The sequence below is a fragment of the Ambystoma mexicanum genome, chromosome 7q, assembly GCF_040938575.1.
Source record: "Ambystoma mexicanum isolate Mex_15411 chromosome 7q, UKY_AmexF1_1, whole genome shotgun sequence".
NCBI classification, from domain to species: Eukaryota; Metazoa; Chordata; class Amphibia; order Caudata; family Ambystomatidae; genus Ambystoma; species Ambystoma mexicanum.
In genome coordinates this window covers 178467496-179044211 of record NC_090941.1, presented here as the reverse complement: position 1 = coordinate 179044211, position 576716 = coordinate 178467496, and the positions used below count along the sequence as shown (strand labels likewise).

The window sequence follows — 576716 nt, the reverse complement described above, 5'->3', positions numbered from 1 at the left end:
GCGTATAGCCCTTTAAGAACGCTGCAACCAGGTGCCTGGAAGTCAGCATGGCAACGCTGGCGTCCCGTCCTCTCCTCTTCCTGGCACCGTCAACGTTGTGAAACACGTAACGTCATCACGTGATGCGCATTTAAGCACCTCCCACCTGCTCTTCGGTGCTTCTGATTTGCAATTAGCGGCACTGCAGAGAGTTGTTACTCTGCTTTCGTTTTTTTCCTGTTTCCGTGCCATTGCTACTTCCTTGTCCTTGGACCATCAGTACCTGCATCCCTCTTCCCTATCCCCACCTTGTCCTCGGAACTGTCTTGTGCCCTCGACCTGGAACGGGTATTGAATTCTGCTACTTGGATTGCCCTTTGATTACTTTTCTGCTGGATTTGTGCTTTTGACCTCGGACCGCTAAAGGAACTCCCTTGTCTCCGTCTCAACTGTTGTGTTGCTCTTTATGGACTCGGCTGTCCCTGAACGGTGCCTTTCGTTATTTCCTGCTGTCGATTCGAACAGCCTAGAACTCCTAGGATACTGTGCTGCGTAGGATGGTTGTGGAGACTGTGACTCTTTTCAATCAGTACACGGACTAGAGACTGCCACAGTGTACTTAGGCGTCCTCGTGCCGTCGGGCTAGGTTATGTTTGTTTTTTCTTGGATTCCGGACCTGCCTCACCATGTCCCTCTTCTTGGAGCTTCTAAAGACCATAGCCCATTGATATGGTAAGCCTGTGAGGGATTTCTTTTTGTGGTAAACTGAATAAGGGGAGGGGGTTAAGATACATATATATAACAACTTCAGCATAGCAAGACGTTTACACGTCCAGATCCCGCCCAGATCAAACTGTTTACTATGGTTTTCTGAATGAGTGGTTGCCCTGCATATATACATTGTGATCAACCTCGCACTTGCTTGTAGGTTCACCGTGTTTCCTGCTCTACGCATCTCGTCCTGCAGTCTTGAAATCTGCTTCTGCAGCATCGATCCTGTGGCAGCGGTCTGCAATTGCAACATCAGGGTCTCATCTGGTATCCTTTCTTTCCTCTGATTTGCCGCTCTGGTTGTCTGATCACAGGACCAGAGGGGTGCATCAGGTGGAAGAATTCGTCCACTACACTACGTGGGCAACTCGATTCCTGACAGTTACTTCAGCACGAGTTAATCCAAAAATCAATCAGTGTTAATGATTCAATGGAATCCGAAATAGCGCGGAGAAAGAAAAAATAACGGTATTAGAAACAAATATACAACTTTGCAGCGGGTCCCTAACACTGAGGCAGCAAGCGAGAGAGCCTACCTGCAGCCGAACTTTCACAGAATGCAGAAAATCGCCGACTGGAAAGCATCAGTATCCGTCTCCACGGTAACGTCGGGTGCCATCTTAAAATGGGTTTAAGAACAGCTAAAGAATGACGCCATTTCCATACGTGCGCCGACTAAACTGGAGTGAGAAATAAAAAGAGGACTCCATATAACTATAGCAGGAGCCATATTGTAAAGAAGTAAAGGTAAGTATAGGTTAAAGGAATCAAAAAAATTGTAACAGAAAGGAGGGAACAAGACAGATCTAAAATTGATCTGTCAAAATGGACCCAGAATCATCAACCATAGAAATGCCGGGGTGGAGTGCTAAAACATTCAAATCACAAGGTAGACATGTCCTATAAGAAGCAGTTGAGTGAATGCTCCTCGTTCAGTCCCTTAGGTTGAACGGTATCCAATAAATTAATCCAAAATAGTTCTCTTTGTAAGAGGAGGAAATGGTAATCACCTCCTCTTTGTGGTCTCTTAATTACTTCAAGGATTTGAAATTTCATCTGTGCGATAGTGTGATGTTGAGCATTAAAATGTCGCGCAAATGGTGAGCGTTGGCTATTGCAGCGTATGTTAGATTTATGCTCTGTCCATTGCTCCTTAGCTGGTCTCATGGTTTGGCCCACATATAATTTTCCACAGGGACATTTGATCGTGTAGATTACACCTTGTGTCATGCAGGTAGAGTAGTCGCTGAGTTTTATTTTCTTACCCGTGTGTGGGTGTGATACCAAACTGCCATTAATGATATGATTACAATGTGTGAAACTTAGGCAAGGATAGGTGCCCTTTTTCTGTGTCAACAAAAATTGCTGGTTATCCTTCACCGGTCTTTCAGCCCTAATCAATTTGGCCCTCAGGTTCTTCCCTCTCTTAAAACACATCATTGGAGCCTTGGGGAACAGTCTAAGAAGTGACGGGTCGTTATGTAGGATATTCCAGTGTTTTTTGATACTCTTACTAAGCTGGAAATTCTGTCGGGAAAATCTAGATATAAATAGAAGTGGGATATCTTTCTCGCGGGTTTTGGTTTTCAGTAGGTCAGTTCTTATAACACCAAGGGATCTAGTCTTGGCTTCGCTGAGTACATCTTCCGGGTAACCCCTTTGTTTAAATTTGTCAATAAGTGTAGCGCATTCAGTGTCAAGACCACCAGGGTCTGAAATTATCTTTTAAGCCTCAGGATTTGGCTAAAGGGAAGACTTTGTAACATGGCTTTAGGTTGAAAACTTGAAAAATGGAGCAAATTGTTGACATCGGTCAGTTTGTGGTAAATGTTGGTAATGATGTTTCCATTAGCAATCTCAAGAGTGACATCTAGAAAGTGCAACGAGGGGTTACCTATTTCAATGGTAAACTTTATCCTTGGATGGACTGAGTTCAAGTATGAGAAGAATAAGTCAAGTTCTTCGCGTGTACCACACCACACCCTGAAAAAATGTCATCGATAAAACGTTTCCAAATAAGTATGTAGGTTGAGCACTCTGGGTGATTCAATACATGGGGCCTCATTACGAGTCCGGCGGTAACCGAGGCGGTAAAACCGCCTGGTTACCGCCAGACTCGTATTACCATTCCGCCTCCATGATTCCCGGAAATACCGGGGCATTACAACCCCGGTTTTCCGGGAATCACAGAGGCAGAATGGTGTTAATCCCCATTCCCATTGAGTCCTATCTGACTCAATGGGAATGGGGATCATGGAAACACCGGCAGCATCTCGTAATGGTGCCGGTGTTTCCTCGTCCGCCTGCAGGCGGGCGGTGTTAAACCCGCCAGGTAAGACCTGGCGGGAACATCACCTCCCTCCTGCAGGAGTTGTGATTGCCCGGCATGGAAACAACGGTGGCGGCGGGTTTACCGCCACCGTTGTTTCCATACCGGGCGATTTGTAATGAGGCCCATGGTCATTCTCAAATTTGAACATGAAAGTGTTTGCATACACAGGTATCATGGAAGAACCCATCGAGGTTCCAGCAATCTGCAAGTAGTATTTTCCTAAGAAGCGGAAGTAACTATTGTAGAGTATAAGATTTAACAGTTCTACAACAAATTGGGCATTGCCTTTAAGGTCAGCTGTATTAAGAAGCAGCCATTCAACCACTTCAAGTCCTTCTCCATGGGGAATTGAGGTGTAAAGGCTACACACATCTAAACTAAACAGGATACAGTCTGAGTTGATTGCTGTAATTTATTTCAGACAATTAAGAAAGTCTGTAATGTCTTTTAGGTAGGTGGAGGTTGCCTGAATTAAAGGTTGAAGTAATCTGTCTATATAGACCGACAAAGGATCAAAAATGCTTTTAGTCCCAGCGACTATGGGTCTCAGCAGTGGATTAAGGCGATCCTTGTGAATTCTTGGCACTCCGTAAAATACAGGTGTAATAGGATGTTTATTAACCCGAAATTCAAGTGTTTTGTCACTGATCCAGTCATTATCTTTTGCTTTCTCGAGTGTCTTTAGGATTACTGTCTTAATTTAAAAAATGGGGTCCCTGTCCAATTTAATATATGTATCCTCATCACTCTAGACATTTATTGTTGTAAAATGTTTCCATTACAACAATGCCTCCTGCCTTGTCAGCAGGTTTGATAGTCAATGATTAATCTTTCGCCAAATTCTCTATATGCTCAAGTTGACAATTTTTAATATTTAATGGAGTGTTGCTCTTGTAATTGATTCTACTTAGATCTGATAGTACACTCTTTTCAAACAGAGTTAGAACCGATTTTTTTTGTTGAAAACTCTTTTTATTGAATTTTGCAATAAAAGGTCCCATAAACCCGCTAGCCACACACTGTCTTCCAATTCTTCTGCTCGTTGGACCATCTTCCCTATTTGTGTTTTAATATCTGACCAGAACGCTTGGAGCGCTGGGCACTGCCACCAAATGTGTATCCAGTCACTCCGCATGGAGCAGCCCCGCCAGCAAGTTCTGTCAGTGTTCGGATAGATTGACTGTGATTTCGCTGGAGTTATATGACACTGCAGGAGAATTTTCTGCCACATTCCCCTCAGTTGGATAGAGCGTGTGAGTCTCGGGATCTCACGCCAAACATCTTGCCATTGGGCCTTTGAAATCGTTCTCCCCAAAGTCTGTTCCCACTTTTTCATGTAAGCCCAACAAATGTCTTCTCCCTGTTCGTTTAGGAGGGAGTACAAATTCGAGATCAGTTTCATAGATCCCGAGTTGCTTGACAGAAACGCCTCAAAGTTAGTTAGCGGCCTACTTCCTGCTTTTTTGTATGGTGGTTCAGACAACCAATGAACAAGCTGCACATATTGGAATTGTTCTTTCGCTGGGACGCCAAAAACTCGGGTGCACTCCTCAAAGGATCGCAGGACCTGGTCCTCAAACATGTCCTTAACCACCGAGAAGCCCGCCCGCCTCCAGGCGGAGTAAGAAGAGGAGTTCATACCTGGGGGAAAATCCAGATTGCCAAACAGCGGGGTGAAAGGAGAGGGGATTGTGGTTATGTTACCCCTCCTGACTGCCGAATCCCAAGCTTCAAGGGGAGCCTTCATAACCACACTGATTTTGGTGTTTGGGTGCCTAAGAGTCTTCCTGTTCCATAGGAGATTGGAGAGAGGGGCTCCCGCCACTGCGATATCTTGACTGGTCCAGATTTGCTGGGGGGAGCTTGCGACCCATTCCCTCAAGACCCTCAGTTGCGCGGCTTCATGGTATCTCTGGAAGTGCGGCAATGCCATCCCTCCATCCCGTCTGTGCACTGTCAACGTTGACATTGCCACTCTTGGTTTCCTCTGCTGCCAGATGTAAGCAGACATCATTTTGTTCAGGGCTCTAAAGAAAGAATTTGGCGGCGTCAACGGTAGGGCCTGAAAATAGTAAAGAACTTTTGGCAAAATAATCATCTTGACCGCAGAGATCCTCCCCCACGTGGATGTGCTGAATGGGTTCCACTTTTCAAGGAGATACTGGAGGTGGCCAAGCAGGGCCGGGAAGTTTGCTGAATAAAGCTTGGATGAGGAAGGGGTCAGATTAATGTCCAGGTAGGGAATACAATCTTGTGCAGTCTTCATCCCGAGGGATTGGGACAGGACTCCTACGATCTCGGGATTGGCCGACAGGTTGAGAATTTCTGATTTGTGTTTGTTTATCTTTAAACTCGAGACTCTCCCAAAACCCTCGAGTTCCCGAACTAAAGCTGGAAGAGATTGGTCCGGTGTGGTGAGGGCTATCAATAGATCATCTGCGAAGGCCATGACCTTATGCTCCCTGTCGCCCATCGGGATACCTCGGATATGCTGGTGCATCCGAATTATTGCCAGGAGGGGTTCTAGGAAGAGGGCAAAGAGGAGGGGCAACAGTGGGCAGCCCTGTTTTATACCTCTGGTGAGTGCCACTGTGGGAGACAGAGTACCTTTGAGTGAGATTCTGATCGAGGGGTTCTTATAATTAGCCTTCACCATTTGTATAAAGGTCCCCCCGAACCCCATGCATTCCATCGTTAGGAAGAGTTGCGACCACTCCACCCTATCAAATGCCTTCTCGGCGTCCAAGGCGACAAGTGCTGCTTGTATGGGTGAGTGTTCGGCCTTCTCAATCAAGTGGCACACCCTCCTAGTATTGTCTGCCGCCTGCCGTGTAGGGATGAAGCCTACTTGGTCTTGGTCCACCAATGTTGTTAGATGTTTGGAGAGCCTGTTCGCCAGAATCTTAGTGTATAACTTGGCGTCCAAATTGATTAGGGCAATCGACGGTAGGAGCCTGGTAGAAGTGGGTCTCTACCCGGTTTCGGGAAGAGAATTAGTTTTGCTTCGTTCATGGAAGGTATAATTTCGCCTTGAGCTCTGAACGTATTAAACAAAGAGGTGAGTCTGGGGGTCAGGGATGTCTGGAATTTCTTATAGAACGCGTCCGTATAACCATCCGGCCCCGGGGCCTTATTTTTTGGAAGACACTTAATAGCCTCTGCAACCTCCTCCGACTGCATTTCCTGGTCCAGCCAGGATCTGGTCTCCTCCGACAGTTGGGGCAGATCCAGCCGAGCCAAGTATGCCCGCTGATCCTCCCCAGGAGGGTTCTCTGTGCTGTATAGAGTCTGGTAGAAGTCATTCAGAACCTCCCCCATCTCTTCATTTGTAGTCACCGTAACTCCGAGAGGATTCCTTAATGCTAAAATTGTTCCATTACGAGTCCTTTCCCGAAGCTGCCGTGCCAGGAGTTTATCGGCCTTGTTGGCATACATATAGTACTTTTGTTTCGTCCTCAGCAGGCCACCTCGGCCTTTCTGGTTTGAAGGAGATTCAGTTGGCCCTGTACATGTTTCAGCGCTCTCTTCGATGCTCTACTAGGCTTGTCCGTCGCTTCCCTCCAAGTCTCTTCTAGTTTCTGCTCTAGTTCCTCCTCCCATTGTGACAGTTGTTTCACACGTCTAGCTTTGAGCGCTATCAGCTCCCCCCGCAAGACCGCCTTGAAAGCATCCCCTACCACTCCCTGCGGCAACTCCCCTGTGTCATTCTCGCTAAAGTATGTGCTTATTTTCTCCTGAATCTCCTCCACCACCGTATTGTCCCGGAGGAGGTCCTCTGGAAGCCTCCAGGCCCACAGAGGCGCTTCACGAATCCCCAGGGCTATGGTCGCTATTAGAGGGGCATGACCTGAAAAAGAGATCTGGCCATGCAAAATCTTCTTGGTTCTCCCGACCAACCGGGTAGAAGCCCATAGGTAATCTATTCTGGACTGTGAATTGTGGACATGAGAATAGTACGTGTAGCCCCTATCGTTGCCATGTTTAGATCGCCACAGATCATGCAGGGACAGCGTCTCAAATGTTTTCCTCAGGGACCTCGACGGGGCCTTAGAATCATAACATGTCGAAGTACTTCTATCTAGATTGGGGTCCCATGCAATAGTCAGGTCGCCGCCAAGGATAATGTCACCAGATGCAAATTCTTTCAGGGCTAGTAGTGTTTCTTTGAGGAAGCTTTCCTGTTCCATATTCGGGGCGTATACCGACGCCAGCGTGATAGCTCTTCCCCCAATCCGAGCCTTCAGGAAAATAAATCTGCCCTCTTTGTCTTTCCTGTGGTCCTGAACCGATAGGGCGACCGTGTCGCGTACTGCTATAAGGACCCCCGCCCTTTTCCCCTCAGCGTTGGATTGATATATTTTGGTGTAGCCCCTCAGTTTGAGCTTAGCGCTCTCGCGTCTCTTAACATGAGTCTCCTGATAGAGAAGGACATCCCTTCCACCTCTTGGCCTGCCTGTCGAGCTTGGCTCTTTTCGTTGTTGTATTCATCCCTCCGACATTTTGTGAAAGAATCGTCACATGTTCCATGAAGATCCCAAAACAAGTTGCTCTACTTTCTCTGGGCCCCTTCCACAAGTCCTTTCTCTTCCCGGGAGTCCCTTAGCCTGCCCCCTTCCACCACCAAAACCCACCCCCTATCCCATTCCCCAACATAACTGATCTCCGAGGCGGAGGCCGTGATGCTAAACGCCCTTAGACAAATCATCCCCGGAAAAAGGTTGTGGGGGTCCTAAACCCCACTAGTGATTCCAGACTAGTTGATCCGCCCACCGGCCGGACCTGCTGAAATCATGTCGGTCACGTTTCTTCTAGCTTCGTCGTCTGACTTAAGAGGGTTTAGGCTCTAATTGTGGATGCTCCCTTTGCCTTTCTTCTGAACTGTTGTCCAGCTGTCTTGATTGGTCGAACCCCGCCCTCTTCTCCGTGGAAGTGATTGTGCCTTCGTTGATTCATTTTGAATCCCCAGGATCGATTCACCCTCCTCACATGTGGTCACTCTGTGTTGCGTGCCCTCCCAGGTAAAGAGAAGGCCAAACTGAAACGTCCATCTATATTTAACTTTGTTGCTTATCAGGTGATGAAGCACCGGACCCATCTTCCTTCGCTTGAGCAGTGTGGACGGAGCAAGATCCTGGTAGAGATGGACTTCCTGTCCATTTATTCTGACAGGTGGTGTGAGCCGTGCCCTGCGGAAGATCTGCTCTTTTTGGATATAAGACGTCATAGCGGCCAGAACATCCCGCAGCCTGGCTCCTTGCTCGGTTGACCTTCTAGGACCCATTCGATGCAGTCTATCTATGTTCACAGGCTGATCCGAGTCCTCCGCAAGGATCTCAGTGAACAATTGAGTGATAGTCCCCTTGAGATCACCGTCCGCTACTGACTGCGGCACATTCTTAATCCTAATGTTGGACCTTCTTGATCTATTTTCTATTTTCTGGATTTCGAGGAAGGTGGTGGCCTGGGCGATCTGGTCCAGTGTTCCTTCCGACTTAAGAGAATCCTCCTCCACCTGCTGCACTTGCCTCTCCAGGGTGTACGTCCGTTCCTCTAGCTTTGCTATATCTAGCTTAATTTCCTGGATCGACTGCTTCATTTAATCCCGGAGTATTTTAAACTACGTTTGCATTGAGTTGAGTAGTGGCGCCTGAAGTTTCTTGAAGCAATCTTGAAGTTCTGTCTTGTTCATCGCCGTCCCCGCCATGTTTTCTTGCACTGCTTCGGGAGGCAGGGACCGCCCTTCTTCAGATGCGATGGTAGGGATAGCCTGCGTGGACCACAATTGTCGGAGACTCCTTCTTTGCTTCCGCTGGGGGGAGGAGCGCGCCGGGCTCTTTGTCCTCGGCATGGAGTGGTGGGGTCCGGATACCAATGAGCCCCCTCCACTGAAATGGGGCCTGGCAAGTGCCGGAGCAGAGGACTTGTCCCCACCAACCAAGCCCCAGCCACCTGGGCAGGCCACAGCCCTCCAAGGTCCCTCCAGTCACTGAAGCCCTCCAGGGGCCCCCTGCACCTGCCCCACCGATTCGCGGGCCACTGCCCGATGCCCGGGGGGCCCAACAGGAAACACAGGAGGTGGTCCGGCTCTCCCGCCAAGGGCCCCGCTCCAAGTCCGTACCACCGCTGCTTGACCACGATGATGTGCCCTATGGAGGAGAGATCCTTCCCCCGGGGCTCCCTCCAAGGCGAGAGACTGATGAAGGGCCCCCCGCCGTAGGGGCCGTATCCTCCGCCCCTCGGGGCGTGTGACTCGATGGGGGCGTGAAACCGCCCGTTTGTGCTGAATCAGTTAGGGGGGGAGGCTGTGCCTGCCCTGGGGGCTCCCATCTGATCACTGCTGGTGCCCCCCGGGAGCTCTCTCTGCCTCGTAACTGCTGCTGGTGTCGCTCTTGCTTTCGTGGGGTCGCGGCTCTCCACCTCCGCCCCCAACCACGGCACTTCACTGGCTCCTGTTCCCGGTGCCTGGGCACCCGCTCTCCTGCAGCATCCGACCCCAAGCACCAGGGGGGGAGGCGCTGCCCCCCCAGATGTAAGCACCCCGGGGTCTGCTCTGCAGGCGGTGCCGCTCCAGTGCTTCTTCGGCGGGGGCCTCACAGACGCCAGGCACCCCCACAGATGCCAGGCATCCCTCGCAGGCCACACTCCACCCGGCACCAGTCCTGACTTGGCCGCCCAGCTCCGCGGCGCCTCCCACACACTCCTCTGAATGCGTGCTCGGGAGAGGCGTCGGAGGTCCTCCACTGCACCGCTGGAGCTCCGCACTTACACCATACAGCTGGCAACCCTCAAGGTGAGTAGCGAATTTTAGAGCGACCGCACTGCATATTTGATGAGCTTCTTAAGTGCGGCCCGGCCGGGAGAGACACTCACGTACGTCCTCCTGCGCCGGCCACAGTCTTGGAATCCTAGAACCGAATTTTTAATTTGAGGGTCAAAAGAACTTTTGAAACGCATTTCTAGTGAATCATCGGTGGAAGTTTGGGATTCCATTGCTGGTTGTGAATCAAAGAAAATGTTAAGCCTTACTTTTCTCAGTGACCTGTGCAGGCAAATCTTTTCGTCAAAGAAAGAGGTGTTGCACGTGGGGACAAAGGATAATCCTTTATTAAATGTATTCAATTGGTCACTAGTGAGAGTTTTACTGGAAATGTTCACTACCAGGTTTACAGCGTTTACTTGTTCTTTTTTCTGGGCTGTTTTTTAGCTTCGCCTGGTCTTTCTCTTATGCCTAAAAAAGCGCCCGTATTAACTGGTTCGTTAGTGGTCTGTGGTGTTCGATCACTGTTTTGGGTTAAGTCATCAATCTGATTTGATGTACTTTGCTGTTGTGGCACAGATTTTTGTATAGGTTCCACTATGCTACTATCACTGCTGTTCCCTGAACTCGGTGTGCCGTTCTGGTGGCGTCTAGCCCGGTTGGAGTTTCTTTGACGGTAACATTCCTGCCAGTTATACACGATATCGTTTGAATAATCAAACGTGTCCCTTTTGAATTTTCTTAGTTTCCTCTGTTCAATCTCAGATCTGTACTATGATAGTTTAGAGTTTATTTCATCTAAAAGATAAGACAGTTCTTGTGGTGTTTTAAATTTAGATTTAATTTAGTCCAAGCTGCTAGGTTACATTCCTTTTGCATTAGACCACACGATTCCCCAGACTTGTTTCAGCATCATAAGTGAGGAGTAGCTTAGTTCTCTAGGCCCAGCAGTCTAGGGGCCCGCGTCTGGGCATACCGTCCCACTTGTGGTGACTTATGCAAAACAGAAGAGGTGATGGCTGTAAGGTTTGGAATGAATCCTAACTTCTGGCATTGCTCTGGGCAACCCTACAGACCATCGTTCTTCAGCCTGCCAAGCCACTGCACCTCACTGATGAGGCCCAAAAAGGTCGAAATATGCCTGGAGTTGCATGCATGTCTGTGGGACCTGGCCTAGCAGTTGGGCTGGGCTGCTCCCATTGATGGCAGTATCTGACTGATTTGCATATTGCTGGACCCTTTTTGCAATGGCACATGCAGGCTAAAAAACAGTGGTGTGTAAGGTTGCCTAGAGCAGTGCCAGTGCTTCCAATGTATTCAAAACCTTACACCCATCACTTTTTTGGTCAATATATTTCTATGACGATGTACATAGTGTATAGTTAGTTTATTCTGAAAGGCTAGATTATTATGTAATGTGGTTTTCATCCAAGGCATTGCTATAAATAAAGTATTATATAAGCACATGAAACGCAAAGCAAAACCTTAATAAATATCTCTGTTATGTCTTTTTTTCGACCATAGTTATTTCGATGGGTTTTTTTTATGAGTATTTATTAAGGAAAAAACTCATCAAAATTGATTTATTTTTATTTTTGGGGGGGTTCCCCAAGCCCCATCCCCTATTGTTTTTTAACTATTCCCGATACCCCCAACCCCTACACACTTACCCAACCGCCTATATATTGTTTTTTTGTCAAACTTTGCATATTCTGTTTTCTGGTACATATTAGGTGTATTATCAAAAACAGATATCAACATTAATTGTAACATTCAAAACATTCCCCTTGTTCTTTGGCCAGGTCCGATTCGTATGGCATGGGCCCCGGTCGTTGTCCCAGTAGGGGGCAATTTTCGATCTTAATCCGCTCAGTTCAGAGAGTTCATGTATAGGCCTTGTCTGCTCCTCCCGCCCCCCCTGTCTATTCCCACCCGTATTCCTTAATTAGATCTGTTTCCTCCTCTGCCGTTTGTATTGTGCCCAAAACTGCGGTGACCCCCGCCCCTTCCGCCCCGGGTTCCTTTAGTCACCTCTCCTTCCTCAAATGTCGCTGGGATATTCGGTTGACCCCGTGGGTGCCGCTCGGTGCTCGGGTTCTGTGCGGTGTGGTGCTATGTATGCCTCCAGTAGCTTCTGTGAGGTGTGGTGCTATGTATGCCTCCAGTAGCTTCTGTGAGGTGTGGTGCTATGTATGCCTCCAGTAGCTTCTGTGAGGTGTGGTGCTATGTATGCCTCCAGTAGCTTCTGTGCAGTGTGGTGCTATGTATGCCTCCAGTAGCTTCTGTGCAGTGTGGTGCTATGTATGCCTCCAGTAGCTTCTGTGCAGTGTGGTGCTATGTATGCCTCCAGTAGCTCTCCAAAGCGTCGTCCTTTAGCATGGTTGGCGGACATTCGTCTATTGTAGGCCGGACGCTCTAGCCTGCACACTTGGCAAGTACCTTGGACCATTCGGCGCCCGCCGGTGGTCAGGCCGATTTGGTGTAGTATCAGGTGTTTCCTCGCCGAAAACATGAGGGAGATCATTCTACTGGTTAGGGGGTCTTGGTACCAGTCCGTGCCATCGTCTCCCAACAACAGCGCCAGGGGTGAAAAGGGGACATCGGCTCCCTTTATGCTGTTTACTGTGCGATGGACCTGTTTCCAATATGCGGTTATGCCGGGGCAAGACCATAGTGTGTGGCCCAGGGTCCCGATTTCTTGGCAGTCTCTCCAGCACTGGTTGCTGAGTCGGATTCCCATTTTGGTCATCTTGTCGGAGGTGTAGTATAGGCATTGTATGATTTTGAATTGGGTGTCTCTATTTCTGAGATTGAGGGAGGCCTTTGGGATCGGTGCAAAACGTCTTTGGATGTCTGGTGCACTTACCAGTGTGCTCAGGTCTTCCGTCCAGGCTACTGGCATAGCGTTTAGTCTGTGAAGGTTGTTAGGGATGACCATCGAATAGAAGGTGCGTATGTGCGGAAAGGCTGCGGTGTTGTGGTCCATTTCTTTTTCGCACGGTACGGGGGCCAACCCCCTATATATTTTTATGAGTTTTTTGGTTAAAAAATACTCACTAAAAGCCATCGAAATAACGACCTTCAAATAAAGGACGTTGTATCCTTATCTATATCAGCAAAACGAGGGAAGATGTGTTCAGTTGCTTAAATTGTCCACATCCTGGTTTCACCATTTAACCAAAGTGTGTGATCCTGGGCAAATCAATTAAATCGCACTGTGTCTTATATGCATCTCTGTAAGTGATTCACTTCATAGCTTATGTTGATATATCATGCTGTTATAAAAAAAATGCCTAATGACTAGAGTTGTTCCATATATAATAATAGTGCAAATAAGGTATTTTGCACCACAAAGGTTTTTGCCACTTGGCTTACTTATGGCAACTTATTCAAAAGTCACTTCGTTGGTGCCTCCGCGTATCAAAGACTGATGATGCGCCTTGCAACGTCCTTTTCTGTGAAGTGACTTCTGTTGGTGAAATCCATATGCAAATTTGGAGGGTTGCGGGTATTTTGCCCCACAGAGTCTGGACAGAGCTCATAGATGAGTTTCCCACATCTGTAATAGACCTGCAGTTTTATTTTTTTTCTTATGTTAAAATGCCATCTGCCACTAATGTTACCAAAAATGTTGATTGGGGGGAGGAGGGGAAACGGATAGAGGTGGTCGAATAAGACCGAATGGAATCACGCACATTGGATTTGGGGTGTGGGGGGTAGTAGCAGGATTTTTTTAGTGGCTCCCCCTTAACCCCACCCCCCACTCTTGCAATGCTGGATACTCCCCTGTGTGCAAGTATTACAGTGTCAACCCAGCTATGCCAGGAACGTTTCTGAAAGTTGTACTTAATTAATTGGCTGGGGTGTGGTTAATGGCTGCCATACAGTCTTTCCAGTTTTGTCTAATGCATGTAATCGTAGATGCAGTCACTGCACTAAATGGCATCCCTTTCCCTTTCAAGCCCAACCCAGTTAAGGTCCTCAAATACATTGGGCCTCATTACGACCCAGGCGGAAAACCATGGTGCCAATAGCACCATGGTCCATGCCGGTAACTTACCGACTCCGCCATGGAGAAAGGGGGAATTACCACCCCATTACAAGGTTGGCGGGGCAGTAATTCCCCCTTCCTCCATGGCCCTTCCCCATTCCCATTTTTGCCCCATAGGGCTCAATGGGAATGGGGAAGGTGCTAAGTACGGTACCGCAAATTGTGGTACCGTACTTAGCACCAAGGTCCCTTTGCGGGTCCCTACTTTAACGGCTGGTGTTGACCAGCTGTTAAGGTAGGGTCCCGCAAAGGGACCTCGTAATCTGGCGCTAATGGGTTAACGGCACCGCAACCCTTTACGGCGCCGTTAATCCATTAGCGCCAGGATCGTAATGAGGCCCATTATTTCTAACCCAATAGTGTACAGCATGCACAACAAAGTCCTTAGAATTTAGAATTTGGGAATCAAATGCGCACCCCACTCCCACATTCAAAGAGGAGATTTGAGATCAATGTCTATCTCTTACCCCAGTCAATAGGAAAAAACTTAACCCGCAGATCTTTAATATCTCCAGTTAACATCCCTCAAGAGCCATTCCGGCATACACGCAAAAGTAGCTGACAACTCTTGTTATAGTTCATCAATAGGTGAAATAGCTGTCTAACACTGTTGTAATCACATTAATCCTAATAGGCACAGTTTTGTTTAAGCATTCCCTTCTCTAATATACTAGAATACATTTGTGCAAATAGTTTGAGGCCCACAATAAGCAAATATATCATCCTATATTCACTTCAATCCATTGGATCGCCCCGTGCTTTGGAATTAAAGAAAGTAGAGCCTCATTGCAACCTTGGATGGAACACTTAAACAGGTATTTACTAAATACTGCCTGTTTAAGCACTATTATGGATGATAGAGAGCCTAGGCTAATACCTGAGGTGGTAGTGAAACAAAAAGGTTATATGCTCAAAGGGAACGAGGTCGGATCAAAACACGTGTCGGAGGTCCATTTAGGGCTGCTTGTTTCCTGTAATGAGGCCTTCAGCTCACCTCTTTTTTAGGTCAGGAAAAGCTGTACCATGTGGGTTGTGTTGAGCGAATAAAAAGACCATGGTCCTGCCAAAACAGGACAGGCGGGACCACCCAACTACACCAGTGTGTCCGTGTATCATTGACCCGATCACTCACTGCATCTCGCTGAGCCACCCCTCTGTGAGAAACCAGAAGGTTTCTCACCCACAAGTCCCCGGGAACCTGTCATCCAGGTGGCCAGGACACAGCCATCGCTTTTGTATCCAGTTCCTGGGGGTGGTGTAGCATTATGGGTTCTTAATATATATAGGGACCAGACTAGAGATAGATATACATATATATAAAAGAAGTTAGCTTTATTGAGTTACAGGAAAGTTATGGAAAGAGGGTAGGAGCACAAGGTATCCTTTATCCATCTCTCTCCCATCCTGTCCCAACTGTCTCCACTGGAACCTTGATGTAGAGTAGGTTCCAGTCACCAGGCTACATTCCACTGCTTGCATCTGTGCACCAATACAAGCAGCATACTACACTGAATGTTTTTTCCCTACCCTCTTTCCATAACTTTCCTGTAACTCAATAAAGCTAACTTCTTTTATATATATATCTATCTCTAGTCTGGTCCCTATATATATTAAGAACCCATACAATGGCGACGAGGATGTTTTTAGAAGAGGATCAGTGATGGCAGTTGGCAGTCCAGTGATGTGATGGCGCCCTGTGGTGGAGCAGAAATGATGAAAAGCGCCCACAGAAGTGAAGCTGGTGAGGTCAGCTGTGGAAAAGATGCCCCTCGACGTGGCATAAGTCCTGTTGGGGATGGGAAGACACATTCTCCCTTGCAGGCAGCCAAAGAAGTGGTGAGCTGAAAATGCCTTCCTTCCCCCTTCCTTTCACAAGGAAAATAAGGTACTGTAAATGTTGTGAAAGAATGACTGAAAAGAGCAGATGTGAAGAAGAAAGGAAAGTCATGAAGCAAAATTAAGGGGGCAGCAAGTGCAGTGCAGTACAGAAAGAAGCTGTTTAAACTACTGTAAAATATGGTGTGCATTACTGCTATGATGAATGGCAGCCAAGAAAATGCAGCAAGTTTTTTCCTGCTACCAGCTTACAGTGAAATGAAGTACGGCAGAGTACTGTAAAATGTGGTACTTTAAAAAAAAAAAAAATGAAATTAATCTGCCAGAAAGTGCAGTGCAGAAAGAAAAACTGCTTAAAGTACTGTAAAAAGTACTGTAAAAATAATGAGAGGGCTGAAGAGAGATTAGCGTGGTGGCAGCCTGTAATATAGTGCAGCCCCTCAAGGTACTTTAAAAGTACAGATGAAGTCAGGAGAAATAATGCGAGACCATGCGTTAATAAAGTGCTGCCTTGGATGCTATGTGGGCGGCGTGTGAGAAGACTGCTGAAAACAGACTGAAATTTGATTGCAATAGTACAGCTACTAGCTCTGTTACCGTTAATACGGTTGGCTGACAGGAGATCTGTGCACCAATACAAGCAGCATACTACAGGTGGACTAGTGTGGGAGGATCACCTGGATGAGTGGACTTTGGGGAGTGGGATGCTGGATGGTGAGACGCGGTATCCTACGAGGTACGATATTTAGAAACTCAATCTCCCTCCCCTTTCACAACACAAACACTTAATCACAGATAGCCCGCTGTGAGAGAAAATGGACTAACACCTGAGCCGCATACCTGACGTGTCCCAATACAATGGTCAGGCAAGGTCAGGCAATTACTGACCATCACACACACCTAACTTTCATTACACTTCCCCTCACAGATAAAAGGCGGAGCACAAGAGCACACTTAGAGCAAGGCGAAGCACATGAGGAAACAGCAGTTCCAAGATGGCAGTTTAACACGAGGAGAAAGACGGCGAAACATAAGGGGATTGCAAGGAAGAAAATTCCCTTGAGCTTTTTGACAAAGAACCGTTACTTTCACAAAGCCTTGAGAATAGAAAGTGGAAGGCCAGGAAACCAGGCTGAGGAATCCTGCATTGTGTGTCGGAGGTACCCAGGGCCGCCCCGCATCGATAATTAAGTCGGGGAGAATCACCAGCTGCTTTGGTACTGTTCTTGGCTCCAACAACAAAGCAGCATCAGTGAAATCACACCAGCTGGTGAGTTGGGGAGACCGAAACAAGACCAGCCTGTATTGAAGCCAAAGTTTCAAGGGGCAACATTGTATGGTGAATGCTGAAAGAACATTGTATGAAACACGTGTAATAACCAATGCGAGTAAAGTTGCAATGCAGATGAGTGATTGTACTTTGAATCCAAGATACAATGCTTTTGACAAAGTGGTCCGGCACTGCGTGGGTTCTCAATCGAAGGTCTCTGTAAGGTATGCAGTTGACAGTTGGCAAAAGTGAAAGAGTGGCAAAGGATTGTGAATTGAAGTGGTCCTGCAAGGGGTCAAGCAAAATCCTGCGCACAATCAAAAGTCTTCGATGTTGATACAGTAAAAGAAAGTTTATAACAAAGTAAATAAAGTCGGTCCAAGCCCGAATGAGGGAGATCGAATCCACAGTCCGAGCCCGAACGAGGGAAATCTAATTGTGAACATTGTGAAACAAGGGGTCTGAGCCGAAGGAGGTAGATCCATAGTCCAAGCCCGAATGAGGGAGATCGATTTGTGAACATTGTGGAACAAACAGGTCTGAACCCGAAGGAGGGGGATCCATGGACTGAGCCCAGATGAGGGACACCAAACTGTGAATATTGTGAGAATTGGTAGATGTGAAATCCTGAGGAAAAAGGAACTTTGATGTTTGTCATTTTACATCAGGCCCTCTGAAAAAGAGACTTTGAATGGCAAAGAGACTTTAGCATAGAAAGCCATGATGTTGAAGTTTTAAACTGCACCCTCGTGCTAGAGAAGCCAGAGACTGTGCTAAGCTCGAGTGTGCCACCTTGTCCCGTGCTGAAAACGTGGGGAAGGGAAGCCAAAGGCTTGGATATCCTGGAATTTCCTTTATTGAACACTTTTCTTTTGTAGAACATTGTTTCCCACACCATTTATATTTAGAGGAAAGGATTGGCAAAAGGTTTATTAGTACAGGCCCTTTTATTTTGACAAGACACCACTAGGACTGCGTTATTATTATTTGATGGTCATAGCTTGCTCCCATCTTTTGATTTAGGATTAGATAGGCATTTTCCAAACCCAATTAAAGTTCGATAAACACTCTTGAACTGTGGTCACTTGTGTCTGTTTTACTGTTGATACCATGCCTTCCTTATATGTGGTGTCAGAAATGGGATATGATTCAAATGATAACAATTGAGAATCCATGCTGATAATCGTTGTACCACCAGAAGGGGAAAATAGAATAGTTGAAATCCTTGACTATGACCGTGTACCCACTCTTAAAGAGGTTTTGCTCTCCCAGCTTCATGTCCCAACTGGTCAACAAGATTTGTTTTTTAAAACCCAGTTGTTATTAGAAACCTTTTCACTGTTGCACTATAACATCCAACAGTGGGATCGAATAATATTGAAAATATGGCCAGCCCACACCTTCATAAATAGTGCTCTAAATCCCCCTTGTCCGGAACCTTTTTTTTGGTACCAAATTGACTTCGGTCCAATCAGGTTTAGAAACCAATCTATCTAGGTCTTTCCCATCGGGAGAAACAGACTCGGAGAAGTCAGACGACTTCGAAAAACTCTATAAGAGGGAGTCGAGACCTGTTTCTTTTCCGATTCAGAAAACACTACAGAAGGAAACCATACCCCGCCGGAAGAAATGGCCTGCCTGGCAGTCATCATGGACCAGCTGGCCACCCATCAAATTCAAGCCGAAGCTAGGCTTCAAGAGAATTTGACAAAATTGATTGAGTTACAGATAGGACCCCTGCTACCTCAAGGGATACTCCAGCCATACCTAGAGGGTGAGAATGTAGGGAATTTCCTTCTGAATTTTTATCTATTTGCCGAGCAATTGGGATGGGAAGAAAATCTAAAAAAAGTTATATGGGTCCTCTGCTGAAAGGGGAGCTACAGACCACCTACCAGTTACTTAATCTTGTCCAGGGAGCTACCTTTATATCCATAAAAGAGGGGCTTTTTAAAAAAAGAGTAGGCCAAACCTGTAACTTCTATCAGCAAAAATGAACAGCCATTAGACTAAACCCTGGGGAAACACCCCTTGAAATGGGAGAACAAATTAAAAACACAATCACTCTTTGGATTAACAAGAAAACATTGTAAGAATTAGTAGAAATTATTACTTTAGAACAATTCACCAATGTGTTACCCCCTTTTTTGCAAAAGGCAGTATTACAACTAAATCAACCTACCCTAGCCATGGCTATTGAGACTGCCCAAAATCACTCAGATGCAGCCAAACACCTTCCACTCGGTACACCGAAGTGAGAGGCGGAAAGATCACAAACCTACTCACCGACCCAACCTGAGGTATCAGATAGGGGAGGAGGATCCTATAAAACCAAGGAATGGATACTGAAAGAAAGATTGGAAGTTAAAAAACTGACCCTAGAAGTAGAGAGGAAAGTAAAAGAGATGAACCTCAGGGAAGCAAACCATCTCCTCCTATCTGCTTTTCCTGTAGAGAAACTGGCCATTTCTCCAGACATTGTCCGAAAAATGTAAAAGAATAACCCATGGAAATAGGATGTCTAAAAGGGGAAGAGTAGGAAGAACCTGAAGAAGATCTGGAAACCTTTAGCATATATTTGTGTTAGTCCTCTGCTGACTTCACATATGAAAAGGCCTGGATAAATGGGAAACAAGTAAAAGCATGAATTGACTCAGGTAGCAAACAAACCGCCATAAGGGCCGATTTCGTCACAACAATGGACATGGAGGATGCCACCCTAGTTAGAGTTACATGTGTACACAGGGATAACAAAATATACCCTAAGATACCCATGTATATTAACATCAGGGGTGAGTCATGCCTGATATCATCAGCCATCATTCCTGGGCTCCGCGGAGAAGTCATTGTGGGAATGGATTTCCCTGCAATCTCCACTCTTTTGCAGGAATCCCCAACTCCCCATAGGGAATTTACACCTCAAGACTACTGGCCCTCTGACTGTTACTCCCAAACCTCTCCAATATGGGATTGGAAGGAGAGAACACCATTAACCTACCATTTACCAGGATGCTTCCATGAGACACAAGGAGCACATAAATCCAGGGTCCCCTCCTCAAGGCCAGTTTATGGGATACCTTTGAGAGATAAATAGAAACCCCTCACCTCTGCCAGCACAGAGGAAAATAAACCTGTGAAATATGTGAGAGCTCTTGGATGAATCTTGTTCTTTCCAAGGTCTTCAAATTGAAGAACCTAAGCAAAGCCCAACTATATCCACCTCGCATAGGGGAAGGGCATGTGAGAAACCAGAGGGTGTCTCACCCACTAGTCCCTGGGGATCTGTCATCCAGGTGGCCAGGACACAGCCATCGCTTTTACATTCAGTTCCTGCCAGTGGACCAGTGTGGGAGGATGAGGGGTCTTCGGGGAGTGGGAGTGAGATGCTGGATGGTGAGCCGCGGTATTCCCTTCCCTGTAACACCTTTACCCCATTCTGCCAGGTAGAATATTTAGGAACTCACCCCCCCTTTTACAACACAAACCCGTTCTCACAGACAGCCCACTATGTGAGAAAACTGACTAACACCTGAGCCGTATACCTGACGTGTCCCAATACAATGGTCAGGCAATTACTGACCATCACATACACCTGACTTCCATTACACTTCCCCTCACAGAGAAAAGGCGAAGCATGAAAGCACACTTGGAGCGAGGCAAAGCACACGAGGAAACAGCAATTCCAAGATGGCAGTTTAACACAGGGAGAAAGACGGTGAAACATAAGGGGATCGCAAGGAGGTACGTTCCCTTGACCTTTTCGCCAAGGAACCGTTACTTTTACAAAGCCTCGAGAATAGAAAGCGTAAGACCAGGAAACTAGGCTGAGGAATCGTGCATTGTGTGTCGGAGGTACCCAGGCCCATCCTGCGTCGATAATCAAGGTGGGGGGAATCGCCAGCTGCTGTGGTACTGTCCTTGGCTCCAACAACAAAGAAGCGTCAGTGAAATCAGCACAGCCAGTGAGTTGAGGAGACAGATACAAGACCGGTCTGTGTTGTAGCCAAGGTTTCAAGTGGCAACATTGTATGGCGAGCACTGAACGAACATTGTATAAAACACGCGTGATAACCAACGCAAGTAAAGTTGAACTGCAGATGAGTGATTGAACTTAACCAAGATACAATACCTTTGAGAGTGGTCCGGCACCACGTGGGTGCTCAAACGAAGGGCTCTCTAGGTATCCAGCTGAGAGTTGACAAAAGTGAAAGAGTGGCAAAGGATTGTGAATCGAAGTGGTCCTGCGATGCGTCAAGCAAAAACCTGCACACAATCTAAAGTCTTCGATGTTGATACAGTAAAGAAAAGTTTATAACATTGTGGAACAAAGGGTTCTGAACCCGAAGGAGGGGGATCGATGGTCCGAACCCACATGAGGGAGACCAAACTGAATATTGTGAGAATTTGTACATATGAAATCCTGAAGAAAAAGGAACTTCGATGTTTGTCATGTTACATCAGGCCCTCTGAAAAAGAGACTTTGAATGGCAAAGAGAATTTAGCACAGAAGGCCATGATATTGAGGTTTTCAACTGCACCCTTGTGCTAGAGAAGCCAGAGACTGTGCTAAGCTTGATTGTGCCACCTTGTCCCGTGCTGAAAACGTGGAGAAGGGAAGCCAACGGCTTGAATAGCCTGACATTTCAATTATTGAACAGTTTTTTTTGTATACCATTCTTTCCCACACCATTTATATTTAGAGGTAAAGATTGGCAATAGGTTTATTAGTATAGGCCCTTTTATTTAGACTGCATTATTATTATTTTATAGTCGTAGCTTGCTCCCATCTTTAGATTTAGGATTAGGTGTTTTTTTCCAACCCAATTGAAGTTCAATAAACAGCCTTGAACTGTGGTCACTTGTGTCTGTTTTACTGTTAATACCATGCCTTCCTTACACCTCTCAAGCAGGACGGGGAGGTGCAGGCTAACATCACACTGGCGACAAGGACGTTTACATATCTATTTGCTAAACCCAGCACTTTCTCTTTTTCCCTTCCCCATGCCATTGAGAGCCGTTGATCCCACAAACACTGCAGTGCTGGAAGAACTACACCGGCGGCCATGTGGGCTCAGTTGGTCCACATCAGGAGCAGAAGGACACGGTGCTGATGCAGCCACACCTCCACCGTAAGTGCACACAGTGCTCCCCAGTGGGGAAAGCAGCCACAAGAGAGAAATAATAAACCTGAGAAAAAATAAACCCCTTAGGCCATTGTAGTTTGTCCATAATCTGTTTGTTTAGAGTGTCTTTGAGCTGAGCCAGTATATGTTGTTTAAGGTCTCCAATGGTGGGGGTCATAACCGGCAATCCCTGTGTTCAAATGTTCCATGAAAGCAGTGCGGTTGTCAGGCAATTTGGGGAATTGTTGTGCCATATGGTATAAGTCAGTGGAGCTCCAGGGAGTGTGAATTCTCATAGGTACAGCCTCGGTATTGGCCTAAGGGTGGGTGCGCATAGGTAGAAGGGTGATGTCAGCTGCAGTGGATGGTGAGGAATACAAAGTGCACAACAAAGGGGGTGCAGACATGGAGGTATGTGACAATTGGAGGTTGTGTTAAGTGAGTTCCTGCAAAGCTGCAGTGTATTATTGCAAACTTAGGTCTGCTGCAGCGAGTTATCTCTGTAAGTAGTCATAGGCCCTCATTACGACCCTGGCGGTAAGTATGCGACATTACCGCCATGGCGTAATCATCGTTTACGCCATGGACCGATGGCGTAAAGAGTGCCATATTCCGACCCATCGCGCACGAGCATTACGCCATGGCGGTAATGTAAACTACGCCATGGCGTAAACAGCCCTTACCGGCATCGAACGCTGCGCAGGGTGACCTACCGCCACCCATCATTGCGCCGACCGTAATTAGCGGGCCCCGTAATTAGCAGGCACCGTAATTAGCGGGCACCGTAAATAAGCGGAACCGGAAGTAGCGTCATCGCGGCGGAACGGGAAAGAGCACAGCGGCCATCTTTAAAAACACAATCCATTGCCATCCTACCCAACCACACTACATTCGACCCTGAAACCCTGTGGATCCCATTACCCACCCATTCCCTCACCTAACCATGCCAAAAGTTGTTAAAAAAGCATGCGACAGGCAGCGGCAGGACCGCTTCAGTCGCGAAGAACTAACTATGCTGGCAGAAACGCTGCAGGAAAAGGCAGACGTTGTCTTCTCATCAGAGATGACGAGACCAGCCATAGCCCGGAAAAAAGAAGTATGGAAACTCGTGGCACAACGCGTCAGTGCCGTAGGTACCACCCCACGCACCGCCAGACAGTGCCGCAAAAGGTGGGATGACCTCTGGCTCTGAGTAAGGGGCATACTGTCAGCAAACCGCAACCTGGGACTGGCAACTGGCGGTGGAGCAGACTCCCCACTGAAGATGCAGCCATGGGAGGAGACATGTGCCTCATTGATCGGCATAGAGTGCATTGAGGGCGTCGGCGGAATGGAGAGAAGAGCCCCGACATCAGGAGACACAGGTAGGTGCCTCCAATTCAGCCTTGCAAAACACCCTGAATCACACTTACATGGGAATCACAATGTCGCCCCATATGGCAAACGCAACACATCAGCAGAAGACCCACACCCTGCACACATGCAGCATGTACACTCTACAGAAGGCACACACATTCCTGCATGCTCAACCCACCCAAAAGGGAGACAACCTGTATGTCACGGCCTACAAAGTCCACCATCTATCCATCTAAACCATGGCACTCATCACAATGCCTGCTCAATGTCCGCTGAACCATCAATAACACTTTCCCTCCTCTGCTCCACCACAGGCTCACACTCGGACACCGGCAGGGACGAGAGTGGCACCACCCCAGCCAAGAAGACCAGGACAGAGGGAAGAGGCCACCAACCATCCACCTCTGCTGGACCCATGGCCAACCCACAGCAGGCCAATATACCTGTTGCCGAACAGCCCAGGGCAGCAAATCCCCCCGAGGAAAGGGACATGATAGCACCCACGGCAGACCCACAACCACTGCTGCCCACTGAGGGGATTGTGTCTGCGGGGAGCAGTACAGTCGGGGAGACTGCAGCCATCGCAGCCTGTTCTGACAGCGATGTGGCGAATGTGGATGATGACATGGAAGGTCCCCCCAACACCCAACATACCTCCCCACACCTGTCCCCATGTAGCCTGCATGGACAGGACACACAGGGGCAATCCCCTGGAGATTCATGGCCAGCCACTCCAAGCCCAGTGGGAGTAGGGGAAGAGGGGAGTAGTCCTATTGGGCCTGCAATTGCAACCTCCATTGTGCCTGATTTCAGCCAGGTGCTGGACCAAATATCTGCGAGGCAAGAACAACTGGCGTCACTCCTAACGCAGCATGTTGCTGATTGTGGAGGTGCCAGTTCAGGCATGGAGAGGTGTGCTGAGAGCATCAAGGCAGCCATCCAATCAGCAAGCACGAACATATGCACAGAACTAGCCGCAGTGCGGAATATGATCAGTGAACTGATACGGACAATCATGGACACACGGCGTACCGAGCAGGCCGGTACCTCCTCAGCTGCAAGTTCGGCCCCATCCAGCCCCGTCCGCAGGTCATCCAGGACCCGGAGGAGTACAGGCAGGGGGGCCCCAGGTTCCGGGACAGGGGGCTGGCAATAGTGCCCGCCCAGTGGACCACTGAAACATTACCCACTTCACCACGGGCACTGGCACTCCTTTGCAGGGATTTCTGGGGGGAGTGGGAGGGGGTATTGGGTGTGTTGGGGTGTTCAGGGGGGAGGGGGAGGGGGGATTGGGTGTGTTGGGGTGTTCAGGGGGAGGGGGAGGGGGGATTGGGTGTGTTGGGGTGTTCAGGGGGAGGGGGAGGGGGGATTGGGTGTGTTGGGGTGTTCAGGGGAGGGGGAGGGGAGATTGGGTGTGTCATAACTTTTCAGAAGCACAATACACTTTTTCGTTTATCACAAACCAAATGTGTGGACATTGCTCATTGTGTATGTGTGCTTTATTGTTGTACAGTCTACAGTGTGCATATACCAGACACACACAGTGCCCCAAGTGCCGTCCACATGTTACACGCACACGCTGTGTGTGCTAGAAGTATTGGTCAATGAGATTCTGACGCATTTCACGCCCCTCCTGTGCATCGCTGCCTCCTTGAGGTGCTGCCCCATCCCCACCCTCATCATCCTCATCATCAAGTGGTTGCAGTTCTGCGTCAGGGGCAGAGGCACGTTACGTCTGACGCACATATTGTGTAGCATGACACATGCCATGACGATCTTCGCAACCTTCTCATGGCGGTACAGGAGTGCCCCGCCAGACCTGCTGAGGCAGCGGAAACGTGCCTTCAGTACGCCAAAGGCCTGCTCTATCACCACACGGGTAAGTGCATGGGCATGGTTGAAGTCGTCCTCATGCTGGTTCTGTGGGTTCCGGACTGGTGTAAGGAGCCACCTCTTCAGGGGATAGCCTGCATCACCTGTAAATGGGCAACAATGTATGTGTCAGGAATGAGATTGCTTTCTGAACATGACGCGCCACCATGCCTTGCATTCAACTGTTACTTTGCACCAAATTTAGTTGCGCTAATGGATTCACACTATTCAACCGGTATGTGTTCATGGCTCTCATGTACTGTTTTGCATGCCAAGACACAATGCAGGGTGGACAATTGCCTTGTGAGTGCCCATCCACTGTGTCCGTTCAGGCTGTTATTTTATGTGACCTGGCACATGTCCTGTGAGGTGAAAGCTCACATGATTGCAACATTGCTGTCTGGCTCATTATGACCCCAGGGAACAATACTGGTGTCAATGGGGACAGTTTGTGGGTCTTGCTGTCTGTGTAGTGGTGCATTGATGTTCCTGTCCGACATGTGCCTCCTTTGTGCGCAGTTATGGGTGACAGGCCTTTCAGTAGATGGTGTTTGGTGACGTGCATGTAGGTGCGTTCCTTTGGAGTCAATGAGGTCACATTTTGTACAATACACTTGCAGATGGTTGTGTCATGGTTGGGGTACACTTTCTTTCACATGTTAGGGCTGATTAGATCAGGCATCATGTATACAGTTGTCAGATGACGTGAGTGCTGCCTCAGGGTATGATCTGGCTACTGCTAGTCGCAGCCATGTGACGTATGCATCACCCCCCCCCCTTTCTGCCAGGTGAAATATGCATTGGTACGTCGATCACCTACACACTTCACATTTCCATGCTCATGACATTAGACTCACCGAGTAGGCAGGATCTTGGGCCTGCATGTGGCTCCATGTAGCGTGGTATTGTGGAGTTCCGAAGGACCATTGAATCATGGGTTGATCTGGGGAATCAGGCACAACAATGTGTGAAGATCCTGTTGGAGTCGCAGACCATTTGCACGTTGATTGAGTGAAATAGTTTACGGTTGCGGTATGGTACCTCCATGGCATGTGGGACCACCAATTCAACATGGGTGCAGTCGATGGCACCAATGCAACCAGGTATGCCAGCTAGTGCATGGAAACCCACTTTGGTGTTGGCAATCTCCTGGGCAGACCGTGGCAATGAGATGTGGTCGTCTGTGTGCTTGAGGAGGGCATCGAGCACTTGGATCAGTGTACGTGAGAATAATGGTTGGGATATGCCATGCAAGTGGCCCACTGTGTGCTGGTAGGTGCCTGTGGCCAGGAAGTGGAGCACGGACACTACCTTCAGTAGGAGCGGGATGGCGGTGGGTGTTTCTGTCATGCTGATAATGTCGTTGTGTATCATGTGCACAATGTTGGTGATGGTGTCCCGGTCCAGTCGGTACAGGATATGGATCTGCTCTGCGGTGAGGTTGAATGGACTGGCTCTGATGCGTGGGATTGGGGGCTGCCTGCGTGGTGCCACTGGCTGTGCTGGTGGGGCTTGCTGGCCCTGCCTTGCCCTCCTTGTGCAGTCTGTTGTTGTTGTTGTTGTTGTTGTTGTTGTTGCAGTTGTAGCACTCGCATTGCTATCAGGTCCTCCAGCTCCAACATTGCTAGTCCTATTGGTATCGTTGTGGAGTGTGACTGGGGCTGGTAGGGGTGGGGTGTGCTCTTTTTGCACTGGGAGAGTCTGTATTGCCTCCACCTGTGCTGATTCTGTGCACCTGTGGCAGCTGGGAACACTGCACATGGCCATTTACGGTTGGTTCGCGATGGCGGAATTAGCGCCATGGCGGTAAGGTACTTAACAGCCTTGGCGATGGCGTTAGGGGCATGTCCGCTTGGTTTGTGATCTGCGTAGCTTTGCACCATGCCGGTATTTACGGCATGGAGGGTCGCGCGCGCGACCTTGGTGCTGTTAGCGGCACCGTAAACTACTATGTCGTTAATTGCACTTTCGCGGGTCATAATCGGACCTAGCGGAAAACGATGCCGGTATTCATTTACCGGCATCGTTTCCCGCTTACCGCCTGGCTCGTAATGAGGGCCATAGGTCCACTTGTGTTCCAGGCTGTGGTGGCGTTGGTGTTGGGCGGGAGCAATGGGGTGAAGGAAGCTAGAGGTTTAGCTCTTGTGGTAGAATGCAAAAAAAGTGAACTGGTGATTGGGGCGCAGGGGTGGTGTGGGAGCCAGAGGAGGGTTCTGGGGGGTGGGTGCAGGTGGTTGTGGCGGCATGACAGCTCGCTGTAGCGTGGGGTGTCCCTCTGATGCAGAATAGGTGGTGTGCGGGCAGCCAGGAGAGGCGAATATGGTGGTAGTTTGTCTAAAAAGTCAACAGGTGGCGCTGTAGATGCTTCTGAAAGGGAGTCATTAACAGTGTCTGCAGACACACTTGGGTAGAGGCCTGTTTTGTGAGTGTGTTTACTGTTTGGCCGGCCGGCCAGCCTGGGAGGGATGCTTGTATTGTTCCATTTAATTTTCTAGCCTAGCTTCAGAGTTCCTAAGTGATCTAATCTTGACTGTCACATAATCTGATCATTCCTTGTACCAGGCAAAGTAGTCTGACCAATGACCATCAGCCACCTTACACTTTCTCTGTTCTAAAGCCCTGCGCAAGACAACAAGAGGATCAGTATCAAATGAGCCCTGAAGAGGTCACTGAGAGTCCTTTTGAAAGTGGGTAAAGAAAATCCAATCTTTCAGATATTTATAGGTAAATGCCCCATAAGTGGAAATCATGAAGAATGCATTGGTCCCTACTAAAGGTGTAGGTGGTGTTTTGGTAGCTCTGAGCCCATTGCTAAATCCAGGAATTAAAAGAGCTGGAAGACACAAAGGGAGATGGGCCTGCGGGTAGTGCAGTTCAAGAGGGTTGGTGCAAACAACCTAACAATAATTGGTATTTACCATTGGTGATAGTGGAAAGACAAACAAGGGAGGGGTTACAAAAATAGCAAATAGGAGCAAGCAAGGATTGATTGAGGTTGTGGAATGTAAAGAGAAAGAAATACACAAGATGGGCTAGAGGAACCGCTTCAGGTTTAGCTCGGCAGTAACATTCGCCACTTAACTCCTAAATTGCTGTGCGCCATCAGCATTGCCTCTTTAGCTGAAACTAGAACACAGATATAGACTGCAAGGCTCTGAGTGTTGTAGTACATAAAGTAATGAAGGGTGGCCAATCACTAAAAATGTAGTTATAATTAAATATTCTCTTTTTGTCAATCACAGCTGCACCCGGGCATAGTAGCAGAACATTTAGGTATGTCTGTTGTAAGGTAGGCATGGTATCACAAGTATGACACGGACACAAGAGAACAGTTTCAAAAAATGTATTATTAAATGTTTGGATGGGTGGAAGAACTCCTATCTAGCCCTATAACTAAGATGGGAGTGATCTCAACCATCAACATAAAAGAAAACAGTTTTAGTCAGTCCTAGTCAAATATAAATGGCCTATACTAAAAACACCTAATGCCTGCCCTTACTCAAATACAAAAATTGTAAAAAGGGGACGTGTAGTCCAAAAAGGAAAATGAGTGTTCAAAAGAAATGTCAGGATGTCCGTGTTAGCCTAGGGTAACTCCCTTCCCCACGTTCACATCACAGGGGTTTTTAAAGAGATGTTGCCGGATGGTTGGCGTATATAGATCACAGGATTCGCACACTTCAAACCACTTGCCACGGTTAACAATGTTAGTTTTTCCTTGACAAAAGTGTTTCCACATCCGTATCTTGTCAGGCTTTCCTTGCCTTGATTTCAAAGACATAGTTTCTTTGTAGGCTTCCCTTGTCTTAGTTCCAAGCAACAAAAAAGACTCATCAAAATTCTGACAAATCAAGATTTCAAACCAGACTTCTCAGGCTTCTCGTGATGTAGGTCTGGGTTTCTTTCTATGGTCTTTCAAGTTCGTTACAACACAATTTTCTAACAGGTCCCTCAGGTTTCTCTCATCTGAGTCTGAAGCCCTCTTTACTGTAATGTTCTAAATTTCACTTCCTGATTATTATTTCAATTTCCTGTCGAAGACTTTCGAGTGTGCAAGGACTTAACATGTACCTCAGCACAACCACTTCGACGCTCACACTTAACACAGTTTATACATGCTCTCCTGGCACCAGTGCTTTCTGGTAAATGTAATTATCTCATGTACATGCTCTGTGTAGCACCCTCGATTCAGCTTCCACCTTTTGGCACTTTGATAACACAATGGGCCTCATTACACGGAAGGCGGTAAACCATGGTGCTGGGGGTGTGGCTACGAGGGCCATGTAGGAGGACGCGATCTGGAGGAGCTCCCGAGATCCTGTAATGATCCGGGCAAAAAAGTGCGTGATGATGGGCCGACGACTGCTGAAAATACACATGCCGGTGTGTGAATGATTGGGCTACGCGTGGTGAACTTCTGGATGGTGCAGGAGGAACGGCGGCAGAGATCGGTGCGGAAGAGATAAGGAGCGCCGGAGACGAAAGACGATACAAAATGGCCGACCAATGTCCGGAACAAAAGAAGAAGCAGGCCGCACGGTGACCTAGCGAAAGGGGCGTACTGAGTGCACATTTGCCACTTGTGCAAAATACAGGTCCTCTGGGTCATGTCGAATAGAACGGTGAGGCCGAAGGCGAAACAGCCCACTTTAGACGACTTCGCTAAGACGTCCCCGGGTCAAGACATTACCAAGAGCAGGGACAAGCTGCCTGCAAGCGGCATGACGACTTCGGGCACTAACCAAGAAGTCCTAACGGCGATTGCGGACCTAAGGGCAGCCTGGGAATCTAAACTCGAACTAGCCGTCACTGAACTAAAAACGGCACTGGACCTCAAGGTCGGAGAGGTGCAGGAGGACGTTAACCTACTCCGACAGGATGTCAGGGCCTTGGCGGAGCGCACGGAGTCCCTTGAGAAGGAAGTTAGCCCGAATACTGTGGTATGCGCCTCCCATAAAGCCGAATTGCACGCCCTGATACAAAGAGTGGGCAACTTGGAGAGCAGAGCGGAGGAGGCGGAAGGACGAGCCCGACGAAACAACATCTGCATCGTGGGCCTGCCGGAGGTATTGGAGGGCCACGATCCCACGGAATTCATCGAATCCATGCTACTGCAAGAGATACCCGGAGGAGCCCTATCCCAAGGATTTGCAGTGGAAAGGCACATAGAGCTCTAACAAGGAGGCCGCCGCTGGGGAACCCGCCTAGGCCGGTGATAGCCAAAATTCTTAATTACCGAGACCGGGAGAGGATATTGGAACACTTTCGTAAGGGAGGAACGATCACACGAGGTGCGGCAAACATCACGGCTTACCCGGACTACACCCTGTCTGTGCAGCGTAGCCGCATGAACTTTGGGATGGTAAAGGGTAGATTGAGAGAGGCGGGCCACAAATATATGTTACTGTATCTGGCAAAATTGAAAGTCATTCATAAACACAAAACTTTGTTTTTTGAGACCTCGGAGGATGCCATGGGATGGCTTGATGCGCAAGGATGTCCCCAGGAGTCAGAAGTTCGGACGGAGAAAGAGCTTGGAAGAGATAAGTGATGCACGAAGAAGGTGCCGCAAGATGGCGCGGCACGTGGGACTTGAATATAGTCGCTTGCGCAGCCTTCAGTAGAGAAGGTCAGACTATTGCACTATATGTTATAAGCACTGTGGTTAATGTTGAATTAACGGGAGCCTTACAGAGCGGTTCTCTCTACCCCACAACAGTTTTAGTTAAGTGGCCATTAGGGCGACTTCACCCTACTGAGCTCTGTGCATCGCTTGGTGCTTTCAGGGCTAGATGTGGGGGTGCCTGAGTTCCGAGAATGGAGCTGGACAGCAGTTGGGGTGTGTGATGTTGGGGAAGGGACAGGTGGGGGGAGTGGAGGGAAGTTGGGGATTTATCATGTACATAGTTATGGGGAGTTTGAGCTGGTACGAGAAGCTACAAGCAAAGATGGAGGGCTATATCTGTATCACGTGGGCAAAGGGGAGTCGCTACATGGGAGGCAAGAAGACACTCATGAGCCATGGGAGACCTTAAGATCGTAACATGGAATGTCAGGGGACATAACAGCTACTTAAAAAGAAACAAAGTCATGATGTACTTAAAAAGACAGAAGATAGATATTGCGTTGTTGCAGGAAACACATCTGACCCAGCAAAAATTGGAACTGGTGGGGAAGAAGTGGAGAGGTACTGTAGTGGGCTCTCCGTACTCTGCCTATGCTAGGGGAGTGCTGGTCTGGGTGGCACCGCACGTTCCGCTCCAACTTACACAAGAGGTGGTAGACACGGAGGGGAGGTTGGTCATATTAAAGGCTTTGGTAGAGAATAAAGAGGTGTGCATTAAAAATACATATGCCCCCAACCATAACACTGCAACGTATTTTAGAACCCTATGTACTCATCTGGGTGCGTGTGTGGGGGGAGCGGTTATCTGGGGAGGGGATTTCAACTGCGTGCTCAACCCAAAGGCAGACAGATCTGATGGGAAGATTGACAGGCCCACCCCAGCGGCCAGGGTATTGCAGACATTACTAGATGACTTTGGGCTGGCGGATGTTTGGAGACTGAAACGCCCTAATGAAACACAGTACTCGCACTACTGAGCTCCGCAGCACCTGCACACGAGGCTGGATTATTTTTTTGCCACGCCAGATGTGATAATAGAGACCACCCAAATAGAATATAAAGCGAGGGTCCTGTCGGACCACTCGCCTCTGGTGCTGACCTGGCAGCACTGCCGCCCCAGGGCGCAGATACCGACGTGGCGCCTCCGGGCGGAGGCGCTCAGAGATCCAGTCTTCAGGGAAGATATCAGGGATGCGATCTCACAGTACTTTGAGGTGAACACGGGCAGCGTAGATTCAGCGTGCACACTCTGGGAAGCCTTTAAGGTGGTGTTGCGGGGTGCTGCTATTGCTAAGTCAAAAGGCCTACAGGGTGGGGTCCTAACGGAACTAGAGGAAGCGGAAGAGAAACTGGAGCGCGAAAGCAACAGGGCAGGAGGGGACGCGGAACTTGTACTCGAGTTGCAGCAGAGGTGCGCGGAGCTTTGGGAAAGGCTCTGCAACCTTAACTACAAGAAGTATGTCGAGAGGCAACATGCAGGTGGGGATAAAACTGGCCGCTTGTTGGCGTGGTTATATAAGAGCGAAACCCCCAGGCCCCTGATTAGGATAATAATTAGAGAAGACGGGGAGGTGTTGGACACCCAGGAAGGAGTCAACGAGGCATTCTTGGACTATTATAGAACATTATATGAGGACAGAGGAGGGGACAATCAGGAGGAGATTAGAGAAACACTAAAAGACATGGAATTACCTAAGATTAGTGATGAAGAAAGGGAGGAGCTGGACGCACCGATTACCTTGGAGGAATTAGAGGAGGTGGTGAAACAGCTGCCCACCTGCAAGACCCCGGGTACGGACGGATTCCCGGGTGAGTTTTACAAAATATATAAAGCAGAAGTACTCCCCCCCTATGCTAGAGATGCTCAATGAGTCTTTTGAGAAGGGTCGGCTACCGGAAACGCTCAGAGAAGCACTAATCGTGCCGCTCCCCAAGCCCAACAAGCCAGGGCATTGCTGCGGCTCCTATAGGCTGTTGCCAATGTTGAACCAGAACAGCAAGATCTTGACGGCGGTCCTGGCCAATAGGCTGCGAAGGGTTATCAGCAAACTGATACACCCGGATCAGACAGGTTATGTCCCCAACAGAAATATAACCCACAACCACAGGCGACTCCACCGGGTGATCGAAGAGGGAAACAGGAGCGATGGGGAAATGGCGGTGGTGTCCCTAGATGCAGTCAAAGCTTTTGATTCAGTGAGGTGGCCATGGTTGCTGGCGGCCCTGGAAGAATAGGGGATGGGGCCGGGTTATGTTAGGTGGGCAAAATTATTGTACAGTGAACCACTGGCCAGAGTACGCACAGGATCGGTGATATCTGAGAGGTGGCAACTCAGTAGAGGCACCAGACAAGGGTGCCCCTGGTCCCCGATGTTATACATTCTAGCCCTAGAGCCCCTGGCAGTGTACCTCAGACAACAATATGACATGGTCGGTATTAAAGCAGGGGGAGAGAAACACCTAATATCCTTGTATGCTGACAATTTGCTACTGTATTTGAAATATCCGGAAGAAAATCTTCAGTATATTCTAGAGGTCATGGAAAAGTATGCAGAACTGTCCGGCATAGCGGTGAACCCCCAAAAATCAAGCATGTTCCCATTGGGGAGCTACATAGGAGCCCCTCTGGAACGGTTGCCAGTGTTGTCCGTACCTTGGGCGGCTGATTCCTTCCGCTACCTCGGAATAGATGTATATCATACTGTGGAGGGGGAACACTTGCATAACACTGAGGTGGCTGTGAAAAAAATCCGCACAAATATGAAGTTTTGGGAGAAGCTGCCGCTGGCGATGATGGGACGGGGGGCGATGCTCAAAATGGTGGTCCCGCCTAGGCTGTTACATTTCTTCAGTAATATACCATACTTGATACCCAAAAAGTTTTTTGTCAAACTGAACAGCATGTGTAGGGACTTCCTATGGCACGGCACTCACAATAGAGTGGCGCTATGGAAGCTACAGAACTTCCATGATAGAGGGGGCATCAAGCTGCCGAACTTTGAGGCCTATTATGTAGCCAGTCAGTTGCAATATGTAACCAAATGGCTCTCTGATGAAGAAACTCCTGAATCTAGGCTGTTTGGGCAGGACTGCACCCCGTTTTACCTAAAGGAGATTATCTGGGTGCCTAGACTTGAAATGAAAGAACGCCCGGGTATGCTGTTGCTTGGGTGGAAGATGTTGCACAGAGTATGCCAACTGATGGAGAACCCATGCCCGTGTTCCCCACAGGTGCCACTAGTTGCCTTTGCTAGGGGAGACCACCAGCTCAGGATGATAATCAGGACCTATTGGGAATCGGTTGGGCTGGTCACATTGGGAGACATATGGCAAGAAGGGACTATTAAAGATTTCGAAGAACTGGGAGAAGAGACAGGCTTGCATGGAGGCCAATATGTCACGTATCTTAGGCTAGTGCAGACTATTCGCAAAACCTGGCCAGAGATTATACTGGCGGAAGAGCCAGACGTTCTAATGGGAACAATATATGACATATCAGAAGGAGGGCACGAGATCTCTAGACTATATGAGAGTGTGATGACCCGGGTGGGGAAGGATTTGACTCATCTGAGGCTGGACTGGGAAGTGGAGGTGGGGGCACAGATGACCGATGGAATGTGGGAACGTGCTATAGGATACCACAAGAAAGTGTCCAGAAATGCTAGATTGCAGCAGATACAGTTATACATAACGCATAGAGCTTATATGACCCCGAAGAGAATATCTAAGTTTGCAAACGCAGGAAGACAAGCATGCCCAAAATGCGATGAGGAAGATGCTGATATGATACACATGTTCTGGTCTTGCCCAGTGATTGAAGCTTTTTGGGGGGAAGTGGCACGGAAACTAGCGGATAAAGGGGTCACGCTCAACATAGATACAGCCTGGGCCTGCCTGTTGGGAGGGGTTCCCAGACCACGGAACACTAAACACCTTGGGAAACTTAGGGACCTGGCATGTGTGCTTGCTAAAAGAAGGATCGCCATGGGCTGGAAGCAATGCCACAAGCCACGGGTAGAGGTATGGTGGCGGGACTTGCAAAAATGGGCGGAGGCTGAAACAGTGGTGTGGCAGGAGGCATGTAGCAAGTGCGGGGAAGAAGATGTGGGTAACCTGATGGCTTGGAGAATGTTAATAACAGGACTGTTTGGCACAGTAGTGGATCCTGCAGCTTCAGAAGGAAGCGATACCCAGCCACACGCAGCGGATACAGAACGAGAAATGCAAATAAGCTCTTGAGGGGGGGGGATTTGGGGAGCAGTAATGAGCGTTAATTGATGTTCACAAGTTTATTGTAAATAATGCTGCAAGTTTGGTTTGTATAGTTTATTTGTTTTCAAAATAAAAATCTTTAAAAAAAAAAAAAACATGGTGCTATTAGCACCATGGTTGCCGCCGGTACCATACCGGTACCACCATGGAGAAAAGGGGAATTGCCACCCCATTCCAAGGTTGGCGGGGCGGTAATTCCCCCTTTCTCCATGGCCCTTCCCCATTCCCATTTTTGCCCCATAGGGCATAATGGGAATGGGGAAGGAGCTAATTACGGTACCGCAAATTGCGGTACCGTAATTAGCACCAAGATCCCTTTGCGGGACCCAACTTTAACGGCTGGTCTACACCAGGCGTTAAGGTCGGGTCCCGCAAAGGGACCTCGTAGTAAGGCGGTAAGGGTTACCGGTCACCGGTACCCTTACCGGTCACCGTTAACCCTTACCGCCTTCCGTGTAATGAGGCCCAATATCCTCTTGCTGAATAATGCACAGTTCAACACAGGCTTCACTCCGTCGGGCTCGAACCTGTCTTTCTCAATTGGGGTTCTCTCTGTCATGCTCAAACCGTCTTTGACTACAGGTAACTTTTGTGCACTTTAAAAGAATGTTTGCTCTCAGTTCACTACAACTCCCAGAATGCACGTCTTCCTTTGCCTTTTAACTTCAAACTTAAAATGTCCTCTTTCAGATCTCTGCCCCTCTACAACCACACGCATACCACTGGGATGCTTTCTCTCTGACTCACCAAGGTAGTACAGCGCAGGCAGGTAGCCCATCTGGATGTGTGGGCTGAGGTCAGGTCCCACTACCTGCCCCTCAGACATCCTTGGGGTCGGCACTGGCCCCAAGTGGACGAGCAATTGTCTGGGCCTTGCCAGCAGGGTCCTGTCTGCCTGAGTCCAATATTTAGGAGGCAAGGCTCCTGTGACACGCAGCAGCCCTTTCTTCTCACTGGGCCAGCATTGTAGCACACCGTTGTTAGGCAGAATTGCATGCAGTGATATGATATGATAGGTTATTTATAACGTGCTTAATACCCAGAGGTTTCTAAGCGGGGACCCGGGGATCGAACCTGTGTCGCTCGTGTCATCTTGCCGCTGAGCTATCCTCTGGGACCACCACATACAATTAGGACTACAGGTGTAAGCAAAACCAACCTTTGGTATAAGTCTGTACTACACAGTTTGTGGTAGCGAGCTGAGCAGCCAGGCTTATCTCAAGAGGAAATGTGAGCAGTACAAAAATGTTAAACAGAGGTCTTACAATCACAGTGGTTCAAGTAGACACTTACACTCAAGGTTTCTCGATAAAACACTTATTCATTTATTTATACAGTCATTTAGAAAACATTCACTAGAAGGAGACAACTTAATATTATACACAAATATACTTCAATACAAAATCAATATGTTTCTGCTTCTCCCGCGTGCTGACGCAGGTACTTGAGGCACTCCTCAAACATGTACGTGACCACATCAGCATGCCACGTACCCCAGCGGAGATCTATGCAACCAAAGTTGCATTCCATGCCATAGCAGGCATGCCAAACATCATAGGTGCGATAGACTGCACACATGTAGAGCTGTTGGTGCGTAATGCCGTTGAGTAGGTATACTGCAACAGGAAGCAGTTCCATTCGATTAACGTCCAAATGGTGTGTGATGCCAGCAAAATCATCACACACTGCTGTGCCCAATACCCTGGGTTGACACACGATGCACTGATCCTGCGGGACTCAAAGCTGCCCCGCTACATGGACCGACATGCCGGACCCATACATGGCTGTTGGGTGAGTGTGACCACAGGGGCAGACACATTGATGATGGGGTGGGTGATTTTCCAGCACGGGGAATCTGCCTGATGGGTGGGCCATGTGGGGTAAAATTAGGGTGGGGGGATGTGCCAGCACTGGGAATCTGCCTGATGGGCGGCTGATGTGGGGTAAAATTGGGGTGGGGGGAATGTGCCAGCACTGGGAACCTGCCTGATGGGCAGCCCATGTTGGGTGTGTGTACATTACACAGCATACCGCAATCCTGGAGCACTGGTGCACATGGCTAGTATTAAATCCCTGAAAATCATGCGTGAACAGAATAGAACCAACCATGTTTGTTAAACGATACAAATCATCACCGGTACCCTCTCTCTTGTCAGCATGGAGGTGACGCTGGGTATCGACTGATGGGCTGGCTGCTGACCCCAATCAGACGTCCACGTAACCGGCATGAAGAGGCATACAATCGCACATAACAAAGAACTCGCGTCACAATAGAACAGACCTTTTGTCACGACTCTCTCCCAAAACCCCCTCTGGCAAACCCATTGGCCAGGTGGAGTCAGGACTCAGGCCTCTAGGGCCTGGCATCCTCTTCAAAAGCCCTCATGGGGCCAGTCCTGGCACCTATGGCGCTAGGCTCATACACCATGAACAACAATGTGCTTGGGAACTACTTTATTGTATTGTCAGCCAACATGGAGGCATCCACAAAGCTTGGTTCCTAAGAACCAAGCTATGCGGTCTAGTGTTTTGGGTGTGGCAGGCCTGGAACTACTTTCCCTGGTACTACCTTACCTGGGCTATATAAACCACACCCTGACTGCAGAACATGCTTCGCGTTACTTTGCAGCTTGCAACGTGACGCTCACTGTGTCCAGCTATTCCCTCGAACCTCGGGGAAGCAGAACCTGCAAGGAGACAAAAGGAACATCATTAGCAGCACCATTTTACCTGCAGTCTTCATATTTAAACACTTGCAGCTAATGAGAACAGCTTCCTCGAATCTGCACGCCTCCCGGACAGAACGACCTAAAAGAGGAAGATAGAGGCAACATTAAAGAAAGCTGTAGAGACATTTACAAATTATGAACTGCTCAAAAGGCTTACCTGGCTGGTCGCCTCTCGGCTGGCACCACTCCGGATATTACACTCGCGCTGAAGAACACTGCAACCTACAAGAAAAGAAAACACAGGTTAGCAAAGGCAAGACTTTGCAGCGCTGCACATAGCGCTTACTTACCGCATCATAGCGCTCTTAATGCGCCATCATTTACCAGTGGGGCTCAACCAAGCCAGTTCGCCGTGCTGAAGCTCCGCATACCTAAGGGAGAAAAAAGACATTTCTAACAAAGAAAGGCATGCAGGATTGCAGGATAGCAACAAAACTAAAGAACAGCAACAAGACCTACCTGAACAATATCAAACGGGCCGGCGTCAGTGAAGTAACTGGACTGCACTCGCCCATGAAAGACAACGTGCCCCTGCAAAGAAGGCAGGACGGAGAGCACGCCTAATTCTACCACAAGGTGAGGAGAGGGCGCCAGAGGGACTGAAAGCATACGGGGTGGAGGGAGGATACTTACCCCAGTCGGTCAGTCTTGAACACAGTCCGCCTGTATTTTCAGGCAGAACCTTCCCCGCAGACCACATCAGGGCAAAGCTGACAAGCATACCAGCGAGTAACCCAGCTGGGTGGCGTCCCTGTGGATACCAGGTGAGCGTAACAGAACACGAAGCCTACCATAACAAATCCACCTGGGCACCATGGAGACATCAGAAATGGACCAATTGGCCCAATTACTAGGAGAGGTTCGTGCTGAGGTTCATTCTGCCCGACAAGAGACAAATGCCCTCCGGAGAGACCTAATAGTGACCAAAGAACACACTGAAGAGATTAGCAGGCAATACTTGCAATCACAGGCAGGACAGACGCCTCTACCTGGAAGCAATCCAATGATGCAAAAGCCTGCCAAACCACCCACTCCAGTACAGATCACGTTACCTGGAACAGTGCCCCTGGCACCAACAGAAAGGTTCTCAGGCGACCCACAGAAGTATGCAGCATTCATCAATCAGTGCCGCCTTCATTTTCTTTGTAGGCCTGCAGCATTTCCAAACAACCAAGCTCGGGTAGCTTTTGTCTTATCATACCTGAGTGGTGGTGCAGCAGATTGGTCGGTGCCGTTGGTAACCAATGACGATCCTCTATTACATGACTTTGAGGGGTTCCAGAGAGAAATGGAAAAACGTTTTGCTCGCCATACCCAGGAACAAACAGTAGACAATGAACTCTTGTCCCTCCGACATGGGAATCAGGACTTGTTAACGTACATTGCTACCTTCAACAGACTGGTTGCTGAAGCTATGTGGCCAGAAAACAAAAGAACCACGTTATTCCATCGAGGCTTACGAGGCGAATTAAAGGACGTCTTAGCCCTGGTGGTTGATCCACCCAGAGACTGTGCAGAATTCATAAATCTGGTTGTGCAACTAGACCACCGGTTACAGGACCAAAAGGCAGACCGGTCTAAGATGGACCCTCGGACTGTGTATGTTCGACCAAGGGAAAACACACCCCGTGCACCTGAAAATGCTGTAGAACCCATGCAGATTGGAGGGATACGGCCTCCATTAACAAAACAAGAGCGGGACAAAAGAAGACAACAACAGCTTTGTTTGTATTGTGGGAAACCAGGATATTTCCTGAAGGACTGTCCAGTAAAACCCCCAAGAAGAACAGTCGGGACCACAGAGAAGGATGAAGCTAAGGAATCGGGAAACTATCTAGCTCGACAAACGTGGAGGTCGGTTTGTCGAGTGAGAAGAAACAGTTGCTGACGTCGCACTTTGCAATACCAGTGATCTTAATTAACCACCAACAGTCGTCAAGAATGCATGCCGTTGAAGCATACATTGATAGCGGAGCAGTTGGAAATTATATTGATCAAGAACTGGCAGCAGAGATGGGGCTTCCTTTGTGTTCTAAGCCAACTATGGACAAGGTAACCACCGTGGATGGGACAGAAATCGCTTCCGGACCAGTAACCCACTGCACAGCCAGGGTAACCTTGCTGTGTCAGGACGGACATCGGGAGTCTATTTCATTCGATCTCATCAAGGCACCTCAGTTCAGGCTAATATTAGGGATGCCATGGTTGGTTGCTCACAACCCTTTCATAGACTGGCGGGCATGAAAATTAACCTTCCCCGGTGACTGCTCCCCTGCCTGCTATTACCAAGTGGAGAAACCCGACGTCTGTATCCCCATGACTCCCGGAGCGACAGTATCAACCCTGGGAGCAACTAATACCTTGCCAAGTGAATACCATGATTTCCACGATGTTTTCAGAAAGGACTAAGCCAATACATTGCCGCCGCACAGGCCCTATGACTGTCAGATCAACCTTGTTCTTGGTGCACAAATCCCTTGCGGCAGGATCTACGCTCCCACAGAACCAGAAAACCTTCATTTTAATCCTATTTAGACCAGTACCTTGCAAACGGATTTATCCGTCCTTCGAAGTCCCCCGCAGCCAGTCCTTTGTTCTTCGTACCGAAAAAGGAAGGAGACTTGAGAACCTGTATTGACTACCGCGCATTGAACCAGATCACTGTGAAGAACCGCTACCCCTTGCCACTTATCCCTGAGATGCTAGACCAAGTTAAAGATGCCCAGATTTTTACCAAATTGGACCTTTGAGGAGCGTACCACCTGGTCCGAGTCGGAAAAGGAGATGAATGGAAAACCGCCTTCCGTACTAAGTACGGCTTGTTTGAATATCAAGTCATGCCCTTCGGGTTATGCAACGCTCCTGCGGCATTCCAATGTTTCATGAATGACGTCTTAAGGGAGTTAATTAATGTGTGCGCCTTAGTGTACATAGACAACATCTTAGTATACTCAGCCTCGGAACAAGATCATGTCAGGCACGTTCATTCAGTCCTCACCAAGCTCCGTCAACATCGCTTGTTTGCAAAGCTTGACAAATGCTTTTTTCACGTCACCGAAGTAGAATTTCTTGGTTTTATCCTTACTCCAGGAGGCATCAGAATGGACGTGCACAAGGTAGATGCCATTCTGAAATGGCCTTCACCAACGTCTCTGAAAAGGGTACAAAGCATGCTGGGCTTTGCGAACTTCTACCGCCGGTTCATCCCAGACTTTTCTCAGGTTGTGCACCCAATCACAGTACTATTACGAAAAAACAATAAAAAGTTTGCTTGAAGCAGAAGAAGCCTTTCAGGAACTTAAACGAAGGTTTACCTTCGCTCCAATCCTGCAACATCCTCGTTCAGACCTCTCTTATGTCGTTGAAGCTGATGCATCCAGTCTTGCAATGGGGGCTGTCCTTTCACAGAGAGACCTGGAAACCGGACAGCTACATCCTGTGGCCTTCTGGTCGAAAATGTTCTCACCTCCAGGGATTAATTATGCCATCACGGACAAGGAACTCCTGGCTATCAAATCCGCCTTTAAAGCCTGGAGGCACTACCTTCTGGGGGCCAGACACACCATTACAGTCATCACAGACCACCGAAACCTGCAATATCTCAAGACAGCCAAGGCCCAGTCCTCGCGCCAATTACGGTGGGCCCTTTTCTTCGCTGAATATGATTATGTAATCACATTTCGACCAGGAGTCAGAAATGGAAAGGCGGATGCCTTATCTCGCATGGGCATAGATGAAATAGTATATACAACTCCAGACCCAGTACCTATTATACCTGAAGACAAACTCTTGGGTATCACGACAGCCTTAACCCAAGCAGAACTACGAAAAGAAATCCAACGGACAATGAATCCTGATACCTACCTCGCATGGCAAACTCAAGGAGAACAATATACCATCAAGGATCACCTACCCTTTTTTAGGGATCGCCTATATGTACCTAAGAGGAAATTACAACAGCATATTAATTCAAACTATCATGATTCACTGATCGAAGGGCATCCTGGGATCGCCAAAACCCTAGCTAAGGTGAAAGAGAACTTTTGGTGGCCTACCTGGCGTGAGGACAATCATCCAGTATATTCAGTCCTGCGGTGTCTGTGCACAAAATAAATCACAGAAACAAAAACCATCTGGTCTCCTACAACCTTTGGACATTCCTCCAGTTCCATGGCAAACTCTTTCCCTTGACTTCATCACTGATCTACCTCCAAGCCAAGGGTTCAACACCATCCTTGTAGTTGTGGACTTATTCTCGAAGATGGCCCATTTTATTCCTCTCAAAGGCCTCCCAGACGCAGCCACTTTAGCAAAAGTGTTCCTGGAAGGCGTGGTTAAGCTACATGGCTTCCTTCCGGTTCTGGTCTCTGATCGAGGCAGCCAGTTTGTTTCAAACTTCTGGAAAAAATGCTGTGCAATGGGGCCGATCGACGTTCGGCTATCTACCAGTCACCATCCCCAAACGGACAGCCAAACCGAGAGAACCAATCAGACACTCGAGCAATATTTACGGTGCATGCTGCACCACGAACAAAGGAATTTGAAAGACCTACTATGGATAGCCGAATATGCATATAACAATTGTTTGCATACAAGCACGGGACAAATTCCCTTCTATACCCTTCATGGCAGACATCCACGTACCTCTGAACTAGACCTTCCAGCCAGCTTGGAAATACCAGCGGTAAAGACTCTACACACAACCATTACTCAGGCTTTCAAAAGGGCAAAGGAACACCTTATTCATGCCAAAGAAAAACCAAAGAGATTCGCCGACCAACACCTGAAAAAGGCCCCTGATTATCAAGTAGAAGACAAAGTTTGGTTAGCCGCTAAATTCATACCCATCAAGGGAACCCAGACCTTTCATCCCAGATTCTTAGGACCCTATACCATCAAGGCAATTATCAACCCAGCAGCCGTGAAACTGGATTTACCACCTAATCTACACATCCACCCGGTATTCCATGTGTCCCTCTTGAAACCAATGCAACACGGCACACGGATTGGGACACCACCTAAGCCCATACTTGTTGACGGAGAACCAGAATTCGAAGTCAAAGATATCTTGGACTCTAAATACTCTAGGACCAAGCTATATTATCTCGTCGATTGGAAAGGATTTGGACCACAAGATAGATCCTGGGAGCCCAGTGAGAATATCCATGCACCATGTCTAATCAGGAAATTCCATCGGAACTTCACAACCAAACCTGTGCCAGACAGAAGGAACACCATGGGAGGGGACTTAGGGGGGAGTCACGACCCTCGCCCAAAACCCCCTCTGGCAAACCCATTGGCCAGGTGGAGTCAGGACTCGGGCCTCTAGAGCCTGGCATCCTCTTCAACAGCCCTCATGGGGCCAGTCCTGGCACCTATGGCGCCAGGCTCATACACCATGAACAACAATGTGCTTGGGAACTACTTTATTGTATTGTCAGCCAACATAGAGGCATCCACACAGCTTGGTTCTAAAGAACCAGGCTATGCGGTCTAGTGTTTTGGGTGGTGCAGGCCTGGAACTACATTCCCTGGTACTACCTTACCTGGGCTATATCAACCACACCCTGACTGCAGAACATGCTTTGTGTTACTTTGCAGCTTGCAACGTGACGCTCACCGTGTCCAGCTATTCCCTCGAACCTCGGAGAAGCAAAACCTGCAAGGAGACAAAAGGAACATCATTAGCAGTAGCATCTTACCTGCGGTCTTCGTCTTTAAACACTCGCAGCTACTGAGGACAGCTACCTCGAATCTGCACGCCTCACGGACAGAACGACCTGAAAGAGGAAGATAGAGGCAACATTGAAGAAAGCTGTAGAGACATTTACAAATTACGAACTGCTCAAAAGGCTTACCTGGCTGGTCGCCTCTCGGCTGGCACCAATCCAGACATTCCACTCGCGCTGAAGAACACCGCAACCTACAAGGAAGGAAAACACAGGTTATCAAAGGCAAGACTTCGCAGCGCTGCACATAGCGCTTACTTACCGCATCATATCGCTCTTAATGCGCTATCATTTACCAGCGGGGCCCCCTCTTCGGAGCTGGGGGTACGGGACCCATTGGACGGTTCCGCCTCAATGAGCAGCGCAAGGGGCTGCCATGTGTCGAAGGGCAGGGCGTAGCACTTGCTGACTCGACTGGCAGCGTTATAATGTGCCGCTGTTCAGCGATGGCCGTGACTAGGATGTTTATGGACTCTGCCATTGAGGACATGAACCTTGTTGCCCTCACGTACCCTTCTGGCCAGTTGGTACAAGGCCTCAGTTGCCCGGCCCAGCATCCTTCCAGTCTTCCTTGTGTTGTCCTGAATGGTCTGACTTGTCAGTTCTGCCTCGGTGAGGTACCGGTTCAGGAGTACATGCATCGCCTCCTGGCGCTCCTCGGTCCGGGTGAGGCGGGCTTCAATGTTGCGAATGTGCACCATTCCGGCAAGGGGCATGGGTGGTGGGCTGTATGGGGCTGCTGGGCTGAACCTGGGTTCAGGCTCATGGTGCCCATTGTCATTGTCACCGGCTCCGATCTCCTCCATGTTGCTGGGAGCAGCTATGACACGTCATGTGCTACGCATGTCTGGTGTGTCAGAGTCCTCAAGTTCGGGCATACTCTGTATGGGCTATATGGGATCACCAGGCATGCTCATTGCTGGGGAATTAGGCAGATCATCAATTTTAATTGACAGTGATGCTGCTTCCTCTTCTTGTGTGGCCTCACTCATGCCCTGTGTTGTGGTGCGGCGTGGCGGGTCGGACACTGATTCAGGGCTGTGCTGCTGCTGCCGCCTGCCTGAAGTTGTCTTTGCATGGCTCTTGAGGCTGACAGATGTGCGAGGGTGGCTGGGAGGACGTGACGTGGAGGCCGTGGACTTTGGTCGGCCGTCGCTGCGTGGTGGTTCCTGGCTGCGAGCAGGTTCCTGGCTGCGTGGTGGTTCCTGGCTGTGAGCAGGTTCCTGGCTGCGTGGTGGTTCCTGGCTGCGAGCAGGTTCCTGGCTGCGAGCTGTCTTTGTGGTTGTGCCGACGTACAAGGGTAGTTGTGGCAGTTGCGAGTTCTCCTTCGCTGCCGGATGAGGTGCCTGTGGGCTACAATATAGGGGTAATTCATTGTTGTGCTACGAACCATGCAACAACCATCACAGTTAGTACATTATACAGTGATGTGCATCCTTTAAATCACGGTGGGGGCATTGTGTAGAAGCACACATGTGCAGGGGTGGAGCAGTGTTGGTACGTCATGATGTGTAAACAATTTGGTATGTACATGTGGGATGTGTTGGTGTTGTGTTCGGCCATTGATGTCGTGTATATGCAACCCTGGACTGTGCATTTTTGTAGTCTGCATGTGGGGGAATGGGGGTATGCATGTGTAGGTAGGGTCTTTGGGGTGTAGTCAGCTGCAGAGGGGACACTGGATGGGCACATCGGGATGTTTGTTATGGGGCATGCATTGTGGACAGGCGTTGTTGGTGCCATGCTGACTCATGGCACATGGGCCATGTTGACCTCGGTGGGGTGTGTTGATGCATGCAGATGGTGGGGCTGTCTGCAAGGCATGGGACATGTGTTGTGTGCCTGTGGTGCTTGTGGACATTCTCCTTGGTGGGAAGATGTACTGTTTTGAGGGTCTGGTCAGTGTCTTGCAATGCAGCAGATATCTGGTTACAGTCATGCACATCGCACTCGGGGGAGGGAGTGGCTATTGGATGTTAGTAATGGACACTCACATGCATCTCCAGATGTTGTGGCTCCATGCTCAGCGTCACCCACACCCTCGATGCTGGCCATGTTCAGGATGGAGCCACATCTTTCCTCCCAGGGGTGGAGTTTGAGGGGAGAATGTGGTCCACCTCCAATGGCTTGGCCCTGGCTGCCCTCGGCAGACAGTAGGTTTCGCACTCTGAGACGCAGGTCATCCCAGCGTTTGTGGCAGTCCCTTATGGTCCTGGCTGCGGGGCCTAACGCTGAGACCTTGTTGGCCACTTTGGTCAAGATCTCCTTTTTGCGCAGCTGCGCAGGCCTGCGAAGATCCACTCCAAAGTACACTCCAGAGTGTCAGCTAGCATGTTTAATTCCGCCTTACTAAACCTAGGTTTGCGGCGGTGAACGTTCCCCCGGGTAGCTGACATGTCCCTTTGTGGTCTTCAACTTCCAGCTCCTCTGTTTGAGTCCTGTGTTTGGGGGATTGCAATGGATTGTGTTTTTAAAGATGGCCGCTGGTGCATTTCCTGTTCCAGCGCCATAACATACTTTCCAGTACTGGTATGCCGGTGCCGGTATTTGAGGGTTGGTGATGCCGGTGCCAAGGGCATTGATGGTGCCGTTGGGTGGGTTTTTGGATGCTTTAACGGTATGCCGACGCTGCCGTTACTGGCATGCCGTTGGTTACGGCAAGCCATGCTCGGAATCAGCTGTTGATTCCGAACTCAAGTCATGCCGGTAACGGTAGCTACGGCATGCCGTTATTGTGGATTTCCTACCGGCTACCTCGTATTGAAGGCCAATTTCTTAATTTCAAGAGCATGATGCATTTCCATTTCTCTGAGTTTGATTTCTTGATGTTTACTTTCAGTTTGCATTTGGAGCCTTTTGAACTCTAACTGAAATCTAATTTTTTCAAGAGAGACAAATTCTGGACTCAGTACTGGACCTGGTAGGGTCCCTGTGGCTATAGATTGAGGGCCTAAAGCAGGTAGAGGTGCAGTGGGGCTCACATCCTGAGACTCCTCTCCCTGACTCTTCTAGCTCATCAATAACATTAGAATTAGACTCTGAATCATTATCATCCTCATCTACACTATCCACATTTGTCGAGGGGGTAGGTGTTATAGCTCTACCTCCCAGTCTTTGATGATTCAACAATTTCTCAATCAATTCATTTGTCTTGCCTTTAACAGAGAGAGACCTGACCGTACACATATCTTTCAGTTGATCTACTGTTAGAATGATCAGGGCTTCCTGTTTGAAGTTATCCATGTTTGTCATTTATAAAACAATTGCTTTTCTAGTGGTGCTTAGCCGTGTGAAGGTTATTTGAACAAAAGTAAGAGCAGCACTCTCTATGTAACAACTATACTTTATCCTCACCGCTTGCCACCAGTGTTAGGCAGAATTGCATGCAGTACCCTCTGGGACCACCACATACAATTAGGAGTACAGGTGTAAGCAAAAACAACCTTTGGTATAAGTCTGTACTACACAGTTTGTGGTAGCGAGCTGAGCACCCAGGCTTATCTCAAGAGGGAATGTGAGCAGTACAAGGATGATACACAGAGGTCTTACAATCACAGTGGTTCAAGCAGACACTTACACTCAAGGTTTCTTGGTAAAACACTTATTACACAGTCAGTTAGAAACATTTACTAGTCTAGAAGGAGGCAACTTAATATTATACACAAATATACTTCAATATAAAACCAATACGTTTCTGAGTAAATTAGGCTCCCCTGAAATAGGAGCAAAATGGCATTTCAGTCACTTTAAATGGGAGTAAAAGGCACAGGTTAATAGAATAGATCACAAATACTTTCTTAGGCAGTGCAAATAGTTTGTTCACTAGAGGACTCGATTCAGTTCAATAGGCCTAGGCCAAAGTCAATGGGCTAGTGTCTTGGATCGGAAAGAGCAGTTCTTGTAGTAAACGGTAAAGTCTTTGCCAAAGTTCTCAGAAGTAGTTTGTACGAAAAAGAATCATATGTTCTGTCACAAGCTGTTTAGGCCTGCAAGTTGGGAAAGTTCCACAAACTTTCACCGCGACAGATGCGTTCTCTCAATCAGGTTGGCACAGTACCTTAATATGAAGCAAAAGATGCAGCTGAAGACGTTGGTTCCTGGCAGTTCCTGCAGATCTCACTGTTCCTGAGCCTCAGTCATGGGGACAAGAGAGAGGATGTCGGGGGACTCCTGCACTGCACGGGATCGTCGGAAAACACGGACAGAATGGAGTCACTTCAGTTCGAGTAGCTGTAGTCAAGCACAAAAGCTGGTGTCCTTCCCCCTGGTTAATCCTAACCAGCTCCGAGAATGGTATGCAGGTGGCTTACAAGTTGATTGGTCCTACCAACTCAAAGGAAGAAGTTGTCCTTGAAGGGGCTTCTCTGTCAAGGTGAACTTGGCGATTCTGGCCTGCAGCAGGGCTTCAGCGGGCAAACCAACGGTCCAGGAGTTGCAGCAGCCGTCCTCTTCGAGCTCGTCCTCTGTTCTTTCATTCCAGTGATCGACTCTGCTTTCCAGTCCAAGAGACTCGCCTTTTAAACAGTTTTCTCCGTTTCATTCCAGCCTAGCTGCCACTCACCCAGCAGGGTGGCTGTCCTTGCCAGACAGTCAGCCAGCCAATCATGCCAGAGTGCATTTGGGTCTCCTAGGAGACTAAGCACAGGGAGTTTCGAGCACCTCCCTCACTTCCTGCCCACGCCAGACACTCAGACGCCAGAGGCGGTCTTCAGTCCTGAAGCCTGCCAAAGGCATAGAAACAAAGGGACCAAACCTGGTTTGGCACGCAGAGACAAACTCTAGAAGGACCTTTCCAAAAAGAAATGGTGAAAAAAGAAGACCGGGACTCGTTTAAACAAAGGGGCTTAAGGCACCATCTTGAAAAACATGGTTCCCACGATTTTTAGCTACCTGTGTTCGCGCTCAGGAAAAATCATGGTAGTTCGTTGTAAACCCACTGCCACCAGCCATTTCGATAGGAAAGGGTAGTATTTGACTGCTACATGAGTTTCTAGACACAGGGGATACTAGGTAACCCCTCCAGCACTCTATAGGAAGATAGTGTATGCTGGGTCTAGGAATTTAAAAAGACTAGTAAAGTCAATTTAACCTTACATTCTCTGGGAAAAACTAGTTTATCCCAGAGAAGGTATTTAAACCTTGGGAAGCCTGAAAAGGTTTCCATGTGCCACTGCACTGAAGGTGCTGTGTGACACAAAAATAAACAAGATGATGCCTATGGAGTTGTCTAAAACTCCATAATTAAAGAACACAAGCACAGAAAACAAACAGAATTAAAAAATGACAAACTCCCAAAGTCCAACAAAAGAGCTGGGGGTCTCTAAGGTAGAGAGGAATTAGCACATTTTGAGAATCCTCCCTAACACTCGTCCCCCCCAGACTAAGGGACAAGAGGATCTAATCCCCACCAGGATGGATCTCCTGTTGCAAGTCGGTTAAATGGCTTGCTGAGTACCCCAGCAACTTTTTGTAACCCTTGCTATGACACTTTTTATCAGGTGTTTTCATTTGCCAGCTATATGATCTACAAACCTTGTTGGGTACATCTTTCTTATTTAAGGTATAGGGGATCTGATCTAAGAGTCCCTCAGAAGTTGTGACAACCTCTGCACCTACAATAGGCTTTTTCATGGGGCCTTTAGAAAGGAATCCCTTAGATCTAGAGAGGCCTCCATGGTTCCTCACCACCTCTCTCACAAGAGCAGGTTGGGTCTCAGGTATCTTGGTTGGAGAGGCTGTGGTCAAGCAAGGTACATGCTTCCGCTTCCTCTGAGATCTGGCCTTACCTGTTTTAGAGGTTTCCCTCCTAACACTAGGATTTATACTGGAGTCTTCAGTAGGAGTTCCACCAGTCTTAAGGTTTTTAGCCTTAAACCTATATTTCCTGGTTTTCCACCAGCTTTGGGCATTACCAGTTCTCACAGGCCTAGAGAGGGGTCCAATTTGTCTATCCACCTCTTCCTCAGAAGCAGGGGGGTCAAAGACTTTACAATTGGATGGGCAATGATGGAGCTTGGTTGGGGCTCCCATTTCCCTACTATTCTAGCCTCAGATTTGCCTTGGTTAGAGGTCAATTTACTAACACAAGGGCTTACAGTGGGGGTCTATGTAGAGGTTCCCACAGGCTCAGAGTGGCCTCTTAAGGTTGCCTCTCTAGCCATTTTGGTTTGGTTCTGTTTCCTATCACTGGGAGGTCTGGGGCTACTGGACACTAGTCCTAGAGTTTTTGAGTCGTTCCCCAACAGCACTCTCCCAGGCACCTCATTCTGAATACTGACAGGAATCCTCACTGTCATATTGTTACACTGAATGAGAGCTGGTAGAATTGGAACCAATTGGACAGGGCCTCCAGCAAATCTAGTGGGACCTTTGGGTGCCTTAGCAACATCCTCAGGCTTGAAAAAGCTTTCATCCACTACTGTTCTTCTGGCCCCAGTGTCTCTCGTGGCAGTAGTGTCCTGGCCATTTACAAGAACACTGTCCATATAATACCCTCTAGAGTTCTCTGGAATGGAGTTGTACACATCCATATTCTGTTTCTTACCCAGACCCAGGGGCTCTAAGGATACATTGGCTTGACCACCCACAGGTTCTTCAGCCAGTAGGTGAAAGTGGACACTGGCTATTTGTACTTCTCCCTCAGGGATGAAGGCTAAGGAGGCAGTGCTGACCCCTGCAGGTTTACCCTGGCATCTGGGATCTCCTTCCAAGAGGTCTACAGACCCACAGACATAGCATTTACCAAATGCTCTCTGGAATGGGGGTTTCTGCTGATCTCCCTCTGGTTGGACACTAGAGGATTCACTAGACCTACCAGGTTTCTCAGGGGATCTATCCTTGTGTGGTTTGGGGGCCTCTTCTGGTTGGTTGGAATTAGAATTATCTTTACTCTCATCTTTATGCTGCCTCCCCTCATCCTTTTTGTGAGTGGCCCCAGAATCCTTATGAGTGACCCTGTTGGCTACCCATGAGTCAGCTGCTCTTGCTAACTTTTTGTGATCCATCTCTTTAGAGTCGGCCAAGTGCTTCCTCAGCTCAGTAGAGCAGGCATCAAAAATAGGTTCCAATAAAAACAGATTTTTCATTCCTTCAAAAGTGTTAACTCTGTAACCCTGTGCCCAACCATCTAAGTTCTTCAAACATTCGCACACCCAGGTAGCCCAAGGGGTACCATCATGCTTTTTGAGGGTCCTAAACCTCTTAAGATACTGGGAAGGTGTTTTCCCAAATCTAGCTATCAAAGCTAGCTTCACATTTTCATACTCCAATCTTTCCAGTTCCCCACCTCCATTACAGCATCAGTTGCAACCTGGGGGAGCCTAAACAAAAGCCAAGGAATCAACTGATTCCCTGTGAAACCCTGAATCCCATAGTTATATTCAAAAGCAGCCAACCAATCCAAAATATCAAGTCTCACCTCATACATACTCACAGCTTCTTTAGGCATGCAAGGCCTCTTAGGACTGGAAGACCTAGAAGACTCTGGGATAGAACCATTTTCAAGAGAAAATGGGCCTCATTACAAGCTTGCCGGTCTGGTAAAATCAATGCTGGTACGTAAATACCGGCATCGATTACCGGACCGGATCATTAAGACCCGTGAGTATGTCAACACCGGCACCGGCACAGGCCCTTCCGTGAGCGGCATCCCCGATGCCGGTAACATCCCTGATACGCGCCTGCTGTGCCTGTAACACTGGCATGACGCAGACCAGTGCACATTCAGAGGTGCACGGAAATGCACATACCGGCATCCACATACCAGTAATAACAGCAAGAAAGACGCCGGAACCACTGGTATCGTGGGGCAGACGTTAACAGGGATTAGGTGAGCATAAAACAGCCACAGGTGCAACAAATCAGCACATGTGCACACCATTGAACCCAGCCACAGTACAAAGGTAGCACACCCACACACCACACCCCTCCCAAAGCAAAAATGCTACCACTAGCACTAGCCCTGCTGTCGGTGGAGTACATGCAGGAACAGCTACTCTATGGTGAGGCAGTGAGGCAGGCCATGCAGCAAATGCACAGGAGGAGAAGGAGGGCCAGAGGGGGACAGCACATGCCGAATGTGCAGGCCATTGTGCCACGCAGGTGCCCAACAATCCCCAGAGAACATGTCAGCCCATTCACCCTAACCCCATCACAAATCCACACCCTGTACCGGCTGGACAGAGACACCATCATCGCACTGGTGGAACTCATACACGGTGACCTCGTGAGCATTATCAACATATGGACATCCATCCCCCCCCTGCTCAAGGTCGTGAGTGTGCTACGCTTCTGGCAACTGGAACCTATCAGCACACAGTGGGTCAACTGCACAGGATAACACAACCCTGCTTCTCCTGCGTGCTGACGCAGGTACTTGAGGCACTTCTCAAACATGTACGTGACCACATCAGCATGCCACGTACCCCAGCGGAGATCTATGCAACCAAAGTTGCATTCCATGCCATAGCAGGCATGCCAAACATCATAGGTGCGATCGACTGCACACATGTAGAGCTGGTGGTGCGGCATGCCGTTGAGTAGGTATACCGCAACAGGAAGCAGTTCCATTCGATTAACGTCCAAATGGTGTTTGATGCCAGCAAAATCATCACACACTGCTGTGCCTGATACCCTGGGTCGACACACAATGCACTGGTCCTGCAGAACTCAATGCTGCCCCGCTACATGGACCGACAGGCCGGACCCCATACATGGCTGTTGGGTGAGTGTGACCACAGGGGCAGACGCATTGATAATGGGGTCAGTGATTTTCCAGCACTGGGAATCTGCCTGATGGGTGGGCCATGTGGGGTAAAATTGGGGTGGGGGGAATGAGCCAGCACTGGGAATCTGCCTGATGGGCGGCCCATGTGGGGTAAAATTGGGGTGGGAGGAATGTGCCAGCACTGGGAACCTGCCTGATGGGCGGCCCATGTTGGTTGTGTGTACATTACACAGCATACCGCAATCCTGAGCCACTGGTGCACACGGCTAGTATTAAATCCCTGAAAATCATGCCTGAACAGAATAGAACCAACCATGTTTGTCAAACGATGCAAATCATCACCGGTACCCTCTCTCTTGTCAACATGCAGGTGACGCTGGGTATCCACTGATGGGCTGGCTGCTGACCCCAATCAGATGTCCACGTAACCGACATGAAGAGGCATACAATCGCACACATACAAGGATTTGCGTCACAATAGAACAGACCTTTGGCCTACTGAAGAGTCACTTTCGCAGCATAAGCCGGTCGGGGGGTGCCCTCATCTATGGTCCCGAGAGGGTGGGGTGTATTGCGATTACTTGTGCAATACTGCACAACATGTGCATCCGTTGTAATGTGCCCCTGCCCCCAGACGTAGATATGTTGCCACAGGACGATGATGACGATGATCATGATGAGGATGTTGGACACCCTTAGCATCACCATGGCCATGATGGACAGGCCAAACGACAGTCATTGGTTGCAAGTTATTTCTGATGGATGATCCACACATGGAAAAACCAATTGCCACACTGTATGCGTTGCATTGTGTTACATTAAATACTCATACACCCCTTCAATGATGTACAGACAACTGTATTGCTTTCATACACAAGTGTATTAATGCCTGGTGAACTATAAACAAAATGTGACAGGTTGGACATGCATCTCAGTCCCAACAAGATGGTTACAACTCCCAATTACAACTAAACCCCCATAAATTGCCCGAAACACCCTTCCCCTTTAACACCCGTTTGCACTCACCCACCCCCCAAAGTGAAAAACAACATCCAATGTTGTATGTTTGATGCCTAAAACATCCCTTCAACAACAGGTTCCCACTGGCAGGCACTGTAGTAAAAGGCCTACTTTCGCCCCCTCTTCGGAGCTGGGGGTACGGGACCCATCGGACGGGTCAGCCTCAATGAGCGGCGCAAGGGGCTGCCATGTGTGGAAGGGCAGGGCGTAGCACTTGCTGACTCGACTGGCAGCGTTATAATGTGCCGCTGTTCAGCGATGGGGTGACTACGAGGTTTATGGACTCTGCCATTGAGGACATGACTTTGTTGCCCTCACGTACCCTTCTGGCCAGTTGATACAAGGCCTCAGTTGCGCGGCCCAGCATCGTTCCAGTCTTCCTCGTGTTGTCCTGAATGGTCTGACTTGTCAGTTCTGCCTCGGTGAAGTACCGGTTCAGGAGTACATGCATCGCCTCCTGGTGCTCCTCGGTCCGGGTGAGGCGGGCTTCAATGTTGTGAATGTGCACCATTCCAACAAGGGGCATGGGCTGCATGGGGCTGCTGGGGTGAACCTGGGTTCTGGCTCATGGTGCCCATTGTCATTGTCACTGGGTCCGGTCTCCTCCATGTTGCTGGGTGCAGCTATGACACGTTGTGTGTTGCGCATGTCTGGTGTGTCAGGGTCCTCAGGTTCGGGCATACTCTGTATGGGCGATATGGGATCACCAGGCATGCTCATTGCTGGGGAATAAGGCAGATCATCAATTTCAATTGACAGTGATGCTGCTTCCTCTTCTTGTGTGGCCTCACTCATGCCCTGTGTTGTGGTGCGGCGTGGCCTGTTGGACACTGATTCAGGGCTGTGCTGCCGCCTGCCTGAAGGTGTCTTTGCATGGCTCTTGAGGCTGACAGGTGTGCAAGGGTGGCTAGGAGGACATGACGTGGAGGCCGTGGACTTTGGTCGGCCGTCGCTGCGTGGTGGTTCCTGGCTGCGAGCAGGTTCCTGGCTGCGTGGTGGTTCCTGGCTGCGAGCAGGTTCCTGGCTGCGAGCAGGTTCCTGGCTGCAAGCTGTCTTTTTGTGGCTGTGCCGACATATAAGGGTGGTTGGGGTAGTGCAAGTTCTCCTTCGCTGCCGGATGAGGTGCCTGTGGGCGACAATGTAGGGGTACATTATTGTTGTGCTATGAAATATGCAACAACCATCAAACTTAGTCCATTATACAGTGATGTGCAACCTTTGAATCATGGAGGGGGCATTATGTAGGAGCATACATGTGCAGGGGTGGAGCAGTGTTGGTACATCATGATGTGTAAACAATTTGGTATGTGCATGTGGGATGTGTTGGTGTTGTGTTCGGCCATTGATGTCGTGTATATGCAACCCTGGACTGTGCATTTGTGTAGTCTGCATGTGAGGGAATGGGGGTATGTGTGTGTAGGTAGGGTCTTTGGGGTGTAGTCAGCTGCAGAGGGGACACTGGGTGGGCACATTGGGATGTTTGCTATGGTGCATGCATTGTGGACAGGTGTTGTTGGTGCCATACTGACTCATGGCACAGGGGCCATGTTGACCTCAGTGGGGTGTGTTGATGCATGCAGATGGTGGGTCTGTCTGCATGGCATGGGACACGTGTTGTGTGCCTGTGGTGCTTGTGGACATTCTCCGTGGTGAGAAGATTTACTGTTTTGAGGGCCTGGTCAATGTCTTGCAGGGCAGCAGATATCTGGTTACAGTCATGCACGTGGCACTCAGGGGAGGGAGTGGCTATTGTATTTTAGTAATGGACACTCACCTGCATCTCCAGATGTTGTGGCTCCATGATCAGCGTCATCCACACCCTTGATGCTGGCCATGCTCAGGATGGAGGCACATCTTTCCTCCCAGGGGTGGAGTTTGAGGGGAGAATGTGGTCCACCACCAGTGGCTTGGCTCTGGCTGCGCTCGGCAGACAATAGGTTTCGCACTATGAGACGCAGGTCGTCCCAGCATTTGCGGCAGTCCCTTATGGTCCTGACCACGGGGCCTACCGCTGAGACCTTGTTGGCCACTTCGGTCCAGATCTCCTTTTTGCGCAGCTGCGCAGGCCTGCGAAGGTCCACTCCAAATACCTCGTTGGCATTGTCTACGAGAGTGTCGGCTAGCATGTTTAATTCCGCCTCACTAAACCAAGGTTTGCGGCGTCGAACGTTCCCCCGGGTAGCTGACATGTCCCTTTGTGGTCTTCAACTTCCAGCTCCTCTGTTTGAGTCCTGTGTTTGGAGGATTGCAATGGATTGTGTTTTTAAATATGGCCGCTGGTGCATTTCCCGTTCTGGCGTGATGACGTAGTTTCCGGTACCGGTATGCCGGTGCCGGTATTTGAGGGTTGGTGATGCCGGTGCCAGTGCCAAAGGCATTGATGGTGCCGTTGTGTGGGTTTTTGGGTGCTTTAGCGGTATGCCGGCGCTGCTGTTACCGGCATGCCGTTGGTTACGGCAAGCCGTGCTCGGAATCAGCTGTTGATTCTGAACTCAAGGCATGCCGGTAACGGTAGCTACGGCATGCCGTTATTGCGGATTTCCTACCGGCTATCTCGTAATGAGGGCCAATTTCTTTATTTCAAGAGCATGATGCATTTCCACTTCTCTGAGTTTGATTTCTTGATGTTTACTTTCAGTTTGCATCTGGAGCCTTTTGAACTCTAACTCAAATCGAATTTTTTGAAGAGAGACAAATTCTGTACTCAGTACTGGACCTGGTAGGTTCCCTGTGGCTATAGATTGAGGGCCTAAAGCAGGAAGAGGTGCAGTGGGGCTCACATCCTGAGACTCCTCTGACTCTTCTAGCTCATCAATAACATTAGAATTAGACTCTGAATCATTATCATCCTCATCAACATTAACCACATTTGCTGAGGGGGTAGGGGTTATAGCTCTACCTCCCAGTCTTTGATGATTCAACAATTTCTCAATCAATTCATTTTTCTTGTCTTTAACAGAGAGTACCTGACCTTACACATATCTTTCAGTTGATCTACTGTTAGAATGATCAGGGCTTCCTGTATGAAGTTATCCATATTTGTCATTTATAAAACAATTGCTTTTCTAGTGAGTCTTAGCCTTGTGAAGGTTATTTGAACAAATGTAAGAGCAGCACTCTCAATGTAACAACTATACTTTATCCTCACCGCTTGTCAGCAGTGTTAGGCAGAATTGCATGCAGTACCATCTGGGACCACCATATACAATTAGGACCACAGGTGTAAGCAAAACCAACCTTTAGTATAAGTCTGTACTACACAGTTTGTATTAGCGAGCTGAGCAGCCAGGCTTATCTCAAGAGGGAATGTGAGCAGTACAAGGATGTTACACAGAGGTTTTACAATCACAGTGGTTCAATTAGACACTTACGCTCAAGGTTTCTTGGTAAAACACTTATTAATTTATTACACAGTTAGTTAGAAAACATTCACTAGAAGGAGGCATATACTTCAATACAAAACCAATACATTTCTGTGTAAATTAGGCTCCCCTGAAATAGGAGCAAAATGGCATTTTAGTTACTTTAAATGGGAGCAAAAGGCACAGGTTAATAGAATAGATCACAAATAGTTTCTTAGGGAGTGCAAATAGTTTCAGTTCACTAGAGGACTCGATTCAGTTCCATAGGCCTAGGCCAAAGTCAATGGGCTAGTGTCTTGGATCGGAAAGAGCAGTTTTGGTAAAGTCTTTGCCAAAGTTCTCCGAAGTAGTTTGTACGAAAAAGAATCATATGTTGGGTCACAAGCTGATTAGGCCTGCAAGTTGGGAAAGTTCCACAAACTTTCACGCGAGAGATGCGTTCTCTCAATCAGGTTGGCACAGTACCTTAATATGAAGCAAAAGATGCAGCTGAAGACGTTGGTTCCTGGTAGTTCCTGCAGATCTCACTGTTCCTGAGCCTCAGTCGTTGGGACAAGAGAGAGGACGTCGGGGGACTCCTGCACTGCACGGGATCCTCGGAAAATGCTGACAAAATTGAGTCACTTCAGTTCGAGTAGCTGTAGTCAAGCACACACGCTGGTGTCCTTCCCCCTGGTTAATCCTAACCAGCTCCGAGAATGGTATCCAGGTGGCTTACGAGTTGATTGGTCCTACCAACTCATAGGAAGAAGTCGTCCTTGAAGGGGCTTCTCTGTCGAGGTTAACTTGGCGATTCGGACCTGTAGCAGGGCTTCAGCGGGCAAACCAACGGTCCAGGAGTTGCAGCAGCCGTCCTCTTCCAGCTCGTCTTCGGTTCTTTCGTTCCAGTGGTCGACTCTGCTTTCCGGTCCAAGAGACTCGCCTTTTAAACAGTTTTCTTCCTTTCATTCCAGCCTAGCTGCCACTCACCCAGCAGGGTGACTGTCCTTGCCGGACAGTCAGCCAGCCAATCATGCAAGAGTGCATTTGGGTCTCCTAGGAGACTAAGCACAGGTAGTTTCGAGCACCTCCCTCACTTCCTGCCCACCCCAGACACTCAGACGCCAGAGGCGGTCTTCAGTCCTGAAGCCCGCCAAAGGCATAGAAACGAAGGGACCAAACCTGGTTTGGCGTGCAGAGATAAACTCTAGAAGGACCTTTCCAAAAAGAAATGGTGAAAAAAGAAGACCGGGACCCATTTAAACAAAGGGGTTTAAGGCTCCATTTGAGAAACATGGCTCCCGTGATTTTTAGCTACTGGTGTTTGCGTTCGGGAAAAATCATGTTAGTTTGTTGTAAACCCACTGCCACCAGCCATTTCTATAGGAAAGGGTAGTATTTGACTTCTACATGAGTTTCTAGACACAGGGGATACTAGGTAACCCCTCCAGCACTCTATAGGAAGATAGTGTGTGCTGGGTCTAGGAATTTAAAAGTCTAGTAAAGTCAATTTAACCTTACATTCTCTGGGAAACAGTAGTTTATCCCAGAGAAGGTATTTAAACCTTGGGAAGCCTGAAAAGGTTTCCCTGTGCCACTGCACTGAAAGGTGCTGTGTGACACAAAAATAAAAAAAGATGATGCCTATGATAATCAAAGAACACAAGCACAGAAAACAAACAGAATTAAAAAGTTCAAAGTCCCAAAGTCCAGCAAAAGAGCTGGGGGCCTCTAAGGTAGAGAGGAATTGGCACATTTTGAGAATCCTCCCTAACACCCGTCCTTCTTTGGATCGCCTTGGCAGCCCCTAGCCTTTTGGCTTCTCCACTCAAGACACTTTCCCAGCCCGCTTCTGGTGTTTGGGATTTGACGAGGGATCCACTGCTGGTCTCAGCCTTGCAGCCTCCCCCCTGCTCTCCCAACTGAATCTGACTTCTTTTCCTCAGCAGCCTCCCTTTATACACTTGTGTGATGTTGATTGTCTGCAGTTGTGTGATCAGGGTTAGGTCTGCCTGCCCTTGCCTGTCCTTGATAAGGGGACAGCCTGCTGTCAGAGTGTTGTAATCTGTCTTCTGTGTCTTAGGGTTTTTTTCACTGGTAATCTTCACCCCTCCAGGTGGCCTCTTCTTCTTCTTAGTATTATGCAAAAATGGGAGGGGGATGTTGTGTGTTTGAAAAAACCCTAAAAAGATAGAGGGGGTGTGCGATTGTGGATAACTGGTAAAAGGGGGATGGGCCTCATTACACGGAAGACGGTAAGGGTTAACGGTCACCGGTAATGGTACCGGTGACCATTAACCCTTACCGCCTTACTACGAGGTCCCTTTGCGGGTTGGTACTTTAACGCCTGCTTTTTAGCAGGCGTTAAAAACCAACCTGCAAAGGGACCAGGGTGCTAATTACGGTACCGCAATTTGCTGTACCGTAATTAGCACCTTCCCCATTCCCATTATGCCCTATGGGGCAAAAATGGGAATGGGGAAGGGCAATGGGGGAAGGGGGAATTACCGCCCCGCCAACCTTGGAATAGGGCGGTAATTCCCCTTTCCTCCAAGGCGGTGCCGGTATTTTACCGGCATGGACCAAGGTGCTAATAGCACCTTGGTCCACCGCCTACTGTGTAATGAGGCCCTATGTCTCGCCTAGGGTATTCCCATGAGATTGACCCTGGACTCCCCTACCAAAGTGATCCTCCCGTGCTCGTCCCCCCCCAGGGTTGGGATCCGAAAGCAATGGCCCTCCCCTGGCCACCCGAATAGAGGATTCTTGGGGTCCATATGGGAGAACACCCCAAGGTTTCTCACACTGCGCACTCATTTGCCTGTAGCATGTAAGAGCTGCTTGTGAATAGTAGCACAACATCTTGACAATGCCCACAATAAATCAAGAAATACAACACAAAGTCAATTCATCAACCAAAAATGACAATGGAAATACCCAAAAACAAGGCAGGCCTGCAGGCAGCAATTTAAAGACGTCTGGAGTAGTCCAAGGATATGTGTGGTAATAATGTAACACAGTGACCTTCTGCGGTGAGTGGCCACCCACGGTAGCGGAGAAAGGCAAAAATAACACTGTAGTGGAGGACTAAGACTAGGCAACACAATCAGCGGCAAACGGCAGCCCGAGGAATGCATAACAATCTTACAGGGACGGCTCGCTGAGAAAAGCTCTTAATAGACAACAAAGGGCAAATGCATCGTAACCTGCAGCCAATCCTGGGGGCCATGTGACAAGCCACCTGGACCCCCAATCTGGGATCGCGGTTGAAAGCCTGCGATCCAAATGTTCGAGGGAGAAAAGAACGAAGATTTTTCAAAAATAATCTTCGGTCTTTTCTCCCCTGAACATTTACAATTTGGATCTCACCCACACCCCCACGACACCTACACCCCCACACCCCCACACCTCTACTTACCTTGTGTCCCTGCAACGCCTGTTCCCTTTCACTTCCGTGATTGGGAACCAGCGTGGCAGGGTCCTTTTCTTTTTCTTTTTTTTTCGGGACAGCTGCAGAGGACACCCACGCAACCTTTTTTTTTTGGGATGGCTGCAGGGGACACCCCCACTCACAATATAGTGAGCAAGGGAGCGGGGACACTGCTTCAGCCCCAGCACCGAATGCGTGAACTGGTCTAACTTTTCGGCCGTTTGGAATTTTCGAACGGCTGAAATTCTGCCAAATCACGCAGTCGGTCATTTTTTTCTAACATTTTGGGTGAACCCCCAATCTGTACACCCACACAGGTCACAAATCATGTTTATGTGGCGGCACACATTAACCACAGGTACAGTGACTCACTCAATCTGGAGACAGGAGCATGTCCCATTAGTTTGCAAACACCAGAAATAGACTGTGACGTCACACAGGGCCATAGGCTTGATTCACATGAAAAACACAATGGGGATCAAAACATCATCTGTAAACAGTGTGAGAAGCAAAACGAACAGCAACATAAACAGTTAAACGTAACATGACTGTCATGAACCATCGAACTCGCCCCTTCTGGGCCTCCTGGTCCTTGACATGTCGGGGTTTACACTCCATAGTACTACCAACATGGCAGCAAGCTAAGAACGCTGCTCACCAGTTTTCACACTCTACGCAGCATGCTCCATAAAGAAACCACACCCCCTCGGCCCTGCGCGTCTCAACGCTGCTGCTAGCTGTGACCGGACGTGTGCTCCGTACTCTCCCTTGTACTATTCTGCTGTTTCCTGGTTCCCGGATCCCCTTCTTCCAATTACCTTCCCTCCTTCTTGTCCAGCCTTTCCCGGAATCCCTGCACCGCTACCGTGTGCACCTCATCCTCTTTTCTGAATTCCTGGAGTTTACCTTGATCCCAGACATCGAAGCTGAATGCAATCTGGAAGCCGAGGACGGCCGAGCGGGCTTGTATAAGACCCGAACCATACGAAAGAAGACTACGCCTAAAGAAGTCATCAGGCAACGAAAACAGGTGAGAAAGGGGGAAACCTGTGATAGATTGAGACGCCACCTGACCGAAGTCGATATAGACATGGAGGCGGCCATCCAGGATCTTATGCGCGGCATGCAAGAACTAACGACCGAAGTACAAAACTTGAAAGCTGAAAACGCTGCGTTAAAACAATTGGTACTATCCTGTAACTCTGCCACAAAGGACAGTGTGCTATTGGGCAGCATTGTTGACAAATATGATGGCTCTGCGAAAACCCTCCGGGGATTCCTGGATTCTTGTTTGGTCCACTTTACCTTTAAACCTTATTATATGTCCATCCCCAGGGCTAAAGTGGGCTTTATTATTTCTCACCTTTCCGGGAATGCATTAGCCTGGGCCACATCATTAGTTAATTCTGGAGATGTCCTTTTGGATGATTATGATGGATTCATTCAAGCACTTAAAACCATGTTTGACCGCCCAGAACAGGTCTTTAGTGCTCAAGAACGTTTACTCGATTTCCAGCAACGCTCTCAGGACATGCTCACCTATGTAACTCGATTCAAGCAACTGGCTAAAGAAGCAGGTTGGCCTTCTGAAGCTTGCTTCACTCTCTTTCGAAGAGGGCTAAATGAAGATATTAAGGATGAATTAGCCAGGGTGGCACGTCCTAGTTCTTACCAGGCACTTATGGATCTTGCTCTACAGATTTATTTTCGCATCCAGGAAAGGAAGGCAGAGAAAAGAAAGACCAAGTCACCCCTCCATAAGAATCCCTTAGAGACCCCCTCCAAATCCAAAGATTCTTCTATTCCTACAAGCGAACCCAAACCCATGCAACTAGGGGCCTTCCGTGGACCCATATCTCCCCAAGAAAGGTTGCGAAGGATCCATACTGGCTTATGCATGTACTGTGCCTCGGACAAGCATTTAGTCAGAGAATGTCCAATAGCCCCTCTGCGGTGTTCGGGAAACGCCAGCTCCCAATCCTAGATGGAGCTCATTTTCGGGAGAGAGATGCAGGCTCCACATCTACACCATCCTTGAACTCTCCTGGACAAAACTCTCTGGTAATTTTACAGGCCTTTCTATCGCCATCCAAGAAGGAATCCTACCCCATTCTGGCAATATTGGACTGTGGGGCCATGGGAATATTCTTAGACCAAGAATGGGTCGTTAGACATCATATTCCCTACGAATCCCTGACTGTCCTGCAACCTGTAGAAGCAATTGATGGGAGACCTCTCTCCTCTGGACCCATAACCCTTCAGACCAAGGAAATCGAGCTTGCAATAAACCATCACCGAGAAAAGATAAAGTTTGACATCAAAAAATATGCCCATTACCCAATGGTATTGGGAATGCCCTGGCTACAAAAACACAACCCATACATCAATTGGACAGCAGGTTCCCTGTTCCTAGGTTCCGAATTTTGCATGTCTCATTGTCTACTTCTGGATCCCTCTCCGACACCATTGTAAGAACGTTCAACAACCCAGCAAGGTCCTCTCATGGTCTCTAACATTGTCCAGGTTCCTAAAGCCTACCAGGAATACGTCAATGTGTTCTCTTCTGCTATTGTCCAAGCCTTACCACCCCATAGGCCAGAGGACTGTGCTATTGAAACTGAACCTTCAGCTGTGATTCCCTTTGGAAGGATGTTTATTCTGTCTGAACCCGAGAAAAAGGCCCTTCGTGAATACCTAGATACTAACCTAGAAAACGGCACCATACGCCCATCCAAGTCTCCAGCTGGAGCTTCATTATTTTTTGTTCCTAAGAAAGACACCAAAGAGCTCAGACCTTGTCTTGATTATCGACGTCTTAATCAGTGCCCCCTTAAGGATCGTTATCCATTACCCTTGATCTCAGATATCCTGGAAGCCATAAGAGGAGCCGTAATATTCACCAAATTGGATCTCAGGGGTGCCTATCATCTGATCCGTATTAGGGAAGGAGACGAATGGAAGACAGCCATTAGAACACCCTTTGGCCATTATGAATACTTGGTCATGCCCTTTGGACTCTCTAATGCTCCGGCGATCTTCCAACGCTTTATGGATCGGGTATTTTCGGATATGCTATTTCTTTTCGTCATCGTCTACCTGGATGATATTTTGATATTCTCTAAAGATCCTCTCAAGCATGAAGAACAGGTTAAGGCAGTATTACAACGGCTACGTGAACACAAGCTTCTAGCAAAACCCGAGAAGTGCCTTTTTCATGTTTCCACTGTTCACTATCTAGGATTTGTCCTTAGCCCAGACGGCATAGGAATAGATCAATCCAAGGTTAAGGCCATACTAGCCTGGCCTACTCCGACCACCATAAAACAGATCCAGTCTTTACTGGGCTTGGCCAATTTCTATCAGAAGTTCATACCATACTTTTTTTTTTTTTTTAAATATATTTTTATTTTGTATATAAACCAAACAACAATACAACTGAACATAAATAAACACATTTAACAACAAAAAGCACTGCAATCCCCATCCCTCCCCCCTATGAGCCTGTATGGTGTTTGCCATCGGTATCCGCTGTGAACGAGGGGGCGTCATCGCTCTCAGATTCAGTTGGAGCCGACCCCGTTCCGAACAGTTCAGCTATTAACAATTTCCAAGCCGCGAGGGAGCACATTTCCTCCTCCTCCCCTGCAATACTGGTATCCCGCCACACAGCCGTCTCGGCCTCCGCCCATTTCTGGAGATCCCTCCACCAGACCTCCATTCGTGGCTTATGACACTCCTTCCATCCCATGGCAATCCTACGTTTATCAAGCACATAAGCCAAATCTTTCAATTTCTCGACATGTCTAAGTTTACGCGCTCTGGGATATCCCCCCAATAAGCAGGCCCAGGCCGAATCCACTTTGAGCGTGACACCCTTTCCTGCCAGCTTCTGCGCCACTTCACCCCAATAGCCTGCAATTACTGGGCACGCCCAGAACATGTGTATCATGTCTGCATTCTCCTCGTCACACTTGGGGCACGCCTGGCGTCCAACATCCCGAAATTTGGATATTCTCAGGGGGGTCATGTATGCCCTGTGCGTTATGTAAAGCTGTATTTGCTTAAACCTGGCGTTTCTCGATACTCTTTTATGGTACCCCAGGGCTCGCTCCCACAACCCGTCTGCCATCGGGGCCCCCATCTCCGTTTCCCATTCCAGTCTCAAGTGCACTAAATCGCTCCCAACCTTTGTCATCAACATCTCGTACAACCTAGAGACCTCATGCCCGCCCTCCGATGTGTCATATAGTATCTCCACCGTGGCGTCCGGTTCATCGGCCAGGGTAATTTCGGGCCACCTATTCCGGATCTCCTGCACTATCCTGTGATATGTCATATATTGACCCCTGTGCAATCCCGACCCTGCCTCTAATTCTTCGAACTCCAAAATGGTCCCATCCTGCCAAATATCTCCCATGGTGACCAACCCCACTGACTCCCAGTATATCCGGATGATTACTCTGAGCTGTCCATCTCCCTTCGCCAGTGCAACCAATGGGAACTGCGACACACACGGCAAAGGGTTACCCATCATCCGGCAGGCCCGTTTCCACATGTTCCATCCCAAAGCTAGCATTCTAGGCCGCTCCTTCATGCATGCATTAGTCACCCAGATCACCTCTCGCAGATAAAACGGGGAGCAATCCCTCCCAAACAGCCTGTGTTCAGGGGTCTCGTCGTCAGAGAGCCACCTGGACACATATTGTAGCTGCGCTGCCACATAATAGGCCTCAAAGTTCGGCAGTTTGACTCCGCCCTTCTCGTAGAAGTTCTGCAGCTTCCACAGTGCAACTCTGTTGCGCGTGCCGTGCCACAGGAACTCTCTGCAAATACTATGTAGCCTCACAAAAAACTTCCCAGGAATCATGTAAGGGATGTTGTTAAAATAATGCAGAAGCCTGGGCAGTACCACCATTTTAAGCATAGCTCCCCGACCCATCATCGCCAGTGGCAATCTTTCCCAGAACCTCATGCATTTCTCGATCTTCCCCACAGCAAGTTCAGTGTTATACTTGTGCTCTTCCACAGTCGTGTGATACACGTCAATTCCCAAGTATCTAAAGGATCTCGTTGCCCACGGGATCTGCAACACTGGCAACCTGTCTACCGGAGTCCCCACATAGCCCCCTAGCGGAAATAGAATGGATTTCTGGGGGTTTACCGCTATACCGGACAACCAGGCATACCTCCCCATCACCTCTAAGACAAACTGCAAATTTTCTTCTGGGTATCTTAGGTATAGCAGCATATCATCTGCATACAGGGATATAAGGTGACACTCTCCTCTTACATCGATGCCGACCAGGTCATATTGCTGCCGGAGGTAAATCACTAAGGGTTCTAGGGCCAGGATGTACAACATTGGGGACCAGGGGCACCCCTGCCTAGTGCCTCTGCACAACTGCCATCTCTCTGACACCACTGCACCCGTGCGGACCCTGGCTAGTGGGGCACTGTATAACATCTCGGCCCACCTAATGTAACCTGGTCCCATCCCGTACCATCTCAGAGCCGCCAGCAACCAAGGCCACCGAACAGAGTCGAACGCTTTAACCGCGTCCAATGCCACTATTGCCATTTCGCCGTCATCATTACAACCCCACTCGACCACCCTGTGGAGGCGTCTGTGGTTGTGAGTAATGTTCCTATTAGGGACATAGCCCGTCTGGTCAGGGTGGATCAACTTGCTGATCACTCTACGCATTCTAGTAGCCAGGACAGCTGTCAGGATCTTGCTATCTTGGTTCAGCATCGACAGGGGCCTGTAGGAGCCACAATCATGTCCCGGTTTATTTGGCTTGGGGAGCGGTATTATAATCGCCTCCCTAAGTGACTCCGGCAACCGTCCCATCTCGTACGCTTCGTTGAGCATTTCCAGCATGGGCGGGAGCACTTCCTCCGCATACACTTTATAAAATTCACTGGGGAACCCATCTGCCCCTGGGGCCTTGCTAGTGGGCAACTGTCTCACAATCTCCTTCAGCTCTTCCAGGGTGATCGGAGCATCCAGCTCCTCTCGCTCCTCATCGCTGACCTTAGGCAAGCCTATATCTTCCAGCACTTCGTCTATTTCCTCCTGGCTGCCCCCTTCGCAGTCTTCGTATAAGACCTTATAGTATTCCACGAATGCCCTGTTCACGCCTTCTTGGGTGTCTACCTCCTCCCCCCTTTCATTGGTTACCAATCTGATCGGGGATCGTGGGGTCTCACTCTTGTACAGCCAAGCTAAGAGTCGGCCCGTTTTATCTCCCCCCGCATGCACTCTCTCGATATACTTTCTATAGTTCAAATTACAGAGCCTATCCCAATGTTCCGCACACTCCTGTTGCAATTTGGAGACCGCCTCCACATCTGTCCCACCACCTTTCAACTCCTCTTCCAGCTCAGTCTCAGCTCTATGCAGATCCGCCAGGACTCCCCCCATCAATCCCTTAGACTTCGCAATGGCGATCCCCCGCATTACGACCTTAAAGGCCTCCCATAAGGTGCCAGCCGACTTAACGCTCCCTTTATTCACCTCAAAATAAGCAGATATCTCCTCCCTCATATCCTCTCTGAAGGCAGGGTCCTTGAGCGCCTCCGCCCTGAGGCGCCATGTTGGTATACGCGCTCGTGGGGAATACAGCTGCCATCGCATGACCAGGGGCGAGTGGTCAGAGAGGACTCTCGCCCTGTAGTCTATATGTTCGCACTCCGCGACTATGTCTGGCGTAGCGAAAAAGTAATCAAGCCTCGTGTGCAGTAGATGCGGAGCCGAATAGTGTGAGTATTGCCTCACGCCCGGGTGTTTCGCTCTCCACACATCTACCAGGCCAAAATCCGCCAGCAGCGTCTGCAATACCTTAGCCGCCGGGCTGGGCTTAGCCATCTTGTCATCCGACCTATCCTCCCTGGGATTCAACACACAATTAAAGTCGCCACCCCATATCACCGTTCCCCCCATCCCGACACTGAGCTTGGTGCACAGCGTCCTAAAAAATGTCGCCGTTTCCTGGTTAGGCGCGTATGTGTTTACAATGCACACTACTTTGTTCTCTACCAGCCCCCTCACCATAACCAACCTCCCATCCTCCTCTACAGCCTCCTCAATTAGCTTAAATGGGACGTGTGGCGCCACCCACACCAGCACTCCTCTGGCATAGGCGGAGTACGTTGATCCTACCACTGTTCCTTTCCACTTCCTCCCTACCAGCTCCAGTTTCTCTCGCTTTAGATGTGTCTCCTGTAGCAGGGCTACGTCTATCTTCTGCCTCTTAAGATACAACATGACTTTATTTCGCTTAAGATAACTGTTAAGCCCTCTAACGTTCCACGTTAATATCCTGAGGTCTCCCATGGCCTATCAGTAGTTTCCTCCCCCCGTCCGAGGCAATCCCTCCCCACTTTGCGAACACCCAATCCCGGTTTCACCCCCAGGCTCATACAAAAACTAAAACACCCCCCCAAACCCCTACCCCAAACAACTGCCCAGCTCCATCCCTGGATCTCAGGCATCCCTGTGTTCGGTCCTCCTTGGAAACCCAAATAGAGAACCCGACAGGGTGTCACCCCACTAACAGTGACTAAACTAAACACAAAAAAGGGGGTGTAAAGAGCGGCTTCAGGAGGCTCCTCTACTTCGCAACCATGTCCGTGCTTACGGACCACGTTTCATAACCATTGACGCGCGCATGTTCTCCAGCGAGTTCAGTGACTATATTCAAGTCTCAATGTTCGTGACCCGACCGGGCCTACAGCGTTACTTATCTCGTCTTTTATTTTCCAACGGCCGTCTGAACATCTGACTCCTGAGGGCAGTTTTGTGCATCCAACCACTCCATAGCATCCTCTGGGGTGACAAAGAACAGCAGCTTGCCCTGAAAGAAGACCCTCAGTTTGGCCGGATAGAGCAACATGTATTTAAGCCCCGCTTCCCGCAATCTCCTCTTCACCGATCCAAAGTTCATACGACTGCGCTGTACCTGCAGGGTGTAATCGGGATAGGCAGTTATATTCGCCGCTCCTCGTTGTATTGTGCCTCCCTTGCGGAAGTGTTCAAGGATCCTTTCTCGGTCCCGGTAATTAAGGATCTTGGCTATCACTGGCCTGGGCGGGTTTCCCGGCGGCGGCTTCCTAGTTAAGGCCCTGTGCGCTCTCTCAACCGCAAAACCCTGCGACAGAGTGCCTCCCGTGATCTCCTGCAGTAACATGTTTTCGATAAATTCCGTTGGATTATGGCCCTCGGTTCCCTCCGGTAGGCCCACAATACGAATGTTGTTCCTCCGGGCGCGTCCTTCTGCTTCCTCCGCCCTACTCTCCAAATTGCCCACGCGTTGCACCAGGGCATGGAGTTCACGCTTATGCACAGCGCAGTCCGCCGCGGTAGGGCCCATTTCTTTCTCTAAAGTCTCCGTGCGCTCCGCCAGAGTACGCACGTCCTGCCTTAGGAGGTTCACGTCCTCCTGTACTGCCCCAACCTGGAGTTCCATTGCGGTCTTCAGTTCAGCCACAGCGAGCTGGAGCTTGGTCTCCCAGGTCGCTTTCAGGTCTGCGATGGCAGCGAGGACTTCATGGTTCGCACCCCCGGCGGCCATTTCCTTGGCTTGCGTTTTATCTTTGCTTTTGGCTCCGTCTGGGCCGGGAGGCGTCTTAGCGTATTCGTCGAGCGTGGGCTGTTTGGTCTTCGTTCTCAGGGGCTTGTTTGACATGTCTCCCGTCCTACTATCCCTGCTCGGATCCAGGGCAGGGTGTCACAGTGCGCTCTTCGGGTGCCCCATCATTATCGCCACATCTCTGACACAAAGTTCCTTTGTCCTCCGGCTCCCCCGGCCATCTGGCTAAGCCAGGTCGCGTCTCGCCCTTTGAAGCGCACTTTGGGCCATGAAGGGCCCGGGGCTCAGTTCCAGGTCACACCGCACACTCCGGTTACAAAGTATCTTCGGCCAGGCCCTGCTCCCTTCCCAGGTCCGCGCAGGACTGGGTGTCTTTAATGACCACGATGCACCCGGGTCATGCACCTTCCCCACCACCACGCTCCAGTGCAACCGTCAGGCGCCCAGATCAATCACTCCTTTGTTCCTTCGTTAGGCGGCGGCGGCCATTTTCTCGTTCATCGCACTCTCGCCTCCAGATCTTCTTTTAGCTTCTTGTTGCGCTCTCACAGTGCAGGCCCGTATCGAAACGTGTCCACACGTTCACCTGAGATTCATGTACGCAGTCATATCAGTCTCAGCCAAATTACATCGGTCCTTGCACGGTTTTCCGTCGGATAATGTACGGATCTTCGGGAGCCCCCGTACAGACACGTCCTTTCACATGGCTTCCTAGCCACGCCCCCAAGTTCATACCATACTTCTCCGAGATTGTTCAACCGATTATTGCCTTGTTGAAGAAAGATACTCCCTTTCATTGGACATCAGTCCAGGAGAAGGCTTTCCAACGCTTGAAAACAGAGTTTACACAAGCTCCCATCCTGGCTCAACCTGATATAAATCGACCATTCCTAGTGGAAACAGACGCCTCTAACTATGCCACCGGAGCAGTTCTGAAACAGGAACTCGATGACGGCCTGGAACATCCCATTGCCTATCTTTCACGGTCATTGACCCCCAGTGAAAGTCATTACTCAGTTTTAGAAAAGGAACTGCTAGCCATACGTCAAGCCTTCACCGAGTGGCGCCTTTTACTTCTAGGAGCTAAACATCTCGTCCAGGTTTGCGCGGACCATCGAAATCTCCAAGTATTACAGGCCCTGGAATGCAGGAACAGCCGTCAGGCCCGTTGGGCCTTCTTCTTTGACCAATATCAGTTCCAGATTCACCATGTTCCTGGAACACAAAATATAATCGCTGACGCCCTCTCTCGGCGTCCTGACTATGAACCTCCTGAAGACCGACCATTTCCTAAAATGTTTCCCCATACAGTATTTGTAGCCCAAGCAACCAGTCTCCTAGATGAAATCCGCAATCAAACACAATCCTCTGAGCTCTGGAAAGACATCTCGAGCAAGAACCAGTGGAATTTGAAGACTAAGCATGGTTACTTGTTCAAAGATAACGCCTTGGTCATCCCAACACAAAAACTACAACAAAGGATAATAAACCTCTGTCACGTTACCCTTTACTCCGGACATCGTGGTATTACCAATACCCTCCGACTAATTCAAAGGCAATTTTGCTGGCCCGGAATGAAAGCTGACGTACAACTGTATGTTCAGGGATGCTCTGTCTGTAATCAGAACAAACATGACAACAAAAGACCGGCGGGTCTATTGCAGCAACCTCCACTTCCAACAAGGCCTTGGGAATGCATAGCTACAGACTTCATTGTGGAATTACCACCTTCCAGGAGATACACAACCATCATGGTCACCATTGACTTGTTCACTCATATGGCTCATTTTGCACCTCTGTATAAACTGTCATCCTCGTCAGAACTTGCTGGAATTTTCCTGGAACACATATTCCGACTACATGGACTCCCTTCCAAGATCATATCGGACAGAGGGCCTCAATACATTTCTCAGTTCTGGAAACATCTTTGCAAAATACTAGGAATTCAACGCGCCCTCTCCTCAGGTTATCATCCCCAAACCAACGGAGTTACAGAGCGTGTAAATCAAACCTTGGAACAATATCTCTGTTGCTTCACTACCAAGGTCCGGGACGATTGGTCCCTTTTAATACCAGTGGCTGAATTTGCTTGTAATAATTCGGACCACTCGGCCGTTAAGACCAGCCCTTTTTTCTGTAGCCAAGGATTCCACCCTTCGGTTCTACCTTCTGTCCTTCCACACCCTACACCAGTCCCCACTGTCGACTCCTGGATTGAAACACTCATTAATGTACAAAGAGAAGCCAAAAAACAATTAGAGAAGGCCAGGACCCAGACCAAACTGTATGCAGACTCCAAAAGAAGACCAAGCTCCACCTACACAATAGGGGATAAAGTTTGGCTATCCTCGAAGCTGCTGCCACGGCATCTGCGACCAAATAAATTGGCTCCCCGGTATTATGGGCCATTCCCTATAAAGGAAATCATCAACCCAGTGGCCTTCCGACTCAAATTACCAGACTCCTGGAAGAAAATCCACCCGGTCTTTCATACATCCTTAATGAAACCATACGTCCAGACCTCTCGAACTAACCTCCGGCCTAACCCAGTGCTCGTCAATGACCAACTGGAGTATGAGGTCTCCAGGATTTGTGATTCTAGATATAGACGTGGCAAACTCCAGTACCTGGTAGAATGGAAAGGATATCCCCACAGTGAACGCACTTGGGAACCTATCTCAAACTTAAATACCCCCAGGTTACTCAGAAAGTTCCATCTCATACACCCGGGGAAACCCAGTGGGACGGGTTTCCGGAGGGGGCATGCTGTCATGAACCATCAAACTCGCCCCTTCTGGGCCTCCTGGTCCTTGACACGTCAGGGTTTATTCCATAGTACTACCAACATGGCAGCAAGCTAAGAACGCTGCTCACCAGTTTTCACGCTCTACGCAGCGTGCTCTATAAAGAAACCACACCCCCGCGGCCCTACGCATCTCAACGCTGCTGCTAGCTGTGACCGGACGTGTGCTCCATACTCTCCCTTGTACTATTCTGCTGTTTCCTGGTTCCTGGATCCCCTTCTTCCAATTACCTTCCCTCCTTCTTGCCCAGCCTTTCCCGGAATCCCTGCACCGCTACCGCATGCACCTCATCCTCTTTTCTAAATTCCTGGAGTTTCCCTTGATCCCGGACATGGAAGCTGAACGCTATCTGGAAGCCGAGGACGGCCGAGCGGGCATGTATAAGACCCGAACCATACGAAAGAAGACTACGTCTAAAGAAGTCATCAAGCAACGAAAACAGGTGAGAAAGGGGGAAACCTGTGATAATGACAGGAGGCCACCAGGGGCCGCACAGGCTATGGCAGCCTGATCGCAGTGCTCCCACCAGGTTGGGCCGTACAAGCACTTGAGCTCCCTCCGGACGAACCCTGAGCTGAACGGAGACCAGTCACCGTGAAGTGAACCCCCCTGGACGTTCCAACAAAAAACCCAACATCCAGGGACCCCCGCAAGCACGAGAATGGGACACTGCAGGCCCCGCGTCCCAGTGAGCGGTGGCTGGCAGAGTGTGCCCGGAGCTGCTGTAGCTGTGTAGAAAAGGTATGCAGGTGCCCGGGAGCAACAGGACCCTAACAGCCCTACAGAGGAGCTGCACGTACAGAGGGCAGGTGCCGACTTGACTCCTCCCAACACCGCAGAATCGGCAGTAGGGAGCTGAGAGCCTCCCAGCACGCCGATTCGATGGACAGATTGAGGGAAGCTTTTCGGTACCAGCCCGAGCGGCGGTGGAGGCGCTGCAACAACCAACCGGGCCGGGAAGCAGAGCGGCAACCCCCTGACACGGTGTAGGAGCCCCCAACAGGATCCACCTATACCGGACAATAACAGAGGGGCCCAGCCTTATCCCTCCGGCGCTCACTCAGCGGAAGCCGTCTACAGAATCCACACTGGGAACAGGGAGGGCACATCAGATCCTCCCAGACTGAGGCCATCGCACTGACAAGGCACCTGGGGTGGCCATATGAACTGGAAGGAAGCCCTTCAGGTTTACCGCTTCCACAAGGTAAAAAGCAGCCAGGGTACCCTGGACCAGGAAGTAGGGATGAACCGGCCCGAGGCAACGTCGGAAGATGCCTTAGCAATGCAAAGGGGCTTTGCCTCTGTGCTGCAGGAAATCAGAGAAATTAGGTCAGACATAGCCCAAAAGCTGGAGAAAATGGACGAAAGGGTGGACAAAGTCGAGGACAGGTTGCTACAGCTAGAGACAAATCAATCGTCATCCACAGCCCAGGAAGCACAAACAGACATGAGATTGGCAGCACTGGAGAAAAGAGGTGAAGAGAGAGCCAGACAAATGGACGATTTTGAAAACAGGGAGAGGAGGAACAACCTCTGATTTTTTGGGGTTCCGGAGGCGGAAGGGGGGACGGAAAGAGACATATTTCGAGTGGTCAGAGAAGTGATCTGCCTCCTCTTCGGGAATGAAGCTACTACAGAACCCACAAAAGACAGGCCGCACAGAGCGGGGGTCAGGGCAGGAGGCCCCCGGTCCATCTTGGTCCGCTTCCACTATTATATGGAAAAAAAACAAAGGTGCTAGAGGAGGCCAGGAAAGCATGAGACATTACATACAACAATGCAAAGATATCAATCTTCCAGGACCTCTCCGCATACACTCTGGCCAAAAGGAGACTGTGTCGCCCACTGACCCAATGTTTGAGGGAAAAGGGTTTGCACTACAGGTGGGGCTATCCATTCTCCCTGACATTTGAATACATGGGACAGAAAACAACCCTGGTCACAGAAGAAGACATTAGAGGAGCAATCCAGGATTATGTGGAGGACCCGGAATCCCAGAGAAGGCCTGCGGGGATAGCAATAGCAGGAGCGAGTGGTACAGAGAGACAGAGAGACAGAAGGAAGATCCCAGGATCCAGAAAAATTAAGAAACTGAACACACCCTCCCCGACAAAAGATAGAGGACGGGGGAGTCCTGAAGGATGAGAGACACCATGGCCTTTCCCCGGAAATGAGGACCAGGATTCGGGCAAAAACACATGGCATCGATCCCATAGAACAGCATGTATGAGGGGTGCACCAGTGGGACGGTCCATCAGGGAGGAGAGGGGGGCTCAACGGAAAGAGTACACTCAATAGCGGCCTGAAGTTGGTGGGCACGTTGGTGGTCCGGCCAAGTACCAGAAATGGTCGAACATACTGGCTGGGCGCCAGGGAAGGGGGGAGGGGGTTTGGAGGGAGTTACGGAGGACAGAGTTGTTGGTAAGAAGGGGGGCAGTTGGGGACAAGTTCAAGCTCCACCCTGGCGGGAGGGGGAGGGGGCTAGGGGAAGGGGTTAACGGTTTGTTGACAGTAATAGGCAACCAGTGGTTTATTAAGGTGAAGCTATGAGGCATGAAACAAAGTGGTGCTCAGAGGACGTTGAATAACGGAAATGTAGAATACGAAAATGGCTGATTGCTTACCCATGCTGGAGGTGGGCTCCCTGAACTTCAGGGGATTGAACACTCCCACTAAGAGATCACTTCTGAGTAGGGAATTTCAAACAGCGAAATTGGACCTGCTCTTCCTGCAGGAGACACATTGGGCAAGGGGGAAGGAACCCAATATGCGAGGGGGAGGGATAGGAGAGGTCCTGAGGCGAGTAGCAATCCTAATGGCGAGGGGCATGGGTTTCGACATGGAGGCAACACTGAAAGACCCAGAGGGTTGTTACCTATTGGTTAAGGGCTCACTCCAAGGTTCTCCTCTGACCTTAACAGTGGTATACAGGCCAAATGAGGGTCAGGCTCACTTCAGGGAGGGGGTGAGAGACAAACTCCAACTTTTCGTGCAAGGCACCTTGATAGTGGGGAGAGATTTTAACATGGTACTGAATCCTGCAAACGATAGGAAGAGACTGGCTCCTCAGCCTTCCCAGGCGGTAGACGACCTCACATCACAAAGTTTTTGCAGGGTCAATCAGAACTTGAGCCTGGAAGACTCACTCCCTAGCGCGAAAGCAAGCAACCCTCTGTACACATATTATTTGAGGATACACGAGTCCCTGTCAAGGATCGATTATATCCTCATTGACAAATCCCTGGTCCCATACGCAACTGACCACAGGGTGAACCCGGTACCCTGGTCTGACCATGACCTGGTCCGGATAACGACCTGGGCCGGATCACCGTGATGGGAGGGTGGGGTCGTATAGGGAGTGGACGTTGGAAGTGTAATGACGCCTTGCTAAAGGATGAGGTGATTGCTAAAACGGTGTTAGATAACATTGTGTAATATTTTGCACTGAACGACAATGGGGAGGTTCGCCCACACACTCTTTGGGATGCATTTAAGGCAACAATATGTATAGTCCTAATTAAAATAGGAGCACAATGAAAAAGAGAGAGGTAATCCCAAGAGAAAATCCTCTGACAAAAAATAGCAAGACTCCAGCCAGGCGGTTCCCCGGATAGGTCCATTAACCCGGAGCAGATAGCAGCCCTGAAGGAATGTAGGCTCCAACTGAAGCAACTCTTGCTAAACAAAATGGAAAGGAGTCTCCAATTGCTAAAATAAAAATACTATGAAAAGGGAGGACAGAGCAGACAAAATATTAGCGTGGAAATTGGTGGAGGTCCAGAAAAACAGGATGGTGAAAGCTGTGAAAAATGAGACGGCGACATTAGGATATGACACCGCAAGCATTGGGGGAGCTTTCTGCCGGTACTACGAAAATCTATATGAATCAGAGTTCGGGGTGGGGGGAAGACTTCCAAATTGAAGATTTTCTAAAGTCCATCCTGGTACCGGCACTGGCGAGGGAGGGTGCGGAGGACTTGGAGGCCCCAATATCGGAGGAGGAGATAGTGCGTGTAATCAGAGGGTTGAAGGGGGATACCTCACCAGGCGAGGATGGGTTCTCGGTGAAATTTTACAAGACATTTTGCTCCACTTTAGCTCCCCACCTGGCAAAGGCGTTTAACGCGGTCCTTGCAGGGGACATCCTACCCGAAACGATGATGGGAGCAATCATAGTAGTTTTACCCAAGGATGGGAAGGACCCAACAGAATGCTCCTCCTATAGACCGATATCACTACTTAATATAGACAACAAGATCTTGGCAAAGGTGATCAGCAAGAGGTTGGAGGGGGTTATGTCATCGCTGGTTCATGGGGATCAAGTGGGGTTTATAAGGGGACGCCAGGGCTCAGATAACATCCAGAAAACAATAGATCTGACCCATTATGCGCAAAAAGCGAACCTCAAAGCCAGCTTGCTCTCAATAGACTTCGAAAAAGCATTCGATAGGGTCCGATGGAGGTACATGACACTACTCCTCCAGAAGATGGGGTTCGGGGACCAAATTAGAAAATGGATATCCATGCTTTACAGAGCCCCTACAGCAAGAGTTCAGGTGAACGGAGAGCTCTCTGCCTCGTTCCCTCTCTCACGGGGCACGAGACAGGGATGCCCTCTCTCCCCCCTAATATATGCTCTTACAATGGAACCCCTGGCAATAGCGGTGAGAACCCATCCGGCTATCAAGGGAATCATATGGGGTGACGTGGAATTTAAGCTTTCATTGTTTGCAGATGATATCTTGGCATACTTAGTGGAACCCCGCCAGTCGCCGCCCCCTTCTGTCCCTGATAGAAACCTTCGGGCAATTTTCGGGTCTGAAAATTAACAAATCGAAATCCATGTTGCTCCCTATCCGGGCCCAGGACCCACTGCTAGACCCTCTAAAAGAGTTCATGGGGATTAGCGTTGTGAAAGGCTCTATCCGTTACTTAGGTATCCTCCTTACCAGGGACCTCTTGAGTTTGACCTGAGCCAACTACGACCCTATAATGGCCGAGATTAAGATGTATATGAGGCGGTGGGGCAATATGATTTTGACATGGTATGGACGCATGACGGCGGTGAAGATGAATGTCTTGTCAAGACTACTCTATCTGTTCACAGCCCTTCCCACGAGCGTCCCGGACCAGATCTTCAGGGACCTCTAGAAATCAGTGCAAGCATTCATCTGGCAGGGCAAGACCCAGAGGATTAAGAGGAGTACTCTCACCCTACCTAGGGAGGAAGCGGGCTTCGGTCTGCCTGATTTCCGCCTTTACTTTATTGCAGCTCAGCTTAGGGTACTCCAAGAACACATTAAAGAGGGCAAGGGCACGTATTGAACCTATCTGGAGGATATGGACGCTCACCTGCTTAAGGTGAGAGACCTCCTGTGGGCTCTGCGAAAGGCCATTCCGAATAGGTTGAAGAATCACCCAATGTTAGGGGTACTCTGGTCAATCTGGATGGCAGGGTCTCAAACCAGCCACCTGACCACATGGCCCTCCTCGCTGACCTCGCTGTGGGGCCCCAAATTCAGGTTGGATAGCAGGGGGGTTCAAGAGTGCGCAGGTTTAGTCAGACAATGGTATGGAAAGGGCGGGCCAATTGTTCAGGGAAGGAGACTTTCTAACATATGAAGAATGGGAGAGGCGCTGGGCCAGGGAACGATCTCCATTTTCGAATATCTCAGTCTGAAGGTTACCCTATGTGAGCAAATTTGGGATCAAAAACTCAGGAGACCTCTGACCCCCATAGAGAAAATGTTAGACTCAGTAAACTCAAGGAAGGGGATGGTGTCTAAAATGTACAAGATATTGAATAGCAATAATATCACCGAAAGGAGAGGGTTCCGTAGTTGCTGGAATGGCCTGGCTGTCATGGCCACTGGCCAGGAACCACAGACCCCACAACATAAAGGGTCCAGTTGGACCTAGTCCTGGTGCCGTTGGTGCCAGGCTCATTAATAAGTGTGCACTGCACACTTTTATTTTTGTGCAAGATGCTTGTCTCCCTTGCAGGGGCCTCCACATGCACCCAGTTTGGGCTGGCGTTGAGAGAGAGTTGGGCTGCACGTGCAGCATCCTTTAGGAGTGGCAGGGTGGGGCCATGAGTCAGAACTAATGGGCACGGCCGGAGCCAGGCTATTTAAGCCTGCCCCGATTGCATGCAAGCGCTTCGTGTTAATCTGCTTATGGCAGCGTAACGCTCACCGCCACCTGAGCGCATCCTCACCTGTTTCCAGCAACTGCAGCCAGAGCGCATCCTTACCTGTTTCCAGCTACCGCCGCCTGAGCGCATCCTTACTTGTTTTCACCTACCAGCCACAGCACATACCCGGGAATCAGTTTACAGCCAGCATCATCGTAGACCCAGGCATTCTTCATCCGCCTGCAGTCCTCCGGATTGCAGCATTCACGCCGACATCATTCCACCACGAGCAATCCATCGGAAGACGGAACCTGCAAGAGAAAAAGATAAGACAAGGTTAGAATTCGCAAAAGACATTACGTTTAAGGTTGCGCTTTGACAAATCCTCGCACTAGACCTTAAATCAACACTCACCTTCCGTCGGAGCATTGTGAACTCCATTCTCTTCCCATTTGGCCCTGCTTCATGCACCGCAACTACCGCTGGGCCGCATATCACCTATTGGGAGAAAGCAGAGGAAAGACATTATCAAAAGGATACGGACAATAATCAAGAATCAATACTACAATATCTTAAAAGCCATAAGACACTTACCTTAGGAGTGGTTCAGTCACAGCCGGTCTGGGCTGCCACGCACATGGGCCAGTGAAGGAACTCAGTCCATCCAACGCACCCCTGCAGTGAGAAGCATGACGGAGAGCTCACCATTATCAATACACAGGTGAGACTATATGGGTCGGCGCATGCTCACCACATACTGGGAAGAAGGGTTCGAGAGAGACAGCAGTCATATTGCAGCATTCTCACGCTCTCTCATATCCTCGCAAGGGCAGTGCCAACAACCAGCGCAGTCCACTGCACACGAGCAGGGGAAGAAGCCTGACAAGGGGAATCCACTTCAAGGGAGGGCTGCAACCGTACCCCAACGTCCCCACACAGACCAGGTGAGCGTAACACTGACAGGGGAGGCCCTCTCAGATGAGGTATGGAACAAGGTTTTCAAAACAGCCTTCGATGGGAACCGGTTTACAGCAGATATGGGACACAATTTAAAAGACCTTCAGGGATGGCACAGTGACCCGCTGAAGCTATCAATGATGTTCCCAGGGGTTTTGCTGAAATGTCCAAGGGGATGTGGCCAGGTAGTAACGAGGGTACACATGTGGTGGCACTGTCCGCCGATTCAAAAATACTGGGAGGACATGAGGGGTTGGATCAGGGAGGTCACCCGGGGCTCCCTGACACAAAAACCACTGATACTATTACTAGGCGTGCCGCAAGGACCTCTGACATATACAGATACCCCAGAATGTGGGATAAAATGCTGCGGGCGGGGAGGGTAGTACTGGCGCAGAAGTGGAAGAGTCTTGTGGCTCCTTCGAAAAAAGACTGGCAAAGTAAGCTGAAGAACATGTTCCTCATGGACAAATTGACTGCAATGGTTAATGATGACTCAGGCACCTTTTGATCAAATTGGGACGGGGTGTGTCAATCATGGGGATGGTAGGTACACTGAGCCACTGGTGACTGGGTGGTCCTGTAACGGGGAAGGAGGGCACAGAGAGTGGGAAGTGGAAGACGGTTCAGGTGGGGAGGTGTAAGGAGGGGAGAATCACTATCCAGCACAAAGCTGACAAACCATGAGACACCATGAGAGTTATAACCAAGCAAGTTCTCGAGCACCAGTGAAGAAGTTCTCTTAGAATGTCCTACCTCCATAGCATGATGCCTGCTGTCAAGATCTTAAGGTTCAATTTCTAGGGAACCCCAGTTGAGGGGATTTGGGTTAGGGAGGTGGCGGGGAGAGAACGGGGGGGATATGATGGACTGTGAGTTGGTAATGTATGAAGTGTAACGGACTTGGTCCGGAGGTTACTGTTACTGTTTTGCATAAATGCCAATAAAACTTAACTTAAAGTAAAACAAAACTAACATGACAAATAAGAATCAAAAATGCGATAATAAAACAGCAGCAGCAGCAGAAGCAGTTTTAACAAGACATGACAAATAGACAGTAATGACATGTACATGGTAGGCAAGCAGTTTGCAAGAAAGCCCTTTTAAAATGTGCAGATCTTCATTGGGGGAAAAGAGGGAGTCATGGGCTGTGATAGGCACCCTACAGGTGCTTCTGCATCTGCAGGGTGCTGCTGTAATAAAATACTGTGGGTTATCCAAATGTTTCTTTTAACTTCTCTGCCAAGAACGCTGTACTCTGACTTGTAACCCTAATGGTCTCTCAGCTATGGCATAAAAAATAACTATGCACAGGAAAGCCTGAGGCACTGAATCAAATCATGGGCAGTCAATTTGAGCATATGTCTCTACACTGGAGCGAGCAAACAACACATATGACAATAAACACGAGAAGCATGACAAACACGATGAATGCAACAGACAAAATATCTGCGTCGCAGCTATCTATTTAGATACAGATTAATGCAAAAAATACCAGGTGGTGTAGATAGAGAGACAGTGAATAAATGAAATGGCAAACCAACATACTGCTTAGTAAAACAAAGAGACAGAAAAAAAGAGGAAGGAAGGTTGTGTTTACCGATCAGCCAGAGGGGAATAAGTTCAGAGCTGTGCGCTGTGCTGGAGAGCCTCTGTAGCCCACCTCTTCAACCACACAGCCGATTCGGCAACCTTGCAGTCAACTGGTGTGCCATCCTTATAGAAGTACCCTCTGGTATGGTGAGGACCTTGTGTAATCGGCCCTGCGGTCGTGGTCGAGGCAGTCTGCAGAGAACTCCTTTGTAGTTAGGCTAGAGACACAGGTACCCTTCTGTGGTAGCCACAGCGGGCCCCTTCCCAAGGGTCATCTCGGCCTCAGCTTCAGCTTGCAGCAATAAGGAGATTAGAGACCAGACTGATGGATAAGCCAAGCTGCTTGTATTAGATAGAAAAAAACAGCATACAGAGAAATGATCAACTGATAAGCAGGAAAATACAGTAGGACAAGTGTCCCGGCAGTTGTCACACGAGGCTCTGAAGGGACCGCCCTTAGAGTGCAGATTATATAGCATATCATAAGCAATCACTAATATAACATAGCATTTTCACAATGGAGAGAGGTACTTGGCATGACATTGCAGACATCTGACTTGTGAACTTGTGACAAAGCCTTGCCGGTGCATGGGCTGGGTACATTGTGTTGTAATGTGGATAAGCAGCCTTCGCAGAAACACTAATGTTATCTACCATATATGGTGCTAATGCCACACTTATAGAGAGCAAACGGAAGAGCAGGTCTGACGTGTCCTTTTGCCTTGTTATAGGGCCTTGGTCTAATCTGCACCAGGCGGGTTTTGGGCATGTCAGAGGTGCTGAGTGCAGAGCGAGGCCTCAGGCAAAGGCAAAATGGAGGGTCTCAGGCCTAAATGTATGAGAGAGCATAATTTAGCTTACCATAGCATAACAATCCTGCCACATCATTAGTCTCTTAGCTTTTGATAATGCTTGTACAATTCAATAGGCTTTGATAATGCTTGCACCACTCTTGGCTTGGAACAATGCTTGCACCATTCTTGGCTTAGAATAATGCTTGTACCACTCTTGACTTTGGCTAATGCTTGCACCACTCTTGGCTTAGGATAAGGCTTGTTTCCTGTAACTCACAATGTAAAGTTCAGTCCCTTTGATACAGTGCTACAACCTTCTTCTGATTTATAAATGATCCTTCCTGTTAGCCTCCTCTTTCAGGATAATTATTAAGCACACACAATTTATATTTCAGCCATTTTCAATTAGAACTATTCCAGCACTTTCACTTCTATGAAAGTGCTTCTTCAGTCATCTTCATTCTTCAATAGTCAACAATCGGGTTTGCCTCACTTTTACTCATACGTGAGTGCTACTCTTGTTGCATTGCATTTTTTTCTGACAATTAACAGTCTGGTTTACAAGGCTTTCACTCACAGATGAGTGATTTTACTTGGCCACAGTTGTCTGCCTCGTTCGTCCAAGGGATCAGAACGCTCAGTAACACTCACCGGCTTCTGTCTTCTTTCCCTTTGCGTTCCACAGAGCTTGGACTACGTTTGGCTTCTTCGAACATATACTCTTCCTCATTGAAGGTGTCTTTGTTCCTGCCATGCAGTCACCGAGCTCTTCTCACTCCTGGGACCCTTGGCTGCACACCAACTTCCAGCCATGGTCTCTAGCACGTTTCCTGCTGCGCAATCTCTGCAATCAGGTGTCATGCGACGCATTCCTACCTGGCGTCTGTGGCCCCGATTCCGATTACGCACTTCCTAATTCCTGTCACGTCTTTCACGTCACATCCACTTGACGGTCTAGTCTTTCTCCGTTTAAGCGAACGTGCCGTTATTTAAGCCACACCCTTTCTTCCTTCTGTGCGTTGCAACCCTTCCAGTCAGCTGTGCTTTGTTTTGCTGCCGCGGTTTGCTGTTCGCTGTATTCTGGCTCTGCTGAGCTTTCCTCTCTCTACTCCTCCTCGTCCTTTTAGGCTCCGATTCCCGGGACCTTTCTCTCTCTATTTTCCTTCTTATTCTTTGGTTCATTAACCATCCTGTTTGCTTGAAGTTTTTTCTGTTTTATTTGTTGTGGGAGTTATTGCATTTCCTACACTTCCTGTTTCCTGTTATTCCTTCCTCGCTTTCTATTACTGATAATTGCTGATTTCCGTTGAGTTCAACTGCTACAACCTCCATCAGGATTCCCACCTGCCGTTGTGAATTCCTGGGGTTTTTGCCTACACTTGGCTTTTTTCCCCTTTCCGGTCTCTCCCGGGAGGGGGTCACGGTCAGGGCGTTCCTATCGTTCTCACTGTGGCTTCTTCTCGTGGGAGATATCCGCAACAAAGAAAAAAAGAAAAGGACTACAGAGCGCATCGAACTCTCAGATCTATTGAAGAGGACTCTGATTCAACAGGTGAGGAGGTTGAAGAGGGAAGCGGGGATATTGACATCGAGATTGTTGACATCAGGTTCACATGGGGACAAGCAGTCTCCCTTCACGCTTTCTGCTGCGCAACCTCTGCACTTCAGATTTAGGGGGAACAGGACCCTCTCAGGACAGGCAGTTGGAATCTGCTTGGTTAAAGTCCCAGTGCCCCTTCTTTCCACCAACTTCTGTAATTGCCAACAAGGTGCTCTCCTTCTGCTGCTGCTACTGCTGCAACTACTCCAGCTCCACCTCCATCTAATGGCCTGCACCTGAGGGGGCCTTTTAAGCCTATCTGCTTCTGTCAGGGTGGGTAATTATGCTTAATAGGCTGACTACTTCTGCAACATTGCTCTTGGGCCCTCTTCCTTGTCCCAGTACTTAAGGGATTATGGTACTTGTAGTCCAAACCAATAGAATTAGGCTTTTTTGTCGGCTTTCTATTTTTAAATGCAGATGTATTTAAGGAAACATTAAAAGTGTTTATTTGAAAAGGGGAAGGCAGTTTGTTGAAGTCAATATTTATAGGTTTCCTTTCACTGTACCTTTGGGAGTAAGGGGGATATATAACCTTAGAAGTCTTCATCTGTTTTTTCTTTCTTCGGATGTTTAGAAACTTCACACCAGTTTTACCCTCATTAATGTAAAACTGGCTTAATGTGTGATTCAGCTACATCATAACAACAATAAGCCATCACATGCCTTGGTACATGTAAAAGGCTCTTCCCTTTTAAAGACAATCACTGTGTCTCATCTCACAGGATCTCCTCAAAGCCCTGGGCGATCCGCCTGCACTAAACCACCCAAAAGGTCAGGATCAGGAAGCGACTGCCTTTCCCTATTCACCTGGAAGGAGGCTTTAGGCCGGGCTTTAGTGAGAGATCTGCAGGATTCATCACACTACACACGGACTCGAGATACATCACCACTTTCTCCTCACACCTGGCACTATGGATATATAAAAGGTTGAATTTTGGGATCGCCTCAGCCGCGGAGCTGGTTCAACAGACAATCCAAACAGTCTTACAAGGCCTCCCTGGTGTACTAAATGTAAGCGACAACGTTCTAGTCTATGTGGAAAACAAAACGGAAGCCCCTCTGACTAGATGAATCTGGAATCACCATCCACAAAGATAAATATGAATTTCTGAAAGACAAGCTGACATTTTTTAGGTACATGTTCAACAGCAGACGGGTGTCAGCGGACCCCTGCAAAGTCACAGACAGTAAAGAAGCCTCACCCCCCAGAACACCCACAGATGTTCAAAGGTTTTTAGGCATGGCGACCTACTGCGGCAGGTTCAATAATCTAGCAACAATCTCAAAGCCATTGAGGGAACTGACAAAAGCAGCCACAAAGTGGGATTGGAACAGCCGCTGTCAGGAGGTATTTCAATACATCAAAGAATCACATTCACCAGAAACAACAATGGTGTATTACGACACCTGCATACAATGGAATTATACATAGACGCCAGCACAGTCGGACTGGGTGCAATCTTAGTACAAAAGTACCCCACTGGTGATGCTAGACCTATTGCGTACGCCTCCAGAGCACTGACATACACGAACCAAAGATACTCCCCCATTGAAAAGGAGGCAATTGCAGTGTTGTGGGGATGTCGCCATTTCCACCTGCACCTCTACGGATGGAAGTTCAAGGTCTTCACGGATCACAAGCCCCTGATTCCAATCTTTATGGGGTCAGTGCCACACCCCCCTGCATGGATCTAAAAGGGGCTGCTACAACTACAACAGTACGATTTCGACCTCCTATACGAGGCAGGGGTGGGGAACCCAGCAGACCTTCTGTTGAGCATATCTGCCAAATCGTCCACACCATGAAGCCAAAAGCAGTCAGCATCGCTGACATAACAGAGGCAACCAGGACACGCCCGTGCTACGACCTAGTGAACAATACTATCCTGGCAGGAGAGTGGAATTTGTTTTTACAGAACAACCACAACCGCACCACAGCGACCAGAGACTTCCTGTCAGGCTTATTCACAGTCCACCACAAACTGTCAATAACAAGCAATGGTTTTATACTTAGGGGAGCACGCATTATCATCCCACACAGCTTACAGGACAGAATCATCACCCTTGCGCACAAGGGATACCAAGGCACGGTTTGAACAAAAGCAAGGATACGCAGGAGAGTATGGTTCCCACAATTGGATACAAGGGCCGAGAGCATCTTATCATCGGGCCTCCCATGCCAAACAATGGGGGTACCCCCCTCGACCAGGACCAATCCGCTCAGCCCCAAGAAGCACCTCACATTGGGAAGCAATAAACATTGATGTTTGCCAAGTACAAGGAAGCACATACCTACTGGTAGCCATCGACGATTACTCCTGCTACCCTGAAGTGGAAGTGGTCTCATCAACTGCCGCAGAAGCGGTGCTGGCTGCTCTTGAGGTTCGCTACTCCCGGACTACTGTAAACCATAAAGAGCGACAACAGGCAACCTTTCCGGGGAAAGGAATTTGCAAAACACCTAGAAGACCTCCACATCCATCAGCACCACATCACCCTTCGTTGGCCACAGGCAAACAGAGATGCTGAATGATTTATATGGATGTTAAACAAGATACTCAGAATTGCAAAGAAGCAAGACCTTCCCTGGAAGTTCAAGCTGTACCGGTTTCTATGGAATTACTGACTCACCCCTCATGCATCGACCGACCCCCCGCCAGCTGACCTCATGTACTGAACAATGCTGAATTCCTCCATACCACACCACCAAAGCAAGAAGGTGAAACCTTTGATTGATTGATTGATTGATTGATTTATTGAGCGCTTTACACCAAGGCGCTGTACAATGGAACAACAAAATACAGAGTAATAACAACAAATAACAATGTGAGCAAAGTGGCAACTTGAATCATTCAACAACAAAACAGTGCAAAGAGCAATTGACTGAGAGGGGGGAGAAGTGGAGTGCGAACAGGAGAGTGAAGGGAGGGGCGGGGAAGGATTGAGTGAGAGTAGAAGGAAGGGAGAGACAGTGTAAAATAGAAAAGGGAAGGTGGAAAGGGAGGGGAGGGATTAGAAGAGGGGAAAGACGGGGGGAGTAGAGAGGGCAGGTGGGCTTCAAGGTGGGGAATGGAGGAGGAAGGATTTAAGGGAAGTGCGAAATGAGATGAGGGTAGTGGAAGAGCGGATTGAGAGGGGGAGAGAGTTCCAATGCAGAGGAGCAAGAAGTTGGAAAGAGCGGAACCGGAAGGAAGCGCAAGGGGAAGGAGGTACAGAGAGCAGGAAGTGGTCAGCAGAACAAAGGGAGCGAGAGGGGGAGTAGAAGGAGAGAAGGGAGGAGAGATAAGGAGGGGCAAGACCATGAAGGGATTTGAAAACAAGGCAGAGAAAGTGGAATTTTAGTTGTAGGTGGAAAGGTAGCCAGCCTAGTCGAGAAAGCGAAGAGGAAATGGAGTCACGGGAGGTAAGGAGACAGAGGGTTCGAATGGCAGAGTGGTATATAGATTTAAGAGAGGCAAGCTGAGATGAGGGAAGATCGAAAATTATAGAGGAGCAGTAGAAGAGGCGGGAAAAGATGAGTGAGGAGATTAGGAGCTTGGTAGCATGGAATGTGAGGGAGGGACGGATTTTGTGAATATTGTAAAGGTGGTATCTGCAGGAGCGGGAGGTGAGCGAAATGTGTTACGAGAAGGTGAGAGAAGAGTAAAAAAAACACCTAGGTTGCGAGCATGAGTGGAGATAGGGAGATTGGAAGGAGGAAAGTGGATGAACGGGGGAGGAGAGGGAGAGGGAAGAGAGTTAGCGGGGAAGAAAAGGACTTCAGTTTTATCCGTGTTAAGTGAGAGAAAGCGTGAGTACATCCAGTTCTTGATGGCTGTGAGACAAGAGGAGAGTTTAAGGTGGAAGTCAGGTGTGAAGGAGGAGAAAGAGTTGGGAGATGCCAAAGGAGGAGATGACAGGGGCAATGAGGGAGGTATAGAGAGAGAAGAGGAAAGGGCCAAGTACAGAGCCTTGAGGAACACCGTAAATCAGAGGGAAGGAAGGAGAGGTCTGGCCTCCCCATGAAACAGCAAAGGAAACAGCAAAGGAACAAGAGGAAAGGTAAGAGGAGAGCCATTTTAGAACAGGGCCTTTGAACCCGAAGGAGGAGAGAGTGTGGAGCAGGAGAGGATGATCGACAGTGTCAAAAGCGGCAGAGAGATCAAGGAGAATAAGTATGGAGGATTGCTTTGCATGGCGAGCAGAGAGGAGCGAGTTGAGAATCGAGGTGAGAGCAGTTTCAGTGGAATGTTTGGGACGGAAGCCAGATTGGAAAGGAGGAAGGAGAGAGGAAGATGAGACAAAGGAAGAGAGCTGAGAGCAGTCATATTGCAGCATTCTCACGCTCTCTCATATCCTCGCAAGGGCAGTGCCAACAACCAGCGCAGTCCACTGCACACGAGCAGGGGAAGAAGCCTGACAAGGGGAATCCACTTCAAGGGAGGGCTGCAACCGTACCCCAACGTCCCCACACAGACCAGGTGAGCGTAACACTGACAGGGGAGGCCCTCTCAGATGAGGTATGGAACAAGGTTTTCAAAACAGCCTTCGATGGGAACCTGTTTACAGCAGATATGGGACACAATTTAAAAGTCCTTCAGGGATGGCACAGTGACCCGCTGAAGCTATCAACGATGTTCCCAGGGGTTTTGCTGAAATGTCCAAGGGGATGTGGCCAGGTAGTAACGAGGGTACACATGTGGTGGCACTGTCCGCTGATTCAAAAATACTGGGAGGACATGAGGGGTTGGATCAGGGAGGTCACCCGGGACTCCCTGACACAAGAACCACTGATACTATTACTAGGCGTGCCGCAAGGACCTCTGACATATACAGATACCCCAGAATGTGGGATAAAATGCTGCGGGCGGGGAGGGTAGTACTGGCGCAGAAGTGGAAGAGTCTTGTGGCTCCTTCGAAAAAAGACTGGCAAAGTAAGCTGAAGAACATGTTCCTCATGGACAAATTGACTGCAATGGTTAATGATGACTCAGGCACCTTTTGATCAAATTGGGACGGGGTGTGTCAATCATGGGGATGGTAGGTACACTGAGCCACTGGTGACTGGGTGGTCCTGTAACGGGGAAGGAGGGCACAGAGAGTGGGAAGTGGAAGACGGTTCAGGTGGGGAGGTGTAAGGAGGGGAGAATCACTATCCAGCACAAAGCTGACAAACCATGAGACACCATGAGAGTTATAACCAAGCAAGTTCTCGAGCACCAGTGAAGAAGTTCTCTTAGAATGTCCTACCTCCATAGCATGATGCCTGCTGTCAAGATCTTAAGGTTCAATTTCTAGGGAACCCCAGTTGAGGGGATTTGGGTTAGGGAGGTGGCGGGGAGAGAACGGGGGGGATATGATGGACTGTGAGTTGGTAATGTATGAAGTGTAACGGACTTGGTCCGGAGGTTACTGTTACTGTTTTGCATAAATGCCAATAAAACTTAACTTAAAGTAAAACAAAACTAACATGACAAATAAGAATCAAAAATGCGATAATAAAACAGCAGCAGCAGCAGAAGCAGTTTTAACAAGACATGACAAATAGACAGTAATGACATGTACATGGTAGGCAAGCAGTTTGCAAGAAAGCCCTTTTAAAATGTGCAGATATTCATTGGGGGAAAAGAGGGAGTCATGGGCTGTGATAGGCACCCTACAGGTGCTTCTGTATCTGCAGGGTGCTGCTGTAATAAAATACTGTGGGTTATCCAAATGTTTCTTTTAACTTCTCTGCCAAGAACGCTGTACTCTGACTTGTAACCCTAATGGTCTCTCAGCTATGGCATAAAAAATAACTATGCACAGGAACACTGAGGCACTGAATCAAATCATGGGCAGTCAATTTGAGCATATGTCTCTACACTGGAGCGAGCAAACAACACATATGACAATAAACACGAGAAGCATGACAAACACGATGAATGCAACAGACAAAATATCTGCGTCGCAGCTATCTATTTAGATACAGATCAATGCAAAAAATACCAGGTGGTGTAGATAGAGAGACAGTGAATAAATGAAATGGCAAACCAACATACTGCTTAGTAAAACAAAGAGACAGAAAAAAAGAGGAAGGAAGGTTGTGTTTACCGATCAGCCAGAGGGGAATAAGTTCAGAGCTGTGCGCTGTGCTGGAGAGCCTCTGTAGCCCACCTCTTCAACCACACAGCCGATTCGGCAACCTTGCAGTCAACTGGTGTGCCATCCTTATAGAAGTACCCTCTGGTATGGTGAGGACCTTGTGTAATCGGCCCTGCGGTCGTGGTCGAGGCAGTCTGCAGAGAACTCCTTTGTAGTTAGGCTAGAGACACAGGTACCCTTCTGTGGTAGCCACAGCGGGCCCCTTCCCAAGGGTCATCTCGGCCTCAGCTTCAGCTTGCAGCAATAAGGAGATTAGAGACCAGACTGATGGATAAGCCAAGCTGCTTGTATTAGATAGAAAAAAACAGCATACAGAGAAATGATCAACTGATAAGCAGGAAAATACAGTAGGACAAGTGTCCCGGCAGTTGTCACACGAGGCTCTGAAGGGACCGCCCTTAGAGTGCAGATTATATAGCATATCATAAGCAATCACTAATATAACATAGCATTTTCACAATGGAGAGTGGTACTTGGCATGACATTGCAGACATCTGACTTGTGAACTTGTGACAAAGCCTTGCCGGTGCATGGGCTGGGTACATTGTGTTGTAATGTGGATAAGCAGCCTTCGCAGAAACACTAATGTTATCTACCATATATGGTGCTAATGCCACACTTATAGAGAGCAAACGGAAGAGCAGGTCTGACGTGTCCTTTTGCCTTGTTATAGGGCCTTGGTCTAATCTGCACCAGGCGGGTTTTGGGCATGTCAGAGGTGCTGAGTGCAGAGCGAGGCCTCAGGCAAAGGCAAAATGGAGGGTCTCAGGCCTAAATGTATGAGAGAGCATAATTTAGCTTACCATAGCATAACAATCCTGCCACATCATTAGTCTCTTAGCTTTTGATAATGCTTGTACAATTCAATAGGCTTTGATAATGCTTGCACCACTCTTGGCTTGGAACAATGCTTGCACCATTCTTGGCTTAGAATAATGCTTGTACCACTCTTGACTTTGGCTAATGCTTGCACCACTCTTGGCTTAGGATAAGGCTTGTTTCCTGTAACTCACAATGTAAAGTTCAGTCCCTTTGATACAGTGCTACAACCTTCTTCTGATTTATAAATGATCCTTCCTGTTAGCCTCCTCTTTCAGGATAATTATTAAGCACACACAATTTATATTTCAGCCATTTTCAATTAGAACTATTCCAGCACTTTCACTTCTATGAAAGTGCTTCTTCAGTCATCTTCATTCTTCAATAGTCAACAATCGGGTTTGCCTCACTTTTACTCATACGTGAGTGCTACTCTTGTTGCATTGCATTTTTTTTCTGACAATTAACAGTCTGGTTTACAAGGCTTTCACTCACAGATGAGTGATTTTACTTGGCCACAGTTGTCTGCCTCGTTCGTCCAAGGGATCAGAACGCTCAGTAACACTCACCGGCTTCTGTCTTCTTTCCCTTTGCGTTCCACAGAGCTTGGACTACGTTTGGCTTCTTCGAACATATACTCTTCCTCATTGAAGGTGTCTTTGTTCCTGCCATGCAGTCACCGAGCTCTTCTCACTCCTGGGACCCTTGGCTGCACACCAACTTCCAGCCATGGTCTCTAGCACGTTTCCTGCTGCGCAATCTCTGCAATCAGGTGTCATGCAACGCATTCCTACCTGGCGTCTGTGGCCCCGATTCAGATTACGCACTTCCTAATTCCTGTCACGTCTTTCACGTCACATCCACTTGACGGTCTAGTCTTTCTCCGTTTAAGCGAACGTGCCGTTATTTAAGCCACACCCTTTCTTCCTTCTGTGCGTTGCAACCCTTCCAGTCAGCTGTGCTTTGTTTTGCTGCCGCGGTTTGCTGTTCGCTGTATTCTGGCTCTGCTGAGCTTTCCTCTCTCTACTCCTCCTCGTCCTTTTAGGCTCCGATTCCCGGGACCTTTCTCTCTCTATTTTCCTTCTTATTCTTTGGTTCATTAACCATCCTGTTTGCTTGAAGTTTTTTCTGTTTTATTTGTTGTGGGAGTTATTGCATTTCCTACACTTCCTGTTTCCTGTTATTCCTTCCTCGCTTTCTATTACTGATAATTGCTGATTTCCGTTGAGTTCAACTGCTACAACCTCCATCAGGATTCCCACCTGCCGTTGTGAATTCCTGGGGTTTTTGCCTACACGTGGCTTTTTTCCCCTTTCCGGTCTCTCCCGGGAGGGGGTCACGGTCAGGGCGTTCCTATCGTTCTCACTGTGGCTTCTTCTCGTGGGAGATATCCGCAACAAAGAAAAAAAGAAAAGGACTACAGAGCGCATCGAACTCTCAGATCTATTGAAGAGGACTCTGATTCAACAGGTGAGGAGGTTGAAGAGGGAAGCGGGGATATTGACATCGAGATTGTTGACATCAGGTTCACATGGGGACAAGCAGTCTCCCTTCACGCTTTCTGCTGCGCAACCTCTGCACTTCAGATTTAGGGGGAACAGGACCCTCTCAGGACAGGCAGTTGGAATCTGCTTGGTTAAAGTCCCAGTGCCCCTTCTTTCCACCAACTTCTGTAATTGCCAACAAGGTGCTCTCCTTCTGCTGCTGCTACTGCTGCAACTACTCCAGCTCCACCTCCATCTAATGGCCTGCACCTGAGGGGGCCTTTTAAGCCTATCTGCTTCTGTCAGGGTGGGTCATTATGCTTAATAGGCTGACTACTTCTGCAACATTGCTCTTGGGCCCTCTTCCTTGTCCCAGTACTTAAGGGATTATGGTACTTGTAGTCCAAACCAATAGAATTAGGCTTTTTTGTCGGCTTTCTATTTTTAAATGCAGATGTATTTAAGGAAACATTAAAAGTGTTTATTTGAAAAGGGGAAGGCAGTTTGTTGAAGTCAATATTTATAGGTTTCCTTTCACTGTACCTTTGGGAGTAAGGGGGATATATAACCTTAGAAGTCTTCATCTGTTTTTTCTTTCTTCGGATGTTTAGAAACTTCACACCAGTTTTACCCTCATTAATGTAAAACTGGCTTAATGTGTGATTCAGCTACATCATAACAACAATAAGCCATCACATGCCTTGGTACATGTAAAAGGCTCTTCCCTTTTAAAGACAATCACTGTGTCTCATCTCACAGGATCTCCTCAAAGCCCTGGGCGATCCTCCTGCACTAAACCACCCAAAAGGTCAGGATCAGGAAGCAACTGCCTTTCCCTATTCACCTGGAAGGAGGCTTTAGGCCGGGCTTTAGTGAGAGATCTGCAGGATTCATCACACTACACACGGACTCGAGATACATCACCACTTTCTCCTCACACCTGGCACTATGGATATATAAAAGGTTGAATTTTGGGATCGCCTCAGCCGCGGAGCTGGTTCAACAGACAATCCAAACAGTCTTACAAGGCCTCCCTGGTGTACTAAATGTAAGCGACAACGTTCTAGTCTATGTGGAAAACAAAACGGAAGCCCCTCTGACTAGATGAATCTGGAATCACCATCCACAAAGATAAATATGAATTTCTGAAAGACAAGCTGACATTTTTTAGGTACATGTTCAACAGCAGACGGGTGTCAGCGGACCCCTGCAAAGTCACAGACAGTAAAGAAGCCTCACCCCCCAGAACACCCACAGATGTTCAAAGGTTTTTAGGCATGGCGACCTACTGCGGCAGGTTCAATAATCTAGCAACAATCTCAAAGCCATTGAGGGAACTGACAAAAGCAGCCACAAAGTGGGATTGGAACAGCCGCTGTCAGGAGGTATTTCAATACATCAAAGAATCACATTCACCAGAAACAACAATGGTGTATTACGACACCTGCATACAATGGAATTATACATAGACGCCAGCACAGTCGGACTGGGTGCAATCTTAGTACAAAAGTCCCCCACTGGTGATGCTAGACCTATTGCGTACGCCTCCAGAGCACTGACATACACGAAGCAAAGATACTCCCCCATTGAAAAGGAGGCAATTGCAGTGTTGTGGGGATGTCGCCATTTCCACCTGCACCTCTACGGATGGAAGTTCAAGGTCTTCACGGATCACAAGCCCCTGATTCCAATCTTTACGGGGTCAGTGCCACACCCCCCTGCGTGGATCTAAAAGGGGCTGCTACAACTACAACAGTACGATTTCGACCTCCTATACGAGGCAGGGGTGGGGAACCCAGCAGACCTTCTGTTGAGCATATCTGCCAAATCGTCCACACCATGAAGCCAAAAGCAGTCAGCATCGCTGACATAACAGAGGCAACCAGGACACACCCGTGCTACGACCTAGTGAACAATACTATCCTGGCAGGAGAGTGGAATTTGTTTTTACAGAACAACCACAACCGCACCACAGCGACCAGAGACTTCCTGTCAGGCTTATTCACAGTCCACCACAAACTGTCAATAACAAGCAATGGTTTTATACTTAGGGGAGCACGCATTATCATCCCACACAGCTTACAGGACAGAATCATCACCCTTGCGCACAAGGGATACCAAGGCACGGTTTGAACAAAAGCAAGGATACGCAGGAGAGTATGGTTCCCACAATTGGATACAAGGGCCGAGAGCATCTTATCATCGGGCCTCCCATGCCAAACAATGGGGGTACCCCCCTCGACCAGGACCAATCCGCTCAGCCCCAAGAAGCACCTCACATTGGGAAGCAATAAACATTGATGTTTGCCAAGTACAAGGAAGCACATACCTACTGGTAGCCATCGACGATTACTCCTGCTACCCTGAAGTGGAAGTGGTCTCATCAACTGCCGCAGAAGCGGTGCTGGCTGCTCTTGAGGTTCGCTACTCCCGGACTACTGTAAACCATAAAGAGCGACAACAGGCAACCTTTCCGGGGAAAGGAATTTTCAAAACACCTAGAAGACCTCCACATCCATCAGCACCACATCACCCTTCGTTGGCCACAGGCAAACAGAGATGCTGAATGATTTATATGGATGTTAAACAAGATACTCAGAATTGCAAAGAAGCAAGACCTTCCCTGGAAGTTCAAGCTGTACTGGTTTCTAAGGAATTACTGACTCACCCCTCATGCATCGACCGACCCCCCGCCAGCTGACCTCATGTACTGAACAATGCTGAATTCCTCCATACCACACCACCAAAGCAAGAAGGTGAAACCTTTGATTGATTGATTGATTGATTTATTTATTTATTGAGCGCTTTACACCAAGGCGCTGTACAATGGAACAACAAAATACAGAGTAATAACAACAAATAACAATGTGAGCAAAGTGGCAACTTGAATCATTCAACAACAAAACAGTGCAAAGAGCAATTGACTGAGAGGGGGGAGAAGTGGAGTGCGAACAGGAGAGTGAAGGGAGGGGCGGGGAAGGATTGAGTGAGAGTAGAAGGAAGGGAGAGACAGTGTAAAATAGAAAAGGGAAGGTGGAAAGGGAGGGGAGGGATTAGAAGAGGGGAAAGACGGGGGGAGTAGAGAGGGCAGGTGGGCTTCAAGGTGGGGAATGGAGGAGGAAGGATTTAAGGGAAGTGCGAAATGAGATGAGGGTAGTGGAAGAGCGGATTGAGAGGGGGAGAGAGTTCCAATGCAGAGGAGCAAGAAGTTGGAAAGAGCGGAACCGGAAGGAAGCGCAAGGGGAAGGAGGTACAGAGAGCAGGAAGTGGTCAGCAGAACGAAGGGAGCGAGAGGGGGAGTAGAAGGAGAGAAGGGAGGAGAGATAAGGAGGGGCAAGACCATGAAGGGATTTGAAAACAAGGCAGAGAAAGTGGAATTTTAGTTGTAGGTGGAAAGGTAGCCAGCCTAGTCGAGAGAGCGAAGAGGAAATGGAGTCACGGGAGGTAAGGAGACAGAGGGTTCGAATGGCAGAGTGGTATATAGATTTAAGAGAGGCAAGCTGAGATGAGGGAAGACCGAAAATTATAGAGGAGCAGTAGAAGAGGCGGGAAAAGATGAGTGAGGAGATTAGGAGCTTGGTAGCATGGAATGTGAGGGAGGGACGGATTTTGTGAATATTGTAAAGGTGGTATCTGCAGGAGCGGGAGGTGAGCGAAATGTGTTACGAGAAGGTGAGAGAAGAGTAAAAAAAACACCTAGGTTGCGAGCATGAGTGGGGATAGGGAGATTGGAAGGAGGAAAGTGGATGAACGGGGGAGGAGAGGGAGAGGGAAGAGAGTTAGCGGGGAAGAAAAGGACTTCAGTTTTATCCGTGTTAAGTGAGAGAAAGCGTGAGTACATCCAGTTCTTGATGGCTGTGAGACAAGAGGAGAGTTTAAGGTGGAAGTCAGGTGTGAAGGAGGAGAAAGAGTTGGGAGATGCCAAAGGAGGAGATGACAGGGGCAATGAGGGAGGTATAGAGAGAGAAGAGGAAAGGGCCAAGTACGGAGCCTTGAGGAACACCGTAAATCAGAGGGAAGGAAGGAGAGGTCTGGCCTCCCCATGAAACAGCAAAGGAAACAGCAAAGGAACAAGAGGAAAGGTAAGAGGAGAGCCATTTTAGAACAGGGCCTTTGAACCCGAAGGAGGAGAGAGTGTGGAGCAGGAGAGGATGATCGACAGTGTCAAAAGCGGCAGAGAGATCAAGGAGAATAAGTATGGAGGATTGCTTTGCATGGCGAGCAGAGAGGAGCGAGTTGAGAATCGAGGTGAGAGCAGTTTCAGTGGAATGTTTGGGACGGAAGCCAGATTGGAAAGGAGGAAGGAGAGAGGAAGATGAGACAAAGGAAGAGAGCTGAGAGTAGGCGAGGCGTTCAAGGAGTTTAGAAAGGAAAGGCAGAAGAGAGATAAGTCTGTAGCTGGCAGTGAGCAGTGGATCAGCAGAGGGTTTCTTAAGAATAGGAATGATCGTTGCATGTTTGAAAGCAGAGGGAAAGATAGATGAGGAGAGGCAGGAGTTGAAGAAAGTGGTAAGGTAAGGGATAAGAAGAGGGTAAATTTTTGGGATGAGAACGGAGGGGAGAGGGTCAGAGGGGGCGGCTGTGGGGTGGGCTTTGGATAGAAGGGAGGATACTTCGGAAGGGGAAACAGATGAGAAAACAGACATGCTGGAAGAAGGAGTAGAGGGGGGAGGAGAAGAGAGGGAGTTATAGAGGGAGTTAATTTTTTGTCTGAGTGTGATGATTTTGGAGGAAAAGTAGTTGGCGAAGTCAGAGGGAGAAAGTGTGGAATTAGATGAGGGGTCAGGAGAGGGAAGAGAGAGGAGGCAGGAAAGAGTTTGAAAAATCTGACGAGGTTGTGAGGCTTGAGACTGTAGAAGGTTAGAGTAGTAGGTGGATTTGGCCGTAGCAAGGCAAGAGTTGTAAAGTGCATGGTAGGAGAAGTAGGAGATTTGATTAGAGAGCGAGGGAGTTTTGAGCAAAAGTCTTTCAAGGCGCCTGAGAAGGCGCCGCATAGAACAAAGATGGGAGGTAAGCCAGGGTTGAGGAGGTTTCTGAGTGGGGCGGAAGAGAGAAAGGGTATAGAGATGGTCAAGGGTAGTGGAGATGGAAGATGAGAGGGAAGAGAGAGCATCATCAGGAGAGAGTAGTGCAAAGTCATGGTGAGATGGAAGAGACGAAGAGCAGGTGTCAGAGAAGAGGGTAGTGTCGAAATCACACAGGTCACGACGTGAGTAGATTGGAACTGAGGGATTATTAATAGTGGAAGAAGAGCGAGGAGAAAGGGAGAACGAGAGTAATGGGTGGTCAGAGAGATAGACAGAGAGAGAGGAGACAGGGGAAAAGACACAAGCCACAAGCCAAAAGAACAAAAGCAAATGCACACATGAGTGACAAACGGTACGCAAAGGGGTCAAACTACAAAGCAGGTGACCAGGTGTTAGTCCTCAGGAACTCAACGAGGTCTAACTGTCAACCCTTTTTGACGACTCCCCATGGACAGTAGTACAACAACAAGGAACACTCGTAACAGCTCGCTGAGGAAGCGAGACAATTGCAAGGAATGCATCTTTGTTCAAAGGAATTCCAAAACGGATGTGGAGGGAAGGTTATGAACGGCCAAAGGAAAGAGATTGAGAGAGAGAGAGACGGGCAAAGAGATCCCGAGGGCCTACCAAGAACCGACAGAAGAGGAGGAAGGCAGGCCTAGCCCAGAGGCCCAGGAAGAGGTGGTTGAATGGCCAGTACCAAGCACTAAAGGAGTCCAGACAGAGAGCAGCACTCCAGGGATGCCGGCCCAACGTCACAGCAGGTACCACCTGAGGGTGGCACCAGGCACCCCCAGGAAACTCAGACACTATGGGCCTCATTATAATGATGCCGGTCAGGAAACAAGGGGGCCGGTAACCTCACAGGCACCCTTGTTTCCGGACCGGCAAACTACAAGTCTGCCTGCCGGAGCCGCTGTGCCCCACAGATCTGAACCTGCCGGGTGCAGCGGCCATGGTAGGCAGCCTTGTCATGGGAGCACTGGCACCGTTGCTAACGGTCCCGGTGCTCCCATGTCCCCACTCCCATAGAGTACCGGCGCCTGACTTGTAATAGCCCGTTGGCACCGGGAAGTTAGGTGGCAGTAAAGTATTATGGGTCCGGCGGTAACACACCGTTAACACCGGCAGAGTTACCGCCGGACCCGTAATGAGGCCCTATGTATGTTAGGTAAAGGACAGTAATGTTTTAGAGGGTTTTGAGTTTATGGAAAAAGGAGAGGAATGTTATGTACACGCGCCACGTCACCACGCACGGGCGGGACATGAGAAATAAATAAATACGCAGTACGAAGTGGCTTCCGTGCACTGGGGAGCATGCCAGAAAGCAAGCAGGTTGTGCGTGTCTCATTACTCCCCCGTGTCCCTGCACTATCCCAGGCCTCCCCGAGATCGCAGCTCTGTGTGTCCCTGCCACACACACACCATGCAGGGAACACAACAGATGTCATTAAAGAATACGGTAATGGGAGTGGGATACGTATTAATTTGGAGAAATCCATTCAGTACCCTTTGCAGGTGGTGGATCTATTGCTGGACGCGGTCAGATTTGTCTATAATATGTGTTGTTTACATTTGTCTCTCCCCCACTATCGTGCCTGTCCTGTGTATTGTCTTGCCATTTGTTTTATCCATTTTCATATTGTGATTTCCACTTTAAGATGAATTTTCAAATGAATTGTTGCATTCTATTTAATTTGCTCTTTATAAAATGTTCCTTCTTAATATAAAGACAATGTTCTTGTGGCCATTATACCAATTAATTGTACTTTTAAAATATTTCAGTAAAAAAAGTTGCCCATGCCTGCTAACGGTTGTGACTAAAGACACTCCTAGGCTCGTGCACTGCCACGTGTCATGTACATGGCACTGAAAAATGAAAAGAAAGAAGAGAGGTGGCCAGCGCAATCGTTTGACAACCCCTCTGACAAGCTCTGGCCCAGGCGAGCAAGGAGGAGTGGGTGCCACACTCTGGCTGCACTTTTGAGTTACCTGCACTTCTCCCTCCACCCCCGACCCCCTCGACACTTCTTCCTTTCCACTTCCCTGCACTTCCGCGATCTGGATGACCCAGGACCTAGTAGGATCGTTGTTTGTCCTCCCTATGTTTCCCCCGCCTTGTCTTGTCGCAACTAGAAACACTTGTGTACAGGCGCGTTATAAATACCATATCATATCAAATTATATCACGTGGCACTGGCCATGTGATCAACTGAATAAAGTGCTTAGCGGCTTCCCGCTCGTCAGTCTTATGCCATCATGACTCCAGCCTGAAACCTGTTATTTAGCGTGGCGCCAGCGCTGCACAACATGCAGTGGGCCTGCCCATCATGGCCCTCGACCACCAGGGCCCGGGACCACCAGACCCCTGAACATTGGCGATGAAGGTGGGATCCGGTGCCCCACCGGTCCCAAAGAAAAGGGGCTCGACCTGCCCCTGCCCAGTGGCCAATGGCATGGAAGAAGCCGTGGCACAGGGCACAATGGCCGAGAAGGTGGTCACCATGAGGGACAGCCAGTCCCTGCCGCGTGACTGGCGTGGCAAAGCGGACTAACGCAGTGGATGAAGTCGTGGCACACAAGGCACAACAGCTAAGATAGTGGCCACAACGAAGGGTTTGACCGGCCCCGCCATGCGACTGGCATGGCAGAGCTCGCTCCATGCTGAGGGATTTTGTGTGTGGCAAAAGAGGACAAAGCTGGGCTCCTGCCATGAGTCTGGCCTCCCAAGCCCTGGCAAAGCTCGCCCCTCGAGGGGCTGGAGCGGCAAGGAGGGTATCGAGCCCTCCTGGACGTCGGCCTCCCCGGCGCCCATTGGATGATCCCCGACAAGGCACTGAAGAAAGAAACAAAAAAGGGTAGAAGATGCCATCTGACAGGCTCCGGGCAAGCATGGGGTAGCATGGCCAGATTACGAGGACCACCTTCCGACTAAGGGAGATAAGTGGCACCTCTTTTAGAACTGCCAAAATGGTAACTCCCACCTGAAGGAGCATGCGCATGCTGCGGCCCGCACTGCTACCTGGGATGACTCTTGCCTGGGGGAGCCTTGGCTGAAATATGTACCGCAAGGAGAGCGGCCCAGCGTCCACCACATCACTTTGAACATCTCCCGCCTGAGAGAGGGAAATGAGACGGCTGCAGCAGCGCAGAGGGGCCAAAGAGACCACAGCCCACTCAGGCACCTACCGTGATGATCCCGTCGGGGAAGCATAAGTTAGCGGCATGTGACCGCAACGTGCCATCCACCAACCATCATCCCCCATGAACTGTAGAGGATGTGGCCCACGGGGTCCCCGGGTGTGGTTTTTTCTGCTTGCCATCAGCAGTGAGCCGGGGCTATCACCCAAGGGGGCCGTCTCCGGTGGACAATGATGTACTTTGGAAAGTTGTGGACCTGCGTGGGGGTGTTGCACTTAAAGTGGACACAATGAAGGGCCAACCTGAAGCTGTGATCCTGGGAGCTACCCTCAAGCTTAATTTGGACTCAGTAAAAGAGGTCATCAATGGCTGCACCACATTCTTGGACTAATAAAGTTTGCCTTCCTATGTATTTACCCCATTACCCCAACTGGATATCCCGTGGCAATGTGGACCCCGGCATACACAGGGTGGCTTTTCCTGCCTGCCACAAGGACCAAAAACAGAATAAATACAAGTATAAATGTATATGGGGGGAGTGGCTACAGAGCCATGAGATAGGCAGTGATTCCGAGAGCTCCCGCCGATCGTGTAAGATCCTGAAGCAAAGCCATGTCCACAGGAGGCGATGACATGTAATATTGGATATGCATGCGTATGAAGGTATATGGGACAGCGTGAGCATACCCTTGTAATTATACAAGATGCAGCCTGAAAATGCAAGCCGGAGGAGTGGCGAAGCATCCGAACGACGGGGATGTAAGATGGCGGCTCATTTGTAACAAAGGGCAGCGTTGGCAAGTTGCAGCAAAGTGCAACGGGAGGAGCAGGAGAGCCAAGACACAGACAGGGTCGGAACCGACCTTGGCTGTCTGGGAACATGAGACCGGATGGTTGCAAGATAAGGAACAGCACACCGGTATCAAGTCAACAGACGCGGGGGCCCCTGCAGTGCCTAGAATACAGACGGATATTCTGAAACAAGTAGATAGTGACAAACACCATCGGTCAGAGGTGGCATGATCGGGCGCCGGAGAGCCCAACAATATGGAAGGACGTGCCCTATGAGAAGTGTAACAACAGCGGAGTGAAAGCCCAGAGGCACCATTGTGCCAATATATGTTATAGAGATACTTTCGGAGACACACTGTAGGCCACCGCGCACCAGCACACCTCGTGGAAGGCAGCCACATTGTAGCAGCTAGAGCGAGAAATGATCTGACAACGAAGGAAGCATGTGCAGGAGGACGCACACAGCTACGAGAAAAGGACCTACACACGGCAGCGGAGTGAGGCACTAGATACTGTGTTGCAGAGGGCTGAAACAGACACAGGCGGTGCGCGGTCGGCGCTCATGAGAATGCGAAATTGATCAGATGAAAGGCGGGCAGCGGACCGCTATACTCACCGGAGATAGTAACAGCGCATAACACTGTGAGGGATCGCTGCAAAAGAAAGGAGACCACGTGGGATATGTGGATACTATCCATGGAGCAATGATAACATCAGCTTGACAGCACAGATCCCCTCGCAGACTGTGTGGGCACCGATGCTGTAGGGCAGATAATGATACGAGCCAACCAGAAGAATAGAACAGCGTCATGAGCATTCTTCAGATCCAACTGTAAGAAATCCCAAGGCAGCCCATGAAGGTAAAGAGGGCATAAAGAACTATAATTTCAGCAGACTGTGATTTACCCCAGCGCCAGACCTGCGCAGCTATGCCTGTGAGAAGAAAATACAATGAGCAGGTGGAACGTTTAGGCCTGCATAGAGGAAGAGCAGGCACTTGTGGAAGGATCGGGCTGGAATTGGAAGGTGACGGAGCGCTCAGCAGAGCTACAAGGCTGCAGAGGCGTGAACTGCAGTTACGAATACAGCGCAACACACTGAGTCAGCGCAGTGTCCCCGAGGTTGCACAGTGGCAGGGGACTGGCAAAGTCCCACAGTACTTCCAGCACCGGAAAGAGACCAGCAGCACCAAGACAATAAGGTGAGCGCGATACTGGTGGACAAGTGGTGGGGATATACTAAACAGTATAAGAGCCCCTGGGTGGAGGCATAGGCCTTGGCAAGGGCACATAGAGCATGCACAACCTGTGGAGGACAGGCCCCTCCGGGAGCAAGACTGCCCGGAAGCATAAAGAGTATATGGTCAAATCCGTGGGAGCCCAGTCACAGCAAGAGCATTGAGGGATGAACTGGGCATGAAGTGGGGGCACCCTCCAGGATATTTCACACTGGCAACAGACACTGTGACAGAAGCAACTGAGGGCCCTAGGAGAGAGAGCAAAGGGTGCGCTTCAGTGGAACCACAAGGCGAGAACACTGCCACCAGACACCAGAGCGCACCCATCAAAGCGCATGGCAGTAACAGAGGCGGCACTGAGGATGTAGTTGTACAAAGCGGCAAGGTCGCTGGGAGAACTAGGTGGGGACTCCAGAAGAAAGAGTGGATCTAGAAACAAGTAGAGGCCATGAGAGAATATATGTGACCCGATTATAGGGACGAGCAACGGGTAGTAAGACCAACCAGACAATCGTACCACAACAGATAAGGAACGGTATTACGTCACACCCAATAGAGGAAGGCGCCTCGGCGGAGAGTGACAGACGGTGCGATGGCAACAGTACAAGGAACACAAGGTAAAAAGGCTTCAGGGAGGGGAGACCACCAGATTCTAGAGGCCATAGCTGTGCTGAAGACGACACTGGAGTTTAAAATCGATGTGATCAGCATTGACGTGAATCTGTTGAGACAGGATGTTAGGACATTAGCAGAACGCACAGGGGTGCTGGAGAAAGAGGTGCAAGCTAACACGAACAGTTGCAAGGAAAACTCCCAGGAAGTCTCCATACCACAACAGCAGGTACAGAATCTAGAAAGCAGAGCGGAGGAAGCAAAAAGGGTGTGCATGAAGGAACAATGTACGAATTGTTGGGCTCCCAGAAGGGGAAGAAGGACCAGACCCGACGGACTACATTGAAAACATGCTGTTGCAGGAAATAGACGCTGAGACACTGTGTAGGCTGCATGCATTATAGAGAATGAGTTATGTTAGCTTAGATAGTGACCACCATGTCTCACAACGACCTGACCTTCACCCATCCGGAATACAGATGTCTGACGTTCATCCTCCTGCCAACCGAGCAACCAACCAGGAGGACGAGACGATGCCCACACCTAAAGAACCACCCCAGTTGACCAATCCGGGTCCATCATAGTTATGTTAGACACCTTTTTTGTGCCTATATAAAGTGATGTAACATTAACTTTGTCAGAGCGCTCTCAGAGATCTAGATAAACTTTTCCTTGAACTCTCGCAGCCTGCTCTCTTTTGCCTTATTCCCTGTCCGGGGAGTGTCTGTTTTATTTTCTTGCACGTGTGAGACAGGGAGGGCACAAACATTTGGTAACCCCAACGTGATTCGGAGAGGTGCCTCGAGGCTTGCGCCGTGCGGCGAGATCCGGGACGCCCCCCAGCAAAACCATCGCCTCCGCGGCCGACCAGCCTGTGCGCACTATGAAGCCTTCTTCATAGTGCGCACAGGCTATGAGAGTTCCTGTTTCAAGGGTTCCCGGTTGACGAATACCCAACTGAAAAGCTGCTCGCCAAGTCAGGCCATGGCTTGGTTGGTTTGCAAGCCTGACTGGGGTCGGACCGTGAACGGTGACCCTCGGATCACCTGGCTGAACACGTGAGTGCCGGTTACAAAGGTTACCAAGGAAAGGTAAGGGGGAAATAGGAGGGAACAGGGGAACAGCTGGTAACGGATTATAGGGAAGTTTAGGGCCTGTTTGAGTGATGATGAGGCTTTTCTGATCTGTCCTTTCTATGGCCATTAGGTTTTGTGAGAAGTGAAGAGAAGAAGAGAAGAGGTATCCTAGCCCGAACGGGGTAGAAGGCGGCGCCGCGTAGCATTGTCTCGTCCATTGCAGAATAAATAAGTGAAGATAAAGAGAAAATAGTAGGAGTCTCGTATATTGAGTAGACTCGGAGTAGTTATTTAGAATATTCTTTTTCCCTGTAAGTGAGAATTCTTGGGAACGAGTAAGAAGGTGTAAGAGGTGGGGAGTGAATGAGGAGAATAGGTGAAATGGGAACGGAGTGGTAACAGGAACAAAAGGGAAATAAAAGCGCGCAGGTAGTGCATGTGCATGATATGTGTTATATGTTTTTTCATGTTCCGTCTATTTGTTTTCAAGAATATCAAGGTATTGCAATTGATTTTGTTGATAAAATTGTATGCATGCAAAAGTGAACTGTTGAATTTGGAAAGGCAATAATCTCATTAGTAACGTTGCATACTGACATGTGTTGATAGATATATGTACACGTATACACTACCGGTAATTGAAAGACCCGTAGTATACTGTTGATCTAGAAGGAAGGACAAGTGGGTGGGAGGGTGATTAGAAGGAGACTGAGATTCGACCATATACACAGACACAAGGAGAACCATCATCATGGGGGGAATAACACCACTAGCCCATATTTGTCAACACCTTCCGCTATACAGTGAAAAGATACAAAAGTACCACGATCAATGGTTGATGGAGATGAAAGGAGACAGTGTGACGCCGATTTGGCCAGAAGGTGGGTCATTCGATAAACGGGTGTTAGATTTAGTGTCCACACACTTGTTAGTAAGATATAAGGGGAAACAGTTACAAAATAGAAAAGAAGTACTGGACCTGTGGCAAATGTTTGAGGAAGTTAAACCCACAGCAGAGGTAGGTAAAGAAAGAACGAGTGAAAACCAGAAAACGCAGGAAGAGGCAAGCGGGATGCCAAAGGGCGAGTGCACAACCACTACAGCTGAGGGTGACACAACTAAAATATATCCCTTAATGTCAAGACCAGCAGTAGGATACAGCGAGCCTCTATACGTACCGGCATATCTCACCCCCACACCCTCAAACGGAGCGGTAGCTACAGCACCACCACCCTATGATAAAGGAGGTTTGTATGGCCCAACAAGTGCACCCCCCGTGAATTTAGCGCACTTAACCGGAGAGTTAAACCGCCAGCTAGCACATGCGCAGATGAAAATAACACGGCTGAGAGCATTGTGCGACAGAGGACAAATGCTTCCGGGGGAGGGGAGATACCACCATTGTCTACGGCAGATCTCACACCTTCAATAAACACAGCAGGGGAGGTGGCACCAGCAATCTCAGAGCCTGCACGATCAATATCATCACAGGGGACACACATACCAAAAGGGCGAGAAAAAGAATGGCAATCAGGAGAGTTCCTGTTTCATCTAAATGACAAACCAGTGAGGATTATACGTCCATCCACCCCAGAAAGTCAGAAAGGGGAAGGACAGGAGGAGAATTACGAACAAGAAACAGAGATAGAAGAGTTGTGGAGTGATCTAGACGAATATGAAGAAGGAGTGGCGGCCGTAGGGTCCCCACTGCCGCATCATTTCGATGACATGGATCCACGACCACCCCCACGATGGCAGGGTAGATTAAGACAGCGAACAGGGAATATATTGGTAAGTAAGGTAAAGAAAGGGACGGTAAGTAAAACAGGAAAGAAACATAAGTTATAGATGCCGTTGATACACAAGGGGGCAGGTAGGCCGCACTACATTCCATGGGCCCAAATGGATAAAAATAACTTGTTGAAAGTTCTCCCCTCACTATCGGGAGGGGTTGTGAAATGGATACACGCATTCGAAAAACACACGGCAGGGATGCCATTAGCCATAGGTGACCTAAAACGTTTGTTAGTATCGGCAGTCAGCGTTCAGGTAGACGCAGTATGGGAAAAGGCAGGATTCCCAGGCGTGACAATGAGTTGTGACCGCCACGATGGATCACCGTTCAACAACGTTCGAGCGCAAGTATGGGACGCATTGCGGCATACGTTTCCAGACATTCCAGATTTGCATTTAGTGATGCAGTGTACAATGGAGGAAAACGAGGATCCTACGCAATTCATACTACGGGTGCAAGATTTGTGGAGAAGCGAAACTGGCACGGCGTGGAATCAATCCATTGCCTTGTTCTATTTTATCATCAAAAAGGGGCTCCCGAAGGAGGTACAGAAGGCCTTGGATAAAATAGCTGGGATAGAAGCCAAGGGTTGGCCTGAGATTCAGAGTATAGTTGTACACCACTGCCAGAGGATCAAAGAGAGGGAAAAAGAGATGGCACAGAAAAGGCTGGCAGACGAAGCGAAACTGGTGCAGAACAAATTGGTGAAGGTCGCCGCCGTAAACGCCAGCGTAACCACAGACAGAGGAAACGAGGGGGAAGAAGGAGCAGGAAGTGGGCCAGTGACAATAGCAGCATTGCGGACGGCAGGAGAACAAGGTCCCTGGAACAGAGAGGAGTCATACAGCGGACAACAGTGGCAAGAAAGACCGGCAAGAGGAAGAGGTGGGTATCATGGCCAGAGAGGAGGATTTGGAGGTATGGGGAATAGAGGATTTGGTGGGCATGGGATGAGATGAGGACCGCAAGGGTCTTGTTGGAACTGTGGAAGATGGGGACACTATTCAAGAGATTGCAGAATGCGGCCTTCAGGGTATTTCCAAGGGCAGCAGCCCATGGAAAATGAACAAGGATGGGGATGCCCACACCCAGGTAGCCCCTATGGGTTACCAATGGGAGGGGGAAGACAACAAGACCAGTGCTATTACGAGCCCCAAATGCAGCAAAGACAGCCACCTCCGCAACCACATCACAGCACACAGCAACCCATGGCGAGACAAAACGCTGTAGGCAATGCAAACAGTAACTGTTTTACAACGGCTGCAAATGGAGCACTTGCGTCATTTCGCGGCGTGACAGTGGTCGGAGACAATGTCTTTTCAGTACCAGGACAAGAAAGGTATGCAGACTAGGACAGCCCACAGGGAACACTTGCGTGTCCAGTCCTATCCACCACCCTACATGCAGAAGAGGAACCACTAGTGGGGGCCGAGATAGGAAACAAGCAGTTTATCTTCGTGGTAGACTCAGGAGCAGAAAAATCATGTTTTATCAAAGGACGGTTTCCGCTCTCAGGCAGGAATTTGGAAACGCAGGGGTTCTCTGGGGCTATTTTAAAAGTTCCTTACACTAAAGATCTTGATATAACAGTGGAGGGGGGAAACCGTGCGCGCACCCTTACTGTACCACGAAGACGCGCCAATCAATTTACTGGGCAGAGATTTGCTAAGTAAATTAAACATGACCATTTTGTTTACTGAGCGGGGAATAGTGTGCTCCACCCCAGGCGTATGTCCAGTACGAGCAATGTTGATGATTAGCACAGTGACGAATTAAATTGTGGTGCAAGGAATACCAATTGACATAACCATGTTTATTTATGGCATTAAAGTATTAGCCCGAGTGGTACCAGAGATAACGAGAAAGGAATGGAGAACACTATCAGAATTTATATTCCGCCCAATTGCGCACACAGATGTTGTGGCAGGCACGATCATGTCCATAGACATAGAGGCAGTTCAGGTATCAAGCAAACGCATTGTGGTCATAGGATTGGACGCATGGGTGTGAATGGAGAACTGTGTTATGCATAGACCCAAACATAATGCTAAGAGACATAACAGACAAAGAATTGTTCACCGATAATGAAAATGATGGGGAGATAATAATGGAAATAAGCATACCATGTGATATTATGATCCAGTACAGAGAGGTGCACAATCCCCTCATGGCCAGTGTTAACGCCCCACCAACAATATTTGAGGAAGACATGGTAAAAGTAGCACCTAAAATTTGGACTACAGGCCCTCACGATGTAGGGTTACTGCATGACGTAACGACAATAAAGATAAAACTCAAGCCAGGTGCCATACCGCCGAGAGTAAAACAATACCCAATATCCCGAGAAGCAGAGGAAGGGATTAGGGAAACTATAAATGCACTCCTAAAACAAGGCATCATAGTACCATCAAACTCCCCATGCAACACAGCTATCTTCCCAATCAAAAAAGCAAAAGGAGGGGCATAGAGGATGATTCAAGATCTCCGCCCACTCAATGACGTCATTCAAAAAGAGTTCCCATTAGTGCCTAACCCGGCATCAATATTGTTCAGCATACCAAAAGAATTGACATGTTTTACTTTGATTGATTTGAAGAATGCTTTCTTCTCCATACCACTCGACCCAGGATCTCAATACCTGACAACATTCACATTAGGGAACAACAGGTATGAACATCGCAGACTCCCACAAGGGTATTGCGAAAGCCCTACCATTTTTAACAGAGTGTTACGCGAAGACATTGGAACTATAGATGTAGAGAGCACTATTATACAGTACATGGACGATTTACTCGTCTGCAGCCCCACAGAAGAAAAGTGCAGAGAAGACTCCATAGCACTGCTAAATGTGCTAGCTACCAAGGGGTACAAGGTGGACAAAGGAAAATTGCAATACTGTCTTGCCGAGGTTGTATACCTCGGACAGTTAGTATCAAAAGATGGAAAACTAATATTACCAGACAGGGCAGCTGCCACACGTAACGTAATAATACAAAAAACAGTGAAGGACATGCAAAAATTTCTTGGCATATGTAACTATTGCCGAGCTTGGATCCTCGATTACGCGGCGTACACACGCCCATTGCTGCAAGCATTAAAAGAGGCACAAAAGAATAGAGCCCCAATAAAATGGACACAGGAAATGATGACACAATATTTCAGACTAAAAGATCTTATTGCTGATGCCCCAGTTCTTGCGAACCCAGATTATGAGAGGGAATTTTTCTTGTTCTCACACTGTACTGGTACGCTAATGACAGCATTACTGACACAAAAGACATCACTAGGTCACAAACCATTGGCTTATTATAGCGGAACACTAGATCCAGCAATGCTTGGCCACTTTGCATGCAAACAGGCTCTCGCAGCTGCGGCCTTCGCGATTGAAAAGAGCGCCACCATTGTGATGGAATGTTCTGTAACGCTATATGCAGAGCATTCCTTATTTGCAATTCTTGAGCGATGAAAATCAACCCTGACAACCCAGAGGGCACCCGTGTATGAAATAATAATTTCTAGCCCCAATGTACATGTGGTCAGATGCAAGACAGTGAATCCAGCAACATTTATTACAGAGCCATGTACAACAGAGGACATACAGGAACACGATTGTGCCACCTATGTGGGGGAGGGTGATGACATTCCAAAAGCAAGTGAAAATGCCCTGGAGGAGGGAGAAATATATTTCATAGATGGGTCGACATCAATAAACCCAGAAACAGGGGAAAGACACGTAGGGATGGCGGTAGTGCGCATGGAGGCAGATGGCTATGAAACGATTGTCCAAAAGCGCCTTCCATCCCATTACTCTTCACAGGCAGCTGAACTAACTGCACTGATTGAGGCATTGCGCACAGCCAAAGGATGCACAGTAACTATATACTCAGATTCAGCATATGCAACTACCACAGTCCATTCGGGGTTGTCACGATGGCGTAGGAGGAGGTTCAGGCGGGCAGATGCCTCTCCAGTGCAGCACGCAAAATTATTGAATGAGTTAATAGATGCATTAGCAGTACCGTCGGTAGTGGCATTGGTGAAGTGCCAAGCCCATACCAACAACACAGACGCCATCTCATTGGGAAACGCGGCAGCCGACGCGGCAGCGAAGGAAGCCTCGTTTTTCAATACAACACCTACACACAAATGCATTGTAAAGACAGCCAGTACAGGACCACTAGAAGAAGCCTACAGTAACACCCCAATAGCACAAATAATAGAATTACAAAAGAGAGCACCACAGGAAGAGCAAGAATTGTGGAATAAACAGGGATGTAAACAATCAGCCACAGACCTCATTTGGAGGCAGGAGACAACAGGAAAGGTGGTGATGCCCGTAGAATTACTAGAAGTAGCATTTCAACAGCTGCACTTCCCCAGCCATGTAACAAAACAACACATTGCCGCAGACATCCAGGAACATTGGTTCATCCCCAATTTACAGGAACACTTGTCAAAATTTGTTGTAGAATGCATAACATGTCAAACATACAACTCAGGGATGACATGAAGAACACTGCGTGGTACCCTGCCCAGACCAATAGGACCATTTAGAGAACTCCACATAGATTACGCTGACATGGGAGAGTGATGTAATGGAGCAAGATACTTGATTGTGGTGGTATGCCCCTTTTCAAGGTGGGTGGAAGCGGGTCCCTGTTCCCACCCAGATGCGAAGTGTGCGGCGAAGTCCCTGGTGTGGGAGGTATTCTCCCGATGGGGAATATGTGACGTGATAAGATCAGACAACGGCACACACTTTGTGAATTACCTTTTCAAGGAAGTAACGTCACTATTGGGGGTGAAACACAACAGATGCTCCAGCTTACAAACTTTTGTCAGAATATGAACTGAAGAGAAAACTGTCACAGAGCAAAAGATCCTCCAACTATATCTCATCCGAATCATCGAAACTCCTTGCTGAGATCCCGCAGAAATACAAGCTCTTTTCATCAGCAGAGACATTTTTCGCCTGACTTCTTGTCCCGGGACTGCAAGCACGAACAAACGCCAAATGGTTGCAGATAGTGCGCTGGGAGCTCATCCAACTGGCTAACAACACTGAAGAAGGGTTCAACGTTATAAAAATAGAGCTCTGCGCACTGCGCCTAACGACAATGCAAAACAGATATGCCCTAGATCTCCTCACGGTGTTGGACGGTGGTGTTTGCTGAAAAATTGGGGGGCGTGTTGCACGTTCGTGCCAACTGAAGTTGCTGAGAACGAGACACTCTCACATGTGATAACAGCAGTACACAATTTAGGAGAGAGGATGAGAATAGAAGGAGGCGCAGAGGAAAGCACATGGTTCGACAATATATTCAGCTGGATACCATCATGGGTAAACATGGCAATGAAAATACTCGTCCCCATCATCGTCGTTGTGCTCTTATTCTTCTGTGTGTGCCAACTGGGACTCCGGTGTTGTGAAAAAAGCATGCCTACCTCAGCTATGATGATGGTAACAATGGGCCGACCGACAACAGTAGCTACCATGATAGATGCACAAATACAAACAGGGGAATACACCACACCGCAATACAGGTTGACAGCCATTTACAGGCAATACAGGGACAGGGTTGATAATTTGCATCATACAATGATAAGGGAACCAAGGGAGTTGCAATGGTACAGAGAGGTATGGGTGGACTTAGACGGAGATGGTGGGATCTACTTGATGTGTACACCAGACGAATATGCAAGAAGAGGGAATAGCTTGAGAAGCGTGTGCAGGGGATGGATGCCAATAAAGGGTACCCCAGCGTGAGACGAAGCATTTATGGAGGCTGAGTACTACCGGAGGGAGAACGAAGAGAATAAAAAATAAACATTCATTACTTTAGATGTAAAGAAAGGGGGGAATGTGTGGGAGGCCCCTCACATCCTTCACTTCTCAGTACAAGACTCGGACCAAGTGCCTCCAGTAGTGGGTTCGCCCCTTGCCCTTATGCGATGTTAACTTTGAGTTACATTTGCGTAGATGGGACCACTGAGCAGGACACAGGACATCCATTTTTGTACCCCCTTCGACTCCATCTTGGTAACCAGGCCTCACTGCGATAGTACGAAATGCTTCTCTCCCTTTCCCCACAGCAGCCAGGCTCAGAGCACATGGCCCCCACCCTCGTCCCCACTCTGACTGGAAAACTCTGCAGCCCCATTCTCACGCTGAAGCCAGAGGTGCTTGCAACAAACAATAAATGTAACACATCTTTCTTCCTCTAAGATCCCTGTCCTGCATGTGAACCAACATGAGCTAAGCACATAGCTCATCCATCTCCACAAAAGTGTCCTTGCCCTCTTACCCTCACCAGTGGAAACTTACTGCCACTCTAACCCTGTGTCCCTGCAAGATATTCCTTTCATGTGCCAGACGTTGACCGTGCCGTGAGGCCCACCCAGCAGACCCCTAACTAATATTAAACCTCTGCTGCAGTATATCGTGCCCAGTACTAACAAATGTCACATACCTGAGATTCTTGCACGTGTGGACATACACTCTGGGTATTGTATTATAGTGGTCAAGACCCCTAACCTATGACTTGTATAATATAAATGTTATAGATAATATAGACACTTGAATGACTTTTATAGAAGACATGATAAACTACTGAGAGTCTTTTGAATCACTAATATTTAGTGCATGCATTATAGAGTATGAGTTATGTTAGCTTAGATAGTGACCACCGTGTCTCACAACGACCTGACCTTCACCCATCCAGAATACAGATGTCTGACGTTCATCCTCCCGCCATCCGAGCAACCAACAAGGAGGACGAGACGATGCCCACACCTAAAGCACCACCCCAGTTGACCAATCCGGGTCCATCATAGTATCGTATGCTAGACACCTTTTTTGTGCCTATATAATGTGATGTAACATCAACTTTGTCAGAGCGCTCTCAGAGATCTAGATAAACTTTTCCCTGAACTCTCGCAGCCTGCTCTCTTTTGCCTTATTCCCTGTCCGGGGAGTGTCTGTTTTATTTTCTTGCACGTGTGAGACAGGGAGGGCACACACAACACTCACCCAAGGGTTTACAGTTGAGAGGGCGCACTGGGCCCTGACCAGAAAACCGCTGTCTGGAGCCCCACCTCAGCCGATAATAGCCTGGATCCCAAATTACAAGGATAGGGAGAAGATCCTAGAACACTTTCGCAAAGGAGGAACAATCCGTTGAGCATCAGTGACCATCACAGCATACCCGGACTATACTTTCCTGGTATAAAAACAAAGGATGAGTTACATAGCAGTCAAGAAGAGACTGCGTGAAGCTAATCTCAAATACATGCTGTTGTATCCAGCGATATTGAAGTTCCTCTATAAAAACAGCGCTGTCTTCTTCATGACTCCGGAAGAGGCAAATAAATGGATGGATACAGTAAACATGCCGGCTGAGACGGAAGACCAGGTGCGAGGGGGGAGCGACAAATGAACCTACATTGTTTAGTGGACGCATGCATAGGCCGCACAGTTGCTATCAAGTAATGATCTGATATTAGTATACATGTTGAAAGGCCAGGTTGGCCGATTTTACAATGATCTAAATGCAGGAACCACTGGCACCTCACCAACAAGGGAGGGCCACAGGAATCACTCTATCACCCTAGTTAGTTTAGTTAGGTTAGGATACTAGTAGTGATGTATCCTCCTGCTGCACTCCGAAAATCAGCACGAGAACCTGGGATAGGATAGGAGTGAGATGCAGGGATGCCTGAGCTCCAGTGCTGGAGCTGGGCAATAGTTGGGATTTGTTGGGATGGGGGGTGGGAAGGGTGTTGGGGTAGTTAGAGGGGAGTTGGCCTACAGACACAAAGAGGGGATAACGAATGCAGTATGGGCAAAATGAGAGGGTGGACCACTAGAAGGGATTGGAGACCTTAAAATAGCAACCTGGAACATCAGGGGCCTGAACAGCTACATTAAAAGAAACAGAGTAATGACATATTTGAGACACCAGAAAATAGATATAGCCCTCCTGCAAGAAACTCATCTCACTAGAGATAGGCAAGATACCCTAGCATGGAAATGGAGAGGTGTGACCCTAGGTTCAATGTATTCAGCGTATGCCAGAGGAGTCTTCATCTGGGTGGCACTGACAGTCCCATTCAAGGTCATCCAGACCTTCTTGGACACAGACGGTAGGATGATAGTACTAAGAGGAGTGGTGGAAAATAGAGAAATATGTGTTATTAATACGTATGCTCCAAATCACGACACAGCAGCCTATTTCAGAACCCTATACCCTAAGATAGGCCCATACAGAGATCGTGCGTTGATATGGGGAGGTGATTTTAACTGTATGTTGGACCCGGCAATAGATAGATCGGATGGCAAATTTACTCGTCCAGCCCCTTAAGCTAAAGCTTTAAAAACACTCTTACATTCATGTAAATTGGCTGAAGTATGGAGGACAATGTACCTGCAGAGCAGAGTATACTCACACTACACAGCTCCCAAGAACCTCTACACGAGGCTAGATTACGTGTTTGGGGGGGAAGAAGAGTTTATACAGGCTGAATATAAAGCAAGAGTCCTCTCAGACCACGCCCCCCCCTGGTAGTTACGTGGCAGTTCCTTTCCCCCCCGAGCTAGGATCCTGACATGGAGGCTCAGGGTCGAGGCACTTAAGGATACAGGGTTTCGAAAACATTTGAGAAAAGAGGTGAAGGAATATTTTGAGTACAATACTGGAAGTGTGGAATCTGCGGGTACACTGTGGGAGGCATTCAAAGTAGTAATGAGAGGGGCAGCAATAGCGATGTTGAAAGGGATGCAAGATGTCATTTTACGAGATGTACAAAAAGCAGAAGATAGACTTGAAACCATAGCGCAGGCGGGAGAGAGGTCCTTAGAGGATGCTATGGAGGTGTCCCGTCTACAACAAGAATGTGGGGAACATTAGAATAGGTTGAGCTAATTGAGCTACTGGAAATATGTGGAGAGACAACATGCAGAAGAGGACTAGCCCGGGCACTTGCTGGCTTGGCTTTACAGGAGCGAGAATAAACGAGAGACAATCAGAGCAATAGTGGGTGATGATGGAGAATTGTGCGAGACGCAGAAGTGGGTGAACACATGTTTTTATGATTATTATAAGCAACTGTATGCGGAAACCTCAGAGTGCCATATGTCAGAGGTAGAGGAAGCATTGTCAGAGATTAGCCTCCCTAACCTAAACATAGAGGAGAGAGACAGGCTGGAAATCCCCATCACAATAGAAGAACTAGAGTATGTGATAAAAGAACTACCGTCGGGCAAGGTCCCAGGGGCGGATGGGCTTCCCAGTGAATTTTATAAAGAATACAGGACGGAAATCCTGGCTCCACAGCTGGCTATGCTGAATGAGGAGCTGGACATGGGCAGGCTGCCCGGATCCTTGAGAGAGTCGATACTTGTCCCCCTACTTAAACCTAATAAACCGGATATAAACTGTAGCTCGTATAGGCCCCTCTCATTATTGAATCAAGATGGGAAGACTCTCACAGCCGTTTTGGCAAATAGGCTTAAATCGGTCATTACTAAGCTTGTACATTCAGACCAGGCAGGATATGTCCTACACAGAAATATTACACATAATCTGAGAAGACTGCACCACATAATAGATTGCACCCAAGGAGATACACAGTAATTGACAATTGACAGTAGCATCACTTGATGCAATCAAGGCGTTTGACTCAGTCAGATGGGCTTGGCTGTTAACGGTGTTGGAGAGGTTTCGCTTGGGTCCCACCTACATTAAATGGGTGCGATTGCAATATAATGAACCAATAGCGAGGGTCAAAACAGGCACAATCATCTCAGAGCACTGGCAGTTAAGCAAGGGCATGAGGCAGGGATGTCTGTGGTCCCTGATGCTCTTCATTTTAGCATTGGAGCCATTAGCGGTCTATTTACGGGAGGAATATGAGGAGGCGGGCATACTTACTCCGGGAGGGAGGCATCTGATTTCATTGTACGCGGATGACATGCTCCTTTACTTACAACACCCCGAGACAAATTTGTAATATATCTTGGATGTGATGGAGTGATATGCAGCCTTGTCCGGCATAACCATCAACCCACAAAAGTCAAGTCTGTTCCCGCTGGAGGGGGTAATTAGGGAGGCCCGTACGCATGTTGCCAGAACTCCCAATTAAATGGGAGGTAGACACGTTCAGGTACCTGGTTGTGGATATTTATCATGATCCTAAGACAGAACACATGCAGAACACAGTGAGTGCAGTAAATAAAATTGAAAACTCCATGTCTTTCTGGGCCAGATTGCCCTTGTCTATGACGGGGCGCGCAGCATTGCTCAAGATGGTGGTGCTGCCGAGACTCCTTCATTACTTTGCAAATTTCCTGTTTGTGATACCAAAAATGTTTTTTAAGAAGCTGCACAGCACATGCAGGAGCTTCCTGTGGCACAATTCAAGGTGCAGGGTGGCATTATGGAAGCTCCAGAATTCGTACGAACAAGGGGGAATTAGGTTGCCCAATTTTGAAGTATATTTCATTGCAAGCCAGTTGCACTTTGTGGCCAAATGGCTGTCTGAGGAACAGACGCCTGAATCACGGTTACTGCAAGCAGTAAGCACTCTGTTCTTCCTGAACAAAGTGATATGGTTACATAACCTGCGTGCAACTCGTTTGCACTTGCTGCTGCAGCTTGGGTGCGTAATGTGGCGTAGAGCCTGCCAATTGCTGGGGACCGTAACACTGTATTCCCCGCAGATCCCGCTGGTTGCGTGGAAGGGATAGATGAACAAATGAGGTTAAATGTAAGGAAATACTGGGAAACAAAGGGGGTGGCGACGGTGGGAGATGTGCTAAACGAGGGTTTACCCAGGGTTTTGGAGGAACTGATGGAAGATACTGGGGTACATCGGGGGCAACACCTCACGTATTCCTGCCTCCTGAGGAGTTTCAGATGTCGATGGCCAGAGGCTGAGGTGCAAGTACAGTTAGACGAGTCAACAGAAACATTCTATGATGTAGCAGAAGGTGGACACGAAGTCTCGAGGATGTACGAGCTATTGATGTCCTAAGTGGAAGATGCGTTAGTGCAGACTAGGCAAAGTTGGGAGTCAGACTTGCAGGAACTAATGTCAGACGCAATGTGGATCAGAGCTATGGCGTACCATAAAAAGGTTTCTAGAAATGCACGCTTACAACTGATTCAATTATAGGTGACCCACAGGGCATGTCTGACCCTGAATTGAATATCTAAGTTTAGCCAGGCAGCAGTACAATCATGCCCGAAGTGCGGAGAGATTAATGCAGATCTGGTGCATATGTTTTGGGCCTGCGCAGCCATTAGAAGATTCTGGGCAGAGGTAGCCCAGGCGCTAGCACAGGCGGACATTACCCTGGATTCTGGATCCCCCCTAGCTTGTCTGCTGGGGGGCTTCGCTAGGCCCAAGAGGGCTAAACATGTGAGTAAGCTTAAGGATTTGGCATACATACTTGCAAAATGCAGGATAGCGATAGGATGGAAAGCACATATGAGGCCGGTAGTATAGGTGTGGTGAAGGGACCTGTTGAAATGGGCAAACGCGGAGACCGTGGTGTGGCAAGAAACAGTGGGTCGGGACATGGAACAAGGGGAAGAGGGGTGGAGGCAGCTGATAGCGGATCTGGCCACGTCAGGGCAAGGTACTGTAGATCTGGAGAATATACCTGAGAAGGAGGAGATCGATGCCAGATGGGTTGATAAGGAATAATGTGGTTAAATGGTAGAACTACTGAGTGCAACATAGGCCGGGATCGGAGGGGAGGGAGTTGGGGGGAGGGTGGGGTGCAGACGGGTGTGTTGTGATGTGAAATTTGATGTATATGTTTATGCAAGTCTGCAAGTTACTATGTTCAAGCAAAATAAATTTTATTTAAAAAAAAAGCATAAATGTATATGCCCAGTGTCTCCATTAACTCCCTGACCTATAGCAATTGTGAAAGTTTGTAATGTTGATGTAGTGTCATTAACTGCATTGTTGTTTTGTTTTATAAACCTGACATGCGATGTTGTGACTAAATCCCCTCCTGGGCTCGTGCATTACCATGTGTCATGTCTTCTCCTTCTCTCATTCCAAACTGTCTGACTGCAATTCAGGAATGTTGTGCCGCCAATGATCTCTGCCTTAATGCCAGTAAGACTGAGATCCTCCTCATCGGAACACCAACTCCCTCCTTTCCTCTCTCTCTTTCTGGCCGCCCACTCTGGGCCCTGTTCCTGCTCCTACCTGTGAGTCTAAGAACCTTGGGGTCATCTTCGACTCCACCCTCTCCTTCTCTCCTCACATCTCTGACGTCTCTAAGAAGTCAAACTATCAGCTCAATGTCCTCAGAGATATTCTTCCTTTCCTCACTTTCCCCCAGAAGCTCACTGTCTACAGAGCTCTGGTCCTCTCTAGGCTGCACTACTGCAACAGCCTCTTTCTAAATCTTCCTGCCTCTACTCTCCGACCTTTATCCAGAACAGGACTGTGGGACTTGTCCTTGGCCTCAAGCCCAGGGATCGTATCTCTCCAGCTCTGAAATCTCTACATTGGCTCCCAGTGGCGGGACGGATCAAGTACAGGACCCTCTGCATTGTCCACAAGGCTTTTTGGGGCCGGGGACTGCACTTCCTCCATCTTTCTCTACCTAAACATCTCCCATCTCGAGCTCTCTGCTCATCCACTTCCAAATCTCTGAGTGTCATTCGCTTTTCAAAGCAGAGAGTTGGGGGCAGATCTCTATCTTTGGCTGGGGCCTCCTTCTGGAACAGCCTCACTGCCTCTCTCAAACTTGAGCAGAACCACCTCTGGTTCCGGAAGCAACTCAAGACCTTCCTCTTTGCTTCTGCTTTTTCTCTTCCTCTCCGCTGCTGATGACCCGACTGCTCCACCCACTGGTCACCTGGCAACCCTCTGAACTTGGGCTCAGGCTCCTGCATGTCCAGCTGCACTTTGCACTGCCTCACGGATCCCCTAGCACTTGTGGTCTGTATCTGCAACCCTACAGTTCCTTCTTTCTGCCCTTATGAGCCAACCGTTCGCTGCACTTCTTGAACTACCTGCACTGAGCCACACTCTGGCTGAACTTTTGAGTTACCTGCACTTCTCCCTCCACCCCCAACGCCCTCAACACTTCTTCCTTTCCACTTCCCTGCACTCGCGCGATCTGGATGACCGAGGACCTAGTAGGATTGTTGTTTTGTCCACCCTATGTTTCCCCCTCCTTGTCTTGTCGCCAGTAGAAACACTTGTGTACAGGCGTGTTATAAATACCATATCATATTATATCACGTGGCACCGGCCATGTGATCAACTGAATAAAGGGCTTAGTGGCTTCCCGCTCATCAGTCTTATGCCACCATGACTCCAGCCTGACACCTGTCATTTAGCGCGGCGCCAGCGCTGCACAACAGGCAGTGGGCCTGCCCATCATGGCCCTCCACCACCAGGGCCCAGGACCACCAGGCCCCTTAACATTGGCAATGAAGGTGGGATCCAGTGCCCCACTGGTCCCAAAGAAAAGGGGCTCAACTTGCCACTGCCCAGCGGCCAATGGCATGGATGAAGCCGTGGCACAGGGCACAACAGCCAAGATGGTGGTCACAATGAGGGACAGCCGGTCCCTGCCGCTCGACTGGCATGGCAAAGTGGGCTAACGCAGTGGATGAAGCCGTGGAACACAAGGCACAACAGCCAAGATAGTGGAAACAATGAGGGACTCGACCGGCCCCTCCATGCGACCGGTATGGCAGAGCTCGCTCTCTGCTGAGGGAGTTTGTGTGTGGCAAAAGAGGACAAAGCTGGGCTCCTGCGATGAGGCGGGCTCCCCGGCCCTGGCAAAGCTCGCCCCTCGAGGGGCTGGAGCGGCGAGGAGGGTATCAAGCCCTCCTGGACGTCGGCCTCCCCGACGCCCATTGGATGATCCCCGACAAGGCACTGAAGAAAGAAACAAAAAAGGGTAGAAGATGCCAACTGACAGGCATGGATGACCACCTCCCGACTAAGGGAGAGAAGTGGCACCTCTTTTACAACTGCAAAAATGGTTACTCCCGCTTGGGGGAGCATGCCCATGCAGCGGCCCACACTGCTGCCTGGGATGACTCCTGCCTGGGGGAGCCTCAGCTGAAATATGTACTGCCAAAAAAGCAGCACGGCATCCGCCACATCACTTTGCACATCTCCCATCTAGGGGAGGGAAATGAGATGGCAGCAGCAGCGCAGAGAGGCCACGCAGACCACAGCCCACTCAAGCACCTACCATGATGATCCTGTTGGTGAAGCATAAGTTAGCGGCCCATAACCAAAACGTGTCATCCACCCACCACCATCCTCCATGAACTGTAGATGACGTGGCTGTCAGGTCCTGGTTTCCTCGTCCGCAGGAGCTGCTGAACCCATAGACCCTCTAGGACGTTCAGTCGACTACTAATCTTAATAACAGCAGAAGTCTCAATGCCCCTGAGGGAAAGGGGAAGTGGATAAAATACAAAACACAGACTTAAATATTCAACTTTTGTTGAGAATCTGTAGAGGAGGAGAAAACAGAATTACGGTTAGTTCTATGCGGAAAGACACTCACCCACCTCTAATGCCTAGTTTTTTCCAGTACCTGTTCAACCTCCTTGAATAACTGGGGGTGCTGATTAAATTCCAGAAAAAGAGGTGAGATCTTAACTTCTTTCTGTTTTATTCTGAAGTATTAACTTCTTAGTTAAATATTTTCTTCTAGAAACCTCTGAATCATTGGTATTTCCTTTAAACTGGTTCCTAAATCTTCTAATTAACTTGCACCTTTCTGCAGACTTTAATAGCAAAGGAAACTGATGAAGAAAACTTGAACTGTCTTAATTTACTGTAAATACTCTGTTTACGTTGCCTTCTAGTGTTACTCTGCATATGTTGCCGTAACACTACCTTGAATGCGCTTTTATTCACTCCTTTACATAGCTTTCCAGCTTTCGAGAGTCCGGTCACTATGTTGAGAAGTGGAGAAGCTTTCTCCGTGAGTGCACGCATAACTTGCAAGAGTTCCTCTGTCCTTGATGCAGGGACGCTATCTCTGTGAAAGCGCGCTGAACTTTCTGGGGTTTCGTTGTTTAAATAAGTGGAAACACTATCTCTGAGTGTGCACACTAAATCCTTACGCCTGGCACTTGAAGCGCTTCTCTTAACCAGGCTCAGACTCCGCAGAATACTAATCTCATCCAGGCATTGAGACACCAGTCTCTCGAATATGCGCACTGGGTCTGCAGTCTCTGACTGGCGTCTGAACGAAACACTGACTTTTTACACATGTGCAATTGTTTCAGGCAGTCTCTGACTGGCGTCCAAACAAAACACGCACTCTTTAAACATGTACAATTGCTTCAGGCTTGACAGAAAATATGGAGTTTGCGTGTGTGAAGAATAAATGAAAATTAAACAGCGAAGCAGTTTTTAAATGCACTAAAAAACATTGCACGCTACATTTACAGATTTATTCCCTGCTAGATATCTAAACTACTTATCATTAAATGTTAAAGAACAATTTCTACAGTTTCCATGTAAAACCTCTTCCTGACTTCAATCCTGTCACAAAATAGAGCGCTGCACTCCCACCAAACATTCAGGTTTTCTTGTCCCACGTAGCTGTGAACTTTCAATATTTTCTTAGAGGACAGTTTCTCTGTCTTTCCAGAAAAGGCCCAAATAACCAGAGACTCTCCAACATAGGACCTTCCTTCTTGGGCGCAACATCCTTTCATCACCAGGCATTTCCACGCCTGCATTTTAAATGTTTATATTATAACGAAAAAGTTTATCTAATTTTTTTGTGGGGGTGGGAAAGGGAAGATAAGGGGTTGGGTGGTCAGGTATAGTTAAAAAATAGTTGGCGGCGGAGAACTTTTTCGTTATATTACACACATTTAAAATGCAGGCATTGAAATGCCTGGAAGATGAAAGGCCATATAACCCCTTCTTGAGGATGAACAATGAAAGGCGGTTGAGCATGTCAATTCAGATTCCAAGTTCCAATTGTCCTCCTATCAGCTACCCTGTTCTTCTTGGCCAATTAGCTTCTCAGTCACTAGCAGCCATGATGGCTTGGAGAATCCTCCTTCTATAGATAAAATAGTTAAGGGCCAAACCAATGTAACCCCACATTTAAAATTCCCCTTTAATTCTCAGATTAACTCAAACCTTCCAGTAAATTAAGACTCTGCCAAATGACCCAGCACCACATAAGCCCCAGAGCTGACAGTGGCTCCTGGGGTCCACGGGTGTGGTTTTTCCTGCTTGTCATCACCAGTGAGCAGGGGCTATTGCCCAATGGGTCTGGCTCTGGTGGACAATGATGTGCTTTGGCAAGCTGTGGTTCTGCGTGGGGGTGTTGCACTTAAAGTAACATAATGAAGGGCTACCCTGAAGCAGTGATCCTGGGAGCTACCCTCAAGCTTAATTTGGCTCAGTAAAAGAGATTGTCAATGGCTGAACCACCTTCTTTGACTAAAAAAGTTTGCCTGACTATGTATCTACCCCATTACCCGAACTGGATATCCCGTGGCAGATGTGGCACCCGGCATACCCAGGTGCAGCTTTTCCTGCCTCCCACAAGGACAAAAAAACAGAATAAGCTCAAGTATAAATGTATATGCCCAGTGTCCCTGTAAAACCTGATAGTATGGAGGAGCCTGGTTTGTTATCATTATGGAAGCATTACTCATTGTTATGGAATCATTACCCATATATTCTGAATTTAGGGATCAGTTATCCATCATATATTCTCATTAGTACATGAAGTAGCATCATTAGACTATCCACATTATTCTGCCACATATAAGTAGCATTTGTATTTGCTTATAGAATGAGGCCTGTTATATTTGAAGAGCCATGTAGAGATATGTTATATATTATGAATGCATGTGTAAAGACATGCATTGAGTGTGCACTTAGGAAATGCAATGAGTTTGCATTATGTAGCGCTTGGGTTTGTGAGAGAAAGAGTAAATGCTGGAAAGCATGTAGCTGGCTCCTAGGCCATTCTGAATGGAGACACACAGAAGTTGTTCGCTCCGCAGAGTGCGAGAAGTTGTTATGAGTTAGTGTGAAGAAAGGAATGTAAACAGTTTCTTGGCAGGAAGGTCGTAACTTTGCCCGAGGAACGAATGAGACGGCCTGGCTTATCAGCATGGCTGGCTGTGCTTCGCAGACAGAGAAAAGGTGGGGGCAGCGCCATGGGGAGAGGGAGAGGAGCTTTTGCAGGCAGAGCTTTGCATGCAGGAGGATAGAGGGATTTGAATGGATAGTGAATGGAGAAATACGAATGGATGGTAGGATGCTTCGCAGACAGAAGGCCATGATATACATAGGCCAAAATGTCACATTAACAAAGAACATGCAGTGATTGCAAAGTAAAGTACATACAACACAGACATTTAGGCACGGCTAGGATTTAGAAATGCTGACATTGACAGAGAGGCATTTTAGCTTAGAGAGAGACATGTAACCATAGAGAAAGTGTGACGTGAATTGACACTATAACTGGAAGCCTGAAATTGAAGTAGAGAGTTCGATGAGAGAGAGACGTCTGGTTGGCATGAGATCGAGAGGCGAATGAAAGGAAAGTGCCATTGAGATAGAGGCATTTGGCAGACCAGCTTGGGAGCAGAGATTTGAGAGCTTGGCAGAGGCATTGAGGCAGTTCGAGTGACCAGATCTTGAGAGAGAGGCCTGGCCCTGACACTGACTGACTGGTTGCAGAGTTAGCGGGAGAGGAGAGACACAGAGCTGGAAAGGGGAGTATTGCTGAAAAAGACACGTGCATGGGGAATTAGAACAGACTCACACAGAGCTTTGGCTGACATGATAGAGGGGGTAATCATACAGGGTCTGTCTGAGAGAGTGTGAAGTATGGTGTGGAATGGAGAGGAATTGTATTGTTTGCATTAGAAGCCTGTAAGGCTTACAGTTATTTTACTGCATGGTAGATTTGCACCAAAAGCATAAAAAATAGTAGTGCTTGCATCATGCATTGTTATGTATGAATAAAAGTGTTTCTATTGTTTGAATCGATTCATGTGTTTTCTTTGTGTCTTATGTTAATGTGTCCATAGGAGTAAGATATGTTGTTAGGAGTAATCTAGAAGTAGCACAGTGCACAAAGGTCCTGAGATATAAGAGCAGGGGGGGTATAGTGATCCACACCGCCCAGGAGGTTGTCTAAGACTGATGCATGGTCGCCCACTAGGGGTAGGTCAAAGGCAGATTTTGTATCACGATTCCCACATCCCCATTAGCTGACTGAGCTATAGCAATTGTGAAAGTATATAATTTTGATGTAGTGTCATTAAGTGTATTGTTGTTTTGTTTTATACACCTGACATGGAATGTTGTGACTAAAGCCCCTACTGGGCTTGTGCACTGCCATGTGTCATGTACATGTGGCACCTGCCATGTGATCAACTGAATAAAGGGCCAATCGGCTTCCCGCTCGGCAGTCTTATGCCTGACACCTGTTATTTAGCGCCTCCAGGCCCCTTAACATCGGCGACGAAGGTGGGATCTGGTGTCCTGCTGGTCCCAAAGAAAAGTTGCTCAACCTGCTCCTTCTAAGCGGCCAACATCATGGATGAAGCTGTGGCGCGCAGGGCACAACAGCCAAGACAGTGGCCACAATGGGGGACAGGCGGTCCCTGCCGCGTGACTGGCGTGGCAAAGTGGGCCAAGGGCGTGGATGAAGCTGTGGCACACAAGGCACAACGGCCAAGATGGTGACCACAACGAGGAGCTCGACCGGCCCACCAATGCGATTGGCATGGCAGAGCTTGCTCCCCGCTTGGGGAGTTCAGGTGCAGTAAAATGGGACGAAGCAAGGCCGCTGCCATGAGGCTGGCCTCCCCTACCCTAGCAAAGCTCACCCCTGGAGGTGCTGGAGTGGCAAGGAGGGTATTAAGCCCTCCTGGATGTCGCCCTCCCTGACACCCATTGGATGATCTCCGACAAGGTACTGAAGAATAAACAAAACGAAAAGAATGAATAGAGGAGGCCAGTGCGATCGTTTCACCCCCACCCCTCACCTAGGTAAGAGGATGACAACTGACAAGATCTGGCCCGGTCAAGCAAGTAGGATTGTGGCCCCATTATGATGACCATCTCCCGAATGAGGGAGAGAAGTGCCACCTCTTTTGCAACTGCCAAAATGGTAACTCCTGAATGGAGGAGCATGCCCATGCCATGACCCGCACTGCTGCCTGGGCTGACTCCTGCCTGTGGGAGCCATGGCGGAAATATGTACCGCAAGGAGAGTGGCGCAGCATCCACCACATCACTTTGAACATCTTCCGCCTGGGGGAAGGAAATGAGACGGCTACAGCAGCGTGGGGAGGCCACAGCCCACTCAGGCACCTACCATGATGATCCCGTTGGTGAAGCATAAGGCCTTTTACCGCAAAGTGCCATCCACCCACCACCATCCCCTACGAACTGTAGAGGATGTGGCCGCCGTGTGTGGTTTTTCCTGCTTGCCATCAGCAGTGAGCAGGGGCTATCGCCCAACGGGGCTGGCTCCGGTAGACAATGATGTATTTTGGAAAGCTGTGGTTCTGCGTGGGGGTGTTGCACTTAAAGTGGACACAATGAAGGGCCACCCTGAAGCTGTGATCCTGGGAGCTACCCTCAAACTTAATTTGGATTCAGTAAAAGAGGTTGTCAATGGCTGCACCACCTTTTTGGACTGATAAAGTTTGTCTGACTATTTGTCTACCCCATTACCCACAACTGGACATCCCGTGGCAGATGTGGCCCCCGGCATACCCGGGTGCGGCTTTTCTTGCCTCCCACAAGGACAAAAACAGAATAAGCACAAGTATAAATGTATATGTCCAGTGTCCCCATTAGCTGACTGACCTATAGCAATTATGAAAGTATGTAATTTTGATGTAGTGTCATTAAGTGTATTGTTGTTTTGGTTTAAACATCTGACATGGGATGTTGTGATTAATGCCCCTCCTGCGCTCGTGCACTGCCACGTATACCTTCGCACCGGCGATGTGATCAACTGAATAAAGGGCCAAGCGGCTTCCCGCTCGGCAGTCTTATGCCACCATGATTTCTGCCTGACACCTGTTATTTAGCGCGGCACCTGCCCATCATGAATATAGGCAGTAGGCTACTGCTTTTTAAGCTTGCCTACTGCCTACAAATTTGGGTGACAGATCCTACTGCTGTTTCCAGTTGCAGGTAATTTATGTGACTCTAATTCAGGCTGCTTGAGACCGGGCCTTGGACAAAGCATGCAACACATTAATTTGTTTGTCTGTGCAGTGGGCGGGTAAGTGATTAATTTGAGTTATCGGCTCAGATCAATCCATTGACCTGACAGCTACGTGACTCGCCCTGCACTCTTGCCGGGACAGACTTTCAGTGAACCACCAGTGAAGACAAGTGCCAGAGCATACCACCATAACACAGCATCTGCCTATCAGACGGAGGAGGGTATCAGTCTGTCGTTCAGTATTCAACTTGTACTGCAGGAATACGTATGTACTCTCAGGCTGCTGCTACAGAGCAGTGGCAAACATTGCCTACCAGCTCTGTGTGATTATCTTCTGTGAAGTTAGGTAATTGAATTTGGTGTTAACTTATCATTCAGGAGTATACATTTTAAAAATGTGTATATCTTTCCATGTTGTGTTGTATGAAGGACTGTGTATTTTAGAATGCTCCAGTGGTGCCAACAACATATGTTTTGTATTTTCCTATGATGTCAGCATTATTTTTGAAACTTGAAAAATCCTATATCTTTTTGGTCACAGAATGTTGGCAAGTATGCATCATGGCCCTCCTCCACCACCAGGGCCCATTAACACTAACTCACTGTTGGGATCTCGCGTGACGCTCTGTCTCATGGGAACCCGGAAGAACCGGGAGAAGACAGCGTGAAGCCGCGACCCAGCAGGCAGAGTACACGGAGTAGGTCGAGCTCCCGGCGCTCCTCTCGAGTGAAGCATTAAACTGATTCCAGAGAAATTATTACACTCCATCATCCAGCACAGTTGAAGGCCAGTTGCCTATGGACTAAATGCTGCACATGTTTGTATGCCCTGCATTGCTGGTACTGGTTCAGTAATAAAGAGTTGAGCTTGCAACACAGGAGCTTCTGATATATTATTTCACAACATATTTGGCGACGAGGATTACGACTTGAACCCACGCAGCACCATGCAAGGAGCGGCTCCACCCCCACCATTTCTACAAACGCCAGGTAGGCCTACCATTCCATGGCCACAATGGCAACCCCGGTTTACTACGTACCTGAAGGCACTGGGAGGTGCAGTGTACATGGCGGCAAGGCGCAGAGCCATGTTATTGAATGCGCTGGGCGTGGAAGGCCAGAGGGTGTTTGCAAGCCTTACGCCCGAAGTGGTGACTGATGATAACGACGACGTGTATAAGGAGGCGGTCAGGAGAATAATAAAGCGATTTGCCGGCAAAGAAAATACTGGGTTGCACAGGATACGGATCTACATTCGCAAACAAGAGGCATCCGAACCTGTAGATGACTACGTGATTAAGCTGCATGAACTAGCCGCACTGTGCAAATTGGGAAATAACGCAGAAGGATTGATCTGTGACATGCTGACTGTACACACCAACAGCAGAAAAGTGCAGGACAAATTTATTTTAGAGAAGGAACTCCAGCTGGAAAAAGCCGTCGAGATTCCGAGAGCAGTTATGATATGATATGATATTTATAACGCGTTTAATACGCAGAGGTTTCTAAGCGCGGACATGGGGATCGAACCTGTGTTGCTTCGTGTTGTCTTGCTTTCAAGGCGAGCATGTTGCCCGTAAGCTATCCTCCCGAGTTTAAAGTTGAGGAAACTGCAGGACGATGGAAAGAATATGTCAGTGGTCCCGGCCCAGCGAAAGTTCAGGCCATCGCTTTTAGCACTAAGAAGGAGAAACCAGCCACTGATGCAAGAGAAGGGAAGTGAGGAAAGAGAGAACCATTGAAGTGCCACAGATGCACCAGCACAAAGCACTTGGCCAACGACAGAGAATGTCCTGCAAGAGATAAAAAGTGCTTGGTGTGCAAGAAAATCAGACATTTTTCGCTGGTATGGAGGTGGCGAAATAAAAAGGTTACGAACGTCAATGCGGATTACAACACAGAGGGAGAATCCTTATCCGGAAAAAAGAAGGAAGGCGCACAGTGTTAATGGTGAACAGCCATGAGAGTAAAGCCCAACTGTGCCATCAGAGTGAACGGCATGGAGACGAGGGTCATGGCAGATTCGGGTTCTGACTTGACCATACTGCCACTTTGCACATACAAAGAGATGATGGGCACCGAAATAGGTGAAGTCCTCAGCACCCGTCACAGTGTTCGGAGGTGCATCCGTTGACCTATTAGGATACATCAAAGGGAAGGTGGAGTTCAAGGGGAGAGAAACCACCACAAGAATATATTTCAGCTAAGAAGGCCCAGCAGTCCTATGATGGGACGATTAAGCCAAACTCAAAATCAAACTAGATCCCAGCTCAGAAGATCAAGTGTTAACAGTCTGTACAAGATGATCACCGGTTGTCAAAGAAGATTTTCCCAAGCTGTTCTAAGAGGGGCCATGAAAAATTAAGAACTTTGTACATAAGATACTGCTTAAGGCAAATGCAGTCCCCGTAAAACATGAAGTAAGGCCTGTGCCAGCGACAGCCAGAGACATACTCAGAACCCAGCTCGACAAAATGGGGAAGGAGGGCACTATTGAAGAGGTAGAAGCTTCAGAGTGATTGAGTCCTGTTGTCCTCATCAAGAAACAGACCTGACAAGAGTTAAGGGTATGCATGGACCATCGCAGCCTCAACCTGGAAGTCATCTCAGATAGCTACCCCTCCCAAGCATAAATGAACTCATCCTCATGATGAAGCAAGCCAGAGTGTTCTCCAAGTTAGATATGAGGGATGTGTATCATCAAATTCACTTGCACAAAGACTCCAAGCCACTAACTGCGTTCATCAACCCATTTGGCACCTACCAGTTCACCCAGATGCCCTTTGTTCTGTCGTCCGCGGCTTTAGCGTTTCAGCGAATGATGGATTTATTATTACAAAACATAGGAAACGTATCCTATTTCCAGGACGATATACTGGTCTACGTCGCAGATGAACATGCACATGACGTCATTCTAAAGAAAGTCCTCACCAAACTACAGAATGCTGGAGTCAAGCTAAGGTATGAAAAGTGTGTCTTAAGGCCACGTGAAGTTGAGTATTTGGGGTACACGATTTCTTCCCAGGGCATAAGCCCCAAACAAAACCTGGTGCAAGCCATAATCAAGGCTCCAGAGCCAACAAACAAGGAAGAAGTGAGGTCCTTTTCTAGAACTCGCAGAATATTATGCCAAATTCATCCCCAGGTTTTCAGAAATCACGACGCCACTGCGAGTCCTACTCAAAAAAGGCACATTGTTCACATGGCTGGAGGCCCAGAAGGAGGCTGTTGAGAACATAAAAGGGCGCATAGTGGAAGCACTGTGCCTACAGCCGTTCAATCCGGAATGGAGTACAGTCATCACCACGGATGCTAGTGCGTGCGGGTTAGGCGCTGTACTCACCCAGAAGAAAGGGGATACAGAACACGTTGTGGCATTCGCCTCTAAAGCCCTGTCCACGGTCGACAGGAATTACTCCACAGTGGAGAAGAGATGCTGGCCTGCGCATGGGCTGTTGAACATTTCAGGACTTATGTGTGGGGCACCAAATTCAAACTGGTCACCAACCATAATCCTCTCATTCATATGCTCAGTCCAGGAGGGACAAAATCGTCGACACCCTGGTTGGCATGCATCGCGGCCAAACTGCAGGAATACACTTTTGAAATTAACCACATAGCAGGGCGGAGAAATGCCCAGGCGGACTGCATGTCAAGGCTACCGGAGGACAAAGAAAAGTCCACCACCTTCCTGCAGGTTGAATGTATTGTAGCATCAATTCAAGACCTCAGGGGCCCCGACTTCTTAGAATTAAGCGAGGGGCATTGGAATAAAGAAGACGGTAAAGACCCCACAATGGTGAGACACAGGAAGTGGGTTAGGAATGGATGGCCAGAAGAAAGGACCGAACCAGAAGGCATGAGGCCGTATTGTAAAGTGGACGGATTGATCACGAAAGATGATACCACCGGTGGGGATGAGAAAAGTCATTCTGTGCAGAGCCCACTCAGAGCATCCAGGGAACACCATGACGCGGCGAAGAGTGAGGGAGGCGTACTGGTGGCCCGCCATGGAACAAGAAATGTGCGCAATGATAGAGAGATGCCACGAGTGTCTCAACAGTGACAAACACTTGAAGACCAGGCAAGCTCTGATGATTCCCATGGAGATCCCTGAAGCAGTGCGGTTTAAAGTGGGGTTCGATTTTATTGGACCGTTGGAGGCAATGACGCCCAAGCATTGTTACGGCATAGTACTGGTGGACTACCTCTCGAAGTGGGTAGAAGCAGAATTCGTCCCCAACATCACAACTGCTACGGTCATAGAAGTCCTCACATCCATATTTCAGAGGGAAGGTCTCCCCAAAGAGCTAGTCACAGACAATGGAGTACAGCTAATGTCGAGGGATATGGAGTCATTCCTGCACAAACACAACATAATTCAGAGAAAAGCCACGCTGTACCATCCCCAAGCCAATGGACTTGTGGAGACAGCCAATAGGTTCATTAAAGGTGCCATCCAACTAGCAACCGCTTCAGGTATGGATCCCCTCAAAACAGTTAAGGAGGCTATTGCGGCCCACAGGTTAACTCCCAACGGCATCACTCACATTTTGCCATTTCATATGTTGAGAGGGAGGAGAGCAGCGTCCACACTGGTGCTACTATGGTTGACCAGAGTAAGAGAGGATGACGAAGTAGATATGGCTGAAGTGGTGTGGAGGCTGGAAAACAGCAAAGCACGCATGAAAAGATGGAGCGATCAAAGAACGACCCAAGGTCGCGAGGTCAAGGAAGGAGATTGGATCAAAATACGACTACCAAGCAAGGACCAAATGACAGGTTCGAAGTTCAGTCGACCAATAAGATTTATCCATAGAGGGACAAACCACGTCCGCACTGAGGATGGCCACACGTGGAACATGGAGCGAGTAGCAATGTTTGAGAAGCATTGTGAAGCAGAAAGGACACAAGAGGAACCCAACCCCTGCAAAAGCCCTGACAGAGAGGTTAACCGAGAACAAGAACTAGAAGCCACTGCTGAAAGGGGCCCCTAGTGGACCCTGACGTCTATGGAAACAAGGCGGATCACCACACACGATAGAGACGCCAGACACGAGGTTGTATTCCCAAAGCTAGGGTTTTATTGCAAAGCAAAAGTCTCAGTTGGCCAACTCGGTCTCACTCCCCGCGACGTGTATCTCTAGACCTCGAGGGACGCAAGAGAGCGAATTACGTACATCAGTTACATATATACAAAATGCATATCAAACAATCAGCTATGACATGTTTAACACCCCCCCTTTATTGGGTTTCTTTGAACTTGGTGTGATGATGGACATCTCTGACCACTATGACACCTTCAAACATCTATTCTAGTAACAATTTGTAATTGTGAGTGCAGAGGCATCTTTTGGTTATTGAATAGAACACGGCGCTTCTGTTCTTGGAAGCGAACTACATACGGGGGGGGGAGTTGCATTCCGGACCTTGCTATCTATCAGGTGCTATTCGCGTCCTGGGAGCCGACATGCTCTAGCGGGCTCAGGAAAGGGGGGTCTTTAGAACAGCATAATTCAAGCCTTTAGCAGTATTATTCTAACATACTCTACCATATAATGAGACTGGCTGGCAGCTGTGAAATGATTAAATGCCCTGCAGCTCTGCTTCAAGGCTACATTCGGGAGGGAGCCGGGCATTCTTCCTGGCGCTGCCTACGTTTGTGTTTCAGCGAACTCTTGTTATCCTCACGGCCCTGCGGCCTTGTCCTTTTCACATACAGACAACAATGTTCCACAGTCGAGCAGTGTAAGCGGAAAATATACTGCGAAGCAATAGGAACAGAAAGCAATGAGCAATGGTTAGAAAACAAAATGGCGATTCTTGTTACATCAAAATGGCGGTTCATTGGCAAACTCGAAAACCTTTATTCTGTCGTATCGTGCATGAGACGGTTGGTCCACGGCCACCAAAATGCGTTTGCGGTCTCAAAGTAGAGGTATCCGTATTTCTAGACTGACAAACCCTCCTTTGGCCGTATGCCAAACGTCTCATCTATTTATTGAAACCTCCTCTAGTGATGATGAATCTGAAGTACTTATATCTGAGTCTTGCATGCTATCGTGGACATCATTGTCTTCATCAACATCTATTGCCATCAACTCTTTCACTGCTCTCATCTCATTTGGGTCTGGACTAGTTCGATCATGAGTGTTGTAAATAGCGTCACGGGAACGCTGCGTACCTGTTCGTCCGGTTGGGTTCCTTGGTGATGAGGCCAGGCTGTCAGATGATCCGAGGAGACGTGACTGATGGCGCGGGGAACCAGCCCAACAACAGCCTGAATGGAACCGGATTGGAGGTGAACCGGCTCCCAACGCCACGGGTTGGCTCACCCCTGATTTGCGTGGCGTTAGGACAGTGCAAGCACTGGCAGGGGGAGCCTCTGAGTAGAAGGTTCAAGGTCCACAGGAGGCAGTGTGATCCCGACGGAAGCTGATGAAGATCAGGAGACCAGAAGCAGAACAGTACCTCTAGGAGCGAAGACTAGGCAGCAGGAGGAGCAGGCTGGTAAACGAGATGAGCACGGGAACCAGAAGGAGCAGAGGGAACTCAGAGCCAGATGGAATCAGGAAGGACTGAGCCGGGCAGGCAGGAAAGGAATGACAGGGACCAGAACCAAGGAGGGCTAGGGGGAACTCAGAATTAGGAAGGAAGCAGGATGGAGGGAGCGAGGCAGAACAGGTAGGTAGACAGGGATACCCCAGGCAGGACAAGAGCAGGAGGAAGGCAACAGGAAAACAGGAAGGCAACACAAGGCAGCGAAGACACGATCCGAACAAACCGCGTTGAGACGCAGTTTGGAAAAGGATCAGGGCTCCTTAAATAGGCCCACCAGCACCTGCGAGGCTTGCAACGCAAGCCGTGCCGTCTCCCAGGCATTGGATACCCCACAAAGAGGCTTGAGCCGCATATCTCCCCGAATCGAGCATCCTGCGCACCGCGCATGCGCGGAGAGCGGACGCCCGCGCATGCGCAAAGCAGTGCGCACAGGAGACCCGGAAGCGCCCGAGACCCAGGACTACCCCGGACCCCGAAGCCGAAAGCGGGGATACAACCTTCAAGACGGGGAGCGCCGTAGCGGGTAAGGAGACCCCAGGACAGGCGGCGTGACACTATGCCCCCTCCCAGAAAGACCCGGGGCCCCAGGTTTCCAGGGAAAACGAAGAAAGAATTCACGGATAAGCCGGGGAGCGTGCACATTACAGTGCGGCTCCCAAGTGCGATCACAAGCAGGATAATCCTTCCAATCGATTAAGAACTGGAGTACACCCCGACGAATCCGTGAATCACAGATCTCCTGAACCTCAAACTCAGGAACCCCCTGTACCAGAACAGAGGAGGGTCGTGGACCAGAGCGCCTAAAGACATCCTTCACATAGGGCTTCAAAAGGGAGACATGAAATACAGGGTGTATTCTCCAAGTGAGGGGCAGCACTAATCGAAAAGCCACTGAAGACAAACGTTTGGCAATCCTGAAAGGCCCATAGAACCGGGGTGCCAACTTAGTGGGTAAATTACGAACAGGTAGGTTCTTGGAAGACAACCAAACCAGATCGCCCACCTGGAAATCGGGCTCCGTGGTTCGGCCCCTATCAGCCTGCTCCTTCATGCGTTCTCGTGTCTCCGTAAGGGTTCTCCGGGCCAGGTCATGTTGTTTCTGAATATTGAAGACCAATTGATCCGCAGACGGAACAGAGCTGGGCACCACAGGTGAGAAGGGAACCAGCTTGGGATGTTGACCGGCAGAACAAAAAAAAGGACTGATGCCGGTGGCAGCATGGGCCGCATTATTATAGGAAACTTCCGCCAGATCCAGGTACCTTAGCCAGTTTGACTGAGTGGCATTGGCATAGCAACTTAAGTATTGCTCCAGGGTTTGATTAGTCCTTTCGGTCTGACCATTGGTATGCGGGTGATAGCCTGAGCTCAAGGCTCTGTGAATACCTAGATTATTACACAACTGATGCCAGAAAGAAGAAAGAAATTGTGAACCACGATCAGAGATGATTTTCTCTGGGAGTCCATGTAACCGATAAATGTTGTGTAGAAATGCCAAAGCCATCTGGGAGGAAGTTGGAATCTTCATGAAAGGAATGAAGTGTGCGTATTTAGTGAAACAATCCACGACCACATGACACAAGTGTGACCCTCAGAGGGCGGAAGCTCAACAATGAAGTCAGTGGCGATAGTATGCCAAGGGTAGGGTGGTGTTTCAGTAGGCTTAAGTAGCCCCAAAGGCTTTCTTCTGGGCGTCTTCGTCTGAGCACAGATTGGACAACTTTCCACATACGATTTTACTTCTTTGGCCCATCCAGGCCACCAGAATTGTCTGGAGATCAACTCCTGGGTAGCCTTGATACCACGATGACCAGCTACTTGAGAATCGTGAAAACCATGTAGAATGCCCAAGCGAAGGGCAGTCGATGGTATGTATAACCGGTTCAGAAAGAACAAAAAACCGTCGCGTTCGCAGATCTGGGGTTTCTTCAGTAAATGAACACGTTCCAGATCCCTCAAGGTTTCTTGAATGATCTTCTGGAGATGCGGAGCTAAGGTCAGTAGAAAGTGTTTGGGAGATATCATAGGCGTGTTCAAACCAACTCCCACTTCTTCCTTTTCCAAGGATCGAGATAAGGCATCAGCCTTCTGGTTCTGGGAGCTAGGAATGTAGGTGATATTAAAATCATAGTGAGAGAAGAAGAAGGCCCACCGGGCTTGGCGAGCAGTACGACACTGCAATGATCGTAGGAACTGCAAGTTGCGATGGTCAGTACGAACCTCTACAGGGAAGCGACCACCAAGTAAGTGATGCTCCACTCTTCGAACGCCGTCTTGATGGCCAAAAGTTCTTTTTCAATGACTGCGTAGTTCAGCTCACTGGAGGTGATTTTCCGTGAGTAATAGGCCACAGGGTGTTCGTCGCCGGACGTAGGATGCTTTTGCAGGAGGACCGCTCCAACAGCGAAGTTGGAGGCATCTGCTTCGATGACATATGGCATCTCATCGTTAGGATGACGCAAAACAGGAGCTGTACTAAACGCTGTCTTTAAGCACTCAAAAGCTGTTGATGCCTCTTGATCCCAAAGGAAAGGTATCTTAACACTGGTCAGACGTGTCAATGGGGCCGTGACCTGTGAAAACTGTGGGATAAAACGCCGATAAAAGTTGGCGAACCCCAAAAACCGTTGAAGGGACTTCAATTCATGTGGTTGTTTCCAGTTCTGAATAGCCTTCACTTTGCCCGAATCCATGTGTATACCTGCATTGCTGATTACGTATCCCAGGAACTCCATGCTATTCCGGTGAAACGAACACTTTTCGGCTTTGGCGTACAGGTGATTACGTGACAATCGCAGAAGTATTTCACGGACATGCGAGACATGTTCCTTCAGATTGTCCGAGAAGATCAGGATGTCATCCAGGTAAACCCAGACCGAGATGCCAACCAAGTCGCCAAAGACGTTGTCCATAAACCGTTGGAAGACGGCTGGGGCATTACACAACCCGAAGGGCATTACCTTGTATTCGTAGTGCCCAAAGGGTGTCTTAAATGCCGTCTTCCACTCGTCGCCCTCTTTGATTCTAACCAGGTGGTAGGCTCCCCGGAGATCCAACTTAGTGAAGATATTGGCAGAACGTAAGGACTCCATGATGTTCCGAATCAAAGGTAATGGGTACCTGTCCTTGAGTGTTATGTCATTCAATTGGCGGTAATCGATACAGGGCCGCAGGGTCCCCTCCTTTTTTTTGACAAAGAACAGCGGGAAACCGGCGGAGGATTTGGAAGGTACGATGTAACCCTTCTTGGAACAATCATCCAGATAATCCCGGAGTACCTGTTTTTCAGACTGAGTTAGAGAGTATAACTTCCCATGAGGAATCACAGCACCAGGAATCAGGTCTATGGGACAGTCAAATGTCCTGTGAGGAGGAAGAGGTATTTCTCCGGGCTCAGAAAACACCGTACAAAGGTCGGCATAAACATTCGGAATCTGGGACAGGGAACATAAAGCAGATGAATCCCCTCCCGGGACTAGAGGGATCGAGGTTGTAGACTTCAGGGATGTGTTGTGGCAGCAACATTCACGGAGGCAAAAGGCAGAAACAAACTTCAAAGTGCGGGACTCCCAATTGATCGTAGGATTGTGTCGCAAAAGCCAAGGTAGTCCCAAAACCACTGTATACGAAGGTGACTTGATGACGTCGAGGGCTATCCTTTCTTCATGCCCCTTGATCTGTAATAGCATGCCGACTGTATGCAACCGGATGGGACCGGAAGCCAAAGGTGTACCATCGATGACCTCTACCGGTATAGCAGTTCTTCTGGTAAGTAAAGGCATACCAATGTTGATGGCGAATGCCTCATCTATATAGTTTCCGGAGGCCCCGCAATCTAATAGACCATGGACATCAACCGTTTTATCAAGCCACTTCAAAGTGATCTCTAGGATCATCAAGACGGCAGGCTGCATTGGGGGCAGTTGTAACCCAGGGCTGGAAAGGTCTGAAAGCAAGAAAGGACCTGTCGTAGCCTTTCCCTTAGACGACAGGTCTTCTAGTTTCCCCCTTTCTTGATAGGACGCAGAGGGCAGGTTCCCAGAAAATGACCAGCACCTCCGCAGTACAAACACAGTCGCTGACTTCTCCTGCGCTTCTTCTCCTCTTCCGATAAAGGGCCCCTTACAGCTCCCAGTTGCATTGGTTCCTGGGTAGAATCCGAAGGTGCTGACATCCCAGTAGGTAGAGTCAGTGGTCTGGGGTTTCCCTTCTCAAACCGTCGTCTCTCTCCTTTTCTCTCGGCCAACCTCTGGTCTATCCTCAAAACTTGATCAATAAGTTTCTGTAGATCGTCAGGTTCAGGAATGTGTAACAATTCATCCTTGTATTCCTCTCTTAATCCCCGGCGAAACAAGGTCTTTTGCGTTATCTCTGGCCATAAGGAGTCAGTAGCTAATTGACGGAAACGGCTGATGTAAGAGAGGATGTCAGTATTGGCTTGTTGTAGGTCCATCAATTGGTTCTGTGCTGCTGAAGCCAGATTGGGGGATTGAAATACATCCATGAATGCCTTCTCGAAGGCTACAAAATCATTCAGGATTGGGTTATTGGTAACGACCAAAGGAGTTGCCCAGGCAAGCGCGTTTCCAGACAAGTTGCCCAATATGTATCCGATCTTGGCCTTGTCATTGGTAAAGTGAGTTGAACGGAAGAGAAAGTGTATGCGGCAATGATTACAGAATTCACCCACACGGCGGGGATCTCCATCGAACTTGATGGGAGCAGTGTGAGCCATGGGACCTTCAGGCTGTGGAATGGCACCAACGTTCTGTGTCACCATTTGGCGTAAGGTTACATTCTCCTGACGGAGTGCCGCCATCTCAGCACGAAGTGCTTGAAGCTCAATACGAAGACCCGGATCCTCTTCCATCGCAGAGTCCGAGGTGTCAGAAGACAGGCGTCTCAATCTGTTGTAAATAGTGTCACGGGAACGCTGCGTACCTGTTCGTCCGGTTGGGTTCCTTGGTGGTGAGGCCAGGCTGTCAGATGATCCGAGGAGACGTGACTGATGGCGCGGGGAACCAGCCCAACACCAGCCCGAATGGAACCGGATTGGAAGTGAACCGGCTCCCAACGCCACGGGTTGGCTCACCCCTGATTTGCGTGGCGTTAGGACAGTGCAAGCACTGGCAGGGGGAGCCTCTGAGTAGAAGGTTCAAGGTCCACAGGAGGCAGTGTGATCCCGACGGAAGCTGATGAAGATCAGGAGACCAGAAGCAGAACAGTACCTCCAGGAGCGAAGACTAGGCAGCAGGAGGAGCAGGCTGGTAAATGAGATGAGCACGGGAACCAGAAGGAGCAGAGGGAACTCAGAGCCAGATGGAATCAGGAAGGACTGAGCCGGGCAGGCAGGAAAGGAATGACAGGGACCAGAACCAAGGAGGGCTAGCGGGAACTCAGAATTAGGAAGGAAGCAGGATGGAGGGAGCGAGGCAGAACAGGTAGGTAGACAGGGATACCCCAGGCAGGACAAGGGCAGGAGGAAGGCAACAGGAAAACAGGAAGGCAACACAAGGCAGCGAAGACACGATCCGAACAAACCGCGTTGAGACGCGGTTTGGAAAAGTATCAGGGCTCCTTAAATAGGCCCACCAGCACCTGGGAGGCTTGCAACGCAAGCCGTGCCATCTCCCAGGCATTGGATACCCCACAACGAGGCTTGAGCCGCATATCTCCCCGAATCGAGCATCCTGCGCACCGCGCATACGCGGAGAGCGGATGCCCGCGCATGCGTACAGCAGTGCGCACAGGAGACCCGGAAGCGCCCGAGACCCAGGACAACCCCGGACCCCGAAGCCGAAAGCGGGGATACAACCTCCAAGACGGGGAGCGCCGTAGCGGGTAAGGAGACCCCAGGACAGGCGGCGTGACAATGAGGTTGTTTTTTCTTTGTTATCATATACATGCATCCTTCCGTACATCCCTCAGTTACCTCTGCGCAAACTATGGGTAAACAATGTATACAACAACAGCACGTTAGGAATATTCCGAACACCACTACTAATATTGAGATCAACTTCCATCCCCAAGATCGTAGTATTCCCCAAAACCAAGATCCTATTCCCCAGCTCCCTTCTCCCGTGGGGAGTTCAGAGCTTAGAACGTGCATTTTCTTGATTGCTTCAAAGATCGTGGGGGAATAGTCATCGACATAAACGCAACATGCTGATCTCACTATTTTGCAAATTCCCCCACGATCAACCAGGATTACATCGAGAGCCATTCTATTTTGCAGCGTCATTAACCTTATTCCTCTTTCTTCCAACGTCGTGTTAAATAATATATCTGTTGTTGTGTTTATTGTATTCTTTAGGATTCTGGACAGTTGCCTTATATTATAGGAGTTCACTATCTGTCCTAAGAATGGAATGAATGATTTCACTACATCAGTTGCTATTAAAACACCTTTGTCAGTCCTCTTGACTCTAGTTCTGGATAATCTGGCCATGGTTGCTGTTTCTAAGAGGAATACTCCTGGGAACAGTAGCCCTAGGTAACATGTACCACCCCAGTTTCTGGGCAACCAAGGGTATGCTTTCTCTCCACATATAAAATAAACTGGATCACCTACGTATACTGGTTCTATTTCCCATTTTAGTACCACTGTATTCATACAACCAGTATATGTTCTGACTGAAAAAGAGCCTTTCTTTTTTAGACAAAAAGGGACAGTTCCTGGGCTATAATTCACTGTGTAAAATGGGGGAATTGCATCTTTGTCCCCTTCTGTTCTTACACGAAACGTCATTACAGATGTTTTTTCTGGCGGGGACAATCTATCTCGTCTATTTTGTCGTGTTATCTTCTGTGTACTTTTCCTCGTGGGCTCTGGGGCTATTACTTGTGTTTTATGGAAAATGGAACAACCCACAGGCTTCATTATTATCTCCTCAAACTCATTAATGTTGGTTCTGTCTAATTGACCCGTATTACTCTCATTCCACTTCCCATAGAACATTGCACCTAAAGATGCACTACATGCAGAACTTAATGGTAATGGCTGCACATACCACCCTATTCCTTTTCCGGCATGCTGTGGTAAATGGGCACATACCCAGCAGTTTGTTTTCTTCAGGATTGCATGTGTCATGTTCATTATCAGTAGTAAGGTGTTATTTCCAAAACCTTCCCTGTGTTTTTCTTCCATTGGGGGTAGGGTATAAGTGATCACCTGAACCGGGCTTTCAGTAGTGGATATATTAATTATTGGTAAAAACATTTCTAATGGGTGTATTGTTTCTACCCACCATAATATTAGGGCTGTCGATATTGGTGCTACCACACTCATAAAGCACATTATTATCGTTAGTGCCAGCATACAATTTGTTTTACCATGCGTTTTCCTTAAACTTATAGTCTTTATAACTGACTCATTCTCAGCGGTTGTGGTGCAGAAGGGGGCTGGAACCGGTCCCGGCATGTTTCTTGTCGTCCTTCTTCTTCCTTATCACAGTTCGTTGTGGATATCTCTCTTCGTCGCGCTTGCTCTGATGTCTATAAATTCAGTGGAATTCTCACAGTTCAGTTTTGCCTGTCCTTTTTAGCCTGGATTCGATTATTCGTTTTTAGGCGAGATCACTTGTCCCTTCTTATACTGCTCAGAGGACCTTTGATCAGTTATCGCCTCAGTATCATGTGCGCCCAGCTTGTCCGCTCTGGTTCCGGACACATGTACTGTTAATCAATTATCTCACTTGCCATAGTACCATGTGCGCCCAGCTTGTCCGCCCTGGTTCCGGACACATGTACTTTTTATGATCGCACCGAGGAGCCGCGAGTTTTGATTTTTCCGATTTGCACTATTCTCACGCTTCTCTCCTCTACACCCCTGGTTCCTTCTCCGTCCATGAGCTGAACCAGAGGTTGACATAAACACCAAAAAAAAAAGAATGCGGATCACTTTGTCTTCCGAGGCCGCAGGTTGTATCGCCTTGCTCCTGGTATCCTATGATCCGTGAACAGTGCCGGTGCACTTTCAGATTCAGGCTTGAAGTCAGCCTGTGGCGCTACTGCAGGTGCTGGTGTGCGCCGCGCCAATGATGCAGATCTGTTTTTTGGCGTGCTGGTGGGCACCAAAGGGGTACACGATTTGGTTTTGCTGGTATCTGCGAGGCAGATTTCACGTCGGTCAGCAGTGATGTCGATTCTGCTGGGCAACGTTGGGGCACTCTTTGCCCTTCCCCCTTTTTGGCAATCGTCTCAGGCTTTGTTTCGAGTTTCACTTCTCGTTTTGGCAGATTAGGTGGCTGCTCACTGGCAACAGTTTCTTTCGTTTCTGGGACTGCTATTTCTTTCCGGTCAGCAGTGTCAGGCAAGACTTTCAGTGCAGTTGGAATCTTTTTGGCATGGGTGGCATGGATCCACGACTTCCTTCCAACCACCCGTATTGCCGTCTGCGTCGCTAAAAGTACTTGATGGGGCCCGCGCCACCTGGGTGCTAATGATGACTTTCTTTCAAAGTTTTTTAGCAGCACCCAGTCTCCTGGCTCCAGCGCGTGCCCCGGACCGGTATACCGTACTGGTAATGCCTCCTGCACCTGCTGATGAATCAAACGCAATTTCTGCATTAAAAGGCCACAATAAGTACTAAGCACAGGATGTTCTGTCTCACTGAGTCGTTTTGGCTGAGGTGCGCACCAAACATTTGCCGGCCTTCCCATTACGATTTCGTATGGAGAGAGCCCAGTTTTAGCCTGTACAGACGTACGCATGCATAATAGTGCTATTGGTAATGCATCCACCCAATTCAACTTGCTTCCCGCACAAATTTTGCTAATCTTTGATTTAAGAATGCTGTTGTGCCTCTCTACAAGACCGGCAGAACTCGGATGCCTTGAACTATGGAATCTCTTATCAATCTGGAGACCAGCACATATCTGTAATACCGCTGCACCCACAAAATGCGGTCCATTATCAGACCATAGGACCCGGGGCAAGCCAAATCTGGAAAAATACTCCTTCAACATTACTTTTGCCGTAGTCATTGCTGTGCAATCTTTCAAAGGATATGCCTCCACCCACTTACTGAATGCACAGATTACCACCAAGACGTATTTTAAGTTTTGGCACCTCTCCATCTCTATGAAATCAAAATGAACTACCTCAAACGGCATGGAGGGCGGGCCAAAACTGCCTGTTGGTGTCACTGTTCCCTTTACTACATTGTGTTGTAAACACGTGATACAGTTCTGTACCAACCTCTCTGCATTCTTTTTTATGTTTACATTCTGCCATACTGTAGAAAGGTGCTGTATCATTTTCTTGGCACAGATGTGCGTAGGGCTGTGGGCCATTGTGACCATTGCAGTCACATACGAATTTGGCAACATCCAGTTTCTAGTTCCCTTGTCCACCCAACAACCCTCCAAATCCAACTCAGCAGATCCCTCTGCCCATCCCTGTATTTCATCGGCCGTAGCCTCGGCCTGCATTTCTTTGACAGTCGCAACTCCATCTTCTATCATACAGGGTACTTCCTCTGTCTTAACCGTCATCAACCTGGTATTCAAATCAGTGGCAGTTTGTTTCGCAATTCTGTCTGCAAACACGTTTCCCTTTCCTATTTTGCATGTTACTTTTTTATGTGCCTCGCATTTCACTATTGCTAGGCGATTTGGAAACGTGAGTGCAGACAGCAATCGTACAATCAAAGGGCCATGTTGAATTCTGGCACCATGTGATGTCAGAAACCCTCTCTCAGCCGAGAGTCGACCAAAGTTATGAACCACTCCAAAAGTATACTGACTATCAGTATATATATTCACATTCAAATATTCTGAAATCTCGCAGGCTCTGGTTACTGCTATTATTTCCGCGGCTTGTGCTGAATTATACGGGATTCTTTTACTTCCTACAACACTCTCTAGGGTAGTGATAGCGTATGCGGCAGTTGTCGTGCCATCTGGTAATTTAAAACATGAGCCATCAGAAAATAACTCTCCATCCGGCTCTTTCTGTGGAATATCACTTAAATCAACTCTTCCCTTGGTTTCTTCCTCAGTGACCATTAAGCAATTGTGGGGGGGGTGATTCATTCTTCCCAATTTCTTTTATGGTCAGTGGCATTAATTCTGCAGGATTCAAAGCGCTACACCTCATAATTTGGATATGGGGCGCGAACAAGATAATCTCATATCTTGTCAATCTAGCAGAGGTGAGGTGTTGCGTATGTGTCCTATTTAATAGAACCTCTATGGCATGTGGCACCATCAGAATTAAAGTGTGCCCCAATACCATCCCTTCCGTTTGTTTCACTGATGCAGTAGCCGCCGCGACAGATCGCAAACATCGTGGTAGTGCGCGCTACAGGGTCCAGCGCAGAAGAAAAATAGCCGCACGGCCTATTTCTTCCACCTTGTTCCTGTGTCAAAACCGCCAATGCACATCCTTCACTTTCACACACAAATAGTCTAAAAATGTTCTCAAAGTTCGGCGTACCTAAAACTGGAGCCGAGCATAATGCAGTTTTCAATCCATCAAATGCTCTCTGACATTCCTCATCCCACTGCAAAGGCATAACAGCATCTTTTCTAGTCAAATTCACTAATGCTTTCACAATTAACGCAATATTACCAATCCATTGTCGGCAATATGAAGCCATGCCTATTATGGCTCTGACTCCCTTTTGTGTCTTTGGAATAGGCATACAAGAAATACTTTCTATGCGTTCTGGCTTTAGTCTTCTCCCTCCTTTCGAAAGTAGGTAGCCCAAATAGGCCACCTCCTTTCGATTATACTGAAATTTCTTCAAACTAGCTTTATGGCCATCTGCCGCTAGGTGTGACAGTAGTAATACAGTGCTTTTTTTTACAAATCTCCTCTGTGTCTGCAGCTAGCAATAAATCATCTATGTAGTGCAAAAGTACACAACCCACGGGTAATTCCAGCATGTCTAGCTGTTCTTTTAATGCTCTACTGTAAATACTTGGACCTTCCGTATAACCTTGCGGAATCCGCGTAAATGTAAATGATCGTCCTCCTAATGTGAACGCGAACAAATATCTACTGTCCTTGTCCACTGGAATACTAAAGAATGCGTTTTTCAAATCTATTACACTAAAATATTCTGCTGAAACAGGTATCATTGTCAATATTGTAGTGACGTCTGGCACTAGAGGAAATTGCGGATCTACTACTTTATTCAATGCGCGTAGATCAATTATGAAACGGTATGGTACCTCATTACCTCCTTTTTTATAAACCGGAAGAATCGGGCTGTTGCAAGTACTGCCTGTGATTTCCTCTATTACCCCTAATTTCACCAAATCGGTAACAATACTCTTCAATCCTTTCTCACCTTCAACCAAAATTTTGTATTGGGGTATTCACGGTAGGGTAACACCTTCTTTTAAAATAATCTTTACTGGCTCTATCTTTAAACATCCCACATCGTTGTCATGCATTGCCCATATACAGGTTGGTACTTTACTTAGTTCCCCTGGTAACGCTTCGGACATGAATTCTGACACAGGGGCATCGTGTGGCCATATCGTTAGAAACACTCCGTCTGCCGTGCAATGTATAACAGAACCTAGTTTTTTCAACAAATTTAATCCCAACAAATTTTCTCCACAATTTTCTGTTAGAAGGAAAGGACAATGTTCGGTAAATGGTCCTATGGTAACTGGGACTGGTTTGGACACTGGGTTTATGACTGGTGTACCTGCGAACCCTACGGAAATATTCTTTTGCCCTGACAGTGGTATATTCGGAACCAAGTGATGGTCTATTGAACACTTCTGTGCTCCTGAATCTACAAGAAAGCGGTGCTCCTCATTCCCGACTCTCATTTCTACGTAGGGTCCTCTCTGATTCATGGGAATAGACACTGGTTCCGACCCCTGTCCTGGGCTGTCCTATTGGGGAAAGAACACATTGTTCGATGTGTGATCATTACTATTACTGTAATACGTGTTTGGCTGTGTATCGAAAACATTTCCACTCTTCCCTCTATTTCCCCCACTCTGATTTCCATATTGTTGATTTTGCTGTCCCTGACTCTGGTTTGGGGCATTTTGGTTTTGGTCTTGGTTTTGATTTCCTCCGTTATTATGATGCTGCTGCATTCTATTCCTATTTGGTCCATTCGCTCCTGGGTGTCCTCTATGCTGTCTCCTCTGACCAGACCCTTTCCTATTCTGTAGATGCGGGCATTGCGCTCGCCAATGTCCTTCCTCTTTACAATATGCACACTGATTCAGCCACTCTGTTCCCCCATGCATATTCGAACTACTCCTTCCTTGTGCGTTCCCTCGCCCTCTATTATGTCTTACTACTTGCTGCAATAGTACCTGTGTTCTAATTAGACATTCCTTCAAGTCTGCCCCCACCTGTTTTAGCAACGATGATTCGTTCACCATCTCCTTCTGCCCCGGCGATGGTAACTGCTGCCGTTTATTATGTGACCCCTTTTCCCCCTTCCCAGGTCTCCCGACTTCCCTACTCCTGTACGCAGGTGTAGTAAACATTTCGGCATAGTCATTATCTAATTCATCTTTAAGCTCAAAAAGTCTATACACATGTTCTCTCACTTCTTCATCCCTCTCCCTACAGCATGCTAATGCATTCAAATCTAACAATCGCTGCGGTGGTAATTTCCCAATTAGCTGTTTCCATTTCTCCACCAAATATTCACCCATTGTCAGGAAAGGAAGAAGGCGATGGATATGGCAGGGGAAATGTGCACAAAATACACAGTAAACAACCTTGAATATAACAACGTGCATTCAATACCCAAGACTCGTGTATACCACTATATGAAAAGGAATGTAGGGTAAGCACTTAGAACCTCCTTATGACTGAAAGGAAAGTCGGCAAACTCCTTACCCACTATGCTATTACAGATACTGACAGCGCTAAGCCCACGTAGAGGGCAAGCAGGGACAGAATCTGTAAGCTGACACTCTAGACGGTACTGAATAAAGAATTTGGAAACAGTACTCACAAGGACCGGAATGACCACATGAATGCCAGTACTCACGAAGACCGGAAAGACCACTTGGATGTCCGTATTCACGAGGACCGGAAAGACCACTCAAAAGTCAGTACTAACCCACAACCCTGTAAATCAAACAAGAACCCAGAAGGCAGTAAAGGCAAAGAGTGAGGATGACTAAATACCTAAGCCCAAGTCAAGAGGCAAGAAGGAATAGTACAGTGTGGAAAACAAAAGATAATCACACAGGAGCTAGTTACAACAGCTTCCCACACCTAATAATAAAATAGGAAATAAATGTAAAAGTGTAAAGGAAAACATGGCATGGATCCCAATAGAAGGCAAGGATCAGGAGCAGTGAAAACGATATCAAAAGGGAAACTTTCCCACCCATCCAAGGTGAAAAGGCAGGAAACTAAACCTGTAAAGGAAAGATTAATGCAACAAGTCTTTCAGTAGCAAAGGACAATTTCTAGGAAACAGTGAACACAGGCAATTGGGCTACAGCAAAAGGAAAGCTCAGAGAAAGGCTGCCTGCAGACAGAGAAAGGGAGAAAGGGATTTCCAAAAGGCAGAAATCAATTAGGCATACAAATACGAATTCCAGGACAAGGAACAAGAAACACTAACTAGAAACTGGGCACAAAAACTAGGAACCAGGAACAAGGGACCAGTCAAGACAGGAACGCTGCAACAATGACCAGCGCTGGACTGAAGCAGACTGAGGCTTTTAAAGCTGCTTAACGAGCACACCCCTCAGGCGTGTCGCCTGCTGCACCTGCAGCCACAGGTGTTGCCTATCCTCCACCCAGCCTTGTCCTGCAAGGGAGGAGGTGAGGCAGTGAGGCAGGCATTCTGGGAAGCATAGTCATTTGATTAAAGCAGCAGTAGCATGCTGGCTGCCAAAAACCTGGAATGGATCCGGAAGGGAAGTAATTTGGGAAATAAGGTTTTAGCGCTCCCAATTCATCAGGACACTGTAGCATAAGGTTCGGAGGAAATGTCCAGTAGGGAAGAAACCCCAAAACATGCCCCCAAGTGGCGGGAACGGGAGCGAAGGGAGCGAGCCGTGACACCCATGCATTCCAACACTACCTGTCTTTCGTTGCTTCTACGAAAGTCATATATCGAAGCCAATGTTGCCGTCCCATCATTTCCGTCTATATACATCTCTGCCTGTTGCTGCAATTCCACCTTCCTTTCTTTGCTGATTGCGCTGCGGGTTACCCTTGTGCACTCCCGTTGGTCAGTGCCGCCTCTTGCCCCCGCGGTTTCGACTTCAACCCCGGGAGGAACGGACGGTACCGAGTCTGTGTCTAAGGCGGGAGGTGCGGATGGGACAATGGGAACAGCGAGTGTCTGTTGTGGGCCTGGTTGGCTAGTAGGAAGTGTTACGTGCGTGGTCTGTGGCTGTGGGAGGGCTTGAGCTACCGGAGGGGGAGCTTGGACTACGGGCGGGGTCTGGGCAATAGCTACTGACGTGTCTGGTCTTACTTCTGATCTTGGGCCTTGTTTTGTATGGGTCAATATAGTTTCTATCAATTCATCTGCCATGTGTAATTCTCGCTGTGGGTATATCTTTTCTATATTCAACTGGTCACGCCTGCCTGCCCTTCTTAGACTCTCAGTCCACTCCGCCTCTTCTTTTTCTTCCGCTACCTCACCTTTTGATTTATGCCTGCGCGCATGCTTTGCTCTGCTTTTAAATAGGAGCATTGCTTCCTTTCTCCAGTCTTTAATAGTCTCAAATTCTGCAAGACACACTTTCTTTCTTATCAACACCCTTTCCAAGTTATCTATCCTCGCCATCTCAAAACTACCATTAATCGGCCACTGATGGTCTTGTTGCTTTCTGGTTTGCATATGTCAAGTCTCACAAAATATTATCGCACCCACTCCATACTTCACATACATCTCATACGCCGGCGTTCCCCCAGGTGGTGTAATTTGGCCATTTTCCAAAGATTGTCTACCACAGCGGAAAAACCCTGCTAGGGTGGACAATACCCCAGGCATGTTTCAACCTTCCCCCTGGTTAATCAACCTTACCTAGGGCATTTGATTTTGCAAAGTCAACTCTCAACCAATATCAGGATACTTTGAATCGGGGAATGACTCACCTGATAAATCAAGTTGTCTGTATACTGACGCATGAAAGGACGTCGTGTCTGCGTTTCTTGGCTTCCGCCTCGTTTCGGGACCCTCGCCTCCTTGTTCTCTAGCCAGGCATGTCGATCAGGGATCAGATGTGTGCAGATCTGCAAAGGAGTCTCTCATCACTTTTACAGGGCGCCCCGAACACCTCTTGATCCCGGCTCGATCGTCCCGTCCTCGCCGTTCTCTGCCTTTCTCAATTACAACGTTACGCGAAGGAACAAGTGGGGGAGGGTCCCTATTCAGGCGCCATCTTGAAAGGGGCCCCTAGGGGACCCTGACGTCTATGGAAACAAGGCGGGTCACCACACACGATAGAGACGCCAGACACGAGGTTATATTCCCAAAGCTAGGGTTTTATTGCAAAGCAAAAGTCTCAATTGGCCAACTCGGTCTCACGCCCCGGGACGTGTATCTCTAGACCTCGAGGGACGCAAGAGAGCGAATTACGTACATCAGTTACATATATACAAAATGCATATCAAACAATCAGCTATGACATGGTTGCCAGACATTTCGTCGAAATAAATTTGTCGAAAGGACATTTGGTCGAAACCATTTGGTCGAAAACCAAATGGTCGAATGTTTATTTTTATTATTTTCACTTTTTTTTTTGGGGGGGGGTTCCCCCCCAACCCCCTTTTTTTTCTAAAAAACCCTTTTTTCCCCTAAACTACAACCTAAAATATATATATATAAATTAAAAAAAATTCGACCATTTGGTTTTCCACCAAATTACGTCGACCAAATGTCTTTCGACGAAATGACTTTCGAGGAAATGTCCGGACACTCTATGACATGTTTAACACCCCCCCTTTATTGGATTTCTTTGAACTTGGTGTGATGATGGACATCTCCGACCACTATGACACCTTCAAACATCTGATCTAGTAACAATTTGTAATTTTGAATGCGGAGGCATCTTTTGGTTATTGAATAGAACACAGCGCTTCTGTTCTTGGAAGCGAACTACATACGGGGGGGATGTTGCATTCTGGACCTTGCTATCTATCAGGTGCTATTCGCGTCCTGGGAGCCGACATGCTCTAGCGGGCTCAGCAAAGGGGGGCCGTTAGAAAAGCATAATTCAAGCCTTTAGCGGTATTATTCTAACATACTCTACCATATAACGAGACTGGCTGGCAGCTGTGAAATGATTAAATGCCCTGCAGCTCTGCTTCAAGGCTACATTCGGGAGGGAGCCGGGCATTCTTCCTGGCGCTGCCTACGTTTGTGTTTCAGCGAACTCTTGTTATCCTCCCGGCCCTGCGGCCTTGTCCTTTTCACATACAGACAACAATGTTCCACAGTCGAGCAGTGTAAGCGGAAAATATACTGCGAAGCAATAGGAACAGAAAGCAATGAGCAATGGTTAGAAAACAAAATGGCGATTCTTGTTACATCAAAATGGCCGTTCATTGGCAAACTCGAAAACCTATATTCTGTCGTATCGTGCATGAGACGGTTGGTCCACGGCCACCAAAATGCGTTTGCGGTCTCAAAGTAGAGGTATCCGTATTTCTAGACTGACACTGCGAGAGAGACTACGAAGGAAAGAACAGAAGGAGATGCATCGGAAGCCTCCCATTAGGCGAGTCAGATACGGGGCACAAGTGACAGGAAAGAAGATCGGCCGAGAAAGATGCACAGAAGACTGGTGAAGTATAATGACTATGTTATGCAATAGGCTTTGCTGTGTTATCAAGGGGAGGTGTGTTGGGATCTCGCATGACACTCCGTCTCGCAGGAACCCGGGAGAGGAGAGCACGACGCAGCGGGCAGAGGACACGGAGCAGGTCGAGCTCCCGGCACTCCTCTCCAGTGAAGCATTAAACTGATTACAGAGACATTATTACACTGCATCATCCAGCACAGTTGAAGACCAGTTGCCTAGGGACTAAATGCTGCACATGTTTGTATGCCCTGCATTGCTGGTACTGGTTCAGTAATAAAGAGTTGAGCTTGCAACACAGGAGCTTCTGATATATTATTTCACAACATATTTGGCGACGGGGATTAGGACTTGAACCCACGCAGCACCATGCAAGGAGCGGCTCCACCCCCACCATTTCTACAAACGCCAGGTAGGCCTACCATTCCATGGCCACAATGGCAACCCCTGTTTACTATGTACCTGAAGGCACTGGGAGGTGCAGTGTACACGGCGGCAAGGCGCAGAGCCAAGTTATTGAATGCGCTGGGCGTGGAAGGCCAGAGGGTGTTTGCAAGCCTTACACCCGAAGTGGTGACTGATGATAACGACGACGTGTATAAGGAGGCGGTCAGGAGAATAATAAAGCGATTTGCCGGCAAAGAAAATACTGGGTTGCACAGGATACGGATCTACATTCGCAAACAAGAGGCATCCGAAACTGTAGACGACTACGTGATTAAGCTGCATGAACTAGCCGCACTGTGCAATTTGGGAAATAACGCAGAAGGATTGATCTGCGACATGGTGACTGTACACACCAACAGCAGAAAAGTGGAGGACGAATTTATTTTAGAGAAGGAACTACAGCTGGAAAAAGCCGTCGAGATTCCGAGAGCAGTTATGATATGATATGATATTTATAACACGCTTAATACGCAGAGGTTTCTAAGCGCGGACATGGGGATCGAACCTGTGTTGCTTTGTGTCGTCTTGTTTTCAAGGCGAGCATGTTGCCCGTAAGCTATCCTCCCGAGTTTAAAGTTGAGGAAACTGCAGGACGATGGAAAGAATATGTCAGTGGTCCCGGCCCAGCGGAAGGTCAGGCCATCGCTTTTAGGACTAAGAAGGAGAAACCAGCCACTGATGCAAGAGAAGGGAAGTGGGGAAAGAGAGAACCATTGAAGTGCCACAGATGCACCAGCACAAAGTACTTGGCCAACGACAGAGAATGTCCTGCAAGAGATAAAAAGTGCTTGGTGTGCAAGAAAATCAGACATTTTTCGCTGGTATGGAGGTGGCGAAATAAAAAGGTTACGAACGTCAATGTGGATTACAACGCAGAGGGAGAATCCTCATCCGGAAAAAAGAAGGAAGGCGCACAGTGTTAATGGTGAACAGCCACGAGCCATGAGAGAAAAGCCCCACTGTGCCATCAGAGTGAACGGCATGGAGACGAGGGTCATGGCAGATTCGGGTTCTGATTTGACCATACTGCCACTTTGCACGTACAAAGAGATGATGGGCACCGAAATGGTTGAAGTCCTCAGCACCCGTCACAGTGTTGGGAGGTGCATCCGTTGACCTATTAGGATACATCAAAGGGAAGGTGGAGTTCAAGGGGAGAGAAACCACCACAAGAATACATTTCAGCTAAGAAGGCCCAGCAGTCCTATGATGGGACAATCAAGCCAAACTCAAAATCAAACTAGATCCCAGCTCAGAAGATCAAGTGTTAAAAGTCTGTACAAGATGATCACCGGTTGTCAAAGAAGTTTTCCCAAGCTGTTCTCGGAGGGGCCAGGAAAAATTAAGAACTTTGTACATAAGATACTGCTTAAGGCAAATGCAGTCCCCGTAAAACATGAAGTAAGGCCTGTGCCAGCGACAGCCAGAGACATACTCAGAACCCAGCTCGACAAAATGGGGAAGGAGGGCACTATTGAAGAGGTAGAAGCATCAGAGTGATTGAGTCCTGTTGTCCTCATCAAGAAACAGACCTGACAAGAGTTAAGGGTATGCATGGACCTTCGCAGCCTCAACCTGGAAGTCATCTCAGATAGCTACCCCTCCTAAGCATAAATGAACTCAGCCTCATGATGAAGCAAGCCAGAGTGTTCTCCAAGTTAGATATGAGGGATGTGTATCGTCAAATTCACTTGCACAAAGACTCCAAGCCACTAACTGCGTTCATCAACCCATTTGGCACCTACCAGTTCACCAAGATGCCCTTTGGCCTGTCGTCCGCGGCTTCAGCGTTTCGGCAAATGATGGATTTATTATTACAAAACATAGGAAACGTATCCTATTTCCAGGACGATATACTGGTCTACGTCGCAGATGAAAGTCCTCACCAAACTACAGGATGCTGGAGTCAAGCTAAGGTATGAAAAGTGTGTCTTAAGGGCACGTGAAGTTGAGTATTTGGGGTACATGATTTCTTCCCAGGGCATAAGCCCCAAACAAAACCTGGTGCAAGCCATAATCAAGGCTCCGGAGCCAACAAACAAGGAAGAAGTGAGGTCCTTTTCTAGAACTCGCAGAATATTATGCCAAATTCATCCCCAGGTTTTCAGAAATCACGACGCCACTGCGAATCCTACTCAAAAAAGGCACATTGTTCACATGGCTGGAGGCCCAGAAGGAGGCTGTTGAGAACATAAAAGGGCGCATGGTGGAAGCACTGTGCCTACAGCCGTTCAATCCGGAATGGAGTACAGTCATCACCACGGATGCCAGTGCGTGTGGGTTAGGCGCTGTACTCACCCAGAAGAAAAGGGATACAGAACACGTTGTGGCATTCGCCTCTAAAGCCCTGTCCACGGTCGACAGGAATTACTCCACAGTGGAGAAGAGATGCTGGCCTGCGCATGGGCTGTTGAACATTTCAGGACTTATGTGTGGGGCACCAAATTCAAACTGGTCACCAACCATAATCCCCTCATTCATATGCTCAGTCCAGGAGGGACAAAATCGTCGACACCCTGGTTGGCATGCATCGCGGCCAAACTGCAGGAATACACTTTTGAAATTAACCACATAGCAGGGTGGAGAAATGCCACGGCGGACTGCATGTCAAGGCTACCGGAGGACAAATAAAAGTCCACCACCTTCCTGCAGGTTGAATGTATTGTAGCATCAATTCAAGACCTCAGGGGCCCAGACTTCTTAGAATTAAGCGAGGGGCATTGGAATAAAGAAGACGGTAAAGACCCCACAATGGTGAGACACAGGAAGTGGGTTAGGACTGGATGGCCAGAAGAAAGGACCGTACCAGAAGGCATGAGGCCGTATTGTAAAGTGGACGGATTGATCACGAAAGATGATACCACCGGTGGGGATGAGAAAAGTCATCCTGTGCAGAGCCCACTCAGGGCATCCTGGGAACACCATGACGCGGCGAAGAGTGAGGGAGGCGTACTGGTGGCCCGCCATGGACCAAGAAATGTGCGCAATGATAGAGAGATGCCACGAGTGTCTCAACAGTGACAAACACTTGAAGACCAGGCAAGCTCTGATGATTCTCACGGAGCAGTGCGGTTTAAAGTGGGGTTCGATTTTATTGGACCGTTGGAGGCAATGACGCCCAAGCATCGATACGGCATAGTACTAGTGGACTACCTCTCGAAGTGGGTAGAAGCAGAATTCGTTCCCAACATCACAACTGCTACGGTCATAGAAGTCCTCACATCCATATTTCAGAGGGAAGGTCTCCCCAAAGAGCTAGTCACAGACACTGGAGTACAGCTAGTGTCGAGGGATATGGAGTCATTCCTGCACAAACACAACATAATTCAGAGAAAAGCCACGCTGTACCATCCCCAAGCCAATGGACTTGTGGAGACAGCCAATAGGTTCATTAAAGGCGCCATCCAACTAGCAACCGCTTCAGGTATGGATCCCCTCAAAACAGTCAAGGAGGCTATTGCGGCCCACAGGTTAACTCCCAACGGCATCACCCACATTTTGCCATTTCATATGTTGAGAGGGAGGAGAGCAGCGTCCACACTGGTGCCACTATGGTTGACCAGAGTAAGAGAGGATGACGAAGTAGATATGGCTGAAGTGGTGTGGAGGCTGGAAAACAGCAAAGCACGCATGAAAAGATGGAGCGATCAAAGAACGACCCAAGGTCGCGAGGTCAAGGAAGGAGATTGGATCAAAATACGACTACCAAGCAAGGACCAAATGACAGGTTCGAAGTTCAGTCGACCAATAAGATTTATCCATAGAGGGACAAAACCACGTCCGCACTGAGGATGGCCACACGTGGAACATGGAGCGAGTAGCAATGTTTGAGAAGCATTGTGAAGCAGAAAGGACACAAGAGGAACCCAACCCCTGCAAAAGCCCTGACAGAGAGGTTAACCGAGAACAAGAACTAGAAGCCACTGCTGAAAGGGGCCCCTAGTGGACCCTGACGTCTATGGAAACAAGGCGGATCACTACACACGATAGAGACGCCAGACACGAGGTTGTATTCCCAAAGCTAGGGTTTTTTGCAAAGCAAAAGTCTCAGTTGGCCAACTCGGTCTCACTCCCCGCGACGTGTATCTCTAGACCTCGAGGGACGCAAGAGAGCGAATTACGTACATCAGTTACATATATATAAAATGCATATCAAACAATCAGCTACCATCCCCAAGCCAATGGACTTGTGGGTAGAGCCAATAGGTTCATTAAAGGCGCCATCCAACTAGCAACCGCTTCAGGTATGGATCCCCTCAAACAGTCAAGGAGGCTATTGCGGCCCACAGGTTAACTCCCAACGGCATCACACGCAGCGTCCACACTGGTGCCACTATGGTTGACCAGAGTAAGAGAGGAAGTAGATATGGCTGAAGTGGTGTGGAGGCTGGAAAAAAGCAAAGCACGCATGAAAAGATGGAGCGTTCAAAGAACGACCCAAGGTCGCGAGGTCAAGGAAGGAGACTGGATCAAAATACGACTACCAAGCAAGGACCAAATGACAGGTTCGAAGTTCAGTCGACCAATAAGACTTATCCATAGAGGGACAAACCACGTCCGCACTGAGGATGGCCACACATGGAACATGGAGTGAGTAGCAATGTTTGAGAAGCATTGTGAAGCAGAAAGGACACAAGAGGAACCCACACCCTGCAAAAGCCCTGACAGAGAGGTTAACCGAGAACAAGAACTAGAAGCCACTGCGAGAGAGACTACGGAGGAAAGAACAGAAGGAGATGCATCGGAAGCCTCCCATGAGGCGAGTCAGATACGGGGCACAAGTGACAGGAAAGAAGATCGGCAGAGAAAGGAGCACAGAAGACTGGTGAAGTATAATGACTATCCTATGCAATAGGCTTTGTTGTGTTATCAAGGGGAGGTGTTTTGGGATCTCGCATGACACTCCCTCTCGCAGGAACCTGGGAGAGGAGAGCACGACGCAGCGGGCAGAGGACACGGAGCAGGTCGAGCTCCCAGCGCTCCTCTCCAGTGAAGCATTAAACTGATTACAGAGATATTATTACACTGCATCATCCAGCACAGTTGAAGGCCAGTGGACTAAATGCTGCACATGTTTGTATGCCCTGCATTGCTGGTACTGGTTCAGTAATAAAGAGTTAAGCTTGCAAAACTGGAGCTTCTGATATATTATTTCACAACTCATACCTGCCTACATCTGAAAATCAAAATTCCTGAGATTCATGCCTCGCCCACATCCACACAAGACTCTGCCCATTTGCACCAGGCACCACCCACCTGTCAAAAAAGGTAAACTCGGTTGTTGTAGCCTTCAGTTTGATTACTATAGCATTGAAAATAATTAATTCAATGCTATAGTAAGCAAAATGAAGCCGGCGCCACCGCCGAAATAATAGTGCTTTCAATCCATGTCATTGGATTGAAAGCACTATTATTGCTGCAGAGGCGACCTCAGTGTGCGTACTATAGCATTGAATGAATGATTTTCAGTGCTATTGTAAGCAAAATGAAGGCGGCGCCGCTGCCGAAATAATGCTGCTTTCAATTCAATGACATCATGGCGGCGCCAAAATCAAGGCGGCGCCGCAGCCGAAATAATGCTGCTTTCAATGCAATGACATGGATTGAAAGCAGCATTATTTCGGCTGCAGCGCCGACTTCATTTTGCTTACTGTAGCATTGAATGAATGATTTTCAGTGCTATGGTAAGCAAAATGAACGTGGCACCACAGCCGTAATAATAGTGCTTTCTATCCAATGATATGGATTGAAGGAAGTTGTGCGCCGGAAGTGGATCCTTGGTCGAACGTTGTTCTCACGCTGTGGCGTTTGGTGACCGCAGCGATCGAGTTGTTTTGGGGATCGCAGCGGCGTCATCTGGTTGCTTTCGGGGGGTGGGTGGCGCATGGACTGCAGCAGCCGGTGGACATATTGCCCCACGTGAAGAAGAGTGGGCGGGCCGTTGTTATGGTCCGTTTCCTGGACGGGAAATAGGCACTGGTGTGTAGGGTCCGTTCCTCAGATGGGAACTAGATCCGGGCGGACTCAGGCAGGGCGGAGCGGTGTCTGGGAGGAGGGTGCTGGGCTTGAGGGGGCGGAGCGGTCTCTCTAGGTGGGTGCAGGGGGAGAGTGTGCCTGGAGGAGGAGGTAAGGATGGCAAAGGGGGTGGGAAGGCTGAAAAGAAGGGGGGGTGCAGGAAGGGGAGAAGAGGGGGAAGACGCAGTCTGTGAAATCTACACCTGTGGAGGGGGGTAAGGGGGAAGTGAGGGACGGCATCGCAGCAGATCTCCACAGAGGGATGATGGAGGGGGGCTGGTCCGGGGCATCTCAGGGTCGGGGACCCAAGAAAAGTGCGCTTTGGAGGGGCTGGAAGCCTCAGGGAGCGGTGTGTCTGGGGAGGAGAAGATGCAGTGTAACAGTGTGTGGAAGGTGGTGTTGAAGCCTGATAGTCGTGTGAAGACGTTTCAGGGGGAGAATCCGATGGTGATTGCTGGATGGGTGAAAGAGGCTTTGGGAGATGTCACTCGGGTGCAAGTGGTGACTGGGGGCCGGTTGTTGGTGGAGGGGACGGATGCTGGCAGTAAGGCTAAGATTCTGGAGGTGGGTTGTCTGGGTAGACATGCGGTGCGAGTGTTTGATCAAAGTGGTGTGTCGTGTAAGGGGGTGTTGTATGGTGTGCCGGTGTCCATGAATATGTCTGAGGTGGAGGAACAGCTGGCGGATGTGGGGGTAGTGGAGGCGTGGAGGCTGGGAAGGAGAGATGCACAAGGGGATGTGGTGTCAACGACTGTGGCAGTGAGGTTTGCGAGAACGGAGTGTCCGGAGGTGGTGGAGATGGGTTATCAGAGGTTCTGTGTGAAAGTTTATGTAGCGATGCCGTTGAGGTGTTATAAGTGTCAGCAGTTTGGACATGTGGCGAGAGTGTGCAGGAATGAGAGGCATTGTGGGAGGTGTGGAGGGGATCATGATATTAAGGAATGCAAGGTCGATACCCCGGAGAAGTGTGTGAATTGTGGGGGGGGCACTCTACTGCGTTTAGGGGGTGTTAGAGCCATAGGGTGGCGAGAGAGGTGGTGCAGGTGAGGGCGGCAGAAGGTTTGTCTTATGCGGAGGCAGTGGCAAAGGTGAAACCGGTACGAGTAGTGAATGAGGTGTGTGGGAGAGAGCCGGTGGTGGATGAGGCTGCGGGAAGGAAGAGAGTGGTGGGAGAGGTGAAAGGCATAGAAATGATGGTTGTCCCGAATACTGAGTTTATGTGCTTTATAGTGAGTGTGCTGGAGCTGGTTCAGGGGAATTTGTCAGTCAGTGTGTCGGATCTTACGAAAGGAGTGGTGGAAGCAGGGAGGAGGTTTTTGAATGTTGTGGATGTGTTGGAAAAGGATGTGTTCAGGATGGTTACTAAAGTGCAGAAGCAGAGTGGGGTGTCGGCCTGAGGATTTTGCAGTGGAACGCAAGGAGTTTGTTGAGGAATGGGCAGGAGTTGAAAGCGGCGCTGTATGGGGAATTGAATGTTGATGTGGTTTGTATTCAGGAGACGTGGTTAAGGGGTGATCTGAGGTTTGTGATTCCGGGTTTTGAGTTGTTTCGTAAGGATAGGTTGGAGGGGAGAGGGGGGTGTGGCTCTGGCAGTTCGGAGGTGATTGGTTTGTAAGGGAGATTGTGGTGGATGGAGCAGTGGAGGCTATCTGGGCGGGGATTCGGGTCGGGGGAACGGAAGTCTTGGTGTTAAATTATTATAATCCGTGTGAGGTGTTGGAGGTGGATGTGCTGTCTGGAGTGATAAGGGGGCATGTGGGACCTTGTGTTTTGTGTGGCGATTTTAACAGTGCCAACACGTTGTGGGGTAGTGAACGGACAGATGCGAATGGGGAACTATTGCAGGACATGGTTGATGAATTGTGTCTGTTTTTGCTGAATGATGGTTCGGGTACGCGGTTGGATGTGAGGACTGGGAAGTTGTCGTGTTTGGATTTGACCTGGGTGTCTGCTGCGATTGCGGGAGAATGTGATTATAAGGTGCGTGAGGATGGGGATATGGGGAGCGACCATTCTGGTATTTTGGTGACAGTGAGGGGTGAGGTAGGGATCAGGCCACGGATGTCTGGGAGCCGGTTGAACTTAAGGAAGGCTGATTGGGAGTTGTATAAGAGATTGTGTCAGGAATTGATTGTTCCTCGGGATAGGGATGGGGGGGTGGATGAATGGAATGAGCATTTGGTGCAGGGAATGAGAGCGGCGTCGGTGGCGGCAGTTCCGGAGGTTGAGAAGGGGAAGGGTGGGAAGGTTGAGGTTCCTTGGTGGTCGGTGGAATATTCACGGGCTGTGGCAGCACGTAAGAAGGCGAGGGCCAGGGCGGTGAGAACGGGAATGTTGGAGGATTTGGTGGCATACAAGAAGGCGAAGGCGGTGGTGCAGAGGGTGATTAGGGAAAGAAAGCGCGGATATTGGAGGGGCTATTGTGGGTCTCTGGGGAGTAATTCTGGCGTGGGTGAGGTTTGGAAGCAGTTCAAGCGGATGTCCGGGTTGATGAGGCCGCAGGGTGGTATGTCTGTGTTGTTGAAAGGGGTGGAGGTGGTCAGTGAAGATGGGGAGAAGGCGAATTTGTTGGGGGAGCATTTTGCGGGAGTGCACAGTCCAGGGAACTTCCCAGAGGCGGTGAGACTAAGTATGGGAGTGGTTGAGGAGGAGATGCGGGAGTTGTTGGCGAATGTTGGGCCTTGGGAAGAGCAGTATGAGGTTCCGTTTTCTATGGTGGATTTGGATGGGGCGATTCGGAAGGGGAAGTGGTCTAGTCCAGGGGTGGATGGGTCATGTATGTATTTTTGGAGAAGTTGTCAGTGGAATGTAAGTTGGAGGTGTTACCATTGTTCAATGAGATCTGGAAGAGTGGAGTTTTACCGAGGTTGTGGAAGAAAGAGATTGTGGTGGCGATTGTGAAGAGTGGCAAGGTCCCGACGGAGTGTAAGTCGTATAGACCGATTGCGCTGACTGTTGTGTTGTGTAAAGTTATGGAACGGATGGTAGTTGAGCGTTTGGGGTTTTATTTGGAGTCGAATAGGTGTTTGAGTGATTTTCAGAGTGGGTTCAGGAAGAATTGGTCGGTGGCAGATCCGTCAGTGAGGTTGGTGACTGGAGTGGAGGAGGCGTTGTGTGATGGGGAGATGGTGGAGGCATTCTTTTTGGATTTGGAGAAGGCGTATGATATGGTGTGGAAGAATGGGTTGCTGGTGAGACTGTTGGAGATGGGTGTGAAGGGGAGGATGTTTCGGTGGATTAAGGCGTTTTTGGCTGACAGGACCTTTCAGGTGAGAGTGAGGAGGGTGATGTCTGAGGTTTGGAAGATGGAGAATGGGACGCCGCAGGGGAGTGTGATTAGTGCGATGCTGTTTAATGTGATGGTGGATGGGTTGATTTGAGCTTTGGCGGGTTTCGGGTGTCAGGTGGATTTCTTCGCAGATGATGGTGTGGTATGGGTAAGAGGGCGGAGTTTGTTGTTGTTAAGACGGATTTCTGAACTCTGTCCTGGTGGCGCAGAAGTTCAGAAGGCCAACCTAATTACTTGGAACAGGGTAACCTCTGGACAAGCCAGACCAATCAAGGTAGCGATCGCGGCGGTCAAGACTAGGTCTCAAGAGGGGTGAGGGTGACTGAAAGCCCGCAATGAGCACACAAAGCAAGGACACTTACAAACTAGTCCAAACAGGTGTTATATTAAAAATATATACACATTTATTCCAAGGCCTTTAAAACAATGACCGTAGCGAGAAATCACAATACAACTCTAGTAAACCAACACATACCATACCAATACAATATATATACAAATACAAACAAGTCTCAAGCGTTAGATGCACGAAATGTGTAGTCCACCTAAAAGGGAAGGAAAACAGGCAGTGCGAAATAATGCTTAGACCCAGTCCGCCTTCAGAGGCACCTAACTAAAAGGAAGTCCGAGCCCTACGAAGAGTGGAGCCTTGTGCTCAAAAGTACCTGCACACGCTGGTGCCAACGGGCAAAAGGGGAGTCTCTTCGAGGGAAATCAGGCAGTTCAGTTTAGTGCACACATGAAGAAGAACAGAGTTCCGCGACTCAAGCACAGCCTCCACTGTGCGCAGAAGCAGAGCGCGAGTACGGAAAGGCGTACTGTTTTGACACAGCGGGGAAAAGCTATGGGCTCCTGCAGGAGGGCGATCAGTTCCTAGCTATGCTACTCACCGGTCCCCGATGCAAGCAGACCCAGGTTTCTCCGCGTCAGTTTCAGTCGCTGGCAGGTTCAGAAGAGCAGGGGACGTCTCGTCGTCGTGTTGAGTCTCCAGCAGCAGAGTTGAGTAAAAGACGTCCCAAACGAAGGAACCCGCACAGTTTGTTACCACAGCAGGGCAACGGAGCAGCCGTGTGTATCTGAGCCAAATGTACACTACTCACTTCAGACTTGGGAACGCCAAGTGTACGAATCGTGTGAGAGTGACAAGGACTCGAAATACTACACAACCTGGCGGCGGTTACAGAGCAAGACTCCTGTGTAGGCTGGTCAGTCTGCAGGATGGCCCAGAGACGCTTCCAAAGGCTTACTAGCAGGAGATGGTGAAGATGCCGAGAATAGTTGTCCCCGCTATTCCAAGGGTCGAAGTACCAGTACAGGCCTTCTGGTTCGATCAAAAGTGAAAAGGGTTTCACAAGGCGACAGCAGTGCAGAGGAGCAGTCCTTCAGCGGGTCACCAGTGATTCCTCGGTTCAGCCTCTTGGTTGCAGGATACTTGGCTCCTGTATTCCTTCGTTCGTGAGAACTCAGGAGATCGACATGGTAGTGGTGTTTCCAGCCCCCTCTTATCCACGGTTCCCTTCGCACCAAAACGGAGGGGACCCAGTGGGAGATCCGCTCATCAACACTCACACCATTCGTGGACCTATCACGGGCCACGGTGGTCCCAGGCATTCACACCACCCTAGACTCTCTGGCACCCAGGATGTGTATTGGGACCAGACATCCCAGCCCACATCCTGGAGGCACACACCAGGCATGTAGAAGCCCGCAAAAGCATCCGTGTTTCGCGGGAAAGTACATGCCCAAATAAGGAAGGCCCCGGGTCGGCTCGACCTGGGGAAGGTGAAGGGAGCAAGACGGTCAGCGGACAGGACAAAGGAGCCTCGTGGTCTGGCCATTTTGGGAGCCAGGCCACCATTTTGGGCTAAGCGCGAGAAACACGCTTAAAACGCCAAAAGGAGCTCAAAACACAAGAAACGATCGCTGCCACCATTCCCGTCCGTGAATCACTTGCACCGATCAGTTACAATCCAAAAACAGTATCTAGGGCCCGTAGAAGGCTAGAGACCCAAGAGAGCAGTAACTTAGTTTACAGTGCCCTCTTGTGTCATGTTGTACGAAAGCCGCAACATGATAAAAGAAACTACGGAAAACAGCGTTTCCCGGTACTGACTGTCTTAAGGGCATGTCAGTTTCCCCGTAAGAAAGGAGCGAAAGCCCAGAGGAGTGCGGCAGAAGGCTGCACTTCTCTGGCAAAGTCGAGAACAAGGTGAAAAACAACAGCAAAAAGTTCAGGGGTTGCCACATGGAAGGAAAATTACCTACAATTACGAAATCTTTCCTAACACTCGTTGGTGCAGAGTCGGCTGCAAGCTGCGATATTGCGTATGGAGGAGTGGTGTGGGAAAGGGGGCTTTTCGGTGTCTGTGGATAAAAGTGTGAGTATGGTTTTCTCAAGGAGCAGAGTGCAGCAAGGGTTGGACTTAGTTTTGAAAGGTGAGAGGGTGAAAAGCGTGGAAGAGTTTCGGTACTTGGGGGTGATCTTGGATAGGAAGTTAAACTGGAATTTGCAGGTGAATGGTATGGTGGATAAGTGTAAACGTAGGTTGAATTTGCTGCGGGCGGTGACTGGGAAAGAGTGGGGTGCACAGCAGAAGTGTCTACGAATGTTGTATAAGGGGTTGATTCTGAGTGTGATGGATTTTGGATGCCAGGTGTCAGTGGGTTTCACGGCGAGTCAGAAGTTGCGGTTGGATAGGGTACAGGCGAGGGCATTGAGGGTGTGTTCGGGTGTGATGAGGTCCTCTCCAGTGAATGCGGTTCAGGTGCTTGTGGGGGAGTTGCCGTTGGGGTTGAGGAGGGATGCATTGAATATGAGATGGTGGGTGAAGTGCAGTGCGAAGAGTGTGGCTAATCCGGTGCGTGAATGTTTGAAGTATAATTGGAGGTTTGACTATTATAGGGCCCGATGGAGGAGGAAGGGGGGCACTTTTGGGTTTCACATGTGGGAGAACGGAGTGCAGTGGGGTGTGGGCGATTTGATGACTGTGACGGGTACGGATTTGGAGAGATGGCCGAGGTGGATGATGGGTCTCCAAAGGTGTGTTTGGGGTTGGCGAAAGTGGTGTCGAAGAAGAGAGGATTGCGGGGCGAGATCAAAGCTTTGGGTCAGGCGTATGTGGCAGGAAAGGAAGGATGCAAGGTGTTCACGGATGGTTCGAAAGAGCCTGTGTCTGGGAGAGTGGGTATGGCGTATTATCTGGAAAGCACTGGGGAGTATAAAGTGGGACGATTGACGAATGATGTGTCGATCTGTACGGCTGAGTTGGTGGCGATTGCATTGGCGATTGATAGGGTGTGTGAGTTGGGGTTAGAGAAGGTGGTGATGTTTTCAGATTCATTCAGTGGGTTGCAGGCGATTGTGGCAGGGGATGGCGACAGGAAGGATGTGATTTTGGACATCAGGAGGAAGATTGATCGGTGTGTGTGTGGGGGAATGGATTTGGAGTTGGCGTGGGTCCCCAGTCACAGTGGCTTTTTGGGTAATGAGTTGGTGGATCTGGCGGCGGGTGAGGGTTGAGAAGGGGAGCGGTTGATGTGAGGCTGCCTTTGAGTGTGGATGAGGTGAAGGCTGTGGTGGTGAGACGGGTCATGGATGAGTGGCAGGGGAGGTGGGTGAGTGGGGTGAAGGGCAGGTGGATGGTTGGTGTTCGTGGGAAAGTGTCGGTGAAGGTGGATGCGGGGAGTCTGGAATGGAGGAGGGGGGAGGAGGTGATGCTGAATAGATTGAGGATAGGGCATGTGGGGCTGAATGACTATCTGTATCGAGTGGGGAAGCGTGAGACGAGGGATTGTGTGGTGTGTGGGGTGCCTGAGACTGTGGGACATTTTCTGCTTAGATGTGAGAGACATGTTGAGGAGAGAGAATTGATGAGGGTTTGGTTATCTGCGCTGGGTGTGGCTGAGCTGAGTGGGAAGGCTTTTCTGGGAGGTGACGGGGTGAGAGGCAGGAGGAGGAACAGTGTGATGTTAGATTTTGTGAGGCAGACGGGGCGTTGGGAGAAGTTGTGAGTTTATGTGGGACAAGTATTGATTGGTGGGTCTGGTGCACATCATCCTTTAGGATGGGGAAGCGCCTGCGTGGGTCCGCCCACGCACCCGATAATTAAGAAGAAGATATGGATTGAATGCACTATTATTATAGTGGTGTAAGCAGTGGGCACGAACATTTTGCGCCGTTTCCGGTCCGTCATATTCTCCACCTGATTGGCTACCGGTGGCAGCCAATCAGGTGGAGAATATGACAGGACCCGAAAGAATCTCAAAATTCCTGAGATTCGAGGAACTTTTCCAGAGACCCGGTGTTGTGGCCTTAAAGGACGACAGGATGCTGCAGTGGGCTTTAACTGTCTTTATTACAAGACAAACAGGTGGGCATAGATTTGGCTGAGTGCAACAGGGGAACTACTCACAGTTCAGTTCAGGGCCCTGCCAGTTACATCACTGGGGGCAAGGTGTGCACAAAGATGGCACGCTGCAAGCTTCCAGGGCTCCCATGTGGCCTCCTATGGCTTTGGACTTATGCCCTGGAAGCTGGTGTCATTAGGCTCTTCAGGGCCTCAGTTCCGATGACTCCTCATCAGGAGCAGCGCTCTCGGTAGACCTGACTGGTCTGGCGCTTCGCCAACACTGGCGGGAACGTTGTCTCGCGGAGCGCGGGCTCCGAGATCTCGTTATGTCCAGATCTCGCGAGACCACGCTCCTGCGATCACGTGACGTCTCCACACACCTCCTTTACTGGGAAAAAGGATGGATGGTCATTCCATGACAAAGTCTGCAAACTTGCTGGGTCTCCTTCTCTCTCTCTGTGGTCTACTCCGATCTGGACATGGTGCAGGACTGCGGGAACGCTCTTGAAGGGGTGCAGGTGATTCGGGTTCTCCTTGTCTTGCTCTTCGCTGTGACTCCCTGAGTGGGGTTGAAGTGTTGGGGCTAGAGAACTTGTTGCCGTGGTGTGGCTCCGAGTTATCTCTTTCTGAGAGGTGAGAGTTTTCAGATGTCTCCTGGTGGTCTTGATCTTCTCCGGCTTCCCAGTGTGGCTGTTCAATGGATCCTTTCCTGCGGTACATAGCCACCCTTTCTAGATTCCATTTCCTTCCGTCGCTAGTGCAAATGTGGTTTGACCCTTTCTCCAGGACTTCTATGGGACTGCTGTATCTGGAGCCAGTCGAAGTGTCTTTGTGGGGAAGGCGTATCTTTACTAGGTCGCCTTTGTTAACTACTGTGTGGCGAGCGGCTCGACGCAAGTCCCTTTGAGTCTTCATGGCTTCTTTGTTACGCTGCATGCGGAAAACTACGTCTTCCATGTCCACTTCTTTGTCGGCCCTCACTTGGTGGAGACACGGTGGTACCAGTGTGGATGCTGCTTTTCTCCCCCTTAGCAGATGGAATGGCGAAACACCTGTGACGGCTTTGGGGGTGATGTGGTGGGCTGCTACAGCTTCCTTGACTGTCTTGTACGGGTCTAGGCCCGAGGCATGCGCCAGTTGCAGCGCCCCTTTGATGAAGCGGTTTACCCGCTCAACCAGGCCATTGGCCTGTGGGTGGTACAGACTTGCTCTCCGCTGTCGAATGTTGTTGAGTTTGAGGAATTTCTCCATTTCTCGAGAGACCAGCTGGACTCCGTTGTCCGTGACGAGTTCTTCTGGTAGGCCTTCCCGCTGGAATACAGCGGTGAGTGCTTCGATGACTGTGCTTGTGGTGATGTCTGCGGTGAAGTCAACTTCAACCCATTTGGAGAAATAGTCGAGCATGACTATCCCGTATTTGTGTTCTGGGGGCATGTTGTCCAAAGGCCCAATGAAATCCAAACCTAGTTTGCGCCACACCCCCTTCGGGACTTCGGTGGGCAGCATGGGAGCTTGCCTCACAGCTAGGCGCTTGTCACTGTTGGTGCATTCATGGCACCTTTCGACCATTTGTCGTATGTCCTGGTCCATGCCCGGCCACCAGTAGGCGTCGCGTATCCTGCGTCTCGTCATGTTGCACCCCAGATGGCCTGAGTGTGCTCTGCACAGTATCACTTTGCGGATTCCGCTGGGCGGGATGACTTGATCGCCTCTGAGAATGAGACCGTTCATGGTGGTGATTTCCTCGTTCACCTTCCAGTAAGGACGAAGGCCTTCGGGGATCGCTCTCTCGTCGGGCCACCCTTCGCGAACCCAGACACCTACGCGCCGTAGGCCGTCGTCCTGCTCGAATTCCTCCTGCCAGTGGCACTCACTCAGGTCCATGTACTCGCCGTTCCTCAAGTCACTGATGGAGGCTACCACACACTCATCTTCCAACAATGTGGTACCAGGGGCATTTTGGTTCAGGAGCCTGGACATGCAGTCCGCTTGTGCGTTTTTCCAACCCGCAATGTGCACTATCTCGTATGTATTTCTTGAAGCTTTGCGGCTATCCTGGCCAGCCTTGGGATGGCGGTCTTGGTGACGCCCGGGCTCAGCATGTGAATGAGGGGTTTGTGGTCTGTGACCAACCTGAATCTTGTGCCCCAAACATAAGATCTGAAGTAGTCGACGGCCCAGGCACATGCCAACATTTCTTTCTCAACGGTGGAGTAATTCTTCTCCGATGACGATAGCGCTTTTGATGCAAACGCCACAATGTTTTCAGTGTCTCCCCTTTTCTGGGTCAAGGTGGCCCCCAGGCCGTATGCGCTGGCGTCTTTAGTAATGCAGGTGTCCCATTCAGGGTTGAACGGTTTCAGGCATGGCGCGTGTAGAATTCTCCTTTTGATTTCACTGAATGCTTCGTTTTGCTCTGGCCCCCAGGAGTAGGCTTCCCCCTTCTTCAGAAGCTCCCTCATAGGGGACGTGGTATCAGAGAACCTCAGGACGAATTTAGCATAGTACTCGACTAGGCCCAGGAATGAGCGTAGTTCCTCTCTGGACATCGGAGCCGGGGCTTCTGTTATGGCTTCCATGAGGTTCTTCTTGGGGCTGACGCCTTCACTTGAGATGCAGTACCCAAGGTATTCTACCTTGCTCACTCCAAAGACGCATTTTTCGTGGCGTAGATGAACGCCCGCCTCCTGAAGTTTGCTCAGGACTGCCCTGAGAGCTTTGTCATGGGTCTCTTTGTCTTTTGCATACACGAGAATATCGTCTTGAAAGAAAGAAACATTTGTGAGTCCTTTAAGTAGAGAGTTCATCATCCTCCGGAATGCGGACGCTGCCGACGACAACCCAAATGGCATGCGGGTATATTGAAAGGTGCCGAAAGGAGTGATGAACGCTGTCAGAGGGCGGGAGGATTTGTGTAGGGGAATCTGGTGATAGGCATCACGCATGTCCAGCTTCGAGAAGATTGACGCCTCTTTCATCATGAGGACAATCTCGTTGATGCTGGGGAGAGGAAAGCTAAACGTGAGTACCTCTAGATTCAGGCTTCTCAGGTCGATGCATATTCTGAGGTCATTGCTGGATTTCTTTTTGACCAACACCACTGGACTCAGCCACTCTGAAGACTCCACGGTCTCGATGGTGCCTTCTTCGACCATCTTCCGGAGGTGGGCATCCAATGCGGGTCTCGCCATGGCAGGTACTGCCCTGACTTTGTGTTTCACCGGGACCGCGTTGGGTTTCAGGCGAATCTTGTGGACAAAGTTTCTCACTTTCCCTGGGTTCTCGGAAAACAGGCTCGGGGAAAATCTCCTTATAATTTTGCGCTGCTCCTGAGGAGACCATGAGTACCTGTTCCGGAGTGCTGGGATCTAGTTTTATGCTGAGTTTCTGTTGATCGTCCCATCCCAGCACGGCTGGGCCTTTGGGTGAGAAGTACACTTTGGTAGTGGTAGACCTCCCCTTGAAGTCGATCCGGGCTCTGATGTAGCCTAGTAGGTCGACAGTTGCACCTCCGAACACCATCGGTTTTTGCCTGGTCGTTCTGATCTCTACTTGTGCTTGTCCCATCATCTCCTTATATGTGTTGATGGGAAGGATAGTGAGGTCAGATCTGCCATGACACGTGTTTCCATTCCGTCCACTTTAATGGTGCAGTGGGGCTTTTCCCTCCTGGCATGGGGGGCGTTGACCATGACGACCATGGGTCTGTCCTGTAGTTCGTCATCATCGCTTGAAGCGCAGTCGCCATCGACGCGGGAAACGGTTTTCTCCCGCCATGTACATGCCGGGGCCACGTGACCAATGCGTCCGCACTTGGAGCACTCCTTATTCCTGGCGGGACAGTCGCGATCATTCGCCATGTGCTTGGTGCTGGCGCATCTATAACATTTCGGCACCTCCTTTTGCCTGGGGCCTTTGTCTCTGGGGCTGTCACGGGACTGCTTGTCTCTGCGCCCTCTCTATTGTAGCGCCGCAAGTTCGGGCACGGGCAGGTGACTTTCCGCCTCTTTGCGTCTGCTGGAAGTTTCTTCCTCCGCCCTGGCAATTTGGATGGCCTTGTCAAGGGTGACCTCCTTTTCTTGGATGAACTTGTCCTGGACTTTCCTAGAGTTAGTGTGAACGACGAGCATGTCGCAGATAACTTGTTCTGCATTTTCGCCAGAGGCGCAAAGAGAAGCCAGCTCCCTCATCCTGGTAACGTAGTCGTCCATGGGTTCGCTCCCTTCCTGTTTGCGGGTGTAGAACCTCAGCCTGTGCAGTACCACGTTCTCCTTATTCGTGAACCTCTTCACAATGCGACGAGTCGCTTCCTTGTAGACATCGTCGTCGTCGGCCGCAGGTATTGCTTTCAAGCGGGCAAAAATGCGCTGACCTTCAACCCCCAATGCATTTAGTAGCATCGCCCTCTTCCAGACGGGGGCATATCGCGTGCCGCCCACCCCTTCCAGATAGGTGGAAAAAAGGGGCTCCCACTGCATCCATGGAATTGCTGGGGTCCCTGGCGAAGGGAGAAACACAGAGGGCGGTGTGGCGCCTTGCAGGGTGGGCCCGTGGGTCTTTTGATATCCTTGTCGCCAATTATGTTGTGGCCTTAAAGGAGGACAGGATGCTGCAGTGGGCTTTAACTGTCTTTATTACAAGACAAACAGGTGGGCATAGACTTGGCTGAGTGCAACAGGGGAACTACTCACAGTTCAGTTCAGGGCCCTGCCAGTTACATCACTGGGGGCAAGGTGTGCACAAAGATGGCACGCTGCAAGCTTCCAGGGCTCCCATGTGGCCTCCTATGGTTTTGGACTTATGCCCTGGACATAGCTCTCAACCATTTGAGTCGCAAAAGCGGGTGAAAACACCCGATTTTGTTTTTGGCGGGTGAGAGGCCCATTGAAATGAATGGGCCTGCAGGAGGCTTGGCGGGTGAGTCCACTCTTTACAAGGCGGGTGACACCCGCCAGAAGCGTGTGAGTTGAGAGCTATGCCTGGAAGCTGGTGTCATTAGGCTCTTCAGGGCCTCAGTTCCGATGACTCCTCATCAGGAGCAGCGCTCTCGGTAGACCTGACTGGTCTGGCGCTTCGCCAACACTGGCGGGAAAGTTGTCTCGCGGAGCGCGGGCTCACGAGATCTCGTTATGTAAAGATCTCGCAAGACCATGCTCCCGCGATCACATGACGTCCCCACACCCGGAAAAATGCTTGAAATTCCCGAGTCTCCGGAAAAAAATTCGGAGGTTAAGCAGGTATGCAATCATTTACTTTTTTTATTCATCGCTTTGTTTTTATTCACGAAATATCCACATTGTCTTGTAAAACAATTGCATTCCGCCACTTGTTTTAAGAAGAGTATGAACATTTGCCCACCTACATCACAGGTGCCAAATGCTTTTAATGCGATGTTTTCAACTAATGCAAATCATCACAACACAATATAAAGCAAAGACTTGTGATGTTTACAAACCAGTTGACGTATTTTTCGCTCATTTGGATCGCTATGTATTAATGTACATTGGTCAGATTTCGGCCGCTGGGTTTATAATTGTTTCATTTAAAAACCCTCTATGTGTTAACGTCGCTAATTTATTTTATTATAGTACACAAACAAAAAAGTGCAAGATGTCAACCACGGTGACGGTTCCCTATTACAAACTTGAAAGTATTGTCCGCTCTCTATCTCTATCACAGGTAAAGCACACCATTGTCCTCTTTCTATGTCTTATGTTGTATCAAAACTATCCTAAAGACGAATAATAAGCGCACGTGCCAAGTACAGCCGTGCCCTAGTCAACGGACTCCCAACACTTAAGGACTTCGACAAGAGAAGTTCGCCTGCTGTAATAATGGCAGATGATCCATGGAACAGAGTAGAAATACCGAAACCCGCCATCCATTGCGTGGTGACTGTGCCAATGAGTGACGTCACAGGTACAGAACCATAGGCTGGGGAAAACACGTGTGTGCAGCCGCGCGTGATGTTGGTTAGATAGGGTGTACGTTTGAATGTTTAGTTTGAAGTTTCCATTTCGTTTATCCTAAGTTACAATTCTTTATGGATCGTTCCCTCGTTTGCACGAAAAATGACCAGTTCCCTTCTGATCTGTAGCAATCCATAAATGCTGTACGGGTTTAACAACCGTTTAGTGCATTTTTCATAGCAAGTACAATTAGACATTTCATTGTCGCTTTTATTATCTGCTGTGAAGTATAGTGATATAATGTGGCCATGTGTTAGGATTGACCCGGTTGCTTACCGATAATCTTAATTACTCCTAGTTCTAATCTTCCTCCTCACAGTACTCTGAGGTTCCCAGCCTCATAAGGATTACAGTTCATCTAACACCCATACCTGCCCCACCCCTCCAGATAGTTCCATGCTCCCTCACCACATGTTAGTTTTTATACCCTCCAACATATGGAAGGTTTTTCATGCCGCAGTAGGGAGGATGAGGAGGGTCTTAAGTACTGTGACAAGGAAGAGTAGGACTTAGAGTAATGAAGATTACCAGTAAGTAACTGGTCATTATCCATGTCCATGTCCATGTCCATGTTTCTTGTTAGGTTCCCTTCACAGGATTCACTTCCCATGTCCATGTCCCTGTCCCGAAAATTCTCACCTGAATTTTCACCATTCATCCTTCGCGAATCGCTCTTCCCCCCCTCGCCTTCTGCATGGCCTTTTCCTACAACCATTTTATCGCATCCATCCACCAATTCCCCCTCATTACCATACAACCAGGTTAAATCCATATCAGAATCATTCAACTCAACCACCCTTTCTTTCACATTATCCTGTCTAACTGGAAAGAATCTTTTAAAAAAGGATACATTTCTAGTGACTGCTCCTCCAACACCTGTTGTAGTAAACATGGATCATTTTACATTTTCCACTTTCAGTGGAAACGGTCTATATTTTGAGTCCAATTTCTTCCTCTGCTTCTGTTTCACAAGCACCAAATCCCCTTTTTGCAGTTTCATCTCTGATGCCTTCCTTTTGCGATCCACCCACTCTTTAGTTTTGCACCGCTTCGCCTCATCTCTTGCCCTGATCTCATCACCCTCTGCTGTGTAGTCCTCAAGCCTCGGAAGCCTGATCCGTGGTTTATATCGGATCATTAATTCTGCTGGGGTGTGTCCTGTCATCTCGAGTGTTTCTGTAATTCCTTAACATTTGCGATACCACTTGAGCGCATGGAACATTATCCACAATGGCCCCCTGCCTCGCTCTTTTCAAATTACTTATGAATCTCTCCACCATCCCATTCGCCTGTGGCCAGAGAGGTGTAATCGTCTGGTGTCGGAATCCCATATGAACAGCAAACTTGCCAAATTCATGTCCCTGAAATGGTGCTTCGTTATCCCGTCTTGACAACCTGACGGATCCCCCATTCACTAAAAATCTCGTCCAACACCACCACTACATGGTGAAAGGCTGTTGACTGCACTTGCTTAACAAGCGGAAATCTTGAATATTCATCAATGACCACCAGGAGGTACCCACCTTCCTCTAGTGGCCCAAAGAAATCCAATGCCACTCGGACCCATGGCCCACTAGGCAGGGGTACTATCTCCATTGGTACTGGTCGATCCGTGGGTGATGTTACTTGACACGCAAAGCAATGTTGTATCCTCCACAATTAGATCCATGCATGGGAACCACACTTGGTGTCTCAGAATCTTCTTCATATTCATCACTCCTCTATGTCCCTCGTGAGCCAACATGACCAGCGTCTTCCTCAAACTCTTAGGAGCTACCAATCTGCTTCCCCTCAACAGCAATCCTTCTTCAGTCACAGATAATTCAGTACTTATTTTCGCCATTTTCCTCAAATCTTTTAGATCACCCTCTTCCATATTTCTCTCTTGATCTATACACTGCCATTTTCCAGTTCGTGTGAGTTCTACCGCTGTTCTTATCACAGTCTGCTTGACTTTTCTCCACTAACATTTCTTTAGTTATGGCTACTGGCAACGCATTCAGTGATATATATGAGATGTACTCATCTGCTTCCAGTTGCATCAGGGAATCTACCTCACCCACTGGATGTCTTGATATATTATCAGCTGGATTTTCGTCTTTTCCTGGGCCATGTATGATCTTGTAGTCTTATTCCTGCAGTCTCATGTCCCAACGTTCAATTCTTGCAGGCATCTTAGTTCTAGGATTCCCATAAATTGAAATCAAGGCTTGATGATCCATCACCAGCAGGAATGGTTTCCAATTATAAAATGATTGAACTTCTCGCAAACCCACACAGCAGCAAGACTCTGCTTTTCTGCCTGCGAATATGCCCTTTCAGTCTCACTTAAGGCTCTGCTCGCATAAGCAATGACTTTCCTTTGTCCATTCCCTTTTTTTTTCTCCAGATCCATTTGTGCGAGAATGGCCCCCAACCCTACTGGACTGGCATCTGCAATTACCTCAGTATTCCAGGTAGGGTTGAAATATGATAGCTGTCTATCATTTGCTAGCTCTTTCTTTATTTCTCTGAAGCTTCTTTCACACTCTTCACTCCATGTATACTCCATGTCTTTCTTCAGCAGTTGTTTCAAAGTTTCAGTTAGCGTGGCATACTCTGGCATATATCTCGCACAATAGCCAACCATTCCAAGAAAAGATTGTAACTCAGCCACATCTCTCGGGGCCTCCAATTTCATTATTAAATCCACTTTCTCCGGATCTGCCTTTATGCCCTCCTCTGAGAATATATGGCCGAAGAACTTCAGGCTCCCTTTATTTATTTCGCACTTCTGAGCATTCAATGTTAATCCACTCCTTTGCAACAGTTCACACACTTGCCTCAAAGCGTCATCCCGTTGAGCTTGATTTGTCCCATACACAAGAATGTCATCGCTATAGTTGAATGCATTCGTCACTGGGGCTATCACCTTCCTGATGGTTTCCTGGAAAATCTCAGCCGCCGAAGAGATGCCAAAACTGAGCCTTTTATACCTGAATAATCCTTCATGAGTACTAAACGTAGTTATCGGACGTGATTCCTGATCAATTACCAGTTGGTGATAACCCTGATTTAAATCCAACTTACTGAACCTCTTGGCCGTGTTCAACCGGATTATCATATTGTATATGTTCGGATCCGGGTGCCTCACCCTTAATATGGCTGTGTTCGGTATTCTCATATCTACACAGGCCGAAGACGTCCATCAGGCTTAGGAACCACCACAAGCGGGGAGATCCATGGGGTCGGTCCATTGTCCACTTTCTCAATTATATCATTCTTTCGTAGCTGTTCAAGCTCTTGCGACACCCTCCTTTGCAAGTGAAAACCCACACGTCTTGGGTGTTGTGGGACTGGCTGAACAGATGTGTCAATATGCAAATGGATCTCACTCTCAATCAGCCTACCTACCCCTTGAAACAGCTTTGGAAATTCCAATTTCAATCTCTCCATGTTCATTTCTTCCTTCACCACAGACCTTACAGCTTCACTTTCAGACGGAACTCCTCGTATTTTCTCAGACTGATTGTACTTCACATCAATAATACCAAGGCTTGTTACTGTCTCACAGCTAATGAGGCATCTTCCAATGACTGGGCTTTTGATGACATGTATTTTGGCCGGAATACATTTTTCTGCATGAATCAATTTGCAGTGAAACAGCCCTACATTTAACAATGGGTGTTTTGCCCCCCATTGAAAAATCGTGGCACTTGACTTTCTTAGAGGATAATGTTTAGACACTTTTCTGTATATTTCTGCGCTCATGACATTGACCGTAGCCCCAGTGTCTACCAGGAATGGTACATCCTCTCCATCTAAATTCACCAACACCTTTATCGCGTTTCTGTCACTTTCCTGTTTATCAATTAGCCTCACATATTCTCTGCTGAACGATCATACTCATGATCTTCCCTTGGCTCTCTTTCCTCATAGGACATGCTAGACAATGGCAGATTTTCATAGGGGTCCTCATATTTCACTACTTCTTGATCTCGCAACTCATCTGCCATAATCCTCTGTCTCAAATCCTGGCTACTTTGATTGCTTCTTTCAATCTGCAGTTCATCCACAGCCCTCACGAATTCACTTATCCACGAATTCACTTATCCCTTTCGTTCCAGAATAAGTTCTCATGTCTCTTTCCGCAGTATTGCGCCCTTCCATACTACTTTGCACACCATGTCTCCTATTTGATACAAGTTGCGAGTTGTTGCTTGCAGATTGAATGTTTGTCCTTTCCCTACACATTGTCTGGAAGTGGTTTTCCTGGCCACATCGGAGGCATAATTGTCCCATTGCAGGGCACGGACCCTTGTTTGGAAAATCAAAACTACAGCGGTAGCCCTGTCTCTCATTGTAGCTTCTACGCATCAAATTAGGCGATCCTATTCCCGGTTGTTTTCTTTGCCATTGCTTATTTCCTGTTCATGACAGCTACAGTCTATATTTTTGGGGTTTTCCATGTTTGCCGCCTGGGCATCCACCCTTTCATATATCCTCGCTAACTCCAGTACTTCTTTCATCGGACGAGGCTTCTTCAATAAGTGCTTTCTGAATTGTGACGACAAGCAGCCCTCAACTACTCTCAGCCTTATTGCCTCATCATCATTGAAATTTGTAAACTCACAGAAAGTGGCCTTCTTTTGCAGTCTTAGGACGTACTGAGCTATGGTCTCGTGAGTACTCTGCCGCCATTGATTAAAAACAAGCTTGAAACTTTGCAGGCAAAGATCATCGCTCATCAAAAAGCTCTGGCCATACTCATAGCCAAGAATCACAATAACCCACTTCCACCTAAGACCATCCCCAGTTGCTCCCCGGTGTTTGACTTTAAAGACATGAGCGAAACAGAAGTCATCACACTTCTCCAGTCTATCAAATTGTAAAGGAGATGCCTGCCCAGCACAGGTCATCAAGGACTGTGCACCCTCCCTAGCCCCATTCATCACAGCATTCATCAATGCCTCCTTCCGGTCCGGCCATGTCCCCCTTGGTCTCAAAGAAGCGTGGGTTCGTCCGCTGCTTAAAAAACCCTCCCTGGACCCTACCGTCCCGGGAAATTACCGGCCCATAACCACTGTCCCCTTCCTCTTAAAAATCCTGGACAAAGCAGCCTACCTGCAAGTTCAGAAATTCCTTGAAGAGAACCATCTCCTTGGCCTACGGCAATCAGGGTTCAGACCTCGGCACAGCACAGAAACTGCCCTCCTTGACCTGAAAAACCAGATCGATGACCTCAGAGACGCAGACAAACCTGCACTCCTACTGCTCCTAGACCTCTCTGCTGCGTTTGATCTAGTTGATCACAAGACCCTGTGCCACCACCTTTCCACAGCAGCAAACTTTTCGACCAAGGCCTGCAAATGGATTACTTAATTTCTGCAAGACAGAGCAATGAGGGTTTTCTCTGACTCCTCCTGTGCAACTCCCAGCACCATCAAATGCGGGGTTCCACAAGGCTCCTGTATTGCCCCCACTCTATACAACCTCTTCACCAGGCCACTATTCAAAATCCTGGATGCCCTGGGAATCTCATATACAAACTATGCAGATGACACCCAGGTGCTCATCCCCCTCACGGGTGATTACCAATCTGACACTAACACCCTCAACTCCATCTATGCGACCATCCAATCCTGGATGGCAGAAAACTGGCTCTGTCTCAACAGTGAGAAGACCGAGCTTCTACTGGTAGGCTCCCCCTCCACCCTGAACAAACTTGACCAACTATACTCCTCCTTCACCATTGATGACATACCTATCACTGTCTCACAATCAATTAAAACACTGGGTGTATACCTGGAACCTAACCTATCTATGGACAGACAGGTCAACGCCATTGCATCCACCTCTGCCTACCACTCCAAACTCATCAACACAATAAGACCCTTCCTGTCACAACAAAATTGCCTTACCATTGCCAGGGCCATAATCGGATCCAGATTGGACTACTGTAATGCCCTCCTGGTAGGCACCTCAGCCAAGAATCTTGCTAAACTACAAATTGTTCAGAACAATGCTCTCAGGGCCGCTACTGAACTCTCGCGTAGGGATCATATTTCTGCACTCAGAAGGCAGGTCCACTGGCTACCAGTCAAAGAAAGGATCATATTCAAAACCCTTGCCCTGACAAACAAGTGCCTTCATGAACAGGCACCCCCCTACCTGGCACTGAGAATCTCTAAACCCCCTTCCTCCAGGCCCACCAGAACCCCCTACTCCAACTTGATTGCTATTCCTAGAACACGCAAAGTCCGGGCTGGCGGCACCAGTTTCCCAACTATGGCAGCCACCCACTGGAACTCACTCCCCCCTCACATTAGGACTATTGACTCCCATGCAGCCTTCCGCAAGGCCATCAAAACCAGTCTCTTTGTATGACTTGCATTGTGCAACCGCAATCCCCGCAATGTACCATGATCTAAATATGTATGTAACCCTATATCATGCATTGTATCGTCACTAAGTCTATCTACCTGGGCGGCTTCAGTGTAACCCTTAAGCGAGCCTTCTTTGAGTACTGCTATAGCGCCGCGATGCCTGTGGGCTGTAGTGCGCTCTACAAATACAAAATAAATAAATAAATAAAAACATACCTCTCATAGTCTCTATTCACCGGAATTATTATTTGCGCATTGATGGCCGCCACTAATAGCGAATATGTCGCTCTTTCTTGCACAGGAACTGTGTTTATTATGCTTTTTATCTCCTTTCCAACCAAATTAATGAAAATGGCAACTTTATCGGGGGCATTTTGATTCCCTACAGCTCTCAGGAATTCTTCAAATTCCTCAATCCATTCCTGCCACCTCTGACCCTGTGTTTCTTGTGGCTCCAGTAGGAATGGGTTTGGGCTCCTCAAGTAGTTCAATGGATTCGTGGATACCAATGTGCTTGTCAGCATCCGAGGAATGTTTTGTTGTTCATTATGTTGGGATTTATATTTGCATCCCCACCAGAGCGGGCTTCCTCTCGTGACATCTTGCGAATATTTTTTTATTTTTATTATGTCCGCGTCTTGTGTGCTGTTTTCAGTTTTTACTCTATGCTGTGCTTTGTTTGTACATTCCCATCAATACCTCATATGTTTACTCCTTTTTATGCTTCACTTTGTGCCATTCACATTAAGTACTATGCACTGCTTGTTTTCTCTATTCCCTTTCACTTCGTTCATTGACTCATCAGTATTTAATGTCCACGCAACCTCCCTATACTTTGTTGCGACCGTGTTTCGTCGTATTACAAAAAAAAATGCTATCCCCAAAGATGGCGGCACGTTTTCCTGACGTTCGCAGGTCCTTTCTTCAAATGTTTTATCCGCACTTCCTGGTTTGTACGGCACTACTCCGCATCGAGCGTCGGCTCGCGCCACAGGTGAGCCGTTTCACTTTCAAAATACGCGCTGCCCGTACTTCCACACTCCTTCCTCCCATGACAATTAATTCACTTCAAAAGTCACTTCTGTACTGCGGCCATCTATTTCAGTTCGTTTTCCTACCTTGCGTGCAGCCAGTTTATATATCCTTATCACTGTCTGTTCAGTTCTATACACAAAGGCCTTCGACCGCTTTCTTTGCTGTCCTGTTGCGAATTGTAGTTTGCTTCACTCTTCCTTCGCATTCCAGTTCATCCTCATCGCCATTGTTATGGTTTCTTTTTATTAATAATAAATGTACTGCAGCTAGTCAATATAGATCATTCCCAGTCTTTATTCATATAACAACTGAACTGTAATTCACCTTACATTCTAATCTACTACTCCACATTCTAGCATTCTAAATTCCATTAGCAACCTATAACACTGACTGACTTCCTCTGTCCCTCTGAGGGCTCCTCCTTGTCGTCCTCCTGCCTCACATTTTCCTTAACCCTTTATGACCCTTTCCTCCTACATCATAACACCTCCCCCTCGCATATCTCCTTACGTCCATGTAACACTTCTTCAATGAGTCTGCATGGTCTTGGTGATTCGCTGGGGGTGGCCCTAGGTTGGGTCTCCCTCCCCTACTCCCGCTGGGGTCGGGGGGATTATCCTCCTGTCTCTTCTGCTTCTCCTCCAGACGTCCTTGTCTCTTGTCCGGTGTCTTCCTCTTGTTTGAAATGTTTGAAGAATGTCACATACCTTGTGATGGCCCTCTGTGCGTTGGCGGCCGTTATCATGGTCTCTTTTATTTCTGTCACTCTGAGGGGGTTGCTGTCATATCGGGTGTCTGCTTTCCTCTGTTTACGTTGCTTCACCAGCACCTCTTCTCCTTCAAAGGTCTTCCCCCTTCACTCCCCTGGTCTGCCCTTTCCTTGGCTGCTGCATCCCGTGCTCTCACCTAATCTTCCAATGCTGTCTGGTCTGCCAACAACTTGCTGGCCATGGTGGCCCCTTGCGGTAGGCGCATCTTGGCCTGGTATGTCCTCATTAGGTCCCCTGGTGGTACTCCGGTCACCAAGTGTGGTTTGTTTCGTTAGTGGTGGAGCATGCAGCATAGGGCCTCTCCTCGATGGCTGATTTTTGGATGGTTCTTTTGATTGATGACATGAACCGCTCCACCATCCCGTTGGCCTGTGGCCACAGCAGTGTTATCAGCTGATGATTAAATCCGAGATGTCTTGCGAATCTCTGGAATTTGTGACCATTGAAAGGCGGTCCATTGTCAGTCTTTACCGTGGTGGGGATGCCCCACTCGGTGAATACTTCATCTAGGATGCTGACGATTTGGGTGAAGGCTGTGGACTGTGTGTTTGACGATGGGGAATCTGGAGAATTCATCAGTGATCACTAGGAGATACCCCCAGTTTCAAGTGGCCCACAGAAGTTCTTTGTGACCCCCTTCCACACCTCTTCAGGGATGCATGTCAATTGTAGAGGGAGTGGCAGGTCACTCCTGGTGGGGCATTGATATGGGAGGCAGCTTCTCCCCATCTCTTCCACCATAGTCCATCCGCGGGAACCATGACGATTGTCTTAGTAGGTTCTTGGTCGGCTCTATCCTCTGGTCTCCTTCGTGCACCAATTGTACTAGTGCTCTGTGGAAAGATGATGGGATGACTATCCAGCATCCTCTCAGCAGTATTCCTTGTTCCGACACTGCCAATTCCATGCTGGCTTTTGACATGCGTTCTTGTTTGTTCACACCCTCACACTGGCCTGACAGCCTTCTGTAGTCCCTCCATTTGTTTGCAATCATGAGTTCCCTGGCCCGCCTAGTTGATGGATCGGCCTGTGTCGCAGTAAGTATGTCCTCAATGGTGAGTGTGGGTGTTAGAGCCTGCTCCGTGACATAGCATAGGTATTCTGTATCGGCCCCTCGTGGCGACACACTGGATCTTGTCAGGTTGTTGTCCCCTCCCGATCGGTGGAGGATGGTATAGTCCTATTCTTGAAGGCGGATGCCCCACCTTTTGATCCTGGGAGGCATTCTTGTTCTTGGCTTGCCAAATGGCGATAGGAGGGCCTGGTGGTCTGTCACGAGTGTGAACCTTTTACCCACTACAAGTGGTGGAAGTACTTGCATGCCCACACAGCTGCTGGCTTTATTTTTATGCCTGTGAGTATGCCCTTTCCGTGGGGGATAAGGATCTGCTTGCGTACGCCACAACGCAGCTCGCTGGGGCGTCTGGCTTCTCCTGTCGTGCCAGGGTGGCTCCTAGGCTGACTGGGCTGGTATCTACGACTAGCTCTGTATGGCTTGGGTTGAAGTATGCCAGGTGTGTCGCGCTCGTCTGCTCCCGTTTGATCACGTCGAACGCCCTCTGGCACTCTCCCGACCACCTGAATGGCTCGTCCTTTCTCAGAAGTCATAAAAGATCAGTGGTAATGGTGTATTGTAGATAGCGGGCACAGTATCCCGCCATTCCTAGGAAGGATCGAACGTCTCCCACATTGGTAGGTTCTTTGAGTTTGTAGATCGCACATACTTTTTCTGGGTCGGGTTGCATTCCTTCCCCAGAGAAAATGTGTCCATAGAACCTTAACTTATCTCTGCTGATGTTGCACTTGTCATAGTTCAAAGTGAGCCCTGCTGTCCTCAGGATTTCGCACACCACTGAGAGCCTCGTCCTTTTCCTCCTGCAAGGTGCCGTATACCAAGATGTCTGAGTAATTGAATGCCCTTCGGACCGGGAGGAGTAGGTTCCTGATGGTCTCGTGAAAAATGTCAGTTTCAAAGGAGATCTAAAAATTCAGCCGCTTATATCGAAAGAGGCCATTGTGGGATGCAAATGTTATGATCCCTCTGGAGTTGGGAGTGCAGCTCGAGCTGATGGTACCCCCTGGTTGAGGTCAAGTTTCGAGAATTTTGTGGCGTAGGCTGACGATCATGTCCTCTATTCTGGGCCCTGGGTGTCTCTCCCACTCTCATGTCGACGCAGAGACGTCTGTTGCCTTCCTTTTGGTACCAGCACCAGTGGTGCGATCCATGGGGTGGGCCCTGTCACCCGTTCAATAATGTCATTGTCCAGGAGCTGTTGTAGCTCTTGTGACAAGGCATCCTGTAGGTGGAAGCACACTCTGCGTGGTTGTTGTGGGACAGGCTTAATTTGATCGTTGATGTGGACTCTGATTACCGTCCCTTTTAGTCTACCCAACCCTCGAAAAAGTTCAGGAAACCTGCTTGTGAGTGGGGACCCTGCTAGGTGGCAGATCGAGCTATGGCCATGTTGGCTGCCAGTGCGCATGACCATGTCCTCTTCGTTGAAATGGATGTCAATCAAGCCGAGTGCTTCCGCGGTGTGATAGCTGAGGAGACATTTGCCTTGGACGGGGCTTTGTAGGATGTGAATGGTGGCGTTGATCCCTTTTCCTTTGAAAGAGAATGATTTCTCATTGTCCTATCGACTGTAGTGGTACACTGGCTCCCCACTGAAAAATTCTTGCTTTGGATGGTGGCAGTTCTTGGTTATTTCCTGTGAGTCTGAATTCTTGTTTCCCCATGATGGTGATGGTCGCCCCGGTATCAATGAGGGATGTGTGCATGACTGTGTCCATAATTACTGGCACCTTGGGTGCCTCACTGCCTTCATGCGTCCCCTGGATGAGGTTCACAAACTTGTCTGGGAACTCTGAATGTAGCCCGTACAAGAATTCGTCCCAGTTGGCTTATTGGTCTTTCAGGTAGCCATATGTGTCTATGTAGTATTCGGTCGAAATAGTGCTTCATTCACGGGGCTTTCACTGTATTCCCTGTCCTGTTCCATTGATCTTATCCTCCTCCTCTGTGGTTGCAAGTAAGACCGGCCCTGTCTCCACTGTGGGAGCAGTTGAGTTGGGCTGTATGGCATCCTCCATCTGGATTGAGTTGCCTGCGGCTGCCATGTCGGCAGCAACGGTCTCCCTTACCGGCACACTCTCTGGAAGTGTCCTTCTCTTCCCCCATCTGGAGCATCTCTGTCTCATCGCCAGACATGGTCCAGCGTGGGGGAATGGATGACCACAGCGGTAGCACAGCCTATAGGGGGCGGGGCCCTGGTTTCGGCTGAGCGTATCCATCTCTCTGTGGTCCTCTTTGCGGGTTCTGGTGGTCTGTGGTATTTCGCTCCCCTTCTCTGCCACTGGTAAATGCTGCTACTGTTTCCTCTCTGTCAGTTTTCTTTTTCGGTGTCTTGGTGGCAGAGACCTGTATCTCCACTGTCTCGTGTACTCTCGCCATCTCTATCACCTCGTCTATCGATAGGGTTTCTTCAGGAGTTGTTTCCGGAGTACAGATGACAGACACCCATCGGTTATGCAAAGTCGGATTGCCTTATCGTCTGAAAAGGCGGAGAATTGGCGATGGGACGAGTTTCTGGCAGAGTCGCGTAATTAATTCTTCCACCGTTTTGTGGGAGGCCTGGTGGCATTGGTTTAAGACATATCGTTCATAGTCCCAGTTTGGTTGTATTACAAGCTTCCTGTTCAGAGCGGTCACAAGTGCTTTAAAGGTGTTTCTGTCCTTAGGCGGGATGGTTTTGATGATGCCGTTTATCTCTGTCCCAGTCAGATTCTTGAAGATGTCTTTTAATACTGGTGACTTTGCATCTTCCGCTGCCTTGATGAAACTGGCGAAATCTTCAACCCAAACTGTCCATCTGGGTCCCCTGTCCGCCTGTGGTTGTAGGCTGAATGGGGCAGGTTTTCTCAGGAAGGCTGGCTACGCTGCTTGCAGTGCGTAGGTGTACGTCTTGTCCATCCGCCTAGTCCACCGTGCTCTCTGATGTTCAGGCGCGCAGGCTGGGTGCCTTTTTGCTGTGCTCTCCTGTATGTTGGGTCGTGTTTGGAGGTACTTGGCCCCTGGTCTAGGGCTTCGGTTGGGGCTTGGGTGTGTACATGCGCTGTTGCACCTGTAGGTGCAGCCACAGCTGGCCTGTATGTTGCCCTTGGTCCTGCTACCCCTTTCTTTCTGGGGTGTGTGGGTTTGGTATGGGTTAATAAGTTACCCATCAGTAAGTTGTTGGGCAGTTGCTATGTGGTAATAAGGTGTTGTCCCTCACCTCGTAATGTACAGCTGGTGTTTTGTTGTCTCCAGCCACTCGTTTTGTAGTCGGCGTAATGCTAACAGTGCTGGTGTTCCACCTGCAGTGGTTTCCTGCCTGTGCTCGGGTGTGCGGGGCTTTCCATTACAATGCTAACAGTGCCGACATTCCGACTGTGGTGCGCGGGCCTCGGCTGGTCCCTCACCGCGTGTGCTCTGTGGGGCTGCGCTGCTTCTTTGTACTCTTCCTTCATTGTTGCGAGGGTGCCGGCACGTGCACTGTAAAGGAGTCTGGCTGGGTTACAACAAGGGCGGCCCTGCAGGCCAAAGGATGCCGGATGGCAGTGAAGGACGTGCGGCTTGCACTGAAAGGACGGCCTTGTGCCTGGCCAAAGGAGGCGTAATTGTATCCATTTTATCCTTGTCGCCAGTTGTGAACAGGATTCATCACTCGTTATGGGCAAAGCATGACAGGACACGTTGGATGCTTCTAACATTTATTTTCGAACTGACTTCCTCCGTCCCTCTGTGGGCTCCTCCTCTTCCTCCTCCCGCCTCACATTTTCCTTAATCCTTTATGTCCCTTTCTTCCTACCTCATAACACCGCCCATATCTCCTTACGTCCATGTTACACTTCTTTGAGGCAATAGTGTATTGGGTGGGCGCAGGTAGCCACCCTGCAGATCTCCTGAATCAGCACCCCCCCATGCCTCGCCCAAGATGCAGCCATGCCTCTGGTAGAGCGATCCTGAACTGAAGCTGGCTAAGAGACCTGTGCCCCAGAATAGGCTTAGGCAATGGCCTGCCTAATCCAATGGCTAATCGTAGGCACTAATGCTTTCATGCCAGGTTTCGGACCCCTACATTGTCACAAACAGACTGCCAAAAAGGCACCAACCCATCTAGGTAGGCCAAAAGAGACCTTTTCACATCCAGTTTATGCCACCGCTCTTTAGGTGAGGTGGGACTGGGAAAAAAGGATGGCAGCACAACATGCTGTGCCTGAGATCACATCTAAGAACCAGAGAAGCCGGGAGAACTCTCAGGAACAGAGCCATGCACAACAATGCTCCCATGTCACTCAGCCTCCTTGCTTAGGTAACGGCCACCGAGAACACAGTTTTCAATCTGAGAAACCTGATATCAATGGACTCCACCGGTTCAAAGGGAGAGTATGCAAAGCACGCAAAAATCAAGGGAAGGACACAAGGAGGAACAACACCAGCACACACCATGGGTTTAGAGAGAGAAAAACAGCCGGGAGATCAATGGCTCATACTTGTAACTGAGAACCCAGGGCTCCCTGAAAGCCCGGATCGCGCCCCACTGGGTCTTAAGAGTGGACACAGCGAGTCCTAGGTCGCAACCATCCTGCAGAAACTGCAAAATCAAAGGTACGGAACAGTCCAGGACTAGCACCGACTTCCTAACGCACCACTTTGCTAATTCACCACTGCACGTGTTTCCAATGAGGGACGCATGGACTTGTGAATTGCTGACTCCAATTGTGGAGTTTAGCCCTGACTGCGTAATCCCTGCCTCTCAACTGCCAAACCCCCAAATCGGAATCCGAGAGGCAGGAGGGCCCGCCCCGTCCAGGGTGGGCATGGGCACGAGGGAAGGAACCATCTCGGAACCACAGCCAGGTCGAGAAGAAGGGGGTGCCTTGACCGCACCAGCACCACCAGAATCACCTCTCAGCAGTACCTTGGAAACAGCAGGATTGGAGGAAATGCATAAAGAAGCCCCTGCAGCCATTCCAGTATCAAGGCATCCACGCCCCAAGCCCTCATAGACGGGCACCTGGAGAAAAAACGGGGTAGTTCAGCATCCATTGGTTATGCAAACAGGTCCAGCACCAGTGATCCTAACTTCCGACAGATAATCACCGACCTGCTCAATCGGATGATGGGAAAATCCTGTTCAGGCCACAGGACTGGACGTTGCCCACCCCTGACATTAACTGCTCTGAGACAGCAGGTTGCTCTCTGCCCAACATCCCAGAGACAGCAGGTTGTTCTCTGCCCAACATCCCAACTGGAACACTAGAGACTCGTCAGTACCAGAAGCACTAACCCCCGGATGGCACGGGAAAAAGTCGAGAGCCAAGAATATCACGTCCTGTTCCCTCCAATTGAACAATTGTGATGCTTGGATCAGTGTCCAGCGCCCCTGAGCACTCTGGGCTCCAAACACTGCCCCCGTAGTAACAATGTTCGGTAAGGGTTGAACCAACCGGAAACCCTGTAACAGATTGTCCGAATCCATCCTACTCTCCTTCTTGGGAACCACTTGCATCGCCCCCTTTTCCAACAGTCCAGGACACTCTTGGTCATCGCCAGAGCGTACTCCTTCCCCCTCCCCTGCCCTCCTTCCTGGGAAGCGGAGTCGCCAGTGCTCCAGAGCACGGAAGAGGCGAGAGAAATTTGATCAACCATCCACATTGAATAATCCTGTTTACCCACAGGTCGGCAGATACGACCCTCCAAACTGACCAGAACCAGCAGAGCCTGGCCCCAACACATTTGGTGTCAGGACATTTGCGAAGGCACCGGAAACAAAGGGTTTGCCAGACTTCAGCAACCCTTTTGACCGGCTTCTACCAAGAGGCTTCTGAAAACTCCCCCGGAGTACAGCATGACTCTGAAACTTCTTGTGAACACCAGAAGCCCCAGCCCGGGCTTCACCTCAGAGCGCCAACAAAACTTGTCGGCATGCTTATCCGCTTTGAATACACGATGCACCTTGTTTTTCAGAGAATCGGCAAACACCTTGCCTCAAATGGAATATTCAAGGCCACCACCTTTTGATGCCCATCAGAATGACGTGACGGCCGCCTGAGACCGCAGCCCCCATGATCACCGCCTCAGCACGAACCCCATCATATGCCAAATTCCACCGAAGCTCCACGTGTGACTGCACAGCCTGCAAAAGGGGAGCACAGTCTGCCCTTCCTCTACAAGCTTAGCCAATTTACGAAAAACCACCCAAAGCAGTCTCACCCATGTAAGAAGCGTCACCCATGTAAGAAGCGTATGTGGCACCCCGAAAGGCCATGTGCGCCCCTGCTTAAGACCTTTTCAGGGCTGAATCCACCTTCTTGTCCACAGCATCCCGAACAGCGACGTCCTCAGCTGCCATCGATGAGCGACCCACCATGCTGGACAGGATAGTATCCACTTGAATCCCCTCCGGAAGCGCAGCCTCCTCGCCTTGAAAGCGAGGAATCGCCACCTTTTCAGGCTCCCGCCAGTCCTCGAGGACTTCCTTCCAAATCTCAGGAAGCAACGGCAGTCCCGCCCTGATAGTATGTTTAAACTGGCGTAGAGGAGGCCTGGAACCGGACGCCACATTAGACACCGGGCTGTTGATGTTATGTCGCTTTATACCATGCACCCCTACCACCCAGCCTCGGTTGATGAAGCCACATGTACTCAGCCATCAGCACCAACACTGCAGCCAATGCCTTTTTATAAATGTGCTTCATGATCATCATCTTCAGCATCGGCCTGCATCGCAGAGGAAGAAGAGAAGGATTCCCGTCAGAAGAAGCTAATGACAGCATCTGAGTTATGGAGGGCTTGGACTTCTTTCCGCACACCAGCCTCTCTCCTGAGGGCCTTCCTGCAAATGCGGACCAACAACCTTTCTGACCTCCACCCCCTGCACCTGGGGCCACCACCTGACCCAGTCAGACAGCCGTGGAGCGTGCAAGCAAGCACCCACCAGAAAGAAGCATTGCAGTGTTGTGCATGCCCAGAGCCCCCCCCCCCATTTTTTTAAAAAGGAAGGACCCTGCAGAGAGACCGGGCCATGCATGTATCCCCTCGAGGACCAGGAATAATGTGACCACTCGTAGAGGTGGCTGCGCACACCGAAGCCGCATCCGCGTCTCCGTGCAACGAAAAGCAGTGTCAGAGATGGGCACTGGAGCAGCCCGGTAGCATCAGAAGAGGGAGCTGGAAGCCCCTCCCCCACATCTTGTGCGACGACTGAGGGCCCCGCCCCTAGCCCCCACTCATCAAAGCCCAGGCCCGAAGTAACTTTCCTGCCCAGGCAGATGAAAAACAAGGCCATCTTCGCCGGACTGCCCAGCAAAGCCCGCAGGACAGGTGCCAGCTCAACCAGGCCCTGTGCTCAGTAAGGGCATCTGGGAGACCAACCTCCAACCACCAAGAGCCCTGAAGACCAGCAGCAGTGGGCAGGGGAACACATGGGTGCCCCACCAACCCCAGCAAGGAGAGGAAACCATGTAGCAGCAGGTGGCCTAGCCACCCACCGAAAATCCTTACAGGCAGGAAATAAAAAAATAACCTAACATGTTGTTGGTGGGGGAGTATTGTATTTGGAGGGTGGGGCAGGTATGGGTGTTAGTTAAAAGATGGAATGGATTCCTGAGATTGAGGTTGGAAACCTTGCAAGTAAGTACTGGGACGAGGAATAAGGATGTGGAGTTAATGTCAGATTTTAAAATGTACTGCAGAGCTTCTGAGCCAAGAGTTATGATTGGGCATCATGTCGCCCACAGTAGAAAGCAATGGGTTTTGTTTCTCTCAGGGATTGGGTTTGGGTTCCTAGGAGCAAGATAACACAACAGATTCTTCAATCTGTTTTGAATGGCCTTGGGAGCTATGAGATGGTTATCAACTTGCCCATCTCAATTTATCTGTATTTTTGCAACCATAATTGGGGGTGGAGGAATTGGTTCTAGTAGGTTTAAATTTTTTGCACGAGGCTGGCCTCAAGTAGGTGGTCAGATGTCATTTCAACTAATTAAATTACTTTGATGTGATTTACTTCGTGGGCATTAATTCAAAATGTTACTTAAAATAGTTTTTTTTTGTGCCCACTGGATGCCTCTGGTTCCCCTTACCTGACAAATACATATAGTAATTCAAAGTAGTACCCGCAAAGTGAATCACAACAAAGTAATTTACTTTGTGGAAACAGGATATCCAATACAGAAGTGTAACCGAATTACAAGAGCCATTAACTGAATGCCCATTATTATTTTGTTTCATATTTGCGTCTTGAAGGAGTACTTGCCAATATCAAATTGGGAGAGGGATAACCTTAAGAGAGAGCACATCACATTTGAAAAGATATTTCTGACACAAAGGAATTGAAGGGGTCTGATGTCTGAAGTGTACAGGACTGTTCTACTCACGGAACCACAGGACACATTTGGTGTCAGGAACAAAGGGAATCCAACATGGAAAAGCTAAGGAATCTGCTCTGTCGTTCAGTTTCGCTGACATCTATTGCTTCCCAGTACAAGCTGCATGCACTCAAATTTCTACACTGTTGAGAATACGCCCTTTGAAGCTGTCCCGGGTATACTTGGAAACTATCCCACTTTGTTAGAGAGGATGCAGCAAGACTGGCGTTTATTGGCATATGTGGTGGGCCAGTAGGCATATTCAAATATATTGCAGAGAATCGTCTTGTGTATACACGAGCTAGAGGGCCTAGAAAGACCACTCGATCCATTTTTGATGGGTTAAGTGAGAAGGAGGGAGATGTTAGTGGTTTGGCTCACATGCTGCATAATGTTGACTTGGCGCCCAGGATGAACTTGGTTAGAGCAGGGCGCAACATTTGCCCTCGCCACTTAGCCATTGGCTAGTGATAATTGAATCCCGACGAGTAAGAAATGGGTGTACTGTCTTCATGTATAGAATTGAGGTGGCAAGTGACTTTTATTAGAGGGCCAGTAGCTTGCAACTTGAAATTATTACCCCTAGTTAGAGCATGAGGGAAAAACCAAAGATTTCCATCATGTCAAGAATAGAGATCTATGGCATAGGAATATTTACAATATGGAAAAATTGACGCACATAATTGATGACTCTGGATGAATGGTCACCCTTTGTAACAAAATACCCAAAAAGGGCTGAACGTTCTTAAACTTGACGGACCACGGAATAAGCAAGATGAGGAGGACTCGAATTCTAGGATTATATGACTCTCTTAGCTATGGCACCACCACATATAGTGTTGGAGTTTTGCATGGATTGGATCTGGGCAGGGTGGAGGACAGTCACCTCTGTCCGGGGTTCTGTTATAAGAGTTAAATCTGTTTTATATGTTCTGCGGAACCTTGACATGCTCAGGCTGTTTTTGAGATAAAGGTCTGTCGCAGGAACATTTTGGAAGATGGTAGGAAGTACACATGGGTATAAAGAAGGCCATTTGTTGTGAGTTTTCACGTAGGAATATGAATGCAGTGTTATGTTTCATCACCAGATCATCAGCGGTATAAACAAAGGACTATGTATGCACACTGTGAAGTCTGCTCTCTATATTCAACTATTGGGTTGAACATATGTGCCTTATCCCTTTTTTTTTTTTTTTTTTTCTTTTTCTTTTTGGCCCAAACCTCAGATTTCTCTTGACTCAGCAGGGGTATTTCTCATGTCCAACATGATTTGCTCTCATCCCTTTTTAGATTTAAGATTTACATGGATTACTTGAAGGCAGGAAGCTGTTCATGATATTACAATACAACATTTGAAGGCCGATGTATGAAGATTGCTACTTGGACCAAATCATTTCCTCTTGTGACTAGTGTGAACGACCCTGGTGTGTCAAAGTAGCGCATTAAGTGCATCATCAAAAAACATTGGAACACACTCCTATGCGATCATCGAGTGGAACACTTGTTTAAAGAAGCTCCCACATTCGCTTACCAGCGGAGTCAGAATTTAAAGGAGAGATTATTTCAAACAAAACCAGCCCTGAAAAAGAAACTCTCAGCTAAGATCGGTACATTCCCTTACTTGAATTGCAGCAATTGTGGCTATGTCATAAAAGGAGAGACGATTAAGCATCCCTATACAGGGGAGACAAACTTAAGAACTTTGCTGCATGTGACTCTCACAACGTAATCTATGCCATAAAATGCCCATGTGGTTTGTACTATGTGGGTCAGACACTCAGAATAGCCAAGATTAGATGGAATGAGCATAGATCATGCATAAGGAACCACAATGCTAACTCTGCGGTATCAAGACATTGGGACGAGAGAAAACACAACCTAGCCCGAATCCGTTTTGTAATTCTGGAAGTGGTCTTCAGAAGAGATACCCATGAGAATTTTCAAAGGAAGATGGACCATAGAGAAACCTTTTGGATTGACCGTCTTAGCTCCCTTACTCCAAAGGGGCTGAATGAAGAAATAAACTACATGTGCTTTTTGTAGTACAAATCGGAGAAACTGAACCAACAGATGTTACCAGATTTTGATTTATTGATTTTTTGCATGTAAATGTGGACCCTCTGCTCCTTGTCTCTATGGCTCCCTACTATAAGACTTGAGTGTATTTACAAATACTTTGTTGCAATTTCTTCACTCTTAGATTTAACCTTGCTGCCTCCCTTTTAGTGGTGGAGCCCATCGAACACAGCATGTTTCTTTATATATATTTTTTCCTATAGATCTTGAATTTAAAGTTGACCTTGTCGGTCTCACGTTTAGCTTATAGCTTTAGTGTCTTTTCGTTATTTTGCTTATCCAGATCCGACTTGTTTACATACGAACATGTTTCACAGTGACATACCCTTTATAAGTCTACTTTGGACCCTATGTACTAATCTGCATTATAACTAATAGTTATGTGAACCCATAGACATCCGCAATCCACCTTTTTTTTTAACACTCATTAGACCTAACGTGATTTTTGTCAAGCAACCGTACATCATCTAGTAACTTTCACTATACCTAACGCGATCTCTGTCAAATAGGCAGCACTAGCGCTACTGTGCATTACTACATCGCATCGGTAAAGCAATACCAACATTAGCTCACATACTGCATTACATCCATATGCGCTTCTCTTTGCAACGCGCTACTTTTCGAAACGTGCTTTTGTCCTTTAAGTTCGCGCATGCACTGCAATCACGTTCAGACACATTCCGAGTGTCCATCACCATGGAGACCTCCCCGCCCCATGGCTTGCGCCAGGGGGTGAGGCGCGAGGCGTACGTGCTCTGCACAGACCACGACACCTCGCCCCGTCTACTTGGTTACATTTAAAACAAAGTCATTTCCACCGCGAGCGCGTTGGAAGCTGCACACACGGCTGACACGTCTCACAAGCTGTCGGGTAAGCACGGTTACATCCAGCTATTCTGAAGCTCTACCCTCTGCATATTTTGCGAGGATTACTCACAGTGATACTTAACTTATATTTTTTGTAGATCCTCCAGTTGTGCTCACGCACAACGATATGATCCATGCGCTCTTTGACTTGATTAAGGTATGACTAGCCTTTATGGCGGATACACTGATAGAAGATGCATAACCATTGCAGCAAACTAATTGAAATGCTTTTTGTTTCTTGTTTCTTTTTTATTTTCTACCAAAACGGATGTGGTTCTCAAATAGGTATGTGCTTTTATAAACATTTTTTTATAATTGCTATGCATGTTTTGCAATGCATCTTGTGAACATTGTTAGAACAACAGTTATGAGATATCATTTATTGCAATAATACTGCCCTGATGAAGGTTTTATCCGAAATGCATTGGCACCAGAGTATTATGGGCAATTTCAGATGAGTACTCAATGTGTAATTCACACAGGTGAACTTTACCAGAAAACATTTCAGAAATGTGCATTAAACATTTTTCTGTTATGAAAACTCATGACTTTCAGAACCTCTTTGGAATAACATTTGGATACTTTTTACAGTAGACTATATATGAGCAACCTAATTGGGGCTAACTGTGAAGTGCCTTTCCTAGCAAAGTGGAGTCACTTTGTTTTTTGGAGATTATATGAGTGGCTAAGGCTAACATTTTGAAGGTTATATGGGTTACTTATCCCTCATGACACACCCATCCAATAACTTCACTTAATCAAGAGTCCCTGTCCAAAATCCATTAAATTACATTTGACTATTATTAATACAAAACCATCCATCAAGAAAAGAAAAATCATATAAGCCATGCTAAAATGGACCCCATGTAAATCATGGTTGCCACTCCCAAGAAGTACATTTAGCAGACCAGCTGAGTCATTTTTTTTTTCCAATCAATATCGCCCATTTTACTTCAGCTTGGGGCTTCTAACAGCCTTTCTTTTAGTTTCTTTTGTATATAATTTGCATCATAAGGTAGCACTCTATACTGTCATTGATATTTTAATAGATTTACTAATTTCCGTCTGTTGCATTTTATAAATACATAATCTGTGGTGATCTAGTTACCAAATACATAGTGCGTATATTGAACTATAGAGTCAGACTATGTCCTCCACTTAAGTTTCCATGCTGTTCTGCCGTATGAATGCTGTCAGTTTATTACCACCTTGACATACGCTTTGGTCTATTTGTCCTAGCTGGGAAAGAATACAGGTTTTTGTTCAACTTCGTTCTACTCGGCTAGGTGATTATCTTGTAATTCTTCTGTCTGAGCATTCATGTCACCTGCACATATGGTTATGCCAATAAACATTTATTTTAATATTTTTCAAATAGCTTCTCACTTTTTCAGGTATTTATTCCCATTGAGTGGTAGATGACAAAAACTGAATGGCATGCCCAAGTGTTCAATTTCGTAATAACAAATTAACATACTGTGACATATGACTCTTGCTCTGCAGGAGTATAGGGGTGAGCAGTAAATAAATCACCTACTCATCCCTCACACTTCTACAAACCAACCGTGATCCAAGTCATAAAGGTAAACATTCAAAAGATATACCTCCTTTGCCTTTTGTGATAACGTGGGCTGAGGAAAGGCTATACTGTTAAGGGGCTGTGAATGTGACTCAGTAGTGAGGGAAACAGCAAAGGATCACAGCACAAAATACAATCATGGTTCTATAAAAATATATATACTTTAATTAAATGCACCATCTGCAAGAAAACAAACTGTACAACAGCTCACCCATATGAAAAGAACAGATAAGCAATTTCAACTACCACAATATTCCTTTAAAAAGGATATGTTTTGGGGAAAGGTGTACCAAGTGACCTAACTAGTCTCTAGGGCCCAAAATGGACAAAGGGGGCCGTTGGGGACCAATCGTACCTTCTTTGGTGTTTGCTCAAGGCTAATCTGGCGGTTCGATGCCGTTTGTGCAGTTGGGTGGTGATGGCCGCAGTGTCGAGTGCGGGTCAAACAGGGCGTGTTGCGGTTCGAAGTCAATGCTGGAACACGATAGGAGAGTTAGGGCAGCCAGAGTCAGTTCGACATGTCAGTTCGAAATAGCTGGTGACTGGATGCACTGATCGGCTGCATCAGTTCGATGAATCACTCGGGGAGTGGTGACTTGTGAGGGCCACCAGGGTTGGTGTGATGGTCGCGTAGCCAGTGAAGATGCTGGCTACTGGATGAGCAGGCTCGGCGTGAGCGGTTCGATTCAGTGTCCGATGGCTGGGGCCAGAGGGTCCACCAGCGTCGGTTCTACTGGTGATTGGTAGCGAAGATGCTGGCCGAACAAGCAGTGATGCGGCTGCAGATGCAACAAAGGACATTGTAGTTCGGGCAAGCGATGCTCTCAGCTAGCAAGGTGTGGCAGCGACCAGGGTCGAAGTGCAGTTTGAAAAGCTGGGTGAATGTCGAAGCCACCTTCGGAGGGCCCTGCTGGTTCGAGATGCAGTGAAACTGCTTCGCACAAGGAAGCGCAGGGCTCTTGGCTGTCTTGACTCTTGTGAACCCCACTCTGAGGTCTCTGGGGAAAGTCTAGTCCTTGTTCTCTGGTTCCCAGCAAAGAAGGCTTGTGCAGACCTTCAGGGGTCCTTCACCAATTTGAGGCTCTGACAGCAGTATGGCTGTCAGAGGGGAAGGTTTTCTTCCAGCAGTAGGTTCACCCCCTAAATGTGTCCGAAAAATAAAATGGGGCTATTTTCAAGGTAGGCCGGGAAAGCCTTGACAGTAAGATGTTATCACAAAGTGCAAGCACACCTGATTAATATGCAATGCAACACACTCCACATTCATGCAAAGTTGGAGAGGAAATGAGGTAGCTTCCTACTAATGATACCACTGTTCTTAGCAAGAACAGAGCTGGATACTGGATTGAATGACTGTCTAATCCTACCTAGCGAAGGACAAATCCTGGCCTGCGCTGGTGTGCCTCCTATCAAAAAGTGGATAGAATACGAAGCAGTAGGGAATTTATTTCTCACGGTTTGTGTTTTTCTTTCTCAGAGGCCACCATTCAATTGTTTTGAAGGCTCGATGTTCTCTTTCATTTCATTCTCTCCTCCTTTGCAACTTATGTTTGTCAATCATACATAGAAAAGTTATGGAAGGTCCGCCTGGAAACAAAGTTAAAACAAGTGTGAAGACACTTCATCTGATCTATTTTGGGCACACTGTATCCTGTTGGTGCAAAAGAGATCAGTTCAAAATTGCATCCTTGGGTAAATTCCGTACTAACCCCTTCACCCCCCGCCTCCACTACAGGTTCTATTATAATTCCTTGCAACCACTTTCTTCAGGACCGTCTTCATGTTTAAAAAGGGTAATATGCTCCCTAGTCTCTTATTTTGGTGCAGATGTGCAATATTTCTTGCCACACCACAATTCTATAGTATAGATGGAGACTGCAATAAAGAAATTCTGTGGGTACCATTGGGCTGCTTGGGAGGCACCCCTATGATAGTGCGGTTGGGTAGAAAGGTGTGGCAAAGAGCTATGACATTGCTGAAACTAAGACACCCTTACGCACCAGAGATTCCGATCGCTACTGATGTCTGCAGAAACCGGATGGATTTGGCAGTTGTAAGGCACTGGGAGAGATGGGGCATCTACACTTGGGGAGACATGTACGAAGATGGGTTCTTTAGGGAGTTTGAATCCCTATGGGAAAAGGAAGGGTTACCTAGAGGGCAGTTTTTGTGGTACGGTGTGAAGGGTGGTGAAAGTAAGATGGGACAAGTGGCCTGAGGAACCGGGAACTAACTCGCTGATGGCCCTAATGCGCACCCTAAATGATTGCTGGAAACCAGTGTCGAGGTTATATGGGACGCTGATAGATGACCCAACCCCAAGCGTCCTAAACTGAAAGTCCAGTGGGAAACGGATTTGGGTGTAGACATAACAGAGAAGGAATGGGTAAGGACACTGCAGTTCCCCCGAAGTGTCGAGAAACTCCTGATTCTGGCTGATTCAGGTGAATGTTCTGTACCGCACATACATGACGCCGCTTAGGATATCTAAATTCAAAAGGGATACACAATCATTGTGTCCCTGGTGTGGAATGGGGGAGGCTGGACTGATGCACATGTTCTGGCAATGTTTGTGTGTGTACAGCGCTTCTGGTGACGAGTAAGGGAAGCATGTGAAAGAGCTGGAATAGTGAGATCTGAGTAAACCCCGAAGGAATGTTTGCTGGGTACAAACTCTAGTTCAGCAAATTTAAGCATGTGGTTAAATTTATGGACATGGTATGTATACTGGCTAAAAGGACCATTGCAATGGCTTGGAAGTCAGCAGGGGGCCCGCAATACGCATGCTGGCACAACGGATCTGAACGTTGGGCAGAGACTAGAGTGTGGAATGATGGGGTAACAAGGTATGAGGAGCCTGCAAGTGCTGCCCTCGAGGCTTGGAGAACACTGGTTTGGGACATGTTCCACCCCTCTGACGATAAGCCGCCGTGAACAAATGTAGACCCTCACAGAGAAGCGTAACCGCTACAAAGAGGAGGTAGTGACCCAGACATTACCTCCTGTTGATGGAAACTGTCTATATCATGCAACACCCCCACATACTCGCAAGAAGACTGTACCACTCGTATGACACGCTGCCTGACTAGTGAAGAAAGTGTTTGTTTGTTATTATGTTATCTGTTTAGTAGCTATGTGGAGATGAGCATTAATGGTAATATGTCGCTAATTGTGAGACAAATTATACAAATACAACAGTGTATTTTTGTTCAATGCTAATAAAACCATTTTAAAAAAAAGAAAAAAATTGAGACTGCAATCGAGGCCCTAAAAGAAGTATATAGGGTCACAATGCTGTTGCATAATTAAATCAGTTAAGCGGGTACTATCGCGACTCGTCGCAATTACTGTATGCAAATCGTGTCACAGAACACAATAAATTCTACACACTGAATTCCACACCCTCTGGTTACCCAGAAGGCACAGGACTATCCTGTCACAGCCGAAGGCTGTTGATCACAGTTCATAAACCTCATACTGTATACTGTAAATAGTTAAGACTACACACATATCCTGTGATGGATCAAAGGGCTCACGGTAATGCTTCTGACACATGGTTCATCGTATGGCCAATTAATCTAATGTCAGAAAAAGCGATCAAGAGGAGACATTTGATCTGCTTTTCTATTTATTAATCCATATTCTCATGTGGGTTACTTGCAGTCCAACTCCATGTGATACAAAAGCACAACCAGGTGCTATCTGGAGAGACTGCTCAGCACAGTTATACTGTGCTAGTGATAACTCAATGGGCACATGTGTGCTGTATTGAAAAAAACATGTCTCATCTCACATCTTCATGCCACACTCGGTGCCTGCAGGAATGAATCTACTTGATCTAGAGTCCTTAGAACTCGGTCATGTCTGCCATGAGTGCAGCAAAGTGAATCCTATGCACTCAGATTCAGAACTACTTAAAATTGAATCAAGTGCGTCTCACGTGACACCACTGTTATGGTGTTCGTGCGTCCGTCACGTGAGCCAAAATGTCCAGATGAAAAGTCAGGCGGGCCAGGCAGGCGCGACAACGTGCATTCATTCAATAGAACTACTGTGGAAGTCTTGATGTCTTTTAGTTATCGAGCCACTCCTCAGCCATACAGGACTAGTTAATTATATGTTGGCATCTTTTCGGCCCTTCTCCAAGTGAGGTTGTGGAACAAACCAGGAAGATTATCCAAAGAAAAGTGCCTCTTCTGCAAATAGGTGGCGACCAGGTAAAACGCAGGAAAGCAGACACTGTTGTAACACACCTGGGGCTACATGTTTATGTCAAGCTGATTGGCCCGAGAGGACCGCGTACCTGTAGTCTTGGTGGTTGGTCTCGCAGAGGTCGCCAGTCTGGAGTCCAGGAACCGATGAGATAGCGGCACGAGGAATCAGCCTCTCCACCACCCAAAAGAGGAACTGGGTGAAGGATGGACCAACCCCCAATGTCACGAAGGCACTCTCCCAGGTAAGCGTGACAAGAGGATGTAGGCTCAGATGGATGGAACCATAGTCCAGGTTGAGCTTGTAGTCAAGACCATGAATCTTCCAAGAACCTCAGTGCCGCGACAGTTGATAGATAGACCAGTGTAGCAGAAAGGTATTCGCAGTAGGCAAAAGAAGCTTGGCTGGTGCAGATGGTTCCAATGGTACACAGGATGAGATTCGGAGTCAGGCAAGACAGGAAAGAGTGAGGACAGTTGGAACTAGCAATCTGGCCAATTAGAGAACTGTAGGAACGTGCCCAAGATGGAACAGGGGGAACGCAGGCTAGTGTGGGATAAGTCCCATCTACTCAATGATGACTCAGGACAGAACTCCGGAATGGGCTGAGGGAAGACTGACCCAGGGCAGAACCCAGGTAGTAGCTGGAGGCTGGCTGGCCCAGGGCCGGACCCAGGTGATGATTGGAGGCAGGCGGGTCCAGGACAGGACCCGGGTAAGGACTGGAGTCAGGCTGGCCCAGGGCAGGCCACAGGTAGGACTGGAGGCAGGCAGGCCCAGGACAGGCCACAGGTAAGGACTGGAGGCAGGCAGGCCCAGGACAGGCCACAGGTAAGGCTGGAGGTAGGCAGGCCCAGGACAGGCCACAGGTAAGGCTGGAGGTAGGCAGGCCCAGGACAGGCCACAGGTAAGGCTGGAGGTAGGCAGGCCCAGGACAGGCCACAGGTAAGGCTGGAGGCAGGCAGGCCCAGGACAGACCACAGGTAAGGCTGAAGGCAGGCAGTCCTAGGACAGGCCACAGGTAAGGCTGAAGGCAGGCAGGCCCAGGACAGGCCACAGGTAAGGCTGGGCAGGAACAACGAGGTGAGCAAAGCGAACCGCGTTGAGACGCGGCCCGCTTTGACTCGCGGCCTCTTTTATGGGCCGCCGGCGCCCGAGAGGCCTGGAACGCAAACCGTTCCGTTTCCGGGCGCCGGCGAACCCAGAGCGAGGCTTGGGAGGCAAGCCCCTACGGCGCATGCGCGGAACCGAGAGAGAGGGCATGCGCCGAAGGCCGCCGGCCCCGTAACCCGTCGCTCCCCTCCCGGCGAGTCCCCAGACGCGAACGCGCGGGTAGACTCGCCAGGAGGAAATGGGAGCGGCAGACCCCAGTCTCCCGCGTGACATGACACTATGCCCCCTCCCAGGAAGACCCGGGGCCCCAGGTTTCCAGGGAAACCGTACGTAGAACTCACGTATCAGCCGGGGAGCATGCACGTGCTGGCGCGGTTCCCAGGTACGATCACAGGCTGGGTACCCCTTCCAGTCAACCAAATAGTGGAGCACCCCTCTACGGTACCGGGCATCACAGATCTCGTGTACCTCAAACTCAGGGACGCCCTGTACCAAAACAGAGGCCGGACGAGGAGAGGTGCGGCCGTAATCATCGACCACATAGGGCTTTAACAGGGACACGTGAAAAACGGGATGTACACGCCAGGAAGAGAGTAGGCGAAGACGGAAGGCTACAGAGGACAACCGTTTGGTGATAACAAAGGGACCCAGATATCGAGGGGCCAGTTTGACGGGCAGATTGCGGAGAGGCAGGTTCTTTGAGGACAACCACACCTTGTCGCCCTCCTGGAAATTAGGTTCTGCACTCCTCTTCCTGTCTGCCTGTCTCTTCATCCGATCCTTGGCTTCACTTAAGATCTTGCGTGCAAGTTCTTGCTGTTCCCGGATGTGTAAGACCAGACCATCAGCAGAGGGAACAGTACTAGATGGAACTGGTTGAAAAGGCATTAACCGAGGATGTAGACCAGTGGAACAGAAAAATGGGCTGACTCCAATGGAAGCATGAACAGTGTTGTTGTAGGATACTTCGGCCAGATCTAACCCACCTTTCCAATTAGACTGTGTGGCATTGGCAAAACAGCGGAGGTACCCCTCCAAAGTCTGATTGGTCCTTTCGGTTAGCCCATTTGTCTGTGGGTGGTAGCCTGAGCTTAGAGCTCGATGTATTCCCAGATGACCACACACCTGTCTCCAAAATGATGAAAGGAACTGGGTACCTCTATCCGATATGATTTTCTCCGGTAGGCCGTGCAACCGGTAGATGTCGTGCAGAAACGCTGAAGCCATTTGAGTAGCTGTAGGGATTTTCTGGAATGGGATGAAATGGGCCAGTTTGGTGAAGCTGTCCACAACCACCATTATACAGGTGTACCCTTCAGATGGAGGCAAATCCACAATGAAATCGGTGGCGATGGTATGCCATGGATAGGGAGCCACTTCGGTGGGCATTAACAAACCCAATGGTCGTCTTCTGGGAACCTTGCACTGGGCACAAATTGGACAGCTGTCGATGTACTTCTGGACCTCGGTCGCCCAACCAGGCCACCAGAACTGTCGGGATATCAACTCTCGAGTGGCTCTGACCCCGCGATGTCCTCCTATGGGTGAATCATGGGATCCATGTAGAATGCCCCTTCTAATGGCTCCTCTAGGTATGTAGAGTCTTCTCTGAAAAAACAACAGTCCATCTCGTTCTGAAACCAATTGCCGACTAAGAAGGGACGTTCTTTCTGGATCCGACCGAGTGGCTTCCGCGATGGACTTAAGGTGAGAGGACAAGGCCAGCAGAAAATGGCGAGGAGAAATCAGTGGCAGTTCAGGACAAGGCGTTCCATCTACGTTTTCCAGGGACCTGGAAAGCGCATCCGCCTTTGTATTGGAGGTTCCCGGGATATAAGTAACATGGAACTCAAACGGAGAGAAGAAGAAGGCCCACCGGGCTTGACGAGGAGTCCGACATTGCAGAGAGCGAAGATATTGCAGATTGCGATGGTCTGTCCGCACCTCCACAGAAAAGCGTGCTCCGAGGAGAAAATGTCTCCATTCCTCGAATGCGGTCTTGATGGCCAACAGTTCCCTTTCAATCACCGCGTAGTTTCGTTCGCTGGGACTCAACTTGCGAGAATAATAGGCCACTGGATGTTCTACTAACGTGGTTGGATCTTTCTGAAGAAGGACTGCTCCTACCGCAAAGCTGGAAGCATCGGCCTCCACTATGTAAGGCAACTCTTCCTGGGGATGGCGCAGGATCGGGGCAGCCATAAAGGCCGACTTCAATACGTCGAAAGCCCGGGAAGCCACGAGATCCCATTCGAACGTGATCTTGCTGCTGGTTAGCCTGGTGAGGGGCGCCGAGATCTGTGAGAACTGTGGGATAAAGCGCCTGTAAAAGTTTGCGAATCCCAGAAAGCGTTGGAGAGCCTTGATATCGTGTGGATGTCTCCATTCTTGTATGGCTCGCACCTTCTTGGGATCCATCCCAATGCCTTCTTGATTGATAACAAATCCCAAGAACTCAATGCTGGGTTGGTGAAAGCTACATTTCTCCGCTTTGGCGAACAGGTTATTGACGGACAGCCGATGAAGGACCTCACGAACGTGTTCCACATGCTCGTCTAAGGATTTAGAGAATATCAATATGTCGTCCAGATAAACCCAAACGGATAATCCTAACAGATCACCAAAAATGTAGTCCATGAATCGTTGAAAAACAGCGGGGGCATTACATAGGCCGAAAGGCATAACCCTGTATTCAAAATGCCCAAAAGATGTCTTGAAAGCTGTCTTCCACTCGTCCCCACTCCTGATGCGCACCAAATGATAAGCTCCGCGGAGGTCCAATTTGGAGAAGATTCGCGCAGTATGCAGGGTTTCAAGGATACTGCGAATTAAGGGTAAAGGATACCGGTCCTTGGCTGTTATGTCATTCAACTGCCGGTAGTCGACACAGGGTCTCAATGTACCTTCTTTTTTCTTTACAAAAAACAGGGGAAATCCTGCAGGTGATTTTGACGGCACAATGTACCCCTTTTCTAGACTCTCCGACAAATACTCCTGAAGAACTAGCTTCTCGTCACGTGTCAAAGCATATAATTTCCCATGGGGAATAACGTGGTCCGGTAGCAGGTCAATGGAGCAATCAAAAGAACGGTGTGGAGGAAGGGGTATGTTGCCGGGTTCAGAAAACACCTGTTTGAATTCGGAATATTCCTGTGGGACCAGAGACGTGGAACATAGATGAACCCCATTGCTGTCCGTTACTAGAGAAGTCGAGACGGTCCTGGTGGGAACCGGTAGCTTGCATTCTTGGGCACACCTTTCAGATGAAAAGGTCAAGGTCTGGGTTCTCCAGTCTATCAACGGATTGTGGTGTTGCAACCAAGGTAATCCCAAGACCATCTTGTAGTTTGGTGACTTAATAACATCAAAGGCTAGTTCCTCGTAATGATCAGCAATCAGAAGGGCCAGTCCAACTGTGAACTGACTAACGGGTCCAGAAGACAAGGGAGTACCATCAATAAGCTCCACCGACAGGGGCGTGTGTCTGGAAACGAGTGGTATCTTATGTCTGGTGACGAACGTTTCGTCGATGTAATTGCCGGAAGCCCCACAGTCCAGTAGACCGGATACTTCCAGGTTCTTGTCTGGCAGTTTAATTCGGACTTTCAGGGTCTGTAGCACCGCTGGTTGCATGGGCAGACGAATAGAACAAATAACAGAAGGGTCTGAGGAAGGAATGGGACCTGTCGTTGCCCTTCCTGTATACGACAGGTCTCCTAGTTTCCCGACTTCTTCTTCTTCTGCGGACGCAAAGGACACGTACCCAAATAATGTCCAGCTGCTCCACAGTAAAGACACAAACGCAAAGACCTCCTTCGTTTCTTCTCTTCTTCCGTCAAAGGTCCCCTCATGGCTCCTACTTGCATGGGCTCAGGTCCGGACTCGGTCGACCCGAACAAACCAGCGGGTGTGTTGGTTGTCCGGGGACCGCTTCTGTCAAGCCGACGTCTCTCAGCCTTTCGTTCGGCTAGCCTTTGGTCAATACGGAGTACTTGATCAATCAAGAGTTGAAGGCTCTCTGGTTCAGGGATGTGAAGTAACTCATCCTTGTACTCCTCTCTCAGGCCTCGACGAAACAGTGTCTTCTGTGTAATTTCGGGCCACTGGGAGTCGGTAGCCAAAAGTCGGAAACGGCTGATGTAGGTGATGACGTCATTGCTTCCCTGTTTGTAGTCCATCAATTGATTCTGTGCAACGGAGGCCAGGTTCGGCGTCTGAAATACCTCAAGAAAGGCCTTTTCAAAGGCAGCAAAGTCATTCAAAATAGGACTGTTCGTAACCACAAACGGAGTTGCCCAAGCTAATGCGTTCCCAGTTAGGTTCCCCAAGATGTAACCAATCTTGGCCCTATCGTTGTTGAAGTAGGTAGACCGGAAGAGAAAGTGTATCCTGCAGTGGTTGCAAAACTCTGCCACCCGTCTAGGGTCTCCGTCGAATTTGATGGGTGTTGTATGAGCCAATGATCCTTCTACTTGCGAGGTACTAGGTGCTCCTTGCGTTATCATTTGTCGTAATGTTTGATTCTCCTGACGCAGGGCGGTCATCTCGGCCCTGAGCGCTAGCAACTCGTTCCTCATGTCCTGCGATTCATCCATCTCTGAATCAGGAGGAAGGCGTCTCAATCTGTCAAGCTGATTGGCCCGAGAGGACCGCGTACCTGTAGTCTTGGTGGTTGGTCTCGCAGAGGTCGCCAGTCTGGAGTCCAGGAACCGATGAGATAGCGGCACGAGGAATCAGCCTCTCCACCACCCAAAAGAGGAACTGGGTGAAGGATGGACCAACCCCCAATGTCACGAAGGCACTCTCCCAGGTAAGCGTGACAAGAGGATGTAGGCTCAGATGTATGGAACCATAGTCCAGGTTGAGCTTGTAGTCAAGACCATGAATCTTCCAAGAACCTCAGTGCCGCGACAGTTGATAGATAGACCAGTGTAGCAGAAAGGTATTCGCAGTAGGCAAAAGAAGCTTGGCTGGTGCAGATGGTTCCAATGGTACACAGGATGAGATTCGGAGTCAGGCAAGACAGGAAAGAGTGAGGACAGTTGGAACTAGCAATCTGGCCAATTAGAGAACTGTAGGAACGTGCCCAAGATGGAACAGGGGGAACGCAGGCTAGTGTGGGATAAGTCCCATCTACTCAATGATGACTCAGGACAGAACTCCGGAATGGGCTGAGGGAAGACTGACCCAGGGCAGAACCCAGGTAGTAGCTGGAGGCTGGCTGGCCCAGGGCCGGACCCAGGTGATGATTGGAGGCAGGCAGGTCCAGGACAGGACCCGGGTAAGGACTGGAGGCAGGCAGGCCCAGGACAGGCCACAGGTAAGGACTGGAGGCAGGCAGGCCCAGGACAGGCCACAGGTAAGGCTGGAGGTAGGCAGGCCCAGGACAGGCCACAGGTAAGGCTGGAGGTAGGCAGGCCCAGGACAGGCCACAGGTAAGGCTGGAGGTAGGCAGGCCCAGGACAGGCCACAGGTAAGGCTGGAGGCAGGCAGGCCCAGGACAGACCACAGGTAAGGCTGAAGGCAGGCAGGCCTAGGACAGGCCACAGGTAAGGCTGAAGGCAGGCAGGCCTAGGACAGGCCACAGGTAAGGCTGAAGGCAGGCAGGCCCAGGACAGGCCACAGGTAAGGCTGGGCAGGAACAACGAGGTGAGCAAAGCGAACCGCGTTGAGACGCGGCCCGCTTTGACTCGCGGCCTCTTTTATGGGCCGCCGGCGCCCGAGAGGCCTGGAACGCAAACCGTTCCGTTTCCGGGCGCCGGCGAACCCAGAGCGAGGCTTGGGAGGCAAGCCCCTACGGCGCATGCGCGGAACTGAGAGAGAGGGCCTCCGCGCATGCGCCGAAGGCCGCCGGCCCCGTAACCCGTCGCTCCCCTCCCGGCGAGTCCCCAGACGCGAACGCGCGGGTAGACTCGCCAGGAGGAAATGGGAGCGGCAGACCCCAGTCTCCCGCGTGACATGACAGTTTAAAATTAAAATAAATCTATGCGATGATCGCATATTCGTTACATGAATAACAGCTGTGTTATGACCATCATCAAAGAGGCTATGAGGGGAACAACTGTCTCATGTGTATATATACATAAATGGATAGGGTAGCCCAGTTTGTATCTCATAATAGACAGGTGGTGTCCTCATTTGACTGGACTTAACGTGCACCCCTACATAATCCTTAGATGATATTGAGTGAATATATAAATTGCAATTATTCCAATTCAGATGTTTAATTATGTTCTCTTTTTGTACTCCAGCCAACAGGGCGTAGAAATGCTAATTCCCCTGAGTGGTCCCCTGGTGTTCTGGCGGATCTGAAAGATAAAGAGGGTAGGATGGGTTAGTGGGGCATAGCGGGACAGCAGTAGAGCGAGAATTGTGATGTCCTGTTGACAGCTTCAGTTCGGTTAACACTGTTCGCTGCGCATGGATGCGGTTTACGGATTGGTAGACTCACGTGCTGTTGTGCGAGGCTATGTGTGGTTTGTTTTGTTGTTGTAGTGAAGTGCATGCAGTTTGCTGTGCAAGGAAGTGGTTGTGTTTAGCGTTTGAGAGGTGTATGCAGAGAGTTGAGGTTTTAGCTGATGGGTTAGTGGGGTTAGCTTGTTGCTTTGGACATCTGTGTTAGGTGTCTCTGCCCGTGCTGTTAGCTGGAGCGTTCCGTGGTAGGTCACTCGCCGGGATCTGCACGAGGCAGTGGCATGTCTCAGTAGCTGTCTAGTGATCTGTAGGCGGGAAGGTGGTGAGGGCCTCTCCTACCCCAAGGTCGAGATCAGTAAGGTTGTGGATCGTTCTTAGGTCGTCAGTGGCTGTGCCTGCCATCGCCTCTCTGTGCTCCTGGGGCGTGGTCCTCTCAGTCCGAATCCCAGGCGCTCCCTGTCCTGTTGGGTGCTAGTTATTGGTTAATACTCCCTCGTCTGCAGCTAGAGTGCCTGTCCCTTAGGCTTTGCCTAGTGTGGTGGTTTGTGTCGGGAGAGGGTGAATCTTGGGTTCCCTTCCTCCCCAGTTACTTCATGCCGTGCCCTTTGTTTGTGGTGCGTTCTATTTCCATTGGTGTCTGTTTTTCTAGTTGTTTCCATCTGGTTCTGAGGTGAAGAGCCAGGTTTTGAGTAGTTTCCAGAATCGTAGGTGTTCCTTTGTATTGCATACTTCTTTTGGAAGGATGTTCCAAGTTTTTGTTGCCAGGTGAGAGAATGAGGATCCTAGAGTTTTTTTCTTCTGTATGGTTTTGGTTCCAGGCGGATGTTGTTGCTTGATCTGAGTGTTCTTTTTTTTTTTTTTTACATTTCTTTTTTTATAACTGTTTATTATTTTGAATAAAAGAAAGTGTTTCAGTTTCGCTCTGGAGGCCGGTGTAGTTGAACATGGGTCCCATAGCAGGTTATGGAGCATTTATGTCTATCCGAGCCTACTGCAGCAAATGTTCACACAGTCCCCTCCCATTTCCCCCCAGACCTTCTGGAACTTTGTAGGGCATCCCCTGACATTGTAAATTTGTTTTCCAGGGACGCACATCTGTTTGCCTCGTTGGGCCAACGGCCTAGGCTCAGTCTGTCTGCAGAGACCCACATTGCAGCTGTTTGCCTCTTCCCTAATCCCTGTACCACGGCTACAAATGTCTTCTCACGCTTGGTAAAGTCCACCTCCCCCATATACACAGTCAATGGAACAGGGGACCCCAACACCTCAGATGTTACGAGTGCATTTTCCCCAGAAATTCTGGATTACATCGCAACTCCATACCATGTGGAAGAATGTTCCCTCTGCTCTTTTGCATCTCAGGCATTCCCCATGATCTGCCCCAACCTATCGTGCCGTCACTGCACGGGAGTGCTATGCCTGGTGTAGTATTTTGAATTGGATCAATCGTAGCCTGGCATCTATTCCTAGGTCTTGTGGGAACATTAGAGCTTCTACCCATTCCTCAGATTCTAGTGGGCCCAGATCTCTTTCCCATTTGCCTTTTAGTCTGGACAATTCTTGTGCTCCGAAGGCGGTGAGCACCAGGTATAGCATAGAAATGACCTTGGCTGGGATTCGGTCTGGGAGAATATTGCTCTCAAGGGGGAGCATCTTGGAATCTCTTCTAGGTCGGGGAACTGAGCGCTCAGGGCGTGTGCTAATTGGAGGTGTCTATAATAATCAATAGGTGGATCCCAAACTTTCCCTGCAAAGCCTCAAAGTCCAGGAGGTGTCAGTCCTGTACAACGTCCGCCAGGGTGCGCTTTCTGTGTCCCTCCCAAGTTGTGAAGTGGGCCATTTTCTTCGGGAAGGTATCTATTGTTCCATATGGGTTGATCTGGTGTTGGTCTCCCACCCCACCCAATGTACTGGTGGGCCTCTTCCCAAGCTTGGCCGGATGTGCAGTGTCATTCTTGGTATGTCGGCTATCCTTTTGCCTTTTCCATAAAGTGTCTGAAGGGGTGTGGTCAGGCCTATTCTTTTCATCTCCGCCCCAATATGTGTGAGTGCAGGGTCCCGGTGAAGCCATTCATTCAAAACCCCCATTTGTTCTGCCCAATAGTAGGTGCAGAGACATGGTAAGCCAATACCCCCCTCCCAAACCGAGCGCTGCAGTGTTTTCAGGGCAATGCAGGGTTGTTCCCTCCCCACAGCAACCCACGAAGGATATTATCTATAGATGTGAAAATTGTTTTGGAGATGGGGAGTGGGGTATTCTGAAGGACATGTAAAAATCTCGGGAGTGTCAGCATTTTGAATAGGGGCACTTTACCCATTAGTGTTAAGGGGAGGGACTTCCAGTGAGCCACATCAGCAGAGAATCTATCTATCTATCACTGGTTGTAGGTTGAGCTGGAGGAAGTCACCCGGGTCCGGGCTAATGTGTATACCGAGGTATACTGTAAATTTGTAAATTTATGAATTGTTTTTCTTTTTGTTGTATTAATTGTTATGCTCATTTTGTAAAGACTTGCGAGTCATAAATAAATAAAAAGAAAAAAAAAGTATACAGAGGTAGTCAAAGCCCAGGATCGAGACCGAGTATGGACATTGTTTTGGAATTGCAGCATCCCCCCTTGGAGCGGGAAGAAAACCATTTTCTGTTTGTTCACCCGAAGCCCCCCGAAACTTTGGCACTCCGTGAGAACACGGGACACCGCCGGGCAGGATGTTATAAGATTGCTAAGATATATGAAAACGTCTGCATAGAGTGAGGCCTGATCTCATCCCCCATGGCCTTGAGAATCCAGTCCAGTCTCCTTTCGTCCTGCGTTTTATCGCTAATGGTTCGATAGCTAGGGTAAACGGTAGAGGGGAGAAGGGACAACCTTTTCTGGTCCCCCATCCCAGTGTGAACGCCCTAGAGGACACCCCATTCACCCGCACCACCGCCTCCTGGGAGTCCTAGAGCAGTTTAACCCAGGACATGAAGCAGTCCCCGAATCCCATCCTACCCATTATGTCCCACAAAGCATCCCAACCTACTGAATTGAATGCTTTCTCGAATTCCACGGCCAAGAGCGCCAGTGGGTCCGAAATTGCTGAGGCCTGGTCGATGGCAAGTTATATAAAAAATGATACAGGTGCTCACCTAGTAATTTTAAATATGTATAGATAGTTTAGGGATAGTAGTGAGGTGCAGAGGAGTTTATAGCAACCCTGACACTAGGTTGCATTAGTCACAAAACAGAAAGAAATAGTGTCCACAGTCTGTGGAACACTTGCGTCCCCTGCACACTCCGAGTTTTGTCAATTGACAAACAATAGATAATCCTCAATTAATGACGACTTGTCTCTGTTCCAGTGATTTTATTTTATTTATTTTTTACATCTTTTTTTTTTTTTAGGAAGCGGAGTATCCATTTATATCATTTGTACTCAAATAATGTTCATAGAATCACTTATAAGATTTCTTTACAATTGTACAATTGTATTAATACATTTCCATAAACAAAATAATCAAGTTATGACAAAGTTCTACAATATTCAGTTCATATTGTTTAATGCACATGTATTAATATACTTAAATTATTTCAACATATAACAATGAGCTCTACGCCTTTTCGGGAATTCTATTCCCTTCGTCAGTAGCACTATCTCATTTAATGTTCACATTTCTTATTGGTTCTTGTAAGTCATTTAGCAGAATCTGTATAACAAGGTGAGAAAAGACACCAAATGAGGTGTATATTAGCTATGTCCATATTTGTTATCAAACAAACAAAGAGGTCCCTACCGCTCATGGGTGCCATGTGGATACCCCTATATGGGTGTTGATAGGTGGTTATCAAATGATATGATATGGCATCAAGAAAGGAGCCTCCCCTCAATGTGATGTGGCCTGATGAATGGAGGTTAGGTACTGGATAAGTAAGTATATTCCCAAAATGTTTTTGAGAAAATACTGTGGAAAGGAATAGTGCTGTAATAATTCTTAAGATCCTACCTGGTGGCAGGTGTTGTGTCTAGAGTTCTTCAGTTATATACTCCTAAAAATCGCCACTATATGCAGATTGGTGAGGGCTTGCCCATTCCATTCCGTCACCGAAATCTAAACAATTTACGGTATTTCAATTGGGCATTATAAGTGTCTTCTACGGTAAGTATACTCTGTCTATGAGAGTAATGTACGGCACCCTTACCTTTTAACAGCAAGCTGTCTCCATATGGATTAGAAGACTTGTTCTGTAACTGTATTGGTCATCAGGTGGAAAGGATTCAGGTAAGTTACAGCAGCTACTAGCCGCGGATGTCGAGAAATCGAAATAATGATAATGAAGTAGAAACAGCATGATAAGAACGTGCCACAGTGTAAAGTTTACATTTAGTTTAATGTGAGCTGTAATGCTCGCTTACCTTCTATTGCAGGAACCTGTCCTGTATGCGAGTCTGCTTGTGAAAATGGTGGCGGCAGTAGCACGCCAGAGATGTAAGAATAGATATGAGGAGCCAGTGCCAGTGACCCGCCCGCACAGTGATGTCACATGTCCCTCCCAAGTGGCACGCGTTTACAGCTCACTGTGTTGATGCACTCAAAGCCAGCCAAAGTTAAGATACAATGTGGTGCGGCTTCTGTGTACAAAGGGCACCCATGCACACATTCTAGACCCTGGGTTTAGTCATTCTACAGCAGGTGTAGATAATATTCCTGTTAGTGCTCTAACGTCAGTACACATTAAAATACAGACACATTGACATAAAGTTAATTTCTCTGGAGAATGCTATAATGTACAATATCTATTTTTTCATAACGTGAGCGTTCAATCCTCTGTATATATTTTCAAAATATATCTCGATTTCAATCACCCTTTTTGTTTCAAACAAAGTCTCTTTAAAGAGGTATTTGGTACACTGAAAGCATATCTTTTAGGTAGTAATACAAAAATCATACCTCAGAGTACCAATGTGTGACCTTCACTGTTAACCGACTTCACCATTCGGTCTGACACAGATAGTATGTATGGGATATCGATAAGGGAAGTGGACAGTATAACAATGCATTTTAACATCTTCCCCCTGAAGATTGAGTGATTCCACAGGGGTAGTGAGAATCAAAGGGATTGCTAGAGTAATCTTAGCGTGGGGTTGCTAGTTTAGATGTTGATATGTTGGGAATCACCAATTCATAGGAATGCACCCAGGTGGAACTCCTCATTCATTCCATATGGGCTCACACTGTCAAGCTTATCTATCCAGTAGAGTTCTCTTTGATCCAGCCTCCTACCATGGTCTCCTCCTCTTGGTGATCTCTGGACAATTTCCAGTACCATAAATGTCGGTTGTGCCTCTGTCTGCCTCTTTTCTGTAAAATGTCTTGACACCGGTGAACGGATATTGTTCGTCCTGATATTACTCTTATGTTCATTACACTGTTCTTTAATTTTTCGAGCAGTTTGTCCCACATAGTATATTCCACAAGGGCAACTTAATGCATAGATGACAGACTTGGTGTCGCAGGTGGCGAAATGTCTTAACTTAATTTTTGTGGGTGTCTGACATAGTTTCCTTTGGTTACATTGTTAAAATTGCTACAGTGTAAGCAGGCCAGTCTTTTGGTCTGTAAAGTTGTCTGTGGTCCCTAATGCATTCTGCTTTGACCAGTTAGTCCCTTAAGTTGTTACCCCTCTTGTATGCTATTGATGGGGGTCCTGGGAACAGTTTTTGTAGCTGGGGATCTAATTGTATTACCCTCCAGTTTTTCCTGATCAAACGTTTGATTTGATGACTTTGGCTTGAATATTTCAACGTGTATATAAAAAGGGAATCTTTGTTCTTTTGAGTAGATCTTCTAGGGTGGTTCGGATGGATCTGTCTCTTGCTGCTTTAATTAACTTTTCTGGATATCCTCTTTCTGTGTATTTAGAGGCCATTTCGTCCAATTTGATTGTCAGCATGGAGATTATGCGTTTTGCTCGAAGAAATTGGCTGTAGGGGAGATTGTCCCTTAGATGTTGACTCAAGTAGTATAGACTGTTATTGACGTCAGCGGGTTTGTGGAACAAGTTCGTGATAATCTCCCCTTCCTTTAGTTCCAATTCTACGTCCAAGTAGTTTATCTTCAGTTTGTCTACCTCCATGGTAAACTTAAACCGATTGTTCACTGATTTGATATATGCCAGAAAGTTGTGCACTTTTTCCCTGTTGCCTCTATAACAAAAACCTTGTCGATGTATCTCATCCAGGATATACGTTTTGGGCCACAATCTTGGTGATTGATTATGGATTGTGTTTCCAAATGGTGCATAAATAAGTTGGCATAAGCCGGCCGGGGCCTTTGCTGAGCACATGGTGGTGCCTGAAGCCTGTAGGTAAAACTGTTGTCCAAATCTGAAGAAGTTGTTTAACAGAATTATCTTGGTCAATTCAAGTATGAAGAGTTTGAAGGCTTTGCAATGTTCCTCCCTAAGCAATGTCCATTCCAGGAAGGAATAAGAAAAATATGTAGGAATAAGAAAAATGACCACAAGAAAATATCCAACCAGGCGTAGTTTAACATGCTTCAGGTGGCTAGCAGTGACAATAGTAAAATTGCATATCATATCATTGGATACATCAGTGCACACTTCAACAGATCTAGTACACAATAGTTTCTCAAAATCAGTTCTCCTAAACAACTTATCCAATTTCAATTGTTGACATTTATGTATATATGTAGCATTGCACGTCATGCTGTAACAGACGTTAGCCGGAGCAATAGTCATGTTATATTTATGAACAGTGTCCTAGCAGAATTTGACATACTCATACACCGAAAATGAATTTTGAATGTCCGAATGTTGCACCAAAGAGTCATTGTGTAAAGTACCAATATATTTTTCAAAGCTAACGTGGGTGTCAGAATGTCCACCACACAAGTATAAATCAAGTCTGCAGAACTATGCACATCCGACAAACAAAAGTGTGAACTGTTAAGCACTCTTTGGGCCAAATAGATCCAAACATTTCCAGGTTGTTTGACTAGAGCAGAGAAACTATAATGGGAAAAGGAAGTAGCAGCTCTAGGAGGAGACAAAGGCAAAACTTTGTTTTTGTGCTCACGTCGTTTTCTGAATGCAATCCGATAGGCAGTAACAGATGCATACTCAGGAGCGTAGGTAATAGGCAGAGAATTAGTATTCATCCAGGTGCCCCGCTCCACTTGCAGAATGGAGAAGTCTGCCACATCCTCGGATATGAACCCGGACCCTCCCAAATGAACTCCAACGTGCCATACACAGGCACTCAATACACTCAGCATCTAAAACATAATTTTAAAAAAAGAAGCTATCCGTGAAGTACATCACTCGCGTAAATAACACTTGTCAGCCGGGATATGCATCCATTTCTTTTTTCCAGGTTCCTTAACCAAAACAAGCTGATAATCTCTGGGTGCTATTACATCAGCAGGCACGGGCGGGTCAGTAGGTTTCTCAACCCATACGTTTGCACCAGGAACCATTGTGTCAGATGAGCCAAACCCTTTACATCCACGAATAATCAATGCCGTGGGAGGTTCACTTTTATTTACAGTGGACATTTTAGCAGGTAACACAATCAATTGTGCAATTCTATCTCCATTATGAATGGGCAACATATTTTCCCCGCTGTTCAAAAGAATAACTTTAATGATGCCTTGATAATCCGCGTCAACTATACCACCCAACACTTGAATGTCTTTTAGTGCCAATCCTGATCTTGGAGCAATTAAACCCATGTGTGCAGAAGGAATATGTACACAAATGCCCGTATCAATCACTGCTATGCCTTTAGGCTGTAGTCGAATCTCTTCTCTAGCATGTAAATCCATCCCTGCAGATTCCGGAGTGGCACTATAAGGAGCTAAATCACCAGGAGATGTTTCCCAATAAAGCAAAGTTTCATGTGCACGGTTTGGATTCATTTGCAAGGCTGGCGTCAACATGCGCATCAATGGTGTTTCACCGTTTGCAATGGGATGGTTGTTTAAAATTTGAACAGCCTCAAAAGTGTTCCCGCCAGCTCCGCAAAGTACCATCACCAATTTTCCGCAACTGTTGCTTCAATGAACCATTCATACGTTCAATAAGACCAGATGCTTCTGGGTGATAAGGGACATTAAAAATCCATTCTATCCCTTTCTCGACACAATAATCGATGACCATTTTACCTTTGAAGTGGGAGCCATTATCACTCTGCATTTGTAACGGGATACCATAATATACAGCCATCTGATCAAGTAATTTAATCGTATTCAATTGGGTAGCTCTCTTGCATGGCTGGAGCATTTGATAGCCTGAATATGTGTCTACAATTGTACATGCATATTGACAACCCTTAGTTACGGGCACGGGGCCAATATAATCAATTTGCCAAATTTGATCTGGTAACTTTCCACATTTTAATGTGCCATGAATTATGTGAGGAATAGACCGATGTTTCTGATGTTGGCATATAGGGCATTGCAAAATCAGTCTTCACAACCTCTAGTGGGATGTTCATTCCCCTGTCTTGCGCCCACCTGATAATAGCCTTCTCTCCGAGATGTCCACATTTCTGGGGGACCCATTTAGCAACTCCCTCCAAATCTTCTTCAGTTCTTGAGTCCATAATTTCAACCCTCGCATGTTCATCTGCAACAGAATTGAACCACTGTTCCAATGAATCTGTTGTGCAATGTGAATCTACATGATATACAGTAACCGTAGTATGCATCAGTTTGTCGCAATATCTTGCCATATCTCTTTTCCCCACACTACTTTTGTGTGAATTTTCCATCCATTCCTTTTCCAAGTCGGTAGCCAAACTACCAGACCATTTGCAACAGACCATGAATCAGTCCTGTTTTAATTCCTGATATACGGCATATAGTTCTGCAAACTGGCTACTTTTCACTTTCCCTGAGCTAGTAAGCACCTTTTTTTTTCTTGGGATTGTATGCAACCGCTTTCCAATATCGCTCAATCCCCACATATTTAGCTGCGCCATCAGTAAACCAGGCATGTTCAGTTTGTTCAACAGTCAATTCTCTATATGGGATCCCCCAAGTAACTGGAGATTTCTCCACAATTCTCTCACCCTTTTGGTTCAAGATCAATTAGTGGCACGCCTGCCACTTGTTCATGTAATTTTGCCATGCCTGGCACGGTCTTGTATATACCATTTCCATTTAATAACACTAGCTTCTTGAGCATTGCCAATTCTGTGTGTTTTTGGATAACTAAGCACCCACTGCATTATAGGTATTTCTGGTCGTATATCAATGTCATGACCCACAGTCATCTGTTCAGTGTCTACTGAAGCCCAATAACAGGCTAACAATTGTTTTTCAAAAGGGGTAGATCTATCACCTGCATCAGGTAATTTCCTACTCCAAAATCCCAAAGGTACTTGTTTTCTGTCCTGCTTTTGCCATAGACTCCAATTTACGTAGGAATTTTGAGTGGAAACATTCAACTCCACTTCATCCTCCCTTAATGGCCATAAATCGAGCACTTTTTGAATGGTGATTTTAGCCAATTGAAATAACTTATCTTGCTCCTCACCCCATAGAAATTCACATCTTTTACATGTAACTTTGTAAAGGGGTGCCAAAATTTGTCCCACATGTGGGATATGCTGCCTCCAAAATCCAAACAAACCGATCAACTGTTGTGCTTGTTTTTTGGTTTTCGGAGTGGGAAATTCAAGAATTTTCTGTTAAGCTTTAGGCACCATTATGCCACTGTATTCCTAGAAATATAACGGTCTCTGCTGGACCTTGTGTTTTAGCATCATTTATTTCCCACCTTTCCTTGCCCAAACCTTCCTTGATAAGGTTCAAATACATCTGCACACTTTGCTCATCATTACCCTGAATTAGTATGTCATCAATATAGTGCACAATTTGCACATCAGGATTTTGTCCAAAAGTTCAGCCACCAACCGGTGACAAATAGTCAGACTATGCATATAGCCCATAGGCAAACGATTAAACGTGTATTGTCTCCCATTCCAAGAAAATGCAAATTGTTCTTGGCATTTAGTCGCAATCGGTACTGTGAAGAAGGAGTTAGCCAAATCTAACACAGCGTACCAGGTGTCAAGTATCGGCAGAAATCATCAGTGTTAGGACGCCGTAATTATCCGGCTTCCACGGCTTCCACGAGACCTAATACTTGTGGTTCTCGTATCTCCTGCATTGGAACTCTGCACCATTGGTACACGGACTAGAGACTGCCTTTAATGTACCTTTAGGCGTCCTCGTGCCGTCGGGTTAGATTTTGCTCCTTGGACATTCAGCTTGAATCTCCCCCATGCTTCTTGCTTTGCCTTCATTTCTGGATTGATTTCCTGGTCCTTTCGTTTTGGGTTTACCACTACTTCTTCCACCTTACTTCTTATTCCTTCTTGGGGATATTCGGAGATTCCGGAAGAACCGCACAGGTTAGTGGTTGGTTTCTATTTTGATGTCTGCTTTTTTGGCATAGAGTTGCATCCTTGTGATTGTTGCTCTTATTGCAGCTGTCTGGGGGTCTTGCCTGTACACCTTGAGAAGACATCTCGTTCCAGTATCCTGTTCCATGCGGTTCTGGATTCTTCATTGGCATTCCATCTTTCCGCCAATCAATTGTTCTGGTTGTTCATTGTACTGACTAGTTCGGTAGATTGACGAGAAGAATTCCTCGGCTACACTACGAGGGCAAGAGCGCTACTGACACCAGGTGCCTTCAAATTTCTGTATATTTTCCACCAATGTTACGGCATCAGGTACCGCAGGCACCAGTGGAGGAGTATATTTGTTGAATTTGCAATAATCAATTGTCATTCTCTAACTGCCATCACGTTTTTTGACAGGCCATATAGATTGTTGCAGGCAGTACTCGCGGAACGTAATACACCTGCTTCAACATAACCTTTGATAGTGTTTGAAATCTCCTTTTGCCCACCCGGAATCCAATATTGTTTCATGGATACTCGTTTAGTTACTATCGGAACCTGCACAGGGGGTATTTTTAACTGACCTGCTACAACTGTCGAATAAGTAAAAGCGCTTACTCCATATTGATGTTTTACCTCGCAAGCCTAATTTTCATGAAAACTTTAGTTTGCAAAGCTGAGCTTTCTTTGCTACACAATCCAGTAATCATAACATGGTTTCCTTTGAATCTGGAAGGGTTTCCGTGAATCAAAGAGGCTTCCGCTCCAGTATCAATTTAAGCACAAACCTCTTGTATATTACCGGAATGCCAAAACAATTTCACTTTAACATGAGGTTGCCTGTCTATTTTAATATGGCTGTTGATACCGAAGCTTGACCAATATCTTATTCATCTTTAGAATAAGTGCCTTTCGATTCTCTCTCTACTAATGCACTCACCATTTTTCTCAAATCAGCATATGTTGGTTGGGGGGGGTCATCGAAACATGAGAGAGTTCCTCATCACCCCCCTCCTGAGATGATCCAAAAGGATTTAATTCATCTTTTGGCTTATGCAAATCCTGTCGCTTTACTTGTTTATAGCGCTCTTTACCATCCAAAACCATTTTTTATATAACAAGTACATATCACGTGTTGCAATTGAATCTATTTCTTCTCTAGGAACACCATCTTTCAGCAAACCCAAAAACCTATCCTTTCTGGATACACAGGAATCTCTACTATCAAATCTTTTACCAGTAAGACGCTTTTCTGTTCGACTCTCCCTCTCACGAAATTGTTATTGGGGTTTATCCCATTCACCCAAATCCAACAGTTGTCTAATCGCATCCACCACCTCATCAGTGACTTTTCCAGTCATCCCTACTAACAAGGTCATTATGATATTTTTATATGCGGGAGGGGCCTTACGAACAAGCGAATTTCTAGCTGAGACAGACAAATTTACCAATCCCATATGTTCAGGAGTGCAAAGATGAATAACATCCTTCATAGCATGTTCTCTTATCCTTTGAATAGCTTCCTTCAACTTGTACCAATTTTTATCATTAGTCGGCTGGTCCGACGTAATTGGATATTTATGATTCTCCAGCATGGGGTCTGGCATGGATTCACATGCTCATGAATATTCCCCGTCGTCAGGCAGGGAATCCTCGGTAAAGAAAAAATCAGTTTTGTTTCTGAACTGTCTTTCTACTAATAACCAATCACTTCAGATTTTTACCACACGTTCAAGTGTTGGGAGTCCTCGTGCTTAGCTCTCGAGCTTTTACTGCGTATTGAGTTTTTTCTAAGAGTTTACTCATATTTTTCTGGTCAATTTGTCGAATTACACTTCTTGGAGGATTCCAGAAGACCTTTTGAGACCTTTTGAGGTCTACCCCAATTCGGACATGGCCCAGGACAAGGGAGATTCGACGCCTACTGGATCCAAACTGTTCAGGAACTGCCCAGGATGTGGATTACAGAATGTCTTCAAGGAAGACGAGTACTCTCGGTGTCTCTACTGCCTTCACACCGACAAGTCGCACGTGAAGGAGGATTGTGCGTTCTGTAAGAACATGTCCGTCCGGACGATGAAGGATCGTCGTACTCGGCTCACCAACTGGCTGGAGGGGAAGAGCACACCAGCAGGTGAGAAGAAGAAGTCCGAGCGGTCTTCTAAGACCTTTGAGGGCGCTCCGGCTACGGGGGCCCAACAAAAGGCAAAGCACCACGAGTCCGCGGGCACAGGGAGTGCCGTTGGTTTGGGCTCCTCGGCTGCCAGGCAGGGGGCGATGTCACCAATGTCCTCATCCACGAGCCAACGCTCTGACTCTGGGAAAAGGAAGTCGGAGAACCCGGGTAAGCTTCGGGAGAAGCCCCGGTCGATCCCGACGGAGAAAGCCAAGGGGGGGGCAAGGCGGTGTTCCCCCTAAGGTGAAGGCCTCAGACGCGCCCAAGGTCGTGAAGGCCCTGATTCCCCCGGCAAAGGCCCTGATTGAAGGAGTCGTGGGGGGGCAAGGCGGTGTTCCCCCTAAGGTGAAGGCCTCAGACACGCCCAAGGTCGTGAAGGCCCTGATTCACCCGGCAAAGGCCTCGATTAAAGGAGTCGTGGCAGCCCTGGCAAAGCCTGCGGAGGCTAACCAGTGGAGATTACTTCCGGGCCTAGAGTTTTCCTGCCACCCCGGAGGGAACCATCTTTCCAGCCTATCGAGAAGTCCCCCATGAAACCCTGGGACGAGAAAGAGGGGGGGGGGCACGGTAGCCATAACGGACACAGATATCACCTTCGAGGATGAGCTGGCTGGCGTCAAAAAGATCCTTGACAAGAACTTCGAGGAAGTCGGGTCCTACGGGAGGAATCCCGATGAGGCGGACATAGAGAGCAACGGTGGGGCCGATGAGGAGCCGTGGGCCACGGAGGACCCCCGCTCCCCAGCCGTTGCAACCGTTGCCTACGCCACAGAACAATTCAGGAGCAATCTTGATGGCTTTGCAGACCCTGTGTACGGAGATGAGGACAAGGTTGCCCATACCCCCAGCCGACGATTCAGCAGCGCCTGGACCGTCGGGGAACCCACCAAACAAGCTGAGGCAAATCCATCCTCCCCCTCCTTTCCATCCTTCACCTCCATCCCCTCCACAGATGTGCTGGGACAGCTGGAGGAGGGCGACTTCCTGTCGTCGCTGGACTTGGAGGATGCCTACTTCCACATCCCCATACACAAAGGACATCGAAAGTTTCTACGATTCGTGGTCCTTGGGCGGCACAACCAGTTCAAGGCCCTGCCCTTTGGGTTGAAGTCGGTGCCGAGGGTCTTCACCAAGTGCCTGGCACCGGTGGTGGCGTGGCTGCACTTGCAGGGGATCCACGTATACCCCTACCTGGACGATTGGCTCATCCGAGCAAAGTCAAGAGAACTCGCCGTCGATCACACAGCGAAGACCATCCGCCGGCTCACAGATCTGGAATTCTTAATCAACTTTGCGAAGTCCGACTTGGTACCGTCGCAAGACGCCCTGTTCCTGGTAGCCAAACTCGACACAGTGGCGCGGTTGGCTTCATCGTCGGACGAAAGGACGAAGGCCACCCTGGGCAAGGTACAACGGCTGTTGACCATGGAAGTGGCCAGGGTGAGGTCCATCAAGTCCCTGCTCGGCATGATGTCATTGTGCATCTACCTCTGTCGTCTATGCAGGTTGAGGATGCGGCCACTGCAGGAGTTCGACACCCATTGGATGCAAGTAGCAGGCAGCTTCATAGACAAGATCTCCCTCAACGAGACGTTCCGTCAAGTGATCTGGTGGTGGGGCACCTGCGCGAACCTCGTGGCAGCCATGGACTTCCAGACCCCAGCACATCAGGAGACGGTGACGACGGACGCCTCCCTGGAGGGATGGGGAGAACACACCGGAGATCTGCAAGCAAGAGGCCTTTGGCTCCCGGTGAAGAGGTCCCTGCACATCAACGTCCTGGAGCTCCGGTCTGTGTTCTGGGCTCTCAGGTCTTTCCTTCCGTCCCTCAAGGGCAAGGTGGTAAGGCTCTTCACTGACAACACCACCACGATGTTCTACATCCGGAAGCAGGGGGGGCACCAGATCCCCAGCCCTATCCAGTGAAGCGCAGGATCTGTGGCACTGGGCCGTTGCCCAAGTGATGTTCCCGGTACCCTTCCATCTGGCAGGAATGAAGAACACCATCGCAGACAAGTTCAGCAGGGAGTTGCGCTTTTGCCACGAGTGGGAGCTTTGGCAGGATCAAGCGGATCTCTTATTCCGACGATGGGGCAATCCCTAGATCGATCTATTCGCTACTGCGACAAACACCAAGTGCCGGAGGTTCACCAGCAGGTTTCCTCAGCCGGGGAGCATGGGCGATGCATTCTCATTCCCCTGGGACGGCCTGTTCCTGTATGCGTTCCCCCCCGTTGCCATTGCTGCTGCGACTCATCAGTCAACTCAGACGGTCCCGATGCAGGATGATCCTCGTCGCACCGGCATGGCCAAGGCAGATTTGGTTCCCGGACCTTCTGGACATGTCAGCGTTAACCCCCCACCCCACAGTCAAACTGCCGACTGATGCGGATCTTCTCGCCAGGGAAGGAGGCGCCATCCTACATCACGACCCAGGATCGCTGAACCTGCAGGCTTGGCTCCTGCAGCACTAGAGTTCGGAGGGTACGATATCCCGGCGGACTGCAAGGAGGTGCTTGCAACGGCCAGGGCGTCCTCGACTCTTAAGTGCTATGGACATAAATGGAAGAGGGTCTCTGTCTTGTGCCGTGCACAGAAGATCAACCCTCTGCGGATTACGGCCCCTCAAGTGCTACCGTACTAGCTGTCGTTGGCCAAGGCGGGCTGGCTCATGTCTCCATCAAAATCCATCTGGCAGCGATCTGCGGAGGACTCCGGGGCAGTTGTCGCTGTGGTCTCATCGCCTGGTGAAGGAGTTCATGAAAGGACTGTTCCGCTCGTTCCCGCCGGTGAAGGCTCCGGCCCCGGCATGGGAGCTCAACGTGGTGCTGACCAGGCTCATGGGTCCGCCATTCGAGTCTCTGCATTCGGCACCGTTGAAATTCCTATCGTGGAAGACAGCGTTTCTTGTGACCATCACCTCCGCACGACGAGTGGGAGAGATCCAGGCCCTCTCCTGTAAATCTCCATATCTGACATCCACGAGGCAAGGGTAGTGCTGAGGACGCACCCCTCCTTCATGGCCAAGGTGCCGTCAGACTTCCATCTCAACGAGCCCTTGGTGTTGCCTGTTTTCTTCCCGTCGTCTTCGTCGCTGGCTGAGAGGACTTTGCACTCACTGGATGTAGCTAGAGTGCTGAAGTTCTACGTGGACCACACAAGAGTTTTCGGAAGACATCACAGCTGTTTGTGAACTTCGGATCTGTGAACCAAGGGAAGGCCCTCTCGAAGGCTTCCATTTCCAGATGGCTCTCCGGCTGCATCATGCACTGTCACTGGTTGGCAAACCAACCTTTGCCCGGACGTCCAAGAGCCCATTCAACCAGAGCGATCGCTGCTACTACGGTGTTCCTGTCTGGTGTGCCCCTGCTGGACATCTGCATGGCTGCTACGTGGAGGTCGATGCACACCTTCATGCGTTTCTACTGCGTCGACCGAGATTCCAGGGAGGAGTCTCGAGTCGGCCAGGCAGTGCTGCGCAACCTGTTCGCTTGAAGGTGAGCCTAGTGAGGAGGTAAGCGATGCTTAATGTTGAGTTGTTGAAATGCTTAATGTTGAGCCTTGCCACCTCCCGTGGTTGTGCATGTGTGTACTGCTATGTATTCTTGTATTCATGAGCATGTGAATCCATGTCAGACCCCATGCTGGAGAAGGAACAAGTTACTTACCTGTAACTGTTGTTCTCCAGCATGGGTCTGGCATGGATTCACATGCGAATCCTCCCGCCAACCCCTCTTGGTCCTACTGCAACTGTGCGTGCTACCAAATCTGAAGATGGCTGCCAGAGGAGGGGCTTCGGTAGAGGGCAGTCATTGGCTGAGGGCAGTATGACCCAGAGACCAGTGATTGCTTATTAGTAGAAAGACAGTTAAGAAACAAAACTGAAACTGATTTTTTTTCTTTACCGAGGATTCCCAGCCTGACGACGGGGAATATTCATGAGCATGTGAATCCATGCCAGACCCATGCTGGAGAACAACCGTTACAGGTAATGAACTTGTTCCTTACATCCTTGTGCAGCCAATTGTAAAAGAGATATTTGTCCATCACCATTACCATCACGAGGAGGACCCGCACGCAGGGTCTCCTGTATTTGAACATCATTAGACAAAGGCAGAATATGTATCAACCAAAAGGCACGCAGTCCCTCCATCAAACAATCTTTGCTTTCAAGCCAGCAAAGATTCAACTGTTTTCTGTTTCAAATTATTTCCCCAATTTTGTGTTGCGAGTAATCTTCAAGGGCGGTCATATTTACAACACTGCCTCCCGGATTTAATGGATGGCGACCCAATTTCCTGCGAATGACGGGATTAACTGTCACTTCTTTACATACGGGTTTCGCTTTTGTCATAGAATCTAATGCATCAGAATCACTACCCGTAGTATTGCTGTCAAAAACATTGCCATCCCATTTGTCAGGATCCCAATTCACATCCGCGGCGGCAATCACCGTCGCTATTCTACGTGCATTAACCCTGCCTCTTCTTTTTCGATATTTGTATTGTGCGACTCTTACTACAGCACGTTCGGCCACATCTTGATATTTATCAGCTTTATCATGATATAACTTCAATCTGTTTCTCAGCAGCCAATTCTTTTTCTAGCTTTTGAACAGATGCTTGTAATTCCACATTCATTTGATGCATTTTTCTAAACTCATGCAACAAAATCCATCCCTTTCTCCCGAGAGCTGAACATTCCTTCCCCTTCTCAACGAGGACTAACTGTAAACATTTAATTAGTTCATCCAGACTCGCTTCTCCTATGCTATTATCCCATGTTTCACGTAATCCTGCACCACATGCCCAAGTCTGTACGATTTTATCATAAGGGCTTTTAGACCACCCTGGAATTGTCCTATCCAAACAATCTCCGCCAGCAGAGCTACTCTATTTAGAAGAAAAAAAAAAAAAAGAGAGGTCATAATAACAGAATGGATGTTTCACTTCCTCCACGTTAAAATCAATATACACATACTTGTATAACAAAATATTTCCCCTATTTCCCCTTTTCTTTTTTTTTTCTACCGTTCTGAGTCCGATATCATTAACCTTAATTTATCAACAAAATCCTTTATCAGCACAAAGACCCTGTTTACAGCGCCAATAATGTATTCCGTCTATTTGGCCCTAAGGGGAAAAACACAAACGCTTACGTCTCCCCAGCCCCTTCTCGCAATAATAAGTAATTGGACTCAGACTAGCAGAGGAAACCTGCACACATCAAATTAGGTTATATAAAAGGCTCATTATAGGCCCTTTATTCATACCACATGATAATATAACGAAAGATAAAACACCAATACATACGTATATATAGTGGCATCACCGTTGGACAGTAGGCAGGGGAAAACTTCATCTTGGCCACCAAACACTGCTTAGTCCCTCAGCAGGTAGGTGAAGAGATTACTGCGTTCAACGGGGTCTGACTGAAGCAGAGCGTCCTCCCTTTCAGCGAGACTTCAACACCCGGGTTTCAACATCCAACAACACTTCTCTGTGATGCCTTCTCCTTTATGGGGCACCCCTGCCCTTGGCCGAAAGGCAGATCACAAGTTGAAGAGACAGAGGGTGGAAAAATCCAGTTAGAAGTGGAAAAACCCTGCGCTCCTCTCTCTTGCAGGCATTCCCAGACCCCTTATCATGCAACTGCAGTGCACTCTAACTCCCCTTCTGTATTCGTCCTTCACTGGACGATACAATAACTATTCTCTGTAGACAGTCCGCTTGTAAAATATCTACGTGACCTTGCTCTGTTTTCCCTGCTACTTGCTCATTCTGTGAGGCCAGCTGAAGCGCAGACTTTTATTGCAATGGGAGATGAATGCTCAAAATGGCTGTCATTGACGACATGTTATTCTGGCTTGCATTTTACACACTAGAATTACATCTGGGTGTCCGGGTTTCTATTGCCCCTGCCTGATCTGTCCCTGCCTATCTCCATGACCTTGTTTAAAGTCCCCAACCAGAACCCACGGATCTACCTGTTCGGTAAGTATTATTGCTTTGAGATCGTTTAGGAATGCCATCGTGAGCGGTGGGGGTGCGTATGCTGCAACGATGCCCAGCTACTTCCCCACATTTCCCCAACTTCCACCACAAATTGGCCTCGCGGGTCGGCGCGCACCTCCCTCAGTTGGAACGGTACCCTCTTATGTATAAGAATCATCGTGCCCCTCTCGAGAATCCTGCGTGGTATGTTGGCGAGTAGTTTGATCTCTTAAATTGCATTCCGTTCCAACTTGGTGCGTTTCTGTTAGGGCAATGTCGGGCGAGTGTTGGTTGAGGTATTGGAGTAACAGCCTTCGCTTGATACTGGAGCCCAGTCCATTGACATTCCATGTCAATCTATTTCCCCTTCACGTGTCATGAATGCCCCAGTGACGTATTGCAGGGTTTGGAGTTAGTACCATGAGCCTCGAACCACCCCCTGCCCCCGGAGGTGCTGCTCGTGTCTTGTGCGCCAGTGTGTTTCCTCCCATGTGTTCCTGCCGCCTTGCTTTCCACTGAAGCCATGTGACCAACAAATCCACAAACAGTAAATAAAAACAACTGAGCCCCAGAACTAATATCCCTCCCTTAATCTGAAGCATATATAGGTTGATTGCCATCTCTAAGTCCACATCATTTAACTTCAGCGCTGCCCAATGCACACCTGCCCCCCCTCCCGACTGCAACCTGCGATTTCCCCCCACCCTGCCCTTCCACCCAACTAGAAGTACCTTTTGCCCAAACTTCTATAAACTAAACCTTTTGGAAACGTGTTCGGGGTAACCCTCGAGCCATCTCTGTTCCTCTTCGTCACCAGCCGGGGGCCGCTGGATTTAGGATTCAGAAAAGGTGGCGGATTCGAATCCCAACGGGCCAGTCCAATGGTGTCTGTAAGATCATATCCGGACATTGCTGTACGCCAATGTTCCTCAACTGATTTTCCCGTTTTTTTGGGTATCTGCCGTCTTCTTTTTCGCTGCATGGTGCTAGTGTCTCTGGTCGGGATCTTTCCGGTGGAGCCGTGCGTGTTTTTGTGTTCCCGGGTATGGGCGAGAGAGAACCTGCATCTCCAGCCAGTCCCAGACTTCCTTGGGGCTGTGGAACACGTGCACCATGGTGTTGTAGTAGAACTTAAGTGTAGCAGGAAAGAAGAGTGCATACTTGATGTTGAGGGATGCAAGTTTTTTCTTCACCGAATCAAAGGACTGCCGTGATTTCTGAACTTCCCTTGTGTAGTCTGGGAGAGACCAATTCGATTGCCATTGTAGGTGATTGGGCCAGTTGCCCTTGCCATGTGTAGGAGCGTGTCTCGGTCCCTGTTGTTCATGAGCCGGGCGATCGCCGGGTGCGCGGGGGCACTGGGTATCGGTCTGCCTGCTGGAACCCTGTGTGCCCGCTCGATAGAGAAAAGGTTTGAGAGTTTTTTTGGTGCCATAAGGTCATAGAGCCACCGCTCCAAAAATAATTTCATGGACAGTCCTTTTTCCTTCTCCGGGAGTCTGAGTATGCAGAGGTTATTACGGCGGGATTGGCCTTGGCTGTCTTCTGCCCGGTTTTCAAAGGTGGTTAATTTTTGCGATATCCGCTCAAGCGGTTCCTCCATCTTCCATATTGTGTCTTCACTGTCAGATATACGCTGTTCAGTTTCTCCCACTCGCGAGATCAAGTTACGTAGGTTCTGTCTCAAGAAGGAGACTTCGGAGGTGAAGCTATCCATTTTGGTTTTGACCGATGTCCTGGAATCGCCAATGGCAGCGATTATGTCTGCGAGTGATAATGTCTGGCTTGTTGCTGCGTTACCCCCTTCCTCCACCAGCTTGTCTCATGCCAAGGAGGCTGTTGCTGGGACACTCGTGTAACAGTCCATTCCGTTCTGTGCTGCTCCTTTGCAGGAAATGTCCTTCACCATTGTCACCTAGCTAGTGTGTGCTTGTTCCAATTTTCCTTTGCCGCATTATAGTCCTTGTGCCCCCATCTTAGCTCACATGGGGGGCAGTAGAGTCCCTCGGGGCCAGGGGGCGAAGCCTATGGTCTCTCTCTCTCTCTTGGTGTTGGGAGTGTGTGGGGTATGGTGCTGGGCACTCAGGGTCCCAGTGGTCAAAGGAGCGCCTCAGCGATGCCCGAAGGAGCCTGGTTATTGTTTTCCCGGGTTCTTGCAGTTGAGGCCCACAGAAACCACGAGCCTATGTGGGTTCCCTCGGTCTCTCCACCATTCCCTACCACACCACAGGTCAATGGCATTGCGTGTCGGCGGACCGCCCAGGAGGTCTGGTTTGGGTGCTGCGGGGTACTGACGAGAGTCGGGAGCCAGAGAAGTGCTCTCTCTCACTTAGCCGCGGTCCGCTTCTTTACCGCGCGTTCTGAAACCGGATTATGTTTTGGAGTCTCTGACAATAAGGCCTCACAGTGTGTTATCTGGTATTGTCTATTCTTCGACCCCGCCGATATTTGTGGATGTTCCGGTGCCGCTGTCCTTTGTGGGTTTCTTCCGGTCACCCCGAGTCTGTGCCTCCCCACCGCCAACGCCGGAGGCGGCCCCCTGGGGCGGTAATCCAGTTCTTATGCCCCAGGGTAATGACATGAGGTGAGGTTAAGAATGCTCTCCCCCCAGTCGGCCTACATCCAACCCTCACCCCTGGCTCACCATCGTAGGGTCGGGTTGTGTCCCACTATCTGAGGGGTGTACAGGTCTGTGACGGCCTCTGTGGTATTGCTGTCTCCCGGGCCTTCTAGTAGTTTTGCTATGGTCCGCAGAACAGCGTTGTCCCTTGCCGCGGGTGGGGGCACCCAGGCAGGGGCCTGTCTGCCCACCCGTATGGTGCCCCTCCACACGGGGTCCGGTGCTTCTTGCAGGGGGGCAAGCGCTGATCGCAGGGCCGGGTGTTTATTGCAGGGAGAGGTGGATATGAATCTGTGTCTAAAGTGCTCATCAGTGTCTGTCCCTCTCTCGCTTCCCGGGTTTATCGATGTGATTGTGACGAAGTTTGCTTCCTTTCTTACCCCCCCGCAGCACTCTCTGTGTCTCTCCTGCATGGGCAGGGGCCGGATAGGGACTAGGATGCTAGCTGACCCGCTGCGCCCTCTTTTGTCTCGCCTTCGGGGATCGGGTGCTCCGTCTCCCTTCGTTATCAGGCTGGGTCCACCCCTTTGTGTGTGAGCCTTGGTTGTATCCCGCGCCCTGTGGTGGGGGGGCTGGCCAGGACTCACCATTACCCGCTGAGCGGCCCCCTCCGCGTCATATCTCCCTCCTCGGCGACGGTTGCACTGGAGCTGCGATCCGTTTCCCGCCTCCTCCAGAGCTCGGAACGGCGGTGAGCAAGCTCGGCGTATGTTGCGGCAAGTGTCTTTTTACCGCCTTCCCAGCACCGATTTCCTCCAGATTTTCACCTTATGCTGCCCGAAGGTTCTCTCACTCTGCCCACACCAGAATCGCTGAGGGATCCAAGCCACATCCAGGATTTTATCAAGATTTACAGCAGCCCTGGCGGAGCAGCAGAAACTCGCATCTGCATACGCCGGCTGCTCAACAGCGCCCTCAGATCTGAGTATTCTTGTCAGTTGGTAAATGGTTATATTCTTTTGTAGGAATTCTGCTCCTTGGCCGTGGATTACTCTGTGCACTCTGCACATCGCTTTGAACGTGATTCGTTGTTTGATTGGCCGCCAGTGAACATTGTTTGCGCTGGGGTGATGTGGTCCCTTTGTGATAGTTTAAGGAGAAGTCTGGCTGCTGCATTTTTGGAGACATTACAGATTCATCAGCGGGTGTTGGGAAAGATTTCATATTTGAATGTAATTTTCCCTCCATGTGTCAACCCCCAAACTTTTTGCTGCTGTTTAAACACCTGTAACTAAACTTTGCCAGAGAAGCACAGCCCTCAGCTGCACTCCTCTGGGCTTTCGCTCACTTTTTATGGGGAAACTGACATGCCCTTAAGACAGTCAGTACTGGGAGACTTTGTTTCCCTTAGTCCTTTCCTCATATTGCAACTTTTGTGCAACATGTAACAAGTGTACAATGTAACTTACCTTACAGTACACTTGGGTCTCTAGTCTTTCCAAAGACCCTAGAAACTCTTGCTGGACTTTTTATGAACTGTGCAGATGTGTCGGGGACAGGACTGGTGGCAGCTATCGTTTACATGTATTTTTAACCCTTTCGTGTCCTGTTAAACCGCGTTAACCGCGCTTGGCACGAATAGGTGGCCTGGCTCCAAAATGGCCATGCCACGAGGTTCTTTGTCCTGTCCTTTGGCCATCTTGCCCCTTCACCTTCCCCAGGTCGAGTCGACCCGGGTCAGTCCTTATTTGGTCATGCAGTTTCCAGTGAAACCCAATGCTTTCGCAGGCTTCTGCATGCCTTGTGTGTGTGCTAGGATGTCTGTTACCAATACACATCCTGGGTGCCAGAGAGTCTGGAGTGTCCTGAATGCCTGGGACCACCGTGGTCCATGATTGGTCCAGGTATGGAGTGCGTGTTTGTGAGCAGATCTCCCATTGGGTCCTCTCCGTTTTGGCGCGAAGGGAACTTTGGATAAGAGGAGGCTGAAAACACCATGTCGATCTCCTGAGTTCACAACGAACAAGGGATAAGGAGCCAAGTATCCTGCAACAGAAGCTGAGTCAAGGAATCGCTGGGGATCTGCTGGAAAGTTTGTCACCCTGAGCCCGCTGTCGTCCCGTGAGACCCCTCTGCATCTGGTCGTCCTAGAAGGTATGCGAAGGCGCTTTGACCCATTGGAATAGTGGGACCAACTAATCTCGGCACCTTTACCAAACCCTGCAAGTAAGCCTCTTCGGAAGTGTCCCTGGGCCAACCAGTGGGCTGACCAGCTTACGCGGGACGTTTGCTCTGTCACCGCTGCTGTTTCGGGGAGACCCTCGAAACTTGGCATACTGCTAGCTCTGTGTCCAGGCACCCTCACACCGAATTTCATACACTTGGCGTTCATACACCGGAGTAAAAGCGGTTGCCGTGTTGCCCTGCTGTGGCAACGACCTGTGCAAGTTCGCTGCATTTGTGACCCCCTTGCCCCTGAAGCCTGCTGCAGTGGAACTGGGCCGATTCTTCCACCCTGAGCTGAGAAATCGCCACTGTCCCGTTTGGGAATCCTCTCTGCATCTCGGGAACTACACGGTGTCGAGACGTCCCGATTGTCGCATTCGAACCTGCCAGCGAAGTGGACTGTACTGGCGAAGTTTGGGTCTGCCTGCGTCGGGGACCGGTAAGTAATCCTTACCCCAACCGGTGGCCCCTAATGCAGGAGTCCATTTTTATGCACGAAGTGGCCCCTGAGGGCCCCTTATCTTTCCACAGCTGTCATGAAATAGCGACTCCGTCCCGAACTCTCCAACTGCCTCTGTCCTCAAGTGAAGGTCCTGTTTGAATAGTGGGACAAGCGCGTGCATGTACTATTGAGCATAAGGCTCCTCTCTTCGTAGGGCTTGGACTGCCTCTTAAGTTAGGTGTATCCTCGATGTGGAACTGGGTCTAAAGATTATTTGCACTGCCTGTTTTCCTCCTCATCTAGGTGGTCTACATATTATGTGCTTTTAACCCCTTATACCCCAATGGTCTTGTGTATATATTGTGTTGATATTGATGTATTGGTTTATTCTAGTGTTACTGTGATTCTTTGCTATGGTCTATCTTACAAAGGCCTTGTAATAAATGTGTATATATTTTTAATATAACACCTGTCTGGAGTAATTTGTAAGTGTCCTTGCTTTGTATGCTCATTGAGGTCTTTCAGTCACCCTCAACCCTCTTGAGACTTAGGGCCTCATCACGAGTTGGGCGGTAGCGCCGGCGCTATTAGCGCCGGCGCTAATAGACCTACCGCCAGACCCCCCCGGCGCTATTAGAGCCGGATCACTGGTTTGGCAGAAGGGTTATTGCCCATTCCCCATTGGGCCCATTCGGGAATTCCTCATTTTCCATTGGGACCAATGGGGAAGATTCGCGCTATTACCGCCGGCGGATTTCCAGCTGGCGGTAATCGCGCCGAAAAACCGGCAATTTTGTTGCGGATTCCCCCCCCCCCAGCTCAGAGCTGGGGGAAAATCCGCCAAAGGCATGATCTGGCGGTAACCATTAAATGCGGCGGTAATAGCGCTACTGCCGCATTTAAGGGTTACCGCCAGGCTCGTGATGAGACCCTTAGTCTTGACCGCCTGCCATAGCTACCCTGATTGGCCTGGCTTGTTCAGACGTTACCCTGTTCCAAGAAACTAGGCTGGCCTTCTGAACCTCTTCCCCTCCAGGTCAGAGTTCAGAAATCCTTCTTAACAGCAGGTGTTCCGGCATTCTGAGGTAAAGACTGCTTGCGTAGTCGATTCCGTACATAATTATGGTGATGATTGTCAGTGTTTCATGAGTGAAGGACAGGAATGGTAGGATTCTTTTTATCGAGCGTAAGAGGACGCAGCATTTCTTGATTATTGTGTTTATTTGTGGTTCTAATGTTGGTGCGTTGTCTATTAAGACTCCAAGTTTTTTTTTTTTTTTTAACTATTTTCAATGGCGTGGGTGCTATTCCTAGTTCTGTGGGCCATGGGATATATATTCCAGGTATTTGGATAAAACCATGATTTGTGTCTTGCCTGGGTTGATTTTTGAGGCAGTTTGTGTGCAGTCGTAGAGTTCTTTGAGATATTCTTCCAGCGTTGTGTTCTCTTCTTGTGCATCTTCGATTTTATAGATTTGTGTGTTGTTTGCTTAGTTGTAGCATGCAAGGCTGTGTCTTTTGATGAGCTTGATTAACGGAGTCAGGTATTGAAGAGCAGTGGGGGATAGGGATGATCCTTGTGGTACTCCAGTCGGTGTCCCGTGGAGTGGATTTCAAGGGTTTTATCCAGACCCTTAAAGGTAAAAGTCCACAGGTGATTGGACTAAAGCTAGCCTGCTTTCGGGGTCCAGTCTCTGTTTTTGAAAGAAGTGTACTTTGCCCTTCTGACATCACACTCCGTGCTTTGTGCTAGGGGATGTGGAGGGGAGAGGAAGGCGAGGCAAAGGCAGAGAGAAATATGATGATGGAACCCGCCTTCAACTGAACAGAGCTCTCCCTTTCTACACTAACCGGGCCTCAACCCTTCTCAATAGGATCAAAGGCATTTAGATATGTAGCACTCTTGTGTGAGGCCAAGCCTTTTGTGAATGGGTGTCCCCTTTGATACCTGTTCCCAGGCCAGCTTCCTGTGGAGTGCCTGTCCCTGGGAAAGGTGTTACCTGCCCTTACACAGTAACAGACACTGGCAATCCCCCCCCCCTGCACCCTAGGGTACATTCCGGCCAGTAGGGCAAGGTCCAGCCTGTCTGGGGAGAATACACATAACCCTTCCACAGCTGAATTGGGCCTAGACGGCTGACACGTTATGTTATATGGACTGGAAAAGGCAGACCTCATCAGGTTATATGGCATTTGTTTAGTACCTACTGCCACTGGTATGACCTCAAAGCGCTGTGGGGTGAATGCCCTTGGAGGACTGAGATGTGAAGGAGGATGCTAGAATGTGTGTGCATTTAAGCCAGCATGAAGGTAGGTAGGGGGTGGCTAAGTCTCTGATAGCGACCCATGGAGATGGGTGCTGTGATAGACTGTCAGGAGAGTAGGCAAATCAAGGTGACTTTTTATGTGCACATCTGGACCATATTTTTACTTGGGACTCAGCTGCATTCCATTGGCAGTGGTGATGTGTGTTGTGAACTTGAGTAGTGAGTATTGCAGATGTATGCGGGTGGGTGGCTTTGCTCCGGGAGAGATACAGCTATGTTCCATTTTGATGGTGTGCTATACATACCAGTAAATCAAGGATGATATCTAGTTACCATGAGGTTATGCCGATCGTATCATAGGGTTTGACTGGAAACCTTTCCCTGCGGACTTGCTACCACCTTGTTGTCTCGGGTGACTCATCCGGTACCCTAGTCTTCCTGTCTGGGGTTGATAGTTCACCCAGGAGGTGGACTAGGTCAGTCAGGATGCAGAAGGGAAGAGCCAGGTCTTGCTAGCCATACAGAAAGCAAGGTGATCATCTATGCAGCAGATGCTAAATGGCATCGTGTTCCAGATAGTGGTAGCGGGAGCTTGGACTGAGAGACAATACGCCCCGCACCCTCATTCTGATCGATTTTGCGACTGGGATAATAAGGAGGAGCGCTGTGCCAGATATTGGCAGCCAGTGAAGTACACAGAGAGCAGGTGTGATGTGTTCTCTAGGGCAAGAAGGAGCCTTGCACCCATTAGAGTTTCTAAGTTGTGATTCAGGGTGGCCCAAGATATATAGTGTTAGCATCGTTTAAGCGTGGGAGGACGATAGTCGCAGTGACTGTGTGGGAAGGTCAGGTATGGGAAGGTGTGTCAGAGAATGTGTAAGTGTAGGTAGCAGTTTTTTGTCACTGACTTTGTGATGTGATAGTATCAGGTCTGAGTGCATAGCACATCCAGGATGCTTTTTTACTTTGTTGGAGGTGAAGGTGGTGGCTCTAGTGAGTGGGGCCATGGAGTGGGTTGGGGAAAGAGGGCAGTCTTCCACAGATCATGTAGTGAATCACAGTATTGGCTTTTTGTGGGGCTGGTCGGTTCGGCAACACTTAACCACTTTGTCTTGATTTAATTAAATTTTTGCAAGGTCTATTGATATTTTAATTTGAATGTTGCTGTTGCGTCGTGCGGAGTATTGTGGTTAGAAAGCCAAAAAACCACTGGAAATATTAGACATTCAACAAACTCGCCTGTTACTCGTGGCTAATCTTCAGAGCTCTATCCAAATATGACTCATCGCAATTTTTCACAGTTCTAACTGTGACGCCTGGTTAGTCTTCACAAGTCTATTGGAGTGTGATGCATGGTTAATCTTCACAGGTCTAAGTGTGCCACGTGACTAGTCCTTGCAATTGCTTAATGCAGAATATTCCCACCTTACACAATTAGGCTACATGCAAGATATGGCTGACTAACACCAGATGGGCTAAAAGCAAAATATGGCCACCTTGTACAATTAAGACTAACTTTGAGACATGTTGCAATCCGCAGAGATGTGCAAAGTAATTCTGGATCAGATGGGCTCCACCTTTCACAAATCCATAGAGAAGCCATCCTTCATAAGCAGGAGGGTTGCAGAATCATGAGAATGCCAGAGTAGATCATCTTTAAGGTCTACCACAGAGCCAGTCATGCCATTTTTGGAGTGATGTATTTTAAATTCTGATGTCTTCCATCTGTACTAGGCAATAGGTAAACCTGTGAGAAATCGCCTACAAGATCCTTTTGATCACAGTCCAGTATATTTGTCTAGTACACCATGGTTCTTGTTACACATAATCCATGCCTCCTAGGACAGTGATGTTCTATTGGGTGGTATTCGTATAGTGCCTGCTGCCATTGGTTTGGCTTTGAAGCACTGTGAGGATGAATACTCTTCGGAAGACTGTAGTCTGTGTTGGAAGTAATGAAAGGAGTGGTAAAATGCTTGTGTGCATTTATAGTCGGAGAGAGGGTAGGTAGAGAATGGCTAGGTCTCTAACAGCAGCCCATATTAGAACTGTGTCAAATTGTCAAAGAGTCAAGCTATGTGAACAGCTGGCCCGAATTTTACGTGGAACTGTGGTGTATTTTATGGGCCATAGTGGTTGGGGGTCGAGGGTGATGTATGTTTGGGGCAAGGTACAGACAAATAGAGAGCGTCTCAAAGATGCACTGCTATGTCAACAGCTGGACCAATTTGTTTCGTAGGACTCTGCTGTTTTCTTCGGGACGCAGTGCACAAGGGTACTATGAAGAAGGACTGAAACGTATTAGTTTTAGTCATGCCGTGTGTTCGTATAGGGTGGGAAAGTGTTCAAATGACCCATATTTGTGTTTGTTTAGACACTTTAGAATGACATTTTTCGATCTTTGGAAAAGCTACGCGTGTCGTCGATAGTGGGATTAACTGATTCCATTAGTCTCCATTTCATGACAGTCGCTTATTCTTCGTCTGTAGACTGATTTTGAGTATTCATTCCTTTCACCTCCTTCAGTTTGATTTCGATGGCTACTCACTCGCTGTCTGAAACCTTGTGGCCCGTATTATGTATATCTTTCTCAATTTTAATATTCAGTAGTAACGTAATACTGTTCAAGAAGCACAGTCGATTTGATCGATTTAGAACATACAGTGGCTTTAGCTAGAAAATTGACTTGCAGAGTTTTGAACAGCAAAGTTTTCTTTGCATATTTGATTTGTTTGAAACAATATGCAATGATTTCTTAGTTATATTTTCGTAGTTATGTTTAACTGTTTGCTCTCCCATTTCTCATATCTGTATCCTTATTATTTTCCATTTCCAACCTGTCCTTAGCCACTTTAATGTTACACCGATCTGCAGCTATGCCTTCTTTTTATGAGTGCCTCTCAAATTTGAAGAAAAATGTGGCAATTGTTGCCAACTGACCAAGATAAACTGGCAATTTCTTAACTTAATGTGGCGACATTGGTTTACTTTTTAAAACCCCCACACAATGATATGGTTCTGCGTTTTAAGGACATTGCTGCTGTGTGCGGTGAGGTGTCAGAAATGTAATGCAGACAAATGTTGCATGATTTTTCAATATACGCCATTTTATTAAATTATAAATGTCATCAAACGCCTCACTATCCCTACTTTAACAAGGATTTCCATGCCCATCGAAACTAAATGGAAACACTAGCACAGAATGTCTGGACCTCACACTTAAAAATAAAATACTAAAGAAATGTATGGCAAGTCATTGTAACATTAACAATGTTATTCACAGTATCTCCTGGTAACCTGGGTGAGCTCACCCTCCCCAGTTTACAAGGTAATTCAGTTCAATGTTCTACAAAAGAAAAAGGAAACCAGGAAATCTGTATTCTGTGATAGTCTTAATTCAGTTCTTTGCTCCTTCCAAGTTCCAACAACAGCAAAGCTTTTCTTCTTGGTGAAATAAGGATTTTCCACTTCCTCAAAATAGCATAGATGTTATTCCCAACCACAATGCTTTGCCGCCACTTCCAGTTATCCAAGAAGAATTGCCACAGTTGAAAAGAAATACAACTTTTGCAAATGTTAATGAAACACAGTTCTTTGTTAACACTTACTATGTCTCTCTTTACAAGAGTAGGACTCACAGTAGGGTTCTTTGTCAGGATCACTTAACAGCAGATCTACTTCCACTTCAACAACTTCTGCAATAATTTACCATGAGGGCCTACTCCTTTGCCTCATAGTATTCCTCCTTTGTGCTACTGAAGTCTCAAATCTACTGACAACCAAATACACCACCACAGATTCAGTACTTTGTGATGCCACCACAGCATCAGTGACCAGGTATTGGTTATGACAAGATTCACTTTTGGGTACTTCCAACACCTTCAAGTACACAAGGCACTCTTCCTCTGAGCCTTCCTTTTCAGAGGGGCAGCCTCTTTGCCTTTCTTGTCTATCAACAACCTGGAATTGCCTTTAGGACACACTTCTCTATTCTTCCTATTATCTTTGGCAATGTAAGTTGTATCAACTTCAAAGAATGTTTATAAGTAGCACGTTTCCCTTCCTCAACCTTGCCTTTATTCCTCTGCATACTGTTAGCCAGAATAATTTCTCAGGTTTGTCACTACACTCTTGGCTTTAGGTAATGCTTGCACACATTCATATCTTTTCTATTTGGCTCACTGTACTGTTTAGAGTGTTCTTTGGTTTTGGGAAAGGCTGGTTTCAGTCTCAATTGGGAAAATACCTTGTTTACTCTTGGCTTGGGCAATGCTTGCTCTCGCCAACACTGTTTAAACACTTCTCTTTGTTAGCATTTGTTGACTGTTAATAAAGATTCAGAGGTCACTCTTCCGCCTAGCATTGTAACTAGGCACACACAACAACTTCTTCATGTGCTGTACAAGGTTTTAAGTTCAACAAAGGATTTTCACACTGTTTGCTCTTTACGTGAGCGAAAGAGAGAATACCTGATCGCACGCAAGTGTTACAATTCAAGTGTTTGTTTGGTTAAGACTCAACGATCAACTTCACATCACTTCTATTCATACGCAAGTGATTATTTAGCTGGATAGTGTTGCCGGTAATGCTCGCGCATGGAATCTGAATGCCTGGTTCAACTCACCGGCTTCTGGGTTCCGTTGTCTGCATGCGGCACCACTTTTACAACTACTTGCTTCGCTTGGGACCCACACCTTTCCTCGCTAAAGGCATCTCCGGTCGGGCCACTCAATTAAGGAGCCTTTCTAACTCTGAGACCCACGGCCTCACTGCAACCTCCCGCCACGGTCTTCGATGCACTTCCTGCAGCAAAATCTTTGCAATTAGGCTCACATGGTGAAAGCTAGCTTTCCTGCGTGCCTTCCGCTGCGCAGCCTCTGCAAATCGGGGGAAAAGGACCCTCACAGGACGAGCAGGTGAAATCTGCTGCATCAGACTCAAGGCATCCCTTTGGTTCTCCCACTTCTGCCTGGATTGCCAACACTGTCTTCTTCTGATACTACTGCATACACTCCAGCCACAGTTCCAGCTACTTCTAATTGCAGGCACCTGAGGGGGCCTTTTAAGCACCTCAGCTTCCCTCAGGTGTGGGTTATCGGGCGTAATTACCTGACTGCTACTGCTACATGACTCTTCAGCCCTCTTCCTCGTCCCAGTACTTATGGGATTATGGGATTTCTATTCCCAAACAACAAAATCAGTTCTTTTCGGTAATTTATGATTTTTAAGGGTAGTTTTATTTCCCTTAGTTATTTAGGGATGAACTAATAGAATTTGTTGTTACAGAGGAAGACCGTTTATTTAAGGCAACATTTTTATATTGGAACTAAATCGAGGTATGCCGTTTATGGGAGGCGCTGGTGCTACAAGAATAGTGGTGGGCGAGTATACAAATAGTAGTCAAAGATATAATGGTCAAAAAGTCCGGGCTGCTGCAAACTCGAGGGACTAGTAGTTACCTCGAAACTACTGGGATTTGAAATGTTGAATAAAAGAGTGGGTGTCACCTCTGTCTCGTTGCGCAATCCCAACTGAAAATAAGACAGATGCAATTATAACTGATCTAGATCAGTACTTAGATACAATAGTGCAAGTCCAGCTGGAAATCATGGTCATCAGCCTGAATAGTTTCCAGCTGGACTCGCACTATTGTATCTAAGTACTGATCTAGATCAGTTATAATTGCATATGTCTTATTTTCAGTTGGGATTGCGCAACGTGACAGAGGTAACACCCACTCTTTTGTTCAACATTTTTATATTGCCTTCATCATACCTTTGGGAGTAAGGAGGATTTGTATCCTTGAGTGCCTTGAATGATATAGCTATTCTTAGGGTCTGTTCAGGTTCTATGTCATTTGTGCCCATAGCCAAAGATTTTATATGTGGTTCAGATACACCATAATGACAATAGGCCATTGCCTGTTTTGGCAGCTTTAAAAGGTTCTCCCTTTTAAAGGACAAATACAGTGTTTCATCCCACGGGATCTTCTCCCCACCTTGGGCCTTGTCTCGTCCCAGGTGATCCTCCCGCAGTCACCACCCCCAAGGTCAGGATCAAGAAGCGCCTGCCTTTCCTTGGCCACCTGGGAGGAGACTTTAGGCAGGGGCTTAGTGAGGGATCCGTAGGATTCATCACAGTGCCCTGTTTTCATCAATGTCATCGGAGTCACTCCATCTTTTTATGATGTTTAAATATTGTGGTAATGATGAGAAATTCTAGTTAGATGTCGTCACCAAAAATCCTTTGCATCATCCCAATTATGCAAATGTATTCCGCTGGTGGGTTCAGTAACTGAATTAGCACTGTTCTTTCAGAATTGGAAATTAAACCTGCTTGATCACTGCCAGAATTCTCAGCTGCAGCTGATAGAGAACAGAATGAAGCCTTGACAAAGCCATAGCACTGGCTTTTAAATACTGAAAAGTGTTTGCTGAACGTCAAGATTTGGTTTGTGTACTATTGTCTAAGAATGTATATGGGAAAATAGATTGGTACACTTGGTGGAGTTGTGCACTGTCTCTCTGGTTTTAGTTGGCTTTCTAGCATTTTGATGGCTTCTAATTTCTTGCAACCTAGTGATTTGGCCAGGATAATAGCATTTGATTAAAGATGTAAGATTTGGTTTTGACTGAGATGACACAATTAGGACAAACGAGCAAGCTGACAAAGTACCCATTGGACACCTTTGTAGGGATGAAGGCATTAAGCCTCGGCTTTCCCAACCTGACATAATGCCAAATTTGCTGAGAGTTGTGTTCAACTTATTCGCAATGCTTACTGCCAGCATATGTCCACCCTAGTGCGAACACGACCCATGGACCTCTAGGTTAAACAAGGGCTCCCCGCAGAAGGCTTGTTAAGCTATATTGCTACTATGGAAACACGTGAACCACAAATTACTTAAAGATTTCATGCTTTTTCATGTGTTTTGAGGCATCTGTTTTATATAATACTAGTGTGAAGGCCTGTGTACACGGGCCAAAGTGCGTTAGGAGAGACCTTTTCAGAGTGTTAATATTACATCTGGCCTTATATATGTTTAAGGCAACAGCTCCCTCTAGCGGTGACAACAGGCGAAGCGGGCAGTCTCTACTGCGCATGACTGCATCGGACAAACGTACATCTGGCCTTTTATATTGTATGATGATGTGATAGATGGAATACTTTGAATGTAATTAATCGTGTCCACTGGGAATTCCAGTGGCCATCATGCCTTTCCATTCAGATTCATTTTATGCCACAAGAGCAGGACATCAACCAAACCCAAATTTGTCCAGGCTCTTTCCCAAAATAAGCAGTCCAACCTAAATTACCAGGCCAGTTGTTCTCTACACAGGAGAACAAGCAGGCTTAGGTTGGGTTCAGCGATCAAGCAATCATGCATGATCTGGCATGGGTATACAGACTTGCGCACCTCATGATCAGCCTTGAATTGTATTTTAAGATTTAATGTCCAAGAGGTCACCTAGTTTTCAACAATCCCCACTCTTTCCATCTACAGATTGGCAATTTTTCCAGACCACAAGTGACGTTAGGTCTATGAAACGGGGGTGAGCAGCAATGGCAGGCAGTTTGTCCCACTCCTCAGTTATCTCAACCCTTGCTTTTGGAGTCCTCTTCGAAATCTAGTTCAGCTTTATGGAGCCTGCTTTGTTTCGGGCTTGGCCACGTGTAGTTGCACAAAAGAATCCCAGATACAGCTTGTTCCAAGTGCACCCGTTTTCAGTCTGTTGCCTTCTGCAGTCATTTTGCAAGGACACTGATCTGTCACCAGGAATATTTGCATATGCTTGGTCAGCCTAAGCCCCTCCCCCCTCTGATCAAGCCTAGAAGAGTAAAGGTTTGTCATATCTCTGCTTTTTACATCCCCAAATGAATTCCAGTATGTCTGTGCAGTCCATTGCAGTTGTTTGTAGCTATAGCCACTGCTTACAAAAAATACAATTGCAAAGTAAGACATTTGATATTGACCTCTGCAATCATGCCCAGCCATTACATATACACATTTCCATCTGTACGTATCTTGTCTGAGTCAGCGAAATGCAGATAATTGGCTTTTTACAACTATCTAAATTTAGTTGTGAGGTGCATTCCCAGATCTTTTTATAAGGTGGTTGCCTTGCAAAAAGAGACCACCTCCACAAGAGTGCCTGTCCTCACCCTGTAGTTTATTAAAATTGAGTATTTCATGTTCAGTAGTCTTCTCTTCAAAGCCCGTAATTGATGAGAACCTCTACAGCTTACACCCTACCACCAAGTTTAGAACTACCAGTTTGGACTGCCATCAGGCAGATTTTGTGTGGAATATTATCCCATAGTATTCCCTGATTGCCACAAACTGTAATGTGTTCCATGACCAGCACAAATAGCAAGTGTGAAAGTGGACACCTCCTCTTTGTCCCTCCAACCTGTTGACTCCTACTTGCTATAATTGTCTATTGCCATTTGGGTGAAATCATCAGGAAAGGTGCATGTATCCAAAATTCTTCCAAGGAATCCCAGGTCTAACTGATTAAATGCCTTCTCTGTGTCAAGCATGAGAATGATTGATCAACATTTAGTCTTAGCGACTTTATTCACTGGATTTAGTATTCTAAGAACATCATCTGAGAAGTTCCTATTGTAAATGCATCTAGATCAGTCTGGCTCTGAGAGCTGAAAGGCAATTCTCTATGTGGCTCACCAACACTCATATATAATTTAGAGTTCAATAGGGCTATATGCCAATAGGATATCTATATCTTGGACCTGGGGAATGTGAAATAAGTTGGTGTCAACTTCAGAACCAACAGCTCTACAAAAGAATAATTGGAGTGTCCCGACAGGCCATCTGTTCCGAAACTTTTATGAAGTTTAAGGCCCTTTAAAACCTTCAGTTTTTCACCCAGATATATCTGATTACAAAGGAAGGCCCCCTGTTCCGTATATAATGTGGGCAAATGTGCTTCTTTTCATTTCAAGCACCCAGAAGTGTAGAGTGAGCAATATAAATTCACTATCATTCCATCCTACTCATGGCTCAAGATACTATTTAAAGCAAGAGTACTTTTATTCATTTTTTCCCATTCCCAGTAGGGATATTAACTCGTACATGTATCTTTTTGTAATCCATGCTTCTGTTAGTACTTTGTGCAAATTAAAAGTTGCGTTTTGCTTTAAGATTATACTTAAGATCAAGCAATCCTATTGGACCTCCTTCCTGTGCACACCCTCGCCTGGGACCACTGACAGCTGTTTGGATGGTAGTAGGGACAGCACCCACAGTGCCAGTTTTATCCTATTGATTTTGATGGGACTATTTTTACTCCTATTCTAGTATTTGCCTCTTGAAGGCTGATTTTGCCTTCTTCAACATTAATCTCTTCAATTTTCTGTCCTAATCATATGAAAATCGGCCCTATTCAGCTGCTTCTTAGCTGTCTAGCCAAGGGAGCGTTGCTCGTGTTGCTTCACTTGCAGAATGGCACTCCCAGCTGTGGTGATGATAGTTATTTTAGTTGACCCCTAACTGCATAGCCTTCTTATAGGTTTGTATAGTGTCCATATGTGGTGACTTTATATTTCTTCAAGATCATGTCTGTCATTGCCCTAATTACTTTACCCCAGACCACAGCATCCCAAACTACTTTCTGTGGGAACTGCAGCACATAATTGATCTCCTAATCCGTTCAGTCAATTCTCTGTAATTAACAGCAACTTTCAGCTCTTATTCCTCCATGTTCCTCCTCGTGCCCTTGCCCAGTGTCAACCCTACCCAGATTGGCGCTTGATAGGAAAAGGTCACCACCCAGTAGCAGCCACCATTACTACTTTCTTCAGGTTCAGATCGAGCATGATATGATAGGTTGTGAAACAGGCTTAATGAACGTGCAGGTAGATGGTATAATTATCAACATTGGAAGTCATAGGCACCAGCCTTTGATCAAGCCTAAAGTCGTCAGCCCTTTCTTCACTCTCGCAGAGACTGTATTTGCAGCATACAAACATGTTTTGATATATAGGCTGTTTCGTGTACATTACCAAATTAAGATCTTCAACATGTATAATCGATACTTCCCCAAACTTCTTGACCAGCTAACTGCTGCCCTAGGCTTCCAGAGCAAGGTCCACTTCATGCCCTTCTCCCACTCTACTCCTCTTTCAATGTAAAAAAAACAGAACAAAAGACTGAGTCTCATTGAGCAGTCGGATCCCATTTATTAGAGGTTTGCAAACCAATAAATGGACAGCATATCACAAACCTGACCTGTCTCCAATTCGCCTTTCCCTTATATCCCCTCATGGTCTGGCCCCTTGCAATACATGTCGCTTCCGTTTGACCTCTCCCGTCCCCCAAAATGTAATAATAGTACTCTTTGTATATTTCCAAAGTACGTATTTCATTTCCATCCCATCTCTCATCACGTGGTCCTCTGCTTCAGGGTCAGTCTCTCTAGTATGAGAATGTCGTCAGTCTCTCTAGTATGAGAATGTCCGGTGGCCACCTCCTCAGGTGAGGGGCCTACGGCCACCGCCCCTTAGGTTCTTTCGGTGAAGAATAGGGATCTATTGTTTGGACCTGTACAAGCCGGTAGAATCTGCAAATGGCAGCTAGGTGGCCTTCACCACCCCCCACACCCCCTGCCGAGAACGGTATCCAGTGATTTTTACCGAGTATTTTTATTCAAGGCATTTTACACCGAAACATAGTTACCGAAAATAATATTGTTTAAATAAAATATATATATATATGGTAAGGGGTTAAAACAGGTGGAGAAGGGTTTGGGGTTAAAAACATGGGCAAACTGCGAGGTGTTTGGGGTGGGTGAACCCCACCGCCCCCAATTTAAAAAGAAATCAGTATTTATTTTGGGTAAAAATGTTTTGGTAAAAAATGCCTCGAATAAAAAATCCTTCAGTAAAATCACATAGAACTCCTGAAAACGCTGCCTCAGCAGTCCTATAGCGCATAGCCCTTTAGAGAGCCCTCGGCGCAAGCATTACCTCAAGGCAATAAATTATGATTTCCCTACCCGATGTCCAATAGGATTTAAAAGGAAAATAATAAACGCTTGGCATATATAAAAGGAGTGATACTTCAGGTATTCAGATATCCTCCTATCACATTGTCATTTACTCACATTTATGATCACTCATTATCACATGCCTTTATGGCGTCATGATCTAAATCCTATTCCCCCTCTCCCTGGGGGGCCATCAACGATTACACCTCCAAGGATGGTGTTCTCATTTGTAAGATGGGGCCTGGATCCTGCAGCCCTGATTTCACTTTGCTTCTGCAGCAACCAGTGTTTCACTTTTTTGTCAGGCTGGAGACATCTTGGAGTCAAACAAGACATCTTAGAGTCAAACATGTGAGTTGTATATTAAGTTCCATTGCTCTTCCACTATAACCTTGGAAGCTCATCCGTCAAGTTCTGTACCTCCCGACTGGGGTGATCCACCTTTGCTTCATTTGGGGTGGGGGCGTTTTGGGTTGAATTTGGGGTAACTGCCTGGGCCTGGAAGAGCAGTGTCGGGTTTGAAGGGGCACTGACTTAACAAATCTGTATTCAGATTTGGCAGTCCAAAGTGGTTGCAAGCAGCAACCTACGGTTAGTGATTGTTACACTGAAAAGATGCCCATGTTCCCCACTGAACCAAGTTAGTTTATTCTTGGGCTATTCCACCTTATCTTACCGTGCTTCTGGTCCCTTATTTGCCATGTATTGAGTGCACATCAACAGGTAGCATGGCCTCTACCAACTCGCATGTAAACCAGTGTCTAGTACTAGGGGAATCTGTGTCAGACTTGTATCCTGGTCTGTAGGCTTTGCCTCTGACCTGCTGGAACAGAATGCCCCTGACAGATGACATACTAAGAGGTCCACTTACCCTGAAAAGAAAGTTCAGAGGCTGTTTCCACACTGTACACTGTCCTAGTGTACAGTTATCCTCGCCCCTACTGCACCACTATGTAGGTTTCTGTACATACAAACACACATTTTAAACCATGCCTGGAGCACACAAGTATACACCCACAGGAGCTCAGACCTGAGCAAGAGGCTGAAGTTTCTTTAAATCCTATCATCCAGAAAGATGGAAAATTACAGATACTGACAGGCTGCCTGCAAAGGCAGCCCAACCAGCAATGAAGTAGCCCAGTGTCCCAGCTTTAATTCCATCAAAAGGTGCTTTGGCTTATTTGCTTGTGGGCAGAGGGAGTGTCTTCTCTTTACCCTATGCCTGCAATATGTGTGGCTGAACCGTGCCATGCTAAATGTCCCCTATTCTGCAAACTTAGTTTTCTCAACACTAATTCAAGGTCAAGTCCCAGCTTGAACATTGGTGTTACTCAACATCTGCACAAAGTAATTGTCGCCAAGTTCTCCCTTTCTGATTTTGGGTATGTAAGAAAGAATGTGTTAATTTTCCTCAAACATCTAGTCCTCCATTTTGTTCCCCTCACCATTGATTCACCCTCCGTGCTTTTCTGAAAACATTGTCCAATTTTCTTGGATTATATTCCTGCCATACGTGGTCAGTGTAGGGTACCACTCCCATGTTTTGTAGGTGTCCGAGTGCCTGACTGAGAGCCACACGTTTAATATCTTGTTTTGGTTGTGTGCAAAACTGTTCTTATGAAGACAAAACTGATTCCTTTTCCCCATCTAGGAAAGAACATTGCAGCCATTACCACAGGATGTCATGCGGTTGGTGCATTGCTAAAGAACAAGGTTTTGGAAGCAGAGGTGAAGGTCTTGAATTCTATCCTGTATATAACCCACAATCCTCTGGGATACCACAAGACATACCTTGCTCTGAAACAGGTATGTCGTACGCCTATGCATTAGTTGCTCAGGTTTCCTATCTAAATCAAATTCACGTGTTTGTGCTAGGCTGCTCTAGGCATTCTTAGCAACATTTTCTGTAATATTCTGTTTGTAGGAATCAATTCCACTGAAATATCCTTAAAAGGGAAAGAAGGGTTACAATTAATCTGCCTTTGTTTTAGTTTTTAACTGGAGCTTGCACTTATGTTCCAATATTGTATGCAGTGGCAGAAAATGTTGATCGGTTTGTCCACTCTAATCTGACAATTTTTCTGTTGATGGAGGCCGTTTTTACTATGTTTCCTCTGCTTTTCCCAGCAATCATTACCTTATGTGTGTGTTGTTTGTAAGCACCACAATGGCATTTACATAGCTTTAAGGCGCTGCAATAGATATACAAACAAGATATCAACAAACAATTGACATATTCTAAAACAAATTAGCAACACTAAATAGAATGTTACGATAAATTATTAAAATGTGTCAAGCAGATTCGTAAAACATAGTCTATGGGAATTCAGCTTCTTTAAGCCATTTTTGGTTGTACCACATTTTCAACTTTACACCTGGATTTCATCTTATTCCCCCTTTTCAAGGTAATAGAGGTTAATTGCCCCCTGGGTTATAATACCGGCTCTTCTTTATGCTTTCTGAACTGAGAGGGGTCAGAAATGTGAGGCGGAAAACCTTGTAGAGGGTTTTCATAAGCTGCCATTTTATTAACTCAAGAAGGGGTTTGACAAACTCCTTACTATCCCTATCCCGATGAGGATTTCCCTGCCTATTAAAATAAACTCTTAACATAAGGAATCTGTCCCTCGCACTTATACATACAACAAACTCAACAAGGTAATGAATGACGATTACAATATAACAGAAATATTATGTTAAAGGATCTTTATACCGCACGCTATCACCGCTGTAGTGGTCCCTGTCTCTCTGGCGGATCTGAAAGAAAGAGGGGCGGGTTAGGGCGTGTTAAGATAAAGTTTTGAGAGGGAGCAAGGGAACTGTGATGTACTGTTGGCAGCTTCAGTTCAGTTAACACCGTTTGCTGAGCTTTTTGATGTGGTATCCGGTCGGAGTCCGTTGTATGCTGTTGTATGGGGTTCTGTGTGGTGTGTTGTTGCGGAGTGGTGAAGTGGGTGCGGGTTGCTTTGGTTTAAGAGATATGGTTGTGTTTTAGTTATGGTTTGAGAGGTGTGTGAAGATGGGTGAGGTTTTAGTAGGGTTGGTTATTAGCATTGGTTTCTGGAGAAAACGCACATTCATTTTGTGTGTCTTTCGAGATTTAGACAACCTTTCTTCCTTACAGTGATCTAGTTTCAGCATGACAAGGCTGTCTCTCATCTCTCTGTCGATATGCTGCGTTAGTTAATCTCTACAATTCTATCTTTGTTCTTACTCCGGCCAGCCCCTACATCCCAGTCTGTGGTTGATGCAAACTGGTCCCGCGGAACTATCTACTTAAGACCTATGCCCATACCCCTCGCTCTGAGTGCGACGCGGTACAGTTCAGTCCTTACCAGGAAGTCTGGATTGGTGCAAGTGAACCACCGTACCTATGTCTCAGATGATTATGTTGTGTGTGTGTGATGGGTTAGTCGTTGGGTCGTTGGGAAGTCAGTACGTCTCCAAGAAGGCTGCTAGGTTATCGTGTATGTGTCTGTCTAGTGCATTCGGTCTTCTACTTACTAGCTTGGGTGTGGGTTTCTTAGTATGGTGATAGTGGTCTCATTTTTGCTGGCGGGTTAGCTTATATTGAAGGGTTAGATTGAGGATGGTTGGATTGTGAGCGTGAGGTAGTAGTTGGATAGTGTGGATGCACAACTGCGTTGGGTTGGTTTACGCAAGGTTCATGTAGTCATGTCTGTCAGGGGGATGCTTGGTAGTGGGTAAGGTTGATAATTGTGCCTGTTATTCGTGTCAGCCTTGTTAGCGATTCTGTCCTGATTGGGTTGTCACTCGTGGTCGGTTCCGCTTGGCATTGTCTCTTGTTCTTGTGGGTGTTTCCCCCTCTGTCGGTTCTAGGTGTTGTCTGTACCGCCATGGGTTCTGTCAGCTGGTTCTCTTTGCATTTTCGTTTTTATTGTTTCAGTCTGGTTCCGAGGTGTTGAAGAGGCAGGGTTTTAGTCGTTTCTAATAGTAGAAATAAGTTATGTTCCATATAAATCTGATAACTGTTTCTCCTTGTAACCAGGGTGAGTTCCCCTTACCCAGATTGAAACAGGATTTTCAATCAATAGTTCAAAATAGAAAGGTTCCGTCTTGCAACAAAGTTCAAATGAGATGTTCTTTTTGCTCCAGAAAGTCTCTCACTTGGACAAAAGTTCAAAATATTCAACTAGTCTTTATCTCCACACTGGTAGCTGAGAATTCAACACAACTTCTTCTTAGCAAACAAGAATACTTCCACAGTTCGTCAGTATCAGCAAAATGCTCTTGTCGGGATGATTCTGCAACAGTTCACAATGTACTTGGATCAGCAATAATGATTTGTCAGGATGATTCATAACAGTTCACAATATACTTATAGTGCTCTTGCCACTTCTTCTTCAGTCTTTAACCACAACACAGTACTTCAATGACTTTTACCGGGTCCACTCACCTGCCAGGTCTACCACTACAACGTCTCTGCCCTGCTATACTCGCCTGCCAGGACCAATGAAAACATCTAATACTACTACAAGTACTTCCGTGGTAAAGTTTACTTCAGACAACATCAGTTTTGATTACTTCTTCTGGGAAGACATGAAACACATTGGTGCTGTTTGTTCCACACTTGTGATTGCCACATGCAGTACAGGTTATGCCCCTCTCTTCCTGAATACTGTCTATCATGAAGGTAGCTTTCCTGCCACTTTCTTGCCACTCTTGTTTTTCCACTGTTATATTACCAAATGCCTCTCTTGACTTTGACAATGTTAGTTCTTATATATATAAACTCACTTTGATATTGCTTATTTTCTTTCTTTTTTTTGTATTACTTGATAAAATTAAAGAAGATATTGTTTATTAGCTTCTTGGAATATCGTCCTCTCTTGACTTTGGCAATTAGTCTGACTGTTACAAGTATAATGACATCCCTCTTGCCTGTTCCCAAAGTTATAATTCTGCCACTTCAAGGCCTTTACATCAGTTCAATATTCAAAAGCCTTATTATTCTGCCACTTAAAGTTTTTTACATCAATCTGGTATTCAGAAATATCAGATTTGGCCAGCGGGCGATCACAGAGCATTCCGGGGTCACATAATGTTAGTAAACTCACTGGGTAATGCATACGCGTCTGCTCGCTCTGCTGCCTCCGGGTCTTCTGCTTTCTCTGCTGCGCTCCATCCGGTGCACTGCTTCTTTCTACTTTCCGTGGCCCAATGCCGGTTGGGAAAGGAGCGATCCTCGCTCCTGGGACACTCCGGTGCTCGCCTGCCACTGTGAGTTCACCTTACAATGGGGGAAGCCTACTTAATGCTACCTGCCGTATTTACAGTGCTGGGGGATGGGGGTGGAGCTTTCACACACAACACTTCCTGCTGGGCTGGACGACCTCTGAATACAAGGTCTTTGAAGGTAGAGACCGTCTCAGAACTGGCATCTGATTGCCCAATCACAGCAGTTCCGGCGACTTTGCTTTCCTACAACCTCTCCTTCAATTGCAACGTGGAGTTACTGCAATCAATCCACCTCCCACTAATGCTCTCTATGGCCTGCACCTAAGGCAGTTTTCTGTATTTTGTAGGCTCCTTCAGGTGTGGGTCATTAGTACTACTAGACTGCAACTTGCAGTGCTGTGCCTCTGCATCAATCTTCTTCGTCCCAGTACTTTGGGCATTGTTGGACTTAATGGTCAAATTACCTTTTCTATTCTTAATGCTGTTTTCAAATGTACCAATTTAATTTCCATCCTTAATTACATCCCCTAAGGAAGTGTTTTATAGGGACTTTATGAATGGTTCTGATTGACAGGGTAATTCAAATTTTCAGAATCTGAGATGTTAATGTTTTGATATTGGCATTTAGCATTCTCCTGTTGATCATAAATGAGGGTGCCTTTGTGCGAGGGGGTCGGGGGGTCTTACTCACAATAAATGATTGATTACGCTAGTTTTCACCACCATCAAGATAATTGGCTGCCTACGACAACAAGCCATTACATATTTTGGCATCACTGATATTTCTTCCTCTGAGGAAGACAAATACTGCATCCCTCCCAACAGAGTCCTCCTGTACCCCTGGGGCCCTTCTCCTCCCAGGCGTCCCTCCCGGCTAATAGCATCCCCAGGGTCAGGATCAGGTAGCGGCTACCCTCCCCTGGCCACCTAGGAGGAGACTGAGGACTCTGCAAGATTAATCACAGAATGCTCCAAAATACATGAAAGCTCTTTTGTGTGAGAGCTGAATTTGGTTTTCTGGTCTGTAATCCAGATGGTGCACTACGATGTGAAAGATTGCCTGCCCCAGGCCTACCACAGATTTTCTTGATGAAATTGAAAGTTTTTCACAGAGAGGGAGAGTGTAAACTCTTTGTGGTGGATGGTATAGAAGAGATGAGACTCCACCAACCTTTCCATCATCGCTTCTGAGTTGATGTTTTTATAATGTTGAGGGGTCCGTCATTTGGAAAAGGAATATTTCTCCCCCCACGTACCTCAGTGGATGGCTCTAACCTCCCATCCCGAGTGGTGTGTTGTCATGATGTTCATCATACCCTGCATGCCAGAGCCTAACCGCCACCTCAAAGACATCTAAAGGCCCACCTGGGGCTGTGGCAGAGAATAGTGCAGTAACTGAACCAAGGATCTGGGGAAATGTGGGCCTCTGTGCTCAGAGAAACTACTCCCCCAGAGCACTGACCAGGCTTACTATTGGACAGCAAGATTGTTGTGGGTCCACCTTCTGGGCAAATCTATGTATTAATGCTCATTATCCTTCTGTGTATGATAAACCTTGGTTGTAATCAATATCTTCCCCACACAGTGGTATCACTAAACCAACAAGTGTTTTCCCTTGCAATATAGTGCGTTTTATACTCCTAAATAGAAACACATTAATAAGGCTCTGTGACGAATCTAGCAACATCTTCACTGATTTGTCTGGAGGGAAGTTTCTCTTTTGTGGCTAGGGAAAGGCAGAAGCTACCTGACTCTGACCCTGGGGGTGGCTATCTGGGGGAGGACCTCATGGGGGAGGACAAACTACAGAGAGGCAGGAAAACACTGAATCAAAATAAAACCCTCAGATGTCATTCTTATTGACGCCCATGTGCCTTTGCAACTTCCCTGTATGGCTTATTGTGACGCAGGTCTTGAATTCCCATGTTTTTTTTTTTAACAACAACCTTATTTAACCCTTGCACCCCCTTTTTAGTACTGAGACGGGGAAGAGGGATGGAACAATGAGGATGACCGGAAACGGTATGAAAACGCTGCACTCTAGTCTTTGGAAAGTGTTAACTAATACCAGGAAGTTTAAAACTCATACAGCTGAACAGAATATGAGTGCGAGGCAGAGACTGCAATGGAACACAGCTTATGCTGACGCTGGTTGGAACGCCGGAGGCAAGCACATTGTGGAAGGCAGCACAGAGGCTGACGAGAACGCCCCTGCAGAGAGACCGGGTCAAGAGAAGCTTACCATTGTATTGCTATAGGCAGCTGGAGCTGCCAGAAGCAAAAGAAGATAAAGCGGGAAACAAATGGCTAACGGGACACACTCCCAGTCAGCGAACCGAAGGAGAAGACGATGGAAGGATGCAAGGAACGCCAAAGTTGTCCAGTAAGCCATGAGAGAGCGAGTGGGTAACCGGAGTGCTTTAGAGCGAGTGTTGTATATCATTACAGCACGAGAAGGTCCAATTAAAGTAATTGGAGTAACCAATACAAATACAAACAGTGTGACGCAAGTATCCGTGACCAAATGCTTGGAAAAAACATTAACACAAATATGACCAGTGCTAAGAAAGGGTCGGTGATCCGATATTTGAAAAAAGGAGTTGATACCAATAAGAACTTTGCTGAGAAAGGGTCAATGACCCGATACTGGAAAAGCATTATTTCTTGGGTGAGATAAAAAAAAGTGACTGGAAAGCGGAAAAACCCTGGCAGGATTGTGAACCAGGCACTGTGCTAGTCTAGGACCAACCTCTGTAGAACTCATTAGGTAGAAAGGGTTAAAAACTGTCAAGTCCATGGCTTCTATGGGTAGTTAACTAAGAACAGCCGATAAGCAATCTAGAGACATGGATTTAAAAAGCTTGCAGGTAAACATTTCAAATTCCTCTTAAAATGATTCCTCGCAACCTTCCTCTGTGTCCCTTGTGCTTCTCTGTCCACCTTTCCTGGCCAAGAAGCACAAGGGGCAACACATGTTATATGTGGACACTGTGTCAAAACTTTGCACCACTCTAAACTTGGTGTGTCACAAGCACAGGGATTATTGATAGGCTAATCTAAGAAAAACACATCATGGTGTCTCTTAATAGTCGTACCGTGGAAAAGAAAAATGCTTATCGAAAGCATTAGTAAAAATGGCTTTCTTCAGCTACCAAAATATTGAAACCGTCTAAATATGTCACAGGGTGAAGGCTTCTGAAAGCCGTTTACTGATTGTAATTCAGTTTTGTAAACTAGTTTTGCCCCCAAACAATTGAAGAAAGAATTTCCTTTTGAAAATATTTTTATACTTGCATATGTGGTTTCAAAAATAACCTTGTACACGTTTTACGATAAAAATCAGTTAAATTTCACGTATTCCTTTTAGTATGAATCGAGATTTAGAGCCATCAAGAATCGTATAGTTGCTAGATTCAAGGGAATGGAGGTCACATTGAATATCAATGCCCACATATCTCTGCTTCCCATGGTTTTAAAATGTCCCTTATGAAAACTTTATTTTCTTTGCATTGAGAGGGCTTGGCAATTTACTATCAAGTGCTCTAGAGATTCCTTACTAGACTCATCTTTACAGAATCTGCGGTTACATTCTGTTTTCAAGACTTTATTCCGAGTCACTAAGACCTCTTTAGTTGACCACAGATTGAACCACATCCTCATTATATTCACTCTACATTTGGTGTCTGGAAATCTAGGAAGATTCATCGGAATTTGGGCCTGCTTTTTCATTATGAACATACCCGCTTGGAAGGCTTTATAAGGCAACCACGATTCCCAGACCCGTATCCATTCATGATCTTTACATTTCTTTTTGGCTTTCTCGGGCCTTTCAAGTAATGTCTCGAAATCAATATTAGCCCTATCCAACAACTGTTCACAGTATTTCTTCCATACATTTATAGGCAAGTTTTCATTGTCTGTATAGGCTTTAAAAAGTATCGGAATCAGGGATAAGTCATCTGGAGAAGCCAATAAACATTTTCTGAACAATAACGAGGGTTGCCATTCTACTAAGGATTGTAAAGGAAGAATACCCAATTCAAATCCTAATCACCTGAATTGGAAATCCTTTTGGGAGTCCTAACAATGATTTCCAACAGACTCCTTCGATTACATTCCAGTTAGGTAGATTTTTAACTGGTTTTGTGTGTCATATGGGACTCTATAGGAATGGGGACTTGCATTTTACCGGCGGCTGACTTTCCGGGCAGTCCTAGTTGTAATCTCCCGCTGGCACCGGGAAGTCTGGTGCCAGTAAGTATTTTCGGGTCCGGCGGCAACCCGCCGGTAGCACCGGCAGGATTACCTCCGGACCCGTAATGAGGTCCAATGATGCCATTCATGTAATCAGTAAAAACAGTCAAACAAAATGTTTTCTTTGGTTCTCTTTGAATTGAAGCCAATCTTGTTGTTGTCACGTACGTATGAACCTGCGTGTTTCAACAAAAGGGGCTTTTGCCAAACGATGAAATAGACAGCCATGCTCTTTTCATAACATTTTCTACTGTCCGCGTGTTCTAATTAAGTATTCAACCTTGGCTAGAGTTGTAGCTATATTGTTTGTTTGTTTGTTTTCATTACTTGTATTGTGCACCAGACCCAGGGGTAACCGGCGCATTTTTATAAGACAACTTACAGCTTAGTTACAGGAAAAACACATGGCAGAAAGAAACAAGAAATGTACAAAGAATATATATATATATATATATATATATATATATATATATATATATATATATATATATATATATATATATATATACACACACCCACACAACAGGCAGGAGTGCTGGTGCACGTATTTACAGTTCTACTTAAGCAGGCAGTCACTGCTAGGCAGTAGGTGTGTGCAAAATGCAGAAGTGGAGAGAGATGCAGGATAAGTCCAGGCAGTATGGTAGTCTGTTATTTGTCTGCGTCTTTAATCCACCTTGTAAGGTTGTGTCGGAAGGTGAAGTATGGTTGGTTTGTCCGTAGGGTGGGTGGTAGGGAGTTCCAAAGTTGAGCTGCTTTAACCTGGAAGCTGCAGCCACCGACTTTGGACAATTTAAATCTGGGTGTTGATTTGTTGTTAGAGTTAACGGATCTGGTGAGTCTTGTTGGTTTTGTTCTCGTGAATCTCGCAGAAAGGTAGCATGGTGCGACATTGTTTAGGCATTTGTAAACAAGTGAGGCCACTTTTAGCTGGATTTTCTCCTGAGTAGAAAGCCAGTTGTTGGCCCTTCTGAGTTCAGTGATGTGGGTTCTCCTGGGAATGCCTAATGCTGCTATAAGCGAGTTATTCTGTAAGATTTGAATGCTTTTAATAACTTCCTTGTTGGCCCCAATATAGAGCGAGTTGCAATAGTCCAACTTTGATAACACGAGCGCTCTCGCCAGTGTGATGTAGCTATTGTTGGACAGTAAGAGTTTGCCTGCTCTTATCAATTTGCAGGTGTAGGCCGTGGCAGAAGCCATCGCGTTCACCTGCTTGTTGAAAGAGAGGGTCGAGTCCAGGTAGAGACCCAGAGTTTTTACCGCGTGAGCGGTTGTGATTTGGTTATTATCTATGTTAAAAGAGGGGTAGTTGGGGCCTGGGTGTGCCGAGGATAATGATTTCAGTTTTGTCGTCATTCAGGCATAGTCCATGAGTGGCCATCCATGCCTGAATGATGAGATACACCCTGTTCACCAAGGCCAAATCCTTATCATAATCACCAGTAAGTGGTAGGAGAATCTGAGTATCATCTGCATAGGTAGGTGATACCAAGAAGGTCCTGATCATTGAAAAGGGGCTTCGTGAAGATGTTGTAGAGTGTAGGAGAAACGCAAGATCCCTGGGGCACGCCGCATGTAATGGGGATGGTGTCTGCTGCTGCGGTGGTGGAGAAGACTCTCATAGTCCTATTATTGAGGAAAGATTGGATCCAGTCTGTGGCTTCTTCAGAGAAGTGCGCAGCCATGTCCAAATGCCTACAAAGGACCTTGTGGTCAACAAGGTCAAATGCAGCTGATAAGTCCAAAAGGAGGAGTAAGGCTGGTTTTTCTTGATCCCTTAGCTCGTCAATTTGTGCTTTTAGATCTAAAAGGGCTGTTTCGGTCCCATGCTGGGGACGGAAGCCAGACTGCCGTGCTCCTAGCAGGTTGTTGGTTTCAAGGTGTGTCTGAATTTGTGAGTACGCCACTTTATCTATAATTTTTAGGAGGAATGGCACGGTGGTGATTGAGCGGTAATTCGTGGGTATGGCTGGGTCTAGCGTCTGTTTTTTAAGCAGTGGGAGAACCCAAGATTCTTTTAAGTTGCTCGGTATAGATCCTGTTGTGAATGAAGCGTTAATGAGTTTTGAGATAAAGGGAGCCAGGTCTCTGGCTGCGTCCTTTATCAGTTGGGCTGGACATTGGTCCCCCTGACAGTTTGATGGTTTGAGTGACAGAATGATTTTTTCAGTCTCAATAATAGAAACTTTGGAGAACTTGAAGCAAGGAGTGTTAGTGTTATTTTTAGGGGGGGGTGATGGACATTTTAGGATTCGTATCCAAGCTGAGTGAGGCTTGTTTCTTGTCAATTTTAGACTGGAGAGTTGACACTTTGTTAGCTAGGGCTAGCTGAATATTGGTGCACCATAGTTTGTCTTTGACACAATTGTCTGGCACTGGGATAGGAGATTCTATTTCCTTTAGGATGATAAAGAGTTCCTTCATGCTAGAGTTGGCTTGGCTATTCTAGTGTTATAGGTTTCTCGTTTTGCCGACAATATTTCCTTTTTGTAGAGGGTAGATATATCAGTGATTTTATTTTCTACAGAGGGTTGTAGTTTCCATGCAACCTCAGATTGTCTTTTTTTGGTGCAAAGTGTTTTCAGGTGGGGGGTGTACCAGGAGTTGAGGTGGGCTTTAGGTTTGCTTTGTCTCATTTTGAGCGGTGCAATTGAGTCCATTGCAGAGGCCATGATTTTGTTATACTCGTTCACTAGAGTTTCGGGGTCCAGGTTGTCTGGTAGTGAATTGAGTGTGGGGAGGATGAGCGGGAGTAGGTTATCTGGGGTGATGTTTCTCTTATTCCTTGTCGGGATGGACAGAGCTGGCTGGGCTAAGGTAGGAGTAGGTCTGTCCGTTTCTAGAACAAATGTTATAAGGTGGTGGTCTGTCCAGATTTGGGGGGAGATCGATGGGATGGAGGCGTTGCAATTGTGGTCTGCCACCCAATCAAGTATTCTGCCTTTGTTATGGGTAGGGTGAAGTACTCTTTGTGAGAAGCCTAGTTCAGAGAGTAGGTGAACCACTCTGCTTGCATGTGGGTCATTTTGGTCGTTGAAGCCCAGGTTAATGTCCCCTAAGAGGATGACCTGTGATGGATTTTTTAGGTTATGCGATAGAGTGGTGGAAATGTCCTCCTCGAAGGTTCTGATGGGGCCTGGGGGTCTATAAATCAAGTGGATGGTGAGGGGTTGGGAGTTGTTAATGGCTAATTTGGCTGTTAGGCTTTCGCAGGATTTAGTGTCATTAGCTGGGACTATCCTGGTAGATAGGTTGGATTTGACAATAAGGGCTATTCCCCCTCCACGGGCTTCGCTTCTGTCTGATCTTAGGATGGTGTAACCATTAGGGATTGCTAACATGATGGCAGGTCCTGCAGCGGCATGAAGCCAGGATTCCGTAATGGCCAAGAAGTCGAGGTTTTCGGTCTGAATGAGATCAGCAATCTCAATGGCATGAGCAATCATGGATCTGGCGTTAATTAAAGCACCTTTAATGTGGGGGGTGGTGGATGGAGGTGTGCGTATCTTTTCTTGGGTCATGGCAGTGGAGTGCGTGCACACATTCTGTGTTTTGAGGTTTGGGTTGTGAAGTTTTTCTGTACTCCTATTAGGTGTAGGCTTGCTACGGTTGGACGAGGTCAACGTTCTAGCGAGAGGTTCATATATTTTAGCAAGTCTGGCTCGGAGTCTGGCATTTCTGGATGTGGTGTTGCAAAGGTTTGGACTTGATTGAGCAGGGCTGTTGGTGTTCTTCAAGTTGGTCATTGTGGCTCGTTAGTGGTTGAGGATGTGTGTGTGTCATGGTGGGAGAGAGGGCCCAGATTTGAAGAGTAGTGTAATCAATGGCAGGGACTGGAGCGATCCTGAGTTTGTAAACTAGGAATGCTGTTAGTGTGAGAAGGGCTAGTGTGACTCGTAAGGTTTGCATCTTGTGGTGTTGTCGTGGTAGGGTGGGCAAATCAAGCTGGAACAGTGCTATGTAGGTCAGCCTAATGGGGTAAAACAAGTATGCATGGGAACAAATGCTTCAAATGTATTGGGCAGCACCTAGGTTAGCAGTGATAATGAGTGACTAAAATACAGTGGGGCAATACATGGTTTCAAAGTGAGCAATAGACTAAAATGCAATGGGAATGCACGTGGGAACACGTGGCTAAAAAATCAATAGGTTTGATATAAAACAGTTGACTCAGGTGCAAAGGGGTGACATCTAGGTTCAATATACGAGCAGTTGACTCAAATACAGTGGGATGACCTCTAGATTCGAGATTAAAACAGTTGACTCAAAAGCAAGGGGGTGACATCTAAATGCAACCTAAAAGCAATTGAGGATAAAGGCAATTGCCTGAGGTGCAATAGGCAGAGTCTAGGCATGGAGCGAGAGGGTAATATAGAAGTGAGGGTAGACTGAAGGTAATATAGGCAGTTCACAATGGCGGCTAAGAGTGCAGTGTAAGGGCCAACCATGTCGATTAGTTTCGTTTTAGTTCCATATGCAGGCACAGTAAGGGAGGGCTCTTAGGTGTGGAGTGACCAAGATGACTGATATTGTTGGTGCTAGGGGTGTCACGGTATTAGTTTTATGACGGTACGATAACCTTCTTGCCAAATGACGGTATATCATGGTTATCGCGGTATAGCAGGTGGAGTTAACTAATCTTAACAAATATTTTCTAAAAGGCCATAAATTGACAGATTTATTTATCATCTCAAACAAAACCATGCACCCATGGCCAGAATTGGGCTTTTCAACATACTTTCCACTGAAATGACTTGCTTCCACCAAACACAAACACACGTGTGGAGAGGGGGAGGGGGCCCTGCTACAACTGGCAAAGCAAACTAAATAGCTTTTCTTAAGTGGTCATTTAGACTTTTTGTTCCCCTACTGGTGAAGATGAACATGTTGCCATCTTGATAACCTGCATATATATATATATAATCTCTCTCTCTCTCTCTCTCTCTCTCTCTCTCTCTCTCTCTCTCTCTCTCTCTCTCTCTCTCTCTCTCTCTCACTCTCTCTCTCACTCTCACACACTCTCTCACACACTCTCTCACACACACACACACGCTTTACGTTACAGCCTTTAGTTTACTTGCGGGCCAAAAGGTTTTCAGAAATCACAGACATGTTACCCTTTGGTATGGCAGCAGGGAATACCGACAGATGTGACTTATTATATGTAAATTCAATGATAGAACCAGGGAAATCCCCCATTGCCATATGTTTAGAGAACGTTATCCGTTATAAATATATAAACCCCAAAGTAAACCCTTTTCCTTCTTGGCACTGTATCTATTCTTCCTATTGCTAACATATTGATTTTGTGTCGGGCACGTGTGGTTTATGGAATGGCATTAAACCAAACTGCTCCAACTGAAACTACTTGGCAGATGGTACATCCAACAGTGAAAGACCAAGTCTGCGCAGCACTTGCTTACTGCAGCCTTTACAAATCAGATTGAAAAGCACACTTAACGGTATGAATGGTATAACGGTATAAACAATGTGACGGTTATTATTGTTCAATTAAGTGGTTCACGGTATACCGTTACATCCCTAGTTGATGCCTGTTATCTGTTGCCGGGTAATGTCTGTAACAGAGGGCGGCACTCTATGATGGTAGCGTAAAGCTGCGAGGCGTTGGGCTAATGCACGAGAGGCATGCAACAAGAAGTATAAAGAGGATGATTATAGCGCTTACCAAATCTCCGAGCCAGTTTACAGCAGGGGGACTGGCCTCTGGACAGGCTCAGGACAGGCAGTGAGGAAGCCTTTGTTGAAGTGAGCCTTCGTTGTGGTGGGCCGGCTCAACTCGCCTACCGGCTCGTGGTTGGTGCACAAGAGCACCAGGAGGGCCAATCAGGGCATAGTCAGGCTGTGAAGGAGGCGGATGCACCTCGCAACGCTCGGGCGGCCATCTTGAAGTTGCCGCAACTTGTGGTGGCTAATGGTGGATGAAATCGAATTGGGGCAAATGAGGAAAAATGAATAGTGCTGGCTGAAGTACAGGCCAGATGTGAATTCTGCAGCTTGCAGCAGAAATATGCTGCAATGAAACGGCGTTCCGCCGCACTTTCAGGGAGACGATTTCAATGAGCCACAATTGTGCTGTGTGGCCAGAAGGCTTACCTTCAGGCCAGGGATCCCGGGCACTGCTCCTGCAGTGAAGTGGAGCTCCTGCTCCTCGGATGAGGGGCAAGTTCTGGCCTGGCCTGGACTTATGTTTATTTTTGTCGTTGTAAACTTATTCAAATTTTGTTTTTTTAAATTCTTCCTGCTCTCTGCTGCTATGTTTTAATAATAGTGCACAAACGCTGGTACACGCTCATTAAAACACAGCAAGGAGATTGTTCTGAAAAACAATGCAGCAAATGGGACTAGGTTTGAGGATTAATTTGTTGCTTTGGCAATCTCTTCATGCTGCATAGAAAGAAAGAAATGTTTTTCTAAACGCTTGAAGCTCTTCTGTGTCTACTAAGCATATTAAGCTCATAATGCATTCTGAAAAGTTTCAGTAATGTTCCGTATATTTCCAATTAGGTTTAACAAGAGAATGCTGGGAAAGTCAATAGTTTAAATGCACCTCTGTAAATGCTAACGGGAATATTTCCTATCTGGATACAGACTGATGTGGCCTGGCGTTTAGAGATGTTTATATTATATGCATATAATGCAGTTTATGACATTAGGACACAGCTTCAGTGGAGCGTAGCTGTGACGAATCGGCATCTGGCAATGGTGTGAAAGCCCTGGCTGTTTTTGATTTTTATAAAATAGGAAAGTGGTGTGGGTAATTTTCTGAAAGGGTAATCTGCAGATCAGATACCTCTTTCATAAGCTCTGTGCCAAAAGCGCAGTGTGTATCTGTGCCCTGCTGCATCAATGTCCTCTTTGCACCTCCCGTACTATCAGAAGCACAGAGCAGGTTCAGAAGTCATAGTTGCTCATTTGACAGCTACAGTGATAGCCAAGTCTCTTCAGCACATGGGCTGCATTTAAGATATGCCCCACTGTACAAAAACTATGATGATAAGCATCCCATGTTGGTGGCAGGGAAAGATTCTTTGATCTCTTTGTGAGGGTAGGTAACACCCTCCTCCAGAGACTGCCACACAACAGGCAGCTGCTTTGGGCCCAGGCATCAAAGGAGCACACCGATTCAGAGGGAGCGGCCCCACAACAGGGTGCTTCATTTCTAAATGCCTTTGATCCTAGTGAGAAGGGAAGGTGGCGGGGTTGGTGCAGACCAGAGATCTCTGTACAGTGGAGGAAGACTTACAACATCTTGTTTTTATTTGCTTCTCCCTCTCTCTCTCTCTTCTCCCCCTATTCTCTCTTCTCTCTCTCGCTCTCTTTTCTCTCTCTCTCTTTTTTTTCTTCCAATCCTCTCCACTTCCTTAAGCGCGAAGCACTTGGGGTGTGATGTCAGAAGGGCAAAGTCCACTCATTTCAAGAGCAGAGATTGGACCACTAAGGGGATTATACAATTACTGCACCTAGTTTACTGCGACCCCCGTAAATGCTGACTTTATTTTATTTTGACCCCACTTTCACCCCATATATATATGGGGGGGATGGGTTCAGTATATAATGAATGAAGAGGGAGGTGCAGGGGTCTCCCCCTACATATATTTTGGGTGAAAAGTGGGTCGAAATAAAAAGTCTGCATTTTCCGGGGTTGCAGTATACTGGGTGCAGTAATCGCATGGATCCCACTAAGGCAGGCTGGCTTTAGTCCCATGACCTGTGGGCTTTTACTTTTAAAAGAAGGGTTCTCACACCACTTCTTTGGATCATCATTTGAAAAGATTTCTTTGGACACTGCTGGGAGAGCAGTCCTTTCCAGATTACTCCAGTTGTGAGGTGAAGGCAGGTGTTCCAAGGCAGAGGAGGGCTCTTTCTCCTAACCATCCCCCATGGATCCCTGTGTTTTCGCCATCGAACCACTTCGAACTGTAATTCGAGCGTGTTCGACCGCTGTCTTTGGCAGTCTTTGTTCAATGAACTGCAAGTTCACCCGTTGGAACCAGTTTGCTTCTGCACCATGCCAGCTGAAGCGTGCCATTGCCTCGGCTTGAACCAAGAAGTACCGATGCCAGTGCATTTGCGGGAACTGCTCTCGAACCACCACCCGCTTCCTCCCCACTACCATGGTAAGTTGATCGAACCTGGTGTCGCCCGAACCGCGAACTTCAAGCTTCAGCATCGAACCAACTTGCCTGCGTATCCTGGTACTAGTTTGCCGCCATTGACTGTCGAACCAAACCTTGTGACCACCCGATCCTCACAGCTGGAGTAACGATTCGAAACCACTGCTACCTTCCCATTCAACCTCGGCTGCACACATGCGCGCCGCTGGATCGCCGTGCCTACTCTATCCTCAAACCGAATCTTCAAACTGCACCCACAAGCCCGGCTCAATGTCGTTTAACCGCCAAGTCAACTGTAAAAGTGTTACTGGCTGATATTCTCCCCCATGGTTCATCTTTGGGCGCTAGAGACTGGATAGGACATTTTAGCCCCTTTTGCACACTAAATATCCTTTTTGAACATTGTGAACTTTGAATTGCCTTTTCCTCCCCTGTCTCATTACCCAGAGTGCTGCATATGTTCTATCTTTGCATATTCTGTGTTCCTGCTACAGGAGTGGGTTTTTACAGTGTTTTCTAGTTGGCTATTATTCTACAAGGAGTGTTTGATTCAAGTATATATATTTGTATAGAATCTTGATTCGACAATCCTTTATTTTGGACTGTTATACTTCGCTGTTTGGGCTGCTACTCAATCACATTTGCAGCCCTCTTGAGATTATAGCCTGCCCACATTACAACAAAAGGTGAAGGGGTCTTGCTCTTAACTGTGCCTGTTTTACCTTTATAATTGTGCTGACTCTTGATTTGTAGAAGTGTGAGGGCGGAGTAGGCGCATTAGCCTCTGCTCATCCTTGTACTCCTAAAGGGCAGAATGTAAGAGTATCGCCATGCCAATGTCTGCCTAGGCCCATGGCCATGCCACACTCGCATCCCTTCTGCCAGGTCCGATTTTGGTTACAAATGCCCACCCAATGCTACACATTTTTATCCGTGCCCTGAATATAATAGTCTGAGCCTACAGTTGAATATAATTGAAAAATACAATGTAAGTTATTTTTACACTGTGTAAAACGCTCAGTAATTAATGTCAATAAGCAACTCCACAACATTCCTGGCACTGCCCTACTAGAGGCTTGCAAGCTAAGAAATTCAAAGGGTGAGTTGAGCCAGAGCCAAGCCAGGGATCCGTCTTGTCCTGAAGAGCCAATGTACAAGCCGAGCCATCTACAAAACCTGTTCTATTAGACAACTTAAAAGGGTTTGATAAGGGACTCACTAATCCTGCCCTAAAGAGGATTTCCCTGCCTGTCAAAATAAACTAAATGAAACACTTCTAACAAAGGGAATCTGTCCCTCACGCTTATACACACAACAAACATATACAGGGAAGATCTGGCAATTTCAATATAATAAAAATCACAGTTATATCTAACATAAACTTAATAACCGTTTCTCCTTGTAATCTGGGTAATGTTCCCTTCCCCAGACTTAAAGCAGGAATTTGTATCAACAGTTCAAGATTAGGAAGGTTCTGTGTTATCATTTCTAGTGATACGGTTCCTCTTGCTTCAAATGATTCTCACGTAGACTTTCCAATAGGTCAAAAGAAATGACAACTCTTCCTCCACTTGTTGCAAAGCGTTCAACACAACTTAAAAACATTTCCACAGTTCATCTTTAGCAACAGCAATGTTTTGTCTGGATTATTTCACAATAATTGGCAAGATATTGTAATGCACTTGCCAGTTCGTATTCTTCAGTTTTTAACTACAACACAGTACTTCAACAACTTCTACCTGGTTCATTAACCTGCCAGGTCTACTACTACAAAATCCCTCGCCTCTGGTATACTCGCCTGCCAGGACTAAAAGCTATTAACACTGCTGCAAGTACTTTGTGGTAGAGATCACTTTAAACAGCTTAGTAAACTCTTCTTTCAACAACAACAGCAATGAATACTTTGAGGGGATTGTGTCCTCTGACGTATTTCATATCTATGACAGTAATGTCCACAGCTGTGCTGCTTCGGAACATTTTCGGCAGAGGGCATCCTGCGTCGGTGTCGTCGATCCCATGTCCCTCGAGGGCCTCCGTCAAGGGTCGACGTCACCGGATGTTCTATATAGGACGCACGACGCCCGTAGCCTCTGTTCCGTTTTTTTCCGCAAACGTGTTTGCTTCGGAATCTCAGCACGCTCGATTCTTCTCTTCGAACAATGTCTTCATCTTTCTCTACTACCCCGAGGCCGGGCTTTAAGAAGTGTCGGGACTGCGGGTCGTAAATGTCCATCACGGACCCGCACGTCATCTGCCTCTGGTGCCTCGGCGAAAGCCACACCACCGACAACTGCGAGGACTCCCAGTCCCTGATGTCTAAGGCCTTGCGGGAGCGTAAGGGGAAATTAAAGGTAGGTAGGGGGTCCAAGCCCCGTAAATCGAAGTCCGCTGGGCTTTCGACCGATGACTCGAGGGGCGACTCTCCGTGTCGTCGAAAATCCAGGGCTCGCTCTAGGAGTGGTTCCCGCCATTCCTCTGCCTCGCCGAGGCATTCTAGGAAGCGCCGTCACCGGTCGCCTTCCCCGTCCTCATCGGAGGACTCCGCCAGACTGTTGACTTGTCCCACCAAGTTTTCGTCGCCAGCCGAATGGGATTCATCCCGCCAGCAGATGTTAGTGATTTTTCAGTAGAAAGAAGCTAGCAAGGAACGGGCTCGGTCCACCACTCGCACGCCTTTTGGGCTCGGGAGGCCGGCGCGATCTTCGGTAGCCGTTGATGTCCTGATCGGACAAGGGAGATTGCCATAGCCATGCCAGGTCCAGGTCCCGGTCCTCAACGCCATCGAGACAGTCGAAACCTGTGAAGGCTTCGAAGAAGGCATCGGCGCCGTGTCAGTCGAAGGACTCTCGGGGCTCCGCCCTTGAAGTCGTCGGCACCTCGGTCGATGCCGATTCCCTCGACGCTATTTGTGGAGGATTTGCCGGAGGTGCCCCTGAGTGCTGTGGAACCTCCGAGGAAGGCTCTCAGTAAGTCTGTGAGGCCTGTTTTTGAGCCCAGGTCTGGTCCTTCTCCTAGATTGGATTTTATTCCAATCTTTGCAGGAGATTTCGGAGGGTGATGAACTGTCTGATCAGGAGTTGGGCTTGCCTGTACTTCCTGAAGTGCCTGATGACCTTTTGTCTGGGCATAGTCAGATGGAGGAACTCCGTCAGTCATTGCATGACGCCAGTGGCCTTGACACCTCTCGGTAGGTGGAGTTTGGCCGACCTGAACCTGGGGCGCATGCAGAATCTTCCCATCAGCGTCTCATGTCGAGGGTGACGGAGTACTTGGGGTGATCTGCCCCCCCAGTGGAGTTTGATCAGGATGATTTGACGGATATCCTGGATCAGGGTCCGTCCACTGACAAGGTGTTGCCATTTCACATGGCTTTGCAAAAAAGGGTGGCGGCGGCTTGGACTGCTGCGGAGAGTCTGTCGGTAGTTAACAGGTCGTTCCTGGAAAAAATACCACCCATCCTGTAGTGACCCCTGCTACTTATCATTGCACCCTACTCCGGAGAGTTTGGTGGTGCAGGCGGCTACGGCCACCTCGAAGCAGGCTGCGTACCCTACCATCCCTCCTGATGGGGACGACAAGCGCTTCGATGGTTGGGCGAAAAAGGTGTTTTCTGCTGGGAGTATGGCGTTGAAGTCTGCCAACTCCACTTGTGCCTTGGCAAAGTTTACACACACTCTGTGGAACTGTGAGTCTTTGGCGGCTGAGCATATTCCCGAGGGGGAAGAAAGGGATGGCTTTCTGGCCCTCGTGCAAGACGGCAAGGATGCTATGTGCGAATCCCTTCAGTCGGGTTTGGACACGGCAGATCGTGTCAGCCGGTCCATGGCTGCGAGCACCATGATACGCAGGTTTCCGTGGTTGCGAAAGTCGGGGTTTGCCCCGGATGTGCAATCCCGTCTTCTGAACATGCCCTTTGACGGTGTTCATTTGTTTGGCAGCAAGGCTGACGAGAGCCTTGAGAGGTTGCAGACCTCCAAAGCTGCAGCGAAGTCTTTGACAACCTCCGTCTTTTCGTCCTAGTGGACAGCAATGGAGGGGAGGTTCCTTTCGATACTACTTCTCTTTTGGTAGATTGAGGGGGGCTGCCAGTCAAAGGGAACAGCGAAAAAGTACCCGTGGTGGTCGGGGAACTCGTGGTGTCAAAGCCGCTCGGGCAGTTGCCTCTTTGCCTTCAGGCACTGCCGCATCCACTACATCTCAGTCATGAGGCCATGTCCCATGGTTCGCCGGTTGGGGTCAGGCTAGCGCTGCATCTCGGAGAATGGCGTGCCATTACTTCAGATGCGTGGGTTCTGGATACCTTAGCCTACTGCTACTGCCTACCCTTCCTTCAGCGGCCTCACGACAATCCACCGGGGAAGCTCTCTTTGAAGCGTCCGGATCCGCTCCTTGCGCAGAAAATCCTTTCCCTGCTGGAGAAAGGCGCAATAGAACTGCTGGTGCCTGTGTCGGAGAGGAACAAGGGATTGTATTCCCCCATATTTTTTGATTCCCAAGAAAGTCGAAGGGTTGAGAACCATCATGGACTTGCGTTGGTTGAACAAACTTCTCAGGAAGGACAAGTTTAAGATGGTTACTTTTTCTCAGGTCCTCGAGGCCCTTCAACTTCAGGATTGGTTGGTGTCACTCGAACTCAAGGATGCGTAATTTCATGTGCCGATTCATCCCAAGCACAGGAAGTACCTGAGGTTTGCGGCTGGCGACTCGCACTTTCAGTTTTGGGTCCTGCCATTCGGTTTGACCTCCGCCCGAGGGTCTTCACCAAGCTCATGGTGGTGGTGGCAGAGTACCGCAGGCGAGGGGGAAGTCACGTCTACCCTACCTGGACGACTGGCTGATCCAAGCGTGCTCTCCTGAGCAAGTGTTGGATCATCTCAGTCTCACCTGCCGCACCCTCCACAGGCTGGGCTTCTCCCTGAATTTCAAGAAGTCGCATTTGACACCTTCCCAACAGCTGCAGTACATTGGGCTGTGCTGGACACGTCCTTGGGTAAGTGTTCGCCTCCCCAGGTCAGGGCTCATCACATTGTGCAGATGGTGGACAAGTTTCAAAGTGCCCAGTGTCTCCAGGCTTTCGACTTTCTAAGGTTGCTGGGCCTCATGGCATCCTGCATCTTTCTGGTGCCGGAGGCCAGACTGTGGATGAGATCTCTGCAATGGGCTCTCAAACTGCAGTGGTCCCGGTTCTCGGGCAAGATGTCGGATCCCGTTCAGATTCTGATCTCGGTCGCACAGGATCTTCTGTGGTGGACCGACGAAAGGAACCTACTGAAGGGGGAACCGTTTTGGCAACTATGGCTAGAGGTGACGATTGTGACGTATGCTTCCCTCACAGGATGGGGTGCTCATGCCAACGAGCTGACCGTCAGCGGTCGTTGGTCTCCGTCTGAGTCCAGACTCCACATCAACCTGTTAGAGCTGAGAGCCATCAGGATTGCCCTGAAGGCTTTTGTGCCGACTGTATGGGGGAAAAGTGTTCTGATCGTGACGGACAACACAGTGGCCTTGCATTACCTCAACAAAAAAGGGGCGGGGCAGGGTCACTCCCGTTGTGCAGGGAGGCAATGCAGCTCTGTTTCTGGGCCATCGAACAAGGTCTTTCGATCTCAGAAGTTCATCTGGCTGGAGACGAAAACGCAGCAGCGGATGCTCTGAGCAGACAGAGCGCAGTCTCTCACGAGTGGGAGTTGGCTCAGGAAGTTCTTCTGGAGATCTTCGCCCTTTGGGGAACCCCGCAAGTGGATCTCTTCGCCACCAGTGTTAACCGGAAGTGCGAGAGATTCTGCTCAAGGGAATTTCCTCCGAGAGGAGCCTTAGGAGACGCGTTTGTGGTGGATTGGTCATTCCCGCTGCTGTACGGTTTCCTCCAGTCCCCGTCATTCCTCAAGTGTTGCGAGGTTCAGGACCCGCATGATCCTTGTGGCTCCAGATTGGGCCAGGAGAGCGTGGTACCCGGACCCTTTAGACTTGTCCATCTGCCCTCCACGACGTCTTCCTTTCCCGAGAGGATCTGCTCGCGAGGGAGGGGGGTCAGGTTCTCCATCCAGAAGTCAGGACTCTCAACCTTCATGCTTGGTATCTGAAAGGTTGAGACACAAGGATTGGGACCTCCCGGATGACGTGATGGAGGTGTTGCTTTCGGCCAGGCGGCCAGCAACAAAGTCCCTGTACCGTTGCCGTTGGCGTAAGTTCTGCGACTGGTGCAGGAGACAGAATGTTGATCCTTTCCAATGTTCCATTCCTATGGTTTTGTCTTTTCTGCTTTCTTTAGCCCACAAGGGCCTTCAAGTGGGTACCATTAAGGGATACCTGGCGGCGCTGTCCATATTTAAGCGCTCGTCTGAAGCGTGTTCTTGCTTTAAGATACCTTTTGATTTCTAAAAGGGCTGACTAATGTGTTTCCGCCATCCCCTTTCCAGGTGCCGGTTTGGGATTTGAATTTGGTTTTGAAGTTTCTGATGGGTGCTCCGTTTTGACTCTGGTCCTTTGAGACTGTGGTCTTTCAAGACAGTGTTTTTAGTGGCGGTTACTTCCGCTCGCAGAGTGCGTGAGATGTAGGCACTTTCGGTCAAGCCACCCTTTACTGTTTTCCATAAGGACAGGGTTGTCCTTCGGGTGCGGCCTTCTTTTCTGCCGACGGTCCTGTCTGATTTTCATTTAAGCCAGAAGGTAGTTCTTTTGGCGTTTTTATCCTCCTGCGCATCCTGGCAAGGATGAGGAGAGGCTCCATAGGTTGGATCCTAGGAGAGCTCTGAGCTTTTACATTTCATGGATGTCCCGGGAAAGAGTGGATGATCAGCTCTTCATCGGTTATGCCCGACACCGGTTGGGCCAGGCTGTTACCAAACAGATCTTGTCCAGGTGGAATATCCTCACTATTACTGAGTGTTACCGTTTGGCGGGTAAGGACCCTCTGGTAGGATTATGTGCTCACTGTACTAGGGGCGTGGCTACCTCCACTGCCCTTCAGCGAGGTGTTCCTATTCGGAATATTTGTGAAGCAGCCACATGGGCTTCTTTACATACTTTTGTCAAGCATTACGCCCCGGTTCTTTATTCCGCCATTTGATTGGGTATTCTAAATTTTTTTCCCACCTCCATAGTCTGGTACTGCTTTGGGAGTCTGTCATAGATATGGAATACGTCGGAGGACACAATCCCAATCCCCTCGAAGAACAAGATCATATCTGGTAACGTTATATCGATGGGATGTTCCTCCAACGTATTCCATATCGCCCTCCCAACCTGCCCCTCTGGAGAATTTCCTATGCGATTGAAGCTTAAGTTTCCGCAAGGCTATCTGCAGTCATGCTGGCAGGAGATTGGTGCCACACGTTCTGGGAAAAAACTACAACTGAGGCTACGGGCTTAGTGCGTCCTATATATAACATCCAGTGATGTCGACCCTTGACTGAGGCCCTCGAGGGACATGGGATCGACGACATTGACGCAGGACGCCCTCTGTCGAAAAGTTTCCGAAGCAGCACAGCTGTGGACATTACTGTCATAGATATGGAATACGTCGGAGGAACATTCCATCGAAAGAACTTTACCGATATGGTATGTAACTTGTTCTTCTTCTGGAAGGACATGAAATACATTGGTGCTGTTTATGCCACATGCAATGCAGATTATGCTCCTCTCCTGAATACTTTCAATCAGGAGGGCAGGTCATGTGGCACTTTTGTTTCCCCACATTTACATCAATCTAATGCCGATAATGACTTCTATCTCACACTCTTTTTTGGCTTGGACAATGCTGGCAATAGGGTTACAATTGGATGGCTTCTTAATTCCCTTCTCTTGGTATGGATAATATTGGTTGCTGTTATCATTCCTTAATATTACCCTTTCTGTGCTTTGGTAATGGTGATGGTTGTTAGCTTTTTTCAATATTGCTCATGTTTGGCTTTGGCAGTTACTTCGAAAATCATAACCTTCTGGTTTGTTCCCAATGTTCTGATCCTGCCACTTTAACTGCTTTGTATCAGCCCGGTATGCAAAGTTATTCTTAGTCTGCCACTTTGTAATTGTTTATTTGTAAAGCGCTTATACACAAGTGAAGTTCTTCAAAGCGCTTCAAGGCGGGAAGGGAACAAGGGGATATAATCGTCATTTTTAGGCTTTGAAGATTCCGAAGGATCAAACGGCAATAACTAGCATACTAGGCCAGGGCATTTCTACTAGTAGAAGTGTGTGACAAAGAGTGGGTGAAAAAAGGTTGGGGGGGGGGGGAAGAGGAACATGCAAGAAAATAAAGGTTGGCATAACCAGCTACGGATTGGAGATAGAGGAGGACAGGACAGACTATCATGCTAAGCCTAGTACATTCAAGGTCGTGCAAGTGCGCAGACAGAAGTGCAAAGGAGGGGTAGGGGCAGGGGGACAAGTGCGCCCAGACAAGCAGGGGCCAGGGTTAAGTGCAGAGTGGGTGCCACTCTCAAGGAATGTATTCCGAGTCCAGTAATGCAAGGCAGAGTGCGGTGGCCAGTTCAGGACTGGTGGGGGAGCCTGGGAGCTGTGAGGCTCTAGGGGTGCACCAGGCGACCAGTCAGCTGAACTGAGCAGATTGGGGAAGAGAACGAGGGTTATTTTAGTTCGGTATTCAATATCATCAATAATGGCCTGCAGGCGGGTTTGAAGCGATCCAGGGCCACAAAGGACTAGTGAACTCACTGGGTGCTGCAGACGCAACAAATACCGCATCTCACCCAACAGAGTCCTCCTCATTGGGCCCTTCCCCTCCCAGGTGATCCTCCCGGCTATCCCCACCTCTAGGGTTAGGATCAGGTAGCGGCTGCCTGCCCCATGCCAACTGGAAGGAAACGTTAGGTAGTATCTTTGTGAGGACTCCGTAAGATTCATCACATCTCCCACTCCTTCCTTGATTCATCTTTGGACATCAGGGAGAAGACCCTTTTTGACCTCTGCTGGGAGTGCAGTCCTCCTGACATGGAGGTTAAGGCAGAAGCCATCCAAGGCAGAGGACAGCTCTGTCCTTTAACCACCCCATGAGACCCGTGGGGTGAATTGCTGTGGACTAAAGCCTCAACTGCTGGCTGCACTGGAACCTGGCTCCTGCTCACTGGAGGTGAAGGGTGCCCTGGAGGTTCCAGCCAGGCTCCTTGGAGTGGGAGTGCAACAGAATCATGTGCCTTTTGCTAAAGCCCCTGGATTGGGAGTAGAAGCAATTGCAGAATCAAGGAACTGACTGTGGCACCCCCTTATCTTGGAACTGTTTAGACAATGGTTTGGGCAGCTCAATGTCATCCAAGCTACTTCAAGGAAACCAATGGAGTCACCCTTGTCCTTGACACTTGAACAACTTCATATCTGAGTTTGCCCGACGCAGACTCTAAAGCTCAGCTGTCTCCACATCAGAGAACCCCGCCCCACCCCCGAGTCTTCTAGCTTCCCCAACATGACACCATCGCTTGGTCTCCAGCTAATTTGAGCATCAGCTGCTATAGGGCCCTAATGCTGTGTTGAGCCAGCCCAGCTGCTCACTGCCGAAGGACAGTCTCTGCTTCTCCACACCCCAGAGAGCCGAGTCTTCCAGCACTGCCGACCGAACATCGCCTGCTGCCCCCAGCGCCTTCAGCCGCAAGGCATTGTCGCCGAAAAATAGCATCTCATCGTGGGATCTGTCACCGCCGCTCCTTGACTCGACACTCGCCTGGCCCTGAAAGCGCACAATCACCTGTTTGATGCTGAGAAGCCTCACTTGAGACTTGCAAGTGTAGAAGAAGGGTACTGTGAGGAGGCCATGTCCACCAGGCCTGCTTTCTGCTATCATAATGACTTTTGAGTCCTCCTTCTCTGCCTTTTTCTGCAAGGACATAACCTTTTGAACATTGACAATTTCTTGCTTGCACACCCCTGCTCATGTACTCAAGTACCATACTGTGCCACTTTGCATTTCATGTGTTATATATAAAGGGATGGGTTTTTGCTAGTGTTTTTATTTAGTTAATTGTATTTCTGATTGTTTAAAGTGTAAATATTTTTTTATAGAAGCTTGATTGTATATGCTTTTTCTTCTTGTACTATTGCTGTTTGCGTTGCTGTTGTTATCACTTCATACTCCTGCTCAAAGTATAGCCTGCCCTCGACCCACAATGTCACAAAAGGTGGAAGAGGTGTATGTGTTGGGCTCTGTCTGTTTTACCTTTATGACTGGGATCACTTCTGGTTTAGTAATAGTGTGACGCGGCATAGGCGGTTTAGACTTTACTCTTCGATGTACTCCTGCAGAGCAGTGATCACACATAGCACATGGCAATTTGGGGGGCAATATGGAAGCTAACATGGCAAGTATGCTTAGCTGGGGCAACCCTGGTATGGCTCTCTTAATGGCATGAACACTTTCTGGACTGGCTACAGTGTGATGGCATTGTAATTCTGTGGACAATGTAAAACTAGCATGGGCATTTTCTGGGCTGGATCAGTGGGATACTCTCTAAGCAATATTCTGTGGGCATCGTACCCCAAAGCATCACAGTATGCAGTGCCCCGGATAAACGGTATGCCGGTCAGTTTTACTCCCTGACATCGGACTACTACTCTCAAGAAAATAAATTGAGAGCAACAGTACGCAGGTCTATACCCCCCAGAGGCCACCAGTACTGCCCTGTTAATGTGTTAACTGGGGCACTTATGTAAGGTGAAGCTAAGATGAACTCTCCTCTTACGTGCCCATTGAGGATAATAATACTTCAAATGGATTGTGTCCTCCCACGTATTCCTCATCTTATGATAAATCGTGATCTCCAGCTTCGCTGCTTTGGAAAAAAAATTTCAGCAGAGGGCGCTGTGCACGAGGTCTTGGCGTCGATGTCCCTCGACGGGCTCATACCGCGTCAACGTCACCGTCAGTATAAATAGCTTGTGCCGCGCCCGTTGGCTACAGTTCTGTTTTTCCGATTGCTTCGCTCTCGAGAACGGCACGCTTCGAAATTTTCTTCTGAAAATGTCGTCTTCTTCAACTCCTAAGACAGGGTTTAAAAAGTGTATCGACTGCGGATCGAAGATGTCGATCACAGAGCCTCACCGTGTTTTGCCTCTGGTGCCTCGGTTCAAGCCATCTGTGGCTCCTGTTAATCAATGACGCAGAAGGCCCTTTGTGAGAGGAAAGGTAAACTGGCAGTGGGGAGGGAAGCTTCTAAAGCCTCGAAGGCTTTGTCTAAAAGACATAAAAAATCGAGCGATTCGAAAGAATTGGCTCGTCATAGACACTCTGATATCTCGATCTCGTAGTAGATCGAGGCTCTCTTCATCTTCCTCTTCTAAGAGAGTGAAAAGGAGACATAGATCTCCTTCATCATCTTCCGATTCATCGACCGAATTGGTACAATGCCCGACTAAGACGGATTCCCCTTGAAAATGGGAAGAACTTCGAATGAAGATGATGGAGGTCTTTGAGAATGCAGCCTTGACCCCCTCAAAGAAACTTCAGAAGAGCCGGACCCATGTCGCTCCATCGGACGACACAGGGAAGTCAGGAACTACTGTGGTAAAAGCCGGTAGTATGGACGAAACTCGAGCCGTTGAGAGTCGAGTATTTCTCTGACACCACATAAAAAACAGAAGTCGTCGAAAACATCCACGACTTCGTCAACGCCATCGGCGCCGGCAGCTTCAACATCGAAGCCAAAAGCGTCTTCGACGCCTGTGTCGAAGACTTCATCAGTGTCCTCGGAAGATTCCTTCGATACCATCGAAGGTTACGTCGATTCCTTCGACGAAACCTCATGAACAAGACAGGAGATTTACTCCTTTACCAAAATCCATGTCTTCAGTTTTTGAAGAAAGTGGCTCTGAAGGAGAGGATGTTTCTCCAATATGGTACTATAGAGGTCCCAGAAGAACTTATCGATCCCGAATCGAAAATGAGAGACCTGTGTGACACCCTTCACTCTGCTAGTGGCATTGATATGTCGCCTGAGCTAGAGTTTGCAAAACCTGACCCTGCAGAACATGCAGATTTAGGGTACAGGAGTCTAATGAATAGAGTGGTGGAATACATGGGTTGGGGTAGAGCCTCACCCACTTTTGAACGGGACGATATGACAGAAATAATTGTTCGGGGCCCCCAGAAGGATCCAGTTCTCCCATTCCATAGGGCACTTCAGAGAACAGTGGAAAAGAACTGGGAAGTTCCTGATAATATTGCTGCTGTAAACAGTAATTTTCCTAAAAAATATAGACCGTCTAGTTCTGATCCTGAATATTTAAACGGACATCCCACTCCAGAAAGTCTGGTTATTCAAGCTGCAACTACCTCAAGACAGACTGCATATCCTACTATTCCCCCCGGATAGAGAGGATAAGAAGGTGGATGCTTGGGCCCGTAAAGTTTTTTTGCTTCGGGCAGCATGGCCAATGTCACCTGTACCCTGGCCAGGTTCACCCATACCCTGTGGGACTGCATTTCGGCGGCTGCTGATCTTATTCCAAAAGGCGAGGAAATGGAAGGCTTCCTGAATATTGTCAAAGACGGAAAGGAGGCAATGGGGGAATGTCTCCAGTCTGGACTGGATACTGCTGATAGTGTCAGCAGATCCATGGCTGCAAGCACTGTGCTATGCAGATTTGCATGGTTGAGGAAGTCGGGGTGTGCACCAGATGTGCAGGCCAGACTTCTCAACATGCCTTTTGATGGCTTGAGACTGTTCGGTAGTAAGGCTGATGAAAGCCTAGAAAAACGACAAACCTCAAAAGCGGCAGCTAAATCTCTTAGCGCCTCCATGCGACAGCCTCAGAAACCCTATTCAGGCTCATCTTCCTGGAGGGGTCATCCTTTTCGGTACTACTACTCATTTGGTAGAGGAAGAGGACAGGCTTTTCAAAGCGGCAAAAGAAATGTCACTCGTTGTGGACGCTGGAAGACTGCAAAGCCAACCTCAGGAACGGCATCTTTGCCCTCAGCCGCTCCTGCAGCCGCCTATAAATCACTCCGAGACCTTGTTGCACAAAACCCCAGTGGGAGGCAGGATCTCTCAGCATCTGAAGGAATGGCGGGGCATTACCTCAGATGCTTGGGCACTGGAAACAGTAGCTCAAGGTTACTGTCTCCCCTTCCTAAAAAGGCCTCAGAACCATCTGCCGGGAAACAACTCTGTCAAAATTCCAGATCCGCCCCTGTTGCAGGAAATTTTAACCCTGCTAAAGAAAGGTGATATAGAACAAGTGCCTGTAGCGGAGAGGAACAAGGGTTGGTACTCCCCATACTTTATCATCCCAAAGAAGGACGGAGGATTGAGGCCCATCTTGGATTTAAGAAACTTGAACAAGTTCCTCAGGAAGGACAAGTTCAAGATGGTAACCCTTTCTCAGATCCTTCAGGTGTTAGGCAGAAACCTGTGCAGTTCCCTTAGGGACCACTGCAAAAGGCTTAAGACTACAGGTGTTGGCAGTAAACCCAATTGGTAGCAGTCTGTACCACCCAGATTTACCTGGTAGCTGTGGCTGAGCAGCCAGACTTTTCTCAAGAAGAGTTAGACAGTATATAGAGCACACAAGATAGGTACCAAAATACAGTAGCACAAGCAAACACTGACCAGAGCTTTGGTATCAAGTATATAATTATTTATTTAAAGACACACTTAGACATACTCTAGCACTATTATTGTAAGCAAGTTCAAAAACACAGTCACTATTAATATATATACATCCCTTATTCCTTATTAGACAAGTCTTCGTTAACACCACTTATTTCCAGACAGAGGTGAGCGCTTAACTAAAGATGGCACTCCAATAAGTTAAGAAAAAGGGAGGGAAAAGGCAGAAATTAGTAACAGCACACAAAACAATACTTTAGAAGCACTCAGCAAGGGAGGAAAGTCAGTCTACGGGAAGCAGCAAACCTAAGTTGACCACGGGAAGTTAAATGCACACCAGCATTTTATTTTGAAGTACAGACTGTAGCTGTTGCAACTAAATAGTAGACCGTGCAGTTTATTATTGTTTTATTTGCTCCCTAAGTCCTTGAATCTATCCCTGTACTTGTTGAGCATTCCGGCATCTCTTGCCGCCGCAGGCACTCTAGCACGCACAGTCAGGAACTACAGTTCCCAGAGTGCTCTCACGGCAACTTAAAGAAACGTCAGGCGCTTCAGCAACGAAGCCTGTCTACGCCGGTCCACGGCGTCCAACGGCTCACGGCCAGAAACGCTGGCGGTTTCCAAACACAGGCTTTGCAGCTAAAACTCAGGTATGGGTTACCCAAATCTTAACGATCTACTATCCCGAACTGCTATATTACAGCAGCAAGGGTTAGTCCAAGATTTTCTCAGACACAGACATGATCCACTCGATCAAAACGAGACACAGATAAGAAGCATTACACCTAAAGCTATCCCCCTCACGAAAACAGACCAGGAGACAGGAGCTGATAATGTACACCTTAAAATTGCACTACTTAACACTAGGTCAATGCCTAAACATGCCCAAGAAATCCACGATTACATTACAGATGAGAAACTGGACATCTTATGCCTAACAGAAACATGGCTGCAAGAGCCTGTTGGACCCACTATAGATATTGCAGTACCTACAAACTACAACATATATCTAAAAAATAGAGAAACTGGAAAGGGCGGAGGAGTGGCGATTATCGCAAAAAACTCAATTAAACTCTTTGCCACCCCTATTCAGTGCTCAGGATGTGAGGTCATTCACCTCAAACTGACTCCTACTCAAAACAACTGCATCAACATTATCACTATATATAGACCCCCATCTCTTACTTCGGAGTTCAATGACAAGATTGTGTCCATATTAAACAACCTCAAATCAACCAACACAGAGACCATGTTAATGGGTGACATAAACAGATGGAGGGGAAACCAACATGACCAACAAGCCATAATCCTAGAAGAGGACCTTGAGAATAGCGATTTAACCGTTAATAACAATGGCCCTACGGCAACCACTGGGAACCAGCTGGACTGGATTGTCACAAATAGCCATAACGTAACCACGCTTGGAACTTATCCCTGCATCTGGTCTGACCATTTCAAAATTGAAATCTCACTGTCCCTGAACTTTAAAAAGGAAAAACCAGTTAATGTACCGAAATCAGTCCTCGGCAGGAATCTGAAAAAAATTACGAGTAGTATGCTTTCAGAGGAAATGCAGGAAATCATGGCCACCACTAATGATGAAGACCCTAGTGAACATATTATATCAACATACAATCAAGGCATGACAAAACTGTTAGATCTCCATGCCCCCCTAAAAAACAAGAAAGTCAGACCAAATTCCAATCACCAAAAATGGTTCACTGATCTCAAGAAAGACAAAAGGAACCTTGAGAGGAAATGGCAAAAAGAACCCACTGAAATAAATAAAGCAAATTGGAAGACGGCAGACCATATATACAAATCTAAACTCATAGATCTGAAGAAAAACTACTATAATGACATCATTAGCACTGCGGCCAACTCCACCGGAAAGCTTTTCCAGATCCTCAAATCCATAGACAAACCCACAACACTTACTCCACCCTTTGAACCCACTGAAACTGATTGCGAGAAAGTCCAAATTGCATTCCAAAATAAAATTACCAAAGCCAGAGATACCATCATTAACTGCCTGACCACAAACACCTAATTTAAAACCCACCTCACAGAAAATAAAAACGAGATAGAAACCTCAAAATACCAATTCAGATCCATCACTCTCGATGTAATGAAGAAAACACTCACCACTATGAGGTGTACCTCATGCTCGGAAAATACCACCTAAACTCATTCTAGAAAACCCTGATATCTTTGCCCCTTTCCTCACAAGAAGGGTAAACGCTTCTTTTAGGGACCAAACTGTACCAAACATTATTAAAACGGTCACGGTCACTCCTCTACCAAAAAAACCTGTCCTTAACCAACAGGACCCGGCCAATCTCAGACCCATTACTAACTGCAATTTTCTGCCGAAAATTCTGGATAAAATAGCCACACAACAACTCCAAAGCTATGTGGATGAAAATAACTCACTGCATCCACAGCAGTCCGGATTTAGATGTAGCCACAGTACCGAGTCAGACCTCCAGACAGAAATGCTGTCTATTTTGGACAAAGGCAAATCAGGCCTGTTAATATTATTGGACCTCTCGGCAGCATTTGATTTGCTTGATCATGCCAAACTCTGAGAGGCCCTTGAAAATTCAGGCAATGGCTCACCAGGAGCAATTGAATGGATAGCCTCATTCTTGCAAAACAGGCAATCCAGGATTGTCTGGGGAGACAAAACATCTAACACCAAACCGGTCGATTGCGGTGTCCCTCAAATGGGCCAGCTTCTCTCCTTTGCTTTTCAATCTCTACATGCGCTGCCTTTGCACCATGCTAACTCAGATGGGTATATTTTTTACCAACTTTGCCGACGATACCCAACTAGTGTTTCAACTCGTTGGGGATTACAAAATGGATAGTGACAAATTCTCATCCCATTAAGACTGAAATGATGTGAGATATATATTTTTACTCCAATGCGACAACCTTATGAGTTAAATTGAGTTCTGTGAGTATTCAAATATAGTAAAATGTTCAAAAAATAATAATTTTCACAATCCAATGCTGCTGTTCTGTTATGTTGTTTATTGCAAATTCCACATGTTATCATCACATGTGTGAATCCTTTATCCAGAGGTTCATTTCACACTTGTTCACTTTGTAAACCAAAATAACTTTTCAATTTCCATTATCTATTTTTCACTCTCAATTTCCAATGTCTATTTCGCACTCTCATTTCCAATGTCTATTTCGCACTCTCTACACGTGTTTCCCCATCGCTCTTTGCAATGGCTCTTCAGGAGAGTAGATTCTAATCAGGTTAACTTTTGAATGGAAAGAATATTAAAAAAAAGAAAAAACAATATCACCTTGTGTTTTACAAATTAGTTTGCTTCATATCATAATGGATATACAGTGCTTACATTACTCACCTAAATAAATCCTTCAAAAATACCTTTTTAGAGGTACTTTCACTTGTTCCAAATTTGTTGTAAAAATTAATCTTTATTTCTATTGACTGTTCAATTTTGTATAATATTTTATCTTGATCAGCTCACTGCTGCTGACTCCTTTCGAATTCTGTAGAGACAGAGAAGGCTTAACTAAATTATTTAAGTTTAACTAACTAATTAATATGGCTTTGGAGTCTAGTTTAATAACCACCAAATAGTGCTAAATGTTCTCACCTGGGTTTCCTTTGGATTTCTCATCAAAAACACGTCCTTCCTGGTCCTGGTCGCTCAACAGAGTGCTGCTGATTGCTTTCGCAGCTACTCTGTGGTTTTGTTTTCAATTTATACTAAATGCGTGGATCGCGATGACGGCATCACGCCGCGCGCCACGTTGCTTGCTCATCCCTATACAACACCATAGAGTGTTGGATGAAAGAAAACTGGATGTGCTTGAACGGCTGCAAGACTGAGCTTATGATATTCGGCTCCACACAGGCCATAAAGAAATTGAGCCCATCCTACTCTTCATTCTTTATCAAAAATACCCACATTCCTACATCAGAAAAAGTGAAGACTTTAGGAGGATATCTTCAAGCATCATTAGGCGCTGAAGCACACACAGCCTATCTAAAGAAAAAGTGTCAGTACCACCAAAAACCTTTGAGAAAAATCAGACCATTGCTAGATCAAAAAAACAGCACAATCATCGCTAGAGCCACTATATTGTCCAGATTGGATTATGGAAATTCCCTATTACTAGGAGCTAACACATCACCGGAGAAAGGAAGGCTCTCCATTGGTTGGCCATGAAAAAGAGAATTTCCTTCAAGTCTCTCACAATGGTTCATCGCTGCCTATATATGGCAAAGCCCCGGTCTACCTCAAGAAACAATTCAAGTGGTACGAGCCAACTAGACGGCTTAGATCCTCCAACACAGGTAAATTGCAAATCGCTAAAACGAAAAAGCAGCACGGCCTTGGCAAGGCCTTCCCGACCTTAAGTACTGACAAATGGAATGAACTTCCAACCTCATTGAAGCTCGAACCCAATTACATTCTCTTCAGGAAAAAATTGAAAACACTACTTTTCAAATGAATCCTAGAAGTAGCTCTAACCGAGTATGATGTAACACTGGTCACTTCACACCTTGTCCCGTCTTAATTTTCTGTTGTCCTGTCTCCTCATAAGCGCTCTGATGCCTGCGGGCTTTAGCGCTATACAAATAAATAAAATAAAATAAAAAATAAAAAAATCTACTATGGTGGGCTTGCAACGGCAACATCCTCAAAGGAGAATCTTTTTGGCAACCATGGCCGGAGATAACAGTAGTAATGGACGCCTCACTCACAGGGTGGGAAGCCCACACCAACGATCTGACAATCGGCAGTCGTTGGTCTCCATCGGAGTCCAAACTACACATCAACCTATTGGAGCTGAGGGCAATCAGACTAGCGCTGAAGGCCTTCCTGCCCTCTGTACAGGGAAAGAATGTCCTGATAATGACGGACAGCACGGTGGCCATGTACTACCTCAACAAAAGAGGAGGCGTAGGGTCACTACCACTGTGCAGAGAGGTAGTGCAGCTCTGTTTCTGGGCAATATGAGAAGGAATCTCTCAATCAGCAGTTCACCTAGCCGGAGAGCAGAACACGGCGGCAGAAGCTCTGAGCAGGCAGAGCGCGGTCTCTCACGAGTGGGAGCTAGCTCAGGAAGTCCTTCTGGAGATCTTTGCCCTTTGGGGAACCCCTCAAGTGGATCTGTTCGCAACCACGGTAAACCGGAAGTGCGAACAGTACTGCTCAAGGGAATTTTCTCAGAGAGGAGCTCTAGGAGACGTGTTCGTGGTGGAGTGGAAGTTCCCGCCAATCCCCGTGATTCCTTAAGTAATCAGGAGGTTTAGAAAGTTCAGGAAAACCATGATCCTAATTAGCCCGGATTGGGTGAGGAGGACGTGGTACCCGGACCTTCTGGATATGTCCATCTGCCCTCCAATACGTCTTCCGCAAAGAGAGGATCTTCTCTCGCAAGAGGAAGGTGGGTTTCTCCATCCAGAGGTCAAGACACTCAACCTTCATGCATGGTTTCTGAGAGGTTGAGATACAGGGATTGGGATCTTCCGGATGACGTAATGGAAATTTTGCTTTCGGCCAGAAGGCCAGCAACAAAATCCTTGTACTGGTGTCGTTGGAACAAGTTCAGTAACTGGTGCAGAGATAAGGATGTGGACCCTTTTCAATGTGGCACTCCAATGGTGCTTTCTTTTCTATTGCATCTAGCCAATCTGGGGCTCCAGATTGGAACAATTAAAGTATATCTGGCTGCGCTATCCATTTTTAAGCGCTCCTCGGAAGAGGTTTCTTAATTCAAAAGTCCATTGATAATTCAATTCCTGAAAGGGCTTACTAATGTATACCCTCCAGTTCCTTTTCATGTCCCAATTTGGGATTTAAATCTAGTACTTAAGTTTCTAACTTGTATACCTTTTGAGCCTCTCTACTCTTGTCCATTGAGGCTTCTAACATTAAAAACTGTCCTTCTTGTGGCCTTAACATCAGCACGCAGGGTTAGTGAACTACAGGCTCTCTCATGTAAACCTCCATATACTACTTTTTACAAGGACAAGGTAGTTCTTAAAGTTAAACCTTCCTTTTTACCAAAAGTAGTTTTGACTTCCATTTGTCACAAAAAAATCATATTACCAACATTCTATCCTCCTTCTCATTTCGGTAAAGAAGAGGAGAGACTGCATAGACTGGACTCCAAAAGGGCTCTCAGTTTTTACATTTCAAGAATGTCAAAATTACGTCAAGATGACCAACTCTTTGTAGGGTATATAGGTCATAAATTGGGATTATCGGTGACAAAACAAACCATATCCCGCTGAATCATTCTGGCTATAATTGAATGCTACAGATTGGCGGGAAAAGACCCCCCAGATGGGCTTCAAGCCCATTCCACTAGGGGGATGGCTACTTCTGCGGCTCTAAAGAGGGGAGTCCCTGCAGCAGATGTTTGTTCAGCTGCAACATGGGCATAAATGCATACTTTCATCAAGCATTATTGCTTATATGCTTCCTCCTCCAATGAGGGTTTATTTGCCAAGGCAGTACTTCATTCCGTCCATGAAAACAGTAACTAGTACTCCCACCTCCAAAATTGCCACTGCTATGGGAGTCTATCATAAAATGAGGAATACGTGGGAGGACACAATCCATTTGAAGAACAAGTTACTTACCAACTGTAACGTTCTTTCGACTGGATGTTCCTCCCATGTATTCCTCATCACCCCTCCCATTCCTACCCTGCAGTACAGTTTGCGTTTCTTACACTTTCCTCTCACGAAGAGTCTATCAGTCATGGGGCACGCCTGGGTGTTCCTCCAATATTTCCTCGAAAAAGCTGTACTGAAGCCAACGGGCGCAGCACAAGCTATTTATACTGACAGTGACATCGACGCGGTACGGCGCCCGTTGAGGGACATCGACGCCAAGACCTCATGCACAGCGCCCTCTGCCGAAATGTATTTTTCCGAAGCAGCGAAGCTGGAGATAACGATTTATCATAAGATGAGGAATACGTGGGAGGAACATCCAGTTGAAAGAACGTTACAGTTGGTAAGTAACTTGTTCATCTGTTTATTTACTGGATCACCACAATTCATAACCAATATGGATTACAGTTAACACATTTGTTTAAAATTACAAATATGTTTACTTCATTGAAATGCCTTAAGTCCAGAAAGAAAACTACTTTTGTGCTTATTCAAATTGCCTTTTACTCCTTACATTCAGAGTATTAAGGAAAATACTCCTGCATCCAGATCTTACCAGAAGCACTGGCAGTGCTCTTAACTAGGGCAAGAATGGCATGGCACTGTTGAAATTGAAATATTCTGGATGGATGTTCTGCCTCTCAGGTTTCCATTTGTTCCTCTGACATGCCTTGAAGTGTGTGTGTCTGTTTGCGAGGGTCTGTGGGACCCATTTAAAGCTAGCCAGGACATTTCCTGGCTCTGGCCTGATGGGAGGGGATGATGCAAGGTTTCTGGGGACAGCGAAGTAATCTGCATGATGGTATGCTTAACCTGCAGCTCCAACTGGGTGTATGATCCTTTCATGGGCCCCTTTTAAATGTTAGCAAAGCAGCATGCATCTGCAGCACAACATTGTCTTGCAGTTGTTTGAACTGGCAGGACAACTTTATTGATCAAATGGGAAACTGGCATTTGCATTTCCCTGGGGCATTTGGTAATTAGCACTGTTATTGTTAAAATGATATGACATTGATCATTTCAGATTTTGATACAGCGCTTCTTGCTGGATTCTTCACACTTGAAAGCACTATAATCACTTTTATATTTGTCGGCCTCATAATGATGAAGGACTCTGTCGGCCCTGTCGGGATTCAAGCTTGGGATGTGCAGTGCAGGCTGGCACATGTCATAGGCCATCCCAGACATTGAAGATTGAAACTTAAGTTTATCCATGGTTTGCTCCCACAGGATCATCCAGCATCAATGACTTTCCTAGTGGCAAAATGTGTACTAGTGCCAGCCACTGGTGCCCGGCAAATCCTCTGTACCATAACAAAGCAACTATGAACAAGCCAATCTGCAGAAACAGTCACCTGTGCCCGATTTTCTTGCTCCTTGATATTTTGTAGCCTGAAGTTCCTCACCTTTGCAGTTGTTTATAGGCTATTTGAATTGCGTTCACTGTGTTTCGTTGAATCTTGAACCTTTCTGTTCTTGAAATGCTCCTAATGTAAGCCCATAAGTTTTATTAACAGGGCGGCTTCCTGGTGAATCCTTAAGAGTTTCTTAGACATTCAAATATTAAGTATGTAATTCACACTGTGCTCTAGAAATAATCGTTTTCATAAAAGGGACCTCCTAGCAAACACTCCCGTGTTTATAAAGATACCAATTCGATCTCTTTCAGGTCCAGCAATGTTTGAATCGTTTGACTAGAATGAATTTGGAAGGTGCGATTGAGGAATTCGTAGAACTGTGTCCAAAGTAAGTAGCGAGGGCTGAGGATGTGTGCGTTTAATATTAAGTTGGTTTTTGTGTTTTGAAGAAGGGAACTGTAAAAATCTGACCTTTTTTCTATTTCAGTAAAAAAGAATTGGAAAATACAGATAGCTGCTCAGCTCCCAGCCAACCCTTGATAGAGTTGGTGGCAGTGAAGATCTTGGGTGGTTGTAAGCTGTTTCTTCGATTAATGGACTGCTGTTGTAAAGCATTTCAGTATCCTTTTCTTTTATTAATGTTTTTTTAATAAAGCCTGTCATGTGCAACGTGATATCTTTAAAACATCAGAACCCTACAACATTCTTCGCATTGCTTAGAAATTAATATCCATTTTGATATTTTAACATTTAATGCACTAAACTTACTTCTCCAGAGATCCTTCAACAGCCTGTACCCTGCCTGTACAAAGTCTCACCATACATATCCTTCCCTGAACTTTAGATTATGTACGGTGATACACTAATCAGTTGTATATTTCAGTCTTCCATTTCTGCTCCTTCGAGACCTGAGATCCATCCACCCCAATTTCTTGGGACTCGGTTGAGGCATCAGATGTGACTATTTAATTGTCCTTAAATGAAGGCTCTGTCATGTTTCTTAATATTGTTCCTGCCAAAGGTAATCATATTGCTGTCCACATGCATTTGCTTTTCAAGAATGGAGACACTGTTGCTTTTTTAAACAACTTTTTATTAAGGTCTCAGCAGTTACAGTGGCACCCAATCAATACATCACATGGTCTTACATATATCAACGTCTTCATCAAAAGTTCAATAATTTACAGTCTACATAGCTGTTTCGTCATCCGAGGGCAGGTCACATAGATACGCCCTGAAGGGGCTCCAGATGTCCTTTGGTCGGCTCATGCTTGGTTGGGTTAGCACATATTGTTCCTCGCATTCATTTACATAGGTTAATTCGCGTAAAAAGGTATTCATGGTAGGGGAGTTCGGGCTTTTCCATGATTGCAGTATACATTTTTTGGCGATAGCACATGACACATTAAACAGCCTTCTGATTTTTTCAGAGCATTTCCCAATATCCCCGAACAAGTATTTTTGGGGGGACAAATACGGGGGGGATTTGTGTTAATTCTGTCAGCGTAGCTGCAACCCTCTCCCAGAATCGAACCACAACCGGGCACTCCCAGTACATATGATAGGATCCCGCTTGCGGGGGACTTACATTTGGGGCAGTCACCTGTATCACCCGGCGTAAATTTAGCAATTCTGGCCCGGGTATAGTGCAGTCTGTTAAGGATTTTAAACTGTATTCGGCGCAATACCGCATTGAGGGACACCCTTCTTGTAAGCATACAGTACCTTACCCATTTCTCTTCAGGAATAAGCATTTTCATATCAGCTTCCCATTTCTCTTTCACTCAGTTGGTCGTAGGAGTGTGGGTCTGTATCGTCGTATACAACTTGGAGATTCCCAGCCCCCCTTCTGTTGTAACCAGTTGTGTGCACGGGTGGGAGGGGGGTTCATCAGGGAAGGATGGCCAGTGTGCTTGAAATGCGGACCTCATCTGATAGTACTGTAATGTTCGGAAGGATCCTCCTCCCACACCCCTCAAGAATACTGCAAGGGTCACGAACTTCCCGTCTATGTACATATCTCCCACCTTCATCTCTGTATCGGGGTCCCAGGCTTCCTGGATGCTGATGTCGAATGTGGGGGGAATATTTGGGTATTTCCATAACGGGGCCTCAGGGTTATAGGGGATCTCAATGTCCAGTTTCTTGTATATGGCCGCCCAGGCTCTCACTGTGCAGCTAACAGGGTCAAATTCACATGAGTCCTTGTGTCTTGTATCAAAGATAACTGATCTAACGTCTGTGGGTGTAGTAGTGTACTCTTCTATCCACGTGTGGGGTGAGTTGTCCGCCTCGTCATACCAATGTTTTGCGAACTGCGCCTGTGCCGCAATGTAATAGAGCTCAAAATCTGGTGCTGCTATTCCCCCTTTTTCATATGGTTCTATCATCTTTTCCCACCCAATCCTAGCCACCTTCCCGTTCCAAAGGAATGACACTACCATGGATCGAAGTTTCGAGAAAAATTCCTTACCCGGCCATATAGGTATGTTTACAAATAGGTATAGCAATTTTGGGAGTACAATCATTTTAAGAATGGCAATTCTACTGTGTAGTGAGATTTGGAGGTGTCTCCAGGTCTGTAATTTGGTATGGAGTGTTTGTAGCGCCTGGTGATGGTTGTCAGCATACAGGGTCTGTCTATTACTTGAAACCAGGACTCCCAGGTATCTGATGTGTCGCTCTGACCACTTAAGGCCGCACATCCGAGCCGGGCGGTTTGTGGTTTGGGTGAGCGGGAACATTTCTGATTTAGCACTGTTCACCATGTACCCAGAGTACTCAGCGAATTCGTTGATGTCTGCCATAATAGGAACAATGTTTTTGTCTGGTTTGCGACGTACAGCAAGGTATCGTCCGCGTATAGGGATATTATTTGAGTGGCACCCTTGTTAATATGTCTCAGACGAACCGCAGCCGCCATGGGCTCTATTGTCAAAGCAAATAGGATAGGGGAGAAGGGGCACCCATGTCTGGTGCCACGACCCAGCTCAAACAGCTCAGATATAGTTCTATTCGTGCACACCCTTGCACCCGGGGCTGTGTACAGCAGCCTGACGTACTTGATATAGTTGGGGCCCACCCCAAACGCCTCCAGCACCAAAAAGAGGTACTCCCAGGAGACCTAGTCAAATGCCTTCTCGGCGTCAAGTGACACTGCAACATTGATTTGTGACGACATGCCGAATAGCCTGTGCAAATTTAGGGCAGTGGACCTATGGGGAATAAACCCACTTTGATCTGCATGAACCAGCGTAGGGACAGGGGCCTATAGGATGACATGTCTTGTGGTAGGCGTCTGGGTTTGGCCAACACTGTAATGATGGCCTCACGGATTGTCGGGGGCAGCATTTGTTTCCCCAGAGCCTCTCCCCACACCTCTAACAGCACAGGTACCAATTCTTCACGGAATTCTTTATAGAATTCAGCACCAAGCCCATCCGAGCCGGGTGCCTTCCCAGACGTGAACCCCTTTATCGCCTCAGTAAGCTCCTCGGCAGTGATAGGTTGTTCGAGTGCTAGTTTGCTTTCTTCTGGGATTGTGGGGAGTTCTAGCATAGCAAGATACCTTTTAATCTCATCAGGGGATTTTCCATCTCTATTCTTATACAAATCTTTGTAAAAGTGAACAAACTCATCATTTATTCCCTGTTCACTTGTTATTATCTCGTTTTGTGCCATTTGGATCGCTGTAATCGGGGTCATATGTTTTTCGTGCTTAACCAAGTTGGCCAACATTCTCCCTGCCTTATTTCCTTCTCCGTATCTGCGAGCCCTGGTGGGGGCTGCTGTATATTGTACTTGCCTTATTGCCAGTCGGTCAAAATCCCTAAGTAACTTATGTATTGCAGCCAGGGTGTCTCCACCGTGCGTGCGGCTGTAGATTTCTTCTAGTGCGTTCAACTCTTTCTCCACCCCCTCCAGCTCACGGCGCACTTCCCTCAAAAGACCAGTGGTCTTAGATATTAAGGCCCCCCTCGCCCAGACTTTGAAAGCCTCCCATACTGACGATATGTGTTCTACAGAACCAATGTTGTCTGTAAAAAAGTTGGCAATTTCAATGTGTAGGGTTTCAACAACATTCGGTTCTTTTAGTATGTCTCTTGGCATTCTCCACCTCCTAGTTGGTCTGGGGGCATCTTTCAAAACGATCTCCAACATCACTGGGGAGTGGTCCGATAGTGTACGAGAAAGGATTTTGCAATTCTGTAGGGTATGCGCTATGTTTGTGGATATAAACCAGTAATCTATACGTGACTCACTATCATGGACAGAAGAGTAGAACGTGTACCGTCTGCTGGCCGGATGGAGCACCCTCCAGGCATCCACTAGAGACAGTTGCGGGATAATTTGCTTCAGAACCAGTGCCGCCTTGGTGGGTGCCCTGGTTACCTTAGTAGATCTATCCAGGGTCTGGTCTAATATCACATTAAAGTCCCCTCCCCATAGTACTGTGGTTGCATCATGTTTGGCAAGGATCTCGAGCATGTGTAGGTAAAAATCGGGATCGTCCAGATTGGGACCATAGGTGTTCAATAAGGTTTTTTGTTTCCCTGCTATTTCCCCCCAAACCAGAACATATCTACCCATCGGGTCCGCCAAGTGGCCTCTGGCAACAAAGCTAAGAGAATTATGTATGAGGGTGCAGACCCCTCTGGACTGCGATGAATAGTTCGTGTAGTAGCGCAATTTGCCCCATTTTGCCAGTATTTTCTCATTAACCGAGCCCTGTGCATGCGTTTCATGTAACATTAAAATGTGAGGCCCGTGTCTAGTGACATAATTGCCAACCTTTCTGACCTTCATTGGATTGTTCAGGCCCCGAACATTCCATGACATTAATCTTATCTTCAGCCCGTCACCTTTTTTTTTTGCTATTTTACATTGTACCATACAGTAATGACCATCAATGCTCAAGTGACTAACATTAGAGTAGCACCCGTGCCTGCGAGACCATGTTTCAATTAACCTACAACTTCCAACAGTGCATGCTCCCTCTCCAGACTCCTCCACATCCCAGGTCCCTAACATGCCCTGGCAGCAATAACATTCTGTAACTTCCCGATTTCCCCAACCCCACCCTCCACCCACATCATCCACCCCAACTTGACGATGTACCCTTAAACCTTTTAGGAGTTTTCCTGTGGGTGCCATGTTGTCGCCACGGGGCAACCAGAGCGGGCTCACGACCCGCTTCAAAGATTACTCGGAGCCCCCCAGCGCGAGCAGAAATCCGTTACACATCACTAAAGCAGCAACAGAGGATATGTGTGCAACCAGGTTCAGTCAGCAGGGTCCCGGTCTCCACCTCCCGGAGGTGATCTTCCGTTCTGGTCCGGCCCACGGCCTCTAGGTGGTAGGGGTATAGTTGCTTCCACATACGCCAGAGCGGCGGCCGGGGTCTCAAAAAAGTGTTTTCTTCCTCCATACTGGATTCGCATTTTGGCTGGGAATATTAGCGCATATGGGACCTGTCGTGCCCTCAGTAGCCGCTTGACCGGCTCGTATGATCAGCTGCTAGCCTGTACTCCCGCAGCAAAGTCCGGATAAACATGTATGCGGTTCTCCTCATATTGTACTGTCCCAATTTCTCTAGCCTTTCTGAGAATTGTATCTCTGTCTCTGTAATTCAACAGCCTGGCAATGATGGTGCGTGGCGGGGCTCCGGTTTTCGGCACCGGGGCCAGAGTGCGATGTTCTCGCTCAACCAGGAATTGGCTCGAAAAGGATTCTGTCCCAAAAAGAGTCTTAAGAAGGTTTTCCACTTGCTGTTCCATTGCGCCTTTCCCAAACTTTTCAGAAACCCCCACAATCCGAATATTGTTCCTTCGGGATCTGGATTCTAGGTCCCCTCATTTACTCTGCAACGCGCTCATGCCTGCCTTAAGCTGCGCTATGTCGCGATCGTGTCGCGCAATGGTGTCTTCGTTCGTACCAATTCTGTCTTCAGCCTCGGTGATTCTGAGGCTCTCCTTGTCGACTCTGGTTTTCAGTGCTCCTATGGTGTTAACAATGTCATCTAGATTCACATTTGGGGATAGGAAGCCATTCTGAACTATCGTGGTAAGGTGATCAACCCTGTCACCGCTGTCCACGCCAGGTTCAGCCGTTGATGTTGACGACAGGTCTGGTTCGTGGCCGACTGCCTGGCTACTGGTGAATGAGTCCATCGGGCCTTTCTTTTTCCCGGTCGTCCCCTCTGCCGCTTTTTCCTGTTTCCTCGTGTTACCCATGTCCACCACTCCAGCCGGGTCACCAACAAGGCCCAACAGGGGCAATGGATCCTGTGGGACTATACCGCGGGGGCAGGCCGCATAGGATATTTGTCGAGTGGGCTTGTTCAGGCCGGGGAGCTACAAAACTAGTGATTCACGGAGCCACCAATGTCCAGGCACCAGTGGTAACCCGTTAATTGGCCCACTTACAAAGGACTGTGTCTTCCCACGAAGAAAGGAGCTGCACCCCAGCCGCTGAATGCCGCACAACTCACTGTCTCAGCGGCACCGCCGCCAACTTGCAGGAAATGTAGCACGTGTGGCGCACCCCGGCTGCAGGCCAGAAAATGGAGTCTCCCCCTCGGCCACGGCACAGGCCTGGGGGGAAAAAGGATATCACGCCGTCTGACGCCGGCCCGCTTCCCAGCACCCGCCGCGTCACTGCAGGGAGCACCAGCTCTCACCCAACAGGATTGCCTCAATAACTGCAAAGGCAGGGCCCACAAGCCAGCAACACTTGCCCGCACAGCCCTGTGTACGGGACCCAGTGGGAGACACCTCAGTCGATCAGCAGCGCACACGGGCCAGCTCCGCGACCGCGGCACCGCAGCCCCACCTCTCTATGCCACTCTGGCCAGAGCGTCAGCGGCACGTGGTGCCGACCAGCTGAACGTCCCACGCGGCACACTCCCGGGCCTTCTCCCGCTCATCCCGCCAAAGCCGATATCTCTGTGAGTTTTGGTCCGCCGCTCTCAGGATTTCAGTTGGGTGTGGACCGGGTCAAGGTGCACCCTCTGCTCGACTTCACTGTCCGATGGTGGCTCCGAAACAGGATTCAAATATAATTTGGATTTCTGTCGGGCCGGAGCTTTCGCTTCAGGCGGCCATCTTGGTCGTGCGCAACAGCGCCCCCACTGTTGCTTTTTTCTGAAACACCCCACCTCAGAGAGTCTGGTGGTGCAGGCAGCTACTGCGACATCTAAGAAAGCGGCGTACCCTACCATCCCTTCTGATAGGGACAACAAACGAGTAGATGGATGGGCAAGGAAGGTATTTTCCGCAGGGAATATGGCACTCCAATCAACCAACTCCACATGTGCCCTCGCAAAGTTTACGTTCACTCTATGGGACTGCATTTCCATGGCGGCAGAGCATATTCCCGAATGGGATGAAAGAGACGGCTTCTTAGCCATAGTCCGAGACGGCAAAGAGGCAATGTGCGAGTCTCTTCAGTCAGGTTTGGATTCTGCTGATGGCATCAGCAGAGTCATGGCTAGCAGCACTGTTATGCACAGTTTTGCGTGGTTGCGAAAGTCAGGTTTTGCACCGGATTTGCAATCCAGACTTCTCAACCTGCCTTTTGACGGGTCTCACCTTTTTGGCAACAAGGCTGACGAGTCTTGAAGTTGTAGACCTCTAAGGTGGCAGCCAAATATTTAGGCGCCGCTATTAGGCAACCTCAGCCTTTTCATCCTAGTGGACAACCTTGGAGGGGTTGATCTTTTCGCTACTGCTCTTCAGATGGAAGGGCGAGAGGAATGGTCAGTCAAAGGGGCCCAAGAAGATTTCCTCATGGTGGACGAGGTAGGGGTGCAAAGCAAGCTTACGCAGCAGCTTTTTTACCATCTGCCGCTGCATCAGCTGCCTCAAAGCCTCTGAGGTCTTGAGTCACAGTTCACAAGTGGGGGGCAGACCGTCTCAGCATCTAGAAGAATGGTGAGACATTACTTCGGATACTTGGGCTTTAGAAACCGTAACCCACGGTTACTGCCTTCCTTTTATATTGAGACCTCCGAGCAATCGACCGGGGAACCACTCTTTGAGGAGTCCAGATCCGCTCCTTGTGCAGTAGATTTTAACCCTGCTAGAGAAAGGTGCTATAGAACAGGTGCCTGTAGCGGATAGGAACAAGGGATGGTATTCCCCTTGCTTCCCTAATACCCAAGAAGGACGGAGGACTGAGACCCATCTTGGACATGAGATACTTGAACAATTTTCTCAGGAAGGACAAGTTCAAGATGCTCCCACTTTCTCAGATCCTTCTGGCCCTCCAACTAGGATTGCTTGGTGTCATTGGACCTTCAGGATGCTTATTTTTACGTGCCGATCCATCTCGAGCACAGAAAATACCTGAGGTTCGCAGTTGGCGGTTCTCATTATCAATTTCGAGTTCTGCCATTCGGGCTGACCTCCGCCCAAGGGTTTTCACCAAACTGATGGCAGTGGTGGCAGTGAGTCTCAGGAGAGCGGGGAATCACGTCTGCCCTTACCTGGACGATTGGCTGATCAGGGTGCATTCTTCCAAACAAGCCCTGGATCATCTCAACATCACCTGCCACTCTCTTCACAGACTGGGCTTCTCCCTCAATTACTAGAAGTCCCATGACACCTTCTCAAAAGCTCCAGTTCATCAGAGCTGTACTGGATACCCGAGGTGAGGGCTCATGACATTCTTCAGATGGTCACAAAATTTCAAAATGCCCAGTGTCTCCCGGCCTTTTTATTTATGTATTTTTTTTTAGGTTGCTCAGCCTCATGGCTTCCTGCATGTTTCTGGTGCGAGAGGCCCGCCTGAGAATGAGATCCCCTCAATGGGCTCTAATAATTTATGGTCCCAGTTCTCAGGAAAGATGTCGGACCTACATTCAGAAGGGAGAACCCTTTTGGCAACCATGGCCGGAGATAACAGTAGTGACGGGACACACGGGGTGGGGAGCCCACACCAACGATATGACAGTCAGGGGTCGTTGGTCTCCATCGGAATCCAAACTACATATCAAGCTTTTGGAGCTGAGGGAAATCAGACTAGCACTGAAGGCCTTCCTGCACTCTGTATGGGGAAAGAATGTCCTGATAATGACGGGCAACACAGTGGCCATGTACTAATTCAACAAGAGAGGAGGTGTAGGGTCACTACCACTGTGTAAAGAGGCAATGCAGCTCTGGTACTGTGCAATTCAAGAAGGAATCTCCCTGTCGGCAGTACACCTAGCCAGAGGGGAGAACACGGTGGCGGGCGCTCTGAGCAGGGCAACCCCTCAAGTGGATGTTTTCGCGACCGGTGCCAACCGGAAGTGCGATCTGTACTGCTCCAGAGAATTTCCTTCAAGAGGAGCTTTAGGGCACAAGTTTGTGGTGGACTGGAAGTTTCCTCCAGTCTCCGTCATTCCTCAAGTCATCAGGAGGTTGAGAAAGTTCAGGAAACCATTGATCCTAATTGCACCGGATTGGGCAAGGAGGACGTGGTACCCAGACCTTCTGGACATGTCCATCTGTCCTCCAATACGTCTTCCACAAAGATAGGACCTTCTCTCGCGAGAGGAGGGTCGGGTTCTCCATCCAGAGATCAAGACACTCAACCTTCACGCTTGGTTTCTGAAAGATTGACGAGGATTGGGACCTCCCGGATGACGTAATGGAGATTTTTGCTTTCGGCCATAAGGCCAGCAACAAAGTCTTTGTACTGTTGCCGTTGGAATATATTCTGCAACTGGTGCAGAGAAAAGAATGGAGACCCTTTTATGTGTAAAACACCAGATGTTTGATCCTTTCTGCTATCTTTGGCCAATCTGGGGCTTCAGATTGGTACTATTAAAGGCTACTTGGTGGCGCTGTCCATCTTTAAGCACTCGTCGGAGGAATGTTCCTACTTTAAAATTCCACTGGTGACACAATTCTGAAGGGGCTCACCAATGTATTTCCCCCAGCTCCTTTTCAGGTTCCAGTTCCTAATGTATGCACCTTTTTGAACCTTTAGACTCTTGTCGTTAAAGGTTGTTAACCTTTAAACCCATTCTATTGATAGCTCTAACATCAGCCCGTAGAGTGAGCGAGTTGCAGGTACTTTCGTCCAAGCCACCCTTTACTATCTTCCACAAGGATAGGGTTGTTCTAAGGGTCAAACCTTCATTTTTACCCAAAATCATTTCTGATTTCTATATAGGACAGAACATTGTTCTGCCTTGTTTCTATCCCCCGCCTAATCCTGGCAAGGAAGATGAGAGACTACATAGGTTGGATCCTTGTTGAGCTTTAAGATAATATATTTCTAGAATGTCAAAACTGTGTATTGATGATCAACTTTTCATTGGATATACAGGTAATAAACTGGGTCATGCGGTCTCTAAGCAGACCTTATCCAGATGGATAATTTTGGCCATTTCAGAATGTTACAAGTTGGCAGGAAATGAGGCTCCGGCAGGTTTAAGGACCCATTTCACCAGGGGCATGGCTACCTCTACAGCCCTGCAAAGGGATGTACCAATAAACAAACATTTGTGAAGTGGCAACGTGGTCTACTATCCACACATTCACAAATCATTATTGCCTGGAATCTTCCCTCGGTCAGGATGTTAGCCTTGGTAAAGCAGTCCTGCACTCGGTTCATGAAAACATGTAAAATCAAATTGTACTCCCTCCCCCAAGTCAAATACTGCGTTGGGAGTCTGTCAAAAGATAAGGAATACGTGGGCGAACACAATCCATTCGAAGAACAAGTTATCCCTGGCAACGTTCTTTTAACTGGATGTTCCTCCCACGTATTCCTCATCGCCCTCCCAGCCTACCCCACAGTAGAATTTCCCATGCTATTACAACTTATGTTCCTTCAAGGTTGACTACGGTCATTCCTGCGATTTTGCAGGTATTTCTGCTGTAAAGGGGGAAAAACACAACTGAAGCCATCATGCGCTGCGCATGCTATATATGCCTTTGATTACATCGTCCTCGAGATAGAGGCCTTCAAGGGACATTGAGTCAACGCCATAGACGCACAGCGCCCTCTGCCGAAAAATTTCTTAAGCAGGACAATACATGTCAAAAGATGAGGAATACGTGGGAGGAACATCCAGGGGTAAGTAACTTGTTCTTCTGTGCTAATTCCCTTCAACCTTAGAGACCCCCAGCTCTTTTGCTGGACTGGAGACTTTTACATTTTTAACTCTGGAGGTAGTGAAATCTTTTCTTACTCTCTCATGTGTATTACCTGATTTGGATTTTTGTGTGTTCACTGTTTTTGGAGTCGTGACGAAATCCATAGGCATCTGCTTTTTGTATGGTGACACACGGCACCTTCAGTGCAGTGTGACAGAGAAATCCTTTAGATTTATCATCAGGTTTAAATACCTTTTCTTGTGTGAACTACAGTTCCCAAGAATAGTAAAGTGAAATTGACTTTAAATGAAATTAGGGTTCGGGAAAGTATCTCGCGCTCAACACCCCTAGAGTTCCAAAGAGTCCACTAATATATGGCAAGTTTCACTAATTACACCAAAATGGTGATTACATTAGATGTTTATTCTTCAGATGTAGACCGACGCGTGTTTCGACCACAGGTCGTTTTCAAGGCTGTTATCAGTACACACATTGCACAAATATAAAAGCGAAAAAATACAATCCTGTATATGGTAGCATGTTGATCACAAAGCATTATGCATAAGAAGAAAATTCAAAAGCAACACGGTTTCTGCCAATCATTACATATAGAAAAACATACCAGTTGTTGTCACAGGTCTGTTCAGAGACTAAGGAATCGAGTCAGATGAGGAAAACGTCTTTTTGTTGCAAGAGAGATAAAGAAATTACACAGAGGCCATAGATTAGACTGTATGCTCTATCCTTTTGGTCACTGTTCTATAAAGGGTGACTTAACTACTTACAATTATGTGAGAATCACACCTCATGCACCATTGTATTAGAGAAAGGTCACGTGAAACCATCATACATGGCCCAATATTTTTTCACGGGTAAAAACCCCTGAATAGCATGTGAAAATGAATAGCCCCAATTACGGTGAAGTGTTAGAGTTTAAATCGTTATGCCACTCTCTAATTAGTACCCATAACTAGTCTGTGTTGGTCATAATTATAATTAATGGTGGTCAATTCTTTTTTTTAGATGTGTGATGTCATCACGGTGGTGAGGGTTGTTTATATAAGCTTGCCGCATACGAAAATCCAAAGAAAGATCAGGTCACTTGATAGAATCAATATATTGCCTCATTGACTAAGATCTTCAATAAATTAGCAGTATGTTATGGTATTTCCTGCTCTGGAATCTATTTGAAAAGGATATAGTCCCCATTAGCCATTTAGATGAGAAACCACCAACAATCAAAAATATCAGTGTTGAATGTTAGTCTCACCTGTATCGCATATCCCCTGTACTTGGAATCTTATATCCAATTTTGAATGCGAAGAAACACCTTTTGATGGTTGTCTCTAAATCGAAATTCTGGAAATGGTGTAACCTATTTTTTTTTTTTTTAAAGTATTTTATTAACATTTTCAAATAAGCAGGCCAACAAGCCTGAACAATGAGAATTAAGAAGGACAAAAGACAGTTGTGCGCATCATATTGCTATGCAACGTTCTTTGGGTAAAGGAACAGCAGGGAAGAAGGAAAGTAAACAGAACTGAGGAAGAATAGGAAAAAGAAGGAAGTAGGTAACAAAAGAACAAAGGAAAATAAAAACCAACCAATTATGCCATTGTGATTCCAGTTCTCCAAACCTTTACCAGTATTAACTCATACTTTGATATAGGTGTAAGTCTCTGTGCCACGTAGTCCGTGTAGCTAAGTAAACAATATAGGAGAGTATACCATGCCTCAGGTGTCTAAAGTTCTCGTGGGTTTGTCATCTGAGGAATATAATGCAGTGTTGACCAGGGACTTCCATGCCTCAAAGAGGATGCGTACTTCGCCATCATGTACATATATGGCCCGGCCCCAAGCCGTAGTTTCCGCCAAACACCAGCGCTGCATCCATCTCTCAGCCACACCTCACACTTCGGCCCCCTACTGGACTTCCACGTCATGGCAATGCATCTCTTGCCCAAAATGCAAGCCAAGTCCATGAACCTGACATTGTGTTTATGTTTACCAACCCTGGGGTACGTTCCCAGAATGCACACCTGTGAGGTCCATTGGTACCTCGTGATGCCTGCCTTTACACTGGTGTGCTTGATCGCCCTCCAGAACCTCTGCACAGCTTCACACTCCCAAAACATATGCATCATGTGTGCCTCCGCTCTACCACACCTGGGGCAGTTAGATGTCGCCTCTTTGTTGAATTTGGCAATCCTAGCTGGAGTTATGTATGTTCGATGTAGTACATTAATCTGCAGGAGCCGAAACCTAGCATTTTGTTAGACTTTCCCCCCATAGCCAAGCACTCATTGCCATTGTTTGTCTGTAAAAGCTATGCCTAGGTCTGTCTCCCTCCTAGCTTTTAGTCGTGCATGATCTATAAGCGTGCCTTCTATAAGGGCTCTGGACAACCGGGACACAGGCCTCCAGCCGTCTTCTAACTCATACATGAGCGATAAAAGGGCGTTCGGTTGTGGTTCTGTTGGCCAGTCCCGCCAGGTTAGTTTTGCATACTTGGTAATTCGCATATGTCTCAAAAATTGCCCTTTGGACAACCCCTCATTTTGCGTAAGGTCAGGGAACTCTGTATAGGTACCATTCTCATACAGGTCCCCCCCACGTTGCAATGCCCACCTCCTCCCAGCGCCTCTTTATCATGATTTCCTCTGTATCTTTTTTCCCACCTGTCGATATGTGCCCATGAGGTGAGTAGGGATGAGGTGTCTTCAAATTTTTCCATGTACTCTGCCATACCCTCCTACCTATGGCTAATGATAAAGGCTGCGCATATAATGTGGTAGGCGGGTGCCAGAGCGTTTCCCTTAACCGCACCGGTGTATTAAAGGCCCAAGTAGGGTATGCTCCGCATTCTGATCATCTGCCATCCATCTGGCTAGGATGCTGAGGTGTGCCGCTAAGTAATACAATTCTAACCTAGGCAGTTGTACCCCACCATGTTTGAATGGGAGTGACAGTGTGTTAACAGGTAATTTATGCCTTGTGGGGCCCCATGGAAAGTCTCTTATTACGGTTTCCAGCTCCCAGAAGAAGGGGGCCTCGATGTAATACGTGACGTTAGTGAAGCTGTAGAACAGCCTTGGCAGTATGATCATTTTTGTGATAGCTACTCTGCCCATTAGCGTGTGGGGGAGACGCGACCAGAAGGCCATGGAACTTTTCACACCCTCCACTTTCCTCAGCGTGTTCAGCATGTGCATCCGTTCTGGTGTGTGTGCTAACTGTAACCCCAGGTACCTGAAGCAATCGTGTTTCCATTTCAACCCCCTATCTCATCATTTAGCTCTGCGAGAGGGAAGAGGCACGACTTGTGTCTATTGAATGCAATCCCAGACAAGCTGGCAAAGTGATCCAATATTTCCAATATAAGGGGCAAACTGTGCCGTGGCTGACAGAGGTGGAGTAACACCTCATCTGCGTACAATGAGAGTAAGTAAGCTGTACCGCCAATACATATCCCAGCTTCTAGATACTCCTGCCTAAGATATTCCGCAATGGGCTCGAGCGCCAGGATGTATAACATTGGCGAGAGGGGGCACCCCTGTCTTGTCCCTCTCTGTATATCCCATATCGCGGATATGTGTCTCCCCGTCTTCTAACTCTAGCAACAGGAGAGGTGTAAAGAATTTTGACACATCTTCGAAAATGACCCCCCAAATCCAAAGGCCTTCAATGCTGCTTCCATCCACTCCTAATAGACTGAATCGAAAGCCTTCACCGCGTCTAGCGAGGCTACTATATACTGTCCCGGGCTATCATTGGTCTGCTCGATTATGTGCTGCAATCTACGCAAGTTTAAGGTAGTGCACCGACCAGGTACGTAGCCTGTTTGGACTGGGTGTATCAATACCGCAATGTGCCTTCGGAGGTGAGACGCCAACATAGTTGTCAGTAGCTTAACGTCAGCATTCAACATAGCTAGGGGTCTATATGCATCGCATGAGTCAGCTTTCTTCCCTGGCTTGAGAATAGGAATCACCCATGTTTCTCGCATAGTCCGGGAGCATCCCCATTTCGAAGGCTTCTTCAAATATCTTCAGGAGCGTCGGTGCTAGTTCCTCTCTATAGGTCTTGTAGAACTCGACCGGGAACCCATCGCCTCCCGGCGTTTTGCCCGCAGCAGTTGCCGCCATTGCTTCCTCCAGGTCTTGTACAGTAAACGGTTGGTCTAAGAAGACGCGCTGTTCACCGTTCAAAGTGGGGAGCGCGATTTCAGCAAAAACGTCAGTCAACGTTGCCGCTGGAATACGCGCATTATGACTATAGAGTTTGGTATAGTAGGCAGTGAATATGTCGTTAATAGGGGATTGCGCTCTCCAGGGTGTTCCACATTCATCTCTGAGTAGCGTAATCGGGGTTTTGGGATGTTCATTCCGGCACAACAACGCTAGGAGCCTCCCAGATCTATCTCCCTCTGCATGTGCACGCTCGGTCTTTGTGGCATAATCGAATTTTGACAGTCGCTCCCAAGCGGCTTGGCATTCCAGCCGTGCTTCTCGGAATGGTCGCTCAACCATCTGTTCCGCCGGCAGCCTAACTTCTAAGCTCTGTATCTTATCTTCAAGTGCATCTAACTCTCGTTTAAGCTGTCTGCGGACACCCCCTGCTTTAGCAATAACCCCCCTCCCCCTAGTGACCACCTTCAATGCCTCCCAGACCGTCGCCCACCTGCTCACACTTCCAGCGTTCTCTTGTAGGTACAGGGACAGGACCTCGCAAAGCTGCTCGCGGAACGTTACGTCCCGCAGGTCGTCCGCGGGCAAACACCACATCGAGACAGGGGTTCGAGGCGTGCCAAGATTCCATGCCACCACCAGGGGTGAGTGATCCGAGACCGTTCGCCCCATGTACTCTGCCCCCGTAAAAAAGGACAACTGTTCTGCCCCCACAAAAATATCCAATCGGGTGGGGAGATTATGTAGTGGGGAATAATAGGAGAATTCTTGCCGATCTGGGTGTATCTCCCACCAGACGTCTACGACGGACAGTTCCGCCAGGGCTGCGTTAAGTGCCATTCCTGCTGTATTGTCGCCTGACTTTGGCAGTTTAGATCTGTCTCTGATGTTGTCTCGTACACAATTGAAATCGCCCCCTCGTATGAAAAAGGCGTCCCTGTGTGATGCTAGATTAGCTGTTAAACACTGGACATAAGACGTTATGGCATGATTTGGGAAATAGGAATTAACAATAGCCACCTGTGTCCCTTCAACATACCCTCTCAGGATCACGTACCGGCCGTCTACATCACTGTCACAACTGAGCTACTGAAATGGTAGCGTCCCACTAATCCATGTAAGGACCCCGAGTGCACATTTGGAATAGGTGGCCCCGTACACTGCACCCCCGCAGTGCTTCACTACTGCTTCCTAATCTGTGGCCGTTAGGTGTGTCTCCTGCAATAGAGCAACCATGACCTTCTTCCGCTGTAGATATGATTTGACCTTGTTTCTCCTCATATATGTGCCCAGACCTCTCACATTCCATGTGATGATGTTAACCTGTGTCATATTGTGTGGTGTAAAAAGCCTCACTCTGCTGCTTGCCTCTGCATATGTGGGACCACTCTGCTCGTGCAAAGCCTCCCTTCAACCATGCAATCTTCCCCACATCCCTGCTCCTTGGGCAGTGTATGGCGTTGTCCCCGTGTACTGTATCATGGTTGGGTAGCATATTAGACAAAACAAACAACCCTGGTAACATGGGGAACTAACTTTGCCCAGCAAATGTCTGCTCGGGCTCGTGGGTGCCGACCGAAATGGACCAGCACCCACCAAGTGACGCGACAGGGACTGCCTGTCGCCCTCCCATTCCGGGTAGGGTGAGGTCCTACTGTACTCAAGTGGGCCAGATCGCCAGCCCCGGTGTAATAGCCACTGTGATTGCTGAGCCTAGATCCAGGAGCTTTGTTAGAGGAGAAGAGGATAGGCACTGGTCTCCTCTGTCCATGTTCGAGTCACGAGGCCGGCACTGGGGGTCCGCAGTACCCAGTGCCATGCCCTGTAACTTTGCAGGTTCTGCTCCTTGGATGCCATGCAATCGTCAGTATCCAGATTATTATGTTCTAGCCACATAGTCACTGCTTCAGGACTCTCGAAAAATCTGGTCTTGCCACTGTGGATCAACTTAAGCCTTGCGGGATATGTAAGCATATATCGGATGCCCCTCCTGCGGAGTCTAGCTTTAACAGAAATGAATTGGTTCCGCAGCTGCTGCACCTGGGGAGTATAATCCGGATAAATGGAGACCTTCAAGCCTCCACGTTCAATAACCCCTCCGTCTCTGGAGAACTGTAGCAGCACTTCACGGTCTCGAAAGTTGAGACTTTTAGCAATGATCGGGCGAGGATGCGATCCCGGCGGGGGTTTCTTCTGGAGGGACCGATGTGCCCGCTCAACTGAGAATCCTTGCGTCAATTTGCCTACTCCTATTTCCTGTTGGAACAGAGTTTCAATATACATTGTAGGATCCCTGCCTTCCTCTCCCTCGGGAACGCCTAGGATTCGTACATTGTTACGGCGAGAGCGTCCTTCCGCCTCCTCAGCTCTCTGCTCCAAAAAACAGTTCTGGGTTTCTAGAGTCTTTAATTTGGCGGCCAGGTCCTTGGTGACATCACTTGTCTGCTTCAGTTGCTCTTCTGCAGTCGCAACTCTTTCCGCCAGAGATCGCACATCATGTCGCAAAAGTTGGACGTCGATTTTGACTTCATCGACCTTGTGTTCCAGCGAGGTCCGTAGTGCGGCTATAGCCGCTAGAACATTATCTTTGCGCTGCTCCAAGGGTATCTTGCCGTTCCCCTGTTTCCCTGCACCCTGCAACTCAGCCAAGCCCCGTTGCCTCCCACGCCCCCAGCGAAGGAGTCCATGATGGTACCTTTCTGCTTATGCTTATTGTTAGGCATACCACTGTTCGATGAGGTTGAGGAGTGCTGCACCCCCAGGCCTCGCCACGAGTGAGGCCACAGGCACCTCAAGTAATCCAAGCAAAACCGCCCTCCTCGATCTGCAGCTTACTTCCTGATGCGGAGGCCGTCTCCACACGCCTCCGGGCCCGTCACAACACTGCAATTTCCTGGCGACAATCTAGCACTCCATGTTGTTCTGGACTGCCATATATCAAGTGGTATCACCTGGGTGCGCCACAAAGGGTGGGGCAACGCTGCTGCGTGTGTCGGCACACAGTGGCCCCTCTCCCCGCTGCCTCCATCATCCTTTCCGCTCCAGGGGCCCCCCGGAGCATGCTTCCCAAGACACTGTGCGCTGGTTAGCCCAAGCCTGCAGGGGCTCCCCCGTTGACTTCCCCAGTTCTGTGATGTTAGCCCAACTCAACGTACCCCATTCTCTTAAAGAAGAACGGAAGTTCGCAGACTCTGTTGCTTCCTCTCCCCTCAGCACCCCAGGGGTCCCCGACACCCCGCAGGGGGGTCTATGCACACTCCTACACCCCAGCTGCTGTGCCTAATTCAGGTGCGCCTCTGCAGACACAGTGTTCCTCTTCGCATTATGAATGTGCATCCCACTAGCTCTCCTTTCTCGACACTCCCGCTCAAATCAGCTTATCACTGTTCTTATTGTGAGCCATTCACACAGCCAGGGCCATGTCCAGGGGGATAATACAAGGACGGCCAGGGTGCACTTTTCCCAGCGTTTGTTTAAAGGGCAGCACCAACCTTTGTTCAGCAGTCGCCTCTTGCAGGTCTCCTGGCACATTGGTATGTGTGGGGCAGGAGGCCCCGGACTTGCGCCGTGCACCGGTGGGGGGAGCGCAACCCGCCCGATCTCTTCCCCCGACCTCCTGAAACCAGGCCGCAGCCTGCTCTCCGCACCTCTGCCGCCAGACCGGGCAGAGCAACGTCAGTCTCCCTCCACCGCTACTGCCTCAGTCGCAGGATCGTAGGGGGCAGTCTTGGCCTCCTGTATGCCGCGGCACCTCCAGGCGATCCCTGTGTGGCTGCAGGTCTCCTCTCATCTCGGGCGGGGCGTCTTCCGGGACAGGCTCCGGACCGGGCACAAACTCAGCCTCCCGGCTTCTCCGGCCAGCACTGCCCGCAGCTCTGGTTGTGTACTCGGCAGGGCCCACCAGTGGGGAGAGGTCGGGCCCCCAATCAGCCTCCAGGCACTCACACCGCGGTCCTCCGCAGTGCAATCACTCCGCACAGCAAGTGCGTAGGTCGGCCGCTATCTTCGCCCTGTGTGCCGCGTAGTACAGGCCACGGCCTCTCCACGATCTCTTCGGCACAGGCTCACCAGGCGCGAGCAAAACACCAGCAGCAGCGACCCACCAGCAGCCCTCAACTAATAAGTTTTGAATTGGCAAAAGTGCAAGGCTCTGTTTTTAGGATCAATGGAGGATTCACACCGCAGCTCAGCCGAAACACAGCATCCCACCATGAGCTCTAGGCCACGCCCCCGGAAATGGTGTAACCTAAAAAGAATTAGATGCAAAAGCGTCTCAATATTGAAACGCAATGTTAAGGATTCCCGTTCTTAAGGATCAGTACCCTTTTCGCGTTGTCACGAAGAAAAGAGATATATTTCTAAGTTCAAATACTGTTCTACTAAGTATAATTCCAAATGTATCCGAATATCCAATCGCAATTTCAAAAGGGATGAATTATCAGTAAAAGTCAAACTCAGTCCCCCCTTGACTTGTAAATGATAAGTGCATCATACTTCGTAATGCTATATTTCTGAAACATTATGTATTTTAAGTTCCTCTACTTACTAATACGTGTCCATGTCTCAAAAAAGGGATCAATCCCTTTGAAAAAAATCTGTGTCCGATGCCTGCGAAGGTGACCCTCGGCTGGAAAGGACGTCAGTCCCTGTCGTTTGCTATGATAAAGACGTTCCAAATGCGATGACGTCATGTGCAGTTTTACGCATGACGTCAAATGTAAACAAACCGTTCTTGGTACGTCACTACAGGTTGCTAATCATAAGGCCTGTCAAAACGTCTCATACCCACGTAGTATGCTGATTAGTGTTAAATGAATACCGTTGTGCATTTTAAATTAAGAACATTAACAAATGTCAGTTACAAGGCATAAATTAGTCTTGCAACATTGATTAGTCGAGACTGCTAAATAAAAATATTTTGATTAGCAATTCAACGTATATGATTAGCAAATCTGTATATCCTTACTTTCAATCGGGGCCAATGCAAGACATGTTTCCCCTGTACGGCAGCAGAGGGCCTAGGGACCTCACAGGCTTGTTTCACCACTGGTGCTATAATTAGGATGCCTTTTGTTGGACATGTGACCAGACACCACTACCCTTGCAAATTCAACAGGGCTTCCCGCTAGTGCCTCGCAAATAGTCAACAATTCCCAGAGCTGCCTACGCCAAACGCATCACTCCGCCTAAATTCAAGAAGACCAAAGCTGGAGCCTCTAGTTTCCCAGCCATAGCTGGCAAACACTGGAACCTCCTCTCTCTCCGACCCTACGTGCTTAAGTCTCCTACTGGACTTTCAGAAGAACTCTAAAAACACTACTGTTAGTCTGAATGTTGGACACAGGCCCTTTACCTGGTCTGATCTTCAAAACTACAGTAACCTTTACTGAATAACTATTACACTGCTTATCCCAATGTCTGTACATTTCTGAGTAACTGGTCATGCAACAGTGCAGTGATGCTCTTGGGCTTAGTGCGCTATACAAATGTAAAAATAAAATGGCACGCTCCTTATTAGTGGTGGTTCATTGGTGAACCATTGTTTCTGACAAGTGTTCACATTCCCATCACATGATATGCAGTACCAAGCATGATTCTGTCAAACAATGACTACAAGAAGGTGACCTTATCATACAATACCTTAAGTCTCAAACGTACATTTACCAAACTCATAGGATGTTTTTTTTAGCTTATCATTACTTTGTGTTCTTGTAATTTTCCATTCAAGAATTAGAAAGTAAAGCTACAACCATGGTGTTTGTTCTCAACATGGATTTATATATTTTTCATGCTTGTATGTTGATTTTTTTGTAAGTTTCAAAACAGCTCTTCAAAACAGAGTGTTATTTAAAACCAAAATACTATTTCTACCAACTAAAGCTGGGAAGATATTTGGTTAAGGGTGTCAAATCCCAGCTTCACAATTAACTAAAGTGTGTGATCCATGGCAAATCATTTGATCTCACAGAAGTGCCCACAAGTCATTCAGTTGACATATGTATGCTACACAAAAAAGCTCACTCAAGGTACTGCTTCATATATAATAATGCCACTTAATCTGCACAGCAAAGTTATTTGTCTCTTGGTTTACTAATAAAAACGTTTTGTAATGTAATTTACCATCATCACATTTAGTATCCAAGGCTACATATGAGCTCATTTTCTGTGGTATCGCTTCCAGCGATGTCAATACATATGCAAATTAGGGGAAGCTTCATGTATTGCACAGCCACTTAAATTATAAACCTGGCAACTTTCAGTGGAAAGCAAAGTTCACATTTGTCACGAGTTTAATGCTAGCATGCATATCAAGTTCCCATCACATGACATGTGCATACATTAAAAAAGACTAGCCTATGCTTCGCATGCTTGATTCGGACTATAGAACCTGGTACTAGATGGGTTAACCATAACCTTAGCTTTTGGTGCGGTCATTGAATTAAGATGGTGTCGAAATGGTAACATGTACAATACCCACAGCAACAGATACCATGGCACTGCAGCTTTGCATGAGCAAGGCAGACTTTCACATGCACACAGACCTCAGCCTTACATGTGCACACCTAGCCTTTCATATGCAGCATATCCTTTCAGGCACAAATAAATGTAGCTTTTCACATGCATGCACACCAAAAATGCACATGTACACACTCAGCCTTTCACATCTTTTCAGATGCATGACACAATAGCCTTTTGCATGCGCACATGAAAGCCTATTATGTTTAAGGCCATTGCAGTCTGGGTGGAATACAGAGCTCAGCAAAGGTGGACAGCGAAGAGACAGGAATTAGACAATTGATTTAGGAAGCGCTATGTCTGAGAACGAAATAGATGAAAGAAGAGCCTCTCAGAAGTGATGAGGGGAGATGGGCAAGAGAGAAAGATTTATGGTCGGTGTATACATGAGAGCAAAGTGAACAAAAAAAGGGTAGACCTTTTTAAGGGTGCAAATGTGAGCAAACAAATTATGAAATAGAAAAATGTAGGGAACAGAGGTGGAAGCAATGACAGATCAGAGAGAAAGGGCTAACTTGTTTAGTGCCATCCTGCATCAGTATCCGCAGTTTCCATCAGCCAAAGTGCTCATTAAAAGTGAACTCTGGGGTCAGCCTGCAGCCTGGATCTCTGCTTTCCTTTGTATAGGCCCCTACTGTCCTGGAGATTTGTAAAAGAATAATAAACAATGCCCACCTTCTCTGAAAAGACATCGCAGTAAGTGCTCTTATCTAGTGAATTGCGATGCGATACTGGTTATTTTATGCCTTGCAGTTATGCCGATTAGTTATAAGAGAATACCCAATTGGATGTTTATAAAATTTGAATTGAGGACATTCGCAAATTACAATTTCTTGATACCCCGGACAAGTCGTGCATCACTCAGTTAGTCAGAAAGATTATACTTGAAGATATTTCAAATTATGTATCAGTTGTTCGTTATCCGTTAGTTCCAAAGATATAATGAGTAATAGAGTAAAGTGCCCTTATCATCATGGGCCCAATACCTGAAACATCAGAAGTACCCCAAAACTAATAGCAAATTATATGATTACTGCTGTAATCCTGGCTATCGGAAAATATCCGTAGGTGGGTATGTTTTGAGAACGGTAGCTTCCCAATTTGATGAAGTTATTTCAAGGCTGAGTAGAATGGTTTCATTCTTAGAAATGACTATTGATACAATAATCTAATGCTACAAATCAGAAAATGGTTGCACATTTAGAAAATAGCTATTCGATACAGTATTCTAGTACTACATTTCAGAAAACCAAACTTCATGATAAATTTAAGTGGCCTCAAAGCGAAATTACAAGAAGACCTGCATCTCATGGTCACAGTTGAGGCCAACAATAATACATCTCAAAAATCAAATTAATTTACTTTCCAATTGTCTTAATTTGAGCCTAACATTGCCTCCTCTTCTTCCTTTCTTTGCTTTCATTAATCCAATAAAACTAATATCTTCCTTGTTACCCCACTGATGTTGTTCCTGCCAATGTATGGCCAGTGGAGATTTAGGGTCAGTACTTCTCAAACTTGTCAGATGCTCCCTAACTCGGACTCTCAACTGTCTAATGGTGCTATCAACATACAGTTTACCACAAAAAATGCAAATAATAGCATTTACCACATAGTAAGTTTTGCAATTGATGAACCCATTTATCTTAATAGTTGTATCACTGATATCAGTAAATGATTGACAGTTCTCATGGGCATATTTGCAGTGATTGCAATTTCCACATTTAAAAAAAACCTGTGGCCTTGCTTAGCCAATTAGCATTGGTGCTGTCTTCTTTAATGTCCAGAAAGGAAGGACTCACTTTCTGTTTGATCGTTTGCGCTCTGGTAAAGGTAATTTTTGGTTTGTCAGACAAAAAGGGTAGCAGATCCTTGTCTAATCTCAAAATATTGCAATGTTTGGAACCCTTCGGTACAGAGTAGAAGAATCTCGCGAAAATTGTGTAACAATGGAAATATGTTTTTGTTGTGGTTTCAAATTAGTATGATCACATAACCGATCCGATTGCTTGGTCCCAACATATTTGTTAGCAGCTTTGCTAATACTGTTTGGATGATGACCTCTATTCAAGAACCTGCTGGTGAGTATGTTGCATTCTTTCAAATAATCGGTTTCAAATGTATTGTGTCCTCCAACGTATTCCACATTTTTGACATGTAATGTCCACAGCTGTGCACTTTAGAAACTTTTTTTCGCCAGAGGGCGTCCTGCGTCGATGGCGTCAGGTCGATGTGCATCGAAAGCCTCTGTCGAGGGCGACGTCACTGGATGTTATAAGTAGAACGCACGGTTCCCGCCATTCGTCCTCGTCTCAGCGTTCTAGGAAGCGCCGTCACCGGTCGCCTTCCCCGTCCTCGGAGGATGGCGCCGTGAGGAAAGTGACTGGCCCGACTAAGTCCGCGACCTCGGAGGAATGGGCTGCTTTTCGGGAGCAGGTGTTGGCGATTTTCGAATCGCAGGGCACAGTTCCTGACGAAGCCGGCAAGGAACGGTCTCGATCCGTGGCTCGCACGCCTTCGGGCTCGGGTCTTCGGCGCAATCCTCCTTGGGAACCTTCGAGGTCCCGTTCGGACAAGGCTCAGGATAGTTGCAAGAGACATGCTTCCAGGTCTCGGTCCTCGTCCCCAGCGAGACCGCAGAAACCTGCTAAGGGTCGCAGTCAGCGTCGACTCGGTCGGCACCGTGTCTGTCTGATACCGTCGTCGAAGCTATCAGTCCACGGCGCCGTCGGCGCCAGTGTCTGTCGACACCGAAACCGGTGACGCCGAAGCCATCGGCCCCTCAACGACTTTAAGGCTTTTTGCCCGAAATGTACCGTCGGAGATCCCTACTGCTGTGGATCCTCCTAGGAAGGCTGCTTCCAAGTCTGTGATGCCTGTTATGGACTCCAGGCCCTTTGGCTGTTTCGAGACAGGACATTTTCCTCCCTATGGATGACATCTATGAGGAGGAGGAGGAGGAGAGGTCAGATTTTGACCTTGACCCCGTTGAGCCTGATGGGGCTCCTGTCTTTTCAGGGGATAGCCAACTGGAAGAGTTGAGACAAACTCTTCATGACTCTAGTGGCCTGGACACTAATCCGGAAGTGGAATTTGGCAGGCCTGAGCCTGGGGCTCATGCTGAGTCATCCTACAGGAGACTCTGGGCTAAGGTTTCGGGAGTATCTGGGCTGGTCCAGTCCTCCTGAAGATTTTGTGCAAGATGATCTCACAGACATTTCAGATCAAGGTCCATCCTCTGACCCGGTGTTACCTTTTCATCTTACCTTACAGAAAAGGGTGGCAGCTGCTTGGCAGTCACCGGAATCTCTTCCGGATGTTAACAAATCGTTAACCAAGAAATACCGCCCTTCCGGTAGCGACCCCACCTACCTATCCACTCACCCCACTCCCGAGAGTTTGGTGGTTCAGGCGGCTACGGCCACCTCGAGGAAGGCGGCGTACCCTACCATCCCTCCAGATAGGGACGACAAACGCTTCGACAGTTGGGCACGCAAGGTGTTTTCTGCGGGGAGTATGGCGCTGAAATCAGCCAACTCCACTTGTGCTTTGGCAAGATTTTCACACACTGTGTGGAACTGTTGCGGCTGAGCATATTCCCGAGTGGGAAGAAAGGGATGGGTTCCTTATTCTCGCGCAAGATGGCAAGGATGCCATGTGTGAATCCCTTCAGTCTGGTTTGGACATGGCCAGTGTTAGCCGGTCCATGGCTCCGAGCACCGTTATACGCAGATTTGCGTGGTTGCAGAAGTCGGGTTTTGCTCCGGATGTGCAAGCCCGTCTTTTGAAAATGCCCTTTGATGGCGTGCATTTGTTTGGCAGCAAGGCTGACGAGAGCCTTGAGAGGTTGGAGACCTCAAAATCTGCAGCGAAATCTTTAAGCGCAGCAGTGCTTCAACCTCTGCCTTCCTCCTACGTACCGTCCCCTTTCCTCCATACTTATGGGACATCTCTCCGTCCTTTGGGACGGGACCAAAGCACTTTGTAAAAAGCATCCACATTTTTTTCAAAAATGTGTCCCCTCTCTTACCTGCGCGGGGCCCGGCACGCGGCTGTAACCCCGCCCACCTTGGCTCCGCCCCACGCATCGCCCATCAGTCCTTTTCTCCGCACGATCGGGGCCGGACGCACTTGCATCCTCGGAAGACTTTCTTCCCTTTTTCCCTCTCTGGCTCTCGCTAGCGTTCGTTTACTAGTCTGTCTTTTAAGATATATTTTCCAGACTGTTCATCGTGTCACCGTCGCTTCGCGAGGGTGGATCCCCATCCTCGTTGTTTAGAGTGTTTGGGTCCAGAACACCGTTGGGACTCCTGTTTTAACTGTGACTCCCTTTCGGTCTGGGCACTTCAACGTCGGTTGGAGCGGTGGCAGGTGGTGTTCGGACGGACTCCTCCTTCGGATTTTCAGGCGTTCATCGACGAGAAGAAAAAACGCCCGGTAAGTTCTTTACTTTTCAGAGCACCCCGGCCGGGGGATACCTTTCCGGGTTCCTCTCAAGCCGAGAGGGGCGTTGATCGCTCTGGTACCGGGGTTCGCCCTGAGGTGCCTGCGGGCCTAATAATTCTACCAGAGTTTTCTCCGAGGGTCTCCGTAAGGGACTTGTGTCCACCGGAGTACGCTCCAAGACCCCTCCTGTGGGGGCTGTTTGTAGACCCAGTTCTACTGAGTCTTGGGGTACCGGAGCTTGCTCTGAGGCCGCTCTTTCGGCTTCCCTCAAAAACAAAACCGGGGTGCGCCCCGAGGTCTTGGCTGGGCTTGAGGTTACCGAACTCATGTTCGAGGCCCGTGCCGATAAGGCTTCTACCGTGCCTAGGTCCGAGGTCCCTCGTACAGAGGCTAAGGATACCAACAGTTCTGAGGGGCCGGGCAAGGCCCTGTCAGTGAAAGCGCACCGTTCCCGCTCTTGTGGTGACACCAGATCTGTTGATGGGGCAAAGAAGAAAGTTTCTTCTTTTACCGGCAGTGCCGAGGCCCTTCCTTCGAAGGCTCAGTTGGCGGTTGGTATGTCGCAGAAACATTCCAGTACCGGCTCTGCCGAAGTTCCTTACGTTAAGGCTAAAATTAAGACCCCTGACCCATCGACGAGGACCCCTGCCTCACTTCCTCACTTGCCGCAGTTCCCCTCAGATGAGGGCAAAATGGCGGCCGTTCCCGCCACGACCATGGTGGCCATTTTAGGTACTACCCCTACAACTACGCCATCGGCCCCTGGTGTAGGGTTCGGTCCTTCGGGTGAACCTAAGGTCCCTTGTGCGCATCCTTACCGGCCGGTTTATGATTGGAACGCCCGGATGCCTCTTCCGCACAATGTTTCGTTGCCCGCGGGGGCGGCTCCCTTGATTTATGTGGATTTGTCGTTGGAGGGGCCGGTGTGGCACCCTTCTCCGTTACGTCCCTGGATATGTCCACCTCATGAGAGGCCTCCTCCGGTTCCGAAACAATCTCCTGAGGACGCTTTTTTTCGGTAAATTTCAAGCGCTTATGCGCACCGACCCCATGAGGGAATATTTCAAAGGGCTTTTCAAGGAAATATGTCCACCGGCGCCTCCGGCTCCACCCGTTCCGACGGTGGTCTCACCGGCGCCTCCCTTGCCCATGGTGCCTCCCCCTGCGCTTCCGCCTGTGCCACCATTGTTCCCAGTGGACAAGGCAGTGCCTGACACGGCTCAGCAGTATCCTGACCTGTCAGATGACCCTCAAGGCGATCAGGACAACGAGGACCTCCCCCGCTCGATCAGAGCTTTCCATGACCGGGTGCTGGACATGATGAGTTTCTTAGATGTTCCCGTGCCCGAGGCACCTGCTCTGCAGGAGGGCGTGCTTTCTGGGGCGTTCACCTTGTCTCCTTTGGAGCATACCGGCCTGTTCTTGCAGAAGGACGTTCTGGCCGAGGTCCAAAGAGTTTGGGAAAAGCCACACTCGGGCTCGGGACTTTTTGTCAATAAAAAGATTGACGCGAGGTACAGGCTGCATTCTTCATAAGAAGTGATCTTGTTCGCCTCCCTCCTCCACAGTGGTGGCTGCGGCTACGTTGCAATCCAGGCCTGCAGCATCCTCCTCCGCGACGGCTACTCAGGTCTTGGGAAAGGAGGACAAGCTCCTGGACTCCCCAGGGAGGAAAATCTTTGCCAATTCGGCCTTACAGCTCAGGCAGGCCAATGCAGAATTGATTTTGGCGGGAGCTAACATGCGGATGTGGAGAGGGCTGTCGGAGATGGAGGATTTCAGAGGAGGCCTTTCCGATGCCAGGGTCTTGGTCCAGGATCTCCTGGAGGCTGCGGCTCATCACGTAGACACCTCGGCTCGGGGTCTGATGCTTGGGGCTGATACCTCGCGGCAAGCGTGGCTGCATGCCACTAAGTTTTCGAAGGAGGTGCAAGACCAGGTTCTGGACCTTCCATTTGATGGTAAGGAGCTTTTTCACTCTTCTACTGATGTAGAGCTCACCAAAACCAAAGATAGCACTCAGACGGCTAAATCATTGTCTGTTCTGGTTAAAGCTCCCTTCAAGTCTCAAAGGCTGTTGTCGCAAGGTCGACCTTCCTCTGGTTTTAGGGCTTCCTCAACCACAAATCTCGCAGAGTGGATACTCCAGCGGGGAATAACCGCCGTATACAACAGCGTACGCGGTATTTCTCCCGCTCCTCAGCCTCCTCAACAGGTTCAGGTGGCACCGCCACTGATGAGCCTACCAAATGAGGGTTTTTTGCGCTCGCACGAGACCCCGGTGGGAGGACGCATTGCGTCTCATTGGGAGGCGTGGCAGGCCATCACAGAAGACAGATGGGTCTCGTCAGTCGCTCGAGCGGGCTTCCGCTTATCTTTACCCCCCACCCCTCAACCCTCCTTTTCAGCTGTCTGGCTCACCCTCCCTCAAGGCCGAGGTTCAGAAACTTCTGCACCTCAGAGCTGTGGAACCCGTTCCCCTTGGGGAGCGAGGGGAGGGCTTCTACTCCCGGCTGTTTACGGTGCCCAAACCCAACCAGGCTTGCCTACGCACCATCCTAGACCTTTCCCAGTTCAATCTTTTCCTACCCCAAGAGAAATTCAAGATGATCACGCCCGGCCAGATTCGCTCCTCTTTGCAGATGGGCGATTGGCTCAGCGTGGTGGATCTATTGGCTCAGAGTGGTGGATCTTCAGGATGCGTACATGCATATCCTGATTTGGAATCCACACAGGAGATACCTCCGCTTCTCTTTGGGAGAGGAGCACTTCCAGTTTCGGGTGCTTTCTTTTGGCCTCAGTTCGGCGCTGCGTGTCTTCACAAATATGATGTCGGTGATTGCGGCCTATCTTCGTCTCCACGGTATCCATGTGTATCCCTATTTAGACGACTGGCTCCTACGCAGCCCTTGTCCGTTGGCAGCATCGGACAACCTCCAGTCTCTCCTTCAGCTCCTGTTCCATCTTGGGCTGTCGGTGAACTGGCGGAAATCCTCCATGACGGTCTCACAGGACCTGACTTTCCTGGGTTTTCGTTGGAACACGATAGACTGCCAAGTGCATCTGACCGGGGACAGAATGGCGGATCTGTTGGCCACGTGTCAGATGTTTGCGCAGTCGGAAGGCATGTCGGCCTGGTGGTTCCAGAGGCTTCTGGGCCTCATGGCCTCGTGCGTACTAGCTCTTCCTCTTGCTCGTCTCAAAATGAGACGGACCCAGATGGCTCTTCGGAGTTCCTGGCGTCAGGCTGTGGACCTGGATTCCAAGCGGATAATGATTCCGGATTCCATGAGAGTGGACCTGGACTGGTGGTCTCTCAGCAACCTGTCAGTGGGCGCGGGGTTCCAGGACCCAGCCCCCATGGTGACGATCACGACAGAATCCTCCCTTTTGGGGTGGGGTGCGACGTTGGATCTTCTGCAGGTCTCGGACCTCTGGTCACCTCAGGACAAGCTCCTGCACATAAATCATTTGGAGCTTCTGGCAATTTTTCTGGCGCTCGAGGCATTCAGACCTCTCATTGTCAACAAGGTGGTCTGCATAAGAACGGACAATGTGGTATCCATGTATTACATAAACAAGCAAGGGGGAACAAAGTCTCCCCCTCTCGTGGACCTGTCCATCCAGATTTGGGAGTGGGCCGTGCTTCATGGGGTCTGGCTGCTTGCAGTGCACATCCCGGGCCAGCTGAATGTCACTGCGGATGCCCTCAGCCGACGGACAGTGGTCAGCTACGAGTGGGAGTTGAAGGCGGAGATCCTCTCATGGATTTTCTCGCATTGGGGCACACCGGAAGTGGACCTCTTCGCCACGGCGGTAAACAAGAAGCTTCCTCAGTACGCCTCCAGAGGGGGGCTGGGAGCCTCCTCTCTGGGGGACGCACTCGAGATCCCATGGCACAACATGAGAGCTTACGCCTTCCCGCCTCTTCCCCTAGTTCATTGAGCAATTTGGAAGTTGAAGAGCTCTGTCAACTGTTCTCTTCTACTGATAGCTCTGTGGTGGCCGGCAAGGTTTTGGTTCTCAGAACTTCAACACCTGTCGGTGTGTCCGCCGATCAGGTTACCAGTAACTCCAGATCTTCTTCACCAAGGAGAACAGCAGATGTGGCACCCCTCCCCACAATCGCTCAACTTGGCGGCATGGTGCCTGAGTTCGCGTCTCTAGAGCATTTGGGTTTGTCTGTGGATAACATGCGCATTATCCAGGCAGCCAGGAAACCCTCGACCAGATCCCAATACAAGAGTAAATGGCTCAGGTTCTGTCATTGGTGTTTGGAGAAAGAATTGGACCCGAGGGTGGCAACGATTGACACGGTGCTGTCCTTCGTATCCTCCCTAGCAGAGTCAGGGGTTCATGTTCTGTCTTGCAGGACTTCTCTCTCGGCAATTTCCGCTTACCTCTCTACAGAGTGGTGTTCTTATTCTTTAACTAACCCGGTGGTGAAGAGACATTTTGCTGGCTTGACACGCATCTACCCTCCGGTTCGTAGTCTGCACCCGCCTTAGGGATTTAAATGCAGTCCTGACGGCGCTGTGCCATACACCCTTTGAGCCAATGGCTACGGTTGACCTCAAGTACGTGTCCTGGAAAGTGTCCTTTCTGGTAGCCGTTACGTCAGCGAGGAGAGTGAGTGAGCTCCAGGCATTGTCGGGGGAGCATCCTTTGTTGGTCTTTCACAAGGACAAGGTAGTCCTTCGGACGAACCCAGCTTTCCTACCAAAGGTAGTGACCGAATTCCATCTGAATCAGTCGATTTCCCTTCCGGTCTTTTTTCCGAACCCTGCCTCGGAGGTGGAAAGAGTTCTACACTGCCTGGATGTCCGAAGAGCTCTTACCTGGACAGGACTTCCGAGCTTCGGAGCTCTTCCCAACTGTTTGTGACCTTCGGTAAACCTCAGGGCAGGCTGGCATCTAAGGCATCCATTTCCAGATGGATTACCGCCTGTATCACGGAATCTTTCACCGTCCAAAAGCTGAAACCACCTAAAGGTATCCATGCACACCAGGTGCGAGGCAAGGCAGCCGCGGTTGCTTTTCAGAAGTATGTTCCCTGGGAGTCCATTGCTAAAGCGGCTACTTGGGCCTCCCCATCTGCTTTCTGTAAGCATTACTGCCTCGATATGAGCTCTAGAGCTGACGCTCAGTTCGGCCAGGCCGTGCTGAAGAACCTCTTTCAGTAAGGGGTATTTCCATCCACCCATAGTTCCTATAAGGAGTGCTTGGGAATCTCCCATAAGTATGGAGGAAAGGGGACGGGACGTAGGAGTATTACCAGGTTACTCACCGTAGTGACCACCTTACTCCTAGTCCATAGTCCCCTTTCCTCCATACGCCCGCCCGCCGTCCCTTCTAATAAGGTTCCTCTGTTATTGCTAATGGGTCTTGACCCTGCGATAGAAAAGGACTGATGGGCGATGCGCGGGGCGGAGCCAAGGTGGGTGGGGTTACGGCCGCGTGCCGGGCCCCGCGCAGGAAAGAGAGGAGGGACACATTTTTGAAAACAATGTGGATGCTTTTTACAAAGTGCTCCGGTCCCATCCCACAGGACGGAGAGATGTCCCATAAGTATGGAGGAAAGGGGACTATGGACTAGGAGTAAGGTGGTCACTACGGTAAGTAACCTGGTAATTTTGTCCAAGGGGACAGCAGTGGAAGGAGGTTATTTTCGTTACTACTCAAAGTCAAAAGGGGTCACCGTAAAAGTACCCGTGGTGGTCGGGGAAATGAGGTGCCAAAGCCGCTCAGGCAGCTGCCTCTTTTCCTTAAGGCACTGCCGCAGCCGCTTCAGCTCAGTCATGAGGCCATGTCCCATGGTTCGCCGGTTGGGGGCAGACTGTCTCAGCATCTCGAAGAGTGGCAAGCCATTACTTCGGATCTGTGGGTTCTGGATACAATAGCCCACGGCTACTGCCTTCCCTTCCTGAAGCGGCCCCACGACACTCCACTGGGGAAACTCTCTTTGAAGCTTCCAGATCCGCTCCTTGTGCAGGAAATCTTGACCCTGCTAGAGAAAGGCGCGATAGAACTGGTGCCTGTAGCTTAGAGGAACAAGGGTTGGTATTCCCCTCATTTTTTGATTCCAAAGAAAGACTGGGGATTGAGACCCATCCTGGACGCGTTGGTTGAACAAACCTCTCGGGAACGACAAGTTCAAAATGGTCACTCTTTCTCAAGTCCTCCAGGCCCTTCAACTTCAGGATTGGTTGGTGTCTCTGGACCTACATGTGCCGATCCCAAGCACAGAAAGTACCTGAGGTTTGCGGCTGGCGACTCGCACTTTCAGTTTCGGGTCCTGCCATTCGGATTGACCTCCGCCCCGAGGGTCTTCACCAAGCTAAGGGTGGTGGTGGTGGCAGTGTATCTCAGGCGAAGGGGGGATTCACATCTACCCCTACCTGGACGACTAGCTGATCCGTGCGCGCTCTCCCGAGCAGCATTGGCTCACCTCGGTCTCACCTGCCGCTCCCTCCACAGGCTGGGCTTCTCCCTCAATTTCAAGAAGTCGCATCCGACACCTTACCAACCGCTCCAGTACATCGGGGCTGTGTTGGACACGTCCTTGGGGAAGTGCTCACCTCCCAAGGTGAGGGCTCATCACATTGTGCTGATGGTGGACAAGTTTCAACGTGCCCAGAGTCGTCCGGCTTTCAAACTCTTAAGGTTGCTCGGCCTCATGGCATCCTGCATTTTTCTGGTGCCAGAGGCCAGGCTGAGGATGAGATCCCTGCAATGGGTCCTCAAGAAGCAGTGGTCGCAGTTCTCGGGCAAGATTTTGGATCCCGTTCAGAATCCACTCTGTCTCCCATGATCTTCTGTGATGGGCCAACAAAGAGAACCTGATGAAGGGGGAGCCGTTTTGGCAACCATGGCCGGAGGTGACTGTAGCAACGGATGCTTCCCTCACAGGATGGGGCGCTCATGCCAACGCCTTGACCGCCAATGGTCGTTGGTCTGCGTCGGAGTCCAAACTCCACATCAACCTGTTAGAGCTGAGGGCCATCAGGTTAGCCCTCAAGGCTTTTCTGCCGCCTGTGGGGGGGGGGGTGAAGAGTGTCCTGATCATGACAGACAACACAGTGGCCATGCATTACCTCAACAAAAAAAGGGGGGTAGAGTCACTCCCGTTGTGCAGAGAGACAATGCAGCTCTGGTTCTGGGAAATCCAGGAGGGAATTTCGCTCGCGGAAGTTCGTCTGGCCGGAGAAGAAAATGCGGCGGTGGATGCTCTGAGCAGGTAGAACACAATCTCTCATGAGTGGGAGTTGGCTCAGGAAGTCCTTCTGGAAATCTTCCCCCTTAGGGGAACCCCACAAGTGGATCTCTTCGCCACCAGTGGCAACCGGAAGTGGAAGATTTTGCTCAAGGGAATTTCCTCTGAGAGGAGCCTCGGGAGACGCATTCGTAGTGGATTGGTCATTCCCACTGCTGTACGCATTTCCTCCAGTCCCCGTCATTCCTCAAGTGTTACACATGATCCTCATTGCTCCAGATTGGGCCAGGAGAGCGTGGTACCAGGACCTTCTAGAAATGTCCATCTGCCCTCCATGCCGTCCTCCCTACCGAGAGGATCTGTTCTCGCGAGAGGGGGGGGTCAGGTTCTCCATCCAGAGGTCAGGACTCTCAACCTTCATGCTTGGTATCTGAAAGGTTGAGATATAAGGATTGGAAGCTCCCGGATGATGTGATGGAGGTGTTGCTTTTGGCCAGAAGGCCAGCTCAAAATCAATGTACCGTTGGCGTAAGTTTTGCGACTGGTGCAGAAGACAAAATGTTGATCCTTTTCAGTGTTCCATTCCTATAGTTTTGTCTTTCTTACTTTCTTTGGCCCACAAGGGCCTACGTGTGGGTACCATTAAAGGTTACCTGGTGGCGCTGTCTATATTTAAGTGCTCGTCTGAAGAATGTTCTTACTTTAAGATTCCTTTTGATTTCTCAATTTCTTAAAGGACTGACCAATGTGTTCCCGTTGTCCCCTTTCCAGGTGCCGGTTTGGGATTTGAATTTGGTTTTGAAATTTCTAATGGGTGCGCCATTTGAACCTTTGCACTCTTGTCCTTTGAGATTGTCCTTCAAGACAGTGTTCTTGGTTGCGGTTACTTCCGCTCGCAGAGTGAGTGAATTGCAGGCACTTTCATCTAAGCCGCTCCTTTACTGTGTTCCACAAGGACAGGTTTGTACTACAGGTACGTCCTTCCTTTCTACCTAAGGTAGTTTCTGAATTTCATTTGAGTCATAGTGGTTCTTCCTTCTTTCTAGCCTTCTCCTCATCCTGGTAATGAAGAGGAGCGACTACATAGGTTGGATCCTAGGAGAGCTCTTAGCTTTTATATTTCTAGGATGTCCAGGGTCAGAGTGGACGATCAACTCTTTGTGGGATATGCTGGACACCGATTGGGCCAGGCTGTTACCAAACAGACTTTGTCCAGGTGGATTATCCTCACCTTTACTGTTAGCGATTGGCAGCCAAGGACCCTCCTGAAGGGTTGCGTGCTCATTCCACTAGGGGCTTGGCTACTTCCACCGCCCTCCAACGGGGAGTTCCTATTAGGAATATTTGTGAAGCAGCCACATGGGCTTCTATCTACACTTTTGTTAAACATTACTCCCTGGATACGATCCATGGTCAAGATATGGCCTTTGGGAAGGCGGTTCTTTATTCCGCCATCTGATTGGATATTCTAAATTCTTTTCCCTCCCCATTTTTCTTGTACTGCTTTGGGAGTCTGTCAAAGATGCGGAATACGTTGGAGGACACAATCCATTCAAAGAACTAGTTACTTACCAACTGGTAACATTCTTTTGATTGGGTGTTCCTCCAACATATTCCACATCGCCCTCCCACCCTGCCCCTCTGGAGAATTTCCTATGCGATTGCACCTTACGTTTCCGCAAGGCTATGTGCAGTCCTGTGGGCATTGCATTGGTGCCACACGTTCTGAGTGAAAAAACATAAACTGAGGCTACGGGCGCTGTGCGTCCTATTTATAACATCCTGTGACGTCGCCATCGACTGAGCCCTTCGAGGGACATCGACCCGACGCTATCGACCCAGGACGCCTCTGCCGAAAAAGTTTCCGAAGTGCACAGCTGTGGACATTACATGTCAAAGATGTGGAATATGTTAGAGGAACATCCAATCGAAAGACCGTTACCAGTTGGTTAGTAACTAGTTCATCTCGACTATAGTTCCTCCTGGTCCTATAGAATTCCCCCGCAGGGATGTTGTCAATGGTGTCTCGTTGATGACTGCTGTGAGCAAATAATACAGAATTTATCTCTGTTGGCTTGCGATAGGTTTTGGTTTGTAACAAGCCATCTTCAACAACGATTTGTAAGTCCAGAAAATCAATACAAACCATTTTGAAATTGACTTTACTTACCTTTTCTCTTTGTAGGTCCAGCGCACACCACCTTCTGTGAAGTAGTGGAGGGTTACCTAGTAGCCCCTTCCTACATTCACATGTAACATTTTGATGTTACCCTCACTACTTTTAATGGTTGGTGGCAGTGGTTTACTTTTCCCACCATTGTGCTTTTCTACCGCAGGCTGAACGCTCAGCTGCAGTACAGCACCCATCTGTGACCATTTTGTAAAAATGGCTGCTGTTTTCTTTTTTTTGCCATTTTCGGTTTGTGAGGTCTTTCTTAGATTTTACTATGTGTGTTGAGATTTGAGCCCTTTGTTTGTCTTGCCTTTGGCATGCTTCACTGTGTCTGGGAGGACAGGATGTGAGGGAGGGTCCCGAAACTCCCCTGTCCTTTGTCTCTAGGAATTCCTGAATGCAGCTAGTCCTGATTGGCTGGCTGGCTGGCTGTCCTAGTAGGACATCCACCCTGCTTTGTGATTGACAGCCTAGGCTGTGCATGAATGGGAGAAACCTGCTTAAAAGGTCAGGGTTTTGGGACTACAGGCAATCGACCACTGGGAGAAACAGCCGACAAAGAAACCTTTGGCTGAAACCTCATGGGCATTTGAATTGCCCGGTTGAAGCCCTGCTGCTATGCTGAAACTCCTTTTTCACCTCGACAAAGACGCTCCGGACGGGACAACTTCTCCCCTTGGGTTAGTGGGACCAACTAACCCCGTGCGGACTCCACTGGACCACCATCCCCGACTTGCTGTGCCGCTCTGTTGCTTCGGAAGCCTAATGCCAGGGGTCGAGTGTCTGTAGTTGAGTGCAACGTCTGCCGCAAAACGAATCCGACCTGAAGCTCCAGGAGACTTCTAATGACCATTCCAAAGCAGGATCTCCAGATCCAGGGTCCCCTCACCAGAGTGCTAGACTGAGGGAGCAGAGAGTTCAACCGGTGTCTGAGATCCGCATTTTGTAAAAATGGCTGCTGTTTTCTTTTTTCGCCATTTTCGGTTTGTGAGGTCTTTCTTAGGTTTTACTATGTGAGTTGAGATTTGAGCCCTTTGTTTGTCTTGCCTTTGGCATGCTTCACTGTGTCTGGGAGGACAGGATGTGAGGGAGGGTCGCTGTTTGCTAAGTGCTGAAACCGCAGAGTGGCGCTGAACCGAAAAGAGCCTGTAGCTGCCGACAACCTCCTAAGTATCGCTACAGGAGCCTTCCAGACGTCCTCGCTCTTGTCCCCACGACGGGTCTGCACCGCTGTAGCAAGGCCGGATCCAGCTGGACCACTCTTCTTCTAACCAGAGGTAATGTTTAGGCTTGGGGTACTTACCTTATTGCCTTTAGCTGCACTGTTCTCACTTGGGAATTGCATGGCTTACATTTTACGAGTTGATTCCAACTCTCTTCTCACAGGCTTAACAGCTTGTGACCCTACAAATGATGATTCTAAGACTCCCTATCTTTGTGCAAGACTTTGATCCAAGAAGTGTATCAGATCCATATACTGTGTCCCAAATGTCTTTGGCTGTCCTGGCTCCCTGAAGACTCTTCTAGGCCATTGACTTTGATACTGTTTGTCCCTCATAGGTATGCTCGGTCACACTTCCAACTTGTGTAGTACTGACCTATACCAAAAGGTGGGTTACCTAATACCAAGCAGATAGGTGTTGTGTAGTCTCACACAGTATGACTGCACCAATTCTTACCTAAAATGTGGAGGTAGTAATCATTTTGTAGGAAAATGTCCGCAAGCGCCCCGAAGATTTCCTGCTCCCAGTGGAAAGGGACAGTTGGTGGCTAATATTCGGACGTCTGTGCCTCCATATAATGCTCAAGGTGTCCTTGCATTGGGATGGTAATTTGAGATGTGGGGCCCTTGTGTTTTAGATTCTCACGCAACAAGAAACCTTGACAGAACTTTGGCGGCCCATCTAGGAGTTACAATTGAACCTAAGGAAATTCCTGAGCAGGACAGAGTTGTAGATGGTACACAACTCACAGGAGGAAATTCTTTTTGCGTTGATTGATGCACCCTATTTGCAAATAATTTTAAGTATGCCCTGGTTGAGTTTACACACTCCCCTGATTGATTGGGCTAATAGACCGGACGGTAGACTTTAGATCATAATTTTGTTAGAAACAATGTGCTGTGGAAGGTTTTGAGGGAGAGAAGGTTAAAGAGGTGAGTCAGAGAAAACACTTGGCAGGCGATGCGATGGAAGAACATGTGGTGGGAGCGATAGTGGGAGTTGTGGCTTTTAAGGTGTCTTTAGCGAGGAGGAAGCTAGTGAGTTTCCTCCACATCGTCCCTACAACTGTAGGATAGACTTGGAAGATGGGGCACCAATTACCTGTGGTCGAATCTAAGCCTTAACTGAAAAGGAGAATGGGCACCTCTGGAAGTATCTTCAAGAAAATATTGCCAAGTGTGTTTTATTCGCCATTCCCAGTCACCCGCAGCCCCACTCTTATTTTTCGTGTCCAAGAAGGACAAGACCTTAAAACCGTGCATCGATTATAGAGCCCTTAACAAGATCACTGTGAAGAATCGATATCCACTTCCATTGATTTCTGTGATGCTGGATCAGATTCAATGTGCAAAGGTATTCACTAAATTGGATCTCAGAGGGGTGTATCATCTTGTGAGGATAATAGGAGACTAGTGGAAGCCAGCGTTTCAAACTCGCTTTGAACTCTTCGAATATCGGGTGATGCCGTTTAGCCTCTGTAATGCCCCATCAGCATTTCAGTTCTTCATCAATGAGGTACTTTCGGGAATATCTAGATATCTTCGTGGTTTACATCGATGATATTAATTTTCTCCAAGGATGAAGTTCAGCATGAATACAATGTTAAGAAGGTCTTGACGAAACTATGGAAGAATCATCTATTTGTTAAGCTACAGAAGAGTCAGTTTCACACCTCAGGTTGAAGTTCTTGCATTTTGTGATTTCTCTGGATGGACTGGAGATGTACTCCAGCAAAATTAAGGGGCTTTTGGAGTGGCCAACACCAACCTATGTCGAGGACATAGAAAGTTTTATCGGGTTTGCAAACTTTTACTGCAGGTTTGTCAGACTTCTCACAGGTCGTGATGCCAATTACTCGACTTCTGAAGAAGGGAATGGAGTTTGAGTGGGGTGTAGAAGCGGAGAAAGCTTTTCCTTTTTTGAAAGGGAGGTTCACCACAGGACCGGTGTTGCTGCATCCGGATGTAGGACAACAGTTCTCCGTGGAAGTGGATGCTTCAGATGTAGCAATGGGAGCGGTGCTGTCCCAGAGACATCCGGTGACTGAAGTTTTCAGCAGTGGAGAGGAATTGCACCATTTCAACCACAACTTTTGGCGGCATTCAGGGATTGGAGGCATTACCTTCATGGAGCTAGACATCGAGTAACAGTTTTGACGGACCACAGAAATCTAACGTTCCTGTGTTCAGCTAAGACTTTAACACCACGACAGTTGCGTTGTTCCTTTTTTTTGCTGAGTTTGATTTTGTCATCACTTTTAAACCTGGGTGCCAGAATGGCAAGGCTGACGCATTGGCAAGATGTTACCCTGGAAGTATTGAGGAAGACTCTCTTACCCCAGTACCTTTGTTGCACTTTGTGGTGGGTGAGGTGAGAAAGGTTAAAAAGTTTGATGAGCAGATTAGTCGGCTGTTGACTGAGGAGAAAATGTGTGAATCAGCGTTAGGGGATCCAGCTCGGCAGATTAAGAGGGGTTTGCCATACGTGGATGCAAGCTTGTTTTTACCGTCTGAAGGACTGCAGGAGGAGGCACTTAAGCTTTGCCATGATTCACTTTTAGCGGGGCATCCAGGATTTAGAATAACCTTGAAATTGTTACACATAGTATATTGGTGAGAAGGAATGCGAAAGGACACTTTGAATTATGTGAGAACGTGTGAGACTTGTACCTGAATGGAGTCTGAACACCAAAGACCTGCAGGGCTTTTAGTTCTGCTACCCATGCCATCTCGCCCGTGGCATACAGTTTCCCTATACTACATTGTAGATCTTCCCCGTGAGAAAGGTTGTACTACCAATCTGGTGGTGGTAGATGTTCTGTCTAAAGCAAGTCACTTTATACCTATCGAGGGGGCGGCAACAGCTTCATCCTTAGCGCAAGCCTTTTTACAGAACATAGTGAGACTCCATGGTTTGCCGTCTCAGGTGATATCCGATCGTGGGGCTCAATTTGTGTCTAAATCTTGGCATGCATTTTGCAAAGAGTTAAAGATTGAGGTTAATCTGACCATTACCAACCCAAATCTAATGGTGAAACTGAGAGTAAATGAAGAACTAGAAAAATACTTGTTATCTGAAGTCAGGTAGAGGTTGGGTGGAGTTATTATGGCTGGCAGAATTCTGTTATAACAATACATCCAAAGAGTCTACGTCCAGGTCTCCGTTCTTTTTTGAATCTGGGTTTTCAGCCAAGATTTCTCAAGGAAGTAGGACTGGAGGAGGTAGAGGTACCAGATATCGAGGGTAAATTGAAGACTACGGGTGAGAATCTCAAGAGGGCCATCGAGGCATTACAAAGGAGTAAGCTAAGCTATAAGAGGTTTGCTGATCGCAAGCGCAGATTAGCTCCAGAGTATCAGGTGGGCAAGTTAGTTTGGCTTTCCAGTAAAAACATTGCTCTCAAGGGAAAACACAAGTTCAGTCTCTGTTACTTAGGTCCTTTTGAGATCGAACAAGTTCAGTCTCCAGTTAAAGTGAAATTGAGGTTGCCGTGGTCTCAAGGGGCATTCTACTTTACACGAAAATCTTTTAAAACCATGTAGGAAGGGTACCAGATATCATAAAGAACACAGTGAACAGCTACCCCTCCCTCAGATCTCTAGTTTTAGTCAAAACCCTATTTCAAAACCCTATTTCCAGTGCATATATCTCATTAACAGTGCACTACACCTTTGTTTTTCTTGTGCCTACAAGGCCATTTTTATTTTTGCTTTTTCAACACTCTCCATACTTGATCATAATGTTCAATACATACATATCATGACAAACGTAAAAACGTTTAACAACTTTTTCCTCATACAATATGAGCTAGGCTTCTACTTCAATGTGCCTCTCATGTGGGGTTAGTATTTAAAAGTGATTTCATTACAATCACAAAATCAATGTCAATTTCAGAGTTTTATCCAATGTTATAATGGGTGGTTGCTGACAACCAAAATAATTGCCCTGAGAAACCTGGCCCTTGGACAGGGCATTGCGGAGGGTTTACTGTCGGTTTTTCATTAAGTATTTCTTCCAGAATGAAGTCTTGGGTTAGGCAGAACGGTGCTTTCGCAGGAAGGGTGAACGATTTAAATTTTAATGTTAAGGGTGATAATCCAGGGGCAACAATATTGTTTCCTTAAGATTGCCCTTCAGGATACCGGAGTGGCCCTAATCCAAAATGGTGGGCATGCTGAGCAACAGTGATTGGCTCTAAGGCGTCAATGAGGTAGTTTGGAATCTAGAGGAGGATTCTAAACTGCGTTTCATTTAAATCAAGCCCAAGGAAGGTCACCGCTACTTGGGGCTCCAGAGAAAATTAAGAGAAAACCAGATATTTAGCAGAAGACTCAAGCAAACTACAAGAAACCAACTTTCATAGAGATCCGGTAAAAGAAAAACTGTTCTCCAGCATGGCGTCTGGCATAGATTCACATGCTCATGAGTATTCCCTGCCATTAGGCCGGGAATCCTCAGTAAAAGAAAAAAGTTGCACTTTCACTTTCACTTACAATCTGTATTTCTCCTCACTGTCCTTTGGGTCATACTGCCCCCATCCAATGACAGTCCTCTCTCTAGGCTCCTCCTCTGGCAGCCATCTTCATATTTGGTAAGCACATAATGTGCCAGTATGATCAAGAAGAGCAGCAGAGTGGTCGGAGGGAGGGTTCGCTTGTGATTCCATGCGAGACCCATGCTGGAGAACAATAGTTACAGGTAAGTAACTTATTCCTTCTCTAGCATGGATTCACATGCTCATGAGTAACGAATACATAGCAGTACCACATTACACAACCACGGCAGGTGGCAAGGCTCAACAGAAGCAATCAACTCTTACCTCTGGAACAGACTTGCCTCAAGCGAACAGGTTGCGTAGCACTGCTTGGCCGACTCTGGACTCCTCCCTGGAATCCCTGTCGATGCAGTAGAATCTCGTGAAGGTTTGCATGGACCTCCACGTAGCCACCCTACAGATGTCCAGCAGGGGCACACCAGACAGGAATGCCGTTGTCGCGGTGATCACTCTGGTGGAGTGGGCTCTCGGACAGCCGGGCAGCGGTCGGTACACCAACCAATGACAGTGCGTGATGCAGCCAGAGCTACCTTGAGATGGAAGCCATGGACAAGGCCTTCCCATGGTTCACAGGACCAAAGTTCACAAACAGTTTAGAAGCCATCCGAAAACTCTTGTGCATGTCACGTAGAACTTCAGGGCACGAGCAACCTCCAGCGAGTGCAAGGCCCTTTCAGCCGGTGACAAAGGCTTGGGGGAAAAACACAGGTAACACCAAAGGCTCGTTGAGGTGGAATTCCGATGGAACCTTCGGCATAGAAGAGGGGTGTATCCGCAGCACCACCCTCGATTCGTGGAAAGTCAGATATGGCTTCTTGCAGGATAGGGCCTGGATCTCACCCACTCTCCTGGCAAAGGTGATGGCCACAAGGAAAGCAGGTTTTCACGAGAGGAACTTGAGAGGGGCCTGATGCATAGCCTCGAAGGGGGCCCACCATGAGCCTCGTCAGCATCACGTTGTGTTCCAACGCCGGTGCACGAGCTTTCACCGGCGGGAAAGATCGAAACAGTCCTTTTTATTTCAACTTGTCTTTATATTGGCATTCATAAATAACAGCTTTTTTATACTTTGTGACATGATGTTAAGGTGTAACATAACAAACAGTAACATAACCTCAACTGAGGTGAAAATAAACATTGCAGGGGGGAGTTCCGGGGTGGTCTGGAGAAGATTACAACCGTCTCGTGTCAGTGTTACAGGGCATTAGTTCAATGAGCGCGGTTGGTCGGACCGCCGTGTACATGGTCTGGGGTGAAATTAGTTTGTTAGTCCATTTTCGTCAGCCATCGAAGCGACGGTGGTTGTCTGGCAATGCCTGGGAATCTCTGCACAAAGTCAAAAAAGGGGTCCCAGATGTTATGAAACTTTTTTGTTGCCCTGGCGGATGGCGGTGATTTTCTCGGCTGCCGCGATATCCCAGCACTTTACCCACCACACCGGGATTGCTGGGCCCTCCGGGAGTTTCCATAGTTTGGCGATTGAGATTTTGGCTGCGGTTAACAAGTGCGTGCAGAGGTCCGCCAGGTTGCCAGTCAATGGGAACTGTCCTTCTCCTGTGTCTCCTAAAAGGATGATGCCAGGGTACCATGGGATCGATAGGCCTGTGATCTGTCGGATCTGTTCCAGAACTTCCCTCCAGAATCTTTCGGCTTTCGGGCATGACTAGAGGAGGTGAAACAGTGTTCCTATATCTGCGCAGCCTCTCCAGCACTGTGGTGGTATGACGGGGTTGCATTTGTGAAGAATTTCTGGTGTCGTGTACCACCTGTAGCAGACTTTAATGGCTCCCTCTTTATTCGTCACGCATTTGGAGGCCTTGTGGGTTCTCGTCCAGATGGGACCTATCTAGTTCTCTGCCCAGATCAAATTCCCACCGTTTCATGTAGGGTTCCTTGGCTTCATGGTCTGATCTGTCCAGTAGCCTATATAGGGTGAAATCTTTCCCTTGGGTGGGGTTGCTGTTAGCATTTGTTCCAGAGCTGTGAGTTCCCTGTGCCCATGCGTCCTCATTGTGTTGTGGGATAGCCAGTGTCGAAGTTGGGCGTAGTGGAACCTCTCGTCCTCTGGTACTTGGAATTTCCTTTTGCAGTCCTCGAAAGGGAGTGGGGTGTCCCCCCTCGTAAACGAAACAGTCCTTTAAGGAACTCCTTGATGAGTCTGTGAGACCAAGTGAAGATCTTCCTGGAGACCTGGTGTAGTGAGAGGTAGCCGCCAGATGTACCTTGAGAGCGGCGTGCGCCAGTGCGGCCTTGGCCAAGTATAGCAAGTATGGAAGAATCTGCAGGTCGTGACCCTCGGGGGGCGGGGGGGGTTAATCTTCCCGGACCAATTGTGACCATAGCACTTCAAAGTCAATGATGCCCTGGCCTACAGTACCGCATGCTTCAGTGTTGGTAGTCCTCGAGTTTTGCTCTGTGAGTTACTTCTACGTTTTTGTTTTTTCAACAGAAAAAGTTCTACGTTTGTTCTAAAAAGGGCCCATCTGCTCTTTTCTCCAACTGCCGACAGCGGGGATCCGTTGTCATGTAATTTCATCACCTCTCAAGGGCAAAGATCGTCGAAGTTTTCTTCGAAGTTTCCAAAAGGCCATCAGACCTACTTCGCGCCCTCCAACCATGACGCAGGAGAAGAAGGAAGGAAGATCCCTCTTCAGGCCCTGCACCAAGTGCGGGCTACAGAACGTGTTTGTCGAGGACCAACACCTCCAATGCCTCTACTGTCTTTATCGGGACAACAACGAAGGAGAGTGCGAGATCTGCCTCAGCTTCTCCAAGAAGATGACGAAGGATAGACACAGTATACTGGCCCCAGGCTGTGTAGCAGGCTATGGAAGTTTCGTCCACAGACGACGAGGACCTGGAGTCATTACACATGGTCCACAAGGACGTGGAGGACGATGACTGTGCGGGGCCTAGTGTTTTGATCACGCCAGCTCAGCCGAGTGATGCATCTCTGTACATCCTGTTGACCCTCCACACTTTGGTGTCGGAGATCCAGAAGAGGATGCTGCAGGGCCAGGTTCCTATGGCCTCCCCAGACCACCGACCAGCCTCGGGCAGAGAACGCGTCATCTGACACCCCTGTTTCAGCTTCCACATCTGCAGCGGGCGCCCTCTCTCCCGGTGGACACAGGGATGGATACGGCCACGACGATATCGTCACAGCCGGCGGCGGGTCTCCGCAGCTGAGGGCATCTCCACCGGACGAGGTGGGGTCGTTCCATTCCATGGCCGCCAAAGCCTCCTAGCTTTTCCAGCTTGTGCCAGAGGAAACCAAGAACAAGGGTATCCTGTACCAGAGGCGTGGGGCCAAGAGGAAGACCATCATGGCGGTGCCCCTTCTGGACGACGTGTGGGAGGAGGGCCTTGCCCTCTTGAAGAACCCTTGCACGGCTCCGGCCAAACTGGATAGGCTGGAGAAGAAGTACCGGGTGAGGTCGCAACCATCGCCGGATTTGGTGGTTTTGGCGGCCACGAGCAACGGTTGGCTAACCCGTCCTCGTCGTATTTAGTACCTCCGGACAGCGAGGGGAAGAGGGGAAGAAGATGGATGCAATGGGAAGGAAGGTCATTTACACTGCTGCGTCCACCATCAAAGCGGGCCAACACACTGACGATCCTAGCCAGGTACGACAGGGAGCTGTGGTACAAGCTGGGCCCAATTCTTGAGTTCCTCCCCGACAAGAGGATGGAGGCGATCTCCCTCTTCCTGGAGGGAGAGGTAGCATCGGATCACGCCATCACAGTGGCGTTGGACATTGTCGACACAGGGTTCCGGCAGATGGGGAACAGTGTCTGCCTTCATCGTCGGGGCTGGTTGAAGGCCAAAGAGGTCCAGGCGAGGGTGCTGCATGCCTTTCAACAGAGATAACCTTTTTGGAAAAGTCATCAACGAGTACCTGCAGGCCATCAAGGCGGATACGGAGACGGCCCGTTCCCTGGGCATGCTCCAGCTACACTGCACTTCCTTTCGTTCCTCCAGAGGGAAGTCGAGCAGGTCGTCAAAAGGTTTTTCCTTGTCATACTGTCAATCATCTAGATCCACGACTCAGGAAGCCTAAAGAGGCCGTTCCCAGGCCTACGGTGAAAGAGGCCAGTGCGACGGTCGCCCACAAGGCGGGACCCAGGGCCAAAGCAGGCCTGAACCGGTCAGGACGTCGGGCCCCCACCCGTGCACCCCGGTGGGAGGCCGGCTGGCGGGATTAGTCAGTGAGTGGGAAAAGATCACCACCGGCAGATGGGTGCTGGATGCTCTCGTCAAAGGACATAGCCTGGAGTATCAGCAGAGGTGTCCGCGGATCTGGGCGATAGAGCTGGTTCCCCAATGGCTTCGGGGGTCCGGAGTCTACTCCAGATACTTCTTAGTCAAAAAGAAGACTGGGGCTGGAGGCCCATTGTGGATCTCTGACGTCTGAACAAGTACCAAAAGTTCAGGATGGTCACGTTGCAGCACGTGCTCGGTCAGCTGGAAAAAGGAGAATTCTTGAAGTTGCTAGACCTGGAGGAAGCCTACTTCCACGTCCCCATTCACAAGAAGCACCGAAAGTGTCTACACTTTGTAGTGCAGGGACGGCACTACCAGTTCAAGGCCCTTCCTTTTGACTGGAAGTCGGCCCCCAGGGTGTTCACGAAGTGCCTGGCACCGTTGGCAGCCCATCTGCATCTATGGGGGATACATGTGTACATGTACCCCGATGACTGGCTCATCCGGGCCAGTTCGTGAGAATTAGCCGTCGTACACACAGACAACCGTCCGCTGCTGGCGGATTTGGGATTCTCCATCAATTCTCCCTGGCGGTCAGGGAAAAAAAAGCAAGGATAAGGAACACTAAAATGGCGAAAAAAGTAGACTGGCCAGTTTGGTAAAATGAACACCCATGGGTGTCTTTAGCGGGGCCGTAGACACAGCCCACGGTAAAGGTGCACCGAATTAGTAAAAAGGTGCATTGCCACCAGCCATTAAAGGTAAGCTTGTCCCTGTAACAGAAATGTTACAGTTAAAATTAGAAAGGGGATACATTGCATCTCCCGAGCATTCCACATAAGGTGGGTGTGCTGGTCTCACCTAAATACAGTTTAGAGAGGATAAAACATCCTTTCGAGGGGATTGGGTCCTCCAACGTATTCCATATCTATGACAGGTAATCACCACAGCTGTGCTGCTTCGGAAAATTTTTGGCTCCTGCGTCGATGACGTCGATACGCTGTCCTCGAGGGCCTCCGTCGAGCCGACGTCACTGGTTGTTATAAGTAGGACGCACGACGCCCGTAGCCTCAGTTCTGTTTTTTCCGCGAACGTCTTCGCTTCGGAGATCTCAGCGCGCCTCTGTTCTTCTGAGTTACTGTTCTTTCGGTTCTTCGAACCTGTTAGTTTGTGAAGATTTCATGATGTCTTTGTCTTCTTCACCCCGCTACCGGGTTTTAAGAAGTGTCGGGTCTACGGGTCCAAGATGCCGTTGATGGATTCGCACAACGCCTACCTCTGGTGCCTCGGTGAGGACCACGACATGGATGATTGTGTAGACTGCCAGTCGCTTACGTCGAAGGCCTTGCGGGAGCGTAAGAAGAAGCTTTCTGTTGGTAAGGTGACTAAGCCGAGGTCCTCTGGGCTTTCGACTGATGATTCAAGGGGCGACTCTCCGCATCGTCGTCGTCGGTCCGGGAGGTCTCGGTCCTGGAGTAGGTCCTGCCATTCCTCTGCCTCTTCGAGGCACTCACGGAAGTGCCGTCATTGGTCACCTTCCCGGTCCTCGTCTGAGGACGCCGCCCGTCGATGGGTTGCTTGTCCCACCAAGCATTCGACTCCTGAGGAATGGGCTTCCTTCCGTAAGGAGATGTTGGCGATTTTTAAATCTCAGGGCTCCGGTCCGTCCGCGCCTCTGAGAGGAGCCTGCCGTGACCGTACTAGAGACACTGCTCGAACGCCTTCGGGCTCGGGTGGCCGGCACGATTCGCGGGAGACAAGGGGAATCGTTCTAGTCATGCCCGTTCCAGGTCCCGGTCCTCGACGCCCTCGAGACCGTCGGAGCCTGGGAAGTCTTCGAAGAAGAAGACATCGACACCTTTGGCGCCAAGGTCGTCGAGGGACTCTCCTGAGTCTCCGCCTCCGAGGAAGTCGTCAATGCCATCAGCACCCAGGCTGTCGAAGGACATGCTCGGGGCTCTGCCCTCGAGGACTGTGTCGAAGCTGTTGGCGCCACGCTCGACGCCGATTCCATTGACGCCCTCGACGCATTTCGAGGCTGTTTTGTCGGAGGTACCCCGTGGAACGGTGGAACCCCCTAGAAAGGCTCCGGCCAAGGCTAAAAATGTCTTTATCCCTTATTCTGTGCCCACATTACAACCTCTGGATTATATTTCTGAGGTGGATGAGGGATCTGAGGAAGGGTTGGTTCCTGATACGGTACCAGACGAGATTTTCTCTGGTCATAGCCAGATGGAAGACCTGCGTCAGTCATTGCACAACGCCAGTGGTCTGGACACCTCTCTGGAAGTGGAGTTCTGTAGGCCTGAGCCTGGCACCCATGCCGAGTCCTTGTACCGGCGCCTTATGTCGAGGGTCACGGAATACTTGGGGTGGTCTGCGCCACCAGTGGATTTTCTGCAGGATGACCTGATGGATATCCTCGAACATGGTCCACCAACTGACCTGCTACTGCCATTCCATATGGTCATGCACAGAAGGGTGGCAGCGGCTTGGGCTGCCCCGGAGAGTCTCCCGGCAGTGAGCAATTATTTGCCACGAAAATACTGTCCAGCCAGTAGCGACCCCTGCTACTTGACCACGCACCCCATTCCGGAGAGTTTGGTGGTACAGGCGGCTATGGCCCCAGCGAAGCAGGCGTCGTATCCTACCATTCGTCCTGATAGGGACGACAAGCGTTTTGATGGCTGAGCGAAGAAAGTTTTCTTCAGGGGGTATGGCTTTACAGGACTGATCATATTCCCAAAGGGGAGGAACGGGATGGTTTCCTTGCTATGGTGCAGGATGGCAAGGATGCCATGTGTGAGTCTGTTCAGTCTGGTCTGGAAATGGCGGATTGTGCCAGCCGGTCCATGGCGGCGAGCACCGTAATACGCAGGTTTGCGTGGTTGTGGAAGTCGGGGTTTGCTCCTGATGTGCAAGCCCGGCTCCTCAACATGCCCTTTGATGGTGAACATCTTTTTGGCAGCAAGGCTGACGAGAGCCTTGAGAGGTTGCAGACCTCAAAAGCTGCAGCGAAGTCATTGAGCGCTGCAGTTCGCCAACCTCCGCCTTTTCGTCCTAGGGGACAGCAATGGAGGGGAGGTTCCTTTCGATATTACTCATCCTTTGGAAGTAGATCAAGAGGAGCTGCAAGTCAAAGGGGCCACCGTAGGAGTACCAGAGGTGGAAAACAAGGTACTCGAGGTGCCAAGGCTAGCTCGGGCAGTTGCCTCTTTACCCTCGGGCAATGCCGCAGCCGCTTCAGCTCAGTCATGAGGCCATGTCCCATGGTTCGCCGGTTGGGGGAAAGCTGGCGCAGCATCTTGTAGAATGGCGTGCCATTGCTTCAGATGTGTGGGTTTTGGAGATCATAGCCCACGGCTACTGTCCTCCTTTCCGGCAGAGGCCTCACGACAATCCACCAGGGAATCTCTTGTTACAGAGTCCGGATTCGCTCCTTGCGCAGGAAATACAAGCCCTGCTGGAGAAAGGCGCCATAGAACTGGTGCCTGTAGCGGAGAGGAACAAGGGATGGTATTCCCCTTATTTTTTGATTTCGAAGAAAGACAGAGGATTGAGATCCATCATGGACTTGCGCGGTTTGATCAAGCTCCTCAGGAAGGACAAGTTCAAGATGGTTACTCTTTCTCAAGTCCTCCAGGCCCTTCAACTTCAGGACTGGTTGGTGTCTCTCGACCTCAAGGACGCTTACTTTCATGTGCCGATCCATCCCAAGCACAAGAAGTACCTGAGGTTCGCGGTTGGCGACTCGCACTTTCAGTTTTGGGTCCTGCCGTTCGGATTGACCTCCGCCCCGAGGGTTTTCACCAAGATCATGTTGGTGGTGGCAGCGTATCTCAGGAAAGGGGGGATTCACGTCTACCCCTACCTGGAGGATTGGTTGATCAGGGCGCGCTCTCCCGAGCAAGTCCTGGATCATCTGTCCGTCACCTGCCACTCCCTTCACAGGCTGGGCTTCTCCCTCAACGTAAAGAAGTCCCACTTGACGCCAACTCAGCGGCTCTAGTACATCGGAGCAGTGCTCGACACATCCCTGGGGCAGTGTTTTCCTCCCCAGGTGAGGGCTCATCACATTCAGCAAATGGTACACAAGTTTCAACATGCCGAGAGTCTCCCGGCGTTCGAGTTCTTGAGGTTGCTCGGCCTCATGGCATCCTGCATTCTTCTGGTGCCAGAGGCTCCACTGCGGATGAGATCTTTGCAGTGGGCTCTCAAGATACAATGGTCACAGTCCTCCGGCAGGATGTCGGACCCTGTTCAGGTGCTGCCCTCGGTCGCCCAGGACCTTCTGTGGTGGGCCGTCAAAGGCAATCTGATTAGGGGGCTCCATTTTGGCTTCCCTGGCCGGAGGTGACGATTGTGACGGACGCATCCCTCACGGGGTGGGGGAGCTCATGCCAACGAGCTGACAGCCAGTGGTCGTTGGTCTTCGTCAAAGTCCAGACTGCATATCAATTTGTTGGAGCTGAGGGCCGTCAGGCTAGCCCTGAAGGCTTTTCTGCCGACTGTGCGAGGAAAGCATATCCAGATTCTGACGGCTAACACAGTGGCCATGTACTACCTCAACAAAAAAGGGGGGGCGCAGGGTCACTTCCTCTGTGCAGAGAGGCGATGCAGCTCTGGTTCTGGGTCATCCAGCAAGAAATTTCGATCTCGGCAGTTCATCTGGCCGGAGACGAAAACGAGACGGCGGATGCTCTAAGCAGGTAGAGCACGATCTCTCACGAGTGGGAGCTGGCACAGGAGATTCTCTTGGAGAAATTCGACCTTTGGGGACCTCACAAGTGGATCTCTTCGCCACTAGTGTCAACCGGAAGCGCGAAAGGTTCTGCTCGCGGGAATTTCCTCCAACAGGAGCCTTAGGGGACACATTCGTAGTGGAGTGGTCCTTCCCACTGCTGTACGCGTTTCCTCCAGTCCCCGTCATTCCGCAAGTGTTGCGGAGGCTACGGAGGTTCGGTTCCCGGATGATCCTCATTGCTCCGGCTTGGGCCCGGAGGACGTGGTACCCGGACCTTCTCTTGTCCATCTGCCCTCCACACCGTCTTCCCTACCGAGACGATCCGCTCTCATGGGAGGGGGGTCAGGTTCTCCATCCAGAGGTCAAATCCCTCAACCTTCACGCTTGGCTTCTGAACGGTTGAGGTATAAGGATTGAGACCTTCCTGAAGACGTGATGGAGGTGTTGCTTTCGGCCAGGCGACCTGCAACAAAGTCCCTGTACCGTTGCCGCAAGTTCTGCGACTGGTGCAGGGAAAAGAATGTGGATCCTTTTTCATGTGACATTCCTGTGGTTCTGTCTTTTTTTTCTTTCCTTGGCCCACAAGGGCCTGCAAGTGGGTAACATTGAATGTTACCTGGCGGCGCCATCTATCTTTAAGCGCTCGTCTGAAGAGTGTTCTTACTTTAAAATTCATTTATTTTCTCAGTTTCTGAAAGGGCTCACTTATGTGTTCCCACCGTCACCTTTCCAGGTGCCCGGTTGGGATTTGAACTTGTTCTTAAATTCCTCATGGGTGCTCCATTTGAGCCTTTACACTCTTGTCCTTTGAGACTGTTAACTCTTAAAACTGTGTTTTTAGTTGCGGTCACTTCCGTTCGCAGAGTGAGTGAGTTGCAGGCACTTTCTGTTAAGCCACCCTTCACTGTATTTCATAAGGACAGGGTTGTCCTTAGAGTCTGTCCTTCTTTTCTTCCGAAAGTTGTATTGGAATTTCATTTAAGCCAGAAGGTCATTCTTCCGGTGTTCTATCCTACTTCGCATCCTGGTAAGGACGAGGAGAAGCTCCATAGGTTGGATCCTAGGAGAGCTTTAAGTTTCTACATTTCACGCATGTCCCGGGTCAGAGTGGACGATCAACTCTTCATTGGTTACGCTGGAAGCTGTTTGGGACAAGCTGTTACTAAGCAGACTTTGTCTAGATGGATTATCTTGGCAATTTATGAATGTTACCGCTTGGCGGGTAAGGACCCTCTGGTAGGCTAACGGGCCCATTCTACTAGTGGTATGGCTGCCTCTACTGCCCTGCAGAGTGGTGTTCCTATTCGTAACATCTGTGAAGCAGCCACTTGGGCTTCCGTCCATACTTTTGTACGTCACTACTCCCTAGATTCTATCCATGGGCAGGATCTGGCCTTTGGCAAGGCGGTCCTTTACTCTGCAATTTGATTGGGCACTCTTAAATTCTATATTCTAAATTCTTTTCCCTCCTCCATATGTTGGTACTGCTTTGGGAGTCTGTCATAGATATGGAATACGTCGGAGGACCCAATCCCCTCGAAGAACAAGTTACTCTCTTACCTGGTAACGTTCTTTCGATGGGATGGTCTGACGACGTATTCCATATGGCTCCCTCCATGCCTGCCCCGCTACAGAATTTCTTATGCTATATCAGCTTACGTTTCTGCAAGGCTTTCTGTGGTCATACTGGCAGAAGATTAGTGGCACACGTTCTGGGTAAAAAACTACAACTGAGGCTACGGGCGTTGTGCGTCCTACTTATAACATCTGGTGACGTCGGCTCGACGGAGGCCCTCTAGGACAGCGTATCGATGCAGGACGTAGACGCCGAAAATTTTCCGAAGCAGCACAGCTGTGGTGATTACCCGTCATAGATATGGAATACGTCGTCGGACCATCCCATCGAAAGAACGTTAACAGGTAAGAGAGTAACTTGTTCTTCTATCCTTGGGAACTATAGTTTTCACAAGGGTAGGCAGATAAAGTTAAAGGGAAGCCCCAATGGGCAACCCTGCAACAATGAAAAGGTATGTACCAAAAGTTGTAAAAGAGGATACAATTAAAAAGACACTATGGAGAGTCTTAGAAATGACACCCTTAAAAAGAGTAAACGTTTCTGGGAGTGTGGAAAAAGGATCCCACTCACTGAGCCATAGGGAAAAATAATCCAGCTGTAAAACAAACATTTCTGGGGTTGACACAGGTCAGGGAGATTTATCATTGCTATGAAAATCTTACCCAACAAATGGTAATAAACACTTTTGCTCAGCCCATTGACCGAAATTAAGAGTATTCTTTTCTTGATGTTCACAACCCCTGCTGGGTAGGATTTTCTGGTGCTGAAAAGTTAGCAATCATTTATTTTTATTTTTATTTTGGCTGGTGGCCTCAACTCCTATCAGAGTCTTGGCTTTATCCTTCATCTGACTTCATGTTGCTTCTTGGGGATATTCTGTTATAGTTCCCTGCCAATCTCTGTGGCCAGGTTCTCCACTTGCCTCTCAAATTGTCGCTTCAACCTGGATTCTCCTAAACTCTGTTGCCACTAGCTTAGCCAACTCCCCTTCTCTCTCCCATGTGCTAGTTAAGCACCTTCGATTGTCAAATACCGGTTCTTCTCTACTAGTTCTTCTCGTCTTCGCCTTATCATCAAAACTTTTTCTGTCAGGAAAACGCTTCTATCACCACCCACATCAGGAAGCTTGTGACTCTTTTTGTACCGGTGTTGATAATGAAATACTGCAAGATCTGATTTGCGGGTCCATGTCCCCATTAGCTTTGTGCAGTGTACTTGGACCTGGATTAATGGTTCCTTCTCTTCCTCATGTGTTTGTGTTCTGTGGATAAATGACAGCAGGTGTGGATATTATTCCAATGATGGGAATTGGCCAATGCCCAGAGTCCTGCGGCCTTACTTGAAACAAAGCCTGTCTGCCATGTTGGTATTGTCATGTTGGCCTGCTGTTAACCCTCCTATGTTTTCTTCACATAGAGCATGTTTTACTTCTCCTGTTTGTGTGTCCTTGCACTAACCATGACCGCTGTGTGTGTTTTTTTCTGTAATGGTGACTTTTGCCTTCAGCTTCGGCCTGCATTCTTTGTCGCATTCACGAACCCAGTGTGTTTGGTTCTTCTAGTCCTGGACCCTTCATGGAGCCATGAATGGGGCTGCATGAAGTTGGAAATGATCAGCAGACTGTCTTGGTTTGTGGATTTTGTTTGAGGGCTTCTTAATTTGTGATTTATATTCCTCTTTTAGCCTGCATAGTATCTGTGACCAACCGTAAATAATGAGCACCATTGCTCATTATCCCCCTTTCTTCCTGCCTGCACTGTGTGTTGTGTGCTGGGTAGAACGGTTGTTATCCTTTATCATTGCCTGAGGGTACATTCAGAGAATTCTGCAGGATCCACCATGTACTACCTATGGTTTTCCCATCAAGGAGCGGTGGCTCCCCAAAGTTCCCCAGTCTTCCAGTGTAGGTGAAAAATCAGTGGGCTTGTCACAGTATTATTGGTAAACCCTGCTGTATATGTTCTGACCTGCCTTCTTAGCATGGCAGATGGACAGTGACCAAGGTCTGACTTGGCATTGAGTTTAATCGGTCCGTTGCTATACAGCACAGATGTACAAACTTGGCATTCACCAGTTTATTAAATTATGCAGCAGTGTTTTATGTAGAAATTCGCTTCTTCCGCACAGGTGAAGATGACAATACAAGTTGCATGAATACTGCTTTGAGCTCCTGTACCAGTATGCTTCCTTAATAGACAAGGCTGTTGATAAAGGCCTCAGGATGTGCACTTTCTGCTAGCTATTGGCCTGTTATAAATGACTATTTGCAAGTAAGAAATGGTGTGCTGTGTGTATGTGTAGGGGGCCAGTGACTTTCATTCCCAACTATTAGCGTTGACCCCTGTTGATGTCCGTGGTGAAGTTGAGGCTTGTGCCACAGACTTGGTATCCTTCGTTATTCAAGGGAAATTACCTGCTTGTTTACTCCTCCTTTTTTTTTTTTGTTCTTTTTTTTTTGGTGCTGGTCCATTCCCTTGTCCCTCCTTTTCCAAGGGAAATTTCTTGTGGTATACAATGGGACGTTAAAGGCATATCCATGTGCAAGTGAAACTAAAGGTAACTACTGACTCGTATTGAAATGGATGCGTTATGGTCTGGTGATTTATTTTTTATAGCCATGGATGTATGGAAATGATCAGGCTTGAAAGATAAGAGATGGAAAATGGAAGATTTAAGAATAAGGAGCAATCTAAAGAATGTTTCACTGCCATTTGCATTTTTGCTAAGCAGCAGTGTTTCACAGGTTTACATTTTTTTTAATTTTATCACCTAGTTCAGGGTGCAATACAGGTATTTGATGATTTGTGAAGCGGGCTCTTTAGAGGCTGTGCCACAGGCACTTCTAAAACGTTCCAATTGGGAGGCCACAACTACAGTTTGGGGCATCACTGATTTGTCACATTGATAGTGCAACATGTTTTAAGACTGGGACAAAAGGAATTCCCAAAAGCTACCTTCACTGAAGGTAAAGCATGACAACAGTTGTCATGGTTTCCAACGCTGCTTTTTGGTCAGAATTGAATAGTTTGTGCCCATTTTGTGTTCTTTCACTCAATATTTATTTCGGTAACTATCGTAATGTATATTTAGGCAGCATTTTTGTTGATTGGTTTAGTGTTATCAGTATCAGACTTTTTATCAGTATTTTGGACAGATATCTAATTTGTGTCGGCAGTGACCATAGGAACTGTGGTTCATTTTAGTGTGCTATCCATTCACTCAATACTAGTCCCTTCCATTCACTAATTTTGGCATACATTTTGTAAAGTCCTCTTACAGTGACCTCTGTGTCAGTCCCAATATAAACCTCCACTCCCTGACGTTTTTCATTTTATGGTGAGGTGTGGGAGAGTGAACCAAAGGGCAAGCCATCTTGCACTGTCTTGCAGTGTGCTTTGCTCCCTACAACTGACATCACTGCTATGTTCATGTGCCAGGAAACTTACTTTCTGTATTTCAATGTGTTCTGTGCATGCTTATTTTGTTTTTCTTATATGCTTCTTGCACATATGCTGTGTTTACCCTTAATTTGGCATTCAGTTTGACTGTCCAACATCTGTCCCTGGAAGAATACATGGTGCTCAATCTCGTAGTATTAGGACTGCTGAGTAGATTATGGTTTGTATCACTCACATGAATGTACTGGTACATTAGTTGTATGTTATTTCTGCCTCATCCTTGTTACAGGAATCAAAGCAGAAAACATGAACATGTTCAAAATAATGTAAAGACAACTTTGAAAAACAAATGAAGTCAAATTAAGTTTTGGGACTAGAAAATTATGAATGTGTTCCCTTTCCCTTGATATACACTTTGTGAAACAAGGTCTTCCAAATTATTTCTTGATTTAGTGAAGAAAATTCTCGTTGTTTTATAAACTCAGCTTGGCAATTGACAGGCAGAACCTTTAATGGGAATGAACAGCATGGCAGTAGCAGTAGCAATGTGGTCATCCTAATAAACCGTGCACTGAATTTTTTGCTTTTTTGCTGACAGGATTGCCATAATCCGAGTAAGTATTGACCCAGCACTTTAAAGCATGGCCTATTTATTTAAAACATTTTAAAGCAATCCCTGACTCGCAAGAAACTGTGTGCTCCACAATGCACACCAGTCGCTGATAATAAAAACAAATGATAACAATTTCATAATAGCCTAAAAAGCTATACAGGTCCTCCACTCGATTGATCCCTGCACCCTGCCACTCCTGAATGATAGCGTCGTCGCATGTTGGTGACAGTCTCAATATTCCACAGAGGGATGCCTGGATCGAAGCGAAGTCCACTTTTAGTCACCTCATGACTCTTTTCCAGGCATGTAGGGTGCACGCCACAGGGTCGAATTTACATTTGTCCCATGTCCTTTTGGAGATCAGGCCCCCCTGCAGCGAGAGCGGATGCACTGAGCACCTTTCTACGTGTACATGCGTGGAGGCCGGGGCAGCGAAATATAGTTGACATGCTAAAAAATATAATTCCACATCTGGTGCCCCAACGCCCCCTCTATCCCAGGGAAGAGTTAATGTATCCCAGCTAATCCTTGGGTTTCATGGGTGCCATGCCAGCTTTACCAGCTGTGCTTTCACTTCCGTGAAGTACCCGGCCCCCTGCCAGACAGGGATGTTTTGGAATATATATAATAGTTTGGGAATCGCCACCATCTTGGCTACTGCTATCCTGCCCAGCATTGAGAGGGGGAGCCTGCACCACCTCTCCACCCTCGCCTTCGGAGTATGTAAGTATTTTATATGGTTGTCTGCTAATAGTGTTTGGGCATTTCTACGGACTCCCACCCCAAGGTACGGGACAGCCGTTTGCTTCCATCTGTACCCTTCAATGTCTGGGGGCTGTACCATGGCCTCATTCAATGGGAATCAGATAGATTTAGCCTTGTTCATTCTAGACCTGAAGCCTCACCAAACTGCATCACCTCCTGTGACAATGGTCCCAGATTGGTCGCTGGTTCTTTCAAATATAGTATTGTGACGTCTGCGTGTAATGACACCAGCTCCCTAGTACCCCCCAAAGCTAGGCTTCTCGCCCTATGAAACTTTCTTTGTCGGGCCGCCATCACCTCTATTGCTACGGCAAATAGCAAGGGCGAAAGCGGGCAGCCTTGCCTTGTTCCCCGCCCCAATTCAAAGGCCCTAGATCTTATAACACCAATTCCAATCCTAGCACTCGATCCAGCATACAGCAACCTTACTGCTGAGAGAAAGTACTCTGGGATTCCTAGCTGGTGCAGGAACTCGAAAAGGAAATTCCACTCAACGGAGTAAAATGCCTTCTCCATGTCTACATCGGGGTCTTATCTGGGCAAGTATTGCAAACTACCTAAGCAGATTAGAGGAGGTCGACCTCCCGGGGATAAAACCCGACTAGTCCACAGCAATGATATGCGAGATATATTCGGGAGTAGGCGGTCCGCTAGTACCTTCGCAAATATTTTTGTGTCTAAATTTAGCAGTGAAATTGGGCGCTACGAGGAACATTCTAAGGGGTCTTTATCTGGCTTCAGTATCAGCATGATTACTGCTTTGCACATTGTTGTGGGGAGCCGTCCTACCCTCATGCACTCCTCTCACACCGATAGCATGTGCCGAGCTATCTCTGGGCCCCACTCTTTGTCGAACTCGGCCGTGATTTTGTCCGTACCCGGCGCTTTGTAGGAGGGCAGAGCTTGTATTGCCAAGAGAATATCGTCAAGCGCTATCGGAGCAGCCAGTGTTTCTACCGCTGCCACACTCCACAACGGGAGGGCTGCCTCCTTTATGTATCCCTCCTGCTCTGCCTTAGGTAACGACCCTTTTGAGGCGTATAAAGCTTTATAATATTGGCAGAAGGCATCCGTTATAGCCTCCAGTGTCCTAACCGCGGCAATATCTGTACTGCCCCTTTCATGTCTGACCATCGTGGCTAAGAGTCTGCCCGGCCTTCCCTCCTCTCCGTATCTACGGACCATTGTGGGCTGCGCCAGATACTTGACCTCCCGCTCAGCATGGTCATTGAAGCGCTCCAGCGCTTCCCTCAGTTTAGCCATTGAGCCAGACCCGCCCCCCCCTTATCCACCTCACCCTGCCGTGACTTAATTTCGAGTTCTGTTTCATTCATTTGTCTAGGAATCAATTTTAGCACACCCCGTTCTTCGTGGAGGGAACTTCCCCGAAGTACAACCTTAAACGCCTCCCAAACTGTTCCCATCTCAGGTACTGAGCCCACATTCTCATGAAAGTAAGATTTAATCAGAGCATGCACTTGACCTCTAAACACAATATCCGACAGAGCGGTCGCCTTAAACCTCCAAAAAGGGCAAGGGCGCACCACCCCATCCGGATTCAAACACCATAGGACCGGCGAGTGTTCAGAGTCCTGGGCAGAAGAGCGCAGTCGACTGTACGGTGTACCAGGAAGGGGCTTGCCAGAATATAGTCCAGACGCGATGATGTCCCGTGTACCGTCAAGTGGAACGAATACTCCCTCCCCTCTGGGCGGAGCAGCCTCCACACATCTCCCAGCTCTAGCTCCCCCACCCGCCATTCTGTCTTTCCGTGGGTCTAGTGCTATGTTGAGGTCACCAGCCCACACTAGACTGGTGTGAAGAAACCTATGGCACTTATTTATGACTCAAAAAAACTAGGGTCGTCCACATTGGGACCGTACATGTTGACTAATGTGACCAATGTATTACCCCAGCACCCCAAGATAATCACAAATCTTCCATTCGGATCGATTACAGTCTCGATTGTACGGAAGCCTGGGGACTTATGGACAAGTGTCATCACCCCCGCTGAATATGACGAATAGGAAGTGTAGTACTAGTCTCCCCAAGACCTGGCAACCCCCTCTTTCCCTCTACCCATCAAATTTGTTTCCTGTAGCATGACGACATTGGCACCGTACCTTTCGCAATACTGGATCACTTTCCGGGCCTTGCATGGGTTGTTGAGACCCCGCACATTGCAGCTAATCACGTTACATCCCATCCCGAGTTCAAGTGCTGTATAGTCATCCCTGCCTTGTGTGCGTACTCATGAAGATCACGTGTCTGCTGCTGATCGACCCCATGAGATGTGAATCCTTTGGAATTAACAACCCCCTGCCATCCCATCAACTCCCACCCCTCCCTCAACAACATTCCCCAGTTTACCCCACCCCCACCCACACTGCCCTCCCCCAACTTGCAGTGACTCAAGACCTCCATCCCATGAACCCTCATCAACAACTTTACCATGGGTCACAGCCCGGGGGCACCGGACACTGCCACCAAATGGCCTCACACCTCCCTGGACCTTTGGGGGGGGGGGGAGACCTTTAAAGCAGCACTTTAGCATGCAGCAGGACTAATTTACATTTTCAGGCGATTGTGTCAGACACCATCAGGAAGTACATATATGACAAACAACTTTAGCCGAGAAATGGCCAGGTCTAGCCAGTTTCACTATTGAGGCCAAACAAGGTTATTTCTACAACGTCTCAAGGAAATCCTGCACCGCCCCTGGGTCTTTAAAAAAGTGTGCCCGGTCCCCATACTGGACGCGTAGTTTGGACGGGTGTAACATGGCATACTGCAGTCCCCGCTGCCGCAGGGCTAACTTTGCTGCAAGGAAGGAGAGGCGGGCCTTCTGTACAGAAGGGGTGAAATCAGGATAGAAGGACGCCCTTGGCCCTCATTACGACCCTGGCGGAAAGTAACTGACCTGACCGCCATAGCGTAAATAGCGTTTCCGCCATTGCACGACGGAGTAAAGTGCGGCTAATTCTGACCCATCGGGCACGAGCATTACGCCATGGCGGAAGTGCAAAGTCCGCGATGGCGGAAATGTCCCCAAAACGCCCCTCACCGCCGTCGTACGGCGCCCTAGGTGCAATTCCGCCACCCATCATAGCGGTCACCGTAATGAGCGGTAATCGCAAAATACGGTGACCGTAAATATACGGAAACGGAAGTAAAAACATGGGGCCGGAACGGGAAACGGCACGCCGTACACCCATAAAATCAGAATCCCAACACAACCATTAAAAATCCTACCCTGAGACACATCCCAACCCGTCAGCCACCCTAGTGAAAACAATCAAAATGGGAAAAGTTGCGAAAAAAGCGTGCGACCGCAAGCGGCAGGTCCACTTCTCCCATGAGGAACTCACCGTGCTCACAGAGACCCTCCAGGAGAATGCTGCCGTCGTCTTCTCGACGCAAATGACCAGGACGGTACTTGCGAACAAGAAGGCCATATGGGCCCTGGTGGCACAGCGGGTAAGTGCGGTGGGGACCGCACCCCGCAACCCACAGCAATGCAGAAAGCGATGGGACAACTTGCGGATACGCGTACGGAGCATACTATCGGCCAACCGTAACATTGCCACAGCTACCGGGGGAGGATCGGAATCACCCATCAAGTTGACCCCCTGGGAAGAAATCTGTGCCTCCACCATTGGAATGGAGAGTATAGAGGGAGTCGGAGGGATGGAGAAAGGAGTGCAGACATCCGAAGAATCAGGTAGGTGGGCCAAATAAAACAATGCTAAATCCACAATGTCCAATCATGTGAAGTACCATGTGTCCACATAGTGCAACAGAAACACATGTCCAGGAGAACGTCCACATACATTGGCCTGATAGCGCACTTTAAAAGTCACATTAAATACATAAATCATAACAAATCCTAAAAACACCCTCTACACGTGCAGCATGCACACCCTAACTGCAGGCTGCAAAACAACTGCATCCTCAATCCACACAAAAATGAAACCACCTCCAAGGCCCTGACCCAAATCACCCTCAGGTACCACCCCAATGCATGTGATACATTGCCATTCCAATTTCCACAGACCCATAAATAACGCTCGCCCTCCTTTACTCCACCACAGGGTCCGATTCAAACGACAAGCTTCAGGACACCCCTACCAGCACACCTGCAAAGAGGGCCAAGACCAACGGCCAAAGACCCTCCACCTCAGCTGCACGGATCAAGACACGGCAGTAGCACAAATCAAGTGGCAGCACACAGGAGGGGACTTCAACAGGCATCCCAGCAGCCAGCATGCCCACAACAGCAGCACCACAGGTCCCCCCAATGGATGCCACAGAAGGCACTGCTTCTGGTGGCAGCAGCACCATAGGTGACACTGCATTAATGGCAGCATGCTCCGACACAGAAAACGGTGCTGTCGATGTAGGATCCATCCATGACCTGTCTCAATCCCCCTGTTTGTTTCATCCCGTACACCATGAGGATACCACGCAGGGGCACCCACAAGACGACGACTGGCCATCCCCCACAAGCCCTGTGGCAAGGCAGCCCCTCTGTGACACCACCGCAAATGGGCATGGCCCAGCAGAGGCAACAGTCCCTCGACCAGGTGATCGTGCAACAGCAGCAACTGGCCACGCTCCTCAAGGAGCATGCTGATGAATGTGGGGGTACTAAGGCAGCCATAGAAACATCTACTGAGACACTTAGGGCAGAAATGGAGAGAAGTACAGAGACACTAAGGGCACAAATGGAGAGAAGCACCGAGAGCCTGAGGGTACAAATGGAGAGAAGCACCGAGAGCCTGAGGGTACAAATGGAGAGAAGCACTGAGAGCCTGAGGGGGGAACTGCATGCGACGTCCAAAGACGTATGTGCTGAGCTTGCCGCTGTGCGCCGTGTGCTCACTGAGCTCTCACAAACCCTTAGGGACATGCATGGACGTGAGCAGGCAGAGACATCATCCGTTGCAAGTTCCGTCCAGGGCAGCCCCCAACGTAGATCTGGGAGGAACCTGCGCTCCACAGGCAGGGGTGCCCCTGATACCCGGAGAGGGGGCTTGCAATAGCGTCTGCCCACTGACAATGAGCATCTTTGGACACTGGTGTTCGGGGGGGAGGTAGGAGGGTGGAGGGGGTGTGTTGGGCTTTCTTGGGTGGCGGGTCGATGGGGTGTGTAACATAATTTCACATATGCTATAAACATTTCACAATCATCCAATGAGATGTGTGGACATTGATCTTTGTGTACGAGGCCTTTATAGGCGTACAGTCCATATTGTGCATGTTCCAGACACACACAGTGCCACAAGTCCCGTGTCCATGTATCAGCCACCAGGCGTGAGTGCTAGAAGCATGAATCTATGATATTCTGACGAATTTCACAGGCCTCCTGTGCCTCGCGGACTCCTTGAGGTGCTGCCACATCCCCACCCTCATCATGACCATCTTCAGGTGCTTGCAGTTCTGCGTCGGGGCATGGGCACATTTCTACGTACGCACATGTTGTGTAGCATGACACATGCCATGACCATCTTTGCAACCTTCTCATGGCGCTACAGGAGTGCCCCGCCAGACCTGCTGAGGCAGCGGAAACGAGCCTTCAGTAGGCCGAATGCCTGTTCTATGACTACACGGGTACGTGAGTGGGCATGGTTGTAGTCCTCCTCATGCTAGTTCTGTGGGTTCCGGAGTGGTGTAAGGAGCCATCTCTTCAGTGGATACCCGGCATCACCTGTATGTGGACAATAAAGGATGTTTGTGGAATGACATTGCTACGTACGCATCCCCCCCCCTTCCTGCCAGGTCATTGCCGCATCACATACCCCACATTATCATGCATGAAATGAGACTCACCGAGTAGCCAGGATCTGTTCCCTGCGTGTCGCTCCATGTAGCGTGGTATTGTAGAGTTCCTCAAGACCATAGAATCATGGGTTGATCCAGGAAATCTGGCACAACAATGTGTAAAGATCCTGTTGGAGTCACACACCATTTGTACATTAAGAGAATGATATTGTTTCCGGTTGCGGTACTGGACCTCCATGGCATGTGGGACAACCAATTCCACATGGGTGCAGTCGATGGCACCAATGCAACCCGGTATGCCGGCAAGTGCATGGAATCCCACTTTTGTGTTTGTAATCTCCTGCTCCGAGCGTGGTAAAGAGATGTAGTCGTCTGCGTGCTTCAGGAGGGCATCGAGCACTTGCATTAGTGTCCGTGACAACAGTGGCTGTGAAATGCCATGCAACTGTCCGACTGTGTGCTGGTAGGTGCCTGTGGCCAGGAAGTGGAGTACAGACACCACCTTCAGTAGGGGTGGGATGGCGGTTGGGCTATCTATCATGCTGACAAGGTCAGCGTGTGTCATGTCCACAATGGCGGTTATGGTGTCCCGGTCCAAACGGTAGAGGGTGTGGATCTGCTCATCAGTGAGGTTGAACGGATGTGCTCGGAGGCGTGGGATTGCGGGCTGCCTGCGTGGTGGTAGTGGCTGTGCTGGTGGGCCTTGCTGGCCCTGCCTTGCCCTCCTCCTCCTCCTGCGTCTCCTCTGTGCGGCCGGTTGTTGTAGTAGTTGGTGTTCGTCTTCTTCTTGAAGTTGGAGTACTTGCAGTGCTATCAGGTCCCCTAGGGCCAACATCGCTAGTCCTGCCGGTAGCATTTTGGAGTGGGTGTGGTTGTGGGAGGGGGTTGGGTGTGCAATTTATGTGTTTTCAGGCTGTATAGCCTCCACCTGTGGTGATTCATTCCACCTGTGCCAGCTGCAATCCCCTTTGGGCGAGCACGTCCCGCACACAACGCTGCAATTTGACGCATGGCATCTTGCTATTACAATCATGTATTTAATCCCGATGGCAGTGAAATATTGGTTTATATGTTCATTCTGCTATGGTCCCATTGTTTCACATACTATCTTTGCAGTCACGAACAAACTTGTGAAGGGTCAGTGGAATGTAGTACTCGATTAACGGTGGACCCTCATGCAGCACTGTACCGAGGTTCACCGACGGGCGGGGCGTCCCATTTGTGAGTGAAGCCAGTTGCCATTTTCACACACTGCCGCACTACATGGATGAATTTGTGATTTCAAGCGGTCACAGATGCCTTTTCAACGTGATGTTGCAAATGAGGAATTCGAAGGACAGCGCTTTCGGTTTTCAGCTAGCGGCGAGGAGACGCCCACAGGTCTGACTGCAAATATAACGTTCTATTGTTTAATGTCCTTCGGACAGGGGCCATGGCGAGAATGCAATGATTGATATGAATAGTATGGGATGCGCAATAGCGTAGTGGACGATAAGGCAGGACGTTCCCAAATACATGTTACTTCACAACACTAGAATTCAGGGCTGGAGCACAGTGGATTTTGCAGACTGCATTACGCACAGACTCAATGGAAATTTCACATGTTATGTGAGTAAATAATCAGGCGTTTTTATACCGGGATGAGGGAATGATGTATGGATGCATGGACAGATGATTTAATTGAGAGTTTGCCATGTACATGGCTTTTTGGAATCTATCCCCTTCCCCTGCGCTATGTGATGCAGAGCTGCCATAGTGGGACCATCGTCTATCTGCCCTTGTTGAACCCTCCCTGTCTCGACGCGCCTTCAAACACTTGTGTCTATGCATGTTACTAATCCCATCTAATGGATTCTGTTTTAACAGACGCATGCACACAAACACTCGTTTGTAATAGTGTTTTCACCTCGATTTACATAGTTATGATTCGCAAGTGATTTTTGGGTGGAAATAATCCTTTTGAGTGGGCTAGCATGCATATGGCTGTAGACTTAGTGTGATCATTGAAGTGAGTAATTCAAATGAAGTTCTGATGCCCATACTATTCTTTTTCATTTCATTTGGGTGACAGGTATCTCCTCCCCTTTTGCCGCTGCCATCTGTATGCCACTCCTGCAGATGGCTTTTACTCCCGACACCTGCTGCTTCGAGTTAATCAGTGGAGCACCATTACGATCTTATGGGACGATCGCCAATGGGCCACATGCCCTTACGCAGTACTAGTGGCTAGGAGTAACATATCGACCTTTCAGCTGGACTAGTGCCTACCTAATGGGACGGCCCTGCGGTTCTAGGCGCTTCCATGTTGCCTTTTTGAACGTGAATGTAGCCCCTGTGTACCATGAAGGAACAGGGCGTCACACAAGAAGAAGCTGGTCATTTATTGCGGATGCAGCCCACATTAATGCAAAATATTTTGGAGTTTATGACCTAATAGCTGTATGGGCTTGGTGATTTTGATGTGCATTAAAATTTTATTCTGATATTAACCGTGTAGCGTTATTCTTTGCAAGTAATGTAGCATATTCCTATTTGTGGAGCGATGTATTGTGAGAAGATCTGCATTGGCTTCCGGCTTCTGAGTATAGTTGCGTGGTACTGTACTGGCCGCGTTTGCCTACGAAGCCCAGTAAGGTCAGGGATAGGGGCTGCCATTATGACTGTTTTAATGATGTCATGCTCAGGGGCGGGGGATTAGCTTTTGTGTAACAGATGCCGGTCAGCCAGGTGGATTGGTGGAATGATGTGATTATCAGAATATGGCTGGTCACAGGTGCCTGTGTTTGCGTGCGTTTCTTGGAGGGAGACTGAGGTCATGTCCATTGGAATAGCTTCTGTATTCGTGCCATCTGTGCCCTGCAGCTCCCATTGGCCCCTCTTGAGATGTGCCTGGCTGCTCAGTCACTCTGCCAACTTGTGTGGTACATGCTTATGCTGATGGTTGGTTTGTTTACTGGCAAGAGTACAGGGCTGGTGCAGTCCCCCTCGGGATACTGCTTTGAATGTTGCCTTACACTGGTGTCAAGCGATGGGGGCCTGTTGTTGTTTTGTCTCATATTTCAGTTCATATTGCTGTACTTGAACCTTCACATGCCTGTGCTGCATCAGTACGGCAATGGTGACATGCCAAATATGGATGGCCACTCACAAGGCACTTGGAGCCCCTACATTCATTTGTTCGTTGGCATGCATGGGTGACTTGTACATTTCACTGGTTGCATTGTGTGACTTCATTGCACCTACGAGGAGTTGTGCAATGTGGACAGGGAGTGGTGTACAGGCACTCAGTAGGGCCATTTACGGTTGGTTCACGATGCCGTAATTCTCACCATGGCGGAATGGTACTTTCCGCCATGCTTGATGGCGTTAAGTAAATGTCTGCTAGGGTCAGAATTCGCGTACCGTTGCGCCATGGTGGTAATTACGGTTTTGCATGGCGCGCGTGCGCGTACTTGGTGCAGTTAGCGTTGGCGTTCACTACGGTGTCGCTAATGGCATCGTACTTTACGGTGACGGGTCATAATCGCACCGAGCGCTATTCGATGGCGGTATTGCATTTCCGCCATCGTTTTTCGATTTCCGCCAGGGTCGTAATGAGGGCCCTTGTATTTTCATGGGTGAGATTTCCAAGTTCCCTAGCTAGCGTCACGATCTCTATATTGCAATAAACGCGCCGAGGGCTCTGGCCTGGCCTGGGGACAGTCTGTGAAACCCGGTGCGCTCTCTCAACCAAGAATTGGGAAGACAGTGGGGGCTCTTGCAGAACCTCTTTGACAAAGTTCTCCATGAAGACTTCCATGTTCTGCTGCGGGATTGGTACTCCCACCACCTGATGTTGTTTCTTCGTGATCTTGCCTATAGGTCTTCGTTTTTTTCCTTAACTGACTTCACTTCCCTCTGCAAGTCTCGGATCGCCCTTATCACTTCACCACTGGTGTCCAATGACCCCACCTGCTGCTCGACTTCGGATATTCTTCCGCTCTCCTTCTCTATGCGCTCCTGCATCCTATCCACCTTGTATGCCACCCCATCCAATTTCGTATGGATGGATGCAAAGCCTGTTCTAATTTCCACAAAGACCAGACTAAGCTCCGACGCTGGGTTGCTTCCGCTTGACACCGCCGCAGGCTCATCCCGACTCGGGAGAGGTGACTTATCTGAATTGTCCCGAGGGGCCAACATCTTCTCGCTCCATCTGCCCAGCCCTTCCTTCTGGGAAAAGGTCAATCGGGACTGGCGCTTGTATCCTTTGGCCATATACCGCTCTTTTCTTCGCACAACCTTGCTGTTCCAACACAAGTGAAAGGGCCCGAGTAGGTAAGCCTGTGTCCACCTCTTTGCAAGTTGGGTCCTCGCTCACTAGCTACTAGGTAGGCCAGGGGGTGCCCCCCACCTGTTTTCACCTGCAATCCCAGCCCGCCAGGGGGCACTCGCTAGGCGTCCTTTGCAGTGTTTAAGGGTGCAGGCTGGGCGAGCCAGAGAATGTCCTGGATGGGCAAGCCCGTAATAGTATCTTGATGTTTATTGCTGTAGTGTTACACCCTGGGTAGCCCACCATCCCTTGACACCTATCAGTCCCTCCAACCTTTCAACGTCCTCCCTCCTCACCTGCCGCTCAAGACACCCGCCAGCCAGTGGCGCCTGGGGTCAAACTCCTAAGCGCCCGTGAGCAAAAAGGGAAGGGGAGAAGTCCCCGCCCCCGGTGGCCTCTCGCCGTCTGTAGCCGCACTTGTCCTCCTGCAGCTCTGCACTACAGTTTGTGTCCCCCTACCGTCCGGCAGCCGTTGCGGATCACCTGGCCCAATCCTCTCTGGGCCGCCGCTCACTCCCAGCTGGGGTTGGGGCACCGCACCCAGCACTCCCGCAGGATCAGCTCCGCCAACAGGTTTCCACCTCCCGGCACAGCGTGGTCTGTTGGGTCTAGCCTCAGGGCCGCGCGCCCACACTCGCGCAGCCTCGGCACCTCAGTGTCAGATGGTTCTGCCGCCGCCACTCTTCGCAGGATTGCAGTCCCTGTGCGTTCTCCGAGGGTCTCTCGGCAGTCAAGGCTCAAGCAATAGCTGGACGGCACCTCCAGCAGTGTTTCCCCGGGTCAAGATACACTGAACCCCTCAATGGGTGCAGGAATGGTTTCCCCTTTAGGAGGGCCGGTGCGGGGAACAAAGAAGTTGCGGCCATCTTGGCTGTGGGCTCTCTAGTGGCCGTCATTAAGCGTGTTATAAAAGAACAATTATAGTTATAATTATAACGATCAAAGTGGTTATGAATATGCTAACGTAAAAAGGTACGTTTTCAAAGCTTTACAAAATTCCATCATCAAAGAAAGACAGCTGGAGGTAGGAAGATAGCTTGGGCTGAGGACTGTGCACAGTGAAAGTGAGGAATGTTATATCAGCGCTTCTGTTATGTCTGAGCCTGTCGGATATATGGGCCAGGCCAATACAACAGTAGTTAAAGTAAAGCATCCAATCATTACAAAATCACAGAGATGGGTTGGGGGAGCCAATGAGGAGAGATTGTGTGGTTGTGCTATGGTCAAATATCTATAGACCAGATTTTGTGCAGACCACAGATTGGAGCCCAGTTTTTAAAGGGGACAATGAAGATACAGGCAGGCAGATGAAGATAGTTTCCCTCGTTGAGATGGGAAAGCACTAGAGCTTGAGTTTCGGGGAATACAACAGGATGGAAAGGAAAAGAAGAGATAACTGAAAAACAAGAATATGAGAGTTAAAATTCTAGATTGGAATACAAAATGAATTCCTGTCATTTAACAGAGGACACCAGGGGTGGTATAATATCCTATGCCTGGTGTGGTTGGAGGCACTCTTGGATAGGTGAGTGGTACAAAATTGGGCTATAATGGAAGAAAATAAGTATTAAAGCAATCGGAGAGTCAATTATGAATCAGTTAGAATAGAAGGTGTGCTTTTAAGCAAGTACGAAATACATTGCGAGAAGAGGAAGAGCGGATATCAAAAGGTTAGGAATTCCAGTGTTTGGGGTGAGTAATGAAAATGAACAGAAGCAAGGGGAAGCACATGGAGGCTTAGGTACAGAGAGGAGATACAGTGGTTGAGAGCAGAGAGGGCGGGAGAGGAGTAGAAAGAGACCAAACGGGAGAGGTACGTTGGGGCAAGGCCTTGTAGATGCTTGAAAACAATACAAAGAAAGTGGAGAAGATGGGAATGGAATGGGAGTCAAGAGGCTTAGAGGAGGGTAGGGTGATAAACGAGCGACGAGTAGGACAAATAAGACAGAAAAAATATACACGGGGTTGTAACTCTCACTATCAGAAGACCAAACAATTTATGGTCTAGGTTAATATATTAATTTTCCCAAACAATGAATGTTCTGCTTCTTGAGAAGTCAGAAAAAAATACGAAACTTCCAGAATAAACAATTAGGGCAAACTACATGTATATATTCAGTCATACATATTGTTTATTAATGTAAACAAAAAAAGGGAAGTTTAAAATGTTTTCATTATACATTGAATTTAAGTAAAGAGTAATGGTTCTGAACAGTGCCATGAAAATGTACACATAAAATATTCAGACAAAAACTTAAACAAAGGGAAAACAAAAGAGTGACCACTTGAATGGTTAATGTTTACAAACAGGATAATTCAAGATATAAATGCAGTAAAGGGTAAAGAAACAAAGGAAAAAAAATACTTTCATATTAAAGCAAACAAAATGCACAATTAAAATCAATGTTTGAAATACTGAATCAAACTTTCTTGTGGACAAAGGTACCTATCCTTTGTATGTACTCATGATCAGCATTTGATCATGTTTTGAATAAAGCTGCCTACGTGTCAGTTTTTAAACTGTAGATAGAAAATGCATACACAGATCCCCAGTTTTACAATCAAAAATACATGGGCTGTGCTAAGGGCACGTTTCGGCTTGTGGCCATTAATGTTGGCATTGATTGAAGAGCCTTCCTCAGGGCAATTGGATCTGTAAAGTGTCCAAAAACAAGTAACACAGTAAAGGTTTTTAAGTGTAAAAGAAGTAAGGCAGATATGTGACAAAACACAATCCAATAAATGGATACTATAGGCCCAAATATGTAAACAGGAATTCCTATTTTTATAGAACATTGTGGGATAATGGTACTGATGATACTTTTAAAACCAAAAGGTGAAAGGATTCTTGCTGCACTGTACTCACCCTGTATAGAACACAGGGCAGTGCAGAGATTTCAGCCTATGGGGTTTGGCGGTGGCAGATTCCTTTACAACCTGCGTCTGCAAGGTCAGAGTCTTCGAGTAGGGACCCGATTTCAGGAGCAATGTTTTGGCACTCTGAAAGGGAGAAGGTGAAAAAGATCCACCGTTGTTACTGAGAAAAATTTAGAGTGGTGCAAACAATTTGAAAAACATGCAAAATTGCAAGGAAAAAAGGAGGGGGGAGACGGATAGATTCCTAAGTGATTCCTAGATGATTCCTAAGTGGTCTATACCTTAACGTTATAGTAATGGAGCCAGCAGTTTACTGTGGACCCATGGCGTTCATGTAGTGCAGAAGTCGCTGTTTGTGAGACTGCTCGTGGTTGGAGCCGCCTTGAGAAATGCGGGTTGGTATAACACTGGGAAGTACAAAAAGGAAAAACGTTAAAAGAACGTTAGTTACTGGTAATTACTAAATGCGAGCAGGAGCATCTGGATGTGCTAGGGTGTAGATACTCACCGCATCAAAGAACAATGCAGAGGGTAAGGGAGAGGAGCGGGTTGGTCGCGTCTGCTTGTGCGCTGCGTGCAAGGCGTCCAGTTTGTCATGGAAACCGTGGGTTTTGTTGCTGACCCAGAATGCCGAGTGCTTGGGAGCTACCAATTCGCTAGACAGCTGGGGGTGAGTTACTGTGTGTGCCTTCCATGTGTTAACCTTGTGGTTAATGGCAAGATTAACATAGAATGGAATGGTAGAGGAAGAAGGAAAAGAAAGGAAACAGTGAGGAGGGATGCTACGTCCGGTGGGACCGGCCCGTACTATTAGTTACAGAGTGGGACCAGTCCATCGATGTAATGGAACGTTCCTCGCTCTGTTGTAAGCTGGCTCAGTGATTACAACCGATGCTCAGAGTGATAGGGAGATGTGGAACCCAGCAGGAGTAGCCTGTTGCGTGCGGCAAGGGATGCCGAGATGAAAAGTTAAAGAGACGGTGGCGCACTGAACATAGAAGCAACCACGTAGCACAGAAGTCAAAAAACCATGACCGGAAGGATTAAGTTTAGGAATAAACCGGTCGGATAAGGCAATAATGGTGGTGTATGGGGCGCACTGGACATAAAAAGAATGCATCATGGCGCAAGAGTCTATAAGTCATAATTGGAAGTCCAATTGGAAATAATCAATTCAGGTAGGGCAAATATATTCTTCATTAAGGCCATGGTGGAATGAATTAATTCTATAAATCCATTGGGCCTCTTTCTGTAATAGACTCATTTTAAGGTTTGTGGAAGATGTAATGGTGTCTACCACCCACCATAAAATGTCGTCTGCTGTGTGTCTGTATGCCAGATAATGTTTAACCAAGGGAGCACTCTCATGTTTACACCTTATTCGAGAACGATGTTCGCAGATCCGGATGTGGACTGGTCTTTCTGTTTGTCCGACATATCTCAAGCCACATGGGCATTGTATAATGTAGATGGCATTTTTGGTTTTACAGTTTGTCATGCTTCTTAAATTCCAGTGTCTATCCTCGATCGTAAATTCTTTGATTTTTTTGGTAAACTTGCATGATGTACAATTTCCACATGGGAAATGTCCTACAGGTGTTCTCAAGTTCCACAATCCCAGTCTCGGGGCAGGGTTTGAGAATTTGGAATGCACCAACTGGTCTCGCAGGTTTTTGCCCCGCTTGTATGCGAAGCGTGGTAAGGGCTCATTGGGGAGGCACAGTTTTGCCATAGTCCAGTGTTTAGTTATGGACTTTCGAATCAATGGTGTGTGGGCGCCATGTGTAATAACACAGGTCGTTCTTGGTTCCTCATTTCTATTGGCATTTTTATCCAGCAGAAGTGTGTCCCTGTTAGAGAATCTAGCTCTTTTCCTTGATCTGGATATTACATGATGTGGATACCCTCTCTCGGTCAATCTATGATCGAGTTCATTGGCATGGGCATAGAAATCTTGAAGTTCGGTACAATTCCTTCTTATTCGCAGGTATTGACCGAAGGGTAAATTTTCCCTGATGTGCCTAGGATGGTCACTATTGAAATGCAAAAGGGTATTTCTATCGCTGGACTTGCGGAATAAATTACATTTCAAGGAACCATTGTTGGCTTGAATTTTAAGGTCAAGGAAGCTGATCTCGGAATCATTGCACTCCATAGTGAATTGAATGTTTTGGTCAACCTTGTTGAGCCATTCCAAGAAATTATTCAGATCTGGTTTGGACCCTTTCCAGATACAGAGAATATCGTCTATGTATCTTTTCCAAATTTTGATGTGGTCTCTATAGGGATTCTTTGCAGATAGAATATTAGTTTTTTCAAAATCTGCCATGAATAATATGGCCAAACTGGGCGCAAAACTAGCCCCCATTGCTGTCCCTTTACATTGGAAATAAAACTGTCCATCAAATTCGAAATAGTTTTTGGATAGAGCAAGTGTAAGTAATTCTACAATGAAGTTTGCTGGTACTCTAGTTTGGACATCAGAGTTGGTCAGGTACCTGTGTATACACTCTGTAGCCAGTTCCTGAGGGATACTGGTGTACAGTGAACAGATGTCTAAGGTCACTAAAAGGTGAGAACTACTATCAAAATCAATTCCCTCAAAAGTTTGGATGGTTTGAGTTGTATCTCTCAAATATGTTTCAGTTTTTATGCTCAAGGGTTTCAAAAAAACATCTATGAATTTACAGATGGGTTCTAACACTGAACCACACCCTGAGACAATGGGTCGTCCAGGTGGATTGTTCAAGTTTTTATGTATTTTGGGTAGAGCGTAAATGGATGGGATCCGACCTTGATTGGTAGTTAAGAAATCAAATTCTTTAGAGGTGATCCAACTACGATCTCTGGCATATATGGCCATTTCTGTAATTTCGGCCAAAATACTTTTGCTGGGGTCCTGTTTGATTTTATTATAACTTTGATTATCAGATAAGAGCACATGTACCATATTTTTGTATTGAAGGGAGGTCATAAGTACAATGCCGCCTCCCTTGTCCGCAGGTTTTATCACTATGGCTCTATTTTTGGAAAGTTCCAAAAGAGCTTTGTTCTCTTCTTTCGTCATATTGTGTTGTTGGTGTTGTTTTTTGTTTTTGAATTTGTGAAGATCACTCATAATACATTTCTCAAATGTCAGAATCTCAGGTGGCATTTGATTATCTGTGGGGCAGAAAGAGGAAGGGACATGTAAACCTGAATCTACCTCCGTTTCTGATATTTCCTCATCCTGAAAGTAGACCTTGAGCCGTACGGATCGGAAGAATTTTCTGATGTCAAGTTCGGTGCGGTACCAATCTGTTTTTTGGGTGGGTACATATGATAAGCCTTTACTCAGAACTGATGTTTGTGCTTCAGTAAGAGTAATTTCAGCCAAATTGAAGATGGGGATGATGTGATCATTTAACGTATTCGACGTCTGCGTCCTCTGCTGCGCAACATAGGTGTGAATTGATGGAACCACGGGGGGCCCCATCCGGGTCCTGCCATCATTGGGCCACCTCCTAAAAAAGGCTGTTGCGGGTATTGAGGTTGTTGAGGATTCCCACGGGGTTTCATTCTGTTCGGTCGACCTTGGTCGTCTGAGCCACTGCTGCTCGTATTCGAAAAAGAAACCCATTTCTTTTTTGGTTGGTTTTGTGTTTGGGAGAGTTTAGCTGCCTCAATAGCTTTATCCGTGGTGTAAGGAAAAATAATTTCCAAATTGAAATCCTGTATGTCTTTATTTAGTTTTTTCGTTTTTTTCGAAATATTGAGGTTTTTGAAGTCTTCTAATAATTTGTTCGTAGCTATGAGTTGTTCTTGGGCGTCCTTAATGGTTTTATTGTTGAGAAAGGCTTGTTCTTCTTTTTCAAGGTTTTTTTGTATTTCTTTGCTAGTTCTTTGTGCAGTAGTAATGGTTAATACCATAAGATCTCTACTACATTTTATGGCTATGTGACTGAACGTCGTAGTGTACTCTTTGTCTGTCAAGAAAAGGCAGGGTTCGTGTCTAACGATTAGTCCTGCCGGGATCGTGTCTGTTCGTAAGTATTCCCGAAGGAAATGACCATGCAGTTCAGTACGGAATTGCTTTTTCTTTAGTTTCAAAAGGTCAACACTCCCTGAAGTTGAATTGTTGACTGGGTTTTGTCCTTTTGGGTCAAATAGGGAAGGTCCCTTTATAATCTCTGCTGTTTCTTCAACAGAGTAACCGAAGGTTTGACCTTCGGCCATAATACGTCACAATTGATGTTCAAAAATGTAAAAGTGGGCGGGTATTCTCGAAGACTCAGGTGTTGCAGAGAAGCCAGTGGAAAGGTAGTCCGCACACCGTGGTTCAAACAAATCAAAACAGTTACCAGAAGCTAGTTAAACAAAAAAACTTAGCTATATTCTAATATAAATTAGATAAATCTATGAACACTCCCCAGGCGACCTGGGTTGCTAGAAATATTTTACAAAAAAGGGGAAGCCCCCTGCGTGTTCAGTGAGAGTTCGGGGCAACACAAAAAAAATAAACACGGGGTTGTAACTCTCACTATCAGAAGACCAAACAATTTATGGTCTAGGTTAATATATTAATTTTCCCAAACAATGAATGTTCTGCTTCTTGAGAAGTCAGAAAAAAATACGAAACTTCCAGAATAAACAATTAGGGCAAACTACATGTATATATTCAGTCATACATATTGTTTATTAATGTAAACAAAAAAAGGGAAGTTTAAAATGTTTTCATTATACATTGAATTTAAGTAAAGAGTAATGGTTCTGAACAGTGCCATGAAAATGTACACATAAAATATTCAGACAAAAACTTAAACAAAGGGAAAACAAAAGAGTGACCACTTGAATGGTTAATGTTTACAAACAGGATAATTCAAGATATAAATGCAGTAAAGGGTAAAGAAACAAAGGAAAAAAAATACTTTCATATTAAAGCAAACAAAATGCACAATTAAAATCAATGTTTGAAATACTGAATCAAACTTTCTTGTGGACAAAGGTACCTATCCTTTGTATGTACTCATGATCAGCATTTGATCATGTTTTGAATAAAGCTGCCTACGTGTCAGTTTTTAAACTGTAGATAGAAAATGCATACACAGATCCCCAGTTTTACAATCAAAAATACATGGGCTGTGCTAAGGGCACGTTTCGGCTTGTGGCCATTAATGTTGGCATTGATTGAAGAGCCTTCCTCAGGGCAATTGGATCTGTAAAGTGTCCAAAAACAAGTAACACAGTAAAGGTTTTTAAGTGTAAAAGAAGTAAGGCAGATATGTGACAAAACACAATCCAATAAATGGATACTATAGGCCCAAATATGTAAACAGGAATTCCTATTTTTATAGAACATTGTGGGATAATGGTACTGATGATACTTTTAAAACCAAAAGGTGAAAGGATTCTTGCTGCACTGTACTCACCCTGTATAGAACACAGGGCAGTGCAGAGATTTCAGCCTATGGGGTTTGGCGGTGGCAGATTCCTTTACAACCTGCGTCTGCAAGGTCAGAGTCTTCGAGTAGGGACCCGATTTCAGGAGCAATGACAGATGGCAGAGTTTTAGACAGATTGAAGAAAGGTAAGATGGGAAGAAAGAAGGCCAAGTAGGGAGCAGAGCAGTCGAGAAAAGAGAAATTTGGTGGCCTAGAAGAGAAGAGAAAAGAAAAGAAAAGGACAACTACAATTGAGATTGTAGAGATGAAAGCAACAAATGCAGGCATTGTTGTCGATATGTGAAGAGAAGGAGTGAGAGGAATCAAAGATCGCTGCAAGTAAGAGCTGAAGAAGAAAAAGGGATAACCGCAGGAGGGAAGAGGAGGCCAGTGAAGGGAGAGGGCTGTGAGGGGTTAAGGTGGAGAAAGTGGTGAGAAGACATCCAGGACTGGATGGCTGTCAGATAGGATGACACAGAGGTAGGAAGAGAGTCGGAAAAGGAAGAGAAGGAAAGAAAGATTTGGGCATCATTGACATAGAAATTATAGGAAAAGTTGAATAAGTGAATAAGTGCAAAAAAAGAAATGGTGTATAAAGAGAACAAAAGGGGGCCAACGACAGAACCTGGGGGCTGCCATACAGTAGTGAATGAGGAGGGGATAAATGACCGGTCCAGGAGACTGAGAAGGACCGATTAGAGAGATAAGATTGGAACCAACGCAAGGCATACCCACGTAGAACAGGGGAGGATAGGGATGAGAGAATGGTGAGGTGATCAACCATATTGAAGGCGGCTGGTAGGTCGAGAAGAATAGGAATGCATGATAGTTGTTTGTGACGGGCAGAAAGAAGAGAATTAGAAACCTGCTAAAATTCTCTCTGTGTGGGACCATCAGGTACCTCGTTCACTGCCCCAAAGTCTGGCTCCTCACACGCTCCCATTTCGGCACCGACTCCAGGGCCATCCTGTGTCATTGCCGCCATGCTCACGGGGGTCCTTGGGCCATCATGGTTTGCCTGTGCACTCTCCCACCACCCGGCGCAGTGATGTTGTCGGCGACCCCGCCTGGGGTTGCACAACCACAGCGCATGCCACAACGTGATTTGCGGTTGCCATGGTGCCTCCTGGAAACCCGGCAAACTTGTTCTCCTGGTCACGTGACCAGCCCAATGTGTCGTGATCAAGTAACCATGAAGTCACTATAAAAGGCCCAAACAGTAGTTGCTTGCTTCTCAGATGATCCTGTGATTGGCATTTGGTGTTTTTGTTCTCCTGATATTGTGGCTTCTGACCTTGGCATTGTCTACTGGATTGCTTTTGGATATTCCTTAATTTTTTTTGGCTGCCTGTGTTTTTTATTTTTGTGTTCTTTTCTTCTGGTTTTGACCCCTGGATTTTTTCCTATTGGATTAATTTTGGACTTGGCGACCTGGACTCATTCCTGTCTTCAAAGGAACTTTGGAATTCGGATTTTCTCTCTGGATTACTTCCCTGGAACTTGCGGCTGAAACATTTGACAGTACTTTACCATCCTGTGCTTATCTTCTCCTGGAGGGAGGTTTTTCCTGCTCCTGGGTTTATTCCTTCGTTCCTTCCTTCGTTCCATCCCCAGTGCCCTGTTAGGTAGGTTGTTTACTTGTCTTTGTACTCTTTTGTTCTACGAGTTATTATGTCCTAACATTGTTCTTCCTTTCCAGCTGCCTGGTAATCCCCTGGGAATCCGGTGCTGCCGTTCCAGTCCACCTGTGGCCCCAATAACTGGTTAGCAAGTTGTTTTGACGTCCCTGACTGGTGCTTGGGGACGGAGGTATTTAGTCCACTCGGGAGTCCACATCTTAACAGACTGAGAAGCCACTTCTCCCTTCCGTGTGGACTATGGACGCCGATGCTGGAGAGCCGGTAGCCGCTTTAGTGCAAGCCATCACTGTGCTGTGGGCTGACATGTCAGCCGCCACTGCAGCCATTCGCCAACGTCTAGACACTATACACAGCGAGCGCAATCCTCTTCCCCCGGATGAGGAATTCAGAGACACAGCCATCCAGCAGCCAATACCTGGCATCCTTCTCCCACAGGCCCCCGTTTACGTACCTACCCCGTTGCCCTTGGCCCCGCCAGAAAAGGTTCACAGAGACCTACAGAAATTCTGTACCTTCCTAAATCAGTGCAAACTACATTTCTAATGTAGACCTCAAGCCTTCCCTGACTCCACCACAAAGGCAGCTTTTACTCTCTTGCATTTAAGCAGGATGGCTGCCACCTGGGCAAACCAGCTGTTAGAGGGTAATAGCCCTATCCTTTATGACTTTGATCTACTGGTGGCCGAAATGTTTGATACGCGTATCGAGGCTCAGGCTCGAGCTCTTGAGCTACTCTATTTAGTTAAAGGCAAGGCCAGTCTGTTGGACTATATTATTAGGTGCAAACAACTAGCTGCCGAGACATTGTGGCCCGAGAACAAGAAGGCTGTGGTGTTTTATGGGGGTCTCACTGACTCCATGAAAGACGCCCTGGCTGTAGTTCCTACTTTACCTGTTCAGTATCCCGATCTAGTGGATTTGGCACTCCAGGTGGATGCCCGAAGGGCAGAACAAAAATCTGAAACTTCCAAGATTCCTAGTTTTTCCTTTTCCAGAAACCCACCATCTTCTGAGATGCTTGGGTAGCCCATGCAAATTGGGGCCACATGGTCCATTGACTCCCATCGAGCGTGAACAGCGTCGCTTGACCAACGCCTGTTTTTACTCTGGTCCTTCGGGGCATTTCATGAAAGAATGCCCCTAACGACCCAAGAGAACCTCAGGTTTTCAGAAGGTTCATCCATAGAGAAGGGGGCATGGATGAGCCCAGGTTTAACGCCCTCTTTGTACACGCAACTATCCGCTTGGTGATCAATGCTGTCCTCTTGATGCCTGATTCCGTCAAACATGCCGTCTGCCTGGTGTTGGTTCACTGGCATTTGTTCTTTGCTGCCTTTGATTTCTGTATTAAGCACCGCCGAGGGTCGGCCCATGGCAAGGCGGAATGCTTTGTCTCGTCTTACCGGGGTGATGCACTTCCTATTTTCCCTGATGCCATCCTTGATAAAAAACCCATTTTGTGTTTGGCTATGTAACCCCCTGCACCCCTGTCTGGTCACTGAGATCCGTGAAGGGGTCTCCCAACATCATGCTAGTCTGCTGGAGTGGAAGACCACATTTTCTTGAAGGCCTGCCCTTCTTCCAGGAACGTCTATTTTTGCCAAAACACTGCAGTAGACTCCAGGCCCTGGAATGGTCTCATGACGCTTTGATCAATGGACATACTGATCGGAGACGAACTTTAGATCTCTTCCAACATTGATGCTGGTGGCCCTCCATGCGTCGGGACGTCACCGATTATGTTGACAGGTGTTCCGTCTGTGCCCAAAGTAAGAATCGAAGGGGCAAACCACTTGGCCTACTCCAACTCATGTTGATTCCCCACAAAACCTGGCACATGGTCTCAATGGATTTAATCGCCGACTTACCCATAGTCCAGAAGTTCAACACCATCTGGGTTGTGCCTGATTGTTTCACCAAAATGGCTTGCTTTGTTCCTTGTTCTGGCATCCCTTTGGCTCCCGTATTGGCTGAACTCTATTTATTTATTTTTTGTCACGTCCGCTTCGCGGACAGAGGTTCTTCATTTACGTCCCGATTCTGGAGAGCATTCACAGCACTCTTGGGTATCGATGCCTGTTTTTCCTCAGCTTACCATTCAGAGACAGAACGTGTCAACCAGACTTAAGAACAGTACCTGCGTTGTCTGTTTGCAACAAAAAAAATCCTGGTTCCACGTCCTATATAGTTTTCTTATAACAACACACCCCATTCTTCTACTGGGTTCTCTCCTTTATTTTCCCTGTATGGTCAACAGTTTCCCTGTCGAAGCAGCCCAACTATGGAACTCCCTGCCTAACCTTTTCAGAGAAGACCAAGCTTATCTGAATTTTAGACACAGCTACATCAACCTGCTGAAGTCTACGGATCTTTAAGACCTTCACATGTATTACTCACACTTTGTACTGTATACGTATGATCCACGTCTACGCACTGTAGTTCAATCTGTATATCGTGTATGTATCTTGTGTATATTATCTGTATATTCTGTATATATATGTCTATATCCTCTTTACTGTACTCTTTGATGCTTTTAGCTCCGATTTTTGTACTACTATTGCCTTATTTTTTGTAAGCATTGTACCAAGCCTTGCATATTCTGTAATTGCTGCGCCCTGATACCTCAGGGTCTGGTGTGCATTACAAATGATTAAACAAACAAACAAACCCCCGTACACTACCTGTATCGGATCTGCCGCCTACATCTACCCCTGCTGCGATTCCTGCTTGAGACCTCATAGCAATACACGAGCAGACGCTCTCCCATCTTCAAGATGCTCAGGTTGCCATGTGTTGCTCGGCAGACGAGCGACGACACCCAGCCCCGCTCTGAGATCGGTGATAGGGTCTGGTTGTCTACACGACATCTCCATATTCCGGGTTGTCGCAAACTTCTTCCCTGTTTTGTGTGTCCTTATCGGATTGCCGAAGTCATCAACCCAGTCTCTTTTCGTCTGGCGGTGCCTGTCCCTTGGCATATCCACCCAGTGTTTCATACTCCCTCTTGAAACCTTGTCCTCCTTCTACCCGCAGAGTGATACCGCCTTCGCCTCTGGTCCATGGCTCTTCAGATGATTATGAGGCCCACGCTGTTCTTGACTCCCGCTATAGTAGAGGTCATCTTTAGTATCTTATTGATTGGAAAGGTTTTGGACCCGAACGGTCCTGGAAGCCTGCTGCCAATGCTGACGCTTCTGTCCTGGTTGCCTGCTTCTATCGGTATCATCCTTTGCACCCACGGGGTCGTGGGCCTTTGAAGGGGGACTCTGTCAGGCACTTACCTTGTTCATGGCCCTGGAGTCGGGCTCCTCTTAGACAAATACAGTTTTGTTTGATAGAAGTAGACTGGAGTCCTAGCAAGAATGGAGGTCAGAGAGAACCAGAATGTTGCTAGGAGAATGGGCGGTTTTCTTCTAGCTGTGATCGGTTCGATGAAGAGAAGAATGAAGGGAAAGGAGGGAGAGGATGGCCAGCGTTAAGGAGGTTTCCGAGAGGGAGAAAGGGGAAGAGCTGGATATTGAGTATCAAGACTAGATAGAATAGTAAAGTGAAGGTGAGAAGCTGCAGCATTAGCTGATAGCGAGGTGAAGGTGGGGATGGGCAATAGAGAAGAAGAGAGCAGAGAAAAAAGAAGAGGGAATAAAAACAGTCACGTCAGAGGAACAAGGTGGGGGAAGGAGACGGGAGGGGGGGAAGGGAAGGGGAAAAGGAGAGAAGGAAGTGATCAGAAGAGTAGATTGGGTGAGCTGTGACAGGGGAGTTAGATTGCAAGGCAGAGAAGAGCCCCCAGTGTTAGAGGAAGGTCTAGAAAGTTGAGTCAAATGATAGGAGTTGAGGAGCGAAATAAAGGGGATGGAGGAGTGGGTAGGGGAGAGATGGAGATTGAAGTCACCAAGGACAAAGAGGGGGAGGGAAGAGGTGAGAAGAAAGGAGGGAAGGGAGGCAATTTCATCAAGAACAGTTAGAAGATGCCTGTGGGTCTTCGTGCTCCAAAGAAACGCTTAGAATTGTTGATATGTTTGATATATCTTCTGACCCTGCTACCTCTTATTCAAATATTCACACTCATATTGTTTTGTTTGTATAAAACTCAATAAACAGTGTTATAAAAAAAAGAAAAGTTAGAGTACGAGGAGGGATGGTAAAGGATAAGAAAGGAAAGAGAGAGGTGTTTGGAGAAAAGATGATATTTGAAGGAAGAAAACACAGCAAGATTAACAGGGAACATTCCAAGAAGAAGTAAATAAAATGTCAGCACCACCCCCCTTCTCAGAAAGGAACAGGATATGGGCAAAGTTTGTGGCAAGAGTAAGGGCGCAGGGAAGAAAGCCTTATTGGGAAAGGTCCTAGTTTTGTTAAAACAAAGAAAGTGAAACTTTAACATGAGGAAAAGGTCAAGAATAGAATGAGACTTATTACAGACAGCGAGCATGCCAAAGGCCAATCAAGATAAGGGATGAAGGAGACGAAGAGATGGGAGGGTAAAGGAGATTGGATAGATTATGGTCACAGAATAGATGAGAGGGAGGGTCTAGCAGAGAAAGCACTGCCTGGAGGCATAACGATAGAGAGGAAAAAAAAGAAAAGGAAGACAAGGAAGGAGGCGTGGAAAATAAATATGGGTGGTCGAATGTGCCATGTCTGGGCGATGTGGTCATACATATGAGAAAGGAAAGATGCACAGTGAACCAAGCCCAAACAGGCACAGCCATTGGAAAACATGGAGTGGAACTACCCTTAGTTAGTCTAACTTTGGATGAGAATGCCCAGAAGGAATGGGCTATGAGTGGGTGGGTGGGGGGATGGCGCAGGTCATGTGGGCGGGCAAAGGCCCCTGATGGTGGTGGTGTGGTGTCAGCTAATCGGGCTGCATGGGACAGCCTTGCGTAGCAGGTGCCACAATGTGCCCAGGTTCTCGGGTTGCGCCTCCCATCAAGGGGGTGGATGGAGGGAAGTCGGTGGCCGAGCACGGGTCTGGAGTCAGAGGCCCAGGTAGAAAGACCGGATGGGCTGGTGTAGGAGCCCGATGGAGGCGGCAATGTGGCAGCTGATGGGGCTTCAGGGGAGGGCCTTGGGCGGTGCAAGTAGTTCAGAAATGCTTCAACTTGAGTGTGTGTAAGAAAATCTATACTGGTCTTAAGTCCCTGTCACATGGGTTACTTTAAATGCAGCCCAGAGACCATGGCTAATGGGCTGCATTGGGCAGCAGTGTCGCAGAATTACAGGGGAGCTTGGCCGCACGTCTCCACCTCCACGCCTCAGTCCCTGATTCCTCCAAACGGCACCCTCCACGCCATCTCGGCCAACAACGGTTAGAAAAAGATAACCTCTGGCATCAAGTCGCACTGCTTGATGCAGCTGCCTCAGATGCTCCATGTCGACGCTACACTCTCCATGGAGAATAAAGACGACACGTAAGAATCTCTCTGTGGGATTGAATTTAAGTGAAAGTAAAGACCTCTAGTCCTCGGTAGTGCTAAGACAGTCCCTCAGTTAGTGGATATCATCTACTGATTACACCCTTGGAGACAGTTGGGTGCCATCAGCGCACATGTTTTGAGATGCCCTACTTGCACACCTTTCCCCCAGAGGTTCCATCTTTAAGCATGATGGACAGGATTGAACCCTGAGGTGGACTCTGCATCACATGAGAAGAGGACCGGATCTGGCGGAACCCTCCTGCACAAACTGAGGGTGATCTTCTTAAAAGGAACAGGACAATACCAGGACAGACCCACTCAAACCCATGAGACAAAATCAATACAAATATTTTGGTTGACGGTGTCAAATGCAGATCAGAGGTTACAAAGCATGAGTAAACGGGTCCCACCAGCATCCACAATGTTGCATAATGTCTAGGGCTTCATCCGCCAACTGAAGGGTAGTTGTCTAGGTGTCAAACAAAGGACGGAATCTGGATTATTGGTCCCAAAAGACATTGACCCTCATTACGAGTTTGCCGGTCCAGAAACAACGGTGCAGTAAGCTTACCAGCACCGTTGTTTTCGGACAGGCAAACTACGAGTCTGCGTGCGGGTTGCCGTTCCGCTCGCCAGGTCTGCCCTGGTGGGCGGACCGGCACCCGCCCTCAGACTTTCACTGAAACACCAGCATCGCTATTACCAGTGCCAGTGTTTCAGTGGTCCCCACTCCCATAGAGTCCTATTGGACTCTATGGGAATGGGGAACAACATGACTTACCGGCAGCCGGGGTTGTAATACCCTGGTGTTACCGGCAAGCCAGGCACCAGTAACTGTTAACGGGTCCGACGACAGCCTGCCAGATTAACCGGCACGGCTACCGCCGGACTCGTAATGAGGGCCATTGTGTAGAAAACTGAAGGGAAAATTAATCTGCTGCACTTTTAAGGAACTTTAGGCCAAGTAAGGATAATGAGGTGATAGGACGGTAGTTGGCAAAATAAGAAAGATCTAATAAAAATTACATTTGAGAGGAAAAAGCTACCTGCATTTGAGAGAGTCTGGGGAAAATGCCTTGCTGGAAAGAGGCATTTACTAAGGGAAGCCAGAGGCACAAACGGGTGGAAGGGATCTGCTTGATTAGATAAACTGGAATCCTCCTATGAAGTAGCTCTCATTGTTAACAATTTAAGAAAAGGTGCATCCTTTAACCACCTTTTATAATTAACAACTTTTGCGATGGATACATTCTAAGTATTCATTTTCACCAAAAAATCCATAAGTTTTGAATTGAGACCTATCACTTGTGTCATTAACGTTCCATTCATTGAAGTGGTAATTTTACTGTCCCTGTACGAATCAGAGACATTTTCATCCAAAGTGAACTTTAGGTAGGTCGTAGCTACAGAAATCACATATGAGCGCATGTGAGCAGTCTCTAGACTATGAAAAGCGAAGAACCAGGTGAGAAAGCGACAGAATATCTGTATCTTCTCAAAATCGATTGCACTGAATTAGTCACAGCCTTCATTACATTTTACAAGGCAAAAAGAAAGTCTGCTCATATGTGTGGTCAATTGTTTCAAAGTGATTGGGAGAGGAGTGGAGGTGTTGCATACTGCAGGCGTGCCGCAACTGGTGTGTTTTGGGAAAATATTGATAATTTAAAAGTATCATAGACTAAACCTGAAAATGGTGCAACTCTGGATGTCATCAATTCCTTTAAGTCAAATAATGAGCAGATCATAGCAACAACATCCCACTTCTTTAACAGATTTGGAGTTTTGCAGCCTTTGTTTAGAATTGTTCTTTTATAATGCACTTAATTCCAGCAAGTGGTTTCTAAACGTGTGTTGGGATTCAAACCTGTGTTGCACTGCGTTGTCTTGCTTCCAAGACAAACGCGTTGCCCCTGAGCTATCCGTCCTCTTTCAGTTATATGTGCATACAAGCCCACTTATGGGTATCCTCTATAGACGTATCAGTTCTGCTTCTTGTATGCTTATGAGAAAATACGGATGACGCTATATAGATCCCTATGCCCTGCTTTATTAAACTAGCTACATGGATGATGATAAACTAACTGTAGCATAAAGTGGTGAGAAGGAACGATTAAGCAATGTTATTTGGGTGTGATTTTTAGCTAGAACTTTAGTCAGATAGTTACCCTAAAAGTAATTTTTGATCACTCCAAAACAGGGGAATTTTCCATTTCAAAGTTGGCCATGAGGCATATCTGCCATCTTTTGTCATTTCTGAACTGTATAGCTCCATAATCTGGATTCCCTTTTTACAACAAACCTTTATCTGGCCTTTTGTTTCCATAAAGCTAGCATAAGGTAACTTTGCATACTCAAACTAAGTCTGAAGCACAAATTACATAATGTATGGTTTCTAGTTCTTAGAAGGTTACACACATGCTAACCTATGCTTTCTGGCCTGAAGTGTATAACCTAGTTCGGGATGGCATCAATTAAATTCACCACTCTACAGATCTGAATATTTATTTATTGGGGCTATTGTCGGACCCAGTAGTATCCCAGAAGAAGGAGTCTTTGATTCTCTTACATGGCCTATCTTCAATTCACTGATCATTGGGTTGTCCTTCTTATTCAGTGCCCTTTCACTACATTGCTGCCTGTTGCAGTCAATCGGCTGTCCTCCTTAAGGTCTTCAATCAGAAATTCAAGTGATTAATCTAACTGCTATTGTTCTCTTGGTCTCCTTCCTTTAAGACATTTCCATCCATGTTATGCACTTTTAAAAGCTGGAAATGACCTTGAGATTAGTTGTTCACAGCATCTGAGATTACCAAGGCTGATCAATACTGTTGCTACTGCTAATTTATTTTAATTCATTTTCCTTACCTTTTAGGGTTCTTTTTAGAGGCATTTTGATAAACCTCACTTCTGTCTATGGACCCATATATGGTTTGCTGCAAGAGGTGTCCAGTGTGCAGCAGATGCCGTACTTTAAAGGATTCACTTTCCCATCCTGTATCACAGATTTTCTCGACCCTGCCTTTTCTGAGATTGTGAAACAGCAATTGGCTCCAAAGAAAGTGCAACACAAAGGTGCAACTGGATTACTTAATAAGCTATTTCCAACTGATAGATTCCCATCCACGCCTGGTTGTGCTTCAGCATCAGCAGCTCTAAAGAAGAAGAAAAAAATAAATCGACCTGTCAAGCAGCATATCGATGTTGGCCAGCCAGTACTGAAGAGGCGAAAAAATACAGGTGGGGCATTTTTACAGTTTAGCATACAGAAATGATGGTTCGACCAAGTAGGTGAGCAGGAGCTTTATAAGTAGCACCTGCCTATAGGATACTTGAGCCAGAGAAATTTTATATATCAGCAACAAAGAGTCTGTGCTAGGACACCATAAATCACTGCTGCCATTGCAGAAAAATTCCTGGTCACGCAAACTGCTAAAGGGGTTATATGTGGATTTATTCACAACCATCGACTGGCTCAAACATACACATGGCCAAAGAATGAAAGACCATAAAGGTTTACAATGAAATAATGCCACGCGTTCCATCGTAAAACAGGACTTTGTAAGGCAAAGTTCTTTGAGTCTGCAATTGCATCAGTGATTTATGGTGTCCCTGCACAGACAATCATTTTTGTGCATGAATACAATCATCTAGATTTTACACAGTTGCTAATGATACTGCCTCTTGTTTGCTTACTTTACGCTCCATATATAAGCCCCATATTTGTATGCATTGTAGTCTATTTATGTTTTGTGTGTATGAGTAGAAATATGTAGTAAGTGATGCATTATTAGTTACTTAGTACATGTTTCACAGTACAGAAAAGTCTGGTACAGAAGCATTCACCGTTTTATTATATAACTTTGGAAAATTACAAATATAGCACCTCTGTGGTGTATGCTGTAGCCAATACCTGCATTTCTGTATGAGTAGGTTCCTGTACTAGAATGAACACTGCAATGGAATGTTCTTTAGAACACTACATTGCATGATGAATTATGTAGTTTATTACACATCTCCCGATAATCCCTGATACTTTTTTGCCAACATTACATTCACAACCCCTTGTATGAAAAGTAAATGAACATGTGATGTCATCAATGATATTTGTGATGTCAATTTTGATGTCCTGGGTGTTAGTCTTAGCACTGCACGGTGGGGGTGTGAGTTATGGTTGCTTAGCTTACCATAACTGGCGAATTAAAGTTTTTTTTTCGATTTTACTTGTAACCATACCATCCCTTTTAACAACGTTTTTTCAGTGAATTTCATGGGTTTTTACCAGTGCATGATATTTTCCTACAACTTACTAATATCATACGTATCAAATCTAACAATATTTGTGTCCAATTTCCAACCTTAAAACTCTGCCATTTCCCACCTTCTAGAATCATTTTTAACACTTCTATACACTTTTTGAAACTATTTCAACTAGTTTTGCATCGGTAGACGCTTGCGAACATCTGACTTCATTGCGGACCTTCCGGACAGTGCCACATGACCATACGCTGACGCGCAGCATGATGACGTGTCCGAGAACCCATCCGCACTTCACGATAAGATCCGTCCTTCGCGGACGAGTTCGGAACTGCATTTTCTACTGATCTAGGAACTTTCAACTTTGCACACCTCCTTCACCTTTTCGTACTCATTATCCATTACCAATCTAGTACACAGTACATACTTGGAAGAATTTTATCAAAACTGCTATTTATCTTAAAAATGGCATCAGTTATTGCCATCCCTCCTCCCCAAGAGCCACCACCACCACCACCAGCTGGAGGACCTTCACAACAAAAAAAGTGCAGTACTTTCAAAGACCATGAGCCTCATTACGAGTTTGGAGGTAGCCATGCCGTCATTACCGGCATGGCGACCTCCAAACTCGTGTCCGCGTCCCGAAAAAAGGGAATTACCGGGCCATTCCGACTTTTGCGGGCCCAGTAATTCCCATTTTCGGGACCCGGTACGTCCCCATTCCCATTTGAGCCCCCATAGGTTAATGACATACCAGGATGCTAATGACAGGTCCGTTGTTAGCATCCTGGTCTGCTCGCTGGTGCCGGTATGCACGTCTGGCCAGACCAGACATGCATACCGGCACCCGCGACCAAACTCGTAATGTGGCGGCCCGGTATGAACGGTGCTGGTACCTTACCGACACCGTTCATACTGCGGCTGCCAGGGTCGTAATGAGGCCCAATGAAGAGGACCAAGAAGATGAGGTAGAGGAAGTGCCTACTTCTAGCACCAAGATTGAATCATGGGTGTGCCAGTTCTTTGCTACTGTTGGGAGTGTACCAAAGGCTAAAGCTACCAAAGTGAAATGCACTGTGCACTCAGTTGCAGACTACATGGACCGTACTTCTATGGGACCACCTCCATGCGCCGCCACACTAAATCCAATGACTGCAATGCTCTCAGAAAGGTTATTCCTTTCTGAGCAAGTAGTAAGCCATCTTCCTCCACCTCATCTTCCTCAACAAATACTGTAACCACACAGCCTGATGTCTGCGGGCATTGGTGCGTTATAAATAAATAAATGAGGGCTACGGACCATTATCGTCCATTGCAGCCCCTGAAATGGGGGATAAAGGCCATTAGCACCCCTGGTTCCCAAAGCGGGAACCCAGGGTGATAAAAAATAGATTTTTGTTCCTATAGCGGTACGCCTGCGGCGTCCCGCTGTAGGAAGGAAAATCCTTTTCCAAGACTGCCAATATGGAAAAAGAAGGCGAGGCTCCATACACGGCCCCTCTTTCCTTGCCATGGCAGCCTGCAAAACCCTATGAACATATTACCTCAAGCACTTTTTTTTCCCTTTCAAACCTATCCTACCTTCAAATAACTTAGCCGGTCCCAGTTAGACGTAGCCACTTTAACAGCATTTTTCATCCCTAGCTGTAATGGCCAGTAGCCAGATTGTCCGCGTCATGACCTTATGCCATGACCCAGACAATCTGGCTACCCCCCACGGCCACAGGCTATACCTCAGTCACCAAAGGTATATGACTTTCGGATGCTTGTTAATCTGCTTAGAATCACATGCTGTGCATATAGTCCGACATCCAGTGGTAACCGCAGAGTATTGCATCTTGTCTTTCGGGGACCAAAAGGGGACGTCGGCATAGGTATATGTGTAACACTATCCCTATCGTGACGTGTAGTGTACCCAAAATCCCTAATGCGCCGAGGTCCCTCTGATTATTTTTTTGCGCCCAGATAACTGGTCATCCTATAGCGGAGCTCTTACAGAGGAGACATTGTTTATCTTATACCGACTTATCGGTTATTCCCCATTAAGTCACTTCGGTCACAAGAACATCTTTGACGAAGACTGCAGGGGATTAGTCTACGCTGTGGATTTCGGCACCTAAGATCCGGCGGCCAGATTTTCCACATGGTCGGGCCCTCTGGCCGTCCTGTACAGCAGGGAGAGTGGGGTCGGGGTGGCCATATTTTTGTTATGTCTTTCCCTCTTTACCCTTTTGGTCTGGTCATCTTTCCCTTTGGCTATGGAAAGGACTCCTTTTAGATTCTGCCCTAAGTGTAGGGTCAGATATCCTTGGAAGGACGAACACAGGACGTGCAATGCCTGTCTCCCCCTAGAGCACGACGAAAAGCGGTGTACAGCATGCAAACTCCTTCCGCCTAAGACCCTTAAGGAGCGCCGTGTAAAGCGGTGGGCTGTGTACGGTATGTCGCGGGTGGGACCCCCTTCCCTCACCGCCACACCCGCTGAGAGTGACAGGGGCACCTCAGATGACCAAACATCCGTTGCGGATGTTATAGATCTCGAGGCATACATTTCTAGGTCCGCCATGCCCATCCCTGACCCTTTAAGGCCTGACTCTGGTCTCGCTTCAGGGACAACACCCGGCGACAGGGGCGTACAAACGCATCACACTAAGAAGACAACCCCTACACCGTCGAAAAAGGTGAAAGCGCCAACAGGGCCGCCGAAAATTTCGACTGTTTCCTCGGATCGCTCAGATCCAAATCCTTCCTCGCATCCGCAGCAGCATATTGCGACTGGGCAACCAAAATTAAGTAAGGGTGCTGCTCCTAAAACGTCACATGTCAGAAATCCGACGCTGCGACGGTCCCGAAGGCCACGGTAGGCCCAAAAAGTACGACCAGGCCTCTAGTTGAAAAACCGACTGCTAGGCCCTCTAGCGCAGCGGAAGGTAATATACCTACCGATAGACCATCGGAGCTACTATCTCACGCCGATTCAGCGACTATCGAAGACCGCATCGGAAGAATTACGGCAGCGGTGGGTCTTACCCCGGTTCCGCCTAAAATCATGGGACAAGCCGCGGAAAAATCTTCGGATGTGGTTAAGGTCCCCGACTCTCACGATACGTACGAAGATAGTCAAGAGTCTCTTTCCGACACCCTAAGAGACTTAGGCGCGGAAAACGACGTTTTTCCACCCATAGGTCCGCCTGGGTCCTCTAAATGAACTAGAGAGAAATTCGAAGGGAGTATGGATCGGCTGGAGAAGATTATCAGTTTTTCTGATCATCCATCACCGAAAAGATCTTGTGTAGAGCCTAACCTCCATTTTTCTTCTCATTTTCAAGAAGATCAGCCTTCTTGAAAATGAACGGGGGTCCAGCAGGAAGATATTGTCCACATGGACACATATAGGGGCATTTATAATGAAGAAGAAGAGGCTTCCTTTCTGCAGAATTATGAGGAGGAGCAGCAGGGTACCACAGACTGCTGGGAAGAAACCCAGCAGGCAGGAACAGACCCATGGACACATCAAGATCAGGACACTGATGTTTTGTGCCTAGATTCCCCTCCGTCCACTCCGGCTCGCCACGCCTCACCTGTAGATGACCAAATGGCCTTCAACTCCATGTTGAAAAAAGCAGCTGAACACTTTCAAATCTCCACTCAAGAGGCTGTGCCTGAGCAAGATTTTGTAGAAGATATCCTTAAGGAGAAGCCTACATCTAGCCAAGCCATCCCCATCCTTAATTCTATCAAGAGAAGGTTGGCCCCCTCCTTCGTATCATCCAGCTCAAACTCGGGCTGTGAACCCAAGAGTGGAAAAATTGTTTCGCCCTTCTCCTTCCGACCCTCTATACATTAGAGGGCACGCCATCCCAGATTTGTTGGTAGTCACTACCACCCGGATAAGTGCAGGGGTACCCCTTGCCACTGGGGAAGCACCTCCGGACAAGGAATCCAAAAGACTATGCTCTAGGCAAACAAGTCACTTGGGCTGCCGCATACACTACGCAGATTGCTAATACCACACCATTGGCAAGCTATGCTGACGCGCAGTGGAACCTACTCCAGGAAGGCCTCGAAGAGGTTCCTGAGCCAGCCAAATCCAAGCTTCTCTCTATTGTAATCGAGGGAAGACAAATGAAGCAGAATGTGATCAAAAACACCCTGGATGCGGCCGAATCAGCAGGCAGGTCTCTGGCCCAAGGGACCCTACTTAAAAAACACTCTTGGCTACGTACTTCAGGTTTTAAACGTGAAACCCAAGCCTCTCTAATCAATAAACCTATTGCGGAGTCTAACCTCTTCGGGAAAGCGGTTGATGAGGCCTTGGAGACAGCTAAAAAAGAGCACGAGACTCTTAAGTCTCTGCAGCAGATCACTCAAAAACCTTCCCCCCAGAGAGGTAATAACTCTCGGCGGTCCTTTCGAGGGCAAGCCCGTGCTGGTCAAAACAACTATGGCACAGGGAATTTCAACACAGGACAAACTTCGGGAAGCCCCGCATACTACCCTTCAAGGGGTCAGCGACGCGGCAGAGGTAGAGGCCCCAATCCCAGAGGAGCCGCAGCCTCTGGTCAGAAATGACCACCAGATCCAGGTCCCCTCCCATGTCACCCCGGTCGGGGGGTGATTAACAGCTTTCCTCACGGCATGGGAGGGGATAACTTCAGACCAGTGGGTCATAAAGACGGTCGCCCACGGGTACTACATGAAATTCACCCGACCTCCACAATTCAGACTGCCGCGCTCACTGCGCCTTTCACCGGACCATCTGGAGATCCTGAATCAAGAGGTGGAAGCACTGCTGGGAAAGACGCCATGCCGTCCCTATTCTTCAGGTAAACGAGGGTATGTATTCAGTGTACTTCCTTGTACCAAAAAAGGACCTCACCATGCGCCCTGTTCTAGACCTGCTCCCAGCGAACAAGTTCATAAAACCTCAAAAGTTTTGCATGGTAATAATACAGGAGGTGATCCCACTGTTGAAACAGGGGGACTACATGACCACATTGGACATGAAAGATGCATACTTCAATATTTCAATGTTGCCAGCGCACAGAAAATATCTAAGGTTCATGATAGAGGACCGGCATTACCAATTCAGGGTACTCCCCTTCGGCATCGCTTCGGCAGCAAGGGTGTTTACCAATGTCCTGGCAGTGGCTGCAGCACACCTGCGCAGGCTATCCGTTCCAGTTTACCCTTACCTCGACGACTGGCTCATAACAGGGGATTCATACAACACATGTTGTTTTTCAAACGCCCAAAAAACAGTAGATCTTATCTTCAGTCTGGGTTTCTCAATCAAGGAGAAGTAATCCACTATAGTCCCCAGTCAAACAGAACAATTCCTGGGGACTCTAATTCGGACGGAAGACTTGTCTCGTCTTCCCCTCCAACGAGAGGGTTCAGAACATGCTTTTTCAGATTCCTCAATATGTAGCCAGTCGGGAGGTGACAGTGCGCAAGGCCATGCGCTTGCTAGGGATGATGTTGTCGTGCATATACTTCATCATGCGCGGCTGCGCATGCGTCCCATGCAAGAGTGGCTCAACAGCCAGTGGTGTCAGGCCAGCGGACAATGGGAAGATCTGATAGTTGTCTCGCCAGCCCTCATTCTCTCTCTGCAGTGGTGGTCAAGAGAAAACCTCTTGAAGGGGAAGACCTTCACCACCCCTGCAGTGGAAGCCACTCTCAAGACAGACGCATCTCTCACAGGCTGGGGGGCTCACCTGCTTCAGCAGACAGCGCACGGATTGTGGTCCCCTCAAGTAGCGTCCAACCATATAAACTTACTGGAGCTATTAGCGGTGTTCAAGGCGTTAAAGGCCTTTCAGATGCAACTGCAAGGGAAGACAGTGCTGATTCTAACAGACAGCACTACAGCCATGTATTACCTGAACAAACGAGGGCACCTACTCTCCAGGGCTTTCCAAGCTGTCCCAAAACATTTGGATATGGGCTCTCAAACACAAGATGTTTCTGTTGTCCCAACATGTTCCAGGGGAACTCAATCTTCTGCCAGACGTGCTCAGCAGAGATTTTCCTCTGCCCGAAGAATACGAATGGCGTCTGCACGAAGACATTGTGTCCAACGTCTTCGCAGAATGGGGCTTCCCAGAGATCGACCTGTTCACTGCTCAGGAGAATGCCCAATGCCAAGACTACGCCTCCAGCTACCCCCAGAACCGATCCAAGGGGAACGGTCTCTGGATAACATGGTCAGGGAAATTTGTCTACGCTTTTCACCCCGACTCCCCTTCTCAACATGATAGTGCACAAGATGCACCAGGAACCAGTTACCATGATACTGGTGGCCCCCATGTGGGCCCGCCAACCCTGGTTCGCTCATCTGATGGAAATGTCCCTCTCCCCACCAGTAAAACTGCCCTGCCTGTACAACATATTGTCTCAGGACAGGGGGGGAGACCCTACACCCATGCCCACAAACTCTGAATTTAGCAGCTTGGCTCCTGAGGTCATAGAGTTTGGACACCTACAGCTCCCTCAGAGGTGCATGGACATACTCGGGGAAGCTAGGAAACCGAACACACGTAATTGCTATACCAGCAAATGGAAACGTTTTGTCATCTGGTGCAATTCCAAGGGCGTCAATCCCATCGATTGCTCACCCACTCACATTGTGCTGTACCTAACCCATCTGTTGGACACTGGGTTAGTCTTCAATTCCTTAAAGGTTCATCTGGCTGCTCTGTCAGCCTACACCACATCACAACAAAAGGTGTCGTGGTGGAAGATACCAGTGATTAATGCCTTTATGGAGGGGGTTAAGAGGATTTAGCCTCCCATTTCTCACCCAGCTCCTGGGTCGGACCTAAATGTGGTTTTGACCAGGCTCATGGGAGCTCCCTTTGAGCCTATGCATAAAGCAAGTTTGAAGGACCCGACTTATAAAACGACCTTCCTAGTAGCTATCACTTCTATCAGAAGAGTTAGCGAACTACAGGCACTTTCTGTTCTAGACCCCTTTGTTACAGTCCACAGGGATAAGGTAGTTCTGCTCACGCACCCCAGATTTGCGCCTAAGTTCATATCAAAGTTCCATGTGAACCAGTCCATTGAACTACATACTATTTTCCAGAATCCCTCTAGCATGGCCGAGAGAACCCTACGCACACTGGCTGTGTACGCAGGGCAGTCATGTTCTACATGGAAAGAACTAAACCACTGAGAAAAACACATTTTTCGTTTCAGTGGCAGCTGGTAGAGAAGGGGATCCAGTCTCTAAATCGGCTATCTCAAGGTGGATTGTCAAATGCATCACACTATGTTACACTCTTGCTAAGAGAGAGCTGCCCTTCAAGCCTAGAGCACATTCTACTCAAGGCACTGGGGCATCCATAGCATTCATTGCAAATATTCCTCTCAAATCCATTTTCAAGGCCGGCAACCTGGAGTTCTGTACACACCTTTACAAAACACTATTGCCTAGACACTCATTCTAGGTCTGATTCGCAGGTGGGACAAGCAGTACTAAGACATCTTTTCTCTGTTTGTTCTCGTAACCCACCTCCAACTCAGGGTACTGCTCGCTAATCTATGCACAGCATGTGATTCTAAGCAGATTAACAAGCGTCAGAAGACATGCATTACTCACCGTAATAGCATTTCTGATGATTGTATCTGCTTAGATTCACATGCGCCAACCCGACCTCCCCACTCGGGTTGGAAGGAACATAGATGTCGTACTACTTTCTCTTATGTACTCACTCACTATAGCCTTGGGCTCCCTCATGGCAGAAAAAATACAATCGGAGGGACCTCGGCGCGTGAGGGATTTTGGGTACACTACACATCACAATAGGAATAGTGTTACAGACACGCCTATGCCGATGTCCCCTTTCGGTCCCTGAAAAACAAGATGCAATACTCCGCGGTTACCACTGGATGTCGGACTATATGCACAGCATGTGAATCTAAGCAGATACAATCATCAGAAATGCTATTCCGGTGATTAATGCATGTTTTGTACCTACATTATTACACCTGACAAAAAATAAAAACAGGCACATTTGCAAAACCATGCTAATGTCCTTGCCAATGCTCCTCACGGGTTTGCTCGAAATCCGCCCATGTTTTATTTTTTAAAGTGTCAAAATGTATGTACATACAATAGTCATAACTTAGCGGCCCACTTTATTTATTAATTTGCATTTGTATACCGCACTCACAGCCCCAAGGCATCGAGGTGCTATTACATGAATATTTGAGGAATTTTTGATTAAGAAGTTCACAGGCGACCATGAGGTCTCTTGGTTACAGGCACATTAGTCATAGGTAGGTACAAGGTGCAGGTGAGTTCAGAAATACATAAAACGTGCAGCCTTCCTAACAGTAAACATTTGACAGTGTTCATACAAAAAGCTTGCTTTTGATTGCTTTGCGGAATGCTTGGTGGGACTCAATCATTTTTAGGTGGGAGGGAAGGGCATTCCAGTGGGAGGCTGCCATTGTGGGAAAACTGGATCCCCCAGCGTGGATTCTTTTTGTCTTGGGCGTGAGAATCATGTTGGAATACTCCTTCCTGAGGGGTCTTGTGGCAGCATGTTTAATAATTCTTTGGACAAGGTACAGAGGTTCAAGGGGGTGCAAGATCATAGGAGCATTTATGTGCATGGGAGAGGGTTTTAAAGAAGATTCTCTACTTAACAGGGAGCCAGTGAGCCTGCCTTCTAACTTCTGAGATGTGATCTTTCCTTGAAGATCCAGTGGCCGCCCTGAGGGCGTTGTTTTGGACCAATTGGAGTTTGGCCAGGTTTTTGCCAGGAGTTATGATCTAAGGAGATCATTATTCTGCATTTTAGGTATGCGGTTGCTTAATAGCCAAATTAATTGGCGTATTCATTGATGACATTGTTGGGAGTTTCATTGAGCATTAGTCATCGGGTTGCTAGGGTTTCTATCGCTTCAGAAGGTCGTAGTTGGTATTATGGAAAGAGCCACGTTTTTAGAGCTTTGCGGAATGTCGAATGTGTGGGGGAAGCAAGTTCCACAGGGACTGGGCCAAGGTTGAGAAGGCGGATCCTCTGATTCTGACAAGAGTTAGAGGTTGGAATCATTAAAAGGAGGGCAGTGCTTGATCTTAGGGTGCGGGATGGAGGAATGGTTTTAACTTTTCTTGCAGGTATAACGGACGGTCTTGTGCACGGTGAGTGATGCACAGGGTTTTGAAAGTGGCCCTTCGTCCGACTGGGAGCCAGTGGAGGGTTCGGAGAGCTGGAGAGATGTGGTCTCTCGGACCCAGGTCAAGGAGCAGTTTAGCAGCAGCGTAGTCCAGTCTCTGCATCACAATAGACATAACTGCGGCAAGTCTGCTCGGAAAGGAGAGGTAGGAAAAGATGTGTCTGAGAAGTTTGAGATGGCAGTGACAACATTTTGACACATTGTTGATCTGACGGGAGAGAGTTAGGCCAGAGTCCATAGTGCAACCTAGGTTTTTTTACTGTGTCGGAGGGGGGTGGGGAGGAGGGTCGGGGGCCATGGGAGCGGATGAGGTAGAAGGGCAGTGTTAACGCACACCATGATTTCGGTTTTAGTGGGGTTTAAGAGGAGGTGGTTTGTCATCCATCGGTCAATATCTCGAAGACAGGCTTCGAGGTCAGGCTGGGGGTTGGTGCCCGAATTGGAGATTCTTAGGACGATTTGGGTATCGTCAGCGTAGTTGTAGCATGAGAGGTCGTGCATGCAGATGATTCCAGGAAGGGTGGTCATATAGAGGTTGAACAGAAGAGCTGATCGGCATGCACCTTGCGGTACTCCAGTGTTAACCGAGTGAGTAGCTGAGACAAATGGGGAGAGGAGGGTTATTTGTTTCCTGTTGCTGAGGAAGGAGGCGATCCACTTGAGAGCAGTGCCACGGATCCCAAGGAAGTGGGGGCGGTCAAGGAGGATTTAGTGGTTAACCGTGTCCAAGGCTGCAGAGATATCGAGGAGAATTAGTGCAGCGCATGCTTCTGAGTCTGCAGTGACCTTCAGATCATCCCAGATCGAGGCCAGAGTGGTTTCAGTTCCAGGTCGCGGTCTGAAGCCTGATTGTGCGGGGTCGAGGAGGTTGTTGAATTCAATAAAGGCGTTGAGCTGGTAGTATGCTCTTCGGCAATACGTTTTGCAAGGAATCTGGTGTTTGAGATGGTCAAGGGGGTCGAGGCATGTTTTTTTAAGAGGCTTGACATGTGCAATTTTGAAGGCATCGGGGAAGATGCCAGAGGTGAAGGAGTCATTTAGTATGGCTCTTGCATGTTCTCCTGCGCAGGTAGACGAGAATATTTTTTTTAGGACCGAAGCGGGGCAAGAGTCAGAGGGGCTGGGGGGGGGCGAAACCCAGGCGGTTTGCTGGCAGATAGTAGGTCAAGAAACCCATCTCTGGAGATGGATTTGAAGGATTCCAAGATGGCGGAATTGGGCTTTGGGGCGATGGGGTCTGTTGTGGGAGTGGAGAGAGGAGGGACAGTTTGTTAAGGGAGGTCGTCCTGTCAAGAGCGGTGGTGTAGAAGTGTAGAGAGAGGGAGTCGCAAAGTGATTGAGATGAGGTGGATTGGGTAGAGGTGCAAGTGGGTTTGACGAATTCTGATATGATTCTGTGGAGTTCTTTGCTGCGGTTGCCGCAGTTGAGAATTTGTTTGTTCTAATAGGCTTTTTTGGCCTTTTGGATTTCAGCTTTGTAGTTCCGATGGTGCAAGGCAAACGTGGATCTGTTGAGATCGGTTTTAGATGCTCGCCATTTGCGTTCCAGAGAGTGATTTTGTTTTTTGGTGTTCCTCAGGTGGGACGTGAACCATTTGGGGAATGGTCCATTGCGTGAGGAAGCGGGTCACGAGGCGGGTGAGAGGAATTAGTGAGTCATTGAGCCAAGAGTCGATGGTTAAGGCTCTGTCTGGGGGGGCTGTAGGGGAGCTAAGAAGTAGGGCTTCAGGAGGGTCAGGAAGGATCTTCACTTTGTTCCAGCATTTGAGGTCTTGCGGGGAGGCCAGGTGGGGATGCAGGGGAAGCGGCAGGGATGTGGATGGAGAAGGGGATGACAAAGTGGTCGGTCCAGATGAGTGGTTTGGGGCGGGATATATAAATCAGGTCATGGGAGTTGAAAATTGCATCACGTGTGTGCCCCCTTGAGTGGGTTGGACCAGTCGTATGATGGGAGAGGTTGAGCGCATCAAGACTTTTGACCAGCGGATGGGTCATGGGGTTGGTGGGAATGTCGCACCAAATATTGAAATCTCTCAGGAGTGTGAGAGAGGGATGATTTACTTGAATGGTGGCTACAGAATCACAGAGGTTGTTGGTGAAATGTCTGTCGTAACCAGGGGGTCTGTAGATGAGTAGGAAGGTGTGGGAGAAAGTCTGAGGTAGCGAGAGTTTAACTAGAAGGGATTCACATGAGGGAATGCATGTCTGATATTCGCCAAGTGAGACAGAGAAATGAGAATTGAAGAGGACTGCCACTCCGCCTCCTCTGGACGGTCTATTGTGGGGGCAAAGTCGTCGGAAGAACTAGGTTTCGGTGATAAAGGCGAGGTCGGACTTGTCAGAGGACAGGAGGTCAAAGATGCTGTGTTTCTTGCTACGTAGCAGGAATTTAAAAGGGTGCAGTTGACTTCGTGAGGGGATGTGGTTTTAGTGGAGGTCATCGGAGTGGGAGAATGAGGAGCTTGGGATATTGGAGGGGAGGAGGCTGAGGGTGGAACATTCAGGGTCGCTGAGACAGGGTGAGGTGGGTTGGGGCAGGGTCCCAGTCGATCTTGAGTGACGGGAGATGGGGTTACGTCTTTGGGGGCTGGGAAGAATAGGCGGCGGAGGAGGATATGTGAGGGGTGTGGGTAGTGTCGAGGGGGGACGGGCAAGTGGAGAGATGATCACTTGAGTGTGAGGGAGTTTTGGGGGCTGGAAATTGGAGTGAGTCTGGAAGGAGTCGGGGGCTCTGGTGTGCAGGGTGAGAAGTCAAGCGAGAGGGGGTGGAAGCTGAGCGAGGGCAGGGGAGGGAGTGTGATGGGGTAGTGGAGGGAGAGATTGGGAGGATGGGTTGAGGTAGAAGTGGTGAGGAGTGGAGAGTCGAGGAAGAGGACCAGTTTCGTTTTCTGCATTTCGTGGGTTTAGGTGCTATAGGGGTGTGAGAGAGGGTAGGGGGGTCAGAGGGGGAGGGAGATGAAGCTACTGTTCTTGCGTGAGCAAGATGCGCTGCTTTCAGAGAGGGGAAGGGATATGAATGGGGTGGTTTGTTGGCAGGGGTCGAGAAGCGGTTAAGTGGGGTTGGTAGAGGGGGGTGGGCGAGAGGGTGGCGAGTGCTCCGATGGGTCAAGGGGGGGGGAGGACTGGGGGGCAAGGGGGAGCGGAAGGGAGGGAGGGATGTTGCTTGGAAGGTGCAAGGAAGGAGTGGAGGATGGAGTGGATTCGCACTGTTTGGAGCGCCAGAGGGCTCCCCTGTCTTGGGAGTTCGATAGGGGGTGAGGTTTTTTGGCGTGGGGTATCGGGCAGTTCTCAGTAGGTGTCAGAGGGAGGGTGGAAGACGATGAGGAGTTAGGGTGGGAAGGGGGTTGGGGAATAGGCTTCTGAGGAGGGAGGTGATTGGCGCGCCAGAGTGCACTCCTGATTTTAGAGTTGGATGCAGGGTGGTGGTAGTAGAGTGGGCGAGCGGCGTCAGGGTGTAATGACGTGCGAGGGGATGTGTCTTCTGTTGAGCACAGGGGGGATAGAGGGGAGTTGTGAAGCTGGGTGCTAGAGCGCGGGCCAGGTGCCGTGAGGGGTCAGCGATGATGGGGTGGCAAGGGGGAGGCTGGGCATTGGGACAGGTGGGAGAGGCAGATTCTTGTGGGCTGGGTTCTCCATTCTGTGTTGGGGTAGCTAGGGATTGAAGAACTAGTAGTGGTAGATGTGGGGCCCTGGATGTACAACCCGTGACTAGGATCTGGACAACATGGCAGTTGGAGAGGGCTAAAGAGTTTGGGGTAGGGTGGAGGTCTAGATGGAGAAGCAGCGCCTAGAACTTAAGCAAGCAAATTGCAGTACTATCTCAGGCGGCACTTGTAGTTGTAGGGGGAGCGAGTGAAAACAATTTAATTCTGTAGCGTAGGTAAGTAAATCACAGTGCCACCTCAGGGGGTGTTTTCAGGATCAGAATCAGGGTAAATGAAGCAGGCTAAACCCGAATAATTGTCGGTGATTGGGACTGGGAGAATACAACACAGTAATATCTAAGGTACACTATCTAGATGTGAAACAGGCTAGCAGAATAATTTCTCAGTGATTGAGACCGGCAGAATCTTGGTGCATTATTTAGATGCGAAAACAGGCTAACAGGAACAATATTTAAGTGTGTGCGGCAGGCAGAAAACACAGTAATCTCTTGGGCGCACTATCTAGATGCAAGATAGGCTAACGGGAACAATTCTGAGTGTGTGGGACAGGAAGAAAATGACAGTGTTAGAGACTGGCAGAGTACAACAAGTAGTATCTAGGGATGTATCTAGAGGAGGAACACGTTATCAGGAACAATTGTAAGTGTGTGGGATAGGCAGAATACAATGCAGCAATATCTTAGGTGCACTATCTAGATGCGAAATAGGATAACGGGAACAATTTAGAAGTGTTTGAGACTGGCAGAATACACATTATCGCAGGTCAGTCTGAATCGGTCAATAAAGGGGTAACGTAGGCTAACATTTAAATTGATAGTTATTTGTAGAGTGGGCGGGTAGAGTGGGCGGGTAAAGTAATTGCTCCACCCCCACCTTAGCCACACTTGGCTTACAAGTTGCTACTGGTTGACGGCAGGCCACAGGCTTCCCCTGCTGACACCTGCAGACACTGTTTGGGGCCACCTCTGTATGAAACGCCCTTTGCCTTGGGGCCCTTAGCCGCAGGGGCTGCACGGGCAGAGGTCTGCCCTGGGAGGGTCAGTTATGACATAGATGGGGCACCAATCGCGGATGGTGGGCGTTCTGGGAGGCGGGAGGATCAGGAAAACACAGAAGGGAAAAGCGGGGCTTGGGGAGGGAGGCAAGAAGCGTGCAAACGGCCCTGGGAGCCGACTAAATCAGCAAAATAACACAAAGCAAGAGGCCTGGAAGGACTCTGAGGCATGGACTCACTTGAATAAGGAAATCTCAAAGTCTGGGCAATATGGCTCAGGTAGTACCCCTTGGTCCTCTGGCCAAGGCTCTTCTAAAAACTAATATCAACAGAAAGGTCTTTGTAGAGGCAAGGGTAGAGGCAGGAACTCTACTCCTAGAGGCTCCCCGACCTCCACCTAAAAGTGACTCGCTGGTTCAGGACCTCCTCCCCACGCTTCCCCAGTCTGGGGTGGCTTGTCATCATTCATTCACGCCTGGGAGGGGATCACATCAGACCAGTGGGTGTTAAAGACCGTCGCCCACGGCTACTGCATCGAGTTTCACTGACCACCTCAATACCACCCACCGAAGAGCAGACGCCTGTCGCCAGAACACCTGCACATCCTGCTGGAAGAGGTCCAGGTCCTTCTGGAAAAGGGCGCCATAGAAGTTGTCCCCATTCACCAGGTAAACAAGGGTATTTATTCAGTGTACTTCCTTGTACCCAAAAAGGATCTCGCCATGTGCCCTGTGTTAGTCCTGCGCCCAGCGAACAAGTATGTCAAACCTCAAAAATTCAGGATGACAATACTGCAGGAGGTAATCCACTGCTGCAGCAGGGGGATTACATGGCCACATTGGACATGAAAGATGCATACTTTCATATTTCAATGTTGCCAGCGCACAGAAAGTACCTCAAGTTCATGATAGAGAATGCCCACTATAGGTTCTCCCCTTCTACATTGCCTCAGCACCACAGGTATTCACAAAGGTACTGGCGGTAGTAGCTGCTCTCCTGTGCAGGCAGTCTATCCCAGTCTAGCCTTACCTCGACCACTGGCTCATAACAGGGGATTCGTACGGAACATGCCAAGCAAATACCCAGAAGACGGTACCATACCCAAGGCTATGCAACTGTTAAGGATGATGGCTTCCTGCGTATGCCCAGTTTCTCGCGCTTGACTGCGTATGCTCCCCATTCAAGAGTGGCTCTCGAGCCAATGGTGTCAGGCCAGCGACCAGTGGGACGATCTAGTGGTTGTCTCGGCAGCCCTCGTTCAGTCTCTGCAGTGGTGGTCAAGGGAAAACCTTCTGCAGCGGAAGACCTTTACCATCCCGCAGTGGAAGCCACTCCCACCACAGATGCATCTCTGACGGGGTGGGTGGGGGCTCACCTCCTTCAACAGACAGCGCACAGCGTGTGGTCCCCAGCAGTGGCATCCAACCACATCAACTTGTTGGAACTGCTAGCAGTGTTCAAGGCCCTGAAAGCTTTCCAGACACACCTCCAGGGGAAGACTGTTCTAGTCCTCACGGACAGTACTGCTGCCATATTGTGGTACAGTAAAACCTTCACGGGTAGTTGCATGCAATAACAAGGGCAACACTAACCTGGATCCGAGGCAGCAAATTTGAGGAAATAGAGAATCCCTCCAGTCACTCTATTCCCCCCTTGTTAAAGATAGCCAGGGCGGGAAAAGGACTCCTAGGTATACCCTCTGGGGGAGAAAACCCTGGAGCTCCTGTGTTCCTGGAGCTCGGGAGTCTTTCCATGCGATCGGAATGCTGGCAGATCATTTGGCAAATAATGCAGACTTGATCTTGAGATTACTGCAATAAATATAAAACAGTGAAAGGGAGTCCTTGCACCGAGGGGGTTGGATATGGTGTAAGCAGTGTATATTTACCATTAAATCCTCAGAAGAGGAGAACAGCTGTATGCCCGTGGTCAAGAGCGGGCTGCGAGGGAAACGAAGAGAGAGTGAGGGATAATGTAAGTGCAGGAGAGGGCAACATATTTCCGAGGGACTGAACATACTGGTGTTTGTAACACTGGTTAGCGCGGGACTTTGAACTGGTGTGTATGTTTACGAATGGCTGTGGTGTCCTACAAACTGTAAAGAGGATACAAATGGTGAAAGGAGGGGGACTGCTGCAGCGGATCAAAGTGCCGACTGAAAGGAGAAACGTACCGGCGATGGATAAGCTGCGAAGATTCACTTTCAGGGGAGAGGTATTCTGTGAACGGGAAGCGGGAATCTGTGAAAGAGAGAGTCGTGGAGACAGTATGTTTAGACAGCCTAGCTAGGGAAAGCAAAGAGTAGATATCAAGGTAACAAACTCAGAGCATTTGCTGGCAAGAGTAGCAACGGGTCCCTGCTCTGTCTGCAGTTCCAGATAATTCCCTCTGTCAGGCACAAGGGGCAGTGCCAGAACCGCATGAGGATAGGAAACGACTGAAACGCTGCTGGTACATTGCGGTACCATCTTGGGGAGATTCCTGTATACAACGCCGATCTGCTTCCATCTATGCCACACAGACAATCACCGTCTATGGGCCATGACAGTATGCCACCTCCGAAGGGGGGAGCAACCTGGTTTACCAGACAGGGGGGGTAAAACCGCCAGACCAAACAAGGGGCATGAACCGCAGTGACGGGGTCCCAGGTCCGCTAAACAGGTGAGTACCCCTTTCAATCCACCAGATAGTGGAGGGATCCTCTGAAATAGCGAGAATCACCGATCCCTGAAACCTCAAATTCCGGTCCAGATACCGGGGGAGGCCTTGTAACTCTGCCTCGTCTGAAGCGATCCTGAACATCGGGTTTGAGCTGTGACCCATGAAACACTGGGTGATTCCTGGCCCACGAGGGGGAAAGCTGCAGATGAAAAGCCGCCGTCCCCTGACCCAACACAGTGAAAGGAGCAAAGTACCAGGGGGATAGTTTAGAGGGAACAAGATGCTGACGAAGGAATCGGGGAAGTCAACCAAACCTCGGGAATACCAACGGACAGTATTTCCTAAGGGCTGGTTGGAAACTGTCCCTATATTATCCCGCACCCCAATTCCTTTTATTCGCATGTCTTATTAATGCCTGCTTCCTGGTGGCACATAGGTCGGAGATGTTCTCCTTATTAATTAGATGATCACTGTCCTGATTTGGTATTTGTTACAGAGACGTGGCTTATGGATACCACAGGACCTGACATTATACAAATGCTGCCTCCTGGCTATGCCTTCTTAAAGGTTGACCGTGAAGCTAAACATCCAGGTGGGGGGGGTTGCAGTGATGTACAACTTGCAGTACGAGTGTACACTGCTGCAAAACTCCTTGGAATCAGAAATTGAATATTTAGTATTAAGAGTGGTGGTGAATGCGGCTTGGGTATGCCATCTTGTGCTAGGTTATCGCCCACCGGCGACAAATCTTACCACTTTTACTCGCACCTTTCTGAATGATGCATCAAAATTATCGCTTCAGTATAGAAATGTGATTATACTTGGAGATTTTAAATTCTGGGCAGAAACAGAATCTGCTCACGCATGGGGCTCTTATTAGAGCCTTGAAACAACTGCAATTGTTACAGCACGTGGTGGGTCCTACACACATTAAAGGCCGCTCCTTGGACCTGCTATTTGCATCTCCGGTTTTAGTAGAGGTGTTCCAGTGTCATCCTTTGACATGGATGGATCATCACATTGTGCCATTTGTCATTAAAACAGGAGGAGTTTCTAAACAGCCTCCTCAATCTAATGTTCCATATTGGGGAAGTAACTGTGCGAAAGTTGATCCAGTCACGGACTCGGCAGCAGGCTAACATAACGCATGTGTCGGGTTCCCATTCACAGGATATAGATGGATTGGTCAACTGTTTGGAGTCAGTAGGAGATCAACTGCCCCCACTAAAACTTAGGACTAAGGCGCCATCTCACTGCGCCCCTTGGTATACGCCAGTGCTTCGGGCATTGCACTTGAAAACTCGTCAGGCAGAGCGGCTATGGAGGAAAGGCTACGAGGCTCATCTTTGTGAAGCATATAAACAACAACGTGCGGCCTGCCATAAGGCATTAAAAACGTCTAAATACTTATATTTTGAGGATTCAATCCAAGCTGTAGTTAATGCTCCAAATAAATTGAGATCATTAACAAATTGACTAAACCTGATAGTAATGTGCAGTCACTTCGCAATCTTTATGTGACAAGCTCTCAACATTCTTTATTACTAAAATTGAGGAGATCAGGAACAGTATTGTAAGTAGTGGGTATCTTAAAGAAGGGAACAAGGCCAATGTGGACAGTGGTATGCCTACATTGGCATTAGGAATAAAGGCAGACGTGTGTTTCTCTAACTTCACTTTAACTAATAGGGAGGAGTTGATGAAAATAGTAGCTAAGCTTAAATCTGCATCGCCCCTCGACCGTATCCCACTGAAATTGTTCAAAGCAGCGCCAGTAGATTTTTATGATACGCTGGCCACTGCTGTCAATTCACCCTTGAAGTGGGGTCTAGTTCCATCTGAACTTAAGGAAGAAGCCCTGGTAATACTATTATTGAAGAAGCCAACACTGGATACCTCGACTCTAGCTAATTATCGACCTATCTCACTCCTGCCCTTTCTTATGAAAGTTTTAGAAGCCGTGGTGACTCCCCAACTAAGAACTTTTCTGGAAAGCCAAAACATCTTGAATAGTTGTCAAATGGGTTTTGGCCCTTTGATGGGAACCAAGTCAGTTCTGATATCTGTGTTCGACGACCTTACCATGATCAGGGACGAGGGCGCCATGACAGGCCTCATTTTGTTGGACCTGTCGGCCGGTATTGGTCGTTTTGACCGAATCTAATGGTTTGCATGAACCATTAGGTCTAAAAATGCTACCACCAAACATTCGATCCTTTGGTGGTAGCATTGTAAAAAAAAAAAACGGGGGCTGCTGGGGTGTCCCCTGCATCGCCCTGCTCACTATACTTTATAGTATAGTGAGCGGGGGTTGCCGGGGATACCCCCACACCCTTCCGTTAAAAAAAATAAAAAAAATAAAAAAAAACAGGACCCTGCGGCGCCGGTTCCCGATCACGGAAGTGAAAGGGAACTGGCACTGCAGGGACCCATGGTGAAGAAAAAGGTAAGTGGGGTTTGTTTATGTTGGGGGTGTGGGTAAGGGTGTGTTGAGGGTGTGGGTGGGGGGTGTTATGGGTGTGTTGTGGGTGTGAGTATGTATGTGTGTTCGCATGAGAAGGGTGCAAACATTTGGTAGTTTGCACCTTTCTCATGCGAACATTCTGGCCGCGGCAAATTCAGCCGTGGTCGGATCACTTAGAACCTGTCGGCCGCCTTTGATACCATTGATCATGGTATATTGCTGGCAAGGCTAAAGGAGGCAGTGTTTTCGGGGGCAGCACTGGACTGGTTTCGCGTCTTTCTGACCTCGCGCTCACAAAGTGTCCGTTTACCCTTATCGTTCATCTTTGGTATCAATCTCATGCAGAGTTCCGCAGGGATCGGCTCTCCCCCCGCCCCCCTACTTTTTCATCTTTATATTCACCCTCTGTTGATCCTCATTCACTTGTTTGGCTTCAGGGTCTTCTCGTGTGCAGACGATACACAGATTCTGTTTAGACTTGACGCAAAGCAGGATGAGGTAAAGGACAGGCTAAAAAACTGTTTGGAAGCTGTCCGGGTCTATATGGAGTCAAATTGGCATAAACTAAATGATGGGAAGACGGAGATCTTGATGTTAGGCTGCCAGGGGCAGCTGACAGTTGGACGGATGCTCTCTGGCCAGACTTGGCCCACTACCAAAACCGGCTAAAGGGGTGCGTAACTTAGGGATTAAGTTATCCAAATCCTTGTCCATGGAGGCGCAGGTTAACGCTGTATATGGTGCAGGCTTTCTTTAGCTCAAATATCTAAAAAGAAGTTCTCCCTTTTATTCCAGACAAATTTCATGTTCCAATTGTGGCAGCTTTTGTTAACGGGAGATTGGACTACTGTAACACCATCTATTTGGCGCAGCCTTCTTTCCTCATCCAGCTCCTGCAAGTGCTACAAAACGCTGCTGTGCATCTGGTCACACACATACCTGATGGAACAGGATTAACTAAGGCTAGACAATCTCTCCACTGGCTGCTGATTGAAGCTCGGGTAGAATTCAAGGCACTGTGTATTATGCACTGTGCCTCAGGTAGGAAGGGATGCTTAGCCATCCAAGAAAAACTGAACAGATTTTTCCCAGCTTGCTCTCCGAGATCCTCAAATGCAGCTTTGCTACGGATACCTATATATAAGAAAGAACGATTGGGAGGCCGTGCTTTCTCATTTGCAGGGCCTAGGCGTTGGAATTCATTACTGGAAAGGCTGTGGAAAATCGAGGATTTCGTATCTTTCAAACAAAATTAGAAAACTTTGCTTTTCAGATAAATTCTGCCTTGCACGCTTGCCTCTGATTTCTTATATCTGTCTTGTTATCAGTTGTTAAAAGCGTCATGATGCCTTGGCTGAAAGAACGCTATATAAATAGCTGATTGATTGATTGATTGAACCTTATTCCCTATGTTGATCTTACGGGCCGGAGTTCGGTGACGGTCAGAAAATCGTTTGTTGCGGTCCTGTGCTTCCCGCAGAGCTGCTCAAGCAGTTTCATGACCTTGCTGAATGCTATTCACTAAGACATCAATGTCCAGAAAAGGGGTTGCACAAGGAATGATAGTCGGGAAACAGGTAGGATGGTACCCATAAGTACAAAAGAAAGGGCTGGTCTTAAGAGTCGTATGAAATGCGTTATTATAGGCAAATGAGGCCAGGGGGAGTAGTTCTTTCCAGTTATCTTGGGCCACTGAGATGTAACATTGGAGGTATCCTTCTAGGGTCTGGTTTAGCCCCTCGGTCTGGCCATTTGTCTGAGGGTGGAACCCGGAACTTGGAGCCTGTTTGATATTAAGAATAGAACAAACATGCTTCCAATATTATAGGGAGGTGTACTAGGAACCCCGGTCAGAAATAATTGTTTCGGGCAGTCCATGACAAGAAAAAACCTGTTCAATGAAAATCCATGCCATCCGTGCGGCTAAAGGAACTCCTGGTAGAGGTACAAAATGGGCAAGTTTTGTGAAAGAATCAATGGTCACCATTATCGAGGTACATCGCTGCGAAGGGGGTATATCCATCATAAAATCGGTGGGTATGATCTGCCAAGGTTTATCAAGTAGGGGGCATCCTAACCATATTGCCTAAAGGGTGAAAACGAGGTATTTTGGTTTGGAGACACCTGGTGCTGGAGGAAACGTAATCATCAATATCTGAACTTAGAGAGGGCCACCAGAAATGTTTTTGGATTAGTTTGGTAGTGTTGGCCACTCACTATGTCTAGCTGTTCGAGTGTCGTGGAACATATGTAGGATTTCTTTCTGGAGAGAAACGGTCGGGAAAATTACTTTCTGTTCCCGAAAATAACGTCAGTTTTCTTTCGAAAGGCTCTATTTAAGGAGCATCTGTTGACATTCCTCCTCATGGTGTCTGGACTCGGATTCAGTTTTTCATGGAAAATCAGAGATGGCGTTTATGAATAGAGCTTTGGGGAATAGAAGCTTGGGATGAAACCAGGAGAGTCTTATAGGCTCTTTTCAGGACAGCGCATCCGCTCGGAGATTGATCCTCTCAGGAATGAAGTAAAGGTAATATTGTATGGTCAAAAGAAATGAGCTTGCTGAGCTTGCTTACGTTCCTAGTTTGGGCATATTGTAGTGCCTTCAGATTATGGTTGTCTAGCCTTACTTCCACTGGAAATGTGGCTTCTAGTAGCAGATGCCTCCATTCCTCGAATGCTCTTTTTATTGCTAGAAGTTCCTTTTCGAGGACAGTGTATTTCAACTCAGAGGGAGTTAGGGTCCTAGATAAATAGGCGACTGGACATTCGTCCCCCTGCGTAGTTTCCTGTAAAAGATCCATTCCTTAGGCGTGATGAAAAGCATCGGTTTCCAAGTATTTCCTGTCTTGATCGGGAGTGATTAACATTGGGGCTGATGTGAATAATGTTTTCAATCTGTCAAAGGCTTGCTGAATATCTGATGAACAGAGAAAATGAACTTCTTTCTTCAGGAGGGTGGTTAGTGTCTGAATGATGGAAGAGAATCCAGGGATGAATTTTTGATAGAAGTTGGCAAACCCCAGAAATCGTATCTCTTTGACTGAGGTCAGGAAGGCCAATCCAAAACAGCGGTCACTTTCTCAGGATCCATGGATGATACTCTTGCAGTCAAACGCGTAACCTAAAAATGTAACCTGACTCTGGTTGAACTCCCCTTTCTCCAGTTTACAAAACAAGTGATTAAGTCGACTAAGTATTTCTTGTACATGAAGAACATGCTCAGACGCAGATGTAGAGAGTATCAAGATCTTGTCTAGGTAGACGATAACGTAGTGTAACAATATGTCAGCAAAGAGGTGGTCCATGAACCTTTGAAATATGGCCGGTGCATTGGACAACCCAAAGGGCATCACTCGATACTTATAATGCCCAAAGGGCATGCGAAATGCGGTCTGCCACTCGTCTCCCAATTTAATTCTAATACAATGGTATGCCCCCCCGGAGGTCTAGTTTAGTGTAAATGGTGGATCCTTTAACAGTCTCCAAGATGTCTGGAATGAGCGGCATAGGGTAACTGTCTGGAACCGCAATTTTATTAAGACTGCATAAATCTATACAGGGGCGAAGTTCTGATTCATTTTTCTTCAGAATGAAAAGGAGTGATGCCCCTGCTGGGGAGGTGGATTCTGCTATGAGACTGTTCCGTAGATTGACCTGAAGATATTCCTTCAAGACCTCCATTTCCCTCGCTGACAAAATGTACATCCTCTTAAATGGGAGAGGCTGATCGGGAATGAGGTTAATGGCGCAGTCATCTCTGCGATGCGGGGGCAGATCTGAATATTGTGTGGTAGAGAAGACCTCCTGATGTCGATAGGGCTCGGGAATTTCCTGAATTTGATTTAGTATGGTGGTAGAAATGTTTCCAGTGGAAGAGGAAGTTTGAAGACCTACTGCACCCTGGGAGAGACAATGTGATGAGCAATTTTCTGATCCAAGAAAGAACGACCCTGATGACCAGTTCACAAAGGGATTGTGTAATCTCAGCCAGGGCAGCCCTAGGATAACTGGATAATGGGCTGCCTTGATTATGTCCAGGACAACTTCCTCATAGTGAGATGCAATTCCCATGTGGAGAGGGAGCGTTTGCTCTAGGATGGTACCGGAAGTTGGAGGACTCCCATCTACGCTCTCTACCGGAATGGAGATGGCCTTGGGTGAACGGGGAATTACGTTGTTGGATGCCCATTGGTCGTCTAATCAATTCCCTGCGGCCCCACTGTATTAAGTCTGGAATGTTAAATACCTTTGTATTGTCCCAAGAAAATGTAACTAGTAAAACCACCATAGGTGTGCCAGGTGTATCAGCACAGTGAAATGTATATCTAGGTTTTGGGGCACCAGTAGAGTCTTCCCGAATCGCGGTTCCCCCTACGAACGGGCACTTGCGTTTCCCTGTTTCCTTTGCGGGTTGGGGGGGGGCAATAGGAAATTCCCATACAAGATGATCTTTAGCCCCACAATACATACATACATAAGCCCAGAGATCTTCTACGGGCTCGTTCTTCAGGCGATAGGTGTCCCTGAGCCACCCCATATGCATTGGATCGTCTGGGATTGGGTTTCTGTTAGGGTTCGGGGCAGGACGAGGAAGGCTCTGGCTGGATCTTCCCTTCCTTCTCTCTGTATGTCTTTCCTACAGCCGGTAGTACAGCTGCATTACCAAGGTGATCATTTCTGCCAGATTAACCGATCGAGGGATGCAAGAGACCTCGTCCTTCAACTCCTCTGACAGATCCCTGTGAAAGAGAGTAATAAGGGCATTGTCTGGCCAAGCGGTATCGGCGGACATCTGTTTGGAACGGGTTATATAGGTCAAAAGGTCCTGCGATCCCTGTTTAAAGTCCAATGGGTGTTCCTGGTAGAAGCTACCGTTATTTCGTCTGCTAAACATAGCCTTGAGGCTATTAAAAAAAGCAGGATAGGAATCTAGGATGGAGTTATTGGTAGTCACCAATTGAGTCGCCAAGCCAGGACTGAACCTTTTAAATGTGAAATCATGAGCCTCACTTTATCCTTGTCGGTGGGAAAGAAGGTGGCCTCAAACACAAATTGGACAGTACACACCTCTAAAAATTCCTTCAACTCGTGAGGGTTTCCATCGAATTGACCTCTCGGTAGGGGGCCAGGAGGTAACTCCGAACTCTGCGGGGACCGAACCATCCGCTGTCTCAGGACAGCATTCTCTTGCTTAAGGCTTTGGACTTCTACGGTTAATGACTGGGCTGCTGCAACCAGCTGCTGCATCTGATCCATGTTGGTGATAGATTGGTGTTGCTAACTGTGATACGGTAAAACCTTCACAGGTAGTTGCATGCAATGGGCAACACTAACCTGGATCCGAGGCAGCAGATTTGAGGAAATAGGGAATCCCCCCAGTCACCCTATTCCCCCCTGCTAAAGATAGCCAGGGCTGGAATAGGACTCCCAGGGAACCCCTCTGGGGGAGAAAACCCTGGAGCTCCTGTGTTCCTGGAGATCAGGAGTCTTCATATGCAATGGGAATGCTGGGCAGATCCTTTGGCGAATAATGCAGACTTGGTCTTGAGATCGCTGCAATAAATATAAAACAGAGTGAAAGTGAGTCCTTCCACCGAGGGGATTGGATATGGTGTAAGCAGTGTATATTTACCATTAAATCCTCACAGAGGAGGAGAACGGCTGTAGTGAATGCTGTATGCCCGTGGTCAAGAGCGGGCTGCGAGGGAAACGAAAAGAGAGAGTGATGGATAATGTAAGTGCAGGAGAGGGGAACGTATTTCCGAGGGACTGAACCTACCGGTGTGTGTAACACTGGTTATCAGGGGACTTAGAACTGGCTTGTATGTTTACGAACGGCTGCAGTGTCCTGCAAACTGTAAAGAAGATGCAAAGGGTGAACGGAGGGAGACTGCTGCAGCGGATCCGAGTGCCGACTGAAAGGAGAAACGTAGCATAGCAGCGAGGGATAAGCCGCGATGATTCAGTTTCAGGGGAGAGGTATTCCGTTAATGGGAAGCGGGAAACTGAAAGAGAGAGTTGTGGAGACAGTATGTTTAGACAGCATAGCTATGGAAAGCAAAGAGTAGATATTAAGGTCACAAAATCACGCGTGCATTTTCTGGCAAGACTAGCAATGTGTCGATGCTCTGTCTGCAGTTCCCGATAACTCCCTCTGTCAGGGACAAGGGGCGGAGCCAGAACCGGGTGAGGATATGAAACGACTGAAACGCTGCTGGTACATTGCGGTGCCATCTTGGGTGACTCCTGTATACAGTGCCAATCTGCTTCCATCTATGCCACACAGACCATCGCCGTCTTTGTGCCGTCTTTGGGCCATGACGCATGTATTACTTAAACAAGGAGGCAATGACTCTCTAGGGCTGTCCACCCACGACTTGTTCCTCCTTTCACAACACATTCCAGGGGAACTCAATCTTCTGGCAGACGTACTCAGCAGAGACTTCCCTACCCGCAGAGCATGAGTGGCGGCTACAAGGGGACATTATACTCAACGTCTTCGCAGAATGGGGCTTCCCAGAGATCAACTTGTTCTCCACTCTGGAGAACGCCCAGTGTTCGGATTACACCTCCAGGTACCCTCAGATCCGCTCCAAAGGGACTGGTCTTTGTATAGCATGGTCCGGGAAATTTGTCTACGCTTTCCACCCCGATTCCCCTTCTCAACAGAATAGTGCACAAGATGCACCAAGAACCAGTCAGGATGATGCTGGTGGCCCCTATGTGGGCCCGCCAGCCTTGGTTCTCAATGTCAGTCTCCCATCCCAGGAAGCTGCTGTGCCCGTACAACATGCTGTCTCAAGACCGTGGGGGAAACACTACATCCTTGCCCGCACACTCTCAATTTAGCAGCCTCGCTCCTGAGGTCATAGAGTTTGGGCACCTCCAGCTCCCTCAAAGATGCATGGATATACTCCGAGAAGCTCGGGAACCTAACACCAGGCATTGCTACTCCAGCAAATGGAAGCGCTTTGTCATCTGGTGTAATGGCAAGGGCATCAATCCTATTGAATGCTCACCTAAACATATCGTCCTGTACCTAACCCACCTGTTAGATTCAGGACTGGTTTTCAATTCTCTAAAGGTCCACTTAGCCGCGCTTTCGGCGTACACGTCCCAGAGCAAGGATTCATGGTGGAAAATTCCTGTAATTAAAGCCTTTATGGAAGGGGTAAAGATACTTCATCCCCCAATTTTAAACCCAGCTCCCGGGTGGGACCTGAATGTTGTTCTTACCAGACTAATGGGGTTTCCCTTTGAACCAATGTACAAGGCTAGCCTTAAAGCATTCACCTACAAGACCGCCTTCCTGGTGGCAATCACCTCTATAAGGAGAGTTAGTGAACTGCAGGCCCTTTCAGTTGAGGACCCATTTGTCACGATTCACAAAGACAAGGTGGTTTATCACAAAGTTCCATGTAAACCTGTCCATAGACCTACCCACCTTTTTCCAGAACCCCACTAACGTGGTGGAAAAAAGCCTCCACTCACTGGATGTAAGGAGAGCGGTTCTCTACTATATGGAAAAGACGAAGCCACTAAGGAAAACAAACCAGTTCTTCGTTTCGGTGGCAGCTGGTAGAGAAAAAGACGCAGTCTCTAAATTCGCTATCTCCAAGTGGATCGTAAACTGCATCACACTGGGTTACATTCTTGCCAAGAGAGATCTACCCTTCGTGCCTAGAGCATACTCTACTCGGGGCACAGGGTCTACCAAAGCATTCATTGCAAATATTCCTCTTGATTCCATTTGCAAAGGAGCATCCTGGTGTTCTGTACACACCTTTACACAACTCTACTGCCTAGATACACACTCTAGGTCTGATTCTCAGGTGGGACAAGCAGTGCTACGACATCTCTTTGCTACTGTTCCTTCACACATCCCACCACCATCTCCTGGGTGCTGCTCGCTAGATGTGATTCTAAGCAGATTCACAAGCTTCAGAAGACATGCATTACTCTCTGTAATAGCATCTCTGATTATTGTTTCTGCTTAGATTCACATGCGCCCACCCTTCCTCCCCTCGTGGAGTACAAGGAACATAGACCTCTTACACTGTCTCTCTTCTGTACTCGCTCACGCTAACTATAAGGCTCCCTTACGGCACAAAGAGCACAACCAGAGGGACCTAGACGCCCGAGGGATTGTGGGTACACTAAAGATCACATTAGGTATAGTGTTACAGTCACGCCCATGTCAACGTCCCCTTTCGATCTTTGAAGAAAAAAAAATGCAATACTCTGCGATTTCCACTAGATGTCGGACTATATGCACAGCATGTGAATCTATCATCAGAAATGCTATTACAGTGAGTAATGCATGTCATATATCTGCGCATAGTCCCTTTTCATCGAGATTAATGTTGTTGACCTGTTTTTGATTACCTTCTAGAGGAGTACAAATGTATCCATGTAAAAATGTAATGAAAACTTTCTAATCCAATTCTAAATGCACAGTAAAAACAAAGTAAATGAATGGTTCTGCTCAGTATTATGCATGCGATCAACACACAAATTATATTGTAGGATCCAAAAAGCATACAAAGTGGCCTGCTAATCATATTGTATAATTTCCCATAATAAAAACAAAAATCCCAATTTGAAATTTGATTAAGCTGCCCATGGATGGAAATACCAAATGGCCATCGCAGGTGGTGTTTTGCATGCATATTTTTGTATATCGCAATTTTTCTTGGAGTCAAAAGAAGATTCTAGTAGTTTGTCTTATACTTACCAGGTTCTTTTAAGCTAGATGCAAGGGCCGTACAGCTCAGTTATTTTCCCCTCTGCAAATTACATTACTGTAATTCTGATGCAATGTGCTATGACCTGGATTCATTTATTTCTAGTGATTGTTGCATTGTTGCCAGCAGAAATCTGTGGACTGTCTTGTGCCTGCCCTTTGCAGGAGAGTCAGGGCCCCACCCAAAGACAAACCGGTTAAGGAGCTAACAAGTGGTATTTAGCCGATACCAGAGGTCCTGGAGGTTCGTAACTAGACTACATATGTGGAGTAAAGGGAAGGAAGCATTGGTATAGTTCCCTTTGGTCCCTGAGTGAGGTCTTGAGCACCATGAGATTGTAAATAGCAGGAGCAGTGTCTTTGGCTTCCTATGGTAGGTCTTTCTTCCAGATGGTTCGGTAGGGTTGCACAGTTTGACAAAGGTATGGTGCAGATACACTTTCTTTCAGCTCTTGGTGGGTGGATTCACATCCAGCCTTCAATTGGGCACACTGCATCATTCAAATATTTGGCAGCCTCTCAATCAGGGATGGTTACCGTATTCAAATCTTCCTAGGCTTATTCTCGGGCAAACACCCAGGATGTGGATTGAGTCCCTGATACTCATTCATACAGCCAGTTTGGGTCATGCTTGCCCAGCTTGAAAACTCAGGAAGCCCCTGGCCATATGTTGCACATATGGGTGTACATGCTTGCCATTTAAACACAGCCTTGTTGTGTATCTCGCTTGACATCTAATCACAGGTCACCATTTTAATGGTGACGAGGAACAACCCTTTGTTCTGTGATTACAAAATGGCTGCAGCAGTGTGCAGCCTTAAAAAGGGCTGCCACCTGACAGTGAGTTATACAAGCAGCCAGCAAGGGCAACCTGTTTGGGGAAAGTGACTCCATGGTAGCATTGGGGCACCCTGTCCTGGGAACCTAGGGACTTTCAGGGACACACCCACTGAGTTACTTTGCCAGTGATGCCCGGGATGGTGACTCGCTGGGGAAAGAGGTTTGAGAACCGTGAGGTAAAAGCAAAAATGTCAGGAGACTCCCTATCATACACAGTTTAGGAATTTCATTCTAACAAGCAAAGCTGAATTTTGCAAACTTCTTTACCATAGAAACATAGTCTTAAAAAACACACTTTCAGCATGCGAGCTACATTCTTAGGACAACTTTTCAAATTGTGCTAAATGGGCCTACTCCAGGTCAGTTCCTCTTCAGTCCTGTGAGAGATCCACAATCAGTTTTTCCTTTGTATAGTACAGGTAGATCCTTAATAGCTGGGCAGGAGAAAGTGTACATGGCCTCTTAAGTGATCTTTCCTTTCCCACATCTTTAGGAATATTTGCTTTCATGTATATGGATCACTGTTGTTCATAATTGGACTTGTGCAATAGTTCATTGATAAACATACTAGTCTGTCAATGTCAATTGCATTATGCCTTAATCTCCCCTGCCCCCTACTCCCACCCTACCCCTTGCTTTTGGTTTGGCTCTAGGTTAAAACATCCACCGCTATCTTAACACCAATATGCCCAGTCTGTTGAGCTGTTGTGTTTTTGAATGTCCTAAAATGCACCTCTGGCGAGAGGCCCTTAACTTTTTGCTTTTATACTGGCTGGTTTTATATCCCTTGTGCTCACCTGCTAGGCAAGCCTTTGCCACCTCAGGGTTGAGGCCTGTTCTTTGGCTTCCTCTTCACCCCACGATGGCTGAACCATAACCAAAGGCTAAGAAAAGCCGTTTGAAGGCATGCTCCACCTGCCACTTAAAGAATATCGAACAAGACTATCCATGCACATAGAAGGTTAATGACTTGGCTTGATGAGGGTACTGTGGCCCCAGACTCTGCTTCCGTTCAGAAGCCACGCTTTGCTCTGCCACAGCATGCCTGAGGAGCGTGCACCCTCTTCTAAGAGGTCGAGGTCTTACGAGGAGGCTTCCCATGGGATGATGTTGAGAAAGGAACATTCCACACATGCTCAATCTGCCCAGGATAAAGCAGTTGGCGTACCCTCATTGATGGCTGCGAAGTGCAGTAGGTCTTCATCCATCCCATCTACGGCCTCCTCAATGACGTTGACCAGGAAGACATTCACCTCGTCGATGACAGTATCCATTTTGTCTATTGCAAAATCTTGTGCTGTTTCTTTACCAGTCGCCCAACCGTGGGAACATCCATTTCCTGTTCCTCTACTTGTCGCAAACAAGCTCTGTTTACGCTGGCTTCTAATGTTCCTCTTATTTCCCTGGCCCTTCCCAGGTGCCCCCCGAAGACATCTTAGAACATGCGATGGAGACTGACTTTGAGGGTCCTGAATGTGAGTTTTTGGATGAGGAAGAGCAAGAAGTCCTTTCGTCACTGCTGCCTGCTCAACCACTTCTGATCATGCAGCCTTCATATACTCCTCATGCTCCTGCTGCCCCTCAACCTGAACTTGCCACCAGTCAATCGAAGGCACACACTCTATCCCTGGACATTTAGTCTACTCTGCAGACTCTTGTGTCAGAATGGCAGTACAAGGTACCTTTGGTCCTCTGTGAGCTACCTGCTCCCTCAGCTTCATATAAGCAGCACAGCCGTGTCTCTCCAGTGGCTCCTCGCTCTTCTGTTGATACCTCTGAATCCGGGTCCAAGGACAACGCTTCTGAGGGTGGAGCGTATACTACCCATCAGAGATTCCCCACCTGACGAGATTGGTACTTTCCATTCTCTCGTGCCCAAGGCTGCTAGGATTCTCTTCAGAAGGAACTCTGGAAGGAAGGCTTGCTGTACCAGTGCAGGGAACAGGAACGGAAGGCAGTCATCTCTATTCCTGTGTTTGATGGCCTCCTATCCTTGAAACGTTTACAGCCCCTCTGAAAAAGGTCTGGTTGGAAATGAAATACAGGGCCCGGATAGCACCCTCAAAGACCTGGAAACCCAGCATGGAATCTGTGGTCTATGTGGCTGCTCATAAACGCTCCACCAACCCTTCTCCTCTGTGCGCTGTTCCACCTGACGAAGAAGGGAGGCATCTGGATGGTTTTGGTTAGCACATTATTTCTACGGTGGCCACTATGAAAAAAGGTGCAAACTCCTTTGCCATTCTGTCCCGTTACGATAGAGAATTGTGGTATAAACTGGGTCCAATTCGGGATTTCTTGCCGGACAACAATAAGGAAGAGGCTTTAAAACTTCTTTGTGAGGGTGAAGCTGCTGTGGCGGGTTAGAAGAAGGAGTCGGACACTTGAGGGCATTTTTTTACTTATGTTTATTAAAATAATACGGAAAAGGCCTATCTTTCCCTACTGCTAGAGGGGTATCGCTGCCTATCTAAATAAACTAAAGGTGTTTGTCAGGAAGTCCCAAATGAATATGTCCATGGTCCAAACTAGTTTGACCCTACCACTATTTTAACTAACGTAAAGTGTATCGGGAGAATATCTCCCTTCTCCTGGTCATCTCTTATTGAAATGTCTCTTCTTTATTGTATAGTTCTCTTTAGCATGATATCTTTAAATAGTCTCTTGCCACCTTCTGGATAAGTACTTGCAACTCTTTTATAATACACTTCTGTTTTACCTCCACTTTAGGGCCTGAGTTTGAACAGTTAACCTTGACGGCCTTTCTTGTAGTCTGTTCCAGACTTGTGTGTCTTTCTGACTCTTGTATCCCAGACCTTCTTAGTTTGGATGTACTTGTTGTTATTTAACCCCCGCTCCCTTCCTGGGGCTTCTCACATTGATTATCTAGTCTCTTATCTGGTTCACCTGATTTCAATTTCCATTCATACTTGTAGGACTCTCTCATAGGACTCTTTCTCTAGTCTGTTCCACTATTTAAATCTTAAATCATGGGGTACTTTCTTATCTTCACCTTACATTGGTCCCCAGTCCTTAATGATTCGACAGGCGTATGTCCCACACAGTCATCGTGGTCATGCCACCACTGGGGTTATTCTTCCCTTCTCTGCTGTTTCTCCATCCTCGTAAATGCCGGGCCTCCAGTGTTTTCCTTTGGAGTTCGGGATTTCTCTGCAAGTCGCAGGCTCTCCGACTCTCCTTTGCTCCGCCTCTCCAAGGCATGATGATGTCGGGGGGAGGGGAGGTTCTGGGGGGGATTCCGCTACTTACGGTTCTTTCTCTCCCGCTCTCTCCCTCTCTTCTCAGTTAAATGTGCATCTCTCCTTGTGCATAGTGGTGTATTTTAGTTTTGTTTCCATCCAAAAATCAGGTATTACAGAGCTCTTCACAACGTATAGTCCCATATATGCTGCTACGGTGGATGGTCTAGGGAGTTCCTCACAGGAACGGGAGTCCATGTCCCCTAAGGGGGGAGTCTCTCCCAGTGAGGTCCCAAATGCCCAGACCTGGGAGAGAACACCAGGAATTGAATATTGTTGACTTTTTTCCCCAAAGAGGTCCTCACCATCGAAAGACATCCACAATATTAGCTGCATTTCCAGCCAGTAGTTGGTAGCCTTCAGCCATTCCCCACTGTCGGCGCAGCACCACACGGCTGCCCATTTGGCAGAAACCGTTGGCAGCGATGTCCCTGGATTGAGAAGGCACCTTGGGCATGAAGGTAAGATTCATCCGTAGCACGAAGGTAAGATTCGTCCGTAGCACAACCTTGGACTTGTAGAACAACAGGTAGGGTGGTTTGCAGGATAAAGCCTGGATCCCGTCAACTCTCCTGGCAGAGGTTTTGGTGACCATAAAAGTAGTCTTCCAAGAAAGGAACATCATGTTCGCCTTGTGCAAGGGCTCGAAGGGAGGACTCATGGAAAGAACAACATTCAATTGCCATGCAGGCGCCAGCATCCGCACCCAGAGCAAGGCCCGGAAAAGACCTTTTAGGAACTTTTTAATAAGGCGATTGGACCACAGCGATGTGTGGCAGAGGTGTGGGTAAATCTAGAAGTAGCCACTAAATGGACTTGAATTTAGGAATGTGAAAGTTCACCGCAAGCCAAAGACAGCAAGTATGGTAAAATGTCCTGAGGTAGGAAGCGAAAGGGACCATTTTAATGGGCAGCAGACCAAAATCTGAAACACTTCCATTTGTGGTGATGGCAAAAGACTGTGGTGGGGACAGCAAGCCTTTGCCAGAACATCATAGCAATCCTGTGGCATAAGAACGTGACTGAATTCTGGGAAAGCAGGAGCCAGGCTGTCTGGTTGAGAGAGGCCGGCGGCTCATGGTGCTGGACCGCTCCCTTGCCCATGGTCAGGAGTTTGAAGACAGGAACCACAAAAGTTTGATTTGCTATTGTCACCCCGAGTGACACGCTGTCTCAAGACCAGAGGGGAAACACTACATCCTTGCCCGCACACTCTCAATTTAGCAGCCTCGCTCCTGAGGTCATAGAGTTTGGGCACCTCCAGCTCCCTCAAAGATGCATGGATATACTCCGAGAAGCTCGGGAACCTAACACCAGGCATTGCTACTCTAGCAAATGGAAGCGCTTTGTCATCTGGTGTAATGGCAAGGGCATCAATCCTATTGAATGCTCACCTAAACATATCGTCCTGTACCTAACCCACCTGTTAGATTCAGGACTGGTTTTCAATTCTCTAAAGGTCCACTTAGCCGCGCTTTCGGCGTACACCACGTCCCAGAGCAAGGATTCATGGTGGAAAATTCTTCCCATCTGGTGCGCTGTTTATCCCTTTGTGCCCTTAATGCTATTATCTCTCCCCTCAGGACGGCTTTGAATGCGTCCCATACTACCCCTTGTGAGGTTGTGCCCGTATCATTTTCAGCAAAGTAGAGTTCCATCTTGCCTTTTATTTCTTCCATTATCATGCTGTCTTCTAAGATATCGGGCTGGAATCTCCAGGTCCACACACCCCCGCCCCTCCTTTTCATGATGTTGAATGTAGTTATTATCGGGGCATTGTCCGAAAGGGTTATCGGGCCGATTTCTATACCCGCCGTCTTCCCCCCACTAGTCCCGTTGAGGCCCAGACATAGACTAGCGCTCCATGATCCAGAATAGACTATCAAAGCTTTTCTTCAGTGCCTTTGTGGGGGCGATTTACCCCCGTTCGTGTCTTAGAGCTTCTGTCTAGTTTGGGGTCTCACGCTATATTAAGGTCGCCCCCCATAATGATCTCCCCTGTAGCAAATTCTTCTAGCGCCACAAGGGTCCCTCTGAGGAATCCATCTTGCCCTGTATTGGGCGCATATATGGATGCTAGGGTGAGCTGTCTGCCTTCTAGTGTTATGTTTATAAAGAGGTAGCACCCCTCCTTATCTTCCCTGACACTCTGAACCTGTGCCTTAAGTCTATCCTGTAGTGCTGTAAGCGCTTCCGCTTTCTGTCCTTCCGCGTTGGCCTGAAAAATCTGCGAGGCCCTAATTATCTTGACCTGTGATTTATCATCCTTCTTTATGTGGGTTTCCTGATACATAAGAATATCTGCCCCATTCTCCATGCTTGGCGTTCTAGTTTCTTCCTTTTATTCGGGGTGTTCATTCCCCCGATGTTATGCGTCAGGATCTTTTAATTGGTTTGTACTATCCCTATCCATGGTCTTTTATTTCCTGTCCCCCTCTCTCTGGTGCCTCATCCGTCTGTTTTGCGTTTCTATCCTATGCTTCCCCCGCCATCCTTGCCCCCTCCATTCTCCCTCCCCTTGCCCATTTCCCCTCCCTCCTCCCATCCCCAACTCTCCTTCCCCCCTGAGGGGGGCTAAGTTTCTATGAGCGTCTGGACAATGTGTCCCACCTGCCTGGCCCCCTATCCACCTCAGGTTCATGTCATGGGGGGGTCCTATACCCCACTTTGGATTCCTTACAGGCCCTTGTTACTTCGTCCTTGGGCCTGCATTCTCAACCTCCGGGCGACTCCTCGCCTTGGCTTGTTTTCATGCTCTATAGGTTGCTTATTGTGTTGCACCGGTGGTTCGGTGGGTCTTCTTTTTTCCTCCCTCCTCTACTTTTCTTTGTTACTGTTTTCCATCCTTCCAGTTTGTTGGGCCTCTTGCTCTTCCCCGTGGCCGTTCTTGGTCGTCCCCGTCTTCCTGTTGCAGTCCAAGGATATGTTCACCTTCTTCACAGGATGTGATCTGGTGTTGGTTTCCTTCTCAAGTAAACAGGAGGCCAAACGGGAATGTCCATTTGTATTTCGTCTGGTTGGATGTCAGGTGTTGGACCACAGGGCCCATTTTCCGTCTCTTCAGTAGGGTCGATTGTGCCAAATCTTGGTACAATTGTACTTCTTGGCCATTTATCCGCATCGGGCCTGCAAACCTCGCCTTCCGCAGTGTTTGCTCTTTCTGTGAGTACGGGGGCTGCTAGTACGTCCCTTGGTCTATTCCCTGGTTCAGTTCTTCTTTTGGGTCCCACCCGATGCAATCTATCTATTTGTATCTGAGGTTCCGGGTCCTCTGCCAGTATTTCTGCAAAGAGTTGGGTGAATGTTCCCTGTAGATCTTTATCCTCGATTGTCTCTGGCAAGGTTTTTAATTCTGATGTTTGACCTTCTCGATCTGTTTTCCAAATCCTCACATTGGAGTTCTAGGTTGTTGTATATGTGAGCCAGCTGCTCGAGCATCTCGTCTGATTTCTGTGTGTCTTCTTCTACCTGTTGGACTACTTTTTCAAGTGTGTCAGTCCTCTCTCCTAGCTCTGCTATATTTATCTTTACCTCCTGAAGGGACCGTTTCATGTCTTCTTTCAGGGTCTGGAACTGTTCCTGTATGAGAGTAAGAATTGACTCTGCAGTTCCTTGAAGCAGTTTTGCATATCTGCTTTGGTCATTTTATCGTCCTGCATGTCTTGATGAGCTTGGTTCTCTTGTTGTCTCCCCCTTTCTTGTCGAGGCCGTTTCGTCCGCGCTCCAGAGTTGCTTGAGGTTCCTGCTCTGCTTTCTTTGTGGGGGGGGGGACTGAGCTGCGGTTTTAACTCTAGACTTGGGACATCAATGCTGATGCTATATTCGTCTTACTGCTCTCCTTCTTTTGCTCTGGTCCTTGTTCACCTACTTGGTCTTTGCGATTGTGCATTTGACTGGTTTCCCCTTCTCTGTTCCTCCTGCATGGGGGAAGATCTTCCTAGGCCGCCAGGGCCTCGTCCCCTTATTGGCGCGAGTTGATTATATTTTGTGTGGTTAGTTAGTGTCCGTCCCTTCTTTGCTGCAGCGGGTGATTTCCCTTCTGGATATTTTGCTACTGGGCCCAACAGTTGGCATTATGTGCTGCACCAGTTTGGTCTTTCCTAGCGTGTCCTTTCTCCCCTTGACTGCTGGTCTTTGGGTTTCCTGGTCTGCTGTTAGTTAATGGTCTTTGACCCTGTTGGGTTTCTACTGCCTCGAGGGAACGGAAGCTTAGTCTCTGATATAGTGGCCTCCCTTTGTAGCTTGCAGGCCTGGCCCCTTCCCCTCCTGGTCCCCTTTGCTCTGGGGCTCTATGTGGCTTATAGTAGATTTTGTCCGTGCTTTGCCGTTTCCTGCTTCGATGTACCTTATCTGTATCCCTCTGGTAGGGGAGCGGTCGTCGATGGAGGCGGAAATGCCCCGGTGGGTGGGCCCACGCTATGTCGTCTAGCTTCTAGGCTCTTCACCCCCCATTGTACGGCGGGTGTATGGGCCCGCTTGTGCTCCCTTAGATTTTTGTAGGATAACGCCCACTGTGATGATCCAGCAATTGTTACTGCTTTGGTCGGGGCCTGTCCTGTGCTGGTGGCTACTCTTATCTTGGGTGGGCATGTGGGGGTTTCATTGCTGCTCGTTGTACTTACAGCGTTTCGCTGGCCTTGCATGTCCCTCGTTTCTGCTCTCTGTGGGTTTCTTCGTGGCCCAGCTCGCAGTTTGATTCCTGGCTCACCAGAGTCCCGATCTGACTCTGGCGGCTCCATGTCGGGTCCTGCTGTGTTGTGCGATTATCCCGTTGCTCCACCGAGCCTTCCGGTGTCTTCCATTGATGTCCTGCGGCGTGGGACGTTGCCTTCTCTGCTCCGGTGTTGTCCCCGATTGGGGGAGGGGGGGGAGTGGGGCCCTCTCAATATCTCTGCCGCTGTCTGCTGTTTCTGCTACTTCCTGTGCGTTGACTGGCCACCTTGAGGTGGGTGGGTGAGAGGTCTGCCCTCGATTTTTGAAAAAAAAAAATTCCCCTCTTGTCTGGCTGCAGCGGGTCTTCACGGGTCAGCGTGTTCAAGTCAGCTGGTCATTGTTCCCCCCCGTTCTCCCGCTCTTCCTGGTGAGTAGTGCCCTGATGGCGTCTGGTCCTGCTGTTCTTCGGTGTCAGGTCTTTGTTACGCCGTGGCCCCTCCACCCCGCTGGGGGTGGCCTGCAGTGTCTGTCTGCGCAGTAATGCAGTTAACCCTTCTCTGCTTCGCGCTGGGAGCCCCACCTGCCTGCCTGCCTGCCTGCGTTCGTCGGGGTCTGTTCTCGCCCATCAATGTTTCGGAGGCTCCGGTTGTCTTATAATTTCACAGGATCCTTATCAGCTGGTTGCATATGTTCCGGTGCTCGTCGAGCTCCTCCGTCACCTTGTATTGGGCTTGGAATCGGCCCGGTGGGGAGAGACTCCTAGGCCTAGGCACGTCCACCTCTGCCGGACACCATTTTGGAATCATGGCTAGGTTTTTTTTGTTCATTTTTAAAAAAACGTTGTCTTCTTTCCCCAGTACACCCGTAACATAACTGTGATGTTGGACCATAAGTATCCTCCAAGCCAACGTAAAAAGAGAGCAATATTTGCACCTTAGCTGGAGTGAATGGCAACTTGTTCTTAGTTAATTTGCTTTAGATTCAGGGATCAAGACAGCATTTCAAAGGTTTTGGCATTATTGATGCATGTGAGAGAAACTTGGCTTCCCCCTATGTCTGTCCTGCTATGGAACATGCACCCACTCAAGCACTTCATCGTCGAGGGTTAATGATTGTCTAGCAGCAAGGAGTACACAGTGGAGGAGTTGAGAGGGGAGACTGGTACCTGATCTCTATCAAAGACATATTGGAGATGTGCAGAGCCAGTGTGGCCCAGGTACAATTTCTGATTCTGCACAAGCAAGCTACATGAACAAATTAATGCCAAAATAAACAAATAATTCCTTAACATGTTTTATTACCACAAAAACACCCACTACTCCAAGGGTAAATGATACTTCTAGGTGTGTCACAAATGTATTGATAACCTGAAATCGCAGTACTTTTGCCTTTTCTTACAACCCCCCTTCTAGTACAGATTTTATGCTCCAAACATAAAATCCTTTGTTCCGCAAACCCCACCTGCAGCCTAAAATACACTCCTCGTATTGAAAACAGATAAAGATAAAATGGTTTGTAAGAACTGTAATTCTTCTTGATCACAGAAATGTATTTTTACTGTTTTCTTGTGGTACCCCCACATGTTTCATTTCTCAGACGTAATGTGAACTTCCTTCAGGGTCACTCTATTATTAATAAAAACTAAAGTCATGTGTCCATGGAAACATTTTATAGGCTATGAGATTATTTTTAAAAATCTCAATGCTTTGTTACACATATAATTACTCATATTGTGTACATTAAAGTGATGCATTGTTGGAGTAATCCTCTCTTCACATTATTTGCTGTTATCTTGGCCTGTTTGAGAGAAATGTATATAAGCATCTGGCCAAGTTTTAAAATTTCAGAATTCATGAGCCCCGATGGACCACCCTTTGAGAGCTGTAGTGAGTCGGAGGCACTCACCACCCTTTATATGGGAGAGGCAGAACCACAGGCGACTGACACATTCGAGCGCTGCCTGAGGGAATATTGGTCTCCTATTTTTGTGCATAGTATTGTAATGTAGTATAATAGTATTAGCTGGTCTGATAGCAAAGCGAGTAGAGCGCTCGCTTTGACATCTTTGCAGAGCCTGCTGATGCATGTTCGAATCCCGGCAGGGCCATACTCAGCCTTTCATCCTTCTGAGGTCGATAAATGAGCAACACATCCCGTGGGTAATAATAAGCAGCTCTCAGATACCTGAGGGTTCGTAGCGCTATATAAATGCTAAATCATTATAAAATTATTATTAGTATGGGGCTGGACATCAGAGTGCTTGACTGTGCATCTCTGTGTTGTCCCGGGCTTTTTGTTGCTTTGAAACCCACACCGATAGAGTAGGGTGGCTTCCTGTGTTCCTATGGCTCTGGGATTGAGTTTGCTTCCAGCTCCAGTGTGACCTGCATAACCATCAAGCTCCAATACAGACGAGACTCGGGAGGCAGCGTTCCCACCATTCTTTAGCTGTACAAGAACATCATCAAGCAAGTTATTAATTCTAGAGAGAGGGACTTTGCTGAAAGATGAACAACAGGGAGGGAGCCCCCGAAATCTTGACGAATCGTGAGATATTTTATTTGGAGTTTTTTTGTTCTGTTTGGATCTACGGGCGCCTATTCACATCTTCTTTTTTTCTTGTGTTAAGCTGTCGAAGAGACCAGGAGCCAGACTAAACTTGAGCTGAAGAACATTTTAAACACTTTTTTTTATCTCCCAGAGAGGCACTAACATTTGGTTTTAAACCCAAGATCTGACCATCATCCAGGTGAATGACCCTCCTGACACTTATTACATTATTTTCTGACATTCTTTGTCCTAATAGATTTGATTTGGTTTTCCCATGTAAACTATCCTTGCTACAGAAATTGAAGTCAAATCATTAGTGTCTGGCCTTTGTCTGATCTTATTCTGCTTTGTTGCACTACATACAGAACAGTTACCACACTGAAAATATCCAGTATGTTCTGCAAGATCCAAAACCTCTGATAAATTGCGTTTTCTAGTGGCATATGTGTGCACTGGCACATGTCTGATATTGCTAGATCTTTTTAAAAGCAATCAGAGAATGTTCCAGCTGTTAGGCTCTTTTTAGGTAGATTCCAATGTTTTAGTATGATAATTTCCTTACAAATTAAAAAGATCGAATATGTATTAACAGACACCAATTGGTCAGCTGCATCTGTTTTATGCTTCTTTTCTAGCAAACTGTCTCCATGTTGGATCTTATCTCTTTTCCTTGCTGAATTTTCTAATCTCGATGGATAGCCTTTGGCACATAATTTCATGGTTAGCTCTGCAGCTTCTTCATTGAAGAGCTTTATCAGTGCTGTTTCATTTCAGTCCAAGACATTGGCCAAGTAGTAAATTGGCCCCTATGAGTTTGGGATTAAAGCTCTAGTTGGTAAACAAGAAGAGCAAGCAAACAGATTTTTGACCTCCCACTATCCTTTTCACAAAATTTGCATTGCAGCACGCCCACCGATTTCCCCTAACCTCTATACATAACCACGTGGCACACATTGAATATTCCCCATTGCTTGGCTTGTGGAGTTTGAATGCACTCTTCAACATTAATGGACGATTTGGAAAGTAGGTTATGTCAATTAATGCACACCAATGCCATGCTGAGATGTGCACGTGTGTAATCTAAAAGTCACAGGCTCAAATCCCATTGTCTCCACCCACGTTTTGATACCAATTACACCAGTTATTACTACTTGATGAAAAGCCCTATATAACAAACTAGTCACTTTGTTCAAAACAGGATTATATGTGTAGCCATCTTCCTACAGGTTTCCAGAGTTTTCTTCACCCAGTTGTATTCACTAGGCAAAAGGACACTTTACTTTTCCTTTTTGTTATGTAGATTAGATATAATGGGTGTAATTGCTGTCAGTTTCTATATGCCCCAATGCCATCCATCATGACGTGCTCCTGTGACACAAGCTATAGCATGTCCCAGTGCCTCAACCAGAATGCAGCTCATTTGCACAATCCACAATATTCCACATTTTGATCCTCATAACCTTCCACAGTGCTTCTTCCATGACGTTTTGTCATACCCAAGGGCATATGCCTCTGTGCCGTCAGTTATGAGGATCTGCGCACAAGCAATTCTGAATAATTCCAAGGGAAATATGTCCTTGGCCGTATAGAAAGGAAGCCTGTTGCTTGGTGCATGTGGTACAGGGTGGCCGCCCATGGGTCCTGCCTTGTGGCTGAAGGCACCTTAATAACTGCCAATAGTAGAATAGCAGTGGGGTGGGGTGGGATGCTCGGCAGTAGTTGAACACTGTGCACACTCTGGCTCTGGAAAAAAGGTTGTTTGAGAATCAATGCCTGTGGCACGTAGAACAAGAGAAGAACTTGCTTCTCTTCCAGAACTCATTGGATCTTGTTATAGTGCATCAAAATGGCACGAAAAAGCTGAGAATAGGGTTGGGGCTTATTCTTAGGTTTTAAGGATTAGGTTGCCCATTGGTTTAATCCCATCTTTTTTCTGTCTTTCATAAACCATGCCTTTCTTACTGCATCACCTTTGTAAATTGTTATTCATCAACCTGATGCATAAAGTTAATATCTACTTCTTGTTTTTCTACAGCAAAGTTACCAGAGTTTGATATAAAAACGTTGAGCAAAAAACATCCTCTAAATCCTGTGACGGTCAGTATCTAAAATCTGTGCTCAACTGGTCAATTTGTATATATTAACAGTAGATTTTGAACAGGTTTGTCTTGCATACAAAGCATAATTGTTGCTCCTGATGACGGCTGAAATAAAATCACCCAACTTGTCCAGTAGTAGTAATGGCTAACCATGCTCAGTTGCTCTTGACATATTTTACAAAGCTTGAAAATGAAACCGTAAAAACCAAATCAATAATCCAAAAATCGTGTCTCCAAAAATGGTATTTACCTTTTATTTTCTGTTTCATAGATGAATAGTGCTTAATTGGAATTAACATGAACAACTAATGCGTACACAATTAATGCACAAACGTATTTCATATATGTGTATTTGCTTAGAATGTTTTATTTATTTGTAACGCGCCATTAACCTTCAGGCATCTGGGCACACAAAACGGGACAAGAGCAGGGTCATTACCATCGGGACTCGGGAGCTAAGAGTTCAAAAGACATAGCGAAGATCAGAGAAGTCCATCTAACAAAGAGCCTATGAAAAAAGTCTAGTTTTCAGGGCTATGCGAAAACTCCTCAGGTTTTTGGTCCAATCGTAGAGTACTTGGCAGTGAGTTCCAGACCTGAGCTGCCAGTATCGGAAAAGTGCTTTCTAGGCCCTAATCCTTTTAAACTTTAAAGTGTTTATCAGACCGAGGTTTGCTGAACGGAGGGCCTGACTAGGTACATTCAGTGAGATATGTGCTCTCAGGTAGGGCAGTGCCTTCCCATAAAGACATTTGTGAACTAACAGCGCTGTCTGGATCTGAGCAGGGACGGGAAGCCAGTGTAGTGATTGCCTTGCTGATGAAATATGCTCCCGTCTAGGGACAACTTTAATAATGCGCACAGCGTCATTCTGGAGAATCTGTAGTTTCATACATTTTTTTACTGGCCCCCACCATGAGGCCATTACAGTAATGCAAGCGTGAGAGGATGGTGGCACAAGCAACTTCGGAAATGAAGGGCTTGATATCTCGCAGAAGTTTTAGATAATAATGGCAGTTTTTGGAGACCTAGTTGGTTTGACTTTCAGTGTAAAGTGAGGCGTCAAAGAAGGCCACCAATGTCCACTACAGGGATGAGGCAGTACTTAATTCTGAAACGGGAGTATTCCAACAGAAGTTTAGATATTAGCATGGAACTGCCGAAAAGCGAGTTTGGTTTTTGAACCATTCAGACACAGCCAGTTCTTGGTCATCCATTGTTCAACGACCCCGTAGATGGAATTCATGTTTATTGTGTCGATCTTAATTCCCCGCTGATTTCCAAGATCAGTTGGGTGTCATCTGCATAGTTGGTAAAAGACAAACCAATGGTCTCTAGCAGGTCACAAAGAGGTCTGACATATAAGTTGAAAAGAGTGGGTGAAATGCAGGCTGGCTCCCTGTGGGGCACCACAAGTAATGGGGGCGGATTTGGATGAGACACTCTCCCAACTAACCAAAGATTGGCTAGCTGCAAGAAACTATCTAATCCAACTGCTGGATTGGTGAGCGCAATTTGCCAATTCAGAGAGGGAATGGATCAGACGCTTGTGATCCAGGAAGTCAAATGCTGCAGATAGGTCGTGGAGGAACTGGAAGCCCAACTTCCCCTGGTCCACCATATTAGTTTGCAAGTCAATCAATGCACTCTCTGTGCGGCTTTAAAGCCGGTATGTTTACAATGAAGATGGGAGGGGTATTCCAAGTGGGCCTGTAATTGGAAAGTGGCAACCTTATCCATCACATGCTATGCCTAATCCGACATCTAGTGGGTTGGTGCAGAGTATTACATGACTTGTTTTTCGAAATCGAACAAGGGACGTCAACAGGGTGTGTCTGTAATACTATCCCTACTGTGATGTACCCATAGGCCTTCACGCGTCGAGGTCCTCAAGATTGTTTTTTTTCTGCCTTTCACGTTGGTCATATTCCTTGGATTTCTTCATTTAAGTTTATTACTCCTCAAAGAGACTTGTTAATCTTTAAATCAAATTACTCTTACTTATCACTCGTTCAATGCTCCCTCTTGGCGCATCAAGCAAATTTCGACAAGACCTCTCGGCCATCCAGAGATCCAAGAACATTGTCAACTGTGTACTCGGAGACCCCCGGCCGGCCCATAGAGCCGAGGTTTGCTCAGAAGTACTTTAAGACGAGATAGCTGCACCCTTGAGATGGATGGGGTGCAGATTCATTACTCCAACACCAATCAATAAGGACAACTCAATGGTTTGGCAAAGTGAGTCCGTTTAATGACAAGTACATAAAACGGGGAGACATGAATATCAGCAGTGATGCGATCGTCCTTCTCGCTTCAAACTCCAACGAACTTCATACAAGTTATAACATTTATAATAAAACCTCGTCGTCATTGACATGTAACACTCAAAAATTAACATGCAATTCTATTGGTTAGGAAAAGGTAACTTTACTATAGGTACTATATCTGTATATGGTAACGGAGTGAGGGGATTGGGTAAACACAGTCAGGTGGGTGTCTAAGCCCTTCCTTCAAAAATGACTACTGTAGACGTCACTAAAAGCACAACGTCTCGTTGGTTCTACTAACTATAAGACCCTAGATTATTTGGTCCATTGTGATTGGGTTGGCACCAACCCCATGCATACTTTTCCACTTCGCTTAGCAGCACGCAGAATGGTCGGCCAGGTGCGGGGTGCCCCTTGGTTACCCGGCCTTCCTCCGATTATGGTTACAATCAATCATCACTTTAGTAGCCATGTGTCAATTATTTCACTGTGGTTGGCCTCGAAACTACATCTTCTGTCTGGAAAGGTTCTGATATCTCTGCCTGGTCGGGTGCCAAGCGTAGGTGTGAGCCCTTGCTTCTTGCTCGGCTGGTCACGTGATTCCTACAACGTGAATTTGCCTCTTTTCTCTCAATTTGTGTATTTGATTCTTCTTTCACCCGCCACCTGCCTTCGCCTTCTTATCTCGACCTTTCAGAGGCAGGATATTCTGTTCTTAGTTTCAATTAGATGTAGCTACTGTTCGCCTCTTTTATTAGTATGACTTTGGCTTCTCTCTGCCGAGTTTCGTTTCAGCCGTCTCTTCTCGTTTTGCTAAATATTAATCTTTTCTCGTTTGGCCTTTAGTAACCTCGGTTGATTCTGCTTCTTGTGCAGAGTAGTATACTTATAATAATGCGCTTCGTTTGAGGTAGATGATGTATACTGGCGCTTGCCGCACTATTCTTTTACTAAGCAAAGCAAGCTGCACTGTTTTCTCAGCTTTCTTGCGGTTCCAAGCATATTTACAGGTGTAAACTGGTTGACTATCTTCATTTTGCTTACAGCTTAATTCTCTTACGTTTTGATATTGTTCTTTCACTTTAAGTTCACAATATCCTTTCTCATGGAGTTTTGTCTCTTTGTGTCTTTTCTCGGGTCGTCATTTCTTCTATCTGTGAATCTGTCCGGGTCCTTGTGATGTCATCATTCGTCTTCCATTAAGACCTTTTTGGTTTCTTCCAGGACTGTACTTAGGCAATCTTCATTTCGTTTCATTTGTTGGTAGGGTTTTCTTAATGGATACCTTACTGTCCATGATTTTCTGGGTATCGGTACTTCAATAGGTGCTACTCTTTGATAGGCATTGGGCAGAGCCCTACTGCGGCTCTCTGCTGGTTTATTTGCTCATCATATGTCACATATTTTGGTGTGAACGTTCCTGGTACTTCAAAATGGGCGACTGGAGTGCAGGTTTTATTTGGGACCTCCTCTACAACGGCTTTCCTTCAGGCCTCGGCCTACACAGTGGGTAGAGTGGGGTGATAATCTTTCCCAATTTTTTCCTTGGAGAATGCCTCCATACCTATTTCCCTTTACTCTGTTACGTCTCGCTGTCTTTCGACAAGGAGAAGACTCCATTTAAATGTTTCCCCTCTTGCAAGCAAATGTTTCCCATGAAGGATACACATGACGTGTAACCATTGTCTCCCTCGTGACCACCAGGAAACTCATCTCTTTCATCCGAATACACTTAAGGATCGACCGTTGAAGCGCTGGGAAGACTACTCGATGCAGGCTGAAGCATCGTCTGAGGAATCCGAGGCAGAACAAGACAGTCCCGGCGCCATAAGTGACGCTGGGGATACATTGTTTATGTATTTATAGAGCGCACAAGGTACCCAAAGGTTTAAGGGAGCTAAACGTACATACAAAGAGCCGGACAGAACACATAAAGGGAGATGAAGAAGATCATAAGAACAGAAGCATAATCATAAGAGACTTTCGAATGGATTGTGTCCTCCCACTTATTCCTCATCTTGTGATAATTCGTTATCTCCAGCTTTGCTGCTTCGGGAAAAACAATTCTCGGCAGAGGGCGCTGTGCTCGAGGTCGTAGCGTCGATTGTCCCTCGACGGACTCCGTACTCTGTCGACGTCACCGATGGTATAAATAGCCGAGCCGCGCCCGTTGCTTCAGTTCCGTTTTTCCGATCGCTTTGCTATCGAGAACGGCGCGCTTATATTTTCTGTGAAGAAAATGTCATCATCTTCAACGCCTTCGACACCCAGGACTGGGTTAAAAAAGTGTGCAGATTGTGGTTCTAAGATGTCGATCACCGATCCCCACCGGATTTGTCTCTGGTGTCTCGGTTCCAGTCACCGTACCGGCAACTGCGGGTCCTGCCAATCAGTGACCGAGAAAGCTCTTCGTGAGAGGAGAGGTAAACTGTCGGTGGGGAGGGAGGCCTCAAAAAAGGTTACGTCAAAAAGACACAAGAAAGCGACTGATTCTAAGGAATCGGATCGCCATAGGCACTCAAAGAGATCTCGACCTAGGAGTAGATCGAGACACTCTTCATCATCATCGAAAAAAATGAAGAGGAGACATAGATCTCCCTCATCATCATCCTCTTCTTCAGAGTCGACCGAAGAAATTTGTTGTCCGACTAAGTCGGATTCTCCCAGTAAGTGGGAAGAATTCCACAAAAAGATGATGGAGGTTTTCGAAAGACCCTCGAAAAAGCCATACCCCTAAAGTCGCTTCATTGGACGACAAAGGGAAGTCCAAGACTACCATGGCAAAGACCGGTAGCGTCAGGGAATCCATAAAAACTCGAGTCGACGTAAAACCGTCAAAGACTCTTCGAGAGTCGAGCACTTCTCCAGTGCCATGCAAAAAACACAAGTCGTCGAAAACTTCGACGACTTCGTTGACGCCCTTGGCGTCGATAATTTCGACTCCAAAGCCAAAAACATCTTCGACGCCATTATCAAAGTCATCTTCGAAGACTTCGAAGACCCCTTCGACAACTTCGAAGGGTTTGCCAATTCCTTCGAAGCAGATGGAAGAGGAAGAAAGGAGATTCACTCCTTTTCACAGGTCAGACTTTTTCAAATCTATGTCAGCAATTTATGAAGAGTCTGCTTCAGAAGAAGACAAGGTTACTCCTTTGGGAGTTACTTATGGTACAAGACAAGTTCCTGAGGAAGTTATTGACCAGGAATCTAGAATGAGAGACCTGAGTGATACTCTACATTCTGCCAGTGGAATTGACACATCCCCAGAATTAGAGTTCGCCAAACCTGATCCTGCAGAGCATGCAGATGCTGTGTACAGGGGTCTTATGACCAGGGTAGTTGAATATATGGGTTGGGGTAATACTTCACCCATTTTTTAACAAGATGACATGACGGATATAATCGTCAAGGGACCTCAGAAAGATCCTGTTCTCCCTTTCCACAGGGCCCTTCAAAGGACTGTGGAGAAAAACTGGGAAAAACCAGAGACTATTGCTGCTGCATATAGTACTTTTCCAAAGAAATATAGACCAGCTGGAACGGATCCTGAATATTTGAATAAACATCCGACTCCAGAGAGTTTAGTCATTCAGGCAGCATCTACTTCAAAACAAACTGCTTATCCAACTATCCCTCCAGATAGAGAGGATAAAAAAGTTGATGCCTGGGCACGTAAAGTTTTCACGTCCGGCAGTATGGCACTTAAGTCGGCAAATGTCACCTGTACCCTAGCCAGGTTTACCCATACCCTGTGGGACTGTATTTCGGCGGCGGCTGATCATATTCCAGAAGGCGAGGAAAGGGAAGGCTTCCTGAATGTAGTCAGACGGGAAGGAGGCAATGGGGGAATGTCTCCAGTCTGGACTGGATACTGCTGATAGTATCAGCAGATCCATGGCTGCAAGCGTTGTGCTACGCAGATTTGCGTGGTTGAGGAAGTCGGGGTTTGCACCAGACGTGCAAGCTAGACTCCTCAACATGCCCTTTGATGGCTCGAGGCTCTTTGGCAGAAAGGCTGATGAAAGCCTAGAAAAACTTTAGACCTCGAAAGCAGCAGCTAAATCATTTAGCGCCTCTTTGCGCCAGCCTCTAAAACCCTATTCCGGCTCATCTTCCTGGAGGGGTCGTTCTTTTCGATACTACTCCTCTTTTGGTAGAGGAAGAGGACAGGCTTCTCAAAGGGGCAAAAGAAACTTCCCTCGTGGAGCACGAGGAAGAGGTGCAAAATCAGCCTCAGGAACGGCATCTGTACCCTATGCCACTCCTGCAGCCGCCTCCAAATCCCTCTGTGACCTTGTTACACAAAACACCAGTGGGAGGCAGGATCTCTCAACATCTGAAGCAATGGCGGGGCATTACCTCAGATGCTTGGGCACTGGAAACAGTAGCCCAAGGTTACTGTCTCCCCTTTCTAAAAAGGCCTCAGAATCATCCACCGGGAGCCAACTCCGCCAAAATTCCGGATCCGCTCCTGTTGCAGGAAATTTTAACCCTGCTAGAGAAAGGTGCCATAGAACTGGTACCTGTAGCGGAGAGGAACAGGGGTTGGTACTCCCCATATTTTCTCATCCCAAAAAAGGACGGAGGACTGAGACCCATCTTGGACTTGAGAAACTTGAACAAGTTCCTCAGGAAGGACAAGTTCAAGATGGTGACTCTTTCTCAGATCCTTCAGGCTCTCCAACTCCAAGAATGGTTGGTATCATTGGACCTTCAGGATACTTACTTTCATGTGCCGATCCATCCAAAGCACAGAAAGTACCTGAGGTTCGCGATTGGCAATTCTCATTATCAGTTTTGAGTTCTGCCATTCGGGTTGACCTCCGCCCGAGGGTTTTCACCAAACTGTTGGCGGTTGTGGCAGCAAGTCTCAGGAGAGGAGGTATTCACATATATCCCTACCTGGACGACTGGTTGATCAGAGCAAGTTCTCCAGAACAAGCTCAGGAACATCTTTCGATCACCTGCCACTTCCTCCACAAATTGGGCTTCTCACTCAATTTCAAGAAGTCCCACATGATACCATCCCAGAAGCTCCAGTTTATCGGAGCAGTCGTGGACACTTCCTCGGGAAAAGCCTCGCCTCCCGAAGTGAAAGCTCTCCACATCCAGCAGATGGTAACGAAGTTCCAGAATGCCCAACGTCTACCGGCCTTCGATTTTCTCAGGTTGCTCGGCCTCATGGCATCCTGCATTTTCCTAGTGCCAGAGGCCAGGTTGAGAATGAGATCCCTTCAATGGGCACTCAGAACTCAGTGGTCCCAGTTCTCAGGGAATATGCCGGATCTTCTGCAAATCCCGAGCGCAGTTGCTCAGGATCTTCTATGGTGGCCTTGCAACGACAACATTCTCATGGGAGAGTCTTTTTGGCAACCATAGCCGGAGATGACAGTAGTGACGGACGCCTCATTCACGGGGTGGGGAGCACGCACCAACGATCTGACAATCAGCGGTCGTTGGTCTCCATCAGAGTCCAAACTACACATCAACCTGTTGGAGCTGAGGGCAATCAGACTAGCTCTGAAGGCCTTTCTGCCCTCTGTACAGGGAAAGAATGTCCTGATAATGACGGACAACACAGTGGCCATGTACTACCTCAACAAAAGAGGAGGAGTAGGGTCACTACCACTGTGCAGAGAGGCAATGCAGCTATGGTTCTGGGCAATACAAGAAGGAATCTCTCTATCAGCAATTCACCTAGCCGGAGAGAAGAACACGGCGGCGGACGCTCTGAGCAGGCAGAGCACGGTCTCTCACGAGTGGGAGATAGCTCAGGAAGTCCTTCTGGAGATCTTTGCCTTTTGGGGAACCCCTCAAGTGGATCTGTTTGCCACCGTGATCAACACAAGTGCGATCAGTACTGTTCAAGGGAATTTCCTCAAAGAGGAGCTCTGTGAGACGCATTCGTAGTGGAGTGGAAGTTTCCACTGCTGTACACGTTTCCCCCAGTCCCCGTGATTCCTCTAGTAATCAGGAAGTTGAGAAAGTTCAGGAAAACCATGATCCTAATTGCCCCGGATTGTGCCAGGAGAACGTGGTACCCGGACCTTCTGGACATGTCCATCTGCCCTCCAATACGTCTTCCGCAGAGAGAGGATCTTCTCTCGCAAGAGGAAGGTCGGGTTCTCGATCCAGAGGTCAAGACACTCAACCTTCACGCATGGTTTCTGAGAGGTTGAGATACAAGGATTGGGATCTTCCGGATGACGTAATGGAAATCTTGCTTTTGGCCAGAAGACCAGCAACAAAATCTTTGTACCGATGTCGCTGGAACAGGTTTAGTAACTGGTGCAAAGACAAGGATGTGGACCCTTTTCAGTGTGGCACCCCAATGGTGCTTTCTTTTCTGCTACATCTAGCTAATCTGGGGCTCCAGATAGGAACAATCAAAGGATACCTTGCTGCGCTGTCCATTTTCAAGCGCTCCTCGGAAGAGGTTTCATATTTCAAAATACCGTTAATCATTCAGTTCTTAAAAGGGCTTACTAATGTATACCCTCCAGTACCTTTTCATGTACCAACTTGGGATTTAAATTTAGTACTAAAATTCTTGACTTGCATACCTTTTGAGCCTCTGCATTCATGTCCATTGAGGCTTTTAACTCTAAAAACTGTCCTTCTTGTGGCCCTATCATCAGCCCGCAGGGTTAGCGAACTTCAGGCTCTCTCATGCAAACCACCATATACTATTTTCTTTATAAGGGTAGTCCTTAAAGTTAAACCTTGGTTCTTGCCGAAAGTAGTCTCGGACTTTCATTTGTCACAAAAAATAGTACTACCAACTTTTTATCCTCCTTCTCATCTGGGCAAGCAAGAGGAGAGATTACACAGAATAGATCCCAAGAGGGCTCTTAGTTTTTACATCTCAAGGATGGCTAAATTGAGACAAGATGACCAACTATTCGTGGGTTATACTGGTCATAAATTAGGCTTATCTGTAACAAAACAGACCATTTCCCGCTGGATCATATTAGCCATAGTTGAATGCTACAGATTAGCGGGAAAAGAATCACCAGATGGGCTTCGTGCCCATTCTACAAGGGGAATGGCTACTTCTGCGGCTCTAAAGATGGGAGTCCCGGCAGCAGATATTTGTGCAGCTGTAACCTGGAAAACAATATATACTTTTGTTAAACATTATTGTTTGGATACTGCCTCCTCTAATGAGGGTTTATTTGCAAAGGCAGTTCTGCATTCTGTCCACGAAAACTGAAATTAGTACTCTCGCCTCCAAAATTGCTACTGCTATGGGAGCCTATCACAAGATGAGGAATACGTGGGAGGACACAATCCATTCGAAGAACAAGTTACTTACCAACTGTAACGTTCTTTCGACTGGATGTTCCTCCCACGTATTCCTCATCGACCCTCCCATCCTACCCCACAGTACAGTTTTACGTTTTCTTACACTTTCCTCTCACGAAGAATGTATCGGTCATGGGGCACGCCTGGGTGTTCCTCCTATATGTTTCATCGAAAAAACAGAACTGAAGCAACGGGCGCGGCTCGAGCTATTTATACCATCGGTGACGTTGACAGAGTATGGAGTCCGTCGAGGGACAATCGACGCCATGACCTCGAGCACAGCGCCCTCTGGCGAGAATTTTGTTTTTTTTCCGAAGCAGCGAAGCTGGAGATAACGAATTATAACAAGATGAGGAATACGTGGGAGGAACATCCAGTCGAAAGAACGTTACAGTTGGTAAGTAACTTGTTCTTCCGGACATTCGTAAGGCTGGAGGGGCTTAAGAGAAGAGTACTGTCTTAAGCTTTTTCTTAAAGACCTCAGTAGATGATATGACTCTTAGTGAGGGCATTAAGTAATTCCAAGCCTGGGGGGACGCTAAAGCAAAGGCAGCATCCCTTGCCTTCTTGGTCTTGCATCGGGTGATGGTAAGCAGATTGGAATCATCCGATCTAAGAGATCTAGAGCTGTTTATAACTATGATGGCTTCTTTGACATAGACAGGCATTTGGCCCCGCACACATTTATGGGTGATAAGGAGTAACCTGAAGGAGACCCTGGCCTGAATGGGGAGCTAGTGAAGGCTTCTTCTTGCCTCTGATACATTATCTCTTTTCTTAAGGCATTTGACGACCCTCACCGCTCCATTTTGAATTACCTGGAGACGGTGAAAGTCAGATAGGGGAATGCCTACCAGAAGGCTACAACAATAGTCCAGTTTGGATCGTATTATCGCCCTGGCTAGTGTCTGAGTTTTTATTTTAGATATGAAGGGTCTTAGATGGCGAAACAGTTTGATAAAATAAGAAGAGGCAGAGATCAAACTGTTAAACTGGGCTTTCATATTCAAGTTTTTATCTAAATAGATGCCCAGGGTCTTCACCTTATTCATGACCTCAATGTTGCAATTATCTATATTAAAATTCTTGTAAATTGGTCCCAGTTTCTCAAGTTTGGTCTCTGACCCAACTAGGAGAAGCTCAGTTTTTGAGCTGTTGATGGCCAAACCATTGGCCACCATCCAGTGTTGGATCTTTTGATAGATTATATTAATGAATATTTTGTCGTCCTGGTGTAAACCTGACATGGGTATGACGCACTGTGTGTCATCTGCGTAATTCACAAAATGATCCCTTCCTGTTCCAGTATCTGAAAGAATGTGATCATATAAGAAGGAGACACACATGCTCCCTGCGGGACTCTATACAATGAGGGTTGTGGGTTTGGCTTCTGCGAGATTGCTCGCAACCCTGACTTGCCTACCCTTCAAGAAGGACGAGATCCAATCAGTCGCCTCCACGGAGAAGTTGGCATTGTTCCTTAACCTGGTGGACCATTCCATTCCGTTCGAAGGCTGTCGAGAATCATGAGAAGGGAGATTTGGCCCTTATCCATACTCTGAAGGAGATGGGATTTTAAGGCCAAGAGAGCCGTCTCGCTTCCATGATTAATTCTGAAGCCTGATTGATAGTTATGAAGGATATGATTCTGCTCTAAGAATATTGAGATTTGATTATAGCTACTCTGTCCAAGATTTTTAACAGAAAAGTGGTCTTCGTCATAACGTCTGTAATTCGATCGAGTATGTGGACAAAAGGTTAGGCTTCTTCAAGAGTGGAGTAATCCAGGCATTTTTAATTTTGTCTGGAACCCTATTGAGAGAGACGGAGGCATTGACAAATTTGGTCAGTGCAGGAATGAGAATGGGGGAGCACTCCTTTATCATAATAGAGTAGCACGGGTCCCCCTTACAACATGTACTTTTAAGTTGAGCAATGGTTTTGGCCAGTTCTTCTTCCGAGATCGGCTGGAAGTTAAAAAATAGGCTGTTCCTCATCCTTCATAACACAAATGTGTACATTGTTTTCCAATTCTTGTTTAGTCATAATGAGGTTTTTTTCCTCAGTTACCGCTCAAATTGTTTCCAATTTATTAAACAGGGCCTGCTGAATTTCTGTTCACCAGGACTCATTTTTGAGAATGGAATCTTGTGTGGGCCCAGGAATATGCGATTGTTCTTTTAAAATGTTAAAAAGTTCTTTGCTATCAGATTTAGCGTTCGCTATTCTTGTATTAAGTCCGGGACCGGGAGACAAAAGATTCCTGGGTGCCCGTCTCAATCTCAATAAGGCAGACTTCTGCACTGCTATGGAAGGTCCCTCTGGCGACAGTGGCACACATATGAACAGAAGGGTAGTGGCCCACAAGGCGCTGACACATAAGCACAAACATAAACAACATACACCCTCACCACACGTTTCGGCAAAACTGTAGAAACGTGGCAAATCGATCATAGAACCTAGCCCTTCAGCAGGCAGCTCAGTGACTCTTAAGACCTCTGCGCACAGTACTTGTATTTCGGCTCTCGTTTCCAAACACAAACATATGCTGAGCAAGAGTGGTTCCACGCCCAACATCCCCTTACAAACACCTGTCCAGCCTGCACAGCTGCCGAAACAGTCTGTTTCGACGCATATCGATACCTGAAGGTCAGGATACACAGGTGCCAGGACATATTGTTGGAGACGCTCCAGACCATGTCAAACACTCAACAACAGAAGGAAATATTCTTTATTCTCCACGATATCCCTTCTAGTGGTCCCTGGACTAAAGATAGATTTGAAAGTACCATGCATTCAATGGTTTAATTTGTGGAATTTTTAAATAAACACCCTTTCAGACATTAACGCATTTCTCAGGGAGAGTGGGAGCCTACGTCTAAAATTCCTAGAGTACAATAGGCTGACCCCTAAGAAGTTTGTAATTGAAATAGATGTAGACGAGGATGAAGACTCGTCTTAGATGGTGACCCTGGAACGGACCGCAATGATTCCGATGATTATACTGTATCACCCCCAGACGTGACACAAGACCCTGTGCCAACTTCACTCATTGATGGCCAGCTGCTCTATAATGACCTTCTTAAGAAGATAGAAGACTTTTTGACATATAGATACACAGGAGTCAGAGGAAGACTCTGACTTCTTTGATCACATACTCAAGGAGAAGATACTGATCAATCATCTCATCTCATCTGTTTGTTTGAGATGTCTCCAGCCCTCACTTTCTAAGCCTGCTCTTAACTAGAGCAGTCAACCGCACCTAAAAAAGCGCTTTAAACCTGCGCCCACAGACCCTCTCTTCATTAAGGGTCACTTGAAACCTGATTCCCTGGTAGTTATCACCACCTGCAAAAGGGCAGGCACTCCCCTAGCCACTTCTGAAGCGCCGCCAGATCAGGATACCAAGAGAGTATATGCTCTTGGAAAGAAATTCTCAACATCTGCGGCGTTCCAAATGCGTATTGTCAACAATACTACCCTTATGGCTAGCTTCAGTAGGGCCCAGTGGAATCGGGTAGAAGAGCAGGTTATTGGGGTGCCAGAGCCCTTGCGCTCTGAGATCCTTAAGACTCTAATACAAGGCAAGCAATCTGCTAATGCCAAACAGCTGCCAAAACATACAAAACTGAAGTATACAAACAGAAAGCTAACTCTCTTAACACACGTATTATGAATGCCACCTCCAATAGCAAAGAATTATTTGCCATTATTAAGGAACTGGAAACACCCATACTTCCACCAAGCACAGCTGTAGTAAACAAAGCATGGTGCTCAACTATTCAAGATGCCCTAGCCTACAAAATTAGCACATTGCAAAATAAAATTGAAGCCCAAAAGAAAATGCTACGCCCCCTTGCCAAGATCACCTCACCTTCACCTATAGCCAACATACTAGACGTCCACTTTACACCAGTGACTACAGCCCAAGTACAAAAAACAATAGCTACACTAAAACCCTCTAACTGTAAAGGGGATAACCTATTACTCACTTCATTAATGCATCATTCTCTACTAACACTATCCCACCCAGTATTAAAGAAGCATGGGTCACCCCCCTCCTCAAAAAACCCTCACTAGACGCCACCATCCCCACCAACTATAGACCCATCACCAGAGTCCCCTTCCTTCTGAATATTTTAGACAAAATTGCTTATACCCAAGTCCAAGCCCACCTCGAAGACAACAAACTACTAGGTAACAGACAATCCGGTTTCCACCCTGGTCATAGCACTGAAACAGCGCTATTGGACCTAACAAACCAAATGGATGCGGTCAGAGAATCAGGAAACCTATGCATTCTTCCTCTGCTTGACCTATCCGCTGCGTTTGACTTAGTTGACCATACTAAGTTATGCCAAACTCTATCAAAGAACTTTCATTTCTCTAAAGAAGCAACCTCCTGGATTAAATCTTTTCTCTCAGACCGCACCTCAAGAGTAGCCATAGGAAATACAGCAGCTGACCCCATATCAGTCCCTCTGGGAGTCCCCCAAGGATGCTGTCTCTCTCATACGGTCTACAGCGCCTATACCAAACTACTCTTTGCAGCACTAGACGCTATGGGAGTAATTTACACAAATACTTATTCCTATCTCAGGTAATCTAGAACATGACACTATCTGTGTCAATCAAATTTACGCCATCATCCAAAATTGGATGGCTGCAAATAGCCTATGTCTCAATGGGGAAAAAACGGAGATCCTCATATTAGGCTCTCCTGCCCGCCTAGCTAAGCTTCACCCACTCTACACCGCTATAATCATCGACAATACACCTATACCCTTCTCCTACCAAGTAAAAACCCTAGGGGTCTATCTGGACTCTAGCCTCACCATGTGCAAGCATATCAGCGCACTTGCCTCAACCACAGCATACACCACCAAACTTATCTCATTAAGCCACCCTTTCCTCACGCAACAAAACTGTATAACAATAGCAAGAGCCCTCATCCCAACTAAATTAGACTACTGCAACATACTCCTCCTAGGCACCTCAAACAAAAACATTAACAAAATGCAGCTACTCCAGAACAAAGCAATAAGATCTGCACTAGGCATAAGCAAAAGGGATCACATCTCGCACCACAGGAGAGAGGCACACTGGCTACCCATCCAAGCTAGGATACTTCACAAAACACTCAGTCACCCACAAATGTGTATCAGGTAATGCCCCCAAGCTACCTCAATAACTGCCTCGAGCGTAAAGCCATAGTCTGATGCCTTAGATCCAATGCTAACTTACAGTTACATGTCTCACGTTTCAACAACGCCAGAACAGGTAGATCCAGTTTTACCGTAGCAGCACCCAGAATTTGGAACTCACTCCCTGCTAACATCAGCAATGAACCCACACTGAATAAATTAAAGAAACTCCTTAAAACGTGGCTATTTAATAAATACTGAGCATTGTAATCGCCACACTGCACGACAAATGTAAATATTGTATATTAACCGTAACCACTGTATATAACTTATGTAACCACTGCTTACGCAACAACCAAGATTAAGTATTCCTAGTCCTTTACATGTAACCTTTAAGACAAGCTTTCTCTGTAATTACGCCGTGATACCCTTGGGTTTGGGCGTACAACAAATGCAATGAATAAATAAATATATTATCAAGAATTCACTTGATGCTGCATATACAGCATGAAGGGTGGTGGCTGAGGGAACTCTCATTGAACGGCACGTATGACTTAGAGACTCAACACAAACCACGCTTATCAACATGCCCATAGAGAGCAATATTCTGTTTGGAAAAGCAGCAGATGATCCTCTGGAAACGGCTAACAAAGAGCATGAGACCCTAAAGACTTTAGGTCAAATCGCTAATAAGCCCTTCTTGCAGAGGGGATCTTATGGCAATCAACGCACATTTCATGTGCAAGGATATGCAGGAACATCACCCCTGACCGGTATTCATCAGGAGTGGGACCCAGCTCATGGTACGCCTTCTAGAGGCAGTTCAGGCGAGGGCATAGTAGGGTTAGAGGCCAAACCGCTAGTGGCTTGGCTACCCCCTCCAAGCAGTGACTCTGAGCTGCAGGTGCCCTCCCATGTCACCCCAGTAGCATTTCTTGCTTTGCCCACACATGGGAGGGGATCACAACAGACAAGCGGGTGCTGACAACTGTCGAGGACGGATATTGCATGGAGTTTTAGGAAATACCAGACAATCATCCTCCAAGCAAACGAGTTGGTGGCAGATCTTTCTTTGTCTGGGGCCTCCCTCTGGAACAGCCTCCCTGCCTCTCTAAAACTTGAGGAGAGCCATCTCCGGTTCCTAAAGCAACTCAAGACATTCCTTTTCACTTTCGCTTTCTCTCTTCCTCTCCCTTGCTGATGTCCCTTGGTGAACTGGACGAGAGGACTCCCAATCACATGTAACACCCCAAAACTACAGAGGAATCCGAAGAGACTTAAGTAAATACCCCAGCCAACACAGTACCTTAGCACAGAAGAAGAGTTGCAGCAGGATCTGCAGCCAAAAACCCAGTCGATGGATTCCTTTGTCAAGAAGACTGAAGACAGGACTTGCAGCAGGGATCCCGGGAGACGGCTCCAGGCAACAGTTTCCTCGTGGCTGGATGCATCTCTGTGGATTTGGCGCCTTTTTCAGCAGCCAGAAGAAGACTGAATATCGCTGGTCGGATTCTCGTCATTTACACGGTTCAACACTCTGGTGAGGGGACGTTTTGGACTAGATTTACATCTTTGTGGGCATCATGCTGGACATCCAAAGTTTCAGCAATATTTTGAATTTGGAAGACAGTGCACCGCACAATGACATGAGGTCCCAGGTTATTGGGTTATTGCAGCCCTGCAAGGTCGCAGCACGACGTGAGATGGCTCAAATTAAAGGTCTTCAGTCTAGTGGATCTCACCTGGCTCAGGGACGGGGTCGTCATTTTCAGAGTCCCCAGGTCGATTGGAAGGAAGGGTAACAGCAGGCTCCGGTTACACAGCAGGCTCTCTGGTCGCTACAAATCTTCATCTTCCTCTTCGGATTTGGTTCCAGTGGTCGACTTCCTCTTCAGCTTCCAGAATCAGACTTTTATGCAGGAACCCAGCCAGTCAAACAGCGTGCAACATTCAAACTTGGGGCGTGGGGGTGGCTGGCAGTCCTTTCAGGACAGCCTGCCTCCCAGTTAGAACTGGATTCTCGTAGTCAGGCTGGAAGACAGAGCTGCAGAGTTTTGGAGTCCTGCTTCGCTTCCTGCCTTCACAGACAGTCTGGAGCCTGGGCAGGCTTGACTGAGGTCTCCTGCCGGAGATAACATTTACACAAATAATTTCCTGCCCTGGAGGTCAGGGGAAGGAACAAGAAAGGATAAAGAACACTGAAATGGCAGAAAAAGAAGATGGGCCATTTTGGTAAAATGAGCACCCAAGGGTGCCTTTACCGTTGCTGTGGAAACAGACCGCGGTAAAGGTGCACTGAATTAGTAAAAAGGTTCACTGCCACCGGCCATCAAAAGTAACCTTGTCCCTGTAACAGAAATGTTACAATGTATCCCCTTTCTCATTTTAACTGCATCTCCCCAGCACTCCACATAAGGTGGGGTGTGCTGGTTTCACCTAACAAATGTAAAAGGGATCCAAAGATCCTTTCTACCCTTGAGAACTGTATTTTTACAAGGTTAACCAGTGAAAGTTTAAAAGGGGAGCCCCAAGGGCAACCCAGCAACAATAGACTGTATGTGGCAAAAGTTGTCAAAGAGGATACAATTAAAAAGACCCTCTGGAGAGCCCTAAAAATGACACCCATAAAAAGAGTAAGAGATTCTGTGAGTGTGGAAAAAGGTTCCCACTCGCTGAGGCATAGGGAAAAATAATCTACCAGTAAAGCAATAAGTTCTGGGTTTGACACAGGTTAGGAAGGCTCATCATTGTTATGAAAATCCTAACACTAGCTACTTTACCTGTTAGACTTGGGTCTAGTGTTCAATTTCTTGAATGTCCATTTGCATGCGCTTTCTGCATACACAACATCTAAAAGCAAGGTTTCATGGCGGAAGATTCCAGTTTTGAAAGCCTTTATGGAAGGGATGAAAAGGTTGTATCTCCTGATGGGATTTAAACGTTGCCTTAAGTAAGCTTATGGGTCCACCCTTCGAACCCATGCATAGGCAAGCCTCAGATCTCACTTACAAAGCCGCTTTTCTTATAGCCATCACCTCTATAAGAAGAGTAAGTGAATTCCAAGCATTATCAGTTTCAGAACCCTCCTACGAACACACCCACGGTTCGCACCTAAGTTCATTTCTAAATTCCATGTCAGTCAATCGATGGAACTGCCAGCATTTTTTCAAGACCCACAAAACTCTGGAGAGAGAGCCCACCATGCGTTAGATGTTAAGAGAGCCGGCATGTACTCTCAATAAGACGAAACCAATCAGGAGAACCAGACCAGTTATTTGTTTCCATAGCTGCAGGGAGCAAAGGGGGGGGATCCTGTCTCCAAGGCTGCAGTTTCTGAATGGATTGTAAAATGCGTACAGCAATGCTATAGGCTATCTAACCAACTACCATTTACACCTATAGCACATTTTACGCCTGGTGCTGGGGCCACATTAGCCTTCATTTCAAATGTGCCCTTAGAGGCAATCTGTAGAACAGCTACATATAGCTCAGTTCACAAATTCACTCAATATTGGTGGGTGGGCACACAAGCATGGAGTGACTCCCAAGTGGGACAGGCAGTGTTAAGACATCTGTTTTCCTCTGTTCCTTCTAACAGCCCTCCTCCTGGTACTGTTCGCTAGTCTATGCGTAGCATGTGATTCTAGCAGATCCACAAGCCTCAGAAGACAAACATTACATACCTGTAATAGACTTTCCGATGCTTCAATCTGCTTATGATCACATGCTCCCACCCTTCCTCCCCTCGTTGGTAGTTGAAGGCACATCAACAACTTGCACCTTCTGCACTTTACCTTGCACTTGAATACACACTTCATGCAACCTCAGATCAGAAATAAAACAATCTGAGGACCTTGATGCGTGAAGGACCCGGAGTACTGTACACGTCGCTGTAGGGATAGTATTACAAACACGCCCTGTCAATGTCCCTTTTCGATTTCAAAAGACAAGTAATGTAGCACCTACCACTAGATGTCGAACTATGCATTGCATGTGAATCTAAGCAGATACAAGCTTCAGAATGATAATGATGTGATATTTATATAGCGCCTTAATCCAAAGCGCTTTACAGAGCACATATTTACATACAATATCACCCAACCGAAATTGGTTTACAGGTAAGTCATGTTTGTCATCTACCTGCAACATTTACAAATGTATTGGTTTTTGCACCATAATTTCATGTAATCATGAACTGTGAGCGGAATGGCAGGGCCTTATTTGTAAGGTTTTCCTGCCCTGGTGCTCCACTATAGTACTGTCAGATAGAAGCCAAGATAACACCCTATCATTTAAAAAAAAAATGTTTAAGAGCACAGGTTTCGTATACAAATTTACAATCAAATAAGTGTGTACCGTTTTTAAAAGTAATTGGAAATCAAGTACAAATCCCAACAAATTGTACACAAGGTAATAAAGTAATCATGAATCAATACTAAATATAAAGAGAGGAGAGTAAAGACTGTCAAGCGCAACAATGATAAATAGCCAAAAAATGCATTCACTGGATACAAATGGCAAATCGCTACTTTACACTGAGGAACCTGCACATAAACTTCATTGTGGCTAATGATAAATTAAGAGTACACTTGGCTTTCAGCCAAGCTGAAGCAGGCTGTCTCCCTTTATATATTTGTTTGCTTGTTAGGCACTTCTACAATAGGAATATACTGTTTCAAAGCACCCACAGGCCAGGGCGGGAGGGAGGAGGGAGGGAGAGTGGGAAATACATTACAATACAATATGTAAGAGCAGAGGGGGGAAGAGGGAGGGGGACAAACCTACTATGCCTTGTCAGTGTTCAGCAGGTGCAAGTGCAGCAAGGAAGAGGGAAGAGGGGGGTAAGTGCTGCGGCGTCTGAGCCTGTTGGTGAGCCAAGGAAGAAGTGCTAGGAATGTAGAGTGCTACACGGCATGGGCCACGGGAGGTGTAAGTGCAAGACTCCAGAGCGGAGACTGTGCATATGCAAAGTGCTGTGGAAAGGCAGGAGCTGGTAATAATTAATGTGGGAGGTCAAGGCTGTGAAGATGCATAAGGGCCAAGGACACTGATTCAGCAACAGTGGGATTAGCAACTGTGGGTTTAGCAGAGGAGAGAAGGAGGGAAGGAAGAGAAAAAGGGGAACCTCTTAAGGAGCTTCCGGAATTTGAGAAGATCCTTCTCAAGGCGCAGGGGAGAGGCTATTCCAAAGGAGGGAGCCTGCAGAGGAAAGTGAGTGACCCCCTGCCCTCTGTTTAGCAAAATGCTTTACACACAGAGTTGGTGCCAGAGGAGCGAAGTGGTTTAGAGGGAGAGTATTTAGTGAGATAAAGTTGAAGATAGTGTGGTCCCCGGGCCCAGACAGCCTTGTGGATGATGCAGAGGGATTTGAATGTAATCTGTGCAGCAACTGGGAGCCAGTGAAGACTTTTTAGTGCAGGAGAGATGTGGTGCCTGGGCTTAAAGCCAATAATAAGTCTTGCTGCTCTATTCTGGATAAGCTGCAGGGGTTGCAGAGTGGAAGAAGGAAGATTCAGGAGAAGGCTGTTACATGAGTCAAGTCTAGAGAGTACCAGGGTTTGGGTCACATTGAGCCTCTGAGGGAAAGTGAGAAAAGGTAGAATTCCTTTCAGAAGGAAGAGCTGATAGTTGGGACTTCTTGGCAATGTCCTGAGTGTGAGGGAGGAAGAAAAGAGAGGAGTCGAAGATGTTAGATTGAATTACAGTGTGTTATAGCTTTCAATCATTTTTCACACACCGGCACCAGGCCATGAAACCATGTAAGAGCCACCCCCTTCTAAGCCAACAAAAGACCCTAACCTATCAGTCATGGAGTTCTCGGACATATCAAAGAAATCTCACTAACGGGATGAAGGAGAAAGGAACCCCAACTATTATCTAGATCACTGAAAAGCTGCTCCATGCAGATGGAGACTTGTGTGGCTTCCGCACTGAAATCAGAATTTGGTCTTGACCCAGAGGATGAATCTACATGGTCTCACTCTTGTATGCTGTGAGACCATGAACAAGGTACAGCTTTGCGTGCTCCGCAAAAGCTGGATAAGTGGTAGACCTTGAATATCACTTTGAAACATTACTCCATCTGGCAAGAAATCCCTACCGGCCGAATCCAGGACTTGCATACGAAACCCTGTGACAGGAAACCAAACATAGCAGCTTGCATGACAAAGCTATCCTGGAAAACCCTTTGTTTGTATGTTCAGGATTTAAATAATTAGAGTACAGCATTCATGTCCCACAGGGAAAAATAACAGGAGGTAGGAGTCATTACTAGCCTCATGCCCTTAAGCAACCTGCATACCAGTAGATGTTCCCCCACAGGTAAACCTTTCACCATGTTGTGCGCCGCTGAAATAAGATATGTAAGCCTTGCCCTCCTTTTCGAGGGAGTGAGGAAAGGTTCATTATCTCCTATAGGAGCTGAAGAAGGATCACTACACCAATCCTGACACCCGCTTTGCCATACTGCCCATGCTCCTTGATGTTGCTGGGGCCCAGGACTCCCCAGTGAGCTTTCCAGTCTTGCCTGAAATCCCTGGAATGTTCAAGCATGCCATGAAATCCTCCTGGCTTGAGAGTGCAAGCAAATCCTCCATTTTTTTTTTTTAACTTTGTTTATTTTTAAATCAAGGCAGAATGATAAATACAGACATTATATGCAAAGGTTATCTCAGCAAGTTGACCCCCAGTCTTTAGACCCCCCCTGTGTCTTCTCTCTCTATCCTCCTCCCTGGGTTATCAATCCCACAGGCTCTGCGAGCGGGCTCCTCCCGCCCGGGCGGTCCGGCTGGAGCCTCAGCGGTCATGAGTCTTCCTCCGGGCTCTCCTGGTTCGTCAAGATCCAGAGGGCTCTGGCGGGCTTATAGGTCAGGGCGGGGAAGCGCTGGTCGAATTCCAGGACTGGGGCCCAGATGTTCCGAAAGCGATGTAGCATCCCTGCTCGTGCTGCCGTTACCTTCTCCGCTATCAGAATGTCCCATACTTTGGTCCACCATTGGGCAATGTGGGGGCCTTCCGGGGATTTCCAGGTTCGGGCCACCACCGTTTTTCCTGCCAGTAGGCAATGAGTCAATAGTTTCGCTCTGGGTCCGGAGCGCGGGTAGATCCCGGGAATTGGAGCTCCTAACAGGATCGGTTCTGGTTTCAAGGGAATCATTGTTCCGGTAATCAGCGAAATAGACTCTAGACAAGCTTTCCAGAATGGTCGGATCTTCGGGCAGTCCCACCACATATGGAAGAAAGAGCCAGGGAGGCCGCATCCTCTCCAGCAAGCGTGGTCTATCTGGGGGTTCATATGGTGGAGTCTGAGGGGCAAATAATACCACCGCAGCATGATTTTGTATGTGCATTCTCTGTTGGTGATGCAGGTGGATGCGGTATGTGTTCGGGTCCATATGTCCACCCAGGTTTGATCCTCTATCGGGTGTCCCAGGTCTGCTTCCCATTGGGCCATACATCGGGTTCTTGTGGTTAGGAAGTCGCTTAAGAAGCGTCTGTAGAGGGTGGATACGCTGCCGCGAGTCGGAAGGTCTCCTAGGGTAAGTTCCAGGGCAGTGGGAGGACGGGTCGCTGCTTGCAAGGTTTGGGGGTGTGAGCACCAGTGGCGTAATTGGATGTAAGTAAATCTGTCACGTTCCCGAAGTTGGAACTTCGCCTTACATTGGGCGAAAGTGAGCGGTTTCTCCCCTGTATACAGCTGGTCTATGGTTTCTAGCCCACCTTTGGTCCAATTTTGGAAATTGCGGGGATGCATGCCCGGTGCGAACATTGGGTTGAGAAAGACCGGGGAGTGTGGGCTCAGTCCTCTTGGCACTCCCTTCCGTTTCAACGCCCAGTCCCAAGTGCTAAGGGTGTGTTTGGTCGAAAGCAGGAGCTCTCCCCCATGGGACCTGAGGGGGGGCGGGATGTGTGGCAGAAATCGCAGAGGCAGGGGGGTCCGCGACTGTTCCAGCTCCACCCATCTCGGGCGGTCTGTCGTATTTTGCCAGGCCTGGACCCGAGCCAGTTGGGCTGCCACTCTGTAGGCCTGAAGGTCTGGAACCCCCAGTCCCCCCAGTTTGGGACTCCCCAACATAGTTCTGAGAGGAATTCTCGCTTTCTTACCTCTCCAGATAAAGTTCAGCATTTTTCTCTGGATCCCTCTGAGAATCGGCGTGGGGATTGCCACTGGCAGTGAGGCGCATATGTATAAAAATCTCGGGAGAAGGTTCATCTTGCATGCCGTGATGCGTCCAAGCAGCGAAATCTCCTGGGTCCCCCATCGCTTCAAGTCGCCCTCCAGTTCCTTGAAAAGTCGGGGAAAATTGGATTTGTACGTCTCTTTTGGATCAGCCGGAATGTAAACCCCCAAATAGGGGATGGCGCTCCTTTCCCATACTATCGGGCACATCTTAGTCAGCGGTTCTCGCTCTGCTGGGGTGAGGCCAATGCCCAAGGCGGAAGATTTATCGAAGTTTATGGTGAGGCCCGAGACTTCGCCATAGCTGGTGATTTCGCGAATCGCATGTTCAAGCGATGAGGGGGCCTCCGAGATCGTAAGTAAAATGTCATCCGCATATAGGGCAAGTTTATGATGTGAAGGGCCGCTTGTTATGCCCTTGATTTGGTCATTCCGCCTAATTGTTTGTGCGAAGGGCTCCATGGTGAGTGCAAAAAGTAAGGGCGACAACGGACAGCCCTGCCGAGTCCCGCGTGACAAGGGGATTGGGGCCGAGAAGTGGCCGTTGATCCTCAGGCTTGTTGTAGGTCGATCATAGTTGGCCAGCACCATCTTCCGGAACGCCGGTCCGAAGCCGAAGGCCCCTAAAGTGTGTTCCATAAACGTCCAATCCACCCTATCAAACGCCTTAGCTGCATCGAGGGCCACCAGGATTAGTTTTTGGGAGTTCCGGGAGGCGAGGTCCACCAGATTCAGGGTTCTCCGGATATTATCGCCTGCGGTCCGGTGCCGGATAAACCCAGCCTGGTCTGGATGAATGATGTTCGGCAGGATGCGATTCAAGCGGGTCGCCAAAATTTTCGAGTAAAGGTTCGCATCTATGTTCAAGAGTGCGATGGGTCTATAAGAGGTTATGCTTCTTGGGTCTTTTCCAGGTTTGGGCAAGAGGATGGTGGTCGATTCCTGCATCGATGGGGTCACCGCCCCCGTTTCCCTGAAGGAGTTGAATAGGGTGGTGAGATGGGGGGTCAGTTGCGACCTGAATAGCTTGTAGAACCTGGTTGAGAAGCCATCCGGGCCAGGGGCCCGTGTTTTGAGAGATTTGATAGCATCCTCAATTTCCTCCCCCGTGATGGGCTCCTCCAGTTCATCTCTCATTGCGTCGGAGAGCTGGGGCACCTCTGCCTGCCGAAGGTATTCCTTCTGTTGTGCTGGGTTTCGTGGGGTTGCCTTCATGATTTGGGCCAAGTGCTCAATCGCGAGGCGTTGCTTCTCGGGTTCTGAGTATAGTATGACCCCGTTGGTGTCTCGCAGGCCCATGATCGCGATGCTGCGTCTCTGCTTGGCTAGCTTGGCCACCAGGAACCTGTTCGCTTTGTTGCCCTTCGCATAATACGACTGTTTGACCTTCGCCATTAGTTGGGCGGTTTGTTCCGCGTAATGGGCTTCCAGTCTTTTCCGTGCCGTGCGAATGACCCGTTGTGTTCTGGGAGACCAGCCTTTCTCCTTGTGGAGTGCCTCGGCCTCTCTCAATTCAAGCTCCAGGGCCGTCCGGATTCGTCGTCTATCTCGATGGTAGGCCGCACCCTGGGCTATCAAGGAGCCCCTGATTACTGCCTTCATGGTGTCCCAGTTGTTTGCTAATGAGGTGTCTGAGGCCGGGTTTTCCGCAAAGAAGTTCTTTATTTCCGTTGCGATCTTGTCTCTGGTGGCCATGTCGTTGAGGATTGGGTCGTATAGCATCCATTTGCGCGGGGTGGTGGGGTCAGGGTTCTGAACCCGAAGTTCCAGGAGCACTGGGGCGTGGTCGGAGATCGCTCTTGTGCCAATAGTGACCTTCTTAACTGAGGGGAACGTGTGGGGTGAAATCAGGAATAGGTCAATCCTTGAGAAGGTGCGGTGGACATACGAGTAAAAGGAGAAGTCCTTTTCATCAGGGTGAAACACCCGCCATGAGTCTATTATCTCCAGGGTCCTAAAGAGACGAAGGAGGCTGAGTGCTTGGGCGAAGTCGCCTGGGGTCGGGGGGTGTGATCGGTCTTTAGTGGGGTCAGGGACCCCGTTGAAGTCCCCACCGACGATCGTTTGGCCCTCCACGAAGTTGGCGAGCGATGTGCCCAAGGCGTCATAAAAATGTGATTGTCCAGAGTTGGGGGCGTATACTGAAACAAGGGTGTACAAGTCTCCCATCAGGAGACATTTGATCGCTATAAATCGGCCTTCTGGGCATGTCTTTGTTTCCAGAATCTGTGGGTTCAAGTCTTTCCTGAAGAGAATCGCCGTGCCTCCTTTTTTGCTTGTGCCGGAGGCAAAGAATTGAAGCGGAAATAGCCGAGACCGAAGGCGGGATACATCAGCGGGCAACAGATGGGTCTCTTGCAGCATAGCAATCGCAGCCTCCTCGTCGCGGAGTTTTAATAGAATTGCCTTTCGCTTGTTGGGAGAATTCAAGCCATTAACATTCAGGGAGAGGATCCGAAGCGACTGAAGGTCCTCTGAAGGCTCACTCTCCGTTCCCTTCGTTAGGGGGGGGGGGTCCTGGGGTGGAGGTTCAACTGTCATGACTGATGGAAGCACTCACAAAATCATTCTGCACTTGAGGTTTTAACGCGAAATCCCAACGGGGGATCGCAACTTTAACAGGGCGGTAGACCGACTTTGTCAGTACGGTCGTACCTAAGGCCAACAGGGCCAATTGTCCCATACTGTGGGTTCCCAAGGAACAGAAGATGGAAAGTATCCTTGGGGTGGGTATGAGCCATGGGAGTGCCCCGCCGCCGCCGTGTACTTAAAAGAGGTTGGCAAGTAGGTAGCGGGTTCTAATTCAAACGAGCATATCTGTGTCCCGGCTAGCTCGTTGTCGGAGCCTGGGACCTTGGAGGCATCCGCGTTCATCACTTCTTGTTGTTTCGTTGTATCGACGACCAAGGCGTGCGTTTAGCTTTTGGGGAGGGAGGCGGACCAGGGTTCTCAGTCCCCTCTAAGAGTGGCGTGGAAGGGTCCCGGGGAGCGGTCGGATGCAAGATTTTCTCTGCATCTTCCAGGTGGCTGATTCGGCGTAGGGTGCCCTTATATGTGAATTGAAGAGCTGTCGGGAACAGCCATCTGTAACGGATCTGTTGCTCCTGGAGGAATAATGTCAGAGGCCGAAGTGCTCTTCTTTTCTGGAGCGTAAGTGGCGAAAGGTCCTGGTAAATTTGAAGAGGGCTGCCCTGGAAAGTGATCTCTTCATCTTGGCGGCTGATCGCTGATATCGCTTCTTTCGTTGTAAAGAAGTGGACCCTGGTGATCACGTCTGGAAGGGGGTCCGAATCTGTCCCGCGGCGCTGGCGAAGCCTGTGGGTGCGGTCCAATATGAGCTGAGATTTGTCCAGATCTGGAAGTAAAGCCTCGAAGAAATTTGCCACGTAGTCCGCTAGCTTGTTATCGGGGACGGAGGATGGAATGCCCCGGATGCGGAGATTATTGCACCGGGCCCTATTTTCGAGATCTTCCTGTTTAAATTCCATAATCTCGCATTTGTGATGTAGGGAATCGATCGATTTTTGCATTTCTCCCATAGCGGTGGTGTGCTCCTGGGCATGATCTTCGATCTCTCCAAACCTCTGCTCGAGTTCTGTGACTCTCTGATCCGTTTGGTCAACTTTGGTGGCGAGTTCCGAGAGGCAGGCGCGGAACTCAGATTTGATGTCCGCCATGAAGGCTATCAGGTCTCCTTTAGTGGCAAGCTCGCCCCTGTCCTCTTGCTGCTTCTGTGGGGTCAGTTTGGGAGGTTCCTGTTTCTTGGGTTTCTCTGTAGCCATAAACATGGCGGAGATATCCGTGCCTTTGCTCACTTTCGTTTGTCTCGACATGTTGCTCACGCCAAACAGTTCTAATCGGGAGACTAGCGGCGAGGCCCAGGACGGTGGGAGATGGCAGCTGGAGAACTCCGTCACCCTGGCCTCCGCTCCCGCTCCGGGTCAGGTATAAGTGGGTGGGCAGGGGCGCCCCAGGAAGGGTGGAACGGGGAGAAGGACTTCGGCAGGGCTGATCCAAGATGGCCGCAGTGGTTCCGACTTGATCTGCAAAGCGGGGGGAGGAGTGGAGGCTTGCTCTCGGTAGCAACCCAGGAGGAATCCAGGCTGCCCAACCGAAATCAGGGGTTTCTATATTAGGTACCGCTCCCCCTCTCCGGTTCTTCTGCCTCCCAAGGTCCCGCTACCGGCAGGTGCGGAGCGTGCTGCTGAGCCCCGGTATGGCGGCCATCTTAGTTTCGTCCGTCGGGTACGGGGGAGAAGTTCAGCTTCAAATTTCTAGTAGAACGCCGCCACGGTCGGAGACGATGTTTAGCCAGGTTATGCCATGTCGGTTCCGGTCGCTGTAGATGGCCTTAGCGACACGAAACCCCGCCTAGAACCACCAGAATTTGACGGCGGCGGCGGACATCCCACGGGCGGCCTCAGAGGAGCGACCACATCGATGGCGCTCCAAGCCACGCCCCCCCAAATCCTCCATTTTTAAGGCATCAGGGAGGCCCATCTCACCCCTCAAAAAATTTAAACACTGTGGAAGTTGCTTGGAAAATCCTTACAAAGTTTGAAAAACTGGTAACCAGACTTATGTTGTCCAAACGGGGGCCACTATCACCAGCTCCATCACCTCCCTACTTATCTTCGCTAGGGTCCTAACAATCATGACAAAGGGGGGCGAGGGAGGGGTGTATAATTTGTCCTGGGACACCAAGCCATTATAAACACATCAAAGGTAATGGTGAATTGGGTCTGCCTTCTAGCTGAAGAACCTGGGATGGTGAGCGTTCAGAAATGATGCAAAATTATCTTTACAAAAAAAGCCCCCAATGCTGACATAACCTTGTGAAGAGTTCCTCATCCAGCTTTCAGTCGCTGGTGTCCTTCATAAAAAAAAAAATAGTGATCCAGTCCGCTATACCATTCTTTAGTCCTGGAATGTACTCTTCTGTGACAACTATCCAGCTCTCCACGCATTCCTCGCAAGGAGTCTTTTGCAAGCTCTGCTAGTATCTTGCATTGAGTTCCACTCCACTGGTTTATGTAGCTTACAGTTGAAATGTTGTCAATCTTTAACTGGATGCAGCAGTTCACTCTGCCCTTGGCCAGGGACTTCACTATAACCAAGCCCGCAAGCAGCTCCAGGGCGTTCATGTGCAGTTCCATCTCCGCTGGGGACTCCTTCTTGTTTATCAAATCGTAGTGGGTCCCCAACCTGATCTGCTCGCATCACACTCTATAACTGAGTCAGTCGTCAAACAGATGTTTGATCACGCTCTATTGTTCCAGGCCTCGATATGTTTGTGTCGCTAATGCAACTCTGCTCTGGCATCTTTTGACAGCGACACACTCTGCACTCTGTAATTTAGCATTATTTAACCTTTATAGAGCCCTATTAGTCTTTCCATCTCCTTGGGCGAGAAATCCTGCTTTGTTAGGATCTGTTGGATCTCCATTTATACTGCAGATCTTCTCCTGTGGATACTTGAGCATGCCCACACTGAATTTGAGAAATGAGATCTCCTAGGACTTTTTCCCCCCAACTCACAATGAACTGTAGCTCCTGCAGTAAACATACCGCCTCTTGGACCTGCCACATTATCTGGACATCCCTGTCGCTTAGATAGATTATCATGAACATGCCTTGTTCTCTTAATGCAGTAGTGATGGGCTTTGTGAGTTCGTTAAGTACAGTGGAGCTGAAGAAAGCCTGAAGGACTTTTTTATCCCAATTTCCCTTTTTTGCGTTTCACTTTTTTGCTTTTGCTTTTGCTAGTGTAGCTCAGGACAATAATCGGTATAGTATAGGGGTAGGGATGCTGCCGCATAGCCTTGTTCAGGCTCAGAGGCTCTTTGCCCTCAGGTGCAGCATGCATGTGACTGGACAGAGCTGCAATACATTCCTAGCAACTTCTTTGTTCATCACCCAATGCGCTGCTCAGATTCCTTCTGCAGGCTTCCCTGCGGTTCTAAAGCACACTGTGTCAAGTGCACCTTACATGGGTAATATGTGGCCTTCACACACGCGCCCTGTGACGCAGACTGGAGCACAACCTACCTTCAGAGGATGTGGTCCACCAACAGAGAACTGCATGCATTGCACCGTTATATCTACCCACTCTGCATGCCCACCCTCAAGCTCTGCAGAGCTCTTTCAATTTGTGGGCCAACATGCCCTCAGACAACGCTGCCTCTTCCCTACTTTCTGCTTTGGACTACATAGGCTTCTTTCAGTGAACAAAAGGACCTACCCATGTTGGGGGGCATACTCTCGACTGGGTTCTGTCACACCAACTTCCTATTACTAATTTGGCTATTAGCCACTGTCCATGGTCTGATCATCATTTATTGACATTTGTCATCACCTCACCCACGCCCCCTCCCAGAGTGGATGCTATCCCAATGCTTTGTATTAAAACCAGGAACTGGAAAAACGTCTCCCCTTCCAGGTTCTCCCAGGCTCTCGTGGCAAACTCGGCCGGCTTGAGGATTATAATGTCACCTCAGACCTAGCCTTGCACCTTATGGGTACATTGAACTCTACCATCAATACCCTTGCTCCTGTTGTCAACAGATGTGTGAAACACGAAATCCACAATCATAATTGGTTCAATGAGGACATTGTCAACCTCAAACGCACGAAGAGGTCAGCCGAATGTGATTGGCATAAAAACCCATCACCAGCCACCTTGGCTACTTATAAACTCTCGGTTAAGAGCCTGAAGGCTGCCATTGTTCAATCTAAAACCTCCCACTATAACAGGATATCTCGGGCCAATTTGAGTTCCAAGGAACTATTTATGATCCATAAGGATCCCCCCACCCCCGACTAATTCTGCTTGGTGCCAAGGAATTCATGATACCTTTGTCTCCAAGGTATCCTCATCTACATTCCATTTATACACTAGGACAATCTGTCGACCCGCAGGAAGTCTCCCCTGAGGTAATAGCCTGCCCCCTTGCTCTGCATGCCAAGGAACAACCAAACCTCTCTTTCTCCCAGTATACTGAGTGTGAAATCACTTTTATTGTCACCAGTATGAAACCCACCTCATGCAACAGTGACACGTGCAGCTCTAGGCTAATAATAAGCTGCCTCGATGTTCTAGGACCATGGATTACCAAATTGGGCCCTTTCTTTGAAGGATGCGTTCCACCATTGCTTAAAGAGGCCTGGATCACAACCTTGACCCCTTGCACACGAAAAACGATCATACCATCACGCATGTGCCCTTCTCATAATCATGGACCGCGTGGCATATCTTAAACTTCAGAAATTCATAGAAAAAAATAACACATACTAGGACCCCGGCAATCATGTTTCAGAGCCAGGCATGCCATCGAGACCGCCATGCTTGACTTAAAATCCAGTCTCTCCGGCATTGTGAGTCAGGGCCATCGCACTCTGCTGATATTGCTTGATCTATCTGCCGCATTTGACCTGTTTGACCATGCCCTATTGATAACCAGGTTAGACTCATTGATGGGCTGCTCTGGTTTAACACCAAATGTGTGGCGTGCTTTCTGGGGCCCTGCAATGCCAGAGTAGCCATCGATGACACTGGTTCTTTACTGGCACCCAACACCTGCGGAGTCCCCAGGGCTCCCGTCTTTTGCCCACTCCCTTCATTATCTACATCTTGCCCCTTCAAGGGCACCTTGACGACCTGGACGTCCTTTACACCAACTATGCAAACGATACCCAGGTCGTCCCAAAGCTCGGAGACATGCACTCACAAGACACATCGGCCATTAACACCATTCATTCTGCCATTCAGGCTTGCATTATAACTAATTCTTTAGCCCTTAACTCTGACAAGGCTGAGCTCCTGTTGCCTCCAGTCACATGCTTAAAAAACTTCCCCTCGAGTATAAAAGCGTTTATACCATTGCCAATAACCCCATCTTGGTGGCTAAGAGGGCGAAGACCTTTGGTGTTACCCTAGATGCTGAATTGACAATGAGGCAGCATGTCGCCCAAATTCGGGCCTCATGCGGTCTCATCAGTAAGTTGCTCAGCTGCATTTGCCCCTTTTGTCGCGCCAATATGTCACCTTGCTGGCAGCAGTACTTGTCAATTCGCAGTTGGATTACTGCAACAGTTTACTGATCGGCACTTCTCAATTCAACCTCTCAGCTCTTGAAGTAAGCCAGAATGGGGCTGTTCGAGCAACCATGGGACTCTCAAGATGGGATCACATCACCAATGCAAGGAGGGAGCTGCACTGGTTTTCTGTGAAACACGGCGTCTCCCACAGGATCCTGATCCTCACCCATAAATGTGTGATCCATGAGGCCCCAATATATTTGGCTGAGCGCCTGAAGGTGCACCAGCCACCGCGCACCGTTAGGTCCCAGAAGCAAGCCAGACTTCATCAACTGAGATTTAGACTAGCTAGATTTGGGGGCACAGGCTTCGATATCCAGGCTCCTCTTATCTGGAATTCCATTCCACTTGAACTAAGAATAATGACTCCTCAAAGGAATTCAAAAAAGGACTGAAAACTTGTCTCTTCAACTGCCCACTTGACTTAACACGGATTCACTCCTTCCTCTTGACTAAACACGGATTCACTCCTTCCACTTGACTAAACACTGATTCACTCCTTCTCCTTCCTCTGCCTGTTGTTTTGTCTGTCTCCTGTCTTTGGTTTTCTATGTGTGCCCTGAGGCCCTTGGGCGAGTGGCGCTTTACAAAAATTAAAATAAATAAATGACAGTAAAATAAAAGCACAATTAAGTGAGAAACCCAGTTCCCCCTGCCACGGGTACATGACCAAAGCAAAGCGGACAGCAGCACAATCAACAAAACTGCAGCAGAACTTAACGGAGATGACTCCTCACTGAAATACCCCATTAATGCTCACAAGCAGCAGGGAAAGAGGAGGAGGAAGTGCTGGTTGAGTCACTCATGGACAGATCGTAGCTTGATTGGCGACATCAATCATGTGGTTTGATTTAAAGAACTACCATTTTTCTTCCTAGATGTATGGGAAATAGTTTTGAGAGTGTTAGTTTAACTTTAAAAGGTTGCTGCTTTATCTGATAAAGAAATGAGAAGCATAATGCTCGCCACGGGCCTTGAAACAGAATTAACACTCTAAAGTTTCACCCACACTGTTAGATGCCTACGTTTTATATGTGTATGTGTTGTTAATTAGAATGAATAATATTTTTATTGATATTTGCATATGGTTCACTTCCTAGCAAGTCATGCATTCTGGGGTTGTGAGCGGTCCGTTCTGATTTGAAAGTTTTCATGTCGTCACTATTATTGTCATTACACCAGCGTGTTTTGCGGTTATAGCACACTTATTATAAGGCTTTCTGGGGCCTGGGTCCAAAATACCTTCAGCTATCCTTCTGCAAATACCTCCCCTCTCGAGCTCTTTGCTCCTCTACATCTAGCTTCCTCAAGGTCAGTCGTTTTTCAAAGAAACGAGCTGGGGGTAGATCTGTCTACGGCTGAGGCCTCCCTCTGGAACAGCCTCCCTGCCACTCTACAACTTGAGGAGAACCATCTCCAGGTCCGGAAGCACCTCAAGAACTTCCTCTTTTCTTCTGCCTTCGCTCCCCCTCTCCCCTGCTGATCTATTATCTCTTGGCACCATGCACCTGGCCACCCTCTGTCCTCCGGGCCCAGGTACCTGCTCACCCTACCAACCTCCTGCACTGCCTCCGGGCCACCCCTTGCACTGGGGTTTGTAGCTGTACCCATACAGCCCCCCTTTTTCTTCCTGCACTTAATCAGACGTACCCAGTCTGCTGCCTTAAACCTAGCACTTGCAAATTGCTGGCTGCACTACCACTGTTTATTGCCTTTATTATTTATTCATTGTTTATCGGTTTCTCCTCTGCTTCGCACTTGCCACTTCTCCCCCCTTCCATGCATTTTTCCCCTCCGCCTCTCCCATGCATTTGCGCGTTCTCAATGTCACTGGGCCTAGTAAGATCGCTGTTTTGTTCTCCCCTGTTACCCTCCCTTGCCTTGTCTCGCTCTGAAACACTTGTGTCCGAGCGCGATAGAAATAAAATATCAATATCAATTAGGGAGTGTAACTGTTTAGCACAGTTTGTTACTGGTTCACTGTATTAGGTGCTGATTTGCACCTGTACTTGTGTGCCTGTGAGTGAAAGCATGCACGCTGTTGCAATGAGTTCTGGTGTGTTGCGTAATGCGGGCGTGTATGTAGCGTTGTGTTAGGAGCTGTGTCTAGTTCCTCGTGGCTGCTGCATCAGAGTGATTTTGTTTGGTTGCTTTTGGGTCCGACCCGACATTTGTACAATGTTGGCCCAATCCCTTAGAAATAATATTGCATGTTCATGGGGTAGTTTATATGATTGGTACTTGTGTATAAATGGTGGATGAGTTTGGTATCCTTTGGTGGCTGTTGTGAGCCTGGTTGATGGCTGTCCATTTGGGGCAATTGTTTTAGAAAGTATTGGACACTTCCAGGGTCAGTGTTGAGTGATTTCTGCCCATCTATGATGGGTTCTGTGTTTTACCTGCATTTGTTGAAGACGATTGGTGGTTTCAGTCCCGGATGGTGTCCATTATGTGTGGTTCTTGGCATACCTTTGGCGGGTTGAGGCACACATGTCTTTGTTTGTGGTGTGTGAGGTTGTCATCTGTGTGTGGAGTGAGATCCTTTTGCCTATTAGGCTTAAGTGAATCTTTCATTCGCTTTCTTTATTTCCAGTTTTCTTTATACTTTATTATGAGGGTCTGCTTTGCATGTTTTCAATATTTTCTTCTTTTATTCAGTGGGAGATGTGTTATGGTGTTTGTTCTATGCCTCTGGTGAGGCTGCTTTGAATGCATGTGGGATGCCTTTGCTGGTGATTGGAATGTTGAGAGAGCGATGCTAATATGACTGCAGACAAACCACCGGCAATCCATACCGCAGCCAGCCTCATTCCAATGGCATGCAATGAACTTGCATCTGGACTTGCTTTATGATGTAACTGGAGAATAAAGAGGTTTCTGATGCTTGTTAATCTGCTTAAAATCACATGCTGGGCATATAGTCCGACATCCCTGCCGTTCTTTCCTTCGACGGCTGTTTCCAGGTCTAAGCCGAAGCCTGCTCGCGGACCTTCAATGGAAAAGTGATCCGGTCAGCGCTGCCGACCACGTGGCCGGGTCCTGTGGCCGGCCTACACAGTAGGGAGAGTGGGGTCGGGTGGACATTTCCTTGTTTTGAGAATGCCTTTCCCTTTCCTCTCTCTTTGTTCCCTGGCTTTGTCACTGTATTGTTCCTTCCTGAGCTGTGGACAGGACTCAGTTTAGGTTTTGTCCTTCCTGCAAGGCCAAACTCCCGTGGAGAGACAAACACCTTAAGTGCAATTGGTGTCTGCCCCTTAATCACAACGAGACGGATTGTGCGGCTTGTAAACTCCTGCGTCCGAAGACACTAAAGGAGCGCCGTGCTAAGCGGTGGGTTGCCTACGGAATGTCGCAGGCTGAGTCTAGCTCTCCCTCTGCCACAACCGCTGATTGTGACAAGGGGCTAAGTGACGAACAGGGCTCCGATTCGTAGGCTGTTGACCTCTCGGCGGAGCATTCTCGCGTCGTCCGTCCCCGGCCCCGCCAGGCAACACACTAGTCCTGTAATGGGGACTGTATACCCTAGCGACAAGGACACACACTCATCCCACACTAAGGACACCACCCCAGGACGTCTTCGCCGAAACAGTCAAATCGGCCCATAGCGCCAACGGTCACACCGGAGATTTCGGTAGTGCCGGCCGATCGTCAGGATCGGCAGCGCTCTCCGCAACTGCAGTGCGCCTTGCGATTGGGAATCCTAAATCAAAGGGCACTTCCACCAAAATTCAAGCGACCGTTAAAACACATCGGAAGAAAGCGTCCACGGTCGAAGGCCCCGGTTCCACCGAAGACAACCGCAGGCCCAGCCCAAGCCCCTTCCTGCTTCTGAAGATATTAATGAAAGCATTGCTAGGATTGTTTCAGCAGGAAATCAGAAGCAGCGGTCTAAGGATTTGTCAATACCTAAGGACAAGCCTTGGGATTCGTCAAAAACTAGAGATAGGCTGAAGGATTTATCGGAACCCACAGAGAGGCCCTGTCACACTCACCTGGTCTCCACGGGGGCGTGCTCGTGTCCGTAGGATGTCTGCACTGGTGTTGCTCTGCTTAAATGAGGGTGCGCTTGTGTCTTCCCTTCGTTCTTGCCTCAGGAGAAGTTTGCCTGCAAGTTGAAATAAGATATTAGCCAACTGAATGGAGCTGGTTTTGGTTTTCACCTCCTTCCGATTTTCCTTCTCTTCCTCTGGCTCACCTTGGTTTTTTAATGGGTGAGCCCTCCGTCCTGCACTCTGGCAGGGGCGCGGTTGCACTGTCGTTCCAGGATAAAGTTACTTCACTGATCCGATGGAGATTGCTGAAGTGGAAGGACCGAAGTAAGCAGGTAAGGCTCTATTCCAATAACTCCTTGGAAAAGCTGCTTTAAGTCTTTCTGCTCAAGGTATCTAATGTTCGTTCTTGTCTTTCAGGTGCGGCATTAAGCGGTTTCGGATGATGGAATGACTCTTCTGACAATGATGAGCAGGATTCCTGCTGGTAAGTATAGCGCTGTGCGACATGCGCTAATTGTTCGCTTTATTTAGCTTTCCTTTGCTGTGTGCGACTAATCTGCTTTGTCTTTTCTGTTCGGCAGGTGCGGCGCAATTCCAGGAAGAAGATGGAAGAACCGTTTGACGGTGTCGAGTGGCGGCGCGATGCAGAATGATAAGAACTGCTCCATGGAGTTCCTGGAGGTGGCCGATTCAGGGGAGTAGTTACCCGAGAGGGTACCTTCTGTTCGGTTCGTCTACAGATGCGGCGGTCCGTGGGTAAGAAGAAGGCGAGGTCAGGATGTTCTGCAGGTAAGGCCTTCAATGCGTGAATAACTCCTGTTCTCTTTTCACAGGTGCCGATGGATAGAAGACTCTGGACGGGCGTGGCAGAAGGGAAGCAAGAGCTGAACTGACACGGTGAGCGTTACGCTGCAGGAGTGCAGAATAACGCGAAGCGTGTTCAGTTTGCAGGGTGCGGTTTAAATAGCCTTGCAAGTAGTTCCAAGAAAATAGTCCCCTTAGCTGTATCCTGCCTCTCAGGTAAAATAGTCCCAAGCCACACCCTGTACTGAATGGCTTAGCATCTCAGAGCCAAGTATATGGACCATATGTTTAACACCTACCATGAGCCTGGCACCAGCGGCGCCAGGACTGAGTCCAGGTAAGCCTAGCTGGGGCCTGAGAAGCCCCCTAGGGAGCCTGAGGCAGGGATGGGCTTGCCAGTTTCAGGGTTTTGGGAGCATGCACCATGACAGCACTCCCCCCGAGGCCCCCTTAAGGTAGACTCACCCATTGGTCCTGGTTTGTTTGGGTGATTGCGGTGGAACCTTTTTAATAACCGAGGAGCATGCACATCCTTACTAGGTTCCCATGATCTTTCATGTGGTCCGTACCCTTTCAGTCTATCAAGTAAAATACTTTTGATTTGGTGATTTTTGAGTCAAGAATTTCTTTGACCTCAAATTCAGGTTCCCCGTTTACTGTGACCGGTTTCGGTGGTTTCACAACTCGTGTTCCAGGTTGCACTGGTTTCAAAAGTGAGACATGAAACACAGGATGAATCTTCATGTGCGGCGGTAAGTCCAATTTCATAGCTACCGGATTGATAATGGCCTTAATGGTATAAGGACCTAAATATCTGGGGTTGAAGGTACGAGGCCTTTCACTGGTATGTGCTTTGACGCCAACCAGACTTCATCTTCAACATGATATCTTGGAGCTTCACTTCTATGACCAATGGTTAATTTCTTGTACCTTTCCTTAGCTTGCTTTAGATGATCCATTGCTTGTTTGAAGGCTTGGGAGATGGTAGAGTGCAAACTTTTCACCGCTGGAATTTCCAGAAGTTGCGGCGGGTCAAGATTGGAAGTTTGCGGTTGTAACCCGTAGATTGTATAGAAGGGACTTTGACCTGTACTGGAATGTAGGGAGTTGTTGTAGGCATACTCGGTGATCCATAAAACATCCTTCCAGCTGCCTTCAGTTTGATGCAACATGCACCTGAGATATTGCTCCAAAGTCTGGTTTGTCCTCTCTGTCTGGCCATCAGTTTGGGGATGGTGATTGGTGGAAAGTCTTACGTTGATTTGAGCTAACTCGCAACATTTCGTCCAGAAGCGTGCGATAAACTGGCTGCCACGGTCTGAGATCAGGATGGAAGGAAATCCATGAATTCGGACAAACTGTACCAAAGATTCTTTAGCCAGAATTGAAGCTGAAGGCAATCCTTTTAATGGGATGAAATGGGCCATTTTCGAAAACAAATCCACCACTACTAAAATTGTGTTGAACCCGTTACAAGGAGGAAGGTCCGTTATAAAATCAAGAGATAGGGTATGCCAAGGTGTAGGTGGGATGTCTAATGGCTGAAGCAGGCCTGGTGATTTTTTTTTTCTGGGCCTTGTTTCGAGCGCAAACTCCACACGATAGTACAAACTGCTTGATGTCTTTACGCCATGACGGCCACCAAAAATGCTGTTTGACCTTGGCCTCAGTTTTTGCAAATCCAGGATGACCTACTAATGGGTCATGGTATTGTGAGACAACCTTTTCCTGAAGTTCTCTGCTGGGGAGGTAGAGACGTCCTTGAAAATAGGGTAATTGATTTCTGACTGAATGGTGATGACTTTTGGTCGGCCAATTCTTTAAGGCTTTGGAGTCCATGAGATGAGAGAATCTTTCTTGAATGTCTTCTAACGTTAGAGACAAAATAATTCCAAGAATCTTTTCACCAGGAATGATGGGCACTGGGTCGGGATATTCCTTGTCTACTCCTATACGAGACAGTGCATCTGCCTTGCCATTTCGACAGCCAGGTTGGTAAGTAATTACAAAGTCAAACTCAGCAAAAAATAATGCCCATCGGAGTTGGCGGGATGATTGAGCTTTTGCCACCTTCAGGTACTGTAAATTGCAAAGGTCAGTAATTACTGTGATGGTGTGCCTAGATCCTAAGAGGTAATGCCGCCAGGCTTTGAAGGCCGCCTTGATGGCTAACAGTTCCTTGTCCGTAATGGCATAATTCAATTTGGGAGCGGTAAACTTCCGTGACCAAAAGGCTACTGGGTGCAGTTGACCAGCTTCGGGGTCCCTTTGTGAAAGTACCGCGCCCAGGAAGCATCCGTTTCGACCACGTACAGTAGATCTGGACGAGGGTGTTTCAGGATCGGGGCTGAGATGAATCTTTGTTTTAGCTCCTGGAAGGCTTTCTCAGCCTCTTCGGACCATTGAAAACGCTTGTTTTTGCGCAGCAAAGTGGTGATGGGGTGCACCAGTTGTGAAAATCCTGGAATGAAACGACGATAGGAGTTTGCAAATCCGAGCATACTCTGAACTCCTTTAATCGAGGTTGGCGACGGCCAGTTGAGAATGGCATCAACCTTTCGTGAATCCATGCACACACCATGAAGGGTTAGGACAAATCCAAAGAACTCGACCTCAGTAACATGGAAACAACATTTTTCCAGCTCAGCAAATAGTTTGTGTTGTCGAAGTTTGTCCAAAACTGCCCGGACATGTTTCATGTGTTCTTGCTCTGAACGGGAGTATACCAGAATGTCGTCTATGTATACTACGACACACACATCAATCATTTCTCGTAAAACGTTCATGAAATACTGGAACGCCGCTGGGGCGTTGCAAAGGCCAAAAGGCATCACCTGGTATTCGACTAGCCCATATTTGGTGCGGAAAGCGGTCTTCCATTCGTCCCCTTTCCTGATCCGTACCAGGTGTTATGCTCCGCGGAGGTCTAACTTGGTGTAAATTCGGGCATCTTTAACTTGATTCAATAGGTCAGGAATCAGAGGCAACGGGTAATGGTTTTTAACAGTGACCTGATTCAATGCGCAGTAGTCGATGCAAGTCCTAAGCTCACCTTCTTTTTTAGGCACGAAGAATAAGGGTGATCCCGCCGGGGACTTGAATGGGCGAATGAAACCGTTATCCAGGTACTGATCTAAATATTTTTTCAAATGCAGGTTCTCGGGCTCTGTGAGAGCATAGATTCGACCGCATGGAATCTGTGCTCCTGGTACAAGGTCGATCTGGCAGTCATATGACCTATGAGGGGGCAGTGTGTTGCCTTGATCCTTTTGGAATACATCCTGATAGTCTTGATATACCAGAGGTAGGGAGTTGGTTGGTTTCATGATTGTTGTCGCTGCAGTGACCAAAGGTCCTTTAGTTGGATAACAAGTTTGAGAACAATCGACTGAGAAGGTCAACCTCTTGGCACGCCAGTCTATGCAAGGTTTGTGTGATTCTAACCATGGCATTCCCAGAATTATTTGAAATTGTGGAGCCTTGATTATATCAAACACTATGGTTTCCCGATGACCGTCTTGGCACAAAAGAGTCATCTCTGTCGTAGAGTGCGTTACTGGACCCAAAGCGATTTCAGTTCCGTCGACTGTGGTGACTAAGTCTGTTGTTGCCTTGCTTCATCCACAAAGCCAATTCTTGATCCATATAATTTCCAGTGGCTCCACTGTTGATGTATGCTCTGACTGCATGCATTCGAGACGGTTGTTGGTGGTTTACAAGGACCATAGGCAAAACTAGGTGCGAGGTCTGGGAATCCTTCTTTTCGCTCGGCCAGCGGACCTCTACGCCTGCCGGGCGGAGAAGTTTTCCGGCCCAGACTCTGTTTCAACCTTACCAGCGACTCCTACTGCCTTTTTAGGTGGCTTCACTGGGCACTCTCGAAGGAAATGGCTGGCTGACCCGCAATACAAACACAGTTGTTTTCTCCTATCCCTTTCAGCCTTGGATAGCGGCCCTCGCACTCCTCCGATTTGCATGGGTTCTGACACGTCGGTGGCCTTAGAGGCGTGTTCCTTGGGGCGTACAAATACCCTAGAATCGATTCTAGAACGATCTGCCTTACGGTTCTGCAGTCTGTGATCTAGCTGGACCACCAAGTCTATGTATTCAGCACAGTCTCTGGGTGGGTTAACCACTTGAGTTAAACGTCCTTTAACTCCCCTCTCAGACCGCGGTAAAACAGTGTTGTTCTTTTGTCATCCGGTCAATCAGTTTCCACAACTAGTCTGTTGAAGGTTGCAATGTATGTTAGCAGATCCTGGTTGCCTTGACACAAAGACAAAAGCTCATTGTCCAATGCCTGACCTTGGCAGCGACGGGCACACAGCTTCTCCATATCCAATTAGAATCTTTGGAAGTCTCGCAAGATGGGATCATCCCGACTGACCACCGGTACCGACCAGTCAGCAGCACTGCCACTAAGATATGAAAGTACAAAAGCCACTTTGGACTGGTCGTTTGGAAAAGCTCCTGGCCTGCATAGGAAATGTAGACGGCACTGATTCATAAACGCTGCATACCTTTTTGGGTCCCCAGCGAATCATTCTGGGGGTGCCAAGGGTACAGCTCCTGGGAGGACCACCTGAACTGGATTACTTGATGCAGTGGGTACCGTTGACCCCACTCCAGGTAGCGGCGTTTGCCCCGCCTGTGACAGGAGCAACTGTCTGGCGAGATCGTCGGTGCGGTCCTTGGCTACAATCAGTTCCCTTCGTAAGGCATTGGTTTCCTGTCTAGCCGAATGTACCTCAGCCCTGAGTTCCCCCAAAAGCTGAGCTAGCTGATCAGTTTCCGAGGTTTCCATGGCGCCCAGGTAGAGAATTTGTGTAAGGCTTCGCGTTCTGTCACGCTCCCCTGGTCTCCAAGGGGGCGTGCTCGTGTCCGCAGGATGATGTCTGCACTGGTGTTGCTCCACTTAAATGAGGGAGCGCTTGCGTCTTCCCTTCGTTCTTGCCTCAGGAGAAGTTTGCCTGCAAGTCGAAATAAGGTACTAGCCAACTGAATGGAGCTGGTTTTGGTTTTCACCTCCTTCCGATTTTCCTTCTCTTCCTCTGGCTTACCTTGGTTTTTTAATGGGTGAGCCCTCCGTCCTGCACACTCTGGCAGGGGCGCGGTTGCACTGTGGTTCCAGGATCAAGTTACTTCACTGATCCGATGGAGGTTGCTGAAGTGGAAGGACCGAAGTAAGCAGGTAAGTCTCTATTCCAATAACTCCTTGGAAAAGCTGCTTTAAGTCTTTCTGCTCAAGGTATCTAATGTTCGTTCTTGTCTTTCAGGTGCGGCATTAAGCGGTTTTCGGATGATGGAATGGCTCTTCTGACAATGATGAGCAGGATTCCTGCTGGTAAGTATAGCGCTGTGCAACACGCGCTAATTGTTCGCTTTATTTAGCTTTCCTTTGCTGTGTGCGACTAACCTGCTTTGTCTTTTCTGTTCGGCAGGTGCGGCGCAATTCCAGGAAAAAGATGGAAGAACTGTTTGATGGTGTCAATTCCAGGAAGAAGATGGAAGAACCGTTTGATGGTGTCGAGTGGCGGCGCGATGCAGAATGATGGAGAACTGCTTGATGGAGTTCCTGGAGGTGGCCGATTCAGGTGAGTAGTTACCTGAAAGGGTACCGTCTGTTCGGTTCTTCTACAGATGCGGCGGTCCGTGGGTAAGAAGAAGGTGAGGTCAGGATGTTCTGCAGGTAAGGCCTTCAATGCGTGAATAACTCCTGTTCTTCTCTTTTTACAGGTGCCGATGGATAGAAGACTCTGGACGGGCGTGGCAGAAGGGAAGCAAGAGCTGAACTGACACGGTGAGCGTTACGCTGCAGGAGTGCAGAATAACGCGAAGCGTGTTCAGTTTGCAGGGTGCGGTTTAAATAGCCTTGCAAGTAGTTCCAGGAAAATAGTCCCCTTTGCTGTATCCTGCCTCTCAGGTAAAATAGTACCAAGCCACATCCTGTACTGAATGGCTTAGCATCTCAGAGCCAAGTATATGGACCATATGTTTAACACCTACCATGAGCCTGGCGCCAGCGGCGCTAGGACTGAGTCCAGGTAAGCCTAGCTGGGGCCTGAGAAGCCCCCAAGGAAGCCTGAGGCAGGGATGGGCTCGCCAGTTTCATGGTTTTGGGAGCATGCACCATGACAGGCCCAAGGATAGGCCTAAAGAGATGCCTCAACCGTCGGGACCTCTATGAGACTTTTCGGACAGCACTGGGGGGATTTCTTCGACGTTAAGAGAAATCTTGATGTTCTGCAGCAGAAGATCCATTGCAAGAGCCTTTTCCACCCCTAGACTCCTGGTTCATCTGTTTGGACCAGGGAGAGGTTTGAGGGCTGTATGGATAGGTTAGAGAGGTTTGTGGAACTTTCAGAGAAGTCCACACCCAAAAGGTCTCGAAGAGTCTCTCTCCCCCCCACCCCCCCCCACCCTTTTGCAAAGTTTCAAAAGCTCTTTGATCCTTCTCAGGAAGAAGAATATACAAATGACCTCATTGAGGATGAGGTCCCTGTGGACCAATACAATCAGGATGAATATTCTTTTGGGGACCCTGAGGATGTTCACATTGACCCCACAGAGGGTTGGTAGGACAACCATGACCTGGTCGACCCTCAACCTTAGATAGCACCTAATCCAACCCCAGAACCCGATGCCCTGTTCATGTACTGCCCTCCCCACCCCCAACCACACCCACTCGACAAGCCTCCCCGATTAAGAAGCGGTTGGCTCCTTCATTGACACCCTAGGGTAGAAAAATATTTTCGACCTTCCACCTCTGACCCCCTTTACATCTGGGGCCATGCTACTCCAGACTCACTGGTGGTAACTACAACCAGGAAGAGAGCTGGAGTACCCCTATCAACTGGGGTGGCACCCCCTGACAAGGAGTGAAACAGGTTATACGCTCTAGGGAAAAGAGTCACAGCTGCCGCTGGTTTTTCCAATCGCATCACTAATAACACTACTTTGTTAGCTAGCTATGCAGACGCACAATGGACCATGCTACAGGAGGGCCTTCAAGAAGTCCCTAAACCACTGCAGTCACACCTGCTCTCCATTGTAGCAGAAGGCAAACAGGTTAACCAAAGTATTCTCAAAAATACTTTGGATGCAGCAGAGACAGCTGGCAGGTCTTTGGCTCAGGGTACCCTCCTAAAGAGGCATGCATGATTACGAAACTCCGGTTTCAAACCAGAAACACAAGCTTCACTGATAAAAAAGCCTGTGGAGGAAGCACATTTGTTTTCGAAGGCAGTTGACTAAGTGCTCGAAACTGCTAAGAAAGACCACGACACCCTGAAGACCCTGGGTCAAATAACCCAGGGGCCTTCGCCAAAGAGAGGGAGCGCATCTAGACGTTCCTTTCGTGGCCAACGTTTCCTTCACAACCAATATGGCTCGGGAAATAATTGGGTCCTCTCCCCAAGGAACCAGCTACGTCACCCTGTATCCCCCAAGAGGTCAACGACGTGGAAAAGGAAGGGGCCGAAATTCCACCCCTCGATGCTCCCCAGCCTCGGGCCATAAATGACCAGCAGATCCAAGTCCCTTCCCGTGCCTCCCCGGTCGGGGGCCAGCTAACATCATTTCTTCAAGCATGGGAGGGGATAACGACAGACCAGTGGGTACTCAAGACCGTCGCCCACGGGTACTGCATAGAATTCTGACGGTCCCCCCAATTCAGACCTCCACTATCAAAACGCCTGATGCCGGAACATCTGCGCATCCTGCTACAAGAAGTCGAAAGGTGCAGGAAAAGGGCACCATAGAAGTCATACCTCTTCTACAGGTAAACAAAGGTATGTTTTCAGTGTACTTCCTTGTACCCAAAAAGGATCTCGCCATGCGCCCTGTACTAGATTTACGCCCAGCGAACAAATTTGTAAAACCTCAAATGTTTCGTATGGTCACTCTGCAGGAAGTAATTCCCCTGCTCATGCAGGGGGACTAAATGGCAACATTGGACATGAAAGATACATACTTTCATATTTCAATGTTGCCCGCACACAGAAAATACTTCAGATTCATGATAGAGGACATACACTATCAGTTCAAGGGACTACCCGTCGGCATTGCCTTGGCACCAAGGGTATTTACAAAGGTACTGGCAGTGGCAGCAGCACACCTGCGCAGACTGTCCAACCCAGTTTATCTTTACCTCGACAACTGGCTCTTAACAGTGGATTCCTACGAAACATGCCTATCAAATACCCAAAAGACAATAGACCTCTTATTCCATTTGGGATTCTCCATCAATGAGAAGAAATCCAGTTTAGACCCCAGTCAAGTCAAGCAGCTCCTAGGGGCTCTAATTCAAACAAAGGACGGCCTCTTCTTCCCCTCCAACGAAAGGGTCCAAAACATGTTGTTTCAAATCCCTCAATATGTAGCCAGAGGTGACGGTACGCAAGGCTATGCGGGTGTTTGGAATGATGGCGTCATGCATTTATTTGGTTCCTCACGTGCGTTTGCGCATGCGTTCAATGCAAGAGTGGCTCAACAGCCAGTGGTGTCAGGCCAGCGGACAATGGGACGATCTAGTGGTTGTCTCGCTAGCTGTCGTTCCCTCGCTGCAGTGGTCGTCGAGGGAGAACCTCCTTGAAGGGTCAGTTCTTCACTAGCCCCGCAGTAGAAGCCACTCTAACTACAGACACATCTCTCTCAGGGTGGGGAGCTCACCTGTTTCAGCAGACAGTGCACGGAGTCTGGTCGTCCGACATAGCAGCCAACCACATAAATCTGTTGGAACTGTTAGCATTATTCAAAGCACTGAAAACCTTTCAGACACAACTGCAAGGGAAGACGGTCCTGATCCTCACAGACAGCACCACAGCCATGTACTATCTGAACAAACAAATGGGCACTCACACTCCAGGGCCGTCCAAACTGTTCCAGAACATCTGGAAGTGGGCTCTCAGACACATGTTCCTGTTATCGCAACATGTTCCAGGGGAACTCAATCTTCTGGCAGACATACTCAGCAGATATTTCCCACTACACATGGAGTACGAATAGCGATTACACGGAGACATCGTCGCCAACGTTCTTCGCATAATGGGGCTTCCCAGAGAACTCTGGAGAACGCTGAATGCCAAGATCACGCCTCCAGGTACCCCCAGTGGTTCTGCGCACTCACCCTAGGTTTGCTCCTAAATTCATTTCAAAGTTTCATGTGAACCAGTCCATAGAACGATTAATGTTCTTCCAGAACCCCTCAAGCATGGGAGAAAGAAGCCTGCAAACACTGGATGTACGCAGAGCAGTCATGTTTTACATGGAAAGAACCCGACCACTAAGAAAAATAATCAGTTTTTCGTTTCAGTGGCAGCAGGTAGAGAAGGAGACCCTGTCTCCAAATCTACTATCTCCAGGTGGATTGTCAAATGCATCACACTCGGTTACACTCTTTCTAAGAGAGAACTGCCCTTCAAGCCTAGAGCGCACTCTACTCGAGGCACGGGAGCTTCCATAGCATTCATTGCAAATGTTCCTCTAGATGCCATTTGCAAAGCGGCAACCTGGAGTTCTGTACACACCTTCACAAAACACTATTGCCTAGACACTCATTCTAGGTCTGATTCGCAGGTGGCACAAGCAGTACTAAGACATCTTTTCACTACTGTTCCTTCTCACAACCCACCTCCAACTCCGGGTACTGCTCGCTAGTCTATGCACAGCATGTGATTCTAAGCAGATTAACGAGCATCAGAGGACATGCATTACTTACCGTAAAAGCAGTTCTGATGATTGCATCTGCTTAGATTCACATGCCTGCTCGGATGGAAGGAACATGGATGTCTTACTATTTTTCTCTTTTCTTTACTCACTCACGATAGTCCTAAGGCTCCCTCACGGCAGAAAAAATACAATTGGAGGGACTACACCGCTTGAGGGATTTTGGGTACACTACACGTCACGTTAGGGATAGTGTTACAGGCACGCCCATGTTGACGTTCCCTTTTGATTCTCGAAAGACAAGATGCAATACTCTGCGGTTACCACTGGATGTTGGACTATATGCACAGCATGTGAATCTAAGCAGATGCAATCATCAGAAATGCTTTTACGGTAAGTAATGTATGTCTTTCTTTTCTGCAAGCTGGCTCCAGAATGTTTCTTGTAACTGTTTCTTGTAATACGGCTGGCTTTCAATAACACTTGACCTCTACAGGCACTAGTTCTAGCCTTCCTTCTTGTACATAGTCTCTTGCTTTTGATGGTGACAGGCATTTGGTGGCTCAAGAAAGCCAGACTGGTTGTCTAAACTGTTAGGGAGAAATCTCGGAAATGCGCCAATTCCTCTCACCTTAGACCCCCAGCTCTTTTGCTACACTTTGGGACTTTGAACTTTTTAATTCAATGTGTTTTCTGTGTTTGTTTCTTTTGGTTATTAACAAACTCCATAGGCATCATATTTTACAATTGTGTCCCAAAGCACCTTCAGTGCAGTGACACAGGGAAGTCTTCCAAATTTCCCAAAGTTTAAATACCTTCTCTGGGATAAAATACTGTTTCCCAGAACAGTAAAGTGAAATTGACTTTACTTGGCAGTGTACTTGCTAGACCCAGCACAACCTATTTTACAATAAAGTGCTGGAGGGTTTACTTAGTATCCCCTGTGTCTAACTGCTCATGTAACATTTTTATGTTACCCTTTCCTCATAGAATGGCTGGTGGCGGTGGTTTTGTTCCGAACTCCCATAGCTAGCATTTACCACGGGTGTTCGCAGCTCCGGTAACGCTAACCTCGGCAGCCATCTTTTTCAAAATGGCGCAGAGCCATCTTTAACAAAATGGTCCCTGGTCTTTGTTTTTTGCCATGTCTTTGTGGAAAGGTCCTTCTAGAGAATTTCTCTGCGCACCAAACCAGGTTTGGTCTCTTTGTTCATTTCGCCTTTGGCAGGCTTCAGGAGTGAAACCCGCCTCTGGCTCCAGAGTGTCTGGTGTAGGCAGGAAGTGAGGGAGGTGCCCGAAACTCCCTGTGCTTAGTCTCCTAGGAGACCCAAATGCACTCTGTGGTGATTGGCTGGCTGACTTTCCTGCAAGTACAGCCACCCTGCTGGGTGAGTGACAGCTAGACTGAAATGAATGGGAGAGAACTGAATAAAAGACAAGTCTTTTGGCTTGGAAGGCAGAGTTGGCCACTGGATGAAGGAACTGAAGAAGAGCTTGAAGAGGACGCCTGATGCAACTCCTGGACCGTTGGTTTGCCCAGTGAAGCCCTGCTGCAGTGCCAACTTGCCAATTTCGTATCTACAGAGAAGCCCCTGCAAGGACGACTTCTTCCTTTGTGTTGGTAGAACCAATCAACTCCAAAGTAAGCCAGCTGGGTACCCATCTCGGAGATGGTTGAATTTCCTCAGAGTTGCTGCAGGAAACCGTATAGCCAGGGAGAGGGACACCAGTTTGTGTGCGTTACTTTTAAGCTGGCCTAAAGTTTTTGGAAGATCCTCCGGACTCCCACGAAGCAGGACTGACCAAGCCTGAGCCCCCTCAGCAGAGTGCGGGACCCCAGAAGCAAGGAAAGTCCACCTTGACAACCAGGAACCTAAGAACTTGTACAAAGACTTTTCCATTTACTTACCAGAAGTGCTTTATCCTATGCAAGACTTTTGCCCATTGACTTTGGTTTAGCCTATTGAATTGAATAACTCTTCTAGTGTACTCTAAAAGGATTTACCTGCTTAGGAATATTTGTGGTCTCTTGTGTTCTAATAACCTTTGCATTTTACCAACTTTTTAAGAGTGTTCTGAATGCCAACAGTGAGATATTAATGTCCCCAGCACCCTTGTTACTGAAGTCACCCGTGGGAGTAGGTTGTGTCTGTTGGCCATCCTCAAAGGGTCTTGTCTGATTCAGAAACTCAAAGTGTACAGTCTTGAAGTATATTTGCGTGTTACTATTCCTATTCCATTCTGAAGAAGGCTTTATAACTGACTGATAAATAAATTAATAATTTTTTATGCAAGAAACCTTGAGTGTAAGAGTTTATTTGAATACCTGTAACTGTGAATCTTTGTAACTCCACTACAGCTCACATTTCCCCTCTTGAGATAAGCCTGGCTGCTCAACACGCTACCAAAACTGTGTAGTACTAGCTTATACCAAAGGTTGAGTTGCCTATACCTGTAGTCATAGTTGTTTGTAGTGTTCCCAGAGGGTACTGCATTCAAACTTTGCCTATCATAAACTGCACATGATAGCCACATGATACTCCCAAGGCAACAGTGAAAATGTGAATAATGCAGATCAAGCTCTTTGCAGAGGTTTCTGTATAACCAACTGTGAAGATAGGGAGATTGAAACAAAATCTCCTTTCAGTTTTATTTTGGCAGGCTCTAAATTTGAGTCTACTATGGATCTTCTTGTCAGGGATGGCACTCAACACATTTAGAGACCAATTTCTAAATGTTCACTTAAATAACAGCTCTGCTTGGAGGATAGGAAGTTGCACAATGGTCTTCTGGGGCTGGTCCTGAAGTCCTTTCTTCAGACTTTTCACTGGAACCTGCTTCTAAACCCGCTGTTCTTCCCGAGACCTCAAGTTGAGCAAACTGGATATCATTGCACCTTATCTTGTGTTAGTGCCGGAGGGAAAATGCTCACCTCGCAAAACACATGTCCCGTCCTGCCGATACACAACACGCTGCCCTCGCCAAAATGCCCACATCGTGAAGGGTAGATGTTAGACAAGATTGTATGCAGTACCCTTTGGGTGCACTACAACAACCCTGACCTCCTGGCAATAGGAACCCAACCTTTGGTATAAGTCTGTACTACACAGGTTGGTAGCGTGATAGAGCAGCCAGGTTTATCTCAAGGGGGGTCAATGTGAGCAGTAGGGTGGTAAGCATCCAAATAAACTCTTACACACAAGGTTTCTTGATTAAACAATTATTAATTTATTTAACAGTCAGTTTGAGTAAGCCTTCTTCAGAAGGGGCAATATAATAGTAACACATAAATGCACTCCAAAATACACACTCTAATACTTCTATATCAGTAAGTACCCTTTTGACTTTAGTAACTAGGACACTGTGTACATTGATATACCACTGTTTGCATTTAGAATCGGACTTAAGAGTTTGTCAAAGAGAAAGATTATTAGGCCAAAACAAGAGATCTCACAAATATTCTGAAAGCAGGTAAGTACTTTTGAACCCCCCCCCCCCCAAAACAAAGTTAGTTAACCCCTTCATGGAAGGAAGACGAAACACAATGTCAGAGGGAAGAAGAGTCATTCAGGGAGCCAGGCTAGGCCAAAGTCATTTGGGCAAAAGTCTAGGTGAACTGAAGCACTTCTCAGAGGTAGGTAAAAGTCTTGCAGTGTTTTTAGAGGTCGTTGTAGAAAAGAAGAAATCAAATTCGGGCCACAAGCTGTTTAGGCGTGTGAGGTAAAGAAGCTGGCAGCAACTCTACAGAGCAACCACAAGTCTCACCAACCGAGAACAAGTGCAGTTACACAACAAGAGGTAAGTTCTCTTAGACTATAAGTACCTTTGGTTAGAAGAAATAATACTTTGGCTGGCTTCTGTTCCTGTGCAGCCCTGCAGATCCTGTGTTCCTGGGCCTCAGTCGTGGGGACGAGGGAGGACGTCTGCAACGGGACGGTCGGCGACAGAAAAGGACCAACTTGTATTCAGTGGCACTTCGCATTTTCAGCTCCTTGCGTCTCAGTAAATAGCACCACCGTGGTTATTGCCTGTTGAGTTAGACTTTCCTTGCATCTGGGGTCCACCACTCTGTGGCACAGGCTCGGTCAGTCCAGCTTCCTGGGAGTACAGAGGATCTTCTGGAGCTCTTGGCCAACTTAAAAAATGCACACAATCTGGTGTTCCTCTCCCTGGGTATTCGGTTCCAGCAGCAACAGCAGTGGAATTTCAACTAGCTCCGAGAGGATGTCCAGGTGGCTTACTTTGGAGTTGATTGGTCCCACCAACTCAACGGGAGAAGTCCTTGCAGGGCTTCTCTAGTCGAAACGAAATTGGAATTTCAGCACAGTAGCAGGGCTTCACCGGGCAAACCAATGGTCCAGGAGTTGCAGCAGGCATCCTCTTCACGTTCTTCTTCGGATTCCTTCGCCCAGTGGTCGACTCTACCTTCCAAGCCAAAAAGCCTCGCCTTTTATGCAGGTTTCTCCCATTCATTCCAGCCTAGCTGTCAGTCACCCAGCAGGGTGGCTGTCCTTGCCAGAGAGCAAGCCGGCCAAACACCTAAGAGTGCATTCCTGTCTCCTAGACACAGGGAGTTTTGGGCACCTCCCTCACTTCCTGCCCCCACCAGACACTCTGGAGCCAGAGGCGGGCTTCACTCGTGAATCCCGCCAAAGACAAAATGAACAAAGGGACCAAACCTGGTTTGGCACGCATAGTAAATCTCAAGAAGGACCTTTCCACAAAGAAATGGTGTAAAAAGAAGACCGGGCCATTTTGATAAAAATGGCACCTTTGGGTGCTTTACTGCAGCTGTGAATGCAGCCCGTAGTAAAGACACACCAGAGTAGTTAAAAGTAAACCACTGCCACCAGCCATTTATTGAGGAAAGGGTAACATACAAATGTTACATGAGAAACTAGACAAAGGAGATACTAAGTAACCCCTCCAGCACCCTATTGTAAGATAGTGTGTGCTGGTTCTAGAAAGTTATAAATGAAAGTCAAGTCAATTTCACTTCACTGCTCTTGGAAACAGTAGTTTATCCAATAAAAGGTATTTAAATCATGGGAAATCTGAAAGACTTCCCTGTGCCACTTCACTGAAGGTGCTGTGTGGTACAGTGTAAAAAGATGATGCCTATGGAGTTTATCAGACTCCACAACCAAAAGAAACAGAGTTAATATCACAGAAAAATACATGAGAGAGTGGGGAAAAAAGGGTCTCACTTTCTCCAGGTAAAAATGAAAAAGTCCTAGAATCCAGCAAAAGAGCTGGGGGTCTCTAAGGTAGAGATGAATTGGCAAATTTCTGAGAATTCTCCTTAACAGTAGACACAGAAGAAAGCTGTGTTCAGTTTGTTGCTGAGGGTGGAAGTGGCCACAAAACGGGAAAGGAGGCAGGGTTGCCCAGAGGAGAGTGAGGAGAAGGGGAATGGGTTCAGGGGAAGAATAAAGAGAGTGTATCCAGCATGGGGTCGTACATAGATTCATATGCTATGAATATTCCCTGTAAAGCTGGGAATCCTCGGTCAAATGAAGCAGTTTAGCTTTAAGGTTAAAACTGTATTTTAGAATGGATTGTGTCCTCCCACGTATTCCTTATCTTATGATATTTCCAATATCCAGCTTAGCAAAAAACTTTTTTTCAGCAGAGGGTGCTGTGTATCGATGCCTGTCGTTGGCTTCAGTTCCGTTTTTCTTCGGATACGGTACGCTTCGTTCCTTTGTGAAAGAAATCTTTGAGAAATCTTTGAAAATGGCTTTGTCATCAAAAATGCTGTGACTGCGGTTTGGAGATGTCATTTACGGACCCCCACAGAATATGCTTGTGGTGTCTGGAATCCGCTCATCCTTCATTGGAGTGTGTGGATTGCCTGTCCATGACGTCGAAAGCCCAGAGAGCGCAGAGGGAAACTTGCGGCAGGTAGGACCCATAAATCCCCATCGACTACGATGACAGACTTCGGACGAGTTGAGAACTGTTTCTCCTCACCGTAAGAAAAGTAAGAAAAGTAAGCGGTTCTGATCACGAAGTGGTTCCCACCATCCGTCATCGTTGAGACATTCAAAGAAACGGTGCCATAGGTCGCAATCTTCGACATCTCCGAGTTCCTCTCCGGAATAGGTTGTATGCCCAACTAAAACAGTCTCACCAGCTGAGTGGGAAGAGTTTAGACTTAAAATGATGAAAGTGTTCGAAAATGCGGCCTTGACCCCGTTGAGTACTGTCAAAAGCCATGCTCAGGTCGAAAGACCTGATAAGCATACGAGCCGTGTGCCTTCGGGCCCAGCAGGCAAAACTCTGCGAGAGCGGTCCAAGGATCCCTCGAGTCGAGGAACAGTCCCTTCGAGGACTGAGTCATTGGCACCGAAAGACGGATCATCAACGCCATCGGCAACAAAAACCCATGAAAAGCCATCGATGCATCAGGCTTCAAGCTCCTCGATGCTACAGGCATCTAAGTCGTTGACGCAGCCATCAAAGCCCTCGACGTAGACGTTGATGTTATCGACAATTTCAGCACCTTTGGCGACAAATATTATGACGCCATCCGGTACTATGGAGAAAATGTACCTAGGGCTGACATTTTCAAGTCTCTTTCCTCCATTTATGAGGACGCAGAGCCATCCTCAGATGAATCTAGACAATTTGACCTCCAATATGGTACGCCATCAGTCCCTGAGGCCCTAATTTCTCAAGAATCCAGAATCCAGGATCTTCAAGAGTGTCTACATGATGCCAGTGGTTTGGACACCTCACCAGAGGTAGAATTTGTCATATCAGATCCATCTGATCATGCAGAATTTACCTATAGGCAGTTGATGTCGGGGGTAGTTGGGTATATGGGATGTTAATGTTAAGGATATTTCATGAGCGCACGGAAAAGTCAAAAACCAGGCAAGCCTGTGCCGCCTAGAAGAGAAGAGTCTTTTCTAAAGGCTAGATGGTTAGAGAGTTTCTTTATGGATAGCGGCAGCTCATTCCATGATATAGTGGCTGCTATAGAAAAAGCCTGACCTCCCATCGCATGCGTCGATAGGGATGCACAATAAGCAGATCAGCCGATGCAGAACGCTGCCGGGAGTTAGGGTGATAGCGGCGAAAGCTTAACCTGGAGGAACTCTGAACCCTGATCATGTAGAGCCCGGTGTACTATACATAAGGCCTTAAACCTGATGCACTGATTCACAGGTAACCAATGAAGGGATCGTAGTACCAGGGATATATGGGCTCCATAAGGGATTCCAGTTGCCGCCGGACTGCTGGGTTTTGCAAACACTGTAATCTCTGAATGAGCCCCTTTGGCTGGGCCAAGTACACCGTTCCATGCAGCTTTGCAAAAGCGCGTAACTACCAATTGGGAGCCGCCTGAATTAAATCCAGCCGTCCACAAGAAACTGACTTCTAAATACAGGGTGTCAAGCAGTGATCCCTATTATTTATCAAAACACCTAACTCTGGAGAGTCTGGTGGTACAATCTGCCACCTCAACCACTAGACAAAATGCCTACCCTACTATCCCTCCTGATGGGGATGATGAGCGCTACGACGCTCTAGCCCAAAAAGCTTTTTTGGCTGGAAGTATGGCCCTGAAGTCAGCAAATGCCACATGCACGTTGGCTAGGTTCACTCATACCCTTTAGGAGTGCATATCCATGGCAGCTGACCATATCCCCGAAGGGGAAGAACGAGACAGGTTTTTGAACATAGTCAAGGATGAAAAGGATGCTATGTGTGAATCCCTCCAGACTGGTCTTGACTCTGCTGACAGCAGAGCAATGGCGGCTAGTACAGTTATGCGCAGGTTTGCCTGGTTGTGGAAGTCAGGATTTACTCCAGATGTACAATCCAGACTGCTTAACGTGTCCTTTAACAGCACACATTTTTTCCGTAGCAAGGCTGATGAAAGTCTGGAGAAACAGCAAACTTCAAAGGCAGCAGCCAAATCCCTTGGTGCTGAGATGAGACAACCTCCAAATTGCCCCACAGGTACGCCCTGGAGGGGTAGGCTGTTTTGTCACTACTGCACATTTGGAAGAGGCAGAGGACAGTCAGTTCAAAGAGGCCAAAGAAGATTCCCCCGTGGTGGACTGGGAAGAGGTACTAAGACCCCCTCAGAAGCGGTTACTTTGCCATCAGCCACTCGTCAGCCGCTCCCCAAAACTTAGGACTTAGTTCACAAGAGTGCAGTGGGAGGCAGACTGTCACAGCATCTGGCAGAATGGCAGGCTATTACTTCAGATGCTAGCGCATTGGAAACAATTGCCCAAGGTTACTACCTTCCCTTTCTAAAAAAGCTGCAGTCATTCACCGGGGAATAGCTTTCAAAGTTCCAGATCCGCTCCTTATGCAGGAAATATTAACCCTGCTAGAGAAAGGTGCTATAAAACCAGTACCTGAAGCGGAGAGGAACAATCTTGGCCCCGCTACTCCCTACTTGTAGTAAAAAAGACATCACAGCTGAACAACTCCTACCACACCTCCTCCCTACCCTTAGCAATGTAGACAATATCACAGACCCAACCCTTCTTGTGGAAACCTATAACAGTACCAAATCCGTAAAGGTAAACAACTTTCCCACCTGAACAATTGGTTCACACCACAACTGAAAGAGCTTAGAACTCAAAAAAGAAAATTGCAATCAATCTGGCGACACTCCCCTACTGAGGAGAATACAATTAAACTAGCCAGCCATGCCATACGATACAAAAAGGAAATTATTAGCACTAAAAAGAACACTTACAACGACAGAATAGCGAAAGCTAAGTCAGACATTAAGGAATTATTCCCCATTCTCAGCAAAATGGAATCACCCATACCACAAACCAACCATATTCCCAAAAACAAGCTCTGGTGTACGAGCATACAAAATGCCCTTGCAGGCAAAATTAGCTCTCTCCAAACTAAAATTGCAACTAAAAAAGCTGCCTTGCTATTGCCAGTGGAGCATACTCCCAAGGTACAGCCTTTTCTAAACCAGCCTAATAACACCCCTGACCCCTTTTGTTTCAAATAAATAACTATACTTGAAACTGAAAAAATCATACTTTCCCGGAAGCCCTCGAATTGCAAAGGTGACAACTGCCCTGCTCAAATTATAAAAGATGCAGCGAGAGACCTAGCTCCCTTCATCTCTAAACTGATCAACGCCTCCTTTAAAACTAACCTAGTGCCTAATAACCTAAAACAGTCCTGGGTCCTACCTCTGCTAAAAACAAAAACACTTGACCCGTCCATTCCGACAAACTACAGACCCATTACCACCGTCCCTTTCCTACTTAAAATTATCGACAGGGTAGCATACTTGCAAATCCAGGATTACCTTGAAACTAATAACCTCCTAGGCTCACGACAATCCGGCTTCCGCCCCCTTCACGGCACTGAAACAGCCTTGATTGACCTAAAGACTCAAATTGACGAGTTGAAGGACAATGGAAAATCAGCTATTCTACTCCTCCTTGACCTCTCGGCAGCCTTTGCATAAGACTGCATGATCTACTAGGTCAATCACCTTGGCTCCGCTGCCCATTTTTGAAGTGATGCCATAGCCTGGGTACAATCCTTCCTTGCCAACCGGACAATGAGGGTCTTCTCCCCATCAGCAGCTGCCAACCCCATACAAGTCTCCTGCGGTGTCCCCCAGGGATCATGTGTGTCTCCTACAATGTATAACATCTTTACCAAACCTTTGTTTGACAAGTTGGACAGACTGGGTGTCATCTACACTAACTACGCAGATTACACTCAGATCCTCATCCCCCTTTCGGGCAACTTCTTGGAAGACTCAGCTTTGGTAAATAAGATATATCTTCTTTCAGGCATGGATGGCATCCCATGGCCTCTGCCTAAATGACGATAAAACGGAGATCCTGATCCTTGGCACAGAGACAGCGATTAAAAAACTTGACCCGAACTATGCCTCGTTTAACATTGACAACAATGTCATTAACTTGATGCCCGCAGTCAAAACCTTAGGGGTCTATCTGGACTCGGCGCTCTTTTAAGAAACAAATTAACTCCCTAGCTTCTTCGACAGCCTACACCTGCAAATTGATCTGATCATACAGACGTTTCCTAACCTAGGCTAGCTGCATTACCTTAGCTAATGCACTCATCATATCCAAACTGGATTATTGTAATGCCCTTTATGCGGGACCTAACAAGTATGTCCTCAACAAACTCCAAACACTCCAAAATAACGCTCTTAGAGTAGCCCTAAACATACCCAACAGATCCCATGACTCTACTTCCAGAAGCAATATACACTGGCTAAAAATTAAGGATAGAATTACTCTCAAAACCCTCTTGCTCACGTCCAAATGCCTCAACAATGTAGCTCCTCCCTACCTAGCAAACAGAATCAACAAGCGAACCTCAAACGGCCCCACAAGAAGGACCAACGCCTTCACCTTGACGGTGCCCAGATACAAAAAGAATACTGCTGGTGGCTCCAGCTTCCCAGTCAAAGCCGCCCAAACCTGGAACAAACTCCCCATAGAACTCAGAACGGACCAACTCTACCCAAGTTTCAGGCGTAAGGTTCTTTCATGGATACGTTCTAATGACATTTAATGTGATCTCTCCCCCCCCCTTTTTTCGAGAATTCCCTGCCTGTGTGACATACCCGGACTATGCTTGTAGTCAACCCAATCCCCTACCCGTAGTGACATCCGAACACTACTGCCAGTTTACAGAAATCTCTCTGGGTCCCATTTGGACTACAGTCCCTAAGAGATTGTTACCCAACATACTTGCGTCCGACTCCTGGCATTAAATGTATAAGTATATTCAGATTGTAATAATGCTGTACTATCCTACTGTCTTGTCTTTTTTTGTGTATCACTGTAACCAAGTTCTCAAGTATCCTTGTAATGTCTGCGCCCGGCTACCTGTGGGTTTTGGTTTTGCGCTATATCAAATAAACAAACAAACAAAACAACCAAGGGTTGGTATTCCCCGTACTTTCTAATTACAAAAAAGGACGGAGGATTGAGATCTATCTTGGACTTAAGAGACTTGAACAAGTTCTTCAGGAAGGACAAGTTCAAGATAGTTACCCTTTCTCGGATCCTTCAGGCCCTCCTGCTTCAGGACTGGATGGTATCATTGGACATTCAGGATGTTAACTTTCATGTGCCAATCCATCACAAGCACAAACAGTACCTGAGGTTCGCCGTTGGCGGTTCTCATGATCAGTTTTGAGTTCTGCCATTTGGGCTTGCCTCTGCCCCAAGGGTTTTCACCAAGTTAATGGCGGTGGTGGCAGCGAGTTTCAGGAGAGGGGTGGATTCACGCCTACCTGGCCGATTGGCTGATCAGGGCCAGGGCCAGTTCTCCCGAACAGGCCCTGAAACATCTCAGCTCCACCTGTCACTTCCTTCACAGACTGGGCTTCTCCCTTAACTTCAAGAAGTCTCACATGATACCATCTCAAAGGCTCTAATTCATTGGAGCAGTCCTGGATGCATCCCTGGGAAAAGCCTTGTCACGAGAGGTGAGGGCTCAAGACATTCTGCAGATGGTCACGAAATTCCAGAGTGCCCAGCATCTCCCAGCCTTCGACTTTCTAAGGTTGCTCGGCCTCATGGCATCCTGCATTTTTCTGGTGCCAGAGGCTCGCCCGAGAATTGGATCTCTCCAATGGGCTCTCAGGACTCAGTGGTCTCAATTCTCAGGAAGGATGTCAGACCTCCTACAGATTCTGTGCAGAGTCTCACAGGACCTCTGGTGGTGGGCCTGCCAGGAGAATATTCTGAAAGATAATAGTCGTGGCGGATGTCTCACTCACGGGGTGGGGAACCCACGCCAACGATCTGACAATCAGCGGTCGTTGGTCTCCATCAGAGTCCAAACTTCACATCAACCTTTTGGAGCTGGGGGCAATCAGACTAGTGCTGAAGGCCTTTCAGCCCTCTTTACGGGGAAAGAATGTCCTAATAATGACTGACAACACAGTGGCCATGTACTACCTCAACAAAAGAGGTGGTGTATGGTCACTACCCCTGTGCAGAGAGTCAATGCAGCTCTGGTACTGGGCAATCCAAGAAGGGATCTCTCTATCGACAGTTCACCTAGCCGGAGTGGAAAATAGGGCGGCGGACGCTCTGAGACCCAGATTAGCTAGGTGTTTAGCCATGATTAGCCATGAGTGGGAACTCTCAGGAAGTCATTCAAGAGATCTTCACCCTTTGGGGAACGCCTCAAGTGGATTTGTTCGCGACCAGTGTCAACCGGAAGTGCGAACTGTTCTGCTCCAGGGAATTTCCCCCAAGAGGAGCTCTAGGATACACGTTTGTGGTGGACTGTGAATTTCCACTCCAGTACGCGTTTCCTCCAGTCCCCGTCATTCCTAAAGTTATCAGGAGGTTGTGAAAGTTTGGGAAATCCATGATCCTAATTGCTCCGGATTGGGCCAGGAGGACTTGGTACCCAGACTTTCTGGACATGTCCAGCTGCCCTGCAATTCGTCTTCCACAAAGAGAGGACCTTCTCTCGCGAGAGGAGGGTTGGGTTCTCCATGCAGAGATCAAAACACTCAACCTTCACGCGTGGCTTCTGAGAGGCTGAGATACAAGGATTGGGACCTCCCGGATGACATAATTTTAATTTTATTTTATTTATTTGGATTTGTATAGAGCACAACTGCCCGGGACATCGTGGCACTGAAAGGTAGGCTCACTTAATACATGTCATTCAAGAGTGCATAATTTACAGCAGGTAGTTTGAGTGCATTACTTACAGTCAATACATACAGTAATTTCGAGTAGTCATTGCATATGATAAAAGCATACAGTTGTTACTGTATGGATATTCTGCTTTCGGCCAGAAGGCTAACAACAAAGTCTTTGTACTGCTGCTGTTGGAACAAACTCTGCAGATAAGAATGTTGATCCATTTACATGTAATACACCTATGGTGTTATCCTTGTTTTTTTTTTTTTTTACACCTAGCTAATCTGGGGCTCCAGATTGGTACTATTAAAGGATAATTTGCAGCGCTTTCTTTATTTAAGCGCACTTCGGAGGAAGTATCTTACTTCAAAATCCCTCTAATAATACAATTCCTAAAAGGATTGACAAATGGTTTCCCTCCATCCCTTTTCAAGTCCCGGTTTGGGATCTCAATTTGGGGTTGAAATTCATGATGTGTGTTGCTTTTGAGCCTATACACACTTTTGAGGCTGCTAACCCTAAAAAACATCTTCTTAGTAGCCATTACATCTGTCCGAAGGGTGAGTGAACTTCAGGCTTTATCCTGGAAGCATCCATACACTGTAGTCCTTAAGGTGAAACCCACCTTTTTACCCAAAATTGTATCTGAATTCCATCTGACTCAGAAAATAACATTACCATCATTTTACCCTCCTCCGCACCCTGGGAAGGAAGAGGAGAGGCTACCCAGGCTTGATCCTAAATGTGCAGTAAGCTTCTATATCACCAGTATGGCAAAAATAAGACAAGATGACCAACTGTTTGTTGGCTACTCAGGCCACAAGTTTGGTATGGCGATCACTAAACAGACATTATCCAGATGGATAGTACTGGCAATATCTGAATGCTATGGACTGGTGGAAAAAGATCCCCCAGAAGGCCTTCGGGCTCATTCGGCCAGAGGCATGGCGACTTCCTCTGCATTACAGAGGGGGAGTACCAGCAAAAGAAATGTGTGTGGCTGCCACATGGTAGTCAGTACATATTTTCACCAAATATTACAGTTTGGACTCTTCTTCAGACTGGGAAGGCTTATTTGGTAAGGCAGTTTTGCATTATATGCACACAGACGACCCATAAGAACTACTAAATTGTCATTAAAAGAATTCGGACTCCCTCCTCCATAAACACTAGAAACTGCTTTGGGATTCGATCATAAGATAAGGAATATGTGGGAGGACACAATCCATTCGAAGAACAAGTTACTTACCCATGGTAACGTTCTTGCGACTGGATGGTCCTCCCATGTATTCCTCATCGCCCCTCCAAACCTACCCCGCAATCGAATTTCCTTTGCTATTGCAGTCTGCGCTCTCTCAGGAGGAGTAACTGTTGGGTATGGGATAGATCCTCCATTCATAAAAAATAGAACTGAAGCCAACGGACGCTGCGCACGCTATATATACCTTTGGTGATGTCGACATCGAGACTGAGTCCTCTGAGGGACATCGAGTCGACAGGTATCGAGACGCACTGCCCTCTGCTGAAAACAATTCTTCCGAAGCTGCTAAGCTGGATATTGGAAATATCATAATATGAGGAATTTGTGGGAGGAACATCCAGTCGAAACAATGTTACCAGGGGTGAGTGACTTGTTTGTCTCTTGTATAGCCTATTGCTGTCACTCGTCACTTTGGGTCATACTGCCCCAACCAAGGACACTCCTCCTCCTTAGCTCCACTCCTGGTGGCCATCATCAGATTTTTACTGCATTTTTTCTTGTTGGGAGTCCTTCGACTTTCTTGAGTATTTTGCCTATTTTATATAGTTTTTCTTCCAAATTTCTTCAAATCCTTCACGTTGTGACTGGTCGGCAGCAGGGATCTGTTGCCGGTCCCGATCCCACTGCCCGTCAGATCATTAAGTTGTGTGAGGCTGCAGATGGAGTTTTGAGCCTAGTTCACGTGCCATGTCAGAGGCCGAGAACAAGAGGCTCTTCAAAACATTTTCCAGATTTGGTCAGAAGAATGTCTTCATCTAGGACCGCCACCAGAAGTGCATTTCTGATGCTTGCGAATCTGCTTAGAATCACATGCTGCGCATATAGTCCAACATCTAGTGGTAATTGTAGAGTAGTGCATCTTTTTTTCAAAGATCAAAAAAGGGACAGCGACCTGGGCGTGAATAGAACACTATCCCTAACGTAACGTGTAGTGTACCCAAAATCCCTTCCGTGTCGAGGTCCCACAGATTGTTTTTTCCGCCTCCCTAATTGATCCCACATAATGCGGAGCTCTTAAGAGTTTATATTGCCTTTCCATTGTTGATAATTCCACAGCTTGTCGGTGGTTCGATTGCCCTAGACGGCTGTTGACGCTTAGTCCCGTCTGCCAACGTTCCATCCTGGGCTGCTCGGCGACTGTTGACCGTGTGGCCTTGGCCATTCGGCCCGGCCTTTACAGTAGGTAGAGTCAGGCCCTGTTTGTTCTTTCTTCTCACATGATGGCGCTCGTGGGGCGCTCGTGGGGAGGTCCCACCATGGCGCAGAGGCACTCGTGCACCACATGCTTCTAAGCGCACAACCCCCAAACTAGAATCAATTAGATTTTGCTCCAAGCGGTGATACTCACCCTACTTGATGTGTGTGGGAATAAAGGAATTTCCCATTTAACTTGTCCTGAAGAAGGTTTTAGGAACGAAGGGTCGACGAATATTGACGTCCCGAAAATAGACAACTGAAACACGTGCAGACGAATGTCGGTGTGATGAGAACACACAGACGGAACCATCAGAACAATAGATGGAGGACTTTTTGTAGAATTGCTCAAACAGAGTTAGAGGTCTTTTATTTATGAGGCCAATAAATCTATATGTCAGTAATTTACTATAAAAAAGCAAAAAATAGTATGAATGGTAGGAGTGAAACAAGTATGAGTGGAATTTATAAATATTGGATTGTTGAAATGTTTTAGTATTTATGAATTTATTATGCAAATAAAAAAGGTTTTAGAAATTAAAAATGAACATTTATTGGTATTTATGAAAAAATAAATGTACTAAGTGGCTATTCCCTGTCCTGTAGGTCCAATCCCCTTTTTTCTCAGTATATGACGCCTGAAGGACCTTGGACTCTAATCAGGCACCCCTTTTTTTGATAATATTCAGGATCTCGCCTATCAAGACCCAGCCTGGAACCCTGCGATGACCAGGACACGTGGCACCATCCGCCACATGACACTGACAATCTCTTTCCGGATGCGCCTACTGTCTCACTACCTAGAGACTCCTCGCCTATAGATGACCACATGATGTTCAACACCCTCCTGAAGAAGGCTGCTGACCACTTAAAGATTATCACACATGAAGTCGCCCCTGATTCGGACTTCGTGGAAGATATTCTTAAGGAAAAGACACCAGTCAGCCAAGCCATCCCCTTGCTGAACGCCATCAAGAAGCATCTGGCCCCTTCATTACTCACACCATCTCTCACTCACAGCGACCCCCCAGTGTAGAGAAAATGTTTCGCCGAGATAATTTGGTCCCACTCTACATTAGGGGCCACGCTACCACGGACTCGTTGGTTGTCACCACTACTCGCAAGAGGGCGCGGGTACCGCTGTCCTCATCGGAATCTCCTCCTGACAAGGACTGCAAAAGAATGTATGCCCTTGGCAAGTGTGTTACCACCTCTGCAGCTTATTCCACCAGGATTGCCAACAGCTCCTTGCGAGCTATAGTGATGTTCAATGGGGCTGTGTTCAGGATGGCCTTCAGTATGTCCTGAAACCTACCTGCACCTGCCTGTTGGCAGTGGTCGCAGAGAAGACAGGTCAACCAGAATATCCTTAAGAACACTCAGGAGTCTGCAGAGGCTGCGGGGCGTACCCTTACCCAGAGAACCCTACTTGGATGCCACGCCTGGTGGAAAAACTCTGGGTTGAAGCCAGAGACTCTGGCTACCTTAATTACCAAGCCAGTGGAGGAGGCCCACCTCTTCAGGAACGCAGTTGACGAAGCCCTGGAGACAGCTGAAAAAGAGCATGAGACCCTCAAGTCGCTCAGTCAGATCTCAGCTAAACCCTTTGTCCAATGCGGAAGCTCCAACGCCCGCTGGTCCTTTCGTGGGCAGTCCCTCTCCCCATGTACAATATGGCTCGGGAGGTTCCAACTGGGCTTCTGGACAAGGCTCCTCAGGCAACTTCCAATCCCAACAGAGGCTTTTGTCTGGGTAATGGCAAGGGCAGAAACTCTGCTTCCATAGGCTCCCCAGCCTCTGCCCTCCGCCTTCAAGTGACTCGTTGGTACGAGTGCCCTCCCACACTTCCCCGGTCGAGGGACGTCTAACATCATTAGCTCATGCATGGGAGGGGAAATCACGTCAGGTCAGTGGGCACTCAAGTCGTTCACGGGTACTCCATCGAGTTCCTTCGACCATCCTGCTACCATCCACCTAGAAGCAGACGCCTGTCATCAGACCATCTGCGCATCCTTCTGGAAAAGGGCAACATCAGGTCGTCCCTCTTCTCCAGGTAAACAAGGTTATTTATTCAGTGTACTTCCATGTACCCAAAAAAGAATCTAACAGTGCGCCCTGTTTTAGATCTGTGTCCTGCGAACAAGTATGTCAAACCACAAAGGTTCAGGATGACAACTTTTAGGGAAGTAATCCTGCTGCTGCGATAGGGGTATTACATGGACATGAAAGATGCATACTTTCATATTTCAATGTTGCCAGTGCACAGAAAGTACCTCAGGTTCATGATAGAGGACAAGCACTATCAGTTAAAGGTTCTCCCTTTCGGCATTGCCTCAGCCCTGAGGTTGTTCACAAAGGTACTAGCGGTAGCGGTAGCTCACCAGCAGAGGCGGTCCATCCCCATATATCCCTACCTCGACTACTGGCTCATTACGGGGGACTCGTACGGAACATGCCTGGAGAATACCCAGAAGACAGTGGATCGCATATTCAACCTAGGATTCTATATCAACGAGAAGAAATCAGGTCTAGTCCCCAGCCAAGTCAAACACTTTCTGGGAGCCATGATTCAGACAGAAGACTGGCTAGTCTTCCCCTCAGAGAGGGTCCAAAACATGCTGTTCCAGACCCCGCACTATGTAGCTAGTCACAGGGTAACCGTTCGCAAGGCCATGCAGCTGCTTGGGATGATGGCTTCCTGAGTCTTCCTAGTTCCTCACGCTCGTCTGCGCATGCGCCCCATGCAGGAGTGGCTCTCAAGCCAATGGTGTCAGGCCAGCGGCCAGTGAAACGATCTAGTGGTTGTTTCGACAGCCCTTTTTGAGTCTCTGCAGTGGTGGTCAAGGGAAAACCTTCTGCAGGGGAAAACCTTTACCACCCCCGCAGTAGAGGCCACTCTCACCACGGACGCATCTCTTGTCAGGGTGAGGGGGGCTCACGTCCTTCAACAGACTGCACACGGCATGTGGTCCCCTGCGCACAGCATGTGGTCCCCTATCCGTAGCTTCCAATCACATCAACCTTGCAGCCTTCCAGGCACACCTTCAGGGAAAAACAGTTCTGGTCCTCACAGACAGTAAAGTACCACGGCCAGGTATTACCTGAAGAAATAGGGGGGGGCACTCACTCTCTACGGCTATCCACTGTCCGAGAACATCTGAAAGTGGGCACTGAAATACGACCCGTTCCTCCTCCTCACAACATGTTCCAGGGGAACTCAATATTCTGGCACACTTGCTCAGCAGAGACTCCCCCTTACACGTAGAGCGCGAGTGGTGGTTACACAAGCACATTCTACTCAACGTCTTCGCAGAATGGGGCTTCCCAGAGATCGAGTTGCTCACAACTGTGGTGAATGCCCAATGCCCACATTACGCTTCCAGGTACCCACAGAATCGCTCTAAAGGGAACTGTCTCTGGATAACATGGTCTGGGAGATTTGCTTACGCTTGTCCCCTGATTCCCCTTCTCAACAGGGTAGTGCACAAGATGCACCAGTAACAAGTCACCATGATCCTGGTAGCTCCAAAGTGGTCCTGACAGCCTTGGTTCTCCCATCACATGGCAATGTCAGTCTCCCCTCCCAGGGAGCTGCCATGTCCGTACAACATGCCATCTCAGGACCAGAGAGAGACATTGCATCCAAGACCCCAAAAACTCAACTTAGCAGCTTGGCTCCTGAAGTCATAAGAGTTTAGGCACCTTCAGCTCCCTCAGAGATGCACAGACCTACTCAGGGAAGCACTAAAACCCAACACCAAGTGGAAGCGCTTTATCTGGTGCAATACCAGGAACGTCAATTCCATTTACTGCTCCCCTAAAGATATTGGGCCCCATTACGAGTTAGGAGGAAAATCGGCTGTAAATCCGCAGATGCTGTCAAGGAGTCCCCCCCCCCCCCTTCTCACCTGAGTCCGTTCTTTACTGGTGTCCTTGGTCGATGCCTTCTTGCGGATGGACCGGGTCTTGAAGAATGCTGCCCGATTCTCTACCGAATCTAGAATGCGTTCAGTTTCTGGGACGCTGAATCCAGGAATCCAGGAGGCAGTGGAAGCACGCTAGCCAGGAATCCAGGAGGTAAGTAGAAGGGGGAGGACTAGGAAGGGATAGCGGGATTGGAAAAAGGAGAAGAACCGCGAGCTACGGAGCACACGTCTGGTCGCTACTTCGCAATAGCATTGAGACGCGCGGAGCGAGAAGGGATTACGCTGGACGGCCATGTTGGGAGTATTAATGAGTGCAAGCCCGCTGTGACAGGGACCAAGAAGCCCAAAAGGGGCTCACTCTGTGATTCATGACAGCTGCAGGTTTACTGTTACCGCCTAGCATTTCGGTGCTGGACTGCCCGAGGGCAGGACAAAGACTGATATGTGTAGGATATTTCTCCTCTGTGAAAGATAGTGAGGTAAATACTCTGGGTAAGGCTCTTGTCTGGCAGAGAGTCTCCCAGGACCCCCCTTGTTATTTGCATATTTCAAGTAACTTTAGGTCTCACCCTAAGTTACTAGGGGAATCCAGACATGGACCCCTTGCTCACTATGCTTAGAGGCACAGCTACACCCTACTGATGAGGTTCAACCAGACCGAAACACGTGTCTGGGGTTGCTGTTGGTACTCTTGTTCAGAGGAGAATTGTCTAGCATTTCGGTGCTGGACTACCCCAGGGCAGGACAAAGACTGATATGTGTAGGATATTTCTCCTCTGTGAAAGATGGTGAGCTAAATACTCTGGGTAAGGCTCTTGTAACCAGGACTCATGTCTGGCAGAGAGTCTCCCAGGATCCCCCTTATTAATTACTGTTGCCGCCAGGCATTTGGTGGAATCTCTGCCGAATTACAACCTGGCCCGTGCGCGCACACAGCATTGGTGGTAACGGTAAACCCGCCTCTCAGAGTTACTGCTGAAAACCCTTTGGTACGACGTGAATTTGTCAATTTGCAGAATTACCGGTTCCGCCATGGCGGTCTGTGGAAATTTCTCCTGCGGTAATTCCACGTGTGGAAATTCGTCATTGCTATAAAAGGAAGTTAAACGGCTGCCATTTTGAAAAACACAATCCACAAATATATAGAGATAGGAGTGCCATCCAGACACCCAGCTTAGGCCAAACATGTCCACAGGAAAGGGAAAATGCAGGGTGCCCGATATGAAGCAGCGGAAGCCAGAAATCAGCAAGCAGGAGCTCAGTGTTCGCATAGCAAGTGATTTCCAACTCAAATGAGCTATATGGCCCATCTCAAAGGAAGACCAGCCAACAGCACAAAAACCACAAATCAGCAGAAATCTGGGACAAGGTGGTGGCTGTAGGGCACATCCAATGTGACGTAGAGGGCATGAAGAAGAGGTAGAATATTCAAATGAGCTAAATGGCCCATCTCAAAGGAAGACCAGCCAACAGCACAAAAACCACATATCAGCAGAAATCTGGGACATGGTGGTGGCTGTAGGGCACATCCAATGTGACGTAGAAAACATGAAGAAGAGGTAGAATGACCTCAAGTCCAGAGACGGGACCCTCCTAGCCAATCACCGCTGGGAGACCGCTGCCACTGGAGATGGCACAGTACAACCCCTGCTACGGACATCGTCGAAGGAGATGGTCAGTGGGATATTGCACGCGGTCGGGATTGAGGACGTGGGCACGGCAGAGCTAGGAGCCAAGCCGAATGTGGTGGGTACCACAGTGACACAATAACTGTACAACCCTGCAGACAGAAGTCAATCACCTCCCCTGTGATGCACCAGGCCCCATTGACAGCAACCAGTGACCACCGGACCCCCCTCACATGACACCCATGCACTGCCAACACAGCAACCATGCAACTTGTCCCTGCCCATGGATGCACAACAGTTGATAGTTACGTCGCAGCCACATGCACCTCGGCTACCACGGCCCTTGTACAGACACATTGAGGAGTACACATCTGACAACATGCCCACCTGACCCACACAAAACCAAATGCACTCCACCCACCTGACTGCACCACTAGATAGCTGCCACCAAGAGTCGAGACGCACCACGGGACAGCCCATGGCCCAACTAATCCTGTTGGTGCAGCTCCAAATCTAGCAGGCCAACCCACACCAGACCATCCAACAGACCAGGGGGATAAGCGCAAGCGCTAATGCAAGTGGTAAGTGTAGTTGGGGGTGAGGGTGAGGGGTGGTGGTTGTTGGTGGGGGAGTGATTGTTGTAGGGGTGGGGGAGTGGTCGTAGGGGATGTTATTGCCCATTGACAGTATTAAACGCACTTTAATCTTCTTCATGATGGTAGTGATCAATGTAATGCAATTTAGACAGATGCATTTGTTGCATGAATGGGTGTCCTGTCTCTGGTGTCAAAAATAATTTTCGAGTGGATTGTGTCCTCCAACGTATTCCTCATCTTAGATGTATTCCATCCAGCTTTGCTGCTCTTCGGAAATTTTTTCGGCAGAGGGCGCCGTGCGTCGATGTCGTCGAATCGATGGTCCCTCGAAGGCCTCCGTCGAGGGCGACGTCATCGGGTGTATAAGTAGCCTCCGTTCCGTTTTTCCACAGTTACGTTGCTTCGGACATTCGCCGCGCCTCGAGTTCTATCAAGAAATATAATAGAACGAGAAGTAATTATGTCCTCGTCATCGATGCCGACCACGACCCCGAGATCAGGTTTTAAGGAATGCAAGTCGTGCGGCTCAAAAATGTCGATCACGGACCTGCACGCAAGTGTTTGTGGTGTCTCGGGGAAGGCCACAACATGGAGGCCTGTTCGAAGTGTCAGGCGATGACAGGGAAGGCCTTGCGAGAAGGAGGAAAGCTACAGGTAGGTTGGAAGGATCGAAAAGCGTCTAGCGTCGAGTCGAGACCCCATGGGGAAAAATCTCCTTGACACGAAAGGCATTGATCTAGATCCCGAAGAGATTCTCATCGCTCGTCTTCGTCGAAAAAGTCGAAGAACCGACGCCATAGGCCTCCCTCCACCTCATCAGACGAGTCTCCGAAAATGAAATGCCCCACAAAACATTTGTCTACCGAAGAGTGGGAAGCATTCAGGGTCAAAATGATGGAGGTGTTTGAGAAGGTGAAGCCTCGGTCCGCGCCTTCTTCGGAAGCCGGCCGGGAGCGTCATCGCTCAGACACTCGCGCGCCCTCGAGCCCGGGTGATCGTAAAAGGAAGGATAGGGAACCTTCCAGGATGCCGAGCGATAAACGCTCGAGTCGAGTCGACCGCTCGAGGTCACCGACGCCATCTGAGACCTATCACACCTCGAAGGGGAAACCGTTGAAGGCTGCCTCGACGTCCTCGAAGCAGACCCTGTTGACGACCACTATGTCATCGTCGACGCCTTTATCGACGTCGACGCCGAAACCCTCGGCGCCAAAGGCTCCAACCAAGCCAGGGCAGCCAGAAAAAGAGAAGGAGAAAGTTACAAAACATGTAATTTCTTCAGAGCCTGGTACTACACCTCTTCCTCCTCTCCCAGAGAAGGTTTTCAAGCCTCTCCCTAGGAAGGAGTTTTTCAAATCCTCGACCTCAATTTTTGAGGAACAGGAGAGATCTGAGGAGGAAAATGTACCTTTTAGATTGGAATATGGCACCCCAAATGTCCCAGAATGCTTGATCTCAGAGGAAAGCAGAATGAGGTATTTGGTGGAGTCTTTACACAATGCAAGTGGCATTGACACCTCTCCTGAGAATGACTTTGGTAGACCAGATCCAGGAGAGCATGCCAGTCCATCTTACCGTCAGTTAATGACCAAGGTGGTAGATTACTTGGGATGGGCTAGACCACCAGCCCAATTCGTCCAGGACGATTTAACAGACATATTGGACCATGGCCCCACTGAAGACCCAGTACTACCTTTTCATGTAGCCTTACAAAACAGGGTGGCCAAGAATTGGGAAACTCCGGATTCTATTCCTCCGGTAAATAAATCCCTCATCAAAATACCGCCCAGCCAGTAGCGACCCCGGCTATCTGTCAAAACATCCAACTCCCGAGAGTTTGGTCATACAGGCAGCCACAGCTTCCAACAAACTTGCGTACCCGTCTATCCCTCCAGACAGGGACGATAAGCGTGTGGATGGTTGGGCACAGAAGGTATTTTCAGTAGGGAGCATGGCATTAAAATCTGATAACTCCACATGTGCCTTGGGAACATTTTTGTACACTCTGTGGGAGTGCATCGCAATGGCGGCGGAGCACATACCAGAAGGGGAAGAAAGGGAAGGCTTCCTAGCCATCGTTAGAGATGGAAAGGAGGCCATGCAGGAATCCCTTCACTCTGGATTGGACACTGCGGATAGTGTAAGCAGGTCCATGGGCACTAGCACGGTAATGCGCAGGTTTGCGTGGTTACGAAGTCGGGTTTTGCACCGGACGTACAGAACCGCCTCCTGAACATGCCTTTTGACGGGTCTCACCTTTTTGCCAACAAGGCTGACGAGAGCCTTGAGAGGTTGCAGACCTCAAAAGCAGCGGCCAAATCTTTAGGAGCTGCTATTAGGCAACCTCAGCCTTTTCGTGCGCAAGGGCAATCATGGAGTGGACGATCCTATTGTTATTACACCTCATACGGGAAGACGAGAGGAATGGCCAGTCAAAGGGGCCAAAGAAAGGCCACTCGTGGTGGACGAGGAAAACGTGCTAAGCCAGCTGCAGCCTCTTCGCCATTAGCAACTGCAACTTCCGCCACAAAACCACTTTGAGGACTTGCACCACAAAACACCTGTAGGAGGCAGGCTGTCGCAGCATCTGCAAGAATGGCGAGCCATTACTTCAGATGTTTGGGCTCTAGAAATAATAGCACAAGGCGATTGCCTTCCTTTTCTAACGCAACCTCAAAGCAATCCACCAGGGAGACACCCGTTGAAACTTTCAAACCCGCTCCTACAGCAAGAAGTTCTAACCCTGCTGGAGAAAGGTGCTATAGAACCAGTACCTGCAGCGGAGAGGAACAAGGGTTGGTACTCCCCGTATTTTTTGATCCCCAAAAAGGAAGGAGGACTGAAACCCATCTTGGACTTAAGAAACTTGAACAAGTTCCTCAGGAAGGACAAGTTCAAGATGGTTACCCTTTCTCAGATCCTTCAGGCCCTTCAACTCCAGGACTGGTTGGTGTCATTGGACCTCCAAAATGCTTATTTTCATGTGCCGATTCATCTCCAACACAGAAAATACCTGAGGTTCGTAGTTGGCGACTCACACTATCAGTTTCAAGTCCTGCCATTCGGGTTGACCTCCGCCCGAGGGTCTTCACCAAGTTAATGGTAGTGGTGGCAGCGCACCTCAGGAGAGGGGGGGGATTCATGTCTACCCCTACCTGGACGATTGGTTGATCAGAGCGCGCTCTGCCGAGCAAGCACTGGATCATCTGAAAGTCACCTGCCACTTCCTCCACAAACTGGGCTTCTCCCTCAATTTAAAGTCTCATGACACCTTCCCAACAGCTTCAGTACATAGGAGCTGTATTAGACACATCCTTGGGAAAGAGCTCGCCTCCCAAGACGAGGGCTCAAGACATTTGTTCAGATGGTTTCCAAATTCCAAAATGCCCAAAATCTCCAGGCTTACGACTTGGTTGCTGGCCTCATGGCATCCTGCATCTTTCTGGTGCCAGAGGCACGCTTGAGGATGAGATCCCTTCAATGGGCCCTTAAGACTCAGTGGTCCCAGTTCTCGGGTCAAATGACGGATCTTCTTCAGATTCCGAACAAGGTCAGACAAGACCTTCTATGATGGACCTGTGCAGAGAACATCCTAAAGGGAGAACCTTTTTGGCAACCATGGCCGGAGATCACAGTAGTGACGGACGCCTCACTCCTGGGGTGGGGAGCACATGCCAACGATTTGACAATAAACGGTCGTTGGTCTCCATCGGAGTCCAAACTACATATCAACCTTTTGGAGCTGAGGGCAATCAGACTAGTGCTGAAGGCCTTCCTGCCATCTGTCAGGGGAAAGAATGTCCTGATAATGACGGACAACACAGTGGCCATGTACTACCTAAACAAAAGAGGAGGTGTGGGGTCACTACCCCTGTGTAGAGCGGCAATGCAGCTCTGGTATTGGGCGATTCAGGATGGAATCTCTTTAACGGCAATTCATCTAGCCGGGGAAGAGAATATGACGGCAGATGCTCTGAGCAGGCAAAGCACGGTGTCCCACGAATGGGAATTGGCTCAGGAAGTCATTCAAGAGATCTTCGCCCTTTGGAGAACCCCTCAGGTAGACCTATTCGCAACTAGTACCAACCGAAAATGCGAAAGGTATTGCTCAAGGGAATTTCCCCCGAGAGGAGCCCTGGGGGACGCGTTCGTGGTGGATTGGAATTTCCCACTATTGTACGCGTTCCCTCCGATTCCCGTCATTCCTCAGGTCATCAGGAGGCTGAGACGATTCGGGAACCGCATGATCCTAATTGCTCCGGATTGGGCCAGGAGAACGTGGTATCCGGACCTTCTAGATATGTCCATCTGTCCTCCAGTACGTCTTCCTCAGAGAGAGAACCTTCTCTCTCAAATGGAAGGTCAGGTTCTCCACCCAGAGGTCAGAACACTCAACCTTCATGCTTGGTATCTGAAAGGCTGAGATACAGGGATTGGAACCTTCCAGATGATGTTATGGAGGTGTTGCTTTCGGCAAGAAGGCCAGCAACAAAGTCTCTGTACCGTTGCCGTTGGAAAATGTTTTGCAACTGGTGCAGGGAAAAGAATGTCGATCCTTTTCTATGTTCTATTCTGGAAGTACTATCTTTCCTTCTGACCCTAGCACATAGAGATCTGAATATCGGAACAATAAAAGGTTACCCTGCAGCGCTTTCCACTTTCAAGCGCTCACCGGAAGAATGCTCCTACTTCAAACTTCCTTTGATAACACAATTCTTAAAAGCTCTCACTAATGTGTTTCCTCCTCACCCATTTCAAGTACCGATTTGGGATCTAAATGTAGTCTTAAAATTCTTAATGTGTGCTCCTTTTGAGCCTATGCACATTTGTCCATCAAGATTATTAAAATGGAAAACAGCCTTTTTAGTTGCTCTAACATCAGCAAAAAGAGTGAGCGAATTGCAGGCACTGTCTTCTGGGCCACCCTATACTGTGTTCCATAAGGACAGAGTTGTATTGAGGCTTAAACCATCATTTATAAGGAAGGTAATATCTGATTTTCATTTAAGTCAGTAAATTGTTTTACCCTTATTCTATCCTCCACCTCATCCTTCTAAGGAGGAAGAAAGATTACACACACTGGACCCAAAAAGAGCTTTAAGCTTTTACATCTCTAGACTTTCTAGGCTTAGAGTGGACAACCAGTTGTTTATAGGCTACACAGGAAGAAAACTGGGTCAATCAGTAACAAAACAGACAATTTCACGCTGGATCGTGCTTTGCATTTCAGAATGCTACAGACTAGCACAAAAAGACCCACCAGAAGGGTTAAGGGCTCATTCCACCAGAGGCATCGCCTCTTCCACAGCCCTTCAGAGAGGTGTCCCGATAAGGTCAATTTGCGAAGCAGCAACTTGGTCTTCACTTCACACCTTCTCAAAATTCTATAGCCTGGATGCTTCCCAGTCTAGGCAGCTGACTTTTGGAAAAGCAGTGCTTTATTCCGCCATCTAAAGGCATTGGTGAAAAAAATCTGACCCCTCCTCCAGAGGAACTATGCAAAATACTGCTTTGGGAGCCTTTCTAAGATGAGGAATACGTTGGAGGACACAATCCACTTGAAGAACAAGTTACTTACCAACTGGTAACCTTCTTTCGATTGGATGTTCCTCCAACGTATTCCTCATCGCCCTCCCAACCGACCCCTCTGTAGATTTTTTCCGGGTTATTGCCATCTCAAATCTCGCAAGGCTGATACCTGTCTGCCGGCACAATCTACACAGTACAAGATCACAGATACAAAAGAGGGGGAAAAACAGAACTGAGGCCAACGGGTGCCGCGCGTGCTACTTATACACCCGATGACGTCGCCCTCGACGGAGGCCTTCGAGGGACCAACGACATCGACGCACGGCGCCCTCTGCCGAAAACATTTCCGAAGAGCAGCAAAGCTGGATGGAATACATCCAAGATGAGGAATACGTTGGAGGAACATCCAATCGAAAGAACGTTACCAGTTGGTAAGTAATTTGTTCTTCTATGAGCTCATGGCAGACCATCCGTCCTTCCCTTGCTTCCCCACGTAGGGCCTGGGGTGTCCGGTCCACTCATCCAGCCTCTTCTTCATCAGAGCTAGGGAGGGTCATTGTCCTCCTCTGCGGGCACTGCCCCATTCCTGTGTATTCACATGTTGGGCAGCATCCCTACGTTTTCAGGGCTGTACATCAGTTCACCACCTGTGTGATGTAGGGACCTGAACCGGGATTTCAGAAGGCCAAATGTCCTCTCAATGCAAGATTGTGTTCTCTTCTGTGCATCATTATAGGCCATCTCCTTTGGTGTGGCAGGGTTTCGTACGGGGGTCATTAGCCATGGCAACTGCGGGTATCCAGCGTCACCTGTAAGACATGAATGGACTGAGACATAGCGGTGTGTTGACCTTTGTACAAGTGCATGATCATGATGTGCATACTTCTATGTCCATGTCTCTGTGGATGGGCACAGGGCACCTTGTGTGCATAGAGATTGTTGGGGCATGGTCAACATGGCTACCTTGCAGTCATATACATTGTGGGAGTCGCCAATCATGTGTAGTGTAAGGAACTCGTGGTGGCAACAGTAAAGACAGACACAAGTGATCACAGTTCAAGGGTGTTTAATCTAAACCTAAATCTAAGATAGGAGCAAGCGTCGACCAACAAATTAAAATAAGGTAGTCCTTGTGGCGTTGTGTCAAAATAAAAAGTGCCTATAACTAAGAAACCTTACAACGAAATCAAAAAGGGTGTGAGATGGTTTTCAAGAAAAGAAGGAAGTGTTCACAAATTCTCCCTTACCCACGTTTTGATCTCAGGGTAAGATGGGACCCTGGAGCATAGCGCACACTCAAGCTTTCGAAGCACAAGTCGACAGTTCCACTTGCAGCTATCAGTCGATGACCAAGTCTTGTTTCTCCTGAAAGTCTCTTGCCTTCGAAGGCCTGATGTATTCAATAACAAAACAAAAGTTTCTTCAACTAAATAAAAGTTTGTTTTCCTGGTCCTACTTAGGGTGAGGATTCTTCACCCCCGGGTTCCCCTCTTCTGGGTGCTGACCCCTGTTCCTCGTGGTCTTGGGTGATCAGTTTGCACCCCTCGGATTTCCCTCTTCTGGGTTTGGATCTTAAACCAGTTCTTATCGATATCGAGGTCTTTGGGTTATGGTTTCCTGGTCACGCAGGCCTGACAAGTTTACCAAGAAAAACAACAAACGCACACAAAGTTGTGTTCTGCGTATTTCTAGGGTGATGGATTCACTCCTGGGTCCCCCTCTTCCGGGTGCTGACTCTTTTCTAATTGTACTCTACAAATTAAATAACAGTTCCTTCTCTTAATAGACTTTGGGTCATGGCTTCACCCCTGAATCTCCCTCATTTCGGGCTTGGACCCTTCTCGACTGTTAGCCTCCATCCACCCGGTTCACTATGGCTTTCCTTTCTTCACAACTCTTAATGTCTTTTGAAACAGTTCTAGTGGACATCCCTCGGCCGAGTTCACTCTTGTCAACACACTGTTTCTTGGGACTTTAGACTTTTCCCCCTTCTCGTCAGCATCCCTCTTCCGGGTTCACACTTGCCAACTTCACATTCGCTTTCAGTGTTTACAGGATTCACTTCCCTTGCTTTCTCATGTAGTGGGATGCACTTCCCGTGCTTTCTTTATAGTTCGTAGATCAAAGGCTTTCGACTGTACAGGGATTTTGCTTGACCTCCTGTATGACAACTTTGACCTATCTTGGCGACTCTCCTACGGCCTTCTGGTATCTGTAGTTTTACTCAGATGGGGATCAACCAGAGTTTGTCGGAGTAGCACCCACGTGGTGCCGGTCCCTTTCTGCAGCTGGTCTCCCCTTTACAATTTTACATTTCTTTTTTAAATATTTATTTATTGTGATCTGCGAGAACATGACAAGAGCATTACATTGTACCATAATGCAGTGAAATAACTTGAACACTAGATCAACAAGGATGAGTTGACATTTTCCAGATAGAGCATCCCCCCGCCCCTTCTGAAAAGGCACAAAAGAGAGAGAGAAAAAAAGAAGGGAGTGAGAAAAAATCAAGGACAGGAAAGAGAAACAAGAAAGCACAATCCCCCTATCCCCCCACCCCCGTACCCACCCCCTCTGCTCCGAACTACTTGGGTTGTTTGTTGTTGTGTAAGGGATGAGAGCTTGCGTTATCTACCGGGAAGATGTGGACTGTGCGAAAGGCCTTCTGAGTGTGTATGTGGAGAACCGGATGTAACTGGGATATGCTGAGTGAATGATAGCGACAGGCCATTTCCAGGTTAGTGTGGGTGTGATTCCAGGTTGCAAAGCTCTGATTGGCCTTCTGCCATGTTTTGTGGCACTGGATGGGGTGTGCAAGCTAATCGGAGTCAGTTTGTGCTTCTCTGAAAAATTGCAGGAAGGGGAGCCATTGTGCATCAATGTGGGTGTGCGATTCCATTAACAGTGCTGTTAAGCTCTCCATTTCGTACATTTCTTTCGCTTTGCACAGCCAATCTGTTTTGGTGGGGAGAGAGTTGGCTTTCCATTTTATCGTAATGCAAACACGCGCTGCTAGAAGCAAGTTACTAGGCATGTGTGGGAGGAGCAGGTTCCTCAATTGGTTCGACCCAAAAGAGGACTAGGAGGGGCGATATGTCTCTGTGAATTCCCTCGATCTGAGGGATCCACCCCAAGATTTCCTTCCAGAACAACTGTATGTAGGGCCAGCCCCACCACTGGCCAGCCAATGCCCAGGTCCCGTGCCTGCTGGGCCTAGAGACCCAAGCTACTCCTCACTGATGATGCCCAACAAGGCTAAAACATGTCTGGGGATGCATGTGGTCTTGTGCAGAAGGAATGTGACCTAGCAGTTCGGGCTGAACTGCCCCTTTGTGGGTGGGACCAAGCCTGATTTGCATATGGTCTTTCCCCTTTTGTAGTGGCTTGGCAGGCGAAGAACGATGGTCTGGAAGGATGCCCAGAGCAATGCCAAAGGTTAAGATTTATACTAAAGCTTCCAGCCGTCACCTCTTTTGTTTTGCTATTGTCACCCCGAGTGGGACGGGTATGCCCAGACTTGGGTCCCGTGCCTGCTGGGCCTAGAGACCCAAGCTACTCCTCACTGATGACGCCCAACAAGGCTGAAACATGTCTGGGGATGCTTGTGGTCTCGTGCAGAAGGGATGTGTACTAGCAGTTCGGGCTGGACAACCCCTTTACAGAGAGATATGAAGGAAATTGAGGAGACAAAATTAGTCTGAGTAATTTGAGCCCGATCAAATGGTTGGCATTATTGGTTCTTTGATAAAAAAAGAAAGCTTTTTTATTTGTCTGTCAATAGACCTTTCCTGTACCAGTTCGATATCTCTTGATCCAATTGTTGAATAATTGCCTTTCTTGGGTTAGCAGAGAGAACCTTGTAACATCTAGGAGTTCCTAAATGTCTTTTGGCCATTTCCAAATAATCCGATCTTTCCATTATGACAATGTTGCCCCCTTTGTCTGCTTCCTTGAGCACTACGGGTAGGTCCGTAGCTAGATGTTGTAGAGCTTTATGTTCTTCCAAAGTCAAATTGTGTATTTGGCCTTTTTGAGGTTTTTGCTGGTAAGTTTATAAAAGTCTTCTGTTACGGCCTTGTAAAATGTGTCAATGATGTCTGGCGGTAGCTGTGGCACAAATTTGGATGTCGGTTTCTGTTCTTTATTCTGCAACATGTCTGGTTTGATATTCAATTCTTGGAGTACTTTTGGTATATCAAAGTCCTTTGATTCTCCGATTGATCTGATAAGATGTATATCTTCTATCTCTTGGATCGTTAAGTCACTTTGTTCGACCTGAATGGGAATTTGGTAATTGGTTGGTGCTATGGTTGCAAATAACCTCTTAAGTTTAAGCTTGCGCACAGATTTGAAAAGATCAATATGGATTTAATAGCCGACACGCGTGATTACTGGTATCGGACAAAAATACACAGTAAGAGACCGTCTGAAAAGTATAGTCCCTTGTTTTCAGTCTATCCTTTGAATTTAAGAAGCGCTCATCCGAAAATAGCAGAGCGCAAGTTAAGTAAGGTATGAGTGGCGTTTATTTAAACCATGCACTCTGGAAATGCTAGCAAATGGAGATTACAATTGAATTGCATATTCTCCTCGCTAGTATCCATGAACAACAGGCCATCAGATATATCACAATACAGCCAAGCGGCAAAGCAATGCATTAAACAGTGCGTGCATAAAAATAATATATCATGTTAGTACAAATACTGACAAAACATATCATTATATTTACCGCACAGTGATTGAACCCAGTTATTTGCCGAGAATCTATATAACGGTCTAATGGGGACATACATTTGAAAGTAATACAGTCTAAATCAATTTGAATAAATATATGGACTTCTAAAGTGCATTTGATCAGGCTCAAATTACTTCGACTAATTTTGTCTCCTCTATTTCCTTCATGTCTCTCTTGTTTTTTTTCTCTTTTCTTTTGTCTTCTTAACCCCATGAATCCTTCCCTTCACCAACACCAGATTTTCTGGATTTTCTGGATTTTCGTTTTAAAAAAAACGTCTAAAAAAAACATATTTACTGAATGTGAATGAACATTCCATTTTCACCACAAATTTATCATCGTTGTGTTATGGTTTAAACAATCAATGTGTAACAATACATTTTGTAATGTTGACCTTTGCACACTCTTAGAAAAATGGTTGCCCTTAGTGAAGGTCTTTCCCCTTTTGTAATGGCTTGGCAGGCGAAGAGCGATGGTCTGGGGGGTTTCCCAGAGCAATGCCAGAGGTTAAGATATATTCTAAACCTTCCAGCCATCACCTATTTTGTTTTGCTATTGTCACCCCGAGTGGGACGGGTATGCCCAGACGTGGGTCCCGTGCCTGCTGGGCCTAGAAGCCCAAGCTACTCATCACTGATGACGCCCAACAAGGCTGAAACATGTCTGGGGATGCTGGTGGTCTCGTGCAGAAGGGATGTGACCTAGCAGTTTGGGCTGGACTAACCCTTTGGGGGTGGGACCAAGCCTGATTTGCATATTGTCTTTCCCTTTTTGTAATGGCTTGGCAGGCAAGGAACGATGGTCTGGAGGGTTGCCCAGAGCAGTGCCAGCGGTTAAGATTTATTCTAAACCTTCCAGCCATCACCTCTTTTGTTTTTCCAGTATGTGCACACCTGCACTCACCCCCTCCAACAATAGGGGGTAATACCCTCATACATTTTGTCCAGATGTTGCAGGGGTAAAGTGCCACTGTGTAAGAATTCTGCAGTTGTGCATTTTGTATTGCACTGCAATGGAGGACTTCCAAACCGCTCTGTATATAGCATCCCAGCCTTTCTGGTTGTTATCCCAGCCCAACTCCTTGTCCCACTTGGCTTTTGTGTTTGGGGGTGGGAGGTGACCTCTGTCCATGAGAGCCTATACATGCTAGTTAGGAGTGCCTTGGTACCTAAAAGCGTGTTCAAAATGTTCTCGAAAGGGGTGAGGGGGCGTTGTAACTGGCCTTTCCATTTCAGGTCTGTGAGAACCCCTTTCAACTGTAAATATGGTAGGGGTTTGATGCTCAGGCCTTGCTGTGCGTTTTCGAGTTCTCCTTTGGACAGGAAGATTCCATCCTGCCACATTTGGCCGGCTTTGACCAGGCTTTGCTCGTATTGGGGCTGAAAGCTGAGAGGTTCTGAGATGGAGTGTCTTTTGGGGGGGGGGGGCAGATGCAGCTGAGGGGTGATGGCCAGGTTGTAACTCCCATCATGCTCGGGTTTTTTCTATCAATACACATAAAGGCGGGAAACCCAATTGTACTACTTAAGTAGTAGCTCTACCTTTTATCGAGAAAGTAAATCTGGTAGACTTTAAAGGTAGTTAGCTCATATCAACCGCTTACAGTCAACAATCATTAAATCAGTGCTGTGAGAAATACATGTTTAATCATTTATTGATAGGCAACTTAATAGAAAAAACACATTTAAAGCTTGAAAAAGCGGTGGGCCAATCCCATTCGCTTAACATGGTAAAAAATTAGAACACGGTCTAAAAAAAGACAATTTAGTCGTGACACATTGACTTAGAGGCAATCTAGTGATATGTGTCTAGTTGACACGTATTAGATTTGAGGACTAATGCAGGTAGCAATTGCTGTCTTGCACTTATCGTGGAACCCTATATTGAGATATATGTTTCATCAATCTAGTGATTGCTTTCCTAGATGGAGAAAACTCGACATGTTTCAGTTCTCTGATATTTTTTCGGAACCTTCTTCAGGAGTTGTGCCACTGTATCTAATAATGTTACAGTAAAATGCAACAAGAAGTGCTATAAATGCATATCTCAGGTGATAATCAACCTTGTTGGCAGTGTTAAGTATAGAACTTGAATGTTCTTTCTGCAGCTGTTGATATAAAACAGAGAAACACAAAAGGAAGAGTAAGCTATAGATGCTATATTTTCTTCTTAGATAGTTTCGTTTTATCAGACCAGGCTAGGTTGGTTAATTACCTAGTCTTGTCAAGGCGAGTGGTTCGTTAGGAGGTTGATTCCTGATTAAAGCAGGAGTTAGTCCTCTTGGTCCGCTAGTGGCTCTGTGTTGAGTCGACAGCGACTTACAAATTTAATTTGCATTGGTTAACCCTTTAAGTGCCATGGGTATTTCTCCCCAGTGCCAGGGCCTTTTTTGGTGATTTCGGTATGTGGCCATTCAATGGCTTGTAACTTTTTTGTTACATGAGATATGTCGGCCAAATTTGGCTCCTTTTTTTCCCACATGTAGGCGGTCGTAACGCCACCCAGGAATCCTAGGTTGCTGTAGGGGGGTGAGAGAAAATAAGCAAAAAGGGTGAAAATGTTGGGTTTTTTCAAAACATGCCAATAAAATGATGTACTAAGAAGCCTGTGGTTTTTTCCTTGTAAGAGTTAGGAACGAATGGTTTGCTGTGCTGAATTCCCCAATTTCCTGGCTTTCATGAACAGGTTGAGTAAAAACAAAAAAAAAATATTTTGATGTGGTTATCAACCGTTTTGTGAGAGGTAGGCGATTTTGGCCATTTTTGCCAATTGGACATGCATGGACGGAATGGAAGAAAAGGGTAGGAAAGCCGAATTGGAGGACAGAAAGGCAAGTATTTCTGAAAAGTAGACAAAATTCCAAGTTTCGGAAGGGGTGATTTGCGCAGGTCAGGCAACAACTAGGTAGGGGAAACTGCCATAGATTGGGGGAAAAGCGGGGAAATGACCGAAAAAAAGGTATGTGTTGGACATGGTTGGCTTGGTACGGCAATGGCTTCTATGAATTTTGAGAAAAGCAATGCTCCGCTACATTCCCCCGACTCTTGCAGTTAGGAGAGCACACATTTTTTGTAGTGTTTTACAAAACAAGCAATACCACAAGCCAAACACTGAGCCATGGTACACAGGAGTTTTACGCTCACGGCCTGAACAGACGCACTTAGCATGTGTAAATCGGGAAAACCAATGTGGTGAAGAACGGCAAGCATACATTTTTTGAGAGAGCACAGGCAGACCTTTTCAAGGGTAGGTGACTTGTGCAGGTTACTAAAGTGTATGGTGCCTAAAGCAGCGACTAAATGTAGGTCACATTTGGGAAATTAAAGGGTTGTGTGACAAAGGCCACCAGCAAATGGGTCAAAACGTTATGAAAACCACACAAACGCAACACATGGCCTACTGTCCGGCGTTCCCACAGGTGTCCCGATGAAAACAGTACCTCACATGTGTGGGTGCACCTACCTGGCCGCCAAGGGGAAAGCCTAAAACACAAGTAACCCCAAGTCTGGTTTCAGACCGGAATTTGAGACGCTCTGCTGACCGGCACAACATACAGATATGGACCTCGGGTGTCCAAGCCACCAAGGAAAACAGGGAATCCCATGCATTTCCGAAAAGAGGACACCCGTGGGAATCCGCAGAGGTATGATATGCCCGAATTGCCCCAGAATTTATTACCCGGACACCCCCGCAAAGTCCGAAATGTGGGAAAACAAACGCATTTTCTACACATTTCGCTCGGCTCCCCCATTGAAACACGCCCCCAACAACACATGGCCTACCGTCCCGCGTTCCCACAGGTGTCCCGATGAAAACGGTACCTCACATGTGTGGGTGCACCTACCTGGCCGCCAAGGGGAAAGCCTAAAACACAAGTAACCCCAAGTCTGTTTTCAGACCGGAATTTGAGACGCTCTGCTGACCGGCACAACATACAGATATGGGCCTCGGGTGTCCAAGCCACCAAGGAAAACGGGGAACCCCGTGCATTTCCGAAAAAAGGACACCCGTGGGAATCCGCAGAGGTATGATATGCCTGAATTGCCCCAGAATTTATTACCCAGACACCCCCGCAAAGTCTGAACTGTTGGGAAAAAACACATTTTCCGCACATTTCGCTCGGCTCACCCATTGAAACACGCCCCCAACAACACATGGCCTACCGTCCCGCGTTCCCACAGGTTTTTATTAGCCACGATCCCCGACAATGTGTGATATTTGGTGGGGAAAAAACACAATGTTCACTTTGTCTGGGGTTCTGGGTAATAAATTCTGGGCCGCTTCGCGCAAGTCAGACCTCTGCGCCCTCACCCCCCCCCCACCCCAAATGGAGGGCCCCACCTCATGCAACCCTCCCTGGGGTCAGATATCTTCTCCTAGGAAGGGGCATCTGACCCCTGGGAGGGATGCATGAGGTGGGGCCCTCCATTTGGGGTGGGGGGGAGAGGGCCCCACCTCATGCAACCCTCCCTGGCATCAGATAGGGGAGGGGGGGAGATGGTCAGCCATCTTCCCCAGGGTTCACATGCATGTGCCCCCATGCTTTGGGGGCCGGGAGAGGGCTGCTTACTTGGAGCAGCCCCCCCCAACTCACAAACGGATCCATGGTGGTCTAGTGGGTTGCTGGTCACGGATCGAGCGCTCTGCGCCGATCCGTGACCAGCAATGCCTCATATATGTGGTGTCCTTGGAAAGGGGAGAACCTCCCCTTTCCAAGGACACCACTTTTTGCCATATCCCTGCTGGTCTAGTGGGCCCCAGGGCCCCAAACTCCCTCCCCCTTCCCTCGATTTATTTTTATTTATTTTTTTCTTTTTCATCCCTGGGGGCAGTGATCATCTGCCCCAGGGGTCTCTGGCACTGTGGCCCCATGCTTTACGCACGCCGACGTGAAACTGAAGGTAATCCAATCCCCTAGCAGTGAGGGGGGACCTCCCCCTCACATAGCCTGGGGGTTGGATTACAGCTTTGCTCGATCCCTGCGTTGCACTGCTAACAAGATTGATTCCGAAAAAATATCAGAGAACTGAAACATGTCGAGTTTTCTCCATCTAGACAAGCAATCACTAGATTGATGAAACATGTATCTCAATATAGGGTTCCACGATTAGTGCAAGACAGCAATTGCTCCCTGCATTAGTCATCGAATGTAATACGTGTCAACTAGACACATGTTACTAGATTGCCTCTAAGTCAATGTGTCACGACTAAATTGTCTTTTTTTAGACAGTGTTCTAATTTTTTACCATGTTAAGCGAATGGGATTAGCCCACCGCTATTTTTAAGCTTTAAATGTGTTTTTTCTATTAAATTACCTATTAATAAATGATTATCTATTTCTCACAGGGTTTTTTCTATTCCATATGGCCCACAGTGTTGTTAAAACCGGGTGTTCCCGTGCTCTACGCAGGATCGCGTTGGGGGGGGGGTGGGGCCCACAACCATTTACCCATGGTAACTGGAGCGAAAAGGCCATTTTCCAGGTTGACCCATTGCTTACTTTTGGACTCCCGGATGTGGTTTACAAGAATGCGCAGCTGTGTTGCTTCGTAGTAAACGTGAATGTCTGGGTAAGCTAAGCCCCCCTTCTCTTTTGGGAGGATTAGTGTGTTGTAAGAGATTTGTGGTTTCTTACCTTCCCACAGAAATGCCAACAGGGTTTTTTTGCTGTGGTTACGTATGCGTCCGGGAGAGTGAATGGGAGGGATCGGAACAGGAAAAGGAGCTGTGGCAGGATGTTCATTTTTATTGCAGTTAGCCTGCCCGCCCATGAAAGATTCAGCTTGCTCCAGTTGTCCAAGTCTCCCCGAATCATGGCCCAGTGCGGCTTATAGTTAGTCTGATAGAAGTCCCGCAAGTTTTTTGTTATCGTGATCCCCAGGTAGCATATGCTAGACTGTGTGACTTTAAGGCCCCGTCTTGTGGGGTCGCATCTGGCTGCATTTCACTTCATTTAAGAGGGAGGACTACTGTTTTGCTTTGATTTATCTGGAACCCAGAGTGCAACCCGTATTCCTCTATCACACGCAGGAGCGCTGGAATTGATTGTGAGGTGTGTGTGACATATGCTAGCACGTCGTCCGCGAACAAAGCGAGCTTGTACTTTCTACTGTATCTAACAAACCCTTTGACCCTGACATTGTTTCTAATATTTTGGGTGAGGTGGTTCCATGACCAAAATGTAGATGTGGAGAGAGGGGGTACCCCCGTCTGGTCCCTCTGGTTAGTGTAAACTGTTGTGATGCGACCCCATTCACTACGACTCTGGCGTGGGTGCTTCTATATAGAGCTTGCGCCCCCCCCCCTTACCCATTCGGTGCCCAGGCCTGCTTTGTGCAAAATGTGTGACATGAAGCCCCACTCGGCCCGGTCGAAGACCTTTTCGGCATTGACCTAGATCAGCGTGGGTTCCAGTTCTGGTGCCTCAACGGAGGCCATTAGGTCTAGTGTCTTGCGGACATTGTCCGCTCCTTGCCTTTCCGTGACATACCCTTCTTGGTCATTGTGGATCAGCTGAGGGAGGGCTCTGCTTAATCTTTTAGCCAGGATGCTCGTGTATATTTTGGCATTGACATTTAACAGGGATATTGGTCTGTAAGAACCGCATTCTAACCTGTCTTTCCCCTCTTTGGGTATGACGATAATCCTTGCTTCTGTGAAAGTGGGTGGGGCTTGTCCGGTGTCCATAATATCGTTGAAGAGGAGGGCTGGGAATGGGGTTCACGCCCCCTTAAACCTTTTGTAATAGGCTGGGGTAAACCTGTCTGAGCCTGGTGCTGAGCCTGCTTTTAGGTGTGAAATTGCGTGTTCTACCTCTTCCGTGGAGATAGGACTATTCAGTCGGTTTTGGTCTGTGGCTGACAACATTGGGAACGTGACTCTGGCCATGAACTCAGCAGTGCTATCTGGAGAGGGGCAGGGGGAGTTAGTGTCTGATGTGTAGAACTGTTCATAGTATTGAGAAAAACGGGCTGTGATTTCCGTTGGGTTCACCAAGACCGTTTTCAAAGCAGTTGACTTTTAGGACTGCCCTTTCCACTCTTTCGTTTTCTAAGTCTGGCCGCAAGTAGTGTGTGTGCTTTGTCCCCTTTCTCGAAATATTTTTGTTCCACGTATCGTAGGTGGGTTAGTGCCTTCTCTTCCCATATTTCTTTCAGTTCCTGTCTGAGGCCTCTGATCTCTGCCCTGGTTTCCGACGTGTCTCCCTCCTTCCCCGCGAGGGCTTGTTCTCTGCTTTCTATTGCTTTCTTAACACTGGTTTCTCTGAGGAGTTATAATCTTTTGACCAAGGATCCCTGGGCTATTATCCGGCCCCTTATTGTGGCTTTCGCCGCTTCCCATACCGTAGCGAGGGGGGTCTCCCCTGTGTCGTTTCTTTTGAAGAAGTCGTGTATTTCCTCGTCTAGTGACTCCCTAAAGGGTCTGTCTTTGAACAGAATGTCGTTGCATGTCCACCGTTTGTCCACCTGGGCCCAGATCGAGGTCAATTGTGACCATTTGATGGTCCGACCACCCCACCACTTCTATTGCTGCTTTTACAATTAAGTGTTCAAAATGCCCTTCTAGGAAGAGATAATCTATGCGGGAATAGGTTTGGTGTGGTGGAGAGTAGTATGTGTAAGTTTTGCTTAGCGGGTGTTTGGCTCTCCACGCGTCAATTAATTGATGTTGGGAAATGAGGTGTTGGAAGGCTTTTCTGTCTGGGGGGAGGGCGCCCTCTCTGTAAGACTTCCAGTCTAAGGCTGGGACCATAATCAGGTTGAAGTCCCACCCCACAGATAAGGGAACCCAATCTTTCTTAGTCTAGCTTTGCAAAGAGGTCCCTACAAAAAGATAATTGCTGGGTGTTCGGGGCGTATATTGCGCAGAGTGTCACAGTTTTGGATCTAATGGTGCCTTGTACGATTAGGAATCTCCTCTCTGGATCTCTGCGTGTATGTGATGTTTGAAGCCCCAGGGAGGAGCGATATAGGATGCCTACTCCTCCTTTGTTCTCCGGTCCTGATGCCCACATGGTTCCTCAGAGGTTTTTCCCTTTCACGTTGAATTCCCCATTGTGCCTAAATTTGGTTTCCTGGACAAAGAATGTCTAGGTTGACCTGCCTAAACGTGCGGTCCAGCATGGATCTTTTCTGTGGCGAGTTGAGGCCCTCAAAATTGGGGGACCCTATTCGAATGTTGTCACCCGTCATTTCCTGTATGTGGAGCGAACGCCGCCTGAGGCCTGGTGTGTTGTTTTGTCATTCGCTCTCAGATTTTCTTCTTTCATATATGACAAGCGCGTGTGGAGATGCATCTTCCCTGTTGGTAGTAGAGAGCTCTGCTTACACTGTGGAAGTAAGCTCAAGGGAATGATCTCTCTGGGTTGTGGTCCCTCATCATCTCCCCCGGTACCCTGAAAGGACCCCTGTGTTCCCTCCCCCTACCCGCTTAGTTGTAAAGGAAGAAGGAGTAACAATGAGTAAAAAGGAAGAAAGTAAAGGCAATCTCCCAGTAACGATGGAGACGCCCTAGGCGTGAACATAGGGCCACACAACGGGTGCCGCCCTGGAAACCCTCTAAACAACTGTTGCTATCTTCAACCATTGAGTTAAGCGAAAGCTTGCTGTTAACCTTTAGAAGTGCCCAGCCCGGCTGCTTTTTTGGCAGTGAAGCCAAGAGGGCGGAGGTCACAAAGAGTAGGAAGGCGCCAAGGTGTGGTATGAGGTTCCAGTAGGGGTTTATCTCGCTTGGATGGTGTCACAGAGTCATTTTGAGCCTCAGATTCATAGTGCGACATGCCTATCCCCTTCTCAGCTTGCTTTGAATGCAATTATTTTCCTCCCATCTGGCCCTGTCATGGGGTGGTCAGTTTTTTTTAACTTTCTTCTGCCTTTTGGATCGGCTTCTCTGCAGCCAGGGGCCTCTGGGCATTTGTGACGGCTCTGATGAGGGGGGGCATTTTTTCATCGTCGGCCGTGTCTCCCCATTTTTGCAGGCTTCCAAGTACACCGTTGGCTTCCTCTCCTGAGGTTACTCTATATGCTTGGTCTGCATAGGTAAATACAAGGGCAAACGGGTGGTTCCATCTGTATCTTGTGCCCTTGTCTCGCAACCATAGGGTGAGGGGGCGACAAGCTCTCCTTTGGGCTAAAGTGGTGGCTGACAAGTCCTGATAGATTTGAACTTTTGAGTCCTCAAAGTCTATTGAGTCTTTCTCCCTTGCTCGCCGGAGGATTTCTACCTTGTGCTTATAATGATGACACCTCGCCAGGACTGATCTTGGGCCTCCCGGGGGGCCTCCAGCCCGAAGAACTCTTTCGAATTCGAGTTGTGGGGATATTGGCGAAGGCAGTATAGTGGCTTTGAGCTCCTTTATCCTTCTCTGCAGGGTCGCCAGCGCTTCGTTGGGGTCTCTTTTAGACCTTGGATCCTTATGTTCGAGGGGATTGGGTCCTCCGACGTATTCCATATCTATGACAGGTAATCACCACAGCTGTGCTGCTTCGGAAACATTTCCGGCGTCTGCGTCCTGCGTCGATGACGTCGATACGCCGACGTCGAGGACCTCCTCCGACGTCCGACGTCATCCGATGTGATAAGTAGGACGCACGACGCCTGTAGCCTCAGTTCCGTTTTTTCCGCGAACGTGTTGCTTCGTGTTTCTCGGTTCTAAGCCTTGACTCTTTGGAGTTCTGTTCTTTCTGGTTCTTCGAACCTGTTCGTTTGTGAATTTCGGCGATGTCTTCCACTTCGTCTTCAAACCCGCGTCCGGGCTTTAAGAAGTGCGGGGAGTGTGGGTCCAAGATGTCGGTGACTGACTCGCACGACGCCTGCCTCTGGTGCCTCGGGGAGGCCCACGACACGGATGACTGTGTTGACTGCCTGTCGCTCACGTCCAAAGCCTTACGCGAACGTAAGAAGAAGTTGTCGGTAGGTCGGGTGTCCAAGCCCCGGAAGTCGAAGTCGGCGGGGCTTTCGACGGATGATTCGAGGGGTGACTCTCCGCGTCATCGTCGGAAGTCTCGTCGGTCTTCTTCTAGGAGTGGGTCTCGCCACTCCTCGGCCTCTTCGAGGCGTTCTCGGAAGCGCCGTCACCGGTCGCCTTCCAGGTCCTCTTCCGAAGATTCTGCACGGCACGTCGGTTACCCCACCAGCCGTGCGACGCCGGAAGAATGGGCTTCCTTCGGGAAGAAAATGTTGGCGATTCTTGAGTCGCAGGGTACTCAGCCGTCCGCGCCCCCGAGTGGGGTCGGCCGTGTGAGGTCGAGAGACGCCGCTCGCAGGAGTGGTCGGCACGAGTCACGGGAGCGGTCCCGTTCGGACAAGGAGGCTCGTTCTCGCCGTACCCGTTCCAGGTCCCGGTCCTCGACGCGTTCGAGACCGTGTGCTCCTGTGAAGTCTTCGAGGAAGACATCGACGTCTGAGGCGTCGAGGGCGTCGACAGGCTTTCGCGAGGCTCCGGCTTCGAGGGCCTCGTCGAAGCCGTCGACGATCAGGTCGTCGAGGGACACGCTCGGAGCTCCGGCTTCGAGGGCTGTGTCGACGCCGCCGATACTGGAGGCGCTGCATTTGACGTCGACGCCGATTTCCTCGACGTCGACGCCGATCCTCTCGGCGCCGTTGCCGGTTTTCTCGGCGCCATCGACGCCTTTCGTGTCGGAGGTGCCCCGTGTCACGGGTGTACCCCCTAGGAAGGCTCTGGTTAAGAGCAAGCACTCTCGGGTGCCTTTTCGCCACCTGGAATTTATTTCGGAGGCGGATGAGGATTCTGATGGCCTGGTTCCTAGTCTGGTGCCTGATGAAATTGTCTCGGGCCATAGTCAGTTTGACGATTTGAGGCAGTCACTGCATGATGCCAGTGGACTGGACACCTCCCCGGAGGTGGACTTTTGTAGGCCTGAGCCTGGCTCCCATGCAGATTCCTCGTACCGGCGCCTTATGGCTAGAGTGTCTGAGTATTTGGGATGGTCTGCTCCCCCGGGGGAGTTTGTGCAGGATGATCTGACGGACATCCTTGATGTTGGTCCCCCAACTGACCCGGTACTGCCGTTCCATATGGCTTTACAGAGAAGGGTGGCGGCGGCTTGGACTGCTCCGGAGAGTCTCCCGGCGGTGGGCAGGTCCTTGTCGCGTAAATACCGTCCAGCCAGTAGCGACCCCTGCTACTTGACCAGGCACCCCACTCCGGAGAGTTTGGTGGTGCAGGCGGCCACGGCCCCGGCAAAGCAGGCGTCGTACCCTACCATCCCTCCTGATTGGGACGACAAACGTTTTGATGGCTGGGCGAAGAAAGTGTTTTCTTCTGGTGGTATGGCGCTTCAGGCGGCCAACTCCGTTTGTGCCTTGTCACGTTTCACGCACACTCTGTGGAACTGTGTTGCGTTAGCGGCTGAACATATTCCCGAAGGGGTTGAACGGGAGGGTTTCCTTGCTATGGTCCAGGATGGTAAGGATGCCATGTGTGAGTCCGTTCAGTCGGGTCTGGACTTGGCTGAATGCGTCAGTAGGTCCATGGCGGCGAGCACCGTGATACGCAGGTTTGCGTGGTTGCGGAAGTCGGGGTTTGCTCCTGATGTGCAGTCCCGGCTCCTCAACATGCCCTTTGATGGTGAACACCTTTTTGGCAGCAAGGCTGACGAGAGCCTTGAGAGGTTGCAGACCTCAAAAGCTGCAGCGAAGTCGTTGGGCGCTGCAGTTCGCCAACCTCCGCCTTTTCGTCCTAGGGGACAGCAGTGGAGGGGTGGTTCCTTTCGCTATTACTCATCCTTCAGTAGAGCGAGAGGAGCTGGCAGTCAAAGAGGCCAACGCAGGGGTACCAGAGGTGGACGACAGGGTACCCGTGGTGCCAAGGCCGCTCGGGCAGTTGCCTCTTTGCCCTCGGGTAACGCCGCAGCCGCTCCTACTCAGTCATGAGGCCATGTCCCATGGTTCGCCGGGTGGGGGAAGGCTGGCGCAGCATCTTGTAGAGTGGCAAGCCATTACTTCAGATGTGTGGGTTCTGGAGATCATAGCCCACGGCTACTGTCTTCCCTTTCGGCACAGGCCTCGCGACAATCCACCGGGGAACCTCTCTTTGAAGTGTCCGGATCCGCTCCTTGCGCAGGAAATTCAAGCCCTGCTGGAGAAAGGCGCTATAGAACTGGTGCCTGTAGCGGAGAGGAACAAGGGATGGTATTCCCCTTATTTTTTGATTTCCAAGAAAGACGGGGGATTGAGACCCATCATGGACTTGCGCGGTTTGAACAAACTCCTCAGGAAGGACAAGTTCAAGATGGTTACTCTCTCTCAAGTCCTCCAGGCCCTTCAGCTTCAGGACTGGTTGGTGTCACTCGACCTCAAGGATGCTTACTTCCATGTGCCGATCCATCCCAAGCACAAGAAGTACCTGAGGTTCGCGGTTGGCGACTCGCACTTTCAGTTTCGGGTCCTGCCGTTCGGATTGACCTCCGCCCCGAGGGTTTTCACCAAGCTCATGGTGGTGGTGGCAGCGCATCTCAGGCAAGGGGGGATTCACGTCTACCCCTACCTGGACGATTGGTTGATCAGGGGGAGCTCTCCCGAGCAAGTCCTGGATCATCTGTCCGTCACCTGCCACTCCCTCCACAGGCTGGGCTTCTCCCTCAATTTCAAGAAGTCCCATTTGACGCCAACGCAGAGGCTCCAGTACATCGAAGCAGTGCTCGACACTTCCCTGGGGCAGTGTTTTCCTCCCCAGGTGAGGGCTCTTCACATTCAGCAGATGGTGCACAAGTTTCAGCATGCCCAGACGCTCCCGGCGTTCGAGTTCTTGAGGTTGCTCGGCCTCATGGCATCCTGCATTCTTCTGGTGCCAGAGGCTCGCCTGCGCATGAGATCTTTGCAGTGGGCACTCAAGATGCAATGGTCGCAGTCCTCCGGCAGGATGTCGGACCCGATTCAGGTGCCGCCCTCGGTCGCCCAGGACCTTCTGTGGTGGGCCGTCGAAGGCAACTTGATGAAGGGGGCTCCATTTTGGCTTCCCTGGCCGGAGGTGACGATCGTGACGGATGCATCCCTCACGGGATGGGGAGCTCATGCCAACGAGCTGACAGTCAGCGGTCGTTGGTCTCCGTCGGAGTCCAGACTCCATATCAATCTGTTGGAGCTGAGGGCCGTCAGGCTAGCCCTGAAGGCTTTTCTGCCGACTGTGCGAGGAAGGAATGTCCTGATCCTGACGGACAACACGGTGGCCATGCACTACCTCAACAAAAAGGGGGGGGCAGGGTCACTTCCTCTGTGCAGGGAGGCGATGCAGCTCGAGTTCTGGGCCATCCAGCAGGAAGTTTCGGTCTCGGCAGTTCATCTGGCCGGAGTCGAAAACGTGACGGCGGACGCTCTGAGCAGGCAGAGCGCGATCTCTCACGAGTGGGAGTTGGCTCAGGAGATTCTCCTGGAGATCTTCGCCCTTTGGGGGACCCCTCAAGTGGATCTCTTCGCCTCCAGTGTCAACCGGAAGTGCGGGAGGTTCTGCTCGCGGGAATTTCCTCCAAGAGGAGCCTTAGGAGACGCGTTCGTGGTGGATTGGTCGTTCCCGCTGCTGTACGCGTTTCCTCCAGTCCCCGTCATCCCGCAAGTGCTGCGGAGGTTGCGGAAGTTCGGTTCCCGGATGATCCTCATTGCTCCGGCGTGGGCTCGGAGGACGTGGTACCCGGACCTTCTCGACTTGTCCATCTGCCCTCCACGTCGTCTTCCCTACCGCGTCGATCTGCTCTCACGGGAGGGGGGTCTGGTTCTCCATCCAGAGGTCAGATCCCTCAACCTTCACGCTTGGCTTCTGAAAGGTTGAGGTATAGGGATTGGGACCTCCCTGAAGACGTGATGGAGGTGTTGCTTTCGGCCCGAAGGCCAGCAACTAAGTCTCTGTACCGTTGCCGTTGGCGTAAGTTCTGCGACTGGTGCAGAGTTCGAAATGTGGATCCTTTTGCATGTGACATCCCCATGGTTCTGTCCTTTTTGCTTTCTTTGGCCCACAGGGGCTTGCAAGTGGGTACCATTAAAGGTTACCTGGCAGCGCTGTCCATCTTTAAGCGCTCGTCTGATGAGTGTTCTTACTTTAAGATCCCTTTAATTTCACAGTTTCTGAAAGGGCTCACTAATGTGTTCCCTCCGTCACCTTTCCTGGTGCCCGGTTGGGATTTAAACCTTGTTCTTAGGTTTCTTATGGGTGCTCAGTTTGAGCCTTTACATTCTTGCCCTTTGAGGCTGTTAACTCTGAAAACTGTGTTTTTAGTTGCGGTTACTTCCGCTCGCAGAGTGAGTGAGTTACAGGCACTTTCAGTTAAGCCACCCTTCACTGTTTTCCACAAGGACAGGGTTGTCCTTCGTGTTCGTCCTTCTTTTCTTCCGAAGGTAGTGACGGAATTTCATTTAGCCCAGAAGGTTGTTCTTCCGGCATTCTATCCTCCTCCGCGTCCTGGTAAGGAAGAGGAGAGGCTCCATAGGCTTGATCCTAGGAGAGCTTTAAGCTTTTATGTTTCACGCATGTCCCGGGTCAGAGTGGACGATCAACTCTTTATTGGTTACGCTGGTAAGCGTTTGGGGCAAGCTGTGTCGAAACAGACTTTGTCCCGCTGGATTATTTTGGCCATCTCGGAGTGTTACCGCTTGGCGGGTAAGGACCCACCGGCTGGCTTGCGGGCCCATTCTACCAGGGGCATGGCTGCATCTACTGCCCTGCAGAGGGGTGTTCCTATTCGCAACATCTGTGATGCAGCCACCTGGGCTTCAGTACATACATTTGTACGGCATTATTCCCTCGATTCCATCAGAGGGCAGGATCTGGCCTTTGGCAAGGCGGTCCTTTGCTCTGCTATTTGATTGGCTATTCTAAATTTGTTTATAAATTCTTTCCCTCCTCCTTGCTCTGGTACTGCTTTGGGAGTCTGTCATAGATATGGAATACGTCGGAGGACCCAATCCCCTCGAAGAACAAGTTACTTTCTTACCTGGTAACGTTCTTTCGATGGGATGGTCCGACGACGTATTCCATATCGCTCCCGCCCTGCCTTCCCCGCTGCAGAATTTCTTTTGCGATTGCAGCTTACGTTCTGCAAGGCTTTGTGTCTGACTGGCAGTTGACTTATGTCACACGTTCTGGGGGAAAAAACTACAACTGAGGCTACAGGCGTCGTGCGTCCTACTTATCACATCGGATGACGTCGGACGTCGGAGGAGGTCCTCGACGTCGGCGTATCGACGTCATCGACGCAGGACGCAGACGCCGGAAAAGTTTCCGAAGCAGCACAGCTGTGGTGATTACCTGTCATAGATATGGAATACGTCGTCGGACCATCCCATCGAAAGAACGTTACCAGGTAAGAAAGTAACTTGTTCTTTGCCCTTCTCTTTCTATTTTCCAAGTCGTCGACTTTGGCTTCTAGGTCCTGGTTCTTCTGCTCAAGCTCCTGGAATCTGCCCTCTGTTTTCATCTCGAGTATGTCAGCTGACTGTTGGTAGGTCTCGAGCGCCTCTACTTTATCCTCTATCCTGTGGACCTTTTCTTGGAGCACACTGACTGTCATGGTCATGCTAGTCCTGAATGCCTGGATTTCGATGAATAAGAGGTGGATGTCCACCTTCGTTGATGTTTCTTGGTCTCCTCTGGGGATTAGGGGCCCCTCCTGGGATAGGGGTGCTGCCATGGTTGTGCTCCCCCTTCGGAATTCCTGTAACTTCTGCGCTGTTGAGGGGGCTATGTCGTTCTGCATGTGCAGTACTCTGCTGTTGCAACCCTGAGGGGAGTGCTCCCCAACTACTGTGGGTTTATGGCGTGTGGCTGCAAGTTCACCCTTTGTTAGACCCTCGATGGTGCCTCCAGCTGTGCATTGATGATGTTCCTTCCAGCCCAGGGCAACTCGGTGGGGTGGTTGCTGGCTGTGTAGGTTCAGTTTTGGTGCACCGCAGGGGCGGGTGCGTGCTACTGGCACTGGGCTCTGGGATATATTTTCTGTACTTTAGTGTTCCTTGTGAGGGGGATGGGGGAAGCGGACTGCACAGCGCCAGGGCTTTTAGTGAAGCTAGAGTCCCTGTGTCTTATGCAACCCTCACAATGAGGCGCTGGTCGCTGTCTCCAAGTGTCGGTGTGTACCACCTTGGACTTCCCCCCCTAGTGACTCCTTTACCTAGGCGAATGGCGTATGCCTCGATGCTTTGCAGGGTGCTTTTCAGCACGATTGCTGTGTGCCCTGTGCAGCGGAGGGTGGGACCTCTTTTGTGTTCTTGCCAGTGCGCTGCTGGGGACTATTGACAAGTGCAGGTTGTTGGCAGCTAACTAATCCGCTTTTGAACAGTTGGAGAGCAACATCACAGCCAGGCCGCTTTAAGGTTCAGCGGGCGGCTTACTGCTCATTCACTTTCTGTTCCTCGGGCTCTTGCTGGTGTCCCCATTGGTCTCCTCCGGGGATTAGGTAGCGCTGCTTTTCCAACGTTATCACCGCTCTTTTAGGGGCAGAGTCGGGGATGGCAATTACACCGATCCTGCCGTGTGCGCTCTCTCTGTCCTGGTGCCGGGCTCCAGGAGGTGCAGCTTGCGTCTGTTGTGGATGTTCCGTTCCGGGGTCCCCGTTTGCCAAGCGCGCTTCAGAGGGTGCGGCGACTCTGGGCTTGGCGAGATACTTTTTTTTCTCACAGCCTGACTCTCCTCTCACGAGCCACAGTGTCTGGTCTTGCCGGTAGCGGGCTGCATGGTGGGTTTCTGTGGCTCCGCTTCTGCTCGGCTTTTCCTTCAAGCCGCTCAGCGTCCTCGGGTGTTTCGCTTGTGTCACTGCACTGTTAAGCGGGATGGCCTTGCCGCAAAGGTCCGGGCGCCAGGTTCTATGGGATCCCTGGTCTGATTTCTCTCAGGCCAGGACTGGTGGCTCCTGGCCCCCTTAGCTTCTCTGGTGGCGAGTGTCAGTTGCTTATGGGCTGGGTAAACTGTTAGATTCCGCCATGAGCTGAGTGTTAACTGGGAGACATACAATCAGGCATCCATACTGCCTGCGCCCCGTGGTGGTCTCCTACAGTTCTTTTAAACTTCTTTCAATTTGCCACTTTGCAACTTTCATTCACCACTGCCCGGTTCTTATCGGCTCTCCCCTCAACTCACCGGCTGTGATGAAGCGCTTGGCTTTCCTCTTTACTGGAGTCAAGGCCGGTACCACAGAAGCAGGAGTCTCCCTCGCTCCGGCTTATCGGCGTCCATGCGCTCCGTGTACCATTGACATGTGTTGCAGCACACTTGAGCTATTGTCCTCGGTCTTACATTTCTTTCAGCAGAGGGTTCGTAGGGGTTTGTCGAAAATGGCAAGGTTTTCTCTCCTAGTCAGCCTCTCGATATTTGCCGCCTTTCTCCTCCTCTTGAACTGCCATGTCTGGATAGCTGTCTCGTCGTACAGTCTGCCCTGCTCGTACCGTGCTCTCTTGCTCCACTTTTATCCTTGTGGGGAAAAGAAAGGGCGTCGTGTGTGTGATTCTGATCAATTGCCTGACTTTGCCTGACCCTTGTTTTGGGACTTGTCAGTCAGGTAAACGAGAAGGGGAGGGGTAGAGTTTCTGAAAGTTCTGCGTGTTATGAAGGGAAAGAGGGGTTACAAGGAATGACAAACCTCATATTGGTGGTCTCGGAAGGGTAGATTTTGTAGGGTTTGTGAAATGATGAGGAGGGGTTGCAGAGCAAACGGGAATAACCTGGACAGTGAAAGAAACAAAGGTGATTGTGGGAACAGTAGTTGTTTGTCATAATAGATTGGGTTTCCGGGAAAGATTAACCAGAGGGACTGGACAGAAAATGACCGTGGTTAGAGTTCTTTCTTCTACAGCTACGCTGACTCTGTCTGTTAGTCCCACACAAGAGCTTTGTGATTCTCTGGCTTTCTTTTTTTGTTGAAAGAATCGAAAAAATATGTGCCAATATCAAGTTGACAATGTCTACCCCTCCTTCAGAGGTGCTGACTCAAGCCTCTATGACCCTGATATTTCTGGTCGACTGGCCCTCCTTTTCTGTTTTATTTGAGACTGATGTGCTTGCTGCCATCCAGCGCATCAAGTCAGGGTCACCGTCTGATGTCATTCCTCTAACGGTGATGAAAGACATCCCTGTTGAGATGCTGTCAGAGATCACAACGGCAGTAAATGTGTCCTGTCAGCAGTGTTGCATTCCTACTGAGCTTAAGGCTGTGACTGCGATTCCTCTCCTTAAGAAGCCGGTGCTTCATCCCCTGCTACCATCTAACTATTGCTGAATTCTCTTACCATTCCTCATGAAACTCTTGGAATCACTGGTGTCTCCTCTTCTTTCTTCTTTCATGGAGTCCACCGGGCTCTTCAACCCCACCCAGGCTGGGTTCAGACCTGGCCGGGGGACGGAGAGCCTGCTGGTGTCAGTTCAGGACGACATGGCCAGGCTGGTTGATGCTGGTGGGATTGGTGCTCTGATTATTTTAGACCTTTCTGCGGCCTTTGATACCGTTGACCACCCCAACTTGCTTGCTCGCCCGCCTGGCCGAGGTGGGAATATCTGGCCAGGTTCTTGACTGGTTCACCTCGTTCCTGGCCGACAGAACCCAGATTCTTTCACTCCCTCCCGTCCTCTCTGCTCTCTTCCAACTCACTTGTGGTGTCCCTCAGGAATCCGCCTCGTCTCCTATCCTCTTTAATATCTACATCTGGCTTCTTGTGTGCCTCATCTGCTCCTTCGGCATCCGGTGCTATTCGTATGCTGACGACACTCAGATCCTGATCTGGTTGGATCACGATCAGACTGAAATATCGTCGTCCTGAATCAGTGCCTGACTACTGTGGGGGCATGGATGAGCCACAATTGGCTGAAGTTGAATGGAGACAAGACGGAGGTGCTGGTGGTTGGTTCTCCACCTGATCCTTCACTTTGGGTGTCTTCCTTTTGACCTTTTTCTCTGTCCCCTCGTCCAGTTCCATCTGCCAAGGTCAAGAACCTTGGTGTAGTTATTTCATCTTCTCTCTATGGGGGCTCAAGTGTCAGCAGTCTGCCAGGCGGGAGGGTGCTCACCCCTCATTCCAGTTCACCTTTGCCCTCCTGTGGTCACAGCCTTGGTGCTCCGTCGTTTAGATTACTGAAACTCGCTTTATTTGGCTCAGCCTTAAGTGCTAATTCAGAGATTGCAGCGTCTTCAGAATATGGCGGTCAGAGTAGCAACAGGCTCCCCTTATGGGGCTCACATTTCACCTGTGCTGCTGTCTCTACACTGGCTGCCGGTGTCCCAGTGCATTATCTTTAAGTCCCTCTGTCTGGTACACCGGGCGTTGCATGATCAGGGGGCCGAATGTCTTAGTTCCAAGTTCATATGCTACCTCCCGACATTACACCTACACTCAGTTTCTGCTGTTCTTCTAGTTGTCCCTCCTTTTTGCCGCGCCCGGATTGGAGGTAGTGCTTTCTCAGTCGCTGCCCCTCGACTGTGGAATGATCTTCCCCAGGTCTTGAAACAATCTTTTAGTCATCTGGCTTTCAGGAAATTGTTGAAAACCTGCCTATTTCAATACACTTTTGCCACTGCTCCTTTCTCCATCTCTCTCTTTCATAGCGCCATGATACCTTGGTGAACGTGCGCTCAATAAATTACATTAACATAACAGTATTCGGGTATGGCGTAGGGAAATAGTGAGTCTGAGAAGGATAATCTTTGGGTGCAGGCAGGTTGGAGATCTTGGGGGATTAGCTCTGGACGTAGGGTTCTTTTGATCTGGGTAGGAGGGATTTAATGGGAGGAGGCGAGGTAGAGGTGTTGTACCCTACAAAAGCCTCACAGATTTCATCGTCCTCTCCTTTTCCCTCGGAACAATACTGCGTCTGCCTTGGGTTATTAACCAGAATACAACCTCGGGTTCCCCCACCCTGGTGAACCTTTCTCGCTCTTTCACCCCTATGTTTGGGATCCGGGTGGATCAGCCTTCATTGGCCACCTGAATAAGGGTTTCTCGAGGTTCGTTATGTGAAATACCTTGAGGTATGTCACAGTCGTCTGTCAATGATGTGACATTGGCATTGGACTGGTCAGCTATGGTGTGGCACTAACCCATGTGGGGTACATGATATCCCTACATGGGTTGTATGTTGATTTTGCGTTGTGTTGCCTAGCATGGCTGGATAACCTGATTCATCACGTGTAAAATCTGTGTCCTGGTGTGGGTCCGTCATGGTGCCTGGTCTATTCTGGGTGTCGTTGTTGCATCATGGTACTTGTGGTTCATTCACTTCACTACTACTGATGTGCCCCATTTGCATGCAAGTGCTTTTACCAGTCATGTCTGATTGCTACTTACCGACGAGCCAGGTGTGCTGTCCTCTGTGGCTCTCCATGTACGCAGGCAGGGTGCTGTTGCGCAGAATAATTGCATCATGTGTCGCACCAGGATATCGGGCACAACAGTGACTTTTGGTGAGATCAGCATCAAAGGTCATCTGCACATTCATGGAGTGATATTGTTTCCGGTTGCAGTATGCCTGTTCAGTTGCCTGGGGTGGTACCAACGCCACAAGGGTGCAGTCCAATGCCACTATTGTGTTGGGCAAATGTGCAATGCTGTAGAACCTTGACTTTGCTGCATGCACCTGTGCCTGGGTGATGGGCATGGAGATTTGCTTGTGTACGTGCATCATTAGGGCATCCAAGACTTGTCCCAGCACCTAGAAAATGTGTGCTGAGACATGCCATGCAGTGCCCCTACTGTGTGCTGGAAGGCACCTGTTCCGCAGAAATGTAAGACGGATACAAGCTTCAGCAGGGGGGTGATTGCTGTTCTGATGGAAATGGCACTCTGCAGTTGTGCATGTGTCAGGGTGAGCAGGCCTGCGATGGTTGAATGGTCCAGTCTGTATGAGGTGACTAGTTGCCTGTCTGTCGGTGTCCATGGGGATGTTCAGACACGTGGGATTGGTGCCCTCCGCTGCATGTGTCTCCTATGCCTTGGTAGCAACTGTCTCGTTCCCTGCTGTGGTCCGGCATGCTGCTGTAACTCATTGTAGAGTAGCAGGTTGTGGAACCCATAATCTACATCTGCTGGTGGCTGCATGTTGCTTGGATGCGTGTTGGGGCTGGGGATGGGCCTTTTATACTCAACCTGAGTGGAGCTGGTGCACCTGGGCCTTGATTTGTGACACCTGTTTGCATTTACCTCCACCTTTTTGGTGGTGGTAATTGTGATGTGTTTTTCGTGGAATTACCTCTGATTTTTTGAGGTAATTCTGCAGTTTTTGAACTTGTAATATGACAGTAATGGGTTTTCGTTTTTGGAGGTATTTGTATTTTATTTATTTGTGTAGCGCACCAGGCCCGAGGGCAACCGGGCGCATTGTTTAGTTACAGTCAGCTTACATTGAAAGTATTTACATTAAATATACAAAATATACATGTGACATAATCGAAGGAATGCAGGTTACACAGTCTGAGCAAAATGCAAAGGCAAGATATAATGCAAAAGGTCTGAGATGCCAGGAATAGTGTTACAGTCAAGGTCATACAAAGTCGTGGGTGGAAAGCCAAGCTTTGTCATTACCCTTGAAGGCAGGGAAAGAAGGTTCAGCTCGGAGTGGGTTGGGTAATGTGTTCCACAACTTGGCTGCGAGGACAGGGAAGCTGTGACCTCCCGATTTTGGGAGGTTGATGCGTGGGATGACAAGGCAGTTAGAATGTGCACTTCTGAGAGGTCTTGCAGCTGAGTGAGATGTGAACCTGTTGGACAGGTAGCTGGGGGCTAGGTTAGCAATACTTTTGTGTTTGAGTGCCAAAGCTTTAACAGAGACTCTTTGGGTAACTGAAAGCCAGCGAAGGCTCCGTCTGTATTCGGAGATGTGTGAGGTTTTAGGAATGTTAAGGGCCTCTCTAATAGCATTATTTTGGATAATTTGAAGTTTTCTGATATTACATTGGTTGGTACCCAGATAAAGGGCATTGCAGTAATCAATTTTGGAGAGGACGAGAGTCCTGGCTAGAGTTGTACAGTTGGCAGGAGACAAAAATGGGCGGCAAGCTGTGATGAGCTTGCATGTGTAAGATGCGGCTGAAGAGACTGCATTAGTTTGTCTCGATAAGGAGAGGGTGGAATCAAGGTAAATACCTAATGTCTTGGTGTCCTTGGCCACTTTGATTGAATTACCATCGATGGTGAAGGACTTGAATGAAGAGTCAAGTTTACTGAGTTTTTGGGGTGAACCTAAGATGAGGAGCTCAGTCTTCTCGTCATTTAAGCACAATTCATGCTGCGCCATCCAGGCCAGGATGACTTGATAAATAGCATTGATAGCTAGGGAGTCAATTTTGTGGTCACCTGTAATAGGAATAAGTATTTGGTTGTCGTCAGCGTAATTGGTGTACGTGACGCCCATGCGGTCCAGTATGTCAAATAGAGGTTTTGTGAAGACGTTGTAGAGTGTCGGGGACACACATGATCCTTGGGGGGGACTCCACATGTGATAGGGGAAGGTTCAGCAGTGGCGGAGGGGGAAAAGACCCTCATGGATCTATTATCCAGGAAGGACGTAATCCAAGCTGTAGCTTTCTCCGAGAAGTTGGCCGCCGTTTTGAAGTGGTGGCAAAGGATTTGGTGATTGACTAAATCGAATGCTGCGGCACACAGAATTACCTCTGGCTCGTATTCCGCAAATTATTGTCAGAGTTAACGCTGGAGGTGATTCCGCCCACGGTAACTCTGCATGCAGCGTTACCGCCAAGTATTCTAGAAGTCATAATTTGGCGTAGTGGTAAAGTTGGCGGTAACGGTGTTGCCGCCAACTTTACCACTTACCGCCAAGCACGTAATGAGCCCCATGGTCCTTTATCTAACACACCTATTGGACTGGTTTTCAATTCCCTAAAGGTCCACCTCGCCGCTCTCTCTGCGTACACCACATCCCAGAGCAAGGTTTCATGGTGGAAGATTGTCATTAAGGCCTTCATGGAAGGGTTAAAGAGACTTCATCCCCCTATTTCCAACCCAACTCCCGGATGGGACTTGAATGTTGTCCTTACCAGATTAATGGGGCCTCCCTTTGAGCCCAATTTGCAAAGGCTAGCCTTAAGGCCCTCACCTATAAGACGGCCTTCCTAGTGGCCATTACTTCAATAAGGAGGGTTAGTGAACTGTGGGCCCTTCCAGTTCAAGATTCCTTTGTGACTATTCACAAAGACAAGGTGGTTGTGCGCACGCACCCACGTTTTGCACCTAAATTCATCTCGAAGTTCCATGTGAATCAATCAATCGAACTAAAAGAAGCCGCCACACGCTGGATGTGAGGAGGGCAGTAATTTACTTTGGGGCGTCCTTGTGATTAGAAGTCCTCTCATCCAGTTCACCCAGGCCCACTGATGGAATACTCCTAGGGTGTCTTCTCAGAAGTCTGTGGACCCTAACTAACTTTAAAGTGAACTACTTGTTGAACAGTCTTCCACAGGAACTCTGACTTTTTCCTTTAACAGAACCCTATCTCACCCTGCCTACAGCTGGCTCCTAAACCACTACGGTCCCTCTTCTGCCTCTGAGTGAACTTGTGCAATGGACTAGGGAAGGACTGGATAAGTAAAGGAGTCTGTCTTGAAAAGTATAACAAGTGTTTAAAAGTACTTGTGAAAGAGTTGGTTAGTAACTGTAACTCTGAGAGTGAACAGTTCCATAAATTCTTACTTACCTTGAATGTGTTTTGTGCCATTCTGAAAAGTATATATAAGGTTATTTTACTACCTGTGAATTGGTTGTGCCTCTTCCCCAAACGTAATGCTGTGGCTTCACTTTACTATTCTTGTTAGGATATAAATGTATGATTGGCTCAATTGGGTCTTGCTTCCCCTGACTTGCCGTTAGCCTGTCTAGAATAAGTCTGCCTTAGGTTATACTCAACTTCAGTTGCTGCTAGCTCCTTTAAAATGGATATGGGTTTTACTTACCTTGGGTTAGCTGTGGTGTGCCAAGAGTTATTGCTTACCTCAGCCTGTGTCCCACTGACCTGAAAAGCAACTGTAATAGTATATTACAACATTAGGTTTTACCTGCCTAGAATAGCTGTGTTCTTTAGGTGTAGCTGACTTTGGTCTGCATGGTGCATCCTAAATGATTGTAAAAAGTGATTGCTCCTCTTAGTCTGTGTTCCACTGATCTGAAAAGCAACTGCAATTGTATATTACGCCAAAAGGTATTACTCACCTAGTAGAACTGTGTGTTATCATGAAAGTAGTTTTAGGTATATACTGTTCCTTGAATCTGTGTTCCACTATTCAGAAAAGTATCCTGGTAACAGAGTTGGTTGATTATGATTCCTTTGCCGAGTGTCACTGGATGACTGACGGGGTCTACTACCCTTGTCTTACTTTAAAGTAATATAAAAGTAACTGATGGTTATTACTTCCCATGAATAGGTGTGGCTTATACTAAATGTGTATGATAATGTCCTACTTCCCTAGAATTACTGTTTGGTGTTCTGAAGAAGGTTTATGCTTTGGTCTGTGTAGCTTCAAGCATTGTGTTGTGTTTTTCTAAATGTGTTTGACTCTGACGAGTACTTACCACATGACTTAACTTGGCCTACTTGTATTTATAATAAACCTTTATTGTGTGTACTACAGGTTCTATGTACATTCCTACAGCCCTCTCTCCCTACTAAGATAAGCCTGACTGCTCTGTCTATGCTACCATATACTTGGGTGGTACAGCCTTATACAGCCTTATACTAAGAGTCTTGTACTGTCTCAGTTGAATGGGTTTACTAAGCCCTTAGTTGGACTTCAGAAAAACTGTCCTAACAATGTTCCTCTAGATTCCATTTGCATACCAGCAACCTGGAGTCCTGTTCACACTTTCACCCAACACTATCAACCCAAGATCATTAATTGCCCATGTGTTGGACATCTCAGACCTGATCACAGCCAATGAACTAGATTTCCTGGCGATTACAGAAACCTGGTTACACCCAGCTGCTGGCCTTCTGATGCTAGCAGTCCCAGATAAGTACACTATCTTCAGGGCAGACAGAACCACCAAGAAAGGAGGAGGGATAGCTATCATTGCCAAAAATACCCTAGCAATTAGAGAATGCGCCAGCATCCAGTTCACATCTGGAGAACTCCTCTCAGTGAAACTCCCGCTCTCAGTAGAACCAACACTCCTCATCCACACCATTTACAGACCACCTGGCCAAATATTCTCCTTTTGAGGATGACATAACTAGCCTCCTCACTCAAAATCCAAAACTGAACTCACAAATCTTACTTCTAGGCGATTTGAACCTAGGCATACATGACAACCTAGATATCAACGCTCTAGCCATCCAAAATACCCTCTTAGAACTAGGTTTCTCACTGAGGATATCGGACCCCACACACTGTAAAGGCAGAACCCTAGATTGGGTTGCAGACTTCAACTGCAACACCAAAATACTAGCCACTGTGTGCTTGGTCTGACCATAATGTCATCTCCTTCGTAATCCTTGACTCCAAACCACCATCACCTAAGGACATCCAAGCCCCGGCAACATTAACTAGTAACAACCACTTAATCTCCTTAGAAAATATTCTCCCTTTAATTAAACCCATTACTCAGGATGAACTGCCTCCAGATTTAGACCCTGCGGCAATGGTAGAGATTTACAATCAGAACCTCTTAGATGCCCTAGACCAATTTGGCTCCTCTTAAACTAAGAAAAGCCGAAACGGTAGCACACCTTAATAAATGGTTCACTCCTGATCTGAAATCGCTATATAAAGTTAAGAGACGCAGAAGCATCTTGGGGGAAAAAAAAAGCCTTCTGCTCAAAATAAGGATACGTTTATAACTGCCTCCACCTCCTATAAAATTGCTATCCTAGAAACAAAAAAGGAGAATTACAACAAGAGAATCTCTAAATCTCTAACGCCAACTCTAACACGAAGGAGCTGTTCACCATCCCTAAGGAATTGGAATCTCCTATCACACCACCTGACTCCTGTAAGAAAGATACCCTCTGGTGTACCAACATCCAAAAGCCGTTACTCAACAAAATCACAACGCTCCAAACAAAAATTGAAGCAAAAAGGGCTAGCCTGTCCACTACCGCCAAATTGAGCACCCTAAACCCAATGCAATCCAATTTGAACCCTTAATAGGCCCAACCTATCAGCCCAAACACTGCCTTTAAATTCACTCCGGTCACTGCCCTAGAGGTGGAATCCATCATCAGAAGCCCTAAACCGTCCCGGTGTCAGGGTGACCTATGTCCAGCCTCCATCATAAAAGGTGCCAAAGAATTTGCCCCGTTTATCACCTTTTTTTATAAACGCTTCCTTTGCCTCCTGCACCGTCCCGAAAAACCTGAAAGATGCGTGTGTTATGCCGCTCATCAAAAAGCCAAACCTTGACCCTACTATCCCAACCAATTTTAGACCTATTACCACCGTGCCTTTCCTTCTAAAAATCTTAGACAAGGCTGCATATATCCAGATTCAAAGCCACCTTGAATCTAACAACCTCCTAGGCCTTAGACAGTCAGGCTTCAGACCTAAACACGGGACTGAAACAGCCCTTCTGGATCTGAAAATCCAAATGGATGAAGCTAGAGGTAACGGTAAACCTGCTCTCCTCCTACTGGACTTATCGTCCATGTTCGATTTATTTGACCATAACATCCTAACCAACCATCTAACTACAGCCGCCTCATTATCGAGCCAAGCTGCTGCATGGGTCAACTCATTCCTGGCAGACAGATCTATGAGGGTCTTCTCCCCTATCGTCTCAGCCAATCCGGCCCCCATCACATGTGGAGTTCCTCAAGGTTCCTGTCTATCACCCACCCGCTACAATATATACACCAAGCTTCTGTTCGACCACCTAGATGACTTAGGCATATCATACACGAATTACGCAGATGATACGCAAATTCTCCTCACTTTATCAGGGAACTACCAATCTGACTCCACACTCCTCAAATGAAATATACAGCAAAATACAGGGGTGGATGGCCAATCAGGGCCTTTGTCTCAACAACGATAAAACTGAGATCCTTCTCATTGGCTCCAAGCTAAAACTCAGCAAACTAGGCCCTAAATATTCTTCATTGAATATAGATGGTAACCCCATCAAAGTTGACAAAGTAGTAAAAACCTTAGGTCTCTATCTTGATTCTGCGTCAAACCTTCCAAGACAAATTAATGCCACTGCATCATCAACAGCATACACAACAAAACTGATAAATACCTGTCAACCTTTCCTGAACACTAACCGCCGTCTCAACCTCGCTAGAGCTCTTATAATGTTCAAACTGGATTATTGTAATACTCTTTACTTGGTACCAGCCAAAGGAATCGGCACAAACTTTGTTATGCAAAACAATGCTCTCAGGGCTGCCCTTAGCATCCCTCGATCTAACCATATCACACAAATTAGGCAAACTGCTAACTGGCTACTGATCCAAGACAGGATTACCTTCAGAACTCTCATGATCACTCATAAGTGCCTCAACAACTCAGCTCCCGAGTACCTGATGAACAACTTCTCCAGAAAAGAATCCACCAGGCCTACCAGATCCTCTTACGCCCATTGCCTAAACATCCTGACCTTCAAACTAAACAAAGCAGGAGGCTCAAGTTTCCCAGTGTTAGCAGCTAAGACTTGGAATAAACGTCCACTTGCACTAAGAATCGACCCTGTGTTCCTTTTGTTCAGGAACAAAACAAAATGTTGGTTATTTGCGCAAGCTAACTAAATCTACCTTGCTCTATCGTGACCTCAAGATCTTAGCAACTCTCCTGACTTTACCTTGTGCCATGGTAAGATTTCCACTCACGCCACCTATGGCCAGGTGTATTCCTACCTAAGCGCTATTTGTGAACCTGCTTTTTGTATATTCTGTAAAATTCCATGACCTGTATATTTGTAATGCTAACTTTCTGATGCTTGTTAATCTGCTTAGAATCACATGCTGTGCATATAGTCCGACATCCAGTGGTCACCGCAGAGTATTGCATCTTGTCTTTTGAGAATCGAAAGGGGACTTCGACATGGGCTTGCCTGTAACGCTATCCCTACGTGACTTGTAGTGTACCCAAAATCCCTCGCGTGTCGAGGTCCCTCAGATTGTTTTTTTCCGCCCAGCATACTGTTCGCCTTAAGCGGAGCTCGTCAGAGACATTGCCAATTGTCCCTTCGACCTTTGGTTGAATAGTTTATATAAATACTTAAGATCACCCTACCCGTCCCTTATTTCGGCGGCTGTTCCAGATCTCCGCCGAAAACTTAAACCAACAGACCTTCGACGGACGGTGATCCAGTCGGCGCTGCCGACCACGTGCCCGGGCCTTCCAGCTGGCCTACACAGTAGGGAGAGTGGGGTCGGGGTGGACATTTCTGTACAATCTGAGCATGCCTTTCCCTTTCCTCCCTCTTTCCTCTTTGGTCTTGGTCACTCTACCTATCCTCAGCTATGGAGAGGACTCTATTTAGGTTTCGCCCCAAATGCAATGGCAAATTTCCTTGGAGAGATTAGCATAAACGGTGTAGGCGTTTGCAGAAGTCAAGGCCCCGGCTCTGCCGAAGAAGGCTCCGCCGAAACCTTCACAATCGCAGGCCGAGGCTACGCGCCTCCTGTCTGCGGAGGACGTTGCCGACAGCATAGCGAGAATTATTTCCGCCGACTCTCATAGGCGGCAGTCAGGGGGGATTCACTGAGGCTTACGGAAAAGGCCATGGATCCGTCAATCCATGGATAGCCTAAGGGGAGTACCAGAACCCTCTGCAAAGCCAAAAGAGAAGCACAGGGACACGCCACCTCTGTCGGTCCCACTGGAGGAGTTTTCGGAGGGTGAGGAAGGGATTTCTTCGACGTTGAGACAAAAATCTCGACGTTTGACGGCAGAAGAGTCTTTACAGGATCCCTTTCCACCTCTAGACCATTCGGGGTCTTCGGTTTGGACTAGGGAGAAGTTTGAAAATTGTATGGAGAGGCTTGACAGGTTTGTTACCCCTTCAGAGCAACCCACTCCAAGAAGACCACGGGATGAGAGTCCTTTGGACCCTGTAGCAAAATTCCCAAGACTATTTTACCCCTCTCAGGAAGAGGATATCTACACCTATCAGGAAGAGATTCCTGCAGACACTCACGATGAAGATCACTTCATCAATCCTGAGGACATGCATGATCCCATAGAGGGGTGGGGGAAAACCCGGATATGGGTGACCCTCAGCCTTGGCAGTCTCCAGATCCTTCACCAGATCCTGATGCCCTGTGTTTGGATTCCCCCCAGACCACTCCCACTAGACGGCCCTCGCCAGTGGACGATCAAATGACGTTTAATGCCATGTTGCGCAAAGCAGCAGAACGCTTCAAGATCGCCACTGATGAAGCTGTCCCTGAAGCTGACTTTGTGGAGGATATTCTTAAAGAGAAGCCACCGGCCAGCCAGGCTATTCCTCTCCTCAACTCGATTGATAAGCGTCTGGCTCCCTCGTTATCAACACCTGCTCTCACAAGAGGTGTTAATCCGAGGATAGAAAAGCTTTTTCGGCCTTCCCCCTCGGACCCCCTTTATATCAGTGGTCACTCCACCCCAGACTGCCTGGTAGAGACCACTACAAGAAAGAGGGCAGGGGTTCCTCTGTCAACTGGCAAGGCACCCCCTGACAAAGAAGGTAAAAGGCTTTACGCCCTTGGGAAAAGGGTCACGGCCGCAGCAGCTTTTTCTACATGCATCGCCAACAAATCCACCTTGTTAGCCAGCTACGCGGAAGCTCAGTGGGCCTTGTTAAAAGAAGACCTACAGGAGGTTCCCGAACCACTACAACTCGACTCCTGGCCACGGTGACTGAGGGCAGACAAGTGAACCAAAGTATACTTAAGAACACTTTGGATTCTGCTGAAACAGCGGGTCGATCTCTCGCTCTGGGCACACTCCTAAAGAGACACTCGTGGCTAAGGAACTTTGGGTTCAAGCCAGAGACGCAAGCGTCACTTATAAACAAACCCTTGGAAGAATACAACCTGTTTGGAAGAGCGGTTGACAAGGCCCTCGAGACCACAAAAAGGAGCATTGAAGACGCTAGACCCGATTACACAAAGACCCTCCACAAGACGAGGATCTGGGTCCAGACAGGTTTTTCGTGGCCAACGCTTCCCTCAACAACAGTACACCTCAGGAAACAATTGGTCCTCTCCACAGGGAACCAGTGGATACACCACCCCGTTCCCCCAGAGGGGTCAGCGTCGTGGGAAAGGAAGGGGCCGGAACTCTACCCCCAGAGGCTCCCCGGCCTCAGGTTCAAAATGACCCAAAGATTCGGGTCCCCTCCCATGCCTCCCCGATCGGGGGTCGGTTAACATCGTTCCTTCAGGCATGGGAGAGGATAATTACAGACCAGTGGGTGCTAAAGACAGTGGCCCACGGGTACTGTATAGAGTTCAACTGGAGCCCAACGTTCAGACCTCCACGAGCAAGACGACTGACACCAGACCATCTGCGTATCCTTCTTCAGGAAGTCGAGAGACTACAAGAAAAGGGAACCATAGAGGTCATACCTCTGTCACAGGTAAAAGAAGGTATTTATTCAATGTACTTCCTTGTACCCAAAAAGGATCTAACCATGCTCCCTGTATTAGACCTGTACCCAGTGAACACATTTGTAAAGCCACAAAAGGTCCGCATGGTCACTCTGCAGGAAGTAATTCCCCTGCTTTCACAGAGGGATTACATGGCAACACTGGACATGAAAGATGCATACTTTCATATTTCAATGTTGCCGGCGCACAGAAAATACCTCAGATTCATGATACAAGAAAAGCACTATCAGTTCAAGGTACTACCCTTTCGGCATAGCATCCGCGCCAAGGGCATTTACAAAGGTATTAGCGGTGGCAGCAGCACACCTGTGCAGGCAATCCATCCCGGTCTATTCTTACCTCGACAAACTGGCTCATGACAGGGGACTCTTACTTTTATTCAGTCTGGGATTCTCGATCAATGAGAAAAAATCCAGCCTAGACCCCAGTCAGGTCAAGCAGTTCCTAGGGGCTCTAATTCGAACAAAGGACAGCCTCGTCTTCCCCTCCAACTAGAGGGTCCAAAACATGCTGTTTCAAATCCCTCAATATGTAGCCAGTCGAGAGGTGACGGTACGCAAAGCTATGCGACTGTTGGGAATGATGGCGTCATGCATTTATTTGGTTCCTCACGCGCGCTTGCGCATGCGTCCAATGCAGGAGTGGCTCAACAGCCAGTGGTGTCAGGCCAGCGGACAATTGGATGATTTAGTGGTTGCCTCGCCAGCCCTCGTTCTCTCGCTGCAGTGGTGGTTGAGGGACAACCTCTTGAAGGGGAAATCCTTCACCACCCCTGCAGTGGAGGCTACTCTAACTACAGACGCATCTCTCACACGATGGGGAGCTTCACCTGCTTCAACAAACAGCGCACAGAGTTTGGTCGTCAGACATTCCATCCAACCACATAAACCTGTTGGCACTGTTAGCAGTGTTCAAAGCACTAAAAGCTTTCCAGACACAACTGCAAGGAAAGACGGCCCTGATCCTCAGACAGCACCACGGCCATGTACTATCTAAACAAACAGGGGGGCACTCCAGGGCTAGCCAAACTGTCCCAGAACATTTGGAAGTGGGCTCTCAAACACATGTTCCTATTGTCACAACATGTTCCAGGGGAACTCAATCTTCTGGCAGACGTACTCAGCAGAGATTTCCCACTACCAATGGAGTACGAATGGCGATTACACGAAGATATTGTCTCCAACGTTTTCGCAGAAATCGACTTGTTCGCAACTCTGGAGAACGCTCAATGCCAAGATTACGCCTCCAGGTACCCCCAGAACCGTTCCAAGGGGAACGGACTCTGGATAACATGGTCAGGGAAATTTGTTTACGCTCGCCCATAGCGTCCCCCGCCCCTCCCCCCGACTCCCCTACTCAACAAGATAGTGCAGAAGATGCACCAGGAACCAGTCACAATGATACTGGTGGCCCTCATGTGGGCCTGCCAACCCTGGTTCGCTCATCTGATGGAGATGGCTCTATCTCTTCCAGTAAAACTGCCTTGCCCGTACAACATGTTGTCGCAGGACAAAGGAGAGACTCTTCACCCATTTCCGCAGACATTGAACTTAGTGGCCTGGCTCATGAAGTCATAGAGTTTGGGCACCTGCAGCTCCCTCAAAGATGTATGGACATACTCAGGGAGGCAAGAAAACCTAACACTCGATATTGCTATTCCAGTAAGTGGAAGCGGTTTGTCATCTGGTGCAACTCGAACAGCTTTAACTGCTCTCCCACACATTGTTTTGTACCTAACTCATTTACTTGACTCAGGCCTGGTCTTTAACTCTCTAAAGGTTCACTTAGCTGCGCTTTCAGCCTACACTAAATCACAACAGAAAGTCTTGTGGTGGAAAATACCAGTTATTAAGGCTTTTATGGAGGGAGTGATGAGAATTCACACTCCCATTTCTAACCCAACTCCCGGATGGGACCTAAACGTGGTTTTGACTAGACTTATGGGGCCTCCTTTCGAGCCCATGCATAGAGCGAGTCTTAAAGATCTCACCTATAAGACTGCCTTTTTAATAGCTATTACCTCCATTAGGAGAGTAAGTGAACTACAAGCGCTCTTAGTCCTAGACCCCTTTGTAACAGTTCACAGAGATAAGGTGGTTCTACGCACTCACCCTAGGTTTGTGCCTAAATTCATTTCTAAGTTCCATGTGAACCAATCCATAGAACTACCAACGTTCTTTCAAAACCCTTCAAGCATGGGAGAAAGAAGCCTGCACACACTTGATGTACGCAGAGCAGTCATGGTTTACATGGAAAGAACTCGAACACTAAGAAAAACTAATCAGCTTTTTGTTTCAGTGGCAGCAGGAAGAGGAGGAGATGCGGTCTCTAAATCCACTATCTCTAGGTGGATTGTCAAATGCATCACACTCTACTACCCTCTTGCTAAGAGAGAACTGCCCTTCGAGCCTAGAGCACATTCGACTCGAGGAACTGGGGCTTCCATAGCATTCATTGCAAATGTTCCCCTTGAGTCCATTTGCAAAGCGGCAATCTGGAGTTCTGTACACACCTTTACAAAACACTGTTGCCTAGACACTCACTCTAGGTCTGATTCTCAGGTGGGACAGGCAGTACTAAGACATCTTTTCACTACTGTTCCTTCTCACAACCCACCTCCAACTCTGGGTACTGCTCGCTAGTCAGAAGACATGCATTACTTACCGTAAAAGCATTTCTGGTGATTTTATCTGCTTAGATTCACATGCGCCCACCCTTCCTCCCCGCTCGGATGGAAGGAACATAGACGTCTCACTACTTTCTCTCTTTTCTATACTCGCTCACGATAGTCATAAGGCTCCCTTACGGCTGGAAAAAATACATTTGGAGGGACCTCAACGCGTGAGGGATTTTGGGTCCACCACACGTCACATAGGGATAGAGTTACAGGCACGCCCATGTCGACGTCCCCTTTCGATTCTCGAAAGACAAGATGCAATATTCCACGGTGACCACTGGATGTCGGACTATATGCACAGCTTGTGAATCTAAGCAGATACAATCATCAGAAATGCTTTTACGGTAGGTAATGCATGTCTTATCATTGTGTAACTCACTGTATTTTATATTGCACTGTATATAATCTATGTAACCATGTACTTTAAGAAAAAAGCGCCCAGATACCTTCGGGCTCGGTGCGCTATATAAGCAAATAAAACAAACAAACTACTGCTTAGACACGCACTCGAAGTAGTATTCTTAGGTGGGACAAGCGCTGATACGACATCTTTGCTACTGTTCCTTCACACATCCCGCCACCATTTCCGGTTACTGCTCGCTAGCCTATGCACAGCATGTGATTCTAAGCAGATTCACAAGCATCAGAAGACATACATTACTTACCCACCGTAATCGTATTTCTGAGGATTGTATCGGCTTAGATTCACATGCGCCCACCCTTCCTCCCCTCTTGGAGAATAAGGAACAGAGGCATCTTACACCTTCTCTCTTCTGTACTCACTCACACATTCTGCAAGGCTCCCTCACGGCAGAAGGAAAACAACCGGTGGGACCTCAACGCGTGAGGTCTTTTGGATACACTACACAACACGATAGGGATATTGTTACAGTCACGCTCAAGTCGACATGCCTTTTCGATCTTCGAAGAAAAGATGCAACGCTCCGCGATTAACACTAGATGTCTAACTATATACCCAGCAGAGGCAAACCCAGGTTGGTATTGTGGCAGACAAAAAAGAAAAGCAGAGCCGCTGCCGCAGGGACTTCCTACGCCGTCAAGGTTGGCTGAAGGCAACGAATTTCAGTCAGGATGTCCAAGCCAAGGTGGTCGACATACCTTTCTAGGGGGATAACCTTTTTGGCAAGGCAGTGGGCGAGTACCTTCTTGCCATCAAGACGGACACAGAGATGGCACGCAGAGGAGGCATACCTTTCGCTCCCAGAAAGGGAAGGTCTCCCGAACATCCAAGGTGCTCCGTTCTTCCTACCGTAGGCCCTCCCGCTCCAATACTCAGGAGGCGCATAGAAGCTGTTCTCAGGCTGATAGGGGAAGTAGGTAGCCAGCATCAGGATCTGCAAGCCCCCAGGACGAAGACGGAAGCCTGACCATGCCCAGCCCCCACTTCAGCACCCCAGTGGGAGGCCGGCTATCTCAATTTGTCAACATTTGGAGCAACATATCCACAGTCAAATGGGTGCTTGACGTCATTGAGCAGGCACACTCTCTGAAGTTCCAACACAAGTGCCCCCGCTTTCCATGACACGACAAGAACAGCCCAGAGCCCAACTTGTCAAGGAAGTTCATGCCATGCTGCTGAAAGGAGCAATGGACCGGTCCCTCTGCTCCTGCGGGGCTCCGGAGTGTACTCCAGATAAATTCTGGTTCGCAAGAAGTCAGGCGGGTGGAGGCCCATCCTGGACTTGCAGTGTCTTAACAAATTCCTTAAGTCACAGATGTTCAGGATGATCATGTTGCAGCACATGCTCAGCCAACTGGAGGAGGGAGATTTCCTGGCTATGCTAGATCTGCAGGATGCATATTTCTACATCCCATTCACCCAAAACATTGAAAGTTCCTAAGGTTTGTTATCCAAGGACATTACCAATTCAAGGTGTTTTCCTTCCACCTCAAATCAGCCCTGAGGGTGTTCACCAAGTGCCTAGCTCCATTGGCTGTGTTTTTTCATCGGAAGGTAGTATATGCCTACCCCTCAATTCTGCGAGTGTTCAACCAACGAAAGAAATAAGAAAATCCTTGTAGGTAAGATAGTCTCCAATCAGTGCTTTATGTTTCAAAGTCAAAGTAAAGGTTTGGTAACCAAAGTCCCAATGATGGCACACTGTTTCTCCTTGGTGAAATATTAACTTTCCTCTTCCTCAAAATAGCACCAATGTTAATCCCAGCCTCAATGCTTTGTCACCCCTTCAGGACGACTTGCCACAGTTCATAAGAAATGCAATCTCTACAACCTGGTTAACAGTTAGTATTTCATTAGTTACAGTTTTAGAATTCTCAATGGTATATTTGTCAGGATGACTTCACGGTGCTGCTGCTTCCACTTCAACAACTTCACTTTGAATGGATTGTGTCCTCCACGGTATTCCACATCTTTGACATGTAATGTCCACAGCTGTGCACTTCGGAAACTTTTTCGGCAGAGGGCGTCCTGCGTCGATGAGGTCGGGACGATGTCCCTCGAAGGCCTTCGTCGAGGGCAACGTCATCAGATTTTATAAATAGGATGCACGGTGCCCGTAGCCTCAGTTCAGTTTTTTCCGCAAATGTGTTTGCTTCGAGAACTTGACGCGCCTTGTGTGTTTCATCGTAGAGATGTCTTCTTCGACCCCTCCGACTCCGCGGTCTGGCTTCAAGACTTGCCAGGACTGCAAGTCTAAAATGTCGATCACCGACCCGCATTGCATTTGTTTGTGGTGCTTTGGCGAGAGTCACGACACAGCCGACTGTTCAGAATGCCAGTTGCTGACTGCCAAGGCCTTGCGGGAGCGTAAGGGGAAGCCTCAGGTAGGTAGGGGTTCTAAACCCAGTAAGTCCCGTAAATCTAAATTTAAATCCAAAGGGGTGTCCACCGACGACTCGAGGGGCGACTCTCCGCATCGGGAGGAGGCCGGGGGTTCTCGGTCCCGGAGTGGTTCCCGCCATTCTTCTTCCGCGTCGCAGCATTCTCGGGAAGCGCCATCACCGGTCGCCTTCCCCGTCGTCCTCGGAGGATGGAGCTGCGAGGAAAGTGGCATGCCCGATGAAGTCCTCAACTCCGGAGGAATGGGCTGCCTTTAAGGCACAGATGTTGGCGATTTTTTCAATCACAGGGCGCGGTTCCGGTCGGACCTTCTAACGAAGCCGGCAAGGAACGGTCTTGTAACCTTCGAGGTACCGTTCGGACAAGGCTTCGGATAGTCGCAAGAGACGTGCTTCCAGGCCTCGGTCCTCGTCCCCAGCGAGACCGCTGCAACCTGCTAAGGGCTCGAAGCCGGAGTCTACTCGGTTGGCGCTGTGTCCGTCCGACTCGGACGTCGAGGCTTTGCCTTCTTATCAGTCAACGGCGCTGTCTGCACCATTGTCTACGTCGACGCCTTCGGTGCTCTCGATGCCGAAGCTGTCGACGCTCTCGGCGTCAAAGCCTTCAGCGCCCTCGACGCCTTTGGGGATTTTTGCCCGAAATTTACCATTGGAGTTCCCTGATCTGGTGGATCCTCCAAGGAAGGCTACTGGTAAGTCTGTGAGGCTGGTTTTGGACTCCAGGCCCTCTTCTGTCCGCAGGCCAGGTTTTCGCCTCCCTCTGGACAACATATATGAAGAGGAAGAAAGGTCTGACTTTGAGGACCCTGTTGAGCATAAGGTGGCTCCTGTCTTTTCTGGAGACAGTCAATTGGAGGAGTTGAGGCAAACCCTTCATGATGCCAGTGGGTGGAACACTTCTCCGGAAGTGGAATTTGACAGGCCTGAGCCTGGGGCTCATGCTGAGTCGTCATACAGGCGGCTCATGGCTAGGGTCTCGGAGTATCTGGGCTGGTCCAGTCCTCCTGAAGATTTTGTACAAGGTGATCTAACAGACATTTTAGATCAAGGTCTGTCCTCTGACCCGGTGTTACCTTTTCATCTCACTTTACAGAAAAGGGTAGCAGCTGCTTGGCAGTCACCGGAATCTCTTCTGGCTGTTAACAAATCTTTGACAAAGAAGTATCACCCTTTCTGTTAGCGACCCCAGCTACTTATCCACTCACCCCACTCCTGAGAGTTTGGTGGTTCAGGCGGCTACGGCCACCTCGAGGCAGGCGGCGTACCCTACCATCCCTCCTGATAGGGACGACAAACGCTTCGACGGTTGGGCTCCCAAGGTATTTTCTCTGGGGAGTAGGGCGTTGAACTCCGCCAACTCCACTTAGCAAGGTTTTCACACACTCTGTGGAACTGTGTTTTTCCAGCGGCTGAGCATATTCCCGAGGGGGAAGAAAGGGATGGGTTCCTTGCTCTCGTGCATGATGGCAAGGATGCCATGTGCGAATCCCTTCAGTCCGATTTGGATACGGCTGACAGTGTTAGCCGGTTCATGGCTGCGAGCACCGTTATACGCAGGTTTGCGTGGTTGCGGAAGTCTGGTTTTGCCCCGGATGTGCAAGCCCGTCTTTTGAACATGCCCTTTGATGGCGCACATTTGTTTGGCAGCAAGGCTGACGAGAGCCTTGAGTAGTTGCAGATCTCAAAAGCTGCGACAAAATCTTTAAGCGCAGCTGTGCGTCAACCTCCGCCTTTTTGTTCTAGGCCGCAGGGGTCTGCAACCTTTGGCTCCCAGATGTGTTTGGACTACCATTCCCATGATCTCCTGACATTGACTATGCTGTACAGGCCGGATGGGAATGGTAGACCAAACGCATCTGGGAGCCAAAGGTTGCAGACCACTGTGGGGCAGCAGTGGAGGGGAGGTTCTTTTCGTTACTACTACTCCTTTGGTAGAACGAGAGGAGCCACCAGTCAAAGGGGTCACCATAAAAGTACCCGTGGTGGTCGGGGAAATGGAGGTTTTCCTTCAGGCGCTGCCGCAGCCACTCCAAAACAGTCATGAGGCCATGTCCCATGGTTCGCCGGTTGGGGGCAGGCTGTCTCAGCATCTCGAAGAGTGGCGAGCCATTACTTCGGATGCGTGGGTTCTGGATACAATAGCCCACGGCTACTGCCTTCCCTTACTAAAGCGGCCTCACGACAATCCACCAGGGAATCTCTCTTTGAAGCTTCCGGATCCGCTCCTTGTGCAGGAAATCTTGACCCTGCTAGAGAAGGCGTTATAGAACTGGTGTCTGTAGCGCAGAGGAACAAGGGTTGGTATTTCCCTTATTTTTGGATCCGAAAGAAAGACAGAGGATTGAGACCCATCCTGGACTTGTGTTGGTTGAACAAACTTCTCAGGAAGGGCAAGTTCAAGATGGTCACTCTTTCTCAAGTCCTCCAGGCCCTTCAACTTCAGGATTGGTTGGTGTCTCTGGACCTACAGGATGCTTACTTTCATGTGCCGATTCATCCAAAGCACAGGAAGTATCCGAGGTTTGCGGCTGGCGACTCGCACTTTCAGTTTCGGGTCCTGCCCTTCGGATTGACCTCCGCCCGAGGGTCTTCACCAAGCTAATGGTGGTGGTGGCAGCGTATCTCAGGCGAGGGAGGGGGTTCACGTCTACCCCTACCTGCGCGACTGGCTGATCCGTGCGCGATCTCCCGAGCAAGCATTGGCTCACCTCGGTCTCACCTGCCGCTCCCTCCACAGGCTGGGCTTCTCCCTCAATTTCAAGAAGTCGCATCTGACACCTTCCCAACAGCTCCAGTACATCGGGGCTGTGTTGGACACGTCCTTGGGGAAGTGCTCGCCTCCCAAGGTGAGGGCTCATCACATTGTGCAGATGGTGGACAAGCCTCATAGCATCCTGCGTTTTTCTGGTGCCAGAGGCCAGGCTGAGGATGAGATCCCTGCAATGGGTCCTCAAGATGCAGTGGTCGCAGTTCTCAGGCAAGATGTTGGATTCCGTTCAGATTCCACTCTTGGTCTCCCAAGATGTTCTGTGGTGGGCCAATGAAGGGAACCTGATGTGGGGGGAGCCGTTTTGCAACCGTGGCTGGAGGTGACTGTAGTGACGGATGCTTCCCTCACAGGATGGGGCGCTCATGCCAGCGACTTGATCGCCAGCGGTCGTTGGTCTCCGCCGGAGTCCAAACTCCACATCAATCTGCTAGAGCTGCGGGCCATCAACCTGGCCCTGAAGGCTTTTCTGCCATCTGTGCGGGGGAAGTGTGTCCTGACGGACAACATAGTGGCCATGCATGACCTCAACAAAAAAGGGGGGCGTAGGGTCACTCCTGTTGTGCAGAGAGGCAATGCAGCTCTGATTCTGGGCCACCCAGCAAGGAATTTCGATCCTGGCAGTTCATCGGGCCGGAGATGAAAATGCGGCGGCGGACGCTCTGAGAGTCATGACCTCTGGATGGAGAGCCTGAGATTCCCTCCCTCCCTCCCTCCCCTCGCGAGAGCGACAGCAGATCCTCTCGGTAGGGTGGAGGGCAGATGGACATTTCTAGAAGGTCCAGGTACCACACACTCCTGGCCCAATTCGGAGCAATAAGGATCATGTGGGAACCGAACCTCTGTAACGTCCGCAACACTTGAGGAATGACAGAGACTGGAGGAAACGCGTAAAGCAGTGGGAATTACCAATCTAACACGAACACGTCTCCTAAGGCTCCACTCGGAGGAAATTCCCTTGAGCAGAATCTCTCGCACTTCAGGTTGGCACTGGTGGCGGAGAGATCCACTTGTGGAGTTCCCCAAAGGGCGAAGATCTCCTGAAGGACTTCCTGAGCCGAGTGGGAGTTCCTGTACTAGAGGCGCAAGGCCAAGAGGAAGACCATCATGGCGGTGCCCCTTCTGGACGATGTGTAGGAGGAGGGCTTGACTTCTTGAAGAACCCTTGCGTGGCTCCAGCCAAACAGGATAGGCTGGAGAAGAAGTACCGGGGAGCCAGAATCCATACCCAAGTGCCTGCGTTCGCAACAATCGCCGGATTCGGTGGTTTCGGCGGGCGTGAGAAATCGGTCGGCTAACCCGTCCTCGTCTCCCTCTGGACAGCGAGGGGAAGAAGGTGGACGCCATGGGAAGGAAGGTCATTTACACCGCAACATCCACCATCAAGGCGGCCAACACACTGGTGATCCTGGCCAGGTATGACAGGGAAGCTGTGGTACAGGCTGGGCCTAATTCTGTAGATGTACACGATGACAAGAGGATGGAGGCGATCGCCCTCTTCCAGGAGGGAGAGGTTGCGTCTGACCACGCCATCACAGTGGCATTGGGCATTGCCAACACAGGGTTCCAGCAGATGGGGAATGGCATCTGCCTTCGTCGTCAAGGGTGGTTGAAGGCCACAAATTCCACCAGGAGGTCCAGACGAGGGTACTGGACATGCTGTTCTGAGATGCCCTTTTTGGGAAGGTTGTCAACAAGTCCCTGCAGGCCATCAAGGTGGATACAGAGACGGCCCGTTCCCTGGGCACGCTCCAGCAGCACTGCTCTTCCTTTCGCTCCTCTAGAGGAAAGTCGAGCAGGTCGTCAAAAGGTTTCTCTTCTTCGTACCGCCAACCTTCAAGATCCATGACTCGGGAAGCCTACAGAGGCTGTTCCCAGGCCTACAGTGGAGGAGGCCAGCGCCGCCGTCGCCCGCAGGGCACCAGCGCCAAAGCAGGCCTGAAACAGCCAGGATGTCGGGCCCCCACCGGTGCACCCCGGTGGGAGGCCCGCTGACAGGATTCGTCAGCGAGTGGGAGATCACCACCGACAGATGGGTGCTGGAGACTCTTGCCCATGGACATACCCTGTAGTTTCAGCACAGGTGTCCACGGACCCTTCCGGTGGCCTGGCAGGAGCAGCACATCCCTCAGCTCTTGGAGGAGGTATGGGCGTTGCTGCGAAAAGGGGGCGATTGAGCTGCTTCCCCAACGACTCCGGGGCTCTATTCCAGATACTTTTTAGTCAAAAAGAAAACCGGGGGCTGGAGGCCCATCCTAGACCTGCGACGTCTGAACAAGTACCTCAAGTCCCAAAAATTCAGGATGGTCACGTTGCAGTGCATGCTCGGCCAACTGGAAGGAGGAGACTTCTTCTTGATTTCGCTGAACCTCGAGGACGCCTACTTCCACATCCCCATTCACAAGAAACACTGAAAGTTTCTATGCTTCGTAGTGCAGGGACGGCACTACCAGTTCAAGGCCCTTCCTTTCGGCTTGAAGTCGGTCCCCAGGAAGTGCCTGGCACCGGTGGCGGCCCGTCTGCATCTACAAGGGATACACATGTACCCGTACCTCGACGACTGGCTCATCCGGGCCAGCTCACGAGAGTTAGCCGTCGGACACACAGAGACGACCGTCCAGCTGCTGACTGATCTGGGGTTCTCAATTATCCAAGGTCCTGTTTGACACCATCGCAGAACACTCTTTTCCTAGGAGCCAGACTCAATTCGGTCTCCTGTCTAGCATCGCCCTCGGAGGAGAGAGTAGTAGCCATGCTGGGAAAGTGCAACGGCTGTTGTCAATGAAGACTTCCACGATGCGGACCATCAAGTCGCTGCTCGGCATGATGTCATCTTGCATTTACCTTATCCAGCTCTGCAGGTTACGGATGCGACCTCTTCAGGAGTTCCTGGATGCTCAATGGATACAGGTGTCCGAAAGTTTCGCGGACAAGATCCCGCTCGATGAGGACGATCCGTCGGGCGATGAGGTGGTGGGGCGTTAAGTCTAACATCGCCCAGAGCATAGGGTTTCAAGACCCCCCCCCCTCATACCAGGAAACAGTCACCACAGACACTTCCCTGGAAGACTGGGGAGCCCACACCAGCCGTCTGAACTTCAGAGGCCTGTGGCTGCCAGAGAAGGATCTCCACATCAATATCCTGGAGCCATGGGCAGTGTTCTGGGCCTTCAAGTCATTCCTTCCGTCTCTGAAGGGCAAAGTAGTGAGGATCTTGACGGACAACACCACCACAATGTTCTACATCAGGAAGCAGGGGGGCACTCGACCCCCAGCGCTCTCCAAAGAGGCGCAGGACTTGTGGCACTGGGACATCGGACAAGAGATGTTCCTCTTCACCTGGCGGGAGTCAAGAAAACCATTGCAGACTCCCTCAGCAGCGAATTGCGCTCATGCCATGAGTGGAAACTTCGGCAGGGCCAGGTGGACTGCATCTTCATCAGCTGGGGCAGGCCCCAGATCGATCTGTTTGCGATGGCGGCAAACTCCAAATGCCAGAGGTTTGCCAGCAGATTCCAGCAGCCGAGGAGCATGGGGGACACTTTCTTCTTCTGATGCAAGGGCTTGTTTCTATGTGTTTCCTCCGTTGCGTCTCCTGCTACGAGTCATCAACACACTCAAAACAGTGACGATGCAGGATGATACTCATTGCTCCGGTGTGGCCAAGGTAGATTTGGTACCCTGACCTTCTCAACCGGTCAGCGTCTCCTCTAGTCAGGCTGCCAGTAGTTCTGGATCTTCTCACCAGAGAGGGAGGTGCAAACCTGCATTGCGACCCAGGTTCGCTGAACCTGAGTACTTGGCTCCTGCAGCCCTAGAGTTTGGAGGATACGAGTTGCCAGCGGACTGCATGGTGGTCCTTGCCAAAGCCAGAGCATTGCCGACTTTGTAGTGCTACGCTCAGGAGTGGAAGCGTTTTGCTACGTGGTGCCGGTTGCAGAAGATCACCCCTCGGAGGGTCAAGGCCCTGCAGATTCTTCCGTACTTGCTATCCTTGGCCAAGGCCGGACTGGCGCACGCCTACATCAAAGTATGCCGTAACCTACACTGCACTTACATGAAACATACCTATAACTACTGGTTTTGTCCCTCTGCAGCCTGCCTTATACTTGTATTTAACCCACTACTGAGGTTGACATATTGCATTCCGCGCTGCACATGTACTTAACCCACTTGCAACCATTGATTCAGGAACTCTGCACTCTGCCCTTCATTATCGCATGTTTCGATGTAGCTGCCTTGTTTCTCTAGGCTAGTCTCTCCAAACAGAGCACCTAGACCATTCAGTACCTGGCCTTGTAATCGCATGTTGATGTAGCCCCCTTGCAACATGAGGCAAGGCTTTCCAATTTGTGTACCTGAACACTAAGTACTTTGTAATTGTTGTAACCACTTTCTTAAGCAAAAGCGCCCAGATGCCTACGGGTTCGGTGCGCTATACAAATCTCAAAATAAAATTAAAATAAATAAATAAAATAAAGTACATCTGGTCCAGGAAGATCTTCACTTTGGTCTCATCGACACGTCAAGGAGTTTCTGAAAGGACTGTTTCATTCTTTCCCACCGGTGAAGGCTCCTGACCCGGTGTGGGAACTCAACATGGTGCTGATAAGGCTCATGGGGGGGCCCCCTTCAAGTTCCTCTCGTGGAAAACTGCTTTCCTTGTGGCTATCACCTCTGCCAGGAGAGTGGGTGAGATCCAGGCCCTATCCTGGAAGCAGCTATATCTGACTTTCCACATATCAAGGATGCGCTCCTCTTTCATGCCGAAGGTCCCGTCGGAATTCAACATCAACAAGCCTTTGGTGTTATCTGTGTTTTTCCCAAAGCCTTTGTCACCGGCTGAAAGGGCCTTGCACTCGCTGGATGTTGTTTGTGCCCTGAAGTTCTACGTGACACGCAAAAAGAAATTTCAGAAGACTTCTCAACTGTTTGTGAACTTTGGTCCTGTGAACCAATGAAAGACCTTGTCCAAGATTTCCATCTGAAGGTGGCTCTCCGGCTGCATCACGCACTGTCGTCGGTTGGCGGACCGACCGCTGACCGGCCGTCCGAGAGCCCACCCCACCAGAGCGGTCGCTGCGACGACGGCGTTCCTGTCTGGTGTGCCCCTGCTGGACATCTGCAGGGCTGCTACGTGGAGGTCCACTCACACCGTCACAAAGTTTCACTGCGTCGACAGGGATTCTAGGGAGGAGTCCAGAGTCGGCAAAGCAGTGCTGCGCAACCTGTTTGCTTGAGTTGTCTGTTCCAGAGGTAAGAGTTAATTGCTTCTGTTGAGCCTTGCCACCTGCAGTTGTTGTGTAATGTTGTACTGCTATGTACTCATTATTCATGAGCATGTGAATCCATGCCAGACCCAATGCTGGAGAAGGAACAAGTTTATTACCTGTAACTATTGTTCTCCAGCATGGGTATGGCATGGATTCACATGCTAAGCCTCCCTCCACCCCTCTGATGGATTCACATGCTAATCCTCCCTCCGACCCCTCTGCGGCTCTTCTTGGTCATGCTGTCACTTTGCGTGCTTACCATATCTGAAGATGGCTGCCATAAGAGGGGCTTAGTGGGAGGACTGTCATTGGATGGGGGCAGTATGACCAAGAGGACAGTGATTGGTTTAGAGGAGAAATACAGTTTGTAAGTGAAAGTGCTGTTACCGAGCATTCCCGGCCTGATGACCGGGAATATTCATGAGCATGTGAATCCATGCCAGACCCATGATGGGAGAACAATAGTTACAGGGAAGTAACTTGTTCCATCCTTCTCATTGGTAACCCTGCTCCTGCTTTACCTCTCTCTCTGGCTGCCCTCTTTGGGCCCTCTTCCTTTGCCTTCCTGTGAGGCCAAAAACCTTTGTCATCTTCGACTCCACTCTCCCCTTCTCTCCTCGCATCACAGACATTGCCAAGAAGGCCCACTACCAGCTGCTCCTCCTCAGAAGTGTTCTTTCTTTTCTCACCTTCCCCCAGAAGCTCACGGTCTCCAGAGCCCTGGTGGACTACTGCAACAGCCTCTTTCTCAGGATGCCTTCAACTTTCCGCCCTCTGCAACGAATCCAGAACAGGACTGCGAGACTTGACCTTGACCTTAACCTCAAGCCAAGGGACTGTATCGCTCCAGCCCTGAAATCTCTCCACTATCTCCCGGTGGCTGCAAGGAACAAATTCAAGACCCTCTGCATCATCCTCAAGGCTTTCTGCGGCCGGGGCCCGCACTACATTCAACTTTCTCTTCCAAAATACCGTCCGTCTTGAGCCCTTCGCTCAGCTTCCTCAAACTCTCTAAGGGTCAGATGCTTCTCCAGGCAGAGAGTGAGGGGTAGATCTCTCTCCTCTGCAGGCGCCTCCCTTACCTTCTCAAACTTGACCCGGGCCACCTGAAGTTCCGGCAGTAGATCAAGACCTTCCTTTTCTCTGCTTCCTTTCTCTCCCCTGCTGACCTACCTGTTTCCTGCGCCGACTGGTTGCTTGGCTGCCCCTAGAAGTCCACTGGGTACCAGGTTCCTCCATGATCAGTCTCCCCTGCACTGCCTCGGGGCCACTGCGCATTTAGGGGCTATAACTGTTACCAACAGTCCCCTGTCTCCTTGCAATTACCCAGAGCCATGCTACCCTCGCTGCTCTACTCAGTGCAATGCTGCCCTGATTGCACTCCCCCCTTACCCCCCCTTCCCTCTCTCTGGCACTGCCCCCTACACTTTACATCATAGCACTTGCACGATCTGAATGACACAAGGCCTAGTAGGATTGTTTGTCTCGTCATCCCTCCCTTGTCTTGTCGCTCCTAGAAACACTTGAGTACAGGCGCGTTATAAGTGACATATATCATAAGGAGCATATTTAAAAAACTGCTGGCACTGTGATATGAAGTTAAGTAGGAATACGTCTGGCATTCAAAGGGAAGGTAGGATTATTAATTTTGCATCAATCTTCTAATAAATCGTTTATATTCTATATGGAAAAAAACTAAATCTGACTTTTCCGACCATCTCGGAGAAGGAGGGAAGTTGCAGGCAGGGGATCATTCAAAAAAGTACCTGTCTGAAATGCATTTTTTGTGACATTTGTTGGTGAATTAGGTTTTGCGAATTAGGTTTTTAAAACTGCTGTCCACCCAATTGGCTTCTTGTATCCATTCTTCAGACCTTAAGTGTGATGTACCGTAGATTTGAATGCCTCGGCAGTCTTCCTATAACTGTGAACTGTAACAAATCAGGCTTCCTTTGACTGTTACAGCAGAACTTTAGAATGCAAGATTTGAACTATTTAGTCATGGAATTTGCCTAGCCTTGAATAGGTTGTATTATGAACTTGTTGTACGTGGTTTCCTTTTTACAAAGTGTTATAAGAACATGTGTTTGTCGATTTTGCCCTGGCAATGTGGACTTTCTTTTGTAGAGTTAAGCTCATTATGTTGTACATTCTGTATTTCAGAATGCCACAGCTTCACTGACTCTTCAAAATTCAAAAAAATGCAGAAGCAAACCGGCCATAATACCATCATCTGTTGATTTGAAAGTCAAGTCTTTAACTTGTTTTGTGCCTGAGATTCAGGGAGTACAAAGTTTCAAAGCATTGTCAGAAGTACTCGGAGCAGCAGTGATCTGGTGCAGGAGCAGAAAGTTGAAATCTAAAGTCCTGTTTTTAGGACATAAACGTTTAAAAAGTAACAGATTGCATCATGTGGAATCTTTAGGATACAGGTAAGTCTAGCATTATGTTTCTGTTCATGAGAGTGGTGTAAAATACTTTGCTTTTGAAATGCAGTTATGATAGTCCCTGTAGCAATAAGCATGCTATGTTAGCCTGAAAATCATGGTTTGACCTTGATTGGTATCCTGTTAGGTGTGTTTTTGCGTGGAGCCCATGTATCACTAAAAAGGCCTTTAATGAAGATGCAAGACTAGGCCTAGGTGCCGTCGATAAAATGAGATAGCATAACAGGTGAGGACAGGCATGAACGGTTCACGGGTAGTGAAAATGTCACACTTTGTACAAGAGTAGGAGAGAAAAGTAGGTACTTTGGTCACAGTCTGGGCAAAAGTTGTCACTGCAGGTAGGTGATCAGCCAAAACTCCAGACTAAAGTAGGAAAACAGGTTTGGGCCACTGTGAGCACTGGAAATTGTGGGCCACATGTAATCTTTCAAAGGGAGCATATTTTGCAGTGTGAAGACAGTGGATTACACCAGATCAGGCACTCCTGACTCTTACACCACCATGAACTCACGCTCAGTATATTGTATTGAACAAATATGGAACCCACTAGATATGTGATTGACTCAACTGTGCTTCAACTTATTTCATTTGATGCATTTCCAAGAGCTACTTTTCCACAATTGCTCAGTTCCCTTTTTGGCCAGCAGTACTTTCATTTATGTTTATTAATTTGATCTTACAATAATATATTTGTTTTCTAAAATAATCCAATCTTATTTTTTTAAAGCCGGAAAAATAAGCTAAGGTGTATTAAAGCGTCGGTCTGCAGATACCTTCTTTGCAGAACTAGAAACGCAGCACCTGAAAGCAGTGTTTTGAGAAAATGGAGATGCATAAAAAGTCAGCGTCTCAAGAAAAACTCTCTTGGGAAGCAATCCAGAAAGAAGAATCAAAAACATACTCCTGAACCTTATCAACAGGACAATCAATCTGTTTCCTGGAGTCTTACTGAAACATTGCTGCCATCTTTTGGTAATACCAAATTAATCTCTCAAACTGCAGAACCTGTGGCCGGGCCACATGACATGGGGACCCGGAAAAGGACTGGAATTGAATGTGGCACAGACAAAGATGATATTGATGACATTTTCCAATCAATTGGCTTTTGAAAAAGTGTATTCTTTTAGTTTATTTTTGTTTGTACATAAATATTCGTGATTTGCACGTAGATTTCTTTTTGTACAAGATTGTTATATTTTTCGGAAGAAAATGTTGACGATTTTATTAATTTTATGAACCGATGTACAACTGTGAAACTCAGAAAGCAACAGCCATTTAATTAGAAGTTTATTTTTCTACATTTCTATTTTAGATATATTTATACTGGTGAAATGTAACAATTGAACTACATCAATGCAGAAAAAAAATACCTTAATTCATAACCAAGGACTATTGTGGAAAATAAAAATGTAATTCGTAAATATGGGCATATATTTTCTAGTGGAATCCTGCAGTAAACAATGTGTACATTTGAAGACTTCAAACATGAATACACCTATAGAGAACCCATGATGGTTTATGCCGATGAGTCTCAGATTATACAAAGAAATCTTACAAGGGAGTATTTAACAGCTATGGATGTCAAACCAAAGCTCAGAACCTTACAAAATTGAACTCTCAGGTGACACTGCAAAGTCACTAAACTTAATGTAGAAGCTGATAAAAACCAATTGGTTTTCTTTTGCAAGGAGGTGTTAATTGATGCCTATTGTGAATTTGTTAAGCGAGTAATTTCGAATGGATTGTGTCCTCCCACGTATTCCTCATCTTAAATATATCCTTACTTTCAGCTTTGCTGCCTCGGAAATATTTTCTCTCTCCACCAGAGGGCGCTCCACTCGAGGCAGTGACGTCGATGTCCCTCAGCGTCATCCGTAGTATTAATTCCTCGAGCGCGCCCGTTGGCTTCAGTTCCGTTTTTCTGTTAGCTTTGCTTCGGATCGAGATAAAACGGTGCTTCATTTACGAATTATGTCATCTTCTTCAAACCTGTCCTCACTGAAAACTGGTTTTAAAAAATGACTAAGGGTTGGGAGAAAAATGTTGCTTACCGACCCTCATCGTAATTGCCTCTGGTGCCTCGGTTCCCGACCATCGAATTGACTGCGGTTCCTGTCAGTCAATGACCCATAAGGCCCTAAAAGAAAGAAGAGGTAAACTGGCGGTGGGGGAGGAATCCGCAATTTTCTTCGAGGGGGGGGAGGGGAAGACTCAGCTGAGTCTTCGCCAAAACCACATAAAAAGTCCAGGTCGAGGAGTAGATCGAGAAAGTCCTCTTCTTCTTCGTCCAAAAAAGCGAAGAAAAGACAACACCGGTCTCCCTCTTCCTCGATTACATCGGAGGAAGTTATTACATGTCCAACAAAACATGACTCCCCTAGAAAGTGGGAAGTGTTTAAAACATTGATGATGAACATTTTTGAGAATGCAGTCCAGACCCCCTAAAAAATGTCGGAAGACCATGCCTCTACCCACAAAATAAGTGACAGGGGAAGGTCTAAGACTAGGAAATCCGACAAGAAATTGTCGAGGGTGTCTTCCAGGGATTCTTCCCAAACACCTAAAAAGAAAAGCCTTCCAGTGCTTAAACAGGAGGCAGACCTTAAGAAAAGGACCTTAGACTTCGATACGTCATCAAAGTCCTCGACGAAAACATGTACGAAGCCTCCATCGAAGGCTGTCTAAGTATAAAGGGTCGACGACCCAACCGAAAAAAGTTACGTCGAGTACACTATCGGCGGCTACGAAGACTTGTTCGATGGCGTTGATGGTCTCGAAGACTCCTTCGACATTCATAGCTGCCTCGAAATCATCGAAGAATACCTCGACAACATCGAAGGTAATAGCCACAACATTGACACCATCGACGCTTCTGTCAACGTCAACACCTGTTAAAATGGTGAAATCAACACCAATATTAAAACATATACCTGAAAAGGTGCTTCACCAAGAAAATAGACATGATTTCTTCCAAACCATGTCATCTATGTATGGAGAAATGTCGTCAGGAAATGAGGAGGATGCAGAAGATGAACCAGAGGTTTCATCTGCAGGGGTAAAATATGGTACAAGAGAGGTCCCTGAGGAATTAATTAATTCTCAATCAAAAATGCAAGACCTTTATGAATGTCTACAATCTGCAAGTGGACTAGATAGGTCCCCTGAATGAGTTTGATAAACCAGATCCAGCAGAACATGCCGATTTAGGTTATAGAAAACTAATGAGTAGAGTAACAGAGTTTATGGGATGGGGTAGAAACTCACCTGTATACCAGGATGATGACATGACGGATATCCCATCAGGAGGACCTCAGCCAGACCCCATACTTCCCTTTCATGTTGCCTTACAAAGGAGAGTAAATGCTGCTTGGGAAAAACCTGAAGCCATTCCAGCAGTAAATAAAAAATATGTTGCAAAATATAGACCCTGTAATTCTGATCCAGAATACTTAAGTAAGCATCCATCTCCAGAAAGTCTGGTAGTTCAGGCAGCTACATCAACTAAAATTGCTGCATACCCTACAATTCCCAATGATAGGGATGATAAAAAAATGGATTCATGGTCTAAAAAGGTATTTACATCAGGGAGCATGGCTCTAAAATCAACAAATGTATCTTGCACTCTTGCGAGATTTACATATACCCTGTGGGACTGCATGTCAGCGGCAGCTCAACACATCCCAGAAGGAGAGGAACGTGATGGGTTCCTATTCATAGTAAAGGATGGCAAGGAGGCTTCGGGGGAATGCCTTCACGCAGGTTTGGACAGAGCTGACGGTATCAACAGGTCCATGCCATCTAGCGCAGTGCTACGCAAATTTGCATGGCTAAGGCGATCGGGTTTTGCACCGGATGCACAATCTAGACTTCTGAATATGCCATTTGACGGCTCGAGATTGTTTGGCAGCAAAGCAGATGAAAGTTTAGAAAAGCTGCAGACCTGCAAAGCAGTGGCAACATCACTCAGTGCCGCTATAAGACAACCTCAACAACGCCCTTACACAGGCTCATCTTCCTGGAGGGGTCGTCCCTTTCGTTTTTACTCCTCATTTGGGAGAGGAAGGGGACAGGCCAGTCAAAGAGGACAAAGAAGATTTCCTTGGGGACGAGGAAAAGGTGCTAGATCTGCCCAAGCAGCGGCATCTGCCCCTTCAGCCGCTGCTGCCGCAAAACCACTCTGAGGTTTTGATCCACAAGACCCCAGTGGGAGGAAGGATCTCGCAGCATCTGCAGGAATTGCGGGGCATTACCTGCCTTCCTTTTCAAAAGAAACCTCAGAATCACCCACCGGGATACAACTCTACCAAAAATCCAGACCTGTTCCTGTTGCAGGAAGTTTTAACCCTACTACAGAAAGGTGCAATAGAACATGTGCTTGTAGCGGAGAGGAACAAGGGTTGGTATTCTCCATATTTCCTCATACTAGAGAAAGACGGAGGATTGAGACCCATCTTGGACTTGAGACTTGAACAAGTTCCTCAGGAAGGACAAGTTCAAGATGGTTACTCTTTCTTGGATCTTTCAGGCTCTCCAACTTCAAGACTGGTTTTGTTATCATTGGACCTTCAGCATGCTTACTTTCATGTGCCAATCCATCTCAAGCACAGAAAGTACCTGAGGTTTGCGATTGGCAATTCTCACTATCAGTTTCGAGTTCTGCCATTCAGGTTGACCTCCGCCCCAAGAGTTTTCACCAAGTTGATGGCGGTAGTGGCGGCGAGTCTCAGAAGAGGGGGGGGTTGATGTCTACCCCTATTTGGACGATTGGATGATCAGAGCACGTTCTCCAGAACAAGCTCGGATCATCTATTCAAGACTTGCCACTTCCTTCACAAACTAGGATTTCTCTGAATTTAAAAAAAGTCAAACATGATACCATCACAGAAGCTCCAGTTTATAGGAGCAGTCTTGGATACTTGTTCGGGCAAAGCCTCGCCTCCCAAAGCGAGATCTCACCACATTCTGCAGATGGTAATAAAATTTGAGAATGCCCAGTGTCTACCGGCCTTCATGGCATACTGCATTTTTCTGGTGCCAGAAGCCAGGTTGAGAATGAGATCCCTTCAATGGGCTCTCAGAACTCAGTGGTCCCAGTTCTCAGGCAATATGACAGACCTTTTACAAGTTCCAACCAGGGTAGTACAGGATCTACAATGGTGGGCTTGCAAGGAACATATCCTCAAGGGAGAATCTTTTTGGCAACCATGGGCGGAGAGAACAGTAGTAACGGACGCCTCACTCATGGGGTGGGGAGCTCACACCAACAAATTGACAATAAGCGGTTGTTGGTCTCCATCGGATTCCAGACTACACATCAACCTACTAGAGCTGAGTGCAATCAGACTAGCTCTGAAGGCCTTCCTGCACACTGTACGGAGAAAGAATGTCCTGATTATGAAGGACAACACAGTGGCCATGTACTACCTCAACAAGAGAGGAGGAGTAGGGTCACTAGCACTGTGCAGAGAAGAAATGCAGCTCTGGTTCTGGGCAATACAAGAGGGGATCTCTCTGTCTGCCATTCACCTAGAAGGAGAGCAAAACACAGCGGCAGACGCTCTGAGCAGGCAGAGTACAGTCTCCCACGAGTGGGAACTTGCTCAGGAAGTCCTTCAAGAGATCTTTGCCCTCTGGGGAACCCTGCAAGTGGATCTGTTCGTGACCATTGTCAACAGGAAGTGCGAGCTGTACTGCTCAAGGGAATTTCCCCCGAGAGGAGCTCTAGGAGACGCGTTCGTAGTGGAATGGGAGTTTCCTCTTCTGTATGCGTTCCCTCCAGTCCCTGTGATCCCTCAGGTAATTAGAAGGTTGAGAAAGTTCAGGAAAACCATGATCCTAATTGCCCCGGATTGGGCAAGGAGAATGTGGTACCCGGACCTTCTCGACATGTCCATCTGCCCTCCAATACGTCTTCCGAAAAAAGAGGATCTTCTCTCGCAAGAGGGAGGTCACGTTCTCCATCCAGAGGTCAACATACTCAACCTTCACGCATGTCTTCTGAGAGGTTGAGATGCAAGGATTGGGACCTTCCGGATGACGTTATGGAGATTTTGCTTTCTGCCAGAAGGTCAGCAACTAAATCTCTGTACCGGTATCGTTGGAACAAGTTCAGTAACTGGTGCAGGGATAGGAATGTGGACCCATTTCAATGTAATATTCCAACAGTATTATCTTTGCTGTTGCATTTGGCTAATCTGGGTCTCCAGGTTAGTACGATAAAAGGATACTTAGCAGCGCTATCTATCTTCAAGCGCTCATCTGAAGAGGAATCTTACTTTAAGATACCTTTAATAACCCCATTTTTAAAAGGTTTAAACAATGTATTTCCACCAATACCTTTTCAAGTTCCTGTGTGGGATTTAAACTTGTTATTAAAGTTTCTTACATGTGCAACCTTTGAGCCTTTACATTCCTGTCCATTAAGGCTTCTTACTTTGAAAACAATACTTCTAATTGCATTGACATAAGCCCACAGGGTAAGTGAGTTGCAGGCACTTTCTAGTGGTCCTCCTCACACAACCTTTTATAAAGATAAAGTTGTCCTAAGAGTCAAACCTTCTTTCTTGCCAAAAAATTGTCTGACTTTCACCTGCCACAGAAAATAATACTACCTACTTTCTACCCTCCTCCTCACACAAGTAAGGAAGAAGAAAGACTACATAGACTAGATCCTAGAAGGGCTCTTAGCTTCTACATTTCATAACTGTCAAAGATACGTCAGTGTGACCAATTGTTTGTGGGATACACTGGTCGTAAATTAGGACTAGCTGTAACCAAACAAACATTATCAAGATGGATAATCTTAGCCATAACTGAGTGTTATAGGCTAGCTGGGAAAGATCCCCCTGAGGGTTTAAGAGCTCATTCAACTAGGGGCATGGCAACTTCAACAGCACTTCAAAGCGGTGTCCCTGTACAAGATATGTGTGCAGCAGCCACATGGTCATCCATGCATACTTTCATAAAACACTATGCTCTGGACTCAACTACCTCTCAAGGAGGTCTATTTGCTAAATAAGTGCTTCACTCAGTACATGACTAAAAAAATGTCTGTACTCCAACCTCCAATACAAAACTGCTTTGGGAGTCTATCTAAAATGAGGAATACGTGGGAGGACACAATCCATTCGAAGAACAAGTTACTTACCAACTGTAACGTTCTTTGGATTGGATGTTCCTCCCACGTATTCCTCATCGGCCCTCCCATCCTACCCCGCAGTGCAGTTTATGTGCTTTACACTCTAATGTCTTTTAAGGCTTGGGTCAAAAGAGGCACGCATTTATTTATAATCCATGGGCTCTGATACACGAAAAAAAAGAACTGAAGCCAACGGGCGCGCCCGAGGCATTTATACTACGGATGACGTCGATACTCGACGATGCCGCCGAGGGACATCAACGCCGCCGCCTCGAGTGGAGCGCCCTCTGGTGGAGAGAGAAAAAATTTCAAAAGCAGCAAAGCTGAAGGTAAGGATATATCTAAGATGAGGAATACGTGGGAGGAACATCCAATCGAAAGAACGTTAGTAAGTAACCTGTTCTTCTCTCTGTTGGTCCACTAGTCAATAGGCGGTGGGTCCTTGCAAGCAGTCTGCTGTGTAGGATTATTTGGGACACAACATGCCACTGAGACAATTTGGCGACAACCAGACGTCTGAGGCAGAAAGAATTACTGAAACATACAAGCATTTTGCAGGGGGGAAGAGAATGTGGCTGGACAAAAGAAATAAGTAGAACAAGAGGCAGAAGAGGGATTGACGATTCTGAAGCAAGAACTCTAGGTGAAATATTTAGTGAATACCCTATGACACAACCATGTTTGTTTAGGTGTCAAAGAAAGAGATTACTGTACAGCAGTTATCAAATCAGTGGCCTTGCACAACACTGGCTCTTTCACCCTAGTAACTATTCTGAGTCTGTTTGGGCTGGCTCGTTGAGCTACCTCTTTGAGACTGGCATGCATTTACCTTTTTTTCTCCAAATAACTGTTACTTGTTTAGCAAACTATAAACGTCAACATATTTATACATGTTTGTACAGAATTGCATAATTGTTTAGTTGGAACCACATAGTTGCTTTGCACCTATCCTCCAGCCCACCCATCAAACCTTTAAGTAACAAAACAAACATATCTTGTTCTTGGAACTTTGGGCCTGGAACCTTATTCCCTCAACACCTCCAGCATAGACCAGATATATTCTGATCTTGTTTATCAATGAGTGGTGATGATGGCATCTTCAAGTAAGTTTAATTTGTATGAGGGCTTGAATTGTTGATATCCTACACATCTCCCTTCAAAGCCCATCCCAATGCTGCATGGTTAAGTCTAGTGCCAAATCCCTCTGATATGACAGCAAATACCTGTGAGGACTAGCATGTCTAGGGGCTGCTAATATCTTTTATAGTCTAGAGAATAAGTCCTTAGTTAAAGCCGCTCTCTGAAGTATTTTTTCAGAAATGGTGAAGGCTGGCATGACCTTGCCCCTATCCCCCTCCTATCCACTTAATTGAATTGAGCAAGAGCCCAGTGTTGAAGATGTATGTATTGGAACTTGTCCTTCTCTTTCAAAGAAAAACCCTCTTCTGAAGCAATTAAAGCCTAACACTTTGCAAAAATTTCAAATATCCAGAAAGAGGAATCAAAAACATACTCCTGAACATTTTCAACAGGACAATCAATCTGTTTCCTTGAGTATTACTGAAACATTGCTGCCATCTTTTGGTAATACCAAATTAATCTCTAAAACTGTAGAACCTGTGGCTAGGCCACGTGACATGAGGACCCGGAAAAAGACTGGAATTTAATGTGGCACAGACAAAGATGATATTGATGACATTTTCCAATCAATTGGCTTTTGAAAAAGTGTATTTTGTTAGTTTATTTTTGTTAGTACACAAATATTTGTGATTTGCACGCAGATCTTGTTTATCTTTTTGTACAAGATTGTTATATTTTTCGGAAGAGAATATTCGATTTTATTAATTTTATGAACCGATGTACAACTGTAAAACTCAGAAAGCAATCAGCCATTTAATACAAAAGTAGACGTTTATTTTTCTACATTTCTATTGTAGATATATTTATACTGGTGAAATGTAACAATTGAACTACATCAATGCACAAAAAATAAACCTTAATTCATAACCAAGAACTATTGCGGAACATAAGAATGTAATTTGTAAATATGGGCATATTTTTTCAGGTGAAACCTGCAGTAAACAATGTGTACATTTGAATACTTAAAACATGAATACACCTATAAAGAACCCATGATGTTTTATGCATAGAGTCTCAGATTATACAAAGAAATCTTACAAGGGAGTGTGTAGCAGCTACGGATGTCAAACCAGCGCACACAACCTTACAAAATTGAACTCTCAGGTTACACCGCAAAGTTACTAAACTTAATGTAGAAGCTGATAAAACCAATTGGTTTGAATTAATTGAATTGAGCAGGAGCCCAGTGTTGAAGATGTATGTATTGTAACCTGTCCTTCTCTATCAAACCAAACTCTGCTATACATTCCAGAAAGCCCTTTTGTTATGATATTTAAAAGATCCAACAATTTGTAACATTCCTCAGCTTTCCATCTACGGAATTTGTGTGTCCATGTCGGGTGTTAACAAAAGGGGTGTACCGAATAGTAAGTATTGGGCCAAATAACGAATAGTTGGACAAGTATTCGGCCGGAGCCGAATACGTGCCGAATAGTTGCCTTTTTAATAAATAAAGTTATGTAGACAAGAAAAGCACTTTGTAAATGAAAGACACACTTTAAAATATGTACATCCAACTGTTATTGCATTTCCTCTTCTTTGTTGTCTACAGAAGATATTTGTGTAAACCATGAAAGAAATACATTATCAAAAAATAAACTGTTCAATGTATTTTTGTGCATTAATAGGTATTTCCAGTTCGGCTGGACCCAAGTAAGTAATTCTAGCCCAAAAGTAAAGTATGCATGCATGCATGCAATCACTGTGAGGGGAGACTGGGATGTGTGTACTTGTACTTTCAAATTTTGCTTTTGGGCCTGCTCATCTTTAGCATTCTGTCTCTAGCAGGGCACTGAAACACAATTACTTAAAACATTTTCATATTAGAATAGGCCTTACTAATAACAAAGAAACAACCTAAAAAAGTAATATACCAGTCTTTCGGATTCAATGCAAGCTCCATCAAGTAAAAGGTGAAAGGCTGCATGTTTTTTCTCCTTTTGTTCTGCAGGGTGGGTCCTAAAAGAGACATGGTGGAGAGAGGAGGAAGGAGGGGGTGCACAGTTCAGTGCTGTGAATTACAGTTTGCACCCCCTACATGTGATGAACAGGCCCAGTAATTCATTGTTCCTATAATTGTCCTCTTAATTATTGAACATGCAAGTCGCAGTCCCTGTTCACACCCGGCTCTCAAAGCCAGTTTTAATTACGACGCTTATGACGGACACCAGGCCATTTGGGCATTCTCTGTGCCACATGTGCTGTCATTGAGTTGTGTGCATGTTACTGTCTGGCGTGTTTACAGAAAGCCAGGTGGGATCGTTCCGAGGAAGTGTTTAATTAGCTGCACTTAACTCGGCAGTGAGGTCTACTCCTAGCCAGTTGCAGTCAATCAAGGAGGAGTGCAGGGGGTCTAACACGCTAAAGCCGGTGAGAATGAAGGGAAGGGGCTCGGGAGTGAGGGGTGCCGGCCCACAGAGATTAAAGTCGACTCTAATCTCTTGACCTGCGCTTTCACTATTACAGTAAATAAAATCACTAGTATTCATATGACAGTTACTGGCAGGGGAGGTTTCACTGGGGGTGAAAGATCGAGACACATGCAGCAAAGTAGAAACACACAGTGCACTGTGAATGCCTTTACCCTGTCTTTCTCTGACCCTCTCAAGTTACTACCCCTCACTCTTGCTCTCATTGTCTCCCCCTTGTCCCAGCTCTCTTTCGGTCACGCTCCATATTTGCTCGCCCTTCCCTCTTTTTCTCTCCCTCCCTCCCTCTCTGTCTCTACTTTGCTATCTCTCATCACCTTGCAGTCTTGCTCTTCCCCTCTTTCTGGTTGCCCCCTTTCTCCCTTTACCGTCGAATCACCTCCAGCCCTTCCTCTTCCTCTGTCTTCTCTCGCTCCATATCCCTCTCTCGGTCATCCTTACTCCCTCCCTTTCACCAATCCCCTCTCTCGCATCCAACTTCTCTTTTTCTCGCCCTTCCTTCTCGTTCTCCGTGTCCCTCCGCCCACGTGCAATATGTCTCTCCCCTCTCCCTCTTGCGTTCTTTTCACCCCCAGACTGTTCACCCTACCTCCCCCTTCTGCTCCCGGGCCCCTGTTGAGCTGTATCTTACAGCTCACAAGATAGCGCCTAGGCCACCCGCACAGTGCTTCAAGGTGCCGCGAGCCAGTTTCAATAGCCCAACCCAGAAGAGTTGCAATCACAAAAAACGGCTCGGCACTGAGAACAGGCCTTGCCAACGCCCTATTGGTAGTTCATTGCATATGTTGTGTTTAGTGGTTTACTGCATGTGCTTTGACGAAAGAGCACAACACCAGCCAATACAAGAAAGTGACATACACCCCCAACACATGCATACATCTTTCTGGTCATCCATCCACCCATCCTTCTTTTCTTACATCCACCCATCCATCCACAGTCAACAGCCAGCATCCATTTAGAAATACACACAACCAAACCTAACAATAAACAAACACTTTTATTTATTTAAAAAACAGATCCAATGGCTTGGTCAATGTTTGCGTGTATTTTCTTAGCCTTTTGTGGGTGTTTGAGGGGGAAATGTGCCCTTTTCAGTCCCCTCACCCGAGCAGGAAGTCCTCCTTTCATGGGTCACAGGCCCCCCTGGCTGATTATTTGCCTGCTTTCGACATTATGTATGACATGAGGGAGGGGGTGAAAATCCATCCTAGTGCCTGTGGCTCCTAGAAGAACTCTATAAACTAAAATAAACACCTTAAAAGGATGCCATAACAAGGATATCTTTAACACAATTAGACATCCAGGCACATATATAATATAACTGCGCATTTTCTGACCGTGGGCTGCCTGTTCTTCCAAAATAAACGTGCAGCGTGTTCTCTGCCCAAGAGCTGGACCTGCAGCTCGGAGAGCCCTGCTTGTTTCACATTTTTCTGTAACTTCCTGTGCTGGTTCCCACAACTTCTGCTGGCTGCTGCTATCTGGGGGAATGCGGTTTTATTACCACAGGACTAGAATACTGTAGAAAAATAATAAAGGATGCAGCCATTTGAGAACTAGAAAAAGAAGCGCTCTGGTCACCTGAACTCTGCTCAGCGTGAAGGCGAGAGTGTCAGGAATGCGAATGGGTGACACGAAAAGCCCATGACAGAAAACCTACGAAGCCTTGGGAGAGGTCATGAGTAAGCATGCTGTCACTTTTCGAGCTTCTCCTCTGAGTATATTTGTATATTGGTGTTAGCGGGGAAACGTGGTTGAACTAGGGGTGTAACTTTGGCTTTGAGTGCTGATTCAAGTAAGTATTCGGCCGAAAACCGAATAGCTGATTTTGAGCCGGAATTCGGCCAAACACATACTCGAAGCCGAATTTCGGTGCACCCCTAGTTAACACTGGACTCTCCAAGAGAGGTGTGCAAGGGGACTGAAAGCAGGGGATACCTGCACATCTACATACTTGAGCATAAACCGAGCATGGTGTGCCAGCTTAGTAACATGATTGTGTGAAGGGGTCAGTAATGCGAGGCAGACAACTGCTTGTGCTTTTTTGAAAATTAAACATTTTATTAAAGAAAAAGGTTTCAAATAAATCCTTGCTAAACCTCTATCAGGGAATTCCTACCTTGTCTAAAGGCTAAAGGAATTACTCTTAACGTAATCAAACTGGCCCTCACACTAAACAACAAAATATTCAAAGTGAATTACAAACAACATAAAAAAGTGAACAAATAACCAGTACTTTCGATTTCAATTTCCCCAAATGTTCAAAAGGAAAAATAATCTTGAACCAGTTCATGTAGGTTACAAATAAAACAAAAGTTTGCCAAACAAAAATCCGCTGCTAACAGTTCTTCAGCTTTCAGTTGAAAAGATCCCCTTCCAATTCCAGACCAAGAAAATAGCACCGATGGTAATCCTGGATTTCTTTTTTCCAAGATTGTTTTGCCACAGTTCAAAGAAAAGATTAGCAACTTTTCCTTCTCCAACTCTACAAGTGTTCATAGCCTTTGCAGTACATTTGGTATAATTCGTAGGATGCTTATCTTGGGGGGGCTTTTTTCCTCTAGGCAACCACCCTTCTACTACTGTTGCTGTGGGAACAGACTCCTTTGTTCCACAGTATGCTACTACAACTTCAATGTAACATCCACTGGTAGTATGCTACACAACCACAGTTCAGGTATTTCTGCTTCAACTTTGTACTTCAGGATTGTTAGGCATTAATGAGGAGACTCTTCGGCCTCTTCAGGTAGAAATGGGCAGCCTCTTTGCCTCTTCTGTCCATCTTACTGACACTAGTATAATCTGCCTCTGCTTCCAGATTGACTTTCTCTCAATTTCAACAGTCTCAGCATTACAGATTATTTGCACAAGCACCCAGCACCCTTCCCCAGCTTATTCACACCTGTATCAGAGGACACTGGACTTTTAACAACTTCATAAAAAGGGTGGATAGATCTAAACAAGGCTTGCTTCACTATAGAAAGGGTTCGCCTCTTGGCCTGGGTAATGCCTGTTCTTTTTGTTAATACAACAACTTCTGGATTTAATGAATACTTGTTCTTAATGTTACAAGGTTCAGTCTTTAAAGGAGAAATGGATTTGGGCAAATGTGATTACTCTTTAATGTATATCTTTAACATTAAATAAGTTTTTGTATTCCCATGTATTAACACAGAGACACTTTCTAACTCTGGTCGGGAATCATAATTGGCCACACGCGACCTTCTTTTAATGTTATAAAGACTTGTAACAATTGTGAAAGTCAAAGTTAGGATTCCAGAGTGATTTAGAAAGCCTTCCCCCTTTTATTAGAGACAAGTGCCCAATCTGGCAACATTAATAGTTAAACAATGGGAAATTAAATGCTTTTCTTCATATGCGAGCACTCTGACTTTTACTAGAAGTGTGCGTGATACATTTCCATTGTCAGCAAGACTCTTCACAATGACTAACAGTTTGTACACGCTTCTACTCTAACGCCAGTCAGTTTAAAGCTGGTAACCGTTACCATCAAGGTTTTCGGAGTCAACCTGAACACCAAGTTTCACTCACCGGCTCCAGGAACACTGCGGTTGCGGGCTGCTTCACCTTCCCGACTTCTATCTCTTCTACTACAGGTTTGGGCACACCTGGGACCCACACCCTCCTGCAGCATGGGTGTCTCGGGTCTAGCTACGCCAACGGGGAGTCTCCTTCACTCCTCTGTTCCTTGGCTTGCTTCTTGCTACGGGTCTCGGCTCTCAGCATGGTCACGGCTCTGCAATTACAGCCACTAGGCGCACCTGTGAAAATGTTCACTCTCAGCACGTCTCATTGCAGCCACGGCAAGACGGTTTGTGAACACAGGACCCTCTCAGAACTTGCATGTGAAATCTACTTTCTCCATGTCCCAGTATCCCTTAAGTGATTGCACCTCCTCATGAACTTCCAGCCTTGTGCTCTTCTGCTTCTGCTACTAGTACCAGCCTTCCTGCTCCTTCCCCAGCTCCTTTTCCCTTCCTTCTCCAGCTGCAGCCTTTTATGCCACTTAGGTGGGGCAGTTTGTTTCAGATGTAAGCTATTACTGTCAATTGCCTAACCCTGGCAAAGGCAGTTAGGCCTAATTGCCTGTCGTCCACTCCTACATGCCTCTTCAGCCCTCTTTGTCTCAGCCCCAATGGGATTCTGGGACATGTAGTTTACTATCTCAAAGTTAGGTTTTTCTGCTTCTTGTGTATTTTTAGGGGTAGATGTAATTGCCTTAGTGATTTTGACAGAGAGTGGGTTTTAACTTTATTAGAGGAAGATGGTGTAGAGAAAGCAACACTTTCACTGTTCCCTGTAGTGTTCCCTTGGTGTTGAGGAGGGCATTTGATTTTAGGAACTCAAAAGGATACTTTCCTTCAGTGTAATGGGTTTGGGTGTTGCAACCTTGGATTGTACCACCTTCCGTTTAACAGAAGGTTGAGCGAGATTAAAATGACAATAAGCCATACTCTTCTGGCATAGTGGTAAGAATATCCCTGTTAGAGGAAACATACCACGTCTCATCCCATGGAATCTCTTCACTACCCTGGGTCCTGTCCTCATCCAGGTGATCCTCCCTCAGTGCACCACCCCCAGGGTTGGGATCAGGAAGCGTCTGCCCTCCCCTGGCCACCTGAGAGGAGTGTTTAGGCATGGTTTCAGTGAGTGATCTGCAGGATTCTATTCTATTGATATGGAAACTCTTAGCTCTATTGATTGTTATAAGCCATGGCTGCGGCTAAATATATGAACCTGCCATTGCCTGCTTCAGTGAACAGCCACAGCCTTTCAGAGAACGTTTGCACCCATTCTCCCATCCCCTGTAACTAGGCTTGTAGTAACCAATTATGAGGACAGCCGAGTCCCCCCTGTTCTTTTGGGCTGAAAAGTATTCATTCAGCAATCAATATGGCAGAGAAACATCACTCCTCTATATGGCATGACTAGGTCTGCCACTTGCCTTTGATATTGTAAACAGAAAATTGCCATGGCACAAATTAAGTTTGTGGCCTCTCAGTCGGCCATTTGAACATCCTCGCGTATATGCATAGTGAAACAGTATAACTTGCCGGGGTCTGCTTTTGTGTGAGATCAACACTTTCTGACATCTGAGACACGTTGGACAAGTCCGCTTTTATATCGCCTAAGGTTATTGGAGTGACAGTTTGGTGGTTATCCTATGCAGATGATATACTGCTCATAGTAAAGGTGCAGATTGGTTAACAAAAGCTTCTCACAGCGTTCCATGTTTACTCTCTGGCTAATGACTTGATTATCAATGCCAAGAAAACAAAGATCATGCGGCTTTCTGCCGGAAGGATACATCATATCTTGATAACAGTCAAAGAAGTAAAATATTTGGGATTTTGTATTTCAACAATACCAAATAAAGATCTGGTTCTAACAAATATTAAAAAAAAGGATGTTTTCTCTTGTGGAAAAAATTAAACGCATCCATACTAACAGGCCGATTCATGGAATTAATGTGCGCCGAAAATTCCGGCGCAGAGGTGCCAAAACGTGCGAATCGCAGTGCAAGTGCGAAAATCGCAGGGAAACCAGCGCACATCGATTCATGGAAGTCCGTGTGCGAGAAAAATATTGGATGTGCGCTGAAAAAGTGCGCGGCGCACAGGTCATCCAACGGTGTGCGCCACGGCCACAGCGAAATCGCACATAGCGCGGCGCACATAACAAAAGTAGGCGGAACACGGGGCGTAACACTCGGAATGGGGAACAACGCGTGAAAATATGGGCGTCACGGGGGAAGTACAGGAGGCAAGTGCGCAGAACGCCCACACGCTTGCCTACAACTCGTATTCATGGAATCGAATAGGGCAAATCAGCGCACGGTCAAAGACGCGCACAGGGCCAAACAAGTTCGCCACAAGAAAGCAGGCGGTAGCGTCCCTGCGCCTGAAATAAATGCGCCAAAATGTGCGCTTACAAAAAGCACCTATATACAGCTATGATGAATGATCCATACTGTGGCCCTCTAGGACAAATGAGGTGCAGAGGGGTATCGAAAAATAGACACCCGCTGTGTGAAGAATAGCGTGTGCGTGTATTTCGGGGTGCGCGGGAAGTTCCACACGCGATTGGCCTGGGTATGTGTATTTCGGGGTGCGCGGTAAGTTCCACACGCGATTTCAGCAGGGTACGTGTATTCCAAGGTGCGCGGGAAGTTTCACACGCGAATTTGCAGGGTACGTGTATTTCGGTGTGCGCGTGAAGTTCCACACGTGATTTCAGCAGGGTACGTGTACTCCGGGTGTGCGGGAAATTCCACACGCGAATCCAGCAGCCTACGTGTATTTCGGGGGTGCCGGGTAGTCCTACACGTGAATTGGCTGTGTGGGTCCTCCCAGCTGTTCCCTCTACACCCTCCACAGCCCCTGCAGGCGGCCCACACCACAGGGGACTACCCTGCACCCCTGCACATGTCCCGCAGGCAGCCCATCGACCTTGGCTATGCCCCCCAGCCAACCCACATGTCACCTTGCACTACTGCCCACCAACGCATGTCTCCCAGCACCCCCAGCATCCAGGGGCACCCTCCACCAGGCCCCCACTCATGTCTCCCAGCCCCTCCACCCCCCAGCAGTCAGGGGCACCCTCACCAGGCCCCACTCATGTCCAACTCATGCCCCCCTGTACCCCCACACCCCAGCAGTCAGGGGCACCGTCCACCAGGCCCCCACTCATGTCTCCCAGCACCCCCACCCCCCAGCAGTGCAGGGCACCCTCCACCATGCCCACACACATGTCTCCCAGCACCCCCAGCATCCAGGGGCACCCTCCACCAGGCCCCCACTCATGTCTCCCTGCACCCCCACCCCCCAGCATCCAGGGGCACCCTCCACCAGGCCCCGACTCATGTCTCCCAGCACCCCCACCGCCCAGCAGTCAGGGGCACCCTCCACCAGGCCCCCACTCATGTCTCCCTGCACCCCCAGCATCCAGGGGCACCCTCCACCAGGCCCCACTCATGTCCCCCTACACCCCCACCCCCGAGCAGTCAGGGGCACCCTCCACCAGGCCCCACTCATGTCCAACTCATGTCCCCCTGTACCCCCACCCCCCCAGCATCCAGGGGCACCCTCCACCAGGCCCCACTCATGTCTCCCACCCCCCAGCATCCAGGGGCACCCTCCACCAGGCCCCCACTCATGTCTCCCTGCACCCCCACCCCCCAGCATCCAAGGGCACCCTCCACCAGGCCCCACTCATGTCCCCCTACACCCCCACCCCCGAGCAGTCAGGGGCACCCTCCACCAGGCCCCACTCATGTCCAACTCATGTCCCCCTGCACCCCCACCCCCCAGCATCCAGGGGCACCCTCCACCAGGCCCTACTCATGTCCCCCTGCACCCCCACCCCCGAGCAGTCAGGGGCACCCTCCACCAGGCCCCCACTCATGTCTCCCACCCCCCAGCAGTCAGGGGCACCCTCCACCAGGCCCCCACTCATGTCTCCCTGCACCCCCACCCCCCAGCATCCAGGGGCACCCTCCACCAGGCCCCACTCATGTCCAACTCATGTCCCCCTGCACCCCCACCCCCCAGCAGTCAGGGGTACCCTCCACCAGGCCCCCACTCATGTCTCCCAGCACCCCCACCCCCCAGCATCCAGGGGCACCCTCCACCAGGCCCCACTCATGTCTCCCACCCCCCCCACCCCTCAGCATCCAGGGGCACCCTCCACCAGGCCCCCACTCATGTCTCCCTGCACCCCCACCATCCAGGCGCACCCTCCACCAGGCCCCCACTCATGTCTCCCAGCACCCCCCCAGCATCCAGCGGCACCCTCCACCAGGCCCCCACTCATGTCTCTCTGCACCCCCCAGCATTCAGGGGCACACTCCACCAGGCCCCCACTCATGTCTCCCTGCACCCCTACCCCCCAGCAGTCAGGGGCACCCTCCACCAGGCCCCCACTCATGTCTCCCTGCACCCCCAGCATCCAGGGGCACCCTCCACCAGGCCCCCACTCATGTCTCCCTGCACCCCCACCCCCCAGCATCCAGGGGCACCCTCCACCAGGCCCCCACTCATGTCTCCCTGCACCCCCACCCCCCAGCATCCAGGGGCACCCTCCACCAGGCCCCACTCATGTCCAACTCATGTCCCCCTGCACCTCCACCCCCCAGCAGTCAGGGGCACCCTCCACCAGGCCCCCACTCATGTCCAACTCATGTCCCCCTGCACCCCCACCCCCCAGCAGTCAGGGGCACCCTCCACCAGGCCCCACTAATGTCTACCAGCACCCCACCCCCCAGCATCCAGGGGCACCCTCCACCAGGCCCCCACTCATGTCCAACTCATGTCCCCCTGCACCCCCACCCCCCAGCAATCAGGGGCACCCTCCACCAGGCCCCACTCATGTCCAACTCATGTCCCCCTGCACCCCCACCCCCCAGCAGTCAGGGGTACCCTCCACCAGGCCCCCACTCATGTCTCCCAGCACCCCCACCCCCCAGCATCCAGGGGCACCCTCCACCAGGCCCCCACTCATGTCTCCCACCCCCCCCACCCCTCAGCATCCAGGGGCACCCTCCACCAGGCCCCCACTCATGTCTCCCTGCACCCCCACCATCCAGGCGCACCCTCCACCAGGCCCCCACTCATGTCTCCCAGCACCCCCCCAGCATCCAGCGGCACCCTCCACCAGGCCCCCACTCATGTCTCTCTGCACCCCCCAGCATTCAGGGGCACACTCCACCAGGCCCCCACTCATGTCTCCCTGCACCCCTACCCCCCAGCAGTCAGGGGCACCCTCCACCAGGCCCCCACTCATGTCTCCCTGCACCCCCAGGATCCAGGGGCACCCTCCACCAGGCCCCCACTCATGTCTCCCTGCACCCCCACCCCCCCAGCATCCAGGGGCACCCTCCACCAGGCCCCCACTCATGTCTCCCTGCACCCCCACCCCCCAGCATCCAGGGGCACCCTCCACCAGGCCCCACTCATGTCCAACTCATGTCCCCCTGCACCTCCACCCCCCAGCAGTCAGGGGCACCCTCCACCAGGCCCCCACTCATGTCCAACTCATGTCCCCCTGCACCCCCACCCCCCAGCAGTCAGGGGCACCCTCCACCAGGCCCCACTAATGTCTACCAGCACCCCACCCCCCAGCATCCAGGGGCACCCTCCACCAGGCCCCCACTCATGTCCAACTCATGTCCCCCTGCACCCCCACCCCCCAGCAATCAGGGGCACCCTCCACCAGGCCCCCACTCATGTCTCCCTGCAACCCCACCATCCAGGGGCACCCTCCACCAGGCCCCCACTCATGTCTCCCAGCAACCCCACCCCCCAGCATCCATGGGCACTCTCCACCAGGCCCCCACTCATGTCTCCCAGCACCCCCACCCCCCAGCATCCAGGGGCACCCTCCACCAGGCCCCCACTCATGTCTCCCTGCACCCCCACCCACCAGTAGTGCGATTTGCCTGGGTACGTGTATTTCAGGGGTGTGCGGGTAGTCTTGCACGTGATTTCATCAGGGTACGTGTATTATGGGTCCGCGTGAACTTCCACACGCGATATCAGCAGGGTACGTGTATTACGGGGTTTGCGTGAACTTCCACACGCGATATCAGCAGGGTACGTGTATTACGGGGTTTGCGTGAACTTCCACACGCGATATCAGCAGGGTACGTGTAATACGGGTTCGCGTGAACGTCCACACGCGACTGGGCCTGGGAGAGCGTGTTACGTGTATTCCTGGGGTGGGCGGGAATATTCACTCGCGACTCGGCCTGGAGCGTGTTACGTGTATTCCTGGGGTGGGCGGGAAGATTTACACGGTCGCCTAGAACGCGCCAAAAAAAAGGTCCTATCCGGAAACATGTACGCCAGCATGAAGCAGGCGCACGTCCCGCGCAGCATAAAAGTGCGCAAACAACAAACAAGCTCAGATGCCAGGATGAATATACCGTTCCTAGCAGCAGTGGCCGTTGGATACCGCAGGAGGAGGAGGAGGATAGTCGGGGCCAGAATCTTCACACCCAGAACCAGCCTTTTTGGTATGCCTGATGACCAGGTGTATGGGAGGTACAGGTTTCCACCTCACATAATACTCGACCTGGTCAGTGAGTGGGAGGATGACCTCACATCACCCACCCTGTGCTCCCAAGCACTGAGCCCCCTGGAGAAGGTCTTCAATGTACTGCACTTCTTGGCTACTGGATCATTTCAGCGGACAAGTGCCATAGTGGGGGAGTGTCACAGGCCACGCAGTCACGGTGCCTACACCAGGTTGTTGGCCATCATCACTGCACGCCCATCAGTCCGCAGGCACATATACCTGCCCAGAACACCTGCAGAAAGGCAGGCTGTCAGCCAGGATTCCTACAGGGTGGCACAATTCCCCAAAGTGCTAAGTGCCATTGATTGCACCCTTGTGGCTCTACGTCCCCCCAGGGCATCTGAGCACATCTATAGAAACCGCAAGCACTGGCATTCCATCAACGTCCAGGTAGTATGTGATGCCAAGGGAATCATCACCTCAGTATATGCCAACTATCCAGGGTCCACCCACGACAGCTTCATTTACAGAATGTCAACCCTAAACCGGGACATGGAAGCTGGGCGGCATGGCGATGCATGGCTGTTTGGTGAGTATAAATGCCACAGCACACGCATGCATGACAGATAATGTCACTACCCCACAAATGATACCCATCACCACCTCCCCACGGGACAGTGCCTACCCTCTGAGCACCCACATGATGACGCCAATTCGGAACCCTATCACGCCTCCCGAGGTAAGATACAACACAGCCCATATTGCAACCCGGGGCATAGTGGAGCGCACATTCGGAGTGCTCAAGTCACACTTTCGCTCCCTTGACCGTTCTGGCGGGCAGCTGTTATGCGCTCCCCCAGTAGTGTGCAGGATCATAGTGGCAGCATGTGTCCTGCACAATGTTGCAACACACCGGGGCCTGGCTGTGGACATGGTGGTGCCACCACATCCCCAACCACATGCACGCCCGCTGCGCATGGGAGGGGAAAGGGCACAGGGTGAGGCAGCCCGTACGCAGCTGGTGGCTAATTACTTCACATAGAAATCCTCCCTGGCACCGCCACACAACACACCATGGCATGTCATGCTATGTGAGAGCAAACAAATTAATCCCCACAACATGACACAAGTGTCACAAACTACAGTGTCCCTAATGGAAACTGGCCACACATGAAATGCTCACAGTAATGCAGGACCAACAACACACATTACCAAATATTTACCAATAATACTAATCACCTACACAACCTCCAACCTACCATAAACATGACAGTACGGATTTAAAAAATTGCTAGTCTCACTACCTGATAATGCCAGCACTTCGAACACTTCCAACTGTACAGTGTTAGCGCCACGCAAAAGTGTAGGTGCACTGCTTACAACATGGACTCCATTTCCAAAGTAGACCGCCTTGTGAAGACATGAGAAATGGACCTGCAAATTAGGAGGATGAGATGGATGCAGAGGCACATATCAATACACCATGCAGTGTACAATACAACAACAATATGCACTAGGAATGTATACACAGTATTGACTACAGACTGCCCACACATCAAATGGGAGTCCAACGTCACTGTGTAAGTCAATGTCACTTGGGCACACCCTTTGCAAGCCCATGGAAACGGGAAGCAGGAGGGGTGTGTGTCACACAAACCCAAGCATCTAACCCAAATTCAGGACAAGTCTGCATGTGCCCAGCCACAATACAGCGTATGCCCACGGGAGCCACACAAGGCAACACACTGTCACAAAAATCAAAAATCAAAAATGGCCATGAATGGGCCATGGGGGGTGGGGGAGGCCACCCATGAGGTCCGAGGACAGGGTGCACACCAAACCCCACCTGTGTGGATCTTGCGGGAAAAAAACACCTCCATGGGCTCATGGCCTGCTCGGCTACCTTATTGTGAGAGATTTGCTGCTGTCGCTATCCTCACCCTCTGCAGCTGCATCAGGAGGTGGTGGCACTATGGGAGGCAGCCCACGCAAAGCCCTACTCTGGTCCTCCATGGCAGCAAGCATGCGGTGTGGAAGGTCTGGTTCTGGAGGATAATTGTGCGGAGGTCCCCATGCAACAACTCCCGGGATGCCCAGACCTCCTCCCTAGTTGCCTGCATCTCAGCTGAGAGCGTACGTGTGAGCCGCTCCAGCTGCTGTTCTGTCCTCGTGTCAGTTGAAGCCTCAAGCTCAACAAGAGTCACCCTGAGCTGACGGAGTTCCACCCTCAGGGCTTCCCTGTGGCCCTGGGACTCAATAGAAATGGCTTCCCGCAGAGTCTCCAGTGCCGCCCGTCTGTCCCTGTTGGACGCCAACATGTCCTCCCTGTGTGACTGGCAAATTGAGTCTGTTGCCTGCTGTAGTTGTTCCATCAGCCTTTCTTGGGGGACAATGGAAGTGGCCACCCTATCCATTGCTTGAGCCATCATCTCAGATGATGCTGCCTGTTGGTTTGCCATAACGTATATGGATTGCTCCCATGCGGTATTGCCAGGTGGCGTACGGCCACCGCATCGGCGGGCACCGCACCTGTCTGGGGCAAGGCGAACTGCGCCTTGCTGTGCCGGCACTGCCTGAGGCTGCAGGACTGCATTCCCCCTCTGATCTGCTGGCCCAGGAACAGGATCAGATGTTGCAGAGTGTGACCCTGCATCCGTAACCACCAAAGGCGGACCTACCAACACTGACATCCCCATTGAGGGTTCTACCCCTGGTGCAGGTGGGTTGGACAGTACAGAATCCCTCCAAGAAACACTTACCTGCGACCGCACATAGGTCTCATCATCCGAATCGACACCTGAATAGAGCTCGGGGGAGGTGCACCCAGAGACACCCCTTGAGATAATGGTCTGCAGCAAGTGTGGGTTCTCACCCACCACCACACCACGTCCCTCACTGGTGCCCGGTCGGGCCTGAGACCCCTCCTGGGTCTGCACCATCTCCACAACCCCAGCAGTATCAAGTGCGTCATCCCCTGAAAAGACATGAAAGAAAAGAAATGGGAACAGGCATTAGCACCATGGCACACAATTAGGGCTGAGAAGCAACAGAAACAGTACTTCATTGACACATGTCCCACATGACTATAACCCTCCCATGCATGCACCGTCACTGCGTATGAAGGGGAGGCAAATGGCACACATTGATGACACCAAGATGGAAGACCAACACATTTGCTGCATGCTGGCTAGCAGTGCCATCACACATTGGCCTGTGATTGGCATGTCCAATACACATACATGACACATGCCATCACACAGATGGCATGTACCATAGCCATGTCACACATGTGACAATAGGACTGAGAAATGCCTAGTGAAAGTGGTGGAATGCAAACAATCAGCCTGAATGAACACAGAATAATACACAACTATGTTGTGGCAAGATGACACTTCAAGGGCAACTGGCGTGAGGTTGGGCTGAATGTCTACTGTTGCCAGAAGGGATACTGCAGTACCCAAATCCTGGTGCGCAGAATGTATTGGATGAAGCACATGGGTGACCCAAACCACTCAGACACACACACCCTCACCTGGCACTCAATCAGAAGCCCTCACACACACACCATGCACATGGATGACACACACATGCATGTGCACTCACCGGACAATGCCTCGTAATCTGGCAGGTCTCCCACGCCTTGGATCTGTTCCTCCGTGACGTAGGTCCCAGCAACATACTCATGTGGAGTGAGTTCAATGTCCTCTGCTGGAGACCCACCTCCAGTCACTAGAGTTGCGGCATGACTTGAGGCCAGCTTTTTCTTTGCCCTGCGCTTCAGGTCATTCCAGCGCTTGTAGCAATCATTAGCTGTGCGCCTCACGAATCCAAGGGCACTTATGATGTCCGCGATGGTCTGCTAGTGTGCCTGACGTTGTGCAGGTGTGGTCTTGCATCCTGCAGTAATCACCATTTCGCTGTCATGTGCGGACACATACTCCACAAGTGCATCAAGTTCGGCCTGATTGAACCTGGGCTTCCTTGGTGGGCCGGACTGTATAGCCGTGTCTGGGGCATCAGCCTGTATTGGACGAGCACTCTTCCTCTTGCGCTTGGAAGGTGGTGGGGACCCTGAGTGTCCTACGCCGCTCTGGACACTAGGGGCAGGAGCCCCGGTGGACTGTGGACTAGGAGTGTGGGAATGAACACTCACCATGGGACTTGGTGCAGGCATTAGCTGAAGTGTGATGTAGTCAGGGGGAACGTCAGCAGGATGGACTGGGACCGACACTGTCCTGGCTGGGAGACTCAGAGCTGGGGTGGATGGAGCCGCAGCTGCCCCTGCAGCCTCCCCACCCTGCCTACTCGGGGCAGCAGATGACATAGCTGCCCCTGATCCACGTGGCCTGGTGACACCAACGTGCACCGCCACACGTGGCCTAGACCTGCTGACCTGGAAGTCAGCCATGGAGTCACCCTGTGCCAGGTCTGGTGCCACAATGGGCTGGTCCAGCAAGGGCTGAGCAGGGATGGTGTCAGCCACGTTACCCTCAACCGGGGGGGACATGGGTGTCCCTGACTGGTCACCCACACATGGGGGGCTAGGGGCACCCTGCAAGTCCCGGCCACGTCCCCTACCGTATCCACCACGGCCACCTCTTGAGGCTCGGCCACCTTTGCCACCCTTACCGCGTGCTCGCCTCCCAACCATGGCACTGATGTTGTTGTGCGTATGGGAGTTGCAGTAAACTATTGTCCTGGGCAATTGGGGGTCAAAGGGGTAGGGTACTAGATGGAATTCGTACCCTAGTGCTCTAGCAACGCTGTATGTGACCCCTGGGGGAAGATGACGGGTCACGCAACGCACAGGCACCCCAAAAAAGGGAGATAATGTGCACGCAACCCCTCCTAGACCACGTGCGTGGAAAATTAAACCTGCACTACGCTGTGGCACCAAGAAACACAAAAATGAACGTATGCGTGTCACACGCAGCCTAGACTGACCTCTGAAGGGGTACGCAACACACGGGGCAAGCACAGATGTTAAATACGTGCGCGACTCACCGTCTGCCAGGAAAAATCACGTGAAAAATATGCGCGTGTGCGCGTTGGCAACACCCCCGCCAAAAGAAGAATTGTATGCTGTCTCAGGAGACGGGACAACAGAAGTGAACGCTGTTTGAGGAAACAAGCCCAGGAAAAAGACAAAAAGAGAAAAAGCTGTCAGAGGTAACAGGGAGTACGAACTTGGAACGCCGTGAAGTAAATCGCGTGTGAACCGACAAGAAGTACAGATTTCACCCACTCGCTAACATGCCCACACGTCCAGCGTCACTTCCGCGTGTACGCGCTAAGGCCCTATCCTCCAATTACACGAGCTGACACTCTGACGTGCAGTCATAAGGAAACGCCCGCGCACGCACGTCACTGACGCGCATACGCGCTGGGCCCTTTCCACCAATTGCACGCTATGACACTCTGACGTGCTTATTTTTTCTACGCGCCATGGAAAACGCACGTGCGCGTAACGTCATAGACGCGCCTACACGCTGTGGGCCTTTGGGCCAATGAATTCGCGTACGTGTGCTGACGTGCCTATGCGCTAAGGCCCTTTCCTCGAATTACATGCAGACATGCTGGATTTTCACATGCCAAATCACTCCGTATCGAGCTGGCCACGCGTAAGCACACGGAAGACCACGCTCCTGCCCAGAAGGCCGAATTACTGCCCCCCAGAGCTCCGAGCACGCTCCCTCCTGCCATCTGCTGCTGCCTGATTGCCTACTGCCCACGTGCCCTGCCATTTGCTGTCTGCACATCAGCCAGGGGTGCTGTTGCTGTGACCACCCCTGCTGGAACCGAAAACTCCCGACTGGGATTCCATCGCTCCACAAACCAGCCCCAGGACCCAGTTGCCCACCCACTCCTGCCTCTGGGGTTGTCATGTTGGGCACTGCAACATATGGCACCACTGGCAACCCCCGGCCAGAGAGACCGAGGGGCACCAGCTTCACTGCCACCGAAGTTGGTGTCCTGGTGTCCTGGTGGAGCAAGTCCTGGGGCAGTATGATGCCCTCTTTGGAAGTTTGCGGAAGGACGGACTCGGATCTGGACGGACATCGTGACTGCCATCAACGCGGAGGGGGTGGCAGTCCGACTATTCCATCATGTCAAGAAACGCTGGGAGGACTTCAGGTCCAGGACCCTCAACAAGGCCCGGCGCCTCTTGAAGGCAGCGGATGCTAAGGGATGCCGGGGCCACTTGTCTGACGATCAGATGAGGGTCCTGGAACGCATATCCCCAGCGCTTCACGTCCAGGTCCTTGAGAGGCAGACCCGTCTGGAGTCGAGCGGTAAGTGTACATGCATCATGATTGTAAGCTGTGCGTGTGGTGGTGTGCCAGTAGTGTGCATGTTGCACATGTGTTTTTATGGGGCCAAGTATGGGGGGGGTGTACAGGGCCGTGAGGCTAACACATGCAAGGTCTCTCATGTGTGAGACATGGATGGTGCTTGTGTGTGTAGGCTTGCATGCCAAATGCAGGTGTGTAGGCTTGCATGCCAAATGCAGATGTGTGGGCACACATGTTTGGATGAGTGTGTATGTAAGTAGGCATGTTCGTGATGTCACACATGGATGTTGGTTTCAGCTGCATGTATCAGCACTATGTACATGTGCATGTGTGTGTATTTGACAAGGGTGCAACAGTGATGCAACATGGATGCATGTGGAAGCCTGATTGGCAGATGTGACATGGATGCCAAGCTGAACACTGTGACAGTTGGCAGAGGTGTACACATGCATGCAAGTGTGGTGGTGTGTGTGCATGTGTAGTGCACTCCCTGTGTTGCATGTGATGTCTGGCTCACCTTTGCCTGCTCATGCTGTTGTATGTGTATGGATGGTGCTGGCTGTTGCAATATGGCTGTGTATGGCTCATGTGTGCGAGTTGAAATGACATGTGTGTTGGCGAATGTGATGCCATGTCTGAGGTTTCCAAATGCCACTCATGTACAACTGTCGTGTGTATGTGTCCATTGTACAGTGCCCTGATGCCTGTGTTTTATTTCTCCCTGTCTGCAGCGTCAACTGATGAAGAGGGCGGAGAAGGTGCTGTGGAGCACAGCGGCAGGGATTGCACCGCCAGCCGGAGACGCAAAAGGCCCGGCTCCCCTCCCAGGTTGTCATCTCGTCGGGGAGTGAGGAGTCCGGTGCCGCGTCCCAGGCCGCAGCTGCCGGGGGGAGGTCCAAGAGGCGGAGGTCGGAGTTGGACTCCTCGGCAGCAGAAGGGGCAGCTGGGACCCCAGAGGGCCCAACAGGGGAAGATGGCACAGAGTCATCCAGGTTGGTGGGGGGTTTGGTGGAGGAGGAGGCCGTGCAAGCGACAGAGACGGGGTCTGGAGGTGGGGATTCCACTGGTGCTAGTGGTTTAGTGCAGGACCAGGGACAGGAGGCAGCAGAGGCCGCCGCGGAGGTGCCTGTGTGCAATCCTGTCCCTGATCCTGTCACTGCATCATCTTGCACCAGCAGGGGTGCCTACGTCCAGACCCGTTTTCAGGCAGGGGATGAGCTTACAACATCTGGCCCTCCTCTGCCTGCGGACGTGGCTATCCAGGTACGGGTTGGGCCTGTCCTGGCTGGTGTGGCGTTGCGTCAACGGGCCATGCGAGGTGACCTGCAGTCTTTTCATGAGGAGACTGCACGTCATCTCGAATGGCTCGTTGACCGCGTCGGCCTACTGGGACAGGTCACCCAGGCCGGATTCCTCCGTTTGCTGGAGCTTGTTCCGACCCCCTCCTCAACTGAACACCCTATGCGCCAGTCGTCCTCCGTTCCATCTTTCCACCCATTTGTCACCTGGGTGCCCTGTGGAGCTGCCTCTGACGGTGCGGCCAGGCTGGTGGAGGACACATCCCTGCCACAGTCGGGAGTCGGACGTCCAGCAGGGGTGGCCACATCAACGACTGCACCCCGGCCGGTGGAGGATGTGCAGGCAGCAGGAGCCAGGGCACAGGCACAGCAGCAGCAGCAGCAACGAGGTGGGAGCCATGATGGCTGGGGTCCTTCGACATCGGAGGGGCAGGCATCGGCCGGAGGGCAGGAGGGCCCAGGACGGGAAGTGTCTTCCGTGTGGCAGCGGTTGGGCCACGCCATAGATGCGGAGCGGCAGCGGGCGGAAGAGGCACGGCTCACGATGGTCAGAGCGGAGAACTCCATGCGGAGGGCCCTGAGGCGGGCCGAGTGCCTCGAGGCAATCCGCAGGGAGTTGGAGGAGAACATGTCGTCGGCCCTGCAGACCCTCGGGGCCATGGAGGAGGACCGCCTCCGGGACATTGAGCAGGAGTTCAATGATGCCCTGGCCCGGAACATCCAGAAGTGAGCCGTCGGACTAGCCCCCTGCCCTTGTAAATAGTTCTTTAGTGTTAAGTTTCCTTTCGGTTTTGTTTTGGGGCGCTTGGACAATGCCCCAACTTCTTGTATATAGTTCTTCATTAGGTAGTATTTTATTTTATAGGTTTCATTTAAAGGATTGGGCACATGGACCCTGGATGTTCACCTTGTACATAGTTTGACAATGGATTTGGATTTTTGATTTTTTTTTTCACATGGATCAATGTTTTTTTCTTATTTTGGAACCTTGGATTTATTTTCTCAGACTGACACTTTGGAGACTTGCTTTTGGATTGCCTTTCATTAGGATTTCATGCTTCTTTTTCATTTATTGGACATGCTGGATTTCATTTATTATTTCCATTTTCTTCTGTTCCATTTCATTGCCTTGCTTTTCTGTTTAATACATTATAATTTGGTACTTCTATGTGTGGTATTCTCTCTTTGGTTTCATGCATGTCACAATGTGTGTTCTATCATTCACATGCTGTCATTGTGTGGGTTTGACGGATATGTGTTGATGTGCAGACTAGCCATTTGGGATGCATCATGTGCTGGTGATTTCTTTGTCGGGTGGATGTCATACCTGGCGGTGTATTCGGACTGGGGTAGCGTAGGCAGTGTATTGAGTGGGCATGGGGGCCATGATTATGGATCGTCATGAGGTGTTGGGGGGACATGTATGGGGGCCTGCTGGCAGGTGCCCTGCACTGCTGGGGGGCGTGGGGGTGCTGGGAGACATGAGTGGGGGCCTGGTGGAGGGTGCCCCACAGTGCTGGGGGGTGGGGGTGCTGGGAGACATGAGTGGGGGCCTGGTGGAGGGTGCCTCACAGTGCTGGGGGGTGGGGGTGCAGGGGGACATTAGTGGGGGCCTGGTGGAGGGTGCCCCACAGTGCTGGGGGGTGGGGGTGCAGGGGGACATGAGTAGGGGCCTGCTGGCAGGTGTCCCACAGTGCTGGGGGGTGGTGGTGCAGGTGCAGGGGGACATGGGTGGGGGCCTGCTGGCAGGTGCCCTGCACTGCTGGGGGGTGGGGGTGCTGGGAGACATGAGTGGGGGCCTGGTGGAGGGTGCCCCACAGTGCTGGGGGGTGGGGGTGCTGGGAGACATATGTGGGGGCCTGGTGGAGGGTGCCCCACAGTGCTGGGGGTGCAGGGAGACATGAGTGGGGGCCTGGTGGAGGGTGCCCCACAGTGCTGGGGGGTAGGGGTGCAGGGGGACATGAGTGGGGGCCTGCTGGCAGGTGTCCCACAGTGCTGGGGGGTGGTGGTGCATGGGGACATGAGTGGGGGCCTGCTGGCAGGTGCCCTGCACTGCTGGGGGGTGGGGGTGCTGGGAGACATGAGTGGGGGCCTGGTGGAGGGTGCCCCACAGTGCTGGGGCGTGGGGGTGCTGGGACACATGAGTGGGGGCCTGGTGGAGGGTGCCAAACAGTGCTGGGGGGTGGGGGTGCTGGGAGACTTGCGTTGTTGATCAGTAGTGCAGGGTGACATGTGGCTTGGCTGGGGAGCATGCCCATGGTGGATGGTCTGCCTGCGGGACATGAGCAGGGGTGCAGGGTAGTCCCCTGTGGTGTGGGCTGCCTGCAGGGGCCGGGGAGGGTGAAGAGGGAACACCTGGGAGGACCCACACGGCCAATTCACGTGTAGTACTCCCCGAAACCCCTGAAATACACGTACCCTGCTGAATTCACGTGTGAAACTTCCCACGCACCCTTAAATGACGTGCAAAGGGGTACGCAACAAACACGGACACCCGCTGTGTGAATAATAGTGTGTGCGTGTATTTCGTGGGTGCGCGGGAAGTTTAACACGCGATCGGGCATGGGGGAGCGTGGTACGTGTATTTCAGGGGCTCGCGGGTTGTTTAACATGCGATCGGGCCTGGGGGAGCAGGGTACCACTCACCATCTGCCTTGTATGTAGAAGAACGCGTAGCCAACACCCACCCGCTGTGAAGTAATAGCGTATGAACCCCAACGCCTGCAGAACACACGCACCGCACCCCACGAAAAGCACGTACTGAGCAATGGAAATCCACGTGGGATCTTCAAGCCCTGCCAGGGCAACGCCTATGCGCGATACATCACAGACGCGCTTACACGCTAAGGGCCTTTGGTCCAATGGAATCGCGTATGCGTGCTGATGCGCTTACGCGCTAAGGGCCTTTCCTCGAATTACACGCTGACGTGCAGAATTTTCACGTGCCAAATCACTCTGTATCAAGCTGGCCATGCGTAAGCACACGGAAGACCACGCTCCTGCCCAAAAGGCCGAATTACTGCCCCCCCAGAGCCCCAAGCAGCCTCCCACGAGCCATCTGCTGCTGCCTGCCTGCTGCCACCGTGCCCTGCCATTTGGTGCCTGCACATCAGCCATCTGCAGGGGTCCAGTTGCTGTTTCCACCCCTGCTGGAACAGAAGACTCCCGACTGGGATACCATCGCTCCACAGCCCAGCCCCAGGACCCAGTTGCCCACCCACGCCTGCCTCGGGGGTCGCCATGTCGGGGCAAACACCATCCGAGACCACTGGCGACCCCCAGCCAGAGGGGCAGAGGGCTACCAGCTTCAGTCAGAAGGAAGTTGGTGACCTGGTGGAGCTTGTCCTGGGGCATTATGATGCCCTCTTCAGATCATCACGCGCCGACAAGGAAGGACGGACTCGGATCTGGACGGACATCGTGACTGCCATCAACACGGAGGGGGTGGCAGTCCGACTATTCCATCATGTCAAGAAGCGCTGGGAGGACTTCAGGTCCAGGACCTTCAACAAGGCCCGGCGCCTCTTGAAGGCAGCGGATGCTAAGGGGTGTCGGGGCCACTTGTCGGAAGATCAGATGAGGGTCCTGGAATGCATATCCCCAGCGCTCCACGTCCAGGTCCTTGAGAGGCAGACCCGTCTGGAGTCGAGCGGTAAGTGGCCAAGCATTGCTGTGTGAGACAGGGCATGTTGCAGTGTGCTGCTTGCCTGTATGTGTGACATAGGCCATGTACGCGTGTGTGTGTGCAGGGACATCATGGTCATGCATTTGAGAAGAGTAATGTGTGAAGCGCACGGTTGGTGTATGTGTTTAAATGCAACATGGGGAGCCCTATGCGGAATGGACACATGAGAGCATGCCAGTCTCTGTTCCTGGACATGGGTGGGGGTGAGGGATGGGTGCTGATGCCATGTGCATGTAAGGTGTCCATGTCTGTGTGTCTGACCTGCGTGTTTGTGACTTGTGAATGCCATGGATGTATGACACGTCTGTGACAATGTTCAGAATCACTGATGCAGCCTAGTTATCCTTGCATCCACTGTGTCTGGGGTGTACGAGTCCAGATGGATGAAAGTACGGTGAAGTGTGTGCATGTGATAGGCATGACCCATGATGCATGTGAGTTCAAAAACAACATTTTATGTTTCAAGAGTCCCTTGGACATGTTTGCTAATGTCCATAGCATGCGCCATGCCTGTTACTGCATGTGTTTTGCCTGCACTGACCCATGTGTTGTGGAGGGACATGATGGAAGGGATCTTTGACAGTGCCACTCATCTGCTATTGCTTCCTGTCTAGGGGACCATTGTACAGTACCCTGATGCTTGTGTTCTATGTCTCCCTCTACACAGCGCAAAGTGAAGAAGAGGGCGGAGACGGCGCTGTGGAGCAAAGCGGCGGGGATGCCCCCACGGCTGCAGCGGAAGGGGTGGGTGAGCCCCCACAGGGGCTTGCAATGGCGGAAGACTGGGTGGAGCCATCCAGGTTGGTGGTTTCCACAGAGGAGGAGGAGGCCGCTACTGAGCCGCACATGGGGCCTGGTGGGGGCATCCCTGCTGGTGCAAGTGGTGCAGTCCAGGGCCAGGGGCAGGAGGCAGCACAGGTCGCCGTGGAAGTGCCTGTGCATGTCACTGTCCCTGACACTGTGACTGCACCAGCAGGTATGCCCCATCCCAGGCCCGTCCGCAGGTAGGGGGGATGTCCATGTCATCTGACTCCCCTCCACCTGCGGACGAGGGGACCCCTGGCCGTATGGAGAAGTTCCTGATTGGTGTCGCGTTGCGCACGGGTGTCATTCGTGATGAGGTGCGTGCTTCCCGGGGGGAGCACGCACGTCATCACGAAGAGCACCGTGCCAACGTGGCCCAGTTGGGAGCGGCCATGGTCGGGGGTTTCGTACATGTGTCGGGCACTCTGGCGACCCTCTCCTCCTCTGTGGAGGCTATGCGCCAGTCATTCTCCATGCCGTCTTCCGGCCCAGATGCCACCAGGGCGCCCTGTGGACCTGCCCCGACCAACGCAGCCAACTCGGTGGGGATCCCATCCCTGCCACAGTCGGGAGTCGGAGGTCCAGCAGGGGTGGACACACCAGCAACTGGACCCCAGCAGATGGAGGATGTGACGGCATCATCGGGCAGGGCACGTGCACGATGGCGTCGGTGGATTCCATCAGCCTGGATGCCGTTGTGCTGGCACAGGCAGTTGCGTCGGAAGCAGCGGCAGGCTCGACGTGGGAGGCATCATGGCTCGGGGCCATGAACATCAGGGGTGCAGGCATTGGCCGGAGGGCAGGAGAACCCTGGAATGGGAGTGTCTTCCATGTGGGAGCGGTTGGGCCAGCAGATAGGTGCGGAGCGGCAGCGGGCAGTGGAGGAACGGCTCACAATGGTCAGGGCGGAGAACTCTATGCGGAGGGCGCTGAGGCGGGCTGAGTGCCTCGAGGGTATTTGCAGGGAGTTGGAGCTGGACACTGCATTATCCCTGCGAGACCTCGGGGCCAGGGAACATGCCCGCCTCTAAGCCATTGAACAGGCGTTCGATGATGCCCTGGCCCATGACAACAACCAGTGAGCCGTCGGACTAGCCCGCTGCCCTTGTAAATAGTTATGTAGTTAGTGTTAGGTTTCCTTCGCTTTTTAATTTTTTTTGGACCTTTTGGACAATGGACCACATTTTTGTATATAGTTTTTTTATTAGGTAGTATTATTCGATAGTTTTCATTTCTTCTGTTGGGATCATGGACCCTGGATTGTTTATCTGTATATAGTTGAGTGTTGGATTTTATTTTTTTATTTGGAATTTACCCATGGAGCAATGGTTTTCGGTTTGGATTTTCCATTGGATTTACTTTTTTGAACTGTGACTTTGGACACCTTTCCTTTGGATTATGATTTGTGGTTTTACTTTATTTTACGGACATGCTGCTTTTGGTTTTTAATTCCCATTGTCGTTTGTTTATTTTTGATTCCATTTATGTTGCTTTTAATACATTTTCTTCATCAAACTTCAATGTGTAGTATCATCTCATTGGTTTCATGCATATCATGATATGGGTTTTGACATTCACTGACACCCATTGTGTGTATGTGAGGGACATGTGTTCATTTACATACTTGCCATTGGGGTTGTATCATGTAATTGCCATTTCTAAGTGGGTGGATGCAATACTTGGGTGGGTGTTTGGCATGTGGAGGCAGCCCATAAGGGCCAGGGATCTAGATTGTGATGACGTGTTGGCCGGGGCACATGAGTCGGGGCCTGCTGGAGGGTGCCCTGCACTGCTGGGGGGTGGGGGTGCTGGGAGACATGAGTGGGGGCCTGGTGGACGGTGCCCCTGACTGCTGGTGTGTGGGGGTGCAGGGGGACATGAGTTGGACATGAGTGGGGGCCTGGTGGAGGGTGCCCCTGGATGCTGAGGGGTGGGGGTGCAGGGGGACATGGGTTGGACATGTGTGGGGGCCTGGTGGAGGGTGCCCCTGGATGCTGGGGGTGGGGGTGCTGGGAGACATGTGTGGGGGCCTGGTGGAGGGTGCCCCTGACTGCTGGGGGGTGGGGGTGCACGGGGACATGAGTGGGGGCCTGGTGGAGGGTGCCCCTGGATGCTGGGGGGTAGGGGTGCTGGGAGACATGTGTGGGGGCCTGGTGGAGGGTGCCCTGCACTGCTGGGGGGTGGGGGTGCTGGGAGACATGTGTGGGGGCCTGGTGGAGTGTGCCCCTGGATGCTGGGGGGTGGGGTGCTGGGAGACATGTGTGGGGGCATGGTGGAGGGTGCCCTGCACTGCTGGGGGGTGGGGGTGCTGGGAGACATGTGTGGAGGCCTAGTGGAGGGTGCCCCTGGATGCTGGGGGGTGGGGGTGCTGGGAGACATGTGTGGGGGCCTGGTGGAGTGTGCCCCTGGATGCTGGGGGGTGGGGGTGCTGGGAAACATGTGTGGGGGCATGGTGGAGGGTGCCCTGCACTGCTGGGGGGTGGGGGTGCTGGGAGACATGAGTTGGACATGAGTGGGGGCCAGATGGAGGGTGCCCCACAGTGCTGGGGGGTGGGGGTCCAGGGGGACATGAGTTGGACATGAGTGGGGGCCTGGTGGAGGGTGCCCCTGGATGCTGGGGGGTGGGGGTGCAGGGAGACATGTGTGGGGGCATGGTGGAGGGTGCCCTGCACTGCTGGGGGGTGGGGGTGCTGGGAGACATGAGTTGGACATGAGTGGGGGCCTGGTGGAGGGTGCCCCACAGTGCTGGGGGGTGGGGGTGCAGGGGGACTTGAGTTGGACATGAGTGGGGGCCTGGTGGAGGGTGCCCCTGGATGCTGGGGGGTGGGGGTGCAGGGAGACATGTGTGGGGGCCTGGTGGAGGGTACCCCTGAATGCTGGGGGGGTGGGGGTACAGGGGGACATGAGTTGGACATGAGTGGGGGCCTGCTGGCAGGTGCCCCACAGTGCTGGGGGGTGGGGGTGCTGGGAGACATGCGTTGTTGATCAGTAGTGCAAGGTGACATGTGGCTTGGCTGGGGGGCATGCCCCTGGTGGATGGGCTGCCTGCGGGACATGTGCAGGGGTGCAGGGTAGTCCCCTGTGGTGTGGGCTGCCTGCAGGGGCCGTGGAGGGTGTAGAGGGAACACCTGGGAGGACCCACACGGCCAAATCACATGTAGTACTCCCCGCGCACCCCTGAAATACACGTACCCTGCTGAATTTGGGTGTGAGACTTCCCGTGCACCCCTGGAACACACGTACCCAGGACAATCGCATGTGGAACTTACCGCGCACCCCTGAAATACACGTACCCTGCTGAATTTGCGTGTGATACTTCCCGTGCACCCCTGGAATACACGTACCCAGGACAATCGCGTGTGGAACTTCCCGCGCACCCCTGAAATACACGTACCCTGCTGAATTTGCATGTGAAACTTCCCGCGCACCCCAGTAATACACGTACCCCGCTCGCACAGGGCCAATCGCGTGTGAAACTTCCCACGCACCCCAGTAATACACGTACCCAGCTGAAATCGCGTGTGAAACCTCCCGCTCACCCCAGTAATAGACGTACCCCGCTCGCACAGGGCCAATCGGGTGTGAAACTTCCCGCGCACCATAGTAATACACGTACCCCGCTCGCACAGGGCCAATCGTGTGTGAAACTTCCCACGCACCCCAGTAATACACGTACCCCGCTCGCACAGGGCCAATCGCGTGTAAAACTTCCCGCGCACCCCAGTAATACACGTACCCTGCGGACATCACGTGTGAAACTTCCCGCGCAGCCCAGTAATACACGGACCCCGCTTGGCGTTTGCTGTTTGGCAGCCCTGTAAACTGGTCCAGGCTTAGCGCAGACATTTGCGATGAATTGGGGATTTTGATGAATTTTCCTTGCGCGAGGGCGTTCTTGGGGGCGTAACTGGCGCTGCTGCAGGGTCGCTGCGCCACTCTGCGCCACGGCTGGTTTTGGAGGCTAGAATCCATGAATACGCTGTGGGATTAAATGGATTTTATCACACGCGGCTGGCGCAGTGTATCGCACGGGGACATTGCGCCAGCCGCGTGCGCCACTTTTGTGCGAAATTCTATGAATTACCCTGTAAATATGGACGATTCTCTATTCTCCCTTTTAGTACATTTTACGTAAATGTGCTAGAAATTCATAATTTCTTAAACAACATTGACATGAGAGGTATTGAGGGATTTATTTTGAGGAAGGGGTTATCCCACCCCAACTGCGTACCAATGCCTGGCATCAGGGAGGACTTGGGTTTGATCTTGCTAAAAGTGATGATGAATATTTGGAAATGGTTCCTAGTGCATAAGCATTTCTTGGAACGCCCTACTAACACTCTCAATATTGATTTCTTTAGACATCTTTAAAAGGAGCATATTCTGTGCGTTACTAAGTGTAGAGTCATTGCAGTTGATGGGACTTAGTTTGACTACTTTAATTACGAATCATGCACTTATTAAAAAACATTTGTGGCATTGGGATTGGTGTGTTACCAATAGTAAAATAAAAAGTGACACACTTTTTAAACATCCTCAAAATAGTTACAGAAAGTTTGGTACCCTAATGAGAGGATTTGTATTTGTTTTATGAGAATTGGATGGAATCTTCTCATTACTTGTATACGAGATAGTTCAAAAAAGGTAGCAGGCGCTCCTCTCCAGAAAGAACATGGCATGATGACCTGCTCTGTGGTTTTTTCCCACTTTGAGATGAGAGTTTGCAGCACACGCTTTTTTGCTCACTGTACCTTTCACAGATGGGAAATATCCATTTGCATATCAGTCTTTGTCCCACCCACATGGCCAGTCCAGCACCGAAATGCTATGGCAATTCCCTTCTGAACAAAAGTACCAACAGCATCCCCATACACGTGTTTCAGCCTTGTTGCGCCTCATCAGTGAGGTGGAGCTCTGCCTTTCTTAGCACAGTGAGCAGGGAGTCCACGTCTGGGTTCCCCCAGGTAACACAGGGTGACCAACCCCAAGTTCCTTGCAAATATTTCAAAAAAGGTAGCATATGTATGTATACGAGATAGGAAGGCAGGGCTGGACTGGGAACCAAAAGTGGCCTTGGAATTCTTTTTCCAAAGTGGCCCGATTTGTCGCTGAAGGAGCGAGCAAAGTGCATGAGCGCAACCCTTCTATGAGAGTATCCTCCCAAGAAAATAAATGTTGAATAAAATGAGTCAAAGAGAGTGCATTTAAAGCATATAATGGTACTATCTCTTGAACTCAGCAGCATATCTAGGTGCTACCACCCAATAGTAGAAATGTATCCGTTAAACAGGAAGCTTTTCCCACACCCTTGACTCCTGCTCTTCTTTGCAGTCTTTATGCGCTGTATTCTGCCAATGTGAAGGAGAAACATTTACAGGTCCTCTCTGGCCTCCAAATTAGAAGTTATAATATCCCAAGACACATTTGCGGTGAGGGTACTGTAATGGTTACAAAGAGGCTGACATGTTTGCTCCTTTGTAGCAGGCAGGCAGTGCCTCCGTGTTGCAACTATCACAAACAGTTTCGTACGTGTTACTGAAAACAAATGGAAGAATCTTATATTTTTATTAAGCTCACCAACTTGTGATGGAGACATGAATTTTGTTTTGGTGTCTTTAAATGCTTGCACCATACTGCATCCCATGTATTCTGTAATGAAAGTGTTATCATGTCCTGGCAGGGAACACAAGCTGATGTGCAGGAATAGGATTTTAGATTGTGCTAGATGCTGCTGTCAGACTCTGCTTCCAGTGTTATCATGCATGGGAACAGAAGCATAGGGTCACACATTGTTGTGAAGAGGGGAAGCTGGGAGTGACTTCCTGGTCACCTTGTTCGAAACTGTGCAATTTAGATCATATCTTTTTCTGGCTCAGGGGAGGAGTTCAGAAAATACCCCACTCCTCCATAGAAAGTCTCACTGGTGAGCTCTACAAATGTTAAGCTTACAAAAGACCTAGGAGATTATTGGATTGTTACTCTAACTGGTGGATGCAAATGTCAGTCATTCATATAATTTTGAAGGATTGCAGACACCAAGCCTGACTTTTACAGGTTTATATATGCAATAACACAATTAAGAGTGTGATTCCCAGGACACAGTGGAGCCTGTTTTCATCAAGAGATGCTAGGGTCATCCAATGGCACCCATTCATCGAATAAACCACTCACCTGATAAATCCTATATGTTTATCTGAATGCACGCCTCTATTGCACACCTCCATCAATACTATTTCACCAATCCCCACAATCACACCTATCCATCCACACAATCGCACCCATCTATCCATATATCATGCTGCTACAGCAATTTGCACACATACGTCACTCTAAACATCATTTATCCAACATTAGTCATCAAACAATCACACTCCTCGTTTTCCCCCATTCATCAGACCACACAATCACACTAATGAGCTCATTCACACGCATCCACATCGGCTGATCTGATACATAATTAGGACATACGAAATCAAAGCCTCGACAGCTCGATTCCACACAATGATCAGGGTTTAATGCAGCCCTCCACTCAGGGGTGGACTGGTCTATAGGGAACTCTCGAGATTTCCTGGTAGGCCTCTGCACTCTGGGTCTCTTGTGTGTGCTATTTCCACATTTTCTCATAGGGAAAGGGTTGGGCCTGCTGACAATGTGTAATATGGGCCACTTTGAATATTATTTCCAGGGCCTCTTTTGGTTCTCAGTCCACCAGAGCCTCCAGTATAAATACACACCGCTTCCCATAGAACACGTGGGCCCCAATTTACAAAGATATACAAGAGCAGAATGTTAAGGACACATGGAGGCACTGGCAGCTGCAAATGAGTCTCAGATGTATTGGGCATCTAGGCATGCATTGGTAAACGACCTGAGCTTGGCCTCCTACCCACGTGGGGTCTGCACTTTCAGGTGTAGTCGCATGCCTCAAGTGGCCTATCACGACAAATTCTATTTTTTATAATTCCAGCTGCGTTTCAGATGGGCGAATCAAAAAAAGAATGGCGATGTTTGTGCAAAAGATGAGAATTTCCATTTGGGGAAGAGAAATTATGACAGGGGTCTGAAAAGCACCCCCAGCAAATGTGCATTTTCCTATGTGCCTAGCTTCCAACAGGGATGATTAGGAGCTGGTGAAGGAGCCGCAGATCAAAGTGCTTCCTGCTGAGAATCGAGATGCTTTTGAAATAAGTCACCCCCTCCTGACTCAGATTTCTCAGACCTCCAGTCGCTAGGACAGCCCTACGTCTGACAGGCTGCCTTCCCATCACTGCGCCTGCTGCTTCTGCAGCAAAGGCGAGCTCCCCAGAATACCCAAGAGGAGGCCTGCTTCGAGGGGTGCACGTTGCATGCTCGTCGTGGGGAGGTTGCACTGTGCACATGTTGCTGTATGGAGCCGAGTGTGGAGTCTGCACTGCGCTGTTGACATCACGGCACCGCAGTGACCTGGCTCCGCTCCCGGTGTGACGTCTTGAGCTATGAGCACAGACGATGCTCATGCTGCACCACACCTCTAACCTGAAGTATGTGCTCTCTGAGGAACTGACATTTTACACCCCTCTAATCTGAGGAATGTGCTCTCTACACCACCATATCTTAAGGAAACATTACAATTGAACAGTAAATACTTTCTTTCTCAAATCTCAAAGACTCAGTGAATTAAATTAAAGACCTACAACCAATACAATTCTATCTCAATCTAAAAGACTCAGTGAATCAAACTCAAGACCTACAACCAATAAGGATCCATCTCAATATACATCAAGACCTAGTGAATCCAACGAAGGACTTCTCATCCCATAAGGATTTCTTCAACCCAATAAAGACCTAGTGAATTGAACTAAGGACTTAAAACACAAGGATCCAATCAATCTATAACAAAAAATAGTGAATTTAACTAAGGACTTTAAACAAATAAGGATTTAATTTGCTAATCTTCTGTTAATTTGCGATTAAAACTAATTATACTTTGAAATCTATCATTTGTGTAATTATTTCAATTTTGAGAAGCGCAACAGGAGGGCATATTTTCTTCAAGTCTGTTCAAGCCCCGGTCAGCCTCTGTGGCATCCCTCAACTGCAGCATCTCTACTACTATCATCCCATACCTTCTAAACATTTTCCATTTAGAGCGCCTAGACTGTTTCTAAGGCTAATTTTCCCATTTTCTTCACTCATGCTGCACCACATGGTGGTAGCCCATGACACCCTTTGCCGGGAGAAGATGCGGGCTGGGGCCATGGATCCCCTGTCAAATTTCTGCAGAATTGACAGGGCAGCGTAAATGCAGGACAGAAAGAACATGCATGGATGCCAAAGCGTGCACACACTGCACTGGCAGGCCTGAAAGCAGCAAATCCCCAAGAAGTCTGATTCCGAAGTGACGCACGGAAGATACTGCTGCCTTTTGAGAGATAGAAATGGGATGGGGAGTGGTAGGGGGGTGCTACACTGGGGTATCGCAGTACTATCGGGACACTGAGACAGATGATCTGGTGGAGCCTCTGAATGTATTTTAGCCCAAAATAAAAAAAACATGCAATTGCTAAATATATCATACATGATATATTTAGCAATCGCACGGATTCGCTTGCACCTCACCTGAAAATGGAATGGATGCCTGCGCCGTGCCGGCCTGGGCACGCTACTCGCCTCGTGAGCACTCTGCCTACAGCAGTCAGTTGGTACTGAGGTCGCCCAGCTGTGCTCTGCACCTGTGCAATGTGAATACCATCATTTTCCTGTCACTCTCTGGCCGGCCTCTCTCAGCCCTCTTCCTGCTCCCACCTGTGGGGCTAAAAACCTTGGGGTCAACTTCGACTCCACACTCTCCTTCTCTCCTCACATCGCTGACGTCTTTAAGAAATCACACTACCAGCTGCACCTCCTCAGAGTTGTTCTTCCATTCCTCTCCTTCCCCCAGAAGCTTGCTGTCTCCAGAACTCTGGTTGTCTCTGCAACTCATCCAGAACAGGACTGCAAGACTTGTCCTTGGCCTCAAGCCCAGGGATCGTATCTCTCCAGGACTGAAATCTCCACACTGGCTCCCAGTGGCTGCAAGGATTAAGTTCAAAACCCTCTGCATTGTCCACAAGGCCTTCTGGGGCATGGGGCCTCAATACCTTCAACTCTCTCTTCCTAAATATCTTTCTTCCCGAGCTCTTCGCTCATCCGCCTCCAACTCCCTCAGGGTCAGTCGCTTTTCCAAGCAACGAGTTGGTGGTCGAGCTCTTTCTTCGGTTGAATCCTCCCTTTGGAATAGCCTCCCTTTCTCCCTGAAACTTGAGGAGAACTATCTCTGGTTCCGTAAGCACCTCAAAACTTCCTCTTTGCTTTGGCTTTCTCTCCTCCTCTCCCCCGCTGAACTCCTGTCCGTAACTGATACTGCACTGGTCAAATGGCTACCCTCTGATCTTGGGCCCAGATCCCCTCCCCCGCCAGTTGCACACCTGCACTGCCTCCCTGGCAACCCTTGTGCTTGAGGACTGTTTTTCTGTATCGTTACAGTCCCCTACTGGCACTTGACGTCTGCACTTACCCTTGCACTTGCCACCAGCTGGCTGCACCTTTTTATTTATTACTTATTTATTCAATTTATCTTACGGTCAATCCCATGTAAACCACTTCCCCCTTGACCCACTCCCCTCTGCACTTTTGCCCCTTCCCCTGCACTTACACAATCTCAATGTCACCTGGCCTAGTAAAATCGTTGTCTGTCTTCCCTCTGTTCCCCCTCCTGTGCCTCGTCGCACCTTGAAACACTTGTCTACAAGGGCCTTATAAATGCCATATCATATCCTGTAATGCCAGGCAGCAGTCAGCAGCCAGGGCTGCAGGGCATGTGTGGTTTGTTCTCTGCCCTTGGGCAGTGCCCGGCCATCACAAATGTACAGGTTGCATGCACCGCGATCCCGGCCCCGGGCAAAACTAAGCAAAAAAAAAATAAACACCAGCCACAGCCATTGTCAAGCCAACTACCCAGGCGGGCCTGGATGTTCGTTCGTCAATAATTATGTTTAGAATGGATTGTGACCTTCCACGTATTCATCATCTTATGATATCTTCGTTTTCAGCGTCAGTTGCTTTTGAAACATTTTTCTTCTCGGCAGAGGATGCTGTGCATCAAGACGGTCGACCTGATGTCCCTCGAGGGCTTCCATCTCGGTTGACGTCATCATCGAGTACATATACCACGCACAGCACCCGTTGGCTTCAGTTCAGTTTTTCCATGAATACTTCGAGAATTACGGCACACTTCAGTTTTCCACGAAAACGTTTCGAAGTGGCCTTGTCTTCGACTACTACTACTCCGAAGACGTGCTTCAAAAAGTGCCAAGATTGCAGCACCAACATGTCCATCATGGACCTGCATAAAATATGCATCTGGTGCCTGGGCATCGAGCACAAAACTGCTGACTCTTGATCCTTTCAGTCGATGACAATTAAGGCCTTAAAAGAGCAAAAAGCTAAACTGTCAGTGGGTAGGATTGTCCCCAAATCGCTGTCCACTCCTTTAGAAATGTGGGTCATCCCACGCGTCGAGAGATTCATTTCTCTTAAAAAAAAAGATTGAAAAAAGGATCCCACTTACTATTCGTCGTCATCAAAAAACTCAAAGAGAAAGCATAGATCACCCTTTCCTTCTTTTTCATCCTCAGATGAAAGGAGTGTAGTCTGCCCGACTAAATCCTCCTCCAAAGATGAGTGGGAACTCTTTAGAAAGAAAATGTGTAAAATCTTAGAGGAATAGGCCAGTCCTCCTCGAAACATAAGAGAATGACAAGCATGAGGCCAAGGCAAAACCCTGCGCGCCCACGAGCCTGCGCCATAAGCCTAAGACTACTCGATAGTCTTTGTGTACTCGACGAGAAAACATCGAAGAAATAGTCGAGTTGAGGGTCAAGTCCCTCGAAGCACATGTCCGAGGACAAAGTGTCAATTCCATTGATACCACGGAAGTCGACGCCGATGAAAAAAACATTGACGCCGACTGTGCATTCATCGATGCCTTTGCCTCAAAAAGGTCAGGAAAAAGAAAAGGTTTTTAAACCTCTACCTAAAAAGGCTTTTTTCAGATACTTAACCTCAATATATGAGCGCTGTGAAACTTCAGATGAAACGCCTCCATCTGGTCTTCAATTTCGATACCCCTGCTATTCATAAAGATACTATTGTCCCTGAAAGCTTCATTTCAGAAGAGACCATGGTTAGGGAGCTACATGACACCCTACAGACAGCTAGTGGGGTAGACAACCCGCCATAGCTCAATTTTGGGAAACCAGCTGATCATGCAGATGCATCATACAGACGCCTAATGTACAGAGTTGTAGAGTTCCTAGGGTGAAATAGGCAGCTCCTTCATTTGAGCAAGACAACCTTACAAACATATTAGGCAAAGGGCCTCCATTTTTTTTAAAAATTGTTTTATTAGTTTCTAAATACGAAAACCAAAACATTTCTCAGCACATCCACATGCAGTGTCTACGATAGTATCAACATAACGCATCCTGAACTACACATACAACCACACCCCTCCCCTACCCTCCCAACTCCCACCCTCCCCCTTTGCCTGAGAAACTAATGTACTTGCTACATCTCAACCATTACATGATTGGGAAACCACTTCCCTTCCCTGGTGGTCTTTCTCTGTCCCGTAGTTCTCAGCTCTGCCTACAAACAAGGTTTGTAGTAAGGCTTCCCACTCCGTAACACCCGTTTCAGATTCCGCCCTACAATCCCATGCCACCCCTCTCCATGGCGCTGTTTCTGCCAAAGCCCACCTCTTCAAATCCTGCCACCACTCTGACCCCTAGGGGATTTCCATGCCATGGTAATTCTGCGTTTGGCTAGAATGCACGCCAAATCCTTCAGTTTGGTATTATGCCTTGCTTTCTTAGTGCACGGAAATCGGCCCAACGGGCATGCCTCTGGGGAAAGAACATCTAGTCGCACCCCTCCTCTGCACAGTCTGCCTGCCAGTACTGCCCCACTACTGGGCACGCCCAAAACATGTAGTATCCCAGCGTCCACTGCCTTGAATCTGGGGCATGCCAGCGCCTCCACTCATGAAAACGTAGAGATCCGCTGAGGTGTCATGTATGCCCTGTGTGTTATCAGCAGTTGTATGAGCTGCAATCTCGAGTACCATGACACTTTCTTATGATAACTCGGTACCCCCCCCCCTCCACTGTGTATCATTGAAGGGTGCTCCCATGTCTTCTTCCCATTTGTCCCTTACCACCAAAGGGGAGGGGGGTCGGTTAGACAATATAAAATTGTATTACTCCTACGTCCCGTCCCCTTTCCTCCATACTTCAGGGACATCTCTCCATCCTGTGGGACGGGACCGGAGCACTTTGTAAAAAGCATCCAAAATGTTTCCAAAAAATTGTCCTTCCTCTCTTTCTAGCGTGGGGCCCGGCACGTGGCCGTAACCCTGCCTACCGTGGCTCCGCTCCGCATCCCCCATCAGTCCTTTTCTCCGCTCGATCGGGGCCGTACGCACTTGCATCCTCAGAAGATTTTCTTCCCTTTTTTCCTCTCTGGCTCTCGCTAGCGTTCGCTTACTAGTCTGTCTATGTCTTTCAAATTAGACTTTCCAGATTGTTCATCGTGTCACCGTCGCTTCGCGAGGGCGGATCCCCATCCTCTTTGTTTAGAGTGTTTGGGTCCGGAACACCGTTGGGACTCCTGTTTTTACTGTGACTCCCTTTCGGTCTGGGCACTTCAACGTTGGTTGGAGCGGTGGGAGGAGGTGTTCCGACAAACTCCTCCTTCGCATTTTCAGGCGTTCATCGACGAGAAGAAAAAACGCCCGGTAAGTTCTTTACTTTTCAGAGCACCCCGACCGGGGGAAACCTTCACGGGTTCCTCTCGGTCCGGGAGAGGCGTTGACGCTCTGTTACCGGGGTTCGCTATGAGGTGCCCGTTGGGCCTAATAGTTCTACCGGAGTTTTCTCCGAGGGTCTCTGTAAGGGGCCTGTGAACACCGGAGTACGCTCTGAGGCCCCTCCTGTGGGGGCTGTTTGTAGACCCAGTTCTACTGAGTCGTGGGGTACCGGAGTTCGCTCTGAGGCCTCTCTGTCGGCTTCCCTCAAAAACAAAACTGGGGTGCGCCCCGAGACCTTGGCTGGGCTTGTAGTTACCGAACGGATGTTCGAGGCCCGCGCAGAAAAGGCTTTTACCAGTCCTGGGTCCGAGGTCCCTCGTACAGAGGCTAAAGCTACCAACAGATCTGAGAGGCCGGTCAAGGCTTTGTCGGTGAAAGCGCACCGTTCCCGCTCTTGTGGTGACACCAGATCTGTTGATGGGGCAAAGAAGCAAAGTTCTTCTTTTACCGGCAGTGCCGAGGTCCTTCCTTCGAAGGCTCAGTTGGCGGTTGGTATTTCACATAAACATTCCAGGCCTCATTGTACCGGCTCGGCCGAGGTTCCTTATGTTAAGGCTAAGATTAAGGCCCCTGATCCATCGACGGGGACCCCTGCCTCACTTCCTCACATGCCGCAGTTCCCCTCAGATGAGGACAAAATGGCGCCCGTTCCCGCCACGACCACGGTGGCCATTTTAGGTGCTACCCCTACAACTACGCCATCGGCTTCTGGTGTAGAGCTCGGTCTCTTGGGTGAACCTAAGGTCCCTTGTGCACATCCTTACCGGGCGGTTTATGATTGGAACGCCCGGATGCCTCTTCCGCACAATGTTTCGTTGCCCGCGGGGGTGGCTCCTTTGATTTATGTGGATACGTCGGTGGAGGGGCCGGTGTGGCACCCTTACCCGTTACGTCCCTGGATTTGTTCACCTCACGAGAGGCCTCCTCAGGTCCCGAAACAATCTCCTGAGGATGCCTTTTTTCGGTAAATTTCAAGCGCTTATGCGCACCGACCCCATGAGGGAATATTTCAAAGGGCTTTTCAAGGAGATATGTCCACCGGCGCCTCCGGCTCCACCTATTCCTCCGGTGGTTCCGCCGGCACCTCCCTTGCCCGTGGTGCCCCCCCTGCTCTCCCGCCTTTGCCTCCATTGTCCCCAGTGGACAAGGCAGTGCCTGACACGGCTCAGCAGGATCCTGACCTGTCAGATGACCCTCAAGGCGATCAGGACAACGAAGACCTTCCGTGCACTATCGGAGCCTTTCATGACCGGGTACTGGATATGATGAGTTTCTTAGATGTTCCGGTGCCCGAGGCACCCGCTCCGCAGGAGGGCGTGCTTTCTGGGGCGTTCACCCTGTTTCATTTGGAGCACAGCGGCCTGTTCCTGCAGAAGGACGTTCTGGCTGAGCTCCGAAGAGTCTGGGAAAAGCAACACTCGGGACTTTTTGTCAATAAAAAGATTGACGC

General features: G+C 48.3%; 1 protein-coding gene across 1 annotated transcript; it reads left to right on the top strand.

Moving 5' to 3' along the window:
* Positions 1-168179: 168179 nt before the first annotated feature.
* Positions 168180-530979, top strand: NEPRO (nucleolus and neural progenitor protein). Its single transcript, XM_069640036.1, has 9 exons — positions 168180-168370; positions 241003-241157; positions 278850-278926; positions 279026-279157; positions 334003-334080; positions 363564-363928; positions 406006-406067; positions 529275-529543; positions 530286-530979. The coding sequence occupies exons 1-9, from the start codon at positions 168286-168288 to the stop codon at positions 530665-530667; spliced, it is 1605 nt and encodes a 534-aa protein (XP_069496137.1). The 5' UTR covers positions 168180-168285; the 3' UTR covers positions 530668-530979.
* Positions 530980-576716: the final 45737 nt, after the last annotated feature.

Bases quoted from the DNA above. Each gene is read 5' to 3' on its own strand.
- NEPRO (XM_069640036.1), top strand. From the start codon at position 168,286: ATGGCAGATGATCCATGGAACAGAGTAGAAATACCGAAACCCGCCATC. The intron at 168,371-241,002 runs GTACAGAACCAT...TTCCCCATCTAG, and splicing joins GCCAATGAGTGACGTCACAG to GAAAGAACATTGCAGCCATT. The intron at 334,081-363,563 runs GTTTGTATCACT...CTTACCTTTTAG, and splicing joins GGACTGCTGAGTAGATTATG to GGTTCTTTTTAGAGGCATTT.